General features: G+C 43.0%; 2 protein-coding genes, 2 long non-coding RNA genes and 2 other non-coding genes across 36 annotated transcripts; 2 read left to right on the top strand and 4 right to left on the bottom strand.

The window, feature by feature from the left end:
• Positions 1-35017: 35017 nt before the first annotated feature.
• LOC141276045 (uncharacterized) lies at positions 35018-62445 on the bottom strand. Of its 3 annotated transcripts, none has more exons than XR_012324915.1 (5): positions 62245-62445; positions 55716-55771; positions 53332-54475; positions 50283-50389; positions 35018-48323 (listed from the first exon to the last, which is right to left on the bottom strand). It is a non-coding gene; the product is annotated as an uncharacterized lncRNA (long non-coding RNA). The 3 variants fall into 3 exon arrangements; XR_012324916.1 differs by having other exon boundaries at positions 50283-53764; positions 53957-54475; XR_012324914.1 differs by having other exon boundaries at positions 50283-54475.
• Positions 62446-109697: 47252 nt separating this feature from the next.
• Positions 109698-306875, bottom strand: MTHFD1L (methylenetetrahydrofolate dehydrogenase (NADP+ dependent) 1 like). Of its 12 annotated transcripts, XM_033867841.2 has the most exons (29): positions 304674-305350; positions 303332-303518; positions 301818-301902; positions 300612-300662; positions 300453-300506; positions 296251-296375; positions 293885-293985; positions 292329-292465; positions 278307-278418; positions 271773-271861; positions 270141-270238; positions 267239-267412; positions 252858-252994; positions 251385-251431; positions 249088-249195; positions 248115-248189; positions 246389-246491; positions 237661-237737; positions 231418-231558; positions 228697-228765; positions 224429-224540; positions 192407-192546; positions 187041-187082; positions 186199-186299; positions 185474-185651; positions 161962-162069; positions 159680-159832; positions 117884-118004; positions 109698-110798 (listed from the first exon to the last, which is right to left on the bottom strand). In XM_033867841.2, exons 2-28 carry the CDS (start codon positions 303508-303510, stop codon positions 117915-117917), a joined length of 2886 nt encoding a protein of 961 aa, XP_033723732.1. In that variant the 5' UTR covers positions 303511-303518; positions 304674-305350; the 3' UTR covers positions 109698-110798; positions 117884-117914. The 12 variants fall into 12 exon arrangements, 11 of the variants coding, with proteins under 11 accessions (XP_033723732.1, XP_033723730.1, XP_073645838.1 ...); XM_033867839.2 differs by lacking the exons at positions 303332-303518; positions 304674-305350 and adding an exon at positions 306014-306875; XM_073789737.1 differs by lacking the exons at positions 303332-303518; positions 304674-305350 and adding an exon at positions 305422-305440.
• LOC141276044 (uncharacterized) lies at positions 227412-228074 on the top strand. Its single transcript, XR_012324913.1, has 3 exons — positions 227412-227439; positions 227706-227839; positions 227971-228074. It is a non-coding gene; the product is annotated as an uncharacterized lncRNA (long non-coding RNA).
• TRNAK-UUU (transfer RNA lysine (anticodon UUU)) lies at positions 286375-286448 on the top strand. Its single transcript has one exon. It is a non-coding gene; the product is annotated as a tRNA-Lys (tRNA).
• On the bottom strand, positions 292994-293127 carry LOC117307575 (small nucleolar RNA SNORA70). Its single transcript, XR_004521342.1, has one exon. It is a non-coding gene; the product is annotated as a small nucleolar RNA SNORA70 (small nucleolar RNA).
• A 4289-nt stretch (positions 306876-311164) lies between the features above and the next one.
• PLEKHG1 (pleckstrin homology and RhoGEF domain containing G1) lies at positions 311165-534209 on the bottom strand. 18 transcript variants are annotated; one of them, XM_073789725.1, is made up of 18 exons: positions 533962-534209; positions 488408-488476; positions 475919-475977; positions 399462-399970; positions 370727-370827; positions 357448-357517; positions 349153-349199; positions 345136-345286; positions 341821-341952; positions 338872-339054; positions 338686-338781; positions 338435-338521; positions 332227-332260; positions 329759-329854; positions 328093-328131; positions 326015-326037; positions 320020-321640; positions 311165-314547 (listed from the first exon to the last, which is right to left on the bottom strand). In XM_073789725.1, exons 4-18 carry the CDS (start codon positions 399867-399869, stop codon positions 313619-313621), a joined length of 4017 nt encoding a protein of 1338 aa, XP_073645826.1. In that variant the 5' UTR covers positions 399870-399970; positions 475919-475977; positions 488408-488476; positions 533962-534209; the 3' UTR covers positions 311165-313618. The 18 variants fall into 18 exon arrangements, with proteins under 18 accessions (XP_073645826.1, XP_073645825.1, XP_019807125.1 ...); XM_073789724.1 differs by lacking the exon at positions 488408-488476 and adding an exon at positions 469200-469235; XM_019951566.3 differs by lacking the exon at positions 488408-488476.
• Between the last annotated feature and the right edge of the window lie 18191 nt (positions 534210-552400).

Below are 552400 nucleotides of genomic sequence, written 5' to 3'. Positions count from 1 at the left end.
CTTGAAATGCAAAACTGTAGAAATGGAGAAGAGCTTGGCGGTAGCCAAGGGTTAGGGAGGGGTGAGGGAGGAGAGAGTGGGTATGGCCATAAAACTGCAACAAGAGGGGTGCTTGTGGGTTGGGAATGTTCTGTACTTTGACTGTATCAATGTCAATATCCCGAGTGATATAGACTACAGTTTTGCAAGATGTTACCATGGGGGAAACTGGGTGAAAGGTATATGGGCTCTCTCCTGTACTATTTCTTACAACTGCTGTGTCTACAATTAACTTAAAAAAAAAAAAGTTTGGGCTTCCCTGGTGGCTCAGTGGTTGAGAGTCTGCCTGCCTATGCAGGGGACACGGGTTCGTGCCCCAGTCCTGGAGAGGCCACAACAGTGACAGGCCCGCGTACCGCAAAGAAAAAAAGAAAAAAGATTCAATTTTTTTAAAAAAAGAACAATAAAATATATATTCTTGGATGGGCTAAAATAAAGGTCTAAGATACCTGTTTTTATTCAATTTACAGTCTCCTCAACTTTCCAGCATCCTTGAAATGCCCTTTAAAATGAAAACTAAGCCAAATTAGATGTCAACTCAGTGTTAGTATTTTGTTTTGCTTCTAAGCTTGTTAACTCTGAAACAATCAGACTTGATAAAATACAGAAACAATAGATTTCCTGACTCTGCCCTGCTGTGTAAATACACTCTTTTAACTCCTTAGCTCCATCTGCCAATGTACTTGTGGACCCACCTATAATTATCCTGGCCAATATCATTTCCAAATTCTCCTGCTCCTGAAGGGCCTCAAAGGAACCAGATCAAACAAGAAATGAAGCAAGGAACATCTCAGACTCAAGAACAGTTTCTGCGAAGGTCCCTCCCTTTTCTGCTTCTCTCATCACCGGCATTTAGCATGGCTTTAGTTAGCAAAATACTCATAGGAATCCAGCAATATTATATCAGCGATAAGATAAAGAAAGATAAAAAAGATCAGTTAAAGAAAGAACAGGAGGGGGCACTTAGGGTTTAAAATGCTAATTTCTAGGGTAAATTTAACTGGAACAAAATTGGATTTTATATGGCTTATATTTTCTGGATTTTAAAAAATGCACATCCTTCTTTGGCCTATATTTAATAACGACTATTATATATTTGCTTTTTTAATAAACATCTGCAACATGCAAGGCAATGCAGCAAAGCATTCCCCAAGATTAAGAAACTTATAACTTTATAATCATGTTTTTTTGTTGTTTTGTTTTGTCTTGTTTTGCGGTACGCGGGCCTCTCACCACTGAGGCCCCTCCCGTTGCGGAGCACAGGCTCCGGACGCACAGGCTCAGCGGCCATGGCTCACGGGCCCAGCCCGCTCCGCAGCATGTGGGATCTTCCCGGACCGGGGCACGAACCCGTGTCCCCTGCATCGGCAGGCGGACACTCAACCACTGCGCCACCAGGGAAGCCCTATAACCATGTTTTTTAAAAACTCCAGTAATGTTAAAGCTCTCAGTCAGCACTTAACAGCCACCAATATTTGAAGCTGATATTTTAGCAGAGTAAGACTCCAACCCGGGCAGTGGAGCTAGACTTACCCCAGAAATGTCCACATGAGAGTTTTTACTTCCCACATTTCATTGTATTCAAGTAAAATGGTTCCTGGATAGTTTGGAGATTTGCAGAGAAAAATCCCATCTTAGCCTCTTTTCAAAATAATGCTATGCCTGACTTTGGGGGCCGAGAGAAGAGGTCAGAGGATTTTTAAAGATCTCAACAGTGTAAATAGCTCTTTTGCCAGTCTGGGCAGGAAGACACTGAACTTTCCCCATTCCTGAAAAGAAACTGCTCAAGGCACTAATTTCCCGTTTGTCTCTGGCTCCCAGGTTTCTTTGATATCCGGGAGGTGGGTTTGGTCTGAACAAATTAGCAGCTGAGGTGAAGAATGGTTGCTTTTATTATTAGATAATCTTTCTCTTACTGATTTTTCTCAGCATAAGTTGCAAAAGCAGCTCCTTTTAAATGCATTATCGTCCAAAACTCAAAGCCAAGTGGCTAACTAAACAGGAGTCTCTTCCTTCCCACCCAAGCCACAGTCAGGATTCAGAAAAGTGTGTGGAGCTGGTAAAAATGTTTGTCCTTGACCCTCACTTGGGTTTTTCTTTCCTAAAACTGCAAAGTTCCAGTTTGTGTCCTGTCACTCCATCTTTATAAATTTATTTGGTTTTGGTTCATAATTCGCTGTGGAAACTGCTGTTCTGATTTGAAGTCCCTTATCTGTTCCCATCCGACCCCACCACTTTCAGCTGCCGGCTCTTGGGTTCTCCTGAATTCCTTTGCCAGCCCTGGGACTCTAAGGATGAGGGAGGGACTTTGCTGTGGGGGAAACTCAACTGGGACTCCCTCGCTCTTCCTGGGGCCTCTAACGGCCTAAGCCAAGGGTCCTGGAACCCCTAGACTCCTGGAGGAGCAAGCGCAATGGTGCATCTCTTCGGAGGGGGTGGAGGTGGGGGGCTTAGAGAGGAGGAGGGGCCCAACCGGGGCAGGGCCCAAGGACAATGAAATGGCACTCTTTTCTTTCTTTTTTTTTTTTTAAACATATGGAATTTATTGTTTTTTGGTATTCCCTCCTGACATACCATTTATTTATTTAAAATTATTTTTTTAACATCTTTATTGGAGTATAATTGCTTTACAATGGTGTGTTAGTTTCTGCTTTATAACAAAGTGAATCAGTTATACATACACATATGTCCCTATATCTCCTCCCTCTTGCGTCTCCCTCCCTCCCACCCTCCCTATCCCACCCCTCTAGGTGGTCACAAAGCGCCGAGCTGATCTCCCTGTGCTATGCAGCTGCTTCCCACTAGCTATCTATTTTACATTTGGTAGTGTATATATGTCCATGTCACTCTCTCACTTCAACCCATCTTACCCTTCCCCCTCCCCATATCCTCAAGTCCATTCTCTAGTAGGTCTGTGTCTTTATTCCCGTTTTGCCCCTAAGTTCTTCATGACCTTTTTTTTTCTTTTTCTTAGATTCCATATATATGTGTTAGCATACGGTATTTGTTTTTCTCTTTCTGACTTACTTCACTCTGTATGACAGACTCTAGGTCCATCCACCTCACTACAAATAACTCAATTTCGTTTCTTTTTATGGCTGAGTAATATTCGACTGTATATATGTGCCACATCTTTCTTTATCCATTCATCTGTCGATGGACACTTAGGTTGCTTCCATGTCCTGGCTATTGTAAATAGTGCTGCAATGAACATTTTGGTACATGACTCTTTTTGAATTATGGTTTTCTCAGGGTATATGCCCAGTAGTGGGATTGCTGGGTCGTATGGTAGTTCTATTTTAGTTTTTTAAGGAACCTCCATACTATTCTCTGTAGTGGCTGTATCAATTTACATTCCCACCAACAGTGCTAGAGGGTTCCCTTTTCTCCACACCCTCTCCAGCAATTATTGTTTGTAGATTTTTTGATGATGGCCATTCTGACCGGTGTGATATGATACCTCGTTGTAGTTTTGACTTGCATGAAATGGCACTCTTGATAAACCTGACACATCTGGCTTTTTTTCTTGTTTGCTTTTGTTTTTTTCTTTTTGACTATGAAATAGGAAAACTTAAAAGTGATTTATTTCACCAACCACTGTGGGGTCCATAAAGGATATCTTGACCAGTTGTTAAGTGAGGATTTTGTCTGTGGAGCAATAACACACAAATAAGAGGTGAGATAAATTATATTACAGGCTTCACCACCTGGAGGACTTTTTTTCTAGAGGGAGCATTGGCAGAAACAATAGAAATTAAACTGTCCTTAAGGCCAAGAAAATGAGGAGCACTACTTACTTTGAAAAGAATCATTTGGATATGATCCTTACAGCACTTTCATTCAGATTCTCTCTTCCAGACGCACCCTAGCATCAAAATTTCCCACTAACTTGAGAATTCTGAGACTGAGATTCTCCAAGAATTTTCCATGAGCAACCTTTCTGAGTGGCACAAACGTGCATCTTGGGGGGCTGCCCCTAACAGGCCAGTTCTCAGAGGACTCGTGAAGTACAGCAAGAAAACAGGAAAACCTCTATTTACATGTATTTAACCTCATCCTATCTAAATTACTAATTGGAGTATATGATATGATATACCTAACATATTAGTGCTATAGCAATATAAGTATAATATTTATAAATAAGTACAAATATGTATATTGGATCTGAATGCTCAAGTTTAAAAAAGTTGACATTTATGATTTCACACTGTCTCGGGAAGCTGGAAATGGCTCAGCTGTGCGATTCTGGCTCGGGGTCTCTCATGAGGTTGCCTTCGGGCTGTCGGTCAGGGTTGTCGTCATCCCCGAGCTCATAGGGAGCTGAAGAATCCACTTCCAGCTCACTGTCTTGGTAATTGGTTAGCATCATCAGTTCTTAGCTGGCTGCTGGCACAAGGCTTCAGTCTCTCGTTTCATGGACCCCTCCACTGGGCTGCTCACAAGATGGCAGCCTGCTTTCCTCAAAGTGACAGATGAGAGAATGAAAAGCCTTAAAAAGGCTGGAGACCACTTTGCTAAAGGCAAAGAAAATCAGTCTTCTTCAATCAAGCCCATAGAAAGTGACTTGTGCTTTATAACCAGAAATTCATAACTGGTATTAGCCGCTGACTGTGACACATCACACAGCTCCCCAAGGATGGGACCACATTTCATACCTTTTTATTTCCCCATGACCTAGTATCGTCCTTGAGAGTGTAAGAGAATTGTTAATGAAGGGTAAACTGGATTGTGAAAGGAGGTTGAGAGGAATGGAGAGGAACTGTTCTTAAGTTAGTTTACTTGGATTTGAGTCTTGGTCAGCCACTTGGTAGCTGTGTGGCTTCAGGCAAGTTGTTTAACCTCTCTGTGCTTTGGTTTACTCAACTCTACAATAAGAATAATATTAATGCCTGCCTTATAAGGTCATGAAGAGTAATTGTGAGGATGCATATAAAGGGCTAAGGACAGTGCCTGGCACCTAGAAAATATTTCCAAAGCAGGATTTCTTGTTTTCTGGGGCAGTGGTCTCCAGCCTTTTTGACTATATGCTCCATCAATTAAAAAAAAGAAAAAAAAAAGCATTTAGCTTCAATATATGTCTACATTATTTATTTAAATATTCTTATCTATAATATACTCTTTCCATTAATTAACCCCTTGGAGCACCAGTACTACAAGGAAAATGTTATGTGAAGTTTTACCAGGATTGGGCTGCATGCCTGGTAGAATATGGCAGAAGTGATGCTATCACTTCTGAGATTAGGATACGAGAGACCCCTGCTTCCACCTTGGATGCCCACTGGCTCCCAGTCTCTTGATCATTCTCTCATCTGTCACTTTGAGGAAAGCAGGCTGCCATCTTGTGAGCAGCCCAGTGGAGGGGTCCATGAAACGAGAGACTGAAGCCTTGTGCCAGCAGCCAGCTAAGAACTGATGATGCTAACCAATTACCAAGACAGTGAGCTGGAAGTGGATTCTTCAGCTCCCTATGAGCTCGGGGATGACGACAACCCTGACCGACAGCCCGAAGGCAACCTCATGAGAGACCCCGAGCCAGAATCACACAGCTAAGCCATTTCCAGCTTCCCGAGACAGTGTGAAATCATAAATGTCTATTGCTTTAAGGTGTTAAAAAAAAATGCTTTGTGTTTAAAGGACAAATAAACTACACTTTTTTTTTTTTTTTTTGCCACATCGTGCTTCCTGTGGGATCTTAGTTCCCTAACCAGGGATGGAACCGGCGCCCCCGGCAGTGGAAGGCGAAGTCTTAACCACTGGACTGCCAGGAAAGTCCCCAAATAAACTACATTTGAATTGGCAAGCCCAAGAATTTTTAGATGCTTATAAAAGAAGCAGATGGTAGATTCTTGTGATTTTTAGCCAATGTTTATTCCTAGTGGTCACTTGACCTATCTGAGTCGAGGGCTCGGTATTTTTTGTGTCACAGTTTGGTGACAGCCATACCCTGCAAGGCTGCCACACCATTTACTTTCCGAACAAGATCTAGATCAAGCTCTCAGAGGCAGATGTACGACCAGGAAATGAGCTCATTAAATGGCAGGCAGAGCCACAGAACAATTTCACAACAAAGATGTTGCTACAGAGTGGGCCTGTGCAATGACCACAGAGGCAGAGGCAGGATGGGCTGTGATAATCCCATGTGCAAATAAAAACCCAGGAGGTGCTCAGTTCAAACCAGTTTAAATAGGACTGTAGGTATAATGGCCTTTTTCTTATACCTGGGGGCTGTTTGAGAGGCTCCAGAATTTTATATGATGACACTAAAACAATACCTATTTTCAGACCTCATAGTGGAGGGGAAAATATATGTAAATTTAAATACCAAAGGGGCAAGGTAGGGGTAGAGGATTAAGAGGTACAAACTACTACATATAAAATAAATAAGCTACAAAGATATAGTGTACAACACAAGGAACATAGCCAATATTTTATAATACTTTTAAAATTAATTAATTTTTTATTAAAGTATGGTTGATTTACAATGTTGTGTTAGTTTCAGGTGCACAGCAAAGTGATTCAGTTAGGGGTACATATATATGTATTTTTCCCTTATAGGTTATTACAAAATATTGAGTATAGTTCCCTGTGCTATACAGTAGGTCCTTGTTGGTTATCTATTTTATATAGAGTAGTGTGTATATGTAATCCCAACCTCCTAATTGTAATAACTTTAAATGGAATATAATCTAGAGAAAATATCGAATCACTATGTTGTAATATAATGTTGTAAATCAACTATACCTTAATTTAAAAATTAAAATAAATAAATAACCAATTTTAATGTGGAATAGGCTTAGGATCTGGGAGAGTTTCCCTGGAGGGGCAGGAGGTATCTGGAGTAGCAACCAGGAAAGGAAAAGAGGCCACCGTGGAAGGGGTGATATCGCCAAGGAGGCCAAGCACAAGTCGAACGTTTATCCCATACGGATGAAACTGCAAAGGAGTATAAAGGCAGCAACTGAAATCAATATTTGTAAAGGACACGACAGGTTGGCTTGAAGATGATTCAAGTAGGTCTCTCAGGTCTAGGTGGGAATTTGTAGGGTCCCATCTTTTCATCGAAAGGAGTGATTTTAAACAATTCTGGCTTTTAAATGTGAGATTTCTTTTTTCTTTCTCCCCCCCAACCCCAGCCCCCGCGTGGCTTGGGGGATCTCAGTTCCCGACCAGGGATGGAACCCCTGCCCCCTGCAATGGATGCGCAGAGTCCTAACCACTGGACTTCCAGGAAATTCTCTAAATGCAAGATTTCAATCATATTCAGTTCTAATTTAACAAAGACAATGATTCTAGGATATGACCTTCCTGGGCACTGTGATCTTTAATAACAGGTGGCCCACTTTTGGATTCTCATAGCAAAATTAAACAGTAGAACTCTTATGTGATACTGTTATTTTAATTTGTAGACATTAGGCCTTGTACTTTTGTTCCATGTTGCATTATTGCATCCTCCACGGTAGATAGCTGTGATAAGGAGGCCGTGGTCCCTGCTGCCCTCTCTGTGCTGCTAGTGGACCACCCTGGTCCCCCATCTACCATAGGAGGTGTGTGTCTCCGTGTGTGTCCAGTACCATCTCCCCAGGTGGAGACTGTTAATATATTGCAAATGAATCAGAGTTTTCTAATTTTTTTTTCCCCCAAAACAGCATCTCCTGTCCTTCCTTGTCACCGAGATCCCATTAATTCTCCAACTTAGCTGTTTAAGCAACTTCTCCTAGTATCCTAGCAGATGGATGACAGAGGCCCCTATTTAAACACTGGGCTACTGCCACTCTATGGGCTCCACACATAGTACCCCTCCCCCGCACCCAGCATGTCTGAATTCTCTTCCTCTGTTGAATTTTCTTTTATGCAAGTGCTTAAATCTATTTGAGATTTAAAAATAAACAATCACTGAGCTTTGCTCAATGCCCTTAGAGATTGCTTTTCTTTCACAATCCAGTTTCTTGGAAGCACAGTCTCTACAGCATTGATCTTCACCTTACCCTCTTTCATTCCTCAACTCTCTGCCATCTGGCATCTGTCCCCACCGTGGCAGTGGGCTGTGCTCTCTTGTCCTGGTCGCCTGCAGCAGAGAACAGGCCCCAGCCCCTATCTTTGTTCCCACTGTGCAACTTGACACTGTGGACCGCTCCTCCTGGGAAATTTCTTCGGCGGCCTCCCAGCTCTCACTTTTTCTCAGGCCACTGCATGTTGATCTCCTGCAGACGTACTTTCGACTGTCTTTGAATGTGGTTGCTCCACCCGCCTTGCCCCAGGCCCTCTCCTGTTCTTTTCTCACCTTGTCTCACACGCCCTGTCTGTCCTGAGTGGCTCAGTGCATTCACAGCTTCAGTAGCCACTTCATGTCCAAATGTGCCCCTCAGCCCAGGCCCTTTCTGTAACCAGGACAGATTATCCAACTGTGTTTGGTACATCAACAAGTACAGGCAGACCTCGGAGATTTCCAAGGTTCGGTTCCAGATGACAGCGATAAAGCAAACATCACAATAAAGCGAGTCACATGAATTTTTTAGCTTCCCAGTGCCTATAAAAGTTATGTTTATACTATACTCTCTATGGAGTGCGCAATAGCATTATGTCTTTAAAAAAACAACGTAGGGCTTCCCTGGTGGCACAGTGGTTGAGAGTCTGCCTGCCGATGCAGGGGACACGGGTTTGCGCCCCGGCCCTGGAAGATCCCACATGCCGCGGAGCGGCTGGGCCCGTGAGCCATGGCTGCTGAGCCTGCGCGTCCGGAGCCTGTGCTCCCCAATGGGAGAGGCCACAACAGTGAGAGGCCCGTGTACCGCAAAAAACAAAACAAAACAAAACAAAACAAAAACAATGTACATACTTTAATTAAAAATACCTTTGGTCCAGTGGTTAAGACTCCGCGCTTCCACTGCAGGGGGCATGGGTTCGATCCCTGGTCAGGGAACTAAGATCCTGCGTGCTGTGCGGCACAGCCGAAAAATACGAAACAAAACCCCAAAATATCTTATTGCTAAAGATGCTAACCATCACCTGAGCGAGTCATAATCTTTTTGCAATAATAACATCTAAGATCACCATTCACAGGTCATTGTAACAAATATGATAAAATGAAAATTTTGCAATATTTCGAGAATTACCAAAATGTGACCCAGAGACACAAAGTAAGCAAATGCTGTTGGAAAAATGGTGGACACATAGATAGACTTGCTGGACACAGGGTTGCCCCAAACCTTCATTTTGTACAAAACGAAATCTCTGAGAAGTGCCGTGAAACAAGGTATGCCTGTAGTTCAAAATGATCTCACTTTGGGCTTCCCTGGTGGTGCAGTGGTTGAGAGTCTGCCTGCCGATGCAGGGGACACGGGTTCGTGCCCCGGTCTGGGAAGATCCCACATGCCGCAGAGCAACTAAGCCTGTGCGCCACAACTACTGAGCCCACGTGCCTAGAGCCCGTGCTCTGAAAGAAGAGAAGCCACAACAATGAGAAGCCCACGCACTCCAACAAAGAGTAGCCCCTGCTTGCCGCAACTAGAGAAAGCCTGCACACAGCCACGAAGACCCAACACGGTCAAAAATTAAAAAAAAAAAAAATTTATTAAAAAAAAAGAATGAAGTAGGCACAACAGGGAGAAACAGAGACCACTGCTCAGCCTTGGAGAGAGAGAGAGAGACCCTGGGGGGAGAGAGAGAGAGCCACCTTCATCCTTTAACTGGTCTGGTATTCTGGCTCCCTTTCCCCCTGAGAAGCAATTAAGCAGTCTGTTCTTGCGTCCTGATAGTGAGTCTGAAAGCTCTTTTGTAACCAGCTGCGTCTTGACCAGGCGACCAGGTCTTCAGGGTCACCCTTTCCTGGGCTGAAGCCAGCCCACCTATACTAGAAGAACCGCCGTGGGGAAGGGGGGTGACATTCTGTCCCTTCCAGAGCTGGGCAAAAGGATTTTGAAAGCACAAATAAATTGTTAATAATTTCTTCAAGAGGGGCATATATAACCTCAAAACGAAAGGAAAGTTAAGAGCGTAAACTATAAGGATTGTTTACCAGGGACACGTTAAGCTGGACCAACACACGAAAGCTAACGTTCATATGGTATCTCTTTGGGTAAGTTCTGGACAAGCATTTCATTCTAGAGTCTCCATTCACTTACACTCCAACCTGAGGCTCTTCTTAGGAGCTTAGATAAAACTGGAGGGCTTCCCTGGTGGCGTAGTGGTTAGGAATCCGCCTGCCAATACAGCGGACATGGGTTCAAGCCCTGGTCTGGGAAGATCCCACATGCTGCAGAGCAGCTAGGCCCGTGTGCCACAACTGCTCAGCCTGCGCTCTGGAGCCGGTGCTCCGCGAGGAGAGAGGCCACCGCAATGAGAGGCCCGCGCATGGCAATGAAGACTAGCCCCTGCTCACCGCAACTAAAAAAAGAAAGCCCACGTGCAGCCATGAAGACCCAACCCAGCCAAAAATAAATTAATTAATAAATTAATTTCTAAAAAAAGCTTTCAATTGCTCAAAAGCATTTGTGTAAGACATTAACATTAAAAGAAAAGACAACCTCAACTTTTACCAAAATCTACATGAGTTTGGAGTATCCTTTAAAAAAAGAAAAAGAAAACCGGAAACGTGAGTAAGCAACATTTTGGCGTTTTAATTTAATAACAGTAGAAAGATCAAGAATAGAATCTTGATGAAGTCAGTACTAATATTCGTACGGGACTTGTGTTTGTAGCTGATTTCCAATGAGAAACCGAGGGACTTTTTGCCGTCCAGCTGCACATGAGAACAAGAGGGGTCTAATCCGATGAGCGTCCCCCAGCCGAGCCAAGTCAAGGCATCCTCACCTGATCCTCCAGAAACACCACCTGTGGCCTGCAAGCTGATTTGCCAGTGACACAGAGGCACCTAGCAGAGGCCCTGCCGGAGCGTAATCAGGTCGCAGGGCGAGCTGGGCTCCTTGGGAAAGGAGCGTGGCGGGGATACCAGGCAGGGGAGAAGTGCATTGAGAACCAGGGTAGGATGCAGACAACGAACAAAAACCAAGCCTGAACTCAGTCTCTGTTACAGGTCAGTGTCAGCCACCGGAGAGCAACTTAAAGCAGAAGGCGGCCACCTCATCTGGCAACGCCTGCAGGCTCTCCTGACCAAGCCCGCGCTGCGTCGCTTTTCTTAGTCCTGGTTTTTCCCAGCCCCACCTGGAGTAGAAGTTCAAAGACTTCTCTACCTATAATAAACGGCTGTCCCTTCCCCTTTTATTTCTTGATTTTTACCCTTTACTCTGTAGTCTTTATTAGTGTGTGTTCTGGACGTAATAAAATATGGATAATTCATGTAAGCAAAAGCTTGTGGGGAGCTAGCAAAGCATTGCCATTAATAAGATGACTAGCTGAGGGTAAATAGAGGTCAAAATTGGTTTTCTTTGTTTTAGAAAGTCCAAACTCCTTACCGATTATCCTAGGTAGCTGTGAGGGTTGGTTTGTTGGTTTGTTTTTTAGGCCTCTTGAATTTAAACTGGGTAAAACTTTTTTTTTTCAAATGTATAGAATAACTGGGACTCACATCTACTAATACGTACAAGGCCTCACTGTGTAGTTTCAATGACTGTAAATGCTCCCTTTAAATTTGGTGTAATTTCTTTTTTTTTTTTTTTTTTCTGTACGCAGGCCTCTCACTGTTGTGGCCTCTCCCGTTGCGGAGCACAGGCTCCGGATGCGCAGGCTCAGCGGCCATGGCTCATGGGCCCAGCCGCTCCACGGCATGTGGGGTCTTCCCGGACCAGGATTCAAACCCGTGTCCCCTGTGTTGGCAGGCAGATTCTTAACCACTGAGCCACCAGGGAAGCCCTTAGTGTAATTTCTTAATCAAAATGTTCGGAAACCAACAGGAGTGTTTACCCGTAGGTAATAAATTAACTATGGCTCCAACAACTTTGTTTGTGATTTTATTTCGGAAGGGATTCTTTCTTCCTTAGTAACACTGGCTGGGTTGTGTTGTTATAAAAGCAGCAATGTGAATTCTTGAGATTATTTGGGATTTTCCCGGGTTGGGAGCGTCTCACTAGTCAGTTGGAGGGCAGAGAGAGGAATTGCAGTGTGAGGGGCAGCACCTGAGTCTTGGGGGCAGCATGTACGCACAACAAGTGGAGACTGGGGGTGGAGAGAGAAGGAGGTGTCACACCGGGGCCCAGAACACAGCCTTCGCTGTCAGACAGACCCAGCTCTGCCGCTGCGACCTTGGAGGAGCTGCTTCTCGTCTCTTAGTCGTCATTTTCTGTTTTCTCATGTGTGAAGTGGGGATATAAAACCCAACTCAGGGCTTCCCTGGTGGCGCAGTGGTTGAGAGTCCACCTGCTGATGCAGGGGGCACGGGTTCGTGCCCCAGTCCGGGAAGATCCCACATGCCGTGGAGCGGCTATGCCCGTGAGCCATGGCCGCTGAGCCTGCGCGTCCGGAGCCTGTGCTCCGCAACGGGAGAGGCCACAACAGTGAGAGGTCCGCGTACCGCAAAAAAAAAAAGAAAACCCAACTCATACAAGACTGTTAAAAGGATTCCATGAGATAAGATGCAAGGCTTTTAAGCCCAATAGATAAAGATTTGCTACTGTTACTGTTCCACTACCAGCTTCAATACTTACTGACTCTGGAAGGTTGGGCAAGGCTGAGGAAACTTGGTTCCTCATGTGTAAAATGCAGCTATTAATACCTGCTTCTGGGGTGACTGTGAGAATGAAAGGATGGAATAGTGTACGTGACGAGTGCCTGACACATAGCATATGGTCAACTTGGTCCTGGTGCCTCCTTTCCACCCCTGACCCCCTCGTGGACTCAGAATTAGATGGAATTCTGCCCACTAATTGTTTAGATTTATCTGGAATAGGTAGCCATTGTATTTGGAGCCCGATAGAAGGACTGGCCACGGAATAATAGAAAACACCATTTTCAAGTTCCCTTCTAATGTGTTTTGGTCATATCCGTGAGGTTACAACATCATTTATTCATTCATTCATTCATTCCTCAAACTGTAACAGTCTACTACTCCCAGGCCTTGGGTTAAACACTGGAAATAGCATGATAAGCAACAGTTTCTGCCCACTGGGAGTTTACGATCTGTGGGAAGACTGCAGAGGATTACAATTCAAATAGATGGAGATGGGCCTGGGATCCAACTGGCTTCTGAGGAAGGGCCGGGGAGGTTGGGTCAGGGAAGGCAGGCTTGGGCAGGTTGCAGGCTGAATCCGGAAGGGTGATGGGGTGAAGTGTAAGTCAGTGACAGCCACATGGACACGAAGGGGAATAGACTATGAAAGGCATCCACAGAGGGACGAGCATGGACAGAGGCACGGGTGAATGAGAGAAAGCTTGTTGCATCCAGGAGCTTTGGGCAGATTGCCAGGACTGGAGCACACAGTGTACATTCTGGGGGTATCTGCGGGTAAGGACTGAATATGGTGTTAGAGGGGTGGCCCCAGAGGCAAGCCAGGGTCAGATCATAAAGGATCTTATAAAGGTTAGGATATTTTCAGATGGCCTTTAGGGAGTCATCGAAGAGTTTTTGTTTTGTGTTTTTCTGCATCTGTAAAAATTATTAATGTGTATATTCCATTCATTTATTGGGTAACAAATAGGATTTTCATTATAATTGTTTAATTTTATTTTTTCAAATTATCACATCCAAAATGGACCTTTTGGGGGGCATATAGTGTCATGCATTTGAATGCACGTGGAGTTTCTTGTGATCATCACCACAATCAAAATACAGAACGGTTCTATTACACACACCCCGAAATCCCTTCTGTTACCTCTTTGTAGTCATACCCTCCCCCCACACCCCGACCACTTGCAACTATCGATCTGTTCTCCATCACTATAGTTCTGTCTTTTTGAGAATGCCATACAGATGGCATCTTATAGTGTATAAACTTGTGAGACTGGCTTCTTTTATTCATCCCAATGTACTTGAGATTCCTCCAAGCTGTCCTACGTATCAGTACTTTTTCCTGTTTACCACGGGTAGTGTTCCACTGTCTGCACATAGAAGTTTTTTTATCCATCCCTCGGAGAAGGACATTTCACTGAAGAGTTTTTTAGCTCTCAGGAGAGATGGGAAGAGGACTTGACTAGGCGGAGGGAACAATTTCAGGAAACTAAGACAGTGGCCACGAAGCCAGAATAAAAGGGGACAGGTAGAGAGATTTCTGGGAGGGAGAATGGACAGGGCATGAATGACTAATTGGATATGAGCTGGAGTGAAGAAGACAAGTCCCGGATGAAGCCCAGCTTTCCGGTTTGGAAGATAATTGGGATTATAAACTAGAGAACTCAGAAAGAGGAGCATGAAGCAAATCATGTCAGAGGCCCAGGTCTGACCTCGCTGTGAAAGTCCTTCGTGGAAGGATGAACATATGTGCACATGGCACATAGCAGAGGCTCAATAAAGGGCAGATAACTGGGAGCCTCCCACGTCCCAGGCACTGGGCTGGTGCTACAGGCACAAAGGTGAAAATAACACAGTCACTGATGTTAAAGAGTCAGATCTGTAAGTGGGTCATTTTAATATAACTGTGACAAGTGCTAAACTGGAGATGTGTACTGGAGATTTCCAAAGTATGCAGGAAGGGCCCTGAGCTGAGCCTGGGCTATCAGGGATGGCTTCCTGGAGGAGGAAGTGGCTGAAAGCTTGATGCAAAATCTTTCCTTTGAGAAAAACACTCTCCTCCAGATGGAACCACTTACTTTGAAAATATCGACGGGGAGGGACGACAGTTTAACTCTTCGGCATCAGGAGCACGCTAGTCTGCAGTAGATACACCAGTTCATCTAAAGCAAAGGATGCGGGAAAAGTTTGAGTGGAGGTTGGGATGAAAACCTAGCATCTGGGAGTAGGGGTTGTTGAGTTACCTAATTTGGGAAAGCTGACTAAGCAACTAGAACCAATCAGGAGCTTTTAAAAATTCAGGTAACTGAGCCTTGTCACAGACCAAAATCATAGGCTCTCTGGGCATGAGGTATTAAAAAACAAACCAAAAAAACAGAAAATGGGGCTGCCCTGGTGGCGCAGTGGTTGAGAGTCCACCTGCCGATGCAGGGGACATGGGTTCGTGCCCCGGTCTGGGAAGATCCCACATGCGGAGTGGCTGGGCCTGTGAGCCGTGGCTTCTGAGCCTGTGCGTCTGAAGCCTGTGCTCCGCAACGGGAGAGGCCACAACAGTGAGAGGCCCGCGTACCGCAGAAAAACAAAACAAAACAAAAAAACCCCCAAAACAGAAAGTGACTCTGCAGATGATTCTTAATGTCAAGTTGGTTAAGACCCTAGAGCATCTGGAGAGTTTGGCGGCACAGCCCGGGGATACTAAAAGCTACCCACCCTGATCTTTGCCACAGACACAGTCTAAACCTCCATCCTCACAAATGCCGGCCATTTGTCATGAGGAAATAGAGTGTGTGAACGATTCAGTCCAGCCCCTCCTTGTTCTTGAAAAACCAGCTCCAAGAACAGGCTTCACTGACTAGGGGTTAGTTGTCCTTATTTATAGCCAAATAACCCTGGGGCACCCAATAAAAAATCCTAGGCAAGTTAAATGCATGAGTTTTATAAAACAGCAATAATAGCTATAAGTTTTTGAGTTCTTACTATGTCTCAATTTTTCTGAACCATCAGATTCCAAATCTCTTCTTTCTGTTATAACAAATAAATGACCTTGAAAGATCTGTAATGAGGACAAGAGTAACCAGTCAGAAAAATGCTGAAGGAACCAGTAAGAAAAAGGAATATGGTAATTAAGTGCATAATCAATCGGGTAGAGGAGATAATGAAAACGAAACAAACGAAGGAAGAGCGAATGAATAGAATTTAGGACAAGCATCTGTTAACAAAAGAGACTGAAAAGTCTGAGGGAACCTTTTGTGAAAAATAATGAAATAGGCCCAGCATGTCCTGACCCATGTTTTATGTGTGTGCAAAGCTGGTGATTATAGTTATTCCTGAACACTCCTTACCCTACCCCACTTCCCGGGTTTTTTGACCTCAGGAAAATAGGTCTAAAGAAACTGTTCCTGTTCTCTCCAGCTGTCCTAATTGTCCATCAAATCCAGCCTTTGTTGCTCTTGCATCCTCTCCGCCTCTGGGTGCAGCTTCAACTTGGTCTCGAATTGTCTTAGATGCTGAGGGCTGACAGCTGAATCCAAGTCCCAGAGACACAGACCTTGACCTTAATAACACATTGACCTACAAAACACATCAATTAATATACATAGGAAGAGATGGAAGACAGAGAAGGAAAAAAGCAGGCAAAGGATCATCAAAAGAGGAATAAAGGGACTAAAAGGCAAGCAAGCTGACCAAAGACATCTGGATTAATGACAACATGGCCAAGATATGGCTTTAACACAGACTGTGAAGCGTCATGGTAACGAGAGCTCACAGCTACTTTTTTTTTTTTTCCCTATCTAGGCCAAAATAAAAGAGTTAAATATAGCCTGGAATTTTTTTTTTTTTTTTTTAAAGAAGATGTTGGGGGTAGGAGTTTATTAATTTATTTTTGCTGTGTTGGGTCTTCATTTCTGTGCGAGGGCTTTCTCTAGTTGTGGCAAGCAGGGGCCACTCTTCATCGCGGTGCGCGGGCCTCTCACTATCGCGGCCTCTCTTGTTGCGGAGCACAGGCTCCAGACGCGCAGGCTCAGTAGTTGTGGCTCACGGGCCTAGTTGCTCCACGGCATGTGGGATCCTTCCAGACCAGGGCTCGAACCCGTGTCCCCTGCATTAGCAGGCAGATTCTCAACCACTGCGCCACCAGGGAAGCCCTAGTCTGGAATTTTGTTAGATATAAATAAAAACTTTTCAGGAGTAAGATGGGTTTTAATAAAGGAAAAGATTATACACAGAGCTATATAAGTCACCCTTCTGGATAATTTTTGTTTGTTTTTATTGAAATATAGTTTATTTACAATGTTGTGTTAGTACAGCAAAGTGATTCAGATATGCGTGTGTGTATATTTTTATATTTTAGATTATTTTCCATCATAGGTTAGTACAAGATATTGAGTATAGTTCCCTTTGCTGTAAAGTAGGTCGTTTTCCCAGATAATATTGAGGCATAATTATTATTCTCCAGCACAAGCTATATGCATGGCAGAATACTGGGCACTTCAAATACATTCATTGCTTCATTTAATCTTTTTAGGAACTCCCAAAATAAATATTATTACCCACATTTTATAGAAAAGTAAACTGAGGCTCAATGATGTTAAGGGGACTTTCCTGGGACACATGTAGTGAGTGGCATGGCTGGGTTTAGACCAAGTTATTTTTACCCTAAAATTGATGCTCTTGCCACCATATCGGCAGGAAACATGGTCTTGAGTTGGTTCAGACTAGGTGATGACTAATTCAACATGGGTGGGCACCAATCCTGTCTTATCTTAGAGACTGGATGGAAGAAGAGAGAAAGGAGAAAAGAGGAGCTGAGGACCTCACATGGGACAAGCCTCATGGTACTGCCTCCAGCATAAAGGCCAAGGAAAACCTTCACCCATTTCCTTTAGGTAAACCCTTTTGGATTTGTAGAGTTGATAGTAGCACTGCATTGTGTGCCTTACAAGCACTGTCCTGAGCACTGTTTTCTGTATTGCCCCAGGCCATGTGGACAGCACTGAATACAGAGGGAACAAATCTCTCACCCAGGTTCCAAATGTAAGGAAAAAGGATGTCAGCCAAAATGGCAGAGAAAGGACCTCTGAAAATTCTCTTCTCCCTAAAAGTAATAAGAAAACTGGTCTGTGTTCTAGTGTACAATTTCAACTCCCTAGGGTAATCCTAAAGAGAGTCCTTTAAAAAACTCTAAAGCCAGGTTGAAATGAAAAGACACTAGACAGTAACTTGAATTCACATGGAGAAATAAAGGGCACTGGTGAAGGTACCTACATAGGTAAATATAAAACGCAGTACAAATTTATTTTTTGTTTGTCACACTTTTCTTCTCCTATCTGATTTAAAGGAGAACTTCATGCAGCAATAATTGTAGATCTGTGTGGATGGGCACACAAGGCGTGTGTATACATCGTATAAAAGTGTAATTTGTATGACAATAACAGCACAAAGGAGGGGGAAGGAACAGGTCTATATATGATTGTGTATATGATTGAAATTAAGTTGTTGTTCATCTAAGCTAGGTTGTTATCAATTAGGATGTTAATTTAAATCCCCAGGGCAACCACTAAGAAAACAGCTAAAAAAAAAGTTAGTAAAGGAAACAACTAGGGACTTGAAATGGTACACTAGAAAAGAACTTTATTAATTATTATTATTTAACACACAGGATGGCAATATGGAGGAATAGAGAAACAAAAAGACGTAAGACATAGAAAATAAAGGACAAAAATTACAGGCATAAATCCTACTTTGTCAGTAATTACATTAAACATAAATGGATTAAACACTCAAAAGGCAAATATTGACAGAATGGATGAAAAAAACCAAAAACAACCCTATGATCCAATGTTTGCTGTCTACAGGAGACACAGTTCAGATTCAAAGACACAAGTAGGTTGAAAGTAAAAGTTTGAAAAAAAGACAAACCACACAAACAGTAACCAAAAAAGAGCTCGAGTGGCTATACTAATACCAGATAAAAATAGACTTTAAGACAAAAACTGTTAATAGAGACAAAGAATGACATCCATCAAGAGTGTTCTTAAGAACAATTGTTCTCATGAGATTGTTATACCTTATAACAATTGTAAACTGTTATGGACTAAATTGTCCCCACCCCCACCCCCTGCACTTTATATTTTGAAGCTCTAACCCCCAGAACCTCAGAGTGTGAATATATTTGGATATAAGGCCTTTAAAGGCATAATGAAGTTAGAGTAAGGCCTTTAGAGTATAATCTTATTTGACTGGTGTCTTTATAAAAAGAGGAGATTAGGACACATGGAGAGACACCAGGGTGGGCAGAGGACAACCATGTGAAGAAGCAGCAAGAGAGTGGCCATCTGCAAGCCAAGGCGAGAAGTTTCAGAAGAAACCAGCCCTGCTGGCACTTTGAACTTGGACTTCCAGGATCCAGAACTTAAAAAATTAATTTCTATTGTTTAAGTCACTCAGTATGGGGTATTTTTTAGGCCAACTCTGGCAAACGAATACATAAACATATATGCACTTAACAACAGAGTCCCAAATAAAAGAAACAAAAACTGACAGAAATGAAGCGAGAAATAGACAATTTAACAATAATAGTTGGAGACTTCAGTACCGTACTTTCAATAATAGATAGAACAACTGTACAGGAGATCAAAAAGAAAACAGAAGAATAAACAAGACTATAAACTGTTTAGAACTAACAGACAGATGTTAAATTAATCCACCTAACTACTCCAACCAACAGCAACAGAATGTACATTCTTCTCAGGTGTACGTGGAATGTTCTCCAGGATAGGTCATATGTTAGACCATAAAATAAGTCTTTTTTTTGGCTGCACCATGCAGCATGCAGGGTCTTAGTTCCCTGACCAGGGAACAAACCTATGCCCCTTGCTGTGGCAGTGGAGTCTTAACCACTGGACTGCCAGGGAAGTCTCAACAAGTCTTAAAAAATTTAAAAGGACTGAAGTCATACAAAATATATTCTCTGACTATAATGGAATGAAATTAGAAACCAAAAACAAAAAGGAATTTGGGATACCCACAAATAAGTGGAAATTAAACAACACAGTCCTAAATTAGCAATGAATAAAAGAAAAATATCACAAGGGAAATTAGAAAGTACTTTGAGATGAATGGAAATAAAAACATAATATAGCAAAACTCATGGAATTCAGCTGGAACACTGACTAGAGGGAAATTTATAGCTGTAAATGCCTGTATTAACAAAAAAAAATTTCAAATCAATGATCTAAACCTCCACTTTAAGACATTGGAAAAAGAAGAGCAAACTAAACCCAAAGAAAGCAGAAGAAAGGCTATAATAAAAATAATAATATAAATAAGTGAAATACAGAATAGAAAAAAAATAGAGAAAATCAACAAAACCAAAAGTTTATCTTTGAAAAAAATCAACAAAACTGACAATTTAGCTTGACTGACAGAGAAAAACAGGGAAAACTCAAATTACTAAAAGCACAAATGATAGAAGAAACATTATTCTAGGCCTTACAGAAATAAAAAGAATTGTAAGGAAATATGTATTTTGAACAATTGTGTACCAGCAAATCAGATAATCGATATGAAATGGACAAATTTCTAGAAAAGTACAAACTATCTAAACTGATTCAAGAAGACATAGAAAATCAAAATAGAAGATTGAATTAGTCGTAACAAGAACAAAACAAAACAAAACTTCCCACAAAGAAAAGCCCAGGACCAAAGGCAAGAAAAGAAAGGGGTAATGGACTCATAATAGACCAGAGGTAGGAAAAGGAGGGAGAATTCCAAGCCCTCAATTATCCTAAATTTCCTTTTTAAAAAAATTTATGAAGAAAAACACATAAAATTTACCATCTTAACCAATTTTAAGTGTAAAGTTCAGTAGTGTTAAATATATTTATGTTGTTGTGAAACAGATCTCCAGAAAATTTTCATTTTGAAAATCTGAGACTCCATACACATTAAACAATAACCTTTCCTCCCCTGTTCCAGCAGCCACAATTTAACGTTCTGTTTCTATGAATTTGACTACTTCAGATACCTCACATAAGTAGTATCATACAATATTTGTCTTTTTGTTGGCTTATTTCATTTCACATAGTGTCCTCAAGGTTCATCCCTGTTGTAGCATGTGGTAGGTTAGCCTAGATTTTTAAAGCTGAATAACATTCCACGGTATGTATATACCACATCTTGTTTGTTCATTCAACCAACAGTGGGTACTTGGGTTGCTTCCACCTCTTGGCTATTGTGAGTAGTGTGCTGCTGTGGACACAGTGTGCAAAAATGTCTTCAAGATCCTGTTTTCAATCCTTTTGGATGTACATTCAGAACTGGGATTGCTGGATGCTGCAGTACATTTATTTTTATTTTTTTGAGGACCCTCCATCCTGTTTCCCATAGGGGTTGCACCACTTTATAATCCCATGAATACTGCACAAGTGTTCCAATTTCTCTGCATCCTCGCCAACACTTGTTATTTTCTCTCTCCCTCTCTGCTTTTAATTGATAATAGTCATCCTAATGGGTGTGAGGTAATATTTTATTGTGATTTTGATCTGTGCTTCTCAGATAATTACTAACGTTAACCATCTTTTCATATACTTGTTGGTCATTTATATATCACCTTTGGAAAAAATGTCTATTCAAGTCCTTTGCCCTTTTTTTTTTTTTTTGCGGTACGCGGGCCTCTCACTGTGGTGGCCTCTCCCGTTGCGGAGCACAGGCTCCGGACGCGCAGGCTCAGCGGCCATGGCTCACGGGCCCAGCCGCTCCGCGGCACGTGGGATCTTCCCAGACTGGGGCACGAACCCGCGTCCCCTGCATCGGCAGGCGGACTTTCAACCACTGCGCCACCAGGGAAGCCCTTTGCCCATTTTTTAATCAGATTGTTTGATTTTTTGTTGCTGTTGAGTTGCGGAATCCTTTATGTATTCTGGATATTAACCCTTATCAGATATATGATTTGCAAATATTTTCTCCCATTCCTGCGGTTGCCTTTTCCCTCCACTGATTATATCCTTTGATGCACAAAAGATTTTAAGTTTGATGTAGTCCCATTTTTTTCCAATCTTACTTTTAAAGCTAATTTCCCACCCCATGCACCCCCAGGTGCATCCACCTTTATTTAGTGACTCTCAAACTCAAATATGCATCAGAATCTCCTGGAGGGCCTGTAACACCACAGATTGCTGAGTCCCACCACAGGGGCTTTATTTTTTTTGTTTTTTTAGCTATGCCGTGTGTCTTGTGGGATCCTAGTTCTCTGACCAAGGATCGAACCCTGGCCCTCGACAATGAAAGCACAGAGTCCTAACTACTGGACAGCCAGGGAATTCCCTCACCACAGGGTTTTTGATAGGGTAGGTCTGGGTCTTGGGGACTGACAGGTCTGACAAGTTCTCAGGTAATGCTGATGCAGATGGTCTGGGGACCACACCTTGAGAACTGCTTTTCTCGTCAAACTCAATCCCTCCATGTTCTTTGGAAATTATTGTCATGCCTTCACGCCTTTTCTATGTTCTCATGTGGATGTTTCTCATCCACACACCTCCTCTGTGAACTTTCCCTGAACCCTCAAGCTGGAAGGAAATCTCTCTCCTTCTTAGTTTCCATGGCACTTTATATATTTTTTGTCCCTTACCATCTTTTTTTTTTTTTTTTTTTTTTTTTTTTTTTTTTTTTTTGTGGTACGCGGGCCTCTCACTGTTGTGGCCTCTCCTGTTGCGGAGCAAACGCTCCGGACGCGCAGGCTCAGCGGCCATGGCTCACGGGCCCAGCCGCTCCGCGGCATGTGGGATCTTCCGGGACCGGGGCACGAACCCGTGTCCCCTGCATCGGCAGGCGGACTCTCAACCACTGCGCCACCAGGGAAGCCCCCTTACCACCTTTTATACTTATTTATGTACCAGTCATATGCTCTACTAGGATAATAAACTTTTTTTTTAAATTTAATTTAATTTTTTCTTTGGCTGCATTGGGTCTTCGCTGCTGTGCACAGGCTTTCTCTAGTTGCGGCGAGCAGGGGCTACTCTTCGTTGCGGTGCACGGGCTTCTTATTGCGGTGGCTTGTCTTGTTGCACAGCACGGGCTCTAGGCTCATGGGCTTCAGCAGTCGCAGCACGCGGGCTCAGTAGCTGTGGCTCGCAAGCTCTAGAGCACAGGCTCAGTAGTTGTGGCACACGGGCTTAGTTGTTTCGCGGCATGTGGGATCTTCCCGGACCAGGGCTTGAACCCATGTCCCCTGCACTGGCAGGTGGATGCTTAACCACTGCGCCACCGGGGAAGTCCTAGGATAATACACTTTTGATGTCAGTACTCACGTGTAATTTAGCTTTGTGTGGCTGAAGGGTGCCCAGCACAGTACTTCACCAGTACTCGGCATGCAATGGTATTTGTTAAACGGATTATAAAAACAAGCAAATGCCCAGCGACTAAAAAGACAGCAACATTGCAAAATTAAATAAAAGACGTAGGAAAAGTGAGGAAATATGTAGTGAAGTGGAGTTGGGGAATTCTTTCCTAAAGGGAATTCTGTTTTGCCAACTAAATGGAAAACAAAAATAGACCAGGTCTTCCCAGCCCTTCTGTTTGTTTTCTTGCAGCTGTGCTAGAATTCTTTTTCTTTTCTTTTCTTTCTTTCTTTCTTTCTTTCTTTCTTTCTTTCTTTCTTTCTTTCTTTCTTTCTTTCTTTCAGGCTACAATTGCTAATCACTATGCCAGTAGGGTCCTTGTGATTTAAAAAAAAAAAGAAAGAAAAAGATTAATGACTTTAATTCCCAAACACTTAGGGAATTGAAGCGTGGAGGCGTGCAGTGTTCTGGAGAATCGACTGGAAATCTGTACCGAATGTGCTTTCATCTCATGAAAGAGCAAGACACCTTTCCCCAAGGAGAACTAGACAGGTGCTGGTACCGTGTAAAAAAACAAGTGTTGAGGGAATCATATGAATTAGTGCTCTATAAATGAAATTTTAAACGAATGTTTATAAAATGATCCCAATGTGTTGGGATGTATCCCAATGTATCTTTATTACATTTATGGTCCCACTTCTCTGGCAGGTTGGACTGGACCGATTTCCAATTTTATTTTATTTTTTTTGCGGTACGCGGGCCTCTCACTGTTGTGGCCTCTCCCGTTGCGGAGCGCAGGCTCCGGACGCGCAGGCTCAGCGGCCATGGCTCACGGGCCCAGCCGCTCCGCGGCATGTGGGATCTTCCCAGACCAGGGCATGAACCCGTGTCCTCTGCCTCAGCAGGCGGACTCTCAACCACTGCGCCACCAGGGAAGCCCCCGATTTCCAATTTTTGCTTCTTAGTGTGTTTATTAAGATAGCCTTCATTTAAAACTAGCAATATGCAATAGGTTGTTTCCTCTGCCATACTGTGCCCTATGAATGGGCAGAAGACCCTTGAGCCTGGAATGTGGTCCCATTGCAAACACCATGAGCCGGGGAAAGAAGCAAACCACAGAGAGCTCAAGGGTTTCTGCTGGAAATGTGTCCTGAGCACCCTTTGGAAATTTCTGTGATTTTTGTCCCCATGGCAGTGGTTTACGGTGGGTCAGGGCTGCTCCCCTAGGATGTTCTATTCAGCTGGTTTCCATTTCCATTTTTGTTTGCTTGCTGTTTGGACACTTAGGCAGATCCTACTGTGTTATCCAGTCATTTCTGTCCCCAGGTGCACTACCAGAGCGTTCTAAGTGCTAGACATGTGTTACTCTGTAATGGTACATAGGAAATTGAGAGAATCTTGAGAGCTGGCCTGAAAAATCTATTAGGCTCTCACTAATGCTTCATCTTTTAAAATCATTTCTCCATGGTGTGGTTGCACCTGGAAGAACTGGAAATCAACGATCAATTAGGAGCCTAAGATTCTATGAAATTAAACATGTCTAGAAATTAATCATTTTTTCTCATTTCTTCTGTGAATATCTCAGCAGTCAAATTATCTCCTGCTACTAGGGAATATTCAAGAGTAAGAATTTGGAAGCTCTTTCTAAAAGACTTGACATAAGACTTTAAAATAGACTTTTGCATTTGTATGCAAATCCATCTTTACAAAATTTTATCTATGTATGCTGAGGGAAAAGATGAGGATGCCTAGGTATGTCTGTGTGGCAAAGTTGGGGCCTGTTTTTTTCTGGTTGGTGCCTTGGGGAAATTAAAGTGTGGGTATAAGGTTGAATGAAATTTAACCCAAATGCTGAAAATCCTGGAGGAAATTGAATACATCATATATGAACCTGTTCTATTATCACACAAAAGAATTATTTTGATGTTCAACCAGGGCAGAGCTAAAAGTGACACTAAGCTGGACACCAGTCACCCTGTTTCTGCAAGGACTTCCAGTACATAGTGACCATATTTAACCATGAATTGGACAGAGAGGCTGAAATGCATTCTAACGAAGACAGAGTAGAAATAAAATTGAGAAAGATGATTTTGAGTACCCCCAATTTTTTCTTTTCCTCTTAAAAGTTGTTGTATTTTAACATTTTGGAAAATAAAAGCCATAACTACACATATAGAAGACATTAAAAAAAAATCTGCCCAGTAATAACCCCTGTTCTTGGGAAGTGCTCCTTCCATCACCTCAAACCTATGATGCTCGTGGGAGCAGCCATGCTCTTTTGTGACCTGGCCCCCTGCCTATGGTTGATTGAGTGAAAGGTAATACCAATGATTCCCTTCCCTGGGATATCTGAAACTAATTCCAGGGATGATCGTCAATATCCAGAACCAGTGCATGCTGGCTGAACAGCAGCCCTGTTAGAGACTAGGGAAGACAGGGAGTCCCTCTTTAGAGGCAGAAGTTGTTAAGTGTGACTTGAGGAGCCATGTTTTCTGCATGTAGACAAAGCCAATTGTAGTGAGTAAGAGTGAGGCCAACAGAGAATCAAGGGATGGAAAAAGGCTCCTGAAGATGTTAAAACTCTTGGTCCCAGTGGCTCCAGTGGGCCAGCTGGATTCTTGTTCTCCTACAGCTGCATTGCTCAATCATTCCTTGGGATCTGGGAGCAAGTAAATTTCAGTTTTGGCCTAAATCCCAAGTTCAGTTTTTTCCCCCATAACAAAGAGTCCTGATTCAACATTAAAAATTATATTTTCACTTACACATTACCTTTCAATCTTGTCAACAAGTAGGCATAATTTTTACACAGTTGTAATTAGCAGTTTCACATAATTTTTATCTTGCTTTCTTTTATTTAATAGTGTATTATTAATTTTTAATATATTTAAAATATTGTTATATTTGGTACTTAAATGTCTTAAATTATATATTAATAATAATTAATCAGTAAAAATATACTATTTAATATAAGAAGGCTGATTGCTACACAGTATTCAGAGTGATCATATTTTTAAAAATAAATTTATTTTTGGCTGTGTTGGTTCTTCATTGCTGTGCGTAGGCTTTCTCCAGTTGCGGTGAGCGGGGGCTACTCTTCGTTGCGGTGTGTGGGATTCTCATTGCTGTGGCTTCTCTTGTTGCGGAGCACGGGCTCTAGGCATGCAGGCTTCAGTAGTTGTGGCACGTGGGCTCAGTAGTTGTGGCTCACAGGCTTAGTTGCTCCGCGGCATGTGGGATCTTCCTGGGCCAGGGCTCGAACCTGTGTCCCTTGAACTGGCAGGCAGATTCCCAACCACTGCACCGCCTGGGAAGCCCCAGAGTGATCATTTTAATGTTTATGAAATATTCCATCTCATGACAATTAAGAGTTATCCTTTCTGGACAAATACCATATGATATCACATATATGTGGAATCTAAAATATGACACAGGGAATTCCCTGGCAGTCCAGGTGTTAGGACTCTGCACTTTCACTGCTGAGGGCCCGGGTTTGATCCCTGGTCGGGGAACTATGGTCCTGTAATCCATGAGGCATGGCAATAAGTAAATAAATAAATAAAATATGACACAAATGAACCTATCTATGAAACAGAAACAGACTCACTGACATAGAAAAGAGACTTGTGGTTGCCAAGGGGGAGAGGGTTGGGGGAGGGATGGAGTGGGAGGCTGGGGTTAGAAGATGTAAGCTATTATATATGGAAGGGATAAACAACAAGGTCCTACTGTATAGCACAGGGAACTATATTCGATATCTTATGATAAACCATAAGGGAAAAGAATATAAAAAATAGAATGTATATATATATATATATATATATAACTGAATTGCCTTGCTGTACAGCAGAAATTAACACAACATTGATTTTTTTTTAATATTTATTTATTTGGTTGCACTGGGTCTTAGTTGCGGCTGGTGGGCTCCTTAGTTGTGGCATGTGAAACCTTAGTTGCGCCATGCATGTGGGATCTAGTTCCCTGACCAGGGATCAAACCTGGACCCCCTGCATTAGGACCGTGGAGTCTCAACCACTGTGCCACCAGAGAAGTCCCACAGCATTGTAAATCAGTTATACTTCAGTTAAAAAATGTTGAAAAATACAGAGCTATACTTCCTTGAGTGTTCTTTCTGTTTCAAGTACTAGATATATATTACACATATTCCTAATAACAACCACAGAGGAATTATTGTCTCCAGTGTAGTGATATGAGAAGTGGTTTAGAGAGGCAAAGTTACTTGCCCAAAATCACATAGAAAGTAATAGACTAAGTCTTGGTCTGTCCCACTGTAAAGCCATCCCTTCTTTCCATGCAATGTGGCATTTTCCTACCATGGTGTATTAGTCTGCTCAGGCTAACATAACAAAATATCATAGACTATGTTGCTTAAACAACAGATATTTATTTTCTCATGGTTCTGGAGGCCAGGTGTCCAAGATCAAGGTGTCAGAAGATTGGATTCCTTCTGAGACCTCTGTCTTGTAGATGGCCGCCTTCTTACTGGTCCTCATACGGTCTTTGCTCTGTGCACACACATCCTTGGTGTCTCTGTGTCTAATTTGCTCTTATACCGGCACCACTTAGATTGTATTAGGGCCCAACCTAACTGCCTCATTTTAACTCAATCACCACTTTAAGATCTCTATCTCCAAATATAGTCACTTTCCAAGGTACCCGGGGTTATGGTTTCAACATATGAACTTTGAGGGGACACGATTCAGCCCATAACACAATTTACTACAGCAATTCCACCCTTGGCTGACATTTACCTTCCTGGATTTTGGATGCTTTGACTTGGGTTAGATATTTGGCTTCTAACTCTGTGCTTCTGCTGACCTTTTGAAGAAAAATCCTTTTTTCATCTGCAAACACAAAGTGTTTAAAGATATGCACATTGTGTCAGATTGTTGGACTCCATTATATGTTATTCTGTTGTGTCCAGTTAGCTTCCCTTTATTAATATACTAAACAAATATTTATTGAACAGCCAGCATGTGTTAAATATGAACATGTAGTGTAAATATGAAGAAATATGATATCATTGGGAATATGAAGGTGAATCAGCCGTAGATCCTGTCTGATGCTTTTTGTCTAGTAGAGAAAAAAAGACCAAAAAACCCCCAACAATTATAGTGAAAGGAATAAAGGTTTAAAGCAAAGTGTACTTTAAGAGATGTACAGATAAATATTGTAGAAATTCTGAGGAAGAAAAGATAATTTGCAGCTTGGAAGACTGGGGAAGACTTTCAGAGAAGATTAGCTGGGATCTGAGCCATGAGTAGTGTTTGAACCTGTTGAAGGACAAGGGCAGGAGCGAGATCAGCATCAGTGCTGTGCTTGCCAGACAGACCTGGAAGGCCAGCGTGCTCCGAAAGGAAGCACTAAATGAGGGCCCAGACATCTCCAAACAGCAGGAGGAGAAAAGAGGTCAGCGCCGTGATTTATCAACCTGAAACGTGTTATTAAGCCAGAAGATGGAGTTTATTTTCCTTTCAGATAATATTACCCTGCTTATTTCCCGTCCATTCCTCCATCCATTGCAATCTGACTTCTAAAGTCAACAAAACCTCCTAAGTACCAGAGGCGGTGGTCCCCGTTCAGTATGCATCCCACTTACCTTTCTAAGGAATTATACTTTTCACCTTCTTGAAACTTTCTCCTCCCCTGCCTCTGTGATGCCCCTTGTCTCCCCTCCTCTTTGGTCCACTCCCAAATCTGCACTTCCTGGCTCCATTCCCACCATGTAAACCTTGGCATTTTTAAGCGTTCACAGTCCATGTTTTAGCTACTATTTGCTGACACCTTCCAAATCTGTATTTTCAGGCAGATTGCTCTTGTAGTATTTTCAGTCTCTACCTGGATGTGCCATGAGTTTCTCAGACTCAGAAACCAGATTCTTTTCCTTTTTTTATGCACCGCGGGATCTTAGTTCTCCAATCTGGGATCGAACCCGTGCCCTCGTGCAATGGGAGCGCGGAGTCTTAACCACTGGACCACCAGGGAAGTCCCTCATTTTCTTTTTTTAATCTGTACTCACTTCCTACGTGATTTCAACAGTCTGTGGCTTTAAACGCCCTTCATATGGTAATGACTCCAAAGTTTGTATCTCGGGCTTCCCTGGCGGCGCAGTGGTTGAGAGTCTGTCTGCCGATGCAGGGGACACGGGTTCGTTCCCCGGTCCGGGAGGATCCCACATGCCGCGGAGCGGCTGGGCCCGTGAGCCATGGCCACTGAGCCTGCGCGTCCGGAGTCTGTGCTCCGCAGCGGGAGAGGCCACAGCAGTGAGAGGCCCGCGTACCGCAAAAACAAACAAACAAAGTGTGTATCTCTAGCCTGACCGGCTACCCTGAATTCCGGACTCATGCCTTCTGATTACCTTCACTTGGATGTTTAATAGTTGTCTCAAGCTTAATATATCCAAAACTGTACTCAGGATTCTCCCTTAACTCTGCTCCTCCTGTCGTGTCCCCATTTCAGTTAATGACAACTCTGTCTCTTTCAATTGCTCAGATCAAAAGTCTTAGGGTCACCCTTGCATCTTTTCCTCTTGCATCCTGAATCTTGTCTGACAACAAATACTGTTGGTTCTACTTTCTGTGTACAGTCAGAACGTGACCACACCTCCCCACCCCATGACCCCAAACCCAGTCCAAACCATATCATCTCTCACTTGGATTCTTGCTGTAAATTCCCAACTGGTCTCTCTGGTTCTAACCTTGACCCCCATCAGCCTGTTCTCAACAAAGCAGCCATATTGAAAACTATGTCAGATGGAGCCACTCCTCTACTGGAACCGGCCAAGGACTCCCACATCACTCAGACTAAAATCAAGTCCTCCTTCTACGCCCTCAGTATGACAGGCTTTCATTATTCCTGGGACATTGCTGTTGCCCATGGCCTCACCATGTCCATCCTGCCGCCTCTTGGCCCCATGCTCTTCCTCAAACAGACCAGCCACTCTAAGGTTCTTTTTTTTTAAGATTTATTCTTTCTTTCTTTCTTTTTTTAATTTATTTTTGGCAGCGTCATGTCTTAGTTGTGGCACGCGGGATTTTTTTTTAAACATCTTTATTGGAGTATAATTGCTTTACAATGGTGTGTTAGTTTCTGCTTTATAACAAAATGAATCAGTTATACATACACATATGTCCCCATATCTCTTCCCTCTTGTGTCTCCCTCCCTCCCACCCCTCTAGGTGGTCACAAAGCACCAAGCTGATCTCCCTGTGCTATGCAGCTGCTTCCCACTAGCTATCTAGTTTACGTTTGGTAGTGTATATATGTCCATGCTACTCTCTCACTTTGTCCCAGCTTACCCTTCCCCCTCCCCATATCCTCAAGTCCATTCTCTAGTAGGTCTGTGTCTTTATTCCCGTCTTGCCCCTAGGTTCTTCATGACTAATTTTTCCTTTTTTAGATTCCATATATATGTGTTAGCATATGGTATTTGTTTTTCTCTTCCTGACTTACTTCACTCTGTATGACTGACTCTAGGTCCATCCACCTCACTACAAATAACTCAATTTTGTTTCTCCTTATGGTTGAGTAATATTCCATTGTATATATGTGCCGCATCTTCTTTATCCATTCATCTGTCGATGGACACTTAGGTTGCTTCCATGTCCTGGCTATTGTAAATAGAGTTGCAATGAACATTGGGGTACATGTGTCCTTTTGAATGATGGTTTTCTCAGGGTATATGCCCAATAGTGGGATTGCTGGGTCATATGGTAGTTCTATTTTTAGTTTTTTAAGGAACCTCCATACTGTTCTCCATAGTGGCTGTATCAATTTACATTCCCACCAACAGTGCTAGAGGGTTCCCTTTTCTCCACACCCTCTCCAGCATTTATTGTGTGTAGATTTTTTTCATGATGGCCATTCGGACTGGTGCGGCACGCGGGATCTTCATTGTGGTGCCCAGGCTTCTCTTTAGTTGTGGCGGGCAGGCTTCAGGGCGTGTGGACTCTGTAGTTATGGCGCACGGGTTCCAGAGCATGTGGGCTCTGTAATTTGCGGCATGCAGGCTCTCTAGTTGAGGTGTGTGGGTTCAGTAGTTGTGGAGTGTGGGCTTCGTTGCCCCACGGCATGTGGGATCTTAGTTCCCTGACCAGGGATCAAACCCGTGTCCCCTGCATTGTAAGGTGGATTCTTTACCACTGCACATCCAGGGAAGTCCCCATTCTAAGATTCTTACTCAGCTCCTTACACTTTACATTTTCCTTCCATATTTTATTTCTTTTTCTTAGTGCTTATTACTGTCTAAACATAAGATGCATTTAACTTATTTGTCTATTGTCTGTCTCCCCATAGAGACCCAAGAGAGCAGAGAATTTTGCCTGCTTTTTTAGAGTTGTATCTCCAGTGCCTAGAACGAGGCCTGGCACTTACCAAATATTTGCTGAATGCTGACACCACTTATATATAATATTCATTTTTTTCCTCAGTTATGTACCAAATCATGTCGTACTTACACTGCTGTTTTTAAACAGGTACATGAACATGGTAAAAAGTTCAAATAGTATAAAATGGATTACTTCATTTGTTACGGATTCTTAGTTCAGGCTGCTATAACACATTGCCATAGGGTGGACAGCTTAAGCAACAAATATTTATTTATCACAATTCTGGAGGCTGGGATGTCCAAGATCAATGTGCTGGCAGATCTGGTGTTGAGTGAGAGCCCATTTCCTGGCTTGCAGATGGCCATCTTCTTGCTGTGTCCTCACCTGGTGAAGACAGAGAGAGAAAACAAGCTCTCGTCTTATAAGGGCACTAATCCTATTCATGAGGGCTCCACCCTCTTGAACTTTATTACCTTCCAAAGACCTTAACTCCTAATGCCATCACATTGGGGGTTAGGATTTCAACGTATGAATTTTGGAGGAACACAAACATTCAGCCCATAATATAGGTTGAATTATGTGTGACTTGCTCCCTCGCCCCACAACAAAGATATGTTAAAGTTCTAACCCCCAATACTTCAGAATGTGACCTTATTTGGAAATAGGGTCATTGCAAATATAATTAATTAAGAAGAGGTTATATTGGAGTAGGGTGGGCCCTTAATCCAATATGACTGGTGTCCTTATTAGAAGATAGACATGTGAGACACAGGGACACAGGGAGACAGCCATGTGAAGATGAGGGCAGGGATTGTAGTGATGTATCTATAAGCCACGTAAAGCTAGGGATTGTTGCGCACCACCAGGAGCAGGAAGAAGCAAAACAACAAGCTTTGTCCTTAGAGCCTTTGGAGAAAGCATGGCTCTGACAACACTCTGATTTTGGACTTCTAACTTCCAGAACTATCAGATGATAAACTTATGTCGTTTGAAGCTACCCAGTCCATGGTACTTTGTTACAGCAGCCCTAGGAAACTAAAAATCATTTAAAAAATACATACTTTATAGATAAATATTAATTTTCTTGCTTAGGCTTTGTCTGACCTAAAGTTAGGCACTGAAGTATCATTGGAAGAGTGAATTCATTAAATGAGAGTATTCTTCTCAGTAGATAGTCCATTTTTAATATGGAAAAAAAGTGTTAACATCCACCATAGCTTCAAATCCATAAATATCAATCAATACTTATGGATTTGCAGTAAATTACTGAAAAGTAAGCTGTGACTATGCAAAATGATGGGTGTTTAGAGATATTAATTGCAGCATTGTTCACCATAGCAAAAGACTGCCAATAACCTAGATGTCCATCAATAAGGGAATTAGTCCAATGAGTGATCATTCTCTATCTACTCAGCTATTAAAAATTATAACGTTGCTCCATGTGTGAGAAAAGCAAGGATAGACCCCTATGTATAGATTGCCACCATTCATGAAAAAAAGGAAAAAAAAATTTACACACACACGCGATGTGATAGAAAAATCTCTGAAAGGAAATAAAAGAAAATGGCAATACTTGCTTCTAGGGAGAAGAAACTGATGATCTTCAAATAAAAAAACGGACAAATAATTAATAAATTAATGAAATTTCAAAGCGGAGCGTGCCGAAGTGTGTATGTTTAAATTCATTCAAGCGTGTCATGATGTTTAGTGGCATTTCACTGGATTTTTCTACTCTCCTGGCTTAAGGGGAATATTCTGTGATGAAAAATCAGAGGGAAGCCAAAAAGTAAATGAGAGAAAAAAAGATAACCATTACAAGGTGGTCTTTAGTGTAAATTTTTTAAACGTTTACTAATCCCACCAGACCACTTCTTACTATGTGAAGTTTTTAACTGAAGTACAAAATGCACGAAGCAAAGCTCACCAATCATCTAAGCAAACACACCCTGTAAACACCACCCAGATCAAGACATGGAACGTTCCAGCACTCCCAAAGCTCCCTTGTGCCTCATCTCAGTCCTTTCCCCCAACAAAGACAACCACTCTTCTGACCTCTGTAAGGGGAACATAGTTCTGCCTGGTCTTGAACTTTCTACCCATGGAACCACGCAGTCTGTCTCCATATTCCATACCCCCTCCTGCTGTGAGACCCATCGCCATCCTGTCTCCACTGCTCCACGCCCCCACTTATGCCCAGGCCAATTCATCCATCTATCCTGTTAATGTCCACATGGGATTTTCCACTTTGGAGCTCTTACAAATCATACTGATGTGGATATCATAGTACATATTTTCTGCTGCACAGACATACACATTTCTGTTGGGTACTGTATTCGTTTTTTATTGCTGCTGCAACAAATTACCACGAAGTACTCAGCATAAAACAACACACATGTATTATCTCTCAGCTCTGGAGGTCGCAAGTCTGGCATGGATCTCACCAGGCTGAAATCAAGATGTCAGCAGGACTGCCTTCTTTTTTTTTTTTTAGCGGTACGCGGGCCTCTCACTGTTGTGGCCTCTCCCGTTGCGAAGCACAGGCTCCGGACGCGCAGGCTCAGCGGCCGTGGCTCACGGGCCCAGCCGCTCCGCGGCATGTGGGATCTTCCTGGGCCGGGGCACGAACCTGTGTCCCCTGCATCGGCAGGAGGACTCTCAACCGCGGCGCCACCAGGGAAGCCCCTGGACTGCCCTGTTTTACGCAGGCTGTAGGTGGGGATTCATTATCTTACTCATTCTGGCTGTTGGCCGAGCTGTTTCTTGCTGCTGTAGGTCTGAGGCCCCCATTTTCTTGCTGGCTTTCAGCTGAGAGCCATTCCCAGCTTCAAGAGGCCTCTCTGCCTTCCATGTCTCATGACTCCTTCTCCATCTTCAAAACCAGCAGCGGTGGCTTCTAACCCTTTTCCTGTTTTGTGCCTCTATCATGCATCTCTCTCTGACCACAGTGGGAAAGGTTTCTGGCTTTTAAGGATTGACATGATTATATTGGTCCCACCAGTTTAATTTAGGATAATCTTCCCATCTCAAGGTCTGTTACCTTAATCACATCTGCGATTTACCTTTTACCATGTAAGGTAACATAGTCATGGGTTCCCAAGGTTAGGACAGGGACATCTTTGGGGGAGGGGAATGGTCCTTATTCTGCCACCTGGAAGTAGAGACCTGAGAGTGTTGGGTCATAAGGTGTGCATAAATTCCACAGAGTAGATAGTGCCCATAGTTTTCCAGAAGGTACCAATTTACACTCCGGCAGTGTGTGAGAAGTCAGTTGCTCCACAGCCCTGCCAATTCTTAGTCTCGGTAGCATTTATCAATGTCCACCATTCTGTTGAGCATGGAGCAGTAAATAAATGTGGGTTTAATTTGCATTTCCTTGGTGATTAATCATGATCACTTTTCATATGTTTATCGGCCATTTGCATGACTTCTTTTGTGAAATGCCTGTTGAAGTCTTCTGCCCATGTAAAGAAGCAGATTGAAGGGCTTCCCTGGTGGCGCAGTGGTTGAGAGTCCGCCTGCTGATGCACGGGACACGGGTTTCTACCCCGGTCCGGGAGGATCCCACCTGCCGCGGAGCGGTTGGGTCCGTTAGCCATGGCCGCTGAGCCTGCGCTTCCGGAGCCTGTGCCCCGCAAGGGGAGAGGCCCACGTACCGCAAAAAAAAAAAAAGGATCAGATTGAAAGCAGACCACTTTTTGAACTGTGAAAGCATTCATTAGGGTGGGATTTTCTATCAGAACTGTTAAAATACCTAGAGAGTAAAATACATCATTCAAATGCATTTAGAATTCCTTCCAGTAAAGTACCTTATGTAGTTCTTTTCTTAGTTTTTATCCTTCTTTTTTTTTTTTTTGCTGTACGCGGGCCTCTCACTGTTGTGGCCTCTCCCGTCGTGGAGCACAGGCTCCAGACGCGCAGGCTCAGCGGCCATAGCTCACGGCTCCGCAGCATGTGGGATCTTCCCGGACAGGTGCACGAACCCGCGTCCCCTGCATCGGCAGGCGGACTCCCAACCACTGCGCCACCACGGAAGCCTGCTTTTATCCTTTAAGTAAAACTTAACTGATAATGAAATCGGTAACAGTAACTCACATCTGCATGTGCGTTAGAACTTACAAAGTGCTTTCACATCCATTTTCTCATTTTGATTTGTTAAGAGGAACACATGAAATGTTGCTTACTAGTCTTGTTTTCATACCATGTATTACTTTCCCCAAATGCAAAAATCAAGGCAAAATGCATGTATTAAAAATAATTGTAGTTGGGCTAATCAGTAGCATAATTTGTGAATTTGAGAATTTTTCTTCTTTGCTCACCATTATCTTTAATGTGGTGGTAAATATGATATACGCTTGCAGAATGTCTAACAAACCCTCCAGCTCGCAATGCTGACAGCCATTGCTTTCTGGGAGCTGCTGTTTAAATCAGGAAGAGACCATAAATCCACAGAAGTCTGGTGATTGGAAGTGTGTCTGTTGCAGAGACCAGAGCAAACCTCCATTGTTGAGAGCCGCAGAAACACACAAATCAGGCAGACATTTTTTCAAGAAGCAGATCACGAGTAACCTTTCTATTATACATTACAGATGCTTTTTTTTTCATTCCTTCCAGACTAGACACTAATTAGATTAGCCTTCTTTACTCTGATGCTCTAATAAGGGATTGTGCTTCTGTTTTGATGTCACATCTTTCCCAGGACTAAATGTGTGTGTCTGGGGGCAGGGCAGGTGGGGGAAGTAATATCTGTGCGTATGTGTGAAATGAGAGAAACTGTTGAAGAAAAGCACTGAACAGGCATTAAAATTCTCAGGCTAAATGGTACCCTTAAGTTTTTCGCTTCTTGACATTTTAAATACCACAATGCTATAAAATATACAGCCTACGTTCTCATCAAGTTTACAACCTTAAAAGATAAGACAGGCAAATGTAAGAATGACATGAAAAATATAAATTTAATGACTTTTTTCTTTATACGGCCATCTCAAAATCAGAATCACATCCCATAAGAAGTGGTCTCCTCCTAACCGCGGTGAAAGCCACCAAGAGTAGAAGGTTTTGCTTGCAAATGTGTTACCTACGGTAACTGTGTGAGGTTTTATCCCCTTTTCTTTTTTTTTTTTTTTTTTGCGGTACGTGTGGCCTCTCCCGTTGCGGAGCACAGGCTCCGGACGCGCAGGCTCAGCGGCCATGGCTCATGGGCCCAGTCGCTCCGCGGCACGTGGGATCCTCCCGGACCGGGGCACGAACCCGTGTCCCCTGCATCAGCAGGTGGACTCTCAACCACTGCGCCATCAGGGAAGCCCCCCCCCTTCTTAAACCACCACTGACCCCAACACAGAATATCATCTTGAGCCCCTTCTTTACTTTTCATGCTTCTGTGCTATCATATTACTGCATTGGACATCATGGGGCCACTCAAATTCACTCCCTTTTCCTGTAACTGTGCTGCTCAGGGTCCGTTCAGGAGTCCACACCTCCCCCATGCAGCTCTCGTGCTTCCTGGAAGCTGAGCCCTCCTGAGTCTAGGAAGGACAAGAGGCTCAGGTCCAAACTCATCTACAGAATCTCATTCTTGGACAGGGATAGACACATGCCCCAATTTTCCAAAGAGGTTTGCTGGGGCTCCTGGGGATGAAGCTGCCCCATTTTCCTGAGACAGCTTCCAGAAGAGACCTGGTCCCTTTCCCTCTGCTTGAATTAGGAAGGCTGTGGGCCTAGGTGTGGATGGATGAAGTTGCTGCTGCAGAGTGCAGGTGAGCGACTGGAAGACACTGAGTCCTCGAGGATAACCACAGAGACTGAAATAAACTAACCCTGGTGGCTGCCCTGACTCTCAACTTACAACACATCTCCTTTATGGCTTAAGGCAGTTTGAATTGGGTTTTCTGTTACTTACAACTGAGCAAATCTTAACTGGTATATTGTTTTTAAAATATAGTGTAGGGGCTTCCCTGTGGCACAGTGATTGAGAGTCCACCTGCCAATACAGGGGACACGGGTTCAAGCCCTGGTCTGGGAAGATCCCACATGCCCCGGAGCAACTAAGCCTGTGCACCACAACTACTGAGCCAGTGCTCTAAAGTCTGTGAGCCACAACTACTGAGCCCACGTGCTGCAACTACTGAAGCCTGTGTGCCTAGAGCCTGCGCGTGCTCCGCAATGAGAAGCCACCGCAATGAGAAGCCCACGCGCTGCAACGAAGAGTAGCCCCCGCTCGCCGCAACTAGAGAAAGCCCGTGCACAGCAGCGAAGACCCAACACAGCCAAAAATAAAAAAATAAAATAAATAAATTTATTAAAATATAGCGTATTCACAGGAAATCTGAGGTATAGTAAGATCAAAAGATCAGGAGATGATTGTCGCTGAATATATAATTTCTTACTCACAATTCCCAAGAGAAATGGGTATGCTGCACCAGGAGGGTCCACACGGGGAAGCACCAGGGTTGGTCAGGACCAGAGCAGGCAGGAGCCTATATTGTGGTTTCTGTGGGAAGGTGAGGCATGGTAAGCATCTCATGAAGCACATGAGCTTACTTTGGTCAGCATGGTTAGTTTGAGTAATTTCAGTGGGATCTGGGGCACAGGGGTTGGCTGTAGGTGTTGGGTACCTGGAGCTGGGGTGATTAGGGCAGATGGATAGTGACCTGGAATGTGAGGGCCTGATAAAAGGGGTGTTGGGGTGTGGGCTGTGGGTTGATTGGTTTGTATTTAAAAAGCACACTCGTGAGTAGGCTGTTTACTATTTCCAGGAACTGCCTAAGCCTGAAGGTGCAGTCCCTTCAGAATCAGCAAGGACCCAGATGTCAAAGCATTGGAATACAGAAAATAAAAGACGTGGTTAGCACATAATATACACTAAAAGCTTAGTAAAGGCACTTAAGAGGTTATATTTTTACTACTGATATTGCAACAGAACAGGGAAACAACTAAAGCTGATTTTTCATGACCTACCACAGAGTTTTCTGACCAAAAATATGTTGATTATGCATAACCTTTATGGAATGAAGCATTCTGGATTGTCAAGCTACCTATGGAGTTATTCATTACTTGGGTGTGATCACTTCTATTAAACTCCCTAATATCCTTTGCTCTTTCTCCTTTATTCATTCAACAGTGTTTTCTGAGTACCTAGTATGTGCTAGGTACCGTCCTGGGTACTGAAAACACAGCAAGGACCATGAGGAGGTCCTTCCGTTTTAGAACTTATATTCGGGAGGTGGTGACGGTAGACTATAAAAAAATAATCTAACAGTTATATAAGATCATTTCATACAGTGATAAGTACCAAGAAAAAAATAAATATGGTGGGGAGATAATAGGTACATAGATGAGGCCTGGGGGAGAATCTACTTTTTTTTTTTTTTTAATAAATATTATTTTATTTGTTTATTATTTTTGGCTGCATTGGATCTTTGTTGCTGTACGCAGGCTTTCTCTAGTTGCGATGAGCGGGGGCTACTCTTCTTTGGGGTGCGTGGGCTTCTCATTGTGGTGTCTTCTCTTGTTGTGGAGCACGGGCTCTAGGCACACGGGCTTCAGTAGTTGTGGCTCACAGGCTCTAGAGTGCAGGCTCAGCAGTTGTGGCACACGGGCTTAGTTGCTCCGTGGCATGTGGGATCTTCCCGGACCAGGGCTTGAACCTGTGTTCCCTGCATTGGCAGGCGGATTCTTAACCACTGCGCCACCAGGGAAGTCCCAGGGAGAATCTACTTTTGATTGATGATCAAGGAATGTAATCTGTTGCCTTCTTCTCCTCCCACGTCCCCTCCTCTGTGGATACATTCTGGAGATATCTTATTTCATGTTTAGGGCTTCGAGAGCTTCTGAATTCAAGTGTGGGTGGCTTTTGCCCCTCTTCTTCCATCCCACTGCCCTAGATGTTAACGGTTTTTTGCCCTATGGCTGTTGTTAGAATAAAGGCAACTCACCAACACCAAAGATGTTCTCTCTTCCTCTTCCTGTTCTTTTTTGTAAGTTCAGTCTAGCCATTGCTTCCTGTGTGTCTACTCTGAACAGAACACTGTATTAGGCGCTGGGTCTTCCATTTTGGCATTTCCCAGTAAGACTTGGAGTCACCGTCCTTCCCCACAGGTAACCAACTAGTTGCAAAGCATTTGTGCAAGTGCACCTAGATTTCTGAGTCTCTTGGTGGATTCTTTTGTTTGTTTGCTTGATTTTAGCCATGCACTGGCCTTTCTTAGCCTGTTGTGGCTGCTATAATAGGCTCCCACAGACTGAGGGGTTTATAAACAATACAAATTTATATCTCACAGTTCTGGAGGCTGGGAAGTCCAAGATCAAGGTGTCAGCAGATTTGGTGTCTGGTGAGAGTCTGCTTTCTGGTTCAGAGATGTCCATCTTCTTGCTATGTCCTCACCTGGCAGATGGGGTAAAAGGTGCTCTCTGGGGTCTCTCTTATTAGGGCAATAATCCCATTCACGAGGGCAGAATAAATCACCTCTCAAAGGCCCCATCTTCAAATACCATCACGGCAGGGATCAGGTTTCAACACAGTGGGGATCGGTGAACAGAGGGATGGCCATGTGAAAAGGCAAAGACAGCCACCTCCAAGCCAAAGACAGAGCCGCAGAGGAAGCCAACACTGCCAGAACCTTGATCTTGGACTTCCAGCCTCCAGAACTGTGAGAAAAACAATTTCTGTTATTTAAGCCATCTACTTTTTTACGGCAGCCCTAACAAATGAATACAGGGAAGCAGAAGGGGGTGCTCTGAAGCACATTTCTTGCATATAGGACTTCTCTCTTCCATGCAGCCCATCCTGTCTCACTCATTTCAGACTTCACATTTTTGCTATTCCTCTTCTCTGCCCTAGAATTTGAACAATATTCTTCCCAGCATCCATTTCTCTCCTACTGCCAATTGCATCTCACTTTTCCTTTAAACAACCATCTTGCTCAAACCCTCAATCCTTGGGTGGGATACCCCACCCAGTCCAGAGATGGGGACATGAGCAGATCTGCAGAAGCAGAGTCACAGGGAGTCAGGTAGGTTGAGGGCTTCTTTGCAGCCCTAAGGAAGGAGGTATTTTCTGCCTGGGCTGTTAAATGAATAGGTTGTGAATCCACAGCTGCCAGATGCCACCACTGGCCTTATGACAATGCAGTGAACTCAGGGAAGCAGAGCTGAGATCACATCCTAATGACATCATCTGGTCTTGATCCAGCCTTCCCGGCCCTTTTTGCCTCTTTAATTTATATGAGCCAACCACCAACCCTCACCCTGCCCACTTTTTTTAAAAGCAGGGTCTAATTGAGTTTCTATAACTTGTAGCTAAAAGAGTCAAGACTTACAAACTAAATTGGACTCATTCCTAACGCCCAGCTCATACCTCATCTCCCTCATCAAACCCTTAATCATTTACTCCAGGTCACAGCATTTTTCTCCTTTGAATTCTCCAAGATCTTAAAGTGTGTGCTACACAATTGTAGACATTGCTCTACATGTACTAGTCTTTCTTTTTAAATTAATTTTTATTGGAGTATAGTTGCTTTACAATGTTGTGTTAGTTTCTTTTTTTTTAAAAAATTATTTATTTATTTTTATTTTTGGCTGCGTTGGGTCTTCATTGTGGTGTGCAGGCTCATTGTGGTGGCTTCTCTTGTTGCCGAGCAGGGGCTCTAGGCACACGGGCTTCAGTAGTTGTGGCTCGCGGGCTCTAGAGCACAGGCTCAGTAGCTGTGGCGCACGGGCTTAGTTGCTCCATGGCATGTGGGATCTTCCCAGACCAGGGCTCGAACCCGTGTCTCCTGCATTGGCAGGTAGATTCTTAACCACTGTGCCACCGGGGAAGCCCAGTGTTGTGTTAGTTTCCACTGTACAGCAAAATGAATCAGCTCCACATATACACATATCCCCTCTTTTTTGAATTTCCTTCCCATTTAGGTCACCACAGTGCATTAAGTTCCCTGTGCTCTACAGTAAGTTCTCATTAGTTATCTATTTTATACATAGTATCAATAGTGTACGTGTCAATCCCAATCTCCCAATTCCTCCCCCACCACACACATGCTATTCTTTAAGCACTTCAGGAAAATTGTGAGTTGATGAGTGTTGTGCGTATAGCTTTTGAATTTTCTCACCCCTCCCTCCAGCCATACTGTGTCACAACAGACCATCTAAAATCCCCAAGTGCTTTCTCCTGCTCTCTCACTGTTTCATCTCTTTGGATTCTCCAGCCACCTGGGAAAGGTTAAGTGATTTGCCGAAGGTCATGTAGTAGAATCTGGGGGGGTTGTGGTGACGGTGGTCGCAGAGCTGTGCTCTTTTAGCAGTTAGAATTAAATTTGCCTGTGATGACAAAAGCCCCAAATAACAACGGCTTAAATTAGATAGACGTTTATTTCTCTTTCACATGAAGGAGGGAAGGTTGGCAGTCTGGAATAGGGGCTGTGCTACAGGGAGTCAGATCTCTGCTTCTCCCACCTTGTAGCTCTGCCACCAGTGACTTCCTCCCAAACCTGCCTCATGACTCAAGATGGCTGCTGAAGCGCCAACACACAGGGAAGAGAAGGGATGTTGTTTTTCTCTTTAAGATTCCCTGTCAGAAGTTGCACCTGTCATTTCTGCTTTCATCCCATTGGACAGAATCTAGTCACACTAAGCTGTGAGACAGGCTGGGAAATGTAGTATATATTCTGAACGGCTGTAGTCCCCCAGCTAGCAGGGGGCAGGAGTTGTCTTACAAAGGAAGGGGAAATGGACACTGGGGGGTTACTGGTAACTCGAGCCTCTGTCATGTCCTCTGAGTTTTTCCTGCTCACTGGTTGCTCAGCGCAATCCCACCCTTAGGTTGTTGTTTATTGCTTCCTATTTGGGTACCCTTTCCCCAGATAGTTTGTGAGCTCCCGATGGGCAAAAGTTGTATTAAACTCTTCTTTACATCCCCAGCTCCTTGGAGTGTGCTTTATACATTAAATTTTGATGAGCACTAATCTATATATGGTAAGGAGAGGAGGATTTGTAACAGGAAATCAAAAGCTAGGTGTTATGCAGCTTAACAATTCCTCAGAGACACCACCCAGCATGAAGCCAGGACCACAGTCTTACCCAGGCTTTGAAATCAGACAGTTCAGTTTTAGAATCCTGGCTTTACTTCCCATGAGCTGGAAGGTCATGGAAAAGCGAGTAAAGCTCTCTGAGCCTTATTTTGCTTATCTATTAAAATAGGAATTATGATACCTTCCTTTCAGGGTTGTGAGAATTCCAAAGATGATTTATGTAAAATGCCCAGCACATTATGGGTTTCATTCATTCCTCTCTCTAATCTTCAGTAAGTGATAATGGATTGGGGGTTGGTTAGAGTTGGATGCTATCCAGCTTTGTGTGTGTCTAAGTCATCAGATCAGGATTACTCCAGGCCATGAGAAAAGTGTCTTTTCTTCCTCTGACTTCTACATTTAAGACTTAATCTTTGTCCTTGAAGAGCAAAACAAAGGAAGCTCCACAATATAATTACAATGTTAATATAAGAAGTATCTAGGTTCACACACATGACTGAATAAATAGCATCTATTGGAAGATTTTCTCTGCAATGACTTGCAAATAGCAACTGTAAATTATTCAGAGACGTTCCAGGTACCGTTCCTTTGCCTTTGTACCTCCCTCTTCTGGTACATCAACAAATCATTCCCTGGGCGACTTTCAGCAAGTTATTTAGAAGGTTATTGCAATTTGGATAGAAGATACTTGGTCCCAAAATATCATATTTACTAAAGGATCAACTCCTGATCAGAAAATGCCTACAGTCTGCATCTTCTAAATATTTCTCTAAATGAGCCAACAGATCAATTTTTTGCTTAATTCATATTAAGTCTGGTTTCCCATGTTTGCAACTGTAAGAGTCTAATACATAGGGATTATAAATGATCTTTTTTCCCCCTTGTCAAGCACATTTCTTCTGTATTTTAGGGCAGGGTTATATCCATCAGACATAAGCCTGTCCATCAAACATAAACTGAGACATCAAACATAAACTGAGACAAGCTTGTCGCAGTTCAGAAGGGAACCGGAAATTTCTCATGTCTAGAAGAAAGGACTACTCCAACCTCCACTCAGCCAGGGGCAAAATCATTCATACAGATAAATGTTACACCTTCTACCTGTAATACTCTGTTTCATTCCTTCCAGCAAGTACTTCTCTTTTCTTTAAACATCTTAAGCGTCACCTAATTTAGCAGGAGGCGCTTTCAAAACTCCTTCCTGAGCCATCTGTCTTACATCCACCTGTGAATACTGTCCCTGTTTCAGATGCACAAACATCAACACTTGTGACCAGAGAGTAGCTGAGCTCTTCATGTCCCTCGTCCTCTGTCGTCACGCTGTGACCACTGCTACAATTCAGCTCCCCCTTCTTGCCTGCGTGTCCTCCTCAGCAAAGCAAAGTGGTCCTTTTCAGGAGGAAGATTCTACTGTGGCGCTGGACACGTTTATTCTTTTTTTTTTTTTTTTTTGATTAATCTGTTCCAGCACCCTTTGCTTTTGTAATTGTTTTTGTCTCAGCCCATGTGACTATAGTGTGGTTGTCAATTACAAAGCCCAAGATGTGACTCAAGCTGGACTGTGTTCCTCACTCCTTGTGACAAGTTTGGGTTGTGATGCCAGCACGGCCAGGCTAGATCATTCTGAGGGACTGAGATGGGCACAGGATAGGCCGTCTCTCTCTCTCTCCTCTTCTGCATTGCAGTCTGGAGTGATCATAAGCAGAGCAACTCCAGGTGCCATCTTCCCCTCCATGCAGCAAGAGCTCGCCTGACTGTGGAACAATGGAGAAGAAAGCTGGCTGTGGGGGGGGAGGTGGGAGAGAGAGTCCAGTGACCAAAAGGATGAGGCTCACCCAAGCCTGGACCTTCAGTGAAGTTTCTGATGCTTAACAAGAGGAAGACTCTAATATATAGCACGTAGAATCATTTTTCCCATCCTTGTCAAGCACATCTATTCTATATTTTAGGCCAAGGATCTAACCATCAAACACAATCCTGTACAATTTGGGGGCACTGACATAATATACAAATATTCACAGGCAGTACCGTATATCTCTTCACTTCAATCCAGACCAGGATGACGTATTTGTTTAAAACCTTATTTGGGGCTTCCCTAGTGGCGCAGTGGTCGGGAGTCCGCCTGCCGGTGCGGGGGACGCGGGTTCGTGCCCCGGTCCGGGGGGATCCCACATGCCGCGGAGCGGCTGGGCCCGTGAGCCATGGCCGCTGAGCCTGCGCGTCCGGAGCCCGTGCTCCGCAGCGGGGGAGGTGCCACAGCGGTGAGAGGCCCGTGTACCGCAAAAAACAAACAAACAACAACAACAAAAAACACCTTATTTGAAAGCTTTAAAGTTTTTCTTATGCATATATCTTGCCATCTCAATTTGGATTGTTAGCTCCTGGATGACAGCACGTATATTTTTATCTTTTTGGTGTCCCTGGACACTGCCCAGTATATTGCAGGTACACAGTCTCTTACCCAAAGTCCTGGGGGCCATTTGTGTTTCAGAATTCAGAATCTTTTCCATTTTAGAAAGGTTACACAGAGCATAGAAACACCCCCACTGAGGTCTCAGGAAGTTCCCTGTAATTAAATGCAATAATATATTTGCATATGATATTAATACTGATGGCAGTAAATTAAGACTGAATAGCCTCATATCATTTTAGGCCAAGGTTTGCTAACAAATGAATTTTTTAATATTTTTGTGTATTGGAGCTTTTGGGGTTTTAAAATTGTGGGTCAGGGTTTGTGTCCCTATGATCTGTCTCTCATCACTCTTCCTTTCTAATATTTAGGTGTCTTTGTTTCCTTGCTCTGATTTCATTCTCCGGGATTAAAAGAGTGTTGAGAAATAATGTGACAGGGACCATTCTTGCCTTATTTCTGACTCCAGTAGGAAAGAACATATTTATAGAATTAAAAATTAAATGAACATTATTTTTAAAAGCTTTCATAGTTTTGATTTATACCATATAGGATGTTTATTTTATTTTTTTAAACTTAAAAAAGATATATATTTATTTATTTATTTGGCTGTGCCAGGTCTTAGTTGAGGCATGTGGAAAGTTTAGTTGTGACATGTGGGATCTAGTTCCCTGACCAGGGATTGAACCCAGGCCCCTTGTGTTGGGAGCACAGAGCGTTAGCCACTGGACCACCAGGGAAGTCCCTAGGATGTTTAAATGGGATAGATGAAAGATCTTTCTAAGTAAAAGGATGCAAACAAGGGTATAACATAAACTATTTCACAATTATAATCTTCACCACAGATTTTCTAGAGGATAGACAATTGGAGCTGGAAATATAATGTCAATAATCATCCAAACACTGATTTATTCTCTATTTATGCTTTGAAGAAGCAGTCTTAGAAAATAAATTCAAGAAAATATAACATGAAACCTAAAATGAAAATATTTTAAAGGAATGGGAGAAAAGGTAAAAATATAGCTGCAATAAAGTACTCTAGAAAGATCATTAGGAAACCAAGAAAAAAAAAAAATCAGAAACAGAAAAAGTCTGGACAGAGTCCAACAAGCGTTACCAAACAAACAAGATAACAATAACCAAACTACACAAAACCCTACAAAATGCCAGGAAAAATATCTCACCTGTGGCTGACTAAGGAACGGGGTACATCACAACTGTGTTAGGAGGAGGATAATTTAAGATCAGTTTGACGTTTATAAGAACAGATTGAAATAAATAGAGAGAAAATAAGTAAGAGAAAGGCACTGTACCGTGCACGCTGCTCCCTTAAAAAAAAAGAAAAAAGGAACTGTGTATTTGTGTACATCACACCTGCCAATGTGTGGTAGTGAGAATGCTGTGATATGGGGTGTCCTGTCTGAGATTTAAGTCCCAACTCCTGGCCCCCAGCTCCCCTCCCCCAAGCACTGGGATTTTTCCCAGGGTCCTCACTAGCTTGTTGCAATCCAGAAAGGAGCCAGAAATATTTACAAAGAATTTACATCTCCCCCACCCCTTAGGCCACTAAATTGCCTTTCACTCCAGGACTATTTGTTTAGAAAGAACTAAGTTCTGGAGAATCATGCATATCATAGCATTTTAAAAGGAAAGCAAAATCCTATTTTAAGGGCAACTTTGCAGAAGCAATGCTGAGACCAGCTATTTTTGGATCACAAAATACTTTCATACTTTAAAGGAGAGACTTTCCTATTTCCTGTATAGCAGTTGAAGGATATTATAGCTGTTAAAAAATTGTTGCTATTCTATTCTTTTATTTATTTTCTACAAATAATTTCCCCAGCTCAAGCTATTATCACCTCATCATGATAACTTCTCTTCCAGTGATTAAAGTGTTAAGTTTGAGCATATCCAAAATATACCAATGACTATGGTATTGTGACTTGCTTGCTATCAGAAGACTTGTTTTTCCTTGGAAAAGTCAGGTTTTAGCTCTCTAAAAGAAGGAGCACAGGAGAATTTCCTGGTGGTTCAGTGGTTAGGACTCAGTGTTTTCACTGCTGGGGCTCACGTTCAATCCCTGGTTGGGGAACAAAGATCCCACAAGCCGCTTGGTGCAGCCAAAATACTATAATAAAAAGACAGAGAGGGCTTCCCTGGCGGCGCAGTGGTTGAGAGTCCGCCTGCCAATGCAGGGGACACGAGTTCGTACCCCGGTCCGGGAAGATCCCACATGCCGCGGAGCGGCTGGGCCCGTGAGCCATGGCCGTTGAGCCTGCGCGTCCGGAGCCTGTGCTCCGCAGCGGGAGAGGCCACAACAGTGGGAGGCCCGCGTACCGCAGGAAAAAAAAAAAAAAAGAGAGAGAGAGAAAGAAAAGGAGGGAGTGAGGGAAGGAAGGAAGGAAGGAGGGAAGAAAGAAGGAGCACGATTTTAGGACAGAATGCTGTTTCCAATTCAAAAGGATCTCAAGAATAAGGTGGAAGTTCATTTATAAGCATATGTATTGAGCATTTACACCCAATCATGGCAGAGTAGTAAGTCCGCACCCCAGCCCTCACTGCAGTCACCATGGGAAGAGGCAGAAGGATGGCCTGCCTCCCCCTCCTTCTCCACTAGAACATGTTGAACGGATTCCCTTCTGCAAAAACAAGCGCTTTAAGAGCTGGAGGCTGAGGACTAGAGCCCATCTGGAAGCTGAGCCTGGCTGAGAGCAAAAGCAACGGCCAATATCCAGTTTGGGGGATTATCATAGGAGCTGGGAGCGTACAGATCCCCACTGAGGGAATAAGGAAGGAAACCAGCCCCAGCCTGAAGAAGATGTCTCTATGGATTGCTGTGAGTATTAAACAAAAATAAATGGGACCAACTTCTAGATCTGTGCTGCAAAGAACTGAAGGCAGGGACTCAAGCAGATACTTGTACACACATGTTCATAGCAGCGCCAAAAAGTGGAGACAATCCAAGAGTCCATCAAAAGTTAAAAGAATAAACAAATTATGGTAGATACATACAATGGAATATCACCCAGTCATAAAAAGGAATGAAATTCCGATGTAGGCTACACTGTAGATGAACCTTGAAAACATGCTAAATGAAATAAGCCAGATACAAAAGGATAAATACTGTATGATTCCACTTATACAAGGTACCTAGAATAGGCAAGTTCATAGTGGTAGAAAGTAGAGAGGGACTGGAAGGAATGGATAGCGGGGAGTTACTGTTCATCGGGTACAGAGCTTTTTTTTTTTTTTTTTTTTTTGCGGTACGCGGGCCTCTCACTGTCGTGGCCTCTCCCGTTGCGGAGCACAGGCTCCGGACGCGCAGGCTCAGCGGCCATGGCTCACGGGCCCAGCCGCTCTGCGGCATGTGGGATCTTCCCGGACCGGGGCACGAACCCGCGTCCCCTGCATTGGCAGGCGGACTCTCAACCACTGCACCACCAGGGAAGCCCCAGAGCTTTTGTTTGGGGCGATGAAAATGAAGTCCTGGAGCTGGAGAGTTGTGATGGCTGCATATCATTGTGAAGTACTCCATGCTTCTGAATTGTACACCTGAAAGTAGTTAAAATGGTAAGTTTTATGTTATATGTGTTCTACCACAATCAAAACCAAAAACAAAATAAAGGCAATAAATACTCAAAACTTAAAAAGAAATATTACCACAAAGTTCCCATGTCTGCCTGACACAGTGGTATGCCCAGTAAATGCTGGCTTCTCTTCCTTCTCTGACTCCACACTCCCAACCCACCCACATTCCCCACACTTGGCTCTCAGTGTAACATTTAATACTCCGGGACACGACATATACTTAACTTATTCTTACTTCAGAGAAAGCTGCTCTTAAACATCCTCGAAAGAGGCTGCAAAGTGGATGTCATTCCAGGAGCTTCCTTTCTGTCTCTGGTGTCATCAGTTTCTTCCTCTCTATTTTCCCAACCGCAGACCCATGAGTGCCTCCTCGTTAAAAAAACCAACCAACCAATCACACAAACAAACAAAATACCTTGAACCCTTATTCTCCTCCAGAAACTGCCTCAATTCAGAACTGCCTATCCTGTTTCTACTCAACTCTGTCCTCGACTTCTGCCATCTGGCCTCCCTCCCCACCACACAACTCAAAGGACTGGTGTCAAGATGACCAGTGAGGCCCCTCTGCCCAGACCAGGGGTCAGTCCTCACCTCCCTTGGCCTCACTCCGGCACTGAGTGGTGACCACTTCCTCCTGATGCGCCGTCTTTTCTTGGTTCCTTGGGCATCACCCTCTCCTGGCTTTACCCCTACTTCACTGACATTCCTCCTCCGTCTCCTTTGCTGACTCCTTCTCCTGTATTCTAAAGTTTGAAGCCCATTTTCTTTTCTATATTTTTGCCCTCAGTGAGCTCATCCTGCGTCATGGCTGCAAATGCCATTCATGTGCTGACGACTTTCAAATTTATTACTCTAGTTCTGACCTTTCTCTTGAACACCAGACTCATAAATTCAGTAGCCTGCTGGACTTCTCCAAGACTGTTTGACAGGCATCTCAAATTTAAGAGATCTGAAAAAGAACTCTTTATCCATCTTAACCTTCCTGCTCGCAGACAAGCTCTTCCTTCATCTTCCCCATCTTAACAAACGTAACCACCATCTACACAGGCTCCCGCGCCAAAACCCTACAGATCTGAACTCTGCTGAAAACCCTCCGATGGCTTCCTACTGCAGTCAGAATAAATGACACACTCTAGGCAAAGTCCATCAGGCCGACGTGAGGTGGCTCCTGCCCGCCTGTGACACCATTTGGTACACCTCACCTTCTCTCAGTGTGCTACTTTGGCGAGTCTTCTTTCTGTTCCCAGGACACACTGAGCTCAGTCCTACATTGGTGTCCGCTGTTTCCCTGCCTGGAAGGCCCTTTCCCCAGATGTGCACTTGGATGTTTTTTTGTGTGTGTGTGTGTGGGATCTTAGTTCCCCGACCAGGGATTGAACCAGGGCCCTCGGCAGTGAGAGCATGGAGTCCTAACCACTAAGCCACCAGAGAATTCCCCAGCTGATTCTTTCTTGTCATTTAAGTCTCTTCTCAGATTATGTCTCCTCAGAGGAGACTTTCTTTACCATCCGGTCTAGAATACTGCTTTCCCCGCCTTTCCTGTTGTATCACCTTCTTTCATTTCCTTAGAATTTGTCATTATTTGCCATTATCTTGAGTATTATTTGTTTCGTTTTTTAGATTTTCTGTTTTCTCCAATTAGAATGTAAGTTCCATGAGAAAAAGAATGTCATCTGTCTTGTTTACTGCTATAACCCTGGTGACCAGAACATGCCGGGAATTTGAGGTGCTTAATAAAAATCTGGAAATAAATGAATGAATAATTCTCTACTTTAAGAAATGCATAGCTGGGGGTTACCTGGTTGTCTAGTGGTTAGGATTCAGTGCTTTCACTCCTGTGGCCTGGGTTCAGTCCCTGGTCGGGGAACTTAGATCCTACCCGCCCTTGGCCAAAAAAAAGAAAAAGGGAAAAGAAATGCATACCTCACTGTCCTGCACATTAGTAATCGGACACTGTGGTGACCCTCAAGTCTCTGTTAAATTCAGCTTCCCAGGCAAGCAGAGTGTCTCAGGGTCTTGGAGGGGCAGAGCTACGATAGATGGAATATATATTAACATTTATGCAGTGGCTTTTGAGTTTATGTGCACTTTGCCTTGGTGACACAGAGCAGGCGGGGCAGATGCTCTCTCTAATGAAGCCCACAAGGGAGACTCTTCTGTAGAATTCTGGTTCAAAAGCCCCATCTTCAGATGCTCTACCTGCTGGATGGTGTCTTAGAATTTGAAATCATCTTGTCTGTTTGCATCTCAGCTGTTTAGGAATCTGGTGAGGAAAACCACCTTGGGATTGGTTTAGGCCTGCTGTGCGGCCTGGCTCCTAACAGGCTGCGGACTGGTACTGGTCTGCGGCCCAGGGGCTGGGGATCCCTGGAAAAAGGGCTCTGGAGGAGAGGACCAGAGAGCAGTGAGTGAAATGGTGCTGGGAAGGGAAGCCAGCAAGCCCAGGAGGAGCAAGGTAAGGGCGGAGGGGAGGTGCCGAGGGGCAGGGGCTCTGGATTTGGTCGAAGAGTGTGGGTGGTGGGAGAGCGGAGTGAAATTCTGCTTCTGGTCCAAGTGCGGGCTTTGAAAGCATAAGATTTGAAGGCCATGCCATAATAAACCACCGTACATTCACATAAGCAAGTGCAAAGTAGCTCTTACGCAAGGAAAATGGGAAAAGCAGAGGTAAAGAGGTGAGAAAATGTAAAGGGGGGTGAGAAATGTTAAATAATCCTGCTTGGTTAGAATGGAAGATCTACATATGGGTTATTTTGGGACATATATTGGAAAAGATAAGTCAGGGCCAGATATGCCAAGTTTCTGGTCTGGAGAAGGGGTGTCTGCATACAGTGCAAATAATGTCTTCTTGTTCAAGCCCAACCTCCTTGGAAGATTAGAGATGGAGATAGAGATGGAGCTCACAGAGGTAGATCGAAAGATTCAGGCTGACGAGCAAACTCTCCTGGTTTCCGGAGCAGGTCAGTGGCATTAAGAAAAAAGCAAGAAGGGGCTTCCCTGGTGGCGCAGTGGTTGAGAGTCCGCCTGCCGATGCAGGGGACACAGGTTCGTGCCCCGGTCCGGGAAGATCCCACATGCCGCGGAGCGGCTGGGCCCGTGAGCCATGGCCGCTGAGCCTGCGCATCCCGAGCCTGTGCTCCACAGCGGGAGAGGTCACAGCAGTGAGAGGCCCACACACCGCAAAAAAAAAAGAAAAAAGCAAGAGGAGCTGCTGTAGATCGGAAGGGTCTTAAGAGGCATAACAACCAGATGAAATGTTTGGCTCTTTTTTGGCTACCGACACAAAGAAACCAACTAAAAAGACAGTTTTGTGAAACAGGGGAAATCTGTATGAACTGTGATTTTGATAATACTGAGGAAGTAATGTTAATTTTTTCGGAGTGACAATGATATAGTTACGTGGAGAATGTCTGTAATTTTAGAGACGCTTCCTGAAGTATGAGGGGCTGAAATGACATGATATCCAGGATTTGCTGTAAAGAAGCAGGAAAAATAGGATAGATGAAGAAATATACAGATCTTGATAACTGCTGAATCCGGGGTTTGTTGCACCATGCTCTCTCTACTGAGTATGTTTGACAATTTTCATAATACAGAAATTAAAAAAATAACAGCTAACAAAAGATTGGGGTTAAGAGTCGAGTTAAAAAGGTTGATTCCGGGGCTTCCTTGGTGGCGCAGTGGTTAAGAATCCGCCTGCCATTGCAGGGGACCCAGGTTCCAGCCCTGGTCGGGGAAGATCCCACATGTCACGGAGCAGCTAAGCCCATGCGCCACAATGACTGAGCCTGCACTCTACAGCCCGCGAGGCACAACTATTGAGCCCACACACCTAGAGCCCGTGCTCCGCGACAAGAGAAGCCACCGCAATGAGAAGCCTGTGCACCGCAATGAAGAGCAGCCCCTGCTCACCGCAACTAGAGGAAGCCCGCGTGCAGCAACAAAGACCCAATGCAGCCAAAAATAAGTAAGCAAAATTAATTAATTAAAAAAAACCAAAGCGTTGATTCCACCTGCAATCCCAGGTGAGTAAGACTCCAGGGTGACACGGCTGTGGCAGCAGGTAGGTTGTGTGGGAGGGCAGGTGATGGAGGTGGGTGGCCCGCCCCTCCTTCCAAGGCAGAGCCAGGGTGGCCTCTGGCCCCAACCTGAAGCTGAGAAAGGGGAGTTGACCCCTGTAGGACTCATTTTCTCCTGTTTGTTCAAAGGTTGGGAAACGCTGAGGCTCCTTCTTCTGGTGTTACACCCTGCTCTCCAGCCCTGGGAGGACAGGCTGGATGATGGAATAAACAGAAGCTTCCACTCCACTTGTGCATTTGTGGCTACTTAGCAGTGGAGCAGGCGTGTGGTAAACAGCGATTACGGGTAAAGCTGACCATGTTGTTTTTCCCAAGATCAAAACTCCATCACCCCTCTGTTAACATAAGCCATCAAAAGTTGATCTGTATTTAATTTTCCCTGGGTGGTCCTGGGTTCACATCTTGCCCTTTTGCCTCACCCTAGGAACTCGGGAACCCAATCTTTTGTTCCATCTGCTTCTAAGACAGCCCGCCTCCCGCTGCTGGCCTGGCGGTTCCAGCCTGGATTCTGTGTTTTGAAACCTCGGCTAATGTTACAGAGAACAAGGGATCCTTACATTTCGTGTGAATATGCTGCATGTGTCCTGGCCACATTCGTGCACAATTGGTCTGCATTCATGAGAAAGCTGCAGAGCGGGAGCCAGGCTGAAAATGTGACCTCTCCCTGCTCCCACTTCTTCAAGGCTCCCCGAGACTGGAGGTTGTCCTGCTGCTTGAAATGGAATAAGTGAACCCCATTTTGGTGCGAGCAAAGAGGTTCTGAGGGCTGGCCATCTGGGTTCACAGTGAACGGACCCTGCCCAGTTGGGGACTCTTCCCAGAGGTAGAATTACGGGGGTACGAGTGCGGGTCGAGACAAAGGGTGGTGGTAAAATCTCGGCGAAACCTGAGCTCACCGCGTTTTGAAAGAGCCTTTGCATGCTGGAATTCTTCCCGAAGGCACTTCTCTTTCTTCAGTAATGAGCACTGACGTCTGGCCAGCCCGCTCCCTCTGAAGAATGTGTTTCTCTGGCACCTGCAAGGCGGGGCTTTCCCAGAAATGGAGAAATGTGCACAGGGCCACGTGCTCTGGGACCAGTCACAGTGCACAGGGCGCACGGAGGCCAGGGAGAGGGGCGCAGCAAGTTCAAGGGTCCTTCCTACCTGAGCATCTCAACCTGGACCCATCCTCACACCGCACAAAGAAACATGCCGCTTTGTTACTTATCTGGCGCTCTCAGGCTACGGGACAATAGCTTTTGAAACTTAGCAGTCATTTGAAACGTCCTTTCATTGTCCTTCATGTCCCTGGAAGTCTGAAGTCTGTTCCTGTTGAAAATCCTAAGAAGCCTGGATCCAAATCATAAACACAGCTTTATGCAGAATTTCTATGATGTGGGCATCTTGAATTCATTACGCCTATGGCTTTATAGGGTATATTTAAAATGTATACACTAAAGTGAATATAAACTTTATGATTCATTTTGCCCAAGAGGAAGAAAAGGATGAGAGGAAATTAAAGTTGTGCCTTGGCACACTGACCGTGGTGGAGCCTCAGTCAATGCCGCTGATGTACTTGGATTCCCGTGGTCGGGACAGCGCCGCCTCTCGGGCCAGCCCTTCTTTAAGAGCGTGCTCATTTCTCTGGAGGGCGATGATCTTGTTTGCCAAGGTTTTCGCTCATCAACAGCTGAGAATCTGCTAACACGAAACTACCTCATGGCTTGGAGCAAAATTGTTCACATTTTTCAGGTCTATGGATGAAAGGATACATCTAAAGGTCTGGGACTACCGCTCACCTGTGCGTGGGCATTTATCAATCCTGCCGGAACCTTCCTGGAGATGGGTTCAGAGATAAACTCATACAGATATGATCATGAAATTCTAGCCTGAGAAAGCAGACTTGAAAAACTCCGTTGAAGCAACATTGCTTTTCAGGTGAGGCAGAACTCCCTGACCTTACTAACAGAAGCTCTGATGAAATGCAGGGCAGCCCCAGGTCTCCTTGGCATTCTGTCACCACTTGAAGTCCTTAAAGTCACTTGCAGTCCCTGAAAATGTCTGGATGAAGAAAATGTGCTGACTTAATGGATAAAATAAACCAACATATTTAAAACAATATATATAAAATATATCAACATATGTAAAATCGATATATGTAGAAGGGCAATTGGCACATAATAAATGAAGTATACTATTTGTTTCAAAATCTGTTTTCCAAAACAATGTGATCTGACCTATTTATCTATCATCATCTAATGAGAGACATTGGATTTGAATCCTGGCCCTGACACTTTTTAGCCGTGTAACTTCAGGCAAGTTAAACAACTTGCGCCCTAGGTTTCTTCCTCTGCACAATAAGAATGTGCATAGTACCTTGTAATACTATTTTGAAGTTAATTGAGTGAATAGCAAAACTCTTCGAACAAAGCCAGCACACAATAAGTGCCCATGAGGGTTAGCTGTTATAACTATTGCACCTGGGAAGATATACACTAAAGTGTTAACGTAGTATTTCTGAGTGGTAGAATCATGGATGGATGTCTATTTCATCTCCTGTTGAGTAAGTTTAAGCTTCCTCCAGGACACATTTTCTTGGCCTTCATAATCTTTGTGTGCCTAACCCTTGTGCCTTGCTGATAGTAGTCACTCAATAAATTCTGAATTCAGCTGTTAGGATCACACTGGGTAATCAGCATCTCTTCCAAATATCAATCTTCACTGTCTCATGTTTTCATAACTATTTAGTAAGTTTCTAGAATAAATTTAGTAAAGTGAGATGAAATAAGGCTTAGTGAATACCAGTCATCGTGAACGTGTTTCTCACCAAATTGTGTGTCTTTTTCAAGACTCCTTGAGGGCTTAGATAATAGGTTCTGGACTTGCCCTCTCAAGTGGGGCCCCTCTGTAAGCCTGCACTGTGTGGTTTGCCATAAAAATAGCAAACTACTAGTTAATCATCTGCATATGTAGCCCATGAACTGGTGGCCCCCTGGGAATGGTAAGTAAATGGGATTTTATGGAAGTTAGACCTCTAGATAGGCAGTAAAACTGGCAGTCAAGGAAAACAAACAGCAAAAAGCAGGATAATGGGAAAGCATATATGGTATGATTCTATATGCATGTAAAATTACATATGTAAATTTGTTTGTACATATATGTATAGACTGTCTTAAATGTAAGAGGAGGTTATCACTATGTAGTGAAGTTTGGGGTGATTTTTTTTCTCTCTTTGTACTTTTCTATGCAGAAAAATGTGGGTGCACATACATATGATATATGAGAAAAAATAACCACCTACTTTCAATTAAGTGCTCGTCCACAGGACTGCTCTGTTCAACAGACTTCAAAAATTAACTGTAAGAAAAAAAAAATTAACTAAGGATATGAAATCTGATGTCTCGTAGGGTCGCCAGACTTAGCAAATTAAAATACAGGATACTCAGTTAAATCTGAAGTTTGATAAACAATGGTAAGTATATCTTATGCAATTTTGGGACATCTCTTTTCTTCTACTATTCTATAGAAGAAAAGAGTCAATACTCCTACCATTATTTACATTTCTTTTCATTCTTTTTTCTCTAAGTAGGTTTTTTTTTCATATGGCCAAAAATCATACTGTCTGTGTATAGTTTTCATTCATTTACCAAATTTGTACTGACTTCCTACCGTGGATCAGGCACTGTGCTAAGCACTGGGAATATCCCAGGAGTAACACACCACTGACTTTGCTACCACTAAATATAAAATCGTTTTTAATTACATGGCTTTTGTTTGAAACAATTTAAATGAGTGCATAATCTACATCAGGTTGGTATATTCCATTTTACGTAACCAATTTTCTATTGTGGGTTAATTTATTCATTCATTCACATGTTGGCTTTTTGCTAGTGTAAATAATACTGCTCTAAATGGCTTTGTGCATCAAGCTTTGCTCAAGTTTTAGCATTATTTTATTTTTAGGGGATATCTAAAGATATTATTTTAATTTTCAGAGAGATGGAATTTCCTATTAATTTTAAAAAAAAGGTTAATCGACTAGAATGACAAAAAGTTTAAGAGTCTGTATGTCTTGACTACTAATATGTTTGATTATCTTTCCATATACGTGCTGACTAATTTTATTTTCTGGATTGTCTATTTATTTTTAGGGGTAACGTCTTAGTGATTTTTCTTATCTGTTTATGAACTTGTATAAAATGGCTGTTAACTTTGTGTCATATTTGTTATTTGCATTTTTCAGCCTGTTGGTGTTTTATTTTTGGTTATTGGTTTTACTTTTATTTTGGACCTAGAGCAACTTAACATTGTATCTAGTAAAATCTTTCAGCCTTTGATTCTTTTAAACTGCTTCTCAGTATAGAATGTCATTTTGCTATTCAGATGTTTACTAACTAATTAATTCTATTTTATTATATATTATACTTTAAAATATATTAAAATCTTAAATCATCTGGAATTTATTCTGGTGTAGACATGTAATGAATAACTAACAGGATTTTTTTCCCAAATGGCCTACCAATTATCCCCAAAGAAAACTCCATTTTTCTTTATCTTTCCAATTGAATTTTGTGATAACTTTTTATCATATATTTAATTTCCTTATATAATAAAGTTTATCTCGGGACTTTACATACTATTTCTCTGATCTGTTTAGTTGAATACCATTATCACACTTTTCTACATTATAAAATCTAATAGCCAGGAGATGGAAGCAACCTAAGTGTCCATCATGGGATGAATGGACAAAGAAGATGTGGCACATATATACAATGGAATATTACTCAGCCATAAAAAGAAACGAAATTGAGTTATTTGTAGTGAGGTGGATGGACCTAGAGTCTGTCATACAGAGTGAAGTAAGTCAGAAAGAGAAAAACAAATACTGTATGCTAACACATATATACAGAATCTAAGGAAAAAAAAAAAAAGGTCATGAAGAACCTAGGGGTAACACGGGAATAAAGACACAGACCTACTAGAGAATGGACTTGAGGATATGGGGAGGGGGAAGGGTAAGCTGTGACAAAGTGAGAGAGTGGCATGGACATATATACACTACTAAACGTAAACTAGATAGCTAGTGGGAAGCAGCCACATAGCACAGGGAGATCAGCTCGGTGCTTTGTGACCACCTAGAGGGGTGGGATGGTGGGGGGGAGATGCAAGAGGAAAGAGATATGGGAACATATGTGTACGTATAACTGATTCACTTTGTTATAAAGCAGAAACGAACACACAATTGTAAAGCAATTATATTCCAATAAAGATGTTAAAAAAAAACTAATAGCATTGTATTATAAAGCACTGTAGTATTATAAAGTCTATAGAATGCAAATTATTACAGCTTTACAACATATATATATATTTTAATAAATTTATTTATTTATGTTTGCCTGCGTTAGGTCTTTGATGCTGCGCGCGGGCTTTCTCTAGTTGTGGTGAGCAGGGGCTACTCTTGGCTGCAGTGCACAGGTTTCTCATTGCGGTGGCTTCTCTTGTTGCGGAGCACGGGCTCTAGGCGCGTGGGCTTCAGTAGTTGTGGCTCGCGGGCTCAGTAGTTGTGGCTCGCGGGCTCTAGAGTGCAGGCTCAGTAGTTGTGACGCACGGGCTTAGCTGCTCTGCGGCATGTGGGATCTTCCCGGACCAGGGCTCGAACCCGTGTCCCCCCGTATTGGCAGGTGGATTCTTTTTTTTTTTTTTTTTTGCGGTACGCGGGCCTCTCACTGTTGTGGCCTCTCCCGTTGCGGAGCACAGGCTCCGGACGCGCAGGCTCAGTGGCCATGGCTCACGGGCCCAGCCGCTCCGCGGCATGTGGGATCTTCCCGGACCAGGATTCAAACCCGTGTCCCCTGTGTTGGCAGGCAGATTCTTAACCACTGTGCCACCAGGGAAGCCCTACAATTAACTTCTTATATTAGAGTGAATGAGAAGGCATGAATTTGAAGAATTGCTCACAGGACAATAAACCAGTGTACTCTCACCTTATAGTTGTGTGAAAATCTGCTTGTGATCACACTCACACAGTCTCTAAACATTAGAAAAGGTGTGAGGAATTGTCCCTTTGCGGGGAGGGGTGGCAGCTGTGGAGGCCAAAGAAGATTTTGTTTGCCTGTTTATTTATTTATGCCAACAAGGTTCTCCTCTGATTAAGACAACACAGCACAAACCAAGAGGGATTTGTGTTTTGGGGTAAAGCCAAGACATTCTGAATAAACGTTTCTTTAAGAGGAGGACTTAGCATCCTGAAACTTGGGCCAAAAATCCAAAAAAGGAGTGGAACCAAGTGCTGTGGGCCTGGAACAGGGCTGGGGCTGGAGGTTCCGCTCATAGCAAACCTCTTCTGCATGTATTTTTTCTGTTCCTGGCATTATATATATATATATATATATATATATATATATATATATATATATATATATATATATATATATATATATGAGAAGAATCTTTCCTGAGGGTCTGCTCCATGTTAGGTGCTGTCTGAAGCACTCCCTAGCCAAGCGTCAGTACACAACCTCTATTTGACACCTACCAGGTATTCGCATTATAGGAAAAGTCTATAATCCCGCAGTCTTGCTCCTTCCTTGCTGATCCCTTCAGCCCCATTGGTTTAGCCATTCATTTCCTGAACACAGAAAAGGAAAGAACTTGATATTTTTTGCCCCTTCTCCACCGTACAATAGCACTGAAGCATTGCAATTCTAGAGAGCAAGTAGCTTCCTAGGGCTGCCAAACAAACTGGATGACTTAAAATAACAGAAATTACTGTTTCACAGTTCTGAAGGTTTAGGAATCTGCAATCACCATTTTGGCTGCGTTCTCTCTGAAACCTGCAGGGGAGGATCCTTCCTTTTCTCTCCTCTACCTTCCAGGATGAACAGCCATCTTTGGCATTCCTTGGCTTGTAGGTGCCTCGCTCTGCTCTCTGCCTCTGTCGTCACGTGGCCATCTTCTCCCTTTGTATCTCTGTCTCGGTGTCTCTCTTTTTATTTAAATTTATTTTATTTTATTTTTTAAAATTTTAGGGACTTCCCTTCTTGTCCAGTGGTTAAGAATCCACCTTCCAGTGCAGGGTACATGGGTTCGATCCCTGGTCGGGGAACTAAGATCCCACATGCCGCGGGACAACTAAGCCTGCGCACTCTAGAGCCCGCGTACCGCAACCAAAGATCCCATATGCCGGAACCAAGACCCAACACAGCCAAATAAATAAATAAATAAATATTAAATGTTGTGTTAATTTCTGCTGTATGGCGAAGTGATTCAGTTATGCATATACATTCTTTTTCATATTCTTTTCCATTATGGTTTATCACAGGATATTGAATATAATTCCCTGTGCTCTACAGTAGAACCTTGCTGTTTATCTCGGTGTCTTTTTTTATAAAAACACCAGTTGTATTGGACGAAGAGCCTACTCTTACTTCACTATGACCTCCTTTTAACTAATTACAACTGCAGTGGCCTTATTTACAAAGAAGATCGAATTTTGAGGTACTGGGCGTTAGGACTTGATATTTCTGGGGGACACAATTCAACCCATAACAGAGACCATCACATCTCACCAATCCCTTTTACAACTGTTTGTCTCCAAGGGAAGTTAGAATCTCAGAGGTTGAGTTGGAGAGTAAACATGTAGGAAATGGTGCATTACTACTCTTGGTACTTTTGAAACCCATCTTCCTCTAGATTAGGCTGAAAGGAATTTTTGGATTATGGAGCTGAAAGTAGAATGAACCAATTAGACTGTGAGAGGTCAGCAATCCAGTTTGGCCCCAGAAGCTTCTGGAACAAGGGGCTATAGAGGAGCAGGGTTTCTTTCATTCTCTTCTTTGGGCTTCATTCTCTCCATGGAAAGGATTGCTCCTAATGGTAGGGTAACATGGCTGCTGTCTGGTCTGAAGTTTTACCCTTAAGCTCTCTAGCACTAGAAAGGACTGCCTTCAAGTCTGGATCTCAGGGTCAGACACCCTGCAGGAGAGAGACAGCAGCCCATGGGGACAAGGGTGCCTAGCCATGGACCAATGAACTAGTGAACTTTGACTTGGGGGATGGGGTCCCTATAAAAACAAGGCAGTTCCTGTAGTAGCCATGTAGATGTGGACAAGTGGAGAATGGAACCGAACAGACAATATTACAGATGTCCACTATAAAAAGATAATTCAGGAGAGGAAAATCCAATTTTCATGTAAATTATCCAGATGGGTTCCAATGCTGGTTCATATTCACCAGAGAAATTACTCTGTTCTCTATTTCATGTCATTTAGTAGATCAGGTTTCTATCTGTGCCCCAGGGCAATGACCCATGACATTTACGATATCTGAATTCAAATAGTAATTTCAGATTAATCTGAAAACTGATTAGGTCACATGTCTTTGTATACATGATTTTTGTCCTTTTGTGGTAGGGGGTGGAGTCTTAATATCTATTTATGGATCCAGGATTTATTTGTAAAAACAGTCTCTCAAGTCAATTAGTAACATTCACTAGAGTTTAAAAGTGATCATTTTTGGAGTCCATATTTTAGCAAAGATATCTTTCCTTTAATTTTGTTTAAAGCATTTAACTGTCAGAAATAAGCAACTATGCAACTGTTAATTCACTCCAGAACTATAAAGAGCACATTAAATGTCCTTACCTCCTTCTAGATTATCAGTACTGATTGTCTGGCTAAAAGGTAAAAACAAGTTTTACCCGCCTCTGCTAAACTACGGAGACCAGCCATTACGCGAGCATGATCTTTTTCCTACCAAAGTCAAGTTCTCAAGGTCATAAGTGACAGATGGCTCTGGTGAGCACCACGCCTGAATCCCAGCTGCTGAAGGGACATTTGCATCTGGACCCAAGTGGGTACCTCACACCCAATTTGTGCAAAAGCAATGTAACCCTCTGCCTTCTCCAGGCCTCCCTTCCTCACATGGCATTACTGTCTTCCTTGCAGATCAAGTCCAGGGCTGAGACAAATCTTTCCCCTTGTCCCTGCCTTCTGTGAGTCACCAGAATTTGATCCACGGTACTGCCTATGTCAGTTGTTCTCAGACTTGGCTGCGTGTCAGAATCCCCCGAGGGGACTTTAAATGAATTCAGATTTGAGGTCCTATTTCTGGAGGTTCTGAGTCAGTAGATCTAGAAGTAGCCTGAAGATCTGCACTTAAAGTACCTTTCCCATGTGATCAGGGGACTACCAAGATTTAGGAGTCAATGTCCTAAATACCTCCATTCCCACTGCTGCTACCCTAGTTCAGGCCCCACTGCCTCTAGCCCCACATCGACATCCAGACCCATCCTCGAACCCAGTCAACCACGGCAACACATGCATTTGAATGCCTGCTTTTCCCAGACACTTTGTCAATCAGTGGAAGTACAAAGATGAATCAGACATACCCTTCCTCTCAGGACAACTCTTCACTGAGGGAGATAATCCAGGAAACCACATTCTGTTCATGAGATAGGCGCTCTAACCGGGAGAATAGGAAGTACCCTGAGGACCCCAAAGTGGGACCGGTTAACTCAACCTTAGAAGGTCTCAAAAAGCTTCCCAGAGGAAGTGATGCTGAATTTCGGATAAAGACGAGTTTATCAGACAGAGAGGGAAGAGGGAGAGGACATTCCAGACAGCGTAAACGGGAATAACGCGGCTAGACTGGTGTTTTAGATTTATTTCCAGACTTATGTTTTGGAATCACACTTCAGAACCTCCTCCAGGCCTGTTTGAAAGCTCTGGGCGGCTCTCCACCGTCTTGGGCATCAATTCCTAACTCTGTGGTCTTGTATTCAAGGTCTTTGGTGACCCAACCGTCTCTCCATCACTATCACCTCTCCTCACCTCCGTTCCTGTGCTCTGGTCACAATGGATGATTGGCTTTTCTTTTAAAAAGCTGTGATCTTGGGAATTCCCTGGTGATCCAGCGGTTAGGACTCCAGTGCTTCCTCTGCAGGGGGCCCGGGTTTGATCCCTGTTCAAGGAACTAAGATTCCACAAGCTGCACGGCGTTGCCAAAAACAAAAGTAAATAAATAAAATAAAAAGCTATGATCTCACTTCTCTAAGACGGTTCCCATCGCTCATCTTGCAGTTCTCCCCCTGTCCTGTTCTTCTGCCATTATTGCTTTGCCCACTCTCATTTTTTTTTTTTTTTTTTTTGCGGTACACGGGCCTCTCACTGTTGTGGCCTCTCCCGTTGCGGAGCACAGGCTCCGGATGCGCAGGCTCAATGGCCGTGGCTCACGGGCCCAGCCGCTCCGCAGTATGTGGGATCTTCCCGGACCGGGGCACGAACCCGCGTCCCCTGCATCGGCAGGCGGACTCTCAACCACTGCACCACCAGGGAAGCCCCCACTCTCATATTTAACAGTTCATTTCTTCACCTAGTTCATTTTAGAGACAAATGGACAGAGGCCAGACTAGAGTCTAAAACGAGAACTCTGACCTACCACCTGCAGCAACCTGTTCAGGAAACCAACCCCTTGTCTGCAACAAATAGACCAGGAAGACACCCTGCTATAAGTCAGACTTGTAGGAAACCAAACTGCTCTCTCTAGTGACAATTCAGGGAGCTAAACAATAACTTCTGTAACAATAGGCCCCAAATGGCCAGGACTTAACTAATAATTGACAGCTTCCCTCATTTTTATCCCACTTCCAGCTTAGGACCAACTGCAGAGAGCCCGGTATGTACTCCTAGCCGACCACATGCATGTCCCGCTTCTAGTTAGCCAGCTACGACTTCCTTGGAAACACGGCCTCCACCAGGGCACACCTGAAACCTTCCCACTCCTCTGCCTGCCCTTGAGTCTCTGCCGAATGCAAGCGACGGTGGCTGGCTCCCGTGCCTTAGCAAGCTCTTAACAGCCTTTGCTTTTCTCATCTGGTTGGTGCTCATTTATTTCCACAATTTGTGAAACTGTTAAAAAAAAAAAACCCACATGAAACGATTGTATCACTGGTCCCAATTTTTGGTATATTCAAAGAAATGCCTGTTTCTTTCTTTCCTTTTTAAAATCAGTTCCCTAACCTGCACAGAAAATGACTAATCTTCACACTAGTCTATAGAGAAATGGTCAGCCTCCCCAGGTCACTATGGGAATCTTCTAGCCCATTTTGCCACAGCTATGTTCTTCCTGGCAGGAGGCAAAGACCTCGTAGTCAACATTTCTAGCCCCTTAGGCAGCCTCTTGGGCCACAGCCTCCTAAGGGCTTGTCTTGTCATTTCCTTCTGCTCTCTTTTACCCTGAAATATCTGATCCCCTGAAATTAGAACCTCAATTTTCCAAGACTTCCAGAAACCCCAATTAAGCAGTACAGCCTGCCAACCTGATAGAGCTACCTGGTAGGACAAGGTTCTATACAATGACTTATTTTATCCTAAAGCAGCGTTCTCAAAAGCTTCAGTGGCTTTTCCACTGATACAGAATAACACCCAGGTCTGTGAGCCTATCGACCAATATGGCCTCATTTGCAGCCACTATTCTCCCACCAGGATCCTGTGCTCCAGGAATGTTAAGCTACCTGGACCCAGGGCATGCCTCCTGCCTGCTTGCCTTTGCTCTCCTGGTTTCTCCCGCTCAAGATGCCCTTCTACTCGCCTCATCTGGGTCGATGGCCACATCTCTCATTCCTCAAGTCAGGCACCAGCAGTGGGAAGACCAAGGTTGGGGAGTCACTCTGCTTCGTTACTTCCCAGCTGTGGGATGCTAGCGTGCGGCTTCACCTTTCTGAGTCTGTTTTATCATCTGTAAACCAGGTTTAATAATAATTACCAAATAGGTCTGAGGATTTAAAGAGAAAATGCTTATTAAAACATTCCCAGCTTAATGCTCTCTTTCTTGGCATGGGCGGTTACAGGCATTAGCTTTGTGATAATTCATTGGACTGTATACTTACGTTTATTTGTGCTTTTCTATGTGTGTGTTGACGTCAGTGAAAAAGAAATAACTGTCTAGCTCAGCTTAGTAGAGTCTTGATAACTATTATAAATATTTATAAATATTATAAATATTGGTTGTCTTTCCCCTTTCTCTTTTCTTGCTGGAAGACAGATGACCCAGAGTTAGGATGGATGGTGAATGCAGGAATGACAGATCAAGATTTGCAAGGGTCGAAATGTGCTGCATTGAAGAAATGTGAGCAGTAAGAGGAAATTTAATAGGAATCAGTACGCAGGGTGTTCAGAAGGAAAGAGTGCGGTAACGAGTGGGAAATATGCTTTATGAGGAATTGCTATGAAAAAGCTCAGAGATTTCAGCTGGCTGCAAACGTGATCTGAGTCAACAGTCTAGCTTGGTCACGAAGCTCTATGTCCCTCTGCAAAACAAATAAGCAAACAAAACCCAAGCCAACCAGAACAAAACAGAAATCTCAACGCAATTTTGGGTTCCAATAGATGTGTAACACTCAGACTTTAGGAGGTAGACGAACTCATCGACTCCCGTACCTGTCAGTCCACACCTGTATTGTGTGCTTTCGGTTATGAAAGCACATTCTTCCTTTCTTTCTTTTTTGTGGCCGCACTGTGCAGCTGGTGGGATCTTAGTTCCCTGACCAGGGACTGAACCCGGGGCCTCAGCAGTGACAGCATGGAGTCCTAACCGCTGGACCACAAGGGAATTCCCTTTGAAAGCCTGTTCTTAAGATGGGCCTATACCAACGACCAGGTACAGAGTTCTATGGCTATGATGCTAAGAGGGGCCTAAAACCATGTTATGTGAAGATCTGGAGAATTTAGCCTTAAGAAAATATGTGGAGGCAGACCTGCAGGGCTTAATATATGTAAAAGGATTTTGTCAAGAGTGATTGGTTTTACAGCCTGCCAGTGCAGGGGACACCGGTTCGAGCCCTGGTCCAGGAAGATCCCACATGCCGCGGAGCAACTAAGCCCGTGCACCACAACTACTGAGCCTGCGCGTCACAACTACTGAGCCCGTGTGCCACAACCACTGAAGCCCACGCACCTAGAGCCTGTGCTCCGCAACAAGAGAAGCCACCGCAATGAGAAGCCCGTGCACTGCAACGAAGAGTAGCCCCCGCTCGCCGCAACTAGAGAAAGCCTGCGCGCAGCAACGAAGACCCAACACAGCCAAAAATAAATTTATTTTTTTAAAAGTCTGAAAAAAAGAGAGAAAATTTAAAAGTGTTTCTTAAAAAAAAAAAGAGTAATTGGATTTATTCTGTGTAGTTTCCTAAGGCAAAACTGGAATCAATAGGTGAAATTCTAGAGGCAGATTTTGAATCATATTAAGGAAAGAGGTCGCTCATGACTGAGGCAAGCTGAAAATAGAATGGATTGTCTGTCTGTCATTGGCGGTGTTTAAACAGAGTCTTTGTGGTTATACATCATGGCCAAATCCATGCAATATCCATGACCATTCATAGCCTCTGAATCCTTACTAGTCAGATAGCAATAACATAGGTAGACCTGCCGTACGGGCTTATGTCCGGACATTTGGATATCCGTGGACCTCTGCAGCCACCTCACGGTGACAGTCTCATCCCCAGATGCTCTGATCCTTTGTGCCTCCCCCAGCATTGCCCATGGCTGCTGAACCCCTGGGAGAAACCTATGCCCGTTTTCTCCCTCTCCTTCCAGTCCTGATTTCAGGCCCAGTAGAGCCCAGGACTCAGAGTTTGGGAGGTCTCTGAGGTCTGGGGTCAAGGTCAGGGAGCTACCAGAGCCCTGCCTTTGCTTACAGTAGGAATCAATAAGCTTTGGGAGCTCTAGCCAGAGTATATGGAAAAAGGGACTCTGAGTTGCAAATAACTCACCTGCAAATGAACTTCTGGAACATGATCATTTGTGAGTTCAGGGACAGCCTGTGTTGGACACTGAAGCCCAGTTTATAGATAAGGTTATAACATTTGCAGCATATTGTAACATTCAACAGTTCAGAAACACGCTGAAAGAGCTCATAAAGCAACTCATTTTTCCTCCCACTGAAACTCAGGAATGTCCTTTGAGGACATTTGCTGAGATAGTGAATGATTTGCTTTTCAAAAAACTGTAAATCAGGACCTCCATGCGATTCTCGCACAAGAGCAGCTGATCACGTGCAGGGCTTCTCTGGGTGCCTGATTCTCCTCGGGGGGAAGCAAGACAACGCCTGCTTAGGCTGAGACCCAGATCCAGAGAGGGAGGGTATGGAGAAGTTCTCCCCAGAAAAGCAAGTACGACTTGGTCCTCCCTCCTTAAAGAGCCAGCGAGAGCTTGAGTTCTTAAGTCCCTCCAGACCCCTGTGTCCTTGATCCAGTGCGTGCCTCTGCATGCTCGCCTCCCTGCACCCCACCTCAGCCACACAGCTCGACTTCATTTCTTTACATATTGGAGTTCCACATAATATTGCATTTTTTTTTTTACTTTTTTTTTTTTTTTTTTTTGCGGTACGTGGGCCTCTCACTGTTGTGGCCTCTCCCGTTGCGGAGCACAGGCTCCGGACGCGCAGGCTCAGCGGCCATGGCTCACGGGCCCAGCCGCTCCGCGGCATGTGGGGTCTTCCCGGACCGAGGCACGAACCCACGTCCCCTGCATCGGCAGGCGGACTCTCAACCACTGTGCCACCAGGGAAGCCCAATATTGCATTTTTTTAATCAATATAATTTTATTGGAGTATAGTTGATTTACAATGTTGCGTTAATTTCTGCTGTACAGCAAAGTGATTTAGTTATACATATATATACATTCTAATATCATGTGGTATTTGTCTTTCTCTTTATGACTTACCTCACTTAGTATGATAATCTCTAGTTGCATCCATGTTGCTGCAAATGGCATTATTTCATTCTTTTTTTATGGCTGAGTCATATTCCATTGTAGATATGTACCACATCTTCTTTATCCATTCATCTGTCCATGGACATTTAGGTTGTTTCCATGTCTTGGCTACTGTGAATAGTGCTGCATGAACATAGGGGTGCACGTATCTTTTTGAATTAGAGTTTTGTCTGGATATATGCCCACGCGTGGGATTGCTGGATCATATGGTAACTCTATTTTTAGTTTCCTGTGGAATCTCCATACTGTTTTCCACAGTGGCTGCACCAACTTACATTCCCACTAACAGTGTAGGAGAAAATAGAGTCCACTGCTAATGTGTGTGTGTGTGTGTGTGCGCGCGTGTAGCAATTTGAAAAACACTCTTTATGGTCTGGAAGAACATTGCAGTGGGTTGAATGGTGACCCCCTCCAAAAGATATGCCCTTGCCTTCACCCCTGGAACCTGTGATGTGAACTTACTTGGAAAAAAGCATCTTATCAGATGTAATTAAGAATCTGGAGCTGAGATCATCCTGGATTATCTGGGTGGGCTCTAAATCCAATGACAGCTGTCCTTATAAGAGACAGCAGAGGAGACACAGACACAGAGGAAGGAGGAGAAAGCCACATGAAGACAGAGGCAGAGATAGGAGGGATGCAGCCACAAGCCAAGGGATGCCTGACCCCCAGAAGCTGGAAGAGACAAGAAACAGATTCTCCCCTGGAGCCTTCAGAGGGAGCCTGGCCCTGCTGACCCCTTGATTTTGGACTTATGCCTTCTGGGATTGAGAGGATAAATTCCTGTTGTTTCCAGCCTCCAAGTTTGTGGTAATCTGTTGCAGCAGTCACAGGAAACTAGTTAGAATCATCACGAGGTATCTGAGGATTCCTGAGGGATGGGAGTGCTGAATCCTCGCATTACTAATCCTTAGACCTACCCATGCTTGGTGTACACCAGTGATTTCAGCCCCATGTTAAAAGGAACATTATGATTCTACTGCGGGGAGTCTATCCTGAGGAAATAACTAAGAAAACATGCAAGGATTTAAGGCTAAATATATTCACCCTAGTGCTGTTTGGAATAAAGGAAAGTTGGAAACAATCTGAATGCCTTGGAGGGGATCAATTAAATAAATTATGGTGCAGCCATACAAGAGAATCCTATGTAACTATTAAAATAACATTACAGAAATGTAACTATCGATGGGGAAAGATGTTACCAATTTTCTTGTATAAAAATACATTATGGGGCTTCCCTGGTGGTGCAGTGGTTAAGAATCCGCCTGCCAATGCAGGGGACATGGGTTCGTGCCCCGGTCCGGGAAGATCCCACATGCCGGGGAGCAACTAAGCCCGTGCACCACAACTCCTGAGCCCGCGCTGTGGAGCCCGCGAGCCACAACTACTGAAGTCTGCGCACCTAGAGCCCGAGCTCCGCAACAAGAGAAGCCTGCACACCGCAACGAAGAGTAGCCCCTGCTCGCCGCAACTAGAGAAAGCCCGCGCACAACAATGAAGACCCAACACAGCCAAAAATAAATAAATAAAATAAATAAATTTATTTTAAAAAATACATTATGGTGTGATCTCATTAAAAAATACATAGATGCATGTATTATGTATATATACACAGAAAAATCTGGAAGGGAATGTCAACAGTGGTTTTCCTTGAGAAAGTGGGTGTTTTAGGTTCTTTTGCTTCTCTGTGTTGTCTGTAATTAATACGTAATTTATAACAACAGTGAAAAGTATTTGTGAGAATAATACTACTAATAAGCAATGAAAGACATTTCATTTTGGGGAAGAAGAAACCCTGAAACTTGTCATCAGCCACATGGGGTGTCAGGGGGAGTGTTATTTTGCCACGTGGAGGCTTTAGGGGGACGGGCCTGGGAAGGGGTCCATCCAGCACCAGGACAGCCCTTACTCCTGGGAGGTCAGAAATTGATGCTGGCAGTTAGGGTGCGAGGAGTAAGCTAATAAGCAGAAGACGCTAAATTAGACAACTGCAGGACTTCTCAGAGCCTTCTGCACACTCATGCCATGGCAAATCTCCACGAAACCGAGGGGATATCAGTTCCCTCCCACCTTATTTGATCACTGAGCTAGGAACATATGATCGTACTCCTGCTCTGAGAAACACAGCTGGGAAATTTTGGAATACTATCTGACATGCACCAGTTCAATTAAGTGAGAAGCATAAACCAGCCAGATAAGAAACGGGGCAGAAGGTTTTCAGTTCCTAGATTGCTGAGAAAGACAGGCTGTTCCCCGGGAGCCATCAACTGAACACAAGCAGTGTCCTAAGATAGTATTAAAAGTCTGGCAAATAAGGATGAGGAACCTGGAGTGGACTGGCCACTCGTGGCCGTTCGGGCCCTGCATTTGAGAAGGAATGTCGACATTTTGGAGAAGGTCCTGAGGATAGAGGCCATCAGCGATTACAGGAGGTGATTATGTTATGTGAGGGGGGAAGCCAAAAGGAATGAAAGCATCGACAGGCTTCAGCCCAACATGATCTGAGTCCAAGTACTGGTGTACAGAAAAGAAGCCTGCCAGCAGCTGCCTTCCTGGAGCTGACCGCTGCGGAGACAGCCAGCCCTTTCCTGAAAAGGGAGGCAAGTGTTCAGCTCCACCTGGAGAAGCTGTTCCCAGGCTGGTGCCTCCTTGTCAGGCTGGCTTACCCGGCCTTCCCTGTCCTGTGTGTGTCGACGACACACACGTACCTCATTTTACTGCGCTTTGCTTTATTGCATTTTGTGCAAATTGAAGGTCTGTGGCAACCCTGCATCGAGCGAGTCTATTGGTGCCATTTTACCAAGAGCATTTGCTCTTTCTCTGTCTCTGTGTCACGTGTTGGCAATTCTCGCAATATTTCAACCTTTTTCATAATTATTATATGTGTTACAGTAGTGATCTGTGATCAGTGATCTTTGATGTCACTGCTAAGACTCGCTGAAGGCTCAGATGATGGTTAGCATTTTTTAGCAATAAAGTATTTTTCAGTGAAGGCACGTACATTGTTTTTTTAGAGATGATGCTACTGCACACTTAAATAGACGACAGTACAGTGTAAACATCACTTTTCTGTGCACCGGGAGACCAAAGAATTTGTGTGACTCCCTTTACTGCGATATTAGCTTTGTTGCAGTGGTCTGGAACTGAACCCGCAATGTTTCCGAGGCCTGCCTGTCATTCTAAGTTTGGCTTTTCTTTTTCTAAATTCTTTTCTTTCCCCCCCAAAATGAGCCTTTAGGAACCCAGAGGCATGGGCTCTATTTGCAGCTCGCTCTCAGGCTCTCCGGGGCAGAGGGCAGCGGGGGCTAGGTGTCCAGCCCTGACCTGTACAGGATGCAGGGGGCCCGGGACCAACAGGAATGCAAGGGAACATCCTGCATGGGGGTGACACTCCTGGAATGTCCCTTCCTGCCCCTTTGCTCCCTGCAGAGGCCTGGCTCTTACTGCTTTCCTTCTTCCTGTTGTCCCTCCCTCTGCTCAGCACACGTCATTCAGTGTGAGGGCAGCCGAGGTGCCTCTGCGCAGGTGGTATTTAGCTCTTTATGGCTCTTAGTTTACGTTCTCTCCAAGCCCCCCGGGGCTGAGGTCCACTTCTGCCCGGATACCCAAGGCAGTCCCGCCCCAGAGCAGACCTGCTGTCCTCCCCGCTCCCCCCCCCCCCCCCCCCCCCGCCACCTCACTCAAGGCCCCTGTGGTTTTCATCCTTCATCTGCAGGAAAACTACCTGGGCAGCTTGTTAACCCTAAAGTTTCCTGGCACCTCACCCGGAGACTCTGATAGTGGGGGTCTAGGTTAACGTGAATCTGCATTCGTTAAAACAAAACAAAACCCAAGTGATTTGTGATGGACACCCACTGACAGCAGGTGGTCAGCTACACACGGGCACAGCTGGACTCTTCGCTCTCCCTCTCCCCCCAGGTCTACTTGCAATCCTATTTTTAAAAATTTTTATCTAATTAATTTATTTATTTTTGGCTGCGTTGGGTCTTCGTTGCTGCGCACGGACCTTCTCTAGTTGTGGCGAGCAGGGGCTACTCTTTGTTGTGGTGCGCGGGCTTCTCATCGTGGTGGCTTCTCTTGTGGAGCACGGGCTCTAGGTGCATGGGCTTCAGTAGTTGTGGCACGCAGGCTCAGTAGTTGTGGCTCGCAGGCTATAGAGCACAGGCTCAGTAGTTGTGGTGCACGGGCTTAGTTGCTCTGCGGCATGTGGGACCTTCCCAGAGTAGGGTTCGAACCCGTGTCCCCTGCATTGGCAGGCGGATTCTTAACCACTGCGCCACCAGGGAAGTCCCTTGCAATCCTATTTATTTTATCATCTTAATGTTTCTCAAGTATGTCCTCTTTTCTTCATTTCCAATGCAACTGGATGGATAAAGGCCAAATCCTTAGTCTATAATATGTCTGTATAATTGCCCAAATAGTGAGTGACTTTAGTGAGTGGCGGGGACACTGTTAACAATTATGCCAAGAAATAGGCGAGACCTGGCCAAGTTGGATGTATACAAGCCCTCTGTGATCTGGCCCTTCCTTACCTCTCTGGCGTCTCCTAAAGACTCTCTTCCCGGGACCCCAGCATTCCCCACTCGCACGGATGCCAGGCTCCCTGTACTACTTGAAGTTCCTCACTGTGCCTTCCCCTCTCTTTTACCTCCAGGGCCTTGATCTGGTTGCTCTCTGCCATCTTCACACAGCTAAGTCCCCCTTTTCAGCCCTCAGCTTAGGTGTTATGTCCTTGTGAAATTTTCCCTGACCACCACTCTGCCCCTCAAGGTTGGGTTAGGGCACCCACCACATGCTCCCATAGTGTGATGCTCTGTACACCCAACTGTGGCCCTACTTTCCATAATTGTCTGTACTGGTCTATCCTCCCAGGAGGCTGGAAGCTCCTTTAAGACAGGGACTAGATTTTGTTCTTTACTACAGTTAGGGCTTAACTTGTTTAGTAGGAGGGCAAGACAATCACTCGGCAAGTTTGGCTCAGAAGACAAAGTACACAATACCATTTATTACTCCCCCAAATTTGTTCAACACTTACTGGGCATGCACTACTGGTATCTTGCTGGGTGCTGGGCACATGGATAAAGAAGGCCCCTGTCCTCACCCAGTTCCCTCTCCAATCCAAAGTCATTTCTCTCTTGAGAATGACTGGGAATTCCCTGGCGGACCACTGGTTAGGACTCCGTGCTTCCACTGCATGGGACACAGGTTCTATCCCTGGTCAGGGAACTAAGATTCCTGACAGCGCGGCCAAAAAATATCCCCCAAAAAACAAAACCCAAAAAAAACCAAAGTCATTCTCTCAAACACATTTGCATTTTAAAGGAGTTTTTTCTGTGCAGCCTTTGTCTTGATTGGAATTTCACCAGCTTTAATTTCCAGATTAAAGGGTGTAACTGAGTCACTTTAGACCCCTTTCTAGTGTGAAACATTTTTTTCCTTGTTGGCTAAACAAAATGGCCATAACAAAAAAGATAAGCATGGCGCCTCTGTTGCCTGAGGGCCGTCAAGTCTGGGTCCTTCACCTTCTGGACAATTTACTTACACTCTCCGTGCTTCAGTTTCCACATCAGGAAAACGGGGATGAATAACTGTGCCTGGCACATAGTAAGTGCTCAATAAATATTACTATCAATAGACGGTGTGGTCCAAGGGCTGCATCTCTAACTAGGGATGGGCATGGCAGGGTCCCAAACACGTGAAGCAGACAGTCAGGGTCACCAGGAAACTGCAGCACAGTGTGCAAGCCCCTCCTCACCTCTGTTCAGCTGTTGTAGAGAAACATCTGGAGGGTGAGGGCCAGCTGGAAACAGCTTTAGGCTTGGACAACAGCCACTCTCAAGTTTTGTCCCAACCGGAGCAATCTCGGCACTCAACTAGGGACAAAATAAATACAGATACAGCACGAGTGGCCGGGCATCGTGGGGAGAGCAGTGCAAGGAACACAGAGGACCCCTGTTCATGTGAGATTTTCCCAAAGATTAAAGGAAACGATTAAAATTTCTTTTGGGGGCCCTTGATATCACCTGCCTGTCACTGTCAATGAAGAGTGACTAGCTGGTTAGTAGTGCTTGGTACACATTTCTTTCACACCCAGAGCAAGAATAATTTTGATGGTAGGAGCTCCATTTAGTGGATGAGCAAAGTAGAGAATACTGCTACTGGAGCTGAATTTGCCCAAATGCCCCCATTAACTGTCAATTGGGTTTAATTCAACCTGAATCTCTCCTACTGGGGAGGAACGTTCCAGTTGGGGAGGCACATTCACCAAGGGCCAGGTGAGGGCTGGTGATCAAAGGCAGACAACAGACCTTGAGCACCTGCAGGGTGTATTTCTGACTTTTCAAACCCCTGTGATGCAGGAGCTTCTCTTACCCAAGGCTCCTCCCTGACCCTCCTCGCCATGATCAGAGCGGCCAGTTTTGAAGGGAGAGGGCATCAGTCTGATTCATTTTCCCTCCAGGGGATTTGAGTGCAGGCCCTGTACTGGGCATCTGGGTTACAGCTCTGAACAAGGCACGGGCTCTCCCAGGCCTCTTGTTCCTCCGCTTCTTAGCTAGAAAGACATGAGGATTAAATAACAGCTGCACAGGTATTGCAGACCTGGGCCTCTGCTTCTGCTGGAAGTGTGCCCGCCTAAGAGATGGCTGACGGGCCAGCGCCCAAGAGAGGAGCTGCCTGCGGGAGAGGCCGGTGAGAAATTCACGGGGATTCTGCCTGCCCCTCCTGACTTGGAGGTGTGGGACCCTGGTGTGTGTGTGTGTGTGTGTGTGTGTGTGTGTGTGTATGTATGTGTGTGTGTGTGTGTGTGTGTGTGCGTCTGGGGCTGACACACCTCACTGTTTACCCTTCAGCCCAGATGTGATTTCTCATGGAAACCTTTCCTGCCCATCCTCTGGGTTGGCTGCACGGCCTGCCTCGTGCCCTCTTGGTCTCCTGTGCTCACCCTGATGCGGTCCTGAGCGCACGGTGCTCTAACTGCCAGCTTCCTGCCCAACTGCAGGCGTCTTGACATCCATGAAGCAGGATAAATAGTGCCCGGCATGTTCACCACTGTTATCTCCAGCCTAACACAGGCCTGGCTTATGACAGTCACTCATCAAATATCAGTTCCATAAAAGGAAGGAAAGGGGCTTCCCTGGTGGCGCAGTGGTTGAGAGTCCGCCTGCCGATGCAGGGGACGCAGGTTCGTGCCCCGGTCCGGGAAGATCCCACATGTCACGGAGCGGCTGGGCCCGTGAGCCATGGCCGCTGAGCCTGTGCGTCCGGAGCCTGTGCTCCACAACGGGAGAGGCCACAGCAGTGAGAGGCCCGCGTACTGCAAAAAAAAAAAAAAAAAAAGAGGAGGAGGTGAGGACTAAAGATAAGAGATGAAACTGGGACTTCATCTTGCTTGACCCATGATCATGGAGCTACCATTGAACAACCCTGGCTATTTCAAAACTGCAGGTTGGCTTTGAAGACCTAGGCTTTTATCCCAGTTTCCCCAACCATCTGCCATTTGACTTTGGGCAATTTAACATAATTTCTGGAGCTTCAATTTTTCGGCTTTCAAATGAGGATAATACTAGGAATTAATAAACATGTGGGTTTTTTGGCCGTGCTGTAGGGCAGGCGGGATCTTAGTTCCCTGACCAGGGATTGAACCCAGGCCCCCTGCAGTGGAAGTCCTAACCACTGAACCGCCAGGGAATTCCCAATAAATGTGTGATGAGGTTCAAATAAGGTGTTCGTAAAATAGCTATAAAAATTCAATGTATGTTGTAAACTGCAAAAAACCGTCTTTGCATATAAGTATAGAATTAAGGGAACTTGATTAAAAACTTCCTAAGCCAAAGTGGTAGCTGGGGGTAGAAGTTCCCCCCGACACACAAAAGGTCTGGCCAAATGCACTTCTCCTTGCCTTTCACATTTTCTGCCTGGGTCAGATTTATAGGTGTGGTGTTTGTGATACCCAAGGCATTGAGTCCAGGTTGCTCTATGAAAAGGGGGTGCAGGGAAGGGAGGAGCCATGCTGCACTTGACTTCACTTCTCAGCCAGAGATGTGGGAAAAAACACATCCTGGCCAGCCCTGAAATCCTCCCTTGTGAGCACTCTTAGCACCATATTATAGGAACAATTTCATAAAAAGAAAAACAGATGACAGGATATCAACAACTCGTACACATTTGGAACTCGAAGAATTTTATTTGCCCTTCAGCCCACTGGACTCTGGTTTCTGGCCCCATCACGCCACAAAAACTGCTGTTACTGAAGTCAACTCTTCCCCGTCCCCCGGTATCTCTGGCTTCCAGAACGCCCCTCTCTCCTGTTTCTCCTCTCACCTCTCTGGTCACCCTTCGTCAGGTCTCTGTGTGGGCTCTGCATCCTCCTTCTTCCCCTACCGTGGAGGAGTTTCCCACAGTTCTGTGTTGACACTGGTTCTCAGTCTCCACACTCTACTTCGCAGAGCTTTCCTTCCATGTAAACAGTTGCCAACTGTACTGGGTTGAAGAGTGTCACCCCCAAAGTCATTCCTTCCTGCAACTTCAGGATGTAACCTTATTTGGAAATAGGGTTGTTGTTGCTATAATTAGTTAAGATGATGTCATACAGGAGTATCGAGATTCCTTATAAGAAGGAGGAAGGAGAGACAGACACACAGGGAGAACATCACGTGACAGCGAAGGTAGAGATTGGAGCTATGCGGCTTCAAGCCCAGGAACACTAAGGATGGCTGACCACACAGAAGGTGGAGAGGATCCCTCCTCCCCCCATCCCCCCTGAGCCATCAGAGAGAGAGAGCGTGACCTGCCACACCTTGATTCCAGACTTCTAGCCTTCGGAAATCAATGTGTCAGTAAGGCCAGTGTCTCTCTGAAGGTTTTAGGTGAGGATCCTTCTTTGCCTCTTCCTAGCTGGCAATCTTTGGCATTCCTTGGCCTGTAGGTGCACTACTCCAATCCAGTCTTTGCCTTTGTTGTCACGAGATGTTCTCCCTGTGTGTCTGTACACCAGCCATATTGGATTAAAGACCACCCTCATCAGCATGGCTTCATCTTAACTTGATTACATCTGCAGAGACCGGACTTCCAAATAAGGTCACATACATATGTTCCAGGTGGACGTGACTTTGCGGCGGGGAGACCCTATTTGGCTTTTGACTGCAGTGACCCAGCACAGTGCCTTCTGATTGCAGATTCTTCCATACCTTTTTTAAAAAAATATTTCACTGAAGTATAGTTGATTTACAATGTTGTGTTAATTTCTGCTGTACAGCAAAGTGATTCAGTTATATATATATAAGTATATATATTCTTTTTCATATTTTTTTCATTATGGTTTGTCACAGTGTACTGAATATAGTTCCCTGTGCTTTTTTGTATCTTTTGAATGTTGCCTATTAAACGTATTCCTAGCCACTCCATGCTTATTCGATGAGTATGTTTTAGCCTTATTTCATCGCAGAAGATTCAAAATCCCTAAAGCGAAGCACAACACCAATGGGGACTTCCCTGGCGGTCCAGTGGTTAAGACTCTGCACTCCCAATGCAGGGGGCACGGGTTCGAGCCCTGGTTGGGGAGCTAAGATCTCACGTGGCCCAAGAAACACCACATCGAAAGCGAGGTGGTCAGCCCCAGCACTGCTTCCCCTTCTCTTTGAGCCATGATTGCAATAATTCCTGAGGCTATAAACCCTCTAAGGGCAGGGTTTCCTGCCCTTAGAAACTCTGTTTTCTTACCAATTGCAGTACCCAGGTCTTGGTACATGTTTGTTAACGAATGGATATAGGGATGAAAAGGGATGGATATTTCCTTCAGGCTTGAACGGGCTTTTGGAAATCATTTGGAGCACTGGCATATTTAGGCGTGAAGAATGGAAAATGAAAAGGTAATAGCCTACATGTATATATGCTTTTGACAGTCATAAAGTCCTTTTGCATATGATTTAATCTGATCCTCCCACACTCTTGAGAGAGCTGAGCCCCCCAAAAATCAAGATTCTTGCTCAAGTTTATGGGGCTAATAATTGGCTGGTTGGAACCCAAATCTCCTTGCTACTGTTGGGCTTTTAGTCTTTCTGCTGAACCAACAAGTTTTGATGAAACACAGTCCTTCTTCCTCTACTCAACTCAGTCTATCAGGAAAGAAATTTCAGTGGGGAAGACCATTTTTCTCTTTGAAAATGAATAAAAGATACATATGAAAACAAGAAAGTAAAATTCCAATTTGATATGAGAAAAGCCAAGTGAAGGTTTTTTCCGCCCTAGGCTAAAAGTTAACTTTATTTTTATTTTTTTAAAGAAGATGTTGGGGGTAGGAGTTTATTTATTTATTTATTTTTGCTGTGTTGGGTCTTCGTTTCTGTGCGAGGGCTTTCTCTAGTTGTGGCAAGCGGGGGCCACTCTTCATCGCGGTGCGCGGGCCTCTCACTGTCGCGGCCTCTCTTGTTGCGGAGCACACGCTCTAGACGTGCAGGCTCAGTAGTTGTGGCTCACGGGCCTAGTTGATCCGTGGCATGTGGGATCCTTCCAGACCAGGGCTCGAACCCGTGTCCCCTGCATTAGCAGGCAGATTCTCAACCACTGCACCACCAGGGAAGCCCCAAAAGTTAACTTTAGAATACCTAAATATTAAACATTCAATATTTAAAGCATTTGCTTAAAAAAACTGGCCCTAAGATGCTCAGATCAGATTATTCCTAATTGTTATTATGCATCACATTTTAAACATTTCTATCTTCCTATTTCTTACTCATGACACACGGTCATCGTTGGTAACATTTTCTATGAAACTCCAAATACAAATAAATGTTTTCATCTGGATGGCCTATATCAAGGGTTGGCACACTATGGCCTGTGGCCTGTTTCTGTATGGGCTGAGAGCTCAGAATGGTTATTACATTGATAAGAGTTGTAATAAGAACAAAGACTATGTGGCAGAGTATGTGGCTTGCAAAGGCTACATTTACAGAAAAAGTTTGCTGAGCCCTGGTCTATATTGATATTTTTATATTGTTGGCCTGAAACAAATAGACTGGCGGATATTATGGGTTTATTCAGATTCAGTAGACAATTGCAATTCAGTGTCTGCAGCCTTGAGGAAGTCCCCACAGGTAAGGCAAGGAGAAAGCTTTTATAGAGAGGAAAAGGAAGTTGGAAGGGCTGAAGGAAACAAAGAGCCCATGGCTCTTCATTGGCTGAGTCTTTGCCAGGAAAGAAGAGAAACCTTTCTTCTTCCTGTTGGGCTCTGTTACTGTCACAGAACAGGGGAGCGCCCCCTTCTGGTCTCCTGACAATTTAACTGAGGTTTCCATAATTTAAAAATCCTTGGGCCATATATCTGTATCTATCTGTCTAATCTATCTCTTCCTTCCTTCACCCCACAAAGGGTTCAATGGAAGCAGAGGAACTCCCAAAGGTTCTATAAGTTTTCTGCAAAATAAACTCCCTCAGCTGTATAGTCATAGTAGCCGTAGCTTAAAAGCTGATAGAGAGAACAGAGAATGGAATAGTCGGGTGCATGCAATGAAAGATAACGAGAAATGATGAAAGGCATGGAGGATGAAAGCCGATACGGAAGAGCAACCCCGGCTAAGAAGGATGATTACAATTTATATAGAGCTTCATATTTTCCGAGTGCATTTTAATTCCCTTTTATCAATTTTCCAATAACTCCTTGATGGTCTGTGTCATGTTAACTACAGAAAAATCAACGAAAAAATAATAGTCTAAGTAGATGCTAAGCGGTGATCTTTCAGTCTAAAAATCTGTTTTCTGGTGCTGTATTGATACAGATTTTAAATATTCCTGCTTTCTCTGAGAGGTGATTGAATTGAGTTCTGATATCTGTCATTGTTATGATTTCCTCCTCTGAGATTTGAAAATGGTCTTTAAGCTCTCAGAATCCCTCAGTTAAAGTGGGGATGCAAAAGGCTGGAGGAGAGAAGGGCAGAACTGGGAGGGAAGGCAAATAGAAAAGAGGAGTTTTGTCCCAGATCCGGGCCTTCTACATTTGCTTTGTCCAAGACCCACACAACTCAGAGCAGACTGGGGGTGGGGGTGGGGGTGGGGTGCTGGGAGAAAGTGGAGGGGGAAGAGGGTGGGAGAAAAGCCACATACTTGAAACCCGGTGAAGCAGCCGAGGTTACAGGAATAAAAACACCAGGGGGGGCTTCCCTGGTGGCGCAGTGGTTGAGAGTCCGCATGCCGATGCAGGGGACGCGGGTTCGTGCCCCGGTCCGGGAATATCCCACATGCCGCAGAGTGTCTGGGCCCGTGAGCCATGGCCGCTGAGCCTGCGCGTCCGGAGCCTGTGCTCCGCAACGGGAGAGGCCACAACAGTGAGAGGCCCGGGTACCGCAAACAAACAAAGAAACAAAAAAAACACACCAGAGGCATTTGCCTAGACACCAGTATTCAAGATGCTCCTTTGACCAACTGGATAAATCCTCCCAAATTTATGTACTCAATGCTCCCCAAAGACAGCTGCGGGCCATTTTCTCCTCTGGCCCTTGGGAGGAAAGGAGTATGCAGCACGTCACTCAAGTAAGAAAGACAGTGTGTGGTTTGTCACTTTGATGTGTTCCCTCCCCATCTCCTTAATTATTGGGCGGCTTGCTGGATGCAAACAAGCCTTTATTTGCCAAGAGAGAAGAGGAAAAGGTCGAAGTGTGAGAACCAGATCAATTACTCGCCTCAAGCTAATTCTTTTAACCGTGTGAGTGGCCACATGTTTCTGGGAGAATTCCAGCATAGACAGAAGACTTCTCTGTGGTTCTCTGTATTCGTTTGCTGAGGCTACCTTAACAAATTATCACAAACTAGGCAGCTTAACCAGCAGAAGTGTATGGTCTCACAGTTCTGGAGGCTGGAAGTCGGAGATTAAGGTGTTGGCATGGCTGATTCCTTCTGAGGGCTGGGAGGGAAAGATCTGTTCCAGGCCCCTCTCCTGGCTTGTAGATGGGCGTCTTCTTCCTGCGTCTCTTCATGGTGGCTTTCCTCTAAGTACATCTGTCTCCAAATTTCCCCTTTTTATAGGGACACTAGTCATATTGGATTAAAGCCCACCCCAGGACCACGTTTTAATTTGATTACCTCTGTGAAGGCCCCATCTTCAAATAAGGTCACATTCTGAGGTACTGGGGTAGGGAGGTTAGTGCTTCAACATGTGAATGCTGGGGAGGGACACAATTCTACCCAAAACATCCTCCCACATTCCACTATTCACTTGCTGACTTTTCCAACCTTCTGCCAATGTCCATGTTTTCCCTCACATCCCTGCCACCAGTCTCTCTCCTTCCGTCCACAGGGATCACTGTGCCCTATGCACTGGGCTTTGACAATCCGTTTCAGACTTTCTCTCCATGTCCATTTCGACCACCATCCTGGATGATTTCCACTGCATGTGGACAGCTGGTTCCACACCCGAACCCATCACTTATTTGACATCCTCTACATCAAGGTGAGCGTCACCTTTGTTTCTTTTTAGCTCTGTAATCTGCTTCCCGTATGCAGTTTGGACCTTGGCAAACACATGAAACTCCTACACCCCTCTGAAATCTCACAGGCCAATATCCCACTCTCTGACACCACACTCCTGGGTCCTTTCAGCTCCCTCACTCACATTTGCCCATCAAACCTGCTGACAAAACCCTCTAGTCCCTCCCTGCACCCATCTTCCCAACTCCCTTCTAGCTGTTTCTTTTCCGGCATGTCCCATGTCCAATGCAGTAGCCATGAGCCACATATGCTTATTTAAAGTTAAATAAGGTTTAAAATTCAGTTTCTTATTGTTCTAACCACATGTCAAGTGCACAATAACAGAGGTGGTTAGTGGCTACTGGATTGAACAGTCCAGATTCTTTTTTTTTCTTATCTTTAAAAAAATTTTTATTGAAACATACTTGATTTACGTTGTTGTGTTAGTTTCTACTGCACAGCAAAGTGATTCAGATCTATATCTATATCTATCTATCTATCATCTATCTATCTTCTTTTTCATATTCTTTTCCATTATGGTTTATCACAGGATATTGAATATAGTTCCCTGTGCTATACAGTAGGACCTTGCTTATCCATTCTATATATAATAGTTCGCATCTGCTCATCCCAAACTCCCAATCCATCCCTCTCCTCCCCTCCTCTCCCCTCCTCCTTGGCAACCACAAGTCTGTTCTGTATATCTGTGAGTCTGTTTCTGTTTCATAGATAAGTTCATTTGTGTCATTTTAGATTCCACATATGAGTGATATCATGTCTTTGTCTGACTAATTTCACTTAGTATGATAATCTTTAGGTCCATCCATGTTGCTGCAAATGGCATTATTTCATTCTTTTTTATGGCTGTGTAATATTCCATTGTACATATGTACCACATCTTCTTTATCCATTCATCTATCAATGGACATTTAGGTTGTTTCCATGTCTTGGCTATTATAAATAGTGTGAACAGTGCAAATTCTAGAACATTTCCATTATAGCAGAAAGATCTAGGGACAGCACCACTCTAGATCTCCTGAGTCGTCCTTTGAATTAATTTTTCAATTTTGAACAAATTTACACAATTTGTTGAGTAAATGAATAAACCCTTACGTTTTTTACTTCCTTGTCCTTTTCCTCCCTTTCAGCCAACAGCTACACAGCTGTGAATCAGTCCTACCTTCTACCTGTTTTTGTTCCTACATCTGCCTGTGCAGCGCAGCTGGAAAATTTGTTCAACAGGGTACACAGGTATCACTTCATGCTTCTCATCTATAAAACAGGGACAATAATAGTACTCATAAGATTACAAGAAGGATGGGAATGAGATAATGCCAAAAAGTGATTAACATAATGTTTAGCATGCAGTAGCAGTTCGATAAATTTTAGGTATTATTATTATTGTTAAAAAAAATTTTTTTAAACCTCAGCTGGACCTTCGCATTGTCCACCATCCTCCTATTTTTCCCAGTAACTGAATCCCCACCCTTTTCTACTCCCAAAGAAGAGAGGCTTTTTATTTTTTTTTAAATAAATTATTTATTTATTTATTTTTGGCTGTGTTGGGTCTTCGTTTCTGTGCAAGGGCTTTCTCTAGTTGCGGTGAGCGGGGGCCACTCTTCATCGCGGTGCGTGGGCCTCTCACTGTCGCGGCCTCTATTGTCGCAGAGCACAGGCTCCAGACGCGCAGGCTCAGTAGTTGTGGCTCACGGGCCCAGTCGCTCCACGGCATGTGGGATCTTCCCAGACCAGGGCTCGAACCCGTGTCCCCTGCATTGGCAGGCAGATTCTCAACCAGTGCGCCACCAGGGAAGCCCGAAGAGAGGCTTTTTCAAAGCTACTTCCCTTCCCCCGCTAAAAAGTTTTATTACATTCTTCTTCCAGCTCAGTGGAAGAAATTTTCTTTGTGGTAATTTTTTGTAGGATAAGATAGAGTTGCTTTAAGGGGGTGATTTTTTAGTCTCTAAAACTGGCAGTAGTACCCGTCTTTTAAGACAAGGAAAAACAAGATGTAATTTCTGGAAATGACTCTTGATAGGGTGCTGTATTAGTTTCCTATGGCTGCTGTAACAAATGACCATACGTTTGGTGGCTTAAAACAAAAGAAATTGATTCTCTCATTGTTCTGGAGGCCAGAAGTCTAAAATCGAGGTGCTGGTGGGGCCCTGCTCCCTCTAAAGGTTCTTGCTGCTTCTGGTGGGTCCCAGCACTTCTTGGTTGTGGTGCTGTAACTCCAGTCTCTGCTTCCTTCTTCACATGGCCTTGTCCTTGGTGTGTGTCTTTATGTCTTTTCCCCTTCTGTCTCTTATGAGGACACCCATCACTGGATTTAGGGACATCTCTCATTTGTACTTGTAGGATTTTTATTTATGGAGCCTGAGTGACGACATAGATTGGTCAATGCCACTGAAAAGAAAATTTATTACTTACATTTCCCAAGAGAAGAGGGCTCACCATGCCACTCAGGGCCGCAGGAGGAGCACCAGGTTTGGTCAGGAGGCAACAGCAGGGGCGGGGGGGAAGCAGGAGAGGAAATCCTAGGTCTCAGTCTCTACCGGAGTTTCTGTGGTAAAGGCAAAGCAGGGCAGGGGAAACATTTTAAGATTGGCTGGTTTGAATAATCCAGTAGGCTTTGTGCTATAGGGATGGTCTCTAGCTGCCTGGTACCTGGCCCTGGGATGATTTAGAGCAGGGGACATATGGCTTGGTGTGTGAGAGTCAAATACACAGGAGGTTGGGGCTATAGACTCAGGGTTGGTTGGTCTGCCTATGAAAGGTGTGCCCCTGAGCAGGTTGTTATTATCTTTAGGAATTAGCTTCCTCTAGGAGGGAGGGCAGTCTCTCTTGGGTCTGTAAGGCTTCCAGATGCTAGACCATCAAGAATGCAGAAAATAAGAAAATACAGTTAATATCACTGGCCCTGTGATGAATGGATGCCAAATAGATACACCTGCTTAATCCAGGATGATGTCATGTCAAGATACTGTTTAAAAATAATTAATTTTGGGGGGCTGTGTTGGGTCTTCATTGCTGCGCGCGGGCTTCCTCTAGTTGCAGTGAGCGGGGGCTACTCTTTGTTGTGGTGCACGGGCTGCTCACTGTGGTGGCTTCTCTTGTTGCAGAGCACGGGTTAGGCATGTGGGCTTCAGTAGCTGTGGCGCGCGGGCTTCAGTAGTTGTGGCACACGGGCTCTAGAGGGCAGGCTCAGTAGCTGTGGCGCGCGGGCTTAGTTGCTTCGCGGCATGCGGGGTCTTCCCGTACCAGGGCTCGAACCTGTGTCCCCCGCATTGGCAGGCAGATTCTTAACCACTGCGCCACCAGGGAAGTCCTCATGTCAAGATTCTTAACCCATCTGCAAAGACCCTTTCTCCAAATAAAGTCACATTCAGAGGTCTGGGTAGACATGTCTTTTTTGGGGGGAGGGCGTTATTTAACCCCCTACCAGTTTCCTACTAAGCGAAGTTTCATAGTTACTGTCTCCCACTCTCCTGGGCCACCTCCTTGTCATTTCTTTTTTTTTTTTTTTTTTGCGGTACGCGGGCCTCTCACTGTTGTGGCCTCTCCCGTTGCGGAGCACAGGCTCCGGATGCGCAGGCTCAGCGGCCATGGCTCACGGGCCCAGCCGCTCCACGGCAATGTGGGATCTTCCCGGATCGGGGCACGAACCCGCGTCCCCTGCATCGGCAGGCGGACTCTCAACCACTGCGCCACCAGGGAAGCCCCTTGTCATTTCTTGGCTGGACTATCATTAAACTGGCCTTCTTGCCCCATCTGCTCTTCTCTAGTCCATCTTCTGGGCAGCATCAAAACGATCTTTCTAAAATGTAAAACTGATCACATCACTCCTCTGCTTAAAAAAGCATGCTCCTAACGAGTGGGACTGTTAGCGCCATCGTTCTGAGTGTTGCAGGAAACATGTTGTAAAGGAAACATTTGCAAGCTTTCAAACTACAGAGCATTGGCTCCAATTTGTAGATTTAGGCAATTTAAATGCATTCATCTGGATGAATAACCTCACACTCTAACCTCTGAATTAATGAATTAATATCCCATGCTCCAGGTTCTACCCAGCTGTTTTCTCTAACTGGATGCAAATTAAATAGATATATTTAGTAAAGTGAATTTGGAAACTCCACAATCCCTCAGAGAAACAAACTTTCCAACGTTCAATATGGCCAACTGCTTCCACTAGACCTGAGCATGCGATAATTTTCCTAAGTTTTCCACACTTCATCATAAATTGAGAACAAAGGACATGAGCTAGCACAGGATAAAGAAATGGAGAGCCCAGGCCTGGACCAAATTCACTTGAGATCATGCAAACCTGCTTTACTTTGGCAAATGCAAAAAATCAAGTTAAAATGAGCCTTATTTTTAAAGATAGCTATATTTCAGTGTTCCTTATAACATGCCAGTCCTCAAGGATGCTTTGGGAGTCACCTGCTGAACCATTTATATTTCCACAATCACTACACGGACCAAACTCCCAATGATTCATGAACCTTCCTTATTGGAAAGCAAATAATATTTTAAAAAATACAATTGTATCTCTGAAGCTCATACAATAAAGGATTAAGACACAAATCAGAAAGTTATCACCAAGTTGAACCTTTCTCATTAGGCCTGTTCAAGGCAGCCCAGCCAGACACCCAGGCATGTACCACTTGTGGGGATTGGACTCTTCATAGTGTGCCTTTTAATTAATTAATTTATTTATTTATTTATTTATTTTTGGCCACGTTGGGTCTTGTTGCTGCGCCTGGGCTTTCTCTAGTTGCGGAGGGCGGGGGCTCCTCTTCGTTGCGGTGCATAGGCCTCTCATTGTGGTGGCTTCTCTTGTTGCAGAGCATGGGCTCTAGGGCACACGGGCTTCAACAGTTGTGGCACACGGGCTCAGTAGTTGTGGCTCACGGGCTCTAGAGCGCAGGCTCAGTAGTTGTGGTGCACAGGCTTAGCTGCTCCACAACATGTAGGAGTCTTCCTGGACCAGGGCTTGAACCCCTGTCTCTCTGCATTGGCAGGTGGATTCTTAACCACTGCGCCACCAGGGAAGCCCCATAGTGCATCTTTGTAGCTTGGCTTTTGCTCTGAGTATTAAGTTTCTTGAGATAGCAAGTGAAAGAAATTCAACTCAAATGGGTGTAACGTAAAGTGTGTTTTTACTGGCTCAGTAACTGAATAGCTTTAGTCGTAACTGAATCCAGGAGGCCATCAGGACATTGTCCCTGTCTCCATCTTTCACCCTCTCTTCTGTTGGCTTCATTCTCAAGATGCCCGTCTCTAGGTGGTACCCTGGCAGTTCCAGCCTTACTTCCTACCAACTAAGCAACCTCAGTGGAAAAACTAGTACTTTGTTCCTTCAGAAACCCCACTCTCCGAAGTCTTAGGATTGGCTTTCACAAGCCTAATGTAGGTCTCATTTCCAGCCCTAGTGATGAGAGCACAGTTCCATCTCTGTATTTTTACTCTCTGGTAGTACATGGGGAAGGATTTCATTTGTATGTAAATATTTATATATTCATATATACACACAAATATATATATAAATATATATGTATATATACAAATGTATATATGAATATCTATATAATGTATATATATTTATACATTATATATACACATATTTACTGATTCATACATATACATACATATAATTCATGCATGCATGTTCACATATATGTACATATACTCATTCATGTATATATATATATATATATGTTGCCCTTTTTATTAGAAGACACAGCTTCTGAACTTTATCAATCTTCATGTGCTGATTCATATGAGGTTCTTTTTTTTTATTGGAGTATAATTGCTTTACAATGTTGTGTTAGTTTCTGCTGTACAATGAAGTGAATCAGCTACATGTATATCTATATCCCCTCCCACTCGGACCTTCCTCTCACCGCCCCCATTCCACCCATCTAGGTCGTCACAGAGCACAGAGCTGAGCTCCCTGTGCTGTACAGCAGGTTCCCACTAGCTATCTATTTTACACATTACATAGTGTATTTATGTCAAACCTAATCTCCCAATGCGTCCCACCCTCCCCTTCCCCCACCATGTCCACATGTCCGTTCTCTATATCTACATCTCTATTCCTCCCTGCAAATAGGTTCATCTGTACCATTTTTCTAGATTCCACAAATATGCGTTAGTATACAATATTTGTTTTTCTTTTTTAATCAAATTTATTTATTTAGTTATTTTTGGCTGCATTGGGTCTTCATTGCTGTCTGCGGGCTTTTCTCTAGTCACAGTGAGCGGGGGCTACTCTTCGTTACAGTGCGTGGGCTTCTCATTGCTGTGGCTTCTCTTGTTGTAGAGCACAGGCTCTAGGCGCGTGGGCTTCAGTAGTTGCGGTGCCCGGGCTCAGCAGTGGTGGCTTGCGGGCTCTAGAGTGCAGGCTCAGCACTTGTGGTGCACGGCCTTAGTTGCTCCGTGGCATGTGGGATCTTCCCAGACCAGGGCTTGAACCCATGTCCCCTGCATTGGCAGGCAGATTCTCAACCACTGGGCCACCAGCAAAATCCCAATATTTGTTTTTCTTTTTCTAGTTTACTGCACTGTGTATGACAGACTCTAGGTCCATACACATCTCTACAAATGACCCAATTTCGTTCCTTTTTATGGCTGAGTAATATTCCATTGTATATATGTACCACAACTTCTTTATCCATTCATCTGTCCATGGCCATTTAGGTTGCTTCCATGTCTTGGCTATTGTAAATGGTGCTGCAATGAACATTGGGGTGCATGTGTCCTTTTGAATAATGGTTTTCTTAGGGTATATGCCCAGCAGTGGGATTGCTGGGTCATATGGTAGTTCTATTTTTAGTTTTTAAGGAAGCTCCATGCTGTTCTCCATAGTGGCTGTATCAGTTTACATTCCTACCAACCGTGCAAGGGGGTTCCCTTTTCTCCACACCCCCTCCAGCATTTATTGTTTGTAGATTTTTTGATGATGGCCATTCTGACCGGTGTGAGGTGATACCTCTGTTATGAAGAGACCAAGTAATGACATTCAGGCTTATTTGTAATGCAAATGCACCATCACCATAGAGCTTCAGGGACTGATTTGCACCTCATGCACCTTAGCACCAGTCTGGCTGTGAGTGGGCCATGAAGGTCAGCCCCCTCTGAAGGGCCGAGACCTTCCCTTCCCTCCTCGCTGCTTTAGGCCTGGCCTTTGCTAGAATCCCCCTCCCAACAGTCTGACGTCTCTGACAGGCTGGCAAAGTAAACTTTGCCATTACCAGTCTTATTTTCTAAGCCCTAGAATGGAGAAGCCACCAGATACTGACTTATTGAGCATAATTTTTGTCTGTGTTTTGAAAGCTTAGAAATATGTCCTTTGGACAACACACCTGACCTAAAACGCCCAGCATAGCACTGTACACATGCACCCATGTCCTCACCCTACCCGCACAAACCCCACCCTCAGGAGGCTGTCCACACGCACTGTTTGCAAAGATCTGTTTTTAGGACTGAACCATTAACAAAATCTTATCTTCATCCTCATAGGCTTATTGGAGAAATCTAAGATAGGATATTTGAACGGAAAGGTACCTCCAAATCCATCTTCTTTCCTGTTGGTGGATTAAACCCTTTCCTACCATTTCTTGAAGATGGTCAATCAGTTCTGTTTAAGCATTTCCCCTGTGAGGAAAGTCACTAGTTAGAGATTCCCCAGCCCCTTTCTTTGTGGAAGAGTTTGTATCATGAGAAAGCTCTCTCCTGTATTGATCTAAAGTTGCTGTCTGGGACTTCCCTGGTGGTCCAGTGGTTGAGACTCCGAGCTTCCACTGCAGGGGACACGGGTTCGATCCCCGATTGGGGAGCTAAGATCCCACATGCCAAAAAAAGTAGATAAATAAATAAAATAAAGTTGCTGCCTCCCTAACACCCGCCTCTTCAATAGCAGCAAAGAAAGTTTTGAGGAACCCTTTGTGCCTCTTTTTAGTAATAGATCAGAGTTTGCACTTCAAACCATTTCTTGTCTCTTTACAAGTCAAAGGCTCATCATCTTTATTTCGGATCAGTAACAAGGCACGTGTCTGGAATGTGTATACGATTTCGGTATAAACAGTCCCCACCCTCATGTATCAACCTGACAAAGTCTAGACTCAAGAGTTTGTTTCAAGAAGAAAAACAAGTCAGCTATGATAGAAAGAATCGCCAGCCTATAAATCGTGCTGAGGTGTGTTTATATAACTAGATTCGAGTTTAAATAAAGCAACTGAAGAGTAAACCTAACTACCAGTCATAGTTGTAAAAGCAACCTCAGCAGAGTTGGCGGAAAGGACAGGTTACATTTGCCTTGATCGCGCACATAAGCAAACACAGGTTTCTAAGCTGATGGCCAGCACGTCAGGACATTGCCTCCAGGGGGTAAGTGTCTTCATTACCATTCTCATCTTGAGAAACTGAAGTTCAAAGAGATGAATGACTGCTTCAAGTCAGACAGAGCCCTGATTTCAGGGGCCGAAGTACCTGTGACCACTCTGACCTCATCCAGGTGACGATTCCTAGGAGCCTGTTGATTCAAGCCAGTACCCCAAAACTACTTGCCGTCTCATGAGACAGCAAGCCCGCTTGGGGGTGCCCACACTCCCTGTGAATTGTCATCAGATTCTTAGAGATGTCTGTGTCATGCCCCTGCCCCCACTCCCAGCCCATGGACCCCTAGAACTTCTGATCATGGCCCAGCCATCAGTCAAAGTTTCTAGAGAACCAGGGACAGGATTTGCTCTGTGATTTTGATTTATGCTAAGGGTCAAGCGAAGACAGAAAAGGAGGACAGAGGGGCCCGAGCAATATATTCAAGTAATACACTAAAAACAAGTCCGAAAAGAAGCTGTAGGAGGAAGTTTGTGGGGTTTACAAGCAAAATGAATGCTGTATATAATTTCATAGCCATGTGAGAAGTGTCATTTTAAGGCAAGCTGTTTTATGCTGTATGTGTATGATTACAAACACAAACTATATATCAAATGTATGTCTTTGAGACCTATAATCTATTAATATGAGATGCTGAAACGATTTGGGGTCCTCGCTGAATTTGTAATTAGAGAGAAACAAAGTGGACAGAAGGGCTAGGCTGGTGGCTCAGAGATGCAGGTAAATGTCATTGTTCAGAGTGCTGACATCTCACCTGGACCACTTTAATTAGCGCGCAGTTGGACGTGCCTCTCCTTTTCTCTAATCCATGCTCTCCAGGGCCTTGAGAGAAATCTTTGGTGAAAATACTTCTGTGGCTCCTCCGTGTCCCTGGAATAAAGACCTCACTTTTAATATATCACTTAGGACTCTCTGAAATCTGGCCCTAACGTACCTTTCTAATCCTATCACCCACCATGTCACCAGACACCAAATATTCTCCAATTATGTGTTAGGATCCACCTAAGACTCTCCTGTTCATGAAATCTTTAAACCATGGTGCACTTTCCTACAGAAATCATCTTTAAGGCAGAATTCTGTAAGGGCAGGTTGTATCTTCCAAAGACGGCCACCCCTACATACGTGTCCCTTATGCTTTTCCTACTGTGTGGCTGACGTCCATCCCATTGAGATGTGGGTCTGTGTTCATTCCCCTTAAGTCTGGGTGTAGGCTTGTGACCACCTTGGTCAATGGAGTACAGTGGAAGCAAAGCTGTGTGACTTCCAGGCTAGATCATAACAAGGACAGAGCTTCTGTTTGGTTCCCTCTTGTGGGATACTTGCCCTTGGATCCCAGCTGCCATATTGTGAGGAAGCCCAGTCCACACAGAGAGGCCATGTGTGGAGGTTCTAGCCAACAGTCCCAGTCAGGCCCTCAGCGGACAGCCAGCATTAATTGTCACACGTGCGAGTGACCAAGCCCTCAGATGATTCCAGCTTTCACCCCAAAAGCCTTCCAGCTGAGGCTCCAGTCCTTATGGAGTGGAGATAAATCTCTGTTCCTTCTGTGACCCACATGTCTGACCCACCGAAACTGTGAGAGATAATTAATAATAATTGTTGCTTTAAGTCACTAAGGTTTGGGTTAATTTGATATGTGGCCATAACTAACGAATACAGTGCAGTTTACTGGGTTTTACCCAAACCAGGTAACAGATTCTGGTTGTTGGTAGTCAGTATCCAATGCAGAAATTTTTATGTGAAGGTACCACCAAAGGCCTTGGAATTATGGGCTTTATAGGAAAAGAAGAGAATATTTGAATCTTAAGAATTAAAGGTGTGTGTGTGTTTAGTGTTGTTTTCTTTTTTTTTTCCCGGTACGCTGGCTTCTCACTGCTGTGGCCTCTCCCATTGCGAAGCACAGGCTCCGGACGTGCAGGCTCAGTGGCCATGGCTCACGGGCCCAGCTGCTCCGTGGCATGTGGGATCTTCCCGGACCGGGGCACGAACCCATGTCCCCTGCATCGGCAGGCGGACTCTCAACCACTGCGCCACCAGGGAAGCCCTGTTTAGTGTTTTAAGCACAAGTACACATAACCGAATACAAATGCTGGTCAGCGGAGTTCTGCTTACAGCCATCAGTTCCTCTTCACTAAGCCGTGGTGAGGACCTTTAGTCACTCAGGTGCTGCGGAGAAAGTCACGCTTGGGTTTACATTCCTGCTATCTGCACCTGAGCTGCTCCTCTAGGTGTCCTTGCGATTCTTTCTCCAGGCTGTTTGTTGTGGCATTGGTTGTTCCTTGTTTAAGGAGCTCATTACTGTTTTCAGACCTGTCTCCGTGTCCGCCAAGGATGATTGCTCAACTTGGCTTCAACTTCCAAAGCTTCATCCATTGATTTGCTCTGTTAGAGATCTGACTCATTCTTAATGTCTACATAGTGTCATTGTACAGATGTTCCAATGATTTGTTGATGTTGTTGTTATCTAATTCCTAGGTTGATTTGCAATGATTTTCATCAACAAATGCAAATACGCCATGGTTTTGCAATATCCCACGGGCAGCCAATGTTCCCTTGTACTGTTGCTGTCTTTTCTTGCTTTTTCCTCTGCTTCTCTGTCCGAGGGTCACTGGTAACACGCAGACATGCCCCATGTGCTTCTTGCTAAGTGCCCTAATTAATGCTGTGGTTAAGGGGGACGGAAAAAGTCGTGGTTAAAATAGACTGGGAGAATATTTGAAGACCAGTGAGTCTTCCTTGCATAGCTGAGAGTTAGCTGTTGTCTGCTTCAGGGCCCCGATTCTCAGGCAACCAACTCTTGACTGCATTGTGAATACAAACATTCGTGGTGGAGGACAGGAGGAAACATAATCTAAATAGAATGGCTTTATTCTCATACATATTTTAATTATGCTGAAATAAGGAGGGATCTAATTTGGGGAGATTTCAATTACTTTAGGGCAAAAAAGCGAACCTTACTGTGGAGACCCAGCAGCCTGGCCAGCTCGCCCGTCCTGCTTCCTGCCCACCCTTCAGCCCACATTCTCAGGAGGCCGCAGCACGGTCACCAAGTGGAATAAGAGAGCACAGCAGAAGCGGCTCCTGGCTGGACGTCGGTCTTATTTTCCAGGCTGATAGCTTTTCCAGGGAGAAAAGCTTCGTGGTGGTTTGGCTCTGACGTTCTCGCTGCTGCAGTACTGAACAGCAGCTGAGAGCCTGGGGTCCCCCAGACCTAAGTCCAAATCCCACGCCTCCCACTCGCTTGCTGTGCGTGGAGAAGCCACCGAACCTTCTAAGCCTCTGATTCCTCTTGCTCCCTCTCAGATGAGGATAATTATACCAGCCTCAAGGGATACTTGTGAGGATTAAATGAGGTCATGCTGATAAAATGTGCGGCAGAGAGCCTGGCACATGGCACACCCTCAAGAAATACTAATCCGTGGCTATCAGAGCTGTGACAGACTATTCTTTTCAAATTTCTCCTATTGCAAGTGAGGCAACTGAAGACCGGAAAGGTGAGATGACTTGCTCAAGGTCACATAACTAGCTAGAGCAGAACCTAGTAATCAGAACCAGAGATCACCTAAACCCCAGACGTAAAATGGATACAAATGAGGAGACAAATATGTATCGGTGAAAGTACTTAAAAATTGTTTTTAACATGGCAAAGTATACATAACATGAAATTTACCGTTTTAACCCTTTGTGAGTATACAGTCCTGCGGCATTAAATACAATCACTGTTGGGCAACCACCAGCCCCTTCCATCTCCAGAGCCTTTTCTGTTTTCCCAAGCTGAAACTCTGCACCCATTAAACAACTGTTGATTTCCTTTTTTAAAAAGTTGTATACATATATTTTAAAATTATGTTTTTTTGTTTGTTTTTTTACCCCTGCTGTATCAAATTCTCATTTCATAGCACACCTGCCCCACTGGTTCATGTAAGGTCCCTTAATGTACCCTGCGGAGCACAGGCTCCGGACGCGCAGGCTCAGCAGCCACGGCTCACGGGCCCAGCCGCTCCGCGGCATGTGGGACCTTCCCAGACCGGGGCACGAACCCGTGTCCCCTGCATCGGCAGGCGGACTCCCAACCACTGCGCCACCAGGAAAGCCCCCTTAATGTACTTTTTCTTTTTTTTTTTTTGAGTCATCATCATTTCTAGGTAGTTTTATTTATTTTTAACATCTTTATTGGAGTATAATTGCTTTGCAGTGGTGTGTTAGTTTCTGCTTTACAACAAAGTGAATCAGTTATACATAGACATATGTTCCCATATCTCTTCCCTCTTGCGTCTCCCCGTTAATGTACTTTTGAGTCAGAAAAAAAAATATTTTGAATTGGGAAAATAAACTTCCAGGGTATCCTAGCACATAGTTATGACTTAAAAATCTCACAAGTTCCTCCTCTTCGCCTTCAGCTATTATGCTTTCTGTTTTCCGCTCCCTGCCCCTGGGTTGCACTTGCTCTGCTCCGGGGGCTGGAGACGAGCCCTAAATTCTCTAGGGTTCCGCTCTTTACAGTGTGTATTCTCACTCCAGCCACTGCCCTCCCTCCTCTCCAGGATGCTTCAGGCACTGTGGTCCCTTATCCAGAGTGTTCCGCACTGATGCCAAAGTAGTGATTAAGGGAAGCAAGGAATGTGCTCTCTCTTCCCAGGAAAGGGCTGAATCCTACACAACACACAGAGGAAAATAACAGCCTCCAACCAGCAATAGCAACTCACACAGAGGAAAGCAATCGGGATGCAGTGACCGCCCAACTGTTAAAGCTAAATCTTTACTTCTCAAAACCAAAGTCCTGCCGCTGGCTGCTCTCCTGGGAAACCGAAGCTGCAAAGGCTGAAGGGTCTGTTTATGTGAAATATGTTGTTGCCCTGCCGGCGCGCTCCCTCCCTCCCTGGACTGGGTTCATATCAGGCCTGACACCTTCAAAGCGGATGTTGATCCCGACCAACGATGTCCCAGTGGCCATTTTGGACACCTCCCTGTATGTCACTGGGGTCCGGAGTGAGAAGGTTGTTAAGAGGTTGAGAGCTAAAGGAAACAGAAGGTTAAGGTGCTTGAACTGGCAATGCATCCCAGCAGCATAAACCAACACAGTGCCAGTGATCAGAGCAAACAATTATCACAGCAGAAGACACTAGGTCTATTTGCACACAGCTGTGACTCGCAGCTGCTGGGACCAGAGGCTTCCATGGGATCAGGCCGAGGGACCCCAGAGAATGACTCAGCCTGGGTTCCTCCTGCCGCCCCAAGGTGCCACTGCAGGCTCAGCTGGTGGAATGTTCAAGAAGCCTTCGTGCCTTTTCTCAACAACCAGGACTGACTTTCATCATAAATCTTTGAGCCATGCTCTTTGGTTCCTCTCTTTGGAATTGTTAGTGCTTCTTAATCACTCTTCCCCTTTAAATCTCAATCACTCATTTAAAAAAGCCCTGACCTAAATGTAAGGCCAGAAACTATCAAACTCTTAGAGGAAAACATAGGCAGAACACTCTATGACATAAATCACAGCAAGGTCCTTTTTGACCCACCTCCTAGAGAAACGGAAATAAAAACAAAAATAAACAAATGGGACCTAATGAAACTTCAAAGCTTCTGCACAGCAAAGGAAACCATAAACAAGACCAAAAGACAACCCTCAGAATGGGAGAAAATATTTGCAAATGAAGCAACTGACAAAGGATTAATTTCCAAAATTTACAAGCAGCTCAATAACAAAAAAACAAACAACCCAATCCAAAAATGGGCAGAAGACCTAAATAGACATTTCTCCAAAGAAGATATACAGATTGCCAAGAAACACATGAAAGAATGCTCAACATCATTAATCATTAGGGAAATGCAAATCAAAACTACAATGAGATATCATCTCACACCAGTCAGAATGGCCATCATCAAAAAATCTAGAAACAATAAATGCTGGAGAGGGTGTGGAGAAAAGGGAACACTCCTGCACTGCTGGTGGGAATGTGAATTGGTACAGCCACTATGGAGAACAGCATGGAGGTTCCTTAAAAAACTATAAATAGAACTACCATATGACCCAGCAATCCCACTACTGGGCATATACCCTGAGAAAACCATAATTCAAAAAGAGTCATGTACCAAAATGTTCATTGCAGCTCTATTTACAATAGCCCGGAGATGGAAACAACCTAAGTGCCCATCATTGGATGAATGGATAAAGAAGATGTGGCACATATATACAATGGAATATTACTTAGTCATAAAAAGAAACGAAATTGAGCTATTTGTAATGAGGTGGATAGACCTAGAGTCTGTCATACAGAGTGAAGTAAGTCAGAAAGAGAAAGACAAATACCGTATGCTAACACATATATATGGAATTTAAGAAAAAAAAATGTCATGAAGAACCTAGGGGTAAGACAGGAATAAAGACACAGACCTACTGGAGAACGGACTTGAGGATGTGGGGAGGGGGAAGGGTGAGCTGTGACAAAGCGAGAGAGAGGCATGGACATATATACACTACCAAACGTAAGGTAGATGGCAGGTGGGAAGCAGCCGCATAGCACAGGGAGATCAGCTCGGTGCTTTGTGACCGCCTGGAGGGGTGGGATAGGGAGGGTGGGAGGGAGGGAGACGCAAGAGGGAAGAGATTTGGGAACATATGTATATGTATAACTGATTCACTTTGTTATAAAGCAGAAACTAACACACCATTGCAAAGCAATTATACGCCAATAAAGATGTTAAGAAAAAAAAAAGCCCTGAATTCTGTCATGATAATATCAATAAGAACAATAGCTTAATGATGAGCACTGACTGCGCCAGCATCGTATTAAGCACATTACATTCCCCACACATTTTATCTTCACAACAACCCTGTGAAACAATTAGTGTCATTATCGTACCATATGGAAACTGATGCATTGCGATCATAAGCGACTTGCAGGGTCGCAGAAGCGGGAAGCAGAGAGCTGGGTACAAGGCCAGGCTTCTCCAGGTCTGCCACTCTTTCTGGACCCATGTGCCTGAGAAGGGCATTTCCAGGCAGTGTGCACTGGTTACGCTGGTCATGTCGGCGAAGTTCTACAAGACATCGAAAACTAGATTTTTATGTTGGGAATAAATATCATTACCAAGACTTTAAATATGAGACAATAAGATGTATAATTGCTCTAGTAGCCAAAAACTGTCATACTAATAAAAAGCCTGATTTAAAAAAAGTTGTGCTAAAACACACAGAACATTTATTACTTTAACCATTTTAAAGTGTGCGATTCAATGGTATTAATTACGTGCACAGTGTTGGGCAACCATCACCACTGTCTAATTCCAAGCATTTTTATCACCCGAACAGGAACTCTACCAATGAAGTAACAACCTCCAGCCCCTGTTAACCTCCGATCCACGTTTTGTCTCTATGCATTTGCCTACCCTAGATATTTCATATAAGTGTAATCATACACTATTGTCCTATTATATCTGGCTTATTTCACGCAGCATGTTGCTTTCAAGGTCCATCCATGTTGTGGCACATGTCAAAATTTCATCCATTTGTATGTATATTCTGCGTTTTGTTTATCCTTTTATTTGTTGGGTCATTTCCACCTTTTGGCTATTGCTATGAACTTGGTGTACATTTTAATTTTTTTGGCCATGCCGTGTGGCTTGCAGGATTTTAGTTCCTTGACCAGGGATTGAACTCATGCCCCCCGGCAGTAGAAGCTTGGAGTCCTAACCACTGGACCACCAGGGAGTTCCCCATGGTGTACACGTTTGAGTTCCTGTTTTCAATTCTTTGGGCACATACCTAGGAATGGAATCGCTGAGTCATATGTTAATTCTATATTTAACCTTACAAGGAATTTTCTTTTTTTTTTTTTTTGCTATGGAAATAAATAGGTTTAAAAAAGAGATATGCTGCAATTGCACAGAGTAAATTTCCTTGCTATGATTAAAAACAAAACAATCCAATTTGTGGTTTAGAATGGTGAGAATATTCTTGACAATGTATTTTTAATTTGATAACACAAAGTTAAGAAGTGAGTGGATTGTTACAAAAACTGTGTTTAAAATTCAGCCTTATTAGAAATCTGTGGTTGTATTCCAAGGATAGAGTCTCTCCGTTCTAGAGGTGATGTTTGAAAGACAGGCGGGAAGAGCTGGCCCTGCCTCCCTAGCAATTTTGTAGGGAGATGCTAGGCCTGGGGAGAGGCTTAAGCCTGGGAGGCCAGGGGCCTGGCCAAGGGAGGACACAGTTCTGAGCAGGTGAGAGGAAGGGGCACTTCTGAGACCCTGACTCAGGTGGAGGCTGGCAGGGAACAGGGACACTGGCTTCCGTCTGAAGTTACTCCTTGACCACCCAAAGGCTGCAAGTGAATTAAAGATGAAAGTTCATGGAGGTTCCTTAAAAAACTAAAGATGGAACTACCATATGACCCAGCCATCCCACTCCTAGGCATATACCCGGAGAAAACCATAATTTGAAAAGATGCACCCCAATGTTCACTGAAGCATTATTTCCAATAGCCAGGACATGGAAGCAACTTAAATGTCCATCAACAGAGGAATGGGTAAAGAAGATGTGGCACAGATATACAATGGAATATTACTCAGCCATAAAAAAGAACAAACTCATGCCATTTGCAGCAACATGGATGGACCTAGAGACTGTCATACTGAGTGACGTAAGTCAGACACAGAAGGACAAATATCATATGATGTCACTTATATGTGGAATCTAAAAAAAGAGTACAAATGAACTTATTTACAAAACAGAAGTAGAGTCACAGATGTAGAAAACAAACTTATGGTTACCAGGGGATGGGGGGGAGGGATAAATCGGAAGACTGGGATTGACACATACACACTGCTATATATAAGACAGGTAACTAACAAGAACCTACTGTATAGCACAGGGAACTCGACTCAATACTCTGTAATGGCCTATATGGGGAAAGAATCTAAAAAAAGAGTGGATATATGTATTTGTATAACTGATTCACTTTGTTGTACACCTGAAACTAATACGACATTGTAAATCAACTATACTCCAATAAAAATTAAAAAAAAAAAAAAGGGACTTCCCTGGTGGTGCAGTGGTTAAGAATCCACCTGCCAATGCAGGGGACATGGGTTCGAGCCCTGGTCTGGGAATATTCCACATGCCGCAGAGCAACCAAGCCCGTGCGCCACAACTACTGAGCCTGTGCTCTAGAGCCTGTGAGCCTCAACTACTGAGCCTGCGCTCTAGAGCCTGTGAGCCTCAACTACTGAGCCTGCGTGCTGCACCTACTGAAGCCCGCGAGCCTAGAGCCCGTGCTCCACAACAAGAGAAGCCACCGCAGTGAGAACCCTGGGCACCGCAACGAAGAGTAGCCCCCGCTCACCTCAACAAGAGAAAGGCCACGCACAGCAACGAAGACCCAACACAGCCCAAAATAAAATAAATAAGTAAGTAAATAAATAAATTTATTAAAAAAAATAAAGATGACAGTTCAGAGCTGCTGGTGATCTGGAGTTTGAGGAAGCGGTGTTGTTGGGAAAACCCTGGATTCCACTGCTGAAGGCAACGAAGATTTGTCTTGGCAAAACCACCTGATGGGTCCTCAAGCTCCTTTGCTGCCTCTGAAATATCACGGTAGAGCTCTGTTCTTTTCTCAGTTCAAAGCACTTTTTCTGCCTGATGACTCAGTGTGTAGGTGGGGGGGGCCGAGTCTCTGGGGCCACAGCTGTAACTGTGGCCATTCTGATGCCTCACTGTTGGCCTGCACAGCCCTCACCAGGTCACGTGAAAATGGAAACACCCTCAGCAGATGGGTAATAAAGTGACAGTGGATTAAATTCATTCATAAAGCGCACCGTGAGCGCCTTTTCTCTCCAGTCCTTTTCTCAGGGCGCCTCGGGTGGCAGACGAGGACCGGATTGTTCTAGAGAGGCTGTCTCGGGGGAGGGCATCATCAGCCTTCCTGGGAGCCTAGACCTGGCCCTCCCGTTGGTCCTCGTCTGTGGGCTTCACATCTAAAAGGTGAGGCCTCTGAGGGAGCAAGTAGGACTCTTTCCTCAGGGGTCAGCTCCCTGTGTGGGAGTTTTTTGCCCTCAGAGGTCCTGGCGGCACCTGCACTCACAGCTTGGGGCAAACCCTGGTAGGGACCCCAGAGACAGCAGGCACTTTGCAGGGCTCCCTCCAACTCCCTTTTCCCACCATTCAGACCCCAGCACGTGATTAGATTCTACCCCTCAGGCTCGCTAGCCTCAACCTAGATACGGTACAGCTGATCCTAGAACAATGATGCAGGGGCGGGGCGTGGCTAAGTGTGCTGACCCTCCGCGCCGTTGAGATTCCCATATAATTTACATGGCCCTTCACATACATGGTCCCTTTGAATCTGGTTCTGCAGCCATGGATTCAACCAACCTCCGATCAGGTAGCACTGTAGTATTTACTATTGAAAAAAATCCACGTATAAGTGGACCCTCATAGTTCAAACCCATGTTGTTCAAGGGTCAACTGTATTTGAGCAGATGGAGGAAGTCTTTAAGGAAAAAGTCTTATTCTTTTAACTTCACGAATTATTCTCTCTGCGTTACTGCTGACCCCCGGACACGCTTCAGTCAATGTGAGGTGAAGTATCCATCCTTCACTGCCATTTTCTACCAACCTCCTCCAAGGCAAGCCTGCAGTTTTCCCAACGGAGCCTGACTCAGGGGTTCTTCTCTTTGTCCTGTTTCCTGCTGCCATCTTGGGCAACTGTAATGTCCATGTTGATAATGAATTGTTTCATTCATTCATTCAACAACCAAAAAAATTTTGAGCAGCTTCTGCTATGGGCTACTAAGCAGTGATAAAATAAACTACAAAATGGAGACCAGACTTGAAAATTCCCTGAACAGATAAAACCAGTTAAGCCATGTAAGGAAAAACTAATTTAGCTTATCCTGCAACACAAGTGACATTAGCTTGGGTCGCTTCTTGTAAATGCCTTTGAAAATCATAAATGAAACTTAAACTGTTTTCCAAAATTGGCATAAGATAACCATTGTAGCCGATCCCCATTATTAGGAAAAACTTCAATGCTATAACCAATCACTGTAAAAAATAAACAGCCTCCAAATTTTCACTGTATAATCTGTCCTATAGAACACACAGTTCTGACCTTCATTCCACTAATGTCTTGAAAGCTCCCAGTTCGTGAACTGTTCTTATGTACACATTAAACTCTTACTAATTACGATTTTATTGATCTGGTGGTTTGAATTTAGCTGTTTCTGGATTTTTAAAATATTTATATATTTGGTTGCGTTGGGTCTTCGTTGTGGCATGTGGGCTCCTTAGTCGCCGCAGGTGGGCTCCTCAGTTGTGGCATGCGAACTCTTAATTGTGGCATGCCTGTGGGATCTAGTTCCCAGACCAGGGATTGAACCCGGGCCCCCTGCATTGGGACTGCGGAGTCTTAACCAATGTACCACCAGGGAAGTCCCGTTTCTGGATTTTTGACAGCAGAAATAGAAATACTACTATCAGTAATAATGATCAGGAATCGCCCGTTTGTCGTGCATTACATTTTGCAGTGTAGTTGCCTACCTGTGCTGTGTGAAGTCCTTATCTATCCTGGCTGTGTCTGCCTAGAGCCTGGCCTTGGTAACAAGAACAGGATAAGAACTTAACACTGAAAAATGTTTGTTAAATTTAATCGAATACCCTATAAAAGATGCTATTCATCTCTAGGTACAGTGATTCGGAGACAATTCTGTAAAACCACAGAATTTTTTTGTTGTTGCGGTACGCGGGCCTCTCACTGTTGTGGCCTCTCCCGTTGCGGAGCACAGGCTCCGGACGTGCAGGCTCAGCGGCCATGGCTCACGGGCCCAGCCGCTCCGCGGCATGTGGGATCTTCCCGTACCGGGGCACGAACCCGTGTCCCCTGCATCGGCAGGCGGACTCTCAACCACTGCGCCACCAGGGAAGCCCGGGAAGCTACATTTCTAACAAGTATTGCACGTAATTCTAATGCAGATGGTCCTGAGACCAGTTAAACAAAAAAATCGTGATTCTAAAACCTATAAGTAAAACTAGCCCACCCAAATGCTTGGGAGTCTGCTATTAACTGCCTATTTTTTTAAAAAAATAAATTTATCTATTTATTTTTGGCTGTGTTGGGTCTTCGTTGCTGTGCGCGGGCTTTCTCTAATTGCGGAGAGCGGGGGATACTCTTTGTTGCGGTGCACGGGCTTCTCATTGCGGTGGCTTCTCTTGTTGCAGAGCACAGGCTCTAGGCGTTCGGGCTCAGTAGTTGTGGCACTCAGGCTCAGTAGTTGTGGCTCTCAGGCTCTAGAGCACAGGCTCAGTAGTTGTGGTGCATGGGCTTAGTTGTTCCGCGCCATGTGGGATCTTCCCGGACCAGGGCTCGAACCCATGTCCCCTGCATTGGCAGGCAGATTCTTAATCACTGCACCACCAGGGAAGTCCCAAGACCACAAAATTTTAAACATGACTATCCTAAAAATATATGGGTGGAAATATTACCAATTTCGCCATTAATTTCTCTGTTTTGATCCCACAACTCAGGTCTAGGACCAGAGTCAGTGCTCGTGATGTCTCTTTGCAGTCTGTGTGGGATTGGTAGGTTTGCCATGCGCTTCATCCTCAGTGTGGGAGCTCTGGTCACAGGGTGTAGAGAGAGCTTTGCCTCCTAGGATGACACTTGCCCGCTTTGGTCACACTGAGGGGAAAGCCCTGGTGTGGAGAGGTTGGTGGCCGTGTGAGCCAGGGCACGAGCTCCGTGGTAAAGTTACTGTCTTCTTACACACATTGGAGACAGCCTCTCTGGCATTTAACTAGATAGACCCTGGCCTTTACTCACTTACTTCCTATGTCTGTTGTTATCCAGGTGGCTGTGAGTCTTCAGCTAGACTGTTTCTCATCCTCCCCACAAGGCTGGTCTCCTTCACCCTCAGTCCTCACGGGACAGTTGACACGGCTCAAGTCTGGGACTTGCCAGCAACCGTCAGCATGGATGGGGGACATTTGCTCAAATCTCTGCTCCTCCTTCAAAATCTGCTAGGAACTGAATTTTTCATGCTTGATTTCTCCTTTAGGAACGATCAATACCGCCAGCTAATTTGGGGCTTTCATTCTCAGGTTGCTTGCCGACTTCGTTAGGGTTTGAATGCAATTTCTCTATCATTTACCTTCCTGTGTTTGCACTGGAACATGCCGTGGTGGTGAACAGGAGCCTTTTGCGGGGGACAGCATCACATTTTTTTACCCTTAGAACCTGTGTGTTCTCACTAGCTGCTGTGAACCCTCTGAATCTTTTTTAAGTGTTTTGAGTCACCACGTCTACAAACCAGCTTCTATAAACTTTTTTTAAAAATTTAATTATTTATTTTTGGCCATGCTGCACAGCTTGTGGGATGTTAGCTCCCCAACCAGGGATTGAACCCGCGCCCTCGGTGGGGAACGCATGGAGTCCTAACCACTGGACGGCCAGGGAATTCCCAAACCCTCTGAATTTTTTAAAATAGGGGAGCCCCAAACCATTTGCCGGGTAACACCTTCTTGCTCCCAAATCAATTGCTACTCTCTGGAGGAGAGTGCTGCTTCTAAGAGCATTTTTACCCCTAGCTCACTCTGCAGAGCAGGGGGCCAGTCTTGGGGTGGAAGGCTGCAGATGGAATGCTATTTCCATGCGCTGTGTCCGGAGGTTCCAGGAGGACCTCAAATATCTCATATAGTGTGTACTTTCTTTTCTTCCTGTTGGCCGGGGCTGCATCTGTCACTTTTGCCTCTCTGAGCTCAGATTTGTCAGAAACCAGAACCCACCATAGATTCATCTTATTTTCCCTCCTCCGTCCTCACCACTCCCCCTTCCTCTCTGCCAAGGCTCAGCCCTCCCCTTCTTCAAGCCAGCTCCCATCTCGCTGGCTGTTGCCAGTTGAGTCCCAAATCACTCATCACTCTACAACTATGGCCTCCCACCTCCCCTGGCTTCCCTCCTCCCTAATTATTTAGCACTTAAGTGCATTTTTCTGTTCATCTGTAGTTTGTTGTGGACGTTTCTGTTTCTGTCACTTCTGTTTATACATATTTACAGTTACTTCAATTATCTGTTCTAATGGCTATCGAGGTGGCATGAATAATTTAAAGGTAATTCACATTTGGCTTTGGAATGCCTTTCTGTACTCCCATTTGAGTTTGGGGATGTCTGATATTCTGGGAATTCACAGTTCAAACTCAGTAATGAAGCCACAGTAGAAAATGGCTTGGAAGGAAGTTGGGGTGTTATTCAGCATCTTTTCCCCTGGCCCCTGAAGCATCCTTTGGCTCCCAGCTCCGTGATGAAGTTGGAAAGCATCACTTCTCATATAGTTGCCTAGTTCTGGCCCCAGCAGAGTCTTTCCAGTCCCTTCGGGGTGTCTGTCTCAGCTGTTTGTCTGGTACACGTTGTCTCTATCAAGGGGGAAGGTAAATCGGTAGGCTGGCTTGGAGGAACACTATCAGGGCTCATGTAATTATCTGGGGAAGAAAAATTCCTTAATTGTAAGACTTTGCCAAGCGAACGTTCATTCAATATGTCTGCTCAGTGCACACACAATTGTTAACCAGTCTGATTACTTTGAAAAATTGTCTTTGCAAAATCCTTACCGTAAAATACATGAGCATCATGATCTATGACTGAACATACGAACCGGCTTTAAGCTAGCAGGGTCCTTTCACGTAAACAGAGATGCCCACACAGGCTTGAGTAAACAGATGACAGTCACCGTGGTGAGCCCGGGCAAAGGTTTGCGGCCCTGACCACACCACGAGAAATATTTAAGTTTAGCGGATTTCTTACATAAACACTCTAACCTCAGACTCAGTCTGGGCAATTCCGTCGCCCTCCTCTGAGCTCTGCCCTGCCAAGACAGAGGAGACAAGGGCTGTTTTCAGAACAAACCTGCCTTGAGTCTCATTCTAATCGTGGGAGGAAATATGACTGACAACGTATCTGAAAGGTTGGATTTTTAAAAGCATTTCAGGAGACTTAAATACAAACCTAGGGTGCTAAAGAGAAGGGAAGCCTTGCCACGGAGTGTGAGTTTATGAAAAACTCAAAAGCATGGGTATAAACTCCCTCTGGCAGGTGGGTGGAAAGCCATCCCCCACTGCCTCCAAGATCCTCCCAGTGGCTTCTGGGACCATTTTGCCAGCACCCCTCCCCGACCTTGATCATCCTCGTTAATCCACAGAGCCGAGTGTGAGGCCTTGCCTGGGTAGGCACTCAACCCATGCTGGATTATTAGACACAAGTCTAGGATAAGAGATCCTGAATTTGGCTGGCCTCATAAATCTCTTCGTTGTCCACAGAATCTTCCTAGGAGGTCTGTGGTTCCTCAGATGGTTTCAGGATTCAGCTTGGGGCGGGAGGTGCTTGGGAGCCTGGAGAAGCCACAGCGGAGGAAGGGAGGAGAGAGATGCTGTGAAAAACACCAAACTTAATTCCTCGGCTCTGAAGGGGTATTGGGAATTGAGAGTGCCGTAAGGATGATGCATAACGTGCAGGTAGGGCCGCCATGGGCCAGGAGATGGACTGCTAGAAATGTGCACTCTGGCTTTCAACAAGTCTTTGCATAGCACCTTCTAAATGCTAGGCACAGTGGTGATACAAAAGTGGAGTTTGGGTTAATTATTAAATTTAGGATGCAGGAGGATAATTTAGTGAATTGTTTAAAATACTGATTCCCAGGATCATTTCTAGAGAGTTGAATATACTAGGTCTAAGTGAAGGTGGGAAGTTACATTTTTTTTTTATTTTTTATTTTTTGCGGTACACGGGCCTCTCACTGTTGTGGCCTCTCCCGTTGCGGAGCACAGGCTCCGGATGTGCAGGCTCAGCGGCCACGGCTCACGGGCCCAGCCGCTCCGCGGCATGTGGGATCCTCCCGGACCGGGGCACGAACCCGTGTCCCCGGCATCGGCAGGCGGACTCTCAACCACTGCGCCACCAGGGAAGCCCGGGAAGCTACATTTCTAACAAGTATTGCACGTAATTCTAATGCAGATGGTCCTGAGACCAGTTAAACAAAAAAATCGCGATTCTAAAACCTATTAGTAAAACTAGCCCACCCAAATGCTTGGGAGTCTGCTATTGACTGCCCAGAGACGATTTTGATGTTCAGGTAGCTCATATGGATTTAGCTTACCTTGAACACAGTGGCCATGGCCAGTCACGGTGTTGCTCCATGAAGTGTTCATTGTAGTCTTGGACTCAGGAAAGCAATGCTAGGTTAGGTGGCTGCATTTTGGACCTGAGGAGGATGCTTAACCCAGAGCCTAAGCAGCACAAAGGAAGAGCATCAGATTAACTAGGAAGACAACCCACACTGATAAGGCTGAGATCACAGGAGGGTGGCACAGCAGGGCATTTCATTCTTCTTTGTCTCATGTTGACGGCTCAACTACATGGTCCTACTCCATTTTCATGAAGTATTTTCGCCATCTTTTTTGGTTCATGACATTCATCTTTTGTCCTAGAATCAACCATCTTACTGAGACCTGAAGGAAGGCCCAGAGTCATCATTAAGAATGATTCTTTGGGGCTTCCCTGGTGGTGCCGTGGTTGAGAATCCGACTGCCGATGCAGGGGACATGGGTTCAAGTCCTGGTCCGGGAAGATCCCATATGCCACGGAGCAACTAAGCCCGTGTGCCACAACTACTGGGCCTGCGTGCCACAACTACCGAAGCCCGTGTGCCTAGAGCCTGTGCTCCGCGACAAGAGAAGCCACCGCAGTGAGAAGCCCGCACACCGCAACAAAGAGTAGCCCCTGATTGCCTCAACTAGAGAAAGCCTGCACACAGCAATGAAGAACCAATGCAGCCAAAGAAAGAAAGAAAGAAAGAAAAAGAAAGAAAGAGAAAAAAGAACGGTTCTTTGGACAATCCCCTGAATCTATGGTTGTTTTAATGCAAGTTCAGAACCTGGTGCAACTGTGGGTAACATCCCACGGACAGCTGCCAGGTAGGGGGACTCTGGCCTTTCAGGAAGGGACATAGCTATTAGTGTCTCATATCCAGTGACCAACGGTGTCTGCCCAGATCTGTGGACACTGGCTTGCTCTCAGGAAGTTTATGGGGTCTAGCAGAAATCTTGCCTATCTCTTGATGGCTAAGGGCTTGAAACTAAGTCAGATCTTCGAATTGACCAAGAGCTCAATCTAAAACTGAGTAAGAGTTGTTCTCAAAGTGTGACATGGGGGCCTGTGGGCAATCTGCCAGGGACACGATGACATGATGTAGGCCATGAAATCTGCCCCATGATTTCTGAAACTTTTGGTATTTATGTATCTCAATAGTTTTTCACGACATGAGCTAAAATCCTTTGCTTAACGAAATCCTCCATCGGTGTACACTCCCGACACCAACTGGATCTTACAACTCCATTCAATTCAGTTCTGACACTCACTGCGCAGTTAGTGCAAACCCCACAGGTTAGAGAGCAGTGTCCCCAACCAATAGGACCACCCACTTCCAACACCAGTCACTGGTGTCAGCAAGTGGGCTGACACATGCTCAGTGAGGGGACGGATGAATTTGCTCAGAAAATACTTACTGATCAACTACTACCTTCCATTCCACTACTCTGTGGGTTTGGAATACAGTGGGGAATGCCCCAACACGTTCTCTTCAGTCATGGACCTTGTACGTCAAATTCCTTTTCTTTTTAAGACATTCTGCTTCACACGTGGTAGCAGCCCAATAGGGGTTTGTAGAATAAATAAACTAGTCAATGAATTAAACAATGTTACTCAACAATGGTAAGATCCCTTATCAGGAAAACCATACAGTAAAACTTGTAATTTTGTGGGAATGGCATTTGTGGTTACCCTGAGCCAGTGGTCCCCAGAACTAGGATGCAAGCTGAGGTTCTGTGTGAGCCTTGGGGAGACCAGGTCAGGTAGGACCTTGGTTGCCAGGGGCAGCGTCTAAAGCCATGTGGGAGAGTTTGACCCCAAAGCAGGGCAGGGGTGGGAGCCCAGGAGCTGGCCCAGGGATTGGGGCTGCTAGGCAAGCTCTACATGGACACAGCACTCTACAGTTTCCAGAGCTGCTTCTATCTCGTCTGCGTTAGGCCTGAGAGGGCTCCAGTGACAGTGCTACCTGGGCTGCTCCCAGAACAAGGGTCTCAGATAGAGGAGTCCTGGAGCAGGGACCCTTAGGGATGGCTTGGAGCACAGATGCAGATGTATCAACATCCCAGAGCATCACAACAGGCTGCAGGATTTAGGAGGTTAGCATTTCATACGGTCCCTGGCGGTCATCACCATTTTGGTACCATAGATCCCTTAATCAGTCAGATGAAGTCTGTGTAGCCTTTCTCAGGATATCTTTAAATGCCACGTATGATTAACGCAGGACAATAGTGAAATGCAGTTATTAAAATGTTGAAAAAGTTATCAAATTTGATTACAGCAATATATGTGGCTCTTGACACATGAAAAAACAGGATAGTGGCACATCTGCCTTGTTAGATGATGTGCTACTGCGATGCGCATAATCGCTACTGTGACTGCAGAAACTGTAACATTAGAATGCCGGTGACTTCGACTGCGACAGCCACGGGTACTGTGAGTATTGCTGTGATTTGCTGCTGACATTCATAATCGAAGGAAATGTTACATTACGGTTAGAGGTTAGTGAATACAAAGATGTACTTTTTTCCCCATCCAAGTTCATGGACTCTTAGATTTCAGCACTATCCCTTGTTCAAAGTGTAGCTATAAGAGTTTTTTGGGGTCCCTCGATCCATGGCTGCACTAAAGTCTAAGGAAACAGTGAAGCTCTGATTAGTAACCACCTGTTCTGCCACAATGCTCAACTTTCCCGGTGGATGTGGATTACAGGTTTTTAACAAATGCTATAAAAGTGCACTTATTACTTAATTTTTACTCCCTTGTACACACACATTTATACAAAAGCAATGGACAAATATGTGTAGGTGGACTTTCCTGGAATAAATAAAGTAAGCTTCATACACCATCTTATCTATTGGCAGGTGTAAATTATGTTAAAGAACAGTCCCTGGGTAATGTTAGACAGGAGGATTCTCTTTGAATATCTGTCGTGAAGAACACTGATGTATTGTTTTAATGGAGTCAGCACATTCCAGTTAAAACAAAGAGAATAACCCTAGAAGTAGAGAAATAATAAGAATATTAAGGAGTGGATTGGCTAATTGCCTTGCCGCTACTTTCCTGAGTCCCCATTCATCTCTCCCTTGCTTTTTGTTCATCACTATGGTGTGTTCCTCTGTCAGCTTTCAGAAGATCCTTCTGGTCTGGGTCTTAACCCTTGCAGGTGTTACTTCAGAACCCTGAGCAGAGAGGGAGCAAGGCCATAGGTCTCTGTGTGCCATGGTGGTCACTGTGGCCCTCACCATTTCTGGTCTGTTAGTAGTTTCTTACATTGCAGTTATAGAGGCAGAGAGAAATCAGGATCTACCCTTCTCGGGAAGATTTCTGTCTAAAACCCACCATGCCAAAGGTTATGTGATTTTTTTGTTTTTTTTCATGCCTTGGCCTCAGAAGAGATGGTAGGTAACTAGCGCTTTTCTAAAATAACGTCTTCTCCTGCCCGTGAGTGCCTCGGTCATCATGAGTTCATAAGCCCATTAATTAACCTGCCAAAGACCTTTCTTCTCAGTGGAGGCTGCTCATCACTCAGCAGGAGTGTATCCTAGTAGGGTTAGTGCATGAACAGAAAACAAATCCATCGGAACGTGAGTTATGACATCTAGGAGTTAAAACGAGCCCACGTGATGGGAAAACCGTGGAGTTCCCAGCGACACCTGGATTACACGTCCTTCGGCGTGAGTGCTGAGAAGCTCTCCCACATCTGTATTCAGGATGCTCTTTTTTTCCTCTCCTTTTTTTGATGAATTGGAGTTGCCTGGTGAAAGCAGGTAAGGAAAGAAGTCTCTGGCCTAAAGCCCTTGGAACATAGGTTTGTAAGATTTGTTTTTTCCCCTAAAACATTTTCAAAAATAGAAAATGAAACTTTAAATGGCAGAGGAAAATAACAAGCAGAAGGGAACTGCGGGAACTTCGGGGGACTTCGGGGACTTCCCTGGCAGTCCAGTGGTTAAGACTCCGTGCTTCCAATGCAGAGGGCATAGGTTTGATCTCTGGTGGGGGAACTAAGACTCCACATGCTGCTTGGCCAAAAAATAAAATGAAAAGAATTGAAAAAAAAATTAAGTAAAAATCATTTCGCGAGAAAGGCTGCTCACTGGGCACATTATATAGAGAACGAATTGACTGTGAACCCTCATAATCTTGAAATAGATTTATATGTCGGAGATGCTAGTTCACTGTGTATTCGGACAGGCATAAACGCAAATAAAAGGCAGGGACGGGGGTGGGGTGGGGTGGATGACAATGGGACTGTGACACTTCAGAAACATGAAGCAGGGCTTCCCTGGTGGCGCAGTGGCTGGGAGTCCGCCTGCTGATGCAGGGGACGCGGGTTCGTGCCCCGGTCCGGGAAGATCCCACATGCCGCGGAGCGGCTGGGCCCGCGAGCCATGGCCACTGAGCCTGCGTGTCCGGAGCCTGTGCTCCGCAACAGGAGAGGCCACAACAGTGAGAGGCCCGCGTACCGCAAAAAACAAAGAACAAACAAACAAACAGAAACATGAAGCAAAATTATTCTCAGGACAGACAGTCTTTGCGTGGGGAGGCTTTTTACTTATTAAACAGCGTTTTGGAACAAATTAAACTGCACATAAAGATACATTATGGGCAGAGCAGCTAACAAGCGGGGTCACTGAGGGTGGAGTACAAGAACATGCAGGATCTGATGGCAAGGGCTTTTGCAGGATGTGCCTGGGGGACATTTAAGATATTTATGGTGACTACTTTACTGATACTGCTTAGAGGACAATCACTGCTTGTTTGTTCCTGAATCCTTGGTTTTGTCTTAACTTTTATGTAATTTTATATTATTGTAGGGAAGAAATGGAAACAAGAGAGGGTCAGGAACAATTTAAGGGCTGGAAAAATGAAAAAACATTTGCCAAACACCCGACCTTTAAGGGTCACTTCTCTTGCCCTATGGGCCTGTGAGAGCTTAATGGCCATTGAGATTCATTCATCAGTGGAAGAAACTAGCATAAACCCATCAGTTTCTAGGTAAGTGATGTAAACTTCCCTGGCACTGAAAAGTAGTTCTGGATATAAAATGTATTTTGTTCCAAAGGATATTGCCACTTTCCAGCAGTCAGAAGATTTCACAACTGACCTGATGTTTCTCTGTCTGTTATTTTTTCCTTGTTATGTTTATAAAGCTCTCGTTGCATTCACAATTTTCCAGGAAATCAGTGTCAGGTAACAACCCCACCATGAAAAGCTACCTCTAGAGAGCAGTCAGCGAGTCTTATCTGGCACTGAAAGCTTGCTGGTTGGTTTTCTACATACATGTTTATTTTCAGTTCAAAGACAATATAGAAAACTCCATCGTGGAAAATGTTACCTTTTAGTTCACACTCTTTTAATCCCCCAGTCCCCATAAAATAAACATTCTAAAGTGTAAGCAGTGGGAAATAATGTAAACTCTGCGGAAACAGAAAATAAATTAGTTTCTTTCAGACTTGGTGGAGGTCCTTTTCCTGAACACTACACTCTGTTACAAACAGAATTCATCTTGAACGAAGAATAAATCTTTGGCCTATTTCACCATTTCCCCAGCATTGCGTAAGAGCAGATTTCAAATTCACTTTCTTCTCCAACTGCAGCAAAAAGGCAAGGAGTAGTTTGTGTTTGTGGAGCCTGAAAAACAGGAAAAAAAAAATATTTCGGTGGTTTAAGAACAGCTTTTTTCCCCTGGTGTCAAACTGTTCATATATTATAGCTCTAAAGCTGGAGACCACAAGAAAATATAAGAGCAGACAAGTGATGCTATTCACAAGACAAGGCTGGGATCATTGCTTGGAATCTTTTTACTTATGAGCAGTGGAGAATCCGATTCTGCACCACTTGGGACCGAGCCAGCATGGACACGGCAGGCAGAGGTTCTGAATTTCCTAAAAGATTTTGCTTGGGGACCGTGGCTGAAATTCCATGACTTCTAAATTTGGAATCTACAAGTTTCCAGGATCCTGTCAAGTGAGAACATCCAGGATTTTAGATTAGCAAGCCTGTTGCCTTGGATTTCAGTTTCTCTTTTATAACAGGCACAGAGAGCAAGGTCTGAAAAATGCATTTAGGACAAGAATGGAAGTGAGTGAATCTGGAATTTCTTGTTGTTTTCCCGCAAAGGGTACTAAGACTCTCTGTCACTGTGAATTCTGCAATCTCTTTAGAAAAAGAAGTGATCAAGCTACATTTTAAAAAGAAAAAAAGCAAACAAAACACCTAAGTACCAAAAAAAAAAAAAAAATTCATCAGGAGAAATGTAAAATACAAGCACTTGGCCTTTGATCTGAATTTATACAAGGAGGAATTTATCTCCTCGGCCAAGAGTTCAAACTCGGCTGGAATACAGCGAGCCAGCCTCCCACGGATGAGGGCAGGGTCTGGAGCCAGAAGGGATGCTTTATTCGCTTCAGAACAGAAGACGGTGACCAAGGCAGGGACTAGGAGTTTCAAATACTCCCCTGATGTCTGGTTCAAATCAGGGAAGTAAACAGAAAACAGAAGCATCGCAAGCATAGTAAACATTAACAAAAAGAAAATATCTTTGATGTTAGGAAGGGAGGTCTGCCTGGTGCAGACCTTGCCCCTCCTCTCAGTGATGCGCCAGCCTCCTGTCGGTGGCTCTGGTGACCCTAGATACGAGGCACAGTGACTACGGGGGAGGGAAGGTGGGAGAGACGAGGCTGGGCTCGGTGGAAGACCCGTGGATTGACCACATGACCTCGGTATCAACAGTTTTTATAGTTAAAGAGGCTTAGAGTCTGTGGTTCCATATTTTCAGAAAACTCAAAGGGTTGGTAAAGGTATAGAAAGTCTGAATATAAATTTTAAAAAAAATCAGAAACACAATAGCGAAGGTGCAAATGAATCAGTTGTTTATTCAGTGGGGAAAAATTTTTTTAAATTTGATTTAGTGTTAAATCTTTTGGAAGATAGAATATATAAGACATCCAATCATGGTATGTGAATAATAAGAAATTACAAAGTGCCCAAGGCAACGTGAGTGACCAGAGGCAGAGACTGGAGTGACGTGGCCACAAGTCAAGGGCTGCTGGCAGCAGCTAGAATCTGGAGAAGGCAAGGAAAGGAGTCTCCCCTGGAGCTTCTGGAGGGAGTGTGGCCTGCTGGCACCTTGATTTCAGCCTGCTAATACTGATTTCAGACTTCTAGCCTCTAGAACTGTGAAAGAATCAATTTCTGGTATTTTAAACCACCAAGTGATTTGTTATAGCAGCCATGGGGATAAAACACACACGCACGCCCCCATAAGGGGAGTTCTCTCTTATTTATTAAACTAAGACAACTTCACTGTATTTACCCTTATGTTAATTACTGGTAATGGCACTTGGTTCTTGGCTTCCCTGTGCTGACAACCATCTTGTTTTGGTTCCCACTGTTGAATAACAGAGGTTAAAGTTAAATACGCTACCAAAGTGACTTTATTATTTATTATAAATTTATTTATTTTATTTATTTATTTTTGGCTGCGTTGGGTGTTCATTGCTGCGCGTGGGCTTTCTCCAGTTGCGGTGAGCGGGTGCTACTCTCTTCGCTGTGGTGCGTGGGCTTTTCATTGCGGTGGCTTCTCTTGTGGCAGAGCATGGTTTCTAGGCGCGTCGGCTTCAGTAGTTGTGGCTCGCGGGCTTCGTTACTCCGTGGCATGTGGGATCGTCCCGGACCAGGGGCTCGAACCCGTGCCCCCTGCATTGACAGGCGGATTCTTAACCACTGTGCCACCAGGGAAGCCCCTGAAAGTGACTTTAAAGTAAAAACGAAGTCAACCTCAGTAGTATTTGTAAAGTTGATGGCGACATATTTTGACAATTTTTTTAAAACCTCAAAAGTGAATAATTTAGAATCATTTAGATCATGAATTTTTTTTTTTGAGATTTGCTTTTGAATTGAGAAGTGAGTCTATTTATTTCTCTTATTAGTGAAGCTGCATGATAGTCACTGGGTGCTTATTAACCCATTTGAATGTCTGATAAAAAATGGCTTCTGCAAAATGGAGAAAATTTCAAGTTCATAGCATTTGGTTAAAACTTCCACCTTACCTTGCAAATTCTAATTTTTTCAAACCAACTGGTAGATTATAACTAATGACATAACTGAAGCTTTTCTCCAGGCTTTTCCAAAAGCGCATCCAAGCTTTTCTCACTGATCTATAATTTCTTATATATTATATTAACCATGTGTAAATTTAGAGTTATTAGAAAATTCATATTTTTCCAGAGTTTGATGAAATATTATTTTTCTTGCTTTATTTAAAAAAAAAGTATAAGATGATTAGATCCACTGCCTCCTGGGAAGTTTCTTTTAAAAGGGAATTAATTAAGAATTTCACAACCGTTAAGCCTCAAAACATTCCATTTTAGTTAGATAACGGAGATTTAATTATCACCATCTTTTAGAGATGTTAAAGATTCCATTTTAGATTTAATTATCACAATCGTTTATTTAAGTAGCTTGGGCTTCCAGCCTATTTTGGTTCCTGCCTGGGAGTGGGAAAAGGGGGGCTCCCTCTGTCCCAGGGACAGCTTGGGGTGAGGAACTGAGGACTTTTTCTTGAAGCACAACGGTGATGAACAATTTTTGAGCTGCTTCTTGAAAAGACAGAGTTTCAAAATTAAAATCAGAGAGCCCTGGAGCTCCCCCAGGAAACCCTGAAACTCTGTGGTTTACAACCTGGGGATAAGAGGCTCTGTCCACAAGCAGCGTCTGGAGATTAATTTATAATTATTAAATATCACTGAAAATTTCGGCTCGAAAGGAAGTTTAGGGAAGAAATGAGCTGGTATTATACTCCTTTTTGCATGTGCAATTCAAGAAAAACAATTATAGCAGGGCCAGAGTCAATTTGATTCCGTACTAACCACAACTTTGCACATCAGAACAAAGTAAGGGAGTGTCTGAATCCTTCAGGAAATCTGCCAGGCTTTCTTGAGTTCATTTGAATCCTGCCAAGGCCCAGAAATATGATGAAGCTTCAAAATGAGAAACCCAAAGGGGTGGGGGGGAATGAAACCTCCAAATCCAATCATCTTCAAACAAAAGACTGACCAGTAATGTCACAGGATCAGTTTCACTGGGACAAACAACTCATTTTAATTAGTTCTGTTTGGTAACATCCAAAAGAATGAATCATGCCCTTAGTCTAACAATAGCGAAAGCACGACAGGGAAGCTTTGGAAAAAAGCAGCAAGAGCTCAAATTCTGATGACTCCCGGGCACCTCCCACTCATACCGTTTCCTAGAGGGTGAGATAAGCAGGGAAGGTGAGGAAGTGGAAGGAAAGACAGCAGCCCTCAACCGAGTGGCTTCTTCCATGTGCGACACGTCACGTCTGCAACACATTCTGCAAGGAGTAAGGAGGGTGATGCCCTGCAGCTGAGTCCAGAGAAAGAGCTGGAGCCTGACCACGATGTGAGCCAAGCAGCCCACCGGACATTTCCTCTCCCGATGCTCAAATGTGTCCGAGCTATCATCCAAGCTTTAACATTTGTATTTTGTGCATTTTTAATAGCCACAGACCTGTGACTGTTAGTACGAGTGGTCCCTGCCTGCCGTATGTGAGAGGGGACAGGAAGCAGGAAGAATGTCTGCGGGATCGTTATTCTGAAGGATACCCGAGAGGGAATGTTTGCTTTGTACAGTGGTTTTCTCTTACAGCACTGGATGGTCTGCGATTATTCAAGCAGGGTCAAGTGATGGGTTTTGAAACACTGCCTACCAAGCCTAGAACAAGGTTTGGCAATTCATACAGAAGAAAGAACCCTGGATAATTGAGTGGGAAAATGACATTCAATGAGAGACTTAAGTAAGAGATAGCTCTAGTATACTCTGACTGAAAAGAATTTTGACAAAGTCATAGCTTTTAATACTCAATTATCTTTTGTTATTAAAAAAAATCACCTGGTTATCCCCAAATTATGGGTCTGTTCAAAGAGCTGGTTATCATCTTCCAGAATGGGCCAAAGTTCATTTACCCCGTGAAAATCTTTTGGTTTGGGAAAGAAAGGATGGGGTGAGACCGAGAGTAAGCAGATCTGGGTTGAGTCTTGGCTTTTGTACTTATCAGCTGTGCAACTCAGGCAAGTTGTTGATGTCTCTGGGCCAGAGTTTCCGCAGTTCTGAAATTTGAGGCCAGCATGACATGTGACCGTGGATGGCAAAGCATTTCCTGCTACAGCTATGGAACGAGAGGCAGGGCTGAGTAGTGGAAAGGCAGTATTATTCCTCTGCTATCTGGTGGATCAGGGCCATCCCTCAGCTTCCCCCTCTTGTGACCACAGGGGACAGGACAACACCTGCCTGCAAGGGGTGCAGTGACTGCCCACGAGAGGTGCTTAGCACAGTGCCTGGCCCATTGGAGGGAATCCCCAAAGGTCTTGACCCCCAACCCCTGCTCAGTCTTTGTTTTTAATTCTCTCTCTTTCTTTTGGCCGCACCCCGCAACATGCGGGACCTTAGTTCCCCGACCAGGGATCGGACCCATGCCCCCTGCAGTGGCAGTGTGCAGTCTCAACCACTGGAGGTCCCCCTGCTCAGTCTTCGAACAAAGTCCAGAGGGATACTTGTCAGAGAACTTGAACACAAGGATTTAGATGTAGGTACTGGTAAAGCTAAGGACACGCCACCTGGCATTACCTGAGCCCCAACTGCAATAATTAAGGCATAAACGCATTTATATGACCTGTTTGGAGAGCAAATAAAAATGGACCAAAAGGCTGGAAAAATACTCATCTATCTGAGAGAGATGACAGAATTACACACACTTGTTCTGGAGAAAAATGACAAGTGGCAGAAATGTAGCATAATGGGTTGACATGACAAGGGAAATGAGTCTGGACAGGGGTCAACTCAAAGTTTAAGAGGAATGATATTGTGATTTTCCCAAGGCCTGGCTGGGAAACCCAAGACATTCACACACACACGCACATGCACAGTCATATCAAAAGACCAAAATAACTCTGTTATCAAAGGTCAAGTTTATGGGCTTCCCTGTTAAGTTAGTCTCCGTTAGTTCATTTTCTGGAGTTTTCTTTTTCAGACATGACAAAAGATTTGAAATGTGATTGTGGTTAAAACTAAATACAGCTCCCACTCACCAGCAAAAAACGCATACAAACACCACCAGACACCACACACACAACCCAAACCGAACAATCCCACAACTTGTATTAATGTGTCTCTTACCTTCCTCATCATAGCCTAAGTCTTCAGTGTTTTAGTAACAAAGACTTGCAAAAAAAAAGAAAAAAAAAAATCTCCCCACGTTCACTACTGATAGTCAGACAAACAAATGCGGGAGTCCTGTGTGCTCGGCTCAGGGCGTAACTCAGGGACAACTGGAAAGGAGGGTCTTTAGGTCAAGCAAGGTCATCTGGAAGGCCCAGAATGTACTGGCAAGAGGGACGGGTGCTGGGCTAAGGAACCGGAACGGGAGGCAGTAGGAAGAAGGAATGGGGGTGTTTATGGGGAAGGAATGCGTCTTGAGAATATGGTGAGGAATTGTCTGATATATGGGATAGGGAAAAGCAGCTCCAAGTCTCTGAGACTTCTGACTGGGAGTTTCCCAGGGAGGAGGGTTGCAGCGGGGGGGGGGGGGGGGCGGGGGGGTCCTTTTTCTTCGTGATGGGAAGCTGGGACAGAAGCCAGCAGGTGTGCCTGCGGCTGCAGGACCGAGGCACAGACGTGAATGAGACCAAAGGCCCCCCGCTGTGGGCCGCCTAAGCCAGCGCCAAGACAAGCCCAACCCTCTTACACTGCGCAGACCCTGAATCATCAAGGGCTCTAATTTCTGCTGCCCTGTGCTTCCTGTGACTCACAGGACCCTTGGAGGTAGACGATCTGTCCCACCTCTATGAATCTTTCCAGTGGTATGAGAGCCCAATCCCCCTGTTGTGCGACAGTGTTATGGGTTAGATTGTGTCCCCAAAAGGTACGTTGAAGTCCTGACCCCTAGTACCTCTGAGAGTGACCTTAACTGGAAACAGGGTCTTTGCAGATATAATCAAGTTAAGAAGAGGTCAATAAGGTGGGCCGCAATTCAATGCAACTGGTGTCCTTTAAGGAAGACAGAGACACACAGGGAGACAGAGGAATGTCAAGGATCAATGGGCACCACCAGGAGTTAGGAAGAGGCCAGGAGGCATTCTGCCAGAATCTCAGAGAGTGCATAGCCCGGATGACACCTTGACTTTGGACTTTTGGCCTCCAGAACTGTGGGAGAACAAATGTCTGTCGTTTAAGCTGCCCAGTTGTGACCCTGTTATGGCAGCCCCAGGAAATGATCATACTGGAGTCCTATATCACATGATTCTAACTCTGTAGCAAGAGATACGTGGGATGAAGGTATAGTTGGTATAGTTAATGACAGAAGATATTAGTTTTAATTCTCGAAAAAGAATTTACAGGGCTCCTTTGTTATAGCAAGAGATGCCTTAAAACAAATCTATATTCAGAGACAGTGTGACTGACTTTCACTGGAATTGGGTCCAGGCACACCAAGGACCTGACCATCTCACTGCATATCCACACCCAGGAGTGACCCAGGGCATGGCTGTAACCTGGTAGGAATTCACAGTAACCAAGTGAGGAAATTACTTATCAGACCATTTCTGTAGTAAACATCAGAAAAACCAAACAAAATAAAACTAAAAGAGATTTGAACTAGGGAAAAAAGAAAGAAAGAAAAAGTAAAAAGCACAATAGCCTACCTGAATTGAGTCCTGTGAAAATCCTGTTCACTTAGAACAAGCCTTTAACTTGCTCTGTTTCCGTATCAAGATCGATGTCATAGAAGCAGGGCCGAGTCGGCAGTCCTGGCATGGTGCTCATCTGGGGGAGAGAACAAAAGATTATATATTAGCCAGCGCTGCAAGGGGATCACGCTGGACACTGTACATCTAACGACATAAATTTACTATATAATTCAATTCAGTCTCATGTAACTTTGGGTTATATATACATGTATATTTTTAAATTCACCATCTGCTATTCCAATCTTTGTTTAAGGAAATGAAATCCCTCCATGTTCCCACAGCATACCATAGCTCCAAAACAGTGATTTTCAAACTCTTTTTACTAAGTCAAATCTTAGTGCTGAAGCCCAGCAAAGATAAGCCCCTCTGGCTGAAGGGGACAGTGGGTGTGGAAGGAATGAATAATGAATAACCCCCAAGACACATTTCGGTAAAATCTTCAACTCTTGGAGCACAGTTTGAAAACTCCTGTTCTCCAGATAGCTGGTCTACTTTACTAGCAGTAACTGTCGTTTATTGAGAACTTACTATGTGCTAGGCACTGTGTAAATGCTTTTTTTTGCATCGTCCCCCAAACTCAATGAGGTGGATACTTTTATCGTTTCCATGTTACAAGGAAGGAAATGGACGTTTAGAGGTGTTAAGTCATTTGCCCAAGGCCACACAGGTAATAAACAGCAAAATGGGAAATTGGACTCCACATTTGTAATCTCAAATTACTCATATAACCACCACCACCACTGCTGCCTCCACCACCGTTTGGGCACTCTATACTCAGAATTTTACATAGATAATAACTTGAGTTCCCCATCACCCTTAGAGGTAGGCACTCATTTTAGCCTCACTTTACTGAGGAGGACAGAGGACATTTAGGCATAAAGGCATGGGCTCAAGGATACACAGCTGGTCAGTGGTGGAGACGGAATTAAAACCAGGCCTGTGCTTCTCACTGCTTTGCTGCACTGTGTCTAGATCGGTTTTGCAAAAAGCGCTTTGTCCACCTGCACCAGAGACCCCCGGTGACGAGCTGGGGAAGCTGGCCGGTTTCCCCTGGTGATGCTGACACACTAACCATGGGTCTAGAACCCGGAGTGTGAGGATTTTGGATGAGCTGCTCTTTATCGATTTTAGTATTCCCACTTCTTCTCACCAGCCTGGAAGTTCTCAACACCAAAGGAACCCAGATAAGGCCTCTGTCACAGACCTCCGGTCTCTCACTCTCAAGGTCCTTTTTTGTCGGGACAGGATTTCACTGACGCCCACTCTTCCCCCCGATGATGCTGACAGACTCTCGCTACTCAGACTGGGGTCTGTGGACCAGGGGCATCGGTATCACCCAGGAGCTTGTGGGAAACTCAGGATCTCAGGGCCCACCTGCGGCCCACTGAATCAGAATCTGCAATTTCAGCATATCTCCAGGAGATCTGTGTGCACGTCTCCATCTGAGAAGCCCCGGCTTAGTCAATATGGCCTAGGATGCCTCCCCCCACCCCCTTTAGCCCCGGGAAAGGGAGCTCCTGGGGAAGGGGGTGAGGTGCTGGGGAGGAAGGAGAGAAGAAAGCCCTTTCACCCCTGACCAAGTGCTGCTACTTCTTCCCGGCCCGAGCTCAGGTCGAGGAGGAAACCCGTGCACCTGCGGCCTCATAACCACCTGGGCTACGAGAGTGTGAGTGAGGTGGGTCCATGTGGCCAGACACATAAACACTGTGGTATACGGTGGCCAGCTCCTGTCTGGCTGATTGCACAGGATCGCGTTTAGTATATTATGGGCTAAAAAGGCTTCTGAGGCCTGCCTGGAATACAGGCACCACTGATAGCACGTCTTCAGGATTTTCTGTGCTCTGGGTTTCGAGCAATGAACTACAAATAAAGTTCTGGTGCACAACCTGCTTGTAGGTGGGGATTTCCTGTACTTTAAAACTTTAGGTATGTGGATGGTTACTTCTCCTCCTGAGGTTTCTGTTCCTAGCAGGGGGGTAACATTTTTCTCTGGTTACTACAGTCGCTGCTCCTAGGAGACCCCAGAAAGAAACCCACGCTTAATGTGTTAGCCCTGAAACATCAAACACAAAGGACATCGGTGGGAACTGTTCATATTTTTTCCAGTTTCCTGGGCTACAAAACTCATACCAGTTACTCTACAACAATTTTCCTACCTAACCGCGTTCTGACATGAGCATTTTAAGATGCCCTTATAATCTGTGTGGGGATATGGATTTGGAAAAAGCAACCAGCGTTTTATAGTTTAAGGAACGAGTGACCGCATTCAGCCACAGTGAAGCTGCTCTGTCTCTAATTTAAAATAAGTCTCTAGGTCGAAGGTATCTGGGTGAGGATGCTACCCAGACTTGACTGCTGCTGCTTCTGAGGCTGCAACACTATTCACTCCAGGGCAGAATTCAGTATGAGGCAGATCATATCTAAATCCACATGAGGTGAGAAAACCCAGGAAGAAGCCCGAAGGCAGTGCATGGGGGTTCATCTGAGCAAAGTTATAATGGAAGTTTCTATTGTGGATAACACAATTGCACTGCCTGCTTGTTTACAAGCTTTTTTAACAGACATGAAAATTCAGCTTTCCACCATTCACTTTTAGCTGGTGCAAGACCAAGACCGACAAAGGCAGTGGGATTTGCACGCTTCCTGGAGCTGAACCACAGGCTGCAGTGACTCAGCGCGTGCATCTTTGGGTCATTCTGATACTGTCACAAAACTGGGAGCTTTTCTAAGTAGCCAAAATATTAAATGCCAGGAAGTATGAAATGTCTTTCCTCTATTTTCAACTTACTTCTCTCAAATGGGAGAAAAATGAGATCAATCAGAAGACTCCCATGTTCCTTTCCAATGATGCAATCGTCACTTTCAAGAATCAAGAATCCCTACTTATTCGGGATGAGCAACAACTGACCAGGAACCATGTGGAGTGTGCAGAGCTGGGGGACTCCCAGCCCTGGAGACAAAGCCACCTCCAGTCCATCTATGTTTAAAATAAAAGTCCTGCTGAGCAGACACAGTATGGAATTATGTTAACAAGACCTTACACATTCGCATCAGATTCTCTCCCAATAAAAAACACTCTGTTACCAAAGGATTGGAGACCCCAGACAAGAGTCAGCAGAGCACTGCAGGAAAGAAGAATTCGGACAGCCCTTGGCAGTTGACCTCTGGGCCCACGCCTGGGGTCAGTGGTGATCTCTGTTGACTTATTTGTGTGCCCTTGAAGAAGGCCCCCTGCTTAAAATAATGAGGGGCCACTAAATCGTACTTACTTGTCATGCTGCCTTAATGGATTCTTTTACAAAGGCTGAAAAGCATGGGCTTTTGCCCTTCATGCGCCTAATTTTACCTACAATGAATCTTCCAAATCTTTGATTTCGGGTTAAGCTTATTTTGGAGAAACGACGAGTTATAGGAATAGCCTTTATAAACATTCATTAACACCAGCAAAGAGAAAATATTCATACACCTAAAACTTGTCATTCAGAAGTAAGGGTAAAACACTCTTAGAATGAGTAGAAAAATTACCTAAAAATCTGTTTCATAAAGTGATAGTATCATACTTACCACTTAACCAAAATATCGTTGTAGTTAATTTTGTTGTGTTTGTGAAATAATTTCTTTTCTGACTTCTCCCTAAATCTACTGCTTTTTCCTACTGGATACATCATTCAGATTTGTTGTAATTCAGAAAAGAAATAAGCATTTGAACTCACTGTTCCTTCAGTTCATGATCTAAAAGGGAATCCCTTCTATACATTTCTTTCCTCCACCAATATGGCCGAACACCCATCATCTTGTTGCAAAAATTTAAGAACAACCAAAAAAGGGACTTCCCTGGTGGTCCAGTGGTAAAGAATCCCCCTTCCAATGCAGGGGATGCGGGTTCGATCCCTGGTCAGGGAACTAAGATCCCATATGCTGCGGGGCAACTACGCCCGTGTGCCACACTACAGAGCCCACGAGCCCTGGAGCCTGCGTGCCGCAACTAGAGAGAGAAAACCCGCACGCCACAACTAGAGAGAAGCCCGAGCGCTGCAAGGAAGAGCCCATGCACCGCAACGAAAGATCCCGCATGCCTCAACGAAGATACTGCATACCGCAACTAAGACCCAACACAGCCAAAAAAAAAAAAAAAAAAAAAACCAAAAAAACCACCAAAGAGACTACAATGGTAAACTACACGATGATGCAATTTAAAGAAAAAGATTCTTTTTGATGAAATAATAACTCAAACATTTAAACTCTTGAGCAAAAGTATTTTCTGAATTATAAGTACAGTGCCTCGGGAAGCCCAAGGACTGGATTTTTTGTCTCTTCCCTTCTCCCTCTTCTTTGGACACGAGGGACAGAACTGTTTACATCTAATGGTCATTTAGATAATTAAACTAAGATGATGCAAGAGGAAAAATGGCCGGTATAAACATCAAGCAAAAGGAAAGAAGAGAGGTATTAAAAATCATGATAGGGCTTCCCTGGTGGCGCACTGGTTGAGAGTCCGCCTGCCGATGCAGGGGACACGGGTTCGTGCCCCGGTCTGGGAAGATCCCACATGCCGCGGAGCGGCTGGGCCCGTGAGCCATGGCCTCTGAGCCTGCGCGTCCGGAGCCTGTGCTCCGCAACGGGAGAGGCCGCAACAGTGAGAGGCCCGCGTACCGCAAAAAAAAAAAAAAAAAAAAAAATCATGATAATGAAAACAGTGCTGCTACCACTGGGATTCCACTTGCTTGACTTAGTGGTGACGGAGGCTCTGGGATTTCTTTCTGGGTTAGGTAACATTCACCTGCACGGCCCGTGACTGCCAGGGATGCTCTGGGCGCTTGGGGGCGTGTCCTATCAGAGTGCCTGTTATCTTTCCTGGTGGCCAGCGACTGCCTGTTCCTGTGCGAAAGGGCAGTGAGGCTTTATTCAACCCACAGTCCTTTGCTGAGCACTCACTATGGGGATACCAAGGTGACCAGGACCTGGTTCCTGCTTCCAAAGGGACAGACCATTAAGCAGATCATTCGAGTCGAGTCACTTTTTACTTTTCAGTTAAAAGAAAATCTTTTTCATTCTTTGCTTTTCATATAAAAAGAATGAACATAATAAATTCTTAACGTCTGACTTTCGAAGATGGAAGTCAAGTTCAATCACTGTAAAGATGACTCTATCGTGCTCACATCTTGGAGCAGTATCACGGAGCTCCGACTATTCCAATTTATTTCAATGGCGCTGAATAAAAGACTGAGCAAGTACGGTTATTTCTCTCTTCTTTCGTAAAGCAAACTATAACTCTTAGTGGTAAGAAGCCTGTTCCAAACTAACTTTTCCATTAGTTAGAAAAAACTTACTTTCAACAAAAAACACTTTCAAAAAGAAAATACTTTCAACTGAGAAGTAATAAATAATAGAACTAAAAAGCCAAGTCTTGCTCTCCTAATACTGTTTCCTGGAGGTGACCCCTGTAAACAATGTCTTGTGCAAACTCCCAAGAAATGTTCTATTCTTATACAAGCCATGTGACTAAATAACATGTATTTATGTAGTTACGTACAGAAACTGGAAAATTCCACATGTACAATTCTGAAATCTGATTCTCAGGGAGAGTAAAACTTAAAAGAGGCAACTGGGGTAATTTCTAAACAAAGGAATGTGGCTGAGTGGGGAGACCCAGGAAGAGTTGTTGCCAACACATTCTACAGTTGACCCTTGAACCACGTGGGGTTAGGGGCACTGATACCCAGCAGGGTTGAAAATCCAAGGATAATTTTTAGTTGGCCCTTGGTAGCCGAGGTTCCTCCCTATCCGCAGATTCAACCAGTGCAGACCGTGGACTGTTGAGACTGATACACTACTGTCATATTTAGATTGAAAAAAATCTGTATAGAAGTGGACCCGCCCTGTTCTAACCCCTGTTCTTCAAGGATCAACTGTAAAGTCAATGCGCCCTGCCTTTTGGAAAATGAGAGATTAGGGAGAGTTCTTTAGAAGAAAAGAAAAATAAATGCGAGCAGGGCGTCTGACCTACTGGATATTGACAAAGGAAACGAAGAAGTTCAGCACGTTTCATGCATCTCAAATATTACAACGGACTAAGAGCTTTCAGTTCAAAGACCACTCGGCATTTGAGTGCATCTTTCCCCCACCAAATAATTTATTTTTCTTTTTTTGTTCTGATTTTAAGGACGGTATCCTTAGTCAGCTTTCAACTATGCTTGCCAGGAAAGCCCCATGCTGGCTTGCTCAGTAAGACGCTGTCCTTCCTGTTTCCGTGCCTGGAAGACCAGAGGTGGCATAATGCAGCCCCAGGCCTTCTCTCTATTGTCCTCTTGGTGTTGGCTTCATCCCCAGGCTTTCTTCTCTGTGTGGGCAGCTCCAGGCCACATCATAGCCACACCCTGTGATATCCAGTGCGAGAAAGAACGTCCTCTTCAGCGACTCATTTTTTTCCCCCGATTCCTTTCTTTTATTTACCAATTTTCAAAACAATAGTTTGGTACCCAGTGGTGGACTCTGCTAAGTGCTTTCCATGCTCTGTATCTCATTTAATTCCAACAATTCCACAAGGTGCATGTTATTACAGTTTCATTATCCCCAATTTGCAGATTAGGAAAACAAGACGAGGAAAAGCATAATAACACAAATCACACGGCTAACAGCTGGTTGAGCTGGAATTCAAAAGCAGACAGTGTGACCCCAAAGCCCTAGCTCTAACCACTGAACCCTACTGCCACTGCCTCCCTTACATCATGGCATTTAGTGTCGCTGCCCCTCGGTGGCAACATGTGCGCTGCAACTGCACAAAGAAATGTTATGAGCTGCTTTTGCAATGGGAATACACGTCCTATCAAACTACTGAGATTTCAGCTACAGTATTTGTGTAAATAAATTTATATGAATTGTAAAGAAAATTCATTTACTTTACAATTTTAGTCTTGATTCCTTTTAAACTTTAATATTTATGCAAGAAAATGTTACACAGCTTACACCCGGGGTGGTATCTTCCAAATTACATCTTAGTCACACTAGTCAGCAGCGAGTAAAATACCTTATGACTGTTAAACATTGCTACTGTTTACCAACCAATTGGTTCCTCTCTCACTTACTTTGTTCTTATTCATTCATCATATGCTTTGATCTTATCCATTGCCAAAATGATAGATAAAGGTCATATCTACACAGGTGTTACACTGTTCACATCTCACTCTTCCATTTCCATTGGGGGGCGGTGGAGATTCTTCCCCATCTCTCCTCATTTCACCATAAGGACCACAGCTGAGGCTGCCAACAGCCCTGTGAGACAGGTGAGGTGGGAGAGGTCTGCGTAGCCCCACTGAGAGGTGTGGAAGTGGCCTCAGGACAGTTGTGTGACTTTCCCTGGACCAGTTAGGAATGGGAACGTTGAGCACAAAGGCTGGAAGAGGTAACTGAAGTCAGACGGGCAGCAGTAACCCAGGTGGCTCTGAGGGGTGAGGGGAAGGGCCCCGTTCCCGTATTGCCAGTGGACCTGGGTAAGTTACATCACTGAGTCTTGGTTCTGTACCTGGAAATACACTATGAATATAAACAGATCTATGTGATAGGCTCTATTTCAAAATTAAAATGGGATAAAGAAAGGACCCTAGTTTAGTGTGTAATACACAATGGATACAATTGTTATTTTATTATAGGAGGTACAACTATAATTGTCTCTATGAAGTACAGTGCTGTTATTATGATAGACACAGAAAAAGGAGACTTGAAAACAAATCTGAACTGTGAATAATTATGTTTCTTTTATAAGAAAAAAGGGTTCATTAGTTCTGAGATTTCCCCCTAATTTTTCCTGCTCTATAAACAATTTAAAAGAGCCCCTTTCTGTTGTTTCTACTAATGACAATCAAATCTGACGCTACACCCAATAACCAAGACCTAAGTATCAAGTAATCAGGGGCCTCTGACTGATGACAAAGGTTATTTTAAGAGAGAAACCTTCAGAAGTGTGACGAGCTAAAATCAAGTATGATTTTAAACTGAGTTCAGTCTTTAGGAAGAGGGGATTACTCTTTCTGTGTAGGCCAGAGAAGATGCTGTGAAGAGAAGCACAAATTCAATTCTTTACACACTGCTCCTCTCTGCTTGAACTTTTGCAGTGTTTCCTCTCCAGCCTTTCGATGGACAGGTGGCATGCCAGGAGAACCCTGCCAGCCTTGGCAAAACAAACCAATTTTATAACGTTTCATTGTTTGGAAACTCAATATCAAGCAATCAAATTCTGGTTTCTGAGAAGCTCATCTTCTGAAAATGAACTGTGATGTTCTGGGCGTGCGTTTTATCCCAAGGTCCTATTAGCAATTAAGTCATTATTCTGTAACTCCTGGAAGAAGAGAGAAGATGAAGGGGAAGGGAAGAGAAGGAGGCGGGCGGGGCGGGGTGGGGGGTGTCACGAAAACTGCCTTTACTTAGCTGAGCTGGTCCTTTTCTCCACAGAGGAGCTTGTTACAGAAGACACAGCTGCCCATGTAATTTAGCATTTCCCTTTTCTTCCCCCCGCCCCTCCTCCAACCCCGGCAAAGCTCCTCCCCAGAGATAATAAGCTGCTGCAGCAGCAGGAAAACAGAACAAGACAGAGGGAAATTGTATCCATTATTTTAATGTCCCCTTTATGGCTCTCTTGGGACAGAGGCAAAGGAGTGGTCTGGGGGAGCCTGGATGGGGAGGGGAGGAGTTATCTCATCTAATGTTTACTAACCGGACACTTGGCCAGCCAAGGTTTGACCAGGAAACTGAATTAGGAAAGAATTCATGACCACCCTGCCACCTAATTTAACTATTTTAAATACTAGAGGCCTATATGGTTCTGCCATCTCTCTCTTCTTTTTTAAAATTTTTTTCCTTTAGGTGGTTCAGACCAGATCCCAGCTGAACGCTCAGGACCTCAGACTGGGTCTATATACAGTATGTTATGGACTGAACTGTGTCCCCCCCGCTCCCCCCGCCAAATCTATATGTTCAAGCCCCAACCTCCAACATGAGGTCATAAGGGTGGAACCTTTATCCAGTAGGGCTGGTGTCCCTCTAAGAGGAACAGCCCAGAGATGCACGGGCACAAAGGAAAGGCCTCAGGAGAAACCAACCCTGATGACACCCTGGTCTTGGTCTTCTGGTCTCCAGAACTTTGAGAAAATAAACCTGCTGTTTGAGCAGTCCAGTCCACGGTACATTACTATGGCAGGCCTAGCAAATGAACACGTCGTACTTATGTGGGTATTTCCTTCCCTCTACAAACTTCCATGAATATCCACAAAACATGTTTTCCCCACTTTACCTTTCTCCAATTCCTGGACGGAAAGAGTCCTAACTGGGCTACGTGCAAAGGCTTCTCTAAACAGAACGCCTTTTCTCACTGCAAGGGCAGACGATAATTAAAGGACTTGGCGGGTAGAGATCCTGCCTGGGAGGTGAGCACCCCGCTGTCCCTCCCGCGTTTTCCCCTTCTTCACCCGGCTTCCCCAACACGGCAGGGATGCTGCAGCTGTCAGACCTGCTTCCTCTGGATTAATGCAGTGGGAGAAAAAGAAAACTGTGGACCAAGTATCTTGAAATCACTCATAAATCATGTACCTTGCTCTCTTTCTGTTTCTCACAAACACACAGCATGTGTTAAAAGTAAGGAGAAACATCAAGAGAGCAACATGATGGATTTCTGTTTTGTAAATCTAATTTTTATCAAAGTAAATCATGTACGTGGCTTAAAAGGTCACATTGTCCCTCAAGGCATACTATAAAAAATGACAGTTCCCTGTCCACTGCTGCCCCACCCCAGCTGTATTCCAGCTCCTCAGAGGCAACCACTATCCATTCTCAGCTCTTTCTTTTTTTTGGGGGGGAAGAAAGGATTTATTACTTGCAGCAAGTAAGGAGAACACCGGGGATCTTTCCCAAAGCAATGTCTCCCCAGCAGCAAAACCGGGAAGTCTTAAGGTAAGCGTACATGCATATTCATGAAGGGGCTTGGGACATCGACTGCGTCCAAACTTGATTGACATCACAAGAATCAGAGAAGGTCAACATCGTCATTCCTTAGGTTCCAGTTGATCTGGTGGTTGAGCGCTTCTGGCTAACCTTCACTTACGAAGCAGAACTGGGAGTCTTCGGCCCCCATGACCTTACCTGGTCTCAGGACTTAATGAAGCTCAGGTTCTTGATGTCTCATCGCAGAACGAATTCAGTGAGAGACAGAGTGATAGGTAAGAAGTGGATTTATTTAGAGAGAAACACACTCCACAGGACAGAGTGTGGGCCATCTCAGAAGGTGAGAAAGGTCCCTCAGCTCTTTTTATCATCACTGCTCTTTCTTGATTTATAACTTCAGATGCTATCTATTGGCTTTCTAACACAGAAGATGAGGATTTAGCTCTTTGACATCCTACTACCCATGCTCCCCCACCTCCACTTTCCATCTCTCAAATAAAGAGCTGTCATTACTTTTGGTCTGATCAGGATTTATTAGGACAATGTAAATATTATTCACAGAAGGGCCATCATACGTATTCTGATTACATTCTCATTCTTGTACAACTCCTGTTTCTCCTAGAGTTAGTAACTGTCTTGTATCTTCATTAGTTCAGCTTTCTATAGGCCCATCATTCATGCACTAATGCACTCTGACAGTCTTGGTCCTCCCTTCATATGCCCACGCATGAGACTAGTCATCCTCGCGGCCATCCTGCGGGCGCCCTTCATCCTGTAGGCCTACTAAACAGCTGACGGTGGCATCTCCCTTTGCCATGATCCTGGAGACTCCTTTCTATTGTCTCTGTTTCCATGTGCTGTACCGTATTGCGGTTTACACACACTAGGGTGACTCCCAGTAACTCCCCCTCCTTGAGTGCAGGTGAGACCTGTGACTTACTTCCAACCAGGAGAACACGGCAAAAGTGATGGGGTCCTTCCGTCTCACCAGATTCAACTTTCCCCCGTGCTGGCTTCTGATAAACTACCATGCCATGAGAGGGTCTAAGAAGACCGGGTGGTAAAAACCACATGTAGCCTCTGAGACTTAAATGTAGCCTCCAGCTGACAGCCAGCAAAAGGCTGGGCCTTCAGTCCTACAGCTGCAAGGAACTGAAATCTGCCAACAAGCTGTGAACTTGGAAGAGGATCCCTGGCCTCACATGAGACTGGAGCCCTAGCTGACGGCAGTACTACAGCCTGAAGCGGGCAACTTAGCTAAGCTGGGTTTGGTGTTATTATAAAGCTGCTAAATTTGTGGTTAATTTGTTATGCAGCATAGAAAATTTTTAAAAAAATTAATGGACTTAACTTTCTCTTTAAAATTTTTTTCTCTTGTTTTTCTACTTTCAGCAACTTTATTTTAAAAACAGAGTGAATTATCTAGCAGCGTGGCATACGATAAGCTGCATGTGGTCAAGTGTAAAGTTTCTTCTATGCTATTACAAAACAAGCTGCTGTGAACATTCATGTACAGACCTTACTATGGACATATATTTCATTTCTTGTGAGTAAACACTTAGGAATGGAATGGCTTGGTCTTACGGTAGGTGCATGTTTAGACTTTAATTGTTTTCACATCCCCACTAACATCTGGTATGGTCAGTCTTTTTAATTTTAGGTATTCTAATAGCTATACAGTGGCATCCCATTATGGTTTTAACTTACATTTCCCTAATGACTAATGATGATAAGCATATTTTCATGTATTTATCACCCATATACAAGTCCTCATCAGATAGATGATCTGCAAATGTTTTCTCCTTTTCTGTGGCTTATTTAGTTTCCAAATATCTGGGGTTTTTCCAAATGTCTTTCAGTGTTGATCTCTAATTTAATTCCACTATGGTTAAAGAAGATATTTTGTATGATTTGAATCCTTCAACATTTACTGAAAATTAATTTGTGGCCCAGAATATGATCTATTTGGCAAATATTCTGTTTGCATTTGAAAAGGATGTGTATATTCTGCTATTGTTAGGTAGAGTGTTCTTTAAATCCAGTTAGGTCAAGTTGGATTATAGTGTTGTTCAAGTCTTCTAATATCCTTATTAACTTTCTGTTTATTTGTTCTGTGAAGGGTTTTAAAATCTCTTACTATATTTCTGTCTTTATCTATTTTTCCTTGCAGTGTTCCTTCATCTATGTTGAAGGTTTGTTATTAGATGCATAAACACTTAGGATTGTTATGTCCAGATGAAATGGCCCCTTTAAAAATATGAAACAACCCTCTTTATCTTTGTTAATATTATTTGCTCTAGTTCTATTTTGACACCAATCCAGCTTTCTTTTGATCGCTATTAGCATTTTCCCAGCCGGTTTCCTTTAACCTACTAATGTCTTTGTATTTAAAGTGGGTTACTTGTTGGCAGCATATAGCTGGATCTTGTGTTTTTAGCCAATCTGACAATCTCTGTCTTTTAATTTGGGTATTTAGACCATTTACATTTAATGTGATTACTGATATGGCTGTGATTACCACAAAAACCAAAACAAAACAAAACTCATAACTGTTTTAATGTCCCTATCTCCTAATGCTATTATCTGTGTCATTTAAGCATTAATTTTGGTTGATTTTTTTCATTATAGGTTGTATTTTTTTTTTTTTTTTTTTTTGTGGTGTGCGGGCCTCTTACTGTTGTGGCCTCTCCCGTTGCGGAGCACAGGCTCCAGACGCGCAGGCTCAGTGGCCATGGCTCACGGGCCCAGCCGCTCCGTGGCACGTGGGATCTTCCCGGACCGGGGCACGAACCCGTGTCCCCTGCATGGGGAGGCAGACTCTCAACCACTGCGCCACCAGGGAAGCCCTGTAGTTTGTATTTTCCTACTTGTTTACATGCCTGCTAATTTTGAATTGGATGTCAGACATCTTATCTTTTTGCATACTGTATTTTTTGTATTTATAAATATTTTTATACTCTGTCCTGGGATACAGTTTAGTTACTTGGAAACAACTTGATTTTGGGGGGTTTTTCTTTTAAAGCTTTGTTGGGTGGGACCAGAACTGTGTTTAGTCTAGGATTAATTTTTCCCCTACTACTGAGGCAAGACCTTCTTGGCCCTGTGTGGGAGCTATGCACTGTTCCCTTTGATGGAGGTTTTAAAGGTGACACCACTCAGTGTACCTAATTAAAGAGCAAGGTTATTGGAAACATATTATTACATATAATGACAGAATTTGATTTTAAGATAAGTAGTCCAAGAATAAAATTATACTAATAGAAAAAAATAGAGAAATTGTAGAAATGACTAGGAATAAGGTAATACACATTTTGTTTATGTTTATAAACTGAAAAACAGGAATACAAAAGAAAATACTTGCTGCTTAGCTATCTGCTTTTCTCAATCAAAACAAAGTCAGTGGGCTTCCCTGGTGGCACAGTGGTTGAGAGTCCGCCTGCCGATGCAGGGGACACGGGTTCGTGCCCCGGTCCGGGAAGATCCCACATGCCGCGGAGCGGCTGTGCCCGTGAGCCATGGCCGCTGAGCCTGCGCATCCGGAGCCTGTGCTCCGCAACGGGAGAGGCCACAACAGTGAGAGGCCCGTGTACCGCCAAAAAAAAAACAAAAACAAAGTCAGTTTTCTCTGAACTTTTCTTCTTTTGGCACGTCAGATCCTTCCTTCGTTGCTTTGCTACTGACACAAGCAGCAAGAACCATTTGAAGTTCAGTAGGCCTCCCTCTGCTGCCCTCTCAGTGACCTTGGTGAATGAAAGCTTCCCATGATGGCACATTTTCAAATAAATATGTGGCCCAGGCATCTGACGAGTGTCTGAGTAATTCTCTAGCGTGTTGAAGGACAGTGATACCATCAGCCCATCAGCTATTTTCCCACAGGAACCAAGCCAATAAAGCCTGAATTTTTCATGTACTTGCACATAAATAACACGAAGCATCAATGTGGATGCACTGTACACCCGAAAACAGTTCCGTCAGTACCACACGTCTGCCAGCTTTGTGTGGTGTCCCTTTCTGACTACAATATCACCTTCCAATTTCTACTTCCTCCACCTTCTATCCCCACCCCCACAACCATTCTACCTATCACGATGTAATATTCTATGAAAATTTAATTTCAAGTACATATGTCTACTAGACGTGGCAAGTCTACAAATAATATTTATATTTCATATGTTGTTATATTTCAGAGTTGAGGCAAAGTGACCTAAAGCAGGGCTTTGAATTCCCTCTATAAACTGGGGCTCGCTGGGTGCTCCCAGACCAGCTGTTTCCCCTCCCTGCAGCCCATGGGGATTTCCATGCGGGAAAGGAATAGGGCTGGCTATCTGCCTCAGGGAACAGCATCTCAGCCCTTTTCATTTTATTCACACCAGTACTTAGGGACATTGGGAAACCCAAAACAGTTCCCAATGGGAAAGAGGTTAGGCGGTCCTGAGACAGTTCTGTGTGCCTTACTACCCAAACATGAAATTTCATGGACCTCTCCTTTCTTCTAAATCACAGGTTGGAAAACTATAGCCCATACACCATACCTCAGGCCAGCTGTCTAGTTTTACAAATAAAGTTTTATTGGAACACAGCAACACTCATTTGTATATTGTCTGTGATTGCTTTTGTACTATAACAGCAGAGTTGAGTAGTGAGGACAGAGGCTGTTTGGGCTGCAACACCTAAAATATTTACTATCTGGCCCTTTACAGAAAATGTTTGTTGATCTCTGTTTTAAAAGACAATGTCACAGACAAAAGGATTTAATGAAAACCAAGACAGATGAAGAATTTGATTGTGGGTATTCTTTAACTTTCCCTAAAGACACCAAAAACATTTTATAACTAGTAAAGTGAAGGTGTCAACTGAAAAGACAGAGGCGGGTGATGGTGTTTGAATCTAGATTACTGGTTCAACAGAACACACATTTTCTAAAAGTGAAAGGTCAAGGGCACTAACCTGGCATATTCTCAATGTTTTGGGAGACTGCTGGGGGACAGTCATTCTCAGTTTAAAAGATGCTTAGTGGGAGGATGTTAATTTATAGTATTTTTTACTTAGAATCTACTTCAAAGATTTTAATTCATGGAGTTCTCATTTGCAAAATAAAATTCCTAACACCTAATTTGTAGATTCTAGATAAACGTTTTACTTGAAGTCTAATTTTCTTTTCTTTTTTTCTTTTTGGCTGTGCCACGTGGCCTTGCGGGATCTTAGTTCCTCGACCAGGGATTGAACCCGGGCCCACAGCAGTCAAATGCTGAGTCCTAACCACTGGAACCCCAGGGGGCTTCCCTGAAGTCTAATTTTCTTTGATTGGGAAAACACCTGAGTTCTTAGAGATGTGACATGTTGCACCAGAGGGCAAAACCTTCTGTTCCACTTGGGTTAGAGGTGGGAAGCCTATCTATCTGTGTGTCATCTGAAGGCTGAAAGGATGAACTCTTACTGACCAACCAGGTCCTCTGTGTATCACTGATTTTTAAGAGGTAGTGTTCTACTATGCACTGCAAGAGAAAACACAGGTTCTATGGCATGTTCAATGTATCGATGAGACTTGTTGAGGAATCAATGATCTGAGAACTCTGAAATGGTAGCTAGGGTGATCTAGTACTTGATGTCCTTTTACACCTGGCCCTGGTAATGTGGATTGATGGGCAAGTGGCACCAAAGGCCCAGATGGGCTCTGAGATGAGAGGGTCACCAGAGGGACCTTAAGAGGGAAAGTGATCCCTGGATAGCCAGTTAAATAGAACCAAGGACACTCTTAGAAAAGAAACACTGAGGCCCACTGGACAAAATAAAGTTGCCAGAGCAAAGTGGCTTAGCTAATAATGGGGGGGAAGGCGGGGAGGGGCACTTTCCTAAGATGAAAAGTTATAAATCCCCGGGAGAGGATTGCAACAGGAAAACAAGACAATGGAAAATTCGGTCAAGGGTGAAGAGTAGTAAAGGGAAAAAACATGGAGTAAGCTAGAATTTATGGTATTTAGCTTTTGTGATGAACAGCCATCATCTAAAAGTCCTCTGGACTATCAAGTCAGCAAGGGAGTAACCTGCTTATCCTTGGCTATACCTTACCATTCCTGACTGTAAACCTGGAAGATCAGGGGGTCCCCATTCAAAAAAAAAAAAGAGAGAGAGAGAGAGAGAGAGGATAAATGCCTAATTAAAAATGGCATGGACTTCCCTGGTGGCACAGGGAAGAATCCGTCTGCCAGTGCAGGGGACACTGGTTTGATCCCTGGTCTGGGAGGATCCCACATGCCGTGGAGCAACTAAGCCTGTGTGCCACAAGTACTGAGCCTGCGCTCTAGAGCCCGCGAGTCACAACTACTGAAGCCTGTGTGCCTTCAGCCCGTGCTCTGCAAGAGAAGCCACCGCAAGGAGAAGCCCGTGCACTGCAACGAAGACCCAGCACAGCCCCCCGCCCGAAAAAAAAAAAAGGCATGATTTCATAAATTAGGAGGTTGGGATTAACATATACACACTACTATATATAAAATAGATAACCAACAAGGGCCTACTGTATAGCACAGAGAACTACACTCAATATCTCAATATTTTGTAATAATCTGTATGGGAAAAGAACATATATAATCTCTCTCTATATATATCTATATATAACTGAATCACTGTGCTGTACACCTGAAACTAACATTGTACATCAACTATCCTTCATTAAAAATTTTTTAAAAAAATTGCATGGTTTCTATATACCTGAGTATGGCCTTATAACTGCAATCATTTTGGAGTGAAGCCACAACTAAAAAACCCTGAGGTAGAGGTGCCTGGAGTTGGAACATGCAATCATTACTCCCCGCACCCCAGCCCCTCACCACTAGACCAGCCTGCTCCAGCCTCCCAGTCTGAATTCCTCATCTTTCACCAAGACCATCCCAAATTATGATTGATGTAAGGATTGCAATGAAACGATACCATAGTTTTAGCCCTTTCCAAAAACTTAATGAAATCAGGCAAACTGGCAGAAGTCCACACGAAAGGAATCAAAGCTGGATACTGTGATCAGTGCTTCAGAGAAACGGAGCCGAGTTCAAAAGAAATAAGGCCGTGGACTAGTACTGATATTATTCTTAAGGCCACTGACGATCCCTCCTGCAAATGCATCATTGTTGACACCACTAAGTGCAGGAGGAAATGGTAAGGTCCTGGCCTACCTAAGGAAGTTCTTACATTTTTAGCATTTATATGCTGTCAAGATTAACTGTCTTAAGTTGTGAGTAAAGGATTTTTAACCTAAAAAATTTATGCAATCCATATCAAGCTTAATTTCTATTTTTTTGAAAGAAAAATAACTGGGCTGAGTATTCAGAATATTGAGTCTCCTGGGATTAGTGGATGGAAACATTACAAGTCTGAAAAAGTACTGAAAAGGAATGAAGGTCAGAGAGTGGGCTGGGAAGCATATGGATGTTGTAACTGGACCCTCAGTTCAAGAACCTAACCTGTAGCAGCTACTTGGAGCCACAAGAAAATACTTCAGGACTTGAAAGATCTGGTAGCGTTAATAACCATGTCGAAGAAGAAAAAGTGAAAAACGACACTGGAAAACCCTAAGGTGCCTCCATCTCCATCACTGGTAAGATCTTGGCTCAAGTTCCTCTTGATGGGTCACTGGGCAAAATGCACCAGGTCCCCACAGAATCACAACGTGGTGTTTCCACTTGGGTGTGTTTGGGGAGGCGAGCCTCTGTTGCTGCAGTAGGAGGAGCAGCAAAAACGATCTTTTGCCATCTTTTTTTTTTTTTTTTGCGGTACACAGGCCTCTCACTGTTGTGGCCTCTCCTGTTGCGGAGCACAGGCTCCGGACGTGCAGGCCCAGCGGCCATGGCTCACGGGCCCAGCCGCTCCGCGGCATGTGGGATCTTCCCGGACCGGGGCACGAACCCGTGTCCCCTGCATCGGCAGGCGGACTCCCAACCACTGCGCCACCAGGGAAGCCCTTTTGCCGTCTTTTGACTTAATCAAAACCCAGTTATCAGATCTGAATTCTAGCTGTTACTTTGGTTTGTTTACCCAAAGCCTCCTCTCTTGCCGATGGAGTTAACTGGAATTGTGTTGCGTGTTTATTAGCATTTCTCATTTCTTTTATGTTGCCATCCCTGAAAATAAACTTCTTATTCAAATGCTCCTTTCAAGTCCTCCTGCGTCTCCCTTAGAGCCTCACTGAGTTACAGACGTGCAGTCAAGAATAAGCCTCCGTGGTTTACATGCACCAGAAGTCCACACGCAATACACGGGACGGGAGAGCTCATTTGGCTGGTGTCCACACAGCATGAGCAGAAAGAAAAGGAATCAGTGGTGATGCCAAGCTGGCAAGCGGCCACCGTGTTCCAGTTCCTGGAGAAGAGCCAACCACAGGGTAAGCCTGGCTCACTGGGTTTGAGAGCTTTCACTTCATCAGTACATGGAGACAGGTGTGTGTATATATGTTACCAACCTTAAACTTTATTAACACTTACTTCCAGTGTCACAAGCTGGTATCTATTAGTTATGGGCTTAACAAAAATTACGATTGAAAGAACTGCTTAAATAAATATTGATATTTTAAACTGATCAAACGAATATAATTTGATTTTATAATAATGAAATTGATACGTTTTTAACACTAATGTGGACTACAAACACCTACACACACTGCTTTAAGGAGCTGAACAGGAGAGGGATGAGATGACTAACTGTAGGAATTTTGCAGGAATAAGATGAGAAACCTTAAGTTTGAGGGGATGCGGTTGGGGGAGGGTTGGTGAGGATGGCGGACTCAAGTACCACAAAAAGGATGCACTCTGGGGAAAGGCGAGCAACAGACGAAGGACCAATGCACTTTTCCTGTGGTTCTTTTCAAGCCAAAGCATTATTTAAAAAAACCCAATGCTACCTAATCGTTGCGAGTATGGAGACCCCTTTTTGAAGTAGAAAATGGTTCCCATGGGGTCCATACAGTCCATTCAACATGAAAATGCATAATGAGGAGGAGAGAGTATAAATTGAGTTATGTTTTTAAATGACTTCGTATTTCATCCACGCCAACCTCTATCTCTAACTAAACAAACAGTCGTTCTGGCCCGTGGGAGACACGGTTTATTCACTCTACAGGCCACACACAGTCTGAGCAGTAGCCTCTGGCGGTCGTGCCTGACCGGCACTCTTATCCCGGCTTTTCGGTACCCGTAGGGGGGCTCCATGTGGTGCAGGGGGGTCTGCCTCTGCCTCGTCCGCAGGATGGTCATGACAGTCACTGGACACACTGGTGGGTCAGGACGGGGATGTGCGGCAAACAGGGCCGTCAGGGGATTCCTGAATACAGCTGACCCTGAACGACACGGGTTTGAACTGCAGCAGGCCCACTTACACAGGGCTGTTTTCCAATAGCAAATGGTACACAACTACACAACCCGTGGCTGGCTGACTCTGTGGATGTGAAACTGCAGACCCAGAGGGCCCACTACAAGCTATACGTGCATTTGCCACTGTGCTAAAGCTGGCGCCCCTAAGCCTGGCGTTGTTCAAGGGTCAACCGTACCAATAGGCAGTCTGTGGGAGAGACAAGGTTTGTCTTCCTCTGGGATAGTGGGGTTTTACGTTTGAAGTAGGTCACTCTGTGATATGGAGGGCATCCCTTCCAGAGAGGCAGGGCTGAGAAACGGACAGCTGAAGCCGGAAGGCAGCAGTGGCTAAAGCCAGACGATCCTAGAACTCTGTTATCTAGGTCAGTTCTTCTTTCTGTATACACTTGAGTTGAGTTTCTCTTAATGCCATGAAAAGCGAGTTCTGATGAGCACAGTGAGGGTCAGACTTCGCTGGCCAGGAGCCCCTGCCTGGGCCACCAGCCTGGAGCAGGGGCTGTTCGGCGGGGCGGGCCCTGCGGGGGACGCGGGAGAGCACTGAGAAGCTGCCTGGGAGGTGGAGCCACGGTGGCCCGAGTCCCAGGCAGGTGGTCTCTTCCCATAGAACAAGGGTCGGCATGTCTGCTCAATCGCTTGCATGAACAGCTCTTCCTTTGCTCACGTGGGCCCCTACCCATGGCTGTGAGACGGGAGTGGCACTGCAGATGGTCCTAAATTAAATCACACCAAAGGTCCAAAAGTGTAAAGAAATGTGCAGGAGGTCATTTACGACCATTAACACATTTTTTCAAGATTAGCAAACATTTGCTACCTTGAAAAGTTATAAGCTATGATTTCGTTTAATATTTTAAGGTTTTTGTTTGGAACTATGGTGAGTATTAAACCAGTCTTCACTAAATTGCACTTAAAAACCCCAAACCTACCAAACCTCTATTTCCAACAAGTTAAAAACAATTTAACACTTCAAGGAAATTTATCAGGAATTTAAGGAATGGCACAAAGAGAAAAAATTTTAATTTATGACATGCAAAGTGAATTTTTTTGGAAGCGAACTCTGTAAGTGAAATCAGAATTTTGAAAGAGACAACTCCTCAAATTGACTATTTCTGCCAAATATTAACCTTATTTTCATTCTTTGATTTTGCAAGACTTTAAAATAGTATATTTTTAAGACCAACAATTTGATTATGTATTTTGAGAAACTCTCAATCTGTGAGTTCATCCAGGAGTGGCCTGGTCCCAGTGGAAAGATTCATGACAAAGAAACACTGAATATCTTTTCAAATTCTAAGTAGCATGTGCTGGAAACGAACACTCCCAGGAATACTCATAACTCCCTGCAACAACTATAATATTACACTGCGTTTTATTCAAATTATTGCCCTCTTGAAAAAAAAACTGGAGCACAAATTCAAGTCTTTGGTTTTGAAGGTATATTTGAAAATATACCTTCAAAACCAAAGACTTGAATTCGTGCTCCAATTTCATTAACTTCCAGCTTGAGTCCAGATAACGTGATGGACACTGCCACTTCCCATTCTTGACATCTGGCTGTTTAATTATTCTATTCGCTTAACTGTCTAAATATATTTGCATAAGTTTACAACAGTATCAGATGGAAGGCTTCATGAATCTGTCAATATTATATTTGGCCAGCTTAATGGAAAGGAAACGTTATGCTAAAAGCACAAAAATTCTGAACAGGGAAATAAGCAAACTGCCCTTACATCCACATAAGACATATTTGTTGGTAAAATATAAAAGAAAAGAAAGATGGGTGTTTCACCTGATTACTATCTTACAATATATTCAGTCTTTTTCTTATGCTACGCTGCACACCATCAGTTAATTATGTTTGAAAGCTGAAAGAACAAAGACTGCTTAGATGACAAATGAGGCAGTAAATGAAGCTGAGATAGGAATAAAGATTCAAGAGGGAAATATTTTGTTTCTTTTTTAATATGCATTTTGAGACTATACAAATGACCTGCAACTTATTTTAAAATCGACATTCTACCATTAAGTTTGACTCTGTACATATTACATGATATCCCCTGAGACAACTTAGAATAATGCAAAATGGGCTATTAATAATCACACAGAAAGCAGCAAACACATGTGAATGCATCAATCTAGCCATAAAAGGGCTCGAGGGGGCATGAGAGGAGGTTACCTGTTCAGGCACCAAAGTTAACTTCTAAGACCGAAGCCGACTTACATGTGTTGAGTTCAATGGATGTCTTACAGAACTCCAGTCAACATTGCTTTCTAGTACTTGTCTATCCAAGTTTAAGGCCACCCAGGAATGAAATCCAAAACTAAGTAAATATGCAGCAACCTCATTTGACAGTTTTCAAGTTCCAGTTTATCCTTTATCAGAGCTTCAAGCAAAAACCTAACATGTTTTGAGTTTGACTTCTTTCCATTTCCCATATCCAAGGGGTCACCCTGCCCACACTCTTGCCCCGACACACCGCTAATATATTGTGTTTTTCTCTTTCCTGACCCTAGGGAATAAGTTCGTGAAGGCAAAGACTTTGCCACATTCACCTTTTTATTCCTAGTGGCAAACAGAGTGGAAACATAAAAATTTGTTGAATGGACACAAGAGGAAAGAGATGGGAAAGGTCCTAATAATTTGCTGCCCGTTGATAATCCAGATGGATTGACCATGAATGGTTGACTTAGCGGCTGCTTAGAAATTTCTTCCGTGTGGAGGCCTCGATGTGATCAACTCGACTTTTTAGGGTCCAAGGATTCACTGTGAAGTAAGTTGCATTAAGCAAACTTACAAAGTCTGTTTTATCATCTAAATCCCGTTTTATTCATTTTGGGTGAGGTATGACTTAGCCATTTTGAGAAGGCAGTGCAGAATGATGGAAAGAGCAACAAACATGAAACAGAAAAAAGCACAGGCAAGCCGCAGAGTAGGGTCCTAGTTAGTAGGGTCCTAGTTTTCTCATTTATATAATGAGAGAGTTGAACTGGACGATCTCCAGCATGGTGGTTGGGAGACATCCAGGGGTGGGCTTCCTCTCTTTGTGATGCTCGTTTTAGTAGTGCTAATGACTCCAGAACATTTAATTTATAGCCCAGATCTCTTTACCGAACCCTAGACCCAATAACCAATTGCCCAGTGGACATCTTCACTTGAACTTACAACAAATGCTTCAGACTCAGAATGTTCAAAACGGAATTCGCTATCGTGCGGAAGAGAGAAAGCTACCCTTAGACCTGTTTGCAAGGCTGGCATCTGGGAACCTGGCTTTTGAAAGGGTTTATACTGAACACCTGCTTCTCTTGCGGGAGCCTGGAATTTGGTGAGTGCCAGGCAGAGGGTGCCTACGTTCCTCTGCACTTCACCCCATGTGCCTTTTCCCTTAGCTGATTTTGCTTTGTATCCTTTTGCTGTAATAAATTGTAACTGTGAGTATGACTATATGCTGAGTCCCTCTAGTGAATCACTGGGGGTGGTTTGGGTTCCCCCAACACAATTATTTGCCTCCTAAAATTGGTTTGTCCTCCTTTTTTGCTTATCTAAGTAAACGACAATCAGACCCACCTGGGGAACAAGTCAGACATTTGAGCCATTTTTTTTTTTTTTTTTTTTTTGCTGTACGCGGGCCTCTCCCATTGCAGAGCACAGGCTCCGGACGCGCAGGCTCAGCGGCCATGGCTCACGGGCCCAGCCGCTCCGCGGCATGTGGGATCTTCCCGGACCGGGGCACGAACCCGTGTCCCCTGCATCGGCAGGCGGACTCTCAACCACTGCGCCACCAGGGAAGCCCTTGAGCCATTTCTGAATTCTCTCCTCCCCTCTCCTGCTTATTGAGTCCAGCTCATTCTACCCCCATAATCCCTCTGGTATCCATGTCCTCCTTCACCTTCACTGGCTCTGCTGCAGGCTAGGCTGTGCGCTTCTCGCCTTCCTAACTATCCGTACTACCACCTCCTAACTAGGTATTCATGCCTGTGGTCTCCTTTCTCTCCAAATGGCTCTAAACTGTGAACACAGTGATGACATTGCTCTGCTTAAAATCCACAGGTCCTGCAGAATTCAGTTCTGATTCCTAAGCTTGGCCCTCAAGGCCTCGCACGACCTGGGCCTTAGCTTCCTGCCCAGTGTCACTGCTCTCGCTCCGTCCAAATCTCTTGTTGCCCGCACACACGATCACCATAGCACCACGTTCCGTCTCACCTTGATGCTTTATGTGTTGTTGTTTTCCTGTCCCACGTCACCTGACTAGCCTCTTCTCATCCCTCACAAGTAGGATGAGGCAACCCCATGCCCAGCCTGAGCTCCCCAACCCTGCCAGCTCCCAGTGCCATCTGCTCCCATGGGCTCTGGGGCACCTCTGCATCCCTCTGTCTCTCAGGAGGAAAGAGCGCTCGGCTCTTTAAGGTGTTAATATATTTAACTGCTGCCCCTCACTAGCCCGTGAACTCCATGAGGGCAAGGTCCAGTCCTTTTGTTGTTTTGTTTGTTTGTTTCTCATGGCCTAGTGCACAGCACTCTTCAATAAATATTGTATGAGTGAATCAGAAATAAGGCATTTGTGTGGTCGCACAGTGATGCATTCATTAAGCTCGAATGCCCTGATGAATCATCACCATTAGCTTGAGTATCTGAAGTGCATCTAAAGGAAGAGGATTAGTCACTGCCAAGGACAGAACTCTCTGCCCTGGACTCTCCTGGTGATGACAATAAAATCGTCTTCTCCAGAGCTCCCTTTTCTCAGACCCATGTGGTCCTCTACCTTCTGTCCATAACCCACCCCGGGGCAATGCATATGATTCTTTACTATGTAAATATTAACTGAAGTGTTTTCAGCAGATTTTTCTGAATTGCTTCCCACAAATTCAGTGCTGTTTATCTAAGAGACGTCCGCTTGCTGACCGTGGCTTGCCTTGCCCTTCACTTAAATCCTAATGTCCTTCTTCAAGTCTCTACTGTTCCCTTCCTACAATATATGAAGGATTTGAATTTGGAACCAAGCAGAGCCCAAATCCATTGGAAACACTGACTTACCTGTAAATGAAATTGACTCCCCGGTGCATTAGGCAACGTACCGAGGAAGAGCCCTTCCCTACCACCTCATGGATGATGTGTACACATGTCCTCAGGACAGAGAGCACAGCCAACCTCCAGGCTGAGTGTCTGAAATGCAGGGTCAGGTAAACTTGAGAAACTGCTCTGGCAAATGCCAATCTACGTGCCTTGATTAGCAAGAATACTCAGTATCTCGGTTAGTTTTCAGGAATAAAAATTATTTAACAAAATGGTAAGAGAAGGGCCTTAATACTTAGGTAAGTACCTGATAGCTTTTAGAAAATCTGCATCATTTAGCAGTTGTCGTTTCTCACAAAAGAGAAGGACATGCTCAAATTTTATACTCTGATTTGATAAAAAACCCAATCAACATCCAGTTTAGGACTACAGTGGCTTGGAGCTGACAGAGACCAGAGGCCGTCATCTCATCAGCGAGGTGAAGGGCCTTGGCCTGGGGCAGAGGCAAGACTTTAAGTCGAGATGGGGCAATGCCTCATTTAGGGCGCTCACCACGGCACCATCCTGCCCTTCATCCTGATGCTGTCTCACTTCTGGTGGAAAAAAAAAAAAAAATTCCTTCCGAAGTTTTGAGAAAGGCGCTATATTGGTTCAAGTGTCATCAAATAAGTTAAAACAGTAAAAACAACCCATGGTCCACACCTGCAGATGCTCTTAGCACTTGGCCAGGCCATGCTCAGCCATGCAGATGGGGGCAGGAGTCCTCGGGAAGGAGGGGACCAGGGCTTTGCTGCAGGTACAGGGTTGGGTGTGTGCGTGAGCCGTGGCTCTCCCTTCTGGGGAGGTGGGGGACAAATGACACGTATCCCACAAAGCATAATTTTCATGGTACAGCTCTATCATGAGGGTTAAATGGGCTTCTGTAGGCTAATTATCATCGATGTCACTGAAGAATTTGCAAGTGTATAATGCAGTTCATGATTCTTGCTGGCCTGTGGGTCATCCTTAAAAGCAAGCAAATGGCACATTTCTGCAAAGAGTACCAACAAGCTTCTGCAGGATCAGAAAAGCAGCCTCCACCAAAGGCCAAACACGGATGTGACAGACCCCAAGAATCAGTGCCCCCATACTTCCTGCTCCTTTATGAAACCCAACATGGTCCCGACCTGCCCAGAGTCTCAAGCTGCACTAGATACATATCGTTCTTGTCTCTCTGTGAAGCTATTTATATTTCATTAAAACGTCAGTGCGGTCAATCAGCTTAAGCCCTTACTAGGTACGGAAATGAAACACGGAAAGAAGAAATTGAAACCGCTAATCTATAAGCCGTGGGGCGTCCCTGAATGGCAATGAAAATAAGGATTTTGTGTAGTGCTTTCCTCAAAGGTAAGACTATTCTGGGCAGTGTATGCATTGAGAAAGATACGGTAGGAACACATTTTATTGTATACATATTGTATGAGTGTGTGTGTGTGTGTGTGTGAGAAAGTCTAGATCTCTTTAGCCCTGGAGCATTCTGGGTGGTATCTTTATTTCGACTTTGCCCCCTAATCTTCTGAAGTCTGGTTTCAGAAGGCGGAGGTTTTCAGCAAACAACTTCAGGAGGCTTTTACTTTAAAATGAAGTTTAAGAAATTGACAGGAATCAGGAAAATATACACTGAATAAACGTCAAGGTCCTGTTAGAAAGTAGGTGTGTGGTCCAGGCATCCTACAGTTATTAGAACCGAGCTGTTTATTAGTTTCAGAGCTTCTTGACAACCCAAGAAAAAGGGGAGAACACTCAGGCCAACGATGTGTCTTGAAAAGGTATTTCCATTTCCTTGGGAAAACAGCACAGAAAACAAAGTAAATAACCCCAAAATACTACTGTCACTTAAGATCGGAAGAAATTCATTCAATAGCTAGAACCTACTGTGTGCCAAGCGCTGGGCCTGGCAGCCGACAGGTCAGGGTTATAATCTCCAGGGACAGCAGGGACTGACTCTATTCTATCACGCTGGCTGAGCAGGGTCCTACGGCCTAGCACATCAATCATTGGGCTGGTAGGGTTGACAATACTTTTGTGAAATTAAGGAACCAAATCAAGTCTCTCACCTGAAGAGATGACCAACCTATCCCCAAGAGAGAAAGAGCTCAGTAGAAAACAATTCTGGACCCCTTTGACCTTTTAAAGCACATTCATTAATGGGTGACAGAAACACCAAGATCCACATCAAAAAAAAAAAAAAAAAAAGGGTGACATTATTCTGATTTAGAAGATACTCAAGGCAATAGTTTCAACCAGGAAAGCCTGGTTGAAAAATGTCACAATGAAAAATTTACCTTTGAGCAACACAGCTTTCTGCCAAGCAACCCAAAGTTTAGTTAGACAGTTTATCCTAAGTTACTACAATATTAAAGCTATAATGCAATTAATGGCTATCAAGCAATAAGGTTTTGGATATCATCTGCTCACATAATGGGATTAGTTTTAGAACAGGTCGTTTGAAGCCACTCTTTCTAATTGGACAGCTACCAGAATCAAGGCTCGTGTCCAGTAATGGATAGGATGTGAAAATAAGGCCATATGATCAGCAGGAAGACGATATAATATTTCTGAGGAGGCAACGATGGGGCTGAATCACGGCTTTACTACTTACTGGCTCCATGATCAGGGCAATTTACTTAATGTCTCTGTCCTCGGTTTCCCTCTGTGTAAACAAGGGCAGTGACGTTACCTACCTGGAAGGGGGCAGTGAGCATCAGATGAGTTAATATATACTGCTGAAAACGCTGTCTGGCTCTGATGTTAGTGCTGATTACAGTTTTAATTTTTATCGTTGTAATTTAAGTAAACATCCCTTTGTTTCTACTTGCTTTTTCTATGCATTTTTACACCGTTGACATTATAGTCTATGAATCCCATTTATTTTCCCACTAAACAAACCAGTTATTTCTCCAAGTCATTAAACATTATAAGCATATAGCTGCTGTATGTATTTAGAGACAATCATTCCGGTCCTGAAACTATCCAGACATTAGTATCTTTAACCCTCCCTTCAATGATTCCTTTTCACATCACACATTACATCTAGGGGAAGAGAATGGATTATTTTGGGGGCTAGAAAGATGTGAGCTTATGTGCTCAACAGAGAAGATACGGAAGAAATAAAATCACAATAGAAGATCTGTGAAAACGTACAGAACTACTGTAGACAGAGTTTTTGTTTGTGTTTAATAATACACAGAGAGCAGTGCCTGCATGTTGATAACACAGGAAGGAGGACAGGATGTCAGGGTAAGATGCAGAGTAGCCCCGTGCACTTGAGATGAACTGGACATTCCACCCTTGTCCTCAGCTTGAATGTGTGAACACAAAGAAGTGCTGAAGAGGGATTTATGGGCATTTTTTTTTCAGTGCTGCAGAGATTCCCCATCAGGGTTTCCATGTACCATTAACTATTTATTGTCCAAAGACAAGAAGACTCTGTCTGAAATTCTAATCCATACACTTAATATTCTTCTTCTTCCTGAAATCTTCTGTTCTTTTTCCAGTGATGTGGTTACAGCGATATATTTTTTTTTTCTGTCTGTAATGCATTCTACTCCAAAGAAAGATAGCAGGTTCCAATTTAAGCCGCAAATGAAAACTAAAAGCACTTCAAAGAAGTCAAATAGATCTCCTTTTGGAATCCCATTGTTAGGTGGTGCCTCTCTCCTCTCTCCCTGTCCAAACTTTTCCATCTCTAAAATGGAGCACATTCCATTCTTTGTGACAAACTTATCAAAATTAAAATAACAACCTCCGGCTGTCAAAACAACTTCGAAAAAAAAAAAAAGAAGTCACTTGTGGTTATTGTAAATAATAAAGAACTTACAGCTACCTATGCAATGATTTTTACCCATGTGAAAACTATTTCTTTAAATAGATGGCATAAAGGACTACAAATGAGTCATTTACTAAATTCATTATTTTATAAACTTCGGAGGGAACGCCAACCACATCACGGAACGGGGAGCTGGACTGACCATATGCAACTTGGAGAACCGACCTTTTGCAGAAGAGTCCTTGTTATAATTATTTTCAGGCCCAAACAAAAAACTGTCTCTTAATATGAGCAGGTACTTGGCACTTACACTTCAGGGAGAACTTTTCACATATCATTGTGATATTACAGCTTTGATGACAAGTTAACTCTTTGCCACCTGTAAGCAGACTGAACCGCTCCATAAAAAGAAAGAGCAAAGATAGTGGAAACCCAGGTTACTGGTCCCCATGGGCTTATAATAATTGTGATAGAGCGGCAAACACGCTGAAAACAGAGGATTCTGATGGGTTGGAAATATTTGTGCAAGTTCGACAAATTATGCATGGTGTCTCAGACAGAGAAGAGATTACTTCCTTTATTTTTAGGAGAATTCTCTTTATTTGTGTAATGTAGCTTGAAACAACTTTCAAAGCCTCTGACCTGCAGCAAATCACGGTCCATTCAGAAACCAAATTACCGAGGCTTAATGACTAAATGGACACAGAAATAGTATTTCACTACAGGCAACCGCATAGAGTGCAGAAACAGCTCATCTGTCCCCAGACACAGCCTGGAGCTGCCCGTTTTGACGCTTCTGGCTTTCCTTGTTACCTAGTACAAGGTCCAGCCTGGAACAGGGCTCACCAGCCCGGGCAAGGGAAACTGCTGGAAGTTTTGCTTTTCTGCCTCAAAGGCAATAAAGAATGACCCAGAGACCTTCTGTTGTGGCCATGCAGGAGGTGGCCCTGCCCATGCCCAGGGACAACCATTCACACTTACTGCTGTGAAGGGCCCCCTGGAGCTGTCAAGGCAGAGGCCTTGGAATGATCTCATTATATCCTTCCATTGGTTAAGGGCTCCCTCCCACTGCCTTCACGGTCAAGTTCAACTCCTAACTACAGGGTCTAAGGGCATCTGCAGTCAGGTGCCTGCCCACTGGTCTGTCTGGAATGATTCCCCCCTAAACGCTGCCCTTTTTCAGGACACCAAGGGCACTTCCAGGCAGCTTCTCTGCACGGCTGTCCTTTCCCTCAGGAGAAGCGAGCACCCCTTCCTCAACCCGGCACCTTCAACACTTTGCTTGGATCTATTAGTCTGTCAGCACTAAGCATCCAGGGCAGGGGCTGGGTCTTTCCCGCCTCGGTCACCCAGTGCATAGTGCACGTCAGACAGGCAACAATGTTTTGAATTGGAAGGGAACTTGGAGACTGTATCACCCGAACGTAAAAGAAGTCTCCATGTTTTTGCTCTGGCCTCTCTCCAGAGCTCCAAAAATGAATTTCTAACTGGCTGATGGATGACTTGACGGGGAAATCCAACAGGCACCTCAGGCAACATGGCGCTCCCAGTCACCTCCACTGAAACACCAGCTCGCTCTTTGTGCGCCCTTCCTTCCAGGTCCTCGGGAGTCACCTTGGACCCCTCCTCATATTCCATCCATGTGCAGTTTCTGTGACTCCCAGTCGTCTCCTGGCCACACACCATCCTCTCCATTTCTACCACTACTGCCCCCATCCTGGGCCTATACCACATGCACTAAGGGCTCCTGACCTGTCTCTACTTCCTTCAGGTGACTGATGCCAGGTGGTCCTCCACCCACAAAATCTCAAACGTCCTAGTATGCCCCAGCATGTTACCCAAGGCCCCAATCTCTAGCCAACCTTCCCAGCCTACCAAAGTCCCACTGTGGTCTTGGCTTTCTTTGAGGTTTTACTGCATGGATCGTTTATGCCTTCCTTGTGGCAAGCGAACTGCACAAACCATTTGCTTTAATTTCCCGGTGTTGACGCTCTATTATCCAAGCATCCTGCTGTCCCTGAAGGGTGGCACCACCTTTTATGCTTTTTTTTTTTTTTGCGGTACGCAGGCCTCTCACTGCCGTGGCCCCTCCCGTTGCGGAGCACAGGCTCCGGACGCGCAGGCTCAGCCGCTGTGGCCCCTCCCCTCGCGGAGCACAGGCTCCAGACGCGCAGGCTCAGCGGCCACGGCTCACGGGGCCAGCCGCTCCGCGGCACGTGGGATCTTCCCGGACCGGGGCACGAACCCGTGTCCCCTGCATCGGCAGGCGGACTCCCAACCACTGCGCCACCAGGGAAGCCCCTACGCTTTGTTTTATGTCTCAGTGTGCAGCACACACGGCATCGGAAATACACACTGACTGACCTACTGAAAAGAAAATATCAAGATGTTCAAAATTTAAGTTATTCTTGTGCAAAGATCTCATAAACCTTCATATTCATGGAGCGCTGGAGCTCTCCTTGGCCATTTATCACTAACTTGGCTCACAGGGCTGGTACGAGGGGTAATGAATGAGCTCATCTACATAAAGCATTGGGAAGAGTGTCTGGCCTGTAGTAAGAAGAGCTATTATTTATTATTATTATTATTATTCCCACTGAAATGAGGGCTGAGATTCATTAACACAAAATGTGACAAGCAGTTTCCACACAAACGGCCGTATGCCAAGTGATACAGCTTGGTGAGATATTCGATCTGTAAGTCCATATCTAAACACGTTAAGAAAAATATATTTAGACCTGATTTATAGCATTGCTGGTCAGTAACTGGTTTGAAAAGAAGGGCTACGGCACTGACCCCGAAAGGCTGGAGTTACAAGCAGATAAGATAGGTGGGCATTTGAGCCTGTCCCCTTAGTGTCTTACAAGATGTGCTTTTCCAGACCGGGACTGGAGTGGAGATCCTGATACTGTGAGGTCACATCGGCAGAGGACACCTTAAGGACCCCCGTGCCCTCCGCGCAGCTGGCTGACCCCCTCACACTGGGTTGGCTCAGCCGTACGTTCTACACTGGACTCCCCAGTGTGGACAGATCAAGGGAACCAAAGGCAGGGTCTTTACCCTGGGGAGGCCTGGATTAACAGGAGACACTGGGTAAGGCGACTTGATAAAGGATAGGACACCCAAAGGAAATAACTGCAAGAGACCTTAGCTGGGTAGAGCTGGCAGCACAAAGGCAGAGGTGTGCTTGAGTGAGAAATGCAGTGTTGGGAGGTGAGTAGGGGGTCACAATGCCAGTCCTGGGGGAAGGTTCTGGAGTGAGTAAATATGTCTTCAGAGAAGAAACACAGATAAATTTGAGAACTGGATGATGGATTTTGGAAGGAACAAAGAAGCACGGGGGTTACCCAGTGACTTTCACAGGCTTTACACTCCCCAGAGCTGATTCTTGGGGTTGGGGTAAGTCTCAAACAGGAGACTGACATACACTATGGATTCAGCTTGTATTCTTAGCCCTAGGTCTCCCCCTCAGCACACTGGCCAAGGGCACATACGTAATGCAGGTACCCCTGGAAATCCTTACAGAAGGGTGGCAGTGTGACTATGAATTTTCATTCTGGGTCTTCCAGGGACTATGTACATAAATACCTCTGTTTGATCACTTAACTCAACATAAACTATTTCTCTAATACCTACTTTATACTTGTTCCCTGATTTAATTAGATCTGGCTATAGTCACTGGTATAAAATGTTTTGAATTTTCAATGATACCCAGAAAACAGCAGGGGGGAACCAACTTTTCCAAAAGCAGTATACCACAAATGTTTTATAGGGACATATACTATTTTTATTTTAACGTTTAATCTGATGTCCATGGGTGGATACTCTGATGAACACGTACATAGTTAAGCCTGTGAACTGCTATGAGCTCCAGATAACATCAACCATATTCCTCCCTCAAATTACAATCCCAGTTGAAAGCGTCATATCCTTCTTCTCAATCTAGCTTTTCTTCCTGTTCATTCATTCCCACCAAATGCTCCAACTGACTCTGACGGTGGCCCATTTATTTAATTTGAAAGCTGGTATTTTGGTTTGTATTAATTTTATTACCCTTTCTTAAACTGCTTAGCTGCTTCTGACTATATGCCTCTTAGTACGGACTAGGATAACAAAGTAAACAAAGGCAACCAAGAGGCACAGAACAAAGAGAAGCGCCACGAGCGCCAGACACTTTCATGGATGTCTTTCCTTCTGACTTGCGTATATCTTGATTGGCAGTTTTATGCTCTGAATCCAAACTGCTAAATGTGGCAGGAAACAAGTAGGCTAGAGATGGAAGTGGAAGAGGAATGGGCCAATTTCATCAATCCCTAGAGAAAACAAAAGGTCAGTACGCTGATGATAGGGGTGGACACTTAGGCGCCACAAGTACCCTTTTCTAGGTTCATAGAAAGTAAGAAAGACAGAGCCTACACATAGGGATGACTAGTGGTAGGTTAAAAATTTAAGCCAATTAAAAAATAATTAACTCAATAATAGAAATATCTGGTAACGTTATTACTCAGCACGTTTCCCAGGCTGAGGCTGATTTCATTTGAAGTAATTTTATATTTATGCTAAAAATATATTAGCATTGGACTTCCCTGGTGGTGCAGTGGTTGAGAATCCGCCTGCCAGTGCAGGGGACATGGGTTTGAGCCCTGGTCTGGCAAGATCCTACATGCCACAGAGCAACTAAGCCCATGCGCCACAACCACTGAGCTTGCGCTCTAGAGCCCACAAGCCACAACTACTGAGCCCGCATGCCACAACTACTGAAGCCTGCGTGCCTAGAGCCCGTGCTCCGCAACAAGAGAAGCCACAGCGATAAGAAGCCCTCGCACTGCAACAAAGAGTAGCCCCCGCTCGCTGCAACTAGAGAAAGCCCGCGCGCAGCAACGAAGACCCAACGTAGCAAAAGATAAAAATAAATAAAATTTAAAAAACCACAATATTAAAACAAAACAAAACAACATTAGCATCAAACTCAGGGAGAAAAGGTCATTGAAACAAATGGACTAGACCTAGATAACAGTATGTGGTAGAGGGGCAAACATTTTCCTGAGTCACAAAGCTTCCTGTGTCTCATCAACCTGATAAACAGTTTCTGGAAATCGAGAATGCCGCTGGTCACTTCCCTTCTGCTGAAACATGCCAGACTGAAAAGGCAGGGATGAGTTATCTCCTGCTGGACAGATACACGTGTGCCTCTCCTCTGGACACCGGGAAGTGGGCATGGTCACAGAGCAACTGGGCCACTTGCTGCAGCCACGTCAGGATACAAGGAAGTGAGGGATGCCTGCTCCAGAGGAAGGGCACGTTTGGGAGAAAGCAGGAAATCCTGATGTAGAGATAAGAAGAGCAGTGGGAGAGAGACCCAAGCTGGGTGGAGAAGAGGAACCCGACCAGGTCCACACAAATGGGGTGAAAGGACACAGCGATACAAAGGAAGTGAGGCCAGATGGGGAGGGATTTTATACTCTTTTGTGTGCAGCGAGTCTGGATGATTTCAAACTAATCACAGAGATTTCAGGTGTCGGGTTAACTGGGGCCAGGGAACATGGGAGTTAGGAAGGTCACTTGAAGAGACTTAAAAAAAATAAGCTAAGAGGGCTTCCCTCGTGGCGCAGTGGTTGAGAGTCCGCCTGCCGATGTGGGGGACACGGGTTCGTGCCCCGGTCCGGGAAGATCCCACATGCCGCGGAGTGGCTGGGCCCATGAGCCATGGCCGCTGAGCCTGCGCTGGGCCCATGAGCCATGGCCGCTGACCCTGCGCGTCCGGAGCCTGTGCTCCGCAACGGGAGAGGCCACAACAGTGAGAGGTCCGCGTACTGGGGAAAAAATAAATAAATAAATAAATAAAGCTAAGAGCTTCTTTATTTGTCGGGGGGGGTGGTGGGTGGTGTGTGTGGGGAAAGTAAGGCAAGAGGAGAGTGAGGGAAAGGAGAGAGGAGGAGTGGATGATTTTGCAGGAAATATGCCCAACGCTGAGCTTCCGACAGACCTTCTGTGTGATCTCACAGGACGGGAAGCTCTTGACAACACGACTGCTTAGCCATCTCATTTAAAGGCAGCTTGGGGGGACTTCCTTGGTGGCGCAGTGGTGAAGAATCCACCTGCCAATGCAGGGGACATGGGTTCGAGCCCTGGTCCGGGGAGAGATCCCACATGCCGCGGAGCAGCTAAGCTGATGCGCCACAACTACTGAGCCTGTGCTCTAGAGCTCGCGAGCCACAACTACTGAGCCCACGCGCCACAACTACGGAAGCCTGCATGCCGAGCGCCCGTGCTCTGCAACAAGAGAAGCCACCCAATGAGAAGCCTGCACACTGCAACCAAGAGTAGCTCCCTCTCTGCAACTAGAGAAAGCCCTTGCACAGCAATGAAGACCCAGCGCAGCCAAAAATAAATAAATAAATAAATTTATTTATTTAAAAAAATAAAGGCAGCTTGAGGAGGGAGTGTGTGTACCTGGCCATGAATCTCTGGAAAATGTGAGGAGTAGCGCACTGGGTTGAAACCTACAAGGTCTGAGTTAATTCATGCCTAACCGAGTGCACCGAGTTTGTAACTATGCATCCCTGAGTAGGGTCGGTGTGCCAGGAGGAAAACATCTCCCCACTGAGCTGCAGAATAACTTCACCACTGACCTGAATCAGATGCAGCGGAAGCAAAACATTCAGTACATACTTTTACAGGAGAGGGAGGAGAACGGAAAACAAAGTGAGCTTAACTGAAATGTGAGAAAGAAAACGGCAATGACTTGGCTGGGTGGGGCCCCAGCTTGCGCTTTCACTGGCCCCCGTTCCCCGCAGACCAGTAACTCTCCACCCAGCATTCGCTGTGGATGACATCACTGATTTCCCAAACACGCTCCAGCAGTTTCCTGCTTTCCAGAGTCAAGCTAAGCGAGGTTGTCAGTGGGGCACCTGTGTAGAGATGTGGCCAGGTCAGGTCAGAGTGGAAATGGAGGCCACACCAGGGCCCGTTTGCTCGTTCAATGAGCTGTTTGTTTTACTGATGATGTTTTAGTCCCCTTTCCCTGGACAGATTTCCATGCTCTGATGGGGCCAGCCCAGACCAATCATGGCATGTACATATATATTCAGTGCCCAGGATCACACGGTCTGTTCCAGAAAGAGCACAGGGGCCAAAGTGAAGGGTGTAGGAAGGGACAGGGGAACTGCCCAGTGAGAATCACTGCTCCAGACGGACTGGGAGCTCTGACGCACTGCATCTTACAGCCCCCAGCCTAGGTGCTTCTCTCTCCCCATTGGTCTGTGAGGCCAAAGCCCTAGGATTCTCTCCACAGTTTCAAGTAGCCACTGTGTCCCCCAGAAAGGCTCTAACTGGCACCGAACACCACGTAAACGCTGTAGGAAGTCTTAATCCCTTCAGGGTAAACTGCAGGATGGCTTAAGCCCAAGATTCCAGCTCATATTCTTGTCCTTAATAACCATTAGGTCCTAATTTTGTGTCCTAAGTTTGTCAATAGAGAAGACTTCATATTCAAGAGGACTTCTAAGTTCCTCTAAGGAGCTAATCTCATTGCCTTGATGTGATATCAAAGGAAAAGAGTCCGAGACACCAAAAACTACCTTCAAATGGACTTCTGCTAGGAATTCACACTTGGTTGGACACCTCTCCAAGCCAACTGTTCTGACAACACGTCACTGTGTGAGGAAGCCCTGCACGAAAACAAATTAACATGGAAAAAACGATCTTGCATTTCCTTAGCAGAGTTTGGGGCCAGCAAACATCTGACAAGACTCGACAAACCATACTCAGGAGCGCACTTCTTAGAGGAACATTCCAGCTCTTTTGTCCATTCTTTGGTGTCCCAATTTTCAGGTGCTAAAACACTACAAGAAAGCCAGGAAGGGCAAGATGATTCTACCAGCCTAATGCCGCCTGCCATACGTGTACTCTGACTCCCTTGCAACTAACTGGCCCTGGCTAAACGTTTCCCCAAGTACTTTCAGTTTACCATTTCTCTATTTATTGTATTTTCATGTCATGAAAGTGACATATCCTTGATGCAGTCATTTGAAATAAGCAGAAAAGAAAAGCAGCTGTTCATAATATCACAGCCCCCTGTCAACATTTTGGTGTCTTTTTAGTCTTTTCTATATGGAATGTAATTTATTTCCCAATAATATAATTTTATAAACTTTGCTTACATATTAATGTTTTTATGTCACAAAATTTATGTCAAGTGATTAAACAGCCCTGATAAATTATAAAAACCTAAAGACAATATCAAAGCAATGGGACCACCAGACAAAGACCACCTACTAAACTGGGGAAGGGGTGGGGAATGAGATTGTTTTGGAGAAGTTTTATAAGTTATGAGATTTATCGAGCACTCGAAACCATAAGCTTTGAAAGAATTTTTGGAAACTTAACAGGGTAATCTGTAGACTATAGGGCTGGAAAATCTTAAAAACAGTCTGCTCTTTTCTCCCCACATCAAAGACCTGGATTTGCTAAACTATTTCTTACAAGGAGAGGTACTAAGTGGTGGTGTGTTGGTCAAGGATTTTATACTCTTTTGTAGCGTTCAATAATATGATGGAAAGAATATACAAGAATAATGCCATTAAAGAGAGGCAAGGATACACACGGAGCTTAGTAGGAACGAAGATATTTTAGGAAGGAAAAATGAGATAGAAAACACTGCCAGTGCACATAAGGATGGGGCAAAGGTCTTAGATGGCCCTAGCTGAGGAACCCATGTACGACTGGGTGTTTCTATAAAAACAGCACCAGGAAGTGAAATGTACTGGTAAAGTGTCTACACCAACTGGAGGTCACAAATTGGTGATCAACTCCAATTAAAGCAGTAACTAAATAAAACATGATGAAATCATTCAGTGGTAGAAAACTTTGGCCTCTAAGTAAGGATGGAAGGTAACGTAAATATTTAGAAAACTAAATCTGGAGGGGAAAAAACCAAACTCTCCAGCACTTCACCGTGCGATCTGCCAAAGTCAGCAGAGCTGGAGATGTTCATTGTTTGAGGAGGGGCATGCCTGTGTTGAGATCCTCCACTTTCAGACCTAGTAGGCAGCCAGGAGGACGGGCGTCCCCTGAGGACACCCCAGAAGGGATTTCTCCTCTGCTGTAAAGCCCACGGTGCTCTGCACGTGTATGATTTTCCTTCCAGCATCTGCCGTAAGGCCCCTCGGGAGAGGACTGGAGCTCGTTCACCCCCATGTGGCTTACAGCACCTCCCACCCGACAGGTATAAATGAATGTGTGAATGAATGAACGAGCCATGCAGAAAAACGGAGGGGCTTTCTGATTTTGAGGTCTCAGTTCGGGCTTTTTTCCTGGAGGGGAGAGACGGATGTGTGCTTCAGAGGCACTTGAATAAGCCCGTGTTGAGTCAGGGTGATTCATCAGGCTAGAATTTTCCCACCTGCAGGAGCCAGGCCCCCCCAGTGTCCCCATCCCCCTTTGCCTCGGTCATCTCAGCAGGAAATTACTACACTGGGTCTCCCACACGTATGATGAATCTTAGAAGCATTCTCACAGACTGTGGCAGGGCCCCGGACGGGGTCAAGTAAAAGTAAATACCAGCCCTTATTAGGCGATCCTGGCCTCCTGCGTTGCGTTTGCCCTGGACACCAGCGGCTTCCTGCTCTGTCACAGAAAGCAGACCACAGGTCACCGCCTCCACGTGATGCTTCCTGACCTCCAGGAACTGCTTCCTTCCTCGCTCCTCACGTGATTGTTTTGGAGGATTTTACCGCGGGGCCCTGCCGCTTACAGCTCCACCCGGGGGTGGAGGCTTGGGACCTCCTCAGGGAACCCAGGCAGCCGGAGGCCACCCCTCGAGGACTGCTCACACCTTCATTTTCTAACTACCAGCCCGGCGTCCAGGAGGAGCAGAGGGGCGGAGGGATGGACTCGTGGTCATGCACACACACACAAGCTGTGGCTGATGGAACCCTGGCTTTCCAGAACTGGTCTTACAAGGCTGTGGATGTGAGGGTATTAGTTGAGGTGGGAGGAGACTCACAAGCAACTATTTGCTTAGTGACCCCACAGATTTAAAATTATGATTGGTATTTAATGACTTTTAAATGCTCAGATACTCAGAAGGTATCATTTATTGACTCACGATTTTTTACACCAAACCACTGTCTTTGTTAATTCCCTTCTATCTACCTTTACTAGCTGCCTGAAGTGGAGAAAGCTGCTTTACTGGGGGCTCCCCACGGCATGGAGCACAGGGCCATGTGCACGTCCCCTGAATGAATGAATCTGTTGGGAGAACTACTGTAGGACTTCAAATCTGTGCAGGACAAGACAGGGCAGATTAGGAACTCAGCTAATTCCCTCCTCAGTTGTGTCCACTGTTCCATGCTCTTTGGGACCCTCGTGGCCGCTTGTCCCTGGTCCCTCTGGGCGGGTACTACCCTGCTGTGCTCTGCTAAGCAAAGGCCTTCATGGACTGAAGACCAGATCTTTGGCCCTGAGGAGCTGCCGTCAGGGAGGCCATTCTAAGGAATATAAAGCAAGCTCTCCTCGTGTTTTTGTTAACTGAGATAAGATTAAATTATGCTCAATAAATTTTACCCTTTAAAAACGTGTAGGTCTATGAGTTTTGACACACGTATACAGTCATGGATCCACCACCACAATTAAAATATAGAGCAGGCGTCCCCAACCCCCAGGCCATGGAACGGTATCAGTCCGCGGCCTGTTAGGAACCCGGCTGCACGGCAGGAGGTGAGCGGCAAGGGAGCGAGCGAAGCTTCATCTGCTGCTCCCCATTGCTCCCCATTGCTCGCACTATGGCCTGAAACGTCCCCCCTCCCCCATCCGTGGAAAAACTGTCTTCCATGAAACTGGTCCCTGGTACCAAAAAGGTTGGGGACCGCTGATATAGAGTATTTCCATCACCCACAAAAGGTCGCTGGTGCCCCTCTCCCCGTCTGCCCCCTGGACCACTGATCTGAATTTTTTTTTACCTTCAGTTGCACCTTTTCTAAAATTACCATTCAGAACCTGTTTTATTTGAACCCTTCTCTCTCTTCCAGCACCGTCGCTGTGCCTCCCTCAATGGGAATCTCCACCGCCAGCTCCTGCGGTTACTCTCTGGTCTCCCTGTGCCGCCTACGATGGTTCTGCCCAGACCCTCGAGGGCTCCTGTTACCCCGTTGGCTCCGGAAACATGGCACTTTTCCTAGTACCATCCTTTACCGCTTATTTCTCTCGTGCATATCCTTGCTTCTCCCCTGTGTCCACCCTCATGTATATTCTTAAAGCTCTCAGGGCCTTCTTCCTGCCTGTTCCTTTCTTCTGAGTGCTGTGTCTGTATTTCTCATGGATTCACAGACCATTTTATAGATCCTATAAGCCCTTTCAGCTCTCTACGTCCTGGCCAGACGCATTTCTGGCTCTGCCCATCTGTCTTCTTGACTGTGCTCCTTCCGCGACGGACAGCATCGCCGTCTACACTCAGGCCAAAAGTGTCCTTTGCCCCGAGCCCCACGTGCAGGTGGCTACCTTCAAAATATACCTCGAGGGTTTCCCTGGTGGCGCAGTGGTTGAGAGTCCGCCTGCTGATGCAGGGGACACGGGTTTGTGCCCCGGTCCGGGAAGATCCCACATGCCGCGGAGCGGCTGGGCCCGTGAGCCATGGCCACTGAGCCTGCAGGTCCGGAGCCTGTGCTCCGCGAAGGGAGAGGCCACAGCGGCTGAGCATGCGCGTCCGGATCACCGCGACGGGAGGGGCCACAGCAGTGAGAGGCCCGCGTACCGCAAAATAAATAAATAAAAATATACCTCGAATTCGTCTCTACTCCCCATATTTACTTCTACAGCTGCCATGCCAACCTTGATTACCTCTGGCCTCAGCCGATGTCTCCCTGGGTCTGGTTCTCTTTCCTCTAAACATTCTCCACTTTGCTACCAGAGCTGTTTTTCTAAAATATAAATCAGACATTTTTCTTTTCCAGTAGTGAGGACCCTGGGCTTTCACTTCTGAGGGCGCAGGTTCGATCCCTGGTGGGGGAACTAGGATCCCGCAAGCCACGTGGCGCGGCCAAAAAAAAAAAAAAAAGAATAAAAACCAGGCATGAAGCCCATCTTACTGTAACTCCCCAGTGTGCATGGGATAAAACCCAAGGTCTTTAAGATGGCAGCTGAGATCCTTAACAGTTTGGCCTGGTGTTGCTACCCTAATCCCATTTCTCAGCCTCTCAGCCCCTGTCCAGCTCCAGCCACACTGGACCACGCTGGGAAGGGTCCCATGTATTTCTGTGCCTTTGAGTCAAAATTCACCGTTTCCCCAGTTCAGAGGTTGATTCTCTTTTTCTTCCACACACCCCCTGCCCCCAACCCGGTAAGAAATAGCTACTGCCTCCCCGGTGCCCTGAGAATATTTCAAATGCCAACACCAACCCCACACGTACTGGATGCCTCCGTGCTGTTCAGCCCGCTGCTCCTCTTGGTATATCCTCACAGCTACTCCTCTTAGTATCTCTGTGCATCACAGGCATTAAGAATTCAAAAAACGCTTATTGAAAACACTTTGCCCAATATCAGACGCAACGTGTAAACATGAAGGCAAGCAACTCTGTACTCATTATGCACTTTTTACCCATCCACTGCCTAAACAACAGAGCCACATGGCTTATTTTAAAAATTGCTATGTTTCCTGTCTGGACTTGATCAGCTTGTAACAACAATGACAGCAACAGAGATGATCAAGATTTTTTGTGCTGAATCTAATCCAGGGGCGTCCCATGATGAGAAGACAAACCAAGGGAAACCACCATCTCTCTGTGTGGCTATAATGAAGCATTTTATGTACTAAGCCTATCATCGTGGATTTTAAGTGCTTTGATAAGCTTTCACTTCCGTGCTATCTCCCCTCCGTCCAAAGAGAAGCTTTGAAATAACAATAACCATCCCATAGCAACAATGTCCCGTCACAACAAGGTCAAAAACGAGAACTCATGTGATTTGCTCATTTTCTTAGGCAGAGCTCCCCCCTTAATGTGCTGACAAAGAGGTGAAGGCTGAAAGACTGATCTCCCCAGCCCTGGGGTGGGGGGCTGGTCCTGCCTCTCGGACATGGTGGTGGCCTCCATCTATCCCACCGCAGTGAAGTCTTATCATCCTCAGGGCAGTGATGTGAAGATCCGGAAGCCCTACACTAAGCCACCCCGCCACTTCAACAGCAGACTGGCTCCTCCCAAATTATTGTCTTCTATGTTCTGTGAGGGGGGGAATCGACTTTATGACTCAAGGGATCCTGAAGACAGGGCAGATTAGGAACTGCTGATGCAGGGGACACGGGTTCGTGCCCCGGTCCGGGAGGATCCCACATGCTGTAGGATCGCGGAGCGGCTGGGCCCGTGAGCCATGGCTGCTGACCCTGCGCATTGGAGCCTGTGCTCTGCAACGGGAGAGGCCACAGCAGTGAGAGGCCCGCGTACCGCAAAAAAAAAAAAAAGATAAAGAAAAGAAAAATTCAAACCCTGATGGCAGGTGCATTTTTCACCGTGGAAGAGAGTATTTAGGAAAAGAGCAAATACTATTAATTACTTCCCAATACCCAATCTGTAAGGCATTCCCAGAGCATAAGGATTTCAGGCATCATGACAACACAGACTGCGGAAGGTTTCTGGAGAATGTTACACACTCACCGTTCCAACCAATGGGTAAATGAACCCAGCACCTATGCTGGCCCGTACGTCACTAATGGGTAGAACGAAATCCTTGGGTACGCCTTTCTTGTCAGGTTGGTGAGACAGGGAAAGGTGGGTCTTAGCCATGCAGATGGGCAAATTGCCAAAACCCTGTAAGAAAGGAAAGGAAAGGTGTTCCTTGAGCATAAACGTTCATCTCTACTTGTTTGACCCGCACTCCACAGAATCCCCACGACTCAGATCCACACATACAACAGTGCTTGTTACTGCCTGTTCATTGAACAAGAAGATGGGACAAAAACTCATCTGCACGAGATCATCACCTGGCAAGTTGAGGGTGTCGATTACTTACTTTGGATAATTCTTGTTACAGAAAGGCAGCATTATGTGTGTCTTTGAAGAAAAGGTGGCTATTTGCAGGCAAGCAAATAACTGCAGGCAGCAGCAGCAGCTGTAGAAACCACTTTCTAAGGATATTAATATCCGGCACTCAGAAAGGTAATCTGGAGAAAGGCTTTGTGACAAGGCTTTTTAGTCCCGTTGTTCGCTCATTCTTAGAGGCTGTCAGGAAGCAAAGAGCCTCTTTGTGTTGTTTTATGAATCATGGCTATTTGATCTGCGATTACATTATATGAACCAAGATGAGGTCACTATTTAAGCCTCTTATTTTTAAGGACCAAAGGCGATGCCTGACCCAGAGTTCCAAAGGTGAAAGGGGAGGCAGTCACATGTGGGGTCTCACAAAAAGGACAGTGTCCTCGCTGCCTGGTCCCGATTAAGGGTACACAGTGCCTCCTTAGAGACTTTGCTAATTAACTGCAACCACATACTTGACGCATAACTTTTAAGGAACATTCCCTCGGTGGACAGACAGAGATAAAAGGAATGCAATCTTCAGAGGTAACCCACACAGAATTTCTTATGATTCAACCTAGAACTATTTGGAAGATTTCAGAGTACTATCAACGGGGGTTGGGGGTGGGGTGTTCCCTTTACTCTTAGATACGGATCGGAAATCTGCTGGGTGGCGATCACAACTGCCCTACAGAAATGGTGCCCAGAATTGTGGGTTTCAGAGATCAATCAAATATTGACATAATTTTTATGAACTGATATGGGTTTGCCAATTTAAAAGTTTGCCAGTAAGAATATATTTTTTAAGAACCCAATATGCTATATACCATCACTGTATTACTTCACAAAAGAAAGAAGATTTTAAGCCTGAGAAAACATCAGGAAGGACCTAATATTCGAATCAATGATAGTCCTTAAATAGCATTATTAAAAAGTTATTTAAAAAAATCACCTCATGACAATGACCTTATTTTACTCATTTCATTGCACATGAGTGAAAATTTCACTGCAGAACAATGCCAGTGTGTACAGCAATGTCTGAGGATCATTTATGAAAAAGCACAAGCCAAGAGCATTCTAAGCTCTTGGAAAATCCTAAGAAGAAATGAATTGCCGACTATCTTACCAAACCTGGGAGAATACCCTGGCTAGTGCTGGTAGCACAGGACAAAATATTAAATATGCTTTAAAAATAGAATTTAGGAGTTGGGGGATTAAAAAAAAATAGATCAGTGATACTCATCATGAAGCTCTTTTGCCAGCAAGCTCCTGAAGAGCTCTGACTTCTATCTGATCACAGCAAACTGGAGGGGGTGTTTGAGGCACATGGCCCCTTTGGTTAAGGTGGCCGAACGCGCCGCAGTGGAGCCTGTTCGACATAACCATTACAGGACTAGACTCTCGCTGCTGAATCTTGGCCATGTGCACGGCAGAAGGCGATGGAGCCTTCAGCCACTGTGGACAATCTCACCACCAAGCCGATGAAGCACTTGTATAAGAAAGAATACCAAGCACCCCCAACTCTATGTGCTGCCGTCCTCTTTGACTGACCTGGCACCACGCTACCGTTTTTAAGACAGTAAGAGGAAGCACTACAGATTATTTAACTCTTGACTCCACTGCTGCACATCCAGGAACAGTTTCAATGTTTCTGGCTGACTAGCAGGGGCTGAAGATCTCACACACACAGATAAACAGGGACACTACCTGTATTAGACAAATTTATAACCATAAAAGTCAATGATGTATGTACTCTCACCATAATTACAGTTAACGTCCTACCCAAGGACATTCATTCAATTTTTGTAGACCACAGAGTAGATTAAGCCAAGTTCAGCTGGTGGGACGTACACCAGCTCTCAAGTCAAGGTGAATAATTTCAAAAGCCTAAGCTGGATTTTCCCCCCTAAATGCACAACGTTTACCTGTTCCGTGTAACGATCTATTTTGGATTGTGCCTCCGGAGAGAGTTCAATATCTTCGGCTCCATAGACAGCCTGGGCGATGGTTCTTATCTTTTCCACAATTGGAAGCTGGGAAAACACAAATGACAACAAAATCGTTAACTTCAAGCTGGTTAAAGAATTAAGGGAGAGCTTAGTGAGATTTTCTGTAATTGCTTAAAATTCACTACCAGATTCCCTCCTCATCAACTGTGGTATTTGAAGCAAACACTTTTCTCTTCTATCATCCTTAATGTCCTGAAATTTTCAGATCAGAGATCAACTAGCAAGTAAGAAGCCTTAGATGTTCAACCTGTTCAGAGGCTGCTTATCAAGTTGAATCATTCTTATCCACTGCATCCTTTAACGAAGTTTATACTATGCTTTTTAGTGATCTTTTAAGCCAGAACATAAGTCTCCTAACTAAATAGTGCTGGTGTTTAAGTGGGTCTCAACTTGGGTTATATGACAGAAATGTAGCAGTTCTAAAGGACACATTTTTTTTTTTTTTGGTGAGCAGGAATGGGTTGAGATTTTAATATAAATGCTAATGTGATCAAACACTTTATTGGAAAACCAGAGGTTGAACCTAGTGTCACTTTAGCAAATTATGAGACAACAAGGAGAATGGGACAAATCTGAGAAGACTAGATATGGGCAAATAAGTGTGTGGGGAGGAGATGGAAAACTCTTCCACAGTGTTGGATGCAACGCTTGGATATAGGTTGCTAGTGAAACACTAAAAGTGGCCTCTTCAGAAACAAGGATGGTTCATTAGGAAAGGGATGTGCCATGGATAAAGTGATTCTTAATTCAAGCAAAGCATTTGACAAAATTGTTCCTAATTTCACTGGGGGTAGAAAACACATAGATGTAATGAAGATGGTTGGTGGATGTACTGTTCAGTGAAGGGCTGCTGGACCAAGTGCTGACGGAATGGACGTCAGCCAAGGGGCAGAAGCCTCTCATGGCCCCCCTCAAGGACTTTGCTGGGCAGTGGCAAATTTGCATGAATTACTGCTGATATATACCTAACAGGAGAAAATAAAAGCTAGCTCTGCTCTGCCAATCGATAGTACCCCAAATTACTTTAAAATGTATTTTTTATTACTACAGTTTTTATTACTGTAGAGTTGCTCTGTGGTCTGGAACTGAAATATTGGATGTTTCAACAAATAAAAAAGAAATGAAGGTGCAAGTCATTATGATCTTTCGCTGAAGGACATAAAAGAGGATCTGAATCAATGGAGAGAAATACTTTGTTCATGGGTGAGGAGATGCAATACTGAATAGAGGTCGGTCTCTCAAACTTAATCTATTAGTTTAATCCAATTCCAATAAAAATCCCAAGAGCACTTAGGTTACTTGGCCAACCAATTTTAAAATTCCTAATGAAGAGTAACGGCAAAAATAGGTAAGATAACTTCAAAAATAAATAAAACCCAAAGAACAAAGATAAGGGACCTGCCATACCAGGTATCAATCATACTACAAAACTATGCTGATTAATTCCATGTGGTATCGGCACAGGACGAGATGATTAATCAAGGGAAGATAACAAAGAACACAGAAGGACACCTCAGCAGGTGTGGGACAGTATATAGTAGACATGGCACAAAACAGGGAAAGGACTGACTATTCAACTGACTTTTGGCTGGAGAAATAAAATTAAATTCCTGCCTCACACCAGGCCCCTAAATAAGTCCAATATGGAACAAAGGCAAAATCTTCAAAATCAAAACTCTACATATTGGGGGAAAAAATTGGGGAATTCTTTATTATCCTGAGGTACGGAAGGAATTCTTAAACAAGGTAACAACAGACTCCGCCTTAAAGGAAACGATTTATAGATCTGACATCAAAACTTAAAGTTCCTTGTATTAAAAAAAAAAAGACATCAGAAATAAGGATAAAGCATAAGGAACAGTCTGGGAGAAGATGCTTGCAAATATTTAAAAGATTAGTTACTAGAATGCATAAAACTCCCACAAATTCAGAAAAAGACAAACAAATATTTAATACTAGGCAAAAGAGTGACTAATAACAATATGAAAAAATGCCCAATCTCATTAGTGATCAAGGAAAGGCAAATTAAAATGATGAAAAACCTATTTACAACCGTGAGATCAGCAAGACTGAAAGTATGAGAATTTCAAGCGTGGGTGAGGACGTGGGGAAGACGACCCTTCAAAGTGCTCTTGGTTGAGATGTTAAAGGTCTCGCCTACCACGACAGCTTCCTAACTGGTTTTTTCACTTCTAACACCCCCCTCCAGTCTACTGCAAGTCTAACCTTCTTAAAATGTACGTAAGTAAGAAAAACTCAAGATCACCTCTGCTAAAACTCCCTGAGCGCTCGCAGATCTATCTCAAAGGCCAGCATCTCCAGGAAGCCTGTACTGACCGTCCTCGAGCACACGTGGGCGTTCTCTTCTTTGCCATCCGATAGCCCTGTACTGCTCTGCCCTGGGTGTTACGTGGCACCAGAGGTTCAGCAGGGCCTGGCAATGAGTGCTGCTAGCAAAGCCCATGCCCTGCTGGGATGCACTGATGGACCTCGGATGGTAACAGTGCCAGGATCAAACTCTGATGCTGAAATCTACCGGGTGGCAAGGGGCCTTTTGTAAACTATGTCATAAGAGAAATCAGAGAAGAACCTCCACTTCAGGACTTCCCTGGTGGCGCAGTGGTTAAGAATCCGCCTGCCAATGCAGGGGACACCAGTTCAGTCCCTGGTCCGGGAAGATCCCACATGCTGTGGAGCAAGTAAGCCTGTGCGCTACAACTACTGAGCCTGCGAGCCACAACTACTGAGCCCGTGCTCTAGAGCCCACAAGCCGAAACTACTGAGCCCGTGTGCCACAACTACTGAAGCCCGCGTGCCTAGAGCCCGTGCTCCGCAACAAGAGAAGCCACCGCAATGAGAAGCCTGCGCACCGCAAGGAAGAGTAGCTCCCGCTCGCCACAACTGGAGAAAGCCTGCGCGCAGCAATGAAGACCCAACGCAACCAAAACTAAATAAAGTTGATTCTTTAAAAAAAAAAAAAAAAAAAAGACTCTCCACCTCTAGAAGGGACAACTCTAGAAAGAAATGATCGTTATTTTCCAGGAAGGCAGAAGGTGAAGCAAGGACAGAAATCAGAAGGAAATGTTTAAGGAAAAGCTATAATAACAGAGCTGTTTTACTCTGGCAGAGTTCAGGGTAAGCCGAGTATGGCTCCCGGGTTGTTGCAGAATTACCGCACGAGTGCAAAGTTGAGTCTGGGCTAGAGAAAACCTTGAGTGTAACTTCTAATGTAAAAGATTCCATGTTCGTTAGCTGAAGAATTGAGAATAGCCTATAAACTCTTTGAGGCCAAGGACCACCTCTTGTTCACGTAGAGGTGGGATACAGTACAGCCCCTGGACTACAAGAGTAGGCTCTCAATATACAGTTGAATAAATGGAATAAATATTTTCTGACCTTCCTGTTGACAAAGCAAGGATTCCATGTGATGTGACAGTTACGCTTTTTCAGGGGAAGGCAGCTCACAGAATATGGTGTCATCCAAGCAGTGTGATAGGTCCCATGCAACCTGGTTCATCTGGGCTCCTCCAGCCCTCCAGAACAGCTCAGGTCGGGGGTTCGTGGGCTGCTGTGGGACAGGAGAGCTAAGGAAGAACGCAGCCCCTTAGATTTGGCTGAATCATGCAACCTCATTCCTAGTGGGAGAGGTGGATATGCTGCTGTACTCATTTCACTGCAAGCACTGAAGCCACGCAGTGTGTTACAAATGTCACGCTGCACAAACCTTACGTAATATTATTATGATGGCGCGAGGGCAAGAGGGCTAACTAAAGACTTACGTTTTCCCTGGAAGTGAAACAAAACAACAACAAGACAGATTAGTACTACTCATGACACATTTAATGAACAGAATGCACTATTTACTGAGCTCTAGATTGATCTGAAAAGGAAAAGTGAGCGTGACTTTTCTATAATATAATAATTGAAAAAAACTCACACGTGAACAAGGTAACAGCAAATGGATGACAATGAAGGAATTCGTGTGAGTGGGTATTTAACTGACTTATTTTTAGTTTTTAAACACGAAATTTTTTTCAAGGAATACATATATTTAGTTTTAAATTGTGGTAAAACACACATAACAGAAGATTTACCATCTTTATCATGTTCAAGTGTACAGTTCTGTACTGTTAAGCACATTCCTGTTGCTGTGATGCTAATCTTCAGAACCCTTCACTCTGCAGAACTAAAACTGTACCCACGAAACACTAACTCCCCATTCTGTCCTCCCCTCAGCCCCTTGCTACCACCTTCCTACTTTCTGTCTCTATGGATCTGTCTACTCGGGGTACCTTGTATAAGTGGAATCATACAGTATGTATCTTTTTGCATCCGGCTTATTTTATTTAGCATGAACCTCCAGGTTCAACCATGATCTAGCACGTTACAAATTTCTTTCCTTTTAAAGGCTGAATAATATTTCACTGTATGGACATACCACACTAAAAAAAAATCCATTCATCCACTGATGGACACGGGTTGTTTCCACCTTTTTGCTCCTGTGAATAAGGCTGCTATGCTAAAAGTGGGGGGGGGGCGGGAACGGACAAATATTTCTCTTCTAGACTTCAATTCTTTGGGGCGTAAGGAAATACACATTTTTATCAACAACTAAACTGCCTTCCTGTCTAATGTTTTCTTTTTTAAAATAAATTTATTTATTTTATTTATATTTATTTTTGGCTGCCTTGGGTCTTTGTTGCTGCACGCGGGCTTTCTCTAGTTGAGGCGAGTGGGGGCTACTCTTCGTTGCGGCATGCGGGCTTATCATTGCGGTGGCTTCTCATTGCAGAGCACGGGCTCTAGGTGCGCGGCCTTCAGTAGTTGTGGCTCGCGGGCTCAGGAGTTGTGGCTCGTGGGCTCTAGAGCGCAGGCTCAGTAGTTGTGGCGCACGGGCTTAGTTGCTCCGCGGCATGTGGGATCTTCCCGGACCAGGGCTCAAACCCGTGTCCCCTGCACTGGCAGGCAGGTTCTTAACCACTGCGCCACCAGGGAAGCCCCCTGTCTAATGTTTATTTGAAAGTGCTGCGGAAATTTCAAGCAGGTGCCAGGCTGACTTTGTGAACTGTGTAGTTGTGGTCTTATTTCCTATGGGAAAACTGCAACCACACATGACAGGATGACTCAAACAGAAGGCAGAGCAGGGGAGCAGGGGCTGGTGGTGTGAGTGAGTCCCAGTCAGGCGACTTGTTTCCCCTCCTTAAGACCCTGGAGCATCCCAGCAGCCACCATGACCAGCTCCCGGTATCCTGCACTTCCCATGCCCCAGCCTCAGCCTCGCCAGCCCCGGAAAAGATGACACTCCCTCGCCGGCCTCGACATGCACAAAGCTATCCGAAGTGAGCCTACGAGAGGGACCATCACCACCTGGTGTGTGTCTCACAGCCCCACACTGGATAAATAATGTGCTTCAGCTCATGGAGCTAGAAACCCCAAGACCAAAACTCTCTTGGGACTCCTGCTACAATTATTCTCTTTCACCTATGTGTACAAGTAAATAAATAAAAAGAACATCTCAGTTAACACAACTTTTGGGTTTAATATAAAAACTGAAACCTGCCCTGATAAGGCAGCTCCACTGTATACCTTGTTTATATTGTGACAGCCGGAAAGGAACCTCCTGCTGTTTCTCTGCTCGATTTTGGGGAGCAGTGTAATCTTTAAAGAAAAAAGCCAAATTCATGTCCAGTAATCTTGATCTGAACTTGACATTCACTTGTGCTGCTCGTTTTAAGTGGTAGTTTTTATAAAACAAATAAAATGGTAAAATAAATTATGAATGGGTATGCATTAATCATCCCTGGCTTTGCTCCAACTTCCTAAATATTTACAAATTTATCCATTTGCCACCTCTTTCCTCTTTACACCCCTGATGTCTAGGATAGTAACTTCCAATCAGTAGGCCCTCCACAAACAACTGCTGAATGAACAACCATCTGTGGCAAGTACTTTCAAGATGTCATGGTGTACAAAGAATTTCGGAGATTTTGTGTACAAAGAATGTCTGATGGGGTGGGGACAATGACACAGTAAAGTGTGACGGAATGGAGTGTGTGAGAAAGCCTTCGCCTCTACGTTACTACTAAAGTTGGAAGATCACAGATTGCAGGGGACGGCACGGAAGTCAGCATAAATTGGTAAGACCTAAAAGGGAAGTTGAATGGTGCTTGAAGGATGTGAAAGATCTTAATAAGCAATAAAAGGAAAGATTATTTCACACGAGGAGAACGGCGCACATCAAGGTGTGAATGGCAGCAAAGACAAGGCTTTTTCTGGAAAGAGGGACTACTCTAGGTGTACTATGCTCAACATACTCATATAAGCTATTCACAAAGCCTGGCGTCTATACTAGGATCTTTGATCATTTGGGAACTAACATTATGTTAAATCTCCGTCTTCACCAAGAATAGAATTCTGAACGTATTCATTAATTTCCTCCCAAACCTCTTAAACGTATAAAAATAACTGAAATACTTTAGAAGAGAGCTTTCCGATGGAAACTTTCTGTGATGATGGAAATGTTCTACAACATGCTTTCCAGGCTAGTAGCCACCAGCCTCATGTGGCTAGTAAGTAGTTGAAATGGGACTAGTGTAACCGAGGAAATGAGCTGTTAATTTTAGTTAATTTAAATGTCAATAGCTTTCTATGACCAGTGGCTACTGAACTGGGCAGCAGTTCTTTCTAGCTCTAGAAAAGAACCCTGAATGGGGGGTCGTATTGTCTACGGTCTTTTGCTTAGAGTATGCCCACCCAGAATCCTGGCTGAGTGACACCAGGAAGGTAGGTTGGAGGATGTAGGGGTCTTCACTCTTTACCACATTCCTTATGTAGATGTGGTGACCCAGGCTCATAGAAGCTACGTTACTCAAAGTTAGATAGCATATCCTTCTTGAAAAGACCACTGGACTCATTACACATGCACCCAATGTTCATTGTCGCACTATTGACAATAGGCAAGACATGGAAGCAACCTAAGTGTCCATCAACAGTTGAATGGATAAAGAAGATGTGGTACATATATAAAATGGAATACCACTCAGCCATGAAAAAGAATGCAATAATGCCATTTGCAGCAACGTGGATGGAACTGGAGATTATCATACTAAGCGAAGTAAGTCAGACAGAAAAAGACAAATATCGTATCATTTATATGTGGAATCTAAAAATATGATATAAATGAACTCATTTACAAAACAGAAATAGAATCACAGACAAAGAAGACGAATTTACAGTTACCAAAAGGGAAAGGCGGGGAGGGATAAATTAGGAGTTTGGGATTAACATATATACACTACTATATATAAAATAGACAAACAACAAGGTACTACTGTATAGCACAGGGAACTATATCCAATATCTACTAATAACCTATAATGGAAGAGTCTGAAAAGAATATATATATTCTTTTCTGAAAAGAGTGTGTGTGTGTGTGTGTGTGTGTGTGTGTGTGTGTGTATAGCTGAGTCACTTTGCTGTACACCAGAAACTAACCCAACATTGTAAATCAATTATACTTCAATTAAAAAAAATGAAGCTGACAGAATTGAGGAAAATAAAGAAGTATGAAGGCTTTATAATATAGTGGCATCTCATCTTACTTAGATGTCAGGTTCTAAAGCCAGCAGCCCTGAATGTCTCTTAGAAGACCCATGAAAACATGACACAGTACTCTACTATCAATATTCCACTATCTCTTAAGCACATGACTGTTGAAGTGCTGAAACACACTGCTGTTTCCTCAGCCATTACACTGAATGAAAACTACATTGTTCTTTTGTTTTACCGAAGCCTAGATTGGAATTCACATAAGTTAAGTGTTCCTATGCTGTGATGTTGGCTTGAAGTACTTCAATGCTCATGAAATATTTAAGGAGAGGAATCAATTAGTAAATTTATAAGTCGAATAAAAATCTCTGGACATACAGTAATTATTTCAATTTGTATTTTGTATTTAAAATGAAGCATGAATTTTCAGTGATCTACAAGTGCAGTTTGGTAAATGGCCTTTCCTGTACCTCAAATAAAAGTATGTAATGCGAAACCAGCTTCCACCAGGAGCAAGGGCTTCACTACAACATACCCTGGTGTCATGGGAGCAGCTCTGCGTTGTGAGTGAGAACAACAGACCCTTGTGTCTTTGACACAAAGCATGTCACTGGCTGGAAACCAGCACATCTGAGCTACCCAAGGTGTACGTGCTGACTGCCATGAGCCAGCTCCCGGAGTGGCTCGTCCCACTGGCTTGTTGGTCCTGAGCAACAGGTCTACCCAGAAGAATCCCAGAAGAATCTCGCTCTCCTGAGACAACCAGGACACATGTTGGAGATAGCTGGGGTCTGAGAAAGGAAAGAAGGCTCATCGCCAGAAAGTCTGCATTTGTCCATGTGAAGTGATGATACGGAATTCACATTCAAATCACAAGGGTGACCTTGTATACTCGTTTTTGTTTGTTTTTTGCCTTCAGTTTGATTTACTTCAGGTCACAGGAATTTTCTTTCTCCAATTTCCTGTAGTTGGACATCTTGAGGACTATATTTCATAGGACCAAATATGCAAAGGGATCAACATAGTGTCTAACAGAGCAATCTTGAGTGATATACAGAGGTTTGTGTTTAAAATTTGCTCACTGAATATGAATTCATTTGAATTTTGTTTCATCTAGTGGGAAAATTTTAGATTTTTACTCCTAGTTGAGGATTTTTTCCTCACTATTGTTCTCTTTTTCGATTCTTAATTTTATTTAAACAATTTTTAAAAATTTTATTTTTAAAAATAAAGTGCTTATTTTATTTATTTTTATTCTTTTTTTTTTTTTTGCAGTACACGGGCCTCTCACTGCTATGGCCTCTCCCGTTGTGGAGCACAGGCTCCGGACCCGCAGGCTCAGCGGCCATGGCTCACAGGCCCAGCCGCTCCACGGCATGTGGGATCTTCCCAGACCAGGGCATGAACCCGCGTCCCCTGCATCGGCAGGTGGACTCAACCACTGCGCCACCAGGGAAGCCCTTGTTTTGTTTTTTAATTCTTATCTTATATTAGAGTATAGTGGATTTACAATGTTGTGCTAGTTTCAGGTGTACAGCAAAGGGATTCAGTTACACATATACATGTATCTGTTCTTTTTCCAATTCTTTTCCCATTTAGGTTATTACAAATATTGAGCAGAGTTCCCTGTGCTGTATACTCTTTTTTTTTTTCCCTTCGGTACGCAGGCCTCTCACTGTTGTGGCCTCTCCCGTTGCGGAGCACAGGCTCCGGACGCGCAGGCTCAGCGGCCATGGCTCACGGGCCCAGCCGCTCCGCGGCATGTGGGATCCTCCCGGACCCGGGCACAAACCTGTGTCCCCTGCATCGGCAGGCGGACTCTCAACCACTGCGCCACCAGGGAAGCCCTGTGCTGTATACTCTTAAACAGAACATTACAGCAACGCCCAAAGAAAGCAATATACAGGAATAGGTGATTTTAATGATCTCACCCAAAGGAGGGGGAAGGGCTGGTAGTGGCCTGAGCACTTGCTTGGCCTAATGATATGCATGTATGACACACCTGTTGTTCCTCCTGGCATGAAGTTACGTGCAAACCTCAGTGTGTTGTGAGACTAATATGAATGAACACGAGGTGCAGCCTGGCCTCTGTTTTCCTGGGCAGGAGTCATACCTCCCTCATTCATCTACTGGAGCAGGGCTGTCAAAGAAAAATCTTCTGGTCTAAGATTAAAAGTCTCACTCAAGGGCGGAGTAAACTACTTTCGTGAAAGGAAAAATAAATCATTTTCGGAAATAAAATGATTGCTAAGACAAATCCCTAACCTCTCAGATCCTGGGGTGAGTGGAAGCCGGTGCTGTTTTGAGTGATGTCCTCCCCCAGTCCTAAGGTTGTCGTTTTCCTTTTCAAGTGGTCTTTAATACACCTGTGATAATATTTAAATAATGTTGCTTGCTTTTCAGGCTGAGAAAATGGATGCTTTCCCTACTGAGTCTTCTCGTGTCATCTGAATTTAAGTCAGAAAGACCAAGGGATGGATGGAATGATGGCAGAAGGTGACTAGCTAACACGTGGTGGGACCTTGACAGTTCATTTTGCATCCCTGTCTTTCTTGCTTGGCCCATAATTTTCGATGAAATGCATTTCTAGAAACTTTTGCCATAGTGACATTCCATTTTTTATTAGAAGAAAGCACTTAAATGAAATCAAAGGAATCCTTGTGACATGTACAAGTGAAATAGATATAGACCACTGTTCCTTTCTCATCAGGTGCTATTTCTAGCTTCAAGGAGACAAAGCTGTGGGATGCCTTGCCAGAATCACAAAGGGCTGAATAGGATGCATTGAGAAAGTTGGGTGGGATCTAACAGTAGGTTCAGATATGAAGAGACCTGTCAAACACAGATGGGTGAGGCAGCGGTAGGGGTAGGCCAAGGAGGTGAGTGATACACTGCTGGCCAAAGGAGTCTGGACAAAGAACCTAGAGGCCAGTGTTGGAAACAATCTAGTTTTGATAGTGATCTAAGATGTGTTTGCAGAAGGATGTGGTATTGAGGCAGTGTGGGAATTTGGAGCTGAATCATGAAAAGGAGGCAAGAGGAGAAGAGGCTGATGAGGGAAGGGTTAGAAGCAGTTCAGGATGGATGACCAAAGCTCAACCAGAAATAAGACAGCAGAACATGAGAGCACAGGGAAGAGACACAGATTCTGAATGAGATACTTAACTGACTGGAAATATAAGGGACAGCTTCCTACAAAACATGCCAAACATTCAATTGCACAAAAGGAGGAAAGGAGAGGGCTGAAGAAAGGACTGGTGGGAACAGGCAGACCAAGCGCAGGTCTGAGGACAAGCAGCAAAGAGCCAGAGGAGGTCAAAGGCCTTGAGAAGGAGACAACAGTACAGGGATAAGGGCATAAAAAGAAAGGTCATCATCTCTGGTGGGGCTAATGGCAGACTCTGGGAGGGCTCACGCCAAGAAGTACTTCCCAGAACTTCTGCTGCCAGTGTCCCTGTCCTCACGGTGAGCCACAGCCACCCCCAGCCTCTGCAGGACACCGTCCAACACTAGCAGCATGCTGAGTTTTATATACATAGAATCACATCACCAGCAAGAGGGCAGACAGCAGAAGCAAGAACTACAGTCCTGCAGCCTGTGGAACAAAAACCACATTCACAGAAACATAGACAAGATGAAAAGGCAGAGGGCTATGTACCAGATGATGGAACAAGATAAAAACCCAGAAAAACAACTAAGTGCAGTGGAGATAGGCAACCTTCCAGAAAAAGAATTCAGAATAATGATAGTGAAGATGATCCAGGAACTCAGAAAAACAATGGAGGCAAAGATCGAGAAGATGCAAGAAATGTTTAACAGAGATCTAGAATTAAAGAACAAACAAACAGAGATGAACAATACAATAACTGAAATGAAAAATACACTAGAAGGAATCACTAGCAGAATAACTGAGGCAGAAGGACGGATAAGTGACCTGGAAGACAGAATGGTGGAATTCACAGCTGTGGAACAGAATAAAAAAAAAGAATGAAAAGAAATGAAGACAGCCTAAGAGACCTCTGGGACAACATTAAACACAAAAACATTCGCATTATAGGGGTCCTAGAAGGAGAAGAGAGAGACAAAGGACCCGAGAAAATATTTGAAGAGATTATAGTCGAAAACTTCCCTAACGTGGGAAAGGAAATAGCCACCCAAGTCCAGGAAGTGCAGAGAGTCCCATACAGGATAAACCCAAGGAGAAACACACCGAGACACATAGTGATCAAACTGGCAAAAATTAAAGACAAAGAAAAATTATTGAAAGCAGCAAGGGAAAAATGACAACGTACAAGGGAACTCCCATAAGGTTAACAGCTAATTTCTCAGCAGAAACTCTACAAGCCAGAAGGGAGTGGCATGATATACTTAAAGTGATGAAAGGGAAGAACCTACAACCAAGATTACTCTACCCGGCAAGGATCTCAGATTTGATGGAGAAATCAATAGCTTTACAGACAAGCAAAAGCTAAGAGAATTCAGCACCACCAAACCAGCTCTACAACAAAAGCTAAACGAACTACTCTAAGTGGGCAACACAAGAGAAGAAAAGGATCTACAAAAACAAACCCAAAACAATTAAGAAAATGGTCATAGGAACATACATATTGATAATTACCTTAAATGTGAATGGATTAAATGCACCAACTAAAAGACACAGGCTTGCTGAATGGATACAAAACAAGACCCATCTATACGCTGTCTACAAGAGACCCACTTCAGACCTAGGGACACATACAGACTGAAAGTGAGGGGATGGAAAAAGATATTCCATGCAAATGGAAATCAAAACAAAGCTGGAGTAGCAATACTCTTATCAGATAATATAGACTTTAAAATAAAGAATGTTACAAGAGACAAGGAAGGACACTACATAATGATCAAGGGATCAATCCAAGAAGAAGATATAACAATTATAAATATATATGCACCCAACACAGGAGCACCTCAATACATAACGCAACTGCTAACAGCTATAAAAGAGGAACTTGACAGTAACACAATAATAGTGGGGGACGTTAACATCTCACGTACACCAATGGACAGATCATCCAAAATGAAAATAAATAAGGAAACACAAGCTTTAAATGACACAACAGAGGGCTTCCCTGGTGGCGCAGTGGTTGAGAATCTGCCTGCCGATGCAGGGGACACGGGTTCGAGCCCTGGTCCGGGAGGATCCCACATGCCGCGGAGCAACTAGGCCCGTGCTCCACAACTACTGAGCCCGTGCGCCTGGAGCCCGTGCTCCGCAACAAGAGAAGCCACCGCAATGAGAAGCCCCCGCTCGCCGCAACGAGAGAAAGCCCGCGCGTGGCAAGGAAGACCCAATGCAGCCAAAAATAAATAAATAAATAAATTAAAAAAAAAAATAAATGACACAACAGAGCATATAGATTTAATTGATATTTATAGGACATTCCATCCAGAAACAGCAAATTACACTTTCTTCTCAAGTGCGCACGGAACATTCTCCAGGATAGATCACATCTTGGGTCACAAATCAAGCCCCAGTAAATTTAAGAAAATTGAAATCATATCAAGCATCTTTTCTGAACACAACGCTATGAGATTAGAAATGATTACAGGGGAAAAAGCTTAAAAAACACAAACACATGGAGTCTAAACAATACGTTATTAAATAACCAAGAGAGCACTGAAGAAATCAAAGAGGAAATCAAAAAATACCTAGAGACAAATGACAATGAAAACACAATGGCCCAAAACCTATGGGATGCAGCAATAGCAGTTCTAAGAGAGAAGTTTATAGCAATACATTCCCACCTAAGAAACAAGAAACATCTCAAATAAACAACCTAACCTTACACCTAAAGGAACTAGAGAAAGAAGGACAAACAAAACCCAAAGTTAGGAGAAGGAAAGAAATCATAAAGATCAGAGCAGAAATAAATGAAACAGAAACAAAGAAAACAATAGCAAAGATCAATAAAACTAAAAGCTGGTTCTTTGAGAAGATAAACAAAATTGATAAACCATTAGCCAGACTCATCAAGAAAAAGAGGGAGAGGACCAAATCAATAAAATTGAAAATGAAAAAGGAGAAGTTACAACAGACACCACAGAAATACAAAGCATCCTAAGAGACTACTACAAGCAACTCTATGCCAATAAAATGGACAACCTGGAAGAAATGGACAAATTCTTAGAAAGGTATAACCTCTCAAGACTGAACCAGGAAGAAATAGAGAATATGAACAGACCAATCACAAGTAACAAAATTGAAACTGTGATTAAACATCTTCCAACAAACAAAAGTCCAAGACCAGATGGCTTCACAGGTGAATTCTATCAAACATTTAGAGAAGAGCTAACACCCATCCTTCTCAAACTCTTCCAAAAAATTGCAGAGGAAGGAACACTCCCAAACTCATTCTATGAGGCCACCATCACCCTGATACCAAAACCAGAAAAAGATACTACAAAAAAAGAAAATTACAGACCAATATCACTGATGAATACAGATGCAAAAATCCTCAACAAAATACTAGCAAACAGAATCCAACAACACATTAAAAGGATCATACACCATGATCAAGTAGGATTTATCCCAGGGATAAAAGGATTCTTCAATATACGCAAATCAATGTGATACACTATATTAACATACTGAAGAATAAAAACCATATGATCATCTCAATAGATGCAGAAAAAGCTTTTGACAAAATTCAATACCCATTTATGACAAAAACTCTCCAGAAAGTGGGCACAGACGGAACCTACCTTGACATAATAAAGGCCATATACGACAAACCCACAGCAAACATCATTCTCAATGGTGAAAAACTGAAAGCATTTCCTCTAAGATCAGGAAAAGACAAGGATGTCCACTCTCACCACTATTATTCAACATAGTTTTGGAAGTCCTAGCCATGGCAATCAGAGAAGAAAAAGAAAAAAAAGGAATCCAAATTGGAAAAGAAGAAGTAAAACTGTCACTGTTTGTAGATCACATGATACTATACACAGAGAATCCTAAAAATGCCATCAGAAAACTACTAGAGCTAATCAACGAATTTGGTAAAGTTGCAGGATACAAAATTAAGGCACAGAAATCTCTTGCATTCCTATATACTAATGATGAAAAATCTGAAAGAGAAATTAAGGAAATACTCCCATTTACCATTGCAAGAAAAGGAATAAAACACCTAGGAATAAACTTACCTAGGGAGACAAAAGACTGTATGCAGAAAACTATAAGACACTGATGAAAGAAATTAAAGACGATACCAACAGATGGAGAGATATACCATGTTCTTGGATTGGAAGAATCAATATTGTGAAAATGGCTATACTACCCAAAGCAATTTACAGCTTCAATGCAATCCCTATCAAATTACCAATGGCATTTTTTACAGAACTAGAAAAAAAATGTTAAAATTTGTATGGAGACTCAAAAGACCCCGAATAGCCGAAGCAGTCTTGAGGGGAAAAAATGGAGCTGGAGGAATCAGACTCCCTGACTTCAGACTATACTACAAAGCTACAGTAATCAAGACAATATGGTACTGGCACAAAAAGAGGAACATAGATCAATGGAACAAGATAGAAAGCCCTGAGGTAAACCCACGCACCTATGGTCAACTAATCTATGACAAAGGAGGCAAGGATATACAATGGAGAAAAGACAGTCTCTACACTAAGTGGTGCTGGGAAAACTGGACAGCTACATGTATAAGAATGAAATTAGAACACTTTCTAACACCATACACAAAAAGAAACACAAAATGCATTAGAGACCTAAATGTAAGACTGGACACTACCAAACTCTTAGAGGAAAACATAGGCAGAACACTCTTTGACATAAATCACAGCGAGATCTTTTTTGATCCACCTCCTAGAGTAATGGAAATAAAAACAAAAATAAACAAATGGGACCTAATGAAACTTCAAAGCTTTTGCACAGCAAATGAAACCATAAACAAGACGAAAAGACAACCCTCAGAATCGGAAAAATATTTGCAAACGAATCAACGGACAAAGGTTTAATCTCCAAAATATATAAACAGCTCATGCAGCTCAATATTAAAGAAACACACAACCCAATCCAAAAATGGGCAGAAGACCTAGATAGACATTTCTCCAAAGAAGACATACAGATGGCCAAGAAGCACATGAAAAGCTGCTCAACGTCATTAATTATTAGAGAAATGCAAATCAAAACTACAATGATGTATCCCCTCACACCAGTTAGAATGGGCATCATCAGAAAATCTACAAACAACAAATGCTGGAGAGGGTGTGGAGAAAAGCAAACCCTCTTGCATTGTTGGTGGGAATGTAAATTGATACAGCCACTATGGAGAACAGTATGGAGGTTCCTTAAAAAACTGATTTAGAATTACCATATGACCTAGCAATCCCACTACTGGGCACACACCCAGAGAAAACCATAATTCAAAAAGACACATGCACCCCAATGTTCATTGCAGCACTATTTACAATAGCCAGGTCATGGAAGCAACCTAAATGTCCATCGACAGACGAATGGATAAAGAAGTTGTGGAACATATATACAATAGACTATTACTCAGCCATAAAAATGAACAAAATTGGGTCATTTGTTGAGATGTGGATGTATCTAGAGACTGTCGTACAGGGTGAAGTAAGTCAGAAAGAGAACAACAAATATCGTATATTAACTCATGTATGTGGAACCTGGAAAAAAGGTTCAGATGAACCAGTTTGCAGGGCAGAAGTTGAGACACAGATGTACAGAACAAACGTATGGACACCAAGGGGGAAAGCGGAGGGGAGTGGGGGTGGGGGTGGGATGAATTGGGCGATTGGGATTGACACGTATACACTGATGTGTATAAAACTGATGACTAATAAGAACCTGCTGTATAAAAAAATAAATAATAATATTCAAAAAAACCCCAAAAACAAAACAAAAATTAATTAATTAATTAAAAATAAAAAAAGAAAGGTCATCCCTTCTCCTTAGACTGTTGTTTAGCAATTACTATGAAATACGAAAGACATACAGAGATGTATGTTTTAAGTTCTATGAATTAAAACTACATATATAGTATTTATGTATACATTTTTATATATTCTAAATACATGGAACTGTATATATTTAAAAATGATTAAAATGGGAAATTTCATTTTACATACATTTTTTACCACAATTAAAAAAAATATACACATACACACACGAACACATATAATACTCTATATACATACATACAAGTACTTATACATATGCATTTTTATTTATTTCCTTAAAATTTGAGGCTCCGTTTGCTGGCTGATGCCCGGAGTCCAATTAAAGAATAACTCAAAACCCTACCAACAACTGGTTTGAATCCTTAAAAAATATAACATACATAATTCCTCAATAATCAACGAACTCCCCCAGCCCTCAATCCCCTGCCAGCAGGGGAGAAAACACTCTTAAACACACAGGCAGTGAAAGTGCAATAGTGCAGAAATCTGCGGTGCTGGCTGTGGCCCTAGATGGACTCTTCCTGGTCTGTTTTGATCTCCCTTGCTTCTAGCCCTGCTGTGATCAAGAGAATGGCTTCACACAAGGAACAGGAAAGACCTTTTAATAAAAACAAACACCATCTTCTCATGCTGTCAAGGTTACACGTCTAAATGTTTACGAGTTTAGAGGAAGGATATAGAGGGATGTGGAGATGGTTTTCAACTTTCACTCCTGATTTAACAAACAATATTCAGATGGACTTTCGGTGGTACCATACATTCTTTGCAAAAGCTACTGACTTTCTATTAAATCACGAATAGCTCCCAATTCTAATGGAGAAAGAATGCTAAATGTCTTGCTTTAATTTGGGAGTGCCTTTCTTTCCTGGTGCACTAGGGGCTGCTAATTGCTGGTTTTAACACAGTTGAACAGGACACCAACCCTGCAGCCCGACCTCCAGGTTACCTGAGTCACAAGACAATTCTTGAAGGTCAATTCAGGAAACCCCTTCTCTTCCTGAAGCGAAAGTGACAGAAGGAAGAGCTAACATAGATTACCAGCCCCCTATGTCCCAGCATTTTACTCCAGGACATTTCACTTGGTCCTCACAGCAACTGGGTGAAGTTGGTGTTAATATCAGACACTATTTTATAGATAAGGAAGCTGAGGCTCAGAGAGTTGTCCACATTTATATCCATAGTGGGAGGTCCCATCGAGATTTGAACTCTGTTTGCAAATGAAGTTACCGACAACGGATTAGTCTCCAAAATATACAAACAGCTCATAACAGCTCTATGTCAAAAAAACAAACAACCCAATCAAAAATGGGCAGAAGATCTAAATAGATGTTTCTCCAAAGAAGACATACAGATGGCAAAAAGCACATGGAAAGATGCTCAACATCACTAATTATCAGAGAAATGCAAATAAAAACTACAGTGAGCTATCACCTCACACAGGTCAAAATGACCATCATCAAAAAGTCTTCAAACAGTAAATGCTGGAGAGGGTGTGGAGAAAAGGGAACCCCCTTGCACTGTTGGTGGGAATGTAAATTGGTACAGCCACTATGGAGAACAGTATAGAGGTTCCTTAAAAAACTAAAAATAGTTACTCCTGGGCATATAACAGGAAAAGATGAAAACTCTAATTAGAAAAGATACACGCACCCCAAAGTTCATAGCAGCATTATTTACAATAGCCAAGACATGGAAGCAACCTAACTGTCCACCGAAAGAGGAATGGATAAATAAGATATGTGGTACATATATACAACAGAATACCACTCAACCATAAAAAAGAATGAAATAACGCCACTTGCAGCAACACGGATGGACCTAGAGATTATCATACTGAAGTAAGTCAGAAAGAGAAAGACAAATAACATATTGCTTCCATGTGGAATCTAAATAAATGATGCAAATCAACTTATTTACAAAACAGAGACAGATTCGCAGCCATGGAAAACAAACTTAAGGTTACCAAAGGGGAAAGGGAAGGGGGAGGGATCAATTAGGAGTTTGGGATGAACATACACGCACTACTCTACATAAAACAGATAACCAACAAGGACCTACTGTATAGCACAGGGAACTCTACTCAATATTCTGTGATAACCTATATGAGAAAAGAATCTAAAAAAGAATGAATATCTGTATACGTATAACAATCACTTTACTGTACACCTGAAACTAACACAACATTGTAAATCAACTATACTCCAATTAAAAAAAAAAATGTGGACTCAATTCTGAATGACCCCTTTAACTATAATACATTACTTCTTCCATCAAGCGTCCATTTGTCATGGGGCACGTCCCTCACCTTCTCTGAACTCCTATCTCTGCATTTAAGATACAGAGTTGAGCTCACACACCCCATGGGATTGGATGAGATATACTTGAAATTATGTACGGAAGAGGGATTTGTTAGCTAATAAAGTGTAAATACAGGTTCGTTTTTTCATCTGCTATTCTGTTTTCCTGGGTGCCTGCAGATATGGAGATATATTGGTCACCTGTAAAGATATAATTGCCAAAAGTAATAATAGAAAAGATAGGTTTTGGGGAGGACTTCTAACTGTTCCTTAAAAGGAAAGGGGGCTGTGATCATCATTAACGGTTGAGAGGAAATGACGCAGAGTAGTGCAAGTTTAAATATATCAGTTCTCACATGATAAACTTCCTCTGAACAATGAGGCCACTGCCTTCTATTCCATATTTAAAAAATTATTATTCTGGGAGATTGGGATTGACATATATACACTAATATGTATAAAACAGATAACTAATAAGGACCTGCTGTATAAAAAAATTTTTTTTTATTCTGAAATAATCAACAGCCACCTCTAGTACCATGAACAAAAGTTGCCTCCTCTTGAATTAGAAGCTACTCTGGTAAAAGAGGTGCAGAATTTTCTCTAGAGAACAATGGCTGCTTCCCTCAATTTTGCAAAGTTCAGCACAGACTCCCGAGTCAGAGGAGCAGCTTGTTTCGCGCTTTAACTAATGGAACCGTCATCAGAAGGCCTCATGCTCTGCGAGTTGTCCGGCCTCACAGTGTCACTGAGGTCAGGTAAACACTATTTCTCTCGAGCTGTTCCTCTTTCCCTTTGGGGTTTTGAGACGATTTCTACTCCCCACACAAAAGCAATCATGCCCTGTGCTCCGACACTATTTCCAATTTCTCCAATGAGCTCAGGTGTCTTTCTCCTGTAACACAAGACTAGGGCGGGGCTGGAGCAGGAACTAAGAGGCCATCAATCCTGCGCTGAATACATTCTTGGTGGAATAGAGTCTGGGATGATAGCAAAAGGCACACAGAAGCCCAGTTTGTGCAGAGAAGCAAAGGCACCAGGGCGTTTTATCCAAAAGCATTTTGTCACTTCTTTTTCTCCTGTGGGGCAGTCTGATACCTAATTGAGCTGTCTAGCATCAAAGGGCTAGTCGTGGGGGGGAAAACAAAGGGAATTAAAGGGTTTCAAGAAAACCATTATTACTTAAATAAAAATTAAAAACAAAAAAGAAAGAAAAAAAAGAAAAAGAAAACCATTACTTAGTCCACAAAGGCTCACCAACACTGCCTATGCACGTAATTGTGGCAGGAGGGAGGCTGAGCTCTGTTGCTGCCTGCAACGATGACTTCAGATTTCCCACACCGTTACAAGACGAGATTGTACATGGTCTTATATTATCGAAAATCGACTCACCAGCGTGAGCGACAGAGCTATCAAGGAGACAGTCCCTGGTGAGGCAGAAGCAGCAATAGCTCTTTTCATAAACTGTCATGTAGCAATAATAGGCCGCGCTGCTGATTCTCTAAGAAGCAATTACGCAGCTCACGTCTAATTTCTGTGTTATAAGAAAAGGGAATGTATGTGGGCAAAGGAGGCAAGAAACCTATCAAATATGACTTTAGACCACATTATTATAAAACTGTTCCCCTTTTCACAGAAGAGCAGACATTTTAACAGCATTATCTCCACAAAAAATGGGAATTCAGGGAAAAAAAATTATGATATTGGTGGAAATGAAAAGGGTTCATTTAAGGGATAGTACACGTTTAAGAAAGCACAACTCAAAAAACATTGCTTCTATTTACTGACCTTTTCACTTTGGATGGTTTCCTTGAAAAAGCCACACTTTGTGAAATCATTCGTTTAAAATCTGCCATTGCGGGGCTTCCCTGGTGGCGCAGTGGTTAAGAATCCGCCTGCCAATGCAGGGGATCCGGGTTCTAGCCTTGGTCCAGGAAGATCCCACATGCCACGGAGCAACTAAGCCCGTGCGCCGCAACTACTGAGCCTGCGTGCCACAACTACTGAAGCCCGCGCGTCTAGAGCTCCTGTTCCACAACAAGAGAAGCCACCGCAATGAGAAGCCCGTGCAACGGGTGCTACCGCAACGACGAGTAGCCCCCGCTCTTCCTAATTAGAGAAAGCCCGTGCGCAGCAACGAAGACCCAACGCAGCCAACAAATAAATAAATATACTAAAAAGAAAGAAACAAACAAAAAAACTGCCATTGCCACTCAGAGTGGGCTGGTTCACGATCAGAGCGGGGCGGTGGTCTGAGGGTTTCCTGACAGTTGTTTGTGTAAAAGGGCCAAGAGCTGCACCAATTCATAAGGGCTGCACCCTCATGACCTAATCACCCTCAACCCAGCAAGGCTTACCTGGGCATCAAGGCCCAGGAAGGAACACAAGATTACCTTGGCCAGCCACCATCTGAGTTGGCTTCCTTCCCCGTGATGAGCCCACTGCAGGGCTGCATCTATATTATGCTCAGCATCTCCAGAGAACAGCTTCTAATCAGGACATCTTTCTTCCTGTAGAACCCAAGCCCCCTGCCCTCCCCACTGCCACATCCTGCCCCACCACCTCTATAAGACAGAACATTAGGGTCTCTCATAAAATGACCTTTGAACACGACACACCTTTTCTGAGCTAACCATCCTAATTCGTTCCTGAAATCCTTCCTCCCACAGTCACCAACTACCCGCAGTGACCCCGTTTGGCACGGATTCTTTGCCCATCGTGGTGCTTCCTCTGGTGGGTCACTCAGGTGCTGCCCGTTTGAGAGGAATCCTCCCCACCCCAACTCCCACTTTTGAGCACAGTAGTGGATTCTGAATGACAGAGCAGGACGATGGCTTCCGTCATTCCACACACACCCCCTCAGCTCTGCCTCTGTCTGGCTGTGGGACATAGGGCAGGTTACTTAACCTCTGTTTGCTTTATTTTCCTTGTATGTAAAACATGGGAAAAGCAACAGTTTCTACCCATCGGCGAAGTGAGGACTAAAGAAGTTAACAAGCACAAAGTGCCCGTATGCCTGGCAGACAAGAAGCCCTCCTTGCCTTAAAGTTATCATCGTGTTCTTCAGGATGTAACTCTAGGCTCAAGACTAACAGAATTTGTGAGGGATGAAGGAACCAGAGAAGCCACCAGTTTGAAGCCTGAGCACTCTGGCAACCAGGGACTACCTATGAGGACAAATCCAACAGCCAGAGCTGGAGCCAGCAAATCCAGAATGGAGATGTTTGGGTGGCAGCAAAGATGAACCAAGAAGAGTGAGGTCCCGAGAAGTTCAGATGTTCTGATTGAACCCTCATTACCCAGCTGATACTAGACAATCCAGCAACTCCTCTTCAGCGTATATGCCCAAAAGAACTGGAAGCAGTTTTACACATATGTTCACAGCAGCATTATTTACAATAGCCAAGAAGTGGAAGCAACCCAAGTGGCCACTGACAGATGAATGGATAGCAAAAAAGTGACATAAACATACAATGGACTGCTGTTCAGCGTTAAGAAGGAAAGAAATTCTGACATATGCAATAACATGGGTGAACCTTGAAGACATTATGCTAAGTAAGTGCTATGGACTGAATGTTTGTGTCCCCCCAGATTGGTATGTTGAAGCTTAATTTCCAATGGGATGATATATTAGCATCTGAGGCCTTTGGGAGTGATTAGGTTGATGTCATTAGGAGATGGGGCTCTGGGGTGATTAGGTCATGTGGGTGCACCCCTCATGAATGGGATTAGTGCTCTTATAAAAAGATAACCTAGAGAGATCCCTCCCCACTTCCACCATGTGAGGATACAGTGAGAAGACTCCCATCTATGAAATAAGAAGCAGGCCCTCATCAGACATCGAACCTGCTGATGCCCTGATCTTAGACTTCCTAGCCTCCAAAACTGTGAGGAACAAATTTGTCGTTTATAAGCCACCCAGTACTATGGTATTCCTTATAGCAGCCTGAAAGGACTGAGACAGTGAATAAGCCAGTCAAAAAAGGGACAAACTTTATGGCTTACCGGTATGAGATAGCCAGCAACAGAGGAGGAGAAATGGGGAGTTAGTGTTTAACGGGCACAGAGTTTCGATTTTGCAATTTGAAAAGACCTATGGAGAAGGAGGGTGGTTGCACAACCATGTGAAGCTACTTAACACTAGTGAACTATTCACCTAAAAATGGTAAAGATGGTCAATTTTATGTTATGATGTATTTTACCACAATTCAAAAAATTTTAAAAATATACTAGGCATAGCTCAAGAAAACCATGGTGCAAATGGGCTATAGCAGAAACGGACAAGGAAAATACTGCCCGTGAGATCCCACGCCTTATGAAGTTGCTCAAAAGTCTTGCTCCTGTGCAAACCCTGTTGAACCCTGTACTCCAAAACCCCTCTGCGCTGAGTGTAGAGCACAGGCTTGGGGGCAAGGAGCTGGGGCCCCTCAGCAATAGGGCCTCGTCAGGTGGCTTAACCTCTTTAACCTTCGGTTTCCTCATCTGCAGAGCTGTTGTGACAACCCACGTGAAGCTCTCGGCACTCACCTAACAGTTAAGGTGTTATACAGTATACAGTATACAGTTAAGGTGCGAGACCCGTCAGGCACCATTATCATTGTGTTGGATCTTACCTGCACATCATACAGGAACTGGAAACGACTCTTTTTACTTGCAGCTTCTCTCACAGCCTGAGCCAGGTCCACCGACCCTTTCCCACCAATCGACCAGTGATAGCAGGGCACTGCATTAAAGGCGCCAGCCCGCTTTGCAAGCTCACACACCAAGTCAATCTCCGCTCGGGTGTCGGTCCTGGTGATGAAAACGTTTGTGGTTTTGCATCTGTATTCATTTAGCGATGTTTTTAAAGAAAGACTAACTGCTTATACAGAACTTTGCTCCCAAACACTGAATATATTTTAAACATCAGAAGTAGTTACACTGTGCTTAAATAAATCAGACCTTAAGAAAAGCATGGGGGAAAAATCCTCTCCAACGTGACTCAAATATTTCAAGTTGTTAAGGGTTTTATTGAGAAAATTCCATAACATATCCCTTTGATCATCCACAGTCTTTCCGTCAGAAATGCTGGGTGGAATTAAGACGAAGAAGAAGAAAAAAAAAAGCCAAAGAAATGGTAACTCACTACATAGATTTCACTTCCCTGATAACATTTGAAAACACTTCTGCTAAAGTAAAACCAATTCAAAGAAAATCAAACAAATAGAATGAGCAGAGTATTTCTCTGTCCTTTTAGATGAAGCAGAGAAAAGGTCAAACATCCTCAAAACACAAATGCAGTTAGTTCACAGGGTGGCCCAGCGATATGACCACATTTAAAGTAGGACACTTGACTCACCTGAAGACATTCAGAGCTACGACAACAGGGACCCCGAAGAGCTGAGCAATCTGAATTTGCTTCTCTAGGTTACAGCAGCCATCTGCCACCAGCTGGAGGTTCTGTAAGAAAACCAGGCCCCCATGTATCACCTCCCATCCAACCTGCCAAACTACACAGGCAGGCCCACTCTGGCAGGTTTTGGGTCTATCTACACTCACGTTATTGTCCTGGAAGCTATTAAAGAAAGCCATCAATCATTTTTTCCCTCCAAGAAAAGATGGCTGCAGAAGGAGGAGGCTCATTTTCCAAGTAAAGTCTAAAATTATTCTAGATCCAATGGCATATGTGGGTCTTGAGCCAGGCAGCTATTTCTGCTGCAGACTGGTGGCCAGGACGTCAGCAACATGCCCACGCTCTGTGGGCTGGTGGACAAGAAGGCGTAAGGTCCTGGGAGGGTGACCAGCACCGTCCAGCTACTCCCTGCTCAAATCCCTGGCGCCACCTGTAGGAGCTAAGAGGTACTGTTGCCAGTCAATCAAAGTCTATTTACTCACTCAAGTCATAAAGCCAATTGTGTATCTTCCAAAAGTCAGTATCTGCCACATCAAAAGAATACATGGGTATAAGAGGCCTGCTCTGATGGCTGCCCAGCGGGTAGGAACTGGACAGAAAGCCTACACCCATCTTTTCTTAAGATTGGGGAGTTAACCGAATGGATTTTATCCCTCCCCCCACCCATTTCCTCTTGGATTATTAGAAAAGCACTTTTCTAAGAGGCCACTGGCGGAGGACCTATTCCCTGACTGAGATTCAACTGCTAGTCAATGGTTAACTGTATTTGAATAATTCTTCACTCTTACCTCTTCCGTATACTCTTTTTTAAGAGGGACCCCTGCAGTCACCTGAGATAAGAAAAGACAAAAATTAAGAATAATCCTATCAAACTGTTTACTCTGATTAAGATCTGAAAGAAAAACAAATCATGGTCCCTTTGGGGAAGGTTCATTTAAAAAACACATTTTGTGCTTTTAAACCAATAACTGGCAGCCCTGGCTGAACGTGAAGTCTCGTGGGTGCTTTTAAAAATCACTGATGCTTGAGCTCCACCCTGACCAATTAAACCAGGATTGCTGGGAGTGGGACCCAGGATCGGTGATGGTTAAAAACTTCTCAGGCGATTCTAATTTGAGCTAATATTAAGAACTTTCATACTGTTGCCCATTATCCTAGCATAGAAGGGAACTCACAGTATGATTAATACCTGATTTATACAGAGTGCATAATCGTTCTAAATAAATTCTAAGTCATTTAAAAGTAATTGCCGTGAATTTTCCCCTTTCTTTGGCCTAGTTTCTTACAGAAGCCGATGGGGTTGGCAGTTTAAAGATAAGGAAACTGAAGGTGAGAGAAGGCAGGTATCTTGCCCACAGTTACACAGCAAATGAGAGGCAGAACAGGGGCATGAGTATAATAGGGTTCTGAAACCCCAATTTAGTGCCTTTTCACAGTTCCCCATTGTTTTTTTTTTTTTCTTTTTTTTGTCTATAGCCTGCAACTGGTTTCAGTGAGAAACCCCAGACAACATTTTAATTCACTGAGGACGTGGTGACTTGTTCTCCTCTCAGCGAAAGAGGTCTTGAGAATATTAGAAATCCTTTGAAAAGTTACCTCTATGACAGATTGTTTTCTTGAGATTGTGAGGAAACATCATAAGGTATTTTCAGATGGGTTTTTTTTTTCCCCAGCATTAGCATAAACTAAAACACACAGTGGACCCTTCAGTTGGAACAACCAAAATGCTGGGTTAAAAAAGGAACATAAAGTACTGCTGAGCATGAACATATGCAAAGTTCTGCAAAATCAAAAATTAGGCAAAATCAAGAAAAATGGGTTGTACGCAAATGCCAGAAAGTAGAGGGGATCAACAAAACCAAAGCTGGTTCTTTAAGACTAACAAAATTGATAATATTCTGGCAAGAGTTTTTTTTTAAAAAGGAATGAAAAAAATATTATAACTACACATGCTGTAGACAGAATTAATAGGATACTGGGACAAACTTTATACCAATACTTTTTAAAAGACAGAGAAACTTAGTATGAGTTTTAATATAAAACTCATTTAGGAAAAAGTAGAGAACTTAAACAGTTCTCTACTCATTAAAAAAAATTAAGTTTGTAGTTAAAAACCTACCCCTCACCAATAAGCAACAGGCCCAGAGAGTGTTACAGGTGACTTCTTCCCATCTTTGAATAAACAGATTATTCTAATGTTACAAAATCCCTTAATGAGAATATAAAAGAGAATCAATAAGCAAAATTCAGTTATTCATAAAAAAGATAATGAAAGGTTCATTTAATATTTGTAATATAATTTGCAACATTAATAAAGAGAAAAATCATGTCATCTCAATAGACGAAGAAGATTATTCAACATATAGTATAACAACGTGACAAATAGCAACAGAAGGCAATTTTCTTAACCTGATAAAAAACATATATGAAATATTACAGAAAACATATTTAGCGATGAACTATTAAACGTGTTCTCTTGTTGATAAGGAATAACAGTAGGATGCTGGCTATCAACACTATTTAATACTGCCCTGCAACTAGAAACATATGGTTAGTGATGAAAAAAAAGTATCAAGATTGGAAAGGAAGAAACAGAACTGTCATTATTTTCATGTATGATTGTCCACACAGAACTCTCTAAAGTATTTACAGCTAAATTAGTACAATTAATAAGAGAATTTTTTAAGTTATGGAGATTTAATATAGAGCATGGTGACTATAGGTAAAAATATTGTATTGCATATTTGAAAGTTGCTAAGAGAGTAGATCTGAAAAGTTCTCATTCCAAGGAAACACATTTTTTTTTAAACTATGTATGGTGACAGATGTTAATGACTTATTGTGGTGATCATTTTACAATGTATACAAATACTGAACATTATGTTGTATACCTTGAAACTAATACGATGTTGCATGTCAATTATACCTTAAAAAAATGTAGACAGGTCACTGGATATATATATAAGAATCCAGAAGTAACCTGTGAAACTATTTAAAAATATAAAGCACATGGGAACAGATCGGTAAAAGGATGTAGAAGTCCTTTGGGCAATAAACTGTAAATGTTTATTAAAATATATTTCAAAAGACCTAAATCAGTGAATATCCCAAGTTCCTAGATATAAAACTGATCTATTGATTTAATGACATTCCAAAAAAACCCCCAAATCCTAGAAAGATTCTTTATGGGACTTTATGATTAGTTCAAAAATACGTATGGAAGTGAAGAGGACTGATAAAGGCCGGGCACCCATGAAGAAAGAGAACTGCCAGGGAGAGCTTGCACCACAGACTTAGCGTAGCACACACACAATTATGTGTAAATAGACCAGTGCAACCACACGAAGGTCCCAGAAACACACCTACACATGTATGGAGAATTGATTTATCACAAAGTAGCCTTGAAGATCAGAAAGGAGGGACTAACTAAAATAAATAGTGCTAGGCCAGTTGGCTATTAACACAGAAAAAATAAAATTAGGCCTGGTCATTACAACACACACCAAAAACCAGTAATGAGGGTGATGGTTAATTTTGTGTGTCAGCTTGGGTGATGGGATGCCCAGATATTTGGTCAAACATTATTCTGGGTATTTCGGTGAGGGTGTTTTTGAATGAGAATAACATTTAAATTGATGGACACTGAGTACAGCAGACTGCCCCCCATCACTTCAATCAGTTGAAGGCCTGCTATAACAAAAAGAATCTGTGCAAGAGAACATTTTCCAGCAGATTGCCTTCAGACTGGGACTGGACTACTGGCTCTCCTGAGTCTCCAGCAGTGGCCCACTCAGTAGATTTTTGGACTTGTCAGCCTCCATAATTGTGGGAGCCAATTACTTATAACAAATCTTTTTATAATAAATACACATCCTATTGGTTATGGAGAACCCTCCTTAAGAAACTATGTTTAAAGAACTAATTATAAAAGACACGTCTGAATCCAAATGCATTAGTTCTTCCATTGCACCAAGAATGGTCAGCATTTTGGAAGACAGGATATGACTGGGGCTAAAATGGGCAAGTTCAAGGGTCATAGGATTTTCCACTGCATAAATTATGTAAAAAAACAAGCTGAATAAACATAAGAGGCAGCCGAGGTTATTTGTGTAATGATATCAAAAGGAAGTAGAAATTATAATGGATCAAAAACATTACTATGGAGTTGTTTCAAGTAAGAAGGAATGACACTGAGGTGGATAATACGGAATACAGGATTAAGAAGATCAAGGTTCATGTATTATTCAAGTATCGAAAACATTTCCTTGACGCAGAGTATGCCAGGCATGAGGAATACCCAAATTAATAAGATATAGTCCTTAATCTCAAGGAATTCAGAGTCGAGTGGGGAGATACACACATAGACATTCATAAAGTAATATGATGCAGAAGCACTCCTGGGGTCCAGGAGAGGAACGCTGCACTGCATCTGGCTTCCTGATCCCCCCGTTTATTATCCTCCACCCATAGCTGTGCCTACTAATCTCGAGCCCTGTTACAATCATCACCGGCATGGAAACATGACATTAAGGGGAACTGAAGGATGTACCAAGGATTAAGGTGAGCAGAAAATGCAACCGTTGTAAAACAGAGCACACCCATTAAGATGAACTGAAATAGGATTATAAATCACGTAGTGAGTTTTTATAGGACAGAGACGAGATAGGAGGGTGCAAAAACACTGGACTAGAAGTCCAGAGACCTTGATTCCATGTCTGATTAGTCCCCTAAACAGATGGAGGATACTAAGCAAGACCCAGAATCCTCCAGCACCTCAGTAATTTTGTCTTTGTAAAGACTTGAACCAGACTAATTTCTAAGCCCTTTCCAGTATTAAAGCCCTTTGATTTTATAATTGTCAGGGTGCAAGACAGGGAGGGGGAATCTCAAACTTATCTTATATAGGTAGAGATCGTTCTTTGAAAATGGAAGTCGATACAGCTTCAGAGTCTGAACTCAATTGGTGTTTTGAACAAAATCAGAACTCTTTAGCACTTCTATATTATAATACCTGCCGCGTCAATCTTGCCTTTGATATAACGGTGAAGCTCTAGGCTAAAATGAAGTGCTCAAGCATCTGGTATTAATGAGCCGATTAGGGATTCAGAAGAGGTTTACCCTTCATTCATATTCAGATCTGAATGCCTGACAAAAGTCGAGAATCTGTGTCTCAGACCCAGGCTTGAGATTTGGCTCTCTGCTGGCCTGGTGACATCCCCTGAACACATCAAACCTCAGCTTCCTCATCTGTAAAATGATATAATGTCTGCGTCTCCTAGGACAAAGAATTGCTAAGATGATTAAACAGTGCACATTGTGGTGTTTCATCATGGCAAACTTGTTATTTGTTTATGCTATATAATTAATCATTGTGTGATATCCGCATACACGGTATACCAATTAAGAAATCAGATTTGGCAGTCTGTGTAATATATCAATAGTATAAGTAATAAAGAAACTCCAAATGATTTTATTTCAAAAATGGTTAATCAGTACAACATTTCTTATTCTCCCTTTGGAAATCCCTAAAAATGGAAAAGAAAAAGGAAAAAAACAAAAAACTACATCTTTGCTGTGGAAAGGTGAAAACTCCTTTCAGGTGTGTGTGAATTCTATACATGATAAAGTCTTTAAAAATGTTAAAACAGAATTTGTGTTTTCTAAGCAAAGCTCTCTTAGAAATAATCCAGTGCTCTAGCAGAGTTATAAAGTGAAATCATAATAAACAGAAACAGAAGGAAAATAGCGCTAGATGAAATCTGATGAGATGTAGCGTCAGTGAACCAAAAAACTATCCGTACAAACACTGAACGACCTCACCCACAAAAGCCATCACTCTAACCCTTCTGTTCTTCATTCAGGAACCAAAGCCTCTATCCTCCCATTACCACAGGGTTATAAAATGTTGACATAAGTTTCAGTTTAGACTCTTAGAACTGAAGAGTGGTCACATGCTCCTTCCCCAAATATTGCTTAGAAATAACTTTGTGGGTGTTACTAATTACTCGATCGAACTGAACTCTAAGTGCCCTATCATGGTGATTTGTGAAAAAGGAGAAATTCTAGAAAACTGCAGCTATGAAGCAGGTTTGGATGTTTCAAAGGTTCAATTCTGCTGCCTTCTGTTTTATTCAAAAGGAAGCACGGTGCTTACACTTGGTCCACCTCCGTGCATCTTCAGAGCCCGCACCGTCGCCACCAGCACCACAACACTGGGCACCAAGCCAGAAGCTCTGCACTTGATGTTGAAGAATTTCTCCATGCCAATGTCAGCACCAAAGCCAGCTTCAGTCACTGTGGAGAATCAAGTTTGAAACTTGCTATTATCTTCTAAAAACAACAGTAGGTTTTGACAATCATTGATGTGGTTCAAATTCAAAGGATGACAAATTTTCCTCCACGTTCAAGGTTACTACACACCACTGCATCCTGTTCATATACAAAAGTAAAAAGACGTTTCCATGGTTTTAGAAAATGTCCTACTTCCTTACATTCCATAAAAAGATGACTCTCTACTCTGCTTCACACCACTGTTCCTTAAGGATTCATTGCCATGGCCAAGATTTTTCTTCCAGTATAGAAGGTCAAGGCAAAGCTTTTCTTAACACAGATGGTATTTTCAACTTTTTAATCAGGTTCCAAAATGTGTCAAAGAACATTGTTAGTATGATTAGTATAGAAGATTTTTCCTTACTCTTTATAAGATACATACAGAATCACTTATTTTTATTCCATCTGGCCATGTCTATTGATGAACAAAATTGAAGTTAGTTGAGCCGTTTAAGGAGGTTGATCATCAGGCTTGATCATAAGATGGTATCTTTACTTCATAACCAGAGAGGACACTCATCTTTAACCATCCTTTCCCCTGCCCCTAAATTGCTAAAAGTGTTACTAAGGCAGTTATGGCTATAGCAGGGAGACTATCCAACACTGCCTTCCAAGATAATCCTCCTGACACTGGGTAAGCAGCAGTATCTTCATACACAAAGCAGAGCTCTGGACCAGCCACATCACCAGCCCCTGGGGGTTTATTAGAAATGCAGACTCTTGGGCTCTATCCCAGAACTATTGAATCAGAACCAGCATTTTGACAAGATCCCTTAGTGAGATGAATGCCCATTAAAATTTGAGAAGCACACTGCTCTAGGGAAGGAATACTATTAATGGAATAGAAATTAAATATTTATGGAATATGCACTACATACTTACAGTACAACCAAGGCCATAACTTATGGCAGAAAGAGGAAGAGGCAGTAAAAAAAAATTACTAAGATAAAATAGAAACCATTTAACATGTGAATAAATGAGGATTTTGTCCCCAGCATTCACTGAATATACACATTGTAACAAAAATTAAGAAAAGAAAAACAGAGAGGGCAGACAGACAGAAGCAAGAACTACAATCCTGCAGCCTGTGGAACAAAAACCACATTCACAGAAAGATAGACAACATGAAAAGGCAGAGGGCTATGTACCAGATGAAGGAACAAGATAAAAACCCAGAAAAACAACTAAATGAAGTGGAGATAGGCAACCTTCCAGAAAAAGAATTCAGAATAATGAGAGTGAAGATGATCCAGGAACTCAGAAAAGCAATGGAGGCAAAGATCGAGAAGATGCAAGAAATGTTTAACAAAGACCTAGAAGAATTAAAGAACAAACAAACAGAGATGAACAGTACAATAAGTGAAATGAAAAATACAAGAAGGAATCAATAGAGAATAACTGAGGCAGAAGAACGGATAAGTGACCTGGAAGACAGAATGGTGGAATTCACAGCTGCAGAACAGAATAAAGAAAAAAGAATGAAAAGAAATGCAGACAGCCTAAGAGACCTCTGGGACAACATTAAATGCAACAATATTCTCATTATAGGGGTCCCAGAAGGAGAAGAGAGAGACAAAGGACCGGAGAAAATATTTGAAGAGATTATAGTCGAAAACTTCCCTAACGTGGGAAAGGAAATAGCCACCCAAGTCCAGGAAGCGCAGAGAGTCCCATACAGGATCAACCCAAGGAGAAACATGCCGAGACACACAATATTCAAATTGGCAAAAATTAAAGACAAAGAAAAATTACTGAAAGCAGCAAGGGAAAAACTACAAATAACATACAAGGGAACTCCCATAAGGTTAACAGCTGATTTGTCAGCAGAAACTCTACAAGCCAGAAGGGAGTGGCATGACATATTTAAAGTGATGAAAGGGAAGAACCTACAACCAAGATTACTCTACCTGGCAAGGATCTCATTCAGATTTGATGGAGAAATCAAAAGCTTTCCAGACAAGCAAAAGCTAAGAGAATTCAGCACCACCAAACCAGCTCTACAACAAAAGCTAAAGGAACTTCTCTACGAGGGAAACACAAAAGAAGAAAAGGACCTACAAGAACAAACCCAGAACGATTAAGAAAATGGTCACAGGAACATACAGCTCAATAATTACCTTAACGTGAATGGATTAAATGCTCCAACCAAAAGACACAGACTAGCTGAATGGATACAAAAACAAGACCCATATATACACCATCTACAAGAGACCCACTTCAGACCTAGGGACACATACAGACTGAAAGTGAGGGGATGGAAAAAGATATTCCATGCAAATGGAAATCAAAACAAAGCTGGAGTAGCAATACTCATACCAGATAAAATAGACTTTAAAATAAAGAATGTCACAAGAGGCAAGGAAGGACACTACATAATGATCAAGGGATCAACCCAAGAAGAAGATATAACAATTGTAAATATATATGCATCCAACATAGGAGCACCTCAATACATAAGGCAAACGCTAACAGCTGTAAAAGAGGAAATTGACAGTAACACAATCATAGTGGGGGACTTTAACACCTCACTTACAACAATGGACAGATCATCCAAAATGAAAATTAATAAGGAAACACAAGCTTTAAATGTCACAATACACCAGATACATTTAACTGATATGTATAGGACACTCCATCCAAAAACAGCAGATTACACTTTCTTCTCAAGTGCGCTCCGAACATTCTCCTGGATAGATCACATCTTGTGTCACAAATCAAGCCCCAGTAAATTTAAGAAAACTGAAATCATATCAAGCATCTTTTCTGACCACAACACTATGAGATTAGAAATGAATTACAGGGGAAAAAAGCGTTAAAAACACAAACACATGGAGGCTGAACAATATGTTACTAAATAACCAAGTGATCACTGAAGAAATCAAAGAGGAAATCAAAAAATACCTAGAGACAAATGACAATGAAAACACAATGATCCAAAACCTATAGGAGGCAGCAAAAGCAGTTCTAAGTGGAAGCTTATAGCTATACAAGCCTACCTCAAGAAACAAGAAACATCTCAAATAAACAATCTATCCTTACACCTAAAGGAACTAGAGAAAGAAGGACAAACAAAACCCAAAGTTAGCAGAAGGAAAGAAAACATAAAGATCAGAGCAGAAATAAATGAAATAGAAACAAAGAAAACAACAGCAAAGATCAATAAAACTGAAAGCTGGTTCTTTGGGAAGATAAACAAAATCGATAAACCATCAGTCAGACTTATCAAGAAAAAGAGGGATAGGACCAAATCAATAAAATTGAAAATGAAAAAGGAGAAGTTACAACAGACGCCACAGAAATACAAAGCATCCTAAGAGACTACTACAAGCGACTCTATGCCAATAAAATGGACAACCTGGAAGAAATGGACAAATTCGTAGAAAGGTATAACCTCTCAAGACTGAACCAGGAAGAAAGAGAAAATATGAACAGACCAATCACAAGCAACGAAATTGAAACTGTGATTAAACATCTTCCAACAAACAAAAGTCCAAGACCAGATGGCTTCACAGGTGAATTCTATCAAACGTTTAGAGAAGAGCTAACACCCATCCTTCTCAAACTCTTCCAAAAAGTTGCAGAGGAAGGAACACACCCCAACTCATTCTAAGAGGCCACCATCACCCTGATACCAAAACCAGAAAAAGATACTACAAAAAAATAAAATTACAGACCAGTATGACTGATGAATATAGATGCAAAAATCCTCAACAAAATACTAGCAAACAGAATCCAACAACACATTAAAAGGATCATACACCATGATCAAGTGGGATTTATCCCAGGGATAAAAGGATTCTTCAATATATGCAAATCAATCAATGTGATACACCATATTAACAAATTGAAGAATAAAAAGCATATGATCATCTCAATAGATGCAGAAAAAGCTTTTGACAAAATTCAACACCCACTTATGATAAAAACTCTCCAGAAAGTGGGCACAAAGGGAACTTACCTCGACATAATAAAGGCCATATACGACAAACCCACAGCAAACATCATGCTGAATGGTGAAAAACTGAAAGCATTTCCTCTAAGATCAGGAACAAGACAATGATGTCCACTCTCACCACTATTATTCAACACAGTTTTGGAAGTCCTAGCCACAGCAATCAGAGAAGCGAAAGAAAAATAAGGGAACCAAATTAAAAAAGAAGAAGTAAAACTCTCACTATTTGCAGATGACATGATACTAAACATAGAGAATCCTAAAAATGCCATCAGAAAATTACTACAGCTAATCAACGATTTTGGTAAAGTTGCAGGATACTAAATTAATGCACAGAAATCTCTTGCATTCCTATATACTAATGATGAAAAATCTGAAAGAGAAATTAAGGAAACGCTCCCATTTACCACTGCAACAAAAAGAATAAAATACCTAGGAATAAACCTACCTAGGGAGACAAAAGACCTGTATGCAGAAAACTGTAAGACACTGATGAAAGAAATTAAAGATGATACCAACAGATGGAGAGATATACCATGTTCTTGGATTGGAAGAATCAGTACTGTGAAAATGAGGGCTTCCCTGGTGGCGCAGTGGTTTGGAGTCTGCCTGCCGAGGCAGGGGACACGGGTTTGTGCCCCGGTCCAGGAAGATCCCACATGCCGCGGAGTGGCTAGGCCTGTGAGCCATGGCCGCTGGGCCTGCGGGTCCGGAGCCTGTGCTCCGCAACGGGGGAGGCCACAACAGTGAGAGGCCCACGTACCACACACATACACAAAAATACTGTGAAAATGACTATACTACTCAAAGCAATCTATAGATTTAATGCAATCCCTATCAAATTACCAATGGCATGTTTTACAGAACTAGAACAAAAAATCTTAAAATTTGTACAGTGACACAATAGACCCTGAATAGGCAAAGCAGTCTTGACGGGAAAAAACGGAGCTGGAGGAATCAGACTTGCTGACTTCAGACTATTCTACAAAGCTACAGTAATCAAGGCAATATGGTACTGGCACAAAAACAGAAACACCTATCAATGAAACAAGATAGAAAGCCCAGAGATAAACCCACGCACCTACGGTCAACTGATGACAAAGGAGGCAAGGATATACAATGGAGAAAAGAAAGTCTCTTCAATAAGTGGTGCTAGGAAAACTGGACAGCTACATATAAAAGAATGAAATTAGAACACTCCCTAACACCATACACAAAAAGAAACTCAAAATGGATTAGAGACCTAAATGTAAGTCTGGAGAGTATAAAACTCTTAGAGGAAAACACAGGAAGAACATTCTTTGACATAAATCACAGCAAGATCTTTTTTGATCCATCTCCTAGAGTAATGGAAATAAAAACAAAAATAAACAATTGGGACCTAATGAAACCTAAATACTTTTGCACAGCAATGAAAACCATAAACAAGATGAAAAGACAACCCTCAAAATGGGAGAAAATATCTGCAAACGAATAAACAAACAATTAATCTCCAAAATATATAAATAGCTCATGCAGCTCAATATTAAAGAAACACACAACCCAATCCAAAAATGGGCAAAAGACCTAAATAGACATTTCTCCAAAGAAGACATACAGATGGCCAAGAAGCACATGAAAAGCTGCTCAACATCACTAATTATTAAAGAAATGTAAATCAAAACTACAATGAGGTATCACCTCACACCAGTTAGAATGGGCATCGTCAGAAAATCTACAAACAACAAATGCTGGAGGGGGTGTGGAGAAAAGGGAACCCTCTTGCATTGTTGGTGGGAATGTAAATTGATACAGCCACTATGGAGAACAGTATAAAACTAAAAACAGAATTACCATATGACCTAAGAATCCCACTACTGGGCATATACCCAGAGAAAACCATAACTCAAAAAACACATGCACCCCAATGTTCAATGCAGCACAATTTACAATAGCCATGTCATGGAAGCAACCTAAATGCCCATCAACAGATGAATGGATAAAGATGTGGTACGTATATACAATGGAATATTACTCAGCCATAACAAGGAATGAAATGGGGTCATTTGTAGAGATGTGGGTGGATCTAGAGACTGTCATACAGAGTGAAGTAAGTCAGAAAGAGAAAAACAAATATCGTATATTAACACATATATGTGGAACCTAGAAAAATGGTACAGGTGAACTGGTTTGCAGGACAGAAGTTGAGACACACATGTAGAGAACAAAAGTATGGACACCAAGGGGGGAAAGCCGCCGGGGGGTGGGGATGGTGGTGTGATGAATTGGGCGATTGGGATTGACATGTGTACACTGATGTGTATAAAACTGATGACTAATAAGAATATGCCATATAAAAAAATAACATTCAAAAAAAAAGAAAAGAAAAATAAAACATTACCCATAATTTCAGACTCTTTTTGACTTTTTTAGTCAAGTAGTTGTCCTAATTCTGTATAGTTTCCTTTTATTTATTTATTTTTTTTAACTTTTTTTGCGGTATGCGGGCCTCTCACTGTTGTGGCCTCTCCCGTTGTGGAGCACAGGCTCCGGGCGCACGGGCCCAGCCGCTCTGCAGCATGTGGGATCCTCCCAAACCGGGGCACGAACCCGTGTCCCCTGCATCGGCAGGCAGACTCTCAACCACTGCGCCACCAGGGAAGCCCGATGGTTTCCTTTTAGTACCTCATATTCCTATATAATTTTTAACGAATAGGTAGAATTTTGTAGTCTGCTCTTTTACTTTAAAATTATCAGGGTTTTCTTGCTGTACTACAAACTTCCAAAAATTATAAGTGGGAACTTATAATTTTGTTGTTGATGTACCGAGATTTGCAAAATTGTTCCCCCTGTTATTAGATGTTTGGGTTGTTTCCAATATAAACAATGCTGCAAAATAGCTGTGCATATGGGCTTTAACCTCTTTCAAATTATATTCTTGGAATAAATTCCCAAGGGTGAGAGTATGGTGCCAGAGGGTATAAAATTTTTTTATGACTGTTGATATGCTTTTGACAAGTTGAAAAACATTCCTTTGAAAGTATTCAATTTGGAATGAACATAGCTACAAGTCATTTTCCTCCCCTTTACTACATTTCCTTTGAACAAGCGATGTAGCTATGTTATGATATTTTAAAAACTGTTTAATGTCACCCTGTAGTTAGAAGTAGACTATTATGTACATTTCACATAATAGGGTTTGATCAAGTGATCCCTAGTCTTTCCAACCTGATGCACATGTCCACTTGAAGCTCCCCTATTACACTGTAAACTCCATGAGGATAGGGACCATGTCTGTTAACACTGCAAGGCACATAGTAGGCCCTGAATTAACGTATATACCTCCAAACCAAACAAAAGGGAGTAGAAAGTTTCAAAACACTTGGTGAAAACACTTGTTTTATTGTGTTATTAATATATTAATAACACATTTTATTTATAAACGTGTAATTCCCTTGCAAAAGTTGCATGCTCAAATTCTCTTTAAAAAACCTGAACTCTTCCCTTCCTCAGCCTTCACATATAGTTACCAAGTTCTCCTACCTTCATCAGCTCAGTGCTGCCAAAGGAAAAACTCCCAAGATCCCTAACATAAAACCAAAGGCCACCCTAATGTAACTACCTTCACTTTCCTCACCCTCTGCCTCAAATTTCGTGTTTCAGTAATACCACTTCCAGGAGAGCCCACACGAAGCATGTGATTTGGCATCCTCACCACTCCTCTCCCATCTGGAATGTTCTTCTCTCCTCTCTCCCTTAAAGCCTTAGCTCAGATGTCTCATTTCCTGGAAGCTTGCTCTGAACTTCTCAGGCAGAGGAAGCTACCCCTTCTGCCCCTCCTAGCCCTCTGGTTTGTTGCTCCACGGGGCCCACATCCATCTCTGCATGTAGCATCCTAATTAGACGTATGTGTCATCTGCCATGTGGAGGGCCGGGGCCATATCTCCTTCACCTTTGTATCTCTAGTACCAAGTGCAAAAAAAATGAGTGAATTGACAAAGAAAAGAAGAAACTATCAGAGAGGGAGCCAGCTCTTATTCAACAGGGAAAGGTAGATAGACATATACATAAAATAGAATTTAAACAATTAATAGTTTTCTTACAGCTCCCTATCATATCTCTTTTTTTCTTAAAATACCAAAACCATTTTAATAAGAGCTATAAAGGTCATATCTGAAAAAGACAGACCACCTCAAATGTCTGCATAAGCTAGACAAGATTAATTTCATGTTGGGAGGGAGGAAGCACAGTAACAAAGAGAACTTCAGTTAGGGAAGGAAACAGGATGCAGTAATAAAGGTCTAGGACTGTGGCTTCCAAATGCAAGGGAAATATGGAGGCAAAGAATAGGAAGAAAACAGGAGGAAGTGCCAGATTCTCATCCGTTGAAAGCTGTTTGGAAAATACTGCACGTATTTTTATTTGTTTTCAAATACCAGACTGCTAGGGAAAACAGCAGGTATGCTGGTGGGTCAGGAATTCCGAAAGGACGGACCACTTGATACGGCGTCATCAACAAGAACTAACTCCAACATGGACACCGTGCAGTGCTGTGTGCCTGTGTCTTAGTCCCACGGGCAAGGGGGACAGTGTCTGGTTGTGATAAGGGGGCAAGTCCCAGTTCCTAGGCAAATCCTGGGACTGGTCGACATCGAAAACCCGTAAGTTAAATTTTCCTAGTAACCTGAAATAAGCACTTTGTTCCCTTACTGTCTTGGCTGCTCTCTATAAATTTTAAAACAGATACGGGAGAAGGAATTATTTCATGTGGATTGTAGTACAGACTTGGTCTTGAGTCGCGAAGCAAGTACGTTTACTATGATTTAGCAAGCCTGAAGAGCACGTAATGTAGACTTCTGCGTGCTGCACGTTTTAGAAGGTTTGCGAGAAACTGCCCGTGCCACGAGAATTATTTGTCTTGGCAATCTCATTTTTTTGGCGGGGGGGGGGGGGGGGCAGGGGCGACGGAGTTGTTTACAGCTCTTCAACTTACAGCGTGAATGGAAACAGGAAATGCTGACTGATACTCCGTGTGAGCACAGGAGCTCGTAGATAGGGATTCTGTAGCCTGGCTTGATTCAAACTTCAAAACCCATAATCTGCTCAGAAAGGAACTGTCAGTGGGTCTGCTCTGGGAAGGGACTATTGGGACAAATACTCTTAGTAACCTGCGCAGGAAACAGAGCTCTGGGTAAAAACCAATACTGGACAACTGGGTGGCTGGCTCCCTACGCTGATCTGCTAAGACACCCCGAGTCCCATGGTACAAACTGAACAAAAACAATAACAACAAAAAAGCCACTACTGACAGGCACACTTGCTATCTATGAAATTCTTCAATAAGGCAGAGAGAATGATTTTTATATTGAAGTTATTCTATCACATCCCCAACTTGCTATACACAGAGAAGTTGCAGTGATGATTAGGACTCAGATTTTAGAGTAATCACTGATCTGCTACCTTAAAAAAAAAAAAAAAAGCATTAACGTCATGACATAATAGGCAGGCCCTATAAGCCATGGGTTCATAAAATTCTAGAGCTATGAGGGACCTTTAGGGATAACACACTCTAACCTCTTCAGGGCTCCTATGTGCCAGGTAAGCTCCCTTCTTGAGATGACAATGAAGAACCTGCTATGCTGTCTCAGGTCCCTCTGATGCCCGGCCCAGAGCGCTCCTTTCTATATTACATACTCTCTGCCATTCTGCCCAAAAGCACTCTTGATTAAACATACACACCCCAGGATTTAGGAAAAACCTTTGTTTCTTCTCACTCAGTAATTACTGAACCTCTATGACCCTGCAAGCCATCTGAGCATTTATCAATGTGCCCCTGTCTTCACATAGTGAGCAAACAGGGCTGCCAGCACATTTTTAACAAGACAAAGATGAGAAAGATTCATTCATTACCTAATAACAAAGGAACATCTTTCTAACCTTTCTTTTCATTGTTTTCCTGCTTGAATTCCCTTTGGTACTTTAAAATGTTTATTTATCTATCAGTATGTAGGTAAATTGGAATCAACTCTCTTTCACAATTACTTCTAGATGATCTCATGGGTTAGTACGTTTATTGAACCCATTTCTATGGAATCACAATCTTAAGTGCAGTTCAGTCGTTCTCAACTAGGGACAGCTGTCCATATCTGGAGTCACTTTCGGTTATCGTAACTGGCATCTAGTAAGTAGGAGCCAGGGATGCTGCTAAACACCGTAGAATGCAGAGGACAGCCGCACACCCGCTTAAAAACAACAACAACAACGACAAAAACCCACCTAGAATTATCTACCCAAAATGCCCAAAGAGGTAGACACCCTGCTCTAGTTCAAGCAGGACAAAGGAGCCTTGTACTTTCTAGACCCTCTTCCTGAGAACATTACAAATGCATTTGCTGCATTGGAACAAAACACTACAAGATTATGTTAACGAGAACCGTATGTCCCATGAGACCCTGAAATATGAGTAAAAACTCCACTCAGCAACGTCTGATGCGCTGTGTCGACGATGTGTTTACTACAACACGGCAGTTCCCGGTGATGAAAAGTAGTGTCTCACAGGTGCACCAACTTCGTAAGGAAGCGAGGAATACAGGACAACACGGGTGATGGCAACGATCTGTCTTACTACTAAGAACGAACATATATGATGGGGAAAAGCTATTCAAATAGAAACTGGGGCTTGGGGAGAGGCACAGACGTTGACATTTACTGACATGCCTGTGTGCCCGGCAATGCACTAGACATTCTCCATCTCATTTCACTTTTTATCGCCTTCATCCTCTGCTTACAGATTATGAAGTTAAAGATGTAAAAGTTTAAATGATTTTTTTCCCAAGATCAAACAGTGAGAAGGCGATAGAGCTTGGATGGAAATCATGGTCCATCTGACTGCAGGCTAGGCCCCTACTCCATCCTGCCCCGTCCATGTATAACTGATCCTGCAGCATTTCTTTAACTCAGCCGCTTGGCAAGTTGTGTACCAAGATGTAACTCTCAACACCTTATACTTCAATAGTAATTTGATATCTAAGATGTAGCTCTAGATTCTTTTCCTGAACCCCAGACTTGTTTTCTAATTGCAATGTGGCCCTGCTGTGATAAAAGAAAGTAAGTCATCTGCAGTCTTCTTCTCTATTATATTTCTTCCCTCCCTTCCTTCCCCTCTCTCCCTCCTTCCTTCCATTCTCTCTCTCTCTCAATTCAAAGTTCTTTTCTCTCTTAGAGCAATTCATTTAGGGATAATGAATCTCATCCTTTCCCAGTTCTCAGCCTACAGTGCTGAGTTCTGGGCAGTGGCGGGCAGTATACTGGTGAAAAAGAAAGAGCTGTCAAGGACCAGCTCCATCTGGGTTTGGTATCCAACACCAGCAGAAACAGGTCACAGGTAGAGAACACTTGCTCTGCAATCTGGCCTCCTGAGAACCAGATGGTATTCTGGGAGTCAGGCGGTATTTTACCACCTTTCACTGGATGAGTCAGATCCCAAGATGGGTCTTCCCAGCCTCCTCCAAGCCAGGCGTCCACCCTCCAGCACTGGCTGGGGAAATGACCAGCCCCCCAACTCTCTTGTTTGGGTTTCCCTTTCCAAATTGCACACCACGGTGGGAGAAAAGGCAACAAATACTTCAGATCCTAAATTCTCGTTTTTGCTTTTACACTGGGGAAAACCCTCCTTAGGCTCTGGGATAGAGTTAAGCTGAGGCACCAAGAGTTGTCCTGAGTTTCTGGCTACTTGAGACACCTGAATATTGTCACTGTCACAGCAAACTGAACTTCCACCTTGCTGTGTCACTAAGGGTTTACTCCATGTGTACTCAGAAGATTAGAATTTTCAGATTTCACAGCCACTTTATAATGGTAATAATTTTTCTCTCCATGATACATGCAACCAACATACGTATCAAATACACAACATAGTGAATCCCCATTACTTTGGGACATGAACTTGAATTTATGGACTGTGAGAGGGCTCACAGAAGAACTAGCCTTTGCAATCAGTTTAGCTCAAAATAGGTTGAGATAAGAAGTATGTCTGCACAGGGCAGATTTTGCTAACTCAATCCTCAAAAGAATTTCTAGTCAACAGAGGGAGAAATAAAACCGTAGCTTTCATTCAGTTAGCACTTAACTTTCTCACGACAAATCAGAAATGAAAACAAAACCTTTGTACAGGAGGAAGTAAGGTGGATGCCGGACTAGGCTTCATTCTGAAGCACTGTGGGCTATAATTCCTGAATAATGCTAAAGGAATGGAAACTGGACTCTTCAAACTGCCTTTTTCTACCCTATGTAAACATGTCTACTCCGCTGCAGCTGTCTACAGATAAACTCAGGGCAAGTGGAGTTCAGAGTCACAGAAGCACATGAACTCTGAATTGCAGCTCAAGGTAGGCTGCTGGCCTTCGAGGATTTTAATTATTTTTTCAATGACTAGAAGGAGACTAAGTAAACCAGGATGAATCAATAAATGACAGGGGAAGCTCTGTATTATTACTACAGCTGGAAAAAAAAGTGTGGGGGGACTTGATTTAGAACGTATTAATTTTAAGGATCCAACTTAAGACTATGAAATTCTACAAAAAAATGAAATCCTTTCTGCTCTTTCGGACTTGTCTTTGCTCTTAGGGTTTTTTTTTTCTTTTTTTTAAAAATTTATTTATTTTTGGCTGTGTTGGGTCTTCGTTTCTGGGCAAGGGCTTTCTCTAGTTGCGGCGAGCGGGGGCCACTCTTCATCGCGGTGCGCGGGCCTCTCATTATCGCGGCCTCTCTTGTTGCGGAGCACAGGCTCCAGACGCGCAGGCTCAGCAGTTGTGGCGCACGGGCCTAGTGGCTCCGCGGCATGTGGGATCTTCCCAGACCAGAGCTCGAACCCGTGTCCCCTGCATTGGCAGGCAGATTCTCAACCAGTGCACCACCAGGGAAGCCCCCCTGCTCTTCGGTTTTATTAAATGTCTTAGGGTCAAATTTTCATCAAGTATACAGATTCAACTGGGCACAGGAAAAAGAAACCAATTAAAAAAGAAAAAAATATTAATATTAACACGTGCCTTTCCTCTTTCTTACCATTTTGGTGAAGGCAGTGCTTGCACACATTAGGGGAAGTCTGGTAGTCGTATAGAAGCATGAGAAGGTTACAGGGGATTTATTAGGAGAAAAGGAAAGAGAAGATAAGGAAAGTATAAAAAGAACATAGGTCCATATGAACTATCTGTTTTGGGTAGTAATAAAAACTTCAAAAATACCAGTAATGCCACTTAGATGTACTTTGGTATCAGGATCCAGAATCCTTCTTCCAGAGAATTAATTAGGTACAGACACTGGTTCCTGTTATTTGAACCCATCGTTATACATCTTGTTTTGTAAAATGATTTTGACCAAAGTGAAATTTGATTCTGAAAAAAATGTTTAGATGAAAATTAAATTATACATGTTACTTTTTACCTCCTCTATAAAAATCCAACTGAATTAAATTCATAGATTCATTACCCAAAGATGCCAACTTCTTGTACAGATCATGAGCACCTGTACAATGTCATTGCTTCGACCAGGGTTTTAACCCTTCCATTTTTAGCCAACTGTGGTACCCCAAAGTTCTGGCTAAGGGCCTGGATTTTGGGTGACTGCTTGGGGCAGAGCTGTTCTCTTGCAGCTCCTGAAAACCGGACACTAGGAAAATAACTTGAAGCAAATTCTGAAAGTCTCTGCTAACAACATGTCTTAATTTAAAGTAATGGAAAGATGAAATAGAACATTTTTCATCGAGCAGTTGATGAAAACCAAGCCAAGGAGGAAAAAAGCATAAATGTCAAAAGGTAAATACGTTTAATCTCAAAGGTTCCCAGGGGGAAAAAACAACATCCAAAAAACTATATTAGCTTCTTCTGCGACTGCAAGAAACCCAGCAAGAGAAACCAAGATTCCTGAGTTTGGAAACAAATTAAATCTACCAACATTCCTAGTATGACAACTTCTATTATAGAAAAAGAAACTAAGATGGAAGGAAAACATTCTAAACTTGAAAGCTGGAAGATTCTACAACGTATTTAACTGAATAAAAGCAGGCAGGGCAGGAATTTTTGAACTGAAGGTAGAGACCCATTAGTGTTTTACATAATCAACTTACTGGGTTGCAACAAGAATTTAAAAAAAAAAGAAGAAATAGGATAGGAAATATTAGGATACGTGACATATGATAAGAGAAAGTAGTCTTGTTTCATAAGACACTGATTCCATTTTTGCACACGTGTGTGCACGTGTGCACATGCATTTTGTGATATAAAGTGTACTTTATGCTCTGGGTTTCAGTCAAAACATTCAAGAGTCACTGGCCCAGACTCTGCAGATTTCTTATCTAGGAAGGGAGACAGACCGGCTGGTTTTACAGTCATGTCTAGCCCCACTGGTTTCTCACAAGATCAATTTAATGATTATCCAGACCTGGTCCCACTCTGCTCAGCACTGGGACAAACGGCACAGGTAGCTTAAAGGAATGACGACCTCAACCTCAGTGTTATCAGCCATTACCAGTACATTTAGAGGCACAGATGCAATGTTACTCTCACTGATCCAGTGGCTCTTTTGGGCAGAAATGGTCTCCATGGTCCTTCTTTCCATGTTTTCTTCAGTGTGTCTGACCTGGTCACTAGCAACAGACAAGCCCCCCTGCCTGTCCAGTGGTACAAGATCTTGAAAGGATTCGATTTAACAGAACAAATGAGAACTCACTGAAAAGGCAATTCCTACTTACAAGTCTAAAGAGCTGAAAGTAAAGATAATTGCCCCGAAAGGAGGGATGAGCATATTTTTTCCTTGGCTTATTTAAAAAATAATCCTTTCCGTCTATAAAATGAATATATATGAGCAGAAACATATTACTGATTACTGAAAAATCTGATGTGAAGGAGAAAATATATCAGGCACTTTTAACCGTGTTCGCTGTTATTTATGTCCTTGAATCTCTCTGTACTGTTGACCACGGAACATGCCCTTGAGATGTCCAAGTAAACACAGTTTATAAGGGAAAGGTAACAACGCGTCAGGAATAATTCTCATGTTCCCACCTCTGCACCTCTACCCCATCCCTATGTGCAGAAGGAGTTGATACTAAAGTTTGGTATCATTCTTATTTTGTATAAACAAAGAACAAACCTTCATTTGCCACCCCTGTTTCTTTCTCCTGCTCTTGGTATGTCCCCAGACTGGCCTTATATCTAGAAGTGGGGTCCAACTTGGGTTAAGTACCAATAATAGAAATAAGATTATTTGCATCACACAAGAAAAAACTAATCTTTGATTTACTTAAGAATGAAAGTGGGCCCGTCGGTTTCGCTGATTTAGAAGATAATCCTAAGCATGTTTGTGTAGAGAAGTCAAAGAAGTCAAAGGTCTCCTCTCTCTAAACCCTGGCAGATATTGTCACACATACACACACACACACACACACACACACACACACACACGAGAGAGAGAGTGAGGTATAGTGACATGGATGACTTGGCATTAACTTGATTCTGAGTCTGGGAAAACCTCTTGAACTATGTCATGCTAACCTCACCTTTCTATTTAAAGGAGCCCATACAGAATCAGAAAATGTTGTAGCTTCTCTTGCAGCTAGGTATGGCTATGAGACCAAGGCTGTTAATGAGATGTAAACAGAAGTGTTGTATGACTTCCAGTAAGGCTCTAGAAAAGGTGATATGCCTTTCATTCTCCTTCTTGCTGGCTGGGTTACAGATGTGATGGCTGGGGCCTGTGCAACCATCCTGGGCTACTAGGCACACCCTGATGACTGAGTAGATGACATACCAGTCGAGACTGTCTACCCTGGATTTCTTTTACACGGCAGAGAAATAAACTTATATTTGCTTTGGGCCACTTTTTTCACTATTGTTGTTATGTGTGGGTGAACCTAATCCTAGCTGATTCCTTTGTGAAAATAAAGCCTACTTAGAAACGTGATAGCATTTTTCATTTCTGTCATTTCAGTTTGCACATAATTTGAATGTTATGCAGTGTTTTCTTTCTCTGCACAACAGTAACTCTGGGACTAAAGACAAGGTTACATTTCTAATTTAGAAAAGATGTGAGATTTGCTCAAAGTTTTGCTGATGAAAAAGTTAAGATTTCTGAGGCTGAGAGTGGCTGTAACTCTTTGATAGATGCCTCAAAGCTATGTCACTGAAGGTAAGTGAGAGAGAGTCTAATCGAAAGCTCCAGACACAGATTTTAATCAAGACAGCAGAAACCGGTACATCAGTTTGCGGTAGAAGAGGACACACGGTAGGTCTCAAGAGGGTTTCCTGTTCATCTGACTTTAACAACTGTTCCCACTCTAAATTCTATCTCCTCTGTGTACGTGCTAAACAAAGAAGTGTTCTTTGAAGGCAAAAAAACCTATTTTCATAGTTGTTTTAAATATTTTTAGAATTTATTATTAAACTATTGCCTGACCCTAAAAAGTAGAAACAATCTAGTCGACCAAAACATTCATGCACTTTTATAAAACAAACAAAAAAGGACTAAACTAGACTGAGGTGGGCTGAGGTAGAGGGCAATCAAAAGAAGGTACTCATCGCTGGTGTCTAAAATTCAGTATGTTTGTGTGCACGAACACTTGAATATATGAAAAATAAAAATTAAAAAAAAAACCCTCTCATTCTTTAGGACATAACTGAACATCTCAGTGGGCAAGAAGGAGTTTTTAGTGGATGAATAAGCCATCCTCACTGCCTCTGGACAGGAGGCTACAAGGGCAACCTCTGAGAAATCTCTTCACTTCTCCACATTGAGTTTGTAGAGAGAAAGTCTCGCCGGGGCTCAGGCTGTCTGATCCCTCAGGTCATCTACTGTCCACATCTCTACCATTCCCATTATCAAGGGAAATGGAAGAGCATGGACGGCTATATACCACCATCACTCCTGCTAGAAAGTAACGTAAAGGCCCTGACCCACTAAACATGACCGTTAGCATCCAGATTTAGCTCTAAAATAAGTAAAGACTTGACCACATACTAATGACAACTGCCAATCTACGCCTCTAGCCTCAGCCTGTCTCCTAAATTCCAACCTATATTCCTCCCCCGCCTTGCATAAATAACAAACATTAACGTTTTGCCACAACTGCTTATTTTCCTTTTACAAAGAAGTAACACAGCACAGACAGAGCTGAAGGCTATCCTCGTGCACGGGTACCAGTTCAGCTCCTTCCCTTCCTCTCACGGTCAGCAATTCATATTAACTTGGTGCTTATGCGGGTCATGTTTTCATTCTTCTGCACATGTCCAAAGGCATAAACAAAATACAGTGCTGTTTGTATGTTTTTTAAGTGTGTGAGACTGTATTTACAATTCCACGAGCTGCTTTTTCACTCAACATTGTCTTTCTGAGCTCTTTCCTTGTGGAAATACCCAGAAGTAGTGCTGCTGGCTGTGAAGGACCCACGTCTGTAACTGCTAACCGAGTCCTTTACTGGGGAAGGGGCCAATTAGATAAACCCTTTGGCCTCTCCTTCCCCTCACTCATTCTCTTCAGGAAGGTGGACTGTCTTACCTGATGGGAAAGGGGTAGTTTGGAAAGAAACCCCATCTTCCAGTGGAGTCCTGATAACAGTAACACTACAAAATCATTCCGGAAGTTCTCATGGATCAGAAACTGTATGCTCTTCTCCGTGACCTTTAAGGACGTTGAAAATATACGTCCAGTCTGTTTTCTCTGCCATATCGCTGAGCTGGATGAACTCCCGGTGATTCCTTGAACACATACTGATCTTTCTCCCCTCTGTCCCCTTTTACTGGATTAGATCTTAAACTTTTTTCAAAACCTCCCTCAAACGCCATCTTCTCAAGGGAGTCTTAATGGAACCACTACTGAAGAACTGTCCATTTATCTCTACCAGTAATTGAAAGCATAACATTTCAGATCGGCATTTGTTCCCCTCCAAATGACCTGATCTAACCATGAAATTCATCTCTGCCACGTCTTATACTCCAGCTAAACTGTCCTCAGAACCCACCAACTCTTTCCCATCCACATTTGTTTGTTCTGTGCACTCTGCCTAAAAACCATTTCTCCCTAACTCTGCGTGTCAAATAACTTCAGATTTTAAATCAATTTTTCCTTTTTTAAAAAAAATCACAAAAGTAATGCACACTAATTGTAAAAATTTCAAGAATACCAAAATACATAAAGAATACAGTGAAGGTCACCATGACCCCATTTCCCACAGATGAATAAAAGTAATCATTTGATATACTTCTTTCATACCTTTTAGTTGCAGGTATATATTTATTTCATAATTTTAAAATGCAAGAAATACATTATAAATATTGTTTGGCAGCGTAATTTCTTTTACATTATGTATTGTGAACTTCTTTCCATGTTCTATATACATCTATTCTTTTTAATAACCTTGATGTTACACCAATAATACCATACTTTTTGCTTTTTTTCTTAAAGCTTTATGTTTTAACGTTCACGTTAAAATTTAATCCATCTTTATTCAGAATAAATTGTGATGAAGGACTCTAAAGTTTATGTTTAAAAATTAATAGTCAGGGGACTTCCCTGGCGGTCTAGTGGTTAAGACTCCACGCTTCCACTGCAGGAGGCACGGGTTTGATCCCTGGTCAGGGAACTAAGATCTCGCATGCTGTGTGGGGCAGCCAAAAAAAAAAAAAAAAGAGTGCTCCAGGCAGAGAGAAGAGCCAGTGCAAAGATCCTGAGGTGGAAGCACCCAGTGTGTTTGGGGAAGAGCAAGAAGACTAGTGTGGCTGGATGGAAAAAAAAAAATTAATAGTCAAATGTCTGAACATCATTTAATGAGTGATACATCCACTGGCCACTGATTTCAAATGTTACCTTTATCAAATTATTAATATCTACATATAATGGAGTAAGTCTAATTAAGGACACAGGTATTCCTTTGATATCAGTTTTCTTTGTTTTTTCCTCTATTGTTATGGCAGTGTTATCTTGTTTTGATATCTAGAGTTAAGTAAATCATCCATCATTGTTCTTTAAATTTTTTTCTTATCTATCCTCGTCATTTATTCTTTTAGAATCTAAACAAATGTTGCTCTTGATTTAACGATGAAGCTCATCTTCCTCTATTTTTACAGTAACCATAGGAGAGCGAAATTTTCCACCCCAGAATGTGTCTCTTTGACATGAGGATTATTTTATGTTGATTATTCTTAAGAAACAGAAGACTCAGGAATTCTTTCTTTTTACTTCCTCCTTAACTGCTGAAAGAATTTAGATAAAGGGCTTGATCCAGGAACAGCAAGTTCACCAGAGACACCTACAAAGAATATGGGTCAGGTGTAGGTCGGGGGGTACTCGGCAGGGCCTGGAGATCAAAGTCCTCTTTGTGTCCCACTGTCTCTGCATAATCAAGGAAACATTTGCTTACCAAACATTTGCTTTTTCATCTTCCTGTGAATTGCCTTCATAACCTATGAAGTCCCAGACTCTACAGCCTTCTCCTTAGTCCAGGATGACATATATGCTTCATTTTACCTGACTGTCTTTGGAATCTCTCATGTTCTGATTCCCTGTACGTACATGATTAAATTTGGTTTTTCTCCTGTTAATCTGTCTCATGTAAATGTAACTATTAGGCCAGCCAGAAAAACCTGCAAGGGTAGAGGGAAATTTTTTCCTTCCCCAACATAATTACTGTGCTATACCATAATATGGTATGATATATAGCACAGTAGTTTTATAGTAATTTACATGTTAGTTTGACAGAGGAATGATGATAACACTGACTATTCCCATTCAAGAACATGGCATATGTGTAGGAAAACATGACAACCCAAAATCTATGAGATGCAGCAAAAGCAGTTCTAATAGGGAAGTATATAGCAATACAATCCTACCTCAAGAAACAAGAAAAATCTCAAATAAACAACCTAAGCTTACACTCAAAGCAACTAGAGAAAGAAGAACAAACAAAACCCAAAGTTAGTAGAAGGAAAGAAATCATAAAGATCAGAGCAGAAATGAATGAAATAGAAATGAAAAAAACAATAGCACAGATCAATAAAAATAAAAGCTGGCTCTTTGAGAAGATAAACAAAATTGATAAACCTTTAGCCAGATTCATCAAGAAAAAAGGGAGAGGACTCAAATCAATAAAATTAGAAATGAAAAAGAAGTTACAACTGAAACCACAAAAATACAAAGGATCATAAGAGATTACTACAAACAACTCTATGCCAATAAAATGGACAACCTGGAAGAAATGGACAAATTGTTAGAAAGGTATAACCTTCCAAGACTGAACCAGGAAAAAATAGAAAATATGAACAGACAAATCACAAGTAATGAAATTGAAACTATGATTAAAAATCTTCCAACAAACAAAAGTCCAGGACCAGATGGCTTCACAGGCAAATTCTATCAAACATTTAGAGAAGAGCTAACACCTATCCTTCTCAAACTCTTCCAAAAAATTGCAGAGGTGGGAACACTCCCAGACTCATTCTACGAGGCCACCATCACCCTGATACCAAAACCAGACAAGGATACCACGAAAAAAGAAAACTACAGGCCAATATCACTGATGAACATAGATGCAAAAATCCTCAACAAAATACTAGCAAATTGAATCCAACAGCACATTAAAAGGATCATACACTATGATCAAGTGGGATTTATCCCAGGGATGCAAGGATTCTTCAATATATGCAAATCAATCAATGTGATACACCATATTAACATATTGAAGAATAAAAACCATATGATCATTTCAATAGATGCAGAAAAAGCTTCTGACAAAATTCAACACCCATTTATGATTAAAACTCTCCAGAAAGTGAGAATACAGGGAAACTACCTCAACAGAATAAAGGCCATATATGACAAACACATAGCAAACATTATTCTCAACGGTGAAAAACTGAGACCGTTTCCTCTAAGATCAGGAACAAGACAAGGGGGTCCACTCTCGCCACTTTTATTCAACTTTTTTGGAAGTCCTAGCCGTGGCAATCAGAGAAGAAAAAGAAATAAAAGGAATCCAAATTGGCAAAGAAGTAAAACTGTCACTGTTTGCAGATGACATGATACTTTACATAGAAAATACTAAAGATGCCACCAGTAAACTACTAGAGCTAATCAATGAATTTAGTAAAGTTGCAGGATAAAAAATTAATACACAGAAATCTCGTGCATTCCTACACACTAACAACAACAAAAGATCAGAAAGAGAAATTAAGGAAATAATCCAATTTACAATTGCAACAAAAAGAATAAAATACCTAGGAATAAACCTACCTAAGGAGGCAAAAGACTGTATGCAGAAAACTATAAGATACCCATGAAAGAAATCAAAGATGACACAAACAGATGGAGAGATATATCACATTCTTGGATAGGAAGACTCAATACTGTGAAAATGACTACACTACCCAAAGCAATCTACAGATTCAGTGCAATCCCCATCAAATTACCAATGACATTTTTCATAGAACTAGAACCAAAAATCTTACAATTTGTATGGAGACACAAAAGACCTTGAATAGCAAAAGCAATCTTGAGAAAAGAAAAAAAAAAAAAAACAGCACTGGAAGGATCAGGCTCCCTGACTTCAGACTATACTACAGGGCTACAGTAATCAAGACAGTATGGTACTGGCACAAAAACAGAAATATAAATCAATGGAACAGGATAGAAACCCCAGAGATAAACCCACGCACATATGGTCACCTAATCTATGACAAAAGAGGCCAGAATATACAATGGAGCAAAGACAGCCTCTTCAGTAAGTGGTGCTGGGAAAACTGGACAGCTACATGTAAAAGAATGAAATTAGAACACTCCTTAACACCATATAGAATAAACTCAAAATGGATTAAAGACATGTAATGTAAGGCCAGACATGTATAATGTATGTAAGGCCAGACAGTATAAATGTAAGGCCAGACAGTATAAATCTCTTAGAGGAAAACACAGGCAGAACACTCTATGATATAAATCAAAGCAAGATCCTTTTTGACCCACCTCCTAGAGTAATGACAATAAAAACAAAATAAACAAATGGAACCTACTTAAACTCAAAAGCTTTTGCACAGCAAAGGAAACCATAAACAAGACAAAATGACAACCCTCAGAATGGGAGAAAATATTTGCAAACGAAGCAACTGACAGAGGATTAATCTCCAAAATATACAAGCAGCTCCTGCAGCTCAATATCAAAAAAACAAACAACCCAATCCAAACATGGGCAGGAGACTTAAATAGACATTTCCCCAAAGAAGATATACAGACTGCCAATAAACACATGAAAGGATGCTCAACATCACTAATCATTAGAGAAATGCAAATCAAAACTACAATGAGGTATCACCTCACACCGGTCAGAATGGCCATCATCACAAGATCGACAGACAATAAATGCTGGAGAGGGTGTGGAGAAAAGGGAACCCTCTTGCACTGTTGGTGGGAATGTAAATTGATACAGCCACTATGGAGAACAGTATGGAGGTTCCTTAAAAAACAAGAGTTATTGAAAGACAAGAGTCCTGCTTTGTGCCTTTCAATAACATTTTATGGTTTTCTTTCTATATGCTCGTTTCTTATTAAATTTATCCCTAGGTATTTTATAGTTTGGGGACACATATAAATAGGATATTTCCCCTTTTACAGTATCTGTTTATTGCTGATATAAAGAAAAACTATTACATACTTACACTGCATCCAAATAACCAACCAACCAATTTACTTAAAATAAATTTCTTGAACTCTCTATTATACAATCATACTGTACATAAATAGTGGAAAATTTATCACTTCCTAATATTTATACTTTTGTATTGTTCTTGTTTTATTACATTGGCTAATACTTGCAGAATAATGATGGTGATCATCATAAGTATTCTTTTTTTTTTTTTTTTTTTTTTTTTTTGCGGTACGCGGGCCTCTCACTGCTGTGGCCTCTGCCATTGCGGAGCACAGGCTCCGGACGCGCAGGCTCAGCGGCCATGGCTCACGGGCCTAGCCGCTTCGCGGCATGTGGGATCTTCCCGGACTGGGGCACGAACCCGCGTCCCCTGCATCGGCAGGCGGACTCTCAACCACTGCGCCACCAGGGAAGCCCCATCATAAGTATTCTTGTCATGGCCTGAATACATTCGTGTACATTTAGGACTTCAATATTTAATATGATGCTGATTGTTAGTTTCTGTTTTTCAAATCTGTTTAAATTCTCCTATTGCATGAAGTCTTTACCATTCCATTGACATACCTCTTTCTTCAAGTAAAGAGTTACTTCTTTACTCTGCTTTATTTTGAACTGGATAACCAAGCACTTAGTAACTTGACATAGTTCTTTTAAACTTCAGGTAGTTTTTAAAATTTACGTTACTTACATCAAAACATTAACGGCTAAAAGAACATTTATGGTTGAAGCTAGCAAGAGGTTGAGACTTTTAGAAAGCCCTAAAAATCCAATCTTCTCTCCCCTCCCCCAAAAAGATATAAAAAGTTCCACACAAGAATACAGTACTCATTTAGTGACAGTCAGCTTCCTTATATCCCTTACTCAAAGTTCTACTAGGTTTTCTTTGCGTGAGAACAGCGCAATATTGTAATTATATCAAACACTGCTAAAAGCTTAAGAACAACCTCATGTAACTGCAATTTTCTAAACTACAATTTATACATTAAGTAAGGGTAGTTGGACTCTTCTCGGCATCCTCAGGCTAAAAGTTCACAGCCAAGATGGGGGAAGATAGTAGTCAAACAATATAAACTTAAAGTCACTGCAGAGTGGACATTTTTATTTTTAATCCTCAAAAAGGTTATGCATTTTAAAATCATTTTATGTTAACTTTCACAGCACTAATCCCTGCAAGACAGTGTTTTGACAGGGGTCTTATTTTAACTCCATGTTTTATGATGGAAAGCAGAACTACATTACGAGCACATTATTTAGAATACACGTAAGTCCTAAGTAGGGATAGGCTAGATAACTCATTGAAAATAAATTTGCACTTTGTGGCATACAAAGAAACAGTCAAGGTCAGGTTAGACATTCCTAAAGTTCAAAACTCCTTTCGAAACTGTTTACTCTTCTTATTTAACTACTCTTTTAATTAATGAATTATTGCCTCAAAAAACCACCAAGCAAATATGCCAATGTTTACCATAAAAAGCCTAGAGGAAATCCAGACATGTTTACCAGTAGATAAGTTATTCAGTAAACTGATGTGTATTATTAACTTTTCATTTAAAAAAACATTTATTTAGTGCTGGTTACACACTAAGCATAGGGCTATGTGATAATGGTGGTACAGAATGAAAGTGCACATTTAGGAAGCAGTAAAGCACAGTGCTAAGCGCAAAGGCTCGCTGCTGGGGCTTAGACTCAAATCTCTGCTCCCCCCTTGCACTAGCTGTTAGCCTTTGGGCAACTACTAACTCAGTTTCTTCACCTGTAAAATGGGGTGTATTATGGCAACTGCGTCCTAGGGTTGGTATAAGACATATTAACATATACATAAAACACAGAGGAAGTCCCCAGCAGGATGCCCAGCACACAGCAGGTCCTCAAGATGTGGGTGGGGCCAGCATACTGGAGACCTTGCACCATGCAGGACAGTCCCACAAAGATCTGTCCCCTGCCCCACCTGACTTTCCTTCCACTCTCGTAGTTGGAAGACATGATTGTGATTATATGACCTTAGAGCCCTCCCCACAATCTGTTTTACGTAAAAACTCCAAATCAAGCTATCAATAGCTATCATTTTTGAGGAATGCAAACAAGAGTGCAAACTGAAGGAAAGTTAACTTTGTTTTCTTTGGAACTTTGCCAAGAGATGTTCACTTTGGCAGAACATCGCATCACCAATGCCGATAACCACTTGTGACATCTGAGGTGCCGAAAACACGCCTAATCCTTCTGCACCTGTGGCTGTCCTGTGAACGAATTCTTGTGTATGTGCAAGCACTACTCAGAATATCTTTTAGCGTAGTCGAAGTAGTTTTCCTAATAAATACACACTGAAATACATATCATGTTACCATAAAATAGTTTTATATCACAACTAACACATTACATTGTGTTTTGAAATTACCTGTAGAAGGTTATAGTACCTGAGTTTTATTGACGATAGTCAAGTGTTTGGGATAAAAAGAGGGAATGGCTATGCTGAGTTTGAGAACACACTGGGCTACATAACTCATTCAAAGTCACAGCTGATACGGAACAGAGCTGGTATTCGAACCGGGGTTGTCCTTAGAATGCACGTTTGTAATTTTTATACTTCTGAGGTGGAAAATTAATGGATGCTCCCCAGCTCCATGGAGTTCTTTGAATTGGGGAGTCATTTACTAGATATTTACTCAGAAGCTCAGAATATCGCAGTGAACAAAAGGGCCAAAGACCCAGTGCCTTAAAGGATTTATATTCAGTGGAGAGACAGACAGTGTTCACACAAATGCCTGCATGTCTAGTGGAGCAGCACAGAGGATGGGGGTGCTGTGGGGGGGCGGGTGCGCTTTCAGTTAGAATGCATGCAGAAGGCCTCCCTGACACATAAGCAGAGACTTGAGAGAGGCAAGGGAGCAACCCATGTAGTTATGAGAGAGCTTTGAGAGTGAGAACAGCACGTGCAAAGGCCCTGATGTGGAAGGCGCGGGGAGCACCCATGCCAGATGCTCAGCAAAATGGGGGAAAGGCAGGGCAGGAGATGAGATCAGAGGGGCAGATGGTGGAAGAGATTATGTTTGGGTTTATTCTGAAAGCTACAAAGCCGGATGGTCTTAGCAGAGTCAGGATGGAGTGTGACTCGGGCTTCAATAGGACCACTCTGGTGGCATTATGGAAACAGACTCTGCGGTCAGGGAGGGGTGCAGGGTGGCTGTCACACAGCCCAGGAGAGAGATGGTGGTGACCTGAACCAGGTGGGGCAGCCATGTGCCAGGTGTGGTTGGGTCACATCCATTGTGATGGACTGGGTTTGGGGTGTGAGTAAAAAAGAGGAAGGAAGAATGATTTCAAGGCCTTTGACAAAAGCACCCAGAAGAATGAAACTGTCATCAACTGAGATGGGGAAGCAGGATTGGGACCTATGGAAAGAGAATCAAAAATGTGGCTTAGAAATTTTTAAGTGTGAGGAGGCATCTGGATATATGGTGGTCAAGGAAAGGTCCTGGCTACGTGTGGAGATGGTCAGTCAGGTCCTAGGGTGAAAGTATAGGGCAGCAAGAGAAAGGATCTGAGGATGAGCCCAGGCACCGGGACGATGCTTCAGCAAAGGAGCCTACAGAGGAAGGGGTAGCTGGAGGAGGGGCAGAGGTTTTAACAAGGGAAAATTCTTGTTTTATGTTATTCACATGTAGGATGTTACCAGCATATCTAATCCTTTCCTAGGGTAAAACTCTTGCACAAGTGCACCAGGAGATAAGAGCAAGAATGTCTGCTCATCACAACATTTCCTATTTATAATAACACAACAACTGGAAACAACCTAAATATCTGTTGACAAGAGAACGGAGAAGTGGTGGTATATTCACAGTTGCTAGATGCAACTGGTTAGAGAAGATACAACACCACAATTACTTTTGTAAATTCTAAAATCCTTTTCCTGTTATTTCAGTAGTGAGCAAGTAAGACTTTAAAATTTAAAGAGGGAACTGTACTGGGTATCATATGCACCTGTGAGTTTGCTGGGTTCCAGGGCATTCTGCTTTCTCCCTGGTAACTATACAGCATTTCCAGAAGGACTCCAGAAGGATCCCCATATTTCCAGAAGGATTCCCCTAACCCAAAGGAGTCATCAGATCTGCTCAGAATCTCAGATCCCTTCTATGGATAATGGTCCTAAACGCCTTTGTCTGAGAAGGGAACAAGCAGTAGTGTTTTCCATTGTCAGAACACAGATATTCTTCACTTGAAAGAATGCATTAGTATTTGTGAAGGTTTATCTTAAAAGTAAAGATCGTCAGCATCTTAACGTGGTAACAGCAGCTGGTGTCCACTGTTCTGTTTGGGCCAGAGTCACCAGGGTCTGTGCTTTTCCAGCATTACTGCACTAAGCCCTGAAAACAAGCCTTGAGTTAGGTAAGGAGAAACCAAGATTCGGGGAGGTTACTCGTCCTACCTAAGGTCACAGTGGGCACACAGCAGACAGCAATTCAAATCCAGGCGGCTGAAGCCTGCAATCTAATTCGTGTGGCTGCACTCCATTTCCTGGAGTTTCAGTATTATAGCAGAAAATGACCAATAAACCATACTGGAATCAGAATGAACACCCCCCACACCCAAATTAGTCTAACTTAATATTATTCTAAGTGAATTCCACTCAAGCATTGGAAGATCAGGTTGTAAAATTTGGTGACCTGTAATTAAGAGGTCCTACTCCTAAGTTTTAAAAAAGTTTATGAAAATCGTTGATATATACTAAAGAATATATGTAAGTTAGCAGCAATAACTAAAAACCCGAGCATCAACACCCCAAATCCAGGACAGTGGGCACTTCTAGTGGGGAGGGCAGAGAAATGAGATTGGGGTGGGGGGCATGACTTCTAATAATTTCCCATCACACGTGGGATCTTCCCGGACCAGGGACTGAATGCGTGTCCCCTGCACTGGCAGGTGGATTCTTAACCACTGCGCCACCAGGGGAAGTCCCTTTTTTAAAAAAATCAGTCTGTAGTCCATGGCAGTTTATCTATTCTGAAGGCTGGTCATTTGTCTGTTATCTTTGAAAATGTTTCCTCCCAATCTGTCACATGCCTTTTTAATCTTGTATCTTTTATCATGAAAAATTTATTTTTAAAATGTATTCCAGGTTACCAATCTTTTTGAGTTTGAGCATTTTTTTATCTTAAGAGAGTCTCCTATATACAACGACTTTTCTATGGACATAAATTCATACTCAGACTTCAGACAAACCTGTACTATGGCATTTAACTTCTGTAGATGGATGTTAAAATGGGGGTCTTTTGCCTGACACCCCAAAACCATGTCAATTGCTCACGTGTCAAAGGACAACGCTAGACCTAGCAGCACGTGCAAAGGAATTGTTTGAAAATACACTTTGCATCCCTTAGTCCAAGAGATACCTTTCAGAGAAAGGGGTTGACAAGAAATCGTGGGGAAGGATTTCTTCAAAGAAAGTTATGGACGTGCCAGCCCCACTCCACGCCTCCAGTGGGAAGGAGGCAGAGCTGCTGCCCCTTTTCTGGAGCTAGTGAATGAGGCTGTAGCAGAACAACTGGAAAGAATCAAGAGTGACACTGCCATCAGGGACACGGGTGGACCGGGGTATGAAAAATATCCATGAGCTGAAAAGAAACAGCCCATGACAGGGTTGTGCGAGAGATGTAACTGCATTCCCACTGATGGTAGGTCAGAGGTCGAAGGGCTGTGGTACCCTGAGACCAGGTGTGGAACCAGCAGCAGGATTTTCAGAAGACAGAGGTCTTCTGCCAAGAGTGTGGAAGAGGCCAGACTGGTACCATCGAATGGCCAACCTTCAACCCTGGAGGGGCCAGAGTGGACCTAAGTGCAAGGTGAGGGGCGTCAGAGAAGCAGCCACCTTCCCCATCCCACTGTCGCCTAGAGGCAGACCCAGGAAGGCAGGGTGAAGCTTCAATTTGAATGAAATTTGGAGTTTTCATGAGACTGGACCCATATCCTTTTAATAAAATGAGACTATTTTTGTGACCAAAGTGACTAGAGGAATGTTTTAAAAAATATTTTAAAGGAACCAGATATTAACTGGGAGCAAGAGCAATCTACCATAAATTTATTCCAAGTGCAAGGAATGAACCAGCCCACAGAGCGGGCTTGACCAGGCAGCGGGGAAAGAGCTTGTTCCTTATTCCCACTGTTCAGGACGCTGACTTTGCTCCCAGCATTTCACGGAGCTGCAGCATCAATTTGCCACCTTCGTGAGAGTTTAACACCACAGGCCTTGAGTCTTGTGGTCTGTACTGATCTAAGTCACTGGTGTTACACAGTTATACATAATGGACCATGATCTTTATATATTAAAAATAATATAAAAAGAGATATCTGTACACTCATATTCATAGCAGCATTATTCACAACAGCCAAAAGGTGGAAGAAACCCAAGTGTCCACGGACAGATGAATGGATAAACAAAATGCGTTACATACATACGATGGAGTATTGTTCAGCCTTAATCAATTACTAAGGGAGTTCTGACAAATGCTACAACATGGGTGAACTTTGAGGACGTTATGCTAAGTGAAATAAGCCAGTCCCAAAAGGAAAAATACTGGTATGAATTATCTAGAATAGTGATGTTCAGAGACTGAAAGTAGAAGGGTAGTTTCAGGCACTGGAGAGACGGGGAGTTGTTGTTCAACGGATACAGAGTTTTAGTTTTGCAAGATGAAGAGTCCTGGGGATGAATGATGGTGACGGTTGCACAACAATGTGAAAGCATTTCACTGAGTGGTACATTTAAAAATGGTTAAAATGGGAACTCCGTGGTGCTCCAGTGGGTAAGACTCCATGCCCCCAACAGAGGGAGCCCCAGTTTGATCCCTGGTCAGGGAACTAGATCCCGCATGCATGCCACAACTAAGAGTTCGCATGCTCCAACTATAAGATCCGACATGCCGCAACTAAAGATCCCGCACGCCACAACTAACACACAGCGCAACCAAAATAAATAAATAAATAAATATTTAAAAATTGGTTAAAATGATACATTTTATGTTCTAAGCATTTTGCCACAGTTGAAAATAAAAACTAAATAAAAAAGGAAATTTAACCTCCATCAGTCATGTATCAATAATGGAGTGAATAATGAGAAGTGGCTAAGAATTATCCTGTCTTACCATGTGTCAGGTGCCATGCCAGGACTTATACATGGTCTCATTTAATCCTCATTTCAAACCTATGAGGCAAGTCCTATTAAAATCCTTACTTTACAGATAAGGAAACTGAGGCACAGAAGGGTTACCTTGCCTAAAGTTACACAACTTGAAAGGAGTTGACAGAGATACTCTGATTCTAGAACGAGGCTTCTAAACCTCTGGCAGTGGGCAGATTTCACTGTCACTGAACTATCTCCCATTTACAGCCTCTTAGACTAGAAGAGATCATAGAAACAATTCACATAATTATTGACATTTGCATAGTTCTCCAGGTTTAAAAGCACTTTCTCTTTTGATATTACTCATTAAAATACTGCAGCACAGGTATTCTCCTTTTATCAGAGAGGACACAGAGACTAGAGAAGTTAAGTAAATGGCTTCAAGTCATGTTACCAGGCAGGGTTCCGATTCCACAGCTTCTAACTCTGGGTCCATGGCTAACCATCCAGATCCAATTCCTTGTCTAGTCCAGCTTCTCATTTCTCAGATGAGACTGCCTACAAGGGACACGCCCAAAGACGCTAATGGCTTGTCCAAGGTCACACAGAGAGCTAGTATGTTCTGTGCGCATCACCAGCACATGCCTTTAAAAATCCTTAGCCACGACAACACATATTCTATAAATATGTGTTGATAAAGGAAGGATTGGTGCAGAGGCAGAGAGCTCTGTCAGCATAAAATAGAGTGCTTTTTTCCAGAAGCTCTTTTATTTGTGGAGTTGATGCTTTAGAACCTACACTTCACGTAAGCGTCCAACTTTTCAGTGCCTGCCCTTACTCAACCTCCCCCATTAGCTCTACAATTATGCTGTTATCAATTGAGCAAATCCACTTAGACAGCATGTCTAGCTACTCTCATAGCAGATTTCGTACCCAAGCAGCAAAGTACACGAGAGCTGTATAATGCAGACCTTTCAGAAATGAACTACATAAATCCTCATTTGATCCTGACTGTATGTCTATAAGGAATTCTTAAAACAGACTCAGCCACCCCGAGTGATCTTTTTAACGGCCGAGTGTAAAAATGCAGAGCTAAGATCTTCTGTCCAGCAGAATCTTTTCATGTAAAATAACTCACTTCTGAGATACAAGGCTAACGATCAGTGTGAAAAAAGCAATTGCTAGACTTGATTAAAGACACTCACGCAGTGAATGTAAATTACTTGTTGGCATGTGAAAATCTGCCAGTGTAATGGCTCAGATGTCAAATTAAGGTGATATTCCATGAATCCTTGTTTATCTTTTTCTTTCTTACAACCTTAATATTGTGGGTGGGATTGGGGCTGGCACGGACTGAGCAAACTCTATGGCAGTGTCCCCCTCTTTATGACTGGAATGTCCAACAAAACCCAGAGAGAAGCAGGTACCACAAAGAAGACCTTCACAGCAGCAAAACATCTGAGGTCTTACTAATAAAAATGTCCTAGTCTAATGGTTGGGAATCTCCCCTCCATTAGGCCACAAAACCACACTCGGATTCAATGAAGAGCCGACTGATTTCATTTCAAGTAATCAGTATTACTATTACTGCTAGTATTGGTTAACATTTAATGAGCATTTTCTCCTGTTAAATTACACACACAGTATGCTCCAGCAGGGCAGGACTAGGTCTGCTTTGCTCACCGCGTAGCCACAGGTCTGAGTCGCATGCCTTGTATGTGTTAGGTTGTCAATAAATATTTGTTGAATGAATAAATAATCTCATTTGGTTTTCAAAATAACCCTATAAGGTTTGATACAATATTGTTGTCACCATTTCTCAGCTGAGAAAGCTGAGGCTCAGAGGTCATTACATTGTACCCAAAGTCACGTGGTCAGCAAGTGTCAGAGCTTATATTCTAAACCACATGCACCTGACATCAAAATCTATGGTTCGACCACAATGTCATGTCACTAGGACAGCCCAGACCTTAGGGTTTTTCCGGTACTGAGGCCATCTCTGAAAGGTGGGCTTACAAGAATATATTTCAAGTCAGAATGGATCTCACTCTGTTCCAGCCATCACCTTTCAGATTTCTTCAATATTCTTCAAAAACTACATTTAAAAAAAGTGACTTACCTACATATCCTTCTTCACCAACCAGTTTCAGGGCAATTTTATCAGCCAACACTGAAGAGTTGCCGTGGGCAATGTTGGCAAAGGGGCCAGCGTGCACAAATACAGGCGTCCCCTGTGGAAGCGGAAGAGCAAATTTTAAAAAGCTATGAGAGGGGCTTCCTTGGTGGCGCAGTGGTTGAGAGTCCGCCTGCCGATGCAGGGGACGCGGGTTCGTGCCCGGGTCCGGGAAGATCCCACGTGCCGCGGAGCCGCTGGGCCCGTGAGCCATGGCCGCTGAGCCTGCGTGTCCGGAGCCTGTGCTCCGCAACGGGAGAGGCCACAACAGTGAGAGGCTCGCATACCGCAAAAAAACAAAACAAAACAAAAAAAAAAAATCTATGAGAATCAGTTATTTCCTACTATAATTTTGATAAGCCACTGTTTTAGCTGTCTCAGTGACCATGAGATAAACCTTATTTCATATTATTCTGCATTATATTGTTATAAAGAATGGAATTAAACCTTAATGGTCTAAGAGGCTTGTTTAAATTGTTTATCCCCATTAAGAAATTAACCAATTCAAGAAAAATCTAATCATAAAATCAACACAATAAATGAATCGTGGGAATCATGGCAGGGCAAGTACATTTTATTATAAGCCATTTTTATATTTACAATAATAATCTTATTCTGATTTTTAAAAACTCTGTCTTTCTCATTGTTCCTCTTACCTGTTAATTTTTTAAGTTAAGTCACCTGGTAATTATTAAAACAAAAGAAAAATTTCACCCATACTAAAATGTTAGTTACTAAAAAGACAAAAAAAAAACAAGGGAATTCTCAAAAACTTTAGATTTTAATTATTTAAACAAAATCTGTCATATAGTCATTCTTACTTTCATTTCTACACTTCTCTTTTGTCAAAGAGAAGAGACTGTAGCCCTCGCTAAAAAAAAATCACCCACGTGCATTAAATTGTTTAGTCTGTATTCAGAGTCAGCTGGGGCCACTGAGGTCTGTGTGCGTGAACCCTGGCTCCACCTGTGAAAATACAGGTTGCCCTTTCACTGACATGGGGGAGGCAGGGAGTGATGCAGGGGATGGGGCCTGGGAACCATGGAAAGGTCCCATGAACCAGGATGGGCTGTGGGCGAGCATGTTTCAAAGCTGAGAGAGGTGAACAAAAGCAGGAAGAAAGGCAGTGAAAGAAAAATCGTCACTGAGAGTGAAAAGGAATTGATCAAATCCACTCAAGAGTTTTCTATTTACGTTTCCCCCCAAAGTCCTCAGGAGGGACAGTCACAGAGTACGGATACGGCCATACAAATGTCTGTGGAAATAATACAGTGGGATACGTGTTTATGGAAATGCATACATGCATGTTTACTGTCTAGATCTCCACCTGTCTACCCATCTATAGTTTCTCACTTCTATGCAGATAAGCCTTTTAAGTGCTTTGACGGAAACACTGTTTAAAAGGTATTAACGCCTCCATCACCTCCTAGCCTTTGCCAGTCCTAGGACGTGGCTGCCTGTGGAAAGCTAGTAGCGGAGCTAATGAGAAAAGTTTAAAGACACAAGGTCACAGGCTCCACCCCTGGGTGGGCGGCTGGCTTCATTCTCCTATGCCCTGCAACCCTCATCCTGGCCATCTGTCTGAGAAGCACCTGGTACCAGTCTCCAGGGCGACAGGTGACAGGGTATGGCTGGATCAGCATAAACACACTGCTATTCCTGGGATAGCCACTCCAGGGACTAGATGGGCAGCATTTAATTTTAATTTAAAATGAAATTAAAAGCCACACAGATTAATCACGAAAGCAGTATCAGAGCCCTGGTTTTTGAACTCCCAGTATGTGGTTTAAATAGAAAAATTCTTAGACCATCATTGTTGGACATTCAAACACAGACACAAATACACATTCAACTGATATTTATACTTATATGATGCAGTATACAGAGTTAATACTTTAAGAAATTCTATCACTAACCCAAAGACATAAAAATATCTATCGTGAGTTCAATATTTTATTTTATATGCAGAACATTTAGGAAAGTAGTAACAGGAAATATCTTGATTTCTATGATGACAAAGCTGTGAATATTCTCTTTAAACATTTCATAAGATTAAAATTTCAGTTGCTCTTTGCTGACCAGAGATCTAAAAGAGCATTATCCAAAGAACTTTCTGCAGGGCTCTAAACATTCTGTATCTGCACTATCTCATGCAACAGCCACCATCCACAGGTGGCTACGCAGCACTTAAAGTGCGGCTGGTGAAAATAAATAAATAAGTAGAAATAGAACTAGTATGACTGCAGAACTGAATTTTAAACTTTATTTAATTTAAACTAATTTAGATTGAAATAACCACAAGTGGCCAGGAGCTCCCATATTGGACAAAAGACTGCAGCAAGTGGGTGTTTTCCTCAACACTGCATATGGTTAACCCATGGTAAAATGTTAAGCTCTCTTATCCTCTCTCTTCCACCGGGAAGTTCTCAAGCTTATATGTATACAAAAATCACCCAGGGTATCCAAGCCTTACCTGCCAGACATTCTAGAGTTCACTTTGTCTGGGGGAGAGCTTGGCATCAGCATCTTTAAATCCTTCCATGAGATTCTAACGTGCAGCCAGGGTTGAGAACTACTGGTCTCCGGGCACCTTGCAGCAATGGAACCCTTGATAACCTCCTCTGGGACTAACAGTCAAGTGTGTTCAAACATGAGCACTAAAGCAGAATCTGTACATTAACCAGTGATTTTTGGATCATTTGTTGATTTAGGTTCCTACTGCCACTGATTAGCCACGTTAATGTGGAATGAATATTTAGGACGCAGGTAGCAGAGTTCATACATGCAGATATTTTAACGGAATGCTGTGTTCATTTTTCAAACAATGCCCATTGCCTGTGACATCAAAATGACGTCACAAATGTGAGCACAGTTAAGAACTGCTTAGGGGCAGTCCAACCCAGTAATTCATTCAACTAACAAGAAACTAGCCTTTTAGAGTGGGATATGTATTAAAGGTGGGAGTAAGTTTTAATCTAAGAAAGATCATTATTTAAAACAGTAAGCTGATCATCCCTAATGATGATGATAATGTGTTCATTTTTGAGGGGGAAATGTTATGATGAAGCAATATCATGTCTCTTTATACATTTTTTCTCATTCATTTAGTTATTTATCTAACATGTATATATTTTTAGGAGCAATGGAGTAAAAACAATAAATATCCATTTAATTCTTCGGCAAGTGTTTACTGAGCACTTAATATGTGTGAGGAACTTTCTAGGAGCTGGCGATACGATGGTGAACAAGATGGAAAAAGTCCTGCTCTCATCCTGGTGGGAGGAGAAATACAGTAAACAAAAAAAGAAATAGGGGCTCTCAGATGATATCTTGTGCCATGTAGAAAATGACAAGAAGGTGGGTTTTGGGCTTGAACCACTGACCAGGTTTGGGGGATGGAATGAGTTGGGAGGAGGTAGGAGGTGGATAGGAATCAAAGATGCTTTTTTTATGCATAACTTTGAAATGCCTTTTACCCACCCTAGCAGCTCGTGGTAACCACACCTACAAGTCTGCAATGCGGAGGTCAGGAGATTCAGAGCCAGAGTTCAAGGGTTATCACATGGCTGATACTGCAGGAAAGCGCAGCTGGAGAAGTGAGAAGAAGGCAGCGAAAGAGACGGAGGAGAGGCCACCGAGAAGGTCCAGGAAAGCAAGGCGTCAAAAGCAAGAGAGCAAGCGCTCCAGAAGGAAAAGCATCGGCTGTGTCAGCCCCCACTGAGCAAGCCATATACAAAAAACGACCTTCTTAAAAAAGTGGAGCACAGCACACTTTCCTAGAAAACATTTCTCAGCATTACTCTGTGTGTGTGTGTGTGTGTGTACGTTTGAGTTTACTGAATACTCTGCGTTTTGCTTGGAGAGAAAAAAGACAACAAACCTAAACTCCCCAAACTTAAGGATTATGAGAAGCTAAGTCAAAAAAAAAAAAAAAAAAGCAACATAGAAAACATCATGTAAACGTGATAAACGTGGCTACACAAGTTACTGAGATATCAGACACTGAGTTTCTAAGTTTCTCCTCTGGTCAATTAGTAATTGGCCAAGATATGAATCATATCAAAGAAGTCTGAGCTTTTGGGGGGATGACCAAGCTGTTATTCTGATGCTCCTCATGGGCTCACATTGGCTGGAAGTGCTCACGTGTGGAAACGCACAAGCAACCTAGTTAGTGCAACTCTGTTGACAATGTCTATGAAATGAAAATCACTTACTTCTAGGGTCTGCATCAGATTTGGTTTTATCGCGTCTTTCATCAGAACAGTCAAAGCACCTGTCACCCCCTGAAGGAAAGGGAGAAAAAAGCCCACTTATTTAGATTATTGACAAAAGATCGTTCGCACAAGGGTCTCTCAGCCTCTTCTCACCAGCCTACCTCCTAGGTGGGCATCCCCACCGGCCGCCGTCACCTCTGAGCTACAGGTGACACAGTGCTCTTGCCTCTGTCTATGTCTCCTCCACCTGAATGGATGCCAACCCTTCTAAGATGTGATGGGGAAGTAGTAGTCATCGCATTTTTTTAAAAAAACCTCCTTTGACGGAAATAAGAGGCTTGCCATACCTTTCAATTTGCAACTATGCACATCATGTTTCATTACCAGAGATTACACTGTTGCCCCGAGAAATCAGATGAAGAACAAAAACAAGGCTTGTTACACAGAGGGAACGAAGAAAGGGAAAGGGACGTGTCTAAAGGCACCCATTCTGGTTTCCCACCCTCTCTCGACCTCTCATCCCACAGATAACCGAAGGCACTCAGAACACTGTTGCATTGGAAAGGCTCCTCCTTTTCTGTCTCTCGTGCTATGTCTGCCTAGAAGGGAGCTGATGCCACTTGTACATAGATTGTGGCTGCTTCCTTCCAATGCTATAATGCTTGAGTTGGGCTCTCTCGAAGCTCCCTATCCCATTCCTGGAAAAGAAGAGGTGGAGGAAGAGACACAGCAGGGATGAAGTCGGAGAGCTACTGGGGAAACTATTTGTGCCAAAGAAGGCCACAAAGGGAAGCTTTTTTAAAAAAAAACTCCCTTCCACCTTTTCTAAGGACACTGGGCAAGTATCTTTCAACAGATTAGTCAGTTATGGGAAGGCCATAATACGAGCAAATGTATGTGAACATGGCCCTGAAAAAATAAATGTGGCATGCAACAGATCCTAACAGATAAGGTGGGAGAATCTAGAGACTCTTCGGCTCTCCAAGGTGCATTCGTTTATTACTTTCTCCTTCTACCTCCATCACCAACAATGTTAAGTGTTTCTCTTATATGATCAGTTTCTATTTTTGTATTTTTATAATATTTAATCATTGAAGATTTCTTTAAAAATCAAATTTACTTTCTACTTTATGGCAGAAAATAAACCTTGCAAGAACTGTAACCTTCCTATTATAAATATATGAAGAAATCAGGTACCTTCTGCAAACAAGAAACACAAAAGAAAACTAAAAAGAGTTAACTTTGGGTTTTTTTGGTCCAGATCCAAGAGTTTTATCACAAACCAAAGGAGTAACTTTAGGGAAATATTTGTGGATAAAGTTTCAAACTACTCCTGGCACGTATTTATTGATACCTAAGACTAAGAGGATACAGATAAATATTTATACAGAAACTATTATATGCAAGTCTAGAGACAAATGTTGAGATGCCGATCATTTTTAAAAAGCAGTACTTTTACAGCAACCTGGGTTTGAGTTTTCTCTTTAAGCCTTATACTAAGCGTTCCATAGGCTGCTGATATAAATGTATCTATTTAATCTACTTGACAAGACTCGAGTCATTCAGATTCATCTCTTCAAAAGAGCCAAAAGGTAACCAAGACATTCTGGCAAAGGTTTAAAATTATATCCCAAGGCCCTGGAATTAATAAAACATTAATTTGCCTGTCTCCTTTTCACAACTGTTTTTCAATCATCAGTGTGCATTTAAGATTCCATTATGGTACGTGACTCGATATGTGGGAAAGTAAGCTTAAATTTAGAGTAATGGCTGCCTACGTTGTACTAAGTACTATGTGCTTATAAAACACGTACAAGCAAATGAAATAGCCTCACCACTGATGGGGATTAACAGTAAAGTTGGCTATTAAAAAAAGGAAAAAAGAGGGCTTCCCTGGTGGCGCAGTGGTTGAGAGTCCGCCTGCCGATGCAGGGGACACGGGTTCGTGCCCCGGTCCCGGAAGATCCCACATGCCGCGGAGCGGCTGGGCCCGTGAGCCATGGCCGCTGAGCCTGCGCGTCCGGAGCCTGTGCTCCGCAGCGGGAGAGGCCACAACAGTGAGAGGCCCGCGTACCGCAAAAAAAAAAAAAAAAAAAGGAAAAAAGATTAGCATGCCAAATTACAAAAAGCACTAAGGAAGGTGGTGGTGTGCCATGAAAGCTTTGTAAGAAGCATCATTCCACGCAACAGAAAGCTACATGAGTAAGAATGACTAAGGCGGACCTCTGTTTTTATCATGTGAAACCCAAGTCGAAGGCACAAATTTAAACAAGCCAGGGTGCCCAGGGAGCAGGCTGGAGCCAAAAATGCGCCATTTTTAACTTAACCTTCCTTCCATGAAGGTGGAGTCACTTCTTATTCCTTGGAAAGGTGATTTGCCCTCAATTTAAAGCCAGCATAGATCACACTTTTTTAAAAAAGCTACAGGCTGCAGGAGGATGACCGCACCCCAGGCAGAGCAGAGATCAGGATTGGAAAGGATGGTGAAAAGCTCACGAAATAGGTTTCATATGCTTTGGTTGCAGTCAGGCACAAGCATGTTATAAATGCCTGTGAGAACATGATGAAGTTGTAAGACAAACGGGATGGTGAGCAGGAAAACGTGTGCAGAAATTCTCTGAATTCCCATCATTACCCAGTGATGTAAGAGGAAGAAAACCTTCTCCTGATCCCAAAAGAACAGGGGCAGCGAGCTCTCTGGAGCTTCTGAGATGGACGTACCAAATCACCTGTCGTCACGGGCTGCCCGTTTCTGTCACTGGCCACCACCATTCTGCCCAGCCGCTCCTTCATGTCCGTGAGGCTGTCAGTCAGAGCCAGCACTGCCATGACCTCACTGGCCACGGCGATGTCAAACTGCGCCTGAAAAGGCAGAGCCAAGGTACTGGTCAGCTGCAGCTCCACGTGGATGGCCATTTCCATGGGGATCTATATTGCAGCAATTCCTGCAGGCCCAGGGTTTAACCCTCGATGGGCCGTTCTCAGAGGCACAAGTTTCCAGTACATGCCCGGTCCTGCGATCGGTGCTCCCTAGGGAGGCCACCCCTTCCTCCATTTGCTGTGCTGAGCACGGCCTGGCTGGGCCCCCCATTACGGCAGCTCACGGCGCTATGAGATTTGCTTCTGTAGCACGTTTCAGCCTCGGAATTATTAATGTGATGACGTGATGGACGCACGGCTCCACCAGTGGACTGTAAGTGCCATGAAGGCAGGGACCATTTGGGGAGGGACTGCTCCTGAGTCCCCAGCTTGGAGGCCTGAGTGTGAAATGCGGGAGGCGTTCAATGCATATCAGCAAAATAAAGGAAGAGTCTGCTGCCCACCCCTGCTGTTATTTACGTGTGTCAAGGGGGATGCACGTGTCTGCCCAGCGAAGAGGTAAGCAGCAGATCATGAAAAAAGAGGGTTCTGAGGCCAGTCTCCCAGACTTAGAGCTCAGCACAGCGGTGAGGAGACCCTCGACTTCTGTCATCCCCCCAGTCACAAGGTGACATGGAATCAGTTCTGAGCTGTCCACAGAGGCTTGGCCACATCAGATCATGAATTGTCCAGCCAAGAATGCTGGAGAGCGTCTACTTCCTGAGACATGTCCCTGGCCTTCCTATTTCCGCTCCTGGCTCTGATTCCAAGCTGGACACAATCCAACAGGAACCAAAAGAGACACAAGGACCCCGCATATCCTCCCCCTCCGAATTCAGCCACCGGACAAGACCGCTTCATTACACTCCTTACCAAGGGGCATGTGAGCCAGACAAGTTCAGTCTTACATAGGAAATGGCTGTGCCCTGGAGGGATCACCTCAGGAGATATTTTATTGTCCATTTCCGGCACCCACAAGAAAGGAAGTGAAGGAAAGAAGGAGCTTTCTGGCTACTTCCTGGTTGAGATTTCAGTACTCACTCATTTACTGAAAACACATTACCTGAAAGGCAAATGCACCTATACTCAACTATTGCATTCTCAATATAACCCATTCCAAATCTCAGTGGTTTTTCATTGTATGAAATTTAGGGTTTTCTACACCACCGTTCCATTAAAAACAGTACATATGAAAAGTAACTAAAAATGATGAGACCTTCTGCACAAAACCTGAGGCTAGAAATATTCTTAAAATATTAACTGTGTGGGTTTCCCCGGTGGCACAGTGGTTGAGAGTCCACCTGCCGATGCAGGGGACACGGGTTCGTGCCCCGGTCCGGGAAGATCCCACATGCCACGGAGCGGCTGGGCCCATGAGCCATGGCCGCTGAGCCTGCGCGTCCGGAGCCTGTGCTCCGTAACGGGAGAGGCCACAACAGTGAGAGGCCCACGTACCGAAAAAAAAAAAAAAAATTAACTGTGTAAGTGATAAGTGGAATGTATAACACCCATAAGTTCTTCATTTGTAATCGTTACAATTTCAAAATTTTGCATCTCTAGCAACATCAAAATGAAACAAGGATCAATATAAATATAGTTACTCATTTTATGCCTGAATGGTACAGCTAATAGAGGGCTGCTCACTTTTGTTTTGCAAATAAAATATTTCTAAATCACATAAAGGTGTAGATGAGATTATTCTTATTGTTTATCACAGATTTAGACAAAAGACAAAAAGCCATGTTGACAAGGATGCGAATCCCCTTTGATTCTGCAAGTATGGATCTGTTTATCATGTGTATGTTACAGCTTACTTATGATAGCCCAACACTGCAAACACCCTAAGTGTCCATTAACAGCGAAATGGTTGTATCTATTATGGTACATCTACAAGATGTGGTATTATATAGGCGTTAAAAAAATGATGCTATAGGGAATTCCCTGGCGGTACAGTGATTTGGACTCCGCACTTTCACTGCCAAGGGCCCGGGTTTGATTCCTGGTTGGGGAACTAAGATCCCACAAGCCGTGTGGTCTCACAAGCCAAAAAAGATGATACAGATCTACATTTACTGACATAAAAAGATGTTCTCAATAGTTTTAAGGTTAAAAAAATCAGTTAAACCTCTTAGATATAATCCCTTCTTACTTAACAATATGTATGCATAAAGCAATACAGAACATAACCTTGGACAAGTCACTTAACACAATATGGCAACTTTTCTCATTTGCAAACCAGATTTACAAACTAAATGTGCTCACGTATGTAATGGGCCTACCAATAAAAGGCACAAAATAGGCACTCAGATCACAGCAATTGTTAATCCTGCATCTCTCTAGTACCAAGATAGAGTACAAAAATACGCAGAGAAAATGTGAAGGAATTTCCTTACTATTCCTCTTCTGAAATCAGAAGTCACTGATTTCAGAAAGTGAACAGCTTTCCAGCTTCCATGTTATGTGTTTTTACACATATAAACACGTATGCTGGCTTTTTCTTAACATAAACTGGATTACGCTATATTCATTTTAGTCCAAATTCTTTTAACGTGTGTTTTTTTTCTTTTCCAAGATTTGATTTTATTATTTTTTTGAATTTTATTTTATTTATTTTTTATACAGCAGGTTCTTATTAGTTATCTATTTTATACATATCAGTGTATACATGTCAATCCCAATCTCCCAGTTCATCCCATCACCCCCCCACCACCACCACTTTCCCCCCTTGGTGTCCATACGTTTGTATGGACAAACCTTCAATTTCACAATCTGTATGAGAGCTCCATGTCACTCCCCCGATATACACTTTATCATTTTCAACGGCTACCTGTTTCTGTTGTGCAAAAGGATACACCAAATATATGTAATCACCCCTAACGATGAACACTGGATTGCTTCCAATGTTCACCATTACAAAAAATGCTGCAATTAGTATCCTATATTATAGATTTTTTTTGGTACCTGAGTAAATAGTCCCCTCTTTTTAAAAAAAATCTGTAGTCCTGAAGTTAGAACTGTTCTGACATTTCAAATTTTAAATACTGACAAACTATCATCCAAAAGGCTTTACAATTTATATTCTCACTAATACTGTAGAAAAGTCTCTATTTCTTTGCATCCTCACTAACGTTTAATATTAATTTATTTATGTTTTAATGAGCTCATAGATAAGTCTTATTATCTTCTACTTATCCTATTCATTTCTTTAGTATAGATTTATTGAACACCTACTACTCCTATGTAACAAAGTCCTATGCACTGGGAATACAGCAGTGAACAAAACATACCAAAACCCCTGCCCTTATGAAACTCACATCTTACTGGGGGAAGGCAGAAAATAAACAAATAAGTAAGGATAGCAGGGAAAGAAAGAGGGAGTTTGGGGCCAGGCAGGTGCAGTTTTAAAGAAGGTGACCAGTGAAGGCCTTACTGAGAGCAGTATTTGAGTATTAATTTATGGAAATTCTTTTTATGCTTGGCACTTTAACCCATTGTTATATTTATACTGCGAATAACCTCTCCCAGACTCTTACTGGTCTTTTACTGATTTTGTAAATCATTTTTCCATATGGAAGATTTTAATTTTTATTTATGTCAAAATTATCTATTCGTGAGAGTTTCTGCTTTTTATGTCAGTGCCAATTCTACTAGGCCAAACTACTGTGTTTGACTTATGCCAGCTTATTTTGTATTTTCTGTTCCAAATTTGTTTTTCTTTCTACTCAAGGATTCTAGATTGAAAATCCTGTTCCTTCAGAACTCCAAATCGGTTTTCCCAGTGTCACCTTGCATTCAGTGCTGTCAATGAGAAGTCTGATGACAATCTGAATCTTACTCCTTTGTGACTCATCAAGACTTTTTTCCTCTCTGGCAGCTCTTTGGTGTTGTGAAATTTCAACATTATGTGTCTGGGTGTAAGTCTACTTCATTTATGCCGCTCAGCACTTGTTAAGTCTTTTAATATGAAAATTCTAAATTTTCCTTAAAGTCAATAAATTCCCTTTTTATTATTTCCTCAAATACATTCTTCCCTACATTCTCTGTTACTTTCACCGGTAACTTGAGATGAGTATTAGAACTGCTCGGTGTGTCTCGTATGTCTCTTGATTTTTCCTTTATATTTTCTATGGTTTTCCTTTTGGTAGTATGTTCTGAGAGAGTTTCTTAGATTGAACTTTCCTCTCTCATTCAGTTAACCCTATTCTTATTCAATCTACTAACTGGATTTTTACTTTGACACTACAGTTTTATTTCCAAGATTTTAACCCATTTTTTTTCCACAACAGCTAATTCTCAATCCTTGTAGGACAGTTCCCTTAAGCCTCTGAGAATACTGATGGTAATCTCTTCAAAGTCCCCCCCCACCCCGCCACCATCTGCTCTGCAATCTTGTCTAGGGCATCTGAGCTTCTCTTTACTGCGTCTGGTGTCCATGTTCATGATATGTGTTTTCCTTTAATACAGACGATTCCTGGCTTTGATGCTCCCTTTTCCTTGTCTGGGGACCTGATTTCTGACAACCTCACCCTGTCTCTAGACATTCAAGAGAGTAGGACATAGGACATGCTGCTCGTTGGCTTCCTGTCCTGCAGTCTCTCACAGGATTAGTCCTGAGGTTGCCCACTGTGCAAATGACAAAAGGCTGCCCTCTCCTAAGTGTCACAATATACTGCTTTTCCTTGCACCAGATGCTTTTCACTGCCAGCCAGGAAGCACGGTACACAAGCGAATCTGTGACTTTGATGTGAGCCGCCCCCCACGGCTGGGCCCCAAGGCTGAGACCAATGTACCACTGGCTGTGTCTCAACCAGGTGTCCCAGGAAGGTGCCTGTGCACCAGTTTTTTTGGGAGCTGTCCCCATCCCTCTCCTGTATCTGAGAAGTAGGGTATCTAATGCCTTTGAATTTAGCGACCCCCTCCAATACTTCCACCATATTTTGGTTTGTGCTTTTCTCCACCCATCCAATTCCATCTTCCTATCTTTCAGAAGCTTCCCCAAAGAGTATGGCCATGACTCCGGTTTTCTAGCAAGGATACTGACTATTTGAAATCTGTCTGTGTGTGCAAGTTTCAGGATTTGGAGGAGGGATGGAACAGGGGCTTAGCTTGTCTTCTCGATTCCATCCTCATATTCACTTTTTAAATTTTAATTTTTTTAAGTTGAAGTATAGTTGATTTACAATGTTAATTTCTGCTGTACAGCAAAGTGATTCAGTTTTATACACACACACACACACACACACACACACACACACACACACACATATACACATTCTTTTTTATATTCTTTTCCATTATGGTTTCTCACAGGGTATTGAATATAGTTCCCTGTGCTATAGCGTAGGACCTTGTTGTTCAGATTCACTTTTTAATTCAAATATTTCAAAAGATCCAAAAGTCTATTTGGTATGAGGACTGAATACTATAGTAAAAGTGATTCTTTTTAGGTTAATAAAAACTTAACAATGTAAAGGCCATAAATCTAAAAGTGTCTTAAGCTATAAAGTTTACTAAAAAAATAATAATTTAGAGGCCTGCTAGGCCTGGCTGAAAAATCATAGAATGAATTTATATTCACTAAGCACCATCACCCCATCCTGGAGACCTATTAAGATGAAGGTGGACATCATAATATATCTTCTACATTTCCTGGATTTGGGTAATAAGACATTATCCTTAACAGCTTCTCAGGCTAGTAAGCCAAATAACTGGGTGTTTGTTCTTTGGTTTATGAAACGTGAGTAATGTGTCTGAGATTTTCATTTTTCGGTTGTTATGCAGATATAGTACGAACTGGGTGGGTTCGTACTATTTTATATCTAACGTATAAAATACGTTAGAATGTATATTCAAGGGATACCCTGAATGGCTCTCACCAGAAACACAACTAAAATCACACAGAAAAAGGATGGCAAAATAATATTGGACACTTTCTGTCTCCTGATGATTTCCCAGTCCTGCTGAGGGACTGGAAGAAATACCTTGACTCATCAGGGGCCCACTGGTTACTGTGGGTGGAAGAACAAGAAGAGAAATGTGGAGAACCAGCTTCTGGGCTGCTTTAAGTGCAAGAGCAGAGTCCTCCCTGGAGAAAACACCACCTACCTGCCGAGAAAAGCCCTTCTCTGTGTTTCCCTGCCCGATGGTTATTTTTCGTAGAAATCGGTCATTTGTATCCATGACTGGAAGAGAAGAGAACAGAGCATCAACGAGCAGGGACTGGCTTCCCAGTGTGTGTCTGGCATTATTCTGGGTGTTGCAGAGGCAGCAGAGAGCAAGAGCTAAGGTTTGGCTTCCCTGAGCTGATGACCCCGTGGGAGGATCACAGAAAGGGGTCAAATAAACTAGGGATCACCCAGCTAGGAAACCAAGGAGGGGATATGACGGCGTGTGTCGGGAAGGGGTCTGGGGTGGGGTGCCGTTTTGAACAGGCAGTAAGGAAAAGCATTTCTGAAGGAGTGTCCTTTTTACACTGAAACCTGAGGCACAAGAAGAAGCCAATTAAGTCTCTCTGAAGGTTAAACATTGAACGAACATCTGACCCACCACTTCCAGGTATATATCCAACAGAACCGGAAGCAGCTATTGCAAACCCATGATCATAGCAGCATTATTCACAACAGCCAAGAGGTGGAAACAGCAAAGTGTCTGCTGACAAATGAATAGATAAACAAAATGTGGTATAGACATACAATGGAATGTTATACAGTCATAAAATGAGTGAAGGTTTGATATATTATGATACAACATGGACGGACGTTGAAAACATTATGCATGATGAAATAAAGCAGATACGGTATGATTCCACTTGTACGGGGTTCTTAGAATAGGCAAATTTATAGAGACAGAGAGTAGAATGGTGACTACCAGGGGCTGAGGGGATGTGAGGACTTATTATTGAGGGAGTGTTGAGGATGATGAAAAGGTTTGGGGTGTAGTTAGTGGTGATGGTGTAACCATCCCAAGCCTTGGCCTATATGCCATTCGTGGCATATATTTAATGCCATGAATTGCACACTTATGAACGAGTAAGATGATATGCTATGTATATTTTACCATATAAAAAACCCCCAAATAAATAAAGTAGTATATGTGGGGGGAGAAGTCAATGATGGTTCGAGTAAGTATCACTTCTCTTTACTCTTTTCACTGGCCTGTATGAATTGCACCGATTTACATTTTGTTTGTGAAAACCAAATCTACAATGCCAGAAAGTAAAGCCAGAAGGACACAGACTTCACTAATAATTTATACTGCATCAAACAGCAAGCCATCCACACTGACAACTTAGATCCAATTTACTAAATGTTTAACATGGCTCTGACCAAAACGGTGGCGGGAATTGTGTATTTGGGGACTACAAGCATCTGTAGGATGAAATTGTGAACGTTTTCTTCCACACACAAGGCACGGACAGACGTGCCAGCCTCGCCCGCCTCTGCTGCTCCCTGACTCGCCGCCGGCCTCTTTCTCTACATACAGTACTCTCCTCTCGGGACTTCCCTGGGGGCGCAGTGGTCAAGAATCTGCCTGCCAATGTAGGGGACACGGGTTCGATCCCTGGTCTGGGAAGATCCCACATGCCGCGGAGCAACTAAGCCCGGGGGCCGACACAACTACTGAGCCCACATGCCACAGCTACTGAAGCCCGTGCGCCTAGAGCCCGTGCTCCACAACAAGAGAAGCCACCGCAATGAGAAGCCTGCGCGCCGCAACTAGAGAAAGCCCACACACAGCAACGAAGACCCAACGCAGCCAAAGAAAACTCCCAAAATCAAAAACAAACAAACACTCTCCTTTCTCACACATACATATATACATTCATATTACCGCACATTCATACGGGCACCCAGGCACACAGAAACCTCTCTATGACTTTAAGGCATAAGCAGAGGGCATACAGAGAAAGGAATGCCTCTCACTATTATCACTAGCTAGTACTTTATTCCCAAGACCAATGGTGCAGAATCATATAAAGTAAAAATAATTCCTACTCTCATGTGTAGTATACACAATCTTAATGTGATCTTTTTATTGGTATTTCAGCTGGTTTTTATTTAGCAAAGAAAACACAAACAAGAACCGCCCCCCCCCCCAAAAAAAACGTAGTAAGATCCACCATAATCAGCGGCGTCAGGAGGCCACCTGTGCGTTTATTAGCTCAGCCCTGGCAGAACAGGGCGTCTCACCAGGCTTTTGATGTCCACGGAAAGACGTGTGAAATGACAGTGATACATAAAAGAAATGTGAAGATTAAATTCTGATACACAAGAAAGATGGATAACAGAAAGTAACGCTAAGTTAGTATACGGAATTCCTGCCCTCTAAGTGGTAGAGGTGAAGATGGAATGAGAAACATACTTATTCATTTCAGGGCTATTTACTGAGGGCCAATTTTGTGGCAGGTCCTGCGAGAGCTGTACAGGGATACAAAGATGGACAAGACCTCATTCTCTGATGGAAGGCACTCACTGGCAAGGGGAGAGATGGAGAGTGCAGGCAGGCGTGGAGGGGGGACCCTGCAGAGGGGAGAGATCTGGTTTTTCACGCTTTGCCCTAGACGGTCCCTTTAGGACTACACCGCTCTGTTTTGAGGAGCATCCAGAGTGTTCCTAGTGGCTTGTTCAAACAATCAGCACCAGCTCAGGGACCGGGAAATACAGGGTAGGACATCGAGGCTAGGCCCACTACTTCGGCTTTGGCAGAAGTGTACTGATTCCCTGCAAGGCTGTAGGGGACTGCTGGGAACCAGTAACTGGATGTCAGTTCCCTGGAGACTGAGGCTTCTTGGTCTTCGGTCTAACGGCCTGTGAGGCCCCAGGGGTTCTGATACTCAGAAAAGCAGGGCTCACATCCTTCGAGGAACAATAAAATGACTTGATGTCCACTGTTTCTTCTGCTTATACTGTGTGTTTCTGGAATAGTCTATCGGCTCCCAGTTCCACCCTGTTACCACGCACTTATGAGGCCTTCAAGCTAGTGACGGGAAGCATAGGAGAAAACAACCACGAGTTAAATTTCTTACAAAGGATAAAAGGGAAGAGGCGAGCATTCAATATGCGACATCTATGGTCTCAGAAGAGTTTTTTAGCCCCATGTGGTCACAGTGTCCCCTCTGTAGTTATCAAATTATAAAAGCATCTAATCTCACCCAAAGGCCATACTCTTTCTAGCTCTAAGCCAATACTGTCTTTAAAAAAAAGAACAACAACAAAGAAACCTTACTTTTTATTTATTTTTATTATTTTTTTTGCGGTACGCGGGCCTCTCACTGTTGCGGCCTCTCCCGTTGCGGAGCACAGGCTCCGGACGCGCAGGCTCAGCGGCCATGGCTCACGGGCCCAGCCGCTCCGCGGCATGTGGGATCCTCCCGGACCGGGGCACGAACCCACGTCCCCTGCATCGGCAGGCGGACTCCCAACCACAGCGCCACCAGGGAAGCCCCAAAACCTTACTATTAAATGACCTCAATGTATTTGATGGAGAGTCCTATTTCTTATATTAATTCATGGGAATTAATGGGAATAAGAGCCAAACTAGCTATCAAACGTCATTCCAAACTCCTCTGACCTAGGTGGCTTGTCTATAGCAATAATTAGCACTTTAGTGCCCTAAACAATAATACAATTCTAGTATTTACCTGGAGTAATTTTTTAACGTTATCACTCACATTAAAAGTGATTTGCAACTATGGTATGCTTCAGTCCTTTCATGCTTCTTGGGGAGAAAGCAATCTGCAAGGTGGCCCTGGGTACATATGAGGGATTGTGTAGCCTTTCTTTTTCTAAGACCCACTTAGGAATGGGTGGCCCCATTTCTGGTGGCTGCCTCAGCTGGAGCCACAATGCAGATGCGGAAGAATGCCCCTTGTGTAAAAATTTCTTTTTTAGCATATCCCCATGCTAGGTTTAAAATACACTGATTTCCAGGGCTTCCCTGGTGGTGCAGTGGTTAAGAATCTGCCTGCCAATGCAGGGCACACGGGTTCGATCCCTGGTCTAAGAATATCCCACATGCCGCAGAGCAACTAAGCCTGTGCACCACAACCACTGAGCCTGCGCTCTAGAGGCTGTGAGTCACAACTACTGAAGCCCGTGCGCCTAGAGCCCATGCTCCGCAACAAGAGAAGCCACCGCGATGAGAAGCCGACACACCACAATGACGAGTAGCCCCTGTTCGCTGCAACTAGAGAAAGCCCGCGCGCAGCAATGAAGACCCAATGCAGACAAAAATAAATAAATTAAACAAATTAATTTAAAAAAATACTGATTTCCACCTGCATTAATTTTTTGTTCACAAAAATGTTTTAAAGAGTAACACAAACTCACAAATGCCTTGAAAAAGCTGACTATGCAGTTCAGATATAATGGTATAGTAATAATTAATCCTAGTTATAAAAAAAAAGTTAGGACTTCCCTGGTGGCGCAGTGGTTAAGAGTCCACCTGCCAATGCAGGGGACACCGGTTCGAGCCCTGCTCCAGGAAGATCCCACATGACGCGGAGCAACGAAGTCCGTGCGCCGCAACTACTAAGCCTGTGGTCTACTGTCCACGAGCCACAACTACCGAGCCGGCATGCCTAGAGCCCGTGCTCCACAACTAGAGAAGCCACCGCAACTACAAGCTCATAAGAAACCGCAACAAACAGTAGCCCCTGCTCGCCGCAACTAGAGAAAGCCCCTGCACAGCAATGAAGACCCAATGCAGCCGAAAAAAAAAAGGTAGTAGACTTCCCAATAAAATGCTGAACGTATTCATATCGGTAATTAAAAATGATGTTGGGGGCTTCCCAGGTGGCGCAGTGGTTGAGAGTCCGCCTGCCGATGCAGGGGAAACGGGTTCGTGCCCTGGTCCAGGAAGATCCCACATGCCGTGGAGCGGCTGGGCCCGTGAGCCATGGCCACTGAGCCTGCACGTCTGGAGCCTGTGCTCCACAACGGGAGAGGCCACAACAGTGAGAGGCCTGCGTACCGCAAAAAAAAAAAAAGATCAGAGCAGAGATAAATGAAATAGAAACAAAGAAAACAATAGCAAGGATCAATAAAACTAAAAGCTGGTTCTTTGAGAAAATAAACAAAATTAATAAACCATTAGATAGACTCATCAAGAAAAAGAGGGAGAGGACTCAAGTCAATAAAATTAGACACGAAAAAGAAGTTACAAAGACACCGCAGAAATACAAAGCACCCTAAGAGACTGCTACAAGCAACGCTATGCCAATAAAATGGACAACCTAGAAGAAATGGACAAATTCTTAGAAAGGTATACCCTCTCAAGACTGAACCAGGAAGAAATAGAAAATATGAACAGACAAATCACAAGTAATGAAATTGAAACTGTGATTAAAAATCTTCCAACAAACAAAAGTCCAGGACCAGGTGGCTTCACAGATGAATTCTATCAAACATTTAGAGAAGAACTAAACACCCATCCTTCTCAAACTCTTCCAAAAATTGCAGAGGAAAGAACACTCCCAAACTCATTCTATGAGGTCACCATCACCCTGATACCAAAACCAGACAAAGATACTACAAAAACAGAAAATTACAGACCAATATCACTGATGAATAGAGATGCAAAAATCCTCAACAAAATACTAGCAAACAGAATCCAACAGCACGTTAAAAGGATCATACACCATGATCAAGTGGGGTTTATCCCAGGGATAAAAGGATTCTTCAGTATACGCAAATCAATCAATGTGATACACCATACTAACAAATTGAAGAATAAAAAGCATATGATCATCTCAATAGATGCAGAAAAAGCTTTTGACAAAATTCAACACCCACTTATGATAAAAACTCTCCAGAAAGTGGGCACAAAGGGAACTTACCTCGACATAATAAAGGCCATATATGACAAACCCACAGCAAACATCATTCTCAATGGTGAAAAACTGAAAGCATTTCCTCTAAGATCAGGAACAAGACAAGGGTGTCCACTCTCACCACTATTATTCAACATAGTTTTAGAAGTCCTAGCCATGGCAATCAGAGAAGAAAAAGAAATAAAAGGAACCCAAATTGGAAAAGAAGAAGTAAAACTGTCACTGTTTGCAGATGACATGATACTATACACAGAGAATCCTAAAGATGCCACGAGAAAACTACTAGAGCTAATCAATGAATTTGGTAAAGTAGCAGGATACAAAATTAATGCATAGAAATCTCTTGCATTCCTATACACTAATGATGAAACATCTGAAAGAGAAATTAAGGAAACACTCCCATTTACCATTGCAACAAAAAGAATAAAATACCTAGGAAAAAACCTACCTAGAGAGACAATAGACCTGTATGCAGAAAACTATAAGACACTGATGAAAGAAATTAAAGATGATACCAACAGATGGAGAGATATACCATGTTCTTGGATTGGAAGAATCAATATTGTGAAAATGACTATACTACCCAAAGCAATTTACAGAATCAATGCAATCCCTATCAAATTACCAATGGCATTTTTTACAGAACTAGAAGAAAAAATCTTAAAATTTGTATGGAGACACAAAAGACCCCGAATAGCCAAAGCAGTCTTGAGGGAAAAAAAAAGAGCTGGAGGAATCAGACTCGCTGATTTCAGACTATACTACAAAGCTACAGTAATCAAAACAATATGGTACTGGCACAAAAACAGAAATACAGATCAATGGAACAAGATAAAAGCCCAGAGAGAAACCCATGCACCTATGGTCAACTAATCTATGACAAAGGAGGCAAGGATATACAATGGAGAAAAGAAAGTCTCTTCAATAAGTGATGCTGGGAAAACTGGACAGCTACATGTAAAAGAATGAAATTAGAACACTCCCTAACACCATACACAAAAAGAAACTCAAAATGGATTAGAGACCTAAATGTAAGTCCTGAAAGTATAAACCTCTTAGAGGAAAACATAGGAAGAACACTCTTTGACATAAATCACAACAAGATCTTTTTTGCTCCACCTCCTAGAGTAATGGAAATAAAAACAAAAATAAACAAATGGGACCTAATGAAACTTCAAAGCTTTTGCACAGCAAATGAAACCATAAACAAGACGAAAAGACAACCCTCAGAATCGGAAAAATATTTGCAAATGAATCAATGGACAAAGGATTAATCTCCAAAATATACAAACAGCTCATGCAGCTCAATATTGAAGAAACACACAACCCAATCCAAAAATGGGCAGAAGACCTAAATAGACATTTCTCCAAAGAAGACATACAGATGGCCAAGAAGCACATGAAAAGCTGCTCAACATCACTAATTATTAGAGAAATGCAAATCAAAACTACAATGAGGTATCCCCTCACACCAGTTAGAATGGGCATCATCAGAAAATCTACAAACAACAAATGCTGGATAGGGTGTGGAGAAAAGCGAACCCTCTTGCACTGTTGGTGGGAATGTGAATTGATACAGCCACTATGGAGAACAGTATGGAGGTTCCTTAAAAAACTAAAAATTGAATTACCATATGACCCAGCAATCCCAGTACTGGGCATATACACAGAGAAAACCATAATTCAAAAAGACACATGCACCCTAATGTTCATTGCAGCACTATTTACAACAGCCAGGTCATGGAAGCAACCTAAATGCCCATTGACAGACGAATGGATAAAGAAGTTGTGGAACATATATACAATGGAATATTACTCAGCCATAAAAAGGAACGAAATTGGGTCATTTATAGAGACGTGGATGGATTTAGAGACTTTCATACAGAGTGAAGCAAGTCAGAAAGTGAAAAACAAATATCGTATATTAACACGTATATGTGGAACCTAGAAAAATGGTACAGATGAACCGGTTTGCAAGGCAGAAATTGAGACACAGATGTAGAGAACAAACGTATGGACACCAAGTGGGGAAAGCAGCGGTGGGTGGGGGTGATGGTGTGATGAACTGGGCAATTGGGATTGACATGTATACACTGATGTGTATAAAATTGATGACTAATAAGGACCTACTGTATAAAAAAATAAATAAAATAAAATTTAAAAATTCAAAAAAAAAGTTTGAAAAAATCTTGTCATAGTTGGTACTAATGTAAAAGCAGCTGTGATTTAATTCTAAAAAAGAAAAAAAAAAAAAAAGGAATACACACCGTCTAACTCTTCGGTAGGTTTTATCAAGTGCTATTACCACATGCCTGTAATTATATATTACCGCCTCCATTTCCATCTCCAAGAGACCGGGGCCCAGAACAGGTATGTGAATCGCTGAGGGGGAGACACCCACTCAACGCTCCTGACTCCACATTTAGTGCTTTTCCCCACTATCCCACCCTTATGGAGGGCAGTGCGGGAGAAGTGAGGGGTGTCACAGCCAAGAGGAAAACAGGGAGGTCAGGACAGACGTCCCTCTGCCCCACATTTGAAGTGCTGAAGGGGATTCTAGTTAAGTGGCTGGAAGCAAGAGACTCAGAGATAAGATTCTGCACTGAAAATACAAATTTCTAAGCTGCTTAGAGCTAGTGGTGAGGAAGAGAGTAAGAAATCAGAATGGCGGGTAGAGAGGGCAGCAGGACAGTTAAGGGGAGAAGACACAGGCATTTTTACCCCCAAAGAGAATACAGGAGGCCAGAGATGAGACAGGAGAAAAGTAATGTTCCTCGGAAATCTGGAAGAGATGGGGTGAATGGGATGAGCTAAGGGTACAGCTTTTTCTCCTAAATAGGCGGCAAGGATGAGAGAAGAGGCTGGTAAAATAAGTGACGGAAATAAATGGAGGGATTATGTAACGCAAGCTAGGAAGACAGTGGCAAGAAATACAATTGTGCATTTATGCAGAGCTCCAATTGGAAGACATGTCACCCTCCCCATCTAGCCACCAGCACCTACCTCTCTGCCACGTGATGGTGGAGGGGTCAATGTCAAGACGGGCAAATTTCCTCATTTCCTCTTCTGTCAGAGCGCTCGGATCAGTCTTATTTATTCCCAGTTTCTAATGATTAAGAAGAACAAAATATGTTTTAGAAGGAATAAAAAGCAAGACGTAACCAAATTATCCCTCTACTTTTACCTTCTCCATGACTAGTAAAGCCTTTTTAAAAACTAAGCTGAACTTCAAGTAAATGGTAGGTTAGTCCAACTCATAAATGAATGGACCCAAACACCTCCTAAAATGGGAGACATTCTTTGTGTACTGTCACCTGTTATTCGAAGGGTGTATTATTACAAATACACCCTTCGAATAACAGGTGACAGTACACAAAGAATAAGTACCGTATTGTCTGTCATAGCCTAAGGCTCTCTACGTAGTCACCACATGCCATGCACAGAAGGGGCATAAAACTTCCATCTAACTGATGCTCCAGTTCACTAGTTGTTCTTTTCAGATACAAATACCAATAAATTTTTTTTTAACAATTTCCTCTTTTATTTATTTATTTTATTTTTATTTTTGGCTGCGTTGGGTCTTCGTTGCTATGCGCAGGCTTTCTCTAGTTGTGACGAGCGGGGGCTACTCTTCGTTGCAGTGCACGGGCTTCTCAATGCGGTGGCTTCTCTTGTTGTGGAGCATGGGCTCTAGGCACGTGGGCTTCAGTAGTTGTGGCACACAGGCTCAGTAGTTGTGGTTCGCAGGCTCTAGAGTGCACGCTCAGTAGTTGTGGCTCGCGGGCTCTAGAGCGCAGGCCCAGTTGTTGTGGCACACGGGCTTCGTTGCTCCAAGGCATGTGGGATCTTCCCGGACCAGGGATCGAACCCGTATCCCCTGCACTGGCAGGCAGATTCGTAACCACTGCGCCACCAGGGAAGTCCCTACCAATAATTTAAGTAACGATTATGTCTACGTTTTCAAGTTATTTCTAATTCCACAAGAAAAAAATTAAAACTTTTAAAGCATCTCTTTCTATAAAGGAAACACTCTAACAAAGTGGTTTTTGATAAAGTATAAGAAAAGAATCTGGGAAACAAACTATAAACATTGGAGATGCTGAGGATACCATATTGTGCGTTATTCTCAACAAACTGAACTTGGTTCAGTAAGAAGCCAGGGGATGAATTTTTTAAACCAATTCTCACCAACCAGTGGCTGTAGATTATATCATTAAAGTTATTTTTTAGTCTGAAAAAAAGCAAAGGGAAAATCTATGTGATAGTAGGGCATTAAGTAGCAAAGAGCACTAGAAAATGGTAAAATGGATAAGAATTAAGAGCACATCCACAAATAGAATCTTGCTACAATAAAAACTGAAATAGATGAATTTTCAAAGTCTTTCTTAGAAAATTAAGAACTGTCATGAAAAGGAAGACTCTTGGCAATCTTCATTTGTTAGTTGACTAGAGTTCTCAGCAGAGTGGTGCTCTCGTTTTATAGATGAAGAAGCTGACATCTATAAGGGTGAACTCATTTGTCCACCTGCTTTTTGGTGCAGGATCAAGGCCTCAGGCATCTAGTTCTGGGCAATCTCTGTTACATTGTTCTGTCTATTCAGAGTTCAATATCCAAAAAAAGCATCTGAAAACCCAAATCAAATCAAGTTCAAAATTTCTGGTTCTGACGATTTTTCTGATTTGTTTCCAGGGTATTTTCTTTTTAAAGAACAATTAACTAGAAACTTACTTTCAGCCGAGCAAGTTGAATTTTTGAAAATTCTCTAACACCATTCACTGAAGCAACCAGTCGATTATACAGAGCCTAGAAACGCAAAATAAAAACAAAACTCACAAAAGTTTAAGGGCCAACCATGAACTTGGACAATTTACAGAATATGGCAAAGTTCATTACATTTATAACCAAACTGTTTAGATTACAGACCCTATTAAAATTCTCGGTTAATGTAAACAATTTAGACTGAAGTTCTGTCATTTTAATAAATTCGACTAGATCTGCAATAATGCACATTGTAAAGAGTTTGCATGAAAATACATTTCTTGATCTACAGCCTTATAACTACCAAGTTAAAATTTATCTCTATATTTATTTTTGGCTTCAAAAACTCACTAGGGAGTTAGTTTAATTGGAGGATGTTAGGACCTTTGTAAAATGTGTCAGAAATTCCCACTTTTATCCATGTCCTATGTCTATGAGGAATTAGCATCTAGTAGTCTGTCCCCTTCAGGTGTGTGATTTACCTCTCAGACCCTACAGCCCTGAGGCCCAAAAAGGGGGTCTGACCTGTTTAGCAGGGCATCTAGGATAGCTGCCTGTAACATCAGAATCTTAAAAAGATATCTCTCCAACCCCCTTAGCAGAGACCAGAGATTACACCCATGGGCAAAACTAAGAGAACTTGTCTACCAATTACCTTTAAAACTAAAGGTTCGTCTTGAAGACAATTTGGCTTAAAAAGAGCAACTAGCATAATTCTCCCAATAACCTGGTAGTGGTCATAAACTAATTTGAGAAACTTACCAAAGTACAGATCCTCTCCTTAAGAAATAAGGACATATATACAATTCACAACATTTTGAATAGAATTTCAGAGAACTTTCGGACTCCAAAAGTTTTTTCATGAATTCCTTAATCCAGGAATCCCAGGATAAGATGCCCAAAATGGCCTTTTGGGCATCTTAAAACAAGGAGCCTTTCTCACCTTATCTGTTTGAGTATTTTCATGCAAAATCCTTGTGTCGATAGCAGCAGCCAACAAGTTATTAGCAGCGGTGATGGCATGGATGTCCCCGGTCAGGTGAAGGTTGAACTATAAAGTGAAACGAAAACATCTTTCTACTTGTTTCAAACAACCATTGCAGTACTGAAGGACTTTCCAAATAAACAAAATATTCTGCTAATGACATACCCTTACAACGCTTAAGATATGTTTTATATAGCCTGAATCCGAAGATCAGAAAATGTCAGTCTTCCACTTGACAACAAAGAATACTTGCACAGACTTTCTATTGCAAATTCTTCCTTTCTCAGGTTAAGAGTGAAACAATTCTGATGGACTTAATGATTGGGTTCCTTACTTTGGTTTTCTTTTTTCATGTACTTTTATGCACTGTTTTATAATTAAGAAAATAGTACCATATCAAATGTACTTTGGAATAAGGCAGGGAATAAAACACACAGTAGCAATAGAACAATATAGAATGTGACAGCCTGAGAAATAGAAAAAAAGTATCACTCTCACAACTCTCTATTTCGTTATTTTTCTTCTAATCTTACGTGCACACATGATTATTATCTGTAGAATCAGCATGTTTGTAATTTGCTAACTTTTTCAGATAGTTCTAACTACCTTGTCCCCTCAGTTTGGCCCAACTTGGGCCATGCAGGTGATGCCTATGACAGCAGGTCAGCAGCGCCCTTTCAATACTCCCCAGGCCACGTTCCTTACACTCCATCCCCAACCTGGCCCCCTGGCTCTGGAGCTTCCTGGCTTGTGACTGTTACTCATCCTCCTGCAGATGAGGCCTGGGGCTATTTTTCTCAGCCAAGCCTTGACTATGCTTTCTCACTCCCACCCCCTTCTCACTCCCACCCCCAACATTTGAAGATTATCCAAAATTTCCCTCTAGCTTCCATGATGCTCACATCCCTGTGGGTAAAAAGAAAACCCTTTCCTATTCCTTCAACAAAATCAACAAATATTTCCTAGTGAGCACCTCTTACGTGCTGGGCACACGGCTAAGTGCTGGGGCCCAGGGGGTCTAACTCCTCACAGCCCGATGGGACCACATGGAGGTAAACACAGAGCAGGAGGGGATCCGTGGGATGGAACAGAACCTCGACGGACCAGGTGCCATTTGAAATGTGAGCTGAGCAGGGAAGGCAGGAAAGGGAAGAACATTCCAGACTTGGAACCAAGAGAAAACAGGGCAACGAGTTTGACAGGGTGGAGACAGGGAGGGTGGCATGGGAACCTGAGACACTGGGGGTGGAGAGATGGCCGGAGCATGATGGAGTAACTGCTGAAATGCAGGCAGCAGAAAAGGACATGGGCTTTAGGAAGACTTCTCAGAACCTGAACCAAGAGGCTGATGTGGAGAGTGGAACTGACGGGACCTGGTCACTGGTTAAATCCAGGGGACAAGGAGGTGTTAATACAGGGTGCAGAAATAAGAATTGACACCATTGGCCTATTTGGACCATTTGTTTTTTGGAACTGTGGTTGTCCCTCAGTATCCATGCGGAATTGGTTTCAGGACCCTGTAGATAGCAAAATCCACAGATACTCAAAGTCCCTTATGTAAAATAGTGTAGTATTGGCATATAACATACTCTCATCCTCCGGTAGAATCTAAATCATTGCTAGACTACTTATAATACTCAGTACAATGTAAACGTTACGAAAATAGTTACCAGTGTGCATTAATTCAAGTTTTGCTTTTTGGAACTTTCTGGAAAATATTTTTTCCTGAGTATTTTCAAGCTGCAGTTGGTCACAACCATGAATGTGGAACCTGTGGATTTGATTTGGAGTCTCAGTTCACGGAAGTGAAGAGTCCAGGCCTTCCCGAATTCAGCAGTGTTAACAGATGATGACGGAGATACAGCTCTGCGTCCTATCATCCAGAACCCTTGAGGTGGGTTTTGGGATTCAGAATTTTTTGGAATGTAGAAAGGTAGTGTGATGGACACGTAATTTATTTATAAAACATTCCAAGCAGGGTCCACGTCAGCACCCATTAATCAAAAATAATATTTCTGCAGCAAAATATATGAATATTTACACCTAGGGGCACAGACAAAATCCATAAGTAGCTCATTAACAGTAAATGTCAGGTTTTCCCCCAAATGGGTCAGGCAAACATTTCTGGTTTTCAGAGCCTTCAGAACTTTGGGATTGAGGATAAAGTACTGTGGGCCTGTATTTACAGAAGCACAGAGAAAAGGTTCCAGGAGGGAAAAACAGTGACACAAGACCCGTGTCTCTTGGAATCTTACCTCTTCCATAGGGATGACCTGGGCGTATCCACCACCTGCAGCTCCTCCTAAACAACAGAGCAGGTACCATTTGAAATGAGTTGCCAAGTACAGGAGCCCCAGGGACACAGCTCCCCAAGCCCAACAGGGACGCACGTACCCGTAAGATGTAATAAAAAGAGGCAGTGAGAAATAATACGTCTCAGGCAAAGCAGAAGGTGAAGAAAGTTCACCCTACGTCCCACTATATAATTTAAGGACTTTGGTCTCTTTGTTTAAAAGGGGGGTAAGCAGAATACAGCAAACGGCGTTACAGCGAACATGAGATTCTTTCATTAATTTATTATTAGATTTACGTGGCTATGCTTCACCTAAACGGCACATGCATTTAAAGTACCAAAAACTTTCCTAAATAAAATCTACCTGATCAACAGACTTACACATTACAGACTTCTGTCAGTTTATTTTAGTTAATAGTATATATGATTTATCATGCTGCTTATCCCCCGAAATAGTAAAGTTATTACATTAAAAAGACTTCTCTATCCTAAAACAACGATACCTTCTGTGTCCACATCATTTTACAGTTGACCTTATTTTTATACACTATTTTGCCTCACGATAATCTGGGAAGCCTAGTACTATATACCTTTTACACTTTTACACACGCGGCTCAGAGAAGTTATGACTGGCTAAAGGTCACACAGCGCTAAGAGACACAGCCACAAATAAAACCCCAGGCTTCTTGTCCACACCTAGTGTTCACTGCACTACATAATGTATGACATTCTAACAGTACTTAAAGTTAGGAGTTGTTAATATTTGTAACAGTAATATAAATATAATACTGCTAAAAACCACAAGTACCGAGAACAAGCAGTAATTGTAGCAGTAAAGGCTATTATAAAGTGAGCTGAAGAATGATTCATGATAAATCCACGAAGCAAGACTAGTGACTGTGGAGGTGCCAGATCGCAGCCCAACCACAGCCACAGAGGAAGTTCATCGCATCTCCCGGTCCACAGCCAGTTTCCAGAGCTCCTTGGGGCCCACGCAGCAACTCCAATGACATGAGGCTTGGGGCTGACCTAAGGGATCTCTTAACGGTTTGGTTGGAAAGACCTTTTAGCTTGGCTGGGATGACAAAACACCAATATAAACAGCTGAGTTTCAAAACCGCTCGGCAAAAAAGGTACTGATGAAATGGAAGGCTTTCTGCTCAAGGCTGGAGTCCCGAGCAAGAGCCCAACCATCGCTCAAGGGAAGCAAGGGAATCGGCTTCCTGAGGGGCTCTGCTGAGACCTCCCCCCTGAAGCTCTCTCTGCGGGAGGATCATGCTGCAGCGACCTCCTGAATGTGCAGGGGGGAGGGGGGGGAGGGCTGCAGGAGTGCATGTAGAGATGAAATGTATCAGTTCCTCTAGTAAGTTGTAACTCCACGATTGTTGGTGATAAATTTTGCCCTGAAAAACATACCAGTTGTTAAATAAACTACCTTTCACTCCGAAAGTCGGTCCTTGAGAAGGCTGCCTCAGACAGGCAAAGGAGTTGACGTTCAGGTGCGCAGTCAATGCCTGCACGAGCCCAATTGTAACTGTACTTTTCCCTTCTCCCAGAGGGGTGGGTGTGATCCTGGTGTGGGGGAAAAGGAACAGTAAATTTAATATTTTCTAGACAACCTATGCACAGTCAATCTATGGTACAAGAACCAACTCGGAGGAGACTGAGAGAGGCCAGGCCACTCCAGAATCACTGAACCATTCAACTTCCTTGGATCTTTTTATGGTCTACCCACATCACAAAAGTCCGCGCTTAAGTTAAAATCAGGATATAGACGTATCTTTACCAAGAGTGCCAAGAAAGAAAAGTTAATTCAGCAGTAGTGCCAATAACACTATCAACTTCAAGAAACGGCAAAGAGTTATTCATCAAAACGATTTAAGTAATTAAGCTGATGTCATTCTCTTGCTGATGGATAAGTTGGCATTTGTTCTTCCAGGGCCATTTACCGAGGGCATTAAGTGGGCACGAGGCCTAAGTCAACGGTCCAGGGGTGGTGAGGCATGGCCGGACTCTCATTTTGGAAGGGATTCTAATGTCCCCATTCGTCCATCTCCTTCTAGATATCAGTGTCCGGGGCTTGTCCAGCCATGTTTAAACACAAGCTGTGCCGGAGGCTCATTACCTCCAGGGTGGCCCATTCATTTCCTGATAGCTTTTACAGTTAGACAAGTTCTTTGTCCTAAAGAGGAGATATCTGCATTCCTGTAGCTTCCTACAGACACACTCAGCCTCTCCCTTCCCGTATTGGGAAGGAGTAAGTCCACAGCTCCTAAGCACACTCAGGAGGTCAAGTCTGCTCTGGGAGCTCACTGTTGAGCACACACCCTACAGAGCCAAGCATCAGAGGCTCACAACATCAAAGAATTAAGTAATGGGACAGGCGTCTATTACATTCCCAAGTAAAGACCCATGAAATTGTTCCTTGGCATATCCTAACCACTGTTACAAGTTTCAAAGCTTCTTTTGCCTTACAATTTAGTCTTCTGTGGGTTAGATGCTGTGAGCCAGATTGTCTAGGACGCTCAACCAAAACAAAACTGATGACAGAGTTTTCTGACCCAAAAAACCCAGCGATGTGACCACAAAGAAGCAATACAACTATCTCCGTCCACCACAGCAATACAATCAATCACTCTTTCAGCAAATATTTCTTAAGTGCCACTGTGTCCAGGTAACTAGACCCCGGGGACACAGTGACGACCACACTGGACTCCACTGCTGACCTCACAGAGCTTATGGCCGATGGGAGATGTGGAGAGATCAATGAGCAGTTACAATGAATGTGAGAAACGCTGAGACAGAGGAAACAGGGCAATTACACTATATTATGAGAGCACACAGGACGATCCAAGTAGACTTGGGACAGCAGGGAAGGCTTCCTGGTGGAAGTAACGTCTAAGCTGAGACCTGACAAATGGATGAGAGTTCGCCAGATAAAAGTGAGGGTGGGTTTGGGGTAGTTAATATGCTAGGCTCTGTGCTTTATATTTGTTGGGTTAATCTTCATTTGATAAACGAGGAAGCTAAGGCACAGGAATTTTAAGTATCCTGCCCAAGGCCACACAATTAGTAAGCAGTAGAGCTGGAAATTAAACCCAGGCAAGTCATCTGACTTCACTAGGTTATTTCTATGGATGGAAATCATTATCGATAATGAGTAATTTAAAGCATGGGAATGGAGACGATCAGCCAGTGGAGGGAACAGAGTACAAAAGGGATAAAGAGAGAATTGTTAAGAACATGGTCTCTTAGGGAATAGTTAGAAGAGAGCAAAGGGAAGCTAAGAAGGAGCAATATTAAGTTCGGGAAACCCTGACAGGAGGCAGAGGTGTGACAGGGGAATCTTCGAAGGGAGCCATGGAAGCGTCCCCAGACTCAAATGCAGTCCAGTGAAAAGCGGTCACTGGATGGAGCAACAAGGAGGCCACTGGCAGGGAGCTAGTGATCCCACTGGAATGCTCCTCGGTGGTGACGTACACTTCCAACCAAGAGCCACAGGCATCACGATCTTACGTAAAGAAAATGCAGGTCAGATGTAGGGTGGATTAAGTACTGTACTGGTATTTACTTCTTGCAAAGGAAGAGAGGCTTTACTTAAATGTGTCACATGAAGGATTAGATTTTCATCCCTAAGGATATGCTCACAATGCTGCTGGCGAGAGCCAAAAGCAGACACGCCCAGAGATGACCTCCCAAAAACTCCAGCTAAGCGTCCAGCTCTTAATGAGAAACACAGGACTGCTGAGCGTTCTGCCAACTGATATAATTCAGGAAAATCAGAAAGTAGGAAGTATTTACGGGGAGCAACCAAAGGAGAGCTACCAAAAAAATTTTATTTCACCTTAATTCCTACATTTGGCATCAAAATTTGGCTTAATTGTCATCTCACGATCCTTAGCTCACCTTCCAAACTATCAAGTTGACTGAGGAAAGAATAAGCACCACGTTAACCTAATTTCTTTTTCTGTAAGAGCCTGGAGTTTATGAAAATGGAACTGGGGGTTCTGCTCATTATCTTCCACATCTTCTCCTAGGATATTTATCTGCTCCCTCCAACTTCCCACAGGACTCATTTCGTGCTTATTATCTAACTTTTCAGGGGGCATTAGGACTACAAGCTTGCTGAGGTGAAAGACTATTTCCATTGCGTTTCTGTCACATGTCCAGGCATAGATGAGCAAAAAACATTAGAAAAAGAAATGACACCTTTTCTAAGACAAATGTTATTCACTGTCAACTACAGTAAAAACGAACTGAACGAGTTGGAGATCTCCCAGACATCTCCAACTCAACGATAAGACCCAGGTCCACTCAACGACCAGCAAGCTACAGTGCTGGACACCCTATGCCAAACAACTAGCGAGACAGGAACACAACCTTACCCATTAGCAGAGAAGCTGCCTAAAATCATAATAAGGTCACAGTCACCCTAAAACACACCAACGGACATGGTCCTGCCCAGCAGAAAGACAAGATCCAGCCTGACCCACCAGAACACAGGCACCAGCCTACACAACCCACTGAACCAAACTTAGCCACTGGGGGCAGACACCAAAAACAACGGAAACTACAAACCTGCAGCCTGTGAAAAGAAGACCCCAAACACAGTAAGTTAAGCAAAATGAGAAAACAGGGGAATGCACAGCAGATGAAGGAGCAAGATAAAACCCCACCAGACCCAACAAATCAAGAGGAAATTGGGAGTCTACCTGAAAAAGAAATCAGAGTAAGGATAGTAAAGATGATCCAAAATCTTGGAAATAGAATGGAGAAAATATAAGAAATGTTTAACAAGGACCTAGAAGAACTAAAGAGCAAACAAACAATGATGAACAACACAATAAATGAAATTAAAAATTCTCTACCAGGAATCAATAGCAGAATAACTGAGGCAGAAGAACGGATAACTGACCTGGAAGATAAAATAGTGGAAATAACTACCGCAGAGCAGAATAAAGAAAAAAGAATGAAAAGAATTGAGGACAGTCTCAAGAGACCTTTGGGACAACATTAAATACACCAACATGAGAATTATAGGGGTCCCAGAAGAAGAAGAGAAAAAGAAAGGGTCTAAGAAAATATCTGAAGACATTATAATTGAAAACTTCCTTAATATGGAAAAGGAAATAGTCAATCAAGTCCAGGAAGCACAGAGAGTTCCATACATGATAACTCCAAGAAGAAACATGCCAAGACACATATTAATCAAATTATCAAATGTTAAATGAAAAGAAAACATAGTAAAAGCAGCAAGGGAAAAACAACAAATAATACACAAGGGAATCCCCATAAGGTTAACAGCTGATCTTTCAGCAGAAACTCTGCAAGCCAGAAGGAAGTGGCAGGACATATTTAAAGCGCTGAAAGGGTAAAACCTACAACCAAGATTACTCTACCCAGCAAGGATCTCATTCAGATTAGACGGAGAACGTAAAACCTTTACAGACAAGCAAAAGCTAAGAGAATTCAGCACCACTAAACCAGCTTTACAACAAATGCTAAAGGAACTTCTCTAGGAAGGAAACACAGGAGAAGGAAAACACCTACAAAAACAAACCCAAAACAATTAAGAAAATGGGAATAGGAACACACATATCGATAACTGCCTTAAATGTAAATGGATTAACTGCTCCAACCAAAAGACAGACTGGCTGAATGGATACAAAAACAACACGCATAGATATGCTGTCTAAAAGAGACCCACTTCAGACCTAGGGACACATACAGACTGAAAGTGAGGGGCTGGAAAAAGATATTCCATGCAAATGGAAATCAAAACAAGCTGGAGTAGCAATTCTCATATCAGACAAAATAGACTATAAAATAAAGACTGTTACAACAGACAAAGAAGGACACTACATAATGATCAAGGGATCAATCCAAGAAGAAGATATAACAATTGTAAATATTTATGCACCCAACATAGGAGCACCTCAATACATAAGGCAAATGCTAACAGCTAAAAAAGAGGAAATTGACAGTAGCACAATAATGGTGGGGGACTTTAACACCTCACTTACACCAATGGACAGATCATCCAAAATGAAAATAAATAAGGAAACACAAGCTTTAAATGATACATTAAACAAGATGGACTTAATTGATATTTATAGGACACTCCATCCAAAAACAACAGAGTACACTTTCTTCTCAAGTGCTCACGAACACTCTCCAGGATAAATCATATCTTGGGTCACAAATCAAGCCTTGGTAAATTTAAGAACATTGAAATCGCATCAAGTTTCTTTTCCGACCACAGTGCTATGAGAGTAGATATCAATTACAGGAAAAAATCTGTAAAAACTACAAACACATGGAGGTTAAACAATACACTACTAAATAACCAAGAGATCACTGAAGGAATCAAAGAGGAAATCAAAAAGTTCCTAGAAACAAATGACATGAAAACACAATGACCCAAAACCTATGGGATGCAGCAAACGCAGTTCTAAGAGGGAAGTCTATAGCAATACAATCCTACCTCAAGAAACAAGAAACATCTCAAATAAACAACCTAACCTTACACCTAAAGCAATTAGAGAAAGAAGAACAAAAAACCCCCAAAGTTAGCAGAAGGAAAGAAATCATAAAGATCAGAGCAGAAATAAATGAAAAAGAAATGAAGGAAACAATAGCAAAGATCAATAAAACTAAAAGCTGGTTCTTTGAGAAGATAAAGAAAGTTGATAAACCATTAGTCAGACTCATCAAGAAAAAAAAGGGAGAAGACTCATATCAATAGAATTAGAAATGAAAAAGGAGAAATAACAACTGACATTGCAGAAATACAAAGGATAATGAGAGATTACTACAAGCAGCTATATGCCAATAAAATGGACAGCCTGGAAGAAATGGAGAAATTCTTAGAAAAGCACAACCTTCCAAGACTGAACCAGGAAGAAACAGAAAATGTAAACAGACCAATCACAAGCACTGAATTGAGACTGTGATTAAAAATCTTCCAACAAACAAAAGCCCAGGACCAGATGGCTTCACAGGTGAATTCTATCAAACATTTAGAGAAGAGCTAACACCTATCCTTCTCAAACTCTTCCAAAATATAGCAAAGGGACGAACACTCTCAAATTCATTCTATGAGGCCACCATCACCCTGATACCAAAACCAGACAAAGATGTCACAAAGAAAGAAAATTAAAGGCCAATATCACTGATGAACACAGAGGCAAAAATCCTCAACAAAATACTAGTAAACAGAATCCAACAGCACATTAAAAGGCTCATACACCACGATCAACTGGGGTTTATCCCAGGAATGCAAGGATTCTTCAATATACACAAATCAATCAACGTGATACACCATATTAACAAATTGAAGGAGAAAAACCTTATGATCATCTCAATAGATGCAGAAAAAGCTTTTGACAAAATTCAACACCCATTTATATAAAAAACCTCCAGAAAGTAGGCATAGAGGGAACTTACCTCAACATAATAAAGGCCCTATATGACAAGCCCACAGCCAACATTGTTCTCAATGGTGAAAAAATGAAACCATTTCCTGTAAGATCAGGAACAAGACAAGGTTGTCCACTCCCACCATTATTATTCAACATAGTTTTGGAAGTTTTAGCCACATCAATTACAGAAGAAAAAGAAATAAAAGGAACCCAAATCAGAAAAGAAGAAATAAAGCTGTTACTGTTTGCAGATGACATGATACTATACATAGGGAATCCTAAAGATGCTACCAGAAAACTACTAATCAATGAATTTGGTAAAGTAGCAGGATACAAAATTAATGAACAGATATCTCTTGTATTCCTATACACTAATGATGAAATATCTGAAAGAGAAATTAAGGAAACACTTCCATTTACTATTTCAACGAAACGAATAAAATACCTAGGAATAAACCTACCTAAGGACACAAAAGACCTGTATGCGGAAAACGATAAGACACTGATGAAAGAAAATAAAGATTATACAAACAGATGGAGAGAGATACCATATTCTTTTATTGGAAGAATCAACATTGTGAATATGACTCTACTACCCAAAGCAATCTACAGATTCAGTGCAATCCCTATCAAACTACCAACGGCATTTTTCACAGAACTAGCACAAAAATTTCACAATTTGTATGGAAACACAAAAGACCCCAAATAGCCAAAGCAATCTTGAAAAAGAAAAACGGAGCTGGAGGAATCAGGTTCCCAGACTTCAAACAACACTACAAAGCTACAGTAATCAAGACAGGATGGTACTGGCACAAAAACAGAAATACAGATCAATGGAACAGGATAGAAAACCCAGAGATAAACCCACGCACATATGGTCACCTTATTTTTGATAAAGGAGGCCAGAATATACAATGGAGAAAAGACAGCCTCTTCAATAAGTGGTGTTGGGAAAACTGGACCGCTACATGTAAAAGAATGAAATTAGAACACTCCCTAACACCATACACAAAAATAAACTCAAAATGGATTAAAGACCTAAATGTAAGGCTAGACACTATAAAACTCTTGGAGGAAAACACAGGCAGAACACTCTATGACATAAATCACAGCAAGATCCTTTTTGACCCACCCCTTAGAGAAATGGAAATAAAAACAAAAATAAACAAGTGGGACCTAATGAAACTTAAAAGCTTTTGCACAGCAAAGGAAACCATAAACAAGACGAAAAGACAACCCTCAGAATGGGAGAAAATATTTGCTAATGAAGCAACTGAAAGGATTAATCTCCAAAATTTACAAGCAGCTCATGCAGCTCAGCTACAAAAAAACAAACAACCCAATCCAAAAATGGGCAGAAGACTCAGACATTTTTCCAAAGAAGATATCAGATTGCCAACAAACACATGAAAGGATGTTCAACATCACTAATCATTAGAGAATTGCAAATCCAAACTACGATGAGGTATCCCCTCACACCAGTCAGGATGGTCATCTCAAAAAATCTACAAACAATAAATGCTGGAGAGGGTGTGGTGAAAAGGGAACCCTCTTGCACTGTTGGTGGGAATGTAAATTGATACAGCCACTATGGAGAACAGTATGGAGGTTCCTTAAAAAACTATAAATAGAACTACCATATGACCCAGCAATCCCACTCCTGGGCATATACCCTGAGAAAACCATAATTCAAAAAGAGTCATGTACCACAATGTTCACTGCAGCACTATTTACAATAGCCAAGACATGGAAGCAACCTAAGTGCACATCGACAGATGAATGGATAAAGAAGATGTGGCACATATATACAATGGAATATTACTCAGCCATAAAAAGAAACGAAATTGAGTTATTTGTAGTGAGGTGGATGGACCTAGAGTCTGCCATACAGAGTGAAGTAAGTCAGAAAGAGAAAAACAAATACTGTATGGTAACACGTATACATGGAATCTAAAAAAAAAAAAAAAAAAAGGTTCTGAAGAACCTAGGGGCAGGAGAGGAATAAAGACGTAGATGTAGAGAATGGACTTGAGGACACAGGGAGGGGGAAGGGTAAACTGGGAGGAAGTGAGAGAGTGGCATGGACATATATACACTACCAAATGTAAAACAGATAGCTAGTGGGAAGCAGCCGCATAGCACAGGGAGATCAGCCTGGTGCTTTGTGACCACCTAGAGGGGTGGGATAGGGAGGGTGGGAAGGAGATACAAGAGGGAGGAGATATGGGGATATATGTATATGTATAGGTGATTCACTTTGTTATAAAGCAGAAACTAACACACCATTGTAAAGCAATTATACTCCAATAAAGATGTTAAAAAAAAACAATTAGTAAAGCTTGTCCTAAGTCATTAAAAAAATAATAGTCTGTTCATTAAAAAAAAAAAAAAAAAAAGGATAACCATGGTCCATTTGTTGTTTCCCATTACACTTGACTGAGGCAAATAGTTCAAAGTCCCTGGCCTCTTGTAAATACCTTTGTTCTGCTCTGCAACTACAGTAACTAGAAGAAAAACTCACAGATATTTAGATAGTTGCACAGGGCAGAAAATCACAATCTTAGAAGAATCAAAAGAAGTTATTTTTACACTGACCAAAATGGTTTGTAACATTAAAAAATAAACTAAAATAAAATCAGGTATTTGGCACTCTAGACAAACAAATAGTGATGTGAATATTTTCCTTTAATACGAAATTCAGTCTGTTCACACTTTGAATTTGGGCTTCTTTTTTAACTGCTGGGTCCAAGCGATTCAGAAAAATTCTAAAAACTTCTGCATGGAAATCAGTAAAGGGTGGATGGAGACCCATTCGGCATATACTTTCAATGCCCTGCAGCTGCACTCCGAGTCAAGTTCTCAAACAAATTCCTTTTCATTAGTGTAACTAGGAAAATATGTAAAACTCAGGAGACCCTAAGATTCTTTTGGCATATTTCCCTGAACAATTCCCAATACTTTTCATTTTGTCAGGCAGAGCAAATAAAGTGATGTGTAGGTGTAAATACCATGTGAAGTGTAGCTGATGAAATACAGATGATTCTGATGGAATAAGAAATTCTGAAGTTTGAAGAATAGCATTTTAAAATGAATTAATCTGTTTTGCATTTGGGTTATTAATAGTAGAAGGTTTTTTTAATCCCATGGTTTTATATTTTAATCCCACTGTTGATATATTCAAATCACATTTATACATGAATTCAAACGTGCAATAATATTTTATTATTTAGCTTTACTGAAAAATTATTTGGGCATTTGAATTCTTCTAAAGCATGAGAGAAGACTTATGTTATAGTATTCAGGGATAAAAGCAGGACACAAAATGGTATTTATGGCATGATCTCAATGTGTAAAAAGGACAGATGCAGAGATACAATCCTGGAAGGAAATATAAAAATTTTGAATACTTCTGTGTAATGAGAGATTTCGTTTTCTCCTTCTTTTTACTTTTCTTTATGCTAAATTTTTATTCAATGGGTCAATATTATTTTCAGATTAAAAAAAAACTTTCAGAAAAAAGGAAAAAATCATTTAATGGACTGGTAATTTATATTTCTTTTTTTCCCTAACATCTTTATTGGAGTATAATTGCTTTATAATGTCGTGTTAGTTGCTGCTGTATAACAAAGTGAATCAGCTATATGTATACATATATCCCCATATCCCCTCCCTCTTGGTCTCCCTCCCACCCTCCCTATCCCACCCCTCTAGGTGGTCACAAAGCACAGAGCTGATCTCCCTGTGCTATGCAGCTGCTTCCCACTAGCCATCTATTTTTTTTTATTATTTAAAAAAATGTTATTGGAGTATAGTTGATTTACAATGTTGTGTTAGTTTCTGCTGTACAGCAAAGTGAATCAGTTATACATATACATATATCCACTCTTTTTAAGATTATTTTCCCATAAAGGTCATTACAGAGTATTGAGAAGAGCTCCCTGGCTATACAGTAGGTCCTTATCACTTATCTATTTTTTATATAGTAGTGTCTATGTGTCAATCCCAATCTCCCAATTTATCCCTCCCACCCGCTTTCCCTCCTGGTAACCACAAGTTTGTTTTCTACATCTGTGACTTTATTTCTGTTTTGCGAATAAATTCATCTGTATCATTTTTTTTAGATGTCACATATAAGTGATATCATATGATTTTTGTCTTTCTCCATCTGACTTACTTAACTCAGTATGACAATCTCTAGGTCCATCCATGTTGCCATGAATGGCATTATTTCGTTCTTTTTTATGGCTGAGTAATATTTTATCTTTATTTGTGGTATATATGTACCACACCCTTTTTCTTTTTTTGAGTTCTGCTTTTTTTTTTGAGTTGTTTTTTTTTAACATCTTTATTGGAGTATAATTGCTTTACAATGGTGTGTTAGTTTCTGCTTTATAACAAAGTGAATCACCTATACATATACATATACCCCCATATCTCCTCTTGATCCCACCCCCCTAGGTGGTCACAAAGCACCGAGTTGATCTCCCTGTGCTATGTTGCTGCTTCCCACTAGCTATCTATTTTACAGTTGGTAGTGTATATATATATGTTCATGCCACTCTCTCACTTCCTCCCAGCTTACCCTTCCCCCTCCCCATGTCCTCAAGTCCATTCTCTACGTCTGCGTCTTTACTCCTGTCCTGCCCCTAGGTTCTTCAGAACTTTTTTTTTTTTTTTAGATTCCACATATATGTGTTAGCATACGGTATTTGTTTTTCTCTTTCTGACTTACTTCACTCTGTATGACAGTCTCTAGGTCCATCCACCTCATTACAAATAACTCAATTTTGTTTCTTTTTATGGCTGAGTAATATTCCATTGTATATACGTGCCACATCTTCTTTATCCATTCATCTGTCGATGGACACTTAGGTTGCTTCCATGTCATGGCTATTGTAAATAGTGCTGCAATAAACACTGTGGTACATGACTCTTTTTGAATTATGTGGATGGGTAATTCATATTTCTTAAGAAGCTGCAACCATGTGTATAAGGGCTTGATAATGTCACTTTTCCATAACTGACCTGACAAAAATTAAAGGTGATTTTATTTCAAATGAAGTTTTCATTTTAGATTATAAATGATTGTTTTGCTGTTTTAAAGTGATTTCAAACATCCAGCTATCAAAAGATTAGGTAACAAAGGCAGTTTACACACTTAAAAAATATCTCTTGTTGTGTTGGTGAGGGGAGTTCATTCCTCTCTTATACACTGTTATATGTCTTTTCTAAAAACCTCCAAGCTCTGAGACAGATGCATATATACATCTCAAAATCCTACCCTCACAGCTTCTTTTTCTTTTTTTAAAAAAATTTATATTTTTTTTAGATTTATTTTTGGCTGCATTGGGTCTTCACTGCTGCACGCAGGCTTTCTCTAGTTGCAGCGAGCGGGAGCTACTCTTCGTTGCAGTGCACGGGCTTCTCATTGCAGTGGCTTCTCTTGTCGTGGAGCATGGGCTTTAGGCGCACGGGCTTCAGTAGCTGTGGCACGCGGGCTCAGTAGTTGTGGCTCGCGGGCTCAAAGCGCAGGCTCAGTAATTGTGGCGCACGGGTTTAGCTGCTCCGCGGCATTGGGGATCTTCCCAGACCAGGGCTCGAACCCGTGTCCCTTGTGTTTGCACGCAGATTCTTAACTGCTGTGCCACCAAGGAAGCCCCAGCTTCTTTTTCAATGCAGGTGAAAGCAACACAATTTGATTTTTGTTCCTTCATACGTCTTCGTTATGTAAGGGAATTTATACCACAATTTCAGAAAAAGAACTGTTGACGTCCTTGGGTTAAATCTGTACTTGAGAATTCAGGTTTAATTTTGGCTTCTACGTATGACATGGCAGCCTGGCTTCTTCCGATCAGTTACACACATAAAGGCCAGCAGAGACAGAGTGGAATGATGTTCTACTGGGTATGGACCAACACGTAGTGGCAATCTAGGTGGCCAGGTTGGCGGTCACTCTCTGGCATGTGGCTGGAGGCCAGGTTATGACTTCAGGTTTGGAATCTGATAACAATACCATCACAGGTTTTGTTTTACAAGTATCAATTCTGTGTTCCCAGTGAAGGGCAGGGCCTTGTCTAGATTTGTGCTTTTATTTCCCATACTGACAAGCCCAAAACAGAGTAAATCACAGCCCTTCCATGTGAAAAATGGCTGCATGGTTCTTCCTTCGTAAACTGAGACCACATCCTCCTGAGTTTTCCTAATTCTTCCTACCTTAAACAGGGTGAGAAAACCAGCAAACCCACTTACTAAGAGCACCTAAATCCTGGAAGAAGGGAAGCAAATCTGTGGATAAGATGCTAAATTTGCTTCTGAAGTTCTTAATGTCTCAGAGTTAATTTATTCACTGTAAACAAACTTGCGTGAAGCCCACTTCCAGAACAGCAACACTGACTGACTAGATGTTTCCTCCAGACTCTGGGACCCAGGAGTACCCACCCCCTGCCGTCAGCCAGCTCCTTTCACAGATCTACCCCCCCAGAGGGTGCCTCAGGTGAGGCCACATCTCCCCTCAAAGAGGTTTCCTACAGCTCAGTTATGGGGACATCAGGGCTGGGGTCCTAGGCTGGAGAGCATCCCATTAGGATTGGGAATCCAGCTGCGGTGAACCTGGAAGTCTGAGAGAGGTTTAAGCCACAGGCAACAGAGGTGCTGCAGCAAGGTATGAATTCCTTAAAAACACAGCCACCGAATGACTCTAGCTGTCCATCTCTCTTAGAAAACAGTAACAGAAGGAGATGGGGAAAGAGGAGCTGGGGGGTGGGATGGGGGGTGAGGTCGGGGGGCAGAGGAAGGCTAAAGGAAAAAGGGGAAGAGATATGAAGAAATTATGATACCATTAAAGAGGTGATATTATGGATGCTATCTTGCTTTATCTGTAGTTTTATCTTTATTTGTAGGTATGAAAAATTGAATTCATCTCTAGGGATTGTTCCTAAGCAGATTATTGGATAAATGCACAAATATGCATGCCCATGGTTGTGAATTTCAGCACTGCTTATAATGGCCAAAGATGGGGAACAATTTGAGAGCCCATCAATAGAGAACTGGTTAAATAAATTGTGGGACATCTCTATGATATCTTCAAACCTTTTTTCTGCCTTAATACACTTGAAGAAGAATGAGAAACATGCTTTACTATCAGTGGCTGAGCCACAGCTATGTTTCTTGGTGCTGGGAAGATGTGTAGAATGGAACCCACCCTCATCCCAGGCATTTTTACCACCCCCCCCCCAAGCCCTACCCCCAGCACATTGAAGAATCTGGGATGTGAGCAGTAGCATGTCAGGTAGTCATGCAAAATGATAACACAGCTCTATCCTGACTCACGCGGAGCTAGGTATACAACATATTGTTAAATAATCAAGTTGCTTACAGAATAGCATGTGTTCAATGATCTCATTTATGACAGACTGCCTTTGTGTCAAGATGGTCTCAAATGTGAACAGCCGTTTATACTTTCTTGTTTTTACTTTCTGTATTTTTCAAATAGTTTTACAAGTATGCATGACTTTTATAACCCGAAGAAGAAATAAAGCACTTACATGAATAATCAGATATGTAAAAACCAAGCTAACTGTAAGTCAAGTCCAGTTACAAAAATGTCTCTGCCTGTTAACAAACAGGGTTTTGTGCCCCAAGCCTTGGCCTATATACCATTAGTAAGTCAATGCAATGACATTTCAAGACAACAAAGGAAGTTATACAGTCTCCTAATGCTCCCTTACATGCTCCTAATGCTCACATTAAATAAATATTTGAAATCCCTTGTTTTCTATTGTTTTTCAGCTGATGAATGTATTTCTTTTTTTAAAAAAGAGGCAAAATAAAGCAAATGGCTCCTTTTCAGAAAAACTGTGCATCTGCCTTTCGTAAAACGAGCAACACAAATGTAAATGGCCCAATATTAATTCTGAAATGCAAGAAAGAGAGATGAGTTTTTGTAACGCAAATTCATAAATATTAAGGATACTAATCGAAAAGTCTAAGTCTCACACAACGATCCGTTCATTTTCCAATGTTATTTCTAAGTAGGAAAACAACCCATTCGGCTCAAAATATTTTACTTTCAATTCTTATTTTAATTTTTATCATGAAAAGCGAAATGAAAAATCCAAGGCAGAACCAGGGTGATCAAAACACAATATGGGAAACAAAAAGCGAAGTCCTGGATTAGGAACTCGTTACACTGTATATTCTGTGGAGGAGACTCATTTGTTTTACACTGAAAATAAAAACTTACCTCATGTCAAATGAAGGACGGCCAAGGGAAATGGACAAAATAATGTCAGGCTGGAGAAGAGGATGGATTTGAGGGGTGTGGTGACAGATACAAACAGGGAAGAGAGTTTTATAAACGTCTTCTCAGTAAAAGAGATTTTAAAAGTAGTCTTACCCAGCAACTAAGACGTATTTTCCATCTGCTTGATCCTTTAACCTTTCTAGCAGGGACAAACGGACTTTGGCTTTGCTTTTGCCATAGATTTCAATTTCATCTGCAAGCAACCCTATCTCCTTGGCAAGGATATCCACAGCTTTTGGAGTCTGTGCTCTTGAAATCTCGATATCACTGGGTGGGGAAACATAAGAGGTAAGAGAGTCTGCTCAGCTTAGGTGGTCGCTGCTTGAGTAGAAAACAGCTGTACACCATGCCAACAATTAGATCCAATGGCTTTGTGGTCCTTTCTCCCAAGTAGGATTAAGTACAACTGCTAACAATTAAAGTGCGTAAGAAAACGGTACATTGCTTTAGATAGAGAAGCAACTCTTAAAGAGTCTAGAATTCTTCCCAGGTGCCAGGATACACCTCTGCCATAGGAAAGGAGATGGATTATTACCACGTGTCCAAAGGCCACCCCTCAAGATAACTCCACGATAGAGCACAGTGTTTTTTATGGGTCATCGCTGAATTCCTTAACCAGGAATAGAGGCGTTATTGCATAATGCTTTATTACTGGGCTAGCCACATGTGTCTCTTGGCAATTCAAAAATGTGGAAATACTCTTTTGTTTTATCTGTGTCCATATTTTCCCTCTCAAGTCAAAAATCGTATTTCAAAATATTTCATTAATTACATAACTGTCGGTAAATGGAGCTAGTGCCCGAGGCTCGACTTCAGACACAGGAAATTTTAGGAACTCCAGAGTGTCGCTGGGCAAACAACTCAACTATTCTATTTCACTGGTTAAGATGTGCAAGCTGCCGCTCATCTTAACAGGAGGGCTGTGAAAATCAAGACTTCTCAGAGAGAGCCTCTTGGGGCTCCTGAGCTCAGCCGCTTCTTTCTTCGGGGGTCTGGCCCCTCCGTCCGTCTGTGACTTGGTCTTGAGGGCTGATGTGTGACAATGCAGCAGTTTCCTGATTCACCCTGGGGCCCCTATCTTGCGGCGCAGCGGTCTCTCCACTGGTAGGCAGCCCCCTGCTCTATTTTTTCCGCAGACAATCTCTCAGTCCTCATACTACCCTATGTTCTCCTCCATGACCCCATGGAGCCTGACTCTGGTGCAAGAGGTAACAGTAAACCTACTTCCAATGCCCACTAGAGCGGGAGAGGGGGAAGGGTGCCTCTGCCCAGATGTGGGCGGAGCTCTGTACCTGCAGCTAGGTAACCCCTTCCCCAGGTCCACCTACATTGTCCTTTCTGATTCTTCCCCCACCAACTGCACCCCAGCCTTCACTGTCCGTGCTCCCACTTCATTTCGCCTTCCTGAGTACACCTTTTTTTTTCTGTTTCTCTCCTCCCACAATCTCCTAAATTGAAGAGCCTACTCTTGCAAAACCTCCACGGTTTTCTCTTCACTAGCTGAAGAGTGATGGTGACATCATTTTGATTTTCTGAGTGATTTATAAACTACTCAGCCTGCCTTTCTTTCCCCAGTGGCTGTAGGAATCAAATTTGGTTAAGCAATTTAGGGGCTTTTCCCGCCAAGTGGAATTTATTTGGATTTGTACACAATTTGGCTGAATCCTTCTCAAGTTTTTTTCAGCTCTCTGTAAGTAGAATTCACTCACTGACTTTTAAATATGAAGGTTCTATAACAACGTAAGTAACCTCAAAAACTATTTTATGAAACAGATTGCACAACTACAGGGATGATATTACAAAGAACATTCCTTGGAATTTATGTATTAATGAACACAGAAGATAACTAAGACGTTTAGTCTATTTGAGGTGTGAAAACATAGCTTGGAGGGTTTCACCAGCCTGGTGGGTATAATCGAAACTTAGTGTTGGGCTGTGGCCCAAGGAAACAGAGGTCAATTCTGAAAAGCAACTGGTTATCAAGTGAAAAATGAGTCAGTTCCGGGTGGTGTTATCTCCTACATCCTGTGTATTCCATGCTGGCAGACAGCATCACCTGGTTAAGCGCTGGACTTATGGGCGTCCTGTAGGAAGGGGACTGGGCCAATTCACAGGAGGAGGGGTGGCCATGGGGGATTCACTACGAGGCTGGAAAATGCATTTGCCTGGCTCAGATAGCTTATCTAGCGAACTGTTCCAAAATCACATGCTGAGACTGTCCTGCAGTTTGTATTTCCAAATTTATACAGAGGGAATATGTAGCTTACACTTCACACTTCATTAAATACCACGCTGAAGAAAATATCCATCTGGACCCTCCCAGAGTGTCCTGTCAGAGAGCAGATGCCACCACGTTCTGAAGAAGGCAGAGCTCCGGTCCCACGTCTAATGGCGTTTGGTTTGGTTGGTCATTTACCCACAGCGTAGAAACCTACAAGGCCCTGAAGACCAAGCTGACGTGTGTGTTGGGCATTTCTAACACTGAAAAGCGTATTCCAAATATGACATTACCGTATTCTGTCAAATCTAAGATACCATTATTTTAAGAAAAAACACTGCCACTGAATACAGGGTACATCATTGACAATAAGGTGCATCCTGATTTCAGAAACTAAAAAAAATCTACATCTTAGAACTGACAGAATATGGTCAACATGTTCATTATCATTTAATTTTGGAGGAATTAAATGACAGAAAAAAATGGTGCAGCAGGACTTCCCTGGCGGTCCAGTGGTTAAGACTTCGTGCTCCCAATGCCAGGGGCATGGTTCGACCCCTGGTCAGGGAAATAAGGTCCCGCACACCGCACAGCGTGGCCCAAAAAAAAAAAAAAAAAAAACAAAAGAAAGAAAAAATAGTGCAGCAATTTGGTTAGAGAAAATTATCCACCATCAAAGCCATAACACCACAAGTTGTGCCCCTAACCAATGGGTAACTTTGGGTATCTAAGGCACTTTGGTGAGCCGATGTCAGTATAAACAAATCACCTGAATACCTTGGTACGGGGGACAGAGGCTGAAGTTTCAAGCAGTGAAGTCTCCACCTCCTGTACTGCTGCTCACGGAACCACCTCCTTCTGCTACTAACCATGTTCTTCAATAGGGATAGGAAGGAAAGCATGTTAGAAAAGTAAAAGCTGACAGGTTACACATCTAAACTATGAAAATATCGAATATCGTTCAGGGATATTGTCATGAAAAGGAGTATAAGTTGCACAGTAATCCAAGTGAACACCAGGACTCATTTTATTCACACGTAGTTAAATGTGCAGATTTTTCTTAAAAAAGAAAATGTGAGATACAAGTACTATTAAAGTTTGTATTCACTAAAGGCATCAAGTACATGGATTACAATTATAGCATCACCTCAGAGAAGAAAAATGAGGGAAATATGAGAATGCATGACAGGCTAGCTGGGATGCCCAGCTTCACCAAACATCTGCACCATTGCAAGCATAATCCTTCTACAGTTGATATAATAGAACAAGCAAACCGAATTATCAGTCATACATATATATATATACACATATATATATACATACATGCACACACACACATATATATAGAAATAATATTTGCCTTTAGTTGCAATGTAACACAGATGCCTTACAGAAATGCACTACGTCCCATTTTGAAGTAAAATTTTTAATTGGGTATTGCATGTATTAAGAAAGAAATGAACTAAAACCTGCTTCTGTTCAATTAGAGGCTCAGGTTTCTCTACTGCTACTTAACGCCTCTGCTGGCCGGCACCCTCACTGCAGGCTTCGGCACCAGCCTAGCGCACAGGAGTGGGGAGCCGGAGACCTTGGGCTTTAGGTCACACAGATAGCGGTGGTTCAAAAAGATGTCCACAAACTCTTTAACACTCCTGTCTTCAAGAGATGAGCCCAATTCCCTTTCCCTGGGTTGTGAACTACATTGGTGGCTCAGTTCTAGCAAAGAAGAAAAGAGGAAGTGGTGGCACGTGACTCTGGAGACTGGGTCACAAAACCTACTGCAGTTTCCTCCTTGCTCTCTCCTTTGATCCCTCATTCTGGGGGAAGTCAGCTGCCACATCGTGAGCAGCCCCATGGAAAAATCCAGGGGATGAGGAACAAAGGCATCCTGCCCATAGCCAAAGAGGATTTAAATACCACATGCCAACAGCCATGTGAGGGCGCCATCTTGACTCCTCTGGCCCCAGTCAAGCCCTTCAGATGACTACAGCCCCGCCATCTTGATTTCAACCACATGAGAGACTCCAAGCCAGAACCATCCAGCTACGCGGCTCCAAATATGTGACCCACAGAAACTGAGATAATAAATGTTTGTTGTTTTAAATGGCTAAATCTGGGGGGTAATTTATTACACATCAATAGATAACTAATAGAGGACCCTGATGTGGGTCCCTGCCCCATACTTGTCATGTGACCAAAGGCAAGTAACTTAAATTTTCCAAGTCTCCATCTTCTCATCTATCAAATGGGAATAACACTATCTTACAGGATTGTTGTGAGAATTAAATGACATCATGTTTGTAAAGTGTTTGACACTGTGTCTGCTAAACAGAAAACACTTCCAAATGTTAGCAACTATTCACTGAAGCTCCAAACTCAAAAATTCTCAAATAGCTGTGTCAGACAAACCTGAATCCGCAGAGCGGCAGCAAGGAGACTCACGTCTTCTGCGATGGGACCAGTACCATGGACACCGGGAGAACTGCATCCAAGCTTCCCTGGGGAAAAAAAAAAGACTTTCAGCATATTGTTCCTTGTAAAATGCCAGGACGCTGAATGATGTTCTCGTTTCCAACCAAGCAAGTTAGGATGTCATGGCACAGCTACAGAAAGGTTACCAGGCAGGTCCTGGCACAGCCTTGGGGCTCTCAATTGGGCCACATATTTGGAGTTTGACTGCTTTAAACTCTTGCCTCTACCGCTTACTTGCAATTGTGACTCTGGGCCTGTTAATTAATGTTGTTCAACCTTGTAGAGTTTTGTGAGAATTCAATGTGATATGGTAATGTAAAGTGCTTGTCATATCGTATGCATGTTTAAACAATAAATTAAAAAATCAAAGCGATTTCATGTATGAATACAAAGTATTGAGTTGGCCAAAGAGTTCGTTTGGGTTTTTCCATAACATCTTACGGAAAAACCCGAACAAACTTTTTGGGCAACCCTATATAAAAAGGAGGACTAAAACACCTATAGGACAAGCTAGTTAAAGTGTTCTGTGAACGATCAGGCTTTCTTGGATAATTTTTTTAAATCCCTGTCATAAAAGTGACAGAGCCAATTTTCCATCTAAACTGAGAAATTATATTTTAGGGCATTAACTTTGAGGATTACCTGGATTTCAAAACACAGAGGCATTTTATAAGAATTCTACTGGGGTTGGCACTTAGGAAGTTTATGAAAAGTAAACATACATGTAAAATGCTTTAGTCTACATCCTCTCTTAGAGAAGAGAAACATTGCTAATAGTAACTTTTTTGAAGTAAGAAACTATTTCCTTCTTTTTCCACCACTCTACTCTTTATTTATCTATTTATTTAATTTTTTTACCATCTTTATTGGAGTATAATGATTTACAATGGTGTGTTAATTTCTGCTGTATAACACAGTGAATCAGCTATACATATACATATATCCCCATATCCCCTCCCTCTTGCATCTCCCTCTGACCCTCCCTATCCCACCACTCTAGGTGGACACAAAGCACCGAGCTGATCTCCCTGTGCTATGCGGCTGCTTCCTACTAGCTATCTATTTTACATTTGGTAGTGTATATATTGGACCACGCCACTTTTTTTAAAAAAAAAATAATTATTTATTTATTTTTGGCTGAGTTGAGTCTTCATTGCTGCACGTGGGCTTTCTCTAGTTGTGGCGAGCGGGGGCTACCCTTCCTTGTGGTGCGAGGGCTTCTCGTTACGGTGGCTTCTCTTGTTGCGGAGCACGGGCTCTAGGCACGAGGGCTTCAGTAGTTGTGGCACATGGGCTCAGTAGTTGTGGCTCACAGGCTCTAGAGCGCAGGCTCAGTAGTTGTGGCAGACGGGCTTAGGTGCTCCACGGCATGTGGCATCTCCCTGGACCAGGTGTCGAACCCGTGTCCCCTGCATTGGCAGGTGGATTCTTAACCACTGTGCCACTAGGGAAGTCCATGACCACTCTACTTTTAAATTATCCATTTTCCTGGAAGTTCTTTGCAAGAAAGAGCATGAAACAAAAGTTAAGTGTTTTGTAATGTTCTATTGTCAAATGTATTAAGGGTGTTGGAAAATCATATCCCTCAGGTGTTGTTTAAAGATTAGCAACACTTCAGTTTTATAAATCATATTTAGGCAAAAGCCAAGAGTCTAGAGAATGAGAGAGATTTGTTTTCTTTTGTTTGAACCACTAGAGATCTGACCTAAAGCTCTTACCCAGCCACTAAAGAAAAGAAATATGCTTCCCTCTTTCTTACCTCTATCTTTAAATGATGGAGAAATAAGAAAAAGCTACATTCTAGGATGTGATCTCAACTTACAAATGCATGTTACAGGAATAAATCACAAATGCCTCTGTGAATGAAGACTATTTCACCTGCAGAATTACACAGTGAATAATTTCTCCAGTACTCTTAGCCACTGTCTTGCATAAAACAGAACATGGCTAAAACAAATGAAGACTTTAAAACACAACACAAAAGACACATACACTCATATTTCAAACTTTAGGAGAATCTTGTAGGGACCAATATTTCTCTTTTTGAAGAAGAGTTATCAGAATTCCAGCAATGCTTTTAGTATGTTATTTTCTTTTCCTTCTACTATATTCCATCCAATAAAATTGAGTGTAATTTTTTCATAGGAAAAAATCTAAGATGGTTATCTCAAGATGACTGGGTCAGAAGTTACTTTCTTCTTTTCTATTGTATACTTCAAAAATGTTCTATCATAACCACTGTATCATTTTTGTAGTAGGAATCAATGCAATCTTAAAATGGATTGTACGTTCTGAATCTGGAGAAATTGAAGCAATTAAGATGGTAACTCAGTGAATCAGGAATACATTCTTAATAAATTTCTTGGCTAAGGAGAATTGAAAAAGGAAATCATTACATCACCCCCTTGCCTATGCAGAGGCAGGGCCCCACCCGGAGGGGTGTCCACACTCAGTCTGTGAGTCCAGCAGGGCTCCCATCCCAAACCAAATGGGTCTTTTCACTTCCCACTAACCACTCCCCATTAACTCACAGTTCCTTCCTCCAGGGACAAGTCAGTGAATCACTTTAAAAGATGGCCTTTCACTTATAATTTTTCTTATAATAACCAAACTTGCCACAATCGGAAAATTTAAGGCTAAAGTGTTATAAGACTTTCCCTGGAAATCAGAACAATCCTTTTCTGAAAGGAGCTGTTTTGAGGCCACCTGGGGATTTTAGCAACTTTGATTAGCACGAGTCCTGGGATGCAGCCCAGGGCTCCCTGCTGACTTATGTGTGCTTAAAATGATGCTGTGAACTACTCTGACCCATAAAGTTGCTGTTCTGATACTGTTCTCTGGGCCCAAGTATTAAGACCAGTTTCTCCTTTGTCCCATTTGGTACATCAGAAAGTGAGTTTGAATATCAGAGTGCACAGTGGTTTTGCTTAGGATGATTTCTGACCTTTCGCAAGCACAGCATTACAAAATCACAGCCCACTTCCTTCATTTGAAATAATTGTTTTAAAAATAAAATTATTCTTATAGCTAGAAAACTGAACACTGCTATGTCCCTGTTTTCAATCTAAACATGAGACTCATGCCATAGAAGAGTGAACAGATCCAACAAGTTAGGTGTAATTGTTTTCCGAGCACTGCTTCTGGGATATCAGCCATCAAGCAAATCTCTCTGGGGATTAGGTATTCAATAAAATGGCTCTATAGAATTACCTCATCATAAATCACCATATTCTATCTATTTTTACAGGGGGGGGTGGGAAGGGGAACCCTGCACCATTAAGATGACCATGAAAATTTCATTATAAAGCCCTGCCTTCACCCAATCATAAGTGTATTAAAAATTCTTTTTCTCTGAAGTTTAAATAAAAGCAACTTTCCTTTTAATAATGTTTGAAAAAGATCTTCATTTGTCTAAAGTGGAAAGTTATATATAAAAGAGAGGGAAAATGCCTTTCTCCAATTTACTCATAGATTAAATTTTCATGCTAATTAAAGTTGCTAAAATTAAAAGTGTTGGACTTCCCTGGTGGTGCAGTGGTTGAAAATCCACCTGCCAATGCAGGGGGCATGGGTTCGAGCCCTGGTCCGGGACGATCCCACATGCCGTGGAGCAACTAAGCCCATGTGCCACAACTACTGAGCCCACATGCTGCAACTACTGAAGCCCGTGCGCCTAGAGCCTGTGCTCCACAACAAGAGAAGCCACCACAATGAGAAGCCCGTGCACCTCAATGAAGAGTAGCCCCTGCTCACCGCAACTAGGGAAAGCCCACGCTCAGCAATGAAGACCCAACGCAGCGAAAACAAAACAAAACAAAAAAACTTTTGACAACTGAGAAATGTAACGCTATCATAAACAGTACCGACTGGAAAACGTTCGTCCATTTAATCAGAGTAGGATTTTTCATCTTTGCCTTTGTGCCGTCAGCCCTGTTTTTAAGTGGGATACAAGTTCAAGGAAATGTCTCTATATCTGCAACTAACTTAAAAGTGCAATCAGGGCTTCCCTGGTGGCGCAGTGGTTGAGAGTCTGCCTGCCGATGCAGGGGACATGGGTTCGTGCCCCAGTCCGGGAAAATCCCACATGCCGCGGAGCGGCTGGGCCCGTGAGCCATGGCCGCTGAGCCTGCGCGTCCGGAGCCTGTGCTCCGCAACAGGAGAGGCCACAACAGTGAGAGGCCCGCGTACCGCAAAAAAAAAAAAGTGCAATCAATTAGAGTACAATTCTGAGTCCATGTTTATTCACTCAGTATTTACGGATCCCTTCCTAAACGTCCGGCACCGTTCTGGGCACTGGGCATTCAAAAATCAATAAAACCACTACTACTGGACCAGATAAATTGAAAATAAACTAACTGCAATCAGTCTACATACAGAATTGTTAAAACATAATGCTTGGTCTTATTTTTTTCCCTCAAGAGAATTGTTACATCTAAATCTAATGTTTTTAAAATGCCTTTAAAAAATAAAAGTCCTAAAAAGAAACTTATTAGAAATGAGGCACCGTTTCACCAATAAAACATATGGCTCATGGGGATTCCCAAAGAACACTGAAGCAGACTCTCCTATCTCCAGCCAGGATTGTACCAAAATTGTCCTAAACACATAAACTCTAATAAAAAACAGCAAGTAAACATTGTAGCAAGGAAACATTCATTAAAAAAAATAATAGAGTCATAACTGACTATCCTAGTCCAACTAGGATTCTGAGCAAATCTATAGTGCATTTCCACTATTAATGGGTTAGGCATTGTTTTTTTCAGGGAAAAAAAAAGAAGTTATACCCAGAAATTACATATATTTCAAAGAAGTAATTTAGTACCTGCCTTCTATTTGCTAAAAAGAGCCATTAATCCTACATTCGTATTATATTGTACCTCAAACTGCTTTATTCATGTGTGCGCTCATCTGTGAACTGAGTACATGAGCATTTGGGGAAATTCTTGAGCATCTTCCTTTCAAAGCACCCCAAACAACCCCCTAGCCCTTCAGCTCCAAGGGTTTTTAATCTGATTGGTCGATTCTGGGAGGAGCTACATTTCCCAGAAAGGAAGGTGCATTATTTCTGTTTTTGAAGAAACAGTTAAATGAATTTCAGTAGAGCTTTTAGCATATTACTTTCTTTTCTTTCCATTGTATTTCAATAAAATTAAGTTTAGTGCTTTTTTAATGGAAAAATGTAAAATGGTTATCTCAAGGTGACTGGATCAGAAGTTACATTTATTTTCTCCTTGATACTATTCTCTACTTCACTCTGTGTTCCGGGGCTGCCTGAGTTCCAAGGTCTAGAACTCCAGTGTGGTACCGGTAGAGATCTCTGCTCCTTTTGGTCCAAGTTCTGACCAGCTTTGAGGGAAAAAACGCCATCCTCCTGGACAGTTCAGTACAGCCTCCCCTACCACATGTTGAAATTTGGAGGCCATGGGTAACAAAGAGGGTTCTCTGTCTCCCTCTGCAATTGTCTCTTGCATACACATGTCACTCAGGGTCTTGAGGGGGTGGGCTGGGTGTGCTAAAGCTCTCTTAGCCTGAGTGTCTTTCTGTGAATGAGAAAAGGGTGTCCCTACTGGCGCCTGGGCTGAGTGCCCTGGGGCTGGCACAGTTCAGCTGCCCTGAGGGTGACCTGATGCGGTCCAGGATGTTCCTGGGTCCGTTGGCAAATACCATCAAATACCAGCACCCATCCTAAGACCTCTTCGGTTTCTAAGGGTGACTTTCACAGTGTTTTGAAGTGACTTTGTGGCTCCAAGGGAGTGCGTGAGGGGGTCACTGTAAAGGGAAATTACAAACACAGGGGAGCTAGTCTCCACTCCCATCCCTCTGGTAGCTGTGTTTTCATCTGCTTTTACGTGTTGAGGTTCACCCAAGACTGCTTTAGGAGAAAGGATTCAGCTGATTTTTTGGATTTTTTTTGCGGTACGCGGGCCTCTCACTGTTGTGGCCTCTCCGGTTGCGGAGCAAACGCTCCGGACGCGCAGGCTCAGCGGCCATGGCTCACGGGCCCAGCCGCTCCGCGGCATGTGGGATCTTCCCGGACCGGGGCACGAACCCGCGTCCCCTGCATCGGCAGGCGGACTCTCAACCACTGCGCCACCGGGGAAGCCCTCAGCTGTTTTTTGAAAGACTGTGAAAACCACTGTTTCTAGTTTACCTCACACCTGTAAAAATGTCCTACTTTAGGCCACAACCGACTCGACTGCTTGATGCCAGAGGTCAGCAGGGGACATGCTGATGAAGGGGGAAGAACAGAAGAGGAGGAGAGGCCCTTACTGCAGCTGGCACCTTGGCTGCTCTTTGCCTGGCAATGTGGTTCCAGCATCAAGCAACCCAAAAGGCAGGCACGTTACCTGTGTAGGTATGTTGACAGCAACCATCATTTCGGGAACAGACTCTTCTGAAGAAGATTAACTTTCCTCATAGCAATCTCACCTATTTTGATCAGCGGCCTAGCACCAATTTGAAGACATTTACCTGACAGAAAGTCATGGGAACAGTTGAGAACAGTAGTTCCTGGCTGAATCCAAGAAAGGGGAATCTCTTCCGGCTTGGGTGAGCCCAAGATCACAATGTCAGCCTCATGAAGCTAGAAAGAAAAAGAAAAACACCACACACATTGTCAACTGTAGCATAAAGACGTGACGATCAACACCAAATGCCTTCAATGTAACAGACAACAATCTTCAGAGTTCAGTTCCACACGGATGCACTGACAGAATCACTTTACTAATTTACTAATGTAGCTCATATTAGTACAAACCAAACGTGATCATCATATCCTAGAAAAAAAAAGCTTTAAAAATTTCTTCAGGGGGACTTCCCTGGCAGTCCAGTGGTTAGAACCCTGCTTCCACTGCAGGGGACTCGGGTTCGATCCCTGGGATGTGGCATGTGGGGAACTAAGATCCCACATGCCGCATGGCATGGCCACGAAAAGGAGAGAGACAGAGAAGGACAGGTCCATCATTGTGATCTGTACAGCAACAAAGAAAATAAAGTGTTTACTCTTATTAAAAAAAAAAAAATTTCTTCAGGGCAGTCACTTCAGCATATATACTACGTGTAGTCTTATCATTTACATGTTTTCAACACTAACTGCAATATCAAGAAAAAGGATGGGGCCAAGGAAACGGCACTGATGGGAGGAGGAGACTGCAAGCTGAAGGGGGTGGACAGCATCCTGACTCATGCAGCATCCTGCCGTAGGGGGGAGATAGTGCTGGTCGCAATGAAGCCACTTGAAGATCTGACCAGTGCAGGGAGCCTTCCGGCCTGTACAACTGCATAATCAAAATTAGACCCATATGGAACTTGTACTAGATCCATGGACAGATTTTCAAGAGCTCAAGCAAGAATCGCATTTTCCTTGAGGTCCTGGTTAGTCTCTTGTCAAACTGTTTTTTTTTTTTTTTCTTAAAGAAAAAGGAAACAATGCAACCACTACTACAAAAGACATTCACATGTCTGCCCTGTTTGTATTTTGGTAACACGGCACAGGAGGAACATGTCTGGAAGGATGGTTATGAAGCAGGGTGAGAGGTTGGTTCTGGCCTCAACAGAAGAATGACCACCTGTCCCAGTACCAACTAAACAACCAGACTTCCAAGTGGATCCATATGTGGAGGGAGAGAGCTGAAGAAGGAATCTTAGACCCATGGGGAAAATACCAACAGCTGCACGTGTCAGCTCACAAATACGTGAGGTTGGTTTCATCATACCCATTTAATGGACAAGTAAACTGAGGCTCAGGGAGTGTAAGTACCTCTATGGTATGTCCTGTCTCCCTAGCGAACACAGCCTTGGAATACTCAATACTCTATGAGGCAGAAAGAGAGGGAAGCTGACAGCCCTCCACTCTGTAGTGCTGATGGCCCCTCCCCCATTGCTTTTTCCACAGACTTCAATGCCCTGCAACTGACTGCAGACTCTTCAGAATCAAACAGACAGGAACGGAAGACAAAACACAAAAACACCCCCAGTGCCACTACCCTCACCCAACCACCCAACAGCCCAGGAAGTGAACGGGCTCCAATGGTCCTCATCCGCTCTCAGCTTGGACATGCTGATCGCTGAAGATCATGGGGAAGGACCAGGCCAGCTCCTCAGCCCAAGTCTGTAACACTGTTTGGGCAAGAGGCTGCATCAGCTAAAGTCTCAGGAATCTTGGGAACAAAAAAGCCAAGATCTAGAGCAGCTCCGAGCTCCCATGATAGGAGAAGCATGGTGAAAATTTAAATGCACAAGTTAACATCCCAGAAACACCGGATCAGCTGGATCATGCAAATAGGGGAGAGCAATTCAGTGAGTACCGCTAATGAGGCCCGAAGGTGCTCACTGCTTTTCAGCACCGCCCTAAGGCACAGGAAGAGGAATACGTTAAAATGGTATCTCTGTGAGTCTGTATTAATCACATGCAAAAAGAGATCCCTACTAGAAAAACCACTTTTTTAATGCCCAAGTCACAGTACTGTGAACCCGAATTAAGAGGTTTACAGCCAATATTCCCAGCAATCTAGTGCGTTAACGCCCCATGGGTTCTGTACAGATAGAGCTGAAAGGCAGCCAGACTTGCAGGTGATGGTACATTTAGGGGAAAAATGTGTTCTTATGGAAAGAGGATTTTAAACATCTGATAAGAAAATATGTGTGTTCCTTTACCACTGCAGACACTCAACCACAGTAAGACTTGAAACACAGATGCTTAGCGTGTGGCAAGTGATCAGCGAATAAGAAACGCCATTTCGCTGCACTTTCCACGCTCGACGGCGGCAAAAACAGAACATGTTAAAACATCTACAAAAAGGAAGTTAATATGTACAAGACTGCAATGTTCATTTTGGAAAAAGCCAAGGATCACAGGTTTAATTGAGTCCCCTAAGAGCACTTAGTTTCCTCCATGTGGTGTCTTCCGTACAACCTGTTCTTTTCATTACCGATAAATCTTGGAAATCTCATTCCGACCCCTTAACTGTGTACCTAGACTCGGCTCGAAAACGGGCCGTGCTAACAAGCAACTGGGGGGGGCAGCTGATCCCGCAAAGGCCAAAATCTCCTCCCCCAGACGTGATCGCATCGGAGATGCTAATCTTTCTGGAAAGGAAAAGTGCTAGATGCTTAAATCAATAAATAACCCACGAAGGCCCAGGCGAGGTTTTTAATGAGCTACGATTCAAGAAGAATTATCATCTCACTGGCTGTTTCTACTTTCTTCCTCCCTAATGGGAAGGACCCTGGCCAAAGCCTGGCTTGAAACTTTACTCATAACAAAATATTGCCTTCTCTGCTGAGACTTGAGTGGAAGCAGCTTTCAGCGAACCGCCCACTCCCCAGGCAGAAGACCAAATGTTAAAACAATCGCGAGACACAGATATGCAGGCATTTAGCGTGGAGCACGTGGGAATGCGGAGGGTTTAGATACCATGAAAACTACTTTTCTGAAGTCACTGCTTTTTCAGGGGGTGTGGATGGGGGACAGGTCTCAGAATACGGACGGGGAGATGGAGGACAGATAGGACTTGCAGAGTTATAAGGAACCTCACAACTTTGTACTTAGCAAATGAAATGCATTTTAAAATGGAAACTCCAGAAAGGACAGCCCCACCTTCCTAGTTAGAAGACAGGACTTATGCTATCAACGGTTTTGAAAGGGCATATATGAATCTCAGGCATGAGGTCTGTATGCCTACAAAAGGTAGGACAGGTGAAAAAAAAGGTTTGGAGCTATGTCCTGAAGCATCGTGATGGAATTACCTGAGACCTATCAAACCTGCTTCTACATCCTTCAAAAGTTATCAACACAATTCAGAAAATAAAGTTCAAAATGAAGAACAATACTTAAAAAAAAAAAAAGCTACTTTTCTCCAGCAAACACATGCTTCTCACATTACAGCGACTGAAGAGAATAAAAGAGATCCAGGATTCTTTAGTGAATATACTCTTCACCTGCCATCTCTCAAGCACCACCTGGGGCAGACACTGAGGTTGCTGAGGATAGGAATATAAAATTCCCTGCCTACAAGATCTGGGAGCTGGGGATCTTCAAGATGGAGGCGCAGGGCAAACCACTGGAATACGGAAAAGAAACAAACGTTCGATTTCTACTTCTTTTGCCCACACAGTTGGTAAAATACTTAAAAACGTTGCTAGTGTTTAACACCCGGCAGTCCCTGTGCAACAGGGACATCCGGCAGCTGTCACATACAGTTAAGTACAGGGAGGGGCCCCGAGGGAGGGAGGGAGGGTGGGAGGTGACCCGGCCCTCATTCTTTCACTTTCAATGAACTGGGACACTTTGTGGTTAGTGCAAGCCGGGTGAGCGGCTTTACAGATCACATCATGTTCCGCAGAAGACTTTTCACGGTGCTCTGCAAGGACAGGGTGTGTCTGTGAAATCTCATGTGGCGTGGAGGCCCCGTGGCCATCTCATGGCAAAGACCTAAAAAGAGTGAAGTGTTCTTCTTTTTTATGAAATGTCACTTTCTTTCAATAAATGCCAAATTCCGGGATTTGCTGGCCTTTTCTTGGTAACAGATAAGTAGCTGTCAGACCGGGCCACTCTGGCTGCCCTCACACCATCAGCTGTGTTTTAGGAAGATTCCTCTCGATGCTGGAGGGGCTGAGAGGGAAAGCATTCTACTGCAGCAGGCAGAGGACAGGGCTGGTAGGAAGCTGGATGCCTGGAACTGAGGAAGGTCAGGAGGATGGGGGTGCAGGCTGGGATCTGCCAGCATTATAGACATAGTTAAAACTAGAAGCTTGGACAAGATCCCCGAGGGAAACAGGTAGAATGGGGAGAAAAAGGTGTTTAAGGCATCTCTTGGGAGCACTCATCGTAAATGACAAAAGACGGGAAGAAATGATATGACTCTGGTGAGACTCCAGACACAGGAAGGACTGGATGCCTTCAAGCCGGCACCGGTTCCAGTGATGCCCAGTGGCTAAGCAAGCTAAAAGCAAAGAAACTCCGGTTTTGGCAATTAGGAACTCATCAGTGACTTTATTATAGAAATGGGCATTGGCAACCATGCCTGGGTAAACTCTTGCCCTTTGAATCCAGTGTATTCCCTGACGACGGAGATTTCACTGAGGCAGAGCTTTTCATAAGCAGAGTCCCTGTTTATCCATAAATTATTCAAACTTAGAATGTCTAACTTTTTATTCGAATTAACTGAATATCTACCGAAGGATTCTTGCTTCGTACCCATGGATAAATATACAGACTTTCCTGCAATATTAAGCATACTATCAAAGGAGAACATCAAAATAACTGTGTAAACACTCTAAAATAAGGATGTCAAACCATGTTCATTCAGATGTTGTAATACTTTGGCAAGATAAGAGAATGAGTCTCAGCAAAAGGTACCTCCCCCACTTCAGCAAGTGATCTCATCCCAGAGAATTTTTTTCCTTTCTGGAATTGCCTATGTTTCTTTTTTCCACTCTCATCTGTGATCAGCAGGACATTATTGGCTTTTAAAATTAAGACCTATTTCATAAATCAGAATGACTACAAGCCACATGGATAATTTGGGAGTATGATCACAGCACTTAGCTCCCCAACTTTTCCCCCAAAGGTTAATAAATGACCTTCCTTTTTCTAAAACGTTCATGTCTTACTTCATCATTCAACATATTTACCGCTCAACGTATGAGAAGAGTGTATCAAAGATAGCCAGTTGTGTCCCAAATGATATAGAAAAGACAGTTAATCCCTCTTCAAGTTTACTTGATTCTCACATAAATTATGATGGATGATAAAAGGAAAATGCAACCTCAAATCCACTAATGGATATACTTTGATTCATCAAGCATAATTCCCTTGGGCTTCCCTGGTGGCGCAGTGGTTGAGAGTCTGCCTGCTGATGCAGGGGACACGGGTTCGTGCCCCGGTCCGGGAAGATCCCACATGCCGCCGAGCGGCAAGGCCCGTGAGCCATGGCCGCTGAGCCTGCGCGTCCGGAGCCTGTGGTCCGCAACGGGAGAGGCTACAACAGTGAGAGGCCCGCGTACCGCAAAAAAAAAAAAAAAAAAAAAAAGAATTATTCCCTTTCTCGCATCCTAGGAAGAAATAAAACTAAAAAGTAGGGCTGAGACACACACAGAGAGCGTGAGCTCACACCTGTGTGTGTCTGTGCGTGTGTGTATGTGTGATGAGAGATAATCTAATATGACAAAGACTCAGAACCACGTAGCACAAAAATGTGGAAAAGACCAACTTATGGTCCCCAGATCCACGAGAAGCAAGCCCCACTTAACAGAGGCAGGACAGCCTTATGATTTACGGTTATGCCGTGTTGAAGTTAAGGTGAATTGATGAGACTGTGGGAAATTCAGCGTTGCGTCGCATTTCCCGCCATACTTGTGCTTTCCAATTCTGAACCCTAGGCTGCACATCGGATTTCTGCATCCCACTTCCCCTGAGTAACTCTCTGGCCTTAGTTGCCTCCTTGGAGAAGTGAAGAAGCTGCACTTGACAGAGAGGAACTGAGGTGCAGAGGGAAGACCGTGGCAGGTGGGGTTTATAAGACCCGATTCATATCCAGGCTCTGCTCCTTTTCACTGACAACCAGGGTCAAGGCACCATACATAACACCTTGCTTTCAGGATATAACGCTAGTATATGAAAACACTTTGAAAACGAAATCTGTACACAAATGTAAGGTGCTTTATCATTATAGATTATGTTAAGACCTACCAACTAGAGTATTCTAATTCTACATCCTTAGGAAGCATTTACACTGGAGAAGAAGGGGTAAAAGATAGAGCCAGGCTCTGCCGATGGTGCGGACAGGCAAGCAGGGATGATCTGTAGGTGGACGGGAGGTGATGTCACTGGCCTGATCTCTGCAGGACACAGCCTGGAGCCCTTCCTTTGTGCAGTACCTGCCTTGAACCATCTGAGACTTCACACGCCCCCTTTGGATCTCACGCCAAGTTTCAACAGATTCTCTCAGATCCCTTTCTCAATGCTGCTAAATATAAATGGCCTGATTTGGGGGCTTTTTAAAAAGTTCTATTCACCTCCTTCTCTGGTGTTAATAAGCAAGACAATGATCAGGCAGAAGCAAGAGTGAGAGGAATGGGAGCTGACATCCAAAGGCATTTTCAGTCCATGAATGTTGAAATATCTGTCAAAGAAACTCAGGGAGCTACATTATCCAGGTCACTTAATCACACATTACTCAGCAGCCTTGGTATTTGCTTGGCACAAGATCTGTGCTGCCCCAGGGTCGGTGGTATCTTCTCCAACCAGCCACTACAGGGGGGTGGGGTGGGGGGAGGGACTCACATCAATGAGGCTGTACTGCATGTCCACACACCTGACCAGGGTGCCCCCCACCCTGCCCTCTCAAGAGGGTGGACACATCCATTCTGAAGAGTGCCCCTGGAGGGGTGGTGAGAAGCCCAGGGCTCAGGGAGCAACTGGCTTCCTTATCTTAGGAAGATATCTGTGGGACTATTAACTGTGGGAATGAAGCAGTGGTGAACTCAACCCAAGTCTAATGTCTTGGGCCTTGGTCCCGCTAATGTTGCCCATCCGAGCTGTCAGATACTTTTGGGTTTTCAAGATTAGACTTTAAAGGTACTTTTAAAGATTGGGTTTTGTGATTATCTGGAATAAGAGCTGACGTGGGCTAGTGGCTAAAAATACTGGCTGTACTGCCACCTCTATGATTTTCAAATTATATACATTTGCACAGTCTCTTTACTTCTCTGAGCCTCAATTTCCTCATCTATGATATGGGAAGAGTGAGAGTCCTGCCTAATAAGATGGCTGCAGAATCAACGAGATAACACAAGTGAAGGACAGTCCTGGTTCACAGTAACCACTAACCCAATGATTGTTAGCCGTCCTTACTGCTGTTACCATATGTTACTGGTTTAAGGGTAGCCTCTCTGGTGAAAAAGAATTATCGTGCTCATCAGAAACCTTGGAGGACAGAAGGCAGTGGGATGACATATTTAAAGTGCCTGAAGAAAACAAGATCTGTCAACTGAGAATTCTATATCCAGCAAAACTGTACTTCAAAAAAAAAAAGGGGGAGAAATGAATACATTTGCATATTAAACAAAGTGGAGGGAGTTCGTTACCATTAGACCTGCTCTACAAGAAGTGAAAAGACACTAGTCAGTAACTCCAAGCTGTGTGAAGAAATGAAGATCTCCAGAAAAGCCAGTATTCTTGTATTTTTGGTTTGAAACTACACTTATAATTTCCTACCCGATTTAAAAGACAAATGCATTAAAAATTATAAATATAAAAAAGAAAAAAAAACTTGTGTAACTTGCCAATCCAGTCCAGTTTAAAAGCTAGGGTTGGGCTTCCCTGGTGGCACAGTGGTTGAGAGTCTGCCTGCCGATGCAGGGGACACGGGTTCGTGCTCCGGTCCGGGAAGATCCCACATGCCGTGGAGCGGCTGGGCCCGTGAACCATGGCCACTGAGCCTGTGCGTCCGGAGCCTGTGCTCCACAACGGGAGAGGCCACAACGGTGAGAGGCCCGCATACCCCCCCCCAAAAAAAAGCTAGGGTTTTCCAGGAATTCCCTGGTGGTCCAGTGGTTAGGACTTGGTGCTTTTACTGCCGTCAGCCTGGGGTTCGATCCCCGGTCAGGGAACTAAGATCCTGTAAGCCACGTGGCTCGGCCAAAAAACAAAAGCTAGGGTTTTCCCCACAATCTCTGGAAAATAGATTACTTTTTCAAAATCTCATATGTATAATACACATATATTTAGAATTTTCCAATTCCCTTTTTAAGGCCTTTTGTATGCTACGTACCGAATTTAAAGTGGAAATGACTTTGTGATAATTTAGCTTGGCTCAAGAAAACAGCCTACTTTGATCCTTCAAGTGTGAAAGACCTGTATTTTTCCTTCTTCTGCTAGTGCTAGTTTTGACGATCTCCGTGCTCAGGAGAAACAAGATCCTCTGAGACAAACAAAATACAACGCTTCTCTTATTCTGGGGTTATTTCTTATACACGCAGCTGGGATCGACCTGATTCGTTGCAGCTGGAGGCCATTTCGCCATCATCTTCCAGCTGCGCCCGACCACAGATTCCGAAGAGGCTTTCCAGCCAGCGGAGCAAGTGAGGGCGTGTGAGCACAGCCCCGGGGCGCCTGCCAGCCTCTCCTCCCAGGAGAGGGGTACCACTCCGCCTCATAAATACTAAATGCAGAACATTTGCTTTTGGTATCAGAGTGAACTCCTTGGGGTGAGGAAGAGGACATCTCCATATCTAGGCCCATTTTCACAGGGCGGATGGCTGTCCCCTCCTACATGAGGGTGTCATTCCACTCCAGGGGCCTGGGGAGCTGAGTGAGGGGCCTTCGTTTGGGTGGAGGAAGGAGGGCGATTCCTTATCTGGACCCAAAAACATCACACCCAGTGCTTTGGGGTACCAACAGCTGATGCTCCACAGTGTGTAGCTGATTTGGGTCAGTGCCCAGACATTCTTCCCCTCTCCCATGTAAATACAGAATGCCTCTCAAAGCAGAATGCATCTTTGTTTTGATGCTGCAAAACAAAGCAGGAAACTTATTCTTAATTTTCAATCATACACTCAGAGGGGCATAAACTATCAAGCTACCAAATACAGAAGTCAACTCTCTTTCCTGTACTTCTCTAAAAAGGCAAATCTCAATTCTCATGTTCAGACTCCATGAGATTTCATGCGTAATCAGTATCCAAAGACTATCTTTAGATCTAGGCAGGCTGTTAGAGAAGGGATCCATTTCTATGTAACTAACTCAATGTAACTACTCCTCAAAATCGTAGGAAGGACTACTATTCCTGGAAGGAGTGACTGGTAAACCAGGAATCCCCAGGAGACATGATCTGAAGTGGAGCAGCTTGAGTAACACAGGCATCAGGGAAGGAAGAGGTCCACAGCCCTGGAGGTGAGGACCAGAGGGAGAGCCCAGACTGGCCAAAGCTGGGCACCCACTCTCTCAGGGACACTGTCTCTTAGTTTTCCTCCAATAAGGAACCCTGGGTCCTGATTTTTTATTACCTCCTTACAGTGTGATTACCCACTGGCCTTTCCATTTCCACACTGAGGATCAACTGCACATCCGTATGGTGAAACTTGCCAGTGTCCTTCCTGACTCACCATCAGTAACAGCCAAGCTATTACCAGGGATCCTGTGCTAAGCAAACTTACGTGATCACTGAATTCTCACAGCAGCCCCATGAGGCAGGGAGTATTATGATCCCCATTCACCACATAAGGAGACAGGCTCAGAGACGTTAAACAGATAAGGCTTGAATCCAGAGCTGTCTCCACCAACGCCTATGTTTTATTGCTTCCCGAAAACACAAATGTTGTCTCTGACTCCAGACCTTCAAAGACAGTTCCTACTGGTTGCAGCAGGCTGCGACTGCTTCAAGGTCATCCCAAACTTGAAAGGCTACGTGTAGTTCAGGAGGTGGTGGACAGGACTCCAGTGTTACAGTCCCCTCCTGATCCCCAAACCCTCACCCCCCTGGTTTTGGAAATCCCCCACCAGATGGCCAACAGGGGGTCTTGTCCCATGTCAGGTACAAACAAGCAGGTAAGAAATGCTTTTCAAAGATAACGTCCTGTGACCTAATAGCTATAATCCTTTGCTTGCTCTTTGCTCTCCCTGATACTTAGCATTGTTGATAATGAGAAGATAAATGGGCCATAATCTTAAAATGCACTGTTCAGATGCACTTATAATGCACTATCATCTTAAAATGCATTGTCGATGGAATCAGAAAACAAAAATCCGAATCTGTTGTTAAATTTATACTTTCAAGGATTCTCACAGTGGAGGCTTTCCGAGGGTGGACACAGCCTGTCCCGTTCAGGTGTCCTGGACACTAACTTGGGCCTGGCTGTTCTTTGCACCACATTAATTGCAGTCACTGTGGTCTGCGGAGGGCGCACTGACCCTCTGAAACCAGGCCCCGCAATGGCCTGTGTTTTAGAAAGAAAATGTAGGAATACTGAAACGTCAAATGTCAGGCAGAAGCATGGAGGCCTATCAGCGGGGAGGTAAGTGACTAGTGAAGTTGGCTCCTAGCACCAAAAAATGGAAAGATACAGCCTTTATCCTGTGGTGTGAGGGGAGCCTGTTGTATGTAAGTAAGCCAGGTAGAGAGGGCCAAACACCAGAGACCAAGTGAACTTTAAAGACAAGTACAGGGAGCCCGGAATTTTTCCCTATTTTTGGCTATAAAGTTGAAGCAATAAAAAGAGTGGAAGTTGACAGCCTATAAGATTCACAGCGGTGCCACTCTAAGTGCCACGGACTTAGGAAAACAAAATGTGCGTGCAACGTCAGCTATTGAAAAGAGCCTTCTTAGACATGCGGGAACCGGAATGCTATTCAATTTCTAGATTCTCTAGAGAATAAAGCCTTGTAATCATCATTCTCAAAGTCAGGGTGAGCTTTATCCGAAAGAGTCAAGGTGATTTATTTCCATAATAAAAAAAGCACTTTGAAAGATGTCTTTGTTGTTCAAAAATACAGATACAACTAGCAAAAGTATCTGTGACAGCTGTGAAAACACTGAATTGCCAATGAAGGCATTTTTCTCTTTTTCGTCACAGCTGTTCAGTTCAGGGCAAGTTTACTGTCCTCTTCTACTAAGCTTCCCAACCTAAAATCCTGGCCTCTATGAAGTATGAAACATTGTCCTTGAATTTTCTTGAATAGGCTGCCACCACGTGGTGACCACTGAAAAAGCACATAGGTTTGAGTTTAATTGCAAGACCATGTTGCTGGGCTATTTTAAAACAAGAAGCAATTATGTACATCAGATCCACCTGCCACTGAAAAATTACAAATCTCAGTCGAGAGGCCCGTCTCCCCTGGACAGGACTACAACTTGTTGGTTTCCATCCTCACGCTGCGAAGTGAAGACCATGTATTTTTAGATTTTAGTTAATTTATTGTACTTAATGCGCTTTTAATTTAACTTCACTTTGCTTGAAATCTGTGAAATTCATTGTCAGTTTTTGAAATTAAAAACTTTATTAACTATTTCAGACATGGAAATGTAAAAGAATAACATAACACACCTGGACATCCCGCCCATTGGCTAGTTGAAGGAAAGGCATGACCAACACAAGTGAAGGTCCCCTAGTCTCCTCTTACCTACCTGCACATCTTTGTCCTGTCATGGTTTTCCTGATCTGGTTCACAGTTTCTACTCCTTTCTTTATACTTTTACTTTATATGTATGGAGCCCTAAAAATATATACGTGGTACTGATTTAAAACCCTATATAAATGGTGTTAGATGAAATACAGCCTTCTGCAACGTGATTTTTTCCAATGAATGCTGTTTTTAAAAATTCTTTCTTGTTGATATTTACAGCTTTAGTTTTCCTCAAAACTGTCTTGTTTTTGTCCTTGTGCTTCCATGTAAATGGAATCAGCTTGTCAACGTCTACACAATAATATTATGTCAGGGTTCTTTTTTTTTTTCTTGTGGTATGAGGGCCTCTCACTGCTGTGGCCTCCCGTTGCAAAGCACAGGCCCCGGACGCGCAGGCTCAGCGGCCACAGCTCACGGGCCCAGCCACTCCGTGGCATGTGGGATCCTCCCAGACCGGAGCACGAACGCGCGTCCCCTGCATCGGCAGGCGGACTCTCGACCACTGCGCCACCAGGGAAGCCCTACGTCAGGATTCTGATTCTAATTTATAGACTGATTTGGGGAGAATTAGTACCTTTAAGACAAGTCTTATTGGGCTTCCCTGGTGGCACAGTGGTTATGAATCCACCTGCCGATGCAGGGGATATGGGTTCAAGCCCTGGTCCGGGAAGTTCCCACATACCACGGAGCAATGAAGCCCATGCGCCACAACTACTGAGCCTGTGCTCTAGAGCCCGTGAGCCACAACTACGGAAGCCCGCGTGCCTAGAGCCCATGCTCCGCAACAAGAGAAGCCACCGCAATGAGAAGCCCGCGCACCGCAACGAAGAGTAGTCCTCGCTCTCCGCAACTAGAGGAAGCACGCACGCAGCAAGGAAGACCCAGTGCAGCCAAAAATAAATAAATAAAATAAATTAATTAATTAATTAAAGAGGAAAAAAAAAGATGAGCCTTCTTATCCGTGAATATGGTATCTCTGCTTTTAATTGGGTCTTCTTAATGACATTCATCAAAATTATATAATTTCTTTCAAAAGGTCAGAAATAACTTTTGTTAAATATATTCCTAGATATCTTATATTCTCATTGTTATCATAAACTGTATTTCTTTAAAAATTAATTTTCTAACTGTGGGGAGTAGTGTTTAGAAATGCAATTGATTTTTGCATGTTGATCTTATATCCAAGAACCCAGATGAACTCTTACTAATTCTGATATTTTAATAGGTTCTTTTGGACTTTTTATGTAATCATATTACCCAGGATTGATGACAGTTTGGTGTCTTCCTTTCCGATCATTATGAATTTTCTTCCTTTCTTTCTTCATATTACTGCATTGTCTAGGAATTCCCACACAATGCTGGTTAGGAGTACTAATAACAGGCGCCCTTGTCTTTCCTAATTTAAGAAAATGTTTCTAATGTCACTGTTAAATGAGATTTTTCACTCTAAGTTTTTATAGATGTTTTATCTTGTTAAGGAATTTCCTTAAATTCCTAGTCTAATGTTTTTCTCAGGAAAAAATCATAATGAATATTAGATTTTACCTAGTGACTTTTCTGCATCTACTATGGTGACAGTATAGTTTTTAATCTGATAATGTGGTAAATTACATTAATACATTTTAACAGATTTTAATGTCAGACCCCCCTGCAATCCTATGATAGTCCCAATGGGATAGTGGATTTGGTTTTCTATTTTGCTAACGATTATTTCATCTATGTTATAGGTGAAATTGGCCTGTAATTATCCCTTAGCATCTTGTCATTGTCTGCACTGGGCACTCATACAATGAGTTAGGAAATGTTCTTTTTCTATTCTCCAGAGAAAATGTTCTTTCCTGTGGTAACTCATTTATAAAACGACCTAGTGCCTTTTTTTGTTTGCTTGTTTGCTGGGTAGACTGATTCAATGTCTTCAATTATATATAAGACTACTCAATTTTACTTGAATCCGTTTTGTAGGTCACAGTTTCTAGGACAAGTTTTCATTCCATACAATTTTTCAAATTTATCAACATAAAGTTGTTCATATTCTCCTTTTTAAAAAATAATTTTTGCTTCTGTGGTTATGTCCCCTTGTTTGTTCCTAACATTGCTGGTGTTCTCTCTTTTTGTCTTAATTACTTTGGCTAGTGGTGTGTCTATTTTACTAGATTTTTCCAAGAACTATCTTTCGGCTTTGCTGATAACCTCTCATATTACATATTTGTTTTCTATTTCAGTAATCTCTGCTCTTTTGTTTTCATCCTTTGAGATTTTCTGCTGTTCTTTCTCTAACTTTTTACGTTAAACGATCAGCCTATGCATTTCAGTCCTCCTTTTCTAATATAGGCACTGAAGGATATGTTTCCAACATGAAAGATGCTTACCTTGCTTTGAAGCTGAGGTGTTTTCCACTGGGAGCTCATTGTCATGGACCCTTTTCTCTGGAACAGGCATTGCAGGGTGGCTTCCAAAGACCCATGGGCTCCTATTACCAAGATCTTCTTTCCATCTAAGTTGACACCTACCCACCAAATGGAAATTCAGTATTATAATCAAAACTTCAAAGTCTTCCTCCCATACAGCTTTAATGTAAGGAAAAATAGCTTTTATTTTAATTTAATTTAATTTTTTGGACAGGAAAGCAGCATTTATTGGTGGGCGTGATTAAGGAGGGGACAGCGCCAATGCTCTCATGAGTGAAGGGCTTGCCGTTTGTCCAAGGGGCCACGATTAGGGATGTATTTGATCCCACAGCTATCTGGGATGAGCCACTTTTCTACCACCATGTTTTCATATTCATCCACATTAAACTTAGTAAATCCCCACTTCTTGGAGATGCGAATCTTCTGGTGGCCAGGGAACTTGAACTCGGCCTGTGCAGGGCCTCAATCACATATTCCTTGTTCGGCAGCTTGGCGCGGATGGGCATTACGATTTGGCCAATGTGGACCCAGGCCACTGTGCCCCGGGGCTTTCCAAAGGCACCGCACATACCTGTCTGGAGCCCAGACTGGGGACAGCATGGCAGACATGAACGTCCACTGGAAAGGGCTGTCTCGAAGTCCCTGAGGGCAACCCATACAGGCAAGAGGCTGCACACACTACCAAGGAGGCTGCTGTTTGCAACCATTGCACACTGGGCTCCCACGGGGAAAAGAGCAGGGTTGGCTTAATAGGCTGCAAAAAAATCGCCTTTGAAAACTTGGCCCTCTGAGTACCAAACCTACAATGACTATAAGCCATAACTTATTCCTTCTTTGCAAACTTTATGGTAGAGTGACCTAGAATCATCATTCTAATTATCCATGTGATGGAAAAACACTGTCTATACGGATTATCTCAGAGACTTGAGCTTAATGGCTAATGTCCTAAAGGTATATCTTGAAAGTTAATCTTCTAATAGAACTTTGGTATATATTTTGGAATTTTTGTTCAATCATTTCATGTTTGGGTGTAGGGGAGGGGCATTGTCTCCTTTTCACTCAAGCTGGTGTACAGAAAAAATTAAATACTGATTACTGAAAGAGATACTGCTCACTGATAGATCCTAATCTAGGTTTCTATACCCGAAACTATATCTGACAGCTTCTTCATTTAAGTTTTAAATATAAAACTTATCTAGGTTTACATATTGACAGATATGAGCTGAAACTTGAAACATTTTTCATTGTGGTTATTTTGAAGGTTTCGTAAGAGAAACTGAGAAAACACAGGTTAATCATTCATCTTTACCAATTTCTCTTTAAAATTATAATACAGCTAATCTTTATTAGAGAAATTTGCCAGTCATTCATATCTCCTAAAAGATGAGAAAAATAAAGCTGACACTGAGTATCGCTTCTGTGTTTCAATAAGTATCTTCCAGAAGCAAATCCTTACTAAAAACTCACATAAATAACAAAAAATAGAAAATAGCAACATTTCTGAAGGAGCATCATACCTGACTTTTCAAGAAGTTCAATTACAGCTCTGGCCACAGGTGAAACAAAACACTCATGGGCATCCCCACGTACCAACTTCCCCAGGTTTACATCCGTTACTCTGAATCCAAAAATAAGAGAACAAGTCAGTCAAGCTTGGCCAAAACTCACTCATCTGTAATCCACATGAATTAATCCCAAATAACAACCAAGTCAATATTTGATACGATGAAATACAATTTATCTTTTAAGGCAGGACAAGAAAAAATTAAATATAAAATTCTCTCTGCGTGGTTGTTTGGGCCTCTTCCCTCCCTCATGTGCAGTGTGTATCTTGGTTAAACATTAACCAGGGCTTCCCTGGTGGCGCAGTGGTTGAGAGTCCGCCTGCCGATGCAGGGGACACGGGTTCGTGCCCCGGTCCGGGAAGATCCCACATGCCGTGGAGCGGCTGCGCCCGTGAGCCATGGCCGCTGAGCCTGTGCATCCGGAGCCTGTGCTCCGCAACGGGAGAGGCCACAGCAGTGAGAGGCCCGCGTACCGCAAAAAAAAAACCATTAACCAGAGCTCTTCAAAGATGAGAATCCCTGCTTATTTTTTTCTTCTGACACTAGCGGTGTAACTTCTTAAAAGACCAGTGTTCTTTCCCAGCTCTGTAGGGGGTCATGGTGACTTGCTGCTCGCTCTGTACATGCTGACCTGGACTATGTGTCCTTGGTGAACTTTACGTAAAACATCAGTATGTCATTTTGATGTTCGATCCTTTCTCTCAAAGATGTATCTGACTGTGCCTTCGACTTCTAACAGGCGGAACAGTTCTCAGAGCTTCCTGAGAATCTGCTTCCTGGGTTATAAGCCCTGGTTTGGCTTGAATAAAATTCCCTTTCTTCCTTCTTAACTTGATCGTTAATTGAATTTTCATCGACAGATAGGTAGGATATATTAAATTATTAAATAGAAATGAAAGAGTGAGCAGGAATAGAGGTCATTAGCTTCTAGAGCAGTCCCTCAGGCAACTCCAACGTGGTCCCTAGGAGTCAGGACGACGTCGGGCGTTCTGGTTCTGCCTGGACAGCAGGACCGCAGCTGGAGGCCACATGGGGCTTCACTGCACAATGCTAGGGAGCTCTGTTCAATGGACGGCATGGAATGGTGGCCCTGGATGTGTGCAATGCTGTGGTCCTGCAGCCACTTTATCCTGAGGAAATTTACAGCTCCATCAATATCAAAGTCCAGAACCAATCCTAGAAATCAGGGGTGACCTAGCAAGACTTGGATTCAAGGTCTGATCCCCACTCGACATCAGTACTTATCTCCTTAAGGAAATCAAGGAAAAAAATGAGGGACCATGTCCTTTCAATGCCTTCTGTGTTCTTCCTTGGTCAAACCAAGGACAAAATAGTCCCTAACTATTTAGCTTAAATTGATGGTCTCAATACAGGTTAGTAACAAAATAGAGATACTTGGAAAACTTTTCATAATTCTCTCTTTTTATGAAAGACTGGAAACTACATCTCGATACCCTAGGATTCTGGATGTTTTCTAATTGATTAGAGCCTCTTCCCCCTTTATGGTTTATCTGCTATAGGATCGGAGATTTTCATGACAATCTTCTACCCATGTTTGAGTCTGCCCTAAGTCACAAGAGAAGGCTAGGATAATGGGGGAACATGGGTATGCCAGTGAGGTGCTGGTCACTCAATCCAGTCCCTACAAGACTAACGTTATAAATTTGCTTACGACCCTGGAATGCTAAATATATCACGTTCTTTCTGGCCACGATACAAACATTTCTTATTTCCATGTAGGAAGATGAGGTTTTTAACTTCCAGGAAACATCATGAACTCCCATATGGATGGTCAGTATTCCCTGTCCCATGAAGCTTACGTCATGACATGAGTCTAAGACCAATATCAGAGCACCTGATATTCACAGTTTTCCCCTCAAATTTCAAATAAAACCTCACGTTATGAATGTAAGTGCTTGCTTTGTTTTCCTCCGCTGGCCTGGGACTACGGCAGAATGTGCTACTGTGGTGAAGCAGGTCCCTGGGTTTTTTCTCTCGTTTGGTAGAATTATTAAGGAAAAGGAAAAGCTATTAGAAGAGGAGAGCTGGCTAAGGACTCTGTAGGTCAGACAGGAGCTTCTCAAGTGAGTATGATTCGGCCAAAATGGCACCCAAGCACTACCAAAGGGCAAGTGTATTTTCTCAAATACGTACTTCCTTAAGCATAATTTTACAAGCCCTCCAACTCCTGAAATATTTAGAATGATTTCATTCATGGCTCAATTACTGACATAGCTGAAAGAGAAGAATTTTAAGGAATTCACAGTAGAAAAACTAGTTTAGCAATGAGTCGATTGTTTTCTTTTCTATGTTCTCACCCATCCACATCTTTTTCTGGTTTCAAGGCATTGAGGATTTTGTTGCTAAATGAGGTCTCGGAGATCTGAAGGGCAAGGCCATGTATTCTGGTGTCTTCATTAATCTTCAGGATCTCATCTATGATCTAAAGTGAAAACTAAAGTCAGTTTTGCAAAAATAAGACCCAAGAACAGACACTTTATGTCAAAAATAGATTCATGAAAATGCATCTGTTTTAGTTTCTTTTTTCTCCTTGTTGAAGACCTGGTGTAAAGCAGAATGAAGAAGTCTACGTTCCCTCTAACCACGTTTATAAAAGCTTGGCTGAATTTTTTAGTGACTTCAAGTCCTTCTTATCGCTCTATTCTCTGCCAGAACAGAACAAAACAAAACCAAAGTTCAACAGTTAATAAAGCTGAGATCAGCAAAAGACAATTCCCTGTCCACAATCAGATCTGAGCCCAATGCAATGCCAACTTTCAGGGAGGCCAGGACTCAGGAACCTCGAGCATTCCAACCTGGCCCAGAGAAGCCTGTGTTTCAAGCACACTGTGCTTAACCAAAGCTTACTAATCATGACACTCAGGCCCTCCTGTTCTCTGGACCAGAATGGCATGTAGAAAGCATTTCCAAAGGCTTATGACGGAAAACCTCTAAGCATAGATAGCTCCATTTTACAGGAAACACTAAAATAATTTGCTGTTTATGAAAAAGACCAAAGCAGTTTGGGAAGCTAATATAATCGATATTGAATGGCCACGTATGTCTTTAAATAAGCAATGCTCTGGCCTCTCTGTTTACCTCTATTTTACGCCAGGATTTCACTTAGCAATGTTACTTGTTGATAACTAAGAGAGATTCTAACTCGTAGATATGGATCTCACTATGAGAAGTGTTAGTTTACCATTTCTGTTTGACTATCTAGCAAAAATCATGATGGTATTTCTACCTGGTAAGAGAAGAAAAAGCTATTTGATATATTCAGAAAACTCAGAAAGAAAATTTTGTTTAATATTCATCATTCTGTCATTCATTCAACAAATGTTGAATGTTTTGAATATCTACCTTGTACCAGTTCTGAGTAAAGGAAATACAGTTGTAAAAAATATCTGCCCTCATGGAGCTTATATTCTAGTAGAGAAGACAAGACCAATAACAACAATAACAACAGGGACTTCCCTGGTGGCACAGTGGTTAAGAATCTGCCTGCCAATGCAGGGGACACGGGTTCAATCCCTGGTCCAGGAAGATCCCACATGCCTCTGAGTAACTAAGCCCGTGCACCACAACTACTGAGCCCGCGCTCTAGAGCCTGTGAGACACAACTACTGAGCCTGTGTGCTGCAACTACTGAAGCCCACTTGCCTAGGGCCCGTGCTCCACAGCAAGAGAAGCCATAGCAATGAGAAGCCCGTGCACCGCAGCAAAGCGTAGCCCCCGCTCGCTGCAACTAGAGAGAAAGCCCGTGCACAGCAACGAAGACCCAATGCAGCCAAATAAATAAATAAATAAAATGACCAAAAAAATAACAATAATAATAGTATAATCTCTGAAATTGATATGGAGTGATGGCAGGTAGGGGGTGGTCAGACGGGGTGGCATCTATACACAGAGCCCAGCCAGAATGAAGTGAGGGTACTACTGTTACCTCCAACGTAGTTAGAGGTAACAATGACAACAAAATCTTAATAAATTAAGATCCTTACTCTTTTCCAACATAATAACACCATCATATAAATTCCCATTTATCAGAATTTCAAAGAAAAAGAGTGAATAAGTGACTCCTTGTCAAAAAAATGAGCCAAGGGGAACCTAAAGGAGGAGGAAATCCAAAAAAAGAGGGGATATGCGTATACATACAGCTGATTCACTTTGCTGTACAGTATAAACTAACACAGTATTGTAAAGCAACTATACTCCAATAAGAATTTAAAAAAAATACGGTGACAAACTGGAAAAAAAATTTGAATGAAAAAAATTAAATAAGCCAAGGGGGAAAAAAAAGTCAAGGGCTATCAATACCAGCGGCAAAACAATCTAAGAACATGCAAATTCTACTGCAGAAAATGAGTGTCCTTTGCAAAGGGAAAACAACTTTCTCTGCATTCTGTTAGTACTGGTAGGACAGGTGTCAGTATTGGTAATATCTTACAATGGCAAGTGTGGTAGAAACTGTTTGCCCAATATCCAATTTCTGTTCTTTCTTAGTAATGAACTCTTAATTTTTAGCTGTGCTAGAAATGATCTTGGGCCACTTGGTATAAAGACCACATTTCTCGCCTCCCTTGCAAAAAGGCCAAGCAATTAGGTCAGGCCAGTGGAATGGAAGCAGAACTGTGGCTTTCAGGAGAAAGACTGGGATCCTGACTTTGGTCTTTGTCCTTCCTTTTTCTTGCTGGTGATAAGAACTTGTTGAACTAAGCCCTGTGGTCCTGGAAAACAGGGATGGTTAAGAAATGCCCCCATCCTTTGTGGACTGCAAAGAACCACCTTCCCCATATGATTCTGACACGACCATCCAATGCTCCCTCGTCTCCAGACCCCACAAAGTTCTATTCTTCGTTCATAAATGATTTACTTGAACTGCTGGTCTCCACTGATCCATCGGCACAAAATGTCTGTTAACCAAACTCTGGGTAAGCTTCTTCCCTTCCCCCAGGTTCCTAACCTTTGACCTACCCTCGGTCTGATTGGCCAACAGCTCTACCACCACCCAACCTCCCTGGGAGAATAGGCTGGCCTCGGGGTAAAACATTCTCTAATCTCCTATCCAATCAAGCCACCCTTTCATCCCACTTTTCTCACACTGGGTTCTTTCCTCCCTATAGAAGAGAAGCCTTTTGCTGACCTCTCTGTCGAGCTTACGGGCAGAGTGTGCAGTCCCTTTCCCCACCTTGCAATAATCCTTTCAGATTATGTCTCTCCTCACTGAGACTGGATTTATTTTCTCTTTGACACTGGCTGGAATGTGGATGTGACCTGTAGCGCTGAATCTGCCATCCTGGATGAGGCAACACAACAAAGACCACAGCGCAGCAAGATCCAGGGAGCCCCTGAGGTCCTAACGACTCAGTGACGCCACCACACCAGCCGGGGACTGCCTACTGCTAAACTTTATTCACATACAAAAAACTTCTGTGTTATTCCAGATTACTTAAGGTTTTCAGCACTGCCACAGCCAGTCTGAAGAAAACCTAGCCATAGAAGGAGGAGACACCAGGATGGCCCGTGGTCCAGTTTCCTAGGCCCTACTTATAGGGGTGACTGCTTCTCCCACGCTTGAGATGACACTTATGAGGACTGGTCTGCCCTGCTGGTGGAAACAACTAAAGCACATACAGTAGCAACAAAAGAACCCTGTGGTGGTTTTTCTCTCTTTTTTTTTTTTTTTTGCGGTACGCGGGCCTCTCACTGTTGTGGCCTCTCCCGTTGCGGAGCACAGGCTCTGGACGCGCAGGCTCAGTGGCCATGGCTCACGGGCCCAGCCGCTCCGTGGTATGTGGGATCTTCCCGGACCGGGGCACGAACCCGCGTCCCCTGCATCGGCAGGCGGACTCTCAACCACTGCGCCACCAGGGAAGCCCCCCTATGGTGGATTTTCATCAGCTGCCCCCAAACACCACTGAAGGATTCACACAAGGTTAGCCTGAAAAATATCTTCTCCTTTATTTTATCGACAGGGCAACTGAGACCCAGAGAAACCAAAGAACGGTCCAAGCAAGGTCAAACAACCTGTCAGGACACTGCAAACCAGAACTAGTCCTCCAGACACTGATAATTTCCACTAGACGATGCTGTTGCTACGGCTGAAGAAACACAACCAAAGTCACCACATCATAGGTCACATCCTCAACAGAAACACATGGTAAGGAGATAACAACAAGGTCATACTGAATAGCACAGGGAACTATATTCGATATGGTAATAAACCATAATGGAAAAGAATACATAAATGTATATGTATAACTGAGTCACTTTGTTATACACCAGAAACTAATACAACATTATAAATCAACTATACTTCAATTAAAAAAAAAGAAACATGGTAAGGGACAGATAGATCAAGGGGCATCTACACGAGTGGGAAAAATGAACTATTCCCTCTACAAGTTCAGCCCTAAGAAAAGGCTTGTTCAGTTCTGACCACAACTAAGAGATGTTAAGAGGTCTGTTAGGACTGAAGAGGAACACAAAATAAGGGTTAAGTGTGCTGCTGTATTACCTCATCTTCACTGCTATCTGCAGGAAGACAGATGTGAGTGATGTTCAGACCAGCCTGCAAAGAGAGCATAGGGCGATTTTGTCACGGAGAGAAAATGAATCTGTCACCCGAAAATTAAAATGAAGTTTTAAAATCATTCAAAAAATCAACAATCCTTACCTCCTCAGCCAAATTCTGGTTTACTTCCTGCATCAAGTTATCATCACCTGCCTTGGGAAAGGAGAGCAAGAAGGGGAATATAAAAAATACCTTGAAAAGGTACAAAACAATACAAAGACTAATTCTGTGATTATACATTATCTGACTACAAAGATGATAGGGAAATGCAGAAAAAGAATCTTATTGCTCATAAAAGGGGACTAAGGGCTGGTATTTCTCCACATGTCAGTTTCTCAGGCTTTAAGATATATCACTTTTGAAAATAATACTCCTCATAGGGCGTATATAGCCGCATAGGCAGCATTCCTTTCTAAGTGAGGACACCTAAGACGGGTGTTTAGGACTTGCCCTTGGGTGAAAAGCTACCAATGAGCAGAATTCCAGGAGGCCAGGCTCTTGTTTCGCTTTTCTTTCCACTCTTCTCACTTGCTTATCTTTGTAGGGGGTGAGGAAACAGACCCCAAAGAACGCAGGCCCCAGAGTGACTTGAGCATAGCTCTCCAGTCTTGAAAACACAGCGCTGATGAAACTAGAGGCTGCTACTCTGATGCATTAAGCGTGCACCCAAAACCACAGAGGCAGCTCAACTGCTGGGCTGTGTGACCTTACAGGCTCGGCCCAGCGCACCACTTCCCTGCACCTGCGTCACCTGGGTGTGCCAATAAGGGTGGCAAACAGTGCCAACTGCAGCTGGCAATGAAGGGGCCGTGGCTAGAACACAGACATGGAACTCCCAAGTCCTGCCATGCCATGGCTTTTGGCCCTTCAGACTCATGGCAGGCTTGAAAAGACTGAGTAGTAAGATCACCAAATACCATGTCTCAGCAAGCATCTGTCTTCCACAGAAACAAAGTGGAATGTTTTTTCCCATCCCACTCAAATCACATCTGATCAGCATTTATAATGGACCACATTATATCCTGTGTAATGCAACTTACATGAGCACCTACCTCCTGACCTCTGGAAGGTATCCGCACCAAAAGGAGACAGACTCAGACAGAGTGGTACCTAACCTGTAATCCTGAAGCGGCAAAATGACCAGATAAAGGGGGAAATGACAATATTTCCACATGAGCTTTCTCCTCCATCCCCGAAGCCCGAGTGGGACTTCTGTGACAAGAAATGCAGCTGGTCACCTGTGTACAGTTGTCTTCTAAATTAGAAGACATCCTAAAATAGCAAGACAGAACCACATTCTTAGCTTACCTGAATAATAGCAAGAACCGGCTTAAAGGCAGGGTTTTTTCCTTGCAATAAACTCAGAACTTCTTTCGAATTCTGAATGATGTCTCTGCATTGAGAAAGAAAAACAACATAGTCAGGTCTAGGTTAATGACTAGAAAGGATGGATACAACACATTTTCTTAGAAGGTTTTCTACTCTAAATGAAACTAATTAGACAGCACAAGGACAGGCTCCTCTAAGTGTGGAAAGGGTGGAGGGAGGGGGAGGAGAACAATCATGAAATACCTGGCGTAGGGCTTCCCCCATGGCGCAGTGGTTAAGAATCCGCCTGCCAATGCACGGGTCAGGGGTTCGAGCCCTGGTCCGGGAAGATCCCACATGCCGCGGAGCAACTAAGCCTGTGCGCCACAACTACTGAGCCTGCGCTCTAGAGCCCGCGAGCCACAGCTTCTGAGCCCGTGTGCTGCAACTACTGAGCCCGCGCGCCCAGAGCCTGTGCTCTGCAACAAGAGAAGCCACCACAATGAGAAGGCCGCACACCGCAACTAAGAGCAGCCCCTGCTTGCTGCAACTAGAGAAAGCCCGTGTGCAACTAAGACCCAACACAGCCAAAAATAAATAAATAATAAATGTATTAAAAAAAAAAGTTGGCTCTTACGAATGAACTTATTTACAAAACAGAAACAGACCCACAGACATAGAAAACAATCTTATGGTTACGAAAGGGGAAGGGGGGGAGGGATAAATTAGGAGTTTGGGATTAACAGATACACATTACTATATATAAAATAGACAAACAACAAGGACCTACTATATAGCACAGGGAACTATACTCAGTATCTTGTAACAGCCTATAATGGAAAAGAATCTGAAAAAGATATATCTATCTATATACATATAGACAATTATGTATAACTGAACCACTTTGCTGTATACCTGGAACACAACATTGTAAATCAACTATATTTCAATAAAAATTTTTAATTAAAAATATTAAATAAAAAATTAAAAAAAGAAAGTTGGCTCTTTTTCCTCTCACAATAATAGACAAAAGGCTTAGCCAAGGCAGCACCCAAGCTTCAGTGCTTAAGACCACCTCTAAGGATCATCTCTTGTCTCCATCAGGGTCTTGCATGCACAACAGCTTTCAAAAAATGCAAGGGGAACTTCCAGCCAGATCCCATCAGCAATAAATGGCCATGAGCAAAGGGACAAGGCAGAATGGCCAGGGGCAAAACTCCTCCCAGTTTTAGAGAAGAATTTGACGAATGTAACTGGCAGGCACTGCTCTTGTAGGTGGATGAGGAGAGAAGGGTGCTCGGAAAACGTTTAAAGGCTTCAAAACTCAACCAGGATGAGCCTTCCCACAGTCAGCTGGGCTAGAAGACATAGAGTAAATGGGCATGCAGCTGTCTACAACCCAGGAAGGTTTTGGTTTGTTTTTAAACACTTGGGATAAAGCAACTTGATTCCCAGTGAAACAATTGTATTGTTGTGTTGATAAACCAGACTATATGTGAAAGTTCACAAATCACCTTATAAACGAGCAAGAATCTTCTGTCCAACAACATGCGGCTGAGGACGCGCCGTATGCAGGTTCTCTGCCTTTCTTGGCTGCTAATTTGGGCCACACTGGGTCCTCATTTCTGGCTAGTGTGGGAAGGCACTGGAGTGCGGGTCCCAAGTGGTTCTTGGCAATGTGTATATGGGTCATCTGGAAAGCTTGGTAAAGAGAAAGGCTTTGTGACTCAGCCCAGAAAGTCGGACTCCCTAAGTCTGGGTGGGGCCTGGGAATGTGTGTCTTCAACAAGGAGTCTGGGTGGCCCTGAAGCACTCAGGGGAAATCAGGCCTCTGGTTGACTAGCGTGGGCAATTCACTGAGCCACTAAGGAACCCGTTTCCTCATCTGTAGGGCAGGTGTACTACAAGGACTCTACCTTTGTTCTTATACTTGTACAGTGTTGTTCTGTGTCTCAAAGCTACACCTGAACGCTAAAAACACTCCTTCCAAAAGCAATTTTCCCAGAAACACTTGCAGCACCTACCCCTCAATAGAATGAAGGGCACACGACCGTAGAAGCTGACACCTGTCACCAACTCTGCTCATAAAGTTGGCTAATTCCCCCACAACTTGCCACATGTGTGACGTTTCATTCTTTGGGGTTATTCCTTATTCTTCCATTATTCTTACAGTGCCAAGCAAAGCAAGCAAGGAGTTACCAGGCTCAGGAAGTCTAGAAAGTAGCATAGATGTTTCTCATCAGAGATTTTTCTGCCCTGGGTGAGAAAAGTTGCCTCAACTTCTAGTTGGAAGGCGACTTCTGCATCCTATACTGTCTTTGGACCCTTACCCTGAAACCAAATCCCCCTAAAACCTCTTATCCAGTTTATGATTAATCTCTCTATCCAAAACTTTATTCCTTTTCTTGTCCCCTTAATCCTGTGCTAAATGAGCAATAATCAACCAGAGTCAGACGACTAAAATTGCTGTTGTTGGTAACATCGTTAATATACTAAAATTGCTATCATAGATATCTTCACTAACTACAATCTCAAGCTGTTTCTCCAGGGCAAAATGAGCTAACAGACATCTGGCCAAGGACCACCCACCTAAAGAAGCATAAACCAGAGACATCCCGACTGCCGAAACCACAATTAAGAAATGTTGGATTTCCCTGGTGGTCCAGCGGTTGACTCCCCGCTCCCAACGCAGAGGGCACCAGTTCGATCCCTGGTCGGGGAAGATCCCACATGCCCCGTGGCTCGGCAAACAAACAAAAAAACCCCAAAACCTCTATCTCAAAGACCAAGTTGGAGTGGAGTGGATCTGAGGCGTCCCTTACTCCCCTGCTTGGTACCCTGCAACAAACACTGTACCTGCCTACGTCACAACCCGGTGTCAGTAGACTGGGTGTGCTGCACATCTGGCGAGGATACCCCAGTTCGGCTTGGTAACAACCCCTTAAGATGAGCTCAGCTGTACACTGCTTAAAATCTAATGACCGGAAGAGACCTAACCGCGACGTCCGGAGAGAAGACAAGGTAAACTGAAGAGTCCTTGGAGTCATAGGCCACATCATGAAGCGCCTTGGAAACAGAGGGAGTAAAAAGGTAAATTCATTTTCAGAATGAAGGCTAGAAGGAAAACAGAAGAGGATGTCAGCGCATGGACGTGAAGAGCTCGCTCGGTAACATGGCATCCTGAAACTAGGAATTCTAGTTAGGGAAGGGAAGAAAGGGCTTTCCCGCGACCCCCAGGCATGTCCGGAGCGCTTCACTCAGACAAGGCTCTACTTCCCCTCGGTCCCACCGAAGGGCTAGGAGAAGCGGCTAGGGTGTGTGTGAGGATCAAGGCGGGTGGGTACGGGGGTGGAGGGGGACCGGCGAACGTCTCCGGTGGGGACAGCGGAAGGCCGGCCCGGGGCTCCCAGGCAGAGTTCGCCTCTCGCTCGGGAGATAACTTTGGAAATAAGGCTGAGCTGGGGATTCCGTGCCCAACGTGCAGCGATGCTGGGAACGAGACGGCCCCGACTTCTCCGGCAGCCCTCCGCGCGTCACTGGGTGGGCCGGGCCGCAGCCCTCCCACGCGCAGGAGGCTGCGGCGTTTTGGAAGCGCAGACCTCACCGCCGTCACTGTACGCCGCCCGCAGCCAGCGTCCCGAAGGCGGAGCCCCTGCGCAGACGGGCGCCGATCGCCGGGCCCGGGGCGCCCCTGCCGCAGCCCCGCGGGCCCGCAGCGCCCCGGCCACCACGCCGGATCCGACCAGCAGGCGGGCGGCCGGGCTGGCGTGGCGGGAGCGGGCGCCCCTCCCCCTCGGGGCTCCAGCCCTCGCCGCGCCGCCCCTTTCCTGCCCAGGCCGCGCACGGCATCAGAGCAGGCGGCGGGAGGTGCACGTGGAGCGAGGCGCGCGGTCTGAGCTGCGCAGCACCCGCCGCGGATGCCCACGCCCTCCCGACCCCCGACCCTCCGACCTGGGCCGGCCCCAAGACTCTCCGTCCTCCGGCGCGGCCAGCCCGCCCTCCCGGTGCCCGCGCTGCCCCCCACCAGCTGCCGTCACCCCTAAAAGTTGGCACCAAACCCTCGCGACCCCGTGCTCGGCGAAGCCCCCACGGAGGCCCCCGGGGCCCGGCCGAGACTCGAGAGCTCCGGCCGCCCCACCTCCTGGGTCTCCCCCGGCCGCCGGGGACTTGGGCGGCGGCGAGCGCCGGACACTCACCGGACGATCGAGTCCCGCGCTGGGGGCGCCCGGCTGCCCGGGCCCCGGCTGCTCCCGGCCTGGGTGTCTCGCAGCCGCCGCTGCCCGAGCAGGCCCTCCCCGCCGCCACATCCGCCGCCCCCGCCGCTGCTGGCGAGACAAAGCTCTCGGAGGCGGCGCGGCGGGCCGGGGGGCTGCAGGCGGCCGAGCTGGCGCAGGACGAGCGGCAGGCGCGCGCTCATGGCGAGGCGCGGGCGGCGCAGCGGGAACGCGGCGAGGCGGCGGAAGCGGGAGGCCGCGGGTTCTCCCGCGACGCGGAGATGCGGCGGCTGAGCTCAGAGACGCAGCGGCTCACGTCCCTCCTGGGGGTGGCGGGGCGGGCGCCAGGCGGGAGAACCGGACCCGGCCGGTAACGGGCCAGCGGCAGGAAGGTCCTGGCTATTCTTCCTCAGCGGAGAGGAGCCCCTAGGGGGCACTGCGCTCAGTGGCCGTGACGTTGGGAAGGTGGGCGCCTGTGGGGCGCGGGGCTGCTGTTCGAGTTGCCTGGACGTCAGGGACGGGCACTTTCTGGCACTTGCAAACACAGACTCGAAATTTGGCTAGGGTTAAAAATCAGAGGAGGGTGGGGCGTGAGCATGGGGCTCCCTTCCTGCCCTGAGACAGCTCCTTCTTGCTCCGCCTAGGATGCCAATAACATCCTGCCCTCGGGTGGCAGTTTGCTTCCTGGAAGGGCAATTGGTTTAGGGTTTGCTTATGGCTGGGGGCAGGGGAGATAGAGGGATTGGAGGTTAGAGTTGATAGGTACAGGGTTGTTTTCTGAGGTGATGAAAATGAAATGCTTAACTGTTTACGGAGGAGCATCAGAGAAAACACCAGAGGATCTGATGCTGGAGCTGAGTGTGTTTTTCAAATATATATACTGTTTATTTATAATGTATATAGAGAAAAGCATAAAGTAAAAAATAAAATCACCCACAATACTATTGCCAAGTCATAACTGTTAATTTTGATCTCTTAATTTTATTTTAACTTGTACTACAAGATTGTGACCATATTATATATATAGGTCTCTTCTTCACTTGCTATATCTGTTTTCATGAAATTGGGAAGGGATAGTACTCGAACTCATGATTTATAGTGGCTTTATATTAAAACCTAATCTATATTGTGGATAGACCATAATTTATTTTACCTTTTCCTGATGTTGTTTGTATTGTTTCCAGTTTTGGTGTGAGAAATAACATTCTTTCATCCGCTTGTTCAGTAGCTGTGTGTTGAAGGCTTTCTGTATGCTGGGGGAGGGATAGGAAGGTCAGTTGGGGCCACACCTGTGGTGGCAATATTTACCTGTAACCTTTTGCCGAAGCAGTTCTCAGAAAATTTATAACTGCTAAAAATGTTAAGTGGAGGAGAAATAGCACAGGGAAGTGGAGAATAAACAACACAGCCACAACTTCATATAAAAAGGCAACCCTTCCGATCATACTGAATTGCACGGAAAAGTGTGGCATTTTTGTGAATTGCACGGCTCAGCCTGGCACAGCAGGCCCCAAAGAAGACTTCCCAACACTTCATGCGCTATTCTGTATGGAGGAAAGGTTTGAATAGAAAAGATCAAGTTTAAAACTGTACACCTAAGCTAAATTGATTGGGAAGGGTGAGCCACCAAAACTAATTTGTTACTGGAATCCATAATATGGAAATGACTCAGGCCATATAGATGTGCTACAGAGCCATCTTGAAGAAGGCACTTTGGAGGCTGTTTTCAGTCGTCACCAAAAGCTTATGGCAATCCACACCTTTAAAGCGATACTCTCTTTTAATTAGATCTCACATTAAAGTATAATAGGGAATTCCCTGGCGGTCCAGTGGTTAGGAATTGGCGCTTTCACTGCCGAGGCGGAGCCTGGGTTCAATCCCTGGTTGGGGAACTAAGATCCCCGCAAGCTGTGCAGCAGGCCAAAAAAAAAAGTATAATAAAGTTCACCTAGAAGCCGTGTGGATTTTTTGTTTTCTGGGTTTTTTTAACTGAATTAACGTACTTTCTAATCTTAAAAAATTTTAGGTGTTGACGCTGATGGTCAACAATGGTCTGTCCCATTATGATATGATTAACTGCGATCTTATATGTAATTTTAAGAAATCACTTTAAGGTCTAGGACAGCAAATGCCTGTGCTGATCAAACCAGTTAAAGTATTTTACTCAACCTGTTCAGGTCCTCACGTGGATGACCATGGAGGCCTCTGTCCTCTGCTCACCTTCAACTGCCTCTTGGGCCCCACCCTGAAGTCATTCCAGATGAGAGCTATTTGGGTTCTTACACACTCATAATACACACTTGTAGGAGAGGATAGGCAAGGGAGAAAGATTTATGGAAGAAAACTTCAGGATCTTTCATATTCCCAGGTTTGGTTCATGGGGAAGTGTCAGGATCTCATTTGGAGATAGATACGTCTGAATCTGTTTATCCCAAACTCAAATATATATTGGTTTACTTAGGAAAAGTCAACTACCCTGGGAGAAAGGGCTCTATTGTGTTGAAGCCCTTAAAAATGCATTAACTCACATTCTTTCCCTAGTGGATATAATTTCAGTGCACTTTGAGATGACATTTGGACATAGGTCAAAGAAAGTTTGTTTCCAGAATAAGGAATATATATATCTGAAGTTAATATGATATTTATAGGTAGAGAGAGTGAGAGTGCATTTGCTCTATACTAGCCTCTATGCTAGGCATGTGGTGAAGGAATCAACTTTGAACAAGACAGACACAAGCTCGGGTGTCAGGGTGTCAGAGTTTACTGTGCAGAACTGTATAGTAGAACACAGGCATGTTGATGGAAAGCTATAAAGCCTAAAGTTTCAGAGAGTTATTAGTGTTAAGAAACACCTTCCTAGACCTGGAGAGTCACAAGAAGCTTCCAACAGATCAATTGGAACCTAAAGGATGATGATGTTGACCTTTTCTGACTTCAATCAACTAAAGCTTGGCCTCTGTTGACCTTTGCCCCAATTCTATGCTGAATTCTCTTGCTCAAGCCCCTTCATGAATATGCATGTACCCTTAGCTTAAACACTTCCCCAACTTTGCTGTTAGGGGAGACACTGCTTTGCCTAAGATCCCTGGTGTTCTCCTTACTTGTTGCAAGTAATAAATCCTTCTCCGGACCTTTGGCATGGTTGTGTCTTTTAGCTTGACACCCACCAAGAGGGGAACCCAATTTTGGGGTAACAATGTGATTGTTCTGAGACACTCTCAATGGGTTTCCTGCATTTTGCATCTCTTCCTGTCTTGTATCAATGGGTCTTGTTCTGGGCTAGTGTTGAAAGGATATTTGCATAACAAACGACCTTGGAAAATAGAGAGTGTTTCCCTCCAGGGCAGAGGGCAGATATGTTTGCTGCCCACAGTGTAAAGATAATGCCTCCCTCCAGGGTCAAAAATTGGGCAGGTTTGCCAGTAGCTCTTTAAGATAAAAGATTCCTAAATCCAGTATTCCTCAGCTGTGAAACCAACCCACTGTGTGCGTGTAGCACGTACTTGGGATGCTCTGCAGGCCCCCGGGGGCCTGGAGAAGCAAGGGAAACCAATGCTTTCACGCTACCCTCCACAGTTCTTAATAGTGATTTTTGAGCTGAGTGTTGCGTACCTGGCAGGTTTTCTCCTGGATCGTAGTGGGAGGGTCACGCAGGAAAAGGGAGCAGCTCCTGTAAAGGCAGAGACAGATTTGGAGGACTTTGTAGAAGATTGGATTGTTTTGTGTCTAGAAATATTATGCCGGCTAAGATTTGGGAGGATGGAGGTGCACAAGTCTGAAAATGGGGAAAACTGGCAAGACCAACAGGTAGGAAGCTAGCGCGACAACGTCATCTCTTATGTTCAGGGCTTCAGGTAGTTGAGGCTTCAGGCTAATCTTTACCATTGAAAGAGAACTGGGAGTCCTTACAACTGATAAGGACTTTGCTGTTTTTACTTCTCTTGCCTAATAACAGTTTGTTCTTTTGTTTCCCTTGAGATCATTAAGTACTGAGACCTGTTCAAGGAGAGCGTTTTGGCCAGGCTGAGCTCCCAGAGTGGCTTAGGCCCCAAATGGCTTCCTCGCCTGTTTCTTTCTCCAGGGATCTGCTACCCTATTGGCTTACAGGATGATTTTCACCTTTAAATTCCATCCTCAGATCTCGGAGTCACCTCATCAGAAGCCAGCCCCAAACAGGCTAGATCTAATAATTTTTTTTTAAGGCGGAAATCTGGATTTTCATGTTAAACCTTTTTAAAACTGTATAAACCAGATTCAGACTCTGGGCCACCAGTTTACAGCCTCTGATTTAACTAGTCTATACCAGAAGGAATCTGCTTACCCACGGTCTTGTGATGCTTACATGGAGAGCCATACCTTGCCATACACACAATAGAATACTTGGGGGCTTGTGTTTGCCCCGTAGAGCGGATGATTTACTTACTGTCCAAGCCCTGTTCTTTTACGTTTGAGCTGAATAGACACGGTTTTAGAACTAATGAAGTGGAACTGCTTCCCTTCCTTTCCTATTGTACGATGCATCGTGAATAAGCTATTGTCCGGAAAATCAAGCTTTGTTCTTTTTCACAGATACGCGAAGTGAGCTTTGCCCGTGGGCTTGCACCACCAGAGTAAAGTGGGCAAGTTTGTCTTTTGGCACCAAAAAAACTTCAGCATTCTGGGCTCTTCCCCTCCACCTCACCTGACTTGAACCCCACAGCTGCAAGTCAGACTACTCTATGACCTCACGCCATCAAAACCAGTTACCTGGAAAGGCACTCGGTCTAAGGGGAATTTCAGAGATGGGTATGATAATCCCAGGCTAAATTCAATATTTGAAAAGTAATCAAAAGATACAGAAAATGGTCAGTCACAAGGCCACTGAAACATGGTATATCATCACTACCCTGAACCATTTTCTTTTTTGGGGGGGGGGCCATGCTGCTCAGCTTGTGGGATTTTAGTTTTCTGACCAGGGATTGAACCTGTGCACCCTGCAGTGGAAGCTCTGAGTCCACTGGTCTAACCACTGGACTGCCAGGGAATTCTACCCTGAACCATTTTCTACACAGCTCATAAGGCAAAGTATTATAACTGAGTATAGTTCAGAAAAATCTTGATCTTTCTAGAATTAACACATTAATTCACACTGTATTTTACTTTGTACTTTACAAACTTTATTAAATAATGAGCATTACTAACTTTCATTATCATATATACAGTATTTAAACTATGTTTTCCTAGATGCATGGTTTTTTGTTTGTTTGTTTCTCTGGGGTTTTTTTTTTGCACAAAGAATAGAGTAGGTGAAAAGTGAACTTATAAAAAAAAAAATTGAACCTTCAGTACAGAGACCTAGTAAGAACTTGACATCCATTTAAGTATATATAACTCTTTTCCCCCAATTATATACATCCCTACCCCACCTCCCGAAGAAACTATTTTAAACAAAAGCACTCATTGAATAACTTTGAGGGAAAATACGAACTTGATTATATATATACACACAGATCTCAAAATCTGTATCCTGGCTGACAGAACGGATGTATAGAACTGCAGATTTGTCCTAGAACCTAAAGACAACCATACAGACATTTTATACAGTATGACAGCAGCCTCCGTGCAGCAGCGTGTGTTCCTATAAGTGACATCAAAGTCGTGCAACAGGACATTGGTGTGGAGAATTAATAATTTCTGAGAGGAAGACACCACAGCAACATGGATAATACAGAATTTGGGTCTTACAAACCAAAAAGCAGAGAAGTGGGAAACTGCATTCCCGGGACAAGAAAAGTCAGGTAACTTTGTTTTGTAAACGCCCTTACAAATACGTCTAGCAAGTCTGAGAATCTATACTCAGTTACGGTGCTTCTCTTTTCTGATACTGCTTATTCTTGAAAACTCATAACATGTTTAAAGGAGGGCAATGAAAGAAGGAATCGTTCCAGAACAATGCTCGTCAATATGGACTTTGTTTTCTAAGCTACAAGAAGAAAGTACAGTATGGAGAAAGAAGAAAATTAGGTTATTTTTTGTTACTTAAAAAGGAAAACGAATGCCTTAGGTACCTGTGTATAAAATAAGGATGGTCACATTTTATGTTTTTAAGAAAAAGAGGCATAGCACTTAAAGAGAGAAAAAGAATTATGGTAGATGTCACTGATTCAAATCAATATCATTGCTTATCTTTAAATGAAAAGCCCAGATCCCCTTTCCCTACACAGATTATCATATCTTTTAAGATGAAAACTGAGAGGGTGGGGAAGAGGCCACAGAATGTAAAATGGCTTAAAGTGAGAATGCGAAAGCCACTGTTTGAGAAAACATCCTTGTTACATTGATTGGAGTCTTCAGTAAAATATTTTTATAAAGTGGCCATAAATCTGCCTCCATTTTTCTCTTTAGCTTCTTTAGTTTTGTGTTTTACTCACAAGGTCTTGCTTTTGTTTTTGTTTCCTTCCATAAAGAGTTGTATTAGTACATAATATCACAATGAACCACTATTTAAAGACCATAATTACAACTTAAAAGATGTGATTAGTCAGAATTTAGTAACCAAAGATTCTGCTCTTCTATATGCCCCCAAACAATGAGACAAGACCCCCTTTTTATGTCTGGCTTAGAAAATAAATTTCACTACAGTCAATAAAATTCTCAAGGCTGGGACCAGGTCATCTGGCTGAGTATAAAATTCATGAAAGGACATCTGAAAAACTGCTCTGGGAAGAGTAGCTTTAAAGCGCTTTGCACAAAAAGGAGTGCCCGACTGTCATATAATGAGATGATCAAGTTGTACCCAGATGTCAACCCATCTTTTCTAACAAGTCAATTTGCATTTTCTTGCACTTGGTTTTAAACCATTAAGGGAATCATTCATTTAACCCCATGAAATGTAAAATAAGTGATGAGCAGCACATTCTGTGGCCTCGTTCAGGAAGACAGGGAAGGATTTTTACTTACAGAAAATTGGTCATGATACATTCTAATTTCCAATAGTTACATATTTTCTGCCTTATAATGAACTAGATGCAGGAATGCCAGCATAGAAACCCTAAAATGGGCACCTAGACAATACTCCGATTAGAGATCCCTCGTTTAAGTTATTCTAGGGTCTTGGCACAAATTTAACAAAAATGTCAGAGGTAAGCATAATCCTTTAAACAGCTTTAGTTTCCTTTCTTTTTAAAAAACGTGAAAAGTCCTCCTTGCTGCCTTTGAGTCCTAGTATACCTGTGGCTTCTGGATAATAGGAAATGATTATTGCATTTCTTAAAGTCTGGGCACTAACTGTCAGGATATGGGAAAAAATACCATGGCCATCATGTTTAAAAAAAAAAAAAAAGCCTAAAATTTTCAAGTAAGATTGACTTACATGAAACACGAAGACCATCAACATCAGAAAACACAGTGTTAGATGCTAACATTTGCTACAGTACAATCCTGGCTGGATCGCCAGCTGTTTCAAAAAGTTGTGCTGTTAAAGAAAGTATACTTTACATCTCTGGTTATTACAAAACTGTTCTAATCTGGTACATACAAAACATCTCTCAGTATCTCTAATTCATGAGCACAGTAAGAAGTTAATTCAGGCAGCTACTCTTAAGAAACTTAGGCAAAGCTGCTTGAACTAAGACACTGGAATTTTTCCCTTAGAGACTGGACAATATTTTGCTGATTGGGAGGTGGCCCCTTCCAGAGATAGTCATTCAGTTTGTCAGAATCATTGTATGATGTCAGATATGGTCCAAGTTTGCTGCTTATTGGCTCATCTTCTTCTGACTTGATCTCCACATAGTCATCTTCATCTCCTTCAGTCTCTTTGAAATTGGAAAAATAGTTCTGGGTAGCTATTTGGGCACTTAAAGGTAAATTTCTATTTACTACCAGAACTTTCTGTGAGTCCTGGAGTGTGAGATCTGAGTGTTTTTCAGTGCCCTGTTGACCTGAGTCAGCGATACCTGGCACCAAATCCTGGTGACTCTCCCACCTTGAACTTCTGTGTAAAGACAGCAGCTGTTTCTTTCCCATTTCACTAGGGTAGTTGATGGAGTCTGAGGACTTGTTTATCAGGATGGAGGAAGATGACTGGGACCTGTTATAAGGCTGAGATTTAGCACTGATTCCCTTCCGTCCCAGAGAGTTGTAAAGATGGCCCTGACAGGAGTTCTCTTTGTTGGGCTGGCTGACCACCACGCTGTGTCTCTGCACGGAGCCCAGCAGAGGCTCAGAGATTTGGAGAGAAGGCACGGAGCAAGCTGCGGACAGTTGTCTTGGGGTACTTTTCGTATTGATCTCTAAAGTGGGATATTTTGACTTCGAGTCTTGCTCTGGCTGGGGACAGAAATCTGCTAACTCTCCATTACTATAGGTTGAATGCAAAAGCCAGTCCTCGCTACCGTGTTGGGTGTGGGAAGGTGATGCAGAGCTGAGGTTGGAGGAGTCTTGAGGGCTGGCCCAGCCATCCTTCTGAGTCTTAAAGGGGGTTTCTCTGAATACGATCTGGTCATACAGTTGGGAATATTCAGCAATCCTGGCACCTGGAAGGCAAATATTAAAATGATAAATATATACAGGATCATTTCTACATGCAAAGATTTAAAAAATAAGAACGTTCTAGCAACATATTAAAAAATTAAACAGTAGAGAGGACTTTTAAGTTAAGTTTGAGGATAAGAAATCATCAAATACTAAACAACACAAACTAAGAAAATCATCCCGTTTAATAAAAAAGCCACCTGAAACTTCATTTGATCTAATTCTGGATTATTTTGTTTATTTCAACAGCAGGTCCACAAGCGTTCCCTGTTTGTAATGACAATTTCTAGTGTTCTTTACAAGCATGGAATCGTGTGTCAGTGCTAAAAACAGGCAACATAAAAATAAGAGTCAGCACTTAAACCCCGGTCAATGAAAAATAACTCAAGTAGTCATTAAAAGAAGCATGACCACAATCCACCCTGCAGTGGCTACCCCTGCCTCACCGGTCTTGATTGCTCTCGGACAGCTACTCCCAGCAGAGTCTGCTCCCGGTGGCTGTTCCCGCACTTCTTGTTTCCAGGCAGCCCTCCACTGCCACTGTCTCGGGATGTTGACAGGAGGTCCTCCCTTCAAAACCACATGTACTGACTGATCCTTACCTCCTTTCCTATCACCGAGAAGCCGGGCACTGAAATCTATGCTTCCAAGACATTAAGAATGAACCATCCTGTGCACACAATCCATAATCTAATGCTCTCTAGTACTGGTTGCAGAACAGGGTTTTACCGTTATTTCCACGAAAGCTATTGCCACTTCAAATTAAGCTATGAGGCCACTATCCTCTCTACTTCACTTCTGAGTACAGACATCTCTAAAGACATTAACAGAACCGTGATATAGATACAGAGAATTCTCTTGGGTCAGGAATGATTAAAAAGAGAGAGCCCAGAGATGTCAATTTCAAGAGCCGTGTCCCCCCACCTCCCAATCCAGGTACCCTCATGACCACCCTAGAATCAAAGAATTCCATGAATCCTATAAATCACTCAGACCACATCTACGCAGTCTCTATAGAGGGCATCTATTCTATATATGATGACCAGCAAGTGACATTATAATTTTTTCCTCTTTATATTTTTAGTAACCTGTTATTAGTAAATTATTCCTTGAATTTAAACTAAATATTTAGTTGAGTTTCTGCTGTTTCTTTCAAGTTTGCCTTCTATGGGGACAGAAAACAATGTGCTGTTGTTCTGTGTGCCCTTTAACTGCAACTCCCTCAGATGACTTGCCCCTTAGTCCCCAGAATCAGAATAAATAGTGTTTATCTTCTCATTATAGATCTTACATTCATTCAGAGCCTTCAGACTTTCAAGTCCAAATTGCTTGGAAGGACAGAGATTATTAGTTTAGAATTTGTAGTAACAAAAACTTGAGCTATTACTCCCTAAAGGGCATAGTAAAGACTCTCAATACCAATTAAGATTTGGTAACCCCTTAACAGACTGAAAGTCTACACAGACACTAAGGTGCCCTTGTTAGCCATCCTGAAATATACAATGTTTCGTTAACTATGAAACCCAACCAGTGGTAGCTGGACCTTTAGGCTTGTCTTTGGTTAGCAGTCCCACCTCAAAGTCAAGACGGTTCTTCCCAAGCCATTCTCACCTACACTGTGGCTCTGAGCCTGATCCCACAGCTGAATCAGGAAGGCTTTGAACTTCTACAAAGTTCCAAGAAAATGACAATTTGAGAGAAAGCAGTGAGAGCTAATCAAAAAAAATTCAGTTAAACTATTGCAGCATCAAAATTTAACTGTAAAGTCTTGTAAGAACAAATAGCTCTTGACTTTGGAACATGGTGGCCCAGATCATCTGAAACCATGTATTATCCAAAATAGCCCTAGTATTTCTCATGCCTTTTTCTTCTTTATCACACTCTCTTCTTCTTCCTTTGCTTAATCAAATCCTATTTACCTCTCAAGACCCTCTATAAGCTTTATCACTTCTATGAATCCTTTTCTAACTGATTTCTCTGAAGTCTTATATGCACCATAATACTTAGCTATTGGTTGTGTACGCATGCTTGCACACAATCTTGTGTTGCTAGTTATTGTATCTAAGCTGGTTTATTATTCCATCTAGTCCATGAGCTTTTAATCTTGGAGAACAATCCCCACAGAAAACCAAGCACAGCTCTAGGCAGAAATTGGTCTCAAGAACTACTTAATTACCCAGATAATTTTTGGACTGCCTCCATTTATTCTAAACACAGTGTTAAGAATAAATGTGCTCCAAGACTGTACCATGGAGAGTGGAAAGGCAGCGTACGATTTGGGCATAGCCGGAAATGGGGAAGCAGGAAGACAGCCTTTAGTAAAATGCTATGTAAACATATATATTATAGACAACTCATAATGGGCACAGTTTATCTTTGGATAATAAAAAGTTGACCATTTATAAATTTGGAATAGAAAGTACCTCGCAAGTAGACACTATACTGTGCCGATCTAAGTTTTTGTTTTTTTGGTCTCAGCTTGACCTTCTAAGAGAGTCTATAACTTGCTTGATGCCAACATGAACGTGAGACAAGCTTCCAGAGCGATGGCTGTTATTAACTAGATACCCTTAGTCCGATGTACAGGAAACAGCCAGCCCAAGATGACACTTCTAGCCTAAAAAGCTCAGTATTAGTCAGCTGGATTCAAATTCCCCCTCATTCTTAGTTCTGGCATTCATAGTCCTTATAGAACATGTACCTTATCATAATGGGACAACGTCAGGGCTATCTCTGGTTTATTCCTCTTTTGTAAGTTTAGAAGGTAGAATTCTTATCATTCCAGATAAAAATTTGAAGTGATCCTTGTTGAGAGAAGTATGAACTCTACTGTTTTCAAGACAGAGATTAAAATCAACATTTCTGATGTGGCTTGTGGTGCAGTGCAAAGCACAAAATGCTATCTTGCCTTCCCTGCTTTACACAAGGAGGAGCATTCCTCAAGCCTGTACGGAGTTTTCTCCCACAGAGAACATCACCAAAAAAACAAGGAGTGGGGGGGGGGACCCCAAAGGCTTCCTTGGCCTCAAAGACTGTCAGGAGTGAGGCATAATGGGACAAGATGGCCGGCATGCCGCAACAGGCTCCAAGAGGTGGGAGGGGCTAGACCTGGTTGGGTGATTTACAGGCGGAAGTCTGGCCCAGGGCCTGTAGACCCCGGCTGGAGCGTTCAATAAAGGTGCTGGAGAGTTTCAGCAGGTGAATAGGGCGCCCCTCCTTCCGCACAACACCGAGAGCAAGCTCCTGGCAAAGTGGCAAGGCCCATACGGAGAAGTCTGGTGAATCGGTCCATTCGATTACGACGTCCTGTGCCCAGATAAACAAGAGAGAGAAAAGGAGTCATCACGTCAACTGATTGAAAGCCTGGTGGGCACAGGAAGTGGTCTCGATCCACCCAGATGGAAGATTCTTCAGGTCTGAGAGATGGCAGGCCCTAGGGACACGCTCCTGCCAGCCAGCAGGGGGAGACACTGGCTGGCTCAGAAGATGACTCTGGAGAGATCTTCTCTTGGAGAGAATGTCGATAGTAGCCCACCATGTCAAGAAAGGGCCCAGACACAGAGCTATGATCCTACAGGAGCCCAAGAAGACACGAGTAGCCAAAACAGAAATAACAAACAAAAAGCGGGGGGGGGGGGGGGGAGAGCAAAAGAAAACCCCAAAGGGAAACCTATTCATACTTAAAAGGTGGGTAAAAAAGACTATTGAAGGCAGTTGTAAGCCCTAATGATTCAGTATTGAAGACCTTGCTTCTGACAGGGTTGGAGCTTCGCATGTTAATGGATGGTCCACATTCCAAACAACCGGCCTCAGGCAATTACCACTTTTTAAACAACCGTCTGCTGGCTTCATCAATCCATCATCATCGGAAACCTCAGTATTATATTTTCTCTCATTCTGAGGCACCCTAGCCCAGATTCAGTCAGTGGTTTCATTGCCAACACACTACTGCTTCTAGTGCCATCTGTACTCCAAAACACTCCGCCTGCAGCTGGAACTCAGTCACTTTTTCTGTGTGTAACAACAGTTTAGCAACACTAGCGTTGGAAAAGGGACTAATTCAAGCATATTATTGCAAGGAGAAAAATATATGCGATCTAGTCTCTCACATTCATATAAAAATCACATTTAACCTTTATCTAACTTAAAAAGAAGGCCAAGTCACAGAGGGTCTGTAAAATCCTTCAGGTAACATTTCCAGGGCTTCACTTCCCTACGTGTTAAGAAATATTACTGTGCGATTAGCTCTGGAAAAAGAGTAAACTTAGGTAATTCTTAAATACTCCCAAACTTAAAAAAACTGTTTTTCCCTACAGATTCTTGTCATGCAACTTGTGAGTCCATTTAGGACTTGGATACCCCCTTCTGATTCTCTGCTTTCCACCTAAGAAAGCAGTCCCAAAGAAAGGAGGTAGGTGTCATCGAGTTGGCCAGATGAGCCATGCCGCCACCAAGCTAACCAACGAAACATGCCCTGATACTGAGCCATCTGGTTTTTATTTTTAATTGGAGAACTGTCTCTTCTCATTTGATACAGAGACGATGCTTTGTCAGAAGATCTAGGGCTGGGATTCTTAAAACAGGATCAAAAGTCCACACTGAAAAAAAAAAATTCAGTTCCTGGGCCCTAATCTCAGAAATCTCTCTGGGTCTGGAGGTGGAAAACTCCTCAGGTGAGAGTCAGCACCCTCAGGTTTTTTTTTCTTTCCATGACAATCCAGTGCTTAATTCACATCATGCCCTTCCACTGAGAACCCTGTGTAATCTACCCAGGGGATATGTACTTCTTTACAATAGAGGAAAAGCCAAACTGTGATCCTCTCATTCCTAAACCCTAATGGTACCAATATCACGCACGTGATCCTGGTTTGGTTCTGCCCAAAAAGGAGGCTTGACTCAAAATTAAATTTCTTGGAAGCATACAGGAGAATACCAAATGAGACGGTATTAAATGCATTACAGCAGCTATTCCAAAAAAGCAACTAGAAAATGTAACACATGAGAAAACAGCCGAGTTACAGTGTGAACAGCTAAAAAGAAACCATGCAAAAAGGCCTCCTTTTTGTCTTTGTTAGGATGAGTAGGCGTTTTTGTTAGGATTCCGGTGCAAAGAGCAATCCTATTCCGTATTCGTCCAAACCTTAAACTCTTACCCTGCTACCCAGCTACCCCTCCTAACACACTGAAACTGAACCTGACGGCTATGTTTCAGCTCTAGATTATATTAGAGAACACTGCTTCAAATATCACATCTGGAGTGATGATGTCACAGACACCAGGAAACCCTCCAGACTCAATCGCCTCCCACTGGTGAGATGTGGTGGGTGCAGGGCCGGCCTCATCTGTGAGTCTGGGGTCTCTCTGTGAGAATGAACATCTGGGTGACAGCACCCTCACGCTGCTAAGGACACTGAGAACCAGAACACGGCTCTCTCCCAGTCCTCGGAAGGAGAAGGGCAGCGCGGGAGACATACCGATGGCGGGCCCGCCCTGCTTCTTTTCTTCTAGGATGGCCGCCAGGTCCCTGGGAACCTGCTTCTGCACGTGGCTGCCAGGCGGCTGCTCCAGCTCCGGGCTTTTCACCTTTAACAGCTGATTTGCCTTCTTGATCTTCTGACTGTACTGCCTGGCCATCAGGAAAACCCTGCTCCTGGTCTTGTCTGCGGTGTCCATGCCGGGGTCAGAGTTCTTCAGGTCTGCAGGGGACGGGCTGCTGCTGGCCACGTCGTAGGGACTCTCCACGGGCGGCAGGTCACTGACCAGCGACAGCCGGTGGAGACTCAGGCAGGAGCTGTCTTTGGAGGCCGGGGTTAGGTCAAGTGTGCAGGAGACCGGCCCCGGCCTGTCTCTGGGCGGCACGAGGGGGGCCCGGCCTGCGGGCAGGGAACGTGGGGAGCGCGCGCCCAGCTCTGGGGCGCTGCCCGCCAGCGGCCGCTCCTGCACGTCGTCTTTGCTAACGGGAAACGCCGCCAGGAGCCGGTCTCTGGCTTTGACTTCGTTTTTCTTGATGTAATTTTCCAGGTCATTCCAGATCTCATCTACTTCTTCAGACAGTTTATCGGAGATGGACCGATCCGCTATGGACAAGTTGCAGCCGAAGGAGTTATAGAACAAACTCAGATAATCGTTACCGGAGGGTCCCGGGGGGTAGGGCGCCTCGTCCTCGCTGAACTGGAGGCTGTCCTGGGAAACAGAGGCCCTCAGACTGTCACAGCACCCCAGGTCGGCCTCCAGGCCCAGGAAGGTGCTCCTCTTGGGACGTTTTAGGCTGCTGCACTTGAAGTCCTGGGAGGGCGCCTCTGGGAGCCCGATGGTGTCGTAGACGTTCTCCTCCACGACCTGGAGTTCGCGTGAGCTTTGGTTCCACGCCTCCCGGCCTGGGGAGGCACCATCTCTCTGGGGGTGCAGAGGGCTCTTCTCTGGGCTTGCCGGCCTCTTTGAGAAGGCCAGCTCCGGGGTGCTCTTGGGGCGAGCAGAGTCCCTGGCTGATTTGGGGGGAGGGGCTTCAGCTTCTTCCCGTTTAGCCACCATCAGTTTCAAGTCCTCATAACTTATGTTATCATAGACATGGTCTATGTCATCAATGGTCAGCTCTACAGAGGACCCGAAGGGAGTCATCCCGTCCAGACCCTCTGTTTTAGGGTCATTCTGCAGTTCCCTTCGGGAGCTGTACTGAGGGCTGTCACTGTCCCTATGCCTCATGTCAGGGGGACACGTGTTGCTCTCGCCAGCACTGCTGGCCCGCCGCACAACCCTGTGGCCAGAGCTGGGGGTCTCCGAGGACTCGACCTGTCCCATGTGCCAACTGCAAGGTCGACTGGAAGTGCTGTCCTCACACAGTCGGGCAGAGTTCAGATCTGAAGGGGAGAAGGATGGCAGGAACATCTGATAATCATCTTCGTCCTCCTCATTCTCCTGCGGAGACCGCCGACTGGGGAACAAGGCTTGCCGGATCTGGTGGTCCGTCCAGATGCTTCTGACAGCCCCGCCCCCGCGAAGCACGTTGATAATGGCAGAACTGCTCGGCTGACTGTTCCTCTGGGCAGGAGACGGCCCTGCTGAAGTCAGCTGGGGAGACCCTTCCTCTCTGGAAACCTGAGGAGGATAGAGACATATCCATTGAATTGTAGCACCACAGGACACATGACTTAGGATGTTCTCCTGTATTTACACATTGCCTCTCCCCCTAGACTGTGATATTCTTAAAGAAAATGATCAGTAAACATTGTTGATTTTTTTTTTTTTTTTTTTTTTTTTTGCGGCACGCGGGCCTCTCACTGTTGGGGCCTCTCCCACTGCGGAGCACAGGCTCCAGACGCACAGGCTCAGCGGCCATGGCTCACGGGCCCAGACGCTCCGCGGCATGTGGGATCTTCCCAGACCGGGGCACGAACCCGCATCCCCTGCATCGGCAGGCGGATCACCACTGCGCCACCAGGGAGGCCCAAACATTGTTGATTTTAACTGTGTTGGAAAGCACATCAGATTTTTTGCAAAAGGAGCAGAAAGGACAGGAACTGATATTTGCTTAGAAATAGGCTAGGCCATTTGAAGACATTCTCCAAACTTAACGTTCACAATCACTCTTTGGATTAGATATGATTGTACCAGTTTCACAGTAAGGAAATCTAGGCTCTTAGGATTCAGTAACATGTTTTCCCCCAGCAGTGGAAAGGCTAGCATGTAAACCCAGGTTTGACTCCAAATACCTTTCCCCACTGCAGGGAATTGGCTAAATACAGAAAACTCTTAGATATTTCTAATAATTCCGATGTGTTCTCGGTAAATAACATTATATAAATGAACATATATAGGTGTCAAGGGCCATGGTATCTGATTTCTATTTGGGGTTTGATTCTTAGCGGTCTTACTGTGGTTTCCGGTCTACGAGAAACACCCCTGTCGGTGATCTGACTGCAGACCCCCAAGGGTTTTCCTTTAAATCTGCAGACCTGCATGAACCTGACCAGCAGTGCCTTGGTTTATAGATTCTAGGCAAAAGAGCCTTTGTTGCAGGAATTTAATTTAATCCACTACTGAGCTAATGAAATTTCTACTTTCTTTCAAAATACATTTAATTAAGCAATATTTAGATGCCAATTAGGGAGTAAATTATGAGTGACATTAATGATTTTTAATCAGAGAAAACAATGGGTTTGTTATAACTTGGAACCTTTCCTGATGGAGCTCAACTGTGCAGACAGGGAGTGGACTGCCCTCTGATGCCCTCTGTGGGTACTGGGATTAGCTTCAAAGATTTGAAAGGGTTAAGACAGGTTCAAACTAATTAGTACCAGGGGTATATTTTCTGGTCAAAACACTATAGTAACCTATTGGAAATGTCAAATTAGCAAGAATTTTTCATCACTGATCAATGAAATTGGGATACATATTACCTTGGAATATCCACCTATTAATATGTCTGTCTGTCTGCTTACCTGCCTGTCTATCAGGGAGGGCAAAGATACAATTTTATCCTGAATGTTGTTTTTCTATTAAAAATTTAAAGCTAAAAACATCTAATTAGCCATTGAATCTTTTGTTCATTTTTTTCAGATAGTAAAAATGTGGGGCTTCCCTGGTGGTGCAGTGGTTGAGAGTCCGCCTGCCGATGCAGGGGACGCGGGTCGTGCCCCGGTCCGGGAAGATCCCACATACCGCGGAGCGGCTGGGCCCGTGAGCCATGGCCTCTGAGCCTGCGCGTCCGGAGCCTGTGCTCCGCAACGGGAGAGGCCACAACAGTGAGAGGCCCGCATACCGCAAAAAAAAAAAAAAAAAAAAATGTGGACTATTTGAAGACTAGGAAGAAATGAATACACACACATATAGATATATGTGCACACATACAAATATATATATATTATATTTTGGCTCTTCTGTTTTTTTTCTTTACCCTTTAATATCTCTCCCTTTTCCTCTTACTCAGACTGCACTGGTAAAATGTTTATAAAATATAGGTACGCAGTAACTACATTTTATAAAATAAAACAAGTTAGTATTAGCTAGTTAAATCATGATCAAACACTGTGGAAGTGTAACAAAACAATTCTGTGAACAGCCAGAAGTAATACCTTCTTAAAATCTTTCATTCCAGAAAAATTCCCAGACATTTTAGAAAATTAGAAACCCCGAATTGTTAATATCAAAGTATATTTTTAAGGTAACTACCCTTTTTTTGTTTGTTTGTTCAGCCACGCTGCGTGGCTTGCGGGATCTTATTTCCCCAACCAGGGATCAAACCCGTGTCCCTGGCAGTGGAAGTGCAGAGTCCTAACCACTGGACTGCCAGGGAATTCCCAAAAGGTAACTACACTTGAAGTGAAGTTAGCAGTAATTTGGAAGGTGAAAGTTTATATCAAATAAATCATCAGGAGAACTGAGGAAGCTGTTAGATTTAGAAATAATCAGTATATGGATTGGACACAGCACAGAAGTATGTAGTGTAGATCCCTCGTGATGAACAGTTTTCCACATTCTCAGTATTACGGTTACTTAATAATAACATAATAAGAGCTAATTTATGGGGCACTTGTTTTGTGCCAAATACTGTACTAAGCACATTAAAAAACATATCACATTTAATCTTTATAACAATTCCATAAATTAGGAAACTAAGTCTTGGTAAGGTTTAACAACTTGCATACAGTCATACAGCTTATAAACGGCAGAAATGGATTTGAACCCATGTCTTAATCCTCAGCTTATATATGAGCTAAATCTCTCTCCCTCTCTCCTTCCCTTTATCTCTCGCTATATACACACATGCACACACACACAAAGACGGCTTTAGAAGGTATATTCTAGGAGAAACGTTAATCTCTTTATCTCTTTAATCTCTCCCTGCATTTAGTATACATTCATTTTTGTTAGGAGATGGAATTTTACCACTAAGAAAAAAGTACATTGGTGTTTTCTTTCTTTCTTGTCTTCAGATTGTATAAGGTTTAGTTAGTCCCCATATGGAGACTTGACTCGATCACTATCGTAGAAAGTTTCCGAGAAGCTCTTGAGATTGTATCTCTAGGACTAATAGAGCGATTCCCCTAGCTGGTACTAAGCCAGGCTTGCTCCGTGATCATAGCTTGGCTGCCTTACAAGGGCACCGTCCCAGGGTTTGTTTATGAAAACAAAGTACATTAAAAAAATCAAAATCTCATGCCATATTTCAGGACAATGAACCAATTCATGTTAATAAATTTCAAAAGCTTCCGAACAGAAATATGTACTACCTGAAAAAAATCCACATGCCGTAATTTTAAGCAAATAGCTTAGAGGTAAGACCATGTTGATTTTTAGACATTTAGGCGTCTAAACTGAAAGATACATTATTTATTAACAGGGTCACTTTGGCCCTGTGCCAAGGAGTGGAGCACGTAGAATCGCGGGGGAGATGTTCACAGCCGCGTTGCTACAGTTACAGAGCATGAAGTAAGAAGCTGCGCTCAGTCCCCTAAGCACTGTTAAGTAAGCCAGTTGATCAGTAGGCATACTGGATGTGGTTTGCCCAGGTCAGGATACAATAGGCATTGTTCGTAGGTAATAAATTTGAATATACATCTTCTAATACAACATACCATTTTTATTCTGCCTCTCCTAACCTTTTATTGGAGGGAGAAAAATCAAAGCTTGATATAGTGAAGTTTCATTATACCACCTACGATCACACCTCTTATACCAGCAGCAGGACCATATTCTTAGACGGGGATCTTTGTGATTGAAGTCTGATGCTTTGAAAAGGGAGCAAATACTCAGGAAGCAAGAGCCTCAGTCTTATAGGCACAGAGGCACAGGGCAATGTGGGGTGCACCACACTAGCCCTGTGTGGGTGTTACATCTTTTTTTTTAATTAATTAATTTTATTATTATTATTTTATTTTTGGCTGTGTTGGGGTCTTCATGGCTGCACACAGGCTTTCTCTAGTTTCAGTGAGCGGGGGCTACTCTTCGTTGTGGTGCCTGGGCTTCTCATTGTGATGGCTTCTCTTGTTGCGGAGCACGGGCTCTAGGCATGCAGGCTTCAGTAGTTGCAGCACGCAGGCTCAGTAGTTGTGGTTCACGGGCTCTAGCGTGCAGGCTCAGTAGTTGTGGCACATGGGCTTAGTTGCTCCATGGCATGCGGGATCTTCCCGGACCAGGGCTCGAACCCGTGTCCCCTGCATTGGCAGGCGGATTCTTAACCACTGCGCCACCAGGGAAGCCCGGGTGTTACATCTTAAGGTAATAGCTTCTGAATAGAGAGGTGGGGCAGAAGGATGAAGAAATCATTGCCTTGGTTCTGAGAGATGAAGCTGGGGTGGTGAGGTGGAGGGAGAGCTGATAAGGACAAGCCCTAACTTAAATCTATTTCAACATGTAAAATAATTGTTTACACTTGGAAGATTAGCTGGAGATGAGACATATAAGGAAAGGGTAGGTATAAAGGGCACCTAAAGTAAACATTTCAAAATAAGAAATGTCAATAGTACTTACCTTTTGGATGTCTTGTGCTGTTTCTGAAAAATAAAAGTTTTTTATTTTTAAGTTTGAGGATTAAAAATGTCTCTCTCATACATAGGTAAGCACTCACATTTTATAGGGCTTTTAAACTTATTGTTAATAATTGAAGCCCAAGCATCTCTGGGCTCTTGAGACCTAACTTTTAGAAAATGCCTCTCAGTAATCCAAGTATAGATCTTGTACTACATGTAAAACAACCAGACATGTATCTGAGTGATAAGTATCTTCCTTAAATCCCTGAGAGCAATGGACCAATTCATATGAATACGTTTCAAAAGCTTCCCCCCACCCAAATATATATTACCTGAAAAAATAATCCACATGCCCTAAGCCATGAAACTCACTTAAACATCAGATTATGCTTCTGTTAATTTTTAAATATTCTATTGGCTTTCATTGAAGATATAGCATTTATCAACAGGGTCACCTTGGCACTGTGCTAAGGAGGGTGCAAGAGGAACTGTGGGGAGAGATTTACTAGCCACATCCTCATATATACCCTTACGATTCTCTGATCATGTGTGTCTCATCTTTCAACACTGTTTAATTACAGAAGCATTTAAAGTAAAAAGCGATCAAACCCTCTCCACAAATTCCACCCTGCAGAGGTAGCCACACTTAAAAGTTTGATGTTCATCTTCCCAGGTCCCATGCCCACTGCCCCAATCCCACAACAATGCAGTTTTTTTGCTCTTAAAGGTGCAACATGCAAAATTGAATTTCCTGCTAAATATATGTAGACACTCTTATCAGTAGACAGATATGTACTTGATTCTTTTTGACAGCTGCAGAATATTCCATGCAGTATTCCAGAATTTACTACAACTTTTAAAACTATTTCCCACTAGATGGGCATTTTATGTGGTGTCTTGTTATATAAACTCTGCAAAGAACACAGATACTCATAGATCTGTGCTCACTTGGGTGAGCACTTCTATACAGGAAGTGTACGTTGTGAAATTTCTATGGGTGAAAAATTTGAAATTTTTGGTTCAAGAGCAAATACACATTTTCAATTTAAATGGGCATTAACAAATTTTGCTCCAAAAAGGTTGCAGAAATTTATACACCAACAGTTTCAGAGTGCCTGTTTTTCTTTTCTTTTGGCCAAGCCCACAGCTTTCTCCTCTCCGTTTATCTCACTGAAATGTATGATTTTTCTGATCACTAATACAGGTGACCATTTGTAAATTTTATTGGCAGTTTGTGTTTCTTCTGTGAAACTGCCCAATTATATTCTCTGCCTTTCAAAAAAGAGTCCACGTCTACTGAGCCCACATGCCACAACCACTGAAGCCCGCGCGCCTAGAGCCCGGGCTCTGCAATGAGAAGCCACTGCAATGAGAAGCACGCGCACCGCAACAAAGAGTAGCCCCCACTCACCGCAACCAGAGAAAAACCTGCGCGCAGCAACGAAAACCCAACGCAGCCAGAAACAATAAATAAATATAATAAATTTATTAAAAAAAGAGTCCTTTGTCCGTTTTTTAAATAGATTTAATTAATTAATTATTTTTTTGGCTGCGTTGGGTCTTTGTTGTTGTGCGCGGGCTTTCTCTAGTTGCAGAGAGCAGGGGCTACTCTTCATTGCGGTGCGCGGGCTTCTCATTGCGATGGCTTCTCTTGTTGCGGAGCACAGGCTCTAGGCATGCGGGCTTCAGTAGCTGTGGCTCGCGGGCTCTAGAGCGCAGGCTCAGTAGTTGTGGTGCACAGGCTTAGTTGCTCCGTGGCATGTGGGATCTTCCCGGACCAGGGCTCGAACCCATGTCCCCTGCGTTGGCAGACAGATTCTTAAGCACTGTGCCACCAGGGAAGACCCTGTCCTTTCTTTTTGATATATGGGATTTCTTAACATCAACATTCACAGATATTCATCTTTTTATGCCCATTATCTATGCTGCAAACGTTTTATGTCATTCAGCCTTACATTTTATAATGGGGTTAATCAAATCTGCCAATCTGTAATTCATCTTGTGTTTATTTTTTGTGTGTATGGTTTGACTTAGTGGATACCAACAAGAATGAAAAAAGAAAGTTATTTTAGGACTTACCGCTGGTCTTCAAAACTTTATGCGATCTTGAGGAAGGTTCTGAGCGAAAAGATAAGGCCAGCATCATTTGCAAAACCAAATCAAGTTTTTTTCTTTATAAGTGAATTATTAGCTTATGGGCAAATGAATTGAACTCTAGAAATTTTCTATCAAATTCATCTAAATCCTGATTGCTTAGAGATACTTAGCAGCAAGACATTCCCTCCATCAAAACTGTAGGATAAATAGTAAGCTGTGCGATCTGGGGTCACCTAACAGAAAACCAGCCCTACCAACTAGCAGAGCAATGTTCTGAGCTTTAACTACCACCTATAAGCGGATAACATTCAATTTTATATTCTTCTGCCAGAGCCCTACCGCAAGCTCCAGGTCTCAGATGCCAACTGTCCATCTGACGTGTCCCCAACATGCCCATAGACCCGGCAAACTCAACACGTCCCAGTCGCAGCTCACCAGTCTCCCCCATCTGCTCTTCCATTTGGATTCTTATCTTAGTTGTCACTCACATTACCCTCCCTAGTTAGCGACCAGGTCATCATTTTAAGTTTCTCCTGTTTTCATCCATCATGGTCTTGTGGGATCCCAGGAACACTCCACCCCAATCACCACTGTCTTATTCCAAACCTTTACCATCTCTCGCCCAAGCTAGAGGAACAGCCTCCTACCAATTCTCCCTGCCTACTTCATTTTCCACATCGAGCCAGAACTCTCATTTTAAAAGGCAAACATGTCATTGCTTAAAATCCTTCCATAGCTTGCAGGATGAAGTTCAAACCCTCTGCGTGGCCTACTCGGCCTTCCACGATCAGAGCCCAATCTGTACTTCCAGCCACATCTCTTTCCGATTGACCTTGCCCACCTCTACCTCCGGCCCACCTTGCAGCCAGGCCAAACAACTGGCAATAGCTGTCTGATCTAAGGTACGCTGGCTCAAGTCTCAGGGCCTTTGCATGTGCTATTCCCACCCCATCAGGCTCCTCAGCTCCCAGATCCCATCTGGGGTACTGGTCCTCTACTCTGTACGGCCTTCTCTCTCCTTCCTAGAGGGTTCACCTCTCTCCTTTGTCTCCCCGCTCTTTCTTCCTTTCAACCTCTACTACAGCTCCATTGTATGAACTGGTATTTATTCAACCTTTTTTTGACTCTCCCACTAGACTACAAACTCCTTGCAAGCAGGAATCCTGTGTATTATTCGTACATTCCCAGTTCTTAGTACAGTGCAGGAAATTAGGTAGATACTCAATAAATGCCGATTTAAATGGAAAAAAAAATCCGAGGGCTAAGGGAATACCACACGAAGTCTGTTTTAGCAAATGTGTGTTAAAATTTTAGGTCTGAATACTCTTTGGGATGCGTCATTTACAGGATACAATTTTTCACTAGCGATAGTAAAGAGAATTTAAGTACCTGCAGGCCAATGGTAATAACATGCTATACAAAGTGAACTTAGTTGATTGACATGTTTTTTTATATTCACTGGAAAATAGAGGGTTAAGTAGAAAGAGTTTCAGAACCAAAGCTTGAGAGCCCCACCTGGAGGCATTCTCAAAGGTATTCAAACTGGCGGTGTGCTCAGAAACCGGAAAGAATATACCTTTTTGTCAGACTGAAAGGGACTTTCACGACTAACGCCCCATAATTATCTTGATTACCGCATCCTATTTACCAGATTTTCTTCTTAGCCGATATGAAGCAGAACCATCTTTAGAGCCACAAAAGGCTTTTGTCTCTCCCTCAGGACTGTAACAGAAGCCTGGGTAATCTGTAACGTAAGAACCACATGCATCTATAAGAAGGAAGCGTTCCGGAACGTCTCAGCAAATGGGTAGGACTTGTTTTGATACCTATGGATTTATTCTTTTTCGTCAGGCATGGTAGAATCCCTCCTTCCATAACTCGTGTTGAATACGCATCTCAAGACTTTCTGTTTACTGACTGCTGGAGTGTGTTAGCAAGCTAGCCCGCAACCCCTCCTCCAACCCCGCCCAGCACCCACCAGGCACACACAGGCACTCTTTCTCTGTACTCTCTTCTTTTCACTCTCTGGCAGAAAGAGCTATAACCATTGGCTCCACTCTTACTAGAAAGTTAGTTCAAGTGTGTAGGGTGTGATAACTTCCTACACCCACTCAGACTCATCTGCAGCTCTAAGACCCACAGTGGTCAGTCAATTCCATGAACATGAAAATCCCTGCAGCTGAACTTGCTACCAAGGCCCCTGACAGACTGCGGTGATGGGCCACAACAGAGGCCCTGTCAAGGTAAAACCAAATGGAGAATTCCCTCTAGGTAGCAATTTTGTGAGGCATTGGTGCCCGGCGTGGCGGTGCAGGGAGGCGAGCCCTTCCTGCCCCCGTGGAAGCTGTCCTCCCGGGCAGCGACTCTCCATGTTTTTCTAGACGTGGCTCCTTTGAACATGTGATGAATGGTTTAGGTTCTCTTCCCAGACAGGGGGTTTTCATTTTATTTCATCTAAGGGGTACACAGGTTTTGGATTAAGAAACTCTGGTCTAATCCTGAAGTAGTGCAGCGTATTCCAAGATCATCTGCACCTAAAGCCTGAGGGTAAACAATTTTAGGACACGGCCGTAGACTGGCGTTCTTCAAATCGGGGTTACGGCCCTTCAAGGGCATCTGAAGTGCAAGAAAGTTCTGAGGACTGTTAAAGACCACATACACTTCTCCAGGGTCAGAGGCCATTTGGTCCAATGGACTGGCCTGCTCTGTTCACAGCCAGCTGAGACCAAAGTCAGGGTAGGGCAAGTAAGGTTGTTTTCCTAGGCTGAGCGGCTCTGGCCCAGGCCTGGCCTGCCAGAGAGGCGCAGAGCACCGTTAGAGGCTTCACACCATTCCGTGCGCTCACAGAATCTTAATGGTGTCCAAGAGCTAGCTCAGAGCCTGGGAATAAATAAACAATGTTGAATGTAGCTGCTCACATGGAACAGCTGACCTCTCTGGATCCCCATCTTCCTCCATCTTTTCTCCTGATTCTCACCTGCCCATCCATGACCTTGCCTTCGCTTCAGAGCGCCCAGATATATTATATACATTTTATATATATATATATATTTATAGAAGAAATAAGGGGTATATTGTGCAGCGGAGGAAATATAGCTAATATTTCATAATAACTGCAACTAGAGTATAATCTTTAAAAACTGTTGTACACGTGTAACTTATATAATACTGTAAATCAACGATACCTCAGTAAAAAGAATCTTCGAGAGATTTCCACTGAATAAAATAAGCGGCTTCAGAGAACACAGGGCAAGGAGCCCCAGCCCAGCTCTCTGGTGGGGATCACCTTGCATCATTTCTCGGGATCTCACGGACACGCAGTGGGGAATCTCAGTGACAGTGGCGGTGTTCATTTTTCTACTTCAGTAATGTTTCTTTATTTTTTCCCCCCCTGGAGAATTAACAACCAGCAGGCTGGGGGGTGGGCTGGGGTAGGGTGGGGTAGGTGAATCAGCGTTTGCTCTTGGGGAAAGATTCCTCAAAAGCAAGTTATTTAGAAAGTTTTAAGTAAAAGTTTCTGTCAGACCTGGCTGTAAGTCTTTAAAGCTATTGCTTCTTTTAAAATTCTATTTAATCTGGGAGATAACAAGGATGTGATAAGTGCTTCGAACAGGTCTTATTTTATAAGACCTCACTTATATTTATTCTCTGGCTGCTATGAGAAGTCCAGAGACACAATAACATATGTGGGGCAGTTGTAATTTTAAAATGTGACCTGCATCTGGAAAACCAATACCTATCTAGTTAGCGTGATTACTGCAGATAATCAACATAGATTTTCCGCTAATGGAGTGAGGTGGGAAATGCATTGTGGGACCATCATTTTTGGTGGTGGCAGAGGTGGGGCAAGGGTGACCCTGGAAACATATCTTACACTGTGAGTTGATGCAGAGACCAGCGGCAAGCCGTCGGGGAGCTCACAGATGAACCGAGAAATTATTGTAGAAACAAGCCAATGGGTTAGAAAGAGGGTATACTGTCTGCTGGCTCTGTTTGTTAAAACAGTGAATAGAGAGCTGCTACTTTCTCACAATGGACATTTGCCATAAACTTGTAGAAACTTGAGAGAGACAAGGAGACAATGAGATTTCAAATTGTGTAGAAAACAAAACTTACGAACGGCATCCATTTCAAGTATTGCTTGCTTGGCCTGAAAGAAAGAAGGTGTAGCTATAACTGCAGTGACCTTTTTCTGTTTCTTCTTTAAACTACCAATCCTAATACGGGTCTTATCCCACCTGAGTGAGTGGTTTTGGAAAAGCTTAAAAAAAAAAACAAAACCAAAACTCATGTCTTTTAGGCATTAACACATAGTTCAAGGGATTCCAACAGATGAGCATCCGTCCTCATGTGGGTGGTAGCTGCTGCACCACTGGTGCCCCAGAGCTAAGCTTACAGCCCTCACCTGGAGAGAAAGAAGGAAGGGAAGGAGGGAGGGAAGGAGGGGGAGGGGAGGGGAAGGAGACACAGGCGGGGAGGTGTCGGAGGAGGAAGGGAAAATAAGAGGGAGAGAGAGAAACTTTCACTGAAGGTTCAAAAACCTGGCTGAGCAGCGTATCAAAATCTAGATTCCTGCTACCCAACCCTAGTCTACTGAATCCAGCCCTGATCTATGGAGCCAAAGGCTCAAGGGACAGGGCCTAGGACCTACACCAGCAGCCCTCCCTGTATCTTTGGGGCATTATAAGTCTTCTGAGCTGAATGCAAACTAGTTGCTGGACAGTTCCCCTGTCCTTCCAAATATTATGCGATTATCATCAGCTGACTCTCCCAGCACCCCTGTACCTACCATCACTTGTGTGTGCCCTAGAATCTCCCAGAGGGGGAGAAAGAGCTGCGGTGTGGGAGAAGGACCCTGGAGGACATGGTTTGTGATCCCGGCTTTAGCACTTAACTAGGCAGGTGCTCTCATATTCCTGCCTGTGTTTCTTCGACCTTAAGATGGTAAGATAGGAGCGACCTTTCAAAGTTGCTACCAGGACCAAATGACAGGCACTCAACCCAAGTTAGTTACCATTTACTCCCGCAGGGGACTGGCCCTGATGACCTTGTCTCTTGCTTTCTCTGCATACAAACTTCTCCCCGACTCAACCCCCGAGCTTCTGAACTTTATTGCTTTGAGGCTTCTTTTTGTGGAATTATTGCCATATGTTATCAATGTATAGGGAACAGTGAAAAGAAAAGTTAATGGCCTTAACATGAGCCATCTTGCTGAGGATTCAAAGAAGAAAAAAACTAGGTAGGTTTTCTCGCCTCTTTCATGTCATTTTCATTTTTCAAGGTAGTGTAATGGAACCTACAAACATTATGCTAAAAATAACTTTAAAAATAATTTTACTAATACTTTGTCACAGTATGTGATGATATCACAGTAAAAATGTCTGGGCTAAGGGGCAACCAAAAAAAACCCACAAAAAACAAAAAACAAACCACAAAACAATGCAGTCACCTGAGTTTTGAGAAAACAAATGCTTAGATTTTTATGACACTGATATTTCTATCATACATTCAGAGTTTGAGGTTACTAGTTGAAGTTAATTTCAGACACAAACGTTAGCTCAGTTCCCGTGAAGTGCATTGGCAGAACCACGCGAATATATAAAATGCAACAGTCTCTACCTGAACCTTATTCCCAACTAATCTGGATGAAATTTAGTTTATATGCCACGTATACAGATGGGCCATATGGCTAATTCCCAGCAAGTTTCTTGGTATCCATAAACTTGACTTCGAGGAACTCAGTATTTTTTTTTCTGGTCTTGACATTTAATTCAAAAAAAGTCTATTCCCACATTTTTCCACTAGGGGTCAGCCAGAGACTATCACTGAATGAAAGGAATGGAAGGAGGTTACGAGGAACCTAACCTCTGCAGCTGTGTTAACAGTAGAACTGTGGTACATCTTTTTTTTTTGGTACGCGGGCCTCTCACTGCCGTGGCCTCTCCCGTTGCGGAGCACAGGCTCCGGACGTGCAGGCTCAGTGGCCATGGCTCACGGGCCCAGCCGCTCCGCACGGCATGTGGGATCTTCCCGGACCGGGGCACGAACCCGCGTCCCCCGCATCGGCATGCGGACTCTCAACCACTGTGCCACCAGGGAAGCCCGGTGGTACATTTTTTGATGTTTGTTCCCACTATGTAATTCTTTTATTTGATAGGAGTAAATATAGTTTGAAAGCTTCAAGAAAATAAGAAACAGTCTTGAGAAGAGAGAAAACTTCAACTTAGTAATAATCCTGCTTAAATAAAATAGAAAATTATCATTAGCTCATGGTGGATAAAGTATATTAAATAAGTGTGCTTTCATTTTCCCTAGGAATAACGTGGTTAAGATCAACTTTGGATCCAGGAAGAACTGGGTTTGAATCTGGGCTCAGTCGTATACTAGTTGCATAAACTTGGGCAGTTTACTTTCCGTCTCTGAGCCTCTGTTTTTATTTCTCTAGAACGGGGAGAATAAGACCTTTCTCGTAAGGTGTTTTTCTAAGGGTAAAATAAGAATATAAAGTACTCAGCACAGTGTATGTGTGCTCAAGAAGCTGTAGCTAAAAAAAATAGAATGTTTACATCTATTTACACCTAAAAGGGTCAGGAACTTGGACCAAAAAAGCACAATTCTACTGTGACTCTATTAACCATTATAAAATATAAAGGGAAAACTGCTTGGAATACACACCCCTAGTGTGGGAGAAAGAGGAAGGTCTGTAGCCTAGTTTCACTTTGTAATGGCCAATAACTGATTTTCAGAAGCCCTTTGGCAGTTTTGATTTTCCCAGGGACAGGTAAACAACAGGTGGGGCATATCAAAGACACACTGCCATTGCTCAGAAGGGCATTGCCAGTGACAAGGCCAGCAAACAAGTGACTAACCATGAAGCAAATGCAGTTGCCTCTCTGCATGAGCTACCTGACACCTCGCAACACCCTGAAGAGATGAGACTCATGCTTAAGTCAAAGCACACACCTGTGCACATTCATTTCCTGGGCACCCAATCACTGCTGATAGCCCCTGAGAACAAGCTTCAAATACTTTTCAAAAACTATGCAAAGAGCAACCAGACTTTCCTTTCTCAGAAAAATCAGATCTCCTTCTTTTCCACCCAGTTCTACTCTCATGAGCATCATCGCATTTACTGCTCCACTTCATTCCTCCTCGCCTGGGCACGGACCGTTTCCCCGCACACGTGGATATCCATTCTCCACCCTCACCTTAGTTCCTCGCCACTTTACTTCTGATCACCCATCCCTCCACTCCAGAAGAGTAACACACAATCATAGCCGCCCCCAGAGCCTCATCATCACCCAGAAGTGCCCTCTCTTTCCGCAGGACTCCAGAAGTCCCCTCTTCAATTACAGATCTCGGTACTTTCCATCTCTCCACCTTAACTCTTGCTGAACCAGTTCTCTGACTTATCCTTCAACTTGTGCCTATCTTCCCGGTTGGTTTCACCCTCCACTCAGCCTGGAAATCATGCTCAGTCACTGCAGGTGGGATCCTGGGTGGCACTGTCTTCCCATGCCCACTTAAACTTCACCCTCACCGCTCTGCCAGTCCTCAGCCTTGGGGAACCCACATGCGCCCCATGGCTCAACACTAATGTTGAAGTTGCTGGATCAACACACACATTCATGGTGGCCAGCTTCAGTGGGCCTAGGATCCTTTCACAGATTACTGTAGTCATCCCTACTGACTCGCTAGCCTGTGTTCTTTCTTTCTTTCTTTTTAGTTTTTTTTTTTTTTAAGTTATTTATTTTTGGCTGCATCGGGTCTTCGTTGCTGCACACGGGCTTTCTCCAGATGCGGCGAGCGGGTGCTACTCTTCATTGTGGTGTGCAGGCTTCTCATTGCAGTGGCTTCTCTATATGTGGAGTATGGGCTCTAGGCACGTGGACTTCAGTTGCTGTGGCTCGTGGGCTCAGTAGTTGTGGCTCGCAGGCTCTAGAGCGCAGGCTCAGTAGTTGTGGCGCACGGGCTTAGTTGCTCTGCAGCATGTGGGATCTTCCTGGACCAGGGATCGAACCCGTGTCCCCTGCAATGGCAGGTGGATTCTTTGCCACTGCGCCACCAGGGAAGTCCCTAGCCTGTGTTCTTTAGCACGTGTTCTGAATTCCTCCACTTTCCCTCGGACATCCAGCCCCATCTTTGCTTCACTCACCCAGTAGATGCCGTTACCACCAACTTCAGTGAAGGCAAACCCTTTCAGTTCCCTCAAGTCCACCTCAAAGTTTATCCTTTCTCATTTTTCTTCTCCCCCGGCTCAGGGAAGATATTTCTGACCCTTTCCAAGACTAACCCCTACACCTACTGGTAAAGGGAATATAAATAGTGTAATTAGCGTAGAAGAGGCGAATAGATTGATTACCTTTGTATGGAGCCGCACCAAGTTTCTGGTTCCTAAGACCAATGGGATTACTTCTATCCTTTAAGTGTTTTCAAAAGCCATATTGCAAACATATGGAGGCGTGCATTAGCCGTTCTTGCATACTTTTTCAGTAAATAAGAAGTTTTGAGCTTCCAGCATCAAGTTCACGATCTAATGTTTTTATTAGACTGTATTTACAGTACATGCCCCCACCCCCGAAATTCGGGGGTTAAGGATGATCCTATTCCGCCATCTCCCTGGGGTCACATTCCAAGGGGTGTTCCACCTCTTATCTTTACTGTCTCCTGTTCTCTTTCCCTGTCCCCTTAGCCTACATGTCCACCCTATTCTTCATGAGGGCAAAGCATCTTGCTTTGATCTTACCTCCCCTCAAACTACCACCGTTTGTCTCTTCTGAACTTTGTTTAAAAAAGAAGGCTACACCCAGTCTGTTCCTTACTTCTCCCTTGCTTGTCCACCCACCGCCCTCTCGCCCTTATCTCTCAGTTGCCAAATCTAATATGTACTTTTCTGTCCGAATCTGTCTTCATCTCTGCAGGCTTTGAGATGGTTACTCCACTCGTTCTCGGAGACATTCCTTCCTTTGTTACCACACTTTTCTCCTTCGGTTTTCTTACTGCCTCATTCCGCTGCTCTGCCTTTGGTTCTTCTGCAAATCCCCCAACCCTTGCTGGTCACTTAGATGTTGGGATTCCCAGGGGTCCGTCTTTCCTTTACACGTTTGTGTGGGTCCTCCTATCAAATCTTGGGGCTTCGGTGACTGTGTGGAGAGATTTGCATCTCTCCCTGCAGCTGAGCCGCCCCTGCACACGTGTCCCTGCTGCTCCCTCTGAGGCCCATCCAATCGGTCCCTCCCCTGGGCAACCCGTCTTGGAACTCACAACACCATCCTCTTGGCCCAACTCCTGACTCATCCTTGACTTTTATTTCTCCCTCTCCTCATGCACTTGGTGGGCAAAATCCTGTTCCCCCTGGTTCCACGATGGGCTCTGCCTCTCCCCCCATCTCTTATGCTCCCTGGCAGTGCCCCTCGTCTCTCTTCTAGGCCACTGTGGAAGCCTGCTAATTCTTCTCCTGCCGCCACTCACACTCCGCCAGCTGAACCGTCACACTGTCCCAAAGTTACACTCTCAGAACACAGGGCGGCCCATGCCACCCCCCCGCACAAAGCCTTCAGTCGTTTCCCACCACGAAAATCCAGGCTCCTCAGTGTATGTGTTCAAAGCCCTTCAAAGGCCGGGTGACTGCTTTCCACGTTTCTAGTCTTACGTCCTACTCCATCTCCTGAGGACTCGACCTTTCCGTCCGGGCACACTCTGTGGGCTGTGAACACAGGGCCCCTGTTCACACCTCCTTGTTTTTTGTTTATGCTGTTCTCTCAGCTTGGTTCCCCTTTTTCTTTTCCCCCACTTAATAAAAAAATTCCTCATCCTTCAAGACTGAGCAAACAGGCATTTTCCTTCCTCTCCTCACTCGACTGTAAACTTGAACACTATTCTTCCACAATACTTGGCTTATACCTCTATTAATTCATCACATCATTTATACGACCAGCTCCCTGGTCTGCAAATTCCTTCACGGCTGAGTCTGGGTCTTGCTTCCCACAGAGCCTAAGCCAGCTTTATCCGCCCCAGGTGCTTAGCACACCTTTGAATAATTCTCATAACTGCCTTTATGTTCTACTAGTTCTCTAGAAATTCCCTTACAGTCTTTTCCTTATTTTTCTTCTTTCAAGCCACAAAAGGAACAACAACAAACCAAAAACTCTCCACCGAGTCTCCCTACATGTGAATCGTTTCAGTACCAATGGCTGGTTCGGTTGATCCTTACGTAGTCTCTCAACTGTCTTACTTTGGAAGATGCACATTTGCTGCCGTCAGGCTGTCTTTCTGGGACTCGAATTCCTCTCAGTGTTACTGTTTGCGGCCCTCACGGTCTTACCTTAGCTGGAATCTTCGCCGCGTGATTCTCCAGGATCAGCCTCTTGAGGTGCAGAACCCACAGGCGTTTGTCTTGCTGCGACTTTGCCTACCGGGAGGAGATGTGGACAGTCACGCCACCCCGCTAGTCGCAAGACACAGACACTGCTAAGAGCCTCGGACTGGATGGGACACACGTGAGGTGGCCAGAAAGTCCTGCAAAGGCCTCCAGTCGTGACGCACGAGGGCGGGGAGGCGAGGGGGTGCTGGTACCTGAACGGTGTGCTGCAGCTTGGGGTTCTGGTAGTGGAAGACGCTGAAGCTGAGGGGCTCCTTTGGGATCACTTCCACCAGCATGAGGTTGCCGCACTGGAGGGGCGGGCAGAGAGGGGGAGGCAGGCTCGCAAGAGGATGGAAGCAGCGCCCCAGTCCTCGCCCGGGACCTCTATTCGGACCTACCAGGATGTGAGCTTTGTACGTAAACGTGTCGTCTCTCTTCTTGGTGATGAGAAGCAGCTTGTCAAAGAGGAAGAGCGTCCGCTCATTCTTGGCCCGCTGGAGGCGGAAGGTCCCCTCGAGAACTAGCTCCCCGTAGCTGGTCAGGTCTGGCCCCTTCCAGTTGGTGAGCAAACTCTGTATCTCCTGAAACAGTGAACGTTCCCTGTGATTAAACAGGAGGTGGGAAGGCAAGACGGCGAGGACACAGGGGCCCATTTGTTGAGCCTCAAGAATGGTGTCTAAATACCTGCGACAGGGGCTAAGGGCCCTGCGTGGTGTCTGATGTGTCTGCATTTATGGCTGGTGTCACTTCAGGGTTAACAGAAATGAATCAAGTTGTTAATTGACGAGTTGCCAATTACTTCTTTCCATCCCTCCATAATCCCTCTACTAAGGCAGTGGAACTGTCTTTCACAAGCCAGGTAAGGAGGCTGCTGGTGTGTGGCCTTCTCAGCTGTCCTTCTCATGATGTGCTCACCCACATTCTCTGGACGAACACCCTCAGAGCTACTGACCTGAAAAACCTCTTTCCAGAAATCGAACTCACACCACAAATAAGTAACGCAAAATGAAAGCCTGAGGAAAATCACACAAGATACATCTCAGAAATTTCCTGATATTAATCCCCATTCATCTGGGAAAAGGAAATGAATGTTTCTTCGCCACTGTGTTTTTAATGGAACTTCATAAATATCGATAGCATGACTTTGAAGTTTCTTTAGGATTTACTGTACATCCCTATCAACGTTTCTAAAGGAAGCTGATGTTGTTATTTTGGAAAAATGAAAACATTCACAAACAGCACTTAATTAAGCAGCCCATAAAACCACCTAAAACGTCATTGGTTGAAGATAGAAATGGAGGTAAGTCTGAGCCAGAGCCTGATTTAGTGGTGTCTTCAGACTGCTAGACAGAATCTTAAGCTATGAAAAACCAGTCATTTAGCCATTTCTGAATATCTAACACACATTATGTCTGACGTTATGCCACAAAACACTTGAATGATGAAGCATAAAACCTTTCTTACTGCTACACAAAGCAGATACGGCCTGGAAGATTAGAATGTCAACTTCCTTTGGACTTCCCTGGTGGCGCAGCGGCTAAGAATCTGCTTGCCAGTGCAGGGGACACAGGTTCGAGCCCTGGTCCGGGAAGATCCCACATGCTGCAGGGCAACTAAGCCCGCACGCCACAACTACTGAGCCTGCGCTCCAGAGCCCGCGAGCCACAACTACTGAGCCCATGTGCCACGACTACTGAAGCCCGCGTGCCTAGAGAGCGTGCTCCGCAACAAGAGAAGCCACCACAATGAGAAGCCCGCACACTGCAACGAAGAGTAGCCCCTGCTCGCCGCAACTAAAGCCCGTGTGCAGCAATGAAGACCCAAGGTGGCCAAAAATAAATGAATAAAAAAAATAAAAAGAATGTCATCTTCCTTTGATTTTTGATAGTCAATTGCGTCATACCACACTCTGGCTGCCTATAGATGAAACCTAGAGGTTTTTTTTTTTTGGCTGCATTGGGTCTTCACTGCTGTGCACAGGCTTTCTCTAGTTGCGGCGAGCGGGGGTTACTCTTCATTGCGGTGCGCGGGCTTCTCATCGTGGTGGCTTCTCTTGTTACGGAACATGGGCTCTAGGTGCACGGGCTTCAGTACTTGTGGCACGCGGGCTTAGTTGCTCCACGGCATGTGGGATCTTCCCAGACCAGGGCTCGAACCCGTGTCCCCCTGCATAGGCAGGTGGATTCCTAACCACTGTACCACCACGGAAGTCCTGAAACCTTGCGTTTTGTTCAGAGGTATGGCCTGAAAAGCGTAGCTCTTTTCACTCCTGAGTCAGATGTAGGTGCTCTGCATAGCACGGAGTCACCCTGAGCTTTGCTTTTATTCCAGGGGCAACAAGGAGCTTAGGACTAGCCTCTGGGCCCACGTGACCTTTTGTTTTTAAATAATGCATCTTTTGAGATGCCCAGGACATGATTGCTGACTTAGCATCTATCCAAAGTTCCCAGGAATTTAGGGCTCAAAATGTTGACAATGGAAGGGATCTTAGTAAACTTGTCTTATTTTAAAAGTGAGGAATCTAAAATGCAGTGGTGAGTCTCCTCCCCAGTGAAACTGTCAAGGACCTGGCTCCAGACTCAGCTCTCCTTCCTCTGAGTCCCCGTCCCATCACCACTTGTTCGCCACCTCATGATTTTGCATGAACTAGTGAGAGAGGAACAGAGGCTTAAAATCCCTTTAAACAGTTTGGAGGGCTTCCCTGGTGGCGCAGTTGTTAAGAATCCGCCTGCCAATGCAGGGGACATGGGTTTGAGCCCTGGTCCAGGAGGATCCCACGTGCTGCAGAGCAACTAAGCCCGTGTGCCTCAACTACTGAGCCTGCGCTCTAGAGCCCGTGAGCCACAACTACTGAAGCCCGCGTGCCTAGAGCGCGTGCTCCGCAACAAGAGAAGCCACCACAATGAGAAGCCTGCGCACCGCAACGAAGAGTAGCCCCTGCTCTCTGCAACTAGAGAAAGCCCGCGCACAGCAACAAAGACCAACACAGCCCAAAATAAATAAATTTATTAAAAAAAAAAAAAAAAAGCAGTTTGGAGAGAGTTGCTTTCAGCAAGAATTGCTTATTGGTAATTAATATAAAATAAGGCCTTGGGAGACTCAAATTTTTAATTTGGGTCACGGAAGGGGCTATGAGCAAATAATTAGTTTGAATGTTACAATGTACCTTTCTCTTTAATAGCCAGTAAATAATGATCAGTATTATCGATGTCCTGATCTTTTCTCAAGGAGATCTATGATGAAGGCCACGAATGACGTGCAACACTGAACAGCCTTAATATCTGATTTGGGAAATGATAAGTCATAGGGCCGCAGCCCCACCAGGTACTGCTACCCTGAGGCCTCACCTGTAACCGGACGGCGTGTTCATGCTTCCGCTTCATGTCGTTGATGTGCCAGGCCACTCGCTGCATCGTGTCTATAGCATCAAGCACCACATCGTAGCCTTCTGTGTCCTTGTCAAGGTGATTTTCTATTTCCTTTAAAAAAAACCCAAAACACACAACCCTAGTTATTTTCAAAATTTTTTTCTTATATACTCAATGAAACAAAAGGCACTTCTGTGATTAGTTTCTCATTTTATTTTTGCTTATTTACACACTATCATCTTTCCTTAAGATTCTGAGATAACTACCAGAAATACCTACAACAAAATGGTAAGATACGAATAAGAATGGAGCTAGGAAAAATAGAAGTCGGTGAGAATTGCATAAGGAGGAATTTGACAAGGAGGATGAAACAAAACAAGTATACAGGCCATTAAGTCTCACAGAGATATTAGAGTGATTATAATAGATAAGAGAGTTGATATTATAGTTGGAGATTTCTGAACTTCCTGTTGGCCAGTGTAGTCCAGTTCTCAGTAATATGGTTCTCACTCTTACTACATAGGAAACATTTTTTTTTTTCCTCCCAGAGGAAGCAAAACTAACACACAGGGCTTAATATGTAATGGCCTCAAAACAAAGCAAAACAAAAACCAATGAATATTATATTAAAAAAATACCTTTACAGCAAGACATTTTCATGTTGTCAAGGCTTTAAAGCCTTTAAAGCCTTTCACTAGTTCATGAAATTCACTAAAGATAATCCTTCAGAGTGCTGAGAGGTATCTCATGGTTCAAGTATTCACTCTCTGATGGTCAGAAGGATGTAACACCGGCACTTATCTGAGCCCTGGAGTTCCACAATCCCAGGGAGGTGAGAAGGGGACACGATTATAATCTAATTCTTCTAAGTACATAAGACACATGTCCCTAGACTCCTAGGAGTCTAAGGATAGGGACTATTGCATAGTTCCTTTAGTCCTTTATGTTCTCAACAGTGCCCACCAGAGAGCTGGGTGGTAAATAAATGCTTATTTAATTGAAGCTGTATCGTCTTCAAAGAGCAACAATAAGTTTTAAGTATCTAAATTCTAATGTAAGTATCTAAAAGAGTAAGAAGATATTAGAGTCAATTAGACTGTTCCTATGACACTTATCATGCAGAGATGTTAAGCTCAAGGGTGGAGGTTGAATCTAATGGTATAAATTATGAAGATTAGTTCCCTTGTTTTTTAGTCACACTTTGTTTACTTTTACTGAATCCTCAAATTTTCCATCCAGCTAGAAACTGGAAAGGAATTTACATTTTATTTCTGCACTCAGACTCAGCTGTTAGAAAGGTCCTATGAAACTGTATCACTAAACTAACAACTCCCAGGTAAGTTTAAGATCAAGAGAAAACTTAAAAAAATAATCACTTCTTCTTTTAGTCTGAGAGGCAATCCTGTTCATCAATAGACAGACTCAGAAGTACAGAGTGTATTTCTGTGGGGATTTTCACAGGTGGCTACACAACTTTGAAGTGATGTGCATGATATAGAAGGAACACTCTAAACCAATTATAAAAGCAAAAATACTCCAGGCAATTAGTTTTAAATTAATCTAACCACTGTTCTTCCCTTTTATCTTCACTATCAGCTGTTATGAGCTGGAAGTTTGTGCCCTCCACAAATTCATATGTTGAAATCCTAACCTCTAATGTGCTGGTATTAGGAGGTAGGGACATTGGAGCTGGTTAGGCCATGAGGGTGGAGCCCTCGTGAATGGTGTTAGTGCCCTCATAAAAGAGAGCCCAGAGCACAGTCTTGCCTCTTTCCACCATGTGAGGAAATGAGGAGAAGAAGGCAGTGTGCAACCCAGAACTCAAGCATGCTGGCCCCCGATCTTGGACTTCAGCCTCCAGGACTGTGAGAAATAAATGTTTGTTGTCTAAGCCACCCAGTCTATGGTATTTTGTTATAGCAGCGTGAACTAAGACACCAGCTTTTAATTTAGAGGGTAAGGGCTGTTCTTCCTAGCAGTTAACTTTTTGTAAGAATCTTGACTTGTTATATCTGACATGCTTATATAACGGAGGTCCGAGACTCTTCTTTTGATTGACTTACTCTCTAGAAAGCCATAAACAGAGATTACTGGGACATACTAGTTTTAAATGCCATATTAGCAGAGTCCAGGAAAGATCTATCCTGGGAAAGCTATTCTTTTTTAAAGAATTATTTGGACACTGATTTAGTAAATTAATCCCACTAAATTTAGAGGTCATTAAAACCAATCGAACAGTTAAAGTAATATCCCTGATGTGGCTTCACAGGATGCAAGATTCTCTCAAGATGAGCCAGGCAGGCAAAAAGACAAAGCTGAGAAATCTCTGGTAAAGTTGGACCATAAAGAGTTCTTAAACTTTTAAATGTGTATGAACTGAGCAATCTTGGAATGCCTATCCAAGTTAGAAACCTGGAATCATTTAAAAAGTGATACAAGTAAATTGCAGGCATGTTGATAAACATAGGAGCTCTGGATTTAAATCTTTTTTAAAAAAGATTTTTAATGCAGTATTAAAAATAATAAAATAAAAATAATAGCTCATTTTTATTGACCGCCTGCGAGGCACCACGAACGTGGGAAATGTACAGGATTTGAACCCGGGCAGTCTTGTCCCAGAGCCCTGCTCCCAACCTCTCTGCTATCCTGTCTTTCTCAAGTTGCAAAGGCAATCAATCCTACTTATAGAATGAAATTACTTTCAAGAACACTATTTCCCATTTTTATCAGCTTCCTTAGGAGATAAGAAATGAGAGCCATGTCTACTTCTGTTTCTAAGGTCTCCTTGAATTTTGTACAAATAATGGGAAATGATATAAAGAAAACAGACCCTGAAGTGATGGGAGGCCCAGCTCGAAGATCATTCATCACGCTGCTCATCTGTCTTCTCCCCTTTCAGCCCCTTCTCGTTGCCCCTACACAAGCCAATCTATGACAAACAGCTCTCCCTCCCAACTGCCTACTGAATCCGGGCTCATGGAAATAAAATAAAACCTAACAAAAAGATCTGTTGTTCATGAATGATAGCTCCCTGCCTGAAACTGTCACTCCTAAGCCCTATCACCATCAGAGCCAAAATGAATCTTTTGACTTGGCTGTTGTCAATGAGGTTGCAGGCCTAGAATATAAATATCTCTAATTCCTCAAAGCAGATTAGTCAGTTGTAAAGTATGAGTGTGGAAAATGTTTCCATATGTCCACAGCTTTTTCTGATTTTTTTTCCTCCTAAACTTAACATATACACACAAAATCCCCATCCCCTAGAAAGTCCTTCAAGCGCAGGCAGAAACTTACATGCAAAAGGAGATGATACTTGAGAATCCGCTGAACTGGTTTCAAGAGATAGGACCCCAGAGGCAGTGAGTGTTTCAAAGTTTCCTGACGTTCCCTGAAGAATTTGGCCAGCATCTTGTTCCTCATGCACTCTGTTAGCACAGCCACGGATCTGCAAGAAGAAGAAATATTTTAAAATCTAAATTGTAACGCTTGACACGAGCATTCAAGTTTTAAACGCTGGAGTGTGCTGATACCTTAAAACAGGTAAGAGCTAGAGAAGCTAGAATGCTTCTGGGCAGGTTTAGAAAAGGTGTCCCTCTGGGTGGGTGAATTAGAAAAAGACACTATAAGAAGGTAGTAAAACATGGACACATGGCATCTAAGCAGGAAGCTCCTTCCTCCAGGGAGATGCTGCCCCTGCCAGGACACAGGGCTTTGCAAAGGGGATTTAAATTGGACGTTAGCCCCTAATTACGTCCCATCTTGGCATCTTTGTGCAGTGCTCAAATACACATCTGTATTCAGTTTTCAAGTTAGATTGCAAAGAGTGGGCACCTTTGTACTAAACAAAAGGAGTGCCTTCTTCCCAGTAGATCCAGCCCCGTGCCGGACGTTTGCCACCCCCTCTGCCGGTTGCCTTTAAATAAATGCACAAAGTGCATGACATTATGTGCAGGTCTTTGGAGACCCCATCCCCCGAGGAACTTTCCTTTGAGAATCTCTGAACAGATCCTTCTTTCCACCGCCAAGTGACTCGCCTCATTCTAAATTCAGCTTTTGAAACAGTTGGATAACCTTGGTCCTTAAGGAGCGTGCCTTACAGAGCATATTAGAAAAGTAGGTCGGAATTCTTCCTCCACCTCAGCTCCCCAATAAGTACGGCCCCCAAACATCCTAGACGGTTGGTTGAAACAAAGCTCATATCTTATACATAAAGCAAGCTGGTGGGCTAGTATAGTTGCACATACACACGTAAATTAAAATCTTATGGTCACATAACTTAGAAGGAAGCAGGTGGAAGTAATTTCAGCCCCTTTCTCCCCAACTCAGTAATATGTTTTCAGAATTAATTTAGAAAAACAGAGCCAAACAACAAAATAAAACTCCTTGGAAGGAAGTGACATGGATGGAGGTCTCCTAATTAAGCGATCAGAATCCCTTTCGTGCCTGATTGCTTGGAGAAATATCTCTGTTCAAATGGTTTTATTTTTCCCTTAAGATTTCAAAACTATTCTTCATCATGTAACCTAGGGACTTTTCTAAGGTTCTTTAGAGTCAGAATCAGCTGCCCACTGGCCTTCTAACCATCTGAAGTTTTGAGTTCTTGCCCAAGGGTAAGACACCTGCAAGAAATCCTGAGCGCACTGAACTCCGGATTCAGGCCACGGGGAGACATCCGAGAACAATGACCTGAGCGGGTCTGTGCTCCTCCCTGGGGACAAGAGGGAGGGCTTGTGCCTCTTCCCAGCAAAGTCACTGGGGCATGACTGGTATGAAGAAAGACATCTGTCAAGGTGTGCAGGCGACATTTAATATCACCAGCCTGGATCCGAAGGGGAAAGACGCGTTGTCAGATGGGCTGAAACACCTGGCGCTCACGGCTTGTGAAGACGGGGGAGGGAAATCTCGGGCCTCAGAGAGCAAATTGATGGGAGGCAAGGGGACAGGAAGAAATCTTTTTCTATGGATATGAAAACCACACAACTGGGCAAGAACCGGATGTGCCCACTTCACTGAGAGGGCCTGGGGAGCAGTTCCCTGCTAACACGTTTCTTTCCTTCTTCAAAGTCAGACCCAAGGTAAAAAACACTTCCTCCTGGAAACTGTCCTGATTTCTCCTCGCTGGGACTTACTCCTCCTTTATCTCATGCATCTTTAGCTTCTATTACATATGACTGAGTTGGTACTACATTGACTTGTATTCATTGATTTGATCTTTCCTAACGGCTGTTCCACTATTGCATTTGGTTCAGTTCCGACTCTCAAAACAATAGAAACTGCTAGAAGGCGAGGGATATTCGTTCCTATTTCCTGCCAGTGTACACCAAGCTTGGACTTGTGCCCTACGAAGGACAGGCTCTCAGAAATGTCCTGCACAAATGACTGTGCCTATCCCCTGACCCTGAAGCAGTGTAGTTTATAAAAGCTGCCTTCGTTCTGTGCCTTCTGTTCTTATTACTGTCAGAAAATCCTTCTTAACATAAACTTCCAAAATTGCACATTCAGAAGATATTTCTTCAAATGACATGTTTATAATGAAATTTACACAGACATAATCCTCCAAATAAGCCCCTCTAGCATCTTAGATCCTGATAATTGGGTCCAGAATTTTGTTGATTCTTCGGAGTTGGAATGTTTTTTCCTTTCCCACAGGAGGAAGCGTTGTGGAGAAGTTGAGGGCTGATTCTTTGATTTCTCTGCATGAGGGTGTGGTGCAACGCTGGCTTTTAGCATAAGGACCATAGCTTTAGTTGGGGCATCCTACAATTTCCTGATATCTTCAGGAGAGAGGTGGAAACAACATTGCTTAAGTGAAACTGTGGGTAGGTCTACAGATGAGGATATGAATAAATGTACTAATCTGCATGTGGGGTGTTGTTTTGTTTTGTTTTTAGGGAAACCTGAGAAAAGCATGCTTGACCCCCAACCAAATAAATCACCATAGCATGATATCCTGACCAATATTTAGAGGAGGAGATGAAAATCCTCCAATGGAAAGTATTTTGCCATCAGCAAGCCTGAGCCTCTGCCTTCATGTCTTTTAATCCACACTGGCTTTCCAGGGCCGCCCTGGAGCAGGAATGACCCGCTTGTTCTTCCTGAACACAGTGACACAAGGGGCTCAGTCTACTGGCTTCTCTTCTAGGTGGACCCCCCCACCCACTTCATCCTTAGGGACACGCCTCTACCAAGACTGGCTACAGAGTAGATAAAATCCCCCGAGCTCTCTTCCCGGTCCGTCCCTAACATAACAACTCAAGTCCTGCTAGTCACGCGGGCAAACAGACAGTAGAAGGTATGGGGTGAGGGGAATCACAAAGCTTCAGAAAACTTACAAGGATGTAGTAGCATGAGGTTTGAGGCTGGACCCACTTTGGTTCAAATCCCAGCCAGATTTGGTCACTTATCAGCTATGTGACCCTTGTAAAATCAATAAACCTGTTGGAGGCTCGATGATTTCATCCACGCAGTGGGGATGGGGCGGGGATGATGAGGAGGTAGCACTTGCTGAGGACCTATCAGGGGCCAGGCCCTGTGCTGTCAGTGTGTTCTCTGCTTTTCTTTAATCCCTCAATATCTCTAGATTCCTGGGAAAACTAAATTCAACCACATTTTGTATTTGCAGGATTGAGCGTAGTACCTAGAAATCAATAAGTGCTCAATAAATGTCTTTTGCAGAAAAAAGACTTTCCTACAGTGTGAGCTGTGGTCTTAGGCCTGACTCCCTTGCTGCAATGGTCCCTATATTGGCCAGAGGCTGCTCCCTAAACGGTCCTCTGGCCGACACCCCCAGTGTGAGCAAAACTGAAGCAATGATCCGGGTGGGATGATCAGTCCTCTTTTCTCACATAAGCTTATCATGTTTTTTCCTTTCTCTGAACTCCATAAAACTTATGCAGTTCCTAAAATTTATACGGCAAAAATATAACATATTTTATCCCCAGCTAGATTATATAAACTCACTAGCAGTGCATCCCATATTCTTTAAAACATGGCACATATACAAAAGGGTTAATAGATAAGACTTCTAGCCAAACACAATTGGTTTACTTAGTTTTCCACTGAGGGAAACCTAACGATCTTTTTGGTCTCCTTTAAGGTCTTTCACAATTTTTCCCTGTGCTGGCTCTGCTGGGGAGTCCCTAAGCCTGAATGCATCAGTATCTGGGTACCCTGTGGTCCGTTCTCAGCATGTTTGCAGTTTCCCCACAGTACTCAGCGCAGTGCCAGGCACATAACGCCTACCGACCACTTACACTGCACAGACTGACTTAAAACAATATGAAGATACTCCTGCACATTCACAAGGCGTACCTCGGATAGTTAGTGCAATACTGGGTGTAAATGTGGAACTCTTCACTCTGCAAGGAAACAAAAGAAATTTTATGGGCAAAAAAAGCAGAGACAACAACAATCAATTACAAAGAAAAGATATATCATTCATACCTTTAAATTTGTTCCTGTAACCACACTGGCCTGTCTCCTGAGCCCCTGTGGCAATCATCCACGCCTTTTTTTTTTTTTTTTTTTTTGCGGTACGTGGGCCTCTCACTGCTGTGGCCTCTCCCGTTGCGGAGCACAGGCTCTGGATGCGCAGGCTCAGTGGCCATGGCTCACGGGCCCAGCCGCTCCGTGGCATGTGGGATCTTCCCAGACCGGGGCATGAACCCGCGTCCCCTGCATCGGCAGGCGGACTCTCAACCACTGCGCCACCAAGGAAGTCCTCATCCATGCCTTTTTATCTACCTTGGGTTATACCTAGAATCCATGTGCACTTGAACTCATCTGAGTTCATTAAACACTTACTGAGCATCCGCTGTTTAGCTGAATCTGAGGGCAAATAGGAAGAGGAAGACAGTAGGGTTTCTGCCCCCAGATGCTCATGGTCCTCTGGGGGATTTGCAGTGTGAGAGAGAAATATAGGTAGAAAATTTAAATATCACGTGGTCAGAACATGTTGGAGGCATGTGCAGGGCACAAGAGAGCCGCTGCACACTTTCAAGCCCTGTGTGTGCAGTTCTCTCTGCCCACTGTCTTTCCCACATTTTTCATCGGGTAGCTACCAGGTGCCACTTGACATTGAACTGAGGCTTTATTTCCTCTAAGGGGACTTTCTGAGTCCTTGGGCCGAGCCCACTGCTCCTACTTGGGACCTCACAACACCCAGTACCAGCCCATCTTGCAGCGTTTGCCGAACGATAATGACATTTTCTGCATGTCTGTCTGTCTCCCACTCTACGCTGTGTTCCTGCAACAGGGGGCCCTACTGTGTTCATCTGGCACATAATGTCTGTTGAACTACTGAATCCCCATCTCTCCTATGAAGCTGAAATTTTTTTCAGAGCAGGATACAAGTCTACTCACCTGTATGTGTCCAGCGTGGCAGCAATGCCTCAAATGCTTAAATATTTGGCTAACTAATGGGGGCTTCTTGCCTTTTGCTATGATCATATTCCAGGTTTCCTCATCAACAAATTCTAGACATAATATCATTTCACTTATACAAAAAAAAAAAAAAAGGTCATGAAGAACCTAGGGGCAGGACAGGAATAAAGACGCAGAGCTGGGACGAAGTGAGAGAGTGGCATGGACATATATACACTACCAAACGTAAAATAGATAGCTAGTGGGAAGCAGCCGCATAGCACAGGGAGATCAGCCTGGTGCTTTGTGACCACCTAGAGGGGTGGGATAGGGGGGGTGGGAAGGAGATACAAGAGGGAGGGGATATGGGGATATATGTATACATATAGCTGATTCACTTCGTTATACAGCAGAAACTAACACACCATTGTAAAGCAATTATACTCCAATAAAGATGTTTAGGAAAAAAAAGTATATATCTTTAATAGGAGGGCTTTTAAAAAGAAGCATCACTGCAATGCTATTATCATATTTACATAATTCCACGGGAAGGACTGAGAGGTTGGGATTAGCAGATGCAAACTATTACATATAGGATAGATAAAGAAAAGGTCCTGCTGTATAGCACAGGGAACTAAATATTCAATATCTTGTGTTAAACCATAATGGAAAAGAATATGAAAAGAACAGATATATGTATAACTGAGTCACTTTGCTGTACAGCAGAAATTAAACACAACATTACAAATCAACTATACTTCAATAAAATGTAAAATAAATAAATAACTCCATACTCTCATGAGGGTTTGTCATCAGTATTCCTATTTTCTTTTTTTAAATTATAGTTTGCTGTTTGCTTTGGAATCCAAATAACACCCACACACAGCAACTTGATATTGTTGATATCTCTTAAGTTCCTTCTAATCTATAAATTCCCCCTCTTATTTTCCCCTTGCAATTAAGTTGAAGAAAAACCAGATGGTTTGCCCTGCAGAGTCTCCCACAGTCTCAGTTTGCTGATCACATCCCTATGGCTTCCTTTACTGTGTCCCCTGTCCTCCTCTTTGTGGTTTAGGAGAGGTTTGATCAGACTTAGGTTTCATAATTTGGCCCGAGTACATCATAGGTTAGACTACACTTAAATCGGGAGGCATATGATGTCTGGTTCTCTCTTTCTGTGATGTTAATAACCATTGGTGGGCTTCCCTGATGGTGCAGTGGTTAAGAGTCTGCCTGCCAATGCAGGGGACACGGGTTCGAGCCCTTGTCCGGGAGGATCCCACACGCTGCAGAGCAGCTAAGCCCGGGCGCCACAACTACTGAGCCTGCGCTTTAGAGCCCACGAGTCACAACTACTGAGCCCACGCACCTAGAGCCCATACTCTGCAATGAGAAGCCACCACAATGAGAAGCCCGCGTGCCACAACGAAGAGTAGCCCCTGCTCGCCGCAACTAGAGAAAGCCTGCATGCAGCAACGAAGACCCAATGCAGCCAAAAATAAATAAATAAAATAAATTTATTTAAAAAAATAACCATTGGTAATTATTGCTTAGATCTGTTAATTCATGAGGGGTTACAACATGGTGATATTTCTAGTCTACTATTCTGTCTTCATTTATTAGCCAAAATCTTTCCAAAAAAGGAACTGCCTTAGACTGGTTACCCTGCAGTTTGTGGTTTGTATGGGAAAGGCAGGATAAATGCTTGATTCTTTTCCTTGATTTTCAAAATAATGCCTCGGTTCTCTAACATCCTGCAAAGGGCTTGGGTTTTTTTTTTTTTTATATCACTGTGATTTCATGAATATAAACATATTTCACGATTTTCAGTTGTTTTCAGTTAGTTATCTTTACTGATGCTCAAATGATCCCATCTTTGCCCAGTAGGAGCCTCTTCTTGAGTATTCGTGACCTACAGCCTCCAGCTGCTTCCTTGTTTTCTGATGTGACAAGATGTTCCAGACTATCTTGTATATTTACTTCCCTACACTCATTCTTCGCAGAGCCCTGATTCCTTTAGGTAGGAAGTAGTATGTGGAAACCACAATCTGAGTTTTAGGGATGCTCTTGCTACTAGGTTAATTAGTATTCCTAGGCCTTTTCAGTGGACAAAGCTAGGAATATGGTGTTTTTGTAAAGCTAAAATACATACTTAGTTCATACTAATTCTTGTAATTCAGATTCAGGACTACAGTGTTTTTAATTAGCCTCATTCTTACTCTGTTTTCTTTCTCTTGCCAATTCCAGTTCTCAGTGACACAAATGTAAATATTCATTTGCTTTATCCCACAATATACACAATAATTCCAGAATAACAATACCAACACCATTATATATGATATCATTACTGAAAACAGTTAGGGATGCATTTGTTGTATTTTGTCCATAGCATATTTTTCAATTGATTGGAATTTCCTCTGTGTGGTCATGCCACAAACTGGATATGCAATTAGACTCATTGTTTCATTTTGCTTTCAATTAAAAAAAATTTTTTTTAATTTATTTTTAATTTAATTTTTTTAACATCTTTATTGGAGTATAATTGCTTTACAATGGTGTGTTAGTTTCTGCTTTATAACAAAGTGAGTCAGTTATACATATACATATGTTCCCATATCTCTTCCCTCTTGTGACTCCCTCCCTCCCTCCCTATCCCACCCCTCTAGGTGGTCACAAAATACCCAGCTGATCTCCCTGTGCTTTGAAGACTGTTTTAAACTTTAACTTTGGTTTATAACTATGTAAAATAGATATATGGTTTCAAAGTCAACTCTCCAAGGAAATGTACATTTAAAGATGTCTGGCTTCTAATCTTTCCCATTCTAGACTATTCCCTCCCTTCCCCATCAGGAACCAATTTTTAATCTTACAGTTTATCCTTAAAAATTTTTTTTAAACATACGCATTTACATATAGGTATAACCTCCCCTATTTCTGAATAAATAAAAACAAGCTATGCCCGTGATTCTCAAACTTGAGTATTAGAATTACCTCAAGGGCTTATTAAAACACAGATTACTGGGTTGCACGCCTAGAGTTTCTGCTTTAGTAGGTTTGGGTGGGGCCCGAGAATCTGCTTTCTAACAAGCTCCTGTATGATGCTGCTGCTGCTGGCCCAGAGACCACACTCTGAGAACAGCAGTGCTATACTCCCCACCCCATCCCCTTTCTAGTAGTATACAGAGATATTCTTGACTTGCTTTTACTGCTTTGTACTATTCTATTACGTGGATATACCATAGTTTATTCAACCAGTTTTTTGTTTTGTGGACATTTGGGTTCCTTCCATATATTACATAGTTCTATACATATATTTATATATGCACATGTACCTATACTTATATAAAATATTTATTTCTATATACCGTATAGATTTATAAATTGTAATAATCAGTACTACAAAGCATAGCATCACCTTTGTTGAGTTTCTGTCACTATATCTTTGGAATAGATTTCTGGAAGTAGGATTGCTAGAATAAAGGGTGAATTCACATGTAATTTGGCTAGATATAGCCAAATTCTCCTCTGCAGGGTCTATTTTGTTTTCCCACAATTACAGGAGTGTCTGATTCCCCACGGCCTTGCCAACCTAGTAGGCTGCCAACATTTTAAGCATAGTATTTAAAAAAAAATCTAAATTAATTGCCAAATTCAAAAAGTTAGAAGATAAAAATATCTTGATTTCTGGCTTCTCTTGAAAAAGTATTAGACCCACTGGTCCTGGGCCTACAGTTTCAGGTAACATTTCTGTCACTGAGACAGGAGTACCTCGATGGCTCTGGCGTCCACCTGGGCCCATTCATGCACCGTGTTCACCTGTTCAGCTCCTGAAGGCACTGGAGTGTCCCGCCCGGCTCCAGAGATAAGAAGGGCAAAGTGATTTGCCCAAGGTCTTCTAGGAAATGAACACCAGGCTAGAGCCTTTCCCTGGGTTTGCTCACAGGCTTTCAGCTTCTTGCTCCTTTCCTGCCTCCTGCTGCCCTCAGCCTGGGATTGAACAATTATCAGGCTGATTTCCTCAAATTTAAGGACTCTTAGGATCATATGGAATACCAAACTTAAACACCATGGCCTCAATGAAAACATATTTAAATTACATCATCTATTTGACCTACACACACCTACCCTGATAAAGCCTCAAGGCTTCTGCACAGCTGAATTTCTGTGCATTTTGTGACATCATGGCTCTATTCCTACCTTAGACAGTTTTGATTTAAATCACTGACATGTTCTTAATACAGAAGCAAATGCATATTGGATCTTAGATTTATAAGCTCTGTGGACAATTCAAATAATGGCTTTACACAAAAGTCAATAACTCCTAGTTAGTTAATTCCCTAAACACCTATTTCTTAGGATATATGCACACAAGTCCTTTTCAGAAGTATTTAGGGAGAAAGAAGGCAATGACACACAAGAAATGATACAAAAATAGATATTTTCTTCTGGTTATTCAACTCTTTCAAGTTGCAATTAGAGACGATGTCAAAATGAGACATTTAATTATGAAAGAACCAAAACACGATAGTCACGGCTGGCCAATCGAACACACAGGGGATCTGAATGTTTATTGAATGAATAACCAGAGTATAGAAAACACACACACACACTCACTCATTGATTCCTGGGTACTATTCACAGGACACCATGAGAAAGGCTGACTATGTACATAGCATAGGGGTAAGGTGACACTGACTTGAACGCACTCCAATCACACCAATATCTGATACCAGCACTTTCTTGAGGATCATTTCAGCAAGTGGTGGTGGTGCCTGGCACTGAAGAGAGAAAGGCTCCAGTGGGGAGGGGGCCGCGCATCAGGGGAGAGGAAGAGGATAAGGGGAGGCTGGGTCTCTGAAGACGAACTTCGTCTCCCTCCTAAATTCCTCCCAGGGTCAGCCTGGCTGACAGTCATGATAAGGGATGGAAATGAGGGTGGAGGTGAAGGCAGGAGACCAAGGAAACCTGTTCCAGGTGTTTCCAGAGTCCTAAGAGCGGAGAAACACTGAGCTGGGAGAGAGCTCCGTCTGCCTGGTAAGGACTTTTCCCATCCCTCGCGAGAATGGCTTCAACAACAACAGCTCCTGTTGCTCTTCTATGGGCAGCAGCAGGTAAGAAGTCCTGTATTCTCCTCCTGCTGTCGCCTCTCCATACCACAAAAGCAAGGTCAGAGATGACTCTCTGTGGAAGCCCCAGTGACTCAGATAAAAGCAGATGGCAGCCGCCAGCTTTACCTCTTTCATTAACGGCCTCTCAATTAAAGCGATTTTCCATTCCTCCCCAGAGGGGAGCAGCTGGCTGTGTGTCAGAAGTGTAACATCTTCCAAATTTCAGGGTGCTGAGTAAGAAGCAGGCTGTGCCAGGCCCCACACTCCCTCGCGATTCCCGGCTCGCACACCAGAGCGTGGAGCGCTATAATCAGTCTTCTAATTAAACTTGGCAATATCACAATGAGAAATCAGATTTGGGAGCTGGCAACCTGGCACATCAACAAACTTTTATGTGAATAATTAGGCCAGAGCTAAGCGTACGCCGGACCAGCTTTAATCAACATGTGATTACAGTTACCAGTAAAAGCCCCAATGTTTCTAAAAGCTTCTATGTTGTTTATGTGCCATGGTGATTGTAACACAGCTTCTTTGACATACTCAGCGTATCTTTTTTTTTTTTTTTTTTAGCGGTACGCGGGCCTCTCACTGTTGCGGCCTCTCTCGCTGCGGAGCACAGGCTCCGGACGCGCAAGCTCAGCGGCCATGGCTCATGGGCCCAGCCGCTCCGCGGCAGGTGGGATCTTCCCGGACCGGGGCACGAACCCGCGTCCGCTGCATCGGCAGGCGGACTCTCAACCACTACGCCACCAGGGAAGCCCCTCAGCGTATCTTTTTACCCATTTCTTCCTCTTTCGTTTTCCTTCTCTCTTCCAAATTCCCACCCTGCAGGAGAATTCACTCTAACACAGGCCGCTTGTGAAAAGAATTGTGTAAGCGTGTGGGCACAAACACTCGCACCCACAAAGTCAGGAGTGTTTTATACACAAGCCCATCCACTGCCTTTAAGGAACCACACTTGAGTAGAACCTAGAGTGTTATGTTTGGATTCAAAACCATTGGATCATCAGAAATGACCCTGCGGAACCACCTCAGAGCCCAGTCAGGCTGGGAGGACATCTCCAAGTTCACACTGGACTCCAGGATTCTAAATGAGGTGCTAACTCTGGGCTACCCCAAAGCACAGTCATGAACTTTGCTTCAACCTTTGTACATTTGAAACCACAACTGCAAAAATCCCATGAAGTTCTACTGCAAAAACAATTTCTGCTAGAGGTTTTCTAAACAAAAGCTGTTGAATTTTTAAGAGGAACGTAAGATTCTATATACAGTAGGTAGTATGTCGGGAAAGTAATGTTGTCAAGCAGGGGTCCCCAATCCCTGGGCTGCCGGGCAGTACCAGTCCGCGGCCTGTTAGGAACCCGGCCGCACAGCAGGAGGCGAGCGGCGGGAGAACGAGTGAAGCTTCAGCTGCCGCTGCCCATCGCTCCCCATTGCTCGCATCACTGCCTGAGACATCCCCCCTCCAAACGCCGCAGAAAAACTGTCTTCCATGAAACGGGTTCCTGGTGCCAAAAAGGTTGGGGACCGCTATTGTAAAGGATTCCCTTGTAAGTTTCAGAATTCTCTCTCTTATCTGGGTACAGAATATAAACTGTCGTTTAAGATTTAAAATTCAAATCCTTTCCTTGTGTTTTTCTAAACCATCAGTGCAACTTAAGAAAAATGTAGGAAAATTAGAGTGCATTTTTAAGATGCAGGAGACTAATTCTGCTCTCTTTATCCCCCTAATGACTAGGCTACTGCGATAAATATATAAATACTATTTCTATTCTAACAGATTTTTGTAACTGGTCTAGTGGTATTGTGTATGTACTTATTTTTCTAACATTTCTCTAATCTGGACTCTCCTCTTCCCAAGCTTAAAGTTTTTCCTAGGAAAGATATGTAACATCATTTAGCTACTATACAAGTTCTAGGACAACTACTAAGTTATTAGCATTTCCTAACTTACTGGGAACTGTGTTTTGTATTTTTTTTTCCCTAGCTAGTGGGGAGAAAAAAACCCCTCAGAGTGAGAGAGATTAGTGGTGAACCTCAGCCAATCTGGAACACAATGGTCATTTTAACCTTAAAATGAAAACAATGTGTGCTCTGTCTCTGTCTTGGTTGGCTCAGAGAGATGAACCCTGCTTACCTTGGACACAAAGCATTCTGCTATGGCCACAGGATCATTTTCACAGTTTTCCAAGTCTTGCAGAAGTTCACTAATAAAAAAATAAAAGCCAGAATGTATTAGGTTGTGGTCTGAGAGTTGAGGACATTTAAAATAACTTAGAAGTTTAAACATTTATATGGCATTTACAAGGAATCGTATTTAATTGGATAACTGAGGACCTCTTGTCATTATATCCAAGGCTTAGATAAGGGACTTGCCCAAGGTCGTGGTGGAACAGGGGTGTAAACACAGGTTTGACCTGTAACTCTCCCACCCAGAGATAAGCCCTACCTAACGGTTTCAGTCTTCTAGAAGTTTGTCAACATCTGTATGCATGCTCACACATACTCACTCATTCATCCAATAGCTTTCCAGGTACCAGATACTGTGCAAAGCACTAAGAACAAACACAGCAGTGAGCCAAGTGAGATATGGTTCCTGGTCTCTTGGAGCTTGGAATCCACCGCAAGAGTCAGACCTTCAGTGAAAAGTCACACTGACAAATATAACACTATACATGGGGATACTGCTCTAAAGGAAAGATATGCCAGGGGAGGAAACCTCTTTCTTCAGATGAAAATCTATATTATTTTTAATGATTCATTATTTTAAGTAACTAACTGCATAATATTTCACCGTGTGGATGTAGCGTCGTTAATTTAACTGATCTCCCATGGCTGGATGCAATTCTAGAAATGGGATTGCTGGGTCATCGGGCATTCTCAGTTTAAATGTTAACACGTTTCCAAATTGCACTCCATATAACTTGGACTGATATGTACTTTGATATGTTAAATGTTTATTTTAATTAGCTGTGTATTACATATTTAATAAAAGGTTAAACAGTTCTACAGGAATTATGATAAAAATAGTTCTACACTTTCTTGCTTTTTGTTTCCCATTCTCGACTGCCACTCCCCAGAAACACTTCCAACTCCTGGCTGTTTCTGTTGTATGTACCCCTGTTTCCAAACATGCTGGTAATGCATTTTCATTCTTTTTGTTTTAGATATTTACTCCGTAATTTCCCCAGCTTCCTTTCCTCCCATCTTCTCAACAAGCTCTGTTATGAAATTTAATTAGATTAAAAGTCAGAGTTTACACTTTTTTAATATTTATTTTATTTATTTGGTTGCACTGGGTCTCGGTTGCAGTAGGCATGCTCCTTAGTTGAGGCCAGTGGGCTCCTTGGTTGTGGCATGTGAACTCCTGGTTGCGGCATGCATGGGGGATCTAGTTCCCTGACCAGGGATCGAACGTGGGCCCCCCGCATTGGGAGCGCGGAGTCTTAACCACTGTGCAACCAGGGAAGTCCCCAGAGTTTACACTTTAAAGACTATGTAAATGTTATTCTCAGCTCAGCCTTGGAGCGTACCATAACTACATTTCCTTTCTTGTACAACCATGTTGTACACACAAATATGTCACTGGAAAAGGGAGGAGTATTTTAATAGCCTTTTAGGTGAGTGTGTATATCTTTCTTTGATAAGACACTGCAACTCAACAAATGGTAGTTTCTTAGAGGTTTATTGGAGTCTGAAACCATTATATACTATATCCTGTTACATTAAAGTCCATTGATGCATCTATCTTGTCCTCTGAAAGGAACTTTACCAGTGCATGATTTCAGAATAGTCCCGATTTCAAACATTCTTTCCTAATATTCCTATAAAAACATACCATCTGTAAGATTATTTTTGTTTTGTTTAAATATAGTTCTGATATTGGTATCAATATCTTTTATAGAAAGATGGGTGTGATTAAATTAAAGACAGTTGAAATCTAATGATTAGAATCTAAATACTGGATGAAGAGAAAAGATCAAAGAAAAAGAAGAGCCAAGGAAGCAACATATCTGGGCCAGTGTTTTCCGTCACTGGAGGATGGGGTGCCCTGGATATAGGTTTTGTATCCAGGTCTTTCAATATAAATCCTCTTTCTGAGCACAGAAGAATTTTGAGCAGAATCCGTCACGTTACTTCTCAAGGCTTAATAGAAATACTCCTTGACAATATTTAACTCCCTGTGTTCTCTATGTTACACTCATCAAGCTACCCTTTCAGCTTTAATTTCATCTCCAGATTGAATCTCCTGGTAGGAGGGAGTGTCTCAGGGGACCCACCCAGGCTCTAGTACGGCTCACCTATAAGTGAACGGCCCTCATTGCTCAACAACCCGAGCTGGGAGGAAGCCCAGATGCCTTCCAGTCCTACCCCTTAATTTTAAGGTGAGAAAACCATGACTCATAAAAGGGAGGTGGCTCACCTTAGGTCATACAGCTACTAATTAATGGCATAGCTGGGGTTAGTATCAGGGCTTTTGAATCCCAGTCCCACACTCTATGACAAACACATCTATTGAAAGATTTGTTTCCTGATTGACTCAAGAAAGCTGAGGGCTAGACTCTGCCTCACAGTGTCTTCAACCTCGTACCGCCTACCTGGAAGGCCTTGTGTGAATCATCTGGTCCGCTTTCCTTTACAACCCTTTTCTAAAATAATAGAAACAGCGAGGAGGAAGTAGTTGGATTTCTTTCAAGCTCTGTCATCAGAGCAATCATCCTGATACAGTTGGCCAACCACCCTGTTTGTTCTCCAATCAACATAGTAATTACTGAAAGCCTTGTGTGTCAGGCACTGCTATAGGCACTGAGGTGATGGGGTAAAGAACATGGACAAAGGCTCTGTCCTGTGGTGCTTATGTTCTGATCAGGAGCGATAAGTGTTAATAACTGAAGAAATAAACAACACAATATCAAACAAAAGACAACAAATGTTGGCAAGGATGTGAGGAATTGGAACTCTTGTACACTGTTGATAGGAATGCAAAATGGTGCAGCCACTATGGAAAGCAGTATGGAGGTTCTCCAAAAAATTAAAAGTAGAACTACCATATGATCCAGCAATCCAACTATGGGGTATTTATCTACAAAAATTGAAATCAAAATCTTGAAGAGCTATCAGCACTACCATGTTCATTGCAGAAGTATTCACAATAGCTAAAACGTGGATATAACCTAAATGTCCATGAATGGATAAAGATGAATAAATAAAGAAAATGTGGTATGTATATATATATATATATATATATATATATATATATATATACAATGAAATATTATTTAGCCTTAAAAAAGAAGAAATTCTGTGACAACATGGAAGAACCCTGACATTATGCTAAGTGAAATAATCCAGTCACAGAAGGACAAATGGTACATGATTCCACTTATGTGAGAAATCTAAAATAGTCACACTCATAGAATCAGACAGTAGAATGGTGGTTAGCAGGGGTTGGGGGTAAGAGTAAATGAAGGAGTTGCTAATTAACAGGCATAAAGTTTCAGCTAAACAGGTTGAACCTGCTGTACCACATTGTAGCTAAGTTAACAATAACGTGTTGAACACTTAAAAATTTAAGAGGGTAGATCTCATGTTAAGTGCTCTTATTATAATAACATAAAATTTAAAAAAAAGAAACTAAATGAGATTTCGTTCTTTTACCAATAGAAACTTACACACCATAGTACAATATTGCTTAATGAGAATGTTTATGTGAAAAAACAGTAAAGTATTGGTTTTACTGAAAAACAAGAGAAACCCAACAGAATAAGATATTGTACTGTGTTAGGAAGGAAATAGAGGACAATGTGGTAGAGAGCAACTGAGGCTGGGTGGTGGTGGAGGAGCATTGAGGCAGTCATGGAATGTTCTCTGAGGAGGTGATATCTGAGTTTGGGGAAGGTTGGAAGAGAAAGTCATTTAAGAAATTGATAGTGAGTCTAAGGACAGAATGAACATGGTGTGTTCTTATGTGAGGTGTAGAAAGGAAGCCATTGGCTGGTGTTTGGTGAACAACGGGGAGTGTGGGAGATACGGAAGACGACTAAACATAAAATAATACATCATGTACTATGGGAACTCAGATGGGGCCACGAATGTGGGAGATCAGGGACTCCATAAAGACCAGAAACAGACTGTCATTCTAGAGTTACAGCCTAACGCGGCGGGGACTAGGCTTCTCATTGCATCACTGTAACTAATGAACAACTTTACAAGTACAGTAGCAGGAAGGAGTGACTCACAGATTGTGTTTTGTACTCAAAGCTAAAATTAGAATCATTCTACCTTCAGGCCTGGGGTATTTTCCCTTTTCCCAGAGCAACTGTTCCAAATATCTCCTCCTTTTTGAGTAGGATTATGAAAAAGAAAATAAGATTTCTTACTTGATTTCAAGTCCCTTGTCTGGATGGGCAGTTAGAGGAAACACAGTTCTCTTTTACAGAACATATTCCAGGTAAGACTCTCTCTGACCACTGATGTGGACTTGAAGTCAGGAATTGTAATACGACCTTGAAGATTCTATTGCCTTACACTGAGCCAGATTCAGGAAAAGGGCCTCTCCCCTTCCAGTGTGCAACAGACTCTAGGCACCACTTCCTCTTCCCACCCACCCAACCAGGTCAGCTGGCATTTGAACTTGCTTGCATCCAGAGGCACACATGCATGAGGGAATAGAAAATGGGGTGAGGTTAATAGTACCAAATGCTCCATTAATTTCACTGATACATTAGCACTGGTCTTGAAAAGTCTACAAGAAGAAAGCCTGCAGGTAAAAATATATTTCTACCATTGTGCAGTAGTTGAAGACATTTTGGTGGTGTGAAAAGGCATTAAAAGAAATGATAACTGCCCCCACCTTTCCCTGCCTTATTGTTGTATGCGTCCCATGATTTGCTCTCTAAATTACATTTCAAAGGAGAAAAAAAGCATGGCCCAAATAATGTTTTTCTCTTAAGACATAAGTTACTTGCTCTGTGGCTTTTACTAGCCCCTCAGACAAAATTAATTGCTTGTTCCTCAGCGTTCTCAAAGCATTTTGTTCGTTCCCTGATTAGATGACTTGTTGCCTCTGCTACACAATGATGTCATTCATCCTTATACTACCAGACTTAGCCCAGGGTTTTAAACACAGTAGTGACTCAACATAGGTATACTGAATAAAGAGAAAGGGTTGAAGGAAAAAGTAAAATTTTACTCTCATCTTTTGAGGAAGGAAGAGAGCTTACGATTTTAACTTGCTAAAAAATAATTTAAAAATAGAACTCCAGTATAGAGGAATGGTCTCTGCTTCCTCACTCTTCATCATTAAAGAAAGATTCAAATTACTGTTTAGGTAACTCTTCTGTATTCCAAGAGAGGGATGCTGTGTAAAAACAATTGACATCTCTTCTTTCATATGCAGTTAAAAAAAAAAAAAAGTTTTGGGAGTTTAGGGGCAAGTTAAAATGGGGAAAGTGGTTTCTTGGACAAAGCTTGTTTCCTGACCGTTTGGGAATTTCTTCCAGACACCAAACCAGAGTCTTAAATTTCCAGGCTGTTAAAGGGATTATGAGAGAAAGATTTGGCTATAAAAAGGAAAGCAAAAATGAAATCTCAACTGTATTCCAAAACAGTTCACGTTGGAAGATTTTGTGAAATAACAATTTGAATCTAGTAATATGCCAAAACCGAACAAAGACAGTACAAGGGGGACTTCTCTGGTGGTGCAGTGGTTAAGAATCCGCCTGCCAATGCAGGGAACACGGGTTCAAGCCCTGGTCCGGGAAGATCCCACATGCCGTGGAGCAACTAAGTCCATGCGCCACAACTACTGAGTCTGTGCTCTAGAGCCCACGAGCCACAACTACTGAGCCCGTATGCCACAGCTACTGAAGCCCGTATGCCTAGAGCCCATGCTCCGCAACAAGAGAAGCCACCGCAATGAGAAGCCTGTGCACCGCAACGAAGAGGAGCCCCCGCTCACCGCAACTAGAGGAAGCCTGCATGCAGCAACGAAGACCCAACGCAGCCAAAAATAAATAAATAAATAAATTTAATTAAAAAAACAGATAACATTGAAATAAGAAAAGTATCTTAAAAAAAGACAGTACAAGGAAAGAAATTATACACTACTGTCATTTATGAACATACATTAAAAAGTTCTTAAAAAAATACAAATCTAACTCATTATGCATAAATGCATGAAACATTATGGCCAGGTAGGGTTTATTCTAGTAGTGTATATATGATTCAAATCAGAAGGCCTATTAATATAATTTGCCACATTATGAATAGGAGAAAAATCATATGCTAATTTTATTACAGGATGATTATGTATTCAATAAAATTCAATTTTCATTCACACTAAAATCTTAGCAAAATAGAAAGAAGTATCTATCTAAGTCTTGGAACAAACATCATACTTAATGGTAAACAGTTAAAGCATTCCTGCTAATGTCAGAAAAAAGATAAGAATGCTAAAATCTAATCAACATTGTATGGAAAGACTTACCCAAAGCAGTAAGACAAGAAAAAAACATTAGGGGTAGAAGAACTGTAAAGGAAGACAAAAAATTCTCCTTATTTTCAGACACTACTGTCTACACAGAAAATCCAAAAGGATCTATAAACCATTATTAGAACTGATGGGACAGTTTAGAAAGTTAGTTGGATATAGTATCAACATATAAAAATTAAAAGCATTCCTACATGACAATAATGGCTAATTTAAAAATAGAAGAATTACTCTAGTCAAAAATAACATAAAAAAGAATAAATTTTTAAAAGTCACATGTATGAATGTGATGGAGAAACTATAAAACATTATTATAGGGCATTTTAGAAAAGTTTGATTGATGAGATATTTTTACAGATAGGATGACAATATTGCAAAGATGTCGATTCTGCCAAAATTAATCTAAAAATTAAATTGAATTCCAATAAAAGTCCCAACAGAGTTTTTCATGGAACTTGACAAACTAATGCAAAAAAAAAAAAAAAAAAAAAAATCGGGGCTTCCCTGGTGGCGCAGTGGTTGAGAGTCCGCCTGCCAATGCAGAGGACACGGGTTCGTGCCCTGGTCCGGGAAGATCCCACATGCCGCGGAGCGGCTGGGCCCGTGAGCCATGGCCACTGAGGCTGCGCGTCTGGAGCCTGTGCTCTGCAACAGGAGAGGCCACAACAGTGAGAGGCCCGCGTACCGCAAAAACAAAAAAACAAAACAAAACAAAAAAAATCACTTGGCAGTGCAAAGAGTTAAGAAATGCTAAGCCATTGTTGAAGAAGAGCAATGTGGATTTAATAATTAAGACAATGGGGTATGGAGTAAAGATGGACAAAGAGACCAACAAAACAAAACACAGAGCCCAGAAACAGGACCATACATACACATAAACTTCACCTAGGAGGAATGTGGAACTACAAATCGGCATAGAAAGGATGTACTTTTCAGCCTACGGTGGTGGGACCATCAGCTAGCCATATGAAAATAAGGATTTGGATTTCCTACCACAAACCATACTTGCATCAATTTTAGTTAGATTAAGGACATAAGTGAAAAGCAAAATTTTAAGACTTTCAGGAAAAATATAGAGTATATTTATGAACTGAGAGTAGGAGGTAATTTTTTAAACAAACACAAAATCCACATACTATAAATATTATATTTACTTAGAGTAGTCAAACTTATGAATTTTACAACTTATTTTCAAAGAAACCATAATTAAAGTTAAAAGACAAGTCTCATACTAAGGGAGGATTACACCTCACAAAATCCACAATGATCTCCAGGGAGAATTCATCAAGAACTCCTATACAACGCTAAGAAAAAGAAACATCCTGGGACTTCCCTGGTGGCGCAGTGATTAAGACTCCTCACTCCCAATGCAGGGGGCCTGGGTTCTGTCCCTAGTCAGGGAACTAGATCCCACATGCGTGCCGCAACTAGGGGTTCATATGCCACAACTAAGGAGCCCACCTGCCGCAACTAAGTGCAACCAAATAAATAAATAGGTATAGGTACTTAAAAAAAGAAAAGAAAAAGAAACATCCTTACAGAAAAATGATCAATGGGTATAAATCAGAAATTCACAGAAGGAATCAAAGTGGCCAAAAAAACAAGAAAAGAGGCTTAGTCTTAACTGCAATTGGCAAAATGCAAGGTAATGTACCCCCCAATGGAATATTATATCACAGTTAAAATAAGCAAAGTAGAGCTATAAATCTCAAAAGCAACGTTGAGTGAAAAAAACTTCTAAAAGGTTGACACGATTTGTGCCATGTTTGAAATAAGTTAAAGCATGCTATGTATTTTATTTTTAAAAATTTTTATTTGTTTATTTTTGGCTGTGCTGGGTCTTCATTGCCGTGTGTGGGCTTTCTCTAGTTGCAGCGAGCGGGGGCTACTCTTTCTTGCGGTGCGTGGGCTTCTCGTTGTGGTGGCTTCTCTTGTTGCGGAACACGGGCTCTAGGTGCACGGGCTTCAGTAGTTGTGGCACGTGGGCTCAGTAGTTGTGGCTCACAGGCTCTAGAGCGCAGGCTCAGTAGTTGTGGCACATGGGCTTAGTTGCTCCACGGCATGTGGGATCTTCCCGGACCAGGGATCAAACCCATGTCCCCTGCATTGGCAGGTGGATTCTTAGCCACTGAGCCATCAGGGAAGCCCTGTATTTTAAATAAGTACTTACATACATAGTCATGGCAACAAAGATCATACTTGGGAATGAAACACCAAGTCTTGGATAGCAGTTACAGTTATGGTGGTATTTTGAGCCAGATTGTACTGGCTTTTCTGAGACAATTCTGTACATCTCTTCCTAATTCCATGTTCAGTGATGTCTTCTTAGTAGCTTTAATCTGCAGTGATGGGTGTGTTTACACCAGAGAAACTGGCAAACGCTATAAATCCCAGATTCCCCCTCCCTTGTCCTCACCCTGGAGAACTGGTACACCAGCACATCACTGTGCCATTCTCCACAGAGCGGGATGCAATTGGGAGGGGTCTATCAGGGGACTCAGCATTATTTGTAATGCCTTTATGCTTTCAAGAATTTCTAAAGCAGGGACTTCCCTGGTGACACAGTGGTTAAGAATCCGCCTGCCAATGCAGGGGATACGGGTTCGATCCCTGGTCCAGGAAGATCCCACATGATGCGCAGCAGCTAAGCCCGTGTGCCACGACTACTGAGCCTGTGCTCTAGAGTCCACGAGCCACAACGACTGAGCCCACGTGCCACAACTACTGAAGCCTGCGTGCTGCGCCTAGAGCCCCTGCTCTGCAACAAGTGAAGCCGCTGCAAAGAAAAGCCCACACACCACAAGGAAGAGTAGCCCCTGCTCGCCGCAACTAGAGAAAGCCCATGCATAGCAATGAAGACCCAAAGCAGCCCTAAATAAATAAATTTAAAAAAAAAGAATTTCTAAAGCAAATATGGCACAAAGGAAGGCCTTGATAGAGCGAGGGTGCTCCATGGGTGTTTATCATAGTACCCTATGCTCTCCTGTATTTTGGGACTATTTCCTAAAAAACAAAATCTAATCAGCTGAATTTTCCAGGCCAAAATAAACCCATTTTCTTTTTGCCTTCTTTAATTTTAGAGTTCTAAATCTTGCTTAGTTGGGCACAATAGTATTATATTATGTTGAGAAACCTGGACCTGAACTAATAACAGAAACTTTAAAATTATTTCAAGCCTTAACCATAGATTTGCCAGATAGCTGTATCTTTGAAATCAACTGAAGTAAGGTATAGAATAGAGGATTCATAAGAGGCATTAACATAAAAAGTCACATCAATACTCTTATTTAATCAAATGTAATAGCAAAGACATCTGAGCTCTAAATTTAGAGTCCAGATTTTTTTTTTTTTTTTTTTTTGCAGTACGTGGGCCTCTCACTGTTGTGGCCTCTCCCATTGCGGAGCACAGGCTCCAGACGCGCAGGCTCAGCGGCCATGGCTCATGGGCCCAGCCACCCCGCGGCATGTGGGATCTTCCCGGACCAGGGCACGAACCTTTGTCCCCTGCATTGGCAGGCGGACTCTCAACCACTGCGCCACCAGAGAAGCCCCTAGAGTCCAGATTTAAGAGAAAGGAAATGAAGTGAATAGGGACAAAACAGTACAGACAATTCCACTGTAAAAGGTAAACAGGAAGATGTTCTTGAAAAGAATTAAAAATAGTAAGAATACCAGTTGAGATTTGACAAAACCAGGTGTGTTCAAAGTAGGCTAGGCTGGATTTCTAGCTCTATGTCCTTGAGCAATGGACTTTCTACACCGATTCCTGTGTCTAATCAATGTGTATATATTTTTGCATCTTATCTACCTCAGAGCTGTTAAGAGGATTAAATGAGACAATGCATGTTCAGGATATATAAAAACGTGATCTACAAAAGGGACAGGCATGAACACGGTCACATGAACTGCGTTACTACACTGATGCCACGTATATCATCATCCTGACTCAGGTTTATATTCTAGTCACCTCTGACCTCCTCATTCAGAGAACACCAAAGAGAGAAGAGAACAGAGAGAGAACCAACTCAGGCGTATAAAGATCTTCTCAGTCTTCCAGCTTTTGCAGCCAAGGTCCCTTTTGGTTGACATCGGGGGCTACTTCAGGCTTATCTTTCTTTAAATTAGGAAACACATGAAGATGTAAACGCCGGGGAGTAGAAACCCTTTCCTGGACTATGGCATAAACCAAGACCCGAAAAGCAGGGCTCTGCCCTGGCAGGAGGGCATGCCACTGGATGCCTGGGGGTTGCAGTCAGAGAAGCCCAGACTTGCATAAAGTGATAACACACATAGAGTTGCATGGCCTCGGGCAAGAAGCAAGCCCTAGAGAAGCAGTCATTACAGTCAACTTACAGCCAAACCACCAGAAGGCTTATGCCAGGGCCTCCCAGCATCTAGGCCTTGTTCCTCTTCCCGGGTTACTGTGCCATTGGTGGGATCTGGGCGGAGAAGCCACTCCGGCTCCTGGATTTTTAACCTCAGCCACTGCTAAATGGAAGCCTGCTCTAATACCAGCATGTTACTAATGGACACACAGACTCTAAATTCCCCAAATTCATTTTTTTTGTTTTTTGGCTGTACCACGTGGCTTGTGGGATCTCAGTTCCCCAACCAGGGATCAAACCCGGGCCCTTGGCAGTGGGGGTGTGGAGTCTTAACCACTGGACTGCCAGGGAATTCCCCCTATTTCAATTTTTTAATGCCCTTTCTCTATTTTCTTATTATTGTGTTTGTTTTATCTAGACAGTGTTTCTCAACCATGGCCGCACATTACAAACATCTGAGGACGTTTTACAAAATCCTGATGCCGTGGTCCCACCCGAGACCTAGAAGTTCTAATCAGAACTTCTAGGAGTAGCAGTCATCATATTAAAAACAAAAAACAAAAAAAACCCCACACATAGACACACACACACACACACGCACACACACACACACACACACACACACACACACACACACACACACACACACACACACGATCCTTCCCAGATGGTTCCAGTGTGCAGCCTGGGTTGAGAACCACTATCCTGGAACGTGCAAATTGGTTTCAAAGTCTACTGAGTCAGATGAAAAGAGACGTTGCAACACTGGCCTTTTTCATATCCCAGGCTTTCAAAATTAAGGGATGAGTTGATGTAATTCAAACATGTCTCCCAGAGGCCAGGCTTGGGCTAGGTGCTAGGGATCCACATGGAGGTTAGGGATGGCAAAGGAGATGTGGATCCTACCCTCAAGGAGCTCACATACACCAGCTTCAGTGAGCAAAGAGGGGAAGGATTTATAATTTGCGCTATGGCTGAGTCACCCAATGAGAGGGCATTGTAGAACTTTACAAGGGGATTTTACTCTAATAAAATCAATGTCATCATCACTGGTTAATATTGTGCTGTTTACTCTGGCATTGAGTGCGGCACATGAAGTACGTCAGCTCACCGAAGCTTCGCAATAACCATGTGAGGTAGATATTCCTATTGTTTCCATTTGTTTCTTTATTCCACAAAAATGTGGAGGGTCCCACGAGCCAGACTCTGCTTAAGGCACTTGGGTAGTAACAAAACTGTTAGATCCCTGCCCTCAGGGAGCGTTCTGTGAGTGGGGGTGGGGAGGAAGGAAACAACAGACATAAAAGTCAATCACAGAGTATGTTAGAAATTGCTAAAAGCCAGGAGAAAAAGAAAAAGTAAGCAGGTAAGGTGTGTGCTTAGGTGCCGGGTTAACATCATTGAGAGAGGAAGTTTTGAGCAAAGACTTGAAATGAGGAAGTTAGGTACATTCTACAGATCTTTCTCGAATTATGATGGGGTTATGCCCCAATAAACCCACTGTAGGTTGAAAATGTCATAACTTGGAAATGCATTAAAATACACTTAATCTACCAAACACGAAAGCTGAGCTTCGCCTACCTTAAATGTGTTCAGAACACTTACATTAGCCTACAGTTGGGCAAAATCATTGAACACAAAGCCTCTTTTATACCAAAGTGCTGAATATCTCATGCAATTTGCTGAATACGGTATTGAAAGTAAAAAACAAAAAGGTTGTAAGTGTATTGGTGTTTACCCTCGTGATGGCGTGCCAGACTGGAAGCTGCGGCTCACTGCCCGGGAAAAAATCAAAATTCAAAATCTGAAGTACAGTTTCTACCGAGCACGTCTTGCTTTCACACCATCGTACAGTCAGTCAAATCATGAGGTGAACCATCATAAGTCGGGGACCATCTGTATTCTGTTTAAAATTCCCCGAAGAATATATACATGGCTCAGCTGGCATGCAAACCCAGAGATGTTGGAAACCAGTCTATGCTCTTTACCTGCCTACTACCTGGTCTTCCAAGAAGTACCACAATACCTTATAAGAACTGATTTGCCTGCCCCATCCCCTTCGGCTCCCCGTCTGCCTTGTTTACTATGATACTTTTCTAATCCCACTGCCTGCTACACAGCAGGTACTCAATACATGTTTGAATTAAATTAAGCATTGTAAATTTTAACTATTAATTAATCTGAATTCATATCTGTTATGATTAAAGTATTTATTGTGTGTTTACTCCCTCCTGCCCATTCCCTAGGCAGAAGAAAACTTTCAGAAAATCCAGCGGAGGTGGGGTTGCTGGAGGCCAAGCCAGCATATATTTTTGGATGCCCTGTTCATGTTCTATTGTGGAAGAAAGATGCCTCTGCTCTGTCAGGGTGAATAGGTCTCTTCTCTGAGCCAGGAGGACGGAGCGGGATGGGATTTTGGATAAATGTGAGACTCATATACAAACAAGGATGTTTCCAGGTAGAAGATTTCACAGCATGATAGGCCACAAAAATCTATGAAGTCAAATCAGGGATTTCAAGTAAGTTTTCTTAGGCCACATTCATTTGAGAAAAATCCGTAATGTTCTTATGTGAGAACCATCTTTTGAGGATTAGCTTACCTATTAAAGTGGTAGATATCCTGTATGTTTCCAAAAAGGGCTGATCTTTCTTCCGCCCCCAGAGGAAGTTTCATTTGGTCCCTGATGCACTCAAGGTAATCCTGTGGAATCAATGAGAAGAATGTCTTAAACACTCCTGTCCTTTTTCAAGTCGTCTTTAGTTATGCATGAGGAATCTCTCATATCCGTTACAAGTAATTATTATACTAACGTGCTCATTAACTCTACCGTGAGAGGGCAGAATCTCTCTTTTATTAATAATGAAATACTTCCCTACGTATAGAACAGGGAGTTTGAGCAAGGAGAAAGAGCGTATGTACATGGACATACCTACGCCCAAAATGTACTAGTGCTTCCCTAGATGCATAACATAATGACCACAGTTACTGATAGAGTCAGAGTTTTGGCATACAACATTGCCTGCTGTCTCCTTGACTGATTTATGTGATAAAAAGAGACTCTAAAATTCATACAGTGGGAAACCAGAAATAAAAATTCTGAAATTTGGGAATTCCCTGGCAGTCCAGTGGTTAGGATGCAGCGCTTTCATTGCCATGGCCCGGGTTCAATCCCTGGTCATGGAACTAAAATCCTACAAGCCATGTGGTATAGCAAAAAAAAAAAAAAATTCTGAAATGTGCTACAGTTGTTTTAAACATAACCTTTTAAGTCAGAAAGCTATCAGCTGCTAAAGTCTAGAACTAAATTATCCTCAAATACCAGATTATTAAAAAAACTTTTTAAAATAAAATAAGCATGTCACTCACTTATACTATCCAATAGGCCATGTAAAGAAGCCACAGTCAGCTTGAAAGGATTTTATATATTTTAACATGGAAACAGCTCCCCATGGAGCTAACGTGGGCTCAGACCCACAGTGGGTTAAATGGACGTGGCTTAGAAGCTATTTGAACTGCTGAGAGAGGGGAGATCTGCTCTCCACGCTGTGTGCTGAGTCCATAGCTGAGTGTCCCCCTTCCCCCAGCCAGGCTTGAAAAGAGAACTCTGTAGGAGGCAGGAAAACAATAAAGAAAAAAGTGAAAACAGCTGAAATAACGTAAAATCAAAAATAAATACAGTTCTCCGCCCTGGGCTGAACAATGCAGTATGGCTCTCCACCAAACGTCACCCAGGGATCTGCAGCACTGGGGAAGTCACCCTGGGAAAAGTCAGCCAGACCGTGAAAATCCCAGCACTCAACCACATTCCGATGGCCAATCGCAAACACAATACTGTTTCAGCGCAACTAGTGAAACGAGAAGCTGAAATGTAAGAACCATCAGATAATTGTTGCTTTTGTCTTTTAATAAGCCACAGCCACCCTCTCATGCCCTTCATGTTCCTCAAATGAAAAACAGGCCAGGCTTCGTCAGGAACTGTCTCCGTAGCATGGTTCACAGACTGCGGCATATAACTTACCATTCTGGTTCTTTATTGCTAAAATCATGGTCATGCAGGAACCAATGTTCATAAGCCTTTTTATGTTTTAACAAGGTTGGTGGTAACATCTTTTCTTCTTCAGAAAGTGGTCATCTCAATAAGAAATTAGACTCCCAAGGTTTAAGTGTAATTGTCATTAAAAACCCACAAGAGCAAGACCCAGCCTCCTCACTTTTATGAGCGGAACCGTCATAAGGAGCTCATGGATCTCTATAGGCTGTAGAGATAACGCCCAAATAAGAAATGCTAAAGAAGGCTAGAATTGAAGAGTGCATTTTGAACAAGTATAAATCTAACTTAGGCTTCCTCAAAAAAAAAAAAAAAAATGTATTCCTTGATAGTTTCATAAAATTACACGTGGCACAAAGAGATGGGCTAATATTTATCTGCATTGAATGCTTATATTTGATAGTTGTTTAATACTTTGATCAACATTTTAAAAGGACACGTCACATGCAAAATTAAGAAGGTAAAACAAAGGTTATAGATGAATACGAAATCGAAAAGTGAAACAGAAGGATATTGGCAGGCGTGATCCACACCGAACAGCAGTGAGAAGATTGGGACATAGATGACGCATACATTCCAGACTCACCTGGCCGGCCACAGGGGGGTTTAAGGAGAAAAGGAAGAATCCTTTTTCTCACTTCAAATGCAAAGCTGGTTCATTTTGCAGAAACCTGATACTAAATTCTTCATGTCATGGAAAGACTGAGTTAAGGGGGTTGAAGAATTTCATCTGGGGTGAGACACAAAGAACCATGGCCCACTTCCAACAGAGGATGGCCCATCTCCAAATGAGTTTCAAAACCCCAGAGTCCGTGGTAGAGGAACTAGATTTTAAACGCTGCTTGTTTTCTGAAATCGTCGAGAAAATAGATCGTTAGGAGTCCAGATTTTTGCAGGCCACTCTAGAAAACAGATCAAAGCCATATGGCCACAACGTGTTCCCCCTCTGATCATAACTAAGTCTTTTAAATATGATACTTTAACCCTAAACCAGTTACTGAAAACTACTGTAGCATGCACTGCATTAGCAGCTGTAATTATCTGAAGCCAAAATGAGAGGTTTGAAGCTCAGTGATAATAGTTCATTCTGTGCTCAAATGACAGAGGAAAGACACCAATGAAATTTATTAGAGCCTGTCACGCTGCTTTTTAATTTTATTGGCTTGATGTCAGCACCTATGGTTACCCTGCAGTTAACAATGAAAGATAAATTTAAAACTTTTGCGCCGAAAACAATTATTGTCCAAGAGGATCAAAGAATTCACTCAATTTTGAGAAGGGTAGGGAGGAGATACAAAAAACAGCGTTACACCATTTGAAAAAATTTTTACTATACTACTATAAATTTTACCTAAAGTATTTTTCTCATCAACACCTCCACCACTGTAAGATTTGTACACATGTGCCCTCTTTTCGATAACTTTTTCATTCCTGTGATGTCTGTTATTGAAAATATCCAAGTAAAGTTGAACTCGGTGCTATTTCAAGTATGATAAATGGACAGGAGCCAGTTTGCAAACTGTTACTGATCTACAAGATAGATAAGTGCAGAACTTGAGAGAAAGTATGTAGAAACTTTTATAGCATTTTGACAGAATGATATTTGTTGAATCTAATGATAAATTTGGGCTTGTATTTTGCATGTCTGATATCTTCTATTTTGTTTTTCTAGTAATTCATTTTTTGTGGTGTTTTACAAAAGCGTCAGTGTGTGGCCAATAGGAAAACACACACACACGCGTGCTTGTCCCTCATCACAGATAGTTTGAGAAGGTCTGGTCTAGACAACAGTCCAGCAGAGATGCTGGAGAAAGGATGCTTCCAGAACTGGGACAGAATTCAAACTCAATGCCCTCGGTAGCTCGCTTTATTTCTTTAAGATGCCCTGAACGAATTAAGCTAATACCCCCGTGCCTATCTCCCTTTTTTCCTCTAAAATAACGTTTAAAATTGTAATCTGTTTAACATGAAAATGAAGATAAACCACAAGAAGAGAAAAGATTTATTTAGATCGGTACTTAATACTTTTTCTACCCTATATCCTTCCTGAAGATACATTGTAGCAACAAAATGAAGAAAATGTCCTGTTCTTAAGTCCTCTTGCTCAGGTTTCAAAATTCTATCTCTTTGGCTTCCTTTTTTTGGTCTAGTTTTTGTGTTAGCACTTCCAAATTCTAAGCCCTTTGTTATAACTCCTGTGTAAGATTTTTGGTCTTTATTTTGGAGGATGCATCTTCTTTGGTTTCTCCAACTCATCCACCTTTACTAGAAAGTAATCATTTGTATATATAAAACCTGTCTCCAAATTTCATGTATTACATTGGGATGCTGTTGATACTACAATAACTTACATTTGTGTGTCAATTTACAGTTTAAAAAGCACATTCACATTTATTCATACAAACCCTCCTTCGCTCCTCTTTTTGAGGTCATAAGAATGCATGCCAAGTTCTGTTTTACAAGCTAGGAATTAAATAAAATGAATAAAACATGATCCCTTCCCCCAAGGAGTTCCCTGTGTAGTTGAAAGACAAGTATAAACAAATAAGTACAATACAGTGTTTAGGCAGCATGACTGATAAATATTCAGCACATGGAGAAGGCAGAGGAGGAAGTGGGCAATTCCAGGTCAGGGAGAAGTCTTCTAGAGAAGGTGATGGTGGAGTTGAATCTTTAAGGATGACCAGGGGTTAGAACAGAGAGAAACTAGAAGGAGACACAACACCCAGGAAGATTGAAAAGAGTAAAGGGGCACATGGTAACGAAATGCAGGGTGCAGTCAGGACACTAAAAGGAGCTGAGGGGCTTCCCTGGTGGTCCACTGGTTAAGACTCCACGCTTCCAGTGCAGGGGGCTTGGGTTTGATCCCTGGTCGGGGAACTAAGATCCCACATGCCACATGGCGTGGCCAATAAAATAAAACAAAACAAAATAAAAGGAGCTGAGATGGGCTGAGGAAGCAGGACATGCGCATGTACGCAGACCCTGGAGTGGGGCTGCAAAGTGAGAGAGGTTACAGTCAGAAGAGGATTGAGCACGGAGAACCTTCTGTGCTCTTAGGTGGAGGCAGCCACCAACAGATGCCATGAGACCAAAGATCATCCCAGCATCAGAAAACAGAACCTTAGCTATAAAACTGTCAGTTTGGAGGCCAGTTAGACCCGGACAGCAGCGCAGGTAAGACCGGAGCCAGTCCTCCACAAGTTCCACAGACTGGAGCTGTATTTACTTAGATATGGAGACCGGGAGAAAGGGGCCAGTCAAAGCAGACAGCTTTCAGGAGAAGGGAGTCTCTTCTCTCACCTTCAGCTCCGAGGAGGAAGGTGCTGCTCTCCCGGCTCTCAGCAAGGACACTGCCAGCGTCTCGTCTCCTTGTCCCGTTGGCTGCAGCTTGGAGAGAGCTGGGGGCTCCCTCCGGGGAGACGTCTCCACCAGCTTTCATCCTCCCGAGTTTCTTTCCCAGGTGGCTGGTGAGGGAAAGCTAACCCGCAGAGGCCTTGGCAGGGCGGTTCTCGGCCTTTCCAGCTGACTGAGACCTGCACTGGACTGCCTCACACCCACATCAAACGCTTGAAGACATCTCTGGGGGTTCATGGTAAAAAGGAGACAAGGCATATCTTTTGGCCTCGCGCATCCACATGGTAGGTCTTCATGTGGCTCACGGTTGCTCATTCTGCTCTTGTTAGAGAAGCTTGGAGAAGAATTACGAGTTTCATTTTGCAGCTGTTGCCTTCTGCACAAAGGCTGCCCTTCAGGAGCATCAGAGGGACACGATGGGTTCACAGTCACAGGGCCCTGCCCGCATCCCCACTCATGCACTTTCCCTCTGCGTCCCCGAGGGAACTGAAGAGATGAGGGTGGTGGTCTGCAGGTAAAGACAGCGCCTTGGTCTTGGACATGCGAAGATGAGGCGGACTGTGGGACACCCCCAAGGAGCGGTTTGCTGGGCACAGGATTTGGGAAGAAAAACTGAGTGGTCTGTTGAGAGAGCCCTTTGTGCAACTTTGGGCCCCATCTTATGCAGCAGTGACAGGAGCATGGGGCCCAAATGTCCTCCCACCTTCAGGGCCCAGGGGCACGTCCAGTCCTGGCCACAAGAAGGCGGTTTCAGGCTATCTCAGCGCTAGCAAACTGCAACCTCGGAGGGTCAGCAGGCCATGCCACCTCCAGAGAGTCTCCCATGTTGCAGTGAGAACACCAAAGATCCCTTGTGGAGGAGAGTAGCAAGGCAGATTGAGAGCCGCGAGGCCTCGGGCAGCACAGAACCCTGGCCCACACTGATGGGAGGTCATATCCCTAAGTGGGAGCACAGAGCCCGATGTGTGCTTCCCACCTTGTTCAGAAACAGTCTCAGGAAAACCCAGGGGATAATGGAGTCCCAAATCCAGTGACGAGAGAGAACTGCAGACTGATTTGGAAGTGGGGTAATAGATGGGCATATATTTTGAGACGTTGGGATGTAAAGGAAGGAGAGTGGTGGGGCAGCAACCGGAAGACATGGAGGATCAGGGAGGATCAATCGATCGATGTGTCCATCCATCCATGCATCTATCCATCCATCCATCTCTCCATGCATGCAACCACCCATCTATGCATGGAGAGCTGGCAATGGTGAACACAGAGGGAGACAGAAGGTGACTGTAAGAGCCAAGGTGAAGGGACGAGGCGAAAGGTGGAGGACAGGAAGATGAGCAACTCTCTTGGGAAGTCTGGGTGGAGAGCACTGTCTACGTGACCAAGCTGACACTGGTCAGCTTCATCTGATGCTGTAGGAAACAAAATTCTAACAAGTCAGAGCATATGAAATAAAAAGTTTCCTATTCCTTCTCAAGGGCCTTCCCTCTCTGCCCAGATGTCACTTTCCAGAGGTAGCTCTGGTTGATGCGGTGTGCCAGATGTAGAGAACAAACTTATGGTTACCGTGGGGGGAAGAGGGGGTGAGATGAACTGGGAGATTGGGACTGACGTACATACACTACTATGTATAAAATAGATAACTAACGAGAACCTGCTGTATAGCGCAGGGAACTCTACTCAGTGCTCTGTGGTGACCTAAATGGGAAGGAAATCTAAAGAAGAGCGGGTATATGTATGTGTATAGCTGATTCACTTTGCTGCACGGCAGAAACTAACACAACATTGTAAAGCAACGATACTCCAAGAAAAATTAAAAAAAAATAACGATGCAGTGTGTATGCTTCTGGGTCAGGTTCTGGGACATAATTATATCTATAAAACATGAGATTTTATGCTCGATTCACAACTTTGTTTTTCCATTCAGTGTATGGAAATACACAGAACTCCTATACGTAAACATAGTTCTTTCGTCATAACGGCGACATTGTATCCCATTCAATAGCTTTATTATAATGTACCTCATTATTACAATAAAGATTTCGGCGGGGCGGGGCACAGGCCTATGTGCTGGGAACTGTGGGAAGGGGCGCTCAGAAATGAGTAAGATAAGACCCCCAACCCTCTAGGTGCTCACAAGGCAGTAAGGGAGGAAGAAACAAATCACAGGATAGCAATTTAAGTGTTATTTACAAAGGGCTGTGAGAATATAGAAGAATCCATTTTCAAATGAAAGAAACTTTTTATCCTGCTTCCAAATAAACCACGAAACAGGGCTTACACTAAAATCTCCTGCTGTAGCCTGCACATAAAGCATCAGAAGTCTAGTCTTCACGTTAATCTCTTTTCTGCCTCTATTGACATCCATGGGGGAGGAAGATATAGCCAAAGAAATGAGACTGGGGGTCTCTGGCCACCCCATCAGGCTGGGAACAAAAGCTCTTATTGTGGGAACAATGCTGTCCCTGAGTCTATATAACGTAGCTCCCTCCACCCCCAACACAGAGAACTGTGCTGAAAATACAATATAGCATCAACAGGACGAACCTTTCTGCCAATACTGTTGCAGAGAATGGAGGAGGGCAAGAGAAAGAAGGGGGAAGGGGGGAAAGAGAAGAGAAAAAGAAGAGGAAAGAAATGAGGCAGGAAGAGAAACAGGGAAGAAAGCGTGAAAGGGAAGAAAAAAGAAAAGGAGAGAGACCCACCCACGCAAGCACAGGAATGAAACCCAAATTAATTTCAAGTTGAAAGCAGCTTCTGCTGCTGATATGATATCAGTTCTTATTCAGAGTTTTCTTAACCGATGGCATAGAGGCTGATCTTAATTGGCCATATATGGAAGTCAGTATTAATGCTCCGAGATGTTTGAGTAAAAGAATAATAAAAAACAGGGAGGTTTCAGCCTCATTTACCTTCTATAATAGTTTCAGTACCTAAGACATCAGTAAAAAATGCTGAGAATGGCCTTCTGGCTAAGCTGTGACAAATGACACTTGTGCCAGCTCAGTTCCCTCTATTGTTTCACTTCTTCCTCCTGAAAGAAGGAGGGGTAGGAGGTGCCCCCTGGGGAGGAGACGGGACAGCTGGACCTGGAAAGGGGGAGGGTCGGGTAGTTCGTCCCAGAAAGGGAAACTTGGGGGAGGGGGTGGGGGACAGGAGTTCTGTTAAAAACTGCAGTACTGAGTAGAAAGAGCAAACATCGGGGAATATTTGTTTGGTTTTCACCTAAAACTAAAAGCAGAAAATATTTATGAACCGGTAGTTAACAGTAATCTAATGATATAAGCAAGATATTAAGAAACAGGACTAGCATTCATATATTAAAGTCCTTAAAGTGACTAGTTGCCCATCTTTTACTACACTTCCGACAACCGTTATAAAAATCATTGTCTTTACTTCATATTGATATCAGGAGGAAGAATTTGATGCACATAAATAAATCTAAAAATGTTATAATAATTAAGAAGCTGGGTACAAATATAACACTGAAATGAATCTCTTCCATTACCCTTAGTTATAACAAATAGAAAAGTTCGTCTCTTCTGTAAGAACAGCAAAAAAACCTTAATTTTCTATTGCTTTGTTAAATTGCTTATTTAAATATTTATTTAAAAATGGTGCTTAGGGTTTTCAAATTACATCGACAATGTTCTCATATGCAAAAGCTCTTCTTAAAATAAGAGAGGTGGACACACACCCATGAAGAGGTGCTGCTGTATACTGAAATATCTTTCCATACTTATTTGAAACCTACCATTACTTTTTTCTCTGTACTCTTTAATCCGATCATCATTTCTAGCTGCCAAAAAAGGAGGAAAGCATTTCTAGGATAATCTATGTGCTTACTGAATGTGAATAAATATAAAATACGTTTAAAATCTTCAAAATGGGCAACCAGAGCGTTTTCCAGGCTGCCTGCAGTAAAGCATGGCACCAGAGTCCTAGCGGGCGTTGACAAGATAGGGAAGGAAGTTTATTAACCACTCCCCTGAGCCCTTTTTTCTGACTCTTGTTAAGTTCTCCTCCTCACTGGGTTAACTTTACTTAGCATATACTCCCTTTTTACTTTCCAGGTCCTGAGCCAGGTAAGGAAGCAGACAGATACAATTAGATGTGGCTATAATCCTTCAGGAAGAAAAATGAAGAAAAGGCTGATGAGGTAGCAGAGGGATTATGTCCTGGCAAATCTTTAAGTACTGAAAATAAGAAACCGATTCATCTCGAGACTTCCCTGGTGGTCCAGTGGCTAAGACTCCACGCTCCCAATGCAGGGGACCCAGATTCGATCCCTGGTCAGGGAACTAGATCCCACGTGCTGCAACTAAGAGTTCGCAGGCCGCAACTGAAGATCCCACGTGCCATAACTAAGACCTGAGGCAGCCAAATAAATAAATAAATATTAAAAAAAAAAAGAAAGAAACTGATTCATCTTAATTATAATCTCCACACTGCTGGTGTAATTTGAAACACGGTAATTATGAAAAATTAAATAAAGCCCAAGGGCTTTTGTATATGGGAAAGAAAATAAAAGATCAGTAAAATAAATTTACATTATTAGATCACCTGAGGTTTAACTCCTCCTCACTGCTATTTACTACTACTACTATTATTATCATTATCATTATTGTTATTACTGTTATTATAAGGTTTGGTGATAGGTACTGAGCTCACTACTTTACATGCATCACTCACTTAATCTTCACAGCAACGCCAGGAGGTGAGTCCCATTGTTAATCCCATTTTATTGGAAGCTTAGAAATGTTCAGTTGCTCCCCAAGGTCACACAGGGTGTGCATGACTTACTTGCATTCAAACCAGGACCAGCTGTCTATAGCTTGGCCGTCCAAACCCTGTACCACTGCTTCAAAGGTTTTAGTCCTTAATACAGACAGTATCTTCAGACAGTAGAGGTCTGCTGCTGACTTTGGGACGAAATGTGGTTTTTATTAGGTATGAGTTAGGAACCTACCATACCTCACCTGAGGACTCTCAATTCTAGAGCATCAGACATCTGGAAATAAGGACCAAATAATGGCCCATTAAAACAGATACAGTCAGTGTTGCCACATACACATGACCAGTTAGTGTATGCTTGACCTAACGATGAATGGGACAGTAATTAACTATATGACTTATTTAATGAGTTGGAATACTTTCTAGTCTCTTATTGAGACAGGAACTGTGATATAGGTAACTCTCATAGCAATTGGTCTATATACAGTAGGTGCAATTTATGCTAATTTACTTGGGACCCTGAAACATATAAAAGTTTCAACCAGGCCCCCAAGGCAGGGGCTACCTGGACAACGTTAAATAGAAAGAGGAAAAAGCTGAAAGACATCATTCGACTTCCCATCTACTGAGTCACACACATTGATGATGACCCTGAAGGTCAAGCTATTCTACTTGGAAATTGCAATACAACGAGGCTGGATATATTAAAAGCAAGAACCTACACAGGGACCGATCTCTTTATGGGCAGTTTTTCAAGGAGCATGAATGTGATTATCCTCTGGCGGCATTAGGTAATCCATTTCCCTATGGAAATGCATAGGGGAAACGGTTCCGTTCATTGTATCGAAAACAATGAGCAGCCCTAAGGACATATCTTATTGCTTCTCTGGCTATACTGCTGTTGATCTCATTACAGCACAGTCTTAACCAGAAGTTATTTATTGACATAGGAACAGCCATGGGCTTGGGAACCTCCAGGGGAGTGGGAAGAAGCTCTATGCAGAGGGTAAAATAGGGTGCAGGTGGGCCAGCATGACGGGCCACTCCCCAGACACTTGACTTTCTTTAAGAGCACTGGGTCTCTTGAATGGGGTAAATTCAAAGATTTCCTTTTGTTATATTGGAGGCCTGGTTCCAATTCCAAGGCCCACGGAGTAAAATGTGTGATTTCGGGAAAACTATTTTTTCTCCTCTTTTAAATCAAAAGCACAATGTCTATGGGCACCTTATTACTTAGAACTGAAAGAGAGAGAGAGGAAGGGAGGGAGGGGGGAGAAAGGGAGAGAGGGAGAGAGGGAGAGAGGGAGAGAGGGAGAGAGCGGGAGAGGGAGGGAAGGAGGGAGAGGGAGAGGGAGAGGGAGAGGGAGAGGGAGAGGGAGAGAGAGAGAGAGAGAGAGAGAGAGAGAGAGAGAGAGATGGACCTCATAGGATGAGGTTTCCATAAACGATTTTTCGAGAGCCTGTGTAGGATGAATTTCTACAGCAGTAGTTTTACAGTCTCAACAGAAGGACATGACTTGCCTTTTCTTGTAATTGATGAAGTTTCCATCTGCTGCAGATCTGCTTTCCCAGGACAGCAGATTTATCTGAGGACAGAGCATGGCACTAGGGACAGGACAGAGATTCCTCCCGAAGGCCTTGGCTCCAGATGCTGTGTGGTGGGAAATCCACCAGCCGCCTAGGCAGGCAGCCTGGGTCTGAGAGCCGGCCCTTCGGTGGGTTACTGGCCTTGCTGAGACTCACTGCTTCAGCTGTTCAGTAGAGATAATACAACTACCCACCCGATCAGTATTCTGGGGGTTAAACAACAACGTTCATTTACGGCGCCCGGCACGGGTGCCCAGCACACGTTGGCTGGTAGTAGCGGCTGCTGTGTGGCCTTCTGCGTCCCAGGTTCCTCCTTGGTAGAACGGGGAGATAGCCAGATTGGAACTTCTTTTGGTTCAAAAGCAAGTTAACTCTACCTGCACACTGACAAATTATACTAAAAAGCTCTCCGACCACCCTTCTCTGCCCACGGGTGGTAAGAGTGCCACAGGAAGGCTCAGTCCTTGAGCGGCATTGCAGGGAGGGAGTGTGAAGATCGCTAGGGGAGACGCATGCACTCAACGCCCCCATGACACTCGAAAGTCTCCCAGACCCCGGCCCTCTCACCTGCTCTGTCCACCTGGACCAGAAATCCTGCCTCTCCCACCTGTAGCTCTTGTGAAACTGAGTCTCCTCTCCCTCACCGCTGCCTTGGTCTCCTTGCTCATGTCCACTGGGGACTACTGCAAGGACATCCTACCTAATCCCTCTACGGTGGCTCCCACCCCCTCCAGCTTTTCCGAATGAATCCCGGGTGATCCTTCTCGAGCTCAGATGTGATGTTCTGCCTCCTGCATAAAATCCTTCAATGACTTCCCACAGCCGTGGGTGGCGGCACAGAGGGAGGGCCCTCAACGCTTGCACCCCTGCCTAGGCTCATCTTTTATCACTTTCTTGTTCCCTCTCCACCATCACGACCCCCAGAACACAGGCACTCGCTTCTTGTAGCTTTGGGAATGTCCCCTGTTCTCTCATGGGTCACCGTCTTTGCATATTCTGTTCTTATTGCCAAGACTGGCCCTCCTGCTGCCCTAACCTGGCTAACGCCTCCTTCACGATTCTTCCAGGGATCTTCCTCTGATCCTTCCCACCCAGTCTGGGTCAGGTGCTCCCCTGAGCATTTACACTTATAATTCCATGATAAAGGAAGCCAGAGGAATCAACATCCAGTGTTGGTGTTCTAAAAAAATTTTTGTAGCTCCTTCTCGCCCACAAAACTGATGTCGACAATGACCAGGAGTTCTGTCGTAGCTCTCCCAGCACTGAATGTTTGCAGAGTGAATTCCTGTGAACTTGATCCATCTGCGAAGTGGGCGAAGCAGAGCCCGGAAGGCAAGGGTTAACAGAGTCCCTGGCAGATCTCTCAAGCTCTCTAAGTGGCAAAAAAGTTGTATTGAATCGTAACCCAACCCAGTGTTCCTCTTTTGCTCCCTCCCCTCCCCTCCCCTCCCCTCGGTCTCACGGACAGCCTTTAAACAACACAGCCTCTCAAAGATGACAAAAGTTCCTAAACTCTGCGTTCCTTTTTAACTCTCTTCCCACCCACCTAACTCCCGCCTTTGCACAAGAAAAGAAACGCTTCCCCAATCAAAAGTAGATTAACTCTCACCCTTTTCTCTACATGCATTTGCATTGGGAACACCATATACAAGGCCATAAACAGTCCCCGGGGTTGAGTGATTTATCCACTGCTTTAGGGAAAACGGGACAGAAGAGCACTCTTCAGCCATTCCGTGTTGACTGTTGTCTGCTGCAGTGGCGGGAGTGACCCGTCTTCTCCTGACTCATCTCCCACTTAAAGGTTAACAACTTAACTTTAAGCCCCATTATAAAACTGAAGGGACCCTTGTAACGTTTCTTGTTGGTCCAAAGAGAAAAAAAGGCTTGTTTCAGAAGAAAAAATATATATATATTTGTATATGTATAGCTGATTCACTTTGTTATACAGCAGAAACGAACACACCATTGTAAAGCAATTACACTCCAATAAAGATGTTTAAAAAAAAAAAGAAAATATTTTAAAGCGCAGTTTAAAGGAATGGCTCACCCTGCCTCCTCCAAGCACGTCTGCACCCCCCGCCCCCGAGGTCCTTTAAGCGGCATTCAGAGAAAACAGGAATAATTTTGCCTCAATGTGATTTTGCCATTTGAAACCAGAGACTTAGGCTGCAGCTTCTCTCTGGTTTTTATGTGACCTATTTTGCGGTGTGTGCGTGCGTGTGTGTGTGTGTGTGTGTGTGTGCGCGTGTGTGTGTCAATGATTCAAGCACAAGAATCATTAGGGACTCTTTTATATTAGTTTAACAAAACAAAAACATTGAGAACAAGCATTCCATTTTGCTTCGGGTTGGACAGATGCTTGTAATTTCTCATCATGCCTTTATTATTTTCATACCACCCCCTTCTTACAGAGTAAGGATGAGTCTCACTTTTTATAAAGGGTCACCTCACTTTTGTTAAGGGATGAGTTATTGTATAAGAATTTTCTCTAAGTATTAAAAGTTAATTATAATTAATGAAATTCTGACACATGCTACAACATGGATGAACCTTGGAAACATTATGCTAAGTGAAAGAAGCCAGACACAGAAGGACAACTATTGTTTGATTCTAGCAAATTCACAGACAGAAAGTAGACTGGAGATTGCCAGGGACTGGGGAAGGGAGCATGGGGAGTTATTGTTTAATGGGTACAGAGTTTCTGTTTGGGATGGTAAAGAACGTTCTAGAAACGGATAGAGGTGATGGTTGCACAACACTGTGTATGTGCTGATTGCCACTGAATTGTACACTTGAAAATGGCAAATTTTATGTTATGTATATTTTACAACAGTGAAAAACATTTAAAAAGTCAAAACAGAAACAGACTCACAGACATAGAAACAAGTTTATAGTTACCAAAGGAGAAAGCGGGAGCTGGGGGGAGGGATAAATTAGGAGGTTGGGATTAACATATACACACTATTATATATAAAATAAACAACAAGGTTCTACTATACAGCACGGGGAACTATATTCAACATCTTGTAACAGCCCATAATGGAAAAGAATCTGAAAAAGAATATATCTATATCTGAATCACTTTGCTGTCCATCTAAAACTGAACACAATATTGTAAACCAACTACACTTCAATAAAAAGTCAGTTATCATAATTAAAAAATCACTTTGTATATGAAGACCAGGCATCAGGCAACATATTTTAGATGTATACTAAACATAATAAAAAATGTTCTCGCTAGTCAGGCTCATCAGTAAGGACTCAGGTTATGCTCTGGGGCATAATTCACAAGTGAAATTCACCAGGGTGAGAAGGTGCGTTTGCATCCACTCTAAATAGCTTTACCTTAATTCATTTTCTTTCTTTTTTTTTTTACATCTTTATTGGAGTATAATTGCTTTACAATGGTGTGTTAGTTTCTGCTTTATAACAAAGTGAATCAGTTATACATATACATATGTTCCCATGTCTCTTCCCTCTTGTGTCTCCCTCCCTCCCACCCTCCCTATCCCACCCCTCTAGGTGGTCACAAAGCAGGGAGCTGATCTCCCTGTGCTATGTGGGCTGCTTCCCCTTAATTCATTTTCTAAGGAGTTCTTCCTCTGGTTCCTTAGTGTCATCACAACCACTTCCTCCCGCTCCCTCCCTCCCCTTGCTGTGGGCTAGGAAACCAAATAATTAAACTTATTTTATTAATTAATTTATTTTTTGGCCATGCGGCGTGGCTTGCGGGATCTTAGTTCCCCCACCAGGGATTGAACTGGGTCCTCAGCACTGAAAGCTCGGAGTCCTAACCACTGGATGGATCACCAGGGAATTCCCTAATTAAGCTTATTTTAAACATGTAGAGTAAATAGGCTCTTCGTGAGAGCCTGGGGCCTCTCTTTGGGTAAAGACACAGGATTTACTGTTTGGCATCTGAAATATCTATTTTGGCTGCTCAAAGGGCTCACTTATTTCCTCGTTGCATTCTTGAGAGCTGAGACTGGAGGAGATGAGATCTCTAGTCATCTTTAGATTCTGGCTTCTTGAATTAGACTCATTTACAGAGGGTGAAGCTGAGGTTAGCCTGGCTGGTTGTCCATGGCACACAGCTGACTGTCAGCGTGGGACTGGAGCCCAGACCAGTGCTCTGCCCGTTAAATCAATCTCAGTTTAGCTCAGCTCAAGTCAAAATTCTGGAAATAATTTCATTCCGCCATTGCATCCCTGGCAGCCCTGTACGATATTAGAAATAAATTCCAACTACATGTAAGTATATCAGATAAACTAACAAAATCAAAACAATATATATCCTTCTTAAACTGCAAAGTTAAAATAATTTTCTGAAATAATACCTTAACGTAGATTAGCAAGAACAATATTATGATACTTTCAAATGTACCAGAAGTTACTGGCCTTTCCAAATAATACTAAGTGTATTAATAATAATGATCATATTGATAATCATTCTCACTTGAGGGCTTACTACATGCCTAGCACGGTGCTAGCATTTTGCATGGATAGTCTTATTTTCACAACAATCCTCTTATTCCCATTTTACAGGTAAAAACACTGAAACTTAGAAAAGTTTAGTAGCTTATCCAAGATCACAGAGAAAAATGGCAGAGTCAGGATTTGGATTCAGTTCTTGCAGATTCTAGCTTTTCTTCGTTTTCACCATTTCATCACAGGGGATGGGGTGGGTGGGGTAATTCGTGCTGCCTTTAAATGGACAGCGGACCTCAATGTTGATTGCTTATTGGAATATGGAGAGCTTTAAGAAAAAGCGATGTCACCCTGGGAGATTCAGATTTCATTAGTCCAGGCTACACCTGAGGGGCAGGAGTTGTAAGGCTCCCCAGGTGATACTGGAGTGCAGCCTCTGCTTCAGAAAAATCCTGTTTTTAGCTGCTCTTCCTAACCAGATTTCCTAGGTGACAGCTTTTAATTGCTCAAATAATAACCCCTTGATCCTGTCTGTGAGAGCTTATTATCCTTGATATGAACCTAGCTGATGACCAGTTAATAGTGTGTTCTCATACGGGATCTTTATGTTGCTTTACTTTGTCCTATCTTCGAAGCAGGAATTTTATTCTAGTGGATTTTCTTGCCAAAAGTAATACCTAGAACATTCTAGATAATTTTGAATATGAAGTAAATTTATACAATGTATCAGTAACCTTCTTTACCTTCTTCCTTTCAAATAGGACCTGGAACTTTAGAACCAGCTCCTACTTCAGAACAGGAGTTGGCAAGAAGGGGTCCTAGAGTATCAATTTATCTGTTAATTATTACAAATGGGCTAGCCCAGACTCTCTGGTCTTGCAGGAGACAATTTCTCATCCTCAAAAAGCTACCTATATATATGCTAGGGGAAAAAAGGTAAGGCCACAGTTTAGACGTGTCCCAAGAAGTTGCTCAGGAAGCGACCCTAATTGTTCCCACTTCCCTTCTATACCACTGTTCTGGTTTTAGTCTAAACTACGTGGTGGTTGGATGTAGAAGTGACAAGGTCTGTCCTTCACACGTATCCGTGTCAATTTCATTCTTGTCAATGGCTGAGATGTAGAAAACTGGGCAGTAAATGTAACGTGTTTCCAGAACATTTCATTAACAACTATGTATGAGAACCCTCCTTAATTGGTATCTAAGGGAAACTCAAAAAATGCTTCTTGTATTTTTCTAGTTGTTTCTAACTGAAATGGATACAGTCCCGGCACTGCCAATACTTAGCTGCAGGGTCTGGACTTGAACAGTTTTTAGCTGTTGAGAGTTTCCGCTGTGCCAGGTCCGTGCAAAGCATTGTAAGGCATTACCTTGTTCATCCTCACAACATCCTATGAGGTACGCAATACCTTTCATTTTAAGGAGAAGAAACTGAAGATTACAGAAGTTAAATAATTGTTCAAGATTACAGGTAGTAGGTGACAGAACTGAGATTTGCATCCAGTTGGAGAAATCACTTGGTTCTCTGGATCTCCATTTCCTCACCTATAAAGATGATTGGATAGAACTTGATAGTTCATTCAGCAAATATTTACTGATAGCCTATTAAGTGTCAAAGGCAGTGCTGATTGCCAGGAATAGAAAACTTACCAACACACCTTACCCTTTCAGAACCTATGGTCAGCTAGACTTCCCTGAGTCATTTTCCAGTTGTAAAACTTTGTGTGATTCTACTGAATCAAAAATTCTGCGCTATTTGAAGCAATCTAAGCATCCAACAGATGACTGGAGAAACAAAATGTGATACATGCATACGACGGAATATTATTCAACCTTAAGAAGGAAGAAAATTCTGACCTGTGCTATGACATGGATGAAACTTGAAGACATTATGCTGAGTGAAACAGTCACAAAAGAACAAGTACTGTATGATTCCACTTAAGGGAGGTATCAAAAGTAGTCAGATTCATAGAAGCAGAGAGTAAAATGGTGTTTATCAGCAGCTGGAAGGAGGGAGGGGAGGATGGGGAGTTACTGGTTAACAGGTACAGAGTTTCAAGATGAAAAGAATTCTAGGGATTGCTTGCATAACACTGTGAACGTACTTGATGCCTCTAAACTGTACATTTAAAAATGGTTAAGTCAGTAAATTTTATGTTATGTGTATTCTACCACAATTTTTTTTTTTTTTTTTTTTGCGGTACGCGGGCCTCTCACCATTGTGGCCTCTCCCGCTGCGGAGCACAGGCTCCGGACGCGCAGGCTCAGCGGCCATGGCTCACGGGCCCAGCCGCTCCGCGGCATGTGGGATCTTCCCGGACCGGGGCACGAACCCGTGTCCCCTGCATCGGCACGCGGACTCTCAACCACTGCGCCACCAGGGAAGCCCTACCACAATTTTTAAAAATGAAAAAAGGATTGCCTGAGGCTGAGGAAAGAAGAGTTAGTGTTTAATGGGTGTGCAGTTTCAATCTGGGGTGACAGAAAATTTCTGGAGATGGAAGGTGGTGATGGTTATGTAGTTCAATGTACAACAGTGTCAATGTACTTAATGTCATTGAATTGTACACTTAAAATGGTTAAAATAATAAATGTCATGTATATTTTACCAGTTTTCAAAAGATATAAAACATTCCATGTGAGCTGCTGTATTGAACAGTGCTATCCCCCTTAAGTGGCAGAGTAGTCTTGGTGGGCAGAGGAGAAACTGAAAACATGAATGATCAGAAAACAGGTTACTAAACTATGGAGGCTGACAAGTCCCACATCAGCCCAATCTACCTCTTCCTTTCCTAGGTGTTACAGAGCAGGGTTGCTTCCACACCAACTTGCTCTAGGCTTGTCAAATGACCTGGGTAGATTCTTTGATGTGATTAGTTTCACAAGGTGTAAGCAACATGTTTTCTTTGGAAGAAACTTCCAACCATGGGAAACTACTCCCAGCTGAAGGTTGGTTTGTTTTGAACACAATTTCCTGAATTCCATATTTTCTATCCACTCAGTATAACTGAATACTCAAGATGGCACACACCCAAAAGGCAGCATAATTCTACCCCAACTGAACATGACCTGTTTTAGCAAATCTTCAATAGAATTATGCCTACAGGCAGTCATTGAAATATATTAGCAGTTCTTTAGCAGACCAGTAACAATAGCTACTCAATCACCTGAGTTAACTGAAGTTTTTGAAATGACTTTTCATCAAAAATCAAAATGTTACCTTAAAAAAAAAGCTTAATAGAACGGGAAGGGACTTTTTAGTTGCAGGTATTTTTCTTAATGCTTGATCTCGCAAAAGAAATCAATGTACTCAGTTATGTCTGTAAATCGGTCTGTCCTTTGCTTTAATACATTGTCTAACTATGAATCTGCAAGTGCAGGTGGAAAATATTCTAATTTTATCATCAGAAATACACTAATATTTACCCCTTACATCTCCTTGGTGTAATGAGTTTCATAGACAGCAAGAGCTATAGTTTGTGTAAGAGTATTTGACCAAATTGTGAAAATCCTTTCAGCGAAAGAAAGATTTTTGACAACTCCACTTTCAAGTAATCATATCTGTTGGTCCCAGATTAGGGCAAAAGAAATCTATGTTTTAGTTTTCAGAAATGTAAATAAAGTCTCAAATTGCTGGGAGAGCTTGAAATTCTTTTAAACCATTTTTTTCTTACAGGGAGGAAATAAAAAGTGCTTTAGGAATATCTGTCAATGTCTTTATTAATCCTACTTAACATAAATGGAAGATCATGTTTTTTGCAACAGGTATAGTGTTCTTTAATCTTCTGGTCTGAGCAAAGGGGATGGGGGAGGGGTGAGACCTCTTTGTAACAAGTCATAATACTCCAGAGAATAAGTACAGTCAATTCTGCTTTAACATTTGCTTTGAAAACACAAATGTGTTCCCACATGATTAATATACTAGGGAGTAACTTGAACTTAAATTTCCGAATTTTGCTTAGGCAGGATTGCATCCACGATAAACACTAGGTGAGCACAGAAAAGTACAGCCACTTCCAAAGAGCAGCAGAGGAATACAAATACAAATACACACACACACACACACACCTCAAATACATACCAGCTACCTCAGTCCACCTCAGTCCACCTTGTGTGCCTCAAAGCCGCACCCATCCACGGCACGTGTATCGACTTCGCATCGATGTCAGGTAAACCTACTCCATAATAACTCACACTGCAACCCTGCACGTGGCTTCTGCTCTCTTCAGTTTTTCTCTCCTTCCTCTTAGCCTACCTTATATTTTTCCTTCTCTGTTCTTTTTCCTCTTTATTGTTCTTTTTTTCTCACTCTTTTTCTCTCACTCCTCTTTGTTCTTTTCCTCTCACAGAGGGTGGCAGCTGTGGGAATCAGTTGGCTCCCACAAGGAATTTCAGGGTTTTCTTTCGAGGTAAAGTATCATGTTTACTATAGAAGGTATATATTTCTTAACCATTTAACATGTATAAAACTGTCTCCATTTTTGTTAGATTCCTATCTTTCTTTGTGTCACTGATGATGTTTTTGAGTGTTGTGCTTGGAACCCATTTTTCCATTTCTCCCTCATATGATTTTGCATAGTGAGTGGTTTTTAGGAGCACATAGGTCGTATGTTGAATTATAGCAGAATTGATTGTAAGCACTTTGAAATTCATATAGCTCTTTACCTCTATCATCTGTACTCTCTCTCTCGGGTCTTAGACATATGATATGGAAGCTAAAAACAATCTGCAACTATAACCTCTTCTCAGATCACGAACTCTTGCAACCTGGTAAAAATGTCCTCCAACACTGGACATCTTTGGACTGACCTCAACTATTGATTCCAGCCCCAAGCTTCAAGAAGCAAGTCATAAAAACTAAAGAAGTTTGAAAAATAAAGAAGCAAGTCACAAGTCAGGATTGTCAGGAACACAAAGGTGACTTTTCCACTACCTGAGGTTTAGTATTTCTTAAGGAGACAATGAGGAACATCACTAAATTCATAATTATTATACCAACTGGTGTTCATTATGCTATTGCTACAGAGTTCTTAGTAATTTGAAAAGTGTACTCCAGGTAAAGGTTAACAATATAAATAGACTACTATTTATCAATGGTAAATTTACTTTCTCCAAGTTTACCTCTGGAAAGATGCAAGTTGACTTCAACTTCTTACGGAAAACCATCCATAATGACGTCAGTTGATTTAGGAGGTGCAGGGCCCAAGAATGTATTAAAACACTTTCAACAATTAGGTTTTTCACTGCTTCCTTTTTCTTCAAGTGTCCATAATTCTCATTTTGGCTTCTCAGAATAGCTACAGAAATGAGTCTAAGAGAAGGGCAGGGCAGTGAAAAGGAGGGCATTCAATTTTCTTATAAATTTTATCAGTGTGGCAATAAACTTGCAGCTTCCTATTAAGGGTTTGATGGCATTAGTCCATTATCCTCATTGACTCCAGTCTACTCAAGAGGTTTCCAGAACACTAGCAAGAGAAGTACCATCCCTGCCTTTGAACTATGCTAGACCCAAAAGGCCTCTTTTTAAACTGAAATACTACCTATTATGTTCAATAATTTCAAAGAGCCCTGTTGACAGGTCGTATGGATAGGAAAAACTACAAAAATAAAAGAGGAGGGGGCATTAGGAATCATGGGAGACAAAGAGGGTGGTGGTGATGGAGACATGAAAGAGGGGAGGAACAAGAGAAGATACATTGGTCTGAATCTGTTCCAGGTCCTAAATGAAGAATTCCATTTCAAACATTCTATAGGGTTATTGAGTAGAGAGAGTAACTATAATCTTGGCAGTAAGCATTATCAAAATCTTTCCTGCTTTCTTCTTCATGTATTTTTTTTAAAATTTATTTATTTATTTTTGGCTGTGTTGGGTCTTCATTGCTGTGCGTGGGCTTTTCTCTAGTTGCAGCGAGCGGGGGCTACTCTTCATTGCGGTGCGCAGGCTTCTCATTGCGGCGACTTCTCTTGTTGCGGAACACAGACTCTCGGCGCGCGGGCTTCAGTAGTTGTGGCTCGCGGGCTGAGCAGTTGTGGCGCACAGGCTTAGTTGCTCCGCGGCATGTGGGATCTTCCCGGACCAGGGCTTGAACCCGTGTCCCCTGCATTGGCAGGCGGATTCTTAACCACTGCACCACCAGGGAAGTCCCTTCTTCATGTATTTTTATTTTTACTTTTAGGGATGGTGGGACACACGGTGTAGGTTTTACAATGAGAATGTTTCAGATATATGTAATGCATGGTGTACACTGGCAATTGCTCACAAAAATGTTTCCTACTTTTTCTGGGCACACAGCTAGACTATATCTCCAAACTTAGAGTTTGATGTGGAATGAGAGACAGGGTGAGCCATTTCTATGCTTGTCCCAGAACCCCCCACCCCTTCCCCAATGCATGTCTCCATGTCCTCTTGTCCTTCTAGCTGAGATGGCACAGACCCCAGCACAACCTTTGGAGCCACGTGCTGAAGAGGACAGAGCCTCATCAGCTTGGTTCCTGAATGACTGCATGGAGAAGCACAACTCCCATGAACCTGAACACACACATACGTGACTATAAAAGGAGAAACTTCTGTTGTATTAAGTCACTAAATTTGGGGCCTATTTGTTACTGTGGCTTAGCCTACTCTTATACATTATGCCTTCCAAATTTTTGGAACAGTGATTCTCAACCAAGGGAATTTTGTCCCTCGGGGGCTATTTGGCAATGTCTAGAGGCAATTTTGGTTGTCATGAGTGGGGATGGTGGTGGTTCTATTGGCATCTAGTGGGTAGAGGCCAGGTTTGCTGCTAAACATCCTACAATGCACATGACTATCCCCCACAGCCAACATCTATCCAGCCCCAAATGTCTATTGTCCTGCTGTTGCAACACCCTGCCCTAGAGAGCTTAAGAAGAAGATCAAAATCTCTGAGCCCTCCGCTAGACAATAAGAGGAGATTTACAGTAACAGTGTAGGAGTAAAAGAGGGGCTTTAGAGTGAAACTTGGGTTCCAGCTCCAGTTCTACCACTATTTACAGACCTTGGATAAGTTCCTTTACTCTTTGTACATGCAATATTCTTGTGCTAAAAATAAGAAATGATAGTACCCACAAGATGGGGCTGTGGCTTTAAGTGCTTAATGCAGTGCCTGAAATACGGTAAGTACTCAAATATTAGTTGCCGTTAATGTTGTTTTTTGGTGTTTTTGTTATTAAGGCACATATCTAGAAAATTTAGAAGCGGTAGCTATGAAGTATGTTTACAGCTGTTCGGATTCATTGAGGTGGCAGGTGTGGTCACAGAGTTTAAGGTTTCACGTCGGTGATACTCACTGTCTACCGCGCTCCCAGAAGAATCTGACCAATATCGTTATTTTGACTAATTTCCCTAAGTTTTGACTCAAGATCTAGCCAGAACGATTTGGAGGAAATAAACTGACATCATCATTAAGTATACACGAACTCGTGTGAACAGCCCACAGCTACTTTTGCACAGCAACTCTGAAACCTCAACTCACTTTCCTTTTACTAAATGCTGCCCACCTTGGCCTATTTTCGATGTTCATTAGCAATTAATCATAAGGTATGGTCAGAACATTCTAAATGGACAAAAGACTTAAAAGGCCAGGTCCCTGCCCTCCCTCCCATATTAGGCTGCAACCAGTAGGAGAGATGAACACTCAAAATCACTATGTTCTCACCTTCTAAGTTTCTGTCGTTGTTAAGGTGACAAGAAATGAGAGTGGGGTGGGGTAGGGTAGGGAAGGAGGGGGGCAAAACAACAACAAAGAGGCATGGAAACAGTCAAAGCGAAGTTTGGGGGCCTCCTGTAGAGTGGTTAGATGTGCTATTTGAGGAATAACTTCTACATAAGCATGAAACTACTTAACAGGTTTGCTTCCAAATTACCATAGATCTTAAATGGTTTTAGGAAAGATCTCATTCACCCACCGTGATAAAAGTCCTTCGAAGGAAAAATAGACCCATTCAAACAAAAATGCTCAAATGCCATGTAAAAGAAAAAGTACATTATATTATGTCAAGTACTACAGCATAAATTCTTTGTTAAACCCACCCACATAATAAGCCTTCATTAAAAACAATCCCTGACAAGTCCTACACTCTAGCGTTGAACACATACTTCCCTCAATATTCAAAAAATCTTAGTCTAAATGAAACTCATAAAAAGTGCCAGTTTAATAACTGTTATTTAAACTGGAGGGAAAGTAGTGAGTGAGGACATCTGCAAATAGAAAGACAATAAAATCTATGACAGTTCACCACATCTCAACAGCCTTTTCCCTTGGTTCAAAACCTTTCTCCTCTTGTCAAGTATGCTAAGCAGTTATGGCTGGTCCAGGGAATGCCCATGTAAAGCCATCCTTTCACGGCCAAGGGAAAAGAGTAGCAGAGACATACACTGACGTTTCCACACCAAAACATCTTATCTCTCCAACAGAATCCAGGAAGCCAGGCTTCAAGAGAAACCACTTCCAAGCTTGACAGTGTTGTCCTTGAGGGGTGGCATAGGACAAAAGCCCACTCAGATTCCATTTTATCCAAGTCTTTGTCACCTCACCAGCCTAAGACCTAAGTCTCCAGGCAGAGTCAAGGGTGGAGTCACTGCACAAATGCCCTGGGCGTGATCACTGGGTTCCTTCATTCACTCTGCACAGATCTGGGAGAGGCTCGCTTCCCAAGCGTGAGAGTTCTCCTTCCACTAACGGATACCTCCGGTGCTAAGGGCAGCCTCTTTAAGCTATGGCAACAGGCAGAATAGCTTTCAATGTGCTTCATATCACTGAGTGTGTGGAAAGCATCCTTCTCTCATCCACCTACCCTGCCACTGTCTGTACTATCACACGATAAACAAAGAGTCCGTGTCGACCAATAAATACAAGAGCTGGGGGTTGGAGATCAACGGTATAATCCTTGTGTAGCAACAGGTTTTGAACAATGCTGAATGCTTTCAACAAGGATTGCTTAAGGCTTTGGCTCTTTAAATTTTACACAGTAAAGCTATAATAATCACTTCTTAACTTTTTAACACACTGTAAGGATAAAGGTGCTCGGAAAAGGATTTTAGCTTTCTGGAATATGATAGGAAAAAAAACCCTCACATGTTACTTTTAATATTCTACCCACTTTTTCCTCACTAAATACACGTCCTCAGCATCCCAAAAGATGATTTAATTTAGTATTTCTTATACTTCAAAGATGCCATTTTGTAGTAGGGATGTAACTTCTAATTACACAGTATTACATAATGCTATGAATTATTTAAAAACTTTCCTAAAAAGGTTAAAACAGGCCATGAACTATATCTGGGGCCAAGTTTATGAGACTGTCAAAGGCTCTTTTATAGATCATTTAGAAAGATTAAAGAAACCCCCTCTACACATGAGAGTCTCTGCTCAGTCAATCTAACGTCCCATTAAACATGAAAGAAACCCTTATTTCCTACTTTCCAGCTATGAATTTCTCCCTCTCCACAAATTGTATCATTGGCGATTTTACTTTTAACTTTTAAAACTTGCTTTCATACTTATTATCTCATTTTATCTGTGAATGCTATTAGGAGCCATATATAGAAATGGAAATAACAGCTCTATTGTTTCTTTCAGTATGGGTGATAGTCAAGACCTCACCTCTCTCTCTCTCAAGTGTCAAGTGTACAAAAGCAAATCACTAGGATGTCAGGCAAAGGAGCAGAGGATGGAGTAGCCATGGGGAGGGGATGGGGGGACAGAGAAAAGGGTCTGGGGAGGATGCAAGGGATGAAGACCAATAACAATAAGAACAGTAACATTTCTCAGTTAAATTTTCAGAAAGCATTAGGAATTCATTTTTGAATTCCTAAACGGCATGGGGAAGAAAAAAAACCCAATATATTTGGGATTATTTCAATACAATGTCTCTACGTAGGGAAAGAGAGACATACATCCTCCTTTGCCTTGTAACTAACATCTGGGAATCCTATTGCCCAGATAAGGTCAGCAGGATCTCTTCTCAGAAATAAGCTACTCTGATGCTATTTGGTACCATGTTGAGCTATCAAAGCACACAGTATTAACATCTTCTAAATCAGTGTATATATCAATGACCTTTCACAAAGATGTTTCTTTTTATAAATTCTAAGAACTAAACCTAAACCTGAGTGGTGAGGATTATGTATGGATAGGATATACTACAGATAAAATGTACCGCTTACAGGAAAATTCATTAAACCGAGACTGATTATTGAAGGATATTAGTTAGTGGGAAGTCAATAAAGTAGAGAGTGTGGACAGTCCGAAACTGTGCTACTGCATAAGTGAAAAATGACTTCCCAGTTATCTCTATAAATGATTAGATGTTTTTTTCCAGAAATAATTCTTGCTTAGAAAGTCAACGAACAAACTCTGTCTCTTTGTGTCGTGAGAGATTATGGTAGGTTGTTACTAAGTAGCCCTTTTCCCAACCGAAAATTCTGCATTTGAAAAATTGAGAATGTTAGAGAACTCAGCTAAAGAATTATAAAAACAGGTTAGAAATGGATCAAGAAAAATGGATTTTTAAAGGAGCTGACGCTTTGTATTTTAAAAGAATACCCCTCATAACAGTCTTTATTGGGTAAGGTTGCTGCAAGCTAGAAAATAATTGGTTACTCTCCAAAAAGGAAAGAACTAGATAAAACAAAATTTCACGATTTTGTGAAAATTGTGATCTTGAGAAACAGAGGTGGTCACACACAGAAGTGTGTCAAGAAGAGGCTGCAGTGACCAATCCTGATCTGAAGAGACTCTGCACTTTCCTAGGTGGGGAGGGGATGTGACTCGAAGCATCCCGGTGACTTTGGAGCAGAGCAGCATCTACTTCTTCCTACCCGGTGCCTCCTTCTATATTTGGGACATTTCTCCCAACCACCCTCCCTCCAACAACCTTCTTCATCTCTCCTCTCCCTCTTACGTGTCACCTCAGATTTTCCGTGGGTTCCTCAGAAATAATCCAATTGCCTTCAAAATAATCATGTTGGAATCACCCATTTTAAATTACTTTTTCCTAATTAAATTTCTGCTGTAGTGAATTACTAATCTGTTTATTTTTGTGAAAGACTTCAGGTAAGACAGCTAGAACTGGGCCGGTCGAGAGTGGTTTGTTCACTCTCAACCAGCAAATTCAGAAGAGGCCCGTGATGATGATAGTTTCCACTTGTTAATCGCTTACCACGTTGCAGGCGCTGCTGTGTGACCTTTTTATGTATTATCAAGTTGAATTCTCATAATAACAACCCTATAAGGCAGGTATTATTAGTTGATTTTACATTTGATGAAATGCAGGCACAAATTCATAGTCTAATACAGGGCTTGGCGAACCATGGCCCTTGGGTCCAGCCCAGCCCTAAAGTTTTCCTGGAACTTACACGCCCCTTCATCGACATAGTGTCTGGGGCTGCTGCTGGGCTACGGTGGCAGGACTGAGCAGTTAGGACTGACAGCTTAGGGCCCAGAAAGCCTAAAATATTTACTATCTGGCCCTTTATAGAAAAAGTCCACTAACCCCTAGTGTAAAACACGGCTAATGCAACGATAAAGGAAAAAAGACAAGAACATTTGGAGAGCTTGGAATAAAACTTCCGCTGAAACTTTCTTAGAAAAAAAAATGTCTTGATCTGTTTTCTTTCATACACATCTTACCTTATTTCTTCTCACCTAAGGTTTGTCAATCAGCCTCAGAAAAAAAGAGTGTTCACAGAATCCCAGCTTAGTCACTGAAGGTTTCTCTGTCAGTACGGTGAGTTTTGATGAAGTGGTAAAGTTTCCAAGAAAGAAAGAAAAAAGGACAGACCAAAGAAAGCTTTGACAACCATAAATTTCCCGAGAGGTTCCAAAATTTTGGGCAGCTCACAGGTATTTCTTCTCAAGTACAAATGACATCATTGATGAAATTAAAGAAACAATTGGCCTGGTTTATTCTACATTTGGTATCACATATTGTTTTGGTTGAGCATCAATTGATTTTTCTATTTTTACTGGGAAGTTATGTCATAACTATTTTTAGTAGACAGTGTCTGGTTCGATCATTTGTGGAACTCAACACACAATCGTGCCTTAGAATTTGTTTTTCCCCTAAAGCTATAAGAATGTATGTATTTGGTGGAGAATGTCCTCATCAGCAAATATACCACCACTTTATTCTGAAACACATTTTAGATTAAAAGTTCTAAAATCAGGAAGAAGGCACTAACGGATGAAAGAATCTGGGATAGTACTAGGCAGCAAAGGGAGTGTAGCTTTATAATAATATCAATTTGCCTTTGAACTATTAATACTAATATTTTAAAGCATTAATTGAGAATGAATTAATATCTGAGTGGCTCTGGTAATTCTTACTTTATCCTTGAAAACAACTCTAAATCAAAGTCAAATTAATAATTGAATAAATCAACTATACTCCCACATAAAATAAAAACTTAAAAAAAAGAAAGGATACAGAGAAAACAACAACAAATTAATAATTGAATTTCCAGAGTCTGCGATCTGGTACCCGAGCTGAGTTCAATTTGCAGGGAGTCAAAGAATTTATGCAAACTTGCTTATCATAAAAGAAGTGTAAATGCCTAAGAACAAGCCCAGGGTTTTTCTCTATCTTTCACCACCTTCCCTCAGATACCAACCAATACAGAAAACAGCATCAAACGGTAATTCCCAGGCTTGTTTGCATAGAAGAATCACCTGGGGAGCTTCCATAATTTCCTCCTACCCGCAGACCACACCCCAGGCCCAGGAAATCGGTCTCTGGAGGTGAGACACAGGCATCTATAGATTTGGAAGCTCCAGACACCAGGAGACAATTGTGATTAAGGCGAAGATAGCCTGATGGGCTCAATCAGTACACACCTGACACCTGCAAGTCAGGAGGCCTCCATCCTCTGCTCCACGCTCTGCCAGAGACTCTCAGACCTTTGGGGCAGGATTCACTAACACAACACACCGGTGTATGCACTGGTATCATCATTCTTACTCCTAGCGTGTAATCAATTTGTGAATGCAAATATTAAGAGGATCTTAACACAGAGAGGATGGCCCTAGGGTTTCTCTTAAGTTATGATCTGTTTAAACATTCACACCACTCTTGCATCTTAGAAGACACCTGGCTTTGCTCTTTATTTTGCGAACAGGTTGATCCTGCAGGACAAACTTTAGAAGCCGACAATCTGCCTTACCTCTACGATGCTTTTTAAATCTTGCACGTAAGTCCTTTCAGTCTCCAGAATCTCCTGCACCACTCTGTCCACATAGAGCAGCTTGGGGCTGGTGGCTGATTCTGCCCCCGTTTTGGCCGCCCCGTTGGTGTCCACTCTGTGCTGGGCCCAGGGCTGCCTCTCACTGCCCTGGTCCGTGTTCTGTTGCGCGGCTGCACCGTCCCTCGGCAGCTCGCTGCTGGAAAACGGCCTGGCTGGCATCAGCTCCAGCTTTATGGCCCCTGCTTCCTTATCCTGGGGAAACAAGCCCAAGTGGCTGTTTGAAACTAAGGTCATTCTGCTGCCAAAGGAACCATGGCTGTCCCGGGAGGAGGCCGAGGACGACGTGGAACCAAAGCTGACTGGGCGGTCGCTGTCGGAAAGCTCCATGGCTTTCAGTTGTTGAGAGCAGCGGGAGGGCCTGGCTGTGGTTTTGGGATCTGGAGCTTGTGTTACAGCTGATGACACTTCAAGACGCAACTGGTGCACATCTATACGCACGAGAAAAATAAATAAGGAAAAGGACAAGATAAGCAAGGTAGGCAAGTATTTTAAAATTGTATCAAACAGAAAGTTTAAAGGCGGTTAAAACCTAGCTCAATCTACGCAGTCAAAAGCAAAAAGGTAGCAAGTTAGTCATAGACGGAAATGTAAAGATACCCATGGGACGCTGAGTTGCAGAGTTGGAGTTTCTAAAGCATCACATGGAAATGCATCAGAATCAGAGTCTCCGGCACTACCTCGGACCTACTGACCGTCAGTCTGCGTTTTACCAAGACGCCAATGCCATGTGCGCACACTTTAAAGTTTGAGAAGCACTGCATCCACGGCCTCAAAGTGTGAGCACCTGGGCTGACTAATAGAGCAGATTAGTCCAGATCTACTAAATCAAGGCTCAGGGCTCAGGGCACAAGGAACCTAGAGCTTTAACAAGCACCACAGGTGATGCTTATGTATTTAAAACACATCCTACGTGATTCTTACGGTCTTTTGAGAAGCACTGTTTTAGATTTTAAGTATTCCACTATAATTCCACAAAATTTTAAGCTACCAACCTGGAAGCACCACTACTTGACTTAACGACGCTGACAATTTTACACTTTACTTGTACACAGCATTAAAGAAAGTGTCACATGGACAATAATTTTCTAATGCTGGGTAAGAAAACCCAAAATATTGAGACTCACATCCCCGTTAAAACTTAACCGTCCCATCAGAACATTCCTCCAAATCTCTTCTTGAAAGCTGGCATTCCATTTGCGGTATACATGGAGTTACGCTGTTACAGAGTATATTTGATGAACTACACGTTCTGCACGTAGAGTTCAATAACATGACAGTGTGACCATGCAATTAAATAACAGCACTTAAATCTTGGGTCCAAAAAAGACCTTTCATGGACTTTAAACTTGCAGAAGCTATTTTGGTGAAACACACAAAGTTCCAATCTTCTTCATTTGAAAGGCAGGATCCACACTGTATCCCCCTAGCAATGCTATCCCAGGTTTACAGAAACAAAATGCCTCGCAATAAAGAGAGTGATTAGTGAAGAAATTTGTTTCATTTCAAAATCTACCAAAATCCATGTTTATAGGTCTTGTTAGAAAAATAAGAGAGGGAAACTTAGGTATGGAAGGTTATAATAAGACAAATACAATAACAAGAATATAGACCAATGATCGTCTTTTCAAAAGGAACATGAATTTGGTTTGACTCGATAATAAAGATCATCAAACAGCTGGTACCAATATTTCCAAAATAAAAAAGAACCCATCAAGTCTATATCCTTCAACATCCAGACTTTTTCTAGATAGTTTATACCCATGGTAAATATTTGTGCAAGATTATACTGCAATTATTAAAATTATGAATGTCAAGTAAAGGAACTAATGGGTCAACAAGAAGGAATGGTAAGAAACGTGCAGAAAAGCAGTAAATTACCAGCATAACAACTACCACGTGGTATATTTGCCCCCAATTTTTAAAGCTTTTGCAATATTCTTTCTGCTTGCTCCGTAAGGGCTTTATGGCCTATAAAACATGGGTTGGTTATAGTAGTTAACATGCACCTGTGCTGAAAATCCAGCTCCAACCTGAGTGCTGGAAGAATCCAAGCAGCAGCCGGGCATTTAGGTATGTTTGCAGCAAAGGATGCTTACCCATGTCTCGGATTGGGGTTAAGCAAGTCCTGGGCAGTTCAGATTAGGAGCAGACACACCATGGCATCCATCACAACCATAAGCATGAGGCTGATGTCACTTTCAGGAATGGGCACTAACTAATATAAGTATATAAGGGTTCTTTAAGGTCCCAATGGGCGAATGAGGCTATGAATTAGGACCAAGCATAAGTTGGATGTACTACTCTATATGAAAGAGCATCTGGAAAGGTCTAGATCATCTATTCCCCATAGATTTGGATACACTGGTCTCCAGGACAACTTCTGATTTTCTGACCGGATGAGAATCAACCTTCTCTCCAGTAGAGAAAACCATATTTGACAGTAACATCACTCTTGGCAAATATTCATTATCAGGATGGTGAAAAATGAGCACAACAGAGAGACTCATTTCTTTCCTTACTTTCACTCCAAGTTAGCCAGCCAATATTGGGACCAAGGGATTACAGAGGCACAAATAATTACCAGATGTTTTAGAGGAGTCCATGTTGGGCTGCTAGGGCTGCTAGTGCCTTTTATACTTTCAAAGGCTGGAGAGGGTGGGATATGATACTCGGGTCAACAGGGATCCCTTCATGGACGGATCTTATATACCAGCATCAGTTGGACCTGGTTCCCAGGAAGGCTTCCTATGTCCCAATACCAGGCCTTGTGCTCTAGGCCACTGGACCAGCCCATTCAGAGTGCCAACTGAACAGAATAAAATAGAATATTTGAGATATTTGGTATCTCTAGTATTTAGCCAACTTGGGGTTTTCTGCCCCAAATTAAATACTTTCCAAAACTGCCAATGACAGAAGTGAAACATTTAAAGCTAGGTCATATAATGGCATATAATAGGGGACTGCATTTGTTAATGGATAACATTTTTTACGTTGATTATATAATTATAGTTTTCCCACATAAGGAAATGTACCTCATAAAAACTGTCTAGTCTTGTTCTCACCTCCTTCAAAATAATTGAAGATTTCCACTCTGTCTGGCCTATTCCTCCTAATACAATTCATCAATCATTAATATTTATCTCTAGAGCTGCACTTCTCAACACAGTAGCCCGTAGCCGCATGTGACTACTGTGCACTTGAAATGCACCTCATCCAAATTGAGATGTGCTCTAAGTGCAAAACATACACCAGCTTCCAAAGATGCGGCATGAAACTGATAAGCGTAAAATACTTAACTAATAATTTTTGTATTAATTATATGTTGACATCATTATATGTTGAAATCATACTTTGGAATAGTGGGTTAAATAAAAGATCTTCTTAAAATTATTTTCACTGGTTTCATCTTACCTTTTAAAAGGTGGCTACTAGAAAATTACAAAATATATACGTGTGTTGCATTGTATTTCAGTTGGACAATAATGATCTAGAAATCTTCTAGATAATTATATTATTCTGTAAGATTTAGACTTACTTCCTTATCAATCTTTATTCCAATAATAGTGAATGAAGAGGTAAATACAATTTGAAGTTTATCTTTTTGTACTCCATTCGTTAATATACAATATTGTTATGAGTTAGTGAAGATAGAATTGGGAGACAAGGGCTGTGTACTGGATATTGGGGTAGCTGGTTTCCCATGATAAACTGAAACACGAGAAAGAAAACTGTAGAGCAAGAAAGCTTTATCCGGGACTCCCCTGGTGGCGCAGTGGTTGAGAATCCGCCTGCCAACGCAGGGGACACAGGTTCGAGCCCTGGTCCGGGAAGATCCCACATGCTGCAGAGCAACTAAGCCCGTGCGCCACAACTACTGAGCCTGCGCTCTAGAGCCTGCGAGCCAAACTACTGAGCCCTCGTGCCACAGCTGTGCTAGAGCCTCCTTGCCTAGCGCCTGTGCTCCACAACAAGAGAAGCCACTGCAATGAGAAGCCCGTGCACCGCAATGCAGAGTAGCCCCCGCTGGCCACAAGTGGAGAAGGCCCATGCACAGCAATGAAGACCCAACGCAGCCAAAAATAAATAAATAAATGAATTTAAAAAAAAAAAAAAAAGAAGCTTTATCCTCCCCTTGAGTGAAAGGTGTTGGTGATTGTGTTAACATTTGGGTAACTTGCTGCTTTGCTTTGCTCTCCTTCTCAAAGCCTCTCTCTTTTTCTTACCAGATCTCAAACACAGGACTAATAATATAGCAACTTCTGAGAACTTGCCAATCATTGCTAATGGCCCATGTTAGTGGATCTTTTGACCATGAATACCCTAAAGGAAGCTGATTTTCCCGCCTTGAGGGTCTTGGTCCTTCTGACCCTTGGTAAACCTGGACGTGGTCGTGGCGGAAGCACGTGTAGACGGGCCTTGATTCTTACAACTAGGAGTACTGTAGCTTAAAAGCCTTCAAAATAAAAACATTCCTTCTTGTCCCATTCTCAAGAAAAAGAACAATGTGGCTGTATGGCTCCCATGTAGATAACTTCCACACATCTTACTTCATGACAAGCCTGCCTAATTTTTTTCTAGGCAAAAGAGCTTGAATTCCTTGGCTTTTCTTTGTTTGCTCTTCAAACGTCCACTATTTTAATTGCCCTCCTTTGGAATGTCACTGTCAGAATCAAAAGTAGCACTTCTTGGCTCTAACTTGCCTCTGAGGCTGATTTAGGGGTGAAGCAGAACTTTCATTGGCAGGAAAAGTCCATGCTTCTCTGACCATGTTTACAAGTTGAAGGGGAGACTGATGGGGCCACAGCCGACCACACCCTGTCACAACCCCCAAGGAGAGCTTTACAATGCAAGGCAAAACTATATGCACAGGACTTCCCTGGTGGTGCAGTGGTTAAGAATCCGCCTGCCAATGCAGGGGACATGGGTTCGAGCCCTGGTCTGGGAAGATCCCACATGCTGCAGAGCAACTAAGTCCATGCATCACAACTACTGAGCCTGCACTCTAGAGCCCAAGAGCCACAACTACTGAGCCCACGTGCCACAACTACTGAAGCCTGCATGCCTAGAGCTCGTGCTCCGCAGCACGAGAAGCCTGTGCACCACAATGAAGAGTAGCCCCCACTCGCTGCAACTAGAGAAAGCCCGCGTGCAGCAACGAAGACCGCATGCAGCCAAAAATAGATGAATGAATGAATGAATGAATTAAAAAAAAAAAACTATATGCACAGCTGGGAGGAGGAGTGATCAGGACTTCCAAATTCTGCTCATTGCTACTCTAGACTTCAAATACCTAATTGGAGTTCCTTGGCAGGACAGTCATGGACATCAAGAGAATGTATAGTGCTCAGGAACAATGAATAACTAAAATTATGTAGTTCCTTGTTACACTCTCTGTGAAGAGGAGGAAATAGAGGGACTAAAGTATAAGCAAGAAGTTATTCTATCAGCCAGCAATGTTCACTTTGAGTCTTTGGTAGAGCCTCAAAGTTGTAAACTGACTTGATGATTCAAAAATAAACAAACTTTTGAGTCAAAGTTATAAAGATATTCATTTATATATTTCAAAGACAACACCAACTATTTGAGGAGTTCTCCTCTACACATCTCTGGGTTAATAGTGAAGGGCTCAGTAGATAAAAGCTACCAGATATCAACCTCTTCGTTTTCTAAAATACCAACATGATTCTTGTATTAATGGTAAGTCCAAGGCTACAATTACACGTTTTTGCTCAGAGTGTTCAATCCAAGGAACATGATTTTCTTTTTTTTTTTTTTTTTTGATTTTCATTTTTATTTGTAGCTGTTTGGTAATGAAGAAGTAAAAAAATCTTCTTACCATGCTAATTTCTTAGTTTTGACCAGTGTATTCTGGTAATGCAAGATGTTAACACTGGGGGAAGCTGGATGAAGGGCATATGGAAACACTTAACTATTCGGCAAATTTTCTGTAAATTAAAAAATTTTCCAAAATAAATAATTTTAAAAAGTCTTGTTACCACTGAAGAGTCAGTAAAGCAAAAATTTGGACAAGAAGATCAAGGATAGGAAAAGCTGCTTTGCAAAAATGCTTTTGTTCAAACAAGAGGTGAGGGGTTGAAAGAGAATCAAAGATTTCTTTGGGCTGTAAAGTCTGATACTAAATATTCAGATTATTTACTAACTGGTTCCTATCCAGTCAGTGAAAACTAAGAGGTACAACGGCTCCTGCTGTTGAGTAGGGATTGAGTTAGATAGCCCTAATTAATGCAACTAACATATTAGCTAAATTGCCTTAGCTAAGGTGGTGACTCCTGAATTTCTATTCGGGTCACAGGCATGTCGGTTTGGTTAGAAGAGGACCTAAGGGAATTCCCTTAAGTCTCTTCATGTAAATACAGTTTTTTTACTTTTACTATCTGCTTTTTGAAGGTGATCTGGTGTGGGAGGTGAAGGAGATTATGGGGCGGGGTTAAAGCTACTCTGTGGGTTGCTATCACTTTCAGGGGGATGGGTAGTTGCCCACCAAAACCCACCCCCCCTTCTTCTTTAGTGAATAGAGTTTCAGCTGAGCACACTTCCCAGCCTCCTGTTATTAGATGTGGCCATGTGGTCACGTTCTCACCTGTGGAAAAGATATATGTCCCTCTGGGGGTCCACTTTTCAAGCATCAGACACTGGTCCTCCACGTTCTTCTCCCTTCCCACGGGGACCCAGATGTGGCAGGGATCTTTGCCTGAGCCATGAACATGACACCAATGCCCTACAGTGTGGCAGAGCACGAAGACAGAAGGGCCTTGCAATAACTGGGTCTGGATGTGCCCTGAGCCACCCCATTAAAAAGTCTGGTTATCCTGAAACTGATGTGCTGTGGAGAAACCATGTGGTGAGACCCCATTGATATGCAGAGAGAAGCTGAAGGGATGCTGGCTGACCTGGCCCCTGCTGTCTGAGAGTTTCCAGCTCAGGCACCAGATGTGTGAGAGAGCAGCCTCTGAGATGACCCCAGCCCTGTCATGTCTGACTGCAGCACCGGGAGACTCTGAACCATACCCACCTCGAAGAGCCTCTCCTGAACTCCCGACTCACAGAAACCTTGAGAGATTAGAAATGATGGTTGTTGTTCCAAACCACTAGGCTCTGAAGTGATTTGTAACGCAACGAGAGATAACCAGAACAACCTCTGTAATAACAGATCCGCCTTACCATGATGTGCCAGAGCTTTAACTCTGTCAAAATTATCCTGAAAAAACAAAACAAAACACACGCCCCTTCCGCCTCACACAGAGCCTCGCAGTTCATTCACATGTGTCATTACCTTTAGAACATTTTGTAGATGGGAAAAAAGATAGAGAGGTTAGGTAACATCATGCTCAAACCTGAACAGTGAATCAGAGACTATGGTTTCTGATTTCTAGTCCATTATTTCTTATACTTGGCTATAGATTCATACAAGAGGGCAGAAAAAGAGCTTAGAGATTAGGAAATGAAGCACTAAACATAAGCTACCTGTATTAAGTGCATGATACCAATGTGCCAATAGCGCGTGTGTGTGGGAAGGAATGAGTATGTGCCCACCTGTGTGTGCAGAAAGAGCTCAGAGGACCAGCCAGAAATCAAGTTATGACATAACAGTTTCTCCTTCAGGGGATTTGCATTTCTGCCCTGGCTCTGTACCATGGAGGTTTGTACTGCGATCTTTGAGTCTCTGGTTTCCTCACGCATAAGTGAGGCAGCTGGACTAGATGACTTTCCCGGGCCATCCAACGGTGGGGAGGCAGCTCCTACTCTGAAATCAACACCAAGTCACCGGCTACCACATCTGCATGGCCCATTCCTAGCTGGGATCACAGGACAAGCAGTAACCACAAAATAGCAATTTTCTTCTCTATTCTCCTAACGCCAGGTCTTAGATGATGAAATGTATATCACTGACTTTGCCAAAGGCTAAAAACCCTCTATTTTTAATTCAGATTAAATCATAATCTATGCTCCAGCTTCCTTCCTGTTCGTGTGGAAATTTCAGTCTCAAGGCAGTAACGAAACAATGATAGCTACATACACAGGCTCCATCTGCATGGAGCACGTTCAGTTCCAAAAACATCTCTGCGCATTTCAGAGGGAGGATTAGGCTAAACAACATTTCTTAAAGAAAAAGGAGGAGGAGGAAGAGGAGAAATCCAAATAACTAACACACACTAGTAATAGCACTCTGAGAAAGTAAACCATCCATAAAGTACACTAAACATTTTCTCAGAGAAAAAAAGAGGAGGAAGAGAATTCAGTGTCTAACAATAGAGATCTGAGCGAATAAATCCATCTAGAAAGTACAATATACAACTATCAAATGTCATGCCCTTTCAAATCCTTAAGTGTGTAGAAAATGGTCATAATTACAGCTGAGTAATATGGGTGGTTTACAAAACATAGGTGCAAGGTGATCCCAATTTTGAATTGAAAATACTACTTATTTATTATCCACATGAGAAAAAGATTGAGAGGATATAGAATAAAATACTGACACTGGTTTTACCAAATAGGAGAATGGATGATTTTTCTTTTGATATTTATCTGTAAATATCACTTTTCCTCAATAAGTGTATCACTTTGATAACCTGAAAAAGTTATTTAAAGAAATTAAAAATTACAACTTTGGCTGGTATCAAATATTTAAATATTTTAAATTAAAATAATTGATTTTGTGTTCAATATGATTAATGAAAAGGAATGCCAAATATATACATCTTCTCTAAAATATATTAGTAACGCTAAATTAAAATAATTTAAAAATAACCAAAAAAAGATTCTAATGTGCAACAGCATTGACTACAATCCATGCCCTTTTCTCTCCAATTATTCCAGCTAACAAAAGGATTTCTTACCAATAAACACTCAACATGGAAACTACATTTACTTAGTCAACTTTGGTTACCACCAGACTCAGGCTGAGTTTCATCACTACAGTTGCTAAGCATAAAATTTGCAAACATTGATTTTGTCCCCCCCCCCGCCCCCGCTTAACCTGCATGAACCTCATAAAGGAAGCACATGAAAGTACTCAGCAGTCGCTGCACGAACACTTAGGGTTTTAGTTTTCTCCCCAGCGTCACCAACATCAGCTCTCTAATTTCAACCTAACTTTAAGGGGAGAGCAAATCTAAACCAAAACAAGGCAAACACCCTTGAAGGCAGACTGCAGTTCAGATGGAGGAAAAAAAAATCACCTTCTAGGCTAATTCCATTGTTGGAGAACTCTTTTCAGTACCTCGCGTTCATAACAGAACAGTTGTAATATATGCAAGCAAGCTGCTGGCCCTGCGCAGTGTGGTGGAGAAAACCCCTGCGACAGTTTCTCACCAAGGCTTGATGGGCTCCGCTGCTCCAGGGGGAAGGACCGAGGGTGTGGGGCATGGGTTCCGCGGGCACATCCACATTTGCACCTACCTGGGCTCTACCCAGGCTGAGCCGCATTGTCTGCCTTCAGCTGATGCAGTGACCTCACTGGGAGCTCAGTCAGGTAAAACCAGAAGCCTTTACTAGTCTGTGCAGCTCCTTCCGTAGAAATATTGCATGAGTCAGCTTTTATCTCTCAAAACCCAACACACAAAGGCTTTACAAAAACCTGATTGGCAACTTTCTCCCTGCCTTTTTCCCCCTGGTGTGCAGACCACAGACTTCAGCATCACTAAGAGCCTTAAATGAAACATGACATCATTCAGCTGAGAAACAGGACAATAGACACCACTGTGGGTAACTTGAAAATGCACACTTCGCTGAGCAACACCCTGCGACTGCCATTCTTTTGTGAACATCAAATACAACCCACACTCGCCTATAGCTGCTTGGGCTCTACCTTCCTGGCTCTGGCCACGGTTCTCATTAAACTCCACAAAAGCGGCAAGGTCTCAGAGCTCTCATATTTTCAAGTTCGCTTCTCGAACTTTGTCTGTTTCAAAGGAAAGGGACACATCTTTTGCATAAGTTTTAAAGTGAAGTTTGGGGGTGGGGTGGAGAATAACACACAGTTGAAGGAAGTTTGAATCCTTAGTTTCCCTTAACGAGACAATTAATACAGTTTTAAGTACGTGAACTTACACAAGAATACATTTAAGCTTGAGTATTTTAAAAACAGTATTGAAAAAGCTATCTGAAGACAAATACCTAAAATGTAAACTTAAGGCATTTCTTAGGAAAACAGTTTAGTTCTGTGACTTTATATTCATAAATACTAAGTAGTGGGCTTCCCTGGTGGTGCAGTGTTTAAGAACCCACCTGACAGTGCAGGGGACATGGGTTCGAGCCCTGGTCCCAGAAGATCCCACATGCCGTGGAGCAACTAAGCCCGTGCACCACAACTACTGAGCCCGCGTGCCACAACTACTGAAGCCCACTTGCCTAGGGCCCGTGCTCCACAACGAGAGAAGCCACCGCAATGAGAAGCCCAAGCACCGCAACGAAGAGTAGTCCCCGCTCGCCACAACTAGAGAAAGCCGGCATACAGCAACGAAGACCCAATGCAGCCAAAAATAAATAATAAATTAATTAATTAATAAAAAAATACTAAGTAGTAAAGACAGAATGATCTTACTCCCCCACTTTCGTAGGAGTTTCGAATTATATTGGGTTTCCATTTCCCTAAGGCTACCTGTCCTTCTTAAAATGCTATATCTATTTTTATATCAAGATTGAAAAGGTTCTTATTTGAGAAAGATATTGAGTTCTTCAGATGAAGGTCTTCAGGAGTACAAAAATATTCTTGAAAACTGATACCACTGCACCATGGAGCTAAAACTCAAAGTATGGGGCTTCCCTGGTGGCGCAGTGGTTGAGAGTCCGTCTGCCGATGCAGGGGACGCGGGTTCGTGCCCCGGTCCGGGAGGATCCCACATGCCGCGGAGCGGCTGCGCCCGTGAGCCATGGCCGCTGAGCCTGAGTGTCCGGAGCCTGTGCTCCGCAGCGGGAGAGGCCACGACAGTGAGAGGCCCGCGTACCGCAAAACAAAACGAAACAAAAGTAAACCAGAAACTCAAAGTATGGATTATGCCCATGTATAGACACCTAAAAGTAAACTATTTCAGAGGATCAAAATCCTTTAAATAGAAGTTCCGTTTAAAGCATTCACTGGTGGTTATGGAAAATAACATTAGCCGATCATCTTTAATACAGCTATTTCTATCATGCCTATTAAGTGATTTTAAACTAACAACATAATAGGATAATTTGTTTTAATGCCTATTTCCTTTCAAATAAGGCTGAACAGATGCGGGGCAACATCAGTGGGCCATTATGGTGGAAATGTATCAATCAGTTCAGAAGACAACTTGTTTCTCCCCCACAAAACTCACCAGTTTGATGGAAATCACTAAGTCACAGATGCTGAAAAGGTAGTTTGAGAGGAAGGGCCCTCCCTGGGCTGTGGGGACTCTCTTAGTCCTCTATTCTGTCCTCCGTAGTGATCTCTCTTGCCCTCCGAAATGACGCCCCCAGACCCGTGTCCAAGTCCCCCATTTCTGCTGAACTAAGAGTCAGGTCAAATCTTACGAGCCCCATCTAATCTTCCACAACCACTCCAGCCCACTGCTCTTTCCATTTGTTAAACGACTGTTTATTGCACTTAGAGTAAGTGTCACGTGGTCTTATATTTATTTTCTAATCGTCTCTCTCCTACCCTGGATTATTAGCTTGCGGAGCAGGGACCCTTCCGATGCTGTAGGTTTGATATTCATGTGGAAGACACACAGATCTAAACTCTGTGATGGGCTGGTATCTACAGAGGCCCTTGGCTTCTTTATTTTGGCCACGTCACGCAGCATGTGCGGATCTCTGTCCTCCGACCAGGAATCAAACCCGCGCCCCTTGCAGTGGAAGCGTTGAGTCTTAACCACTGGACCGCCAGGGAATTCCCTCTTGGCTTCTTATTGACTCATTTGCTTCCCGTGCATATCGGCAGATGACAAGTTAACTCCTTTATCTTCCAATAAAATTTTATTGTACTTGGATTTTGTGTGTGTGTGTGGCCAAGAAACGTATTTTTAAAAAGCCATTTCTGAGAGATGCTGTGTACGTTACAACGATTTAAAGTATACAGGAGGATGTGTGTAGGCTATTTGCAAATACTACGCTGTTTTATAGAAGAGACGAGCATCAGGTAGATTTTGTTGCTGAATGAATTAACAGATGAGTAGTGCATAGGGCCTAGGAGGGATGATACAGACACAGAAGAGCAGAGAGGAAAGGAAAGGGAGGAGGAAGTTACATTTCTTGAGCAACTTTCAAGGTTCTTTCCCACCAGAGAGCAGGGGAGCGCCTCAGTGTCTCCTTCAGGCCTCTCATCGCCCCACCTCAGCTCTGATGGCTTTGCTCTCCAGGCCCTCCCATCTCACCCCACACATGGGTTACCCTGGGCGATCAGCAGGTCTTGCAGGTGCCCTGCCGTCTTGCTACTGGACTTTCGTGCATGCGGCAAAATCCGTCCCAAGACATGTGAAAGGAACAAATACTAGTGCCGCTCCTGGCTGCATATTTTATTTGCCAATATTAACGGGAGGTGAAAAGATTGTTTTTGCTCAGCAAAATCTCTTTTTCAATGATAGTGAGATTGGCCACAGATAAATGCACATGTATGCCTTGTTGGGTGGAAAAGACACTCTCACTGGAACGCAGCTCTTGTTAATTCCCTCACGACACTGGTTACAGGAAGCACAGGAGCTATTCACAGTATCCTCGCCAGGAGTGGGAGACCCAGGGGTGAAAGAGCAGCACCCACAGGACATGCCTGCAGCCAGCAGGACACAAACCAGCCGTCGAGTCAACTGCAGGCCAGTCGTGTGGCCTAACTGGAGGGAGACCAGGAAGCCCTGCCATTGACAAAATCCCTTCCCGGGAATCTGCCACAGGGCCTGCAAGTCCACTGTGAGAAACCAGTTCTTTTTGGTTTAAGGTAAAAGTCGTCAGTTAAAACGCTAATATCCCCTGGGAAGGGTTATGGAGTCACTGCCACAGTGGTGTCGTCCGCCTGAGCCTCCTTCTGAGGGTCCACAGGGGTGCTTAGGAAGGAGGTGGGAATGGGGTTGTGTGGCAGGGCTGTGAGGTTGCGGAGAGAAGCACAGACAACACGCAGCTCTGGGGGCTTAGCACGGTCTGACCTAACAGACAGACTTGGCTGACTCTGCAGCTAGGCAACAGCTCCAAGCAGCTGGGCAACGAAGGATGAAAGAATGGCCCGGGGAAAGGAAGGAGGGCAAAGGCATGCATACATTTTTCAGACTCAAGGAAAGATTTTGCTTTCTACCATCCAGGTAAGGCAGATTTAGACAATCATCTTACATTTTCAGATGCAAAGGTGCTAGAAGTTATAAGGGTATTTCAAGTCACAACTAATATTTTATATACGGAGCATAACAATTTAAAGGCCGGAGCGGCGGGGTCGGGGGAGGGACCTGTTTATTTTGTGGTTTAGGACATTGCCGCTGTGACACATTTCCCAATACAAATGGTAAAACCAACTGTTTTCTAATGCATGGGCCACTGACAAAACACTTTTTTTTTTTGTCTGTTAAGAACATTTTTCTTTGAAAGAAAAGAGCATGAGATTATATTTTCTAAGCGCATGCCACAGAATAAAAGTAAACGTTAAAGTGAGTTGCATGCCAGGAGGTGTCACACATCCCACTGTCCCATTGATGTCCCTTAGGAGGACACGGTGACCTTCCTCCTGAAAGTGAGATATCATGTACTAACACCCATCTGCACTGCAGTCTTTGTTTATTAAAAATCTCTATACACTATTCCAGACTTGTACCCAGAAAATGTCACCAGCTATAAACTGCCTTGCTATTGTTATATAAACCAAACCATATACTTTGCTAAACAAACAAAAGAGCTAATCTGTTTTTTTCTTTCTCAAAGACTATTTTCAAAGTGAAATAATTTTAATGATAAGTGACTTTGTCTTCACAAATTTAAGGAGTGTTTACTCTCAGCAAAAGACATAGGTTTAAGGCAGACACAAGCCCTCAAGTCTAGAAGATAGTAAATGAAAGGAGTATTATTTTTTGTTAGTCCTGGAGTATTGAATCTAACAGAGGAAACCAAACAGTAAATAATCAATAGTTACCAGTATACAAATTATCCAACTGAAAATTTAATTCCTCACATCCCCCATTGCATGAAAATGTCAGTATTGAGGCATCATGGTGAGAACTTTAGAAAACAAACCCACAAATTCACAACACTTTTTCACGGCTCACCCTTACCTTGCCATTCAAGTCACGATTTAACCTCTCCATCATATACCACTCTGCCATGAAAACCACTGAGACGGGCTGGAAGGGCACACATCCTGGGGACTCTGAAATTGTGCTGTTTCAGGAGGTCCTCCGTGGGCTCACTCTCTCTCTGTGATAGTCGTTAGCTCTGTTTTTCATGATGTTTTTTTATTAGGATATTTTGGTCTTCACAGTCCAGAGTCAATGAAATCAAGTCTTAGTTATTTCTGAACTGAACAATTTTTAGACAGCAAGCAAGCAATATGTTACAAATAGTCTTTTGCTTTCAATACTAGATCAGTCCCATCTTTAAGGACACCACGGGAGGACTCGCTGGCTGAAAGCACAATGAGCTAATTATCCCTCTAAGATGCAGTCTGTTTCCAGACACATTTTTCTCCAGGAGATAACACACATCTAATCCATTCATAACTAAAGGCATTCAACACAATCTATACTTTGGAAAACACTCTTTAAAAAAATGTACTTGAACTTGTAGAAGGGGCTTGGAGACTCTTGTGAAATCCTGCAGCAGTATTTTCCAAAATAATCATTAAAACAAGAATCTATTATAGTTTCAGGGTGACAACCATGGAGGTTCATAACCCTTATGCCAGCTTGCAAAACCATTTCACATCCTGGCAGGGGAGAGAGACAGCCCCCTTGGCCAGCCTTTTCCCCACAGCTCCGAGAGGATGGAGTGATGGGGTGGGCTCAGCTCGACCTCTCCAGCCGCATCCCCATCCTGTAGATTCCGAGATGGTGGGTTCAGAGAGACCGTTATCAAAAGTAGCGGTGGTGAGGATGTAAGCTTGCGGAGGAAACATAGACAAGCCACCAGAGTGGTTATGAATCAGTCCCTGAACTTGTTCTGAATCTTCCCTCCAGCAACTGCCATCCTTTAGAATCACCACCATCAGTCTTCTTTCCCCAACCTCAAGGCTACCTTCAATGTCACCAGTGGCTGACAGCTGAACCTCCAGGTGTGCGACCTGAGAGCAAATGGATTCATCCCGGGGGGAGGCTACCTAATTTCTAGAACTGAAGTGGGGTGGTCGGAGCTTCTATTCGTTTGGTCTCCTTAAACTATTCGCAAGGACAACCCCATTCAGGCAGAAATCTGTAAAAGGTCAAATACAGACCCCACTCCAGGAAAGCAGAACTTATTCCTCTCTAAAGGACGTAGTACTTTCTAGGTTTTTTTTTCTTTTTTTAAACCAGAGAAGGCAATGAGGTTGCCGCCTTTGTTACGGTATTACAACGGTCTTAAATACCCGTCTGTTGCCATGTGTCCTGGTCTTTGCCCTTGGCACACACAGCAACGACCTGCTGACCTTCTCCCTCCACACCTTCTCTCTACTTTAACTAAGAGCAACCACCCCTAACTCAGCCTTGCTAACCGGGTGCCTAGTTCACAGGCTCCGTGCTGGGCTCAGTGAAGACAGTTGCGTGCCAGGAGGTGTCACACATCCCACTGTCCCACTGATGTCCCTGAGGAGGACACGGTGACCTTCTGGAAGCTCCTGTCCAGCGGGACTGCACAAGCATCAGATACATAATGACAAGCGTGACGGGTGTGACGAAGCAACAGCTCAGATGTAACAAGAACTGTATCCGTAAACATTCGCTCTGTTTTCCTAAACTGTCTCTCCCCGTTTTCAAACTGCCCTTCAAGTAATACGGAAAGTGGATAGCAACTTCACACTGACAGTAACATCAAGCTGATTGAAGTTGCCTGCACTTATATTTCCTTTTCAGTCTTAGAGATCGAGCGCTGTTGGACTCACCTTTCATCTTAGGTTTAATTACTTGGTATCCAAGCTGAGAGCCAAACTTGCTGAGAGTTTTTGTGCGTCTAAACACTTGCCTAATTCCCAGTTCCCACAGAGGTACATGAAGTAACTTGTTTATGTTCACAGAACAAAGGAAAGGAAATAGGGCTGTCTGTTAGCCTACAGGGTTAATCTTAATTAGGCCAAGAAACGAGTGGCACCAAGTTTATTTTGGTTTGTTCTGAATAAAAAAATTCCAAGTTCTTTATAAGTAGATGAAAGAAAAAAAGAGAGAAAGAAGGAGAAAAAGCCCAAACATTTATACGAGCTGCAGGAACGGTGGGATGATGGGGGAGTTCCTTCACTACCACTATGATCTAGTTTCTGCCTTTTCTTTAAGGAACATGTATTATTTGTGCAATTAAAGTAGAAGAAATAAAATAAATAAAATTTAAAAATAAAATTAAAAATTTATGTGAAGGCGATTCCCCATGTGCGGACCCTTCCCCACCCCGTCTTTCTCCACACGCCCTGCTCCCTGCTGGCCGGCTTCCAGTTGGGTTTGGCTAACGGGAGACACCAGTGTTATGAGGCAGCAGGAGAAGGAAATAGGGGTTTACCTGCCTGCCCCCTGGCTGATGAGGAGTGTGGGGTTCAGCAGTGGCTGCATCCGAGGCAGCCCGGCCTCCATGGTCCCAGCTCTCCCTGGGCTCTCCTAACTCCACGGTGTCCCCTTGGCCATCCAGGGTCCCTGCGGTTGTCCCCAGGAATGGTGGTTAAGGCTTCCCGCCATTGCTGCAGTCTCTGGGTGCCACACATTCCTCGCTAGCTCCCACGGCCTCACCACCTTCAGTGAAGTAGCCCCTTCGTTAAACCCTCCATTTGAACCAGCCGAGCAAATCCAGTTTCTTGCCTGGTCCCTGGCTGATACAATCTCATAGCGACTTCAGACTCTCTGGTCTGAAAAGCAGACAACAGTTTGACTTCACAGGATTAGGCCTCAGGTTTGACCACAGCTTTTCACTGGGTGGTATGCTGCCCCATTTTTAGCCCTTTTTTATTTAACTGGCTGCTTCATTCAGCTCAATGAAATAAACAATTAGAACTTATTCTATGCCAGAAACATATTTTGAATTTGATATCTACTGATATATTTGTTAACTCAACAAATATTTATTGAACAGCTAGTACGTGCCAGGCACTATATAAGCACTAAAGATAAAGCAGTGAAGAAAATGGGTGACAGCCCCTACCTTTCTGGAGTTTACTTGTGGGTGGAGGATAGCTGGATTAAATTCCCACAATAACAGTATTTCAATATTGGAAAGATACTTTGAGGTTTTCTAATCTAACTTCCTATCTGGTGTTTGAATAATCACTTACAATAGCTCGCCAAGTACGGCCAGTCTCTGCTAGGAGACTGTTAGTTACCAGACATTTGATCCCTGCCCACACTTTGGGCAAGCTAATCTTTATTAGATTTAAAGTAATCTAATCTTTAAAGTCTTTTCTCACATTGAGCTGAAGTTCTTCAAGGACCACTACAGGAAGACACATTTCAGATCACACCTCACCTCCATTTTGAAGTTCATTAATTATCTGAGATGCTACCAGGTCTCCCATTCATACTTGCCTCTTCATTCAAGTATCTACTGAGTCACCACCCTAAGTGATTCTGGAGGCAGGGTTCAAGGGGGTGGTAGGGGGAGTCGCCCCTAGTGCTGTGGGGAGCATGGGATCGTGCTGAAAAAAGGCACCACCCCCGGACTGCATTCTTCAGGCGTCTCAAGATCTTGCTTTTCTGCAGCTTCTACCAAAATGTTTTCAGAATCTCCACAATCCTCATGCCTACTTACCCCTGTAAAAAATACTGAAAAGATACCACTCTGGGGAATGTCCTCTGGGAAAGAGATGTTCTCCCGCTACTCCTACGTTAGATTTTTAGATTCAGCAACAACAGTCTGTCCTCAGAGGGCACAGAGTGTGGCCAGGGACACAGACACTGAGCGATCACACGAACAACTGATTAATTCTACGTGAGATGCGGACTTTGCAGAGAAGGCACGGGGGGCTGTGAAAACATGTCCGGGGGACCAGGGCAGGTTTGGGGTGGTCAGGGAAGGTTCCCTGTGGGAAGGGTGTGTGAACTGACATCTGAAGGCTGAGAAGAAGTTAGCTGGGGGAAGCCAGGCAGACAGAAGAGACCACCCAGATCATTTTACTTCCCGAAAGCGCAGATGGCTGGTGTACTTGGCGTTTCGCCCATGGTGATCATTCAACCTAGATTTTTCTCTGGACAATCTTGTTTGCCAATATAATATTGCATACCACAATTAATAACTACGTTTACTGTAACTCTGCCCCCTTATTAAAGAATCTTCTAGTTTCCTTCTCTACTCTGGGTGACCCATCTTCTAATCTGCACACATCAGCCTCTCTCATTTGGCCTTTTCTTTCTCCCCCTCCAGACACGGGGCAGAGCTGCTTGGGCAGTAACCGTGACTGTTCTTGTGCAACCACTTGGACAGGGCGGCTTATACGGTGTGGTTACAGTAAATCACAACATAAACTTCCCTGCCCAGCGTTTTCATCTAGGTGTAATCAGATGAAAAGGAACATCAAAGGAGCCTGAAGAGGAGAAGCCTGGAGGAGGGGCCGTTCCACTCAGCTGGTGGTGCCACTACTAGGGGACTTAGGGACTGACTGTGCACACGTGAGCCTTGAGTACTTCCCAGGACCACTTAGTCACCTGTCTCAGGACACCCAAAGCTAGGGACAAATTCCTGGTGCCAGTGTGGCTCCAAACATGACACCTGCTTAGGAGTCTATGCAAATCAGGACATGACAAAAGGTAAACCCCGATGAACAAAGCTGCTCTGAGAACACTGGGGCATTAGATTTTTCACAAGGATGGTTGGTTATCATCCTAGTGATGTCATAGTAAAAACCACCCCCAAAGCTGAACTTATTCTGTTCAATCCAAATCATCATTCAGCGCTTGTAACATGATGCAGGGAGAGGACATAGACCTGGAGCTGGGATGTGTGGAATCACAGTTCCCCTAGACAGTTGGGTCACCTTCGGCAAGTCACTCACCTCTCTGGCTTCCAGATTCCTTCTAGATTAGTAAAGTGAAAACTCTGGAGCCTACAGCATTCAAGAATGCTTTTGCAAACAATTATATAGAGAATGAATAAACAACAAGGTCCTACTGTATAGCACAGGGAACTAAATTCAATACCCTGTAATAAATCATAATGGAAAAGAATAGGAAAAAGAATATATATATATGTATAACTGAATCACTTCGCTGTACAGCAGAAATTAACACAACATTGTAAATCAACTATACTTCAATATAATAAATTAAAATAAAAAAGATCGCTTTCCAAATCTTCGAATCTAAGATTCCATGGTTTGGGGTGATGTGTCGACACAATGACCCACTTCTTAACTACACAGTCTCTCTCGAGGCTCTCATATAACTCAAGGATCTTAAATGTGGTCCCCACTATTATAGTCAGAAAACCATGAATTGATACAAAAACCAGGAGCATATGGCCTTTGTATAGGGAAGCTGCTTTAAATTATCTATAATTCCTCATGTGGCAGAAGTTGTGATAAGACACCTTAACCCATCTGACAATGTCTGAAATTGGAATTCAACTCTATTTCCAGGTGTACATCTCAGATTCTGTGTGGGGAGCCAAGGTTGGGGCTGGAGGTGAGAGATCTGATGATAATGAAAGACTTGGTGGTCCCGGGAGAGACTGGGGAAGGAAGTCAGGCCTGATAAATAGAACTCCTGGGGATGCCTGGTGCGACCTGAAGACTCGCCCAGAAGTTGTGATCTGAGGCTGTGCAGGCAGAGTGTGACTTGAAGACTTGTTATTTGTCAACACTGGGTTTAAATTTTTTGAATTGATAAACCAAAGTTTAAAAGTCAGGCCATTTCAAAAATAGCAATGCAAAAAAAATAAAAAGTAAAAATCAGGATATCTCACATATAAATCCAGATTTTTCTGCTTGGGGAGGAGGTGCCAAAAAAGAACCAATAAGCACCCGTCACCACTGCCCTTATATTCCCACTCAGCAGCAATGGGTGGGGCTAAGCTTGTTCCCTTCACCTTTGCCGTGCACTTTCTAGTTTGCTGCAGGCCTCACCACTCCCTTTATTCATTTATTAACATCTTTATTGGAGTATAACTGCTTTACAATGGTGTGTTAGTTTCTGCTGTATCACAAAGTGAATCAGTTATACATATACATATGTCCCCATATCTCCTCGCTCTTGCGTCTCCCTCCCACCCTCCCTATCCCACCCCTCTAGGTGGTCACAAAGCACCGAGCTGATCTCCCTTGTGCTCTGCAGCTGCTTCCCACTAGCTATCTATTTTACATTTGGTAGCACCACTCCCCTTAGTATCACACCCACCTGCATTCACTCTTTTATAGAACCTGCCTGGCTCTGGAGCCTGGAAGTATTTAACTCTGTGTCACACTCATGGACCTTTGGACACTACACTGTGTACTAGGTTAGTAGTTCTAGAACGACCAGATTACTAGAAAATGATGCTGTAAGAAAAATTTATTTCTCTTCAATTTGTAAGTCATATAAAAGTGAAACATGAAGGATTAAAAATATCACTTGTTGTTTGTTACTTTATACAAGATCAGGCAAAAAAATGTACCATAAGACCAAAACCATCTTGGAAAGAATCAGTGAAGGGAGTAAGGGAAAAATGTTTATAGAAGCGGGGTGGGGAGAATGTTAATGGCAGGTCAGGAAATTGGAACTTTTTTTTTTTTTAAAGATAACTGAGTTAAATTTGTTTTATTTTATTTTTTGGCCATGGCGAGGCTTGCAGGATCTCAGTTTCCTGACCAGGGATCAAGCCCCTGCCCCTGCAGTGGAAGCACCGAGTCCTAACCACTGGACAGCCAGGGAAGTCCCTGGAACTGTCTTTACCATTTAACCTCATTAGCTTTTATTTTCGTTTGCCACTCTTACTATTAATTAAAGTCTGTATTCTACTAGTGCTTTCACAAACCTTGAACATATCAATAAATGTTAGAATTTGTGCAGGGTCTCTATGGAGGAATTAAGGTGGACGAAGCAGTCAAGTTGGTAATTCTGCCAAAACAAACACCCAGGTAACTCGGCGTCATAGTTTTTGACATTTAAAAATACTGGGACAGTAAGGCCAAAACCACAGCCCTGGAAGAATGACACACTGAGTTGTCCAGCAACACTTGAGGGTCCCTTACAAGGACTGAAGTCAGGATTCGTTTTTGATACCCTTCTGAAAGACAAGCCAAGATCAACTATAAATGTTAAACTTCACATATCATATCCTAATCTCATAGAACACTGGTTTTGTTGTACCTTTTAAAAAATAATAGGACAGAAGTTAAGACTTACAACTGGAGATCCTAGTCCCATCAAAATAAACAAGGACTATAAAATTGGGTTTATGGGCAAGAAAAAAAAAAAAAGGAATAAGCAGTCCCCTCACTGGGAAGAGCATTTATTCATTTTGACACTGAGCGTTTAAGAAGATATCTAGAGGCATTAGTTAATCATCAGCATTTTTCCTAGAAAGGGGAAAAAAAGCCATCCTGTACCCCAGCCCAGTGTTTATTTCTTTCTGAACCCTGGAGATAAAAGTTTTAATACACAGAGCCCTCAACAAGGATTTGTGAATGTACCCAAGTCCTTTTGAAGAAGAAACATCTCTGATATGTGATCTCTTTCCTCTGGAGCGTGAGGAGGAAAGAATGGGTGAGGGGGATAGAAAAACAAAACCAACTACTTTCCCCTAATCCTGATGTGGTAGAAAAGCAGAAAGCTAAAAGCTTCCCTGAGGGAAAAAGCTCCTCCAGACTGAGATGGATCAAGCAAGTCTAACAAACTTCAGGCTACTTAGTTTGCTGACGTTTCTGCTCACAATTTTGAAGTGTGTTTACGAGGCCACATGTTTTCAGCATAGGTGAGTCTAGACATTCAGGGTGAGGGCCAGAGCAGAGCAAGGCCTAGGAAACCCTGACTCAGGCCACAAGAGGACAGGCTGGTACCCATGTCTTTCTTCTGGGATGCTTTTCTGGAAACCCCATGATGAGAAAGTGCTAGAGAGCAGGGTATTCTTTTCTTAATAAATCCCATTCCATGATATTACTAAAAAAAAAAAAAAAAAGGTCCTCTGGAAATGCCGCTGGCCAACAGGCACATGAAAAGATGCTCCACATCGCTAATCATCAGGGAAATGCAAATTAGAACCACAATGAGGTATCACCTCACACCTGTCAGAATGACTGTCATTAAAAAGAACACAAATAACAAGTGTTGGCGAGAATGTGGAGAAAAGGCGACCCTTGGGCACTGTTGGTGGGAATATAAATTGGTGCAGCCGCTGTGGAAAACAGTACAGAGGTTTCTCAGAAACTCAAAATAGAACTACCAATTTGACATAGCAATTCCACTCCTGGGTATATATCTAAAAAAAAAACCCACTAATTCAAAAAGTTACATGCATCTCAATGGTCATAGCAGCATTAGTTACAATTGCCAAGCTATTGAAGCAACCTAAGTGTCCATCAACAGATGAATGGATAAAGAATATGTGGTGAATATGTATACAATGGAGTACTACTCAACCATGAAAAAGAATGAAATTTTGCCATTTGCAGCAACATGGATGGACTTGGAGGGTATTATGCTAAGTGAAATAAGTCAGACAAAGACAAAAACTGTATAATATCACTTATATGTAGAATCTAAAAAATACAACAAACTAGTGAATATAACAAAAAAGAAGCGGACTCACAGATATAGAGAACAAACTAGTGGTTACCAGTGGGGAGAGGGAAGGGGGAGGGGCCATATAAGGTTATTTTTATATATATATGTATATATATAGTAGGGGATTAAGAGGTACAAAAAGTAATGTATAAAATAAGCTGCAAGGATATATTGTACAACACAGGAAATATAGCCAATATTTTATAATAACTATAAATGAAGTATAAGCTTTAAAAAATTAGAAATCACTATATGGTACACCTATAACATATAATATTGTACATCAACTATACTCCAATTAAAAAAATGGGGAAAATATTTCCTCTACTTAATCTATTTGTAAATTTTAATACATCCGTTGTTATAATGGTGTTGTAAACCAAATGTTTGATGAATGAAACTGGTGATCGTTACACACACTCTAAACCAGCATTTTTCCAGGTGTGGTTCAACATCCCCTAAGGCACTGTTATGGACTGACTTGTGCGCTCCCCCCAAATTCATATGGTGAAGTCTTAACCCCCAATGTGACTATAATTGGAGACAGAGCCTTTAAGGAGGTAATTGAGGTTAAATGAGGTCATAAGGTTGGGGCCCTAATCTGATAGGACTGGAGTCCTTATAAGAAGAAAAGGCTAGAACCCTCATACACTGTTGGTGGAAATGTAAATTGGTAAGCCACTATGGAAAACAGTATAGAGATCCCTCAAAAAATTAAGAACAGAACTAACATATGACTCCACTTCTAGTTATTTATCTGAAGAACATGAAAATACTAATTTGCAAAGATGTATGCACCCCTCACCCTTGTGTTTATAGCAGCCAAGATACGGAAACAACCTAAGTGTCCACCGATGAATGAATGGATAAAGAAGATGTGATACACACACACACACACACACACACACACACTAGAATATTACTCAGCCATAAATAAGAATGAAATTCTGCCATTTGTGACAACTTGGATGGACCTTGAAGGTATTATGCTAAGTGAAATAAGTCAGAAGGAGAAAGACAAATACCACATAATTTCACTCATATGTAGAATATAAAAAAAACAAAACAAACAAACAAACCGAATAAAGCAAAAACAAACTCATAAATACAGAGCTGAGATTAGTGGTTACCAGAGAGGAAGGGGGTTGGGGGATAAGTAAAAGGAGTGAAGGGGGTCAATTGTATGGTGACTGATGGTAACTAGACTGTGGAGGTGGTCATTTTGTAGTGCAGACAGATGTTGAATTATAGTGCTGTACACTGGAAACTCACATAATAAAAAAGAAGAAAAAACCAACAGAGATCTCTTTCTCTCTCCACTCTGCACAGAGCGAAGGCCATGTGAGGACACAGTGAGAAGGCAGCCATCTGCAAGCCAGGACAAGAGGCCTCACCAGAAACTCCCCTGCTGGCACCCTGATCTTAGACTTCCAGCCACCAGAAATGTGAGAAGACAAATATTTGTTATTTAAGCCCCCCTAGTCTATGGTATCTTGTTACGGCAGCCTGAGCTGGTTAATACAATCACCATCAGCTTGTATTTTCAACAAGCAACGAGATTGCTGGACCCTGCCCAAGAACACTAGATCGAAATCTTTACAGATGGGAACCCAGAATGAGCATTGGTAACTACACTCCCTGGGTGATTTTTGTGCATTATAAAGGTGGGAACCATTGTTCCAGGGGAGCTCAAGGCCGTGCTAACCCCTCCCTCAGCCTCCCCTACTCTATCACCCCAAAGAAGAAAAACTTTATGGGATCAATGATAAAATAGCGACCTCAAACACTTAAAATTAGTCTCCCCCAAAAAGGAATAGAATACTATACCTAGAACTAGTCAGAAATCAGGTTGGAGTCCAGGGTGAGGTGCTTTGTAGGAAAAGCCACTTCAGTCTCTACATTTGGGCTTGTTCTGAAAGGATAAGAGGGCCCCTTGAGATCCACATGAGATCTGACCAATTTTGTTGTAAGGAGACCAGATGAAGATTTGGGTCTGACGCCAATGATAAAATTAAGAGTGCATTTGTGGGGTGGTAGATATTCCCCAACCCTCAGGCACCGGTGTGGAGATGGCTGGGTTGGCACCAGTAGGTCTGCACTTGGGATCCTGGTCATCTCCTCCCTCATTTCAAAGAATCAACCTAGACTGAGTTTCAACATCCTAACAGGTAAAAAATGGAGTTGGACCATTAACCACTGAGGATACTTTAAACTTCAAGGGCCAACAGAAAATAAATATTTGCTATCGTTAAACTCTTTTCTAAACTCCTCATGAAAATCACCAGAGTGAAGATTCTACTAAGTCAGCCAAATTAAAAAGAAACTTGAAAGTAATTTAGTTAAATTATTAGGGACAATAATAGTATATAAGCAAATTCAAAGGCACCAGGTATGTTCAACTATGTAAAGATGCTACACAAAATCCTACAAGTGTTCAAAAATCAAGGTACTAAACAATAACCAAGGGCTATTTCAAAAACAGCATATTCTCTGGAGGGTGAGACCAGGGCACTAGGTTTTTTCTCTTAAAGTGATTCTTATGTACTCCCAGGGCGTAATACCACAGCTGTGCCCCAAGAATGTTGCCATGCCTCCAAATTAAGGTTAAAAAAAAAAGCAAAACATTTCTTGACTTTTTTTCTACACCAAGAAGTACTCTTCAAGTAGAATAGAGCTTTTCTAAGGGACAGAATAGAATTATATTTTAAGTATTAACTGAGTCAAAGTCTAAAAACCCTCAGTAGAGAATCTGTGTATCCCAACTTGCTTTCACTTTGAATAAAATCATGGAAAAGAGATGGGAAGGTGAGACGCAATAAAGAATAGTACGGTTTTCTCTTCTGTGAGGCAGAAAACCCAGGTATGGCTTCCCCTCCTCGGCAGCTTGGTACCTTTCCAAGGATGCTGGCCATTGTCTCACCCGAAGGCCCACACAGGGAGAAGGAGAATGATGATCAAAATACAGGCTTAGGTGAGGACCTCTGATTTTTGTAGGTGCAAATAAAAGAAGCGCTTTTGACGGTGAGAGGTTCCCAGTGCCCTTCAGAAGGAGCTCTACATACTAGAGTTCTTGACAGCTCCTGCATCGTCCAGTTGTGCTTATGAAGTAGCAAAAGATGTCCATGTCTCATTTGTTGAAAACTTAGTTTTATGTTTTAAAAGTATAACAAATAGTTAAGTTAGTGATGCCAAGGGGTGAAGTATGGATTGAGATAAACCTACTCTCAAATCTTGGATCTATAACTTACTATGTGATCAAGAACTTTAATTTCAATCAACCTCAGTCTCTTTAAAGTCAGGACCATCTTATTTCGCAGGGTTACCATTCGATTGAATTGATGTGAGTGACCCTTATAAAACATCCATCATGGTGTGTGCCACCTAACAGACACCCAATCATATTAGTTTCCTTCCTGTTATGGATAGACAATAATCAAATGGTTAAAAAGAACCCAAAATACAGATAAGTCTGAACTCATTTTATTAATTTTTTTCTAGTTATAACATGGAAGCAATCACAGGTCTTACATGCAGCCTCATTGCCAGAGTTGTAATGACAACCAATGCCTTCTTAAAGAATGATCGCTTATTCTTTAAAAATTCAGTTTTCATGCCATCCTTAGACATACCCCAGTGTGGAGCCTTCCTATGAATACAAATTTTCAACATGTATAATTTATTATCTTATTTCTTCAGCAAGTGCTAAAGACTATTTTTAATATATAGCCCCTGTGTAGGAAATAAAGTTGTATAACTACAATTCCCATCCCCAAAGTTCCAGAATTCTTTAGGTGGAGAGTCACAGGTCTGCTAATACCTGAGGTATGAGTTACTTCCTTTGTGTCAGGTGCCGTTCTGTGTGTTTTAGATCAATTGCTCACAACCTCCTTAGGACATGGGTGTTATCACCTCAATTTTATGGAGGAAGAGAACAATGAACAGGGTAATTCAGTAGGTTGCTTGGGTGTACAGTGCTACCAAGTGGGGGCACCAGGATCTGAACCCAGGCAGTCAGATTTCAGAGCCTGTCCCCTCGTGCACTATACAATACTTCCAGATGTGTAGATCTACATCACGGATTTATAGAATTAGAGAGCTTGGGACGTGTGCCCTGGAGTTCAGAGAGGGGGCCTTAGGAATAGCTTACTACATAGAAGTCTTCCATTTTATAGAAGAAGAAACTGAAGCCTGGAAAGGGGATCACCCAGGGTAAATTCGCCGAGTGGTTCCCAAGCTTGCGCTGGCCTCAGAATCACCTGGAAGCCCAGTGAAACACAGATCGCTGGTTCCACCGCCAGAATGTCTGATTCTGTGGGTCTGGGGTAGGGCCTGAGAATTTCTAACAAGTCCCCAGATGGTGTTGATGCTGCTGGTCTTGGGAACATGTTTTTTTGTGGTTTTTTTGTTTGTTTGTTTGTTTTTTGTGGTACGCGAGCCTCTCACTGCTGTGGCCTCTCCCGTTGCGGAGCACAGGCTCCGGACGCGCAGGCTCAGCGGCCATGGCTCACGGGCGCAGCCGCTCCGCGGCATGTGGGATCTTCCCGGACCGGGGCACGAACCCGCGTCCCCTACACCGGCAGGCGGACTCTCAACCACTGCGCCACCAGGGAAGCCCGGGAACATGTTTTCAGAATCAATGATCTACACCAGAAACGAACACAACATTGTAAATCAACTATACTTCAATATAAAACTTTAAAAAAGGGACTTCCCTGGCAGTCCAGTGGTTAAGACTCCGCGATCCCAATGCAGGGGGCCCGGGTTCAGTCCCTGGCTGGGGAACTAAGATCCTGCATGCCGCGCAGCATGGTCAAAAGAAAAAAAAAAAAAAAAAAAGAATCAATGACCTAGTTAGTGACTGAGCCAGGATGAGGCCTCTGTTCTCCTCACTTCGCATCGTCCCGATAAATGGTGGATACCAGCTGCCCTAGAGAGAGGCTGGTCAGCTTGCTCGAGCAGCCCCAAGCACAGGTAGCGAACGCTGTCCTCCTCCTAATGTAGCTGAGACATCTGAAAGTTTCTTGCTGGCAGGCACGTTATACCGTGATTCACTATGATACTGGAACTCGCTTCTGACCCTCTCCACCTACCCCTGCACGTCACCAATCTGAAACAATACAAAGCTGCTTACTGCCGATAGTAAATATTATTCTCACCCTGAGCTATTTACCAAAACATGTGATCTGAAATTTGGCTCTTTCAATCCTAAACATAGCAGGAGTTAGCAACAAGCAGGGGTCATGGATAATTGCCAGTATTTATTCTCAGAAGGGGATGATGAGACAATTTCAAAGTTTTCTTTTGTTTGCATTAAAAATCAAAAGGAAATTTTTGTGTTTATTTGTTTAGCTGAGAGGATCCATTGCCTTTCGTTAAGATTCCTAGCAGAGTGAACTCTTCAGAAAGTAGGGACATTATTTAATGATCATTTAAACTTGCCATATTTAAAATTGCTTCATTTTCGTGCCATCCTGGGGTGTTCTTCTGAGGCTTAAGTGATTTAAGGAGTATAAGGCATGACGGAGCCTGGCACATACTAGGGGCTCAAAGAATGTCAGCTAGCTCTCAACATTATCGCTCCCGGTATTTAAGAGAGCCCAGGGACGGGTCCATTTGCTTGGGCAAGTTGGTAGGGCCAAAGGGCATGACCTGAGTAAGGAGACAGACCTCATCACCAAAAGTCTCTCTTCCCCATTAGCAAAGTGATTTAGAGACCATGGACCTCAAGAAGCATTTATGGAACATCCACCTACATTTACAAGGCAATTATCTGTTACCCACAAAAACCTTACAGGACTTAGTACATGGAAGTCATGTACTGAACAAAAGTATCTTATTGAACTACCTGCTTAGGCACTAGAGACCTCAGATAAATGTTCTAGAGAACAGTTACATTACAATTTTTAAAAATTTTGAAATAAGTATAAATCGATAAGAAGTTGTAAAAAAAAAAAAAAGTACAAGGAGGTCTCCTGTATCCTTCACTCAGTTTCCCCCAATGCCAACATCTTGCATAACTATAGTATGGTAACAAAACCAGGACAGTGACATAGGGCCAATCCACAGAATATATTCAGATTTCTCCAGTTTTAAGGACAGTTACACTTTAGTCGTGAAGGACATACGAGCAAAGAGAAGAAATTAAAAGGAGATGTGAAGGCGATGAACACAATCACTATCATCTGATGTTACTTTGAAATTTGCCTTTATATGTACTAGCCGTGAGAAGAAGATAAATGTTAAGCTCCCAACTTGTATACATGATAAGACTCTCCCTGAAAAAAGAACTTAAATTTTTTTTCGGAGACTGAGCTTAACAACTGTAATCGGATTAACCTGTTTTCCAAATCATCTATAGATATGAACACTTATCATGAAGCCACTTAGCCTCTTTTAAAGTGAGAGGTGAACTCAAGACTTGCACACAGTCCTGTCCTTGTGCAAACACACAATCTGCACAACTGTCATAAAAGGATAAACGAGGAGCTTTAGAACTTTCTGTGTTGCCTGGCTTGGAGTAATTGGATTTTGTTACATTTCCCCATATTGTGTTCATTATAAATTAGTCTTATCAACTCCTTAAAGGATCCCAAAATATTTTTCCGTGAGCATACTCTGTTTTCTTATGTATGTATTTGGAAATACTAAAATGGAATGTTTCAATTAGCTGGAATAGGTGAGGTTTTCCTCTGTATCTCATTTGCATAATATACAGTCAGGTTGGGGAGTCAAATCATTAACACAACAGCTTCCTTAACTAACAACTATCTTTCAAAATGGGTATAACACAATTGATCTGCCAACATTTGCTCTTTAGCTGAAATATAAACATAAAATAAAAAAACCCAGCAGCAGCCCACCGGAAGAACCAAATATCTTCAGAAGTTCACAAGAAGTAGATTCTCCAGGTCTGTTAGAAGGGAATAGAACTACTTTCCTGAGCAGATAATGATGTGGTGACATTTTGGATTCTTCACCCTAAAAAAGCAGCTTTGGTATAATAGGAAACAAAACACTGCATTTTCCCTTTGCAGGGTGGGAGCTGTCTGTGTCAATCTGCCCCCAGACAGTCCAGCCAGAGTAAACAGATGTTTCAAGGGTTGGAGAAGCCACACTCGCCTCCACCGGTACTCAAAATGCTGACGACCTCCACTGGGGTCATCTGAATTCTAAATGACCAAGCAGAACTCCTACAGAAGGCTCCTCCCTTCCTGGGCCAGCCTTGAGCAAGATTCTGAAATAGGAGAAGCTTGTCCTGGACCACACTGGTGCCACCACCCCATCCCCAGGCGCCCTGACTCACATCCCAGTTGAGTGTCCTGAAATCTCCCCACTCCCCTCCCCTTGCCCCCGCCCACCCAGGATTCACTCCCTCAAGGGCTGGGGCCCTAAGCTCAGCGCCCCCTCAAAGATTCTGAGGACACAGAGACAGAACTCAAATAACCCGCCCAAGGCACACAGCTAGAGAGCTGTAGGCTTGACTCCAAGATCAGTTCTGTCTCCATTGCCTAAGGCATGACCAATTGTTCTGTGGCCTAAGTCATCAAAAATATACTATTGTATCCATGTTTTTTAAGCTCCAGAGTTGACAGATTGTAATGATCCTTACTCTTTCAGAATCAAATCATCACATATACTCTGTTTCAGCTCCTGGAGAAATTTTTAAACGCTTAAAAGTATTCATATATTTAAAATTATTCAATACTTCCAGGGACTTCCCTGGCGGTCCAGTGGTTAGGACTCCATGCTTCCTCTGCAGGGGGTCTGGGTTCAATCCCTGGTGGCGGAACTAAGATCCCGCATGCCATGCGTCAGGGCCAAAAAACCAACCAACCAACCAAACAAACAAAAAAGTACTTTCGGTAATAACATATGGTTTCCAAACAATCTTTAGCAAAATCTAGCACTATATGTATATATACACACACACACACACACGTATATCATTGGAACCCACCCAAATAATCAAAACCAAAAAATATTTCATTGGCCATAGCATAATTTTTGCATATTTTCTTGGTAGTTCAAAAGTAATTTTACTCTTGGAAATACAACAAAGTCTTCTGTTTTACAGATCGCAAGTAAGGAGACAATCACTTCTGTAACAGCTTTCATGTTTGATTTCTGACACCCACCATAACACCACTCGGGGACTCCGTCTCAACACATTACGAGTACTTACCTTGAGACCTTTGTCCTTTGCACAGATGATTTCTTGTATTTTGGACTTAAAAAAGCACTTGTAAAATGATGCTCATGAATCAGTGATTCATTTTTCAACTCCTGGTTGGCTAAAGATTCCTTTCATGCATTTTGGATAGAGATGCTGTTGTTCAGAAACACCCACACAGTGAGATGGAGCTGAAGAAAACAGACCCTGGACCCAGCACTGGTGCTGCCCGAAGAAGGACAGGCATGTGTGCATTCGTGTGATGTGTGTGTATAACTAGATAGTTGAAGTGTTTGGTGCAAGATTAAGAAGTGTCTAAATGTCATCCTCTGATTTCAAATGAAAACTGCAGGTTTTTTTTTTTCCCCAGAGCTGGCAGCCTGCCATCACCGCAGGCCTTAAAGTGGCTCAGGGCTTTGGGGAGAGGGGGGGAAATATCTTCCACACAGAGCGATCACCGCCAGGGGCATCACTTCGGTCTCCTGGTTTTAGCATGAATTCCACAGCCAGACTCCCTAGACTTTCAACTTAAGCCATCAAAGAAAAAATTTTAAAGATATATGGGCTTTTAAAAATATTTACAGAGGGAAGACATTCTAAAATATTCTCTGTGATCTGAATTCTCCCTCATCACCATCTTGATATATAGCCGAGGCTTTGGACACTATTTTAGGCTAATACCTGTTTTCTGTACTCTCTGCATAACTTATATAAAGAGCACCCAGGTTCATTTGACTGGCTGTGAAAGTGGTCAAGAAAATGAAAAACTAACCTTTTTTGAAGGTGAAGCTTCTAAATTTGAATTCTTTTTTTTTTAATGGTTCCTTCCCCCTTCTAGAGTGATTTCAGTAGGCACCCTTGGTTACTTTACAGATATTTTCACATGAAATCTCCTCCATTCAAGAGGGGCACATTTTGTTTTCAAGAAAACTTCAAGAGCCAGGTAGAGTTCCTCATAGAAACTCTCAGGTCGGACCTCTGCGAAACAGCGGTCATGGATGTTGGCGAGCTTGTGTCTGTTCAGCACTGCCATGAACACTTGGTGATCCTTATAAGAATGACAAGGTCTCATCCGGCCCTTACAAGAATTCAGTTGTCCCAGTTTCAAAGCTGGGCAATTCGAGGCTTAGGCAAGCTATGTAACAAGTCCAAAGGGACGCAAGTGGAAGCACAGGAGCCAGGATTCTATCCAGATCTGTGTCCTTAACCACTGCCCTGTACCTTAACATTTCAAGGAAAGGGGAATCAACAGTTTTCTCAACAAGGAAGAAATACTTTCTGCAGTCTAGGATCCTAGTCTATAGATCAGAGCTATCTTTGTAGTGAAATCCTAATATTTTCTACCCCTTATCTCAAACGAAGACCAACTAAAGGCAACTCAGCATCAACAAAACAAAAAATAAAACCACCAACAAAACAAAACAAAAGCCAAAGGACAATGTGCTATATCTGCAGCTTTTAAATAGTTTTTCAAAATGATCACACATGAAAAAATTACATTTGTGGAAACCTCAAGCTAAAACCACGTTCTGGAATCACAAAGCATTGAGCAACTTCTCTGTAAAGAAAATGGAAACCAGGGTCGATTTTCAAGGAGGACAAATATTGCTCTTTGGACCAGAAACTTGTTGCTGAATCTCACCATGCAGCAAAAGGCTTATAAACTTTAGAAAAAATCAAGTTCACATGGAAACAAAAACACAACAGAAACTCCAATATGGAGACTGACAGACGCTGCATGTCTTCCTAGTTCTTTTCAAAGCCATTGTTGGCTATTAAAATGTCCAGGGAGAAATAATAAAATACCAACAATTCCAGTATTCCAGGGGAAATGCTTGTGCTCGTTTTTAAACTTTGGTTTTGTAAAATTTACTAGCAGAGAAGGTTAATGAAACTGATGACTTATAAGGATAAGACAGTTCCAGTTACTAGGAATCAACTAGAAAACCTCTAAAAGGTGGGAATCACTCAGTCATGAGGACCACACAGTAATATGTTTTTACTATTTGCCAGGTACCATATTTACACTTTTAAAAAAACCTATCTCATTTAATTCTCATAACAACTCTAAAAGGTAGGTATTGCTATCATCCCTATTTTGCACTTGAGGAAAATGAGGCACAAAGAGATGAAGTAACTTTCAAAGTCATATAACAATGAAGTGATAAAACTGGTATATAAGCCAGACAGTCTAACTCTGAGGCTGAAACATTTACCCCCTCTGCTATGCTAAGTCCATGCAGCCAAGCTCTGCACGTAAGGACAGGGACTGTTCCCGCATAACTGGCCTAATCGTGGCTAGAAAACAGGAATTGCTGCCATGTTCCTTCTGCAAAGGCTCTTATAAACTAGACTTGTGATGCCTCTCTCTGATGGGTCACAGCCCAGTTCAAGAGTGAAAGCTCCCAGATAAAGTATCAGGAGTGCGTAGAAAGATGTAGATGAGTGAAGCAATAACTACATACGAAGCGGTACCAATTTGGTGGGGAATAACTTCTGAACTCTTGTGTGACATAGCCTCTATCTTCTGAAGTGTTATTTGCATCTTTTACCATTTCACCCTGCCTCTCCAGCTAGTCACAAGCTCCCTGAGATCCTGACTGGGGCCACTCATGGCTTGGTAACCCCCTCATGGCTCTGTGTCCCCCTCATGGCTTTGTGCCAAGTAGGTGCTTCCTGGACGTGGTTGCATGATTTATGTGTGCTGTGGACACCCTCCTACAGAGGCTGAGCACCAAGCTGGCTCTTCGTGGAAGTGATGCATGAAGATGTGTGGAGAGAGGTGCTGAGAAGGCAGCCAAGTGTTAGGAAACAAAGCCATGGAAGCTGTGAAGAGACAGACCTCATGCAGACCGGGTTGGCTGATCCAAGGAACTGTGCTGGACACTGACCAAACGGGGTAGTTACTGATGCAGGACCTCAGAGTCTAACCCAGGGAATTCAGAGCCTCCTGCATAGGCAATTTGGATCACTGGCTCATGACACGGGGGGGAAAAGAGTCTGCCAAAGGCTTTGTTTGCTGACACGAGAGCTTCCAAGTCCCAGAGTTAAAATGATCAGAGAGAAAAAAGCCAAAAGTCAAGAATCAGTTTCCGGGAAGGGAGGAGACAGTGCTTAAGTCACACATTTTATTTATTTGCTTATTATAACGTGCTGAATGGTGCGCCACCAGTAGGCAAATACCTCTTCACACTATTCTGACAAAGCAGGTAGAAATAGGAAGACTTACAGAGAGACAGTAAACCCCATGAATCCGCCTCTGTTCCCCAGTCCAGTGAGCCCTGGGGAAGCTTCTATAAGTTTCCACCACTCCTTTTTCAGCAGGACTAGTCTCACATCCTGAGCCCAGGGTGAGGAATAATCGAGTGGAGAAGACTATGTGGGGCAGAGCTTCGTAGCAGGGGGTGGAGTAGGATTGAATCTGGCTGGAAGAATCATTACCTACGTGAACGTGGGTAAATTGTTGAACCCCTTTAGGTTTCAGTTGCTTCACGTGTAAAATGGGGACAATGTGGTACTTACTGCAGATCGCTGAGAGGATTAAGTGAGATAATGCATATACAGCATTTAGCCAACTGTCCTGATATATAGAGAGATCTTCACACTCGTGTTTTCTTAGATTCTGTATTTGTCTATTTAGTATCCATTAATTGTAGGACCAAACAAATAGCCAAAGTTCTTTACTTCTCCCCTGTGATCCAGTGATCTCTGAACCACTCCCTTATCTAACTCTCACACAAAACCCCAGGGCCAGGTACCAGACAACCAGGGGAAGCCCCTATGCTCCAAGGCCAGCTGGAATTATTCAAACGAGTCAATCCTAAACTGTGGACCCTGCCCTGCCCTTCACGGGCAATCCCACGGAAACTCCAATAAAGTTTGGCCTAGGCTTTCCTCTCATTTCTTTCTGCCTCCTGGCCAACACTGGTGCTTCCCCATGTGGCCCCACATGGCATGCCAGCCACCCCCACCCCCCTTGGGAAATGTAAGTAATACAAATCTTTTAGTGGCATTAGTCTCTCAGTCGCTTCCATAAATTAAAATCCCATGGGGACAGACATTGAGACAATAGAGCTTAATAAACAACTGCCATGATACCTGGTCCACAGGCCGTAAAACGGAATCAGTTAAGTCTCTGTCTCTTGTTTCCATCCTTCCTCTCCTTACTGTCAGTTTCATAGTTTGGGGCTGAATCTTTATAATGACCTCTTTAATAATATCTTGCTAAATTCAATTTCTTGCTTCCTCAAGCCATGTCTACATGGCTCTCTTCTAAAACTCAGAATGTAGGTTACTCTCTGCCAGGAAAGCTTGATAGAGTTCCCTATGGTCTACGAATCAAGCAGATACTCCTTATCTTAGCAGTTAGCCTTCTAGGGTCTGGACAGGTACTGCAGCCATATTGGAACACTCAACACTCAACACTCCCCCTAGCTTTTCATACCTCTGGGCCTTTGCTCAGGCTAGTGTCTGCCCTGGGGATGCTCTTCCCACCGTTCCTTAAGTATGGAAATCACAAAGCACTTGGGGAATCAGGTTTGGGTAGAACTTATATTCTCTTTAATGGTTACCTGAAACTTCTCCCAGGTCCTCAATAAATATTTGGTGGTGAGCTGACTTTATCATCTGACTTTGCTCCCAGAATAATTGTCGAAAAAGAAAGTTGGTTGAGATTTACAGCTACCTTTTCTTACTAGGTGGGTGGTTGAGCTTGGAAAGGAATGAGAACCATTCCATTCATACAAGGAGAAGCTGTTCCCCAGCCGACATAATGAAGGAAATGGTGGTTTAGAAAGAATCTTACAAATTACTCAAAGATGATTAGAGGCTGTCACCGAGAAATGAGGAAGGAAGGGGTTTCTTTTCGACTACAGGGTATAGAGTCCCACAGTCAGAAATTATTATTTTATATTGAGGCCAATGGTAGTCTGTATGCCTTCGAAATGTGAAAAGCAATACTAACTTAAGTTCCTGGTATGACTTACAAGGCATCAAGATAGATTATACAGGCCGTCTATGAAAACCAGGCTCCTTACTTGATAACATTTTGCAGTCATGTTTCTGAAGGCCCGGCTATCAAATAGTCATTGAGTGCCTACCCTATAGAGACACTGGCCATGGTGGATTTAGGGTATCAAGCCATGGAGCTCTGACTGAGCTCAGCATCTAGATAAGGAGGGAGGATCACAGGCAAAGTGAATGGTGGGTGCTGCCTCAGCTACCCTGCAAATGAGCAACACGGCCAGGTTTTTTGGGTGTTCACAGGAGCTTCACTGAAGAACAGAATTTCTGAAATAGTGCATGCACTAAAGTGGGCATGATTTCACTCAACAAAGCAAGTCACTTAGTTGCAACTTAAAATGGGCAAATACAAATGAACTTATCTACGAAACAGAAACAGACTCACAGACATAGAGAACACAGAGACTTGCCGTTGCCAAGGGAGAGGAGGGGAGGGGAGGAGAGGGATGGAGTGGGAGTTTGGGATGAGCAGATGCAAACTATTACATATTGAATGGATAAACAACAAGGTCCTACTGTAGAGCACAGGGAACTATATTCAATATCCTGGGATAAACCATGATGGAAAAGAATATGAAAAAGAATGTATGTATATGTATAACTGAATCACTTTGCTATACAGTAGAAATTAACACAACACTGTAAATCAACTATACTTGAATAAAATAAATTAAAAAAATAAAATGTGCAAATGTTTATTCTTGGTTAGATATTGAGAAAGGGGGTGGGGAATCATATACAGAAAAGGTGTCCTTGGATGAGTTACTTCCTAGTCCAAGGGCTTCATTTTGCGTTCCTCCTCCTTTCTCTCATGTCCTTCACAACTTTTGGAATAGTCAAAGCACAACGAGAGCACATTTTAGTGCGCTGAGTGGTGGACTGCCCATATATACGTGCACATACATCCTTACTTATTTGGACAGAGCTGGCAGAAACATAGTTACATTTTGTATTTAAAGGTGAACACTGTGAATCACCCACATCCACCCTCGTCTCCAGTTTCCCTGCTCCAGTGAGGTGTCTAAGAGCTTCTCCGACTTGTAGCAGCTTCTGTTTCCGTTTCACTGTTCCCAGTTCCTGAGTCCAGCACTGAGAAAGAATAGCTATGTAGACAGCACCAAGAGCAGCTGTGAGTTGAGAAGACTTGATTGACACCACACTGCTTAGCAGCTGGGATACTCAGATCACCCTCAAAACAAAACAAAACACCACCAAATAGTCTCTAAATTAGTATGAACTGGGCATTACCAGATTTCCTAAGTTAACTTTTGACATGTCACAGTTAAATATTTATATTATATAACACATCTACTCTGATATTCAGTGATCTATGGAGTGTGAAATAATTGCAGTTAGCAATTTTTACGTCCAAAGAAAATAGCATTGCTCCAGAAAATAAAGAACTAAAGCATAAAGGTTATATTATTTTTTATTTAAAATCTCTTTCCTGGTACCTAAAAGTAAAATCTTATAAACTATTCATCTGTCCATCTCAAGATAGATTTGCTGAATAATTATTCTAGGCCAGGACCTGGACTAGACATTAGGGATAAAAAAGATTTTTAAAAAGATGAATCTATGGCCCCTGCCTTTAAAGAGCTAACTGAAAATCAATACCTTCCTAAGAGTCTCTTCAGACTTCAAATAAATATAAAAATACCAGTAGACTGAAAAATATCTGAAGATTCTTCTATGAGCAGGTTAGAAATTACGGTATAGTTATGGGAGGGAGAATAAAACAGAAGGAAATGAAAACATACTATCCCTTCAGCCATAAGAAGGAATGAAGTTCTGATACATGCTGTGGGTGACTCTTGAAAACATTATGCTAAGTGAAATTAGCCAGACGTGAAAGGACAAATATTGTATGATTCCACTTACATGAAATATCTAGAATAGGGACATACCTAGGGACAAGAAGTAGGTTAGAGGTTACCAAAGGTTGGGACAGGGGAGAATGGGGAGTTACTGCTTCATGGTTACAGAATTTCTGTTTGGGGTGACAAAAAAGTTTTGCAAGTAGACAGTGGTGATGGTGGTATAAAATTATGAATGTAATTAATACCACTAAATGGTACACGTTAAAATGGTTAAAAGAGCAAATTTTGTGTTATATAGACTTTCCCACAACTTAATGAATAATGTAATGTAACAGAAACAATTAAATAGTACCCTTCAATTGGGTGAATTGTATGGCCTGTAAATTATATCTCAGTAAAGCCGTTAAAAGAAATCCCTCACATGTTAGCATATTACTTTGTCATCTTGTAAAGCTCTGAATGTTCTTAAATAAATATACTAGGAGCACAACTGGGCGCTCAATGTTTGAAATATTACGATTCACACTTCTTTCTGAAGGCCAGATGTTACCAATAATCACTAACTCTTCTGGCCGTTTAGAACACAGCTGAGCCTTCTATCTTTTGCATATCTGGTTAAATAAGGAATTGACTATCTGCCATGAATAAACTTATTGTGAAACCATTTTCACAATAGTCCCTTGGCTTGATTCTTCTTGAATACCATCAGCCTGAAAAGTATGGTTGGAAACCACCATCAGAACAAAACAAATGACAACTTTTGATTTTCATACCTCTCCACTGTAGGTTAGCAAGAGGCCAGAGTAAGGCAGTATCTCGAAAAATGCCTGGCACGTACTGGCTTCCAATACATATTTGTTGAAATGACAGAACGGTTAGCAGTTACTGCTTGGGAACCTCTCAGGGCTCTGGGTCAGATAGAAGCCTTCTGAGGGGCAGCAGTCCAGCTCAGAACACCCCTGGGAGTTGATTCCTTCTGGGCTCACCCCTGGTTCCTCTGTTAGCTCTGTGCTTCTCTCATAGGTCACTCATCAGCAAGACCAAAGAGTTCCCTTCTAAGTAAGTATCATTAAGAAGTCCAAGGTCTAGGGGACTTCCCTGGTGGCGCAGTGGTTGAGAATCTGCCTGTCAATGCAGGGGACATGGGTTTGATCCCTGGTCCGGGAAGATCCCACATGCCACGGAGCAACTAAGCCCATGCGCCACAACTACTGAGCCTGCGCTCTAGAGCCCATGTGCCACAACTACTGAAGCCCAGGTGCCTAGAGCCCGTGCTCCGCAACAAGAGAAGCCACCGCAATGAGAAGCCCACACACCACAATGAAGAGCAGCCCCCGCTCGCCACAACTAGAGAAAGCCCACGCGCAGCAACGAAGACCCAACACAGCCAAAAAAAAGTAAATAAATTAAAAAAAGAAAAAAAAGTCCAAGGTCTAGACAGAGCAGAATGAGGTTAGGAATTTCCAAAGTTTTTCATTCCAATGCAAATTTCTTTCAAAAATTTGGAGCTAAGTTAACAGGAGAGCTACATTTTGGTCACGAGTTCTATTGCTGCCTCAAAACAAAAAGTAGCAGAAAATAAATATAATTAATGGGGAAACCCAGAAGCTAACTACTTTTTTTTATAGAAGTATAGTTGATTTACAATGTTGTGCTGATCTCTGCTGTACAGCAATGTGACTCAGTTCTACACATACAGACATCCTTCTTTAATATTCTTTTCCATTATGGTTTATCACAGGATATTGAACATATCAATAGTTCCCTGTGCTATACAGTAGGACCTTGTTGTTTATCCACAGAAGCTAACTACTTTTACCATTGCCCATACCAGAAGTAATAAAGTGATACGATTTAGACTACAATTTGCCAAAGCCAATAAACCTCTTCTGTCTTATTAGTCAAATACACGTATCATAGAACAAGGATTACATCTTAAAATAAAAGCCTTTGAAGGAAAATAAGGGGGGATAATGATCTCTTACTGTGTGATCACTGAACGTCCCTGTGTCTTTGACTAGGAAAAGAGAAAATGAACCTCCTGCCATGAGTTAGCCATGATTTATAATAACCTAAGAAGAAAAGCAGATTCTAGATTTGTCAACTCTATTTGAAGGGGGAGAAAGCTTGTAAGCTCATTATCACCTTCCTGAACTCTTTAAAAAGGAAATCATGCAGTCATAGCAAAGTCACAAACCTACCCTGAGTCTGAATTCCATCTTGACTCTGGAGAACAGAAGTCTGGATTCTGCCCTTCGGGGAGAGCTGCGATTCCTCCATCCTCTGACCAGAGCTCCCACCACGGTTGTGGACCCCAGGTGGCCGTAGCCCCGCTGGGCGGCCGGGAGGGGGTAGATAGCCCTGTCAGGCTGCCACCGTCAGGAGGATCCCATCCACCTGCGATGGTGCTACACCCCAGACAGACAGGTCCGGGCAGTTCCACCTGCCCCGTCCTCCACCCACACGCTCACCCTTGTGTTGTTGATCCTCCCTCAGGAGGCCCAGGGAAAGTGGGAGATGAGCCGAGAAAAAAGCAAAAACAAAACTGAGTGGTAGGGCTTCCCTGGTGGCGCAGTGGTTGAGAGTCCGCCTGCCGATGCAGGGTTCGTGCCCCGGTCCGGGAAGATCCCACATGCCGCGGAGCGGCTGGGCCCGTGAGCCATGGCCGCTGAGCCTGCGCGTCCGGAGCCTGTGCTCCGCAACGGGAGGAGCCACAACAGTGAGAGGCCCGCATACCGCAAAAAAAAAAAAAAAAAGACTGTGTACCTGTGATAAACCATAATGGAAAAGAATATGAAAAAGAAGCTATATATGTATAACTGAGTCACTTTGTTGTACAGCAGAAATTAACACAACGTTGTAAATCAACTATACCTCAATAAAATTAAAAAAAAAAAACCAACCCCCTCAAACAGACAAAAATGACTGTATATGTGGAGGGGGGCATGTACCTGTGTATCTATTTCTCTTTTCCCAGCTTATTTTCTCTCCTAAATTGGAACAGCTATCAGACAATTGTTTTTCCAAAGAGAACCAGTCGTCTAGATAAACAGAATTTGTTTCTGAAAAGTATTTCTAATGTCTGGGTGTTCACGTCACAGAATCATAACAGCTTTTGTGGATGAGGAAAGTTGATTAAGGGAATTTAATAAAAATTCACAATCATGTCAATACTCGAGAACTTTAAAAAAATGAATTGATTCCGATGACCTAATTCTTTTCTCTCTCCTGGTGAGCTAGCTGGAGTTGCCTCAGACTGGTGGGTGGGACCTGAACGTCAGGCATAGAGTACACTGCTCACATATGCCCCCTCCTGGCCAAGATGCCAGGTGCACATTGGTTAGAGACCGAGGATTGCCTTAAAGCTGTGGGAGGGGCAAGGGGTAGAAAGTTCTGGAACCCCCTTGGTATGCTATATTCATTTAGCCTGAATTAATTATAGGCAGGCTGAGGCTTTTGATATTATTTTCTGTCCTAATGACTGTTACGGATTACACAGTTGGAGTAGATGGAACGACCCATTACCTGGCTTCACTCCTCTCTTCCCCAGCTATACCTTATCTAATAGGCTCAAGACTGTTTCTGCAGGAGGGAAAATTCCCCAAATCCCTCCATATCCATTTACAATATTTCTTTTAAAGAGCCTCCAGTGTACTAAAACGCAGTAGTGTTTGGGGATACATATTTTATGGATTCAATTAGTCAAAATTGCCCTCATTTGCTTATGATTTTGACTTTTCCAAACTGCAGAAAAACTTTGGTATCGTGGCAGATGGAGGGAAGGCGGAAATGAAGGATGGGATTTGAAATGGTCTAAGAGTAGGAAGCTGCTGGTTCTATTCTCTGTTCCCTGACCTCAGCAGGGGTTCAGACACGCACCTGGGGCAGAGTCTGCAGGCAGGGAGGGGCAGCGTTTGCTGAGAGGACAGGTCCTGGTTCTCCTTGAGGTGCGTCTCCCACTTCCTCACTGGAGCGGGGGCTCCCTCTGCCGTGGGCAGCGCCCTCCACCTCCCAGGGCTGAGCCAGGCTCTGCTGGGGTTCAGGGGAGAACTGCTCAGGGAGCAATGCCATCTGCCCTTCAGGGGAAAGAGGAAAGAAGCCTTCAATAGTCTCTCAGTTCCGGGGACCCCCAGAGTCACAAAGACAGCCTGAACCTGCCTTCTGCTGGGGATACCCCCTGTGGGAGTTGGGCGGCATCAAGGAAGGACAGCAGGGAGCCCGTTACTGGAGCCTGGGGTCTGGTCCCGGCTTAGAGGTGAGGGATTAAGCAGGGGTCTTGAGGATGGTCCAGCGTCACTTGCAATTCATCAGGGGACGGTCAGGAGGCAGGAACGTGGTGGGTGCATTTACCCTGAGTCATCTCTCAGGGGATTCTGTGTCCAGTTGTAGGAGACTAGACGCGGGAATGCAGGGTGGTAGGGATTCCAGGAGAGGAGCTATCAGGAGGAGCAGAAGCCACCCGGCCCCATCCTCAGGGTGAGGTGGTGGAGATAACACAGTGATGCTGGAAGCAAAAGATCTGCTCTGAAGACTCTAGAGATCCACTAATGCCCCCAGATGGAGCTTTTCTTTGAGGGTCGATCATTAGTGCTGCCACGTATATGAGATCCCTGCAGACACCCGTCCCCAGTGGGCCAATGAGAAGTCCATGGTGGGAGACACAGGGCTCGTGGCCAGAAGCACAGCAAACTGCCCTAATTCAGACTCTGAGGACCCCGCACAGCTGTTGTTATCAGCCACCAAGGTAAGACGGACATACGTGAGAAAGGAGGTGAACGGAGCCAATGGATACTTGAAATAAAACTCCCCAGACCCCAGCCCTGAACCCTCCCGTGGGTACGGCTCCTCTGTTCTCACAGTCCCCGGGCGCAAGAACCACAGAGCTTGTCCCCCTCTGCTGCGGCCATGGACGTCTGCCCCACTCAACCAGCTGCCTCAGACCTCACTGCACATCAGAAACACCTTATAAAATACAGATTCCCAGGGCTCGCCCTGAAATGACTGCTCCCCTAGGTCTATGACAGTGCCGGGGGGCCTGCATTTTCTCGAGCTCCCCCCACCAGCCTGGAATTTTTTTTTTAACATCTTTATTGGAGTATAATTGCTTTACAGTGTTATGTTAGTTTCTGCTTTATTACAAAGTGAATCAGCTATACATATATATATACATATATCCCCATATCTCCTCCCTCTTGCATCTCCCTCCCTCCCTCCCTGTCCCACCCCTCTAGGTGGTCACAAAGCACTGAGCTGATCTCCCTGTGCTCTGCCGCTGCTTCCCACTAGCTATCTGTTTTACATTTGGTAGTGTATATATGTCCATGCCACTCTCTCACTTCGTCCCAGCTTCCCCCTCCCCTTCCCCGTGTCCTCAAGTCCATTCTCTATGTCTGCGTCTTTATTCCTGTCTTGCCCCTAGGTTCTTCAGAACCTTTTTTTTTCCCTCTAGATTCCATATATATGTGTTAGCATAGGGTATTTGTTTTTCTCCTTCTGACTTACTTCACTCTGTATGACAGACTCTAGGTCCATCTACCTCACTACAAATAACTCAATGTCGTTCCTTTCTATGGCTGAGTAATATTCCATGGTATGTCTGTGCCACATCTTCTTTATCCATTCATCTGTTGATGGACACTTAGGGTGTTTCCATGACCTCACCAGCCTGGAATTGATCAAGGAAGTTCTGAAGAAACGAACTTCCTTGACTGCGGGCTTCTTGAAGTCTGCGACCTTCAGTACTTTTGCGGCCAGCACAGTGTGTGTGGCCAGCTTGTAGTCTGCTGGATGAGGAGAATCAATGCCCACCCCTCGTCTCCATACCCACTGGGCTGCCCGACCCCCTCACCCTCCCCTGAAGCCTCCTTCCTTGCTCTAACCCCAAGGCCACCCTGGCTGCAGCAGCCGTTCCATGACATTGCTTCGTCTTCTCTCCACCCCAGACTCGCACACTTCACTCGCCTGTGAGGTTCTGGCCCAGAACAAGATCGGCCGAGGCGGCAGCTTCCTGTCCCCTCAACCCCACAAAGAACGGCTCCGTCTTTGCTTCTGATGTCTGAGGCCCTGGGTACCATGATCAAGGGGTCTGCATGGGAACTCAAGGTTTTGCAGCAGCAGGGAATACTTTGCTGTCCTTAGTTTGCCGGTTGTAGCAGGTGGACGCTCAGTAGGCAGGGTTTTCCCTGACAGGAAGCTGAGCCGTGACCATGACCGCTGTGGGAAATGTGGCCAGGAAGAGGAAGAAGTGTAACGTCCTGCCCACAGAGGGCAGCCCCACCCTTCCAGGTTCCCACACATACACTTCCTGACAGAGGCCCGCCGGAGGCCGACTGCGCCTTTCACTGGGACGCGAGGGGAAACGGCTCGCCCTCGAGCCCATGAGGTCATCTCCCCCCTCCACCCCCTGTCAGTCTTATTATAAGATACCCTCCCCTTCCACTCACGAAAACGGGCACACTGGGGAAGGAAACACACTTTTTTCTTTAGACAGAATATCTAGAAAACCAGAATCATACTGAAGGCTCTGAAAAGGTCAATACGGCTCAAGACAAACTCAGCTCATGGATGTTTGCTTCCAATTTCCTATGGTGTCTATGAGTTACTAACAATTCTCTGAATTTCAGAAATATAGGTACTGTTCCCACCCACCTTCTGAAGAGGATGAGGGCTGAATCGGCCACATGCTTCTTTGTAACCCCTTAGGGCCTGGTTCTGGGCACACAGGGGGCTCTCAGAAAACGCTGATTGTGTAAATGCACAATGTGATGATATGGTTGTCAACTGCTAAAAGGGCTTTGAGCTACCAGACTAAGAATGGCTTCCATCTCTGCAGCAGATAGGCGACCTCAGCTCTTACTTCAGGAAGGAGCTGTTGGGTGGAGGGTGGGCTGTGTGGAGAATTTCTGCCTGGCTCCTGAGGTTTTCTTCCATCTGGGTGGGCTTCCAAGAGCTCCAGGTCTCTCTTTGACTCCTCACACACATTTCTCTTGGGGGCAGGAATCGGAAATTAGATCGGCAAACACAGGAGGGAAAATCGGGCAGGGGTAGTCTAGCCCTACCCTTTGGCTCCGGTGGCAGAGAGCTATCCACAGGTAGCAAGGTTCTGCTTTACTTCCCAGGAAAGCTCTGCTCCTATGTGGGGAAGGCTGCCCCTCTTCAACCCACTGGTGGGAAGGCTTCTGAGGCTGAGTGTAGTATTAGGATGCTCACCTGCCCACAGGTGTAAGATGCGATATCCAAGGTCGATCTTATCAGTAATAAAGGTGGGGGGTTAGTCTCCATCTGCCTTGCTCCTTTGTTTCAAATTCTCAAATTGGTTCAGAACCTGGATGGAAGGAAAGGGTCTTAGTTGCCCTTTGCCCGCAAGCCCCAACATCTGGTGGGTTGGCTCCTGGACATGGCATTTGGGGAGCAAAATGACTCCTGGAGATTGATGCTTCTGGCAGATGCTGTACCAAGTGTGGGCCACTGGTGTTTACCCGGCAATTTACAGCAAATTGTTTTGTGCCAGGGTTGGCTTTTATGGTCGTGCCATTGCTTTTGGGGTCATCTGGTGAGCAGCTTTAAGCTTTATCCCATGTGCAATTTTGACTCTGCCAGCTGACTCAGCTGAAGATGACTTTGCTCACAGGCGAGGGGCTCTTTTAAGAGCATCAGGCCTGCAGGCATCAGGCCTCCCAAGCAGGGCTCAGGCCTCACCCCCTAAGCAGACGGCTGGGTGGCCTCAGCAAGTGTGGGCTTAGCCTAAGGGTCGGAGGCTTTCGGAGGCAGGCAACCACTGCCTGCCCTTGACCCACACAGTGCAGGGTGCTGAAGCAGGTGCACTGAGGCAAAGAGTCAGCGTAGGAAAAGGAGAGTCTGGGTTTACAGGCTTTCCAGATGACAAGACTGGAACAGCGCCGCAAGGCAGCAAGTTCTGCACACACAGCCTGAGGAGACTGAACTTCAAATGAGTAAATGCCGGGCAGATCCAGGCGGCACTAATTGCTCCAATTCTACTCTGCGTTCAAGGCCAAGAGGAAATTGAGGGGGGCAAAATCTGAACTCAGATAGCTCATCCACAGGTTTGAGAGTCTCCCCGCGCTATAGGGCCTCCAGCTGACTTGGGTTCGCTTGGTTCTCTCACTCAGACACCGCTGAGATTCTGCTCTGGACTTGGCGATGGACTTTGGATCAAAGTGCTGCATTTAGGGACGATAGCTGTACATAGCTAACTGCTGCAGGGGATGGGAAATAAAACTTATTTTCTAAACTTGGAGGGCATGGAGCCATTGGTGTTTGCAGAGTTCTCAATAAGAGAAACGTGGAGGAAATTCTCAAAATTTTAAGGCAAAGGAAAATGAAAAGAAAATACTGATGCTCTAACCTCATTTCTTTTCTCTAAGTGATAACCACAACCCAAGCTGAATGGCTCTGAACTGGATGCTGTACCAAAACCAACCAAGCGCTACAGCACAACTCCCCTGTGCCATATGTACGGTCCTCAGTGTTGTAGAGGTCGCACATGGGGAAAAGATTAACGCACGTGTGGTTTCTGCTAATGCTGATAATCACTGAAAAACGTATTTGTAAATTCATATGGAATTTGGATGCTCACATACACAAGCAGGTCTTGGTGTTTAGAGATGTTCATTCACTATCAAAGGCATCTCTTCTCTATCCGCCCTAAGAGTAGAGAAAACGTGCTCAGACTTGCCCATCTAAGAAGATGTTCCCTTGACTTTCCCTGTGTCCTCCTCCTCCAGCTGTAGGTCTCTTCTCCTCAAGGGTAAAAAATCACAAATGGCTTATCTGTACTTCTCTTCATTTCTTCCCCAAGTCACTCCAATCTAGTTCTCCCCTCACCCTCCTCAACCACCCAAACAGCTCTCTGTAGTTTAATGCTTCCTAATCCCACTGCCATTTATCGGTCTCTTTCTCCTACAACTTCTTGACAGCATCCGACACTTGTGACTGCTCCCTTCTTGAAGCACTGTCCTCCCCCGGGGACCATGATCTCTGATTATCTGGTTTCCCTCCCACCTATATTGATATCCTTTTTCAGTTTCCTTTGCAGGACCATCCAATCACCGACTTTACCTTTGGCCCAAACATCTGAGCAACAGACCAGTACATCCAAGTGACTATTTGATATCTCAGCTTTGAGATTTCACAGGAAACTGAATGCTACTGCCATGTGCATGGATATACCAGCCAGAAATTCTGGAACCATCCTTTCCACCTTTGCTCCAGATGGTCAAACCATTACTACTTCCAGTTCTTGTTTTTTTTTTTTAACTTCTTAACTCTCTCAAACGGCACTTGCTTTCCTCTATCTCTACCGTGCTCGTCTTTCATTTGTACTAGTATAATGTTCACCCTGGAGGGTATAGGACTGTCGCACCACAAACTTTTCAAATTGTAAATCTGATGTCAGCCCACCTTTACCCCATCAACTGAAAGCTCTTCCATGCTTTTCATTTCTTCCAGGACAATGATCAAATCTTTGACATGGCCTCCAACTCCTCACAGGTCTAGTCCCTGCCTCCTTGCTCACCTTACCAGCCTCTGTAGCACTACAGTCTCACTGCTCTTCTCTAAGTTCCTCTAGGGAGTCGTGGTCTCTCCACATTGCTCGTCTGCCATGAACGACCTCCCCCCACAGCTACTACTGATCTGTGAGAGCTCTCTACAACGACCACCTCCTTAAGGCAATGCCTGTATTTTTTTCCTTTCTAGCATTTATAATTTGCAATGATTATTTGGTCTATAGTCATCTCCCCCACTAGTCTACCCTGTAATATTGATGAGGGCGGGGACCATGTGTTTTTTGCCCATAACAAATCCCTAGAGCCTGGAATAGTGCCTGGCACAGAGTACACACTCAATGAGCATTTGTGGGATGAATGAGTGAACAGCTATAGTGCATTGGAGACTTTGGTATAATGAGTGTGTATGATATTTCTATCACAGTTGTTGTAATGTTTAAAAACACGCTATTGTTATAATTAGATGCTAAGATTGGATTAAAAGAGTAGCTGGTAATTATAAAAACATTCCCATGGGAAAATATGATCTACGTTATGACCCCCACTTTATTATATGCATTCTTCAAAGAGAGCATTGTGGTGAAATGTGGGCTGCCTATATTGATCTCCTATTTAGATGTAAGATTCACTTCGTCTGTGCCCCTAGAAATCCTACCAATATTGCTGAACAGAGACATAAAGCTCAGGAAGTTTAACAGATGGCTAAGCATCTCATTGCAGCTTAGTATTCATTCTAAGATTAAAACCTAGGTTAAAATATATTAAAAACTGTTAAATGTGTATTTTATTAAAAACACAGCAACCGGAATAAAGAAGAGGCAATGGCGCCTTCTCATGCCTAACCCTTAATATACGGCAAAAAAGATTCTCACACTTAAAAAAAAATAAATTTGTTTATTTAATTATTTATTTTTTGGCTGCACGGGGGCTTTCTCGACTTGCAGCGAGCGGGGGCTACTCTTCGTTGAGGTGCGTGGGCTTCTCATTGCGGTGGCTTCTCTTGTTGTGGAGCACGGGATCTAGGTGCGCAGGCTTCAGTAGTTGCGGCACGTGGGCTCAGTAGTTGTGGCTCGAGGGCTCTAGAGCGCAGGCTCAGTAGTTGTGGTGCACGGACTTAGTTGCTCCGCGGCATGTGGGATCTTCCCGGACCAGGGCTCGAACCCGCGTCCCCTGCATTGGCAGGCGGATTCTTAACCACTGCGCCACCAGGGAAATCCGATTCTCATATTTATTTTCTCCTCTACATCAAAGTAAGGTAAGGCTGCTATCCCTTATTGTGGCACTTTCATTTATATATGCAATTTTATAAGAATCTGTTTAATATATTGGTTTATAAAATTATTAAGATTGTTGTCCTTTTTTTCATGGGTTTATTATCTATTTTCTCAGAAATGAAAGGTGATACATATAGACTGACTTCCAGTTTACAATTAATTGGTATTCAGAGATGTCTGATTTTAAAAACTGCAATATCAATGTTAACCTAATATGATAAAGCCCAGGTTTTCAAGCCATATTTAAAAGGCACATAAATGTTTTTTTTTCTTTTTTAACATTTTTATTGGAGTATAATTGCTTTACAATGGTGTGTTAGTTTCTGCTTTATAACAAAGTGAATCAGTTATACATATACATATATCCCCATATCTCTTCCCTCTTACGTCTCCCTCCCTCCCACCCTCCCTATCCCACCCCTCTAGGTGGTCACAAAGCACGGAACTGATCTCCCTGTGCTATGCGGCTGCTTCCCACTAGCTATCTATTTTACATTTGGTAGTGTATGTATGTCCATATATACACTACCACTCTCTCACTTCATCCCAGCTTACCCATCCCCCTCCCCATGTCCTCAAGTCCATTCTCTAGTAGGTCTGCATCTTTATTCCCATCTTGCCCCTAGGTTCTTCATAACCTTTTTTTTTTTAGATTCCATATATATGTGTTAGCATAAAGGCACATAAATGTTTTGTCTTTAATTCATATATTCATACATTTGCTCATGGATGGTTAGAACAGATTCCCAAGAAAGCCTCAACACTTGGCAGTTGGAAATAACCATCTGCTACAGCAAAACCTTTGTTATTTGTAATTCTACCCTGAAACTGAACCCTATAAAATTGTAGAACTCTCTATTAGATTGGCGCATAACCTTAAACTGGAGAAGGGCCAACATTTCTCTCTCTCTTTTAAAAAGAGTATGTGGGTTAATTACAAGGCGCTGATTGATCGGGATTAGTCTTTAACCCTGTCTGCACAGAAGTAATTCCTACCACTTCCATCCATTAGACTGGGTCAAGATGGGTAATTCAGGCTGAACCTAAAATAAAAACTTTTGTTTACTATGGCATCTGAAGTTAGTGTGGATTATTTTTGTTAAGAAATAATTCTTGTTTATCAATGGCATAAGGAGCTAGATGTCTCTATGCTCATTTTATAGAATTATTAAAGCTTGTTCAAGCAGTGCTCAATTTAGGTGTTCACTGGAAGCAGATTTTAAATATTTGACTAGAAAAAGTGAGAAAACATGTTTACCTTTTCTGGGGCCCCATTTGCTCTCTAAGTACCAGATAATACTCATACCAACATTTAAGGGGTCACAAATACTATTTACATTAAAGACAAGGGAACACACTGAAAAGACCTTGAAAGGTTTCCCTCTTTACTCTTGCTGAGAACATGTGATATTAGACTTTTAAATTAATGAACAGTTGACTTGCTAGATTTTCTAGCTAATGGGATTTGGGCAATCTCAGAGAGATGCAGCTTTAACCAGGTCACCTCCTTCTTGAGGTGACCTTCCTTTCACCTCCCAATGGTCTAAACCTCCCCCTTGATGCCACTGGAGGTATATCCCTTCCCTCCTTCCTCTTCTGCTGTGGTTGTTGAAGGCTCCCAAATCTGGCAGTGCCAGAAATCTGTTCTTGTTTCTGCAGACAGCAAGGAAGTGAGCAAAGAAATACAACTCTTATAGATAATTTAAAATGGTTGTAGCTACCACTATCAATAAAATAGTATAAAAGATAGTATTACAACTCACCATATTAGAGATTAAGCAGGATAATATATTTTGCCTCAAGTTAAATGGAAAACAGACTGTTCAGACATGTGTTTTCAGAATTCAGAAGTTCTTTCCCAATAAAGACAACATTCTACGCAAGGGGTAGTCAGATGTTGTGGACACAGGTGGGTCTCCTCACCTTGTGTCTGTGTATATCAGAAAGTGGCCTATCTCATGAAGATGCCCTGGAAGGGATGATGTATGAACTGAATCCAGAAGAACAAATAAGAATAAATAGGTGTCAGCCAGCCTGGAGTTTCGGGATGAGGTTAGGAGCAGGTATAGGGCGTGCTACGTGCAAAGACCCAGGGTGCCTATTTGGGGAACTGTAAGCGATGTAGTGAGGTAGTAAGTGGTGTGTGTGTGTGTGTGTGTGTGTGTGTGTGTGTGTGTGTGTGTGTGTGTGTGTGTGTGTGTGTGTGTGGGAGGTGTAAAGAGGGAGAGAAATAAGAGACAAGACTATAGAGGTAAACAGGAATCAGGCCATGAAGAGCCTTATATATCTTAACAGAGTTTGACTTTATCCTGAAGCGTGACAAGGTTTTGAAGGGTTCAAAGTTGAGCGGTACCATGATCAGATCTGTGTTTTGAAAAGAAGACACTAAATGAAGTTGGTAAATGGATTGGAGGAAGTAAGAATGCAAGTAGGCAGATGAAGACCAGCTGAAAAAGAGATGATGGTCGCCTGGATAAAGGCAACTGGAGTGGGGATGCCTGTGGCTTGGGAACTTATTCCCTGGGGTTGGGTGTGAGGGGAGACAGCAGTCAGGAGGAGCTCAGGTCTGCGGTGCAGGTGACACGGGGCTCACAGGGGTGTGCGCAGAGGAAGAGAGGCGTTTTGGTCGTGGGCTGGTGGGTTGTTCAGGGAAATGATGAGTCCCCCATTTTCAGACATTGACACTACCCTGTATTTTTCCCCCCATTATAATGAATCCTCTGAAAACATTTTTGTACATGTATTATTTTAGCGCCTTTATATTGCATTAGTCGCTCCTTCAGATTAGAATCTATCTCCCCCATCTCTGCTTCTCACACTGCAGTGGTTCAATAAGTGTTTATCTCATGATATCCTTGGGATAAATTCCCAGGAAGAGCACTGCAGGATCAAAGAGGAAGACTGATAATTCTTACTATATACGGTCAGATTTTATCCAAAAAGATCAAGTATTTTTACTTCGTCAGCAATAATACATGAGTCTATCTCTTTTTCCTATAACCTTTTTCAGATCTGGCCTTTGACTTTCATTTACTTGGTAGGTGTAAAATTCATTTTAAAATTTGTTGATGTTGAATATACAAATTTAATTTTCTATTTGTTTTATTTTGGGTGAAATAGCTGAATGTCTCCTTGAACCACTTATTTAATTATAATTTGACATTGTGCTCACATTTATATAAATTCACCTGTGTTATCAAGTCTCTAATTTTTGCTATGCATATTTTCTCATTTTGTTGCTTTCACTGTTTTAGTTTTAAAAGGTTTTAAATTTTATGTAAATACATTTTCCCATCTTTCCCTTTTCAATGTTCATTTCTTTTTTTTTTAATTCTTTAAAATTAAAAAAAAATTTTTTTTTTTTTTGGCTGCATTGGGTCTTTGTTGCTGCGCACGGGCTTTCTCTAGTGGTGTCGAGCAGGGGCTACTCTTCATTGCGGTGCGTGGGCTTCTCATTGCGGTGGCTTCCCTTGTTGCAGAGCATGGGCTCTAGGCACGTGGGCTTCAGTAGTTGCAGCATGCGGGCTCAGTCGTTATGGCTCACGGGCTCTAGAGCACAGGCTCAGTAGTTGTGGCACAAGGGCTTAGTTGCTCCATGGCATGTGGGATCTTCCCGGACCAGGGATCAAACCTGTGTCCCCTGCATTGGCAGGCGGATTCTTAACCACTGCACCGCCCGAGAAGTCCCACAATGTTCATTTTTTCAACAAAAATTTCCCCTTTGTAGCTGGAACTGTGCTACTCCAAATCCATAATTCTTCAATTCACTGAGAGTTTGTTGAGGTATACACATCGTTTATGGTATGTGGTCTGAATCTTAGACATTTTTTTCTTTCATATTATATCCTGTGGTTAATAATTTTCCTAGTTTTTACTCGATTCATCTATATTTTATAGGTTTTTTATTATGATATCTGCAAGAAATATTTCTGTAGGCTCATTTTTGCTATTTAATTTTATCACCTTAGATTTAAATTATCCTTGTGCTTAATCTTCCACTAAGGAAAATACGTTTTATCATTATAGACAAGAGGCTAAAATAAAACTATCTCAGAAAGGGTGTACACCAGCACCATGCCAGGTGCTTTACATAAAATCAGTCTGAAGAATAAGTAGTATCACACCTTTATGAGTGTAATATAATATACACTCATATTATATTATAAGTAATATTACATCTCATTCCTTTACAGATGAGGAAACTGGGGCTCAGGAGGGCTGAACAATTTGCGCAGGATCATATAGCTAGTAAGCGGCTGAGAACCTAGTTAAATCTAGAGTGTCACCGAAGTTAAACAGAATACAGATGAATTTTCCATAAAAAAGAAAGGGGATAAAAGACCCTCAAATATGTTAGAAAGATGAAACACTGAAAGATGAGGTTGTGGGGTAGGACTTCCCTTCTCCTAAGCACCCTCCCACCTGGAAAGCATGAGAGACAGAAGAAAAGAGCAAGAACACAGGAGTGTTCTGCGTGACCATATGCATCGGAGACAGTGCAGGTGGTGAAAGCAAGCACGCGCTGCAGTGTCTGAAAGATTCGGTGGGAGTCCTGCTTCTGCCCTTCAGGCAAGTTCCAGAGCGTGTAATGGAACATGGAATGAAGGCGGCAAGCATGAGCGAGAAGGGCTTCCCTGGTGGCGCAGTGGTTGAGAGTCCGCCTGCCGATGCAGGGGACACGGGTTCGTGCCCCGGTCTGGGAAGATCCCGCGTGCCGCGGAGCGGCTGGGCCCGTGAGCCATGGCCGCTGAGCCTGCGCCGGAGCCTGTGCTCTGCAACGGGAGAGGCCACAACAGTGAGAGGCCCGCGTACCGCCAAAAAAAAAAAGAATGACCGAGAAGAGCTGCCAGGAGCTGTTATCACTGGGTGGCACCTGGGAAATCACAAAGCACCTGCAAATCACCTGCCCCGCACTGCCTGCGGGCACATGATAAGCTCCCCAAATGGTGCCCGAGATTATTACACGTCTCAGCCAGGCCACGTCATCAACTCATACAAAAGTTTTTCGGGTTTACATTTTCAAACAGGAAACAGTTCCCAATTTGTGTGTACCTTTTCTAGGAAAGGTGTGAGGCGTAATCTGGCATCATGCAATTTGAAATACAAGTGAAACCCAGGTGCCATAAACGCAGTTCTATAATAATCTGTAACAAGAACTTGTTTCCTTTCTTTTCTTTTTTTAAGTTGAAGTGTAGTTGATTTACAATGTTATGTTAGTTGCAGGTGTACAGCAAAGTGATTCAGTTGTACATATATATATGCTTTTTCAGATTCTTTTACATTATAGCTTATTACAAGATATTGAATATAGTTCCCTGTGCTATACTGTAGGTCCTTGTTGGTTATTTTACATATAGTAGTGTGTATACGTTAATCCCAAACTCCTAATTTATCCCTCCCCCACCCTTTCCCCTTTGGTAACCACAAGTTTGTTTTCTGTGTCTGTGGGTCTGTTTCTGTTTCGTAACAAGAGCTTGAACCCAACCATCTCCCCACTCCTCATTTCGGTGGTTTTCATTCTCAGAGGAGCTTCTATAACTTGCTGGTAGCAAGCTGATGCTGGGGAAGTCGGGGGAAGAGGGCTTGGCCTCTGAGATCATTAGTTCTGTCATTGTTATTAAGTAACATAGCGGTTACTCAATTTCCTCAAGAGATGAGGACTTCTGCCTAACTGAACTTTCTGATCACTTCAGGGTTAACAATAAAAAACTCTTTTAAGTCTTGTTAATTTTTTTCTAAGTTATACAGGTTCCCATTAATTAATTATATTAAATTAATATAATTTAACCTTCCTCTGATGATTCAGACTCTTGCTCTGCCTCTGGGTCAACTCCACAAGGCGCGTAGCACCAGACTCTGGGAGGAGAAGATGGTGAAGTGGTTTAACAAGGACTGATCACATAACACGGCTCTGAAGGTTTATCTTTTCTCCTTAAATAAATCCCTCATGTCTAACTAGTTTGTGTTTGCGGTGGGGAGGGAGGGTTTCTTCTAGAAACTGAGTTTAGAAAGAAAATAGTACATTAAGGGCTTTGGCTTACCTAAACTTCACTCGAGTACAAGTGAGTATATGCCTTCAACGAGAGTCTAGTGCCCCGAGAAGTGTTTCTGAATATATTTCAGCATCTAGTAGCAAGCATTGGCTAGAGACAGGCAGAAGAAAAGCAACTTTGTCTAGCAGGCTCCTCATCTAAACACTGACCAGGATGGGGGGCTGAGTTAGCCACAGCTCTGCAGAGGTCACAGATTACACAGAATGTTTACAAATAATGCAGTACTAGATAGATGTGCATATGCTTGAAGATAAAAGGATCTTTTAGTAGAATGGCCCTTACCTTCACAGTGGTTTTGGAACTTGTATCCATGATGATTTGCCCTTTTGAAGAGGATGCTAAAGCTTAATTTTCTATGGCAAAAGGACTGCAGACAAATGCCAAAATTCTATTCCCAGACCTAAATTATATAATCAGCAATGCAGCATTCAAACTGCACATCAAATAGTCTCGCTTTCTGGCAGACTATGAAAAAAATCCGTTTCAGCGTTTGAAGTAGGCATCTGTTTATGTAATGCAAGCAACCATGACTGCCAAACACAATAATTAAATGCTTTAACAAGTGAGAAATCTTGCCAGAATATGTAATTTGAGGGGGAAAATAAGCAGAGAGTTGATATGTAGCAGAAAATGCTGAATTATTTATTTCCTACTAGTTAGAAGCAGACACTCATACTGTGAGTCTACCTGCAGAAATATTAAAAGAGAAAGGAGAGCAGCAGAGGGGACCAGTTACCTTCCTTTTTATCCATCAATGTGCTCTTTCCTCCTACCTAAACTAAAAACATGAGGAGTTCTCACCCCCCCTTTCACTATAATCTTACCTATGTGGAAATGAAATTAAACATCTACAAAGAAACAATAAATAATCCTAGTTTTCTCTTTTCATTCTTTGAATTATCAACTAAAAATGTAGTCACTTTGGGCTGTGCCTCTATTTCTCTTCTGGAGAGGGTAGACTGTGATTTCCTGAGTCTATGATACGGAAGTGCTTTTGTGTCATTTGCTTCTGCGAAAAAAAAAGAAGTTAGGGCTTCCGTGGTGGCGCAGTGGTTGAGAGTCTGCCTGCCGATGCAGGGGACACGGGTTCGTGCCCCGGTCCGGGAGGATCCCACGTGCTGCGGAGCGGCTGGGCCCGTGAGCTGTGGCCGCTGAGCCTGTGCGTCCGGAGCCTGTGCTCCGCGGCGGGAGAGGCCACAACAGTGAGAGGCCCACATACCGCAAAAAAAAAAGGAGTGGTACACCTACTCAGCTTTAAAAATTTCTTCTAATTCTAAAGTCTTTGATACGATTTCTATCATAACATTCAAAGGAAAAAAATCATAGTACAGTAACAAAGAGCTGAAGATACTGTGCCTCAATGCTTTAATAGTACTTAAAATAATAATTGAAAACTTTCCTTGATATGTCTTATACATTATAGTTAACTTAATGTATGTATATTATATGTTTACTATGTACATTTACTACATATATTTATATATTAAATAGTTTATACTAATTATATTACACATGTGTCAAAGCAATAATGACTTAAAATTTTCTGTATTCTCTTTTCACGTCAAGGTTAGTATTTGTGAAATACAGGCTTAATTTAAAATAGGCTTATAATTAAAATGAGCGACTAATTAGATCTTTTCAAAGAATTCAACTTCTAAGACGACTGTAAAATCATCCTTAATTGTGATGTTCACTCATCTCCACGAACAAGCAATATAAATGTCTACTGGTTTCCCCCAGGAACTTCAAGGAACAAAGGGGAAAGCAGAGGAGGCAGCAACAATTTCTAGAACTTGTATAGTACTACAGAGCACCTCGTGGCATTGATTTATTCATGTGGACAGCTCTGGAGCTGGGCTCTAATTTTCTCCATGGTATAGAGAGACCCCAAGCAGAGACCATCCTTGCACCACTTATAAAAGGTGAGGCAGTGAAGAGAGGAAGACTTCTGGTCACATGCTTTTTTCCCATTATTTAAATAGCGGTTCCTCAATAACATCTTCTCATCTTCCGTGTGCCCTAGAGGGTAATTTCTTTAATGTCAGGGATCCCGTTGGTGCAAGGGACCATTAGCTCCTGACTCACCTATTGAAAAGCCCCCTAATTATTTACAATAGCCAAGACATGGGAAGAACCCAAGTGCTTATCAACAGACGATTGGTTTAAGAAGATGTGAGATATATATATATGCAATGGAATATTACTCGGCCACCAAAAAGAATGAAATACTGCCATTTGCAGCAACATGGACAGACCTAGAGAAGATCATACTAAGTGAAGTAAGACAGAGAATATTATATTATATCACTTATATGTGGAAATATAATAGAAATATTATATGATATCATTTATATGTGGAATCTAAAATATAATACAAATGAATCTATATACAAAACAAAAACAGACTCAGAGACATAGAAAATAATCAATAATCTTATGGTTACCAAAGGGGAAAGGGAGGGAGCGGGGGATAAATTAGGAGTATGGGATTAACAGATACAAACTACTATACCTAAAATAGATAAGCAACAAGGATTTACTATATAGCGCAGGGAACTATATTCAATATCTTGCAATAACCTATAATGGAAAATAATCTGAAAAATATATATATAACTGAATCACTTTGCTATATACCTGAAACTAACAAACACTGTAAATCAACTATACTTCAATTAAAAAAGAAAAAGAAAAAGCTCTTAACTGGTTACCCCCTTTCCACTATTATCTGTAATTCATTCTTTACCCCAAAGAGCAAATCTTCAAAAAACTAAGCTGGATTACATCACTCCCCTGCTTAAAACCTGTAAGTATGTTCCCACTGCAGTTAGAATAAAAGTCAGACTCCTCAACACGGCCTGCAACCCCGCGCACGATACAGCCCTCACCTGCGTCTCCAGCCCCGTCTCATTGCCCCACTCATCGTTGCTCACCAGCCTCTTACACATTCTGGCTTTCATTCATTCACTCATTCTCCCATTTTTGTCCCAACTTCAGGATCAGCCTTCGTGCCAATGAAAACCCACTCTCTTAAGCGTCCCTTGTTCTCTTCATTCACAGCATTCACCGCAATGTGTAATTATACACTGCACGATGGTCTTTACAATGATCTTTCAGCTCCACTAGCTCCAGGCTTCCTGCAGGAACTTCCAAGGTAACCACTGTATCCTCAGCACCCACTACAGTGTCTGGCACATGGAGCCCATCCTTAAGTGCTGGCTGTGTGGAAGCCTGAGCAAGTGAGGCGTGGAGGACTCCTGACTTGACAAACTCCTCAGCGGTCTGCGGCTTTGGTTCCTTCTTACCCATAATGGCTCTGCCCTTTCTTCTTTAAAGGAGCATGCTTTAGGATGGGGAAGACGCAGCAACATAGGAGCTGTAACATTATGCCATTTGCCTTGGCCAAATGGACGACTCTTGGGGGTCAACAATAAAAAGGCCACTTAGCTATGAATGCTGTGTGATCCAGGGTTTCCCCAACAATCCTAGGATAATTAGGGAACCCAAAAGTTTGCTGAATGAACCCAAAAATGTGAAAACATTTTTTATAACCCTTAGGTCTAGGGATGACAGGTTGCACAACTCCAGAGGGCCCCATTCCTGGTGGAGTGTGTGGAGCTGGTCTGTGTAGCTGTACATGGTGGCCCTGCTCAGTTCCTTAATGTTGCCTCTCTGGACTATTCTTCCAGCTTTAATATATATATATATATATATATATATACACATACATATATATATATATATATATATATATATATTTTTTTTTTTTTTTTTTTTGCGGTACACAGGCCTCTCACTGTTGTGGCCTCTCCTGTTGCGGAGCACAGGCTCCGGACGCACAGGCTCAGCGTCCATGGCTCATGGGCCCAGCCGCTTCGCAGCATGTGGGATCTTCCCGGACCGGGGCACGAACCCGTATCCCCTGCATCGGCAGGCGGACTCTCAACCACTGCGCCACCAGGGAAGCCCTATTCTTCTAGCTTTATGCTTTGCTCCTGGGCTTATTCTTTGTTAAAACCCTAATATTTATCTCACACAAGTCTTTAAAAATATGACTAAATGGATCATATTCCTTATAAAGTTAAAGAAATAAAAGTCAGTGAGAGGCTATGAAAAGTGAAGCTACTTAAGTCAATCTTTTTAGTAGAAGAACACCACCAACATTACTGATTTTTGAAAAATGATTCCTCATTGCTTATTTACTTTGAAAACATAAGCACATGTGAAAATATTATATAAATTTTTTTTCTTGATGGTTTTTCTTGATACTCCTATTAAAATCCATGGGGTTTATAAAGAAAAATAAACATCTATTTCATTGAAGGAGCAGGGATAAAAATTAATAAAGCCACGTCTTTCCTTCAGTATAAAAATCCCTTAGTAATCTCAGGAATGGCTTCAAAAGGAAATTAGAAATACATTTCAAGGTCAAAATCTGGGTTAGCCTTATGTCAACATGGAGAACACCTTTGGTAAGAACCTGACTGAGTGTAAGGATCACTGTTTACAATTGCTACTGCCAAAGGATCTAAATGAATAGTTCAAGTCACTCTGACATCAAGTCAAGTATTGAAAGTAATTTAGGTAAAAATTTCCCCCAAAGAACATCTCATGATTTTCCATGTTAGCTAAAGAGTTAATTCTCCCCTTAGAGTGAAGCCTTGTGGATTCGAGCAGAAGTAATTACAAGGGAGTCAGGCATCAAAGTAGGTCAGAGAATGCCCTCTGTAGGAACACAAACACCATCTCAGATGCCTCTTCAGCCCTCACCTGCCCAGGCCAAAGTCATATTTTCTTCCTCTTCGCTCCTACTCATTTTGTACAATACAGACACATCCCAGCTCTCTACAATTATGAGCCTTGCGGATGCCCGCCTGCCTCTACTTGAGGGCTAGCTCTAAGTCAGGGACCTCCCTTTGTCTCTCCTGAATCCACAGTGTAGCCGTGCAAATGTTTGACTTAGAAAAAAGAACGTCGGTACTTGCGGTGATCTTATTTTAGCCATCCGACAATGCTAGGTGGGGGAGGAACAGAGAAGCCCTGAGAAGAAGGCTTAAGTTAAAATGTTTAAAAGTAAATTAGGATCAACAACTGCTTTGAGTCATCACTGCCATAAAATAAAAAGATTACTGCCAGATGCATAAAATATATTGGTCACAATAACTTGGCTCTCCTTTTACTTACATTTAAGGTCAATTAAGACATTATGCTTTGCGTTACTTTGTACAGAACAGGAGGACTGGAGAAACTATGGATTTTGTAACAACAGAAGACTAAAACAGTTTTCCAGAAATGAATCAAAATTTAAGTAAATGAAAGAAACACAAGGTTTTAAACTTCTGCTGCACTCTTCTCCCAAAATAATCAACATATTTTCAGGATGACACATAAAGCATTCTGATTTTAAAGTCCTTTGTCCGAGTGTTTCAGGTCAGACCTGATTGGGAACACTGCACCCCAGCTGACAAGAATGCCGAGCTCTCACTTGGTCATGAGAGCCAGCAAGACTCCGTGGAAACCAGTGAGTCCCAACGGATCAAAGAAGAGGTCAGCACTCAACAACTGCCTCCAACAATCCCGAAATAGAAACTATGCTCAATACAGGTACAACTGCTCAAATGGACCGTTCAATTTTATTGTAGAAGAACTCAAAATATCACCCCCCAAACCCAGAAATGTATAAAGGGAACTTCTGGCTCTCAGAGAAAACCATAATTTCTTCTTTGGAACTCGACTACTGGGAGTTGAAAAATATTTGAGGGAGCTGTAAAGAAGCAAATCATTTTGCACTTTGTCTAGAAGGTGTCCTGGTGTTTAATGCTCCCATGATACTTTTTTATTTTGTTCTCAGCAAAGTTACAGGAAGGGCAGCCAGTGCTTTACGTCCTTTCTTGGCAGGTACAGATAGCAGTGAGGTGCACGTTCAGTCCTTGCAGAAGCACCAGGACACAGCAGTACGTGGGCACAGGGAGCCTTTCCCGATGCATAGAAAAACTCTCACACCTGACAACAGCCAGCTGAAAAAAACAGCAAGTACGCTTTCAGAATCCATCTTCCCTTTCATATTCCTGGAAGGACCTATTTGTATACAAGTATTTTAGCCACTCTTGTATACAAGTCAATCTTCAAATACTTCTGCTCTTTATGTCTCTTTAGACACACATCTCAAAAATAGACAAGAGGTCTTGAAACCTTTTAATATCTGCTGATAGAGAAATCTTTTCAAGGGACAGGTAGCACTCGACAACAATTCATAGTATTTTTACTTGTTATTTTTGGTGGATTTAATATCATCCTGAGCTCTAAAGGAGGGTCAATTCTGCTTCTCACCACTTCCTATCTTTCCATACATGTGAATCCTACCTTTCCATACATCTGAATTCGGTTTCTCTAAATGTTCCCAAGCAGCATACGCTCCTCACACAAAAGAAAACAATGTGATCTTAGGGTCATTTTAATGCAGGAAAATATTTCTGTTTGAGTTAATAAAACATATTGTTTAGACACATCTGTTGCAAATAGGAAAAACTAGACTGCTATGAGCAAGGAAAATTAATGATACTGTGGGAGGTTGTTGCTGGAAACTGTGCTTCAAACTACTCTTTCCCAAGATACTTTATAATGTTAGATTGTGTGTTACAGGAAGTCTCCTCTGCCCAAACCCCATTTTAGTGCTGCAATAAGACGACATATTGCTCTCTTATAAGTTTGCTGAAAACACAAAGACTTGACTGAACAGATAATAGAAACAAGTAGCCTTCTTAGGCTTCAAAGACTAGGTATCCATAAAGTCGATGGGTGGAAATCCTTTTTGAAAGTCATGTCTACAGCCATTCAAGATTTTGAAAGTCTGATGTTGGGATGCTAGAAACTTGAAATCTTAGTAGTTAGGTGACCAAAGGTGATACAAACCCAGCCCTAATATATGTTTGAACAGGCCCAATTTTCATGTTGTAAGATTTGAATGGTTGGCATTCCAGCTCTAAACAGACTAATATAGCAAATCAATTTTTAAAAGTCCATCTTTCTTATTGCTCATCAGTTTAAAACAATATGTGTGTGTGTGTATCTATATACATACCCCCTTTGTGGAAAAACTAAAGAATTTTATAAATGCAGTTGGTATACTGGGCTGGAAGACAAGACACCTTGATTCTAGTTCAGTCTCTGGCACAAACTTGCTGCGCAAATTTGGTGGTGATGCCAACTTTCTCTGTGCCTCAGTTTCCTCATAAGCAACGTGAGGTATTTAGGACTAGATCTTTTTGGTGTCTAAAATTAACACCTATGTATGGCTGAGGTGAGCACAGAGATGGGTGGAGACACTAGGCGTACTGGTTATCTGGAGGGTAGAACTCTACCCCAAGCAGAGAAGAAGGGCATTTCTGGAATAGGCAAGATGACAAACAGATGTTAGGTCAGCAGCAGATGGACCAACAGAGCAGAGGGGGTATGGGATGGAGAACTAACACGAGATTCTGCTGGACAGAGCCAGACAAAAGAAGCCCTTGAAGGGGAAAGCCAGTGTTATCCTGTGGTGACCTCAGCTTGTTGAGAGGAAGGCCAAGTTTACCCTTGTTCTTAAACTTTTTACTCTTGGCAATATTCCAATCTGAATATATTGCCTTACTTTAGACAACTACAACTCTATCAGACTGCAGAAAGTGGAACATCTGGCCCTCTTAATACATTGTCCACATTATATGTCTGCATTATGTTTACATAACTTGCCTCTTTTATCCAGAGTGCTGCCAGGGTGGAAGGAGGACTCATTTTCCTGTAGATACAGCATTATAAAGGATAAATAGGTAACAGAATTGCCTACATTGATCTATGTAACTTGGATGCTAAATACCACAAGAAGCCTGTCCTCCTGGTTATAACGTAGCCCCACTCAGCTGTCCGAGGCAGAAGCCTGGAAGCCATCCTTCAATTATTGGACTACTTTCCTCAGGCCCTGTATCTATAGTTTATGTCTGAGTTCTAAAGACAGAGGAATAGAGAGCAGAAAGTATTTTTTAACAGTGTAATTTTCACTTAAACCTCCAGCAGGTATTTAGAAGCATCTGCCCCAATTCTGCACACAATACACTATGACTCTGGCACATGCTCCAAAGAGCAAAGCACCAACTGGCCTCGGGTGGGCTCTGGGCGTGAGTGATTCCGGACGGCAGCGCTGGTTGGATGTCAGGCACTTCCAGTCATGGAGAGCTCAGCAACTTAGATCAGAAGATGAAGACAAGACCACAGCTGTTCATAATATGAGATGTGCTCCCCTCCCTCCAAGGTGCCAAGAAATAACTTGAGGAACTTTGTAGAAGTGCGGTCTACAATAGTATGTAGGGATAAGAGCCAGGGATGGAAAGATTATACTCAGAACTATGTTTTATTTAGAAATAAAACTGCAACAATTAAGTATAATTGCCTCAATTTCATGGGCATTTTCGGTTGCTTACCCAGCATCTACTTTCCACTTCTCCCTTCACAACAGCTTGTTTTGCGGAGGCATCCACCCCCTTGTCCCTCCTACTCACAGTCACATCCTATTTTCTCTAAATGGTTCATTTGGGAACCACATTCTCCTGAATCAAGATACCATATTATTTAACCCATTTACTGAGCAACTGCTCAATATACAAGAGGGAGCAAAACTAAATAATTTGCCTTTTAGGCTAAAACCTGGTGGTGGGGAGAGATAATTAACCTTCTTTCTCTATATAAATACAAACATTGGATGTTAAAATTGGTGCTCCCAAAGCATAGATGATTTGTTTAATTGTAAGTCCGAATGAACTTCCAAGAAGTAGTTGGAAATAATTAGAAGAAAAAGTTTTCTTGGATGTCTTTCAAGATATTCAGAAGAACGATCATGGAGGAAGAAAAATAAATTTAAGTGTTCAATATCTCACAGCAGGTCAGCCGGTCATGTCAACGAACCTCTTACCATCTGGTTTTTGTCTTCTAAAGTGACCCCATGAGCATTATACTTATTTTCATAAGTGTTTAAAGTTTCTCAGATAGGAAAGCTCATGTTCATAAAAATCATAAATGTGGAAAACTTAGAAATTTTATTTTGTGTCTAAGAAACACACAGTTGAGACTGGTCTCTAGATATACAAAGAGGTACAAGAGTTCATTGAGTTCCAAAGGCAAAAACCCTACATCCCCCATGAGAATCCAGCATTTTACTATTTGCTTCTCAGGCTCACTCAACTCTACACATACAGGCAGAACCAATTTAAAAATGGAGCACATTCCAAAAGACTCCTGGTAAATGGTTGTTTATTTCTACAGGAAAATGTGTTCCAGGTTCTATTGGTATAGAGGGTTCCCAGCTGCTTCGCCTGTAAAAGCTTGTTAACCCATAATGATTCTCAAATGTGGGATCTAACCATAGGTTATCAGTGTTTTTATGGAAGAATATGTCTCAGAGACCAGGGCGTAACCCTGATTGGGAAGATGGCGACTTGAAAGGCAAAGATTTCCTTACCCTCCCCCTTCTTCTCTCCTTCAACCTACTATTACCATAACCAGCCAATTCTCACTTTGGGATTTATGAGGGAGGAGGGCTATCATGATCTGCATGTTCCTCCTTTCTACAGCCCACTCTTCTTCTTCTTCTTTTTTTTTTTTGGCCGCACCCTGCGGCACGCAAGACCTTAGTTCCCTGACCAGGGATTGAACCTGCGCCCCCTGCAGTGGAAGCGTGGAGCCTTAACCACTGGACCGCCAGGGAAGTCCCTGGCTCACACTTCTGAATTACTTACTCCTCCCTCCTCTCCCTAAGAGGTCCACACAGGGCATCATTCTTACATTCTCCTCATTCTCCTCTCAGGATACCAGGCCCCATCTTACTATTCATTTCAAAGCATTCCCCCTAAGCTCTTGCACAAAGTAAATAAGAATGCCTGGGTATTAGAGTTTCAAAATTCAAACTGGCATAAATTATAAATATATCAAACTTGAAAGTGCTATATAATTGAAATGTGCTTCTATTATTGCTTTGATATGTTGACGAAGCTCTCCTGAATCATTCTTATACACGATTACTCACGTCTGTATGACTTATAGTTTTATAGCTAATGTGTGTCTCTCTACACTCTGATATCAAGACACATGGCCTCATAAAAATGTTTATGCCACATTTTCTAGTTGTGAGAAGTTCTACAAATATTGGAATCGCAATTGTTTATATGAACAGTGGGGAAGAATATTAGTATTGGCAACCGGCCACCAAAATGCCCTGAACTGCTTTCCAGGAACAGTATGGGTTAAACAGGCTCTGTTTGCCAGAGGACTTCCCACACATAGCTTTACATCTAATGAGGAAAAAACACACTCCAAAATATTTTTCAAATGAACTTTTGGAAAACAACCCTGGCTTAAATTGAAGATTGCCTGCATGTAACATATGCTGTGTATACTCACGGTGTTACTGACGGAACCCTTATTACGTCCCAGTCTTTCCTTACAGAATCCTAGTCTTGAATGTTCAAATATTCTTGAAAATTGTTGAAGTTTTGAAATTTTTCTTTGCAAAGTTCCTTTTCCTAAGAGAGAGATCTTCCCAGGTCCCAGTGGTGGTGCGGGCTGAGTCAGCCGGCGCCTCTACACCTTCTGGGGTTTTATCTAGCATTGCCTCCTGGACAGACAAGGGAGAGGTGGGCACAGAGCAGAGAATTAATGCACCGAGCCGGGTGTTCCACAGCTGGGGGATGTGGTTCCCAACTCTTCACCCCCTCACCTTGACCCCAAGAAGGAAGAAGGCCATTCCCCTGGGAAGGGTTCTTCCAAAGGCTCTCACGCAGTTCAATTTCACAACTTTAAGCCTGAAGACAAAGGAGACTTTTTTTTCTTAAGTAAATATTTTAACATATAACTTCTCCATATAGGCAAAATATTGCCAAAATTAGTAATCTGCATTTTGTTTAGAGATAGACTTTGCAAACGCATTTAAATGTGAATTTAGGATGGAACACACACCTTGGCAGGTGAAACTTGGCTACAACGTGTTTCAAATGATTATTTTGCCAATACTTATGTTGTTGAAAGAGAGGGTCCCCAAACCTCCAGTTAAAATGATAAAGTATGAAGTTTTAAAAACTGGCTCTGAATACGGGGTGATTAAATAAAGCTAAAAGACCCATCATTATAACTTATATCTACCTATAATTCTTAATGGTAATTCTTTATTTGTCATTAACTATTTTCAGTAAATTGACTTGGACTGTACTTCCCTGTTATTTTTATCATTAATTTAAAACACAGTTCCTTAAGACTAAACTGTATTTGCAGATTTTATTTAAAAAACTATATATATAAACATATAAATGTAGACAGAGCAGAATAATGATGCATCCTTTCATCTACCTTCCACAACAATCAACTGATGGCCAACCTTGTTTCATAACTTTCCCCACTCAATCTCATTCCACTCACAGATTACTTTTTAGCCAATTTTATTTAAGTACAATTTGTATACAACAAAATCCACCATGTTAGCTGTGCCTTTCTGTGAATTTTGACAAGGCATATAATTTTGTAACCTCCTTTACTGTCAAGTTATCAAGATATAGAAGTTTCCCATCACACCAAAGAGTTCCCATGTTCCCTTTCATAGTCAATTCCCTATCCTTGGCCCCATCGCCTGGTAATGCTGTTCTCTGTCCCTGTAGTTTTGCCTTTGTGATAATGTAATATAAATATAATCATACAATATGTAGTCTGTATATGAATCTGGCTTCTTTTACTTAGTCTAGTGCCTTTGAGATTCATGTATGTTGCCAAAAATACCCATATTTCGTTGCTTTCTATTGCTGAGCGGTGTTCCATTGAGCAAATGTAGCATAGTTTGTTTATCCATTCACCAGCTGATGAATATTTTTCTTTTGTTTTTTCCACTTTTTTGGCAATTGTTAATAAATATATCTACTCTAAACATCCACATACAGGTTTTTGTATGGATTTATATCTTCATTTCACTTGAGTAAATATCTGAGAGATTGATGAGTTGTATGGTAGTTTATATTAAACTTAATAAGAAACTACTAAAGTGTTTTCCAAAATGGCTGAACCGTTTTGCATTTTCACCAGCAGTGTACAATGCCCTGTACCCACACCAGCATTCAAATAACTGGGATCTAATTGTGATTTTAATAAGAATTTCCCTAATAAATGATGACGTTGATCATCTTTCATTTGTTTATTTGCCAACTGTATCTCATTTTTAGTGAAGTATCTGTTCAAATCTTTTATTAATTTTTAATGATGTTTTGTTATTATTGCGTTTTTAGAGTTCTTTATATATATATATATATTTTTTGTTGTTGTTGTTGTTGTTGTTTGTGTTACGCGGGCCTCGCACTGTTGTGGCCTCTCCCGTTGTGGAGCACAGGTTCCGGATGTGCAGGCTCAGCGGCCATGGCTCACGGGCCCAGCCGCTTCGCGGCATGTGGGATCTTCCCGGACCGCGGCACGAACCCGTGTCCCCTGCATCGGCAGGCGGACTCTCAACCACTGCGCCACCAGAGAAGCCCTCTTTATATATTTTTATCATATATGTATATTATATTTTCTCCCAGCTTGTGAATTATCTTGTTTATTTTCTTCTGTGTCTTTCAAATAAAGAGATTTTTTTAATTAAAAAAATAATAATAAAATAAAAATAGAAGACCCATCATGAACAAAACGGTCCCTTCAGTTTAAAAGTGCCACCACATTTTTATCTCTAAACGATCTCTTCTCTGACTCTTCCTCAGGCTTATTTTTTATAGCAACATCCTCCCCACCAGACTGTCCCAGCGGAAAACCTGGCCAGGAGGGGAGGGGAGAAAAAGTTACCTGGACTGAAGAGGCAAAGAAGAAAAATGAAAATCTGCCCAAGAAAAAAATTTAGGCCTAGAAAATAGCAGTTATGAAGACAATTAGAATATTTCCTATCTTGGAGGTACTCCAAGAAAATAAAACATGCGTGTATATACAGCCATGTGTTAAGATTGCCCAGGGCTTAAAAGGCAGTTTTGTGAGAAATACTGATAGTAAGATTTCTTGGAGTTTCAAAGTTTACTCTGCAATATTCTTCACATTCAGAACTACGAACAAAGAAATTTGGGCTAATCATGCTACATGAAGACATTTACCCGGGAACCCTCTGTACTTAAAACCAACACGCAGGCTACTGATTCCATCTGAATATATGTGAACCTTCTTAAGTTTGAATCCAAAGAGTCTGTGAATAGTTACATATCAGGCACCAGGCTATAGATCATATGCATAAGACCTAGTCCTGCCTTTGAACTTTTAGTCCATTAGAGCAGGAATTAACAACACTCAAGAAGGATTTTTAAGACCACAAAGCAGTGTCAAGAGGCACTACAAAATTAAAATTGCTAAAAGAATTGTTCTGAAGCTAACTTATATACGAGGAAGCAGATAGAATCAGGCTGGAGTCATTTATGAAGGAGGAGGAACCTGAACTGAGTTTAAGAGGATAGATAAGGTCTCGATAATAGTATTACTGCGATCACCCTCCAGCTCCATTTGAGAGCCTGCCAGGCTCTCACCACAGCTGGCATTGTACATGCACTCTCTGGACCCACAGCTAGACTGTAGTGAGTTTATCATCATGACTTTATAGCTGAGGATGGCAGAAAACGTGCCTGAGGCCTCCCAGGAAGGAGATGAGCCGCCCAGGTCCAACTGACCCCAGAACCCACGGTGTTTCCCTCATGACAACTCCAAGGAGTGGAGACAGTTCTGGTTGGAAAAAATAGACTTTTCTAGAACAGTTGACTTTAAGATGAAAAGCAAAAATAGGTCAGAGCTTATGGAGCAAGCAACAGTGTATCCCTGTGAATTTTAGACTAGACACCTGACATAATTAACCCAGCCCTGTGGGTGGACCAGGCTGGTGGGCAGCATGAACTGGAGGTTCACGAATTTGGAAAAACCAGAGAGAAAGAGAATCTGGTTCTTCTGCCCCGATGTGGTACCACAGAGGTATGTGGCATGGCTGAGCTGCAGGCGGTATCCCACATTCCAGGGCAGCAAAGAAGATGGTGGACTTGTACTTGTACTTGGGTATTTATAACTCATCCTGTTTCTCAAAAGTACTGGTTGTGAGACTTCGGGCAATGACTTAAATTTCTGAGAATTTCAGTCTCCTACCCTTGAAGCCCAATTCATGATGATAACTGCACAAAGCTACAAGGATGAAATAAGAAAAAGCGTATAATGTGTAGCATGTGGCAAACATTCAGATATTCACCTTTCCCTTCTCTGAAGTCTGTGGAAATGGAAAAGAAGGGCTGACACAGATAGGGAAGTAAATTTAGGGAGATCTAGTGACAAATCAGGTATCGGGGTGGAGGTGGGGGGTGGGGGAGGAAGGGAGAAAGATGTCAAATGTGCACTTGAAATGATAAGCCTGCACAAAAGTATCTTTATTTTCCTCAAATAGGAGTTAAAAGGTAGTTTTAGGAATAAGTGGCCTTAGAGGTAACTGGGAGATCCCCAACTGAAAACACTCAGAAAAGAGTTAGAAATGAGACGGAGAGTTTAGAAACAAAAGAGAGACCAGAAAAAAAAGGATTGGGTGATCATTTGCCTAAGAGCCTGGTTGCTATAATATTCCATTTATGAGGACTTGTGAAATTGCTAAACTCTGTTTATCTTTGAATGACTATGCTTTAGAAATCAAAGGAATATATATGAAGTTACAACATTTTAAGAAATCCAATTCCACATTTTTTAAGACAAAGAATATTAAAAGAAAATACTCCACTTAATACAGGACTTAAGATCAATTGCAACTCCCGTCTTTCAATTTAAAACACAATGATTGCTTTAATACCTGACTTAACTCTAGAAAGCCTTTATCACAAATGTAATCTGCCTCTCTAGAACAGGCTTTCCTTATGGCATAGAAAAGTCATGATGGTGTAAGGCAATAAAACACAGATTTTAAAATTATGCATACCTTGGAAAATGCAGCTGAAACAGCAATAGTTGGGATCTGAAATGAGACAGGAAGCAAGGGGCCAAGACAGAGGCGGAGGGGATGTCAGCTTTATTCAGTCAACATGAATACAGGCCTTGCTTACCTAAAGCTATGGCGGATAATTCTGTTGTACGGACTTCCTAAGCTTGGTGAGTCTGGTCCAGTGCTTCTCCAAGTTTCTCAGATATTACAACTAACTGTCTGTTCCAGACACTAGATTCATTATCTACAGCTGCCAAAAGCAGAGCTGGCACCACTGGACTCATCTGGTTCTTCTGACATTTTAAGGGACGGCCTTTCCATGTCTATTAGATGGTCCCTTTGTAAGCCCTGGGCAGGTCATTCCAAGGTTCATCATCAGCGGCAGATGTTAAAAACATGAGACCTTCAAAAACCCTCTGCGAGCCCATACTTCATGGGGATTGGATATTCTATCTGGTTTCCAAAACACAACAATTATCTTGCACCTAGCTACATAACAACTGAATAACTTATTAACCTCTGTGTATCTAAAGTACAGCTTTGAAATAAAACAAGGAAAAACTGATAGAACTAAAAGAAAAAATTAACAATCCACTCAACACAATTAAGTTCCAAAACAGCTCCCTCAGAAAATGACAGGTCAAATAGAGCAAAAGTTAAGTAAGGATACTGATAATCTGAATAACAGTTAAATGATTTTGATTTAATTGATAACTTTGTACCCAACAGAAAATAAGCATTATTTTCAAGACATGGGGCATTCACAAGTGAATAATTTATATGGGAAGTACATCTCTTTGGATCATATTTCTAGGTCCTTTGGTACTCTAAGTTTCTGTTACCACTTTTTTTTTTTTTTTTATCACATACTGCTTCACAGAAAGGTTACTTGTTAGATGTGTTCTACCTTCTCTGGTGTACTTTACAACCTTTCCAAGGACAGAAGCCTTGTCTTCTTGCCTTTGCATCCCTCACAATACTTACTGCTTTACACAAAGTAGACATTCATTTATAAAATGATCATTCGAAAACAGATCACTTTTCATGATGTATCAATAACAACCTATGCTAAGTAATTTTATGCTACCTCTTTCCAATAAGGAGTCCCTCAGAATCTGTCAAATGTTATTAAGTTGGAGGCAGTTTAATAGAAAAAGGTTTAAGGAAACTTTCTTCCACAGTAGGATTTCAGAACACTGAACGTCACCCTTTGCTGATCCCTGATCCCTTTGCCAGTGGCTTAGCCGAACGCTTCAAGATGCTTCACAAGCTGCATGCATGGAACATACAGGTCAGTCTGAGGGGAGAGCAAAATGGGAGGGAATCCCTCACCATCAAACTCAGGCTGGTTCCATTACTGGTTATCCAGATGGAGCTCTTGGAGTCACTGTATAGAGTTTTATCCTCCAAATGTCCTCTTCGGTTCCTCTACCGAGACACGTCACAATTAGGGCTTCAATGCGTCTATATTTCTTCCCATAACCCATTTCTGTGTTTGTGCTGGTCACTTCCTCTTTCCATATTACATTGGCATTTACCAAGCCATCTTCCACAGAGCAGCACAGTAATAGGTCAAAAAACTAGCAGGTGGGGAAGGGGGCTTTGGGGAGGGAGGAGGAATTCCATTTCAATAAGTCTGAGAACCTTGCCTGTAACACTTCCTTGTTGAAGACATACAGTTCAGGGCAGCATAGTAAAGGCTCTGCAGAAAAAGTAATCATTAACCTTGCTTAAATCCCAAACTTATTTGACCATGAAGCCCCCCTCCCTGTCCTTGTTTTTGACAGAAACCTATTACCATAATTCCACAAAATTGAGAACATACTGTCCTGAGAATCCTCTTATACTCAATGCTAGGAACGGGAACTAGTTCCTTATTCCAAAGGTCATCCCTTCATGAGAAAACAAGTACCTTTTTTTTTTTTTTTTTTTTAAACTTATGCCCTTTTTCTCTCAAAAATGGTTGGGGACTTCCCCCCATACCTTTCCCAGATACAGTGAAGGATCTACAATGAAGAAGTTTTCCTCCTTCACCCCTCCCCCCCACCACAAGGTGTCTAGTCTTTATACCAGCTTAAGGTATGCAAACTTCCAGAAGATATTAAAAAAATTTTTTTTATTTTAATTGTGGTAAAATACATATATTTTTAAGCGTACAGTTCTATAGTGCTAAGTACATTCACACTGTTATGCAACCCATCTCCGGAACTCTTTAAAAGGAGACTTTTTTTTTTTTTTTGTGGTACGTGGGCCTCTCACTGTTGTGGCCTCTCCCGCTGCGGAGCACAGGCTCCCGACGTGCAGGCTCAGTGGCCATGGCTCACGGGCCCAGCCACTCCGTGGCATGTGGGATCCTCCCGGACCGGGACACGAACCCGTGTCCCCTGCATCGGCAGGCGGACTCTCAACCACTGAGCCACCAGGGAAGCCCAAAAGCAGAGGTGCCCATACTCAGAAAGCCAAATCTGTACGTCTTTCTGAACGTGTAATTTTGTGCTATATTTTTGTAACCACTACATTTAGTTATTATAACACTTTTAATTTTCGATTATCCTTTAAAAATTATTTTCATGACAGCTCCATGTTAAGAGATAATCAAGGGATTTTGCAATGGAAGAAAACTGATGGAAAGCATCTCAATGACTTTTTAAAGATCCCACTGCATTAAGTCCCTGTCCTCTAGCTTAGTGCCAAGAATTGCACCAGATGGGTATATTATTAGCAATGTCTAGTGCAATATAATTAGTTATTTATTCACAATGTCAATCATTTATGCTGTAGCCACCGATAACTCTTCTATTAGCTGCCTTCCAATAAATCTATCAGCCTTAAGTAAAACACTTCCTGGAACACAGTGGCAAGGTCACTTACAGGATATGTAAAGGGCTGGGCAGTGTTGATTCCTCACTGAGCATCCTTCATTGCATTGTTTGTAAGTCTTAAGGGTAACAAGCCACAGTATTGCAACCCCACAAAGCCTTCAGCTTCAAGACTTTTGAGGTACCACAGAGCATGTGGGCCTCCTGCAATTGCTCATGAAAGGGCCGTGAGAGTCCTCAGCTAGGGATGGAAGATGCCAGAGCGATGTTTATTCCCTCCAGAGAAGAGCATGACCACATGGTAGGGGTCAGAAAATGCTAGCAAGAACTGTAAAGGATGCCCCGAGCACCCCGGTGCCTGGTGTGTACCTTGGAACATTTAAGTGGCATCTCTCAGATACTCGGGCAGCTCTAGGCTGTGTGCTCCTAAACTCCACCCCTGATGCACTTTCCTCAAAGAACTGGGGCAGGTGAATCCCTGGACAAAAAGACACCAAGAATAAAATGTATGGGAATGTTTATTCAGGAAAAAAATATGTTTATATGAGTATGGGTACACACATACCTTTTTGGTGGTATTTCAAAGATGCAGTCTTTTTAAAAAATTATTTTATTAATGTATAGTTGATTTACAATGCTGTGTGAATTTCTGCTGTACAGCAAAGTGATTCAGTTATTCATATGCATAAACATCCTTTTTCATATTCTTTTCCATTAGGGTTTACCTCAGGATATTGAACATAGTTCCCTGTGCTATACAGCAGGACCTTGCTGTTTATCCATTCTATATGTAATAGTTTGCATCAAAGATATAGTCTTGAAGCTGAATAACACAAACACACACACGCACGCACACACACACACACACACATCATACCAAGAGAAAATAATGCATTCTAATTCCTTTGGGGTCAAAAACTGTGAAAAATAGGCCTATACTCCTCTGATTTTTCAAAAATTAGCTGGAGAGAGCGGCGCTTCTCCCTAGAATTCTCTTGTTTTCCTAGCTTAATTTGATCAACTGGTACCCAATGGCATCTATTGGTCTACTACCCTGGAGAGAACAGTTCTTATCTATAGCTTGTGGGTAACAAACTGGTAGATTATTATTTTATACTGATGTACCATATACATTTTTGTGTACATGCCCAGATATTTGCTAGTCTGAGAACTAGAAGTTTTGCGGTTCACTTATATACCCCAAACAATTTCAGAACACTCCAGAAGTATAACATGATTTGGGGGGGGGTTATCAATTTAATTATATGTATTTACATTTAAAATAAACAGTTGTTTTAGAAATACAGGGGTACTTTTTCCTTTTGGAGGGCTAGGAAGAGGGAGCGTGGGGTGGCCTGGACCAGCCTGAGAACAGCATGGGGTGAGGGGAGTCTAGGGGGGCACCAAGGTGGAGAAGGCCATCAGAATACCTTTTCTGTTGTTGTTTTAAGAAGTTCTAGAAGGGAATTCCCTGGCAGTCCAGTGGTTAGGACTCCAAGCTTCCACTGCAGGGGGCATGGGTTTGATCCCTGGTCGGGGCACTAAGATCCAATAAGCCTCACGGCACGGTGAAAAAAAAAAAAGTTCTAGAAAAGTAAAAAAGCTCCTTCTAACCCAGCTATTTTTGTGAAAGGGTAAACTGATCTCGAGATGGAGGCTGACCACTGAAGGGTCACCCACCCCTCCAGGCACTGGAGATGCGGCCCTTCCAGTATCCGATCTCCACCGTTGTTACCTCAAACCAGAGGCCTGGAGCCTTAGTTCTCGGGAGGGGGAAACATGACTTTTCCAAAGAAGGAAATTAGCTCATTCATTCTTTCAGCAAACATTTGAGCTTCCCTTATGTCTGGCTTTTTCTAGGGTATATAGCAACAAGCAAAACATGCAAAGACCTGGCTCTGAGGGAGTTTATATTTGAGTGGGTACCAGTTTTGAAAAAGAAGTTCATCAGACATTCAACACACTTACTTTAAATGAACAAGTGACTTTTATAAGCTATTCTTATCTGGTCACTGCAGGTGAAGACTGACAAAGCTATTTTCTCCAACACTAGATCATGGCTTCAGAAACAAACAAAACCGGATCGGTCACGGTAATTGAAAATGTCATGTACTCAGTAACACAGATCAGCAACCACGGAAGATCTAAGAGCTAAAGTCCACATGCCCACAGCAGCAAGGAGCAGGGGTCGCCACTGTTCTCATGGAACACACACTTCTCAGGCAAAAATGCTTGTCCAAAATGGGACCAAAGAATCCTGAGCTAGTCCCGCTTCCCCTTCCCTTATTTTGCGTATCATATTACAAAGCAAACAGAATATCAGTGGGTCTCTCAGGAGAGAAAATATTTCTTTTATTCTAAGAAAACATCATGAATAACCACAGCTATCTAACCTAACAAGATGTCATTTCTTTCTTTGGAGACGAACCATGTATCTCTCTGGTGAGCAGACAAGTCTATATACGCATTTCCAGAGAAGGTAATCATTTCTGAAAAAGAAATGATTATTCCACTTCAAAAACAGAAAAAAAAAAAGCGTTCAAATGACTGAATCTGTCACATATATAGAGTGTGCCTGACTGCGATCCAGGTAGGGGCACATGACGATTTTCTTGGGCTCTGAGGCCCCTTCCTCCATAAAAAAGAATATTAAAAATTATATTTTATGACTGCCTTGGTATAAAGAAAAATATAATCCAGGCTGGGTTCATTATTATATATTCACTCTTTTTCTATTTATTTTTGGGGAAAGAATTAAAATTAAAACATTTTCATGGGCCACTAGAAGCATCATGGCCCCAGGCACTGTGTGTAATGGGTAAGTCAGCTCTGGACCTCAGACTCTTGATTTTTAAGCTCCTCAGCATGCTAGTCATACATTAGACAAAAGAACTTCTAGGACTTTCTTGCCAGTAATGAAGATCTGCGGTAAGAAAACCACTATTTTACCAGTTAACAAAATACCGATGGACTCTGAACTCCAACACAAGCAAAGACATCTTTACTCCATTAAAATACCATTTGTCTTTGTAATAACTCTGAGTACCTCAACAAGAATAATGCAGTGTATCAAATATTCATAATTCCAACAAAGCATGATTATTGTGCTAGTTAAAGGCAGACTCTAACCCCTTGTTGCACTTATGCTTTAATGTTATTTTTATTTTACTGTTTGGTTAAAAAAAAAAGACCTGGTGTAGAATTGAAAGTATAAATGAGTAAAAGGATAATGCTGTGCTTACCAGGACTGAGTTTCTTCACATAATCCTTCCATTCTAGTAAGCATTTGATACGGAATTGAGTAATAATGTCAGTTTAACATTTCAAGTCTTGCCAAATAGCTTATGATGTGGTCAGAGTATGATAAATTAAAGGACTTAGGAAAGGAGAAACAGAATAAAATAACTGCCTAGACCTTAAAAAAGTGTGTATCTCCCTCCTTCCCTTCCCTCTTATTGTTCACTGTGGTTTTTCAAGTACTACCACCGCAAAATTGCATTGAGATTTTAAATCTTAAAGAAAAAAGAGGAACTTAAAAAGAACAGGAAGAACTTTTCTCACCAATGAAAAGCATTTAAAATATTAACCAAGAGACTGACTCATTAGCAGTAGCGCGCCAACAGGAAGGTATGATTCCAACTTGGGTCACACTATGGTTTACGCTTCCTGACTCCATTTTTATTCCTCATGTATGTACTTTGAAATATGAATTTTCTTTTGTATTTCACCCTCTGGTTATAATATTTGTTATTCTGTCTTACAAAATAGTTAAAAAACAATATAAATTTGGCTCTTAGAGGGTACTTACACAAAAATACCTAACAAACCTAAATTACAAATTTATTAATCTTTTAGCATGTTTCATACTCAAGTGGTAAAAAAATGAAAACAGCTCACTTTTATGGTTGAAGCCTTTCCAGTGTCTTCACCCACCAACTGCTAACATCCGTCTCCACCTGTAGCAGAAACACAAAATATAAATTGCTTTTTACTTTTCCAGAATGATTTCAGTGGAACATGGATGAGAAATCTGGGCCAATTTTAAGGGGCAAAAGGAAGACTGGATGCAAAAAGACCATAATTTTCCTAGGAAAAAGTCACCTATGCTACTGGTCTATAATAGACCTATAGCAATAATCATAACAATTTAACTTAAAAAACAACTTACAGGGTGTGGTGTTAGAAAGTTACTGTCCAATCTTGATTTTCCCTTTCCCTTGAAATACTCAGAAAATCTAAAAAAGACTTGAACTTTCAATAGCGCTAAAAATTAAGTTCAATGACTTGCCAGGAGCCAAGAAGAATTTCCTTTACCAGGAAGAGAGATGAAACTCCAAGGAGCAGAAGGAGAATGGATGATTTCACTCAGTCTCAACCCTCGTATCCTTATCTCTGAAACGCAAGTCTTCCACAGGATGTGACCGCCTTCTAAGGCCATGGCCACTCTATCCCTGAGCTCCTCTCTATGGCTGTAGCCAATAAGTCCTCTCAGTTTCCATCTTTGCAAAGCACTTGGGGTGGGAAGGTAGAAGTTAATGGGAGTAATGCTTAGATGTGGTAAAATCTGGGGTTGCTTTTTTTCTGGTCACTATTTTTGAAAAGAAAGAACCACAGACATTATATAATGGAAAAACAAATGTGCCTAGATATGTATCAGATAGGTATCTTCATGAACAAAAGTTACTTGAAAATATTTCCACTTGACTGAGGGATGAATCCAAATAAAAAGAGTGAAAAAGTAGTCATGTAGTAGCACGGCTGGTAAGCATTAGAAGCAGTAAATAGGGAATAAAGTATGCTAATTATTCTAAAACCAGTCCAAATAGTGTGCAAACTTCCAAATTTTTGGAAAAAATGTCTAATAAAAACATTACTATAGTAGTTAAGTTCATCTAAGTCTGAAATCCTGGATCATGTTATGAAAAACGGGGAAATGAGTGGGGATAGACGGTAAAAGCAAGTTAATTTCATTTTGGGTGGGGAGTAAGAAATGCAGTTTTACTTGTGACGCTAGTAGCTGTTTTGTTTTTTTTTTAAACTGGAGAGAACAAAGCAATAAACTGCATATTTAAACTTAAGCTCAAAAACAGCAGTAAGGGTAATATAGGAAAGGCAGAAAAAAATAAAAGCAGGAATTTTTGATTTCGATATTTTAAAAAAAGTCACTGGTTCATTATAGAATGAAATGTCTCATAGACAGATTTCAGGCAAATCTAGTCTTAAAATCCAACATGAAACTCGAATTACTAGAAGAACATATCACAGATATGGAAGAGATGATAAACTTGAGAATGCCATATAAAAAGATCCTTGTGAATAAATCTGAACATCTCAATGGAAACAGTTTTCTAAGGTGGTATTTAATTATTAAAACTGAACCAGAAATATAAAAGCCGAAAGGCTAAGAAATATGGTTCACTTCAAGGATTAGACAATTCCCAAACTGTACAAAAAGCTTTCAGGATATAAAACAAACGCGACTCTTCAGTTTGTTTGGTGAAGCTTATCAGATACCTAACCTGATAAGACACAGAGAAGGAAAAAAGTAAGAGGTTTATTTCACTTAGATAAACAAGATGGAAGAACATCAAATAAAGTGCTCAGAACTCTTGATTTCTAGTAAATTAAAATAATGATACAACAATATAAACTGGGCTTATTCTATAAATATTATATAAATAAATCTCTTACGCTGTATCAATAGGTCAGATCAACACGTATTCATATTTCCAAAGATGACAAAATAGCATGTGATAAACTCAGCACTTATACCTGATAACCTCTCAGTAATCTAGAAATAGAAAGATCACCTACTGTGATTTTTAAAAAGATCTAAAACCAACAGACAACATTTTTGCTAAAAAGTCAGGAATAAAATAAAAAGATGTTCACAAAGTATTAGTGAAAGGAAATGAACAGACCAAATACCACCATCAGCAGGTGCAAGGCTGAATACCTAAAACTCAAGAGAAATATCTAAAAATAACCCTGTTGGAAATAGTAAGGGTGGTATCAGATGATTTGAAATACGTAAAAAGCAACGCTTTTTGTCCAGTGGTAGCAAAGGCCAGTCACAAACAAATGAAAAAAAAAGACAGTCTGAAAACAGGTCATATTCAGAAAAATTATGCTCAAAGAACCTATGTAGAAAATGTTTAAGGAAATCTTTAGGACAATGGTTTCCTCATGAGAAATGCTGAGAAGTATAAATGTACTTTTTTAGAAAAGGGAAAAAAAAAAAGCATCATCTAGCCAGGAAACTCAATATGAGGTAAACTAATGAATTTATATTTTTGGTCTGTAGAAGGTGAAGTACCATTATAGGAATATGAGAACAGTAAGAGGCTTTTATAATCAGAGAGGCTTATTTATAGGTGAATACTTGAGGATCTCAGAGGCTGTTCTATAAATTCACGATAGAATTTTTAGAAAAAAACACATTAAGAATATTTGATTATCCGGCCTTAAGTGCAAAATGCACTGATAGATTATACTCACAGCATTAAATACAAATAGAATTTGATATAAAAATACCCCCAAACACTTCACTACACTCTTGAAGGTTGGGGAAATGTTATAAACAGCCATTAATGTTATACTTCTGGAAAGAAAATGTTAATTACACTTCACTGACCCATGATAAAACAGGTCACATTTTATTGCTTTTGGCCAAAGAACAATGTGAAACTTACAGTCAGGAGTACATGCAAGGTGGTGTTTAAAATAAGTTCTATAGGCACACCACAACTAATGTGAGTTTGAGAATAAAAATAAATAAAATGTCAGGGTTGGTTTTATAAAAAGGAGACACAAGTCCAATATGTCGCCATGTCTTTTTAGCTACAGTGTCTAAAATAAGCTTATCTCTCATTTCAGACAACAGAGGGAGGAGAGAAACTAAAAGCCAAGTGTTTCTGACAATAACTATGGGATCAATGTCACAAAAGGGATCACATTTACTCTTTATATCAGGACAAAATTAAAGGCCTGTTAGCTTTGGAGGATGATGATACTGAGTGACTAGGTAAAAACAGGTTTAATGGGCTGAGTCTGGCAGGGTTTAAACAAGGAACAATTTAAAGTCATGTTCGATAAAAACACTTCTACTTATGATAATGACTGTGCAAATACCCAAGGCGTAGACACTTTCCCTAAAAATGTCAACTATTTGAAACACAGGAGCCCCAAAAGCTTGCCCATAAGCATGAAATCTGTTATCTTTATTTCTTGAGTAAAACACATAAAACTTCATAGAAGAAACAAGTGAGGGTGAAAACTCACATACGGGGCTACCAGAAATCACAGAATTTTAGACCAGTGTAGACGATAGTGTACTCAATAGCAATGAGACCAAAAAAGGGCAACTTTCCCAATGTTCACGCCCTAAGTATCTAGAAAGTATTCCTTAAATAAGTAACACAGATGGTCAAGTAGACAAAAACAAAGCGAGTATTTTTGAGGGGATACACAGTTTGATCATGTAACTCCAAAAGGAATCTCTGTATTCACACCGGAGTCCAGCGCCTGCCCCACACCTGCCATTCTGGGGGGCCGCGCCACGTCTATCCATTCTGATTTAAGAATGCCAGGTAACTCTGGACTCTAGGTCCACTTCGACATAAAAACCACTTTCTCTCTTCCACTTGCCCTTCTTTGAGCTGCCTCATTTCCTTCATAGACCATAAGCAAGCAACAGTAGCTAGTGAAATACAAACCTTCTTAATTTGGCTGCTGAAAGGGGGCGGAATACTATCCTCTATAATTTTGGAAGCCCAACATCCATCTACCCTCCTTCTGACAACCATACCAGCGTTTCCCTCTCCTTTGTCCTACTATCAGCCCAGGTGCTCTGAATGAAATCAATTAGGCTAAACAATTCATCATATTTCATCTCCCTGATTACTCTGATTGGTGCATGGATAGGCGCGTGACCCAAGCCACACCAATCGGGATCAATGAGACCTAACTGGGGTATTTTATTAAAATTACTAAGGAAGCAGAACTTTTCCTGCTTCTATGAGACACGAACAAGACAGGATTTAGAGGCCAGAGTTGCTGTAGCCACTCTGCAAACACGTGGGGCATGAAAATGAGCCTACATGGAGGAATCTCATTCTGATCAGTTCTGTGTGTTTTTGAACTATAAAACAGATCTATACATGCTCCAAGGTGACTTACTTTCTTCTACTCTATATAACGTTTGTGAGGGACTTCCCTGGTGACGCAGTGGTTAAGACTCTGTGCTCCCAATGCAGGGCACCCGGGTTCCATCCCTGGTCAGGGAACTAGATCCCACACGCATGCCGCAACTAAGAGTTTGCATGCCACAACTTAGGATCCCGCCTGCTGCAACTAAGACCTGTTGCAACCAAATAAATATTACGTTAGTGAGATTCCTCCATGTCATTTTGCAGTGTAATTATTTGTGCAGATGGAGAGTATTTCTTTGAATTTCACTGGATACTTCGTGGTATATTTATACGCTCTACTGTTAGACCTTTAGATTGTTTCCATGTTTCTTTCCTATACAAGCAACGCTGTACATGACTCCTGTATTCATACTTCTACATTGTATTTACTTGAACTGGAACTGCTGGGTTGTTCATCATACCCATGTTGAACTTTCCTGGGTAATGCCAATTTTTTTTCAAGAGTAATTGTACCAATTTACACTCCACCCAGAGCACACGCATACCTCATTTTACTGTGCTTTACTTTATTGCACCTTGAACATATTGCATTTTTATTTATTTACTTATTTTTACAAATTGAAAGTTTGTGGTAACCCTGGGTTGTCAGATGATGGTTAGCATTTTTTAGCAATAAAATATTTTTAAATTAAGGTATATAGTTTTTTTAGGCAAAATGCTATTAAGCATTCAATAGACTACAGTATATAGTATAAACATAACTTTTATATGCACTGGGAAACCAAACAATTTGTGTGACTCAATTTATTGTGACATTAACATTATTGCAATGGTCTGAAACGGAACCTGCAATATCTCTGATGTATGCCTATATATGAGAGTTCTTTTCACTCCACATATTATGGCCAACACCTAATACCATAAACTTTTTTTTTTTTCTTTGCAGTACGCAGGCCTCTCACTGTTGTGGCCTCTCCCGTTGCGGAGCACAGGCTCCGGACGCGCAGGCTCAGCGGCCATGGCTCACGGGCCCAGCCGCTCCGCGGCATGTGGGATCTTCCCGGACCGGGGCACGAACCCGTGTCCCCTGCATTGGCAGGCGGACTCCCAACCACTGCGCCACCAGGGAAGCCCCCATAAATTTTTAATTATAGGTATTCTGGTGGGTGAGAAACGGTATTACTGTGGTTTAAATTTGCATTTACCTAATTACTAATGGGGTTGAGCATAACTTCATTTGTGTGTTGGCTATTCACATTTCCTTCCCTGTGAAAAACTTGCGCATACACTTTGCCCATTTTTCTATTGAATTATTTTTTTCTTATGAATTTGTTGGAGTTATTTATATATTACCCAAAATGTAAATCCATCTGTCTGTTATGGGTTATGGTTTATCTTCAGTCTCTTGACAAAGAGAAGTTCTTAAATATGATGCAGTGCAGTTATGTATGTCTCTTTATGGTATAATGATTTTCTGTCTTGTGTAATAAATTCTTTCCCTACCCCAAGGACATGAAGATATTCTTCTATGTTTCTTTTAAAAGTTTTATAATTGTGTATTTTGTGTTTAAGTCCTTGATCCATTTGAAATTAATTACTATGTATGCTGCAAGGCAGGTGCCATTTTCATTTTTTCCATAAGGATAAGCTATTACCCCAGTATCGTTTATTTATTCTTTCCACTGATTTGCGTTTCAGTTGTGTCACATAACAGGTTTTCTATATAAATGTGGGCCTGTTTCAGAAATACTGTTTTACTGGTCTAATCACTTATCCCTATTGCCAAAATTACAGTGTCTAAATTGTTTTGGCTTTATAACAATATAAATGTCTCTAAATCCTTCTACCTGTTTCTTCTTAAGGATTCTTTTGGCTATTTCTGGATCTTTGATCTTTTGGCTATTTCTGGATCTTAGGAGAATCAACCTAAGTTCCAAAAACATGTTGAATTTTGACTGGGATTGTACTGGATCCACGTTTGGGAGAACTGCCATCTTTATAATAATGAGATCATCTATGAATATCTTATGCCCCTCCCATTATTTAGATCTTTTAGAAGTATTTTTCAATAAAGTTAAAGTTATTCCAGTGTCTACATAAAGATCTTTCATCAAATATGTTTCTAGGAACTTAATTTTTGTTATTATTGGAGAATATATCTTTTAAAAATATATACTGCTTTTTCTAGAAAGGCTATTAACTTGAAAAAATGTATTTGGAAATATACAGAAAAGTTGCAAAAGTAAGAACTGTAGTTCTTAGCTTTTGCTTGTCAAAATCTTATTAGTCGTTTCAGAGAACCAAGTTTTGATTCTGGGATGCCATACGTACTTATAATTGTTCAGACATAAGCAAAAAAAACGCCATCGGCTACAGAATTCACAATAGAAACAAGCTGACCAAAGTGGGAGTGGAGGGGGGAAATTTAAATGATCAAATATTTTAGAATAAGAGTGTTAAACAATCACAAAAATTTTTCATTCAAGCAGGCAATGATTTATATGCCTCAGACTCAATTTTTATTTTTTCATTCAACAAGTATTTAGGATCTATTATGCACAGATACACATTTCTATTCCCATAGAGACCTCCGGAGACGGACACTTTACAGCTTTACTTGCAAACTCAATTCAACTTCTATTTCTAATTTGATATCTCTAATTGGCCTTTGTTTGATCTCTCTAATTGGCATGTTTCTAAAGAGATCCAGTGGGTCTCAACCACTTAAAAAAACCCCAAATCCTAGAATTTGGAAGTGGAGACTATTGAGAAGAGGTGCACATCTTTCAATAACTAATAGTTATTGGTTTCCTAACCAGTAAATGTACTCGTTTTACCCACAATTTGATTAAATTATATAGTAAATGCCTGACGTGTGTCAGGCACTATGCCAGGAGTTTATAAAGTGGGTAAAGCAAGGTCTCTGAGGAATATATCTCATATTACAAAATGGGTGTGTTCTTGGGAAAAATACATAAAGCAATTCTTAATAAGTTGAATTGTTTTCTGTGGCATTTTAATAGATACATTAGAAAAAAACTGTTCAAGTGAAGGTTCTACCCACTCAATTCTGATGTAATACATCAGGTTTGCATGACTTGTCAGGCACTACATTCTGCAAAGAAAGAAGACTGATGAAATGACAAGTTCAGTCTTTAGTTTGTATCATTTCTTGGGTTCCGCAGGATCACACACCAGCTGTGTGTATGTAGAACTGATTAAAGTTCTTTATATTTTATTAAGAAACGTTAGGCTGATACTGCATGCTTCCCAAATCTGGGCTATATTAAATGGTAAGTGGGTTGTGAATCTTTTAGAAAGGAAACCAAAAGCAGATAGACAACACAAACTCTGCACACCAGATTTTGATGACCCATAGCTTAGATTTTGTCATTTGCTGTTTATATTTTTAAAAAGGCTAACAGCTGGCATAATGACTTGACAAAGCATCCTTAATTCTAATACTGAATCTGAGTTAGGAGTTAGAGTAGATGGCCCTTCCTCATATTCCCCTGTGTGTCCCTCTCTTTTTCATTCTTAGAGCAAAGCGGACCTCTTTATTAAAAAAGCTGGCCAAACAGAACTGGGGATTCCAACACGATTTTCCTTTTATTTTTCAATGTTGGAGGGGAAAATGGGCAAGAATGTGAAGTAGTGAATGTTTCTTGAATGAATGACCTTCATTCAAGTGCTGTTAAAGGCACTAGAATTACAAAGAAAAATACCGAGCCTCTTAGCAGGCTTTCAAGGGATGTATACCAGTATACAAGATAGCAGGCTTTCAAGGGATGTATACCAGTCAATAGACTGGATGGTAGCTGTATTGCAAATGCTATAATACAGTTATCAACACTTTCCTATCTCACTTTCCTATCACCCAAGAGACCTGTGTTACTCTTAAAATGACCTGAATGCATCCAACATCTGAGCACCAATAACGCACCAGGCATGGGTGCTGAGGACACAGCAGTGACTAGGACAGACCTAGTTCTTACCCCCCACGGAACCTCCAGTCAGTGGAATGGACTGTCACAGAGTTAGCTAGTAACAACACCCAGAGACAGCATGCTACCCAGTGTGATCTTGAAAGCATAAAAAGAATATAACTCTAATATTAAAATTTGGGGCTTAGTAGTTAGTACATCAGTAGAGGACTAGAATGAGTAAGACAAGACTTTCCAAAGATCCTCGAGTCCAGACAGAAATAAGAAGGAAGGGGATTATGAAAGTTCATAAAGTTTTGGCAGATTCTGCACTTAATAAAATGGAGGAAACTATAGAAATGGATGAGCATTTCTAAGCAGAAACATTTTATAAGCAACATTAAAAAAATTTTATTTATTTACTTAATTTATTTTTGCTACGTTGGGTCTTTGTTGCTGCGCATGGGCTTCAGTAGTTGTGGCTCATGGGCTCTAGAGCGCAGGCTCAGTAGTTGCGGTGCACGGGCTTAGCTGCTCCACGGCATGTGGTATCTTCCCGGCTCGACCCCATGTCCGCTGCATTGGCAGGCGGATTCTTAACCACTGCGCCACCAGGGAAGCCCAGCAATGGCTTTTATAGATTAGAGGAATATAGATTAGAGTCCAAGAGCTTCTTTCAACCTAGATCAATAACTTTAAGTGATTCAGAATGTGTTAGCAAGCAACGAAAATGAACAATGTTAGTTTACATAGCAAAATTCCCTAATATGAACAGAATTCAGATGGCTGTGGTTTTTAAAGTTGGACTGACTCAAAAGTAAAACAGATTTTAGTAAGGGGAAACCAAAGATATCACATGTTTTCTTATACTAGTTATTTAATAAACTAATATTTTGGAAGATAGCTTTAGAAATTTAAATTTGTTGTTGCAGTTTATTTAATGGTGAGTACTGTAAAATGCTTCTGTAAAAACACTAGTTTTATTCAAGTAACATATGGAAAAACCTGTTACATCACTTTAAAATGTTATATTTAGAAAGGTAATTTCCTTTCACTGGAGGCCTTTTTTCTTTTCTCAACTTTCCCACATCAGTCAAGAAAAACAGGCTTTGACTTATCAGTTTTTTAAAAAAACAAACTACCAAATATATCACAGAGTTTTTATTTACTGTTCATTTAACACTGAGGATATTTCAATAGGCTTTCAGGTTCAGGGAAACCTGAATATGGGGAGCAGACTTCCAATAAAACATTTTACAGTTCCTACCGAACAGTGATTTATTCAGCTACGCATTCCCCACCATTACAGCAACTAGTACTTCCTGGAAATCTTTGGTTTTGCTAATGTGGACTGCTTTTACTTCTAAAAAGAGGGGAAATGCTAAAATTGAATTATGTAGCCCACGAGGAAACTAGGAGGGTGATAATTGACATACGCAAAGAAACCTTCTCATTTTACATCTGTACTTGAGAAAACTTTTTCTTTTTATTCAACTTGTCATTAGCATACCTAGTGTGTGCTTACACAGTTATTTTTGCTAATTTTAAAAGGCTCCAACTTAATACGAATGTCATTAAAAATATTTTGGAGAGTCTAAACTGAACAGATGATTCTTTCTGTATAATATTTTTGGTTTCTTCATGGAAAACCATTAGGATTTTTTTCAATTTATCTTGCAAATTTAGATTATATTAAGTAGGTTTTATTTATTTGAGAATAAATTTTATTTAGAATAAATATATGTGGTTTTTAGTTTCTAACTCCATGAGCAGATGAATATTTCTTCAGATTCAGTTTATTTGCATTGTTAGCTCAGCTATTTGGGTGTGTACAATAGCCTCTAACGGTAAGGACGTTTGGTCATGTGATATTAAAATTAAACCCAGAGCAAAGGCCAGTCCTCTGGTAGTGCACAGATATGCTACAGAGAACACACTACCACAAATTTGACTATGAAACTGAAATACAGCGCCTATGAAAAAACTGAAATATATTGCCTACTACCAGAAAATTGGTTAGAACTGCATTTTCCAATCTAAATGATCAGCAAGTACAGATATTTGTTTAGCATTTGTTTCCCCCGTTAGACTATATGAGACCCCATTTCTTTGGTACATGACAGCGTACCCAACACCTAGCACATGGTGGTTGCTCACGAATAGTTATGAAATGAATAACTGAGTGAAATGTCCTCACTGGATAGGTATGCTAAGCTGTTTTTTTAAAATAAATTTATTTATTTATTTTTGGCTGCGCTGGGTGCTCGTTGCTGCACGCAGGCTTTCTCTAGTTGCGGCGAGCTGGGGCTTCTCTTTGTTGCAAAGCATGGGCTTCTCATTGTGGTGGCTTCTCTTGTTGTGGAGCACGGGCTCTAGGTGCACGGGCATCAGTAGTTGTGGCATGCGGGCTTCAGTAGTTGTGGCTCACGGGCTCTAGGCTCAGTAGTTTTGCTACGTGGGCTTAGCTGCTCTGTGGCATGTGGGATCTTCCCAGACCAGGGCTCGAACTCGTGTCCCCTGCATTGGCAGGCAGATTCTTAACCACTGCGCCACCAGGGAAGCCCCTAAGCAGGGTTTTAAATGAAAAAGTCCGGCTGATATATAAATGATGACAGGATACATCTTTTAGAGAAAAAATGGTTGAAAATACTAGAACAGGGAAAATAATCAAAAATATCCCTGAAAAGACAGGAGGAACTGGGACCCAGGATCCAGGACACAGTGTTAAATAAGGTCAGGACCCTTTTGCTGTTAAAACAAAGGGCAGGCAGTTGGGAGTTAGTAGATTTGTTGGCAGGCAGTAGCCCAGTGTGTTCTCAGATGATTTCCATTTTTCTCTGAGAAGTAAGAGACAAGACCATCTTCTGAATGTGATGAGCAAGAATGAGCATTTGGGAAGAGTGAGGAAGATTAGAAATGAGTCATTTGGAAGAGTCAGGGCATGAGCTGACTATAAAATAATCGTCAGTCGGTCAATATCCCACTGTGTCATCAACCTCCAGGTGACAGATCCTTAGGTGGGACATGGGCTTGGGCAAGTGCCTAGCAGAGAGCAGGCAGGACAGGTGGGAAGCATCACAAAAATAGTTTTGGCTTTGGAATCAGGAGACTTGGGTCTAAGCCCAAGCTCTGCTCGTAATGAGTTGCCTGACTTGGAGGAATCATTTCATTTCTTTAGAACTTAGGCTTTACCATTTGTAAAATGAAAGGACTGCTTAAGAACCTCCACTATCCCTTCTAGCTCTCAAAGAGCTAAATCTTTACAAAATAACCAGTAAATGAGTCTAACGGCAGCACAATAAATACAGCATAAAAAGTTAGAGTTGGACAGTACCCATTTTTACTGCCTTGGCCCACGGCCTCGTTACTTTCTGACATGGGTTACATCATGACCTCCCCACTGGGCTGCCTCCGATCCTACCTTCATCCTGTCATGTGTATGACAGATGCGATCACGTGGCTTCTTTGTTTCCATCCTTCAGAAGTTCCCCCCATTGCTGACTGATGAACCCAGGATCCTGAACCCCACCCAGGAAGCCCTTCATTACTGGTTCCTGCCTCACTTCACTGCTTCACCGAAACACTAACTGCAAAATTGTTTTTCAAAAAAAGAGAAAGGGAGGATTTTCTCTATTAAAGCACACATAAAAAAAGGGTTATTCGAATCCCCTAAACATACCGATTTTCTACTTTAGGAACACATGCACTGCCATTTGCTATTTTATGACAGAGAGTCCAATTAAAAAACATCATATTCAGAGATTTGGGCCAAGCAGCTTTCAGTAGCAATAGTGAGAATTCTGTGGCTGAGTTAAAATACACTAAGGTGAATTCCTCTCACTTTTCAAGGTGAATATAAATTAAAGCCCTCCCCCAGAGAAATGGGCTTTCCAGAGGAAGTGAAGAAAGACTATAACTAACATTAGCCCATTCATTAAAAGAACGGTATTCAACCATGTTTACACAAGTGGTTCTCACTCTTTAAACTTAAGTCTAAATATATTTTAAAAGCTGTATGTAAAGTAGTAATTTACTGAAGCCAAACCACAAGACATTTTAGGAATGCATCCAGGTTATAAAATTCTATTCCCTGCTCCATAAAGAGAATTTTAATAGTTGCTATTTTGGTCATCTATTTGACTAATTGTTACTTGGAAGGATTTTGGAACACAAAATAATTCGAAAAATTAAGTTTCAGTCCAATTAGGTTTCTAGGTGAGAGCTAGACATGTAAGCCCCTAACCGCTGAGTAGCCACTTTTCATACCAGGTAACTGGCAGAGGCAGCCTCCCCTGCTCACTAGACCTCCTCACCTTCAACCTTCCATGTCTGGGAATTTTCTTGTCCTCTCAACACTCTTATTTGCCATCATTTCAGGAATCCTGAAGAGAGAGGGAGGGGCAATGGCAAGAAAGGTTCAATCAAAAGGCTCAATGAATTTCTTTCTTTTTTTTTTTTTTTTTTGGCCATGCCGCGTGGCACGTGGGATCTTAGTTTCCCGACCAGGGATGGAACCCAGGTCCCCTGCACTGGAAGCGTGGAGTCTTAACCACTGAACCGCCAGAGAAGTCCCAAGGCTCACTGAATGTGAAGATAAAGGAGAGACTGCTTCTGGTTGAGGGGGCTCCCAGACTGTCTGTGTAAATGAAGTGCAGGGTGGGCAAGCTTTTAGGGAAGAGTTAGGAGATGGAAGGAAAGACATTCCAGAACAGTGGGGGAGCACGGGAAACTAGAAAGCCTAACTTCTTCCAAGGAACTAAGACGGGTAACTTAGTTGGAGTTGGCGTTTTGGTGGGAAACAGTAACACTTTCTATCTACAAATTAAAGAAGTGTTTGGTGCTGGAAAAGAAAAATTCTAAGCAATCCAAGAAGATCATCTGTCAAGATCATCATTGTCAAGAACAATACTTTCTTAAGGGCTGGAACAATGTTCACATTCACATTTCTTTCATGCAAAAAAGGAACAAGAATGGGAACGTTCTCAGATGATTAAACAAATAAATGCCAAAACAGAAAACTCCATGGACTAAATAATAGAATTTATATGGCTCAAGACTCATCCAGCAGGTGGAAAAATTTAAGCCAAGAAAATCTCCAGAAAGTACAGCAAAAAAACAAAGGAAAATAGGAAAGACATGGAGAGTTGATTCCAGGACGTCCAAAATCCATCCCCTGGAGTTCTAGGTGAAGAGCTGAAGAGGGAGTAAGTATTAGTGGGGAAAAAATATCCTGAGCTAGAGGAGACTTCAGATCGTAAAGGCCAAAAAAAAAAAAAAAAAGATTAATGAAAAAAGATCACTGATGAAACATCAGAACTAAGGATAAAGTAAAAATTCCCCAAAGCTTCAAAGAGGTAGACAGACACATGCATACACAATCAACCAAGTTAGAAGAATCAGTCTAGCACCAGACTTATTGGCTACATTAGATTGTAGGTAACAGAGGGGCAATGCCTTCAAAGTTGAGGAACTATCATTTTGAATCTAGACTGAAATTATCAATCAAGTGTGAAGGCAAAATCAGACATTTCCAAACATGCAGTAACAGAGCTTACCATCTGTGCATATTATATATAAAAAGCTACTCAAAGGGAATAGTCTACCAAATGAAAACAGGAATCTAAGGAAGGGAACAACATGGATGCAGAAGAACAGTGGGAGCTGAATGTAGCCCCAAAGCAGAAGAGTGTCTATAAAGAATCGAAGCTGTTGGAAAATCTCCTTCAAGCAGCAAAATTCAGTGATTCAGTGTGGAATGTCCTTCTCCATGGATCTTATTATATTCCGTGGCTCCACAGTGAATACTATTTGCATATTGGCTTTTGACTTTTAGAAACAATCTATGGACAAAACAAGCATTCACAGCTATGCTCTAACAATAAGTATTACCATGATGCTGTAAAAATGATGGTCTAACACATTGGGAGTTTATAGGTAAGGGCTGACCCTCCTGGGAGCGAGGGGGGCTCCTGGACGTGGGACTTTCAGTGCTAAAACTGGGAAAGTCCTGGGTAAACCAGGACTGGTTTGTCACCTTAGTCATGGGGAGAAGAGATGAAGAAAGGACGCTAATATCCTCATTTTGCCGAGCAGAGGTTCGACAGATGCTTTGGATAAGAAATAAGTTGGTGACAACCAACACTAATATAGCAACTGTTAGCAGTGGCTGTCACTTAAGGAATGAGGTTTCTGTGTTTGATTTCAGCCCCTTCCAAATGATTTAGATTTCTAAAACAATACATCCATTTAGAGTAGAATGAGTCAAGTTTTATTCATGAGGCATCTAACTGCTAACAAAGAGAATGTTTCAAAGCGAGAAAAACCTAGGGCTCCAAACACGGGAAGCTAACTGAAAATGATTAAACAAGGGATTCTTATCTAAACTTTGATTTGAAAGCAAGAGTATAAACAAAACCAAGGACAGGAAGATCTGTTCTCCCGTCTAGGGGCAGTGTCTGTACTCTCGTGAAGAATGGATGGTCACAGGAAAGGACAGGAGGAAGAAGCCCTCAGTGAACCAAAAAAGGGACCAACTGAGCAGAGTTAATCACACAACAGGCCATTAGATGCTATAGCGGCATCACGGCTACTGCTGGGTAAACCAGAGTGGCCCTGTTCCCTCCACATAAAAGCTGCTCAAAAGACACCTGCTTCCTCTCTGAAAGTGTGACATTTATGAGTATTATATGTTACACTAATTTACAAAAAACCCATAAACGACATACTGTGATCCAGCTGTTTTATGCCAAACTGTTATTCACATAACATGTAAAAATTCAAAATATGGCATCTTTTCATGCACACGAACACTTTGAAATTTGTCTAATGACCCTGAAGAGGGATTCGTATCTATAGATAATTTTTTTTGTCTTAAAGAGAACCCAAATCTTAGGTATACTGATCCCCAATTATTTGTACAGGAAGCCGTTAACTTATCTACTAATGATAACACAACCATGGAAGATAATAATTGTTTCATTCCCTTCAACTTAAAAATGTCCTCTGTTAACACCCAAAAGATAAATGATTTTAAATTTTAAGTGGAAAAAGCCCACAGTCCCGCCTTCTGCAGTTCACATGACCAAAATCCATCCTGAGCGTTGTACGACGCAGGGAACTAGGGCCCTTGATACATTTGACAACTTTAATAGGTGCCTGTCAAATCTCCGAACATTTATCAAGTTTCCTTATTTTTAAGATACACTTAACATTTTAAAAACATACCTGAAAGCAGGATATAGTTTACAATTAACATGAACATTTAACACGGCCAGGTTTACTTAGGTTCCTTGTACACCTGTTAAATCAATTGAGTGTCTTAAAATCCAGAGTCTAGAAACCGAGAAAATCCAAAAATATCACATTCGTAACTCACTGGAAATGTGTATGATGATGACTAACATGTTTGAACCCATGAAAGGAATATTGAAAAATGTAGCCCGGGTAAGCGGAGATGTTTGTCCTATAAGTGAAGATAACTGAGATTAGAAACATTAGAAAGGACAATATTAGACCCAAACAGACACATTTCTCAATTCTTTTGAACTACAAATTATATATAGTTGATCCACAAATTCCAAAAGAAAAAACAATAGAAGTGATTCCTCTACAATGTCTATTCATAGCTTTTATATTTTCATTTTAATTACAAGACTCTTAAAACCTTCATTCAGTTATTTCAGGACATTAAAAACATTTCAATGTCATTTATTAAAAGTGAAATTTGCAGCAAGTAAATCTCCACAACTCCCCAAAACAATTTTTTTTCAAAAAGCAGTGAAAGCCGCAATTTGCTTGCACTCCTGGAAACTATATGAAATGTATTGGAGAAAAAATGAAATAATGTAAAACATTGTGTGAAATGCAAAGTAGTCTGTTATAAGCCCCTTATAACAGGGTAGGAACCGTATCCACCTACATTTTCATTTCCTTTGGTTCCCAATGACAGCTCTACTGAATACTCAAATTAAAAGGATTGAGAACTAATTATTTTTCCAGGGGAAGAGTCACTCAACTACTTTAAAACCTGGCTAGTTTTAAGTTTCTGCATCCAAAAAAAATTCTCCTAGCTCTTCTTGAAGGATAACATCCTGTAAATTCCTACCCACTCCTACCCTGAAGACAGTTACAAACCACAGCCTGGTAACTCTTAGGCAAAGATGTTGGTGCTTGTAAAAATCTAAAAGCACAAAATGGAAATGGTGATGTACCTCCCAGCATTCACTGTATTCTCCACAAAATAAAGATTCATTGTTCAATTGTTTCCTTCCTTCGTTACTTTAATGGATTTTCTCCCAGAATTAGGCTTAGGGTCTGGAATTGAAAGTTAAAATTTTCCATATGTCTGAATTTCAACCAGTTGACCCAGTGATGGAGAAATGGATTTATTCTTCAGTTAAAATATTTTAAATGTTTATTTTAATTAATTAATTTATTTATTTTTAAAGCTGTACCCCAAAGCTATGTTTCAGGCCTCTTTGCAGTTTTCAAGTTAGCCTTGAATGTGGTTCAATTATAGAAGTCAAGATAGCAATGGATAACCTATTGAGGGTATACTATCTGGTTTTTGAGCTTCTCATACTTTTCCTCTCTAACTACTGTTTAAAATTTCACCAAATTCATCAAGCTTTCTTAGGCTACCGTAGGCCACACAGTTTATCTACACTGCAAAATCATTTCATATTTATTATCCTCTACCGCTCATGTGGCCACTTGATCACACACTTTGTTTTAAAAGACATGTACGTTAGTTGACCTTTTCTCCTAAACCAAACGAGAAACCAGTCTGAGCGTCGGGCAGTCTTTTCCACGGCTCCTAGCTACTCACGGCACTCAGCACATAAGTGGTACCACACAGGGATGGCCCTAGTTCCTGAATCAGTGAGTGTGTGCAGTAGCCATCAATATGAGTTCAGCACAGTCCTCTATTCTCAGAAGGGAGAAAGAACCAGACCTGATTTTTAATGTTGTGCTGGACATCGAGACTTCTCACAGTGGCATTAACCCCACTGAAATGTGGTATCATCACAAATTCCCAGCTACGTCATGTATGTGTTTCTCTCATTACCACTTGAACTTGCATGTGTATTTTGTTGGAAGTTCAGACTGCTTCTCATTTTATCTTAGAAAAACTTAAAACTAACAATATATGAAGATCATCATTTAAAAAACGAGGAAACTTTTGTACGTATGGCATTTATTATGGACCCATCATAAAAAGTGACAGTCCCGCTTTTCCAACCCCTGAGCCCCTCCTTTTTCTCCTAGTAGAGCAGATCCTCCTGGCTCACCCCCTAACCACTCTCTTAACAATGCCCTTCATTCCCTTCCACCTTTGAACTTTGCAATTCCCAGGAAAAGACCAACACTAGGTTAGTTTCCGTCCTTCTACTATATCTCTGGGACTGAAAACTAAAGAGAAACCGCACACGCATCATGACACCACAATAGATCCGTGGCTGCCAACCTCAGTCGGGTTCTTGATCCTATTCAACCATCTTCTGACATTATGTTTTAACTGAATGTTAACTGAACACCTATTGTGGGCCAGGGACTGTCCTAGGATAGCTCTTCCTGCCTTAATCCTCATCCACTCCTTCTGTAGTTCTTCTCTGCAGCAGGTTTATCATTCACTTTGCCCCACAAACCTTCTAACTCGGCCCACCCCCTGTTCTCAGAAGGCAGCCGCTACATTGAGGAAAATGAGGCCATCAGGAACTCTCTCTCTCTCTACTTCCTAAGCCTTTTTGCACTTACAAGCCACCTCTGGCTCCACTCTTCCTTGCTGTCTTCCTGCAGGCTCAGAGGAGAGGATGGTTGGAACTTAGGAGGGACATCTCATCACCAGCATCCTCGATCTCATCCCTACGTCACTCTCTCCCAGACATCCGAACTCTCCCTCTGCATTAGCTGTTTTCTCTCAGCCTATATCCGTGGTGCTTTTCAACCATGCTAAGCATCCCCTTTGGACCAGTGCCGTCTTCCTCCTCCCCTCAGCTTCTATCGTCTTCCTTACTTGACCATATTTTCTCAGTGTCACTGTTTATGATCCTCTTTTTCCTCATCTCTTATTGACCCCACTCGTGCTTCTATTCCTTTGTTCTGCCACTGAGATGAGTAAGGCACAGGTCTTCAGAGGCTCCTGAATCTTTACTTACAGCTTTAAGCAAAGCCTTCAGACCTGTATCTCCAATGGCCTGGAGAACAGCTCATAGCAGTCTCTTGGCTAACTACCCATCAGGGTAAAGCCCCACATCCTGCCAGCTCTACTCCAACTCCTGCGGGCCTCACACGGCACTGCTCACGCTGGCAATACTGCCTGCCTGTACCACCTCTGCCGGATGCACTTTTTCCTACCTCTCTGGACTCTGTCCTGCTCTCGCCTCTGCCTGGTGTGTCACTCTCACCCTTTGTCACCTGGCCAACTTTCTCTCGTCCCTCAAGACTCAGTTCCAACGCCAATGACCTCCTTCGGGAGGGCACCCCCGAGCAGTGCGCTTCCAGGTGATGCCCTGGCTCTGCTTCTTCATTAGAACTGTGACCTCAAGGGCAGAAACCTTGTCTCATCTGTGGGGCCTCAGGCCCAGAGTCACTAGTCAAAAATGTGAAACTAAATTATGAGTCTTCAAACGAAAGCAAGTCCATTCGTGGGTTGCTCCCAGATGTGAAGTGTGTTTTTTGGCTTAGTAAAAATAAATAAAAGGTGCTTTAAAAAAAGAAAGCATTTCATAAGGTATTTGCACAGAATCGTTTAAGCCTAAATAAATAATTACATCATTAGCAAAATATCAACTAAGTTCGATAAGGGAAATTCAAATGAAATCATCCTAGAAGGGCATGAAAACTTTAGTCTTTGATATCCTCTAATTTAAAGGCAGCTAGTTTTACAGCATTTTCTAGTAAATAAAAGCAACAATTAGTGATATGAACCTTTTCAGGGCAAAATGTCTTAGAAAGTGTTCTTTAAAACATTGCTTCGAGCAGCCGCATAGCACAGGGAGATCAGCTCGGTGCTTTGTGACCACCTGGAGGGGTGGGATAGGGAGGGTGGGAGGGAGGGAGACGCAAGAGGAAGAGATATGGGAACATATGTATATGTATAACTGATTCACTTTGTTATAGGGCAGAAACTAACACACCATGGTAAAGCAATTATACCCCAATAAAGATGTTAAAAAAAAAAAATCGCTTCGAGGTAGAGCTCCTTTTCATTCCCCTCTTCCTTGTCTTTTAACCACCAGTATCCCTACAACCAACACTACCTATGTAAGAATAAAAAGTCTGAAAACTGATTCTCTGTACCTCTGTTGGACTCACAAAGCAAACTGTAGGTGTCATGAGGCACTTGGAATTACTTTATTACAAAGTTTATACTCTAATAAGTGCTCAGCATGGTCACAGAATATTGGCTGCATAAGGCAGGCTGTAGACCAGGATGTATAGGATAGTAGGATCCTATTTTTGGAAAAATAATAAAAGGCAAGCTTGCAGGAAAACATCTGGAAGGATATAAAGCAAAAATGTTACAGGTGGTTGCTGCCTCCCCGGCTGGTAGAATTTAAGTATATGAGTATTTTCTTCCTTCCCATGCCCTAATCATCATGTATCACTTATACACTCTTGTAAAAAGTTCTTTAAATAATAAATAAACTGAGAAGCATGTCACGGACCTCTGTGATATCCTCTGAGTCTTCCTTGCACTGTTCACTGGAGAGAGAACATCCTGAACCCTGGGCTCAGCCCTGAGACGAGTCAGATCCTTAAGAAAACGAAGATGATGTTGCTGAGGCCTGAGAAGGCTTAACATAATCATGTAGAAAAGGCATTGAAACTCAGGTATTTGCATTTTTGTGCCTGATAAGGTTTTCTAAATGCATTTTCCATGTTCAATGACTATTTCTTCATCTATACCTAATGCCAAATTCTTTCAGACTCAGTTCATATGTAACTTCCTCTGGGAATCCTTCCCCTATCAGTCTGGTTTAGACTGAGGTCCTGTAATAGAAAAGAACAAACCTGACTCCATGGTGGATCTATTCCTTTAGCTCTGACCCTTGTGCGCTGTTGCCTGTGCTTAGCCACGTTGGCTCCGCACCTTTGAAAAGAATGTTGCCTGGAGCCTGAAATATACATGACAGCCCATTCTCAAGGCTCCGACCTTTTCCGTTCATATAGAAATAAAGCTGCAGAACAGAAAACATCATCTTGTTGGAGGTTTATAGGAACACTGTGAGCAGACCTAGTGGCCAGCAACAAGAACAAAGGATTCGGGCATCAAGAAGTTTGCAACTGCCAGCCACGCCCCCTCCCCTTTTAGAAGCCTCAGTTTTAACTGGGGTATGTTGGCTCTTTGGGACACTAGTCCACCATCTTCTCTGTCTGCTGGCTTTCTGAATAAAGTGGTTATTCCTTGCCCCGACACCTCGTCTCTCGAGTTACCGGCCTGTTGTACAGTGAGCAGTACAAGCTTGGACTCGGTAACAGGCCTTCCTATTTGCAGTTGAACTTTGCACACAACTACCACCCTTGCATTCTCTCCCCTGCATTGTGACACCATATTCCTGTCTGTATTCCCAACTGGACTCTGCGCTCCAAGGGGGTGGCTACCTTCCTTTTTTGCTCATCACCTGCAGCAGGAGAACAGTGCAGGACACAAGGTAATAGAAGTGCAGCAAGCATCAATGAAATGAATTAATCCACCCGTGAAGAGCGCTCTGCTCCGTCCCCGGTACATCAGGGCGCTTGACCCGTGAAGAGCGCTCTGCTCCATCCCCGGTACATCCGGGCGCTTGCCCTGCACGATGTATATGCAATACTCTGCCTTCTGAGAATTAGTGGGGACAGAATACCCAACAAACTGGCCTGAAAAGTGATCAGGAAGCCTTTCAGTTAGATTGGAATAGCCCAGGAATGCTCATGGGGAGGCAGCAGGAGGTTGTGAGTTGAAGCTCACGCAGGTCTTCAAGAGAAAAAAGAAGGGAAGACTTGTAGAAGGAGGACATTGAGAGCAAGGGGCAGGGGCAGGAAAAACATGGTATGTTTGAGACAAAGACATAGCACATGGGCACACTCTACATCTCTCTAAACCTCCCACCCTCCCCACTTAGCCTAATTTCTCCACTGCCATTACCATCATTATTCTATCTTTGACCCTCTTAGATGGAGGCCCTGGGGAGCAGATATACATCTTTCCTGTTCAGATCAACAGTGATTTCACCTGCTAAGTGAGTGTTCCCTTCCTATATTGACAATAAACCGTGTACGGCACCCTGCATATCTCTGTGTTACTTTGTAGATGGATATGTGGGGACATGTCCTTTATCCTACCATACATGCTAGAGAACAGTGCTATAACTTTGATTCTGGGCATTCCCAAAGTGCCAGCCACAGGGTAGTACTCAAACATGCTGAACCGATTCACGTCTGTCGAGAATCTCACCTAACGCGCAAGAGACAGAACTGTACTGCAGCCGAGGGTCACAGAACTCTGGGCAGGGCGGTTTTCATAGTCAAGGACGCAGCTTCAGGCTCTGCTGGATCAAGGGGTGCTTGGTACTTGAGCAGCCTGCCTTTGCTGGCCATCATTACTGCTTTCCTACGATAAGCCCTATGCTGCCTCATAGGGGATTAGTGAATTGAACTGCATGGTCCTCTGGACCTTGGTGTTGTCAGATCTATTGTCAGAGGGGTCTCCTTCCTTACCTCCCCCCCATCACCACCAGCTAAACGGTCAGGAGTTCTCACTATTCACTTAGTTGAACTGCATATATTTATTAGAACAAGTTTACATTGTGTTTGCAACCATGAAAAGCTTTGTTGCCATCGCTGAAAGGCAAGTAAATAGAGGCAAACTATTCAAAAGACAGACCTTGTTCTCTGAGCCACGTCCCCCCAGGCAGCTGACACTCACACGCGGACACTAACCTCAGGGTGAGCAAGGCCAGCAGAACCTCATTGCTTTCAAATGTCCACCCTACACACAAGTGAAGGAAGATTTTGTTTTGTAATAATTAAGAGAGGTTTTATGAAAAAGTAATTACAAGAATAAAAAGTAAGTTTTTTAAATATTAAAAATGACAACATCACAGCCTGTGCATACTATTTATGCAAAAGATGACTGTTGCCAGGGATAGGATGCCTGTACCAACGACAGGTGGTGACTATGGAAATGCAAAAAGACACAGACCTACTAGAGAATGGATTTGAGGATATGGGGAGGGGGAAGGGTAAGCTGTGACAAAGCGAGAGAGAGGCATGGACCAAACGTAAGGTTGATAGCTGGTGTGAAGCAGCCGCATAGCACAGGGAGATCAGCTCCGTGCTTTGTGACCGCCTGGAGGGGTGGGATAGGGAGGGTGGGAGGGAGGGAGACGCAAGAGGGAAGAGATATGGGAACATATGTATATGTATAACTGATTCACTCTGTTATAAAGCAGAAACTAACACACCATTGTAAAGCAATTATACTCCAATAAAGATGTTAAAAACAACAACAACAACAAAAAAAAAACCTGACTTTACTATTAAGCCTAAAGCTGCTTTTCTTTTCCCAAAAGGAAAGGAGCCTTCTTCATCCTATTCATAATAGAATGTGATAATGTGGTCTAACTTAGTACTTTAGATATTAAATGAACCAGTAAGACTTCTAAACACGAGTATGCCCAAGTTATTAATTATTCTTCTTGTATCTTAATAGTTCATATAAAAATAAGAGGATTGAACTAATCTTTACCATTTGGCTCCAAGATTCTAGGATTTAATTACTTTGATTTTTATGTATATACAATATTTACATAGAATATGTATTTATGTATATAAATGAGCATATAAAATATAAAAACATCTCACTGCTCTGGAAGTCAAAGCCTATGATACAGGCATACAGCCCAGTGGTCTGTCTAAAATTCAGGACACTTGATAGCCTGTATGCACAAGCCACTCCCTAGCAAATAACAAGGTCCTTATAGTCATAAGGTGACTCTCTTGTGACAAAAGTATTACTATTCACTAAAATAATAGAGAGCCACACAGAAGCCAACTAGCTTCGCCGTGTGACTTTCGGTCAAAAACGAATCACGACCACAAAGAAGAACATGACCATTAAAAAAGTTCCCACGAGGCTCACGTCGGTTCGGAATGTGTGTTTTGAAGGTCCGGGTCTCCACAGAGGGGCTCTCAGCGGCACCACCCATCTTGTGCACCCGGGTTTCCAGCTTTCTTTACTTCCATTCCAGCCATCACCCTTGACAGCACCAGGTTGCCTACCGAGGACCCTAAAACAACCTGATCGAGGGCCCCCTAGCCTCTCCCAGCACAGACCCCCATCGGCCATACCCTGGGGCACCCTCACAGCCTTGCTACGTAACATGTGATCCAGGCAGGACATCTGGGAGCTGCTGGAAAGGCAGTCGGAGCCTGCAGGTGATTCCTACGCAGAGAGAAGTGGAGAAGCTACTCCAGACTTCGCTACACAGGACAGGGCACCACCTGTGGCCTCTGGATACAAATCAGATTCTCCAGATGGACCTTCTTCAGAGACCTCCACCCCCAAACCCATGCACGCCAAAAATTCTACTATCTCTCTTCTCTAGAACTCAAGAGTAGTCCCCCTTCACGCTGCCCATCATGTACCCCCAAGCCTTCCACTCTCTGTAAAGCTGCCCTTGGAAGCATCTGATGCTTTCCCTTCTTCCTCAGCTAGTGTCACACCTGCAGCATAAGCCCCGAAGCTTGGCGGTCCCCTGGGAGATGGCCTTGGGCAGGTTTGTCGGGTTCTCTCTCCCGCTGGAACCCAGGCAGCAGCAGTGAGCGTGACAGCACAGGCCACACTCAAGAGCGGGGATCATGCCATCCAATGGGGCCTCAGGCCAAAGCACTGGCAATGATTAACATGTCGGGTACTTCACTGACAGGGTGTCTGGAGGGACTTATGGCTAGGAAGAAAACAGGCCGGGGAGCCACAGAGTCAGTGGAGAGTTTAAAGACTGATCGCTTTTGGAAGTTGGAACAGGCAAAGGGTTCAGCACACATCTGGAGCTCGATAAAAATGGACTGGACTAAGTGAGTCAAGAATCCCCACAGTCAATGCTTTGGACGACACTTTTGAGTTAGCTGCACAGACACACAAACACACAGCCCCCCGCCTGAGATTCCAGACACATGATGGTGGTGGTTGGGTGGGAAGGATGGCTGTGACCAATGACAAGCTGGGGGGATGAAGATAAATCCTGGTCTGCTGAGCTGGCAGAAGCAAGCTGGACGAGATGTCCCAACATGTGGTAGAACCTTAGCCCTCGTGTGTCTATGGCTCCCCTTCCACACCCATTTTCTATGAACATGTCCACCTCTGACTTCAGTGAAGATGGTGACCATTAGCTGAGCGCCCTGCACTTCACCTTAACAAACAGATCCTCCAATTTTCCTCACATGCATTCTCAAAGGAAGGGGTTTCTCTCTTCAACAAAGTGAGTCAGAAAGCGGACCCCACAGTAGAAATACACATCTTTCTCATCTCCCCTTTTACCCCCATCAGTCCCTCATCTTGCCCTCACCATGAGTTCCCTTCTCTTCGTTTCCTAAATAAGGCTCAGGCCATACTCTTTCAATGCCTGCTCACCCTTCTAGCTAGTCCTGTTTCTGTTCTATTTAAAAGGAAAATGCTGAACAAGCAGAGAATTTTCAATCCACACACTTCTTATGAGTCAATTCCCGTATGCAGATTCACTTGCTTCCCACTCCAGAAATTCTTCTTCTCTTGCTGCAAGTTCAGCTCTTACTTGGGGTCAATCATCTTGTCTCTCTCTCTGTAACATTTAACAACACTACACTTTGTGGAAGTTTCCTCCAGAGTTCGCTTATACTGAACTTGCCTAAAGCACGCCCAGGGTTCTGCTATCTTCTCCATGCCCTTTGCTGGCTGATTTTTTTCTTTCCATCCCTCATGGCTCAGAACAGGTTGAGCCAGTGGGTTTCCATCTTTGCTCCTTGAGCATGGCGATAAAGAGTCCCTCCCCGACCATGCACACCCTTTCCCTATGGGGAGACGGGGTGTCCTTACTTTTCACTCCTGTTCCAAGTAGTTCAATTTTATCTTTTTCATATCCATATACACTTTCCATATAAAATTTTGTTTCCACATAGATGTTATGGTTTAAAAAAAATTTGAGGGCTTCCCTGGTGGCGCAGTGGTTGAGAGTCCGCCTGCCGATGCAGGGGACACGGGTTCGTGCCCCGGGCCGGGAAGATCCCACATGCCGAGGAGCGGCTGGGCCCGTGAGCCATGGCCGCTGAGCCTGCGTGTCCAGAGCCTGTGCTCCGCAACGGGAGAGGCCACAGCAGTGAGAGGCCCGTGTACCGCAAAAAAAAAAAAGAAAAAAAATTTGAAAACCATCGTTGACTGGTGTAGGGAAACAAGGGTTCAGAGTTTTCTGGTCCCCGCTATGGAATTTGCTAGAGTCGCAACCCCTCAGACATCAGCTTCCTGCTAACTAACTGAGGAGCAACAGTACCGTTCTTGCCTACCTCACAGGGCAACTGGGAGACCCAGAGAGGAAATGCACATTAGTCCCTAATATGTGATGACTCCTGGACTACCTTCTCTAACAGTGGTATGTGCCCCGGCCACCCTGTTGGGTGCAAGGTATGGAGGGAGAGGGCAGAGAAGCAAGGAAAGAGAGCTGGCCATCCCGGGCAGCACTCGCCTGTGGGCCTAGGGGCTCTGAGCGGTAGCTTCAGCTCTTTTCTCCTCCCACTGCCGCCTGTGCCCCACGTCCACGCTAGCCCAAGTCTGACCATCCACTGCAGCACCTGAGACTCTGATAGCAGCCCTCTGGGTACTCAACTTGCCAAGGAGGATTGTTAAAGTGTACTGAACTTTGGAAGAAGTCTTTTTTCTTTTTTTTCTTTTTCCTTTTATTTTTTGGGCCTCCCGTGCAGCTTGAGGGATCTCAGTGCCCCGACCAGGGATTGAACCCGGGCCCTCGCATTGAAAGCACCGAGTCCTAACAACTAGGGAATTCCCAAGAAATCTTTAAATATACTTTTTTTTAGTTATAAAAATAATAGATGCCCACTGTAAAAAAGTCTAGAGAGTAAAGGAAAGCAAGGAAGAAGCACCACTTATAACTCAGAGAGGATCATGGCTACAAAACAGTGGTACTTTCCTTCCAGTCTTGGCCCTTTGTTTGTTTATAATGGAGAATGAAGAGTAAACAATTTAGTGTACTCTGACTTTGTTTTTCGACTGAGCATTGTAACAATTTCTTAGGAGAGAACTTATTTTATAAATTTATTTATTTATTTATTTTTGGCTGTGTTGGGTCTTCGTTGCTGCACTCAGGCTTCCTCTAGTTGCAGTGAGCGGGGGCTACTCTTCGTTGCGGTGCGCGGGCTTCTCACTGTGGTGGCTTCTCTTGTTGCGGAGCACGGGCTCTAGGCAGGCTTCAGTAGTTGTGGCACGCAGGCTCAGTAGTTGTGGCTCACGGGCTCTAGAGCGCAGGCTCAGTAGTTGTGGTGCACGGGCTTAGTTGTTCCGTGGCACGTGGGATCTTCTCATAACAGGGCTCGAACCCGTGTCCCCTGCATTGGCAGGCGGATTCTTAACCACTTCGCCACCAGAGAAGTCCGGGAGAGAACTTTAAACTGTGGACGTTTTGCTACTTGCACCAAGAACGCTTCAGAAAATGTCAGAAATGCTGCACACTCGTGAGACTGTTCCCATTCTCAGTAGGCCAGAGATCAGGGAACTCTGGTGGACAGCCTGGTGACAGTGGCAGAGAAAGCACTGGGGCTGAGAAGCCCTGGCAGGAAACTGGCTCCCACAAAGCTCTGTTCCCCCTTACACGCCCTCCAGCAGTCCAAATCCTCTTCTTCTGACCAGCCCGATTCAACCCTTCATCCCCTTCTTCAGGAGCCTCCGGCCATGCTTGGAAGCCTCGGTGATACTCCTGCTAGCCAAGTTGGGGGTGGTTGTTGGCAAGAGGAAAGGAAGCCCTGAATCCGTTGAAGCAGGGGAAGAAGTATTCTGAAATGCACACTTAGAGCTTGTATTTTCCTAGAAGTCTTGCTGCAAATGGTAGCTCATGCGCAAATGACTTTGCAGCCATCGTGTCACACCTTCTCCACTTGGCTTCTGAGAGGCAGGACTCCTGGCTTTCCTCCCCTACTGGCTGCTCCTTCCCAGTGTCCTGGACTGGGTCTTTCTCCTCATCCATCCTTTAAGTGCTGGGATGCCCTAGGATCTGCCTCCTGGCCTTTTCTCTGTCTACACTTTCTCTGTAAGAGAGCTTTTCTAGCCCCATGATTGTAAATACCATTGATTTGCTGATAGTTTCCAGGTGCACATCTTCTACCCAGACCCCTCTCCTGAACACCAGATTCACACACGCAGGTGTCTGCCGGGCATCACCACTTAAAGCTGAGATGCCTTTTTGAGATCCAGCCTGACCACAGACTCCTAATTTCTTATCCTTGCTAACCTGCTTTTCCCCACTGTGTTTCTCACCTCGATGCCAAATGCACTCAGATGTTCAGACTAACATCCTTGGCTTCATCTTTCACCCTTTTCTTTCCAAAGCCCCACAAGTAAGCTGTCCACAAACCTCAGTGGGCCCACTCTCAGCAGATTCCCAACCACAGTCCACCAATTCTGCAGCTCCCACCCCATCATCTCCCATCTGGACTGTGACAAGCCTCCTACTCACTGATCTCTCTGCCCACACGCGTCTTCTCCAGTACTGATTCTACACACAGAAGCCAGAGCAATTCTGCTCACGTGCAGGATCATGGCACGCCCAGCTTCAGACCCCTCCAATGGCTTCCCATCACACCCAGAGTAAAGCCAAGGTCCTAACCAGGACCTATACCCTGAGTACCATACTTCTCTTCACCTCCCAGCTGAACAAGGTAGAAACTGCTTTGAAGAGAACTCGGTGGGCAGTACCGGTCCAATGTAAAGAATGGTCTCATCTGTGAACCCTTCAAATAGCCTATGTCCTCAACCACTCTGGCTGGGAAGAGGCTGCCTGGATAAGTATCCTTAATTTTTACTTAACAAATAAAACAAATTTTTTCTGATTGTAGACATCGTGAAAAATCCTGAAAAATACAGGAAAGTATAAATAAAATAAAAATCAAAGTGTCAGGACTTCCCTGGCAGTCCAGTGGTTAAGACTCTGAGCTTCCACTGCAGGGGGTACAGGTTCCATCCCTGGTTGGGGAAGTAAGATCCCACATGCTGTGCAGCGTGGCCAAAAAAGAAAAAAAAAGAGAAAAAAATCGAAGTGTCAAAAAGCCAAAAGATAACTATTATTAGCATTACTATTTTGATCTAATTTCCTGCCTTTCTATTCTATGCAGTACTGACTTTTTTTTTTAAGTAGGTTATTCCACATTGATTTTATCCTCTCCTTTCTCACATGTCTTAAGCGTTTTACTTTTACCATTGATAAGATCTTGGGAAATCTTAATTACACACAATAGTCCCTTGGATGAGCATACCATAAATTACTCAGTCCTTTATTGTTGAAAATTTAGGTTGCTTATTGCAGCCGTGTAAAAGCTTGCCTACAATCAGGTATACAGAAAGGTTTATTTCTTTAGGGTATAATCCTGAAAATGGAGTTACTGGGTCAAAGGGTATGGACCTTTGAGGCCTGATACACATTGTCAGATGGCTTTCAGGAACCTATACTCCAAGCAGCTACGTGTCCCTGTGCTCAACCCTTTATTTCAAAGTGTCCCGAGTACACACTGCCTGGATGTACTGAGACATCATCACAAGTCTGGAACTGGTCTGGGGAATCCTACCCTTCACATCCAAACTGGCTTCCTGGTCAGCTTCTCCACCATGGTCAATATCAGTTTAATCTCTCAGGCTAAAATCCTCATTTTCCTCTCTATCAGTCTCTCAGCAGGTCCCCCCGCACCCCCAGTATGTGGGCACAAGCACGTGTACACACACACACACACACACACACACACACACACACACACGTATGCTTTCTCTTGGGGGAGCTTCTCCATTTCCATTGATTTCCGGTCCACTTTGAGGCCTCATCACCTGCACAGGGGTGATGGTGCCACATCACCACTTGTCACCTGGAAAGAACTTCTTAACCTTATGTGCCTGTGAGTCACCTGGGGCTATCATCACAGCGAAGATTCTCACTCTACAGAATAACACAATGGTTATGCAATCATCTTATCCTCTCTGCGAGATTATAGGGCCATTAGTAGTAGGGGCAGAATATTAACCAACTCTACCGAACTAAATGAATTCAACCCCAAGTCTGTCTGACTGGGTCAAGTTAATACATAATCTAGATAGAGAGGGTATAACATAGCAGGGCAGGGACAGGTATGTGTGTATGTGTGTTTTCCTACCTGCACACCATTCCCAAAACAAATGTCCATTTGCTAAGGACTCTTTGAAAATTGATCTCAAAGGAATCTAAAGAGAAACCAGGATTGAAGTGCTATGTGTGGAAAGCGGCTACTTTATGCTATCCTTCAGGCGAGGAGTTTTCTCCTAGGTCAACCTCCCTTTTGAAGTTTATACCAAGAAAAATATACACATATTAAACAGCAGTGGCAATTTACAGTAAAACAAGAAAATCCCCCTCAGAGCAGAAAACAGCCTGAAACGCATTACATTTCAAACCTCTAAAAGTGGGAGTTCAAATGCCTAAATCACGGCTTAATTGCTCAATTTTACTACAGAAACAGCATTTCCTCAGACAATCATTCCAGTATTACCAAACCTTTAAAACATTTACTTTGGGTTCAGCCTGTTTCCCATCTGTCGGACATCAGACTAGTTAAATTTGCAATTCTGTACCAGAACAGGTTCTATTTAAAAATCCCATTATCATGTGGTTACAAGGATATCATTAAAAATAAATATTAATGGAGGCCTATATCTGTTCTTAAAACATGGAATAAAGCCTGCATTCCATGAAACTCCCTGCCTATCGCACAGCACCACATTTGGAAGGCAACAAAGCAGCAATTGTTTATTATCTATGTAATCTGGGATTTAAGTTCCTGATGATGCAGATGGCAACGAACTCCTCCAGTAATACTCAAGGCAATAGTGCCGTGGAGTCTTTTCTAATTGTGGCAACCGTATGTTGACAGATATTTACGTTCAGTTTGCCAGGCAGGACACATGTATATCCAATTTGGTTAACCCTGTAATCCTAATAAACAAAATCCATCTGCCAATGTTGGGTTTTTTCAGATATGTAGTAATTCTTTTAACTTCATACATGCAGACGAGACCAGTAAAGCCTTTTTTTTTTAAAGATGAAGGTCCAAAAAACAGTGCAGTTTCCCAGAAGGAAACCAGATGTTTAAGTTTTCTTCTCAAAAATGATGCTAAGTGTTGCTGTCGTTGCTTTGAAAGACCACTGTTATTTGTAAGCTCAAGTTTCCTTCTCTTCACTCCTGAAATTTATGCCACAGTAATCCGTGGAAAGGTTCACTCTTCTTACTGGAAGAAACCATGATAACCTTACTTTTGCACAAAGAACATTTTTCAATTTGGAAGAGATTGTTGCCACGCTAGTGAGATTCAGGGATAGAGAGAATGATGTCCTTGATTCTCTCGTGTGAGTCATTTCAAAGCAGATTTTGTAGCTTCTAATGGAGTTCAGGAAGACAAATGATTAAAAACTTTCTTTCCATCTCTGTCTGCCTCAACAATGCCTTCCAAGACATAAATAGTTTTCATTCTTCATATAAATATTTTGTCCAGAATTTGACATGGTATAAACAAACAGGTCTGGCTATGGACTTGCTGACTTAACTTGTTATATCACTTCTCTGGAAACAGGGTCTGGGAGCAAACTCTCCCCTTGATCTACGACAAAGAACTCACCACACCACAGAGTCTAGACAATGACTTTCCATCTTCCCTGCCTCTCAAAGCGTCCCATTCACTACAAAGCACGGTTTATTTGCTACTTGTCATTCATAAGCTTTCCTGAGTTTAACAGTTGAGTGCAAAGATATTTCACTTTAAATAATTTTTTATAACCTTGACCTAAATTGAGGGTAAAAATGCCACACACACACACACACACACACACACGCACGCATTTCAGGATAAAAGCTGAACTATTCCTAATGATGGGATATTGTTCCTCAAGCATATAACCAATGGGCTTGAATTCTTTGATACTGGGCCTTTCAGCTTTTTGAAATGGAATTGATAACCTCCTATTCAAAGAGCTTTACTTATCTTAGGCATATACCGTAATACCTGGCTGGTATCATAGCTGAACCTTAAAACATAAAAGCAAACACACACACACCCCAAAAAAACTTGCCAACAGGGTACATCTGAGCCCTGCAAGGTCTGAAGTGGCGAGTTAGCTAACATGGGCGTAGCAGTTGTAGGAGCTTCCCCTTCACTCAAGAGTACCAAGCAGTGAACAGAACCAACTTCCCAGTGTCCTTCACAGACAGAAACACACGGGAGATCAAAACTGACTCTTGATCACAAGGACTTAGACAGATCTCTCAAAGCCAAAGTGTTCAATCCTTAGCCTTCAGGAAAGACCACGTTGAAACTCAGCCAGGCCAAGGAACTCTGAGCCTTTGCCTGAAGACCTCTGTAGTGGACAGCACCCTCTCTTTGGGAAAATATGCAATATTTCTATACACCCTTCCATCCTGGAAATAAAATAAGGGCCTCTTTGGGGTCTTTTTTTTTTTTTTTTTCCGGTACGCGGGCCTCTCACTGTTGTGGCCTCTCCCGTTGCGGAGCACAGGCTCCGGACACGCAGGCCCAGAGGCCATGGCTCACGGGCCCAGCCGCTCCGCAGCATGTGGGATCTTCTGGACCGGGGCACGAACCCGTGTCCCCTGCATCGGCAGGCGGACTCTCAACCACCGTGCCACCAAGGAAGCCCTGGGGTCTTTTTTAATGACCTGCAAGAGTTCTCATATATTTTGGACAGTAAAACCCATTTACTGCTTGTTTTGCAGACACTCTCTCTGAGTCTGTCCCCATTATGGTGTCTTTTGCAATTTTTTAAATCACTCTTACAACTTCTTTTGTGGTTGTTGAACTGTTTGAAAGTAATGCACAGATATCACTCCTCACCCCTACGTGCTTCATCATGCATTCCCCCCCAAAGGGACATTTTCCTGTAGGGTCACAATCCATGATTGCACCTGTGAAAATTAACAGGAGCTCCCCAACACTGTCTCACATCCAGTCCATGTTCAAAGTGAACCAGTTGTCTATTATGTGCTGAGTCATATCTCCCCAGATTCGTATGATGAAGTCTTAACCCCCAGGACCTCAGAATGGGACTGTGTTTGGAAATAGGGTTTTTAAAGAGGTAATTAGATTAAAATGAGGTCATTAGGGTGGGCCCTAATCCAATGTGACTCCTGTCCTTATAAGATAAGGAAATTTGGACAGACACACACAGATGACACACCATGTGAAGATACAGGGAAAAGACAGCCATCTGCAAACCAAGGAGAAAGGCCTCAGAATGAAACCTGCTCTGCTGACACCTTGATCTTGGACTTCTAGCCTCTAGAACGATGAGGAAATTAATTTCTGTTGTTTAAGGCCACCAAGTCTGTGGCACTTTGTTACGGCAGCCCTAGCAAACTAATATACTACCTTAAGAATGCGTTATCTTTTTTTTGATCTACAGCTCAGTCAAGGCTCAGTCATTACATTTGATTTTTATGGAAAAATTATGGGCTTTTGTTTCAGACAAGCTGGATTCCAAATATGGGTTCCTTCCTCGGTGCAAAGCAAGTTCCTTCCTTCTGGCCTTCCATTTCCTCGTTGGGGACCACAGCTAACCCTGGCTGTCACTGTTGAAGTTAGGCTGATTGTGGTGACAACTGAGAAAGAAAAACAAAACTAGGGAAAGTGACCGGGTTATAGAAAGTTTTCAGTAAATGTCCCTCCCATTCCTTCATCCAAACAGAAATCCCCAAATTTCTGTTTGAAGTAAGGACGAAGCCTCGATCACTATGCTTGTAAGAATCACGAGGATGACAATAGAGCCTTCCGACTTTTCTTGCACAGATGAAAACTGTCCTGGTTGAATTTTTCCAAAGAGACTGTCCCGCAGCAGTCACGTGGTCTCCAGGCCCTACGTAGTGCAGAAGACCTTTACCCAGCAGGAGTTGTAATCTGAATGGAAGTGAATTAAATCATTTGATTTGTAATGGAAGGCAGCACCCGAGCACTGACTTAGTGTGAGGTCCTGTGCTCAACAGTGGAGATGAACGCACTTCTCCACAGCGACTCTGTGAGGTGGGCACTGTCTTCTCCCTGAAAGAGCGTAGCAAAGAGGAAAGTTGGGGTTCAGGTGCTGAGGCGATGGCGAGGGAGAGGGGGTCCTCCTGAGCAGGGGTCCCTTGGGGTGACAGGACCCCAAGGGCAAGGAACAGGAAGGCACCCGAGTCCCAGGCACCATAACACAGGGCTGAGAACAGGGTCGTGATGCGAGAAAGAACTGGAAGAAGAGGCCAGGGTCTTCTCACAGGGGCCGAAGGGCTGAGTGAGAAGCTGTAGTAAATTCTCTCAGCACAGGCAATCTCTGAGGGGTTCCACCTGGGATTTACCCTCCAAGGCACTGCCTGCTCCCTCCCTAAGGAAGAGGGAAACACAGACCTTTCCGACCCTTCCATGGTTAGGTCAGTGATTCTCAACCTTTCCTCAGGCTCCTTTTGCATTCTTAAAAACTACTGAGGGGCTTCCCTGGTGGCGCAGTGGTTGGGAGTCTGCCTGCCGATGCAGGGGACACGGGTTCGTGCCCCGGTCCGTGAAGATCCCACATGCCGCGGAGCGGCTGGGCCCGTGAGCCATGGCCGCTGAGCCTGTGCATCCGGAGCCTGTGCGTCCGGGAGAGGCCACAACAGTGAGAGGCCCGCGTACCTCAAAAAAAACAAAAAACAAAACAAAACAATCTACTGAGAACCCCAAAGAGCTCTTGATGATGTGGGTTATGAATTCTCATATTTATCATATGAGATATGATAAATATTAGAAACTAAAACAAGTTCAAAATATGTATTAATTTTAAAAGAGCCATTGTAAATCCATGGCATGTTCATATAAATCTCATTTTAATGAAAAAATAATATTTTTTTAACCCAAAAGCATTTCGTGAGGAGAGTGTCATTGTTTTAAAGTTTTCTAAGTCTCTTGACTGTCTGGCTTTACAAAGACAGCTGGATTCTCCCACCTCCCTCTGCGTTCAGTCTGTTGTGCTAGCGTATGTCATGTCGTCTTTGGAAAACACCACTGCACCCTCATGACAGAGAGTAAAAAGGCAAAACTACGGGCCCCTAGACCATCCTTGGAAGACTGCTGATCTAGATCCTAATGATTTTAAGGAGTGGGGAATGGGGGAAATGTAGCTAAGAACAAAACCCCAGGTGCCCTGCTAATGCTTTTTACTAAAGAATGTTTAGAACGGTGATTACGTCCTCGCGAAGTACTACCAAAGACGGTATTGTCATTGGCCCTACAGCACAAGCTCTCACAAAACTATGTGATGCCTCCCCCCACCCCACCCCCCAAGGTTATTTAACTTGCAAAATGAAGAAAACAAAATCTCCTCATCTGTTTTCCTCTCTCTGGCTGCACCTGTGTGGTTTAGGGCACGATAACATCGAATGTGACTTCAGTGTCACTTGATGAATTACACTACAGTGAGGTTGAGGAAGAGAAGTGAAACTTCAAGAACGTGTCCCTGACATACCTAACAAATGACAGAAGAGGCCTCAGCAGGCTGGCTCACTCACTTCCTACAGAAGAACAACAAAAGACGCTAATTAAGACTCCGTATCTATTGGCCAACAAGAGGAAATGCCACGCCCTCTCTGTCCGAGGGGCTGAAACAGTGCAGTTTGGTCTTTCTCCTTAGGAGGGTGAGGGTGCGACTATAAAATTCCCCTTAGTTTTTCTAACCCCTTTTAGGCCCTTAGGAGGTACTGAACTAACTTTGGTTGATTTCTTATTCCGATTTTAGGAAAAAGCCTCCAGCTTCCCGTGGTGGTAAAACCCCACGTGCGTGACTTACAATGAACCTCCAATAACACAGTGTCTGGAAACATCTCCCTTTAACAAAACCTGTCTGGAGGGGATGAGGCAAGAGGGTCTTATGGACTCCACCCCAGGGAGAGGCGAGCTGGTGAGGGGTGTGCATCTCCTTGGTGGGTCCCGCTGAGTCACCTGGCTCAAGAACAGTGGCCCGGAGAAGAGGGGGAGAATTCTTGAGGTAGCTCAGTGCTGAGAAGCTCTGGCACCAAAGACTGCCCCACGGGGGTGGGGTGAGGTGGGGAGACAGGGCACAGGATGGGTGCCCCACCGCGCTGCCCCTGCACTGGAACAGAGCGTGGGGGTTCCAGTTATTCTGACTTCTGCCATTTCCAAAGAAGTCTGTCACTGGGAATGTTACTGTACATAGGATAACAAACTATTACTCTATCTTGGGGCAAAAACGACCACTCACCGTATAGCATCTGCAATAGTGCTTTATACATATATAATAAATATTCATATAACATTTTTGCTTTTGCTGAGATTCACTTATTTAACAACAGTATACTTCTGATATCTCACAGGATGACATTCTCATTCGGCTTTCTGCTTCCTTCCACCTGGTATAACGTGAAGTGCAGGTTGACATAACCAAGCAGACCCCAGAGGTGGACAGAGTTCTCAGCGAAGGGGGTCGTGTGAGGGACCAGTAAGGGAAACAGAGGCTCAAATGTGAGTTGGATTCCAATGTGCTCAAGGTCAACGGCACTAATAACACAACTGAACCTGAGCACAGTGTGACAAGGCATTACCGATGCCTCCACGGAGTGAAGTATAGGGTGTTCCAGAGATGAGATGTCGCCTAAAGGGAAAGCATCGGAAAGGAAGGAGGACGTGATGTGTAGCATAAATAATTACGATGTAATAAATAATTATTACGATGTAATAAATAATTACGATGTGTCTTTTGATAGCACTTGTATTTACAGACTTTACATAGGTTATTTTGGGCCCTATGAGTGCTTAGTACCACCATCTGTAGTGGTATTTCCAATAGTATTTCCCAGTTTTCAAACTGTGCTCTCACGTTCTTTAAACTGATTTGCACAACAAAACCCTCTGAGGCTAGTGGCCTAAGAGGATCCCATTTTACAAAGAGGGAAGCTGAGGTTCCTTGCTTACTGCATCCCCGCAAAGCAGCAGCTCGACATCCTGACCTTCTGGAACACAGCCTCCTGGCACAAGTGCGGGGTCCTCACGTGTATCGTTATTGGACGGTATTGGCGCTACCATTCGAGGACTTACTGCACGCCGGGCCTTGTTCTAAGCCCGTCACAAGCCCTAACTCCATATGACTCTTTGCAACAGCTCCAGGAGCCGGTTACTGTTATTAAATGTGCAGCTTAACATTAGGAAACTGAGGCCCAGAAACTGAAGTCAGGAACCTTGGAGATTCAACCCGAGAAAGAGAAGCTGAATGACAGGATAAATGGCAGAGTTTTATTTACTTCTTCTGGCTACCACCTTTAACATCCACAGATGAGATATATCTGGGTAACAGTAAGAAAAAGTGCCCTCCCTCCCCAGTCCGAGCTCCTTTTCTACCCTGTTACCCTGGCCTGACTCTTCTTCATTGCACTGGTCAGTCCTGATAACATTTGATGTTTACTTATTGAGATCTGTCACCTGCAGAGAATGCAAACTTCGAGAGGGCAGGTCCTCAGTTTTGTTCACCCTTGGACCCTAAGTGCCTACACAGCAAATAAAGGATGCCTGGCACAGAAGAGGCACACAGACATTTACTGAATGAACACACACACACACACACACACACACACACACACACTCCTCATTACAGCAGAAGTCTAGACAACTTAAAAAAAAAAAAAGCTTAGTCAGTCAAAAAGATCTGGCAACTTAAAAGATAAGCAAAACAGAACACACAATTGGCTCTCTTCACCCCGACTCGGATTAAGAGGGTGTGGAATGCCCAACTATCAGAGAGGGAGTGACGGTGTTTACACAGAGCCCTTCCCTGCTTGCACAAATACTGAAGGGGTCTGAGGGGACAAAGGACAGGCCTGGAGGCTGCTGCAATCTCCTGAGGAATCAGGACCTGCCGGGTCTGGCCTGGGTATGGCCAGGAGCTGGCAGAGCTGGAGGGCCACTGAGTCAGGCCGTCTTCCTGCGGGGAGAATGCAGGCGGGCTGCCCACGTCTGGGGCTTCCTGCCCATAGCCAGGCTACAACTTTGAGGAATACAGGTCTAGAACTATTTCTAATGACCCAATTGGAATAGGTGTTTTTCTTTCCCTTCACACATACAAAAATCCCTTTTCTGATTAAAAACGCAATAAAATTATAAAAACACACACAATAAAATAAACAACGAAAGTAAACACAAATAAAGGCCCCCAAAATAAATACAATAAAAATATAAAGGTGACTGTGTGACTGTGATCAAATAAACGTGGCATTTATAGAGAAGACACAGCCGTGTTAATCTCAATACAGCAGCTTAAATGTGTTAATGCTACAGAAACACGCTCCTCAACTCAAAACACATCTTTTGGGAAAAAGGAATCAATTTACGCCAAAAACTATAAGCGGTCCAAGCAGCAAATGGGAGTTTTTCTGAGCCCTGGGTCTCTGGAGCTGTGGGCAGCGTGAAGTGGGAGGGAAAAAAGAACATTTCTTCCTTCATGTCTGAAGAAGGAAAGCATCTAGAAGCATGCATTTTCTTTTCTTTTCTTTTTATTTTGCGGTACGCGGGCCTCTCACTGTTGCGGCCTCTCCCGTTGCGGAGCACAGGCTCCGGACGCGCAGGCTCTGCGGCCATGGCTCACGGGCCCAGCCGCTCCACGGCATGTGGGATCTTCCCGGACCGGGGCACGAACCTGCGTCCCCTGCATCGGCAGGCGGACTCTCAACCACTGCGCCACCAGGGAAGCCCCATTTTATTTTCTTGACATCTCCACCTGCTCCGTAAAAGCCACCCTTAGGTCCTCAAAGGCTCCCTGCTCCAAAGCTGCCTTCCTTTCCACTTCGTCATCCTCTCCCTTAGTATAGAGGGGCTCGGTGGGTATTAGGAATAAAGCTGAACTAATTTAACATAAATGAATATGAATTAATTAACACTGAATTAATTCAAATGAAAATGTGTCAGGAAAATAGGTCTGTTTTTACAATCGTCTGTGGCCCTCTAAGGGAGTATGAATTCTGAGGTCTTCTTGCTGAGATGAGTGATGGCTCTGAGCAAATGCAAAGGTGGAGAAAGCTGGGAAACTCTCTGCCAGGGCAGAAGACGAGAGAATGGGAAAGAGGGCATGTGGGAGAGGCTAACAGACAGGAGTGCTGAGACTGTGAAGAGGGACCCTGAGCACAGAGTAGAGATGACCTTTGAACCCCCCATCTTTAACAAACGTGGATCTCTCAATAGGTAGAATTTTGAGAAAAGTCATCACTTGAGTCAAAAGGTCTAGGCTCTGTCCCCAGAGCAAGTCTAAACTGTTTTTTACTTTCCACAGTTTCTTCTATTGTTTGTCGTTTTTTTTTTTTTTTTTTCTTTCCTTTGGCCTCGTCCCATGGCTTGTGGGATCTTAGTTCCCCGACCAGGGATCAAACCCTCGCCCTTGGCAGTGAAAGCGCCGAGTCCTAACCACAGGACTGCCGGGGAAGTTCCCTCTTCCCTTGTTTTTCACAAACGACTCTCCCTCTGCTGCTACTCCCCTCGCCCCCGAGTAAGTAAAAAGCCTGAGGTAACCAGTGAGAGATCTCCAGCAATGGCTGGGCAGGGGCTGTCCCACCCTTTGGATTGCAATTGTCCTTAGTAACCTGGAGACCACCTGTATTCAGTTACATAAATGCACTTGGCCCACACTTGGAGGAAAATCACCACTGCTTTCCAAAATACATTTCATCAGGTCAGAAACTTCCCAGATGAGCATTCTGTTACCCTCCCGATGCCTCTGTGCACTGTGATAGTTGACACTCTCCTACTCAACGCTCTTTTCCTTAGCATCTCACAAGAACCAACTGTTAAGCTTCAGGAATTTTGTGAGCCAGTTGTTAAAGTCATCATTAAAATGTAAATAATGTAATCTCAACATTAAATAAACTGTATTAGAAACAAAGGTAGAAATGCTCAAAACTCCTCACTTATTATTTTACTCTATTTTACTGTTACCTATGTTCTTGAGGTTATTGATGTCTATTTTATCTATATGGTAGAAATATCATAATAATGGCTAATAATTACATATTTCTCCCCAACTCTGGTAGCTTGAAAGTAGCCACAGTGCGAATATTTACACCATGGAAGTTGGCAATCGCTGCAAATCTGGGCTTTGATTTGTTCTCTTCATGTCTAAGAAAGTGCTGGAGAAAATGTTAATAATACATTTTAAAACATAAAAGGATTAAAACATAAAAGGGTGTTATGTCTGGAGCTGCTACACTGTACACATAGGACCCAAAAATGAGGAAACAGTCATCCAGCATTCAATTCAGCAGAGGAGTCTCATGTCACTGATCAAAGTGTGAAGCTCTGACATACATCTTCATTGTTTCACTTTTGTCATATTAATGTCAAAGAAAATATCTAACAAACATTAATGTTGAGACTAAATTCACTTATTATAGGTTGGTTATGAATATAAGAAGCTCAGCAAACATCAACAAAAGCATTCTATGAGAATCAATTTTTATTATTTGCACATTACGTGCTATTCATCCTTTATATTACTACAATTTGTCATAAACTTATATGTACATATGTATATGTATGTCTCCTGTGTGTACACACACACACACACACACACACACACACACACACACACACAGAGCTACCTACCCCCATAGATCGTTAAACATTTACCAGCACACACCATATTCGCTTTCTATCGCCCCTGAAGACCTGTTCCCACACCCAGGCCCTCCTCAAGACAATGCTTGCTGATATGCCCATCAGTAAGCTGAAATCATTTGTCTGTCAGACATCCTCAGAGAATAGAAGGAAATCCTTCGCATGTATAAACCCTGGTGAACGCTCTGCAGCTTGGCCTCACAAGGGCACTCACACCAGTTGACAGCTTTACTCTCCACTCACCATCAGCATCACTGTTCTTAATTTTCTTGGGCATCTCAAGTTAGACCTAAACCTTACTGAGTTCTACAGGGAATGTTGCCAAGGAGACTTAGAGTTCTGTACTACCAATAGCCTTCTTCTGAAAGTCCCCAGCCATTTGAGTAGTTAAAACACTTTTAAAGCACAAGTTTATTTTGTCACACTAGTAATTAACTGGTTAATTACTTCTCATCAATTTACTTTTAAATTTCACGAGGACATCAAGTCTGATTTTGGAATTCCAACAGAAGACAATGTTGTTGACTCAACTGGAGAATAAAAGCGCTGTCTTAGCAAAAACTTTTGAAAAAGGAAGTCTCTTAATTCTTCTCTGGGCCACCGTGAAAACAAGTGTGATTAAAGTGATTGTAGTTCTTCAAATTCAGTGAAGCATAATGGATTCTATAATCTTCACCAGAAGCATACCACCAAATGAGTGTTTTTTTGACTCAACAAACTCTCCAACTCAGGATACCCTGTTAGAAAGGATTTCCTGTAATTCTCTGGGAACATGCAATAGAGGAAAATTCACAGAATCTAAATTTCTGAAAAATATACAATTTAACTCAACTACACTTCTTCAAATTCTTAATCTTGGTAAAAAAAACTTTGTGATCCAAGTTCTTGATTTTCTTTCTAATCCTCTCACTAATGTTTAAATCATTCCTCCCTCAACATAGGTCTTAATTCTAGAACTTCACATTTATCAATTTTTTTTCTATCAGAGTAGATTGAGAATGCTGCCATCTCAATCAGTTCTTTGATTAATTAATTCAGTCCAAACGTGGAGCCCTTCAAGCAAGAGTCTGACTAGTACAACTCTTCGACAGAAAAGCAAGTTCTTACAAGACATTAAACTGAAGGAGGCAAGTAGACCTTATCAGTTTTCAGCTGTTTCCTAATGTCACCATGAATGACTGACATCCTATGATGATTAGCATCTTTAGAAGTTTCCTCTCCAGAAGAGACTGCTGCTGACCTTCTGTTAGTAAACAGCCCTTGCCAGGATGAAATGTTTGTTGGAAATGCCCAGTTGTTAATCAAACACTAGCATGTAATATTTATTTGTAATTAAGTGGGGCATCCCGCCAAATGTGAAACATTTTTTTTTTTCCCCTTTAGAGACGACACCCGAAAAGTCAATCAAATACTTTAGTAGCTACCATGAGCCACAGCTTTTCAAGGCACTCAAGCAGTACAGTTCAGGGACTGGCTGCTGGCGCTCCTTCCCTCTGGAACAGCACACCTTGCAATGTCATCTTCCTTTTCTCTTATCGAGAGAGTTGTATCCCAACCTGCCACTCTTGTTTTCAACAATAACGCAACCCTTAATTTTAACTAGGTACAGTTGTCCCTCAGTATTATCGGGAGGTTGGTTCCAGGAGGCCCCCGTAGATGCCAAAATCCCAGGACGCTCAAGTTCCTTGTATAAAATGGTGCAGTACATTAAGTGTAATCAGCCCTCCACATCCACGTGTTTTGAATTCACAGGTTTCGAGTCCGCGGATTCAGCCAACCAACCTTGACCCTCGGTTGACTGAATCTGCAGATGAGATACCTGGGGATATGGAGGGCCGACCACATACAGCCACCCGTAATGAAGATGACATCTCTCAGGGCAACAAGATAGAGGGAGTTTGGGCCCCTATGAGCAGAGAGCTCCCTACTAGTCTTGGACCTACTCAGACCTGGAAGTCCTGTGTCCCCCATCCCCAGCCCTTGCAGTCGAGCTCAATCCTAACTCATACCCCAACTGTACTATGAGCATGAGATCTGAAGCCAGTCTGTTGGGCACAGATCCGAGGCTGCCGTTGATCAGCTGAGTGTCTTTGGACAAGTTATCTAACTGTTTTTACACCTCAGTTTCCTCATCTGTGAAATGGGAATGATTGCGTATATTCAAAGTGCTTGTGCGCATGAAATTAGTAAATACATGCAAAGCCTCTGGAACATTGCCTGAACTAGTCAGTACTTCCTTGGTACAACAGGGAACTACAAGACAGGAGGCAAATGGGAACCAGAGGTAAAGCTTCATGACCACCACCCTAGCCCTCACACTGCCTTTCATTCTCCCCATACCTGCTGCTCAGATGCCCTGCCCCTTCCAGTCTCCTTGGTCCTTATTTAGAATGTCCTCTCTATTCCTTATAGCAGACTTCCCTCACTGCAATCCCTCTTCAGTCTGTTTCTTCTCACAAAACATTCTAGCCTCTGTGAATTTACAACTGTATTATTTTTCCTGTTGTGAGAATTTAAGTATATGCATGTTTCCAGATTTCCCTTGGGGAGATTTAGAAAGAAGAAGGGGCTGTGATGGAGGAGGAAGGGAAATAAAGCAGATGGCAGCTTTCAGAGGGGTGAAGGAGGCCAAGTCAGAGCAAAGAGAACTCTGCGTGGACTTGGGGGTTCGCTGGAGGGGAGGGGACCCAGACGCATCATGCAGAAAAGGGCCCAAGGGTGTATGTTCGGGTACAAAGCTATCAGAGTTAGAGCTAATGCTTTGAAACCCTCTGTGCTGTGGAAAGGGACTGAGCTTTGCTGAGGTTATAGGTTATCCAAAGCTTTATTCACCTCAAATTCCAGGTTAGTCTGTCTCAGAACAAGGTGTGGTCTTGGAAATGGAGGGCAATTCCTTCAAATCATGAAATTGAGAAGGCCCTTCCATGTGCCCTACCAATGATGGAGAGGAAGACTAACCTTGCACTTAAACCTAGTATGAGAAGTGATGTGTTATTGACAAGACTGGTTATGACCTCAGAACTTATCAGGGACCCTGATGTGCCTGACAGTAATCTTACTTAGGTAGGCATCTAAAGTGTGACCCAGTCACTCATTCAGGGGTTGGTAGAAATAGAGCTCTAATTTTGGAGAGGTCATACAACCATCTACAGTGACAGCAGAGCACAAAACCTGAGTTTTATGGAACTATTTTTGTCTAGTGTTTACTCAAAAGAGAAGGTAGAACTATGACTTTTTTTTTTTTTTCTTTTTGCAGTATGCGGGCCTCTCACTGTTGTGGCCTCCCCCGTTGTGGAGCACAGGCTCCGGTCGCGCAGGCTCAGCGGCCATGGCTCACGGGCCCAGCTGCTCCGCGGCATGTGGGATCTTTCCGGACCGGGGCACGAACCCGCCTCCCCTGCATCGGCAGGTGGACTCTCAACCACTGCGCCACCAGGGAAGCCCCCAAGGATTTTTTTAAAGTGTCATTAGAAGTTAAAGCTCTTCAAATTGACCCTCAAAAGGGCAGCAGTACTGCCCAGAAGTAAAACCAAAACACTGCTTTGCCATTGCACAGTAGACCACAGCGAACGCAAGAAAAACCGAAGAGCCAATCTGGACAGAAAGAGAGAGAGAGAGAGAGAGAGAGAGAGAGAGAGAGAGTCTGGACGGAGGCCAGGGAGGCCTGGGAAGGCAGCACTATGGAGACCCAGCTTCTGCTTGGTAGCCTCTTGCCTCCAAGCAGCCTCTGGGGGCCTTTCCTCCCTGGCTTGGGAACTCTCACCTTGGAAATTGCCAATGACAGTGGCTTGCAACAAGAGAGAGAGCACAACTGTCCATTAAACAGCTGCTAAAGGCCAAGCACTGTTAAAGTTTATCCACTACATGTTCATAACTACCCTCTACAGTAGTTATAATTCTCCTCCATTTTATGAAAGAAGAAATAGCTTATAAGTAGTACAGTTCATATTCAAAAGGCAGTCCATTCAACTCTAAAAATATGAACCATGCTAACTTCATTTCCTGTTCAAGAAGGGAGAAGGAGTGGAATTTCGGACTCCTCCGAGGCAAGAGAGGCAGGTTCAAACACAACCTATCCTGGGCTTCCCTGGTGGCGCAGTGGTTGAGCGTCCTCCTGCCGATGCAGGGGTCACGGGTTCGTGCCCCGGTCCGGGAAGATCCCACATGCCGCGGAGCGGCTGGGCCCGTGAGCCACAACTACTAAGCCTGCGTGCCTGGAGCCTGTGCTCCGCAACGGGAGAGGCCACAACAGTGAGAGGCCCGTGTACGGCAAAAAAATAAAAAAGACAACCTATTCCGAGTTAGAACTCCAAAGGTATCTGCTCATTAAAAGACACTGACATTATGAGTCAAGCGGGCTTTCTTTTATTAGCCCAAGATCACAATCACCATTTATCATATTTTTATGGAATTGTCTTCCAAAAATGAAATTTCAGAACACAACTTAGCCATGCATTCATTTAAATATTACAGTGTGTCTTATGTACTTGGGATGTGGCAGTGAACAAAACAGGCCAAAAAACTCCAGCTCTGATGGAAATTTGACTACGGACAGAGAAAGAGTTGACATTAGGGAACTACTATTATTTTTATTAGATGTATTAATTGTGTGGTGGTGATATGGAAAAGTGTGTTCTTATCTGTTGGAAATGCATATTGAAATATTTATGGGTACAGTAACATGATATCTGGGATTTGCTTTTACTACTTCAAAGTTGGGGAAGGGGGTTCATGGGGAAACAGATGAAACAAGATTGGCAAAATGTTTATAATTCTTGAATCTGGAAGATGGGTACATGGGGGTTCATTATGCTATTTTCTCTACTTGCATTTAGTTGGAAAGTTCCTTAATTCGAAGATGCATTCCTCCTTCCATGGAGCTTTAAAGATAAACAGTAACTCCTGGTGTATCTGTCAGGCAGATATGTGTGCTAATCAGGAAAATAAAGCAGGGAAGGGAGTGGGAAATGCTGAGAGGAGGGTGGATAAATATACTATTTCTACACGCAAGCAGTATTTATTTATTTTATACACGTAAGTTAATAAGACCTGGATGAGTTGATAACTGCATCAAGATAAGGCCTTTAAGGGGCTTCCTTGGTGGTGCAGTGGTTGAGAATCTGCCTGCTAATGCAGGGGACACGGTTCGAGCCCTGGTCTGGGAGGATCCCACATGCCGCGGAGCAACTAGGTCCGTGAGCCACAACTACTGAGCCTGCGCGTCCGGAGCCTGTGCTCCTCAACAAGAGAGGCCACGACAGTGAGAGGCCCGCGCACTGCGATGAATAGTGGCCCCCACTTGCCACAACTAGAGAAAGCCCTGGCACAGAAACGAAGACTCAACACAGCAAAAATAAATAAATAATTTAATAAACTCCTACCCCCAACATCTTCTTAAAAAAAAAAAAAAAGATAAGGCCTTAATACACAGGAAGTTGAATAAAATGGTAATTAAAAGACAGGCGGTTTTCTGAGAAAAAGGACAATGTGAGTTTTCTTAAAGAGGCCCATTTAAAAGAAATGCTAATGAAAACGATGGTGAACATTTGCCTGACTTTTTCTCTATGTTGGAACTAGGTTTTGCAAGCCTATTAAAGAATGATGGGCTTTGATCTTCATCATAATCCCAGAAGCTGGTGCTGCTTCCCTCATCTGTAAGTCGCTGCCCCTTAGCTGAGGGGGGGTTAAAAGTCTGTTCAAGGTCATGAAAACTCTAAGCGATGCAACCCAGTCTGAATCCAAGTAGCCCAGCGCCAGAGTCTGAATGTTTAACTGTCATACCACACCACCTACTGCGATGGATAAGTAGCATCTGGACAAAGGAAGGGTAAAAGATTAGACCTAAATATCAAGCGTTGTCCTGATATTTTCTGAGTGGTGCCGTGGGTACCGCGGAGGAATAAGGCAGATAGGGGAGAACAGCCAAGAGTAAGGCTTTCGGGGCTGCATGGTGCTAGAGAGCAGACACTGCAGGCAAGGGGCCCAGGCGGACCTCCAAAGGAAGCTTCCTCTGAAGCCCAGGAGGGTGAGGGCAGGGATGGAGGGAGGATGGAGGGTGGAGGAAGGTGGAGTCATAAGGCAGGTTCTCCACCACTTCTACTCCAACACACCCACCCATCCCCGCACACAGCACCTTAGGCGCTGATCTCGTTCTAGAACATGGTGCAGCAGTATCAGACTGCAAGCAGAATTTACCTGACTTCGAGGCAAGAGGTGGCAATTGCCGAGGTGATGTTGATTTATTCGAAAAGTGAAGCTTCTCTCTGTGCTGAGCACTGTTCTAAATCATTGGAAATACAGTGTGAACAGCACAGGGCCTCTCTCCTCATGGAAGAACAGACAAGAAACAACCATATCCTTTGTTAAGTGTTCTTAAATGCTGTGCATACAAATGAAGTAGGGTAAGAAGGCTACAGCGGCCTCCAAGGTACGGAGGCTGCCGTTTTCTACAGCACCATCAGGAAGGCTTCTTTGATAAGGGGACACTTGCTCAGGGGACTGAAAGAAGTGAGACAGTAAAGCTTTGATATCCAGGGAAGAATGTTCCAGGCAGAGGTCATGAAAACACTCTGAGGCCGGGGCTCGTCTGGCGTATTTGGGACCAGCAGAGGGGCCGGCGAGCCGGGGGAGGGTGGGCACGTGGGGAGGGGCAGGCGGCAGATCAGAGCGAGAGCGCGGGGCAGGGGTCCCACTGCGGGGGCTCGGAGGCCGTTCCGTGGATTGGCTTCTGACTCTGAGCGAAATGGGAAACCGTGAGAGGAGTCTGAATGAGGATCGCTTTGGCTGAGGGAGCGTGGGGCTGAGCCAGGAGACCAGTTAGGAACCTACTGCACCATCCAGGCAGAGAGAGCAGCTGGACCGGACCCAGTGGCAGCAGTGAAGACTGAGAAGTCACGGGATTCTGGATATTTGGGAGGAAGAGCCCAGTTTGCCTATGGATTCGACCTGAGATATTAGAGGGAAAACATGACCAGAGGAATACCAAAGGCTCTCTACCTGGGACTTGTGTCTCCACCTGAAGTTCTACTGTCAGCCTTTCCGTTGGGTGAAGCCATTAGAAGAGGCCTCTATGACAACACGTTCACTGGTCAGATTGTATTCTAGATACATCAATCCACGCCGGCTCACCAACTATGCTAGTGGGCTAGGCAAGCGAGGAGCATCTGAACGGATGGGAGGGGGACATGAATAAGTGAATATGGACGGAGACCTGTTTAGAAGTCATTGCTGACTGATTGGACAAGGCAGAAAAGGAAAAAAAAAAATGGCTTCTCCTGACCAATGAATTGTGGTATGCTATTAACTAAGCATTGGAAAAGGAGGGAAAAGAAACAACCCCAGGAAGTTAGAGGTGGGTCTGGAAATGGAGATTGTGAGCCCAGTTCTGGGTGGGTGACTTTAAATCAATTGTGCAAAAGCCAATAGATAAATCTCAGAAGGCATATGAATAGCGGCGGGAGGCTCGGGCGGGAGGCTCGGGCGGGCTGCTGCGCGGTGTTTCTGTGGATTTATTTTGAAACACAATAGGCCCTCACCATTTGAGCCAGAAAATTTAAATCAGAATATTTTGAGAGCTATTGCATTTGATTATTTTCTAGTAGGCAGAGTAACTAAGTGGCTGACATTCCAGTTCCGAGTCAACCTGCTGCCGTTGCCAGCATCCTCTCTGTACCGCTGCTCCCAACTGAAAGATAATTGATCAGATTCTGTCGCTCCCCTGCCTCAAACCCTCCAGTGGCTTTGCACGGCGCCTCTTTTTTTTTTTTAAAAAAAACTTTATATTTTATATTGGAGTAGAGTTGATGAACAATGTTGTGTTAGTTTCAGGTGTACGGCAAAGTGATTCAGTTACACAGGTACCTGTATCTATTCTTTTTCAAATTCTTTTCCCAATTAAGTTGCTGCAGAATACTGAGCGGAGTTCCCTGCGCTATGCAGTAGGTCCTTGCTGGTTATCCGTTTTAAATACAGCAGGGTGTACATGTCAATCCCAAACTCCCTAACTATCCCTTCCCCCACACCACCCTGGTAACCATAAATTCATTCTCTAAGTCTTGTGAGTCTGTTCCTGCTTTGTAAATAAGTTCATTTGTACCACTGCTTTTAGATTCCTCATGTAAGCGATACCATCCAGGTATCATACGCTATTTCTCTTTTAAGCCACGGTAAAGATCTTCAATATTATAAAGACCTACGAGATTCAGGCCCCACCTCCCTCTCCACCTTCACCTCACGCTTTCTTCTGCCTCCCTTGTTCACTCACAGCCTGCTTTTCTTTCCCTAGAACTCACGGAGCTTATGTCTCTCTTAGGGCCTCCATACGTATTTTTCTTCTCTCTGCCAAGAATGTTCTTCCCTCGCATCTTCTTAAGGTCACTTCTTATTATACAAATCTTGGCTCGATGTAACCAGCTCAGACAGGCCTTTCTGACCACCCAGGCAAATAACAGGCCACTCCCGGCCCCAACCCATTTCCCTCTTTTCTTTTCTTTAAAGCACTCATCGCACGGATTTTCCCCCTTCACTCCAGATTTGGTCTGTTTTGTTCATCACTGTATCCGCAGAATTCAGGAAATTATCTTTGTTGAATACACGAATTCTAATCTGAACTCCCAAGTGTAACGTATAGTCTGTCTCTACTACAGTAAAAACCAACGCAACAGTGTTCCTCTTCGCTCCCTCTTACTTTTGCCTCAGGAGAAAGGCTGTTCTTCCACCACTGAGATGTTTTTTCTCAGCTATTTTCATGTTGGTTCATTGTTCCAGATGTCTAGTAGCAGGGAATAAAACTTAAGTGTGACACCCAGTAAACATAGTAAGAGCCACTATTTATCAAGGGCTTATTATGTACTGGGTGCTATATAGACATTACGCATTTAAGCCTCACAGTAGCTTTATTATATAGTCTTACCCCCAGGTTAGCAGGCGTTTTCAAATAATGTCCAAATGACATATATAGGCTGCCTAATTCCAGACTATTCCCACATTTCAACTCTGATTATTCAGACCTTAGAAAAACAAACTTATCTCTCCCCTGCACACCATTTTTCCCATAATTAATGTCACAGAAACAGTGCTTGAACTAGCATTACAATAAGTAAGGAAAGAAAGCAAGAAAGTATTAGATTTGATGGCTATATCTCATGCATACTGAAGTATCAAGTAAGAATTTTCTCTTTTAAGAGCATGGTATGTCGTTTCCGAACATTTGCAAAGTATGTTTTCTGCTCATATTAGTAACCCGAAGCCAAGGGGTTTTTTAGAATAGTTATTGCTAGCTCTTATGCCTTTAGCTAATACAGAAAGGTGCTTTCTTCTTCACTTATATAAGAAGGTAAAAACAAACACCTGTTTTTCTGTTTGGAAATTTCTTGTTTGGAAATTTCCTGTTTGGAAATTTCTTGAACTATAGGATTAGATTAGATAGTACTGCATCTTGGCGTGGCGGATCATAAAGTGAAACAAACCTCTCTTTGCTCTTTAGGGGGATTCTGGATTCTGAAAGGCGTGGCTACTACAGTGCTCATCACAACTCGATTTTTAGAACTTCATAGCATTTGCTTTCTATCAGGATAAGTTCTACAGGGAAAGAAAGAAGAAAGAAAGCGTGCTTCTTGATAATGACACTTCTGGGAAATCCTCTGGATTCCAACTTGCTCGAGGTAATGCTTCCTTGCGATTGGTATACCTATGGGCCACAGGGGGCCACATGCCTCAGAAACATTATTTTCACATTGCCTTCCTTGCCATTTTAGTGTCAAGATCAAATATCATTAAGTATTGTGACTAAATGGCAATTTCTTAGAGTTTCATCTAAACGACTGTTAAAGGAGAGAGGGGGAAATAAGCATTTATCTCACATAGACACTGAAGAAAAGTGGAAAAAAGCCAAGACCACCAAGATTTTGCTCCATAACTATATTCCATAAGCTTACAAATATTTCCCAAAGCACTTTTCCTAGACACAGCCAACGCTCCTCAGCCCATCCGGGCGCCCATTCTCTGCCTGTTCCTTGCCCATCTCATCACCCTTCTAGCCTCACCCTCATTAGTCCTTAGCAAGAAATTCTCTAAAAACTCTGATCTAAGGTGTGAAGGGCACGAGGTAAAGGAAGGGTTTTCTTTTTTGTTTTGTTTTTAATTTTTATTTTATATTGGAGTATAGTTTGATTTACAATGTTGTGTTTGTTTCAGGTATACAGCCAAATGATTCAGTTATCCATATACATGTATCTATTCTTGTACAAATTCTTTTCCCATTTAGGTTATCACAGAATATTGAGCAGAGTTCCCTGTGCTATACAGTAGGTCCTAATTGGTTATATATTTTAAATATAGTAGTGTGTACATGGCACTCCCAAACTCCCAAAGCGTTTTCTCTTTATAAAAATCACTTTTAAAGGCTACATCTCCTCGAATAGGCTTCTGCTCTGCATACCCCACTCAGTGATCCGATATCCCTGATTTTGACTCTTATGCTTCATAATTCATATGTTTAGTCGATTCAAATTTTAAAAGTGTGAGACAACTGAGTACTTAAATGGTAAGCTGTTTCAGACCAGCTACCGTATCCTCCTTTGAAGCAGCTGTAATATTTAAGCACAACATAGATGCTTAAACTAATAACAGGTTTGCATGGTTAAAGGGAATAAACACAGGATCGTATATTTATGCCCCAGATTACAGTTTTTTCCTCTCTCCCAGCACATCAGAGAAGCACAGATGTTAGTGTTTGAGGACTGCCTGTAATCATACAACCATGGGAAGCTGAACTCTGCGGCGGTCCCCACTCCTTCCTTGTGGCCTGGCATCTTCACACACCCCGACAAGCATTCCAGCCACAGGTCGGAGACAGCCTTAAATCATCTTGAGGCTGGACCGTGGTTAATATGCATCCCTGGAATGCAAATGGCCTTTCCATTGCATCTACTTGCTTCCAAAGACTCATATTTCAGCTAGAGTCGGCAAGGGTTCGAAACACCCCCTATAGCATGAGGGCTTCCGTCGCAGGAGAAGGTGGAGGAAGGTTGTGCCTGGAAGGGAGCAAGGTCTGCATTCGCTTCCTCCGTGGCCTAGGGCTGACAGACCCTTCCCAGCCAGACAGGGTGCAGGCAGGGAAGTTTGCTGGGAGAGGGTGGGAGTTGCTGAAAGGGTCCCACAAGAACAGACTCCGGGCGGGCAGAAGGAAAGTCACGCTCACCATGTGTGGAGGGCAGGCGTGCCGACGTGTGTGCGGGACTTGAGTGACATGTTGAAATTAAAATCAAAACAGCATGAAAGCGCACTTTATGACAGCTAGAAATAGCTAAGTATTGTCAAAGCCCCCGTTGAGTCATCCATCCAGAAGCTGAGATCTTGGACAGAAGGGGAGAGTTGGAGCAGGCTCCCAACTGGGTTCAGAAAAAGATCTTGACGAGGGAGAGAGTTTAGAGGGTGGTCAGAAAGCAAAGACTTAAGCAGTGTTTTACTCTCTAAGCAAGGAGGAGGGTGGGGAGAGAAAGGAGAACACTGCTTGGACTGTGAAAACCCAGAGACTTGCCAGAGGAGGGCAGGGGGGTGGCTCTAAGGGGAGCCGCCTTCATTTCATTATCACAGAGGACCTGCCTGGTTAGAGGAATGATCAGACCCTTGGGATACAGTGGAGAAGAGGAGTATTTATGTCACGTTAAATCTGGGAAACAGAAGGAAGTCAGCTCCAGCTAATGCCTTCATTGCCCTGAGGAAGGCCTTTCTGTGCATTAAAGATTCACACATCTCCACGGACAGCTGCCAGAAGGAATTACCAGCTGCAAGAGCTGCTCAACTTCACTCCTACCCAAGTTACGTCCAGGCCAATTTCACTTCAACAGGAGTCACCAAGACACTTTCCCCATTGAGATGACCAAAGCCAATGTTTTAAACTATTTTTAAAGCACGTTGGATCACAAATGTCTCACAATACTTTACTATATTGTACCCTTTGCTAGTTCCAAGTCAATCTTTCAGACCTAAGAAACAGAAGAGACCAACTCAGTTACAACGTAAACCATCGGAGCTGAACCTCAGAGGCAACCATGGCGTAACACTAACTTATTCAATGGATATTTATCGAGCACCAATATTAATGCATTTCATTGCTGCTAAGATGCACATTTTTCACAGCTTAGGGATGCATCTTACAGGAGACTGTGTCAATTTTATTGACAGCATTTCTTCTCTCTTAATGGTACATTAAAAAAGGGTGTGTTTCAAAAGCATCTTAGATTTGATGAAGCAGGGACTCATCAATCTCATTAAAGTTGCAGTTCAAACCTTGCCTTCTCTGACAGGCTTCCTGGAGCACCAGTCTACGGTGGCCCATCCCCTACCCTGATTCTCTCCGCTTACTGATCGTATCACTATGGAGACCATGGCTCTTGTATTCACTGCTATTCCTAGAGCGGCATCAGGCACCATTCCAGGGATAGTAGGTTCTCAACAGATGACCCTGGAATGAACAAAAGTTGCCATTTATTGAGCAATCACTACACGTCAGACCCTGAACTAAATGCTCGTCAGAGAAAAATAATCTCATTTATTCCTAGCCATTGAGAGGGCATTCTCATTACTGACTTTAAAGATGGGGCAGCAGGTAAAGTGGAGAAGCCCAGACTAGATGTCAGCTCAGCCTGACTTCAAATCCAGACACATCGGTGCCATGCTCTACTGCGTATCACATGCAAAGCCTGGAAATGGGTCTGATTCTGCGAGTGGCCCAAAGAGGTGAGGTAGGATCTCTGAAGCTACAGAGAAGAATAAGACTGTTCCCCCAAACTTGAAAGGTAATATTTGTCCACTGGAGATCACCACACTTCTCTGTCCTTCTACATGCTTCACGTGTAAGGTCCTGCGTTAATATGGAGCTGCAGGGGCCCATATTTCTTCCCAATAAGATCAGGAGAGGCTCCACGAAAGAGATGTATATTTAAACTTTGTGTGGACGGATCCCAGCATTGGTGAGAGAGAGCACAGCCCATATAGGGCTCTGTGAGTTATCCTGAGTGAGAGAGACATAGAGTATACCTGGGAAGGTGCTAGGAGAAAAGCGAGCATGAAGGTCTTGGGTACCATCCTGGGGGATTTGAACTTCATCTCATATGATCAATGATCTTCGTCAATGACCCGTTTCAATGTGGACTTTATTCCATCCCAGCTGAGCTTCTCTCCCTGTCCTGCATCTCACTCAAGGATGAATGTTGAAATTTGGTGCTGTCAGTCCTATGTCAACTGATCGCTATGTCTAACAGAGACCTCTAAGCCCAGTGTAAAGAGAAAATAAAGAAGAGTGACTGGAAAAAACAGTAACACAGGAGATTTGATTGTAAGTCAGTCTATAGCGAGTCAGCTTAGATAGAGCCTATGAAATTTATCATCCGGGGGCTCCACAAAAATACTAAAGGATATCACAGACAGAATATTTCATTTAGGACACAGTTGGCAAACTACGGCTGCCATATTTTTTTCTTTTTTTGGTTTACTAACATTTATTTAGATTTCCAGTGAAAAGACTGTTTTGTATGGCTTTCAAGCAAAGATCGGTTTTTACATTTTTTTTTTTTTTTTTCGCGGTACACGGGCCTCTCACTGTCATGGCCTCTCCCGTTGCGGAGCGCACGCTCCGGACGCGCAGGCTCAGCGGCCATGGCTCACGGGCCCAGCCGCTCCGCGGCATGTGGGATCCTCCCGGACCGGGGCACGAACCCGCGTCCCCTACATCGGCAGGCGGACTCTCAACCACTGCGCCACCAGGGAAGCCCCGGTTTTTACATTTTTAAAGGGTTTATGTAAACAACCAATCCCCCCTCCTACAAATCAAAGAATATACGACAGGTATGTACATGGCCCACAAAGCCTGAAATACTTCCATCTGGCTCTTTACAGGAAAAGGTTCACCACCCCCTGATCTAGAACTTCTCATCGTCCTCCTCCATTTCTGTTCAGAGTCAGGGCATTTAAGTCAGTGCTTAATGTCACTGGACACGGAGTGGACAATGGTAAGATCTATTTGCCACTTCAAACATTAGATTTATTGATTCCTTTTATGAAAATTCTAAAGTTTCAGCGATTATTACACTCACACACGTTTCAGCTTTGTCTTTGATCTTTTTAAAAGATGTCCTTCTCACACTTGAAGGCTTACCAGCTTTTGGCCAAACGCTGCAATGGTTTGATCTTCTTAATGCTGGTGATAAGTGGCTTCTGTAGGCTCAACAGCACCCTGGTCATTAAAGCTTACCCGAATAGCTTTCTTAATTAAAGACATCAGTTTAGTACATCAAGGGGGGGCGTAGCTGGAATCTTTTAAAAACATAGCCTAACATGAACACTCTTGAAGTTGCCCTTCCTCCAGGATTCCTCCTCCAGGATGGGAAGGGGGAAAGAAGAGGAGGGTTAGGGATTGTTCGGATCCATGAATGCAGCCTACTTTTGCTTTCCATCAAACAGTAATTCAATATTTACCAAAAGGAGATGTTTAGGTTTAGAGATTTTTACATGGCTTGTAGCTCAGCAGAGAAACATTTCTGGGTAACTTTGTGTATATAGATTGGAAATATACTTAAACATGACTCGAACATGAAAACTACACTAGAACTACAGGCAACTTCTAGTCACTGGGATGGGGGTCACCCAAGCATCCGTGAAGTTGTTCTGCAGCATCTGGATGACCTGCGGCCTAGTTACTTTAACAGCAAACCCAGGCCCCCTCACTAGCATGTCCAGCCTATATTTCTATCATCTCTGCTAAAGCATCTGTTGCTTTTCATCAGCGTGAGCAATAAGCAGCAGAGCATGCAGCCATCTCTTAATTACTTGAAAGCGGGCCCTGCAGTTAGTAAGTTCTCCTCGGCACAGATGCCCATGGCTCTGAATGCCCAACTGGCTTGGGGTCAGCTCTTCATTTTATAAAGCAAGATTGATGCAGGCTGTCATGAAACGTTAATATTTGAGATGCCTGCCATACACAAGCACTAGGCTGCTTAGGGTCTTTGTCTAGAAGATGTTTCTATTCCCATCCCTGCTTGAATACATGAACATTTTGCTTTGGAAACTATGTTCTTTTTTAAGTCAAAAGAGGCAAGGGATTTTTTTCTTAAAGAGTGAACCATTACATTTAATTTAAAATATGTCCCCATGCCACCACCATTTCTAGGTAGTGAAGTTCAGGAGTAAGAGAAGAGATCCTGGGTTAAATCACAGCTTTGCCAGTCGAGAGCTGCGTAACTGCCAACAAAATCACTCACTCCTGGGACTTGGTTTCTCAACAGTAATCATCTTGGAAGCACACAGTGCACCCACCACTTACTACAGATTAATTTGTTAATAATCATCAATGCTCAGCACCGTTCAAGAGGGAAGGGTCACTACTTCCTAAATTTACAGAGGAAGGAATAAGCAAAGGTGAGATAATCCGGAGAGAATGATCAACTATGACTGCTACATTTTCTCCATTATAAAAGAATCCATGTCTAAATAACTTCCTTAGAGGGGTCAAGGTCGCACTGCTGTTGAGCTGCAGAGGCAAACTTCATACACAGGTCAGCGAGTTCCAGAGCACTTGTTCTTAACCACTAGAGCTTTCACACATCTTTAAGATGTACGGGCTTGGCTGGCTCATCCAAGATGCATCTAGTTTTACTGTTCCATGGATATAATCTCACCTGCATGAGGAGTCACAGATGGCAGCTGTTCGAAAGACCAACTACTCGCAAAGGGGGAGGGAAGAGAAATCCGTACAAAGTGGATTGCAGCCTTTAAAAATCAGAGCATAGATTCAGGAATTGCTTTATAGTTTACTAAGGGCTCAAAAGATTTAGTGCTACTCAAGCATTTCCTGTGTTTATGTGTCAGACTACAAACCATTAAATCACTTAAAAAATCATAGCCTCAAAAAGGAGGAGAACAAGACAGCACTGGTTATTCTTTCTTTTGAAAACTTTCTTGGCCACTTCCTATCAATTTGTTAAAAAATGATCATTTAATCTTTTTGAAGCACAGATTGAGTCTCCCAGGGAAATATTTAAGCTTGTATTTGGTAACATCATCCATGTTAAAGTCACAGAAGGAAGCTGGTGCCCATGGTGAGGATGGAGATGAGCAGGAAAAAAACCATCAAGGGAAGCAGGATTCAGGCATGGGTCTGACTGCCAGGTAACCGTTTCTCACTGTGCCTTGCCCTTCAGTGGAAAGCTTCAGGGAGAGCTATACCAGGGAAAAGGAAGGTCATGCAGTGACAGCTGTTGATGACCTTATGAGGATGACGCCAATGAGGAAGGAGAACTCTGGGGAAAACGTTTCTTTGGGGGCGTTGGTGGCTTAGACACCAGGTTTCAAACAGGACCAAAAGCAAAGTGAGGAATTGGGAAGTCAGACTCAAAGATGGTAAAGGACCATAATATCAAACCATCACTTTTGTATCTAAATCTTAAATACAGTGGACCAGACAAGCACTATGGGGTGGGAGTGGTGCGGTGAGGAGCGAGCCTGAAGCCTTAGGAACTCCCTGGTTCCTCTAAATCACTGCACAAGGGAGAAGCCAAGGCCACCAGAGGTGGACCGCTTGCTCAGGTCTGACTTGGCAAAGATGAAATTAGAATGGAGTTTCTTATTCCCAGACACGATAAGCCTGGAAATGTTTTAATAGCGTTTAATCAAAATCCAAAGTCCATAAATTCTTTAAAAGTATACAGAAACTGAGCGGCCCGGAGACGCTGATTTTAACACTTGATAACTCTGTTTATAGCATTCCATGATCTCTCTAGGCCTGGAATTCTGTTCGAAGACGAATCTGACCCAGAGTCAACATGCTGGTCTCCTGGTTTAAATACGAAAACACAAGGAAGTTCTGTACCCAGTCGTCGAAAAACCCCCAAAGCAACTCTCCCTCTGCGATCGACCTTGTCTTCCGCGATGCCTGCTGCAAACAGCCTTCCCCCGGACTCACCCTCTACAATTTCAAAACTATGTGCAGTAGCCTTGGCCACCTGAGGGTGGTACAAAGGGAGGGTTAAGGACCAGAACTTAATGAAATACCGGCTCTACAAACAAGACTCCACCAGAGCGTTTAAAAAGTCATCCACCTCATTGTTTCCCACGAACAGAATGAAATGCCACAGCTTAACGACTTTTCCCGATTAGAACCTTCCTAGGCTTCTGATTTAAGAACCAAAGTCTCACCAGAGGACACAAAGCGCGGGTGGGGGGTGGGGGGAGGGGAGGTGCTGCGGGCATCACCGCAGACCCTGGCTGTCCTCCGAGGCCAGAAAGGTCGGCAGAGTCCCCGTGGACCAGGTGTTACATCGACCCCGTGATGGTCGGGACACCGGCTTTCGACACCGCCCCCCCGCCCCCCCCCCCCGAGGGGACGTATTTGCAGAGCTGGGACACCAAGGCTAGATGTACAAAGGCAGGGATCCTGCCAGCCAAACGCGCCACAGAGCCCCGGCCTCCGACTCCCACCGCGGTTCGCCGCTCCTGGGGGCCCAGGCGCCCGGGCCCGGTGGTGGGGAGCTGACCGAGAGCGGCGGGCGCTCGGGTCCCGTTTTCCGACTGTGCCGTTTGGGCTGTGAGGGTTGGGTTGGTAACGCTCCTGCGCGCACTAAGGAGCCCCTTTTCCGCCGCAGCAGCCGGTGGAGGGACGGGAGAGCCAGGGACTCAGGGACCGGGGCTCGGGGACGCGGAGCCCGGAGCCGGGCGGCGGCGGCGGCGGGTCGCCCCCTCAGGACGGCGGCGGGCAGGGGCGGGCCCAGGTCCCGGCGGCGGGGCGCTCCCCCGACCCCGCCGGCCCCCACCCGCGAGGATGGGCGCGGGGGACAGGAACCCGGTACCGCGCTCCGCTCGCCTCCACCTGCGGATCTGGGGCGCCGGGCCGAGGGTGCCCCGGGCCCCTTCCCCTTCCCCGGGGCTCCCGGCCGAGCGGTCCCGTCCCTGGAAAAGGACCCGGTGTCCAGCGAAGCGGGCGCTTACCCGGGTAGAGGCGGCTCCCGGCGCGGGCCGCCCTCGCACGTCGGCCCGGGAAGGTGCGGCTGCGCTGCGCTGCGCTGCGCTGCGCCGGCTCCGGCGCCCGCCGAGCGCCCTGCACCGCCGCTCCGGCTCGGACTTCCTCTTCCTCGGGCTCGGCCCCGCCGCTCGGCCGCGCTTCCCGCTCGGCGGCCGCGCCCCGACCCGCCCCTCCCGGCGCAGGGATGCGGGCCCCGCCGCCGCGAGCAGCGGATCTGCGGTGCCTCCTCCCCTCTGCCCGGGCGAGAGTGGTGGGGAGGTGGAGGGGGAGAGAGAAGGAGAAAGAGATTAAGCACTTGGACTTGTCTCTGGAGGGTTGCCAAAGAGAGCAGTCAAATTACAGCCCCCGGGGGAAAAAAATTACAAAAAAAAAAAAAAAATCCCTGCTACTGTTTTCGTAGACACATGACTTTTCTTCATGTTCCGGGACCCTCAGGTTTAGCTTTCTCTTAGACGTGATAGTTTCCCATATGATTTTGTAAAAATAATACCCCGAATGATTAATTCGACATTTTAGTAGTAACACAGAAGCTCTGTGGTAATAATATGTACAAAGAGGGAGGAAGCTCACTGTTTTTTCAGGCGTCATTACCCTAATGACCTCAGTTAATGTACCAACTAACCTTTGCTTAGAGAAAGTAAAAGTGGAAAAGGAGGCAAAGAAGACTGATCTTTGAAATAGCCAGATAGGTGTTTAAAGGCACCAGCTGTGTGTGCAGTGAGATGATGACCTGAGTCGAAGGTGCCTAAGATGAACGTCAAAGGCACGCAAAGTGATTTCTCAGCACTTACCTCCCTTCAAAGGCAGCCGTACGCGTTTGCCTATTGACTCCATGAGGTTCTGTAGTTCTTAAGAATGCACTCTTACATGACTTGCTCACAGCCCTTCAGCTTTAGCAGTTACGAGCTGTGTGGTCTTGAGAGAATTATTTAACCTCTCTGTGCCTCAGTTTCCTCATCTGTAAAATGGGGATAATGATGACAGCGCTACCTCACAGAGTTGCTTCTTGTGAGGTAAATAAGATGATGCCCAGAAAAGGCTTAGAAGGTTCCTGGCACACTTGCTGGGTAAATGTTAGCTATTATTGTTGTTGATTTCCCCCTTTTATCTGCTCTGATGCATGAATACGGTTATGAAAATTATAAAGATATGACATAAAATAAGGTTTTGAGCAGTAGGGCCACACAATGTCGTAATTCTCTCCCTACAACGTGCAGTTTGTATTCTGTTTTACAATTTATTTTGTCTCCACAACTGACTTGCATTACCTAAAGCTATGAGACTGGGTTATGCTCGGGGTACATTTACCATGGAAGATTTGCAACGCAACTCAAACAGATTTTTGCCATCTTCAAAGCATGGTTTCCGTTGATCTTGCAATACCCTTGTGAGGTCGGCAGGACAGGGGCTAGTTTCTTTTCACAGACAGTACCTGCAGACTCAGGAGGCTGAATCAGACCCTTTCCAGTACCCAGAGCTCACACAAAACCGTGCCTGTCACGCCATCTCTCGATGTTGTTACCTTCCATGAAGTGAGCAGGAGCCCATCACCGTACAGCATGTACCACATTCATGGTCTCTATCAATACTGTGAGCTAGGTGCTGGCCCTCATTTGACACTTAGATTCAAAGAGCCTAACTGATGTGTTAGTGTCTGACAGATGGGGTTTGGGGACCACTTGGAGAGGAAGGGAGGAGAAGCAGGGTTTCCTGGTTCCCTGCAAAATGTGCTCTCTGCTTCCCCACTCCCCAGCCCCACAGAGTCACACATTTCTTAGCACAGATGACTTAGAGTAAAGCAATTAGTGAAGTGGTGTGACCATCAGCTGCAGGCTCTGACACTTACTAGCTGCAGATAACAATTCTGAACTTTGGTTCTTTATCTACCTAATGGTTATTATATTTCCTGTCCAGCTCACTTCATTTCACCTCAGTGTACTGATGAGGTGGGAGGCGGCTCCTGGAAACAGGAGTGTGAAATCTCTTTTGTTGATGCTGTGTGCCAAGCATAGCATTAGGTACCTAACCCGCATTATTACTCCTGATTCCCAAATAAGCACATTCTGCCCTTCATGTCATTAGAGAGTGACCTTGAAATCACCTGGTCTGACACACCGTGGTTCTAGTTTATCGTGTGTGTCCTGGGCTTAGGTCAATTCTAAACTCATAATAGATATAAAATGTTCAGTGGGCGGATGGATGAAATGACAACATGAGTTGTAAATGCTGTCACGCAGCAGTCCCTATTGTAATATGCTACTCTCCCCCTTTGTGGAAAATAATCCAATGGAATCCAATGGAATGACTTTCTAATGATGCATCCAGTATTGGGAAAGTTTTTTTGGTGAAAGGTCTTCCTGATGCTATTATTAATATCAGTCAAAGTCAAAGAAGGGAAACAAACCACTTAAAGTATCTATAAAAAAGAGACTTTAATGCAGGGAATTGTCTCCACAAGTGATGGGAGAACCAAGAATCCAACTGGAGACAGTGAGGCAGTCCAGAAATTAACAATAGTGGAAAGCCACCATCACCCCTGGCAGAAAGGGCGGGGAGAGGGGTTTGTTACGGATGGGAAGTATCTGCCCAGTGAAATAGCCACCGTCTTAGACACTGGCAGGGAGGGGGAGAAATACCTGTTTCCTCCCTTCCTTCACCCTCCAGTCCAGTACCTTGCACTGGATGAAGCCAGCTGACAGAGAACTTGGAATACTCTGCTTGCAGGGACATCCCCGCGGCCACCCTGCAATCTAGTGATACTGAGCAGGAAAAGGGGCACGAAAGATCTAAAGGCAACCAACCTAGACCTAGTAGATCCCTCAAATCATACCCTTTTCTTTCCTGAATAGATCAGATCTAGAAGAAATGTTTTTGCTTTTTGAGATTATTGAGTATCTCTTATGGTTTCTCAATCATCCCTCATACAAACCTATAACCCCTAAATTACATACAAGGTCACAGCCATTCAGGAAGTTTCAGTGACTTGCTCAAAGCCACACAGTCTATGTGGCAGAGTGGGCTTCAGACACGGGGCTGTGCGTTCTCCATGTGTCCCACTAACTCAGCTATTTCTAGCGAAAGGCAGTGCGACGAGACACAGTCTCGTATAGAATCACATTTCAGGGTCACTGATCCATGCACATGTAGGAGTTAATGTTTGCAAAGCTTACAGAGTTAAAAGGCTGGATCATGCCTCGCTTTCATTTTATGACTTTGGGTGATAACTTTTATGGTGCTGATGAAGGCTGCACTCAATTCGTGATCACCCAAGATCAGAAATCTCCTGTCCACTAGATTATAGGAGCACCTCAGGAAAAACACAGGTGGCATTTATCCTTTTTAACTTTCTAAGCTATTTCTATTTCAAATTTGGTTTGAAAAAGATCTAGAACATTCTGACCATGTCAAAGCATTTGGGGTAAGAGAAGGGACTTATGGCAGAGTCTCATGTAGGGAAGGCAGAAAACCAAGAATGTAGGCAAATGCATTGTGGCTTCAAATTCTCTTCAGTCAGGAGTGGAGATCAGAGTCGATGCTGGTGCTGGTATTCCTGTCTCTCAAGCCTCTATCAGCTAGAAGATTTAAAAATCAAGAAGTTGTGCTTACCCTAAAGAGTGAAAGGTAAAATAATAAAGGTCCCTAGTTATTAATGACTAGCTAAGTTGGGCTTCAAAGTAGGTAGAGGAGGGACTTCCCTGGCGGTCCAGTGGTTAAGACTTCGCCTTCCAGTGCAGGGGGTGCGAGTTCAATCCCTGGTCGGGGAGCTAAGATCCCACATGCCTCATGGCCAAAAAACCAAAACATAAAACAGGAGCAATATTGTAATAAATTCAATAAAGACTTTAAAAATGGTCCACGTCAAAAAATCTTGAAAAAAAAAAAGTAGGTAGAAGAATTCACCAGAAATCCTGATACTTCAGAATATCTGCATTGCTGGCTTACAACAGAGCACCTAAATTTCCCTTTACTAGTGCCCAGTGGCTTAGGACCTGGTGTCCAGGAGGCAAGTGTAAATTCATTACCTATCAAGGGTAATAAATACAGTGAAGGGTTATCCCACCCATTATCGGGCTAGCATAGTGAGGGCATCCGATTCCTTCAAAAGCGTAATCACCTGCTGCTAAAGAGGCCCCAGCAGAGGAGGAGGTCCTCAGATATCAGCCAGAGCAAGAAGACAGCAAAGAAGCACCAAGAAATGCAAAAAGCACGACAGACATGTGCCAGGATAACAGGAACCTGTGAAAATAAGAACTGTAACTAGCTCACGGCCACCATCATAATTTTATCTATTCCTTCAATTGCCTAAACGTTCTCAATTTTGATCAATATAGTAAAGTAAGATGTATGTATACATGCTTTATAAATATTGATATCTGCAGGAAAAAATTAACCAAAGCCAATATTATTGTATGCAGATGGCCTGAATCTCTCTGTGGTACCACCATTCTCAGCGGTATTATACCAAAATAAAGCACCACTGGACAATTTATGCCTCTGCTTTCGAAGTAGCTTTATTTTCAAGTTCATCATAGAGTACACATTTGGAAGCTCTTGTAATTTGATGTATTTTTTGAGCCTTTTTCTCTGTCAGATGTGTCAGAGGGAGGAGTTACTTCCAACTTTATTTCTCAAAACAACTATGTTTAGAAGTTCCCCTCAGGAAGAGTCCTTTGGAAATGGAGCGGGGTGGCAGTGTTTGGCTGTCCCAATGGAAGGGGGAGTCTACTGGTGGTTAGCTGCCAGGGTGGCTAAACTTTCTGCCAGCTGGCACAGTCCCACATCACAAAGTTTTGTCCCATCCTAAATACCAACAGCATCTCCTGAAGTGCATGGGGAGGAGTCCCTTTAGCCTGGACATCTCAAATATAAGCTCTTTCAGGGACCAGGCTAGGAAGACATAAAATATAGTAAGATTAAGGTTTTACTGTGCATGATGTTTCATTAAAGCCCACTGGAAACACAGGGACTCTAGAATATTGGGCAGAGGCAGAGCAAAGGACCAGTGATTGGCGCCTGTTGTGGTGATGCTGGTCCCAGGGATTCCTGGGTCCCATCCCTCCTCTCGCTCAACCAGGCAGGTTGTTTAGACCTTATTTGCCAGTTGGAGTGTGTGGATTGAAGGAAGAGCACATCTGAGGCTCAGTTAGTACATGAGCTAACACAAATTAGGAGGGGAGAGATTTTTAGCCCACTGAAGCCCATACCCTTGTGTGTTGCTACCTTCAAATGGAGTTTAGTGATTATCTAGTTTTCCTTTCTTCTGTACAACTTCAGACATAACCTTACTACCTGTGAGAAAAGATCTGAATGTCAAGATCTGAATGTATATGCTGTAGAAAGGAATAAAAACAGAACTACTTTTAGAGAACAAAATGATCAGCGGAAAAGGGGGAAACGCCATAATTATTCTTATTCATTAATGCCCAAAAAAATGGTCTTTGAGACTGTAAATTGGCAGTTCTCTTTCAGACCCAGCATCATCTTAAAAATAATTATCCAAGGCTTCCCTGGTGGCGCAGTGGTTGAGAGTCCGTCTGCCGATGCAGGGGATACGGGTTCGTGCCCCGGTCCGGGAAGATCCCACATGCTGCGGAGCGGCTGGGCCCGTGAGCCATGGCCGCTGAGCCTGCGCGTCCGGAGCCTGTGCTCCGCAACGGGAGAGGCCACAACAGTGAGAGGCCCGCGTACCGCAAAAAAATAATTATCCAGGGCCATCACTGAGGTCTCTGCATAACAACTCTTTAGAAGATGCTGGCAAATTTGGAGACTTTGGATATTCAGTAGAATGCTCTTCTTTTTTTCATTTCCATTTCTAACAGTGGCAGGCTGTTTCTTGAAGGATAAAAAAATACCTTATTCCAAGCAAAAATTCTAGAAGGAAAAGTTCCAATGAAACCAAGCTTTCAAGATCGTTCTTGCATCAACTGCAAAATGTTGTTTAAAATGTTTGGGAACAGGAATAAAATGATCTAGAATTGGGTTTTCATATAACAGTTAATAAGTTAAAATATGAACTTTTAAATAGCTCAATCCTGTAAGGCAAATGCAAAATTAAATCCCATGAAATTCTCAAAAAAAAAAGGAAAATTCATTTTGAATGGGGAACATTGATATTTGAAAGTATGAAGACCTAAAATTTAAGCAGAGTTTAATAATGGAGGAAGCAGTTATCAGTAGGTTTATAACGCACAGTCTTTGAAGGAAGTGTGATGACACAGGGGAGCAAAGGTAAAGGAAGCAGTGAATGGAGAAAGATTGAGATTTTATTTTATTTCTGGGAGCTCCTTAAAAAATGAGAACTGATGATGATATCATTCTAACCCCAAGATACTTTCAAGTTAGCACCTTCAAACTTTCTGATTTGCTAAAATATTATGGTAAACTGAGCTTTTCTCATATATGTAATTTATAATAAATATCTCAAACTTACGTTTTTCTCCAAATTCTTTTGTTATTAAACTTAGGAACAATTTTATTCACCATCTTTACCAATCAGACTCTTTTAACATAGAGTATCCTGGATAAACTTAAGAATTATTAAGAATAAATGAAATATTTTTAATGTATATTAGTTTTTTCACGCTTGCTCCGTGAATATACCTTGAATATTTAGAATCATGTGTTGCATCCATTAAAGACTGGTGAGATCTCCTAACTGTTTCTCTTGTATCCCTACTCTCGTCAGAAGAGAAATGAAATCCACCTTCCCATCACAATCACAATTGCATATGTACTTCTGCCTCTTTGTACAGATCTCTTCTTTCTAGACTTCTTTCTTTTTTCTTTTTATTTCTGAACCCCCTTCCCCTCAAAAAGTCAACTTTATTTATATTGTCAAAATCCTTATTCCTATTAGTGTTTTCTTTCCAGCTTAATTCTGCGAAAACTGATTACATGATATCAACATATCGCATATGAATTCTGAGATGTTCCACTTTTCTTTGGAATTTTGTGATGAAACAAATTAACCAGAAGCCGAAGAAACGTCATGCTTTTTCTGGATTTGTTACATTAGAAATCACTCTTTTAAAAACTGGTTTCTTCATTTTTGTAATTTCCCTTGACTTATTCATCATAGTCGGAAAACTGTCTTAGGTACAGACCAAACCCTCCTACCAAATATCTAGACAGAAATATGATAGAGGATGGAAACCCCACAAATTACATTACATTACTGCCTGTGTAGACTGGAGTTCTTTGTAATGCGATTAACTCTAGCCACACCCAGTATACTGGTTTCAAAGTTAGTTTTTCTGTAATTACAGAAGGACTTTGTTTATGGAGAACCCAGTTGCATGATCGCTTTCCAGCAACCAAATACTTTCCTGAGAGTTGACTCTCACATTCCCAGCAAGATGTTTTGAGCTCCTGTTCCTTTTAGGAAATGCATCCTTTCACCTTTCAAGAACAGAAGGGGTCTTTTAAAAGTATTCAGCAAGTTAAAAAAAAAAAAAGAAGGCACACTTGATGTGGGCTAATTCAATTAATAAACATCTCCTGTAACCTTATAATTAAAAATATCATACATCATGACGAAGCACTGTCATCTGTTCTTTCCAGTCCTCTTACTCTGGCTTTAGTTCAATTCCTCGTCACGTACTTCCCCGACAGGGTAGGTCCACTTTCAGGCTTCCATGCACTCTGCTCAGTGCTGCTGCCAGCCTGATCTCAGTAGGACACTGTTTGCATAGCTAACAACACAGAAAGGACCCTCATATGGTGAAAAGCAAAACCAAGCTGTGTGGACGGGAAGGACTTTAAGAGTGTTGACCCAGAGAGTACTCAAAGACTCGAGCCTTCTGAGTAGTGAGGAGACTTGCCCAGTGGTCTACAACGTGCACTTCTCTCTCTGCACTAACCCCTGGCCACTGCTCTTCCCAGGCCAGGAGGCATCTCAGGCCCCTTTCCCCCGCCGCCCCCCAGTGCTGTGGTCCTGTTCAGAAAGGAAGCTCTTCCCTGCGCTGTCACTCGAAGCTGGGGCAAGTGGCTTTGCAGAGCTCATTTGGAGGAGAACATGCCTAATTAAATGTCAGCATTGTCCAGGCTTGCACAGGGGTGAAGTGGAAAAAAAATGTAGTTGAGTTTAGGATTATAGTGAGGAAGTCTCTCTACTTACACACTTAACTTTGAGAAATTGTAACACGACGGAGAGTCAATCTCTGAATTATATTCTGTTTTACCTCCAGTGCAAGGAAATAATCAGCCTATCGTGGATTATCATGGAATGTGGCCCAGTTAGGTACCTATAAGCATCACCAAATTATCCCAAATCAGGAAGATGAAAGAAGAAGGGCTTGACAGGCTTGGGACAAACATATTTCCCTGAAAAGAAGGTGGTGGATGTGAAGCCTTACAATGTCAGTCTTATTTGTTTTATAAATTTCTTAGTAAGAAAGACTCAAACACTTTACTGGGTTGTCTGCATACACTTTGCCATTTGTTGTTTACATATGCACTTATATTCAGTGCTTTAGAAAACTGTAGATGAGTTATCCCATAATGTGGATATGTTAATTTCGTATTTGCTGACTTCACAGTATTATTATGTGTTCAAAGGGTCCCTCAGGATGGTTAAAGAAAAGTGCTTGGACCAGGGGACGCCACTCTCAACTTGATACGGTGCACAGACAAGGGAAGGAACATCTGTCCTCACACAGGAGAGGAAGTGTATACCTCTCACGTGAACATCGGCCACGCCTTGAACAAACTGCATTGGCTCCCTACTTTACAATCCAGTTCACATTTCTTAGCCCACTATTTAAGGCCTGTTAATCTAGCCCCTACTGACCGCCTTGTCTTTTATCATTATTATAATTATTCCACCCAAATGTTTCAATTAACCAAATCTACCCATACGTAGTATCCCCATGTTATATGATATCAGGTGAATTTCTGTGTTTGTGGCTGAGATGTGCTTTCTTGTGTTCTTTGAGGAGACGTGCTGCCCTTCCTCCAAGGAGAAGTTTTAATTCTGCTTCTTGTAATGGGTTTTCCTAAACACTCCAGGGATAAGCTCCCCACTCGGAATGTCCAAACCATGCTCTGCCTACATCCTCTTCCCCTGAAACTGCAACAGGGACCAAACTCCTTTACTGGATGTGTATTCAACGTGTGATTATTGACGAGGTAAGATAAGACATATGAGACAGTTAATTTCATAATGGTCAAGCTTGCATGTACACATTTAAAAAAAAAACCTTGACAAACAAAATTGATGTAATTGAAGGTGGTTATTCATATAATACAATGATTCTTTGATGGATTCTTTAAAGTCGGAGCCTCTCTACTGAAGTATTTTTCACTAGATGGCTAACTACTTGGCAGGTGCATAGGGGATAAATAGCTTAAACTAGGTTAAGAGTACCTTTAGTGCATTACCCATGTCCCTCTTCATAGAAGAAGGCGTTCTCCACGTGGCCATAGAACTTTCTGGAATTGGAAAGTTCTGTTCAATGAATGAGACGATGCTGTGAATCCATGGCTGCTACATCTGAAGAGCAAAGCTAGTAAATCACAGACTGACAGAAGTTTTCAGAACTGGAAAGGAACAGTCTAGTGCAAACTTTCAAACAATTTCCAAAATAACCCGTGTCAAGAAAATAAAATAAAAATGCCAATTTATTTGTAGATGACTAAATATGTGGGGCAGTATTTTTTTGTTTGTTTTTTTTGCAGTACGCGGGCCTCTCACTGTTGTGGCCTCTCCCGCTGCGGAGCACAGGCTCCGGACGCGCAGGCTCAGCGGCCATGGCTCACGGGCCCAGCCGCTCCACGGCATGTGGGATCTTCCCGGACCAGGGCATGACCTGTGTCCCCTGCATCGGCAGGCGGACTCCCAACCACTGCGCCACCAGGGAAGCCCTGTGGGGCAGTTTTTATAACTGAATTCTGTCGTGAGAAGAGAAAAACCCAGTCACATAAGGATCATAGTCTATACAGCAGCTTCCAGTGTGTGCCTGGGTTACAGCCGGTCACTGCGGGAGGGGAGGATGGCTCTTTCTCAGCAGATCTGTCAGTAGAGCTGTCACCGTGAGGAGGTGAGAAATACCGTCCACACCAGCCCATGAAAAGGAGGAAATGCTCAGCGGGTAAGGGTACTTTCCGGTGAAGGATTTTTTTTTTTTTCCTAAAGAGGTGGGAATGTAACATTTTTACCGGAAAGGCCCTACACTCACTTCTTGGGCTTGGCATAAACATGGTGCAGGTAGAAAGATGTGGTCTAGTATTGCTGAAGTCCCCTCATTCGCTGACCTCTTGGAGGAACTTGATGTAATGGCCTGCCTGCCTGAAGAGTAGCTACATTCTCTCATTCATAGGTAAATTCATAAGTGCATTCACTAATTCATCTGGTATTTGCTGAGCCTCTGTATGTGCCAGGACTGTGCTAGGCACAGAGGAGCAAAAGAGATGCCATTCCAGTTCTCATGGAATGGCCATATAATGAGGAGAATCCATTTCAATGACTTAATACCCAAATCAGTATCAGTTGTCCACTGTGGAAAGTCAAGGATATGACGATGGATACAGAGACATCTATAACCTACTCTAGAAGTTCAGGGGAGATGTCCCTAAAATTGTCCTTTGAGCTGGGGTCAGAAGAATGAGTAGGAGTTAACACGCCATAGGAGAAAGGACAAAGACAAAGAGAATGTTCCAGGCAGAGAGAACCTTTGCAGCCAGTACAAAGCCACTGAGGTAGGAGCGGGGAGCCACTGGGAAGAAGGTCCGTTTGGCTGGAAGGCCTTGAGTGTGGAGGGGACCCGACTCAAAAGGGTGTGGCTTGGAAGGAGGCAGCGGGTGCAGCTTAATTGGTGTCTGATGGCTGAGGGAGAAGAAACTCTAGGTCAGTGTGCTGTGAAGGCCAGGACTTGTGAGCCCAGGAGATTTGTGCCCCAGGCATGTCACTTGATTTCTTCAAGTTTCGGTTTCTTAATCTCGAGGAAAAGATGGCATTTGAAGGCAAGCCAGAATTGGTTTGCTCTTCTGCTTTTTTCATCCAGAGTGTGAAGATAATTATTTCTGTCCCATCTGATTTGCAGAATAGTTGTGAAGAGGAAAGTTAGATAATAAATGAGAAAGCACTTGGAAGATTGGAGAGCATGATAGAATGAAGGTAATAATACAGTATGAGTGACAAGAGTGACAAGAATCTGGTATGGCTCAGTGAGATTCTCTGCTGAGGATCTGCATGCAAGGTATTGGCTAGCTGTGTCCTTATCTGAGGTTCTGGGGAAGACTCTACTTCCAAACTCATTCAGATTTTTGGCAGGATTCAATTTCTTGTGGTTGTAGGACTGAGGTCCCAGTTTCCTTGCTGGCTGTCAGCTAAGGTTCATTCTCATCTCCTGCAGGCATCTCTCTAGTCCTCGAATGTGGTCTCCTCCATCCTCCATCTTTAAGCATCAAGCTCTTTTATGCTTCTAATCTCTCTGACTTTTTCTTCCAGTAATAGGCAGAGAAAGCTCTCCGCTTTTAAGGATGTATGTGATTAAATCAAGTCCACGCATAATCTCCTTATTTTAAGGTCAACTGAGCTATATGATATAACATAATCATGGGAGTGATATATACCTGTGTGTATGTATATCACTCATGGGAGTGATATCTTATTATATTATATATATATATATATATATATACCTGTGTATATATATTCACAGGGTTCGGGGTTTAGGTCATAGAATCTTAGGAGCCATTTTCAGAATCCTGCCTACCACAATTTCTCAAGGTGACCCTAATGAGATTGTTACTTAACCTCTATTGGTCTTAGCTTCCTCACCTGTATGATGGAGTGAAATCATACCTTGAGGCATCGTTGTGTTGATAGGTGAAATAAGATAGACATTGTGCCGAAAACTGTGTTTTATTCTCATTCCCTGGCATCTCACATTCAGTTTTGTACATTGAGAGCCTGGTTAGCTCCTAATGCCAGAGGAGATTTTCTATATAAAAGAGGAATGGGTTCTCTCCTTTACAAGTTTGGACGTTCTTTCAGATCTTTATGCTATTATATTACATAACCAGAATTTGATTTTTCTTAAGTAGCTGAAAATTGATGTATATGCTGCATGTTGGTATAAATTAAGAACTTGGACAAGAGAAAAACTTGCCAGAATTCAACCTTGGAGTGTTTACGTCTGATCTTTAAAAAAAAAAAAAAAAAAAGACCCCCACATTATGTCTTGGCAGTAAAAGTAACTTCTTGGTGGTGAGAGGAAAACAGGAGTTTATATATGATTGCTGGAGTTTAGTTTGTCCTGCCAGTTTTATGGGTAAACCCCCTCAGAGCCTACTTGCTTTTAAGACTGCAGAACCTGATGAAAGAAAGCACGGTTCTACCCTACTTCTTTAGTTGTAAAGGCATCATAGTCCTTGCTCTGTGATGCTTCATGCATTCCCTCCATGCAACAGTAAGTTTTTATAGATCCCCCTTCTTTATTAATATGAAATTCAACAAAAGAGCTAACAGCCCTTAAATCCATGAACTGGCTGTAAGTCCAAGCAGCTGCATTATGAGTCACTCGGAGATCCGTACAGTGAATGGGCTACTGTGCTTCCAGGCAGGAGACAGAGCACAGCCCTCCCGAAATGGCCATTCTCCCCTAAATCAGTAAAATTCAGGTTAAGGGGAAGTCAGAACTGCAGGTTTTCACAAACCTTCAAAGGTAACATGGTAGGTGATAGGGGGATCCACAAACCTAAATACTGGTATTAATTAGCCAGAGAAGAGTAGCTCCTATTGTGAAGTTCAAGGGGCCTTTCAACCTTTTGCTGGCCTTCATTTCTCCAGCAGTAGATTAGTAATTTTTGCATATTAATATTTGCCTTATAGGAGTATTTTCAGAGTTCGTGTGGTAGCATGAAAAAAATGCTTTGAGTGGAATCTCATCTGGTGATATGCATTTTCTGTGTTTTACTCCATGGCCTAAGCCGGAGATTATCACTAATGACATGGTCTTGGAGGAGGACAGCAAAAAGAAACATGGTGTACTCATTCAACCACATGCAGCCAGGAATCTTCCAATCCGCAAACGTCCTTCACTCACTCACTTCAGTAAAGTCTGGAATAAATAAAACCTTGGGAAATGGGATGTTATGGCTTACTGAATTTGGGGGTCACTAGAACTCCCTTTCCTTTGCAATACATAATATAGAAAATCTTCAGAGATATTGATGCCTTAAAATATCATCTTAAAATAATCGGATCTTTTTCTCATCGATACATATCTCGTAGCTCAGGGTTAATTCTTTCTGAATGTTAATTCTTCCTGTAAAGTACTGAGGATGACCTGAGATATAGCCTGAACTGATACTCAGGCCTCATCATAGAAGTCACTTGAAAAGATATCCTGCATCTCTGACAGGATATTTTCTCTTAGTTTACTGCTTTCTCCATTCATGGAACACATAATCTATTTAACTGAGGTCTATTTAGTATTTGGAGGACGGACGAATGATCTATCATTCTATTGTCTAGCATTTTTTAATAATTTGAAAAAAAGACACAAAAATATATACTATGTATTACAGAATAAATGAAAGAACATGGGAGTTGGAAAAGAAAATTTAATAACTGTTACTATCTATTGAGAGATTTCTATATTGCTAGGTATTGCTAAGTGCTTTGCTTGTGTTATTTCATTTAATATCACAAAGAGCCCATAAAAAGGTATCACATCATCATCATCATCACCATCACCATCACCTTCTTGCTGATAAAGAAATGGAGCAGTAGAGAGGCTGGGAATTTTCCTGGGGCCACCCGGCTAGAAGGTTCTAGGGCTCAAATCTGAGAGCAGTTCTGTTTGACACTGATCTTGTGATGCCCGTGACTTGTGCAACGGTCTATAATACAACAGTATGTAATAGCCTTCTGGGAGCAGGGAAGCTGTGGTTTAAAGGCAGGCTGAACCAGCTGAAAGGGCTTTTCTTCAGAAGAGGTAAACCACACCAGACAGACAAGTGATGTTATGTGGAGACCCTTTGGTTGGGCTTGGTTGAGACCCAGCTCCTTGATGGGTGTGGCCTGGGGCCTGCGTGGAGACCCACAGTCCCTGTCCCCGCTGGCTGTAGACGCCAGAGCGGGGCTGCCAGGCATCGGCTTAGAGGAAGCTACTGGGAACAGGGTGCTCATTCTTCCCCTGGGTAGGAGGTGGGGTGGGTGGGAGGCTAGGGTGGAGGATGAGAGCTGTGTTCTCCCTGGAAGGAACTGGAGAATCCAGGGTGAGGATGCTGCCCCAGGAGACACTGCAACACTGTCCCTCCTTGGTTTTCTGAGTGTGTCAGCAAGATCAGCAGAGTTCTACCATTTATGTCTCTGAGATGTTCCTGAGGCACCCGCTGGGTATGGTGTCACTTTGAGGCACGATAAAGGGAACACCAAACCCTGTCACTCACTGGGCTTACAGTCCTCTGGGGATAACTATTTGAATATAAATCTTGAGCACTTTAATATGAAGCTTTAAAAATTAGCAAAAGTTACTGTTGGATGTAATGGATACACTGTCATTTACAAGGTTGGCATAACAGAAAAGGTTATTTCAGAATAGCACACTCCTCTCTCTTTCAAAATATGTTTTTCTGATGCCGCCCTATCAGATTGGGCCTCAGATTTCAGAATCTGCAGTGCTGTCTCACATGCAAAAGAGTAGCTCCAGGGGTCAAAGGACTGTCTGCTACCCAAAGCCGATGCTGCCACTGGCAGGCCACTGGGATACTGTCATCAGGCATCATCCAGGTTTTGATGAAGAACCTAGGGGTGAGACAGGAATAAAGACACAGACCTACTAGAGAATGGACTTGAGGATATGGGGAGGGGGAAGGGTGAGCTGTGACAAAGTGAGAGAGTGGCATGGACATATATACACTACCAAATGTAAAATAGATAGCTAGTGGGAAGCAGCCGCATAGCACAGGGAGATCAGCTCGGTGCTTTGTGACCACCTAGAGGGGTGGGATAGGGAGGGAGGGAGGGAGGGAGATGCAAGAGGGAAGAGATATGGGAACATATGTATATGTATAACTGATTCACTTTGTTATAAAGCAGAAACTAACACATCTTTGTAAAGCAATTACACTGCAATAAAGATGAAAACAAAAAAGAACATGCTTGGTGCTAAGCAGAGATGCATTGCTTCACAGCACAAGAGAGGCGGCAGGGAAAATTGCTCTTGAGGATTATAGGGTCATATCAGAAATGGAATCTTTGAGGAAGGTTGGAAGGTAAAGTCAGTTTCCCTTTGTATAGCAAATCTCAGCCTCTACGACCTCCAAATTTCAATGGCGATCCTTTAAAAGAGAGCTATGATAATATCTGTGCAGTGACCTCAAGATGACCTCATGATTGGTGGTAGAAGCACCCGAAACCCATTAGATGATTTTATCGTCTTCATAAAACCTGACCCCCAAAGCAATTTGTCATTTGTCTTTGCAATGAAAGCAGGAGAAATTTTTGTAATATTTGACAATAACCAACATGGACCCTGAGTGCCACGTGGAAATAAACAGGGGAGGGTGATGGGCCCTCAGCTTGCCCTCTAGTGAAATTACCACAGGTTGTATTAGCTTGTCACTTTAGGAAAGAAGAATAAGAATCAGTGGTTAATTCAGCCAGAGAGCTGGTCCTCGGCAACTGGTGACACGAAAATGCATTCTGACTTTGTAAGTTTTATGCTATGAGCGTTAACACTCTTAGGGGTCACAGGAAGTGCAAGAGAACTCAAAAGTGCTCAAACAATGCGCTTTATCATTCAAATGAAGAAATCTTCTTTATTGTTAAATTTATTAATAATTCACGTAAACGTTTCCAGTCTACCTAACTAGCCTGCTTGTCTTTCTCGCTGGAAAGCCTCTATCTGCAAGGCTTTTAAACCCTGTGTTTCCTGGTTAAAATAAAAGGCCTGAGAACTTGCACGATATCACTATTAAACTGGAGATCTAAGAAAGCCAAGGAGACAACTCTCGCGTCCTTGGGCTGAGACAGGTTTTCCCTATTGAAATGGTAGGTGCCAGTGTCTGGAGACCCGTCAGCCAGCATTCCTCCAGCAGCTGGTGGGCAGAATGGGTGACAGCCCTGTCCCTCCTTGGATTTCTCCTTCTGCTTACCCCTGTCAGAAGTGCTAAAGATTGTGTGGGGAGGGATCTAGCAGAGATTTCCAGAAGCAGGTAAGGAATCCAAGTAGGAAAATACAGGATCAACTTGTCCTTTCACATCTTCCTGAGTATGGAAGGAAAATCCAAGGTTAAGTGGACAAAGGCTTTATTTACAGAATATGAAGAGCTTCCTATTTCTGCTGCAGCACGTCCTCAGTGTTCTGGTCATCTTCCACCTTCAGCCTTTTAGAAAACTAATTTCGAAACCACACGAGCCATGCATCTAGGTAGATGGACACAAAACACGAGTATACAGTTTCTAAATATGTAGATACATAGGAAAAAGTTCTGGAAATATAGACAACAGCATGATAGTAATGGCTAACTCAGGAGAAGGGCTGGTGAGGCCAACACAGGGGTGAGGCTGGCACAGGGAGGGCTTGGTCAAAGGGACCTTTAGCCTCATTTGTAACATTGTAATATTTTACATGGAGAATATTCTTTACCCATTTGCCTTATTCCTAGAAGCCGCTGCAGGCTTGCCAGCTGCTCACATGTGAGCATTTCCCACTCAGGAGTCCAGTCGAATCATTCCAATTTGGGGATTTGAGGACATGCTTTTAGACCCACAGATGATGTTATTAATCAAAGAAAGCAGCCTATCGGAGTCTTATAGAATCAGAAGTGTTACATTCACCCTGTAGTCTTTCTGCAAATAGATCGCATTCCCTTCTCTCCCTCCTCTTCGGAGGAGGCCATTGCAAAGCCTGATTTCTGGTTCTAAATAGAAAGCCATTGTTGGCAGGCTCCGCTGAGTCTAGTTACCAGCACAGATAGGAGGCTAGGAAAGTCCCTCCGTCCCCTTAACGCAGAACAATTGATTCTCGGAACCAGATGAGAAGTAGAGGCGGGACAACATGGAAGGCGGCCAGCCCCCTTCACCTTGGCCTTCCTGCTTCCCCGACCAGCCCGCGCTGCTGGAGGCGCCCCAGCCCCCCGCGCCCCCCCCCCCCCACCGCCCGGCCAAACCCCACCCTCTCTCTGGCCCCTACTGCTCTCTTCCATGTACCCCGTGTCCCGGCCAAAGGAAACCACCTTGTTTCCTGACTATTCCCATGCTTTCCCGGAGCATGCCTTGTCCCCCCCTCTTCCTCTGCCTGTTGAAGTCCTATCTGTCCTTCAAGGCCCGTCTCCAATGCCAGGGTCTTCATCTAGTCTTTCTGAAGCCACCCAACCAGATGCCGTTTCTTCCTCCCCCAAGCCCTGCCATCGTGTGAAGGTTCTCTACGTCTAGTTAGAGATGCACGTGGAGCATCCTGCCTGAGAGAGTGTAAGCCCGCGAAGGCGGGGTGGTGTTTAGGTGACACATGCCCCTCCTTCCCATCTGCCGGGCCTTATTCTAGAATTTGGAGAAATACCCACGGACAAGGATTTGTCCCTATGCTCCTGGAGTTCATCGTTTAGAGATCTGGATAATTTCCAGCCTTGTCAGGTAAGGACAATGGGCCCCCAGCTCCCACAGCAACCGTCTCCATCCACTGAGCTACCCTGGGAACACGGGAGCCTGACTTCTTTGCAAACTCCACATCTCAAAACTGGGAGGGAGACTCATTCTGCACAGGGCCAATGGGCCAGGGTAGAAGCCCACAGGGGATCCCACCTTTCCAGTGGAGAGGGAAGAGGCAACGGAAAATAACACAGAGATGAGCAATTCAATCCTGGAGGCAGAAATCAGTAACTTAGCCCTGTGATCTCTGGGGAGAGGGTTAAACACAGCAAATGCTCTGCTCCCCGGTGTGCGCACGTGTATGTGTCTGAGAAGCAAGAGCTGTTGGGTCCCCCACTGCATTCCTCCCTGGAAGGGCTGGGGGAACCTGGCTCTCACCACAGGGCTGCTGGGTCCTGTGGGTCCTTCCCTACCCATGGCTTTAAGGACTGGCCCCTAACTCAGGATGGAGGGGAGATGAATACAGCCTGTCCTGACCAGCTCCTCACTGTGGGTACCGTTGAAAACATATTTAGCCTTCAGAAGAATGCAAGAGCAATAGGTTGGAGCTCTGCTGTGCCCCGGGGAGCTGGCAGGTGAGGGCAGAGATGGGAGGGATGGAGTTCTGCCTGTATCAGTGTCCTGAGGAGATGGAAAGCTTCCACTGGCCTTAGGTAAACCCTCTTGCACAGGGTAGGCAGGCATCTGGCTGAGAGAGTGGACCCTGGAGTCCGAGTGCCTTGCTTCAAAGCCTGGTTCTGTCACCTACTGGCTGGGAGTCCTACGGCAGCTGACTTAACAATTCTGGGCTTCAGTTTCCCCATCTG

The sequence above is a fragment of the Tursiops truncatus genome, chromosome 12 (assembly GCF_011762595.2).
Source record: "Tursiops truncatus isolate mTurTru1 chromosome 12, mTurTru1.mat.Y, whole genome shotgun sequence".
NCBI classification, from domain to species: Eukaryota; Metazoa; Chordata; class Mammalia; order Artiodactyla; family Delphinidae; genus Tursiops; species Tursiops truncatus.
Note: the sequence above shows the minus strand (reverse complement) of the source record. Positions and strands in the feature narration are given on the sequence as shown.

Excerpts from the sequence above, each read along its gene's own strand:
- MTHFD1L (XM_073789731.1), bottom strand. The coding sequence starts at position 304,996 with ATGCCATGTTACCGAGCGAGCTCTTCACGTCCATGCGCTGACATCCTC. Across the intron at positions 249,196-251,384 it reads AGGTCATCCCTATGGAAGAG|TTCAACCTTCACCTGACCGG; the intron begins GTAAGATTCCAA and ends TTCACTTTATAG. Across the intron at positions 237,738-246,388 it reads CACCATCACGTGGCAGAGAG|TCATGGATACAAATGACCGA; the intron begins GTAGGTGCTGGT and ends CTTCTCTTCCAG.
- PLEKHG1 (XM_019951560.3), bottom strand. The coding sequence starts at position 439,648 with ATGGAGGAATCGCAGCTCTCCCCGAAGGGCAGAATCCAGACTTCTGTT. Across the intron at positions 357,518-370,726 it reads GATATCTACCACTTTAATAG|TGAACTTCTGCAAGACTTGG; the intron begins GTAAGCTAATCC and ends TTTTTTTATTAG. Across the intron at positions 345,287-349,152 it reads TATTGCACTAACTATCCGAG|ATCCGTGGCTGTGCTAACAG; the intron begins GTACGCCTTGTG and ends TTCTTCTTGCAG.